This window comes from Pseudorca crassidens, chromosome 17 (genome assembly GCF_039906515.1).
Source record: "Pseudorca crassidens isolate mPseCra1 chromosome 17, mPseCra1.hap1, whole genome shotgun sequence".
NCBI classification, from domain to species: domain Eukaryota; kingdom Metazoa; phylum Chordata; class Mammalia; order Artiodactyla; family Delphinidae; genus Pseudorca; species Pseudorca crassidens.
The window spans coordinates 4877685-5454400 of record NC_090312.1 but is presented as its reverse complement, the minus strand read 5'-3'; the positions used below and the strand labels follow the sequence as shown (position 1 = coordinate 5454400).

Sequence of the window (576716 nt, the reverse complement as noted above, 5' to 3'; positions counted from 1 at the left end):
CTAAATTAGGGTCGTCCGTTAGGACCCTTGACAGACAACTAGTACATCTACTTAATTTGCAATCTCTCCATCCTACTTCAGTTGCAGCTCTGACATCCATTTATCTTTCCACTCTGCTCAACTCACCTCTGCGTTGCCCAGGCAACTATTCTACGCTTTCCTGGACCACTGCAACAGCCTCCAACCTTGCCTCTCTGGCCTCAGCCCTCTCCTTCAATCAGTCCTCTGTACAGCAGCAAGAAAGATAACCCATCCTTTTGTGCCAATCCCCTGCTTGTAATATTTTTGTGGCTAACCTATTCACAGGGTTCCTAATGATCAGATCACTGGTGACCTTCCTGGCCCCATGTCTGTTCACAATGACCTCCCTGGAGTCCCCAGATGTGCCACGCCCCTTCACTCCCTGCCCTTGGCCCTGCTGTAACCCTTCCTCACCCCTCCCCTCCCCTCAACCACTGACAATCCATTTATTAGACTCAGATTAGAGACCCTTCACTCTGAGAAGTGTTTCCTGACTACATCCGACTTCATTAGTGAAAAACTGCCTTTATTCCACACTGCCTACTTTCAGATGTCTTGTCCCTCTCCAAAGAGTCTAGGCAGGATGGGGGATGCCAGGTAGCAAAGATGAGGTAGGTGCATCCCTTCCCAGACTGCCCTGCGACCTTCCTTTATGCTTCACTAGCAGATCCCTATCCAAAGACCAACCCCCTGCAGTGTGATGTCCTCCTCTCTCTCTAGGCTGTGCTTGTCTAATTCATCACGAGGTCAATGAAAATAGGTGCTCTATAGAAACATGTTAAATAAAGTAATAAATCAAAGCTTCAAGCTAAGGACATTCTCTCTAAAACAAGAAAGATGGGCCAAATGACTTCAAAGGTCCTACAGGTACTGATGTCTAGCCTTGGAAGATGGAGGGCTTGGGAAGCCACTAGTCCATGGCAAGAGACGGATCTAAACCCAGTCCTGCACCCTGTTACCTACTAGCTGAAAAATCGACTTAAATTTCCTCCTGCAGAGAAGCCTGCCCTCAATCACCCTGACAGTCTTGAGACCACCCCGTTACAGGTTCCAGCAGTGCTACAGCACTGTAGATGATTCTTTCTTAATGTTTATCTTCCATGAAATTACTTTTTCAATATTTTTTTTCTGGCAACATTGTAAATTCCAGGAAACTAGGGATGGGGCTAATTCGTTCACGATGACTTCACGCATCCTCCCGCTTGAGCATTAGCTGTAAGCATTGTCTGAAAAAGCGCAGGAGGAAAGGTTTACACTCAGGCTCCTCAAAAACAATTATTATTATCTGCAGAAAGGAGCACACTTTAATATAATTATTGATTCAGGAGATACCTGGATTAGATACTTGGTGCGGAGTGCGGCAGACACAGCCCCAACGCTTACAGGAGGATTGAAGGAGACGAGCAGGTGAGAAATGATTCCAAGTGGACAGAAAGCAGGGGTCAGACTCAGCATCCCTGGGCTCACGCCTCAGCCCTGCCAGGGACCGGCTACCTGACGTTGAGCAATTTGCTGAAGTTATTAGAGCTTCAGTTTCCTCAACTGTATCGTGTGATTCTATGCAGGGAGCATAATGAAAACACCCAGCGCAGAGGCTAACACAAAGGAGTGTTCAATATATTTAGCTGATATAATTATGCTAGAAGGTAACTGTGATTTGTGGTGTCACCATCACACCATCCCTGGGAGAGAGGAGACGGTCGGGAGACAGGGATGCTCAAAGGGGGAACCACCTTTCCCATCTTGAATCCCAGGCAAAATTCACAAAGTGAGTGGGTTTCTTCCTCTCCATTAAGACAACAAGAAGAAACAGGCTCAGAGTGGTGAAATGACTTGTCCAAGCTTTCATAGCTAATCCATGGAAGAACCTGGCCTTAGCCCTACCAGGTCTTCTTCCTCCAAATCTGGTGATCTTGCCTGTATGCTCTGCTGTGTCTGCATCTTGTATTCACTTGGTACGTGTTCACTGAGCGTCTGCTGCACTGGAACCTGAAGATGCAGTGGGGAAACGCAGGGCAGTCTGGGAAGGGAGGCACCTACCTCATCTTTGCGACCTGACATCCCCCATCCTGCCTAGACACTTTGGAGAGGGACAAGACACCTGAAAGCAGGCAATGTGGAATAAAGGCAATTTTTCACTAATGAAAAGGGTGGTGCGTAAATAAGCAATACTATAGGCTTTTGCATGAAAAGCCCACTTCCACTGATTTATATCCTCTTAGAAATGACCTGTGCAATCGTGTTGGATCCATATGCAGATGGATGCAATATACCACATGGAGAAAGCCCGTCATAGCCTGTGCACCACTTAGCAACCTGCTATCTATTCCACAGGATTTTAGTAAATGAGAAAATCATTTAAATGAGAAATTTAGAACTATTTAATTTTAATGGAGTGGCAGAACACAACAGTGTTTGCCATCGTACTTCCCAAAGTAACAGAAGGCATTAAATGCAGTTTTTGTGAGAACTATAACCCATGCTTTCCTTTAAGTAACTACTGTTTTCCTGGTAACTTCTGGTCCTTCCTCGGGTACTTATTAACCTCAGAGCACAGCGTTCACACATTTCAAACAGCTGTTCTCTGCACCCTCTGAAATCTCTTCGATTTCATTCACATACAAATATCTGTGTAGCACACTCCACGTGTAGGTATCACACCGGTGAAATGAGTTTTGACAAAGCACAGGGCCAGAGAGCTGAATTGCAGGTTTGCACTTGTCCATTTGGGGAAGTTACCTGAGTTCACCAGACTCTGCGTTCTTATGCCCATAATCAGGAAACAAAAACCAAGGAACAATCATTGTTCTCGGGGCCAAATTATGACTTTTGTGGGCCCCAGGCACTTTCATCCACTAAAAAATAGATTTAAAATTACGTTTGTATGATTGCACTGATACGAAGATTAATATAATCCACATTGGATTATCTCCATCTTTTGGTTCTGATTTTAAATGAAATGAAAACATTTCTGTCAGCCCCTGAAAGTACTCTGGGCCCTCAGCACTGAGCCTACTGTGTCTGATGGCTAAGTCATCTGTGGTCACATCTTATATAAGATCAAGAATCTAATGAGATCTCAACTCACCTCATCTGTCCCTCCAACATTAACTGAGCACCTACGACGTGCCAACGACTCAGATGGGCACCAAGAGCAACAGAAATGACAACATCCCACCAGGCAGGTCAGGCAGCCAGTTTCCTTAGTGCTACGTCACAAATTCCTCGTACAGAGCCTGAGACATAGTAGGTGCTTGATAATTATCTGATTAGCCACCAAACCAATGGCAGTGTCTCTACCTACGGAGATGTCACCACCCAGAGTCAACCTAATGATGCGTTAACAGTAATAATGAATGTCTGTGTCTTATCCTCATGACTCCAGATCCTCAAGAAAGCAAGCGTATATTTAAAGCAAAGGGCAAAGAGCAAAGAACCCAATAAAAATGGAGCAGAAGGAAAACGAGGAAGCGCATGCCTGGGAGAGGGGAGATTTCTGCTTGGAAGTCAGGTCCGTGCCTCACTTTCCCTCCCACCTCCATGCTCACCAGACCCGCGCCTCCCATCAGTCAGGGCAGGGCCGTCACGCCACAAGGCTCAGCACAGAAGGACTTGCAAAGCCAGGTCCTGTGTGCGCATGCGCTGTGCGAGCATTATTCCCTTCAAGGAAGATGCCGTTCTTCAGTTCTCGGCAATCTGACTTAAAAGGAAGCTGGCATTTCCTCTCAATGACACACGTTCCTCTGTCTGGGGAACCACCTTCTAAGGGAAGCAGAGGATGGAGGGATTTCACTTTGGTGGCCAAGGTGTTCATCTCAGGCACAGTCACCTGCTCTGGCAGCACGGTTTCTGTGACCTCCACGGGTTAGCACAGGACTCGGGAGGCTCAGAGCACCGGCGGGAAACACATCTGTTGGAGAGTTAAATGCCTAACCATCTGCATACAAGGGCTTTCGTTCTCTCGCATATTCTGATGTTCTCAGAGTCCACGATCTCAGACACTCGTTGAGCACGCGCACTGAGCCAGGCACACGCAGGGGAACGAAGCAGAAAAGCACCTGCCCTCACAAAGCGGACGAACCAAAGCCCCTTCTTTGGTTGACCATCAACCTAGTGGCTGATGACGGGTGGTGGGCTGGCATCGGGCTGACTGAGTTAAAACGCCAGCTTGGTCCCTGCCCAGCTGTGTGACTTTACAGATGTGGCTTAACCTCTCTCTGTCTCAGTTTCTTCAGCTGTCAATGAAAATAGGAAACTTTTTTGTGGACATTGACAGAGTCCACGTGCAGCAGTGGTTTCACAGAGTCCCTCGGTGCAGAGCAGGTGTTCAAAAATGTGATTTCAAACGATCGTGGAATTCAAAACTTTTCGTTTCTCCTTTGCCTCACACACTGGATCTCATGACCCAGTGAGGGTAAGGACTGAGTTTTATTTGTTTCAGCCCCTGCAGCACAGAGATGCTAGCACAGAGTAGGGGCTAAGTAAAGGACTGGCAGACAGATAAATAGACAGACACACTGATGCTCCTGCTGAAGAAGCAGAGCTCTGAGAATGAGGAGAGTTCTAAAGGCTGCATCTCTCCACCACGTGGCCATTCCTCCCCCGGGGAATTGGAACAACCCCACTTATTTCATTCAGTGAGAAGGACGTGGGTGTGCAGCTTCCCTGGACCGAGAAAGGGATTCTCCTAATTTTGAGTCACTGGATTCCTGATCTTCAAGAAGAGTCTGTCAGACTCTGAGCATTGATTAAATGTGATGGTTAATTTCTCATGTCAGTTGGGCCCATCTATGGCACCCAGATAGGCGGTCCAGCGTTATTCTAGATGTCTCTGTGAAGGTATGTTTCAGAGGAGATTAACCTTTAAATCATCAGACTCTGAGTAAAGCAGATTACCCTCCACAATATGGGTGGGCCTCGTCCAATCAGTTGAAGACGTTAAAAGAAAACAACTGATGAACGCAAGACCTGCCCTCCCCACCCTAAAGAAGAAGGAAGTTGGCTATTTGGTCAGCAGAAGGCCTTTGGACTTAAACTGTAGCTCTTCCCTGGGTCTCCAGCCAGTTGTCCTGACCTGCAGGTTTGGACTTGCTGGCCTCCACATTTGCATGAGACAATTCCTTACAATAAACCTGTCTGTCTCTCTGTCTCTCTGTCTCTGTCTCTGTCTCTCTCTCTTTATATATATAAATATATGCACAGGCATATTATCCTACTGATTCTGTTTCTCTGTAGAATCTGAATGAATACATCAAGCATACGTCATGTCCCCAGTTGTACCAGGCAGTGTCAGGGATATCACAGTAAAAACAGCATAGCAAAGACTGAAGGAGGCCTCCAGCACGATCTCATCCAATCCTCTTTCTAGACATTGAGAAACTGGGGCCCAGAAAGGGCAAGTATCTGGCTCAGGGTCACACAGCAGGGTACAGCCAAGAACAGGAAACATCTAAGATCCTTCGTTCCATGTCCTATCCACAAGATAACGCTGAGGTTCTTGTAGTAATGTTTGATTTCATTACGTGGATAAATTCAAAGAAAAATAAGACCAGCAGAGGATTTTATTGTGCCAAGCTCTCTGCTCCAGGCTTTTATATGCTTATTTCATTTAATCTTCTCAGCAACCCTGCAAGGCAGGCATTAGTATCCTCTTTGACAGATAAGCCATGAGTGGGAGAGGGAAAATAATTCCCCTAGGGCAGAGCTGCTGGCTTTCGGGGAAGGGGACCGTAAGCTCTGGCTCCAACCCTGACTGTGAAGTTCTCCCTGCCTAAGATGCTGCAGGAAAGAGCAGGGCTGCAGGACCAGAGGGACCTGGGCTTATGGGAAAAGGGGCGTGACACGTCACAGCAAGCCTCAGCTCCCCATGATTTTCCACGCCAATGGGCTCATTTTGCTGTGAATCTCTAGTTTCTGCACATGTCTCTGCACAGAAAGGCTTATTTTGAAGGGAACACCTGTTCTCTGATCGCTCCAGCGGACGCTGCAATCTGCACGGACTTCGATGTTATTTGCTGCTGCGCTGGGCTTCTTGGGGATCTGGGAGGCACAGCCCCCCGGGAGGCGGGGGAGTGGATTTCATTCTTTGCTTGGCAGCCCTTGCCAGGTGGGAAGGCACAGGATGGGCACGAGGCTCTGAGCCTGCATAACTGGATGGGACCCAAATGGAAAAGGCACAGGGAAAGAATCAGGTCCTGAAAATACCCCGCTGAGCTGCGAGCAAGTTCACCACTGAGCATCCCCAAATAAGCTATTTTATCTGACTCTGGTAAAAGTCAGGTATATCTTCTTTGACACACATCCCCAAAAACAGCTCAGAAAAGAATGGGGGAAAAAATTCTACTGTACTGTGTGCCCGCTATGGGTCTATTTCTCTACTGTTTTTACACAGACTAAGGCCTAAAATCCCTTCTAAAATACAGGTATTATCCCATTTTAGAGTTGAGCAGCCTGAGTTTTTACAGGGCGAATAGGGTCGTCCACGGCACAAAGCACTGAGCAGAGCAGGTATTCGAAACCAGAAGCTTCTCTCTGCCACATCCCTGCCACATCTTCTCTTCAGATGTCACCGAATCAGGCTGAAATGGTCTACAATGTTCCCTACCTCACCCCATGCCAGGTCTAGGGTTTCTGCCAAGGGCAGTCCCGCTTGGCGCCCACATGTCCATGGAGGTGTCTCACTCTCCTGCTCTCCCGCTGCCGTCTGTCTGCTGCCAGGTAAGGCAAGGAACACCTTGCGGCTCAGCCCTCTCGCCGCTCCGAGTTCTATATAAACACGACCGTGCACTTGGATCAATCGTTCGTCCAACACACATTTCCTGAGCACCCACTACGTGTGCCAGGCACGGCGCTGGGCCCTGAAGGTGTGGAGCTAAAGGCAATGGCCTCTGTCCCCAACCACTCGGAGCCCAGTGGAGGAAAGACAGAGAGGCCTAGAGTTGACTGTGGTGAAAACATCTGGGAGAGGGAATTTCTTGCTAGGAAATCAGAGAGTGCTTCACGGAGGTGGTGGCAACTGGATGAGGCATGAGAGGCTGTGCAGACAGGAAGGAACAGAGAGTCCCTTCGGGGCAGACCACAGATCACCATCATCCCCATATGCTCCTGTGGCCCCAGCAAAGGCCCTTGTCTTGGGATGTAAGTGTCAAAAGATGCTTTGAACTGATCTATGACCCCTGATGTTCCAAACCACGTTCCCTGGAACACAGAGTCTGAACTGGAGATTGTCACGTGGCTCTACTGGGGAGGTTCTTGGAGCCAGGGGAATGAGAAGTAGGACTGTACAGACGGAGAAGCTGGGCTGTGATCTGGTCCCAGCAAAGCCTTCAGTCAAGCTCCGGCGGGTCTGGAGCAGGGACTGACCTGCGGCAGGGGTCGGGGGTGACCTGGGGGGGCACACAGCAGCCCCTGATGAGGAAGGGTCTGCGCCTGGCCTTGGGGATACAGAGGGAGCAGGAAGTCCCTGGATTCCACCCCTCCGCATCCCATCCTGGAGCCCTGAAGCCGTCCATGCGCACAAGGTAATAAGGAAATGCCCACCCCTGCTGGCTGGGTCTCTGCTTTCCTCTCCCTTGCTACTGTCCCCAGGTCTTTTGCCGATGCTCAGGACACTGGTTCCTACGGCTCGGTGGTTGCCGGGGGTCCTGCATCAACAGGAGTCCACCTGCACAGCAGTTGTCTTTGGCTCTAAAGTCTGTGCCCTCCTGGGCACAGAGCCCAGTCCTGGGTTCAGGTCCCCTGTCCCTCAGGAGGGTCTTGGCAATTTTCTTCTAAGCTCCACTCTTGAGAACATGTGACACAGCCGCCAGGACAAGATGGAAACTTGACGGGGCAGCTTTTGCGGCCAGACTTCCTGGTTGGGCTCAGAGCTGGGAAAGGTGATGTCACAGGAGAGCCAGCTGAGTGTAGGACCGGATGTGCTGGAACGTCTGCGGACAGGGCCTGGCTGCACAGGGAGATGCAGCATCTCTTTTGAGGGCTGGCTGAGTGGGCAAATTTTCCCACTTACGACACGGGTTGTATGATGGTTAACTGTGTGTGTCAACCTGACTAGGACACAGGGTACCCAGATATTTGGTTAAAAATCGTTCTGGGTGTGTCTGTGAGGCTGTTTCTGGATGAGATGAACGTTTCAAAGAGCAGCATGAGTAAAGCAGATTGCCCTCCCCAGCGTGGGTGGGCAACATGCACTCCATCAACGGTCTGAGCAGAACAAAAAGGCTGAGCGAGAGAGGGTTTCTCTCTCTTCCTGTCTTTGCACTGGGACACAGGTTTTCTCCTGCCTTAAAACTCAGACTCAGGGACTTCCCTGGTAGTCCAGTGGTTCAGAATCCGCCTTCCAAAACAGGGGACGCAGGTTCGATCTCTGGTCGGGGAAGTAAGCTCCCACATGCCACGGGGCAACTAAGCCCACGGGCCCCAACTAGAGAGCCCGTGTGCCGCAATGAGGATCCCGCATGCCGCAACTGAGACCCGATGCAGCCAAAATAAATAAATAAATAAATGTTTAAAAACAAAACAAACAAACAAAAAACCTCAGACTCAGATAGGAGTTTACACCATTGACTCTCCCACGTCTCTAGGACGCTGATGTCACATCGTGGGACCTTTCATCCTCCAAGATAGCATGAGACAATTTCTTATAATATAGAAGGGAGATGCATAAATGTCTCGTCTCTATCTATCACCTCTTATTGATTCTACTTCTCTGGTGAGCCCAGACAAATACAATCTGGTTATTTCTGAGCAGGCCCCTAGTAATAGCAATCGTGTATTGGCTCAAAAGAAATATAGAGTAATGCTGTAGATGCCTAAAGCCCTGTGTGTCACAGAAGTGTAACAACAGGTGTTTCTTAGGAAGAAGGACCAAGGGGAAGGACAGGGTACGCATATTTACTGAGCACCTACTAAGTACCAAGTACTGGTCTAAGCACTTTTTATCCATTACAGCAACGAATACACATATTATCCTGTGAGGTTATTAACTATTAGCAACCCCACTCTACAGGTGGGAAAACTGAGGCTCAGAGAAGTAAGCAGATGAAGGATCGAGCCAGGTTTTGAAATGAGCTTAATGTGAATGGGCTTTTGAGGTTCCACACGGTCCGGGGGAAGCCCTTCACAGCACATCCCATGACCTCCACGGAACCATATCCTTCGAGTTACCTATGGAAGAGGCGCCACGTGAAGACGCTCCTCCCTGCATCAGCCCTGGGGCCTGGCACTGGGAACGCGTTCGATGAATGCAGCAGCCATCAGAGAAGGGATGGGCGCATCGGCGAGAGGAAGGGGCGCAGGGAGCAAGGAGCCCCTACCAGAGGCATTGGGAAGGAGCCGAGATTTCACAGAACAGACGCATCCCGCAAAGTGAAGTCTGCAAGGCTTGGGGCCTCGGCCCCCAGGCAGACATTACCTCTGAGGAAGTCGGCTTGCAGTATCCAGCTCCAAAGACCAGGTTTTCCAGGGAAAGGCTAGACTGTTCTGGTCCTGTATCTGGGCCGCCTTTCCCAAGCCAGGAGCCTCTTCCTGGACGAGTAAAACTGAAAAGAAGGGAATAGAAAGAATTGCAAATTTATATAATGTTTTTCTAAAAGGATGTGAAGAAAGTGATGGGGCCAATAATTCAGGCCCTGGATGCTGTTATCGGGGAGCCTATGAGATAAGCCGTTTCGAAGAAGTAGCTCACCCTCGAGGGATGCTTGGGTGGGACTTTCTGATGCTGCCGTGACAAGTGGGTGCAAATGGCACGTGAGCCTGGGGGCCAAGGATGACACACATCCCACTATGTGTACCGAGAAACGCCCCCCAAATGCCCACAACCTGCCTGCTGAGACTCACTGGGGCAGAAGTTACTTAACCACCTGGGCAGGTGGGACGGGCTTCTGGCCAGAGGCCAAGGGGAGCCTCCGCCTGCCCTGGTCTGAGCCCCTCCCCTCTCCTTTCACTGGCATAACCCGAGCGCGATCCCTCAACCCCCATCCCCTCCCCGAACCTCTGTTCTTCTGTGGAAGAGCGTAAAACGATACCCACCTCCACGACCCCCGCGGGAGTCTCATAGGATCGTGGATGTCAAAGACTCTCACCGCATCGATGCTACTTAGAAACACTGTAGCTGTTCCCAGACAAAAACACAGACCCTGCCCAGCTCTGCAAGTCATCACAAGATCAACCGGCAGAGTGTGCCTGCAATCGTCAACTTTAGGATCAGAGGAGATTAGAAAAGTCTGTGTGAGCTGAATTCCTCTTATTTGGGTTTATGATCATTTCTCTCTCCCTCAACCTTTTCGAGTTTCACCAATGGATCTATCGGTAAAGTCTACTTAAACCTCTTTTCCCTTTCTTTCAGATCCCTTCTATTAAACACCCTAATGGTTAATTGTCATGTCATATTGTGAACATTTTTTTATGGGCATGTCTAATTCCCCCAGGAAGAGTAAAAGTCTCCAATGGCCAAGAGGGTCTTGATAATACAAGGCCCCAGATGGCATTATCTCCAGCCTAGGTGCTCAAGAAATATTTGTGGAAGGATTGAACTTACACCTTCCAGAGTAAAAGCTTGATGGGGAAATAAAGCTAACGTTATATTTGGGTTTAACTCATTTATTCAAATACTTATCGGGCTAATGCTATATGCCAGGCAGTGTGTGAGGTACACTGCCTCAGTGTGTGGGTGGCAAGATGGTTAAGGCATGGTCCTCGGTGTAAAGACATTTGGGTCTAGAGAGGGAGGCAGATGTAATATATACAATGCGGGTAAACTCAGGCCAGTGAGAACAGAAGGGAAGTTTACAAACCAAGCTGGGTGAAAGGGATGAACAGCTAGAGATGATACTTAAGCAGAGTGTGTATCGCCAAGTGGTTAAGAGGCAACCGGTAGAGCTGGGCTGCCAGGGTTGAAATCCCAGAAGCAGCATCTGTCAGCTCCGTGGGGAAAGTTTTAAACTTCCCAGTGCCTCTGTTTCCTCGTAAGTCAGAAGAATTGATACCAGCACCTTAACAGTGGGGTTGTTTGAGGATTCCATGAGCTTAGCCACATACGCCTTTAAATACCATGTCTGGCAAATAGTAATGATTCAATAAATGCTAGAAGTTATTGTCAATAATACTACAAAAATAATAATATCTAATATAACCATTATATTTATATAGCTATTTTGAAAATACCACAAATACAATCAACTCTAATAAAATCATTTCTCCCATTTGTTTAGAACTGAGATTCGAAGCAAGTCTACAGTTTAGCTAGAAAATGGGTAAAAGGAACATTGCAGACGAAATGCAGAACATGCGTAAGAGCAGCAATGCTCGTGGCGCGTTCAGGGGACCGACTGTAAATCAGTCACTAGAATAACTCGCTAGTTGTCTTCGGTGTGGCCTTGAGTAGCTGACGCTCTCAAGTGAAATCAAACTGCACCCATCTGAGAGTTAAACACTGAGGGTTAAACAGACCTCAGTCTGTTTCAGGGAAGGTGAAGGATCTTTTGCGGTTAAATTTTCATTTCACACCTGCTTCTTCCCGGCTGGATTTAACAGTTGCTGCTGAAACTGCTTTTCTGGAAAAACTGGAGCTTGCCCTACTTGACAGGTATTTCCCATAACCTTAAAGTGTTCCCAGCCACTGTGAACGAGCTCACAGAAATGCTTCCTGCAAAATCCAGAGAACAGAAGGCAGTTCTATTTTTACCCCCATCCCTGGAGAAGCCTAATCTCTCGTGGTGAATTTCTATCTGCACTGCTCTCCAGCAAGGTGGCTGCAGACAAACCTGTAACGCACTGTTTCTGTCAGGAGGTTAAACTTTCTATGCAGAGCGTCTAAAATTGCCCCATTAGCGAGCACAGCCCGGGACGGAGCTCAGCAAGCAGATAGGCACAGCGACTGGCAGAAGCACATCTGGTCACATAGCCCGGCCAAGGTCTCATTTCCTACTCTTTGACCCCAGCAGGGGATCGGGACCCCTACCCAACAGTGAGTGGGGACCGGAGTCTCCACCACATGCATTTCAACCCCCAGCACTGAAAAGGGACATTGGGAAAGCTCCCTTCCAGAAACTCCATGCTGCAAGATTGCATCCCCGAATATCCCTTTGCCCACGTGTGCAACCCGTGCCCCCATGCATGTGGGAGGTTTGAAGTGAGCTGATGTCCACATCTGGTGATTCCAGGTGCTTGGAGGAAGACACCCGGGCACAGTACAATGTGCTCATTGCTGTCGGCTCTGTCCCTCTGCTTAAGTCATTCAGAGAACCTCAGTGCTTCATGGGACCACGGAGATGCTCTGGGACAATTCACTGAAGGGCGAGCACAGGGCCACTCAGGTGGTCCTATCGTTGAACAAATAGTTACTGGAGGAAGGGGCGCCTGGCACTGTCCTCGTGTGAGAGTCACTAAAACCTTAAATGGATGGGACCCACAAACGTCCCTGGTTTAGGGATGAAGACTGTGTGTCTCAGGGATGTTAGGTGACTTTTCAAATAAGACAGGGTTAGAAAAAAGCCAGTTCAGGTGAAGGCAACAGGTCTCACCCATTCAGCACCAAGGTTCCCTGCCGGTGTCCTCCTGACTCCAGGGGCACCCACTCCAACATCCCTGCCCATCTCTCCCCTGCCCTGCAGTGAGGGCTCAGAGCCTAAACCTGCAGCCTGGGGGAAGCTCCTCTGGCCTGAGCTGATCTCTCCTGGCCAGCTCTCAGCATCTCAGCCACACGGGAGACTCAAGTGTAACAAGAAACCCAAAGCGCGCCCCTCCGCCTCCCCGTAACAGCAGGGCTCGCAACCTCATACCTGATCAGGGGCTGTTGCAGGGCCACCAGGGCAGCGTGGATGGTCACCGAGATCACCGACAGGTGGAAATAGTCGAACATGACGGGGACCTGGTGATGCAGGCCTCTCCGGGGGTGGAAGTGCAGGCCCAGAGCACGGCTGCTGATCACGGGGACCCCGGCCATGTCCCGCAGCCTGGAAGGCAAGTGAGTGACTCACATGAGTGGTGGCAGGTGGTCCCTGCTGCCAGCCAGGTGGGTCCACAAGGCAACCTCGCCCACGCACAAGCACTGTGCCTGTCTCGGCTTATCCAATTCCTGCAAATACTCTGCTAGGCAGCAATTGTTTTCCCCGTGATGGGCAAATGAAGCGACTGAGGCTCAGAGAGGGAAGAGAACTCGTGGGACATCACGCAGCTGCTATGCAGCAGAGCTGGGGCTCACACTCTGCTATTACCGACACGGAGCTCATCTGTCAGTGATGGAAAGATGCCCAGACACTTTTCCAGGCTCAACGGGGAAGCCCTCCCAGACCCCCATTCCCTGCTTGCTCTTGTATTTCCCCCACAGATGCCCAGCACAGCACTTCCTTTGTACCTCTGTGTTTTCTACTAGACTCCTACCTCTTAAGGGCAAGAACTGTGACGACTTCATTTTTGTATCCCTAACACCAAGCTTAGAATCTGGCATATTGGAGAAGTCGGTCAAATATCTCCTTATTAAAAGGGATATGTGACTGAATGAATAAATGAATGACCCCCAAAGAATAATAAAGAGTCTGATCAATTTCATCAAGGACTCCCCTACCTTCTCTCTAGCGTTTTGTAACTGGTATGTGTCTGATTCCCAAGAGATAAGCCAGCTGGTAAGCAGAGCCTAACAGAGTCTTTGGTTATAAAAATGGGGCTGATCTTCCTCTAAATGAAAGCCATCCAGGGCTCATCTCCTCCTCTGCACACCAGTCACTCAGGCTCTCTGGGCGTCTCTGAACCAGACCCCTTGGGAAACCTGGATGGAGCGTCTTCTGTGAGCAGAGCAGAGAGCTCAGAGGATGTCCAGATGAGAAGCTTCTTTTTCCTCCACGGAGGAGGAAAAGAGACACAGAGAGAAAACAGTGAGGGGAGCAAACTCCCAAGACCCCACCCAATGGGCTTCGCTTTCTGGAAATCCTTGTCGCTTAGAGCTTGGGTGCAAATGAATGCCAGGTAGAAGAGTTAACTACATCAGCGGAGCCCAGTGTGACTCCGAAGTAGCCCACAAACGCTGACCTCCTCTCTTACCAGGAAGAAGCCTGATGGCAGGGGGCACAGAGTGTCCTCTCCTGAGTCTCAGGAAGTCATTAACATTCATATTCACTATCATTCTGACAACTGTTTATTGCGGCCTTACTGTGAACTGAGCATGGCGTTCTTTCCCTTAATGCACATGACAATCATGTGAGGTATCCACTGACGTTATTCCGTTTATTGATGAGGAGGTAAAGCCAACGTGAGTTAACTGATTTGTTCAAAGTCACAAGGCCAAACCTAAAAGCTGGGCCCAGGTCTGTCTGACTCCACAGTCTGTTCTACACTACTGCACATAATTACTTTGAATCCATTCAGACACAGGCTGCTGCAAATCCTAGGACTGTCCTTAGGGCTTGAACAACAGGGGGTGAAATACATGTCAGGGTAGCAAAGATGTCAAAAACGTTAACAAGAATTTTAGCCACTTTAATAGGAGTAAAGAATTCAGAGTGAGGGAGGTGATAGCTCTTTTGTGCCCTGAAAGGAATAGAGCTAATTAATGGAGATAAAATACCAAGTGTAAACTAGATAGCTAGTGGGAAGCAGCCACATAGCACAGGGAGATCAGCTCAGCGCTTTGTGACCACCTAGAGGGGTGGGATAGGGAGGGTGGGGGGGAGATGCAGGAGGGAGGGGATATGGGGATATGTGTATATGTATAGCTGATTCACTCTGTCATACAGTAGAAACTAACACACCATTGTAAAGCAATTATACTCCAATAAAGATGTTTAAAAAAAAACCAACTCAGTTCTGGGGGAGGGGGAGGTCTCAATTTAGAAAAAAAAAACATAGAGGTAAACTGGATAACACTGAGAGGAAAATGCCTGGGTTCTTATACAGGAACTAAAACCAGCAAAAAAATCAAACAAACAAAAAATGCAAAACACAGAGAAAGAGCCCTGGTGTTCAACTGAAGGGGAAGAGATGACTTAAAGAGATGACTTGTGTACCTGAACTGCGATCCAGACTGAGAATTTTTTTTTTTTTTTCGGTATGCGGGCCTCTCACTGTTGTGGCCTCTCCCGTTGCAGAGCACAGGCTCTGGACGCGCAGGCTCAGCGGCCATGGCTCACGGGCCCAGCCGCTCCGTGGCATGTGGGATCCTCCCGGACCGGGGCACAAACCCGTGTCCCCTGCATCAGCAGGCGGACTCTCAAGCACTGCGCCACCAGGGACGCCCCCAGACTGAGAATTTTGATGCGTGGTTACAAGGACTGAACTTGAGGGCAACTGAAGGAAGGCACAGAAGGATGACTTGTCCCTTGAAGTAAAGAGGAATTTCCTGATAAGCAGAAGTGTCCAGGGACAGAATGGGATATAATGGGGAGACGTGAGCTCCTGTCTCTGCGCAAGCACATGTTCATGGGTCTCTGCAGAGTAGCAGGTTCAAATGTGAGGTTACACTACAGCACTGTTTCTCACCCTCGGTGATATTGATATTGGGGACTGAACAATGCTTTGCTGGGGAGCCGGGATGCAGTCCTGTGCATTGTGGGATGTTCAGCAGCGTCCCTGGACTCTACTCACTAGAAGCCAGTAGCACCCACCCACCCCCCGTGTAACAATTTAAAATGTCCCCAGAAATGGCCAAAATTCCCTGGGGGACAGGACTGTCCCACCCACATTGAGAACCACTGGACGGGATGGACCTCAAGAGCCCTTCTGCCCCTGACATTAGATGCCATGCTTCTCTATTTTGATCCTGTTCAAGCCTAAATGGTTACAAAGAAGCTGACTGCCTGGGTCATGTTTCAAAGCCAAAAGTCTATCCCCAGGATGTGCTACGGATGTCTTGTCACCCTTAAACCCAACTTATGAAAATGAAAAAATATGGCATTTTCAATTCTTCCCCAGCCTCTGGCTTCCTGTTCCTGTTAGCTAAGCGCACACTCCATGAAAACGCTCTGCTCTGATTGTTGTTAAGTGCTTTGTACTATAGGGAGGAAGTGACACATGGAAACCGGCCCCACCTGCATCTAGGAAGCCACGAAGAGGAAGAAGACATTGATCTGTGCCCTTGGCCTGGCTTAGGTATCACCTCTTAATCTTCATAACAGACCCATGAAGTACAGAATCTATAATGATGCCCATTTTATAAATGAGGCTACTGAGATTTGGAAAAGGGCGGGGATGCACCCAGTGTCTCACAGTCAATGAGCACAGAGCCTGTTGCTGAAACTCCATACACTTTGTTTGGGCCAATCTCCTGTACACAGCCTCTCCATTAACTACTGTTTTGATGGTAAGAAGGTCACATCTATTGTGTCCACCATAACTTATCATTGAGGCTGCCTGGCGAGCTGGGTAGGGAATGACTTCCAGGCTGGGTTTGGGATCAATGGCAGGGTTCTGTGATCAAATGGAAATGTCTACCAGGGAGCTATGGATGAATACTTCTGAATGAAGGGGAACAGGAAGATAGGGAAGGGGGTGTTAATAAAATTAATAAAATGAGTGAATGACAGAAACCCTAAATAGTTGAGAGGGAATATGAGAGCAATAGAGACGAGGACTTCATTTCTGAGTTTATAGCTTAGAAAGAAGGTCAGCCTCTTATGGGGCTTCTGAGTTCAATATGGTGCTAGAACAATAAGTCCTGGAGATGGTGTGAGGGAGATAAGATTTCTCAAGCATCCATCATCCCACCACAAGGTAAGCATAAGTGATGAGAGAAGCAGGTGTCCAGAGGGGCTTGGGGTCCAGATAAAGACCCCAAGAGTGAGGGATCTGTGATGTTGAGCCCAGACGCAGCGGAAGGACCTTGGACAGATCCTCCGGCCAGCCCAGAGATGAGGTGTGACCATCTCCAGTACATACACATCAGATGTCTATTCTCAAAGCACAGACACAGTCAGGTTTCTGACATTTTAGTAGTGGTCCATCTGTGGTTCAGATCCCCTCTGATTCAATGCCCCGTGTTATGAAAACTCCCATAACAATCAGACACATCTCGGGGATGGGACAATCCTTGGGAAGGGAGCCAAAGCGCTAACAGTGCCTCTGAAATTTGAAGGGGTCGGGCAACCATTCCGCCAGCACTAGCCCCTTCTCCACTGGAGAAGGTGAAGCATTTGCTGAAGAGGCTGTAGAGATCAGAAGTGAGGATTAATTTCCCCGAAGTGGTCAGACTGTGCTGAGATTCTGCTAATAGAACAGATGGAAAAGAAGGACCTCCATTTTCACCTCAAGCTTAATGAGGGGAGTCTTCACGTGAGCATGCTCTGTGTCCCCTGGGGGAGCACAGGCCCTGGTGCCTGACTTATCCTGCAAAGGCCCTCAGGAGAGAAGCTGAGGGTGGCTGGATTGGCCAAAGAAGAGTCAGCAGCACTGGGGCGGGGGTCCCCACCAGTGTGAGATGAGGATGAAAGTGCTTGTGTCCATTATCCAAGAGCCAGATGTGCATTCCTCGGAGAAAAATCTGCCAAAAGAGCTTCCTGCAAGGAGCGAGTGACGCAACCATAGGAGGCATCATTATAACAAAGAACAGCAGAGGCTGGGGGAGAGGGAGACCGCCTAACGGGTATAGCTCCACGGAAGACACAAGAACACCCCAGGAGCGGAGAAAGCGGTGATGGAGCATCTACCCCGTTAAGAGCCCTGCTTGCAACTGAACCCATCACGTATGACTCCCTGCCCCACCTGCAATCTCCTTCCTCCTCCTTGTGCCTGGCCCTGCAAGACCCACACACCCCAGGGGGAAGACAGGAGGCTGTATCAAGCTGCTCACCACACCCAGCTGCTGCAGCGGGAGTTTCCTACCCCGAGAACGCCTGGAGCAGGGGTGCAGTGGAGCGAAGGCGCAGTGTCAGTGAAAAGAAGTTATAAATTGGATGAGAGTTTGGAGTTTTGGTAATACATTCGACTGGACTTTTTCATACCTGAAAAAAGGACTATCTATTCATGACATGAAAGAACAGAATTATTGAATCCGATAAGCAGGAAGCTGATGGACTTTCAATGTACGTCAATGGATTTTCAATTTTCAGAAAGTTGAAACGTCATAGCAGACATTCAGTGTAAAGATGAGGGTCCCGGCAGGATCTCCTTTGATTCAGAAGGGGGCCTTGAGATCCGCAGCCTCATATGGACATTAATCTAAAGAGCTAATTAATACTGCATTGCAAGTGTACGGAGGCGGGTTCGGATATAAGAAGGTGCCGGTCCATAGAGCAGGAAGTCTGGAGTTCTCTGTGCCTGCAGCCTCTGAGCTACCTGCCTAAAATACATGCAGCTCTAAATGACCACATAGATATTCCTTGCCCTCGTTTCTGTAGCTGATCAAGAAGCGGGTTTCTAAGGGATGTCCTGAGGTCATGGCCATCAGGATACCTCAGGGCTGGAAAAGTGTTGGGCAAAGGAAACTCTATTATCACGATTCAAGGATCCCAAGGACACTCACTGTTGTTCACTGTCTGTAAAGTGCAAATCCACCTTGAGTTGGAAATCGACTTCACTTAGTGCCTCTTCCACCTAGAAGAGAAACAAAGTTTAAGGACCGGTCCAAATGAAACATGTAGCCGGCGTGTTTCCCAAAGTTTAGAAGAAGGAGCTCACAGCAAAATGAATGTCACTTATGTGTAAAGCAGAATTTCCATGCATGTTCTGTGGAATTCTAGTTGAATGCAGTGCCTGTATTGCATGGACAGTAGAAGGAAGGGATTTATGTCAAATGTGGGGAAAAGCCAATTTGCAGGAAAAAAATGTGAAGTGAGTTTTCTAGACTGCAGGACTTTTGAGCACCTTATTTCCAGAACAGATGTGATCTGGAATCCTCTGAAGCAGGAGTGAAGTGTTCTGTGGCCCCTGCTTTGGAAAGGTTGGAGCAGTGAATTTGCAGAGAGGAAACCCCACTTGGCTAGAGATGGGAAAATGTTGGAGGTGGTGTTACTGCCGGCACCTTCGAGGGGCTGACGCTATTCTTCAGGTTCATAGAGGAGGAAGCTGATGCTCAGAAAAGTCGTCAGTTCCCAAGGTGGCCCAGCTTTACACGCAAGCGTATCCTTCACTTTTGTCTTGAGATCCATTACATCTAACCATTTATGCTTTCAGACACTCTAGCATTTCATGTCCTATCCATGACTGTTTCCATTCTTAGCTTTTAAAAAAAAAAATCAGTTTTCATTCATTAGCATGGGAATCTATTTGTTCTACCTGCCAGCTTCTCAGGTACATCTAAAAGATGGTAACCCACGGCTCTTCTTTTCCCAAACGTAACACCTCATCATCCCCACCTCCAGGAGAGTCACTTGCTAAGTACCGGATCTAGCTGATGTCCCTACTCAGGAAACCCAGGTAAGTACTACACGCCTGTGACAGGGCGTAATCTCCTCCCCACAGCCACGCGGGATGGACCCCTTCTCCTCTGTGACCCACAAAACCCTGTTTTTCTTCCTATCTCAGCATTCAACACGTCCTATAAAATTGTCTCAGCTTTACAACTTTTGCGTTATAAGCCCAAGAGACCAATATTAGCTGCAGACACCTTTTGCTTAGTCCTGATCGTATTTCTTACAATGTTTTGAACAAGTAGAAAACATTTAAAAATCAGGCAATTTCACTTTTCCATTGCAGGTTTCCAGCTTCTGAAAAAACAATCCATGGATCTGGCCGTGCTGGGCTGGCATTCCGAAGCTCCACTTGGGTCGGGCTCAGGGGACTCTGACAAAATCCATCTGACTGGCTAAATCCCCCGGGCCCTTTTCTTACCCAATATCCCCTGTAATCTGGTATCGTTATGGGAGAGACTAGCCTTAATCCATTCTGGATCCAGGGACAAGGTCCCACCCACGGAAAGTATTCGTGTATCTTAAAGGATAAATAAAGCTCTTCTCCACCCCCCGCCCTTGGTTTTTATTTCTTTGCAAGAATATCCTCATTCTGTAGGGATGGAAATCTCTTACCCAAAGGCCTCTTTGGAAACATGCTCCTGGTGAAGTATAGCTCAGGCAGAGACATATGGATGGAATTTATCTTTAGCTCCCCAGGGTTTTAAAATTTGTTTAAAAAAATGTTTTTAAGCGTTTAAAAGTTAACATTTTGCTCAATCCAAGCGCTATGAATAACTTCCTCTCCTAGCTTTGTTTTGCATAATCACTTACCCGGCTTCATACACACAACCCAAGCAACACAGCCTCTTGTCACCAGTCCCCGGGAAATAAGACTGGCAGAGCGAGTCCCCCTAACCACCTCCAAGCATGCATCTGCTTACTTAACAAAAATTCGCTGTAAGCTCCAGTTTTAAACTTGCTGCAATTTCTTTGGAACAAGGAGAGAAATCCAGGCCCAAGATCAGCTGTGGCTGGATGGAGCCTGGCTATGACTTCACTGATGTCTCAATAAATCTTTAATTGCAAGACGCCCCAGAATGCAGTCACTGGTTTCTCTAGCCACTCATTTTTCTTCATTGGCTGCTGGCTACCTGCCCCTTCCTCCAAACACACACATTCACACGTGCACGCACACACACACACACACTCACGCACGCATGCCCTTCCATTGCCCTACCTTATTTTCGTTAAAAGGATTGCTTCCTTTCAAGGGCGATTTTTAAAAATTGGAGTATAGTTGACTTACTGTGTTGTGTTAATTTCTGCTGTACAGCAAAGTGATTCAGTTATACATATATATACATTCTTTTTTCATCTTCTTTTCCATCATGGTTTATCACGGGTTATCGAATAGAGTTCCCTGTGCTCTTTATCCATCCTCTATATAATAGCTTACATCAGCTAACCTCAGCCTCCCAGGCAGATGACGTTTTTAGCATCGGGCAACAGTTTCACATAGTAGTGGAAATAAGAACAGCAGCTAGGATTACACAGGAGTTGCTGTGTAGCAGATACTACACAGGACAGCTACCACTGTCATATACTATCTTATTTAATGTGGATAAAACTGTGAATTAAGACATATTGGCCTCACATATAAATGAAAAAATTGAGACTTGCTGTAGGAAAGACACTTCCAAGGCTTAATCTGGGCTCCAAAGCCCAGGTTCAGTCAAGGGTTCCTCACTTCTTCAGCCTTTTCCCAAGGTCTCATCTGTGTTGTGGGTTGTACAATCTCACGCTAGCTGATTTCAACTCTGCTCATAACAGTAGTAACCCTTGTATCTCCTCCTCCTTTATGAACTTCTCTCCTGAGCTGCATCATAGCTGGGGAGATAAGAAAGCAGTTTTGGAAGTCAAGCTACATGGGTACAAAGCTTGGCTCTCCATTTATTAAGTATCTGTGTGACCTTGGGCCAGTCGACCTCTCTAGGTTTGTTTGTTTTTTCATCTGTAAAATGGGGGTGAAATGATTACACTTACCCCTTAGATCACTGCTATTGTGCGACTATGTAAGAAAATGCACATAAAGGGCTTAACACAGTGTGTGAACAAAGCCCATTCTCAACAAATATTAGTTATTATAGTTATTTCCAACTTACTATGGGCCTGACCACCTAAAGGACCCCTTCGTCCAATAACTCCACCCCCAGGCCTGCATACTGGTCACAAACACAGGCTTTGCGGTCAGACTGCCTGGGCTAGGTCTGGGCTGGGCTTAAGAATCTGCATTTTAAAAAAGTGCTGCCAGGGCACTAGGACATGGTGCATCTAGGAATCATACTTTGAGAAATGCTTTTCTTTTTGGAGCCCATAAAAATGCAACCATCCCACTCCTTGGCACATATCCGGAGAAAACTCTTATTCGAAAAGATACATGCACCCCAATGTTCATAGCAGCACTATTCACAATAGCCAAGACGTGGAAGCAACCTAAATGTCCATCGACAGGTGAATGGCTAAAGAAGATGTGGTACATATATACAATGGAATATTACTCAGCCATAAAAAAGAATGAAATATTGCCATTTGCAGCAACATGAACGCACCTAGGGATCATCATACTAAGTGAAGTAAGGCAGACAGAGAAAGACAAATACCATAAGATATCACTTACATGTGGAATCTAAAATATGACTCAAGTGAATTTATTTATAAAACAGAAACAGACTCACAGACATAGAAAACAAACTTACGGTTACCAAAAGGGAAGAGGGTGGAGGAGGGATAAACTGAGAGTTTGGGATTAGCAGATGCAAACTACTATATATAAAACAGATAAACAACAAGGTCCTACTGTATAGTCCAGGGAACTATATTCAATCTCCTGTAATAAATCATAATGGTAAGGAGTATGAAAAGGAATATATGTATATAACTGAATCACTTTGCTGTATACTAGAAATTAACACAACATTGTAAATCAATTATACTTCAATTAAAAAATGCAACCTTGGGCTTCCCTGGTGGCGCAGTGGTTGAGAGTCCGCCTGCCGATGCAGGGGACGCGGGTTCGTGCCCCGGTCCGGGAAGATCCCACATGCCGCGGAGCGGCTGGGCCCGTGAGCCATGGCCGCTGCGCCTGCGCGTCCGGAGCCTGTGCTCCGCAATGGGAGAGGCCACAGCGGTGAGAGGCCCGCGTACCGCAAAAAAAAAAAAAAAAAAAAAAAAAAATGCAACCTTGTCCACAAAGATTATTTTCTGTAACATGTTCCTCTTCCTCTTCAGGACATTAAGCATCTCGCTGCTAATAACTGTATCTTCTCTGCCTTGTCTGCTGGGAAGCTCAGCACTGAACGTGTGGGCCAACACCTGCAAAGGTCCAGAACTCTGCGTGTGCATTCTGGTCTGTTACATGTAACTCAGGCTTTAGCTGCCTGTTGTGTTTTTCCTGTACTTTGGCTCCCTCTATTGCTATTTTTACCCTTTTACTATCCTGTGTATTTTGTCAGCCTTCCCAAATCTTCTGGGGGGTGTTACACAAAGGGTATATAAATAATATGCCTATCCCACGCCACACTCCCTGCTTCTTTGCAACTTTTATGAAAACGTTTGTGCCTTAAGCTGTGATTAGTTCTGTCCATGGTCATCTCTTACATTTACTTGGGCACTAACTGTGTGGGCTGGATCTTCTCCGTGTCTGCACTTCCCATAGCCCAGGAAACGGTACGCTCGACGTGCTGGCATCGTATATGCCTGCCACTCACACTGATGGCTACGTACATGCAAGACCGTGAGCTCCGGCCAGCTGGCGATACGGCGTTTTGGCTGCCATAAACAGGTATTCACTGGAGCTGATGCATGCATTCCAGAGATACGCCTTTTATGAACTTACCCAATTAACTTTAATTGTCACTGATTTGGATGTAATGATTAATGATAACGCTGTTTGCTGCCATGTGGATTACCCCCAAAACAACAATAAATTATTAGCTTGTAGAGATACGTGATTTTATATGCAGAAGAAAACAATATGTACCGTATGAACAAAGTCTTGTACAAAATATGTACAAGACTACAACCCAGGCTGGCAAACACACTGCCCGTTCAACCTCCGAACTATGGCTTGTCGCAAAGTCGCGTGAGGCTAAACTTGAGTGCTGGGAAACGTTAACCTTGAAAAGCTTTAAACTGTTAGGGGCAGGAGGAAGAGTCTGATGGAATTAAGATGGAATAATGACCAAGAGACCTGAGTAATGTCCAAACCCAGCCTCCAGTCACAACCATTCTCCCCAGGAAGGTCTTTGAGATCAACGTGCCAAAGGACAACGGCCCGTGAGAAATCCAGTGACTTTCCTTAGTAGAATTCGGGGAAGCTGAGCTTGTGCAGGAAGCCCAACTGGGAGTCCCTTCACCCTCAAAACCAGCTCCAGTATCTTTTCCTAAACTACCTGTGTCCACCAGAGTCCAGGAAAGAAGCAGATGATGCGCTCAGTTCATTAAAAAGAGTTGACTTACGAAGGTGTGGGGGAACTCAGGGAAAGCAACCAGTGCTGATGGATGGGTACCTCGGGGTCAGTCACTGCGGGACTCCTCAGCACCTCCTCATTCCCGCCTCACAGCCTTTGTCCTAGCTGTGCCCTCCTCCCGGGATGCCTGGCCCCTCCTCAGCGTGTGGTCTCAGCTCAGTGCTGGCTGCTCAGGGAGCCCTCCCATCTGCCACTTCCCCTCCAGGAAGCAGTCGCCATCTCGTGTGAAGCTTGTGTTGAAGCTGAGCTCTTGGAAATCTGAGTATCCGTCAGGAGGCAGCATCAGGTCTCGCACAGCGAGCCTGCCAGGAGTTCTCTTCCACTCTGGGCCCAGCTGTAGTTTCACAGGACCTCCAACAGGGGTGAAAATTCCTGCTCTTCTTACCTTTGTGAGTGTACCTCATGGATGAGTGAGCTGAGCGAGAAGCAGTGGGAAGGCTCAGCGATAGAATATACAGGAGGTATTTATTTGATTGCCTGGTGATGTACTGATCTCATGTTAAAACGTAAGCTCTCAGACACCAGGGGTATCTTCTTGTTCATGATTTTCATCTCTAGCCCACAGCAGGTGCTCAACAGATCTTTGATGAATGGATGGATTCATAAATGAAGAATCAGTGACAGCTTTTCACATGTAGCCAAACAGGGGAACTCGTCACTACCTCAAGCATAAAAGATGTGGACAAAAAGCCATGGGAGGGACTTCCCTGGTGGTCCAGTGGTTAAGACTCCGTGCTCCCAATGCAGGGGGCCTGGGTTCGATCCCTGGTCAGGGAACTAGATCTCGCATGCCGCAACTAAAAGATCCTGCATGCCGCAACTAAAGATCCCGTGCGTGGCAACAAAGATCCCGGATGCTGCAGCTAAGACCTGGCTCAGCCAATAAATATATTTTTTTTAAAAGTCAACTGAATACAAAACTTTAAAAAAAACAAAAAGCCATAGGACATGAGAGGAGTATTAGATGGCCAGGAGAAGTCGTTATGCGTGCTATAACGCCTGTAGGGGATGCCTGTAGGGGACACGTGTCTGACTAGGCTCTCCTAAAGCAGGAGTATACTTCCACATCTTTAAAGATGCTCTAGCAGGGAATGCCCAGCTGGCATGCGGTAACGGGTATTCGAGGTGGGGCTGGGGGAGGGAGAAAAACGGTTTAGACTTCAGATATTCTTTTGAAACATCTGATTTTTTTTAAAGGTACAAGTGATTTTTTTATTTTTTGAATACTTTTGGAGAATAGTTGATTTACAATGTTGTGTTAGTTTCAGGTGTACAGCAAAGTGAATCAGTTATACATATACATTTAGCCACTCTTTTTTAGATTCTTTTCCCATATAGGTCATTACAGAGTATTGACTAGAGTTCCCTGTGCTATACAGTAGGTCCTTATTAGTTATCTAACTAATATATAGTAGTGTGTATATGTCAATCCCAACATGCCAATCTGACCCTCCCTTTCCCCCCAGTAACCATAAATTTTGAAACATTTGATGTTAATATCAGGTTACTATCAGATGTTAATCTCATAAATAGGAAATGTTCAATCAACTTGCTCCAAGGCCTCTGGGCCTTGACTCATGCTGTTTCCCCCTGTACGGGATGCCCTTCTTCTTTCTTAGTCTGATGGACTCTCAGTCCCAGCATCTCAAAGCCAGCTCCTTTGTTAAGCCGTTGATGTCCTCCCACAGAGCTCATCTCCAACCTTGGCGCCCCCTGTTCTTCTGCACGTGCAGCCGGGACAGTGTATTGCAGCTACCAGGGCCTGTCTGTGTATCTGTTTCTCTGATGGAGCACCCAGCGTCTGAGGGATCGGCCCTGCTGCCTTCTTCAGCTTTGCCCATCATCCGAGGGCCCGTCCCAAGCGCTGCACAAAGCAGATGCTCAGCAAACACCTGCCGATTGACCTGTTGACGGAGGCCCAGAAAGACGAGCAAATGGGCGAAGGAGGAATGAGTAAGACAGTCAGCAAGTCAGTCAATGGGACCCGCTTGGAACATGAAACAAGCAAGTATACAAACGAAAGCATGAGTACAAAAAGGAATAAATCAGGAGGTGCAGGAATGCTCTGAAATCCCCAGTCCCAATCTGTCAGATTTCAGAGCAAATGTACAACGTCTCCTTCACGTCCCATTCTCCTAGCACTGGATACAAAAGGCACAGGAGGGAAAAGCCATTCGTGGCTGGTGGAAGATTCCGGGACTTACCCTTTCACCATCTAAGAGCAAATGAGCTCGGAAGATCACGGCATCGTTGATGGGCACCTCTTCGTTCCTGTATAAGATCTGAAAGACTCGGCTGTGCACAGTGCTCTCGTGGACACAGGCTGAGTGCAGGCTGCCGCTGTCTGCAAAACAAGAACCGGTAGCAGCTCATGACTCCCATCCTGCCCTGGATCTGCGGCCTCCTTGGGGGTCAGGCCAGCTCAAGGGAAACAATGGCCCCAAACTGCATTCCAATTCCCAAAGACCAAAAGCCACAGATGAATGTGATTCCATCACACAAGATCTAAGGTCACTGAATCGGGACGGCATCTCAGCAAGAACCTTCTTCAGTCCTTTATAAGTCATAGGATCTTGGCTAAATCACCTGTCGTGCAGTGGGCAGTGTTCCTTGGCTGGAAATTAGTACCTGCTGAATTCTTTACCTGCTCACATAACCCCTCCTTCATAAAGCCTTCCATAATCCCCCTCTCCTGAAAATAATGAGGAGAGAAACAGAGAGAGAAAAACAGAAATGGGTCTTCTACAAGGATATCCTAGCGTCCACAGAATCTCTCTCTCCTGAAAGTGTTGTTCGCACAGCACATAGGATATGAAGGATGCTCTGTCTTGAGTTTTAGACAAATGTGCTAATTCTAATTACATGAGATATCCAGTTTTTTAAGGAACTTGCTCAATCCCATGTCTTCCAGTGCATTCTAAATGTACCTTAATCCCTAAACATTGTCTCAAAGTGAAGTTGAATTTCAAGAAGATAAACCTACTCAAGGAGGTTAAGAGATCTTCCTGCATCCACTGACCAGGGTTACTATGAAGAGAAAATGGGTGAATTCTTCCAAATCACTTAACACACAAACTGCAGAGTTGGAAAAATATAGAAATCTTCTAAAATAAATAATGGTGCTATTTATATAATATAAAGCAAAGACAACTCATTCATAATAATGGCCTAGTGGTATTTCACAGCTTCCAAAGTGCTTTTCAAATGTGTTTCTTTCCTTAATCCTCACAGAAAATTGCTAGGGTAAGTTTTCACCACAGATGAAGAGACCAAGCCTCAAAGAAGGGGAGGGAGGCGTCACGACAGTCGCTATACGAGGAGGCGTTGTGTGGATGCATCCTCACATCCGCCTACTTAACAACTGAGAAAAGACGTCTTGGGTGAATGAATAAAATGCACCCATTTCCTAGCAAACGACAGGTATGCTATGAAGCTCCACTGAAACACGGAAATAGTGTGATTGCAAAGGGAAGCAAGAAATTTTTTTAAAAGCCCAACCAGCAAAGGAAAACGGCTGGAGTGCCTTGTGCAGTGTCCCCAGCTGGCTGGAACAGTCCCTTGGAAACAGGGACAAAGGGTTACTGTCACCTCCCCATGCACAGTGACGCTTGACACCTGCATTGTAGCTTCAGAGTAGGGAAAAAGAAATGCAAAATCCCAGGTCTTTCCAAGGCCGTGCAGACGTTCACGCTCCAATGTGCACTTCATTGTGAAGGAAATAAAATTTCTGGCCTGACACAGCCCTACTGAGACCTGTTGGATTCAAACTGATGTGGCTTTTCAACAGAAGGGATCCTTGCGCGCAAATGTCCTTCTGTTTTTATTTGCTGCACCAGCCCTTTTTCTATCACTGTCAAGGCCTGGTTGATCTATAAGCCAGACCGACAACGTGGCAGAGGATGGATGGGGTAAATACTCTTGAAGGTCAGAGCAACACTGAGCCATCTAGGACCTGCAGGGACAGCCAGAAAAACAGTTCAATCACTTGCCTTCTTGGGCAAGTGACATCACTCCTCGTAACAGCAGCCTTTCCACGTGAAAAACAGGCATCTCCACACACTGACCTTCTGGGATCAGCGTAGACAGAAGAGGATAAAATAAATCAAGATCTGAAGAGCAAGCATGTCCTAGGCATGCAAAATGCAGTAGGATGACTTTTTCACTGTGTTTCGAGAAAGGTCGTAGCACTCCCTGTTGAATACATTTCCACCGGCTACGTATCCACGGGAGACTGAGCTCCTCTGGTTTTGAGCAGACTGACGAACTAGATCACAGGACTCAGCAGTATTTACAGAAGATCGCGGCATCCCAAGGGGCCTCATTAGACCCAGGATACAGAGGGCGCTCGTTCACACCTTGTTCTCCTCACCCTCTTATGCACCAGGTTCTGGACACCTAGAGGTGAGGGCAGTGCCTGCTCTCTCTACTCTGAAAGACCTTGCTCATACCTGGGGAGGCTGCCACTTCCTAGCAGTGGGGTAAAAAGCCACTTTCTCTTTAGACTGTTTTGTTGTTGTTGTTGTTGAAATCACAAACTCATCTGTTTGTTTTTTTTTTATCCTTTTGTAATGTTACATTGGTAAAAAGAACATGTCTTGGTATATCCCAAGTGTTATTTCAAACATTCTGACACTTTTTTTTATTAATATTATTGGAGTATGGTTGATTGACAGTGTTGTGTTAGCTTCAGGTGTATAGCAAAGTGATTCAGTCACATATATACATACATTCCTTCTTTTTCAGATTCTTTTCCCATATAGGTTATTACAGAACCTTGAGTTCCTTGTGCTGTACTGCAGGTTCCCACTGGCTATCCACTCTCTATATAGTAGTGTGTGTAAATTAATCCCAAGCTCCTAATTTATCCCCCGCTTTGTTTCCCCTTTGGTAAAGCCATAAGTTTTTGAAATCTGTGAGTCTGTTTCTGTTTTGTAAATAAGTTCATTTATATCATTTTTAATTAGATTCCACATATGAGTGATATTATATATTTGTGTTTCCCTGTCTGACTTACTTCACTATTTACAATAGCCAAGTCACAGAAACAACCTAAATGTCCACCACTGACAGAGGAATGGATAAAGAAGATGTGGGGTGTGTGTGTGTGTGTATACATATATAGATAATGAAATATTACTCAGCCATTAAAAAAGAATGAAATGATGCCATTTGCAGCAACATGGATAAGCCTCGAGATTATCTTTAGACTGTTTTCACTTATTGTTTGGAGACCAGACCAGTGGTCCAATGAGAAGGTATAGATTAGTCTTCCTAAATATCTGTCTTCTTTTGTATGCATCAGGGTTGATACCATGGATGAGTATCTGAAAGGAGAGTCAGAACTTTGAGGGAAAACAAGTCTGATGGAAAGAAGGTGGGAGGGGCAAGAGAAGGGGATAGAAGGAAGAGGAGGGCAGTAGAAAAAAGAGAGCAGAGCAGATGAGAGAGACACCTCTTCAGCGGCTCCCATTGTCCAAACAGTTTAATCTGGAACTTCAAACCAGAAAGCAAGAGTAAAAAATTTTTAGGTTCTGCTGTTTCTTTCCCCCCAAATGACTGATACCAATACTTTGCATATCTTATGTGCCTCTAAATGCTTACAACTCAAGTTACCTTCCCTCTGCTGAGAGCCCCCTCCAGCCCCAGAGGGCTCTGTGAGCGCAGATTACAAAGCACAGGTGTGCTTATCTGACAGGGACCCTCTACCCCAGAGTCCAAGCCGGGGAGCTCTCATGGGCATTGACTTGTAGACTGAATCTCACTCCCACTCTGGGAACCTGGTCATAGCTCTGCCAGTACACAGGAGCTCCCCCAGAGAATCAGGTTTGCACTAAGCAGTCAAAACCCTGGGGGACCCCTTCCAGCCCTCCAGGCCTGAGGACGGCTGGGTGAGGTCTGGGCTATTTGAAAACAAAGATTCTAAGAAGCTATCACGGCATTTCTTCGAACCCAGGCCACATGCATATGGGAGAACCTTCCAAAACATTAGAGTTCATGGAAGTTGAAAAAGCCAGGTCAGATGATGAGCAACTCAAGGTCAGAACCTTGGAGTTTATACGGTTTAGAACAGGATCTCCTTCAGCAAAGCAAAAACAGGTGTCCTAGACTTGCCCCACTGCTTTCTGGCTATGTGGCCTCGGGCAGGACAGTAAACAGGAGCTTAAGTGAAGCAAGAGTCAAGTCCAGCTTATTTACGTGATCAACGTCAGGCTCAGATGAGATGAGAACTAAAGAGGTGTATGTCTAACTGTGAAATTCTCAAAACCCAAGCAGAGTTCCTGGTAAGATAAAGAGGATGATGACTCTTTCCACTAGATAACTGTCTGGCTATTTCTAGGAACAGTAAGGACAGAAAGTCACCTTGAGGCCAAGGTTTATTATTGTTTCTAACTGTTCCAAAGAGTAGGCAGAAGAAAAAAGCCACCTGAAGTAGACGTTCACTGTTTTTCCAGAGAAGGGGCAGAATGACCTTCAGTATCACATAAGCTTTGTCGGATTGGTAAGGCCGCTGCACACTCACTGCCAGGGCAGAGAGCTGTGGCGTGACCTTCTGTGATTCCATCAAGGCGGCTACCTTTCCTGGAGACCCTATCACAGGAGTACAAGTGGAACGGTCTGCTTCGAGAGAGGAGGAAATTCTGGGAGCAAGGAGACCAGGATCTTGATGACCTTTTCTGGAGTTTGGAAGTTGGGGAGGTCTGTTACACTGAGACAGACTTTTCCTGATGTAGGAGGTATTAACATACTGTGTGGATCAGGCATGGAAAGCTTGTTCCTGGAAGTAGAAGGACTTTGAAGAAAGCTGGGGCCTGAAATGATGACTCTGGACGTTGCCCACGGGCAAGGGGTTTGTAAGCAGAAGGCTGATTTTGTTACATGGTGACCTGAAAAGCTCTGTGGACCCATCTATCCTGGCACAAAGGCTGTGCTTTGTAGAGTAATGGCATTGGGGTTCCGAGGCCTGTGCCCACGAGGTCCGTAGGGATGCTTGTGGAAGCAAGGTCACCATTGAGAGGACGAGCCTTCTCGGAACTCTAGAGAATCACCTTCAACGGAGCAGCGGCACGGCCACGAGAAGCCCAGAGCAAGGGACCAAGCAGCCCAGTTTTCTCCTAGCCTGGCATTCAGAAAAGGACCCTGGTCCACTGTGGAAGCTCAGACCTTCTTGGACAATACGAGACGGGGGAGGCACGCTGGCACGTCTGCCAGCAGGGCGTTTAGAGACACAAGCCCGTCTGTGGAATAGCCAAAGAGTTGTGAACACACTGGCACCTTCAGTACTTGAAGCGTATCAGACGGACGATACATCAATAAAGGGCTGCATTTTGTTGTCATTTTTATTTTGCCATTTGAAAGAAAGCAAATGTTTTTCTTACTTTCTACTTGACCCTCTGTACATGGAATATTAAATATTTTGTTTCAGTGCCCATAGAGGTGAGTGTAAGCCTTAACCATATCTCCAGATTAATATGTTTCTATGGGTTTTGCTACAAAATATATTAATTCATTAAATTCTTATGAATCACCTGCTATGCATCAAGTCATAGGTTAAAACAAAACAAAACAGATTCAGTCATCAACAATCACAGGGTTCCTTCACAGAGAACAGACCTGTGGTTGCTAAGGGGGAAGGGGAGTGGGGAAGGGATGGAGTGGGGGTTTGCGACTGGCAGATGCAAACTACTGTATATAGAATGGATAACCAGCAAGATGGATAAACAACAAGATGGATAAACAACAAGGTCCTACCGTATGGCACAGGGAACTATATTCAATATCCTGTGATAAACCGTAATGGAAAAGAATACGAAAAAGAATGTATGTATGTATGTATATATAGATATATACACACACACACATATAAACTGAATCACTTTGCTGTACAGCAGAAATTAACACAACATTGTAAATCAACTCTACTTCAATAAAACAAAGTAAACGAAAACGAAACAAAACAAAACAAAAACAATCATAGGGTTCCTTGCAGGGTGTTCCTGTCTGGAACATCTATCCATGGAGTAGGGATGAGAAGTCCCTTAATTGTTCACCTCCACAGACTTCTCCTTGTCTGAACGAATTTCTCAGCTTTCCAGATACACTGCATTATTTAAAACATCTTATATAGGCTACTTTAGCAGTTTTAATGGAGGGAGCAAATTCTGTACAACAAACTGGGTTTGGGCACAGATGTTGTTACTTATAACTCTATGGTTTGAAAAAGTCACTTCTGTGCTTCCCTGGTGGCGCAGTGGTTGAGAGTCCGCCTGCCGATGCAGGGGACGCGGGTTAGTGCCCCGGTCCGGGAAGATCCCACGTGCCGCAGGGCGGCTGGGCCCGTGAGCCATGGCCGCTGAGCCTGCGCGTCCGGAGCCTGTGCTCCGCAACGGGAGGGGCCACAACAGTGAGAGGCCCGCGTACCGCAAAAAAAAAAAAAAAAAAAAAAAGAAAGAAAAAGTCACTTCTCTGTAAAGATACAGCAAACCGTGTGGCTCATTTCACGTTGCTCTACAAAAGTTAGCCCGCGACTGGTTCGTCTGAGTTCCAGGCACTTTATGTTCCTCATCTCACTTGACCTTGGGTATGACAGTCTTCATTTCCCTCATGAGGGAACGCAGGATCATTGGGTTAAGTTACATCCTCAGCAGCAAATGTATCAACAGTAGATGGTGACTCCAAATCATGTGCTTCTTTTCATTCTTTCATCTCTGAGTTTGTTTACTCATTTATTATTTAACTAAATGACCCCGTAGACAATGTTAGACATAATACCAGTCACTGGTGACGGTACAGCAACAAGAAGGGCTAGCCTGCAGTGTTTAGCGCAATACTTCCCAACTTCTTTCTCTCCTCACCGCACTCACGATACTCCATTACTTCTGTTTCACAGAAAAAGAACTGAAGTCCTAGCATGACGGAACAGCAGGCCTTGTGTATTATACTCACTCAAATACGCACTGAATCAAGCAATTAATTAGTTATTAATGAAGGCAGGGATACAAAGAGATGATTTTTGGAAGGTTCCCTATGTTGGGGGGAAGCTCCAGTTCCCAGGACGTCTGACTCCTATCTTAGTCTGCAAGAAAACTCGAGTTACAAAGCAGAGACCGTGGCCTGGCAGAAATTCATGCTTGCAGAAGGAGGGCAACTAAACCAAAGAACACAGGAAAGAAAAAAATACCTTTTAAATTCCTGAAAATGAACAAGGGCTGCTGATGTAATTTGGCCGTGAGCATCCTCCCATCAACACTGAGTGGCCTTAATTACTTAATTATAAACCCTTTTCACCTACCTATTAGAATGAGCCCAGTCAGGCTAGCACTTGATAACACTTTATTAGCCAATAATGTGCACTGCTATGTAATTTCAAAAGTAAAAGGCCAGAGGGCCGCCTCAAACACACTCCAGTCGCCCAAGACTTCCCCTGCTGGGCTTCCTTCTGATCGGTCCTAACCCCTGTGCAGTCTCAGGTATTTCCATTTGTATTCTAATTATAGAGTCCAGTCCATGGCCTTGCCTCTCACGCTTTTGTAACGACAAGAAATGGATTGGAGTTCAAAGACATGGATTTCCTCAGGGCTCTGCCATTTGTACACCGCGCACCTGTGAACAAGGAACTTACCTGGTCTGAACCTGGGTTTCCGCCCCTGTGACCTGGGGATGGGAGTTCAAGGGTTGGGAGGGTTGAATGAGATGACCTAGGAGTGTACCGGGCACAGAGTCTAACATTTAACAGGTGGTCTCGGAGAAATGGCAGTGAATATACTGCTGGACGGAGAGAAGCGTGCAGCTGATGTGACGATGAAACGTTATCCACGGTGGAATTCTAGCAGCTGCTAGCAGAACTCTCGAGGGAAGTGGAAAGGGAATCCTCAATTGTTTCTTGATCCTGGGAAGACAGCAGGCTTGGCACAGGGCAGTGGGCACTGCCTGGAAAGACAGTGTTTCAGGAATCTCCCTGTTTATAGCTGGGAGTCTTTCAGTGAGATGTTAACTCTCCCAGCCTTAGTTCGTTCACAGACGAAAATGGCAATAATGATTTGACTCACCAGGATGGCAAGAAGAAGATTCCTTATTTTTTTGTTTGTTTGTTTTTGTTTGTTTTTCTTTTTTACACTGTATATCTTAATTTTATTTTTTTAACATCTTTATTGGAGTATAATTGCTTTACAGTGGTGTGTTAGTTTCTGCTCTATAACAAAGTGAATCAGCTATACATATACATACATCCTCATATCTCTTCCCTCCTGCGTCTCCCTCCCTCCCACCCTCCCTATCCCACCCTTCTAGGTGGTCACAAAGCACCAAGCTGATCTCCCTGTGCTATGCGGCTGCTTCCCACTAGCTATCTATTTTACGTTTGGTAGTGTATATATGTCCATGCCACTCTCTCGCTTCGTCCCAGCTTCCCCTTCCCGCTCCCCACCTGCCTGCTGATGGCAAGTAGCTATGTTCATGGTTTCCCTCTCCTCCCTGCTCCCCCTGGGATGGCTCCTCCTGCTCTTCCTACCTCTGTGTTGGAGTCCTCCATCTACGTCTTGCTGTTTCCAAGGCTTTATACGCCACTCACAAGCTGAGAACCCTCAAATGCCTGACTCCAGCTGCACCTTTGTCCTGAGTGGACCTGATCCCTCGCCCACTCGACATTACTCCTTTGATGTCAAATCCACACCATAAACTTACATACCCAATATAGAACCTTCGGTTGTGTCCCTCCCCCAATCTCTCTCTCTTTTTTTTTTAATCAAGTACTTCTTGTTATTTTATTATTGGTAAATAATGGAAGAAAAAATGGTCCTCATTTTTATATCTTTTTTTTTTTTACATTATCATTCTTACAGCACTCTTTCTTTTTTGGCTAATTTTGTTGTTCAGTCTCCTGTTGCTTTTAGGTATTATAAATTTTTTTTTTAAACATACTTATTGGGGTATAATTGCTTTACAATGGTGTGTTAGTTTCTGCTTTATAACATAGTTTCTGCTTTATAACAAAGTGAATAAAAAACATGGAACGCTTCCCGAATTTGCGTGTCATCCTGGCACAAGGGCCATGCTAATGTCATTCCAATTTTAGCATATGTGCTGCGGAAGCGAGCACCCTCCCCCAGTCTCTCAACCACACAGAGTAAGATACTTCCTGGTCATCTCTGATTGCTCTTTCTCCCTCACCCTCTCACCCAATCCATAAAGCCTGTGGGTTTACATTCAAAATGCGGTTCTGATGAATCCCTTCTGGGTCCCTTCATAATCTTCTCTCAATAGAGAATACGGAAAACTTTATTGCTCCTTCTACTATGACTACTCTTTAGTCTATTCATATAAAATATCAAGCAGACTTCATCACCGCCCTCCCCCCACTGCATTTAGAATAAAATCTACATTACCTACTATGGTTGAACTGGCCCTAAATGACCAGTTTGGAAGCTGTAGTCCAGGTGAGGGTTTAGCACAGAGCCAGGTCTTTTCCTGAAGTCTAGGTCAGGCAAATATTTATCAAATGCATGACTGACCAAGGCTCCAAGGGGTCTGATCACTGAGAATCTGGCAACAATGTTTAATAAACATTTGTGGAAGTGAATTGAATCTGGGCTCAAGCAGCCTGCCGCTCAGGGCTCTGTTTGCTGCTATGTCCTCAAGATGACCCAGAATCCACACCTATCCTGTTCCCTTACACACAGCCAGTGCTAAGTATGCCTGAAATATACAGCCTGGGGTTTTCTGAGAGGGGTATAACCAAGGCTCCACCTTCTAATTCTGAAACCCATTCTGTTCAAAAGTCATCAGACCCAGCAAATGGGAGGCAAAGAGCCCTGTTTATGTGATTCAGACTTTCCCGAGCCATCTGCCTCGGCCATGTGCTTCCCAAGGAGAACTAAGTATAGCACAATTGCAGCTAATCAAATCTTTGTAAGAGCTGCAGCATCCCCGCCCAGTCGTGGGCCTGGCATGTTCCAAGGAGCACAGAGCCCTCCTCCAGCCCAAGGTGACCTTGGCCTTAATGGCAGACCACAGAATGTAGGGGGCAGTTGTGACTTGCTAGGAAAATATCAGGGAGTGCCGAGAGTAGGTAAGAACAGGTGGTCACTCTGTCTTTCTCTTCCACGGAGACGGAAGTCCCCTCCAGTAGATCAGTCCCATGGCTATGGCCAAGACTGACCAGTCCAGAGAGAGAGCTGCGCCCCAGGCCCCAACTCTCTCCAAGAGCTGAACCCACCACTGTCCCCTCCCCAAGCCGTGAATGAGTGGAGCTCCCCCCAGTCAAGGCCATTCTCACCTGGACTCTCCTCCAATGCCTCACCTTCCTCTATTACACCCCTGTCTGTTAGGACACATACCCCAAATGGTTAGCACAGGTACCCACCAATCAGAATGCGTGCCGGGCACAGTGACGGGCAGTGTCCTGGAGGCCATCTGCTGTGCCGGGCACAAATCCTTTATTTATGGACTACAGGGAATGCGAGGGTTTGGGGAAGGGACCAGGCTAACTGGCCAGTGGCATCTGAGGGCAGTGGCTACCCTGACAACTGCCCCTACCAGATGCATGGGCTGAACATCGCCCCTCGTTCAAATGAACATGGTTTCTCCAAACCACGTGCAGGGCAGCCCAGCCTCTCTGCTGAGACCTGTCCCTGCAGCTAGAGGGGTTATTATTTTTGCCCCTCAGAAGTCCCATGCTTTCATCTCACTCCTTCTCCCTCTAAACTCAGTGTCAGCCCAGAGGAACCTGAGTGCCTATCCTCCAGGACATGGGTGGCCTTGCAGCCGCTACTTCCCCCTTCCCTGCATCAGCATCTCGTCCTTCTGCTGTGCATCTGTGCGTGGACCTGGAAACTACCCCAGGGCAGCTCTCCTCTCTCCAACACAAACCGTCTCCATCGCTAGATACCCCCAGGCTCTCAGAGCTGGTCTGCATGCCTTAGAGTCCTGGACTCTGATGGGTCACCCTGACTCAGACCTGGCAGTGGCTGAACCTAGTAATTGACCTTCAACTTCCCACACAGCAAATGCAGGACACAAGGGTGTCTACCCCATGCCCTGACCCAACTGAGATACTCCTTGATCTGAACTTCTTAGCTCCAGCCTACAACTGGACCAGTCTCAGAACAGCTGGAGTGTCTGGCAACCACCCACTCACGTGGTGCTGACACTGCAGGGAGTAGGACCCTGAGGAATTGAGCTAGGATCTGCTCCCTCCCCATCCTCCTGGCCAACTTCACTCTCCCCTTCAGCAGCTTTCTCTGACAGTCGCAGCCTGGAGGGAATGTGGATCCCACACGTTCACTCAGCATTCGGAAGATGCTCCATTTCTGACTGTACCCCCTCAACACACGTACACCCCATTCATCAAAAATATTGAGAATTCCAGAGTCTGTGATGGATCTGGGGACATGAGACAGTCGCTGTTCTTGAAGAAGGCCGTTATCATTCTTTTCCCATGAATAAATGTCATGATTTCCCCCAATAGTTTCACCTTTTGAATCGTGCACTTATAACCCATCACAGGTGATCAATGGGTGTTTGGTCAATTACAGAGATACGGCAAGATGGCGTGAGGAATGTCAGAGAACTTTCTAGACCACAGGGACTTGGGGGGGAGGGGTACTGCTAAGAGGTCTGGGTTAGTGTCTCGATTTTTCCCTATTACAAGGACGTGATGTTCCTTTCATCACTTTGCTTTCTGTAAAATGCAGCTATAATCTCTAATTATGGTATTGTCATGAGTACCAAATTAGATCACAGGAAGCAATGTCTATCATTCGCTAAAATGAACACTACTTTTCAATGTTCTAATTACTTTCTTAATTATTTGGGGGGGAGGGAGTTACTGGCTAATAGTGACTTCTACCATGTCAAATACAAGTTCATTTCTGATTAGAAATAAAAGCTAATAAAACTAATACAAATTATGTTATTGATAATTTTCAGAGGTCCAAGCATAGTGCTTGCTCAAAGTCAGTAATCTATGAATATCCTTTGAATATTCTTTTTCCTATGACCTTTTTCCCACTAAGCTTTCTTCTTCTCATTCATCATAGACCCTGCTTGTTTTGTCCCTTCTTCAGACATCCTCTCAATGGCCCAGGCAGATCATTGCTCCCTCTTCTGACCCCAGAGCAGTCTGCAGCAGCTGACTTAGAGCACCTGTCGTGTGCAGTTGCAGTTCTGTATGACTCTCCTCTGAGCCTGCAGAATACATCACTCACCACTGCATTCTTAGCTTCTAGCAAGGAGCCTGGCGTCAAAGAACACAATTAATATTTTTTTTAATGAATTGATAGCCTCATCCTCATCTCAAAAACCTGTGTCTCCTTGCAAATGTCACCCCTTCATGGAGATTTTCCCATTCATTGTAGTTACAAGTAGCCCAGGCTCTGAATCAGCTCTGCATTCAAGTTCAGACTCTCCATTCACTTGTAATTTGTTTCTACATTTTTCCATTTAGTCTTCTTAAAAAAATGATTGAAGTATAGTAGATAGTATATACTCCATTATAGGTTATTACAAGATAATGGGTATAATTCCTTTGTTTTATACAGCATAGTTTTGTTACTTATCTATTTATATAAAATAGTTTGTTAATCCCATACCCCTATCTTGCCCCTTCCCCTTCCCTCTCCCCTCTGGTAACTACCAGTTTATTTTCTATACCTGTGAATCTGTTTCTGTTTTGCTGTATACATTTGTTTGTATTATTTTTTTTAGAGTCCACATATAAGTGATATAGTACAGTATTTGCCTCTAATTTCACTAAGCATAATATTTTCTAGGTTCATGGACATTGCTGCAAATGGCAGAATTTCATTTTTTATGGCAGAATAATATTCCATTTTATATATATATATATATATATATATATATATATATATATATATATGTATCTCCCATTTTCTTCATCCATTCGTCTGTCCATGGACACTTGGGTTGTTGCCATATCTTGGCTATTGTAAATAGTGTTGCTATGAACATTAGGGTGCGTGCATCTTTTCAAATTAGTGTTTTTGATTTTTCCACTTGCAAATTACTTATGCTTTTTGAGCCTAATGTCCTTCATGTGTAAACTAACCATAAAAACCTCTTCTTCTAAAGCGTTATCGTGAAAGTTAGATAAGACAGTGATTGGTGTCATTATTTGTCTTAACAGTGCGCTTTATCCATGTTCACACCTTTGTTGTGTGTATTCCACCTGCTACTTTATTCAGCTCGGAATCACCTTATCTTCACCCACATGCCCACCCCCTCCCCCATCATTCTACAAGCTACTTGAAAGCACAGACAATAGGATGGTCATTGGAGTGTCTTTCCTGTGACCTAGGTGAGTGCTTTGAATAAACCAGGTGCTCAATAAGACTCTGGCAAAGTAATAGGTAGAGCCTGGTTATCTCCAAAGGTAGACTGAGTCCTCATTGAGGAAGACAAATTGTCCTTTTTCATCTGAGCCACTATTCTAAGTCTGAGAATCCACACATCCATGTGGGGACTACTAGCTAAAAGGAAATCACATAGTTCTGTAAACCCATTTCACAGATAGGAACTGGGAGGCTCAAGAAGATGGAGACTCCAGCCTAAGGGCAAAACTAGCAGTGGAACCCAGAATCCAGCCTCCAAGTCCAGGGCTCTTCCTCCTGCCCCTCAACAGCCTCCCTTGGTGCTCACTGGGGCACGGAAGGACTGTTTGCAAGGCTGTTTCAATGCCTTTGTGTCGGAGCAAATTCTATAAACAGCACCTGAAAGTTGCAGCAGCACCTGCCTGGGTGTCAGCCAAGGCTTGGCCAGTGGCCTCCAAGATCAATGCACACCTGGGCCTGTGTCCTCAGAATCAATTATTGCAGATTTAGATTCAATTACCAGATGGCCCCTTCTCTCAGGCTAATTCTTCTGCACGTCTCCACTTTGGCGCAGAGGTGATCGTGCAAAACTGCTGATGTGCACCACAGCCGCCATCACCCACCTGGCATGAGCTGGGGGCAGGAGATGGGGGCAGCTCTCCTTTCCGACATCCCGGCAGAGTCGGCCTCCCCCACTGCATGCTGGGCTGCCACGGTATCACATGCCTCGTGATCACACCTCATCTCCTCATTTTTTTTTTTTTTTTTTTTTTTGTGGTACGCGGGCCTCTCACTGCTGTGGCCTCTCCCGTTGCTGAGCACAGGCTCCGGACGCACAGGCTCAGCAGCCATGGCTCACGGGCCCAGCCGCTCCACGGCATGTGGGACCTTCCCGGACCGGGGCACAAACCCACGTCTCCTGCATCAGCAGGCGGACTCTCAACCACTGCGCCACCAGGGAAGCCCCTCCTCATTATTTAATGTCTGTTTGAGTTTCCTGGGGTTCAGTCATGTAGTTCATCTCAGCAGCCATATGACTGGGGCTGAGAAAAAGTAAACTTTTAATGACTGTAATGATTTTCCCTTCTTTATTTTACGTAGTTAACTTCTCCTAAACTAGATCCTTCCCAACGGCTTTTTTTTTTAACATATTTATTGGAGTATAATTGCTTTACAATGGTGTGTTAGTTTCTGCTTTATAACAAAGTGAATCAGCTATACATATACACATATCCCCATATCCCCTCCCTCTTGCGTCTCCCTCCCACCCTCCCTATCCCACCCCTCTAGGTGGTCACAAAGCACCGAGCTGATCTCCCTGTGCTATACGGCTACTTCCCACTAGCTATCTATTTTACATTTGGTAGTGTATAGATGTCCATGCCACTCCCTCACTTCATCCCAGCTTCCACTTCTGCTTCCCCTCCCCGCTCCCCATGTCCTCAAGTCCATTCTCTACATCTGCATCTTTATTCCTGTCCTGCCCCTAGGTTCTTCAGAACCTTTTTTTTTTTAGATTCCATATATATCCAATGGCTTTTAAGTGAAGTCAATTTTCTCTCCTTAGAACTAAAATACATACAAAAGCCAAAACTCTCAGCCCTCCTGGCTATCACTCTCTCTCTCTCCCTCCTTGCCCGAGCAGTGACGCTTACCCAAAGAATGCCTCTACTGGCTGTCTCCATTTCTTCATCATTTTACTCACACTTCAGTGCCCCCCAAATCTAGTTTCTGGACGCTTATCACCACCCAAAGAGCTCCTATCAAGGTGACGAATGCGCTAGCTGTCACTAAGATGTCCAGGAAAGTTTTAATGCACGTTGTACTTGAATTCTCAGAAACTTTCTGCAATGTCGGTCAATGCTTCCTCCTTGAACTATCCCCTTCCCGTGGCCTCTGTGAAATCAAGTTCCACTAGTTTCCTCTTGACTCTAGGGTAGCTTTCGTCTGCGTCCTTATCAAAGTCACCTCCCTGCTGCCCTCAGTGTCACTCCCCACCTCCCTTACAGCGGTTTGTTTTACTTAAGTTACTGCTGGAGTCATACTGACTGTATTCTCTTGCAACCAGAATGTAAGCCCTATGAGAGCACTAAATTGGTCTGTTTTATGCATTCTCCAAGTCTTGTACATAAAACGGAATGCAGTACATAGCCAGTCAATGAATCCATGCGTCTAACCCAGACTTCTCCTCTACGTTCAAGACCTTGAAGTCCAGTCGCCTACTTGAGATCTTCTGTCTGGATTTTCAAAGGCAGCACATACTTAGCATGTTTCAAACCACCACTAGAGGGGGAAAAAAAAGCTAAGATGCTGGTTTCTCTTCCAACATTCCTTATTTGACTAAATGGCTCTATGAACCACCTTGTCGTGTAAACCAGAAATCTGAGAGTCACCGTCTCCCTCCGCCTTCTGAGTGTGATCCCTCACCTCTCCATCTCAACCACCAACCAACCTGCCCGTGCTCACATGGCTTCTCACCTGGACGGCTCAATGGCCTTCGTTCTGCTCAACCTTGCTTCTGGTCTGTCTCTCTACAATATTTCCAAGGAAGCATATTTTCAATACACAAATAGAATCAAGTTGCTACCCTGCTCAAAATCTTTCAGTATCTTTCCATTCCTTTTAGGATACAGGAGACACTTTTTTGCCCTAATACAGCCCTCAAAGCCAATTTGCCCCTGTTTATCCTCATCTCGTTCCAGGCTCCCTTGTTCACTCTTCCGCAGCCGCAGTGGCCTGTCGTCCCCCTTCTGTCACTGCATCACCTTTGCCCATGCCGCTCCTTCTGCCTGGAGTGGCCCTTCCCTTCCCTATGGATCACGCCAACTTCTGCTCACCCATCTCTTTCCCCAGAGAATGTTCTCTCATCGCCCTAAACCTTGTCAAACCCATGATTACAAGCCCTCATAACACAAGGCATCTCTCTGAGTACTCTGATATTAGTTGGTGTAAAAATGACCTTGACTGTTTGAATAATCTCCTACGTTAGACAAGTCTTCTGTGAACGACAGGCTCCTTTTGCCCAAACAGAACTATCTGCTTGATAGATATTTGTTGAATGTGAAATTTTAAAATATATTTTTAGGTTTGAAAAAATGGATAAAGACTCTAACCTACTGACTTTTTAATATCTTTAAAAAAATCGTTTCCTTCTCATTTGATCATTACAAAAAATCATCAAACGAGTTATCCACTTGAAACAAAACTAGCACTGTAACTGTGGCAATGATTCAACAACACCCAACTCCTTGACTCCACTGACTTATAAACTCTCTCCGATGGTTTCCTCCTTTGAAGATGGAAACCGAGATGCTTTCCTCCAAGGACTGCTCGGAGAATTGATGAAACAGTATTTACAAAATACCTAGCACAGTGCCTGGCGTATCAGTTACAATATCCATAGAAATGTATTAGTGCCATTGCTACCGGTCCATGGAAATATGGGTCATCCACTGGGACATATTTCAGAAGGCTGAGGTAAAGCGCACTGCCTTCAATGAAGATAAACAAGAACGCTCATTTTCAGGAGTCATGACTTTTATCGCGCTTTAAACTTTAACAATATTGACCCAAACTGCTCTAAACCAAGGCGATCAATACTGGAGAGCGTGTGCTCAGCTGAAGCTTTCAAACAGAATTTAGATGAAAGGGGAAGCATCTTTCAGTGAGGTCTGGAAGTGATGTGAAATTCTTGTCATCCACCTACTCATTCTTTCATCCATCCATCAATCCATGGACTCCGCACCTCAGCACTGAGTGACAAAGCTGCGATAGCAGGTGTGTGAGTCATGGCAGTAAGCAAGTTTCTGTCCTCCTAGGACTTACACTGTGGTAAGGGGGGGAAAGAAATGCTCGAGCAATCATTCAGTTACAACGTCACACATGCTACAGAAAGAGAAACAAAAGGGATAGAGCACACTCAATTTGGGGTGCGGGAAGCGCATGACCTAAAGGTGAGAAGAGGCATCTTATGGGCTATGAAAACTGAAGTTTGACAGTGGCCACAACAGACCCTACAAACCAATGTGAAGGGCTAGACTCAAAAGCAAGGCTCACAAAGGGAGTGGATGAGAACCATGACTCTACATTCCTCAGTTAGATTAGAGGAGTGACACGACATCAGGTAGAGAGGGAAGAAAGAAGTTTAGAGAGAACAAACATACAGATGTTTGGAGAAAGCCGTTGCTATGAAGTCAGTCTCTATTTACACCACCTGCAATGGAGGAGAGAAAAGAGGTGTCACCTCCTCTCTTCCAAGCACGGAGGGCCTACCCAAACAGCTTAATACAGATCCCTCCAGTTCGGGGACCGGAGGACCAGTGCATGTTTGACTCCTCAGAAAGTTAAGGCCACTCCATTGCAGCAGGAGAGAGGTTAATGCATTGGGATAAGCTTAGACATTCAGAATTTGTTGAGGCAAAGGAGACGTTATTTATGGACCAGACACGAGATCTGTAGGAGAGCTGACCTGGTGCCGTTTTAAGGCCAGCTCAGGGGAACCACGTGAGTGACAAGAAGATCCCGGCAGGGGAAGTCTACGTGAGTGAAAGACATCCAATCACAAGATGGAGATCCAGGGCAGGCTGAGCCAGCAGGGAGGCGTGTGGAGTTGCTGATACGGGACCCCTGAGGTTGCACCCCATTAGCAGCATGGAACACCAGCTCACATGAAAATGATGGTGAAGCCAAACAGACCCACATACAAATCCCAACCCCACCATGTTCCTCCCTAAGCCTCAGTTTCCCCAGCTATAACTGGGAATACTGTTGACTATAACCATAGATTGTTGGGAAGAATACATCCCCATTTGTAGGACTGACAGGAAAGCTCAACTTAAGCTGAGAAGCAAAAGCGTTGAAACATCAGACTCCAAAGGTTAGCATGACTTTGTCTAAAACAAAGATAAAGGACAAGCTACAGACTAGGAGAAGATATTTTCTACACGATACATGAAGGCATCGTGAGCGAAGCTGTGTTTGGCAGGAGGTAGGAGACAAAGTTACATCAATAAGGAGCAAATTATCCAAAAACAGCAGCAAAGGTTGTAAATGGGAAACTCATAAAAGGGAAAATAAGAATAGCTCATAAACACATGAAAGGAAAGTGATTAGGGAAAGGCAGACAAAACAAGATACTGATTTGTGCAGGGAAATATCCTCGTGAACTGCTGGTGGAAGTTTGAACTGGAACTTTGAAACGCCTTCTGGCACTTTTCTTCCATTTAAGTCTGCACGCCCGATGGATGCTTCAGCAACAGGGCTTTTTGTCATCTGGAGCAGGTCCTCACACATTCGCACAAGGAGGCGTGCACAGCGATGTTGTCTGAGTTGTCATTGTGTACAAATGCCCCCTGAACAGCGGCGTGCCAGCACAAGTCTAAAAACTGTCTTCCAAACAGAACTGATTTGCTGATTTCCTGGTGCCAACAGTCCTCCACCCCCTCCATGGCCAGTTTCAAGCTACCCACACGAAGTCACCAAACCTGAGAAGAGATGCACACAATCAACTCTCAGGCACAGGTGTGAGATGACCACAGCACACCTCGGTCTCCATCTGCATATGTGAACAGACTTTGTCAAAGTAAGAAAAAGACAAAATCTACCCATTATCTCTTGGTGAGTAGAACATGAAATGAAATGCAGAGAACGCAGACCCGCAAGTTAGCCGTGGTTTCTTTGGGGATGGGTGGGGTCTCGCATTTGGATAGTGGGCAAAAATATTTGTAGCCCGATTTGTAACGTGCTCAAGGAGAATTTAGTCATAGATCACTTATGTGATCCAATTCATAAAATACTGAAATTGTTAAAATGACAGAATGGTGTTACTTATGCAGCAAATTAATGAGATGGCCAATTAATGTTGATTCCTTTATTATTCTCTCTTCTACCATTAGCTCCCGTGAACCCTGCGGGAAACAAATTAAGTTTGTTCATTCATCCATTAAATGCACGGTTACTGGGTGCCCACTTGTGCCAAGTGCTGCAGGAGAATATGGACGCGACCAAGACTTACACCAAATTCCCCAACCTGGGGGGGTCATAATCTTGTTGGTGGAGAAACCTGTGTCTGGCAGGTCCTTACGGAACGAAATCAGTGATTCCTAAAGTAAGAATGAGACATCAGACTGTCTACTCTAGTCTTCAAAGACATTTACTTTAAATTAAGAGGAATTAAGGAAATTCTTATTAAACATCTGTATTCATGACACAGCTGTTCCAAGGGCCAGAAAGTTCAAACTGTCTTCAACAAGAAAGAAAACTTCTCAATCCAATAGTAGCGCTAGCTTCAAGTATGGCTTGATTCCTTGGCCAAGGGATGAAACTCAAAACCCTGAATGCCTCTCTGCTTTCTCTTTCTCCACATCCCTTTGTCTGTTCAGTGGACATCCCAAGGCTCTTCATACAATGGGACCACGGGCACAGCAGTCTCAGAATTGTCATCCTAGCACCCCAATAACCAGGAGACTAGAGAGAGAAGACAGGTCCCTCCTTGGAGGTCCTTGTCCAGGACCCAGGCATATATTGATTGCTTGAGCCCATCAAAGCCAGGCCTAGAGCTGGGAATCAATAGGCCACACCGCTGAGAAGACGGAAGAGGGACACTTCCCAAGGAAACTTAGGTCACTGTCGATAGAAAAAGGGAGTATAGAATCCAAAGTCAACTGCTTCAAGACTGCCACTTACCATGCTAGAAGCTTCATGCTGCTTGAGCCATGTGGTTGAACAACAAAAAACAGGCCTCTTCTTCCCCAGGGGAAATTAAAACTCAGGAATTTTAAATGAATTTCTGACTCTTCAAACTGCAAATGGAGGGCCTTTTTCATAATGGAGCAAAAACAATCATTTATCGCGAAAATGTTCATTAGATTTCAAGTTCTTGAATTAAAATAGCAGCTTTTCCATTGACTAGCGACCTCGGTCAATTCATTTAATGACTCTGGGTCTGTAAGGTTTCCACTTAATCTTTCTTTTTTTTTTAATTTATTTTTTGCATGTTGCCTAGTGGTACATTCTTTTTTTTTTAACATCTTTATTGGAGTATAATTGTTTTACAATGTTGTGTTAGTTTCTGCTGTATAACAAAGTGAATCAGCTATATGTACACATATATCCCCATATCCTCTCCCTCTTGCGTCTCCCTCCCACCCTCCCTATCCCACCCCTCTAGAGTGAAGTAAGTCGGAAAGAGAAAAATACTGTTATGCTAACACATATATAGGGAATCTAAAAAAAAAAAAATGGTTATGAAGAACCTAGAGGCAAGACAGGAATAAAGATGCAGATGTAGAGAATGGACTTGAGGACACAGGGAGGGGGAAGGGTAAGCTGGGATGAACTGAGAGAGTGGCATGGACATATATACACTAAATAGCTAGCTAGTGGGAAGCAGCCGCACAGCACAGGGAGATCAGCTCGGTGCTCTGTGTCACTTAATCTTTAAAGTTCCTTTTGGCCCTAAAACTCTGATGTATTTTGCACTTAAGTCTATTTTCTCTGGTTCCTATTTCAATGCCTTCAAGGCAATGATCTTTGGAGTCTTTTCTCAATGAAAGTGAACTAACCAGAAAGATTTAGATCACAATAGTTCCTCACAACTCCTGATGCAACTCTAAAATCCCAGGACGGCTGGTTCATCCCTTTGGTTAGAAGCCCTTTGCCCAGACTCCTCAAATGCACAAGCCCAAGGAAGACTGACACCCAAAAGCAGCAAAGGCTCCCAGGGGATGGGTTTCTCAGACTGTGCTCCAAGGTGAGAAAAGTCTAGTCTAGGAGGAAGGGCACTGGTCTAGGAACCTGGCATGCAGGTTCCCACGCTGGCTTTGACACTGAACCTTCAGGGCTACAATTTTATAGAGGCAATGTCTCCTTATCTATAGCACATGAGTGCTGTCCCTGATGGATACCCGGCATTGGGTACTGGGCCACATGCTGAGAACGGAAAGGAGTCATAACAGCACGATCCCCACCGTCACTGAGTTCTAGGCCGCAGGGACCAAGAGAGGAGTCGAGTGGTTTTCACAGGAATACATGCACACCATGATGACTGCCACAAAGCAAAGGCACCAGCACTCAGCCAGTTCAGGGGAGGCTTCCTGGGGGAAATGGACTTCAAGAAAAGTCCTTGGAAACAACCTAAGTGCCCATCATCGGATGAATGGATAAAGAAGATGTGGCACATATATACAATGGAATATTACTCAGCCATAAAAAGAAACGAAATTGAGCTATTTGTAATGAGGTGGATAGACCTAGAGTCTGTCATACAGAGTGAAGTAAGTCAGAAAGAAAAAGACAAATACCATATGCTAACACATATATATGGAATTTAAGAAGAGAAAAAAATGTCATGAAGAACCTAGGGGTAAGACAGGAATAAAGACACAGACCTACTGGAGAACGGACTTGAGGATATGGGGAGGGGGAAGGGTAAGCTGTGACAGGGCGAGAGAGAGTCATGGACATATACACACTAACAAACGTAAGGTAGATAGCTAGTGGGAAGCAGCCACATGACACAGGGACATCGACCTGGTGCTTTGTGACTGACTGGAGGGGTGGGATAGGGAGGGTGGGAGGGAGGGAGACGCAAGAGGGAAGAGATATGGGAACATATGTATATGTATAACTGATTCACTTTGTTATAAAGCAGAAACTAACACACCATTGTAAAGCAATTATACCCCAATAAAGATGTTAAAAAAAAAAAAAGAAAAGTCCTAAAGGAGAAGTAGGAGCAAGGAAGCAAAGGGGAGGACAGACAAAGGGAGACGCATAAAGTGTCCTACCTCTGGGTGCCTGCACACTAGTGGGAACGCTGGTGCACGTGCAACGTGAATACACGGTAATAAGCAGTAAGAATTACAAAGAACGTTCAGATAAAATATGGAAGATTCTGAGAAGCAAGGTCACTCTTACGTGGAAGATAAAAAGCTTGTGTAAATAGGAAAAGGAATGTGATGATCTGGTAATATAGTAGGACATAAGCAAGGAAAAACAGAGCGGGTGGGCTAAGCACATCTGGTAGGTATCACAGAACAGGCAAAGGCAACTACTTCCTGAGGGAAACGGGAAATAGCCCAGGCTGAGCCAGGGCGTGTGTCAGGGGAAAACTTGAAAGGTTTTATTTCAAAGACCTTGAAGATAAAGCTTAGAAATGTCCAGCTACTGGATGCTTCCTACTCTGTATCAAAAAACCTCTCTCTAATTATCATACTAAGTGAGGTTAGAAAGAGAAAGACCAACACCATACGATACCACTTATATGTGGAATCTAAAATGTGACACAGATGAACTTACCTACTAAACAGAAACAGACTCACAGACATAGAGGACAGACTTGTGGTTGTCAAGGGGGAGGAGGGGGTGGGGGAGGGATGGAGTGGGAGTTTGCGGTTAGCAGATGCAAACTAGTATATACAGAATGGATAAACAACAAGGTCCTACTGTAGAGCACAGGGAACTATATTCAGAATCCTGTGATAAACCATAATGGAAAAGAATATGAAAAAGGATATGTATGTGTATATGTATATATATACTGAATCACCATGCTGTACAGCAGAAACGAACATAACATTGTAAATCAACTATACTTCAATTAAGAAAACAAAATATCAAACTCTTAGAGGAAAACATAGGCAGAACACTCTATGACATAAATCAAAGCAAGATCCTTTCTGACCCACCTCCTAGAGTAATGGAAATAAAAACAAAAATAAACAAATGGGACCTAATGAAACTTCAAAGCTTTTGCACAGCAAAGGAAACCATAAACAAGACCAAAAGACAACCCTCAGAATGGGAGAAAATATTTGCAAATGAAGCAATCGACAAAGGATTAATCTCCAAAATTTACAAGCAGCTCATGCAGCTCAATAACAAGAAAACAAACAACCCAATCCAAAAATGGGCAGAAGACCTAAATAGACATTTCTCCAAAGAAGATATACAGACTGCCAACAAACATATGAAAGAATGCTCAACATCATTAATCATTAGAGAAATGCAAATCAAAACTACAATGAGATATCATCTCACACCAGTCAGAATGGCCATCATCAAAAAATCTACAAACAATAAATGCTGGAGAGGGTGTGGAGAAAAGGGAACCCTCTTACACTGCTGGTGGGAATGTGAATTGGTTCAGCCACTATGGAGAACAGTATGGAGGTTCCTTAAAAAACTACAAATAGAACTACCATATGACCCAGCAATCCCACTACTGGGCATATACCCTGAGAAAACCAAAATTCAAAAAGAGTCATGTACCAAAATGTTCATTGCAGCTCTATTTACAATAGCCCGGAGATGGAAACAACCTAAGTGCCCGTCATCGGATGAATGGATAAAGAAGATGTGGCACATATATACAATGGAATATTACTCAGCCATAAAAAGAAACGAAATTGAGCTATTTGTAATGAGGTGGATAGACCTAGAGTCTGTCATACAGAGTGAAGTAAGTCAGAAAGAAAAAGACAAATACCGTATGCTAACACATATATATGGAATTTAAGAAAAAAATGTCATGAAGAACCTAGGGGTAAAGCAGGAATAAAGACGCAGACCTCTTAGAGAACGGACTTGAGGTTATGGGGAGGGGGAAGGGTGAGCTGTGACAGGGCGAGAGAGAGTCATGGGCATATACACACTAACAAACGCAGTAAGGTAGATAGCTAGTGGGAAGCAGCCGCATGGCACAGGGATATTGGCTCGGTGCTTTGTGACAGCCTGGAGGGGTGGGATGGGGAGGGTGGGAGGGAGGGAGACGCAACAGGGAAGACATATGGGAACATATGTTTATGTATGACTGATTCACTTTGTTATAAAGCAGAAACTAACACACCATTGTAAAGCAATTATACCCCAATAAAGATGTTAAAAAAAAAAAAAAAAGAAAGAAAACAAAATACTCTCTCTAAACGTTTGGCACTGTGGACTGAGACTCCCTCTTTCAAATACAATCCCATCCTTGTTTCTCCTCTCAGTTCTCTGGCTTCCCTCCTCAGGCACCTTCAGGAGCTTCTGTTCATCTGCTCAGCCCAGGTGTTCATGGGGCCCCAGCCGTCCTCGGCTGCCTTCTCTTCAAAACCCACAGAACCTCCACGTGTGAACGTATCCCCAGTGCTGACATGAATCTCTGGGTAATTGCTGGTGACTCTGCATGAATGAACCTCAGCTTAAATCTTCCCTGGAAGCAGCCCTGAGTTTCCTGTGTGGAGGAAACGGAGGCACTGGGCACTTGTTTCAGTTTCAAAGACGTGGAACCAGGGGTTGAACCCAGATAGACCATAGATGCCGTTTTTGTGCTGTTCGATGGGTCTTCCATGTGTAAACACTCATTGAAACAATGGCATGAACATGGGCTTCACTGCCTCTTCTAAAAAAGGTTGAAAATATTTAAATAGTAAAACTGGGATGACTAAGTCCCAATTTATCCTAAAAGCACATCCACGGGACACCGGCGGGGCAGCCCCTGAAGGTCTGATTTTGCTACTACAGTGTCCACGGGAGTGATGAGGGCTGCAGTGTGAGGCGAGTGAGGCTGGGGAGGAGGCCGGGCCCAGGAGAGAAGACTGAGCCTGAGCAGAGTGATGCCAGTGGGCTTGGAGAGGACCCGGAAGCCCCGAGAAGGAGGAGAAAGTCCCGACTGATAGGACTTGAAATTTGACGCAGTGTGGAGGGGGTGCTGGTGGAGGGGCTCAAGGAGTAATTCTGGCCCAGCTTGCAGGACCCGCTGGGGAGCAGGGCCATGTGTCAACATTGCTCATTTATTCCTCCAGCTGGCGCTCAGCACAGGTCCTGTCCTTAGCACTGCGGGGGGAGTAGGGACCTGCCAGACCCTGGAGCCCGGCTCACTGGGCTTGAATCCTCACTCCGAGACTCACTACCTGGGAGGCCTTGAGCCAGTCCACGAGCTCTGCATGCCTAAATTTCCTCTTCTGTACAATGGGACCTATTCCTGTAACTTATCACTTAGGGAAGGTGTGATGATAAAGTAAATCCACACACATAAATACGTAACATATTTGAAATATTCTATTTCGTGGCACATAGAAAACAGTGACGGTTTACTGAAAGTAGCATTATTATCCAATTTTAGAGGAGACAGACAATAAATCCATATGGAATAAAACTAGCTGAAGTGGTACGAAGAAAAATAAAGCAGAATGAGAAACTGAGTTATAACAAGAAATTAATTTTTTTTTAAATAACTGGGCAAGAAGCCTCTCTGAGGAGGTGACATGTGAGCAGAGACCTGACCTGGATTCACTGAGAAAGCAAGCTAGGTGAAGATTGCAGAGGAACGACCAACTTCACAGTGGAAGGACCCCCTAAGTTCAGAAGCTCTGAGTTGGGAATGAGCTTGGTGATTCAAGGAAGAGTAAGAGTGATGGGGAAGAAGGGAGAAGATGAGTTTAAGGGGAAAGTCAAGGATCAGACCATACAGGGGCCAATCAAGACCTGCTAAGGACTCTGTACTTTGTTCGAAGGTCTCCATGAAGCAATATGATGCAGTAGTTAAGAGCCAGACCGCCTGAATGGGACCTTACCCCAGCCTCTTCCCAGATGTGCACATCAGCACCTTTATCTATAAAGTGGGGATAATAATAGCACCTACCCTATGGAGTTGTGAGAAGTGAGAAAATTTAATATATGCAAAGAATACAGACGGTGCCTGGTGTATATTAAGCATTCTGTGTCATCATCATCATCATTAGAAGACTTTCAGTAGCGGCCCAACATAATCCAAATTATCTGTAAAAGGTACTACCCTGGCTTTTGTGTGAAGGTGATGCAGGTCAGCCTTTGGCAGTGGTGAACTAAAATGAGTTGAGTCCTGAGAGTGATGGAGAACGATCATTGCATTGGATATGGACTGAAAACCTCTCAGGCTGATGTGCAGCAACATGGATGGACCTAGAGACGATCATGCTAAGTGAAGTAGGTCAGACAGAGAAAGACAAATACCATATGATATCGCTTATATGTGGAATCTAAAATACGACACGAGTGAACTTATCTACGAAATAGATTCACAGACGTGGAGAACAGACTAGTGGTTGCCAAGGGGGAGGTGAGGTGGGGAAGGGATGGACTTGGAGTGTGGGATTAGCAGATGCAAACTATTATATACAGGATGGATAAACAACAAGGTCCTACTGCACAGCACAGGGAACTATAGTCAATATTCCGGCATAAACCATAATGGAGAAGAATCTGAAAAAGAATGTATATATATGTATAACTGAATCACTTTGCAGAACAGCAGGAATTAACAACAGTGTAAATCAACTATACTGCAGTAAAATAAATTTTTTAAAAAAATTCTCAGGCTGGATGGCTCTGTGCATCTGTATTACCTAAGGTTTCCCTGAGAATATGTGCGTGCTGGGTCATGCCAAGTAAAGTCTTTAAAAAAATCACTGTCTTGGGCTTCCCTGGTGGCGCAGTGGTTGAGAGTCCGCCTGCCGATGCAGGGGACATGGGTTCGTGCCCCGGTCCGGGAAGATCCCACATGCCGCGGAGCGGCTGGGCCCGTGAGCCATGGCCGCTGAGCCTGTGCGTCCGGAGCCTGTGCTCCGCAACGGGAGAGGCCACAACAGTGAGAGGCCCGCGTACCGCAAAAAAAAAAAAAAAATCACTGTCTACTTAAAGTGGATGTATTATTACAAAAAAAAATTAATGGAATAAAAAGAAACAAAACTCTCATGCTTTTCTTTCAAGAACATTCTGAGTAAAAGCCATGCTCTTCAGAGAGTATGTGTTCCTCATAGCCTCTCCTTGGGATCTTCAGAATTAGCTACCAAGACAAAGTGGAAAATCCTGTTTCTGTAACTGTCCAAATACGCTACGGATATGTAAAGGTAAGATAGGAATTTTCTGTTAATTTTCCAGCATGAGCAGTTTTCACTGCTCTTTCACATCCTCTTATCTTGGGCTGTCCTTAGAAAGAAAGGGTTATTTGATAGATGCATGGAAAGCCAATCTGTGAGAAAGCCTGCTCCAGTAACGCCACTCTCCAGGACAACCCTACTCTGCTTTGAAATGGCTCGTGTTCAAATCACTGGGCAGCTGTCGGGGAATTTTGCTCTGAGTGAAGCCTCAAGTAATATTTTCCTCGTTTTTTACTGGGCGCGCATAAATAGCACCATGAATCGAAGACACTCTATAAAAAGGCAAGAGCGAGACCTGATAGCGGTTTTGAAATGGCTCTGGCGCCCAGTGTGGGGAGCACAGAATCTCCGTTAGCAGGACTTTTACCCTGAAATATGTTCCTCCTCCCTCCCAGAACCTCCCCAGAACCAGAGGTTCTGATACACCTGGCTCTTCCTCTGTGTGCTCCCTTGAATTAAAAAAAAATCCACGTGTAAATGGGGACGCAGACTCCCTCATTTTCCATGTGAGAATACTGGACAAGATAGACTTTATCATTCCTCACAGTGAAAAAAGAGCTTATGCCCAAGACAGGGTAAATACCCAGCAATCAGCCTCAGCCAGCTCAGAGGAAAGTATTTCTTTTCATTTCATGACCGCACTGTTTTCCAGAGGCACTGGATAAAAACGCACCTGTCAGCAGATCAGGAATAAAGACCCTCTGCCACATAGGACCGTCCTCAGGGACCTGTCTTTTACATTACAGTGTTAAGACTTCAGAATCTTCCTGTAACTGTAAGTCATTGAGCGGAGAAGACTAAATCATCCAAGTATCCATCGTTAGCACCAGCTTATTAGCTGCAATTACAGAATTCCAAGGTTCTGCTCTTGTGCGTCCCCATGTGAATCTCCTCTTTGGTATTTTATCCAGGTACATCTCGTCTCGCTCTTAGAGTCTGACTTAGGAGGCATGGGAGGAGGGATCAAGAAACTGGCTGCTTGCTAGTCCCTAGGGTGTCCTGGGAGGGGAGGTCCTTGCACCACATTGGGAGAAACTCTTCTGTGGTTTGAGGGGGTCCTGAACATCTCCCCGCCACTTCCCAGACACCTTCCGTGTTGTTACTCCAAATTCCACACAGCATGGGCCATTCTTAGATTCTCTGGGACCACTTGGCCAAATCAGGAAGAAGTTAGCCTGCCTCTTTGGGATACTTTGCTTTTTTCTAAATAATCATCAGCTTTTTTTCTTAACAACTGTTTGACTGTTGAGCAGGCGAAGCAGCATCCTTTCCCACTGAAATGCTTCCCCCCAAAACAACCTGTTCGCTGAGCCTTCAAAAGCTTGCTCTTCTTTTAATGGTATGGGATTGAGTCTCCCTCCTCCTTTCATTCTGGCCCAAGCTCTGCCCTCTGGTCTTGTATTCACTAAGGCAGTAAACAAGCCTGTGAAGCCAGCTGTGCCCCAGGTGCTCTGGCGGCACCAGGGAGCCAGAACTGAAGAAATCGACATGGCCAGCACCTTGATGTGTAAATGTAAGCATCAACTTCCACACTGAGGGTTAATTTATATCCCTAAGTATATAATAATGATGACGATAATAATAATAACCATGTAATGTCTCTTCATTTAAAAAAACTAGAGTGACGCTGCCTATATGTACACTCTCATACAATGTTCTTTTCATTGGCTACTGTCTCGTACCATGCGAAAACCTCTGCCTGAAACCTCCAGCGATGGGAAGTTCACTGCTTCTGAAGACAACATCTGTAGCTGGGCATCTGGGGGCTCAAGAGCTCCAGAAACAGTGCCTGACACACGGGAGGCACCCGAGAAACATTTTCCCGAATGAGCAAAACCCATCAGGACTAACATTTCAGTTCATGTAAATTTCACCCAAGTCTGCTGACTCTGGCTTTTGTAATAAAACTTAAAAATAGCCGGGATTTATTGAGGGTTTAGGATGTCAGGCTCCCCTCTGCGTGCTTATGTGCATTAATATTTTAAATTCTTACAAACCTATGAAGAAGGTACTATTATTAATATTACTATTATTGTTGTTATTGTTATCGCTATTCCCATGTTACAGAGAAGGAAAATGAGGCACAGGGAGGTTAGAAACAAGCCCAAGGTCACCCAGAGTGACTGGGACTCAGCCACCTGGTTCTGGAGCCTGTGTGTAGTGCTCTAGAGATAAAGATTGTTCTCTCCCATCCGCAAGGGAAGTGGCTCTGATGTGTGTGTATCTTCTCTGGCCTACGCTTCAGGGAGACTATGCTCTCCCTCGCCTTTTTCTCTAGGTGTGTTTCCCTGAAATGCGGTTCCCCAGGTGCAGCTTTGCCATGCAGGTGCGCGCTGGTGGTGCTGCTGTCTGAGTGGAGAGCAGGCAGGGGGCCCAGGAGCCTTGCTCAGCGTGGAGGGAAGCACCAGGGCAGGTGTGCCGATGGCAGGGCAGCTGAGGCTGTGAAGACCCGATGGCGGGACTCTGCTCACTTTCCGAGCACAGAGAGATTTGCACTGACGACCTGGACCTACAGTCGGGACACCTGGAGGTCAGGTGTGCTCACAGAAGACAGACTCAGGAAGACAGCAGTCGGGCCTTCCAGGGAAGGCTGTCCTGAGCCCTGGGCCCCCAGGGCCTCCGTCCTCCTGAGCCCTTGTCACTCACCCCGTGGTTCCCCACCCCAGTCCTTGAGCTTCAGGAGAGCAGGGTCAGCCATCAAGCTCTGTGTCAACTGTGCCTTGTACACAGCTGGCTTTAGAATCTGGGATTTGCTGCTGTGTAAGTATCTCTACAGAAAATGCATTAACTGCGGGACAGATTAGGGGACCATCCCTGAAAAATGTGGCAGGAGGGTGATCAAGGAGGTCACGCTTTGATGTGTAGGTGTACATGCAGGCTCCCAATGCGACAGGAAGTCCATTCCCTACCCACATACAGTACATCAACTGATCCCCAAAACAGCCCTTAGGGTCATTTCTATAGGGGACTAATCCCAAAGGCTACTGGCTCAGGGTCACAAGGAACCCAGGTGAACGCAGGTCTGGTTAACTTCACACCACACCTCCTATGTGATAATGAATGAACTGCAGTACCTCTTCTAGTGGTTTCTGGACACAGATGATAAACAGCACATCCAGAGAAGAGGACCTGCGTGCAGGCGATTTAGCACAGGTGTGCCCAGTGAGACCACCTGGGACGTGGGGACACATTTCAGGAAAAGGAAGGAAGACAGGCAAGGGTGCATTTCAGCAAAGGTCCCCAAGAAGGCAGCGCCAGCCTGATCCTGCAGGGGACTCTGCAGGGTGAGCTACATCTCAGTCTGTCCCATCATGAGACGGGAGATGGGCTTCTGTATCCCTGCACTAATACTCACTGGTTCATGGCAGGGGTTGGGTGGGGAGGGGATAGGGGATGGTGGGCTTCAAACTCCCAGGCACGTTCAGATCTTGGGCAGAGTGCTTCTGGGAGCCTGGGGTGGTCCTCCAAGCAAAGTCCCAGGTGCAGGTACTGAGAGCAAAGGGGCAGGAGAAGCCCACAAATGGGGGAGGGGCACGTGCTGTGTGTGTACAGGTAGTGAAGAGGATATGCTCAGACAGGGAATGAGTAATTCTGCCAGGGGCAAGGGATCGCCCTTGGAGAACCAGCATAAATCCTTTCTGCCAGCCTAGTGGGACTAGCAGGGTGAAAGGGTGAGGAAAGGAGGGATAGGCATGGAAAGCAAAAGCAGAGGCAGAGAGGCGTGAACCGTGGTACAAGAGACTGGAGAAAGCTTCCCAAAGAAGAACCTTGGAGGTCAAGCAGACTTTAAGACTTGATCTCAAGGACAAAGGATAGGCAACAATTCTGACTTGGACCCCCAGGGAGCTGGGTCGCCGCACCAGCTGGCAGAGCAGATTCCCAGCTTGCACTGGGAGTCCAAGGTGAGGGGCCCTGGCTTCGGCGTTTCTCAGTTGACTGCTGCAAGGACCAGAGGGGAGAGCATCCTTCAAGCCTGGGCTCACCCAGGCACATCCTTCCTGACAGCCCTGAGCATCACTCTCCTCCAGCCCCAGGTGGGCACTCAGAGCCTGGGAGCTGGAGTGTTTTACCTGCTTAATATTCTCCATGAAAACAAGCATATTTGATATGTAGGGGTACGTTAATGGACCCTGAAAAGAAGTTAGTTTGATTCATTTGAAGAATAAATGTCCCTCCCCACCCCTTAACACGGTGAAACTCATAAAAGCTTCTGCTAATGGAAAGGGAAATTACCTCTCAAAACGTGACTAAAACTAATCATGGCCGTTTTTACACGTTCACAATTTACTGCTCATCCTTTCTCCTGCTTTGATGAGCGGTGACTAGCAGATGCCTGTGCCGAACCGCCTAGCACAGCCTCAACCGGCTTAGGCAGCATCCCTCCCCCTATTTTCCCTTCCGTGATCATCCCTCTAAGGGAAAATAATATTTTTTTAACATCTCCAGGTAGGAAGGACTGCACAATCTATTGAATAGCGTCATTTTGGTGGAAGGAAATTGCCAAGGCTACGTATCCGTAACATTCATTCACAGATGCAGACATGCCAATTACCTGTAACCCTGAACTCAGAAGAGAGAACAAAGCTGTGAGACTCACAAAATGTAAGTCTTTGAAGCAAACAGAATCACATTTTTTAAAAAATTTCTTACTTCTGGTTTCTCTTCCTGGAATCCCTTAACCCTTATATTTTCATTGACCATCATTCATCTCTGTACCTCTTGGCACCCAGGACTTCGGCTTATAGGAGGAACCTGAAAAGGTTTGGAACAGCCCAGGGATAGCCTGGTGTCAGTGAACCATTAGGGGATCACCTACAATTCATACTTTTCTATTTTGGGTGATGACCAAGACCCAGTGGCCTTCAGAGTCGTACTGACCACTGGCCCGAATCACCCACCCTTCCACATCTACAGAGAAGTAGCTCCCTTTATGCCTGGCACCAAGTGCCAGGAGCAGATGTGATGCACTGTTCCAGTTGGGGTACAGTCACCTGTTCACACACATGGCCCTTCTGTCATGTGGTCATCTTTCTAGAATGCCCAGGGGAGGACTGCTCTTACCTGGTACAAGCTCAGAGCCTGTCCTAGTCTATTTTACAAGATATGTCGCTACCTCAGACAAGAAGGAACTATCCATTTACCACAGAAACCTGTCCCAAGTCACCTTTTTTAAAAGTACAGAAGAAAAGAAAACACCGTAGTATACAGGTTATGGCTACATTTCACATGGGGAGTTACTATTTTTTCTTATTCACAGAATCAAATCATAAACACCTACCTTGGAAAACCCAATGACAAAGTATTTCCCATCTAGAGAAGCAGAATCCAAATCACCTACGTAGTTGAAACACATTTCCATATCATATGGCTACCAGAGAACAGATATATCTAAAAAGAGAGAAAGACTGTATAATTCTGCCCCTTAATTTGTGCAGCAACGTCTTGTGCTCGAACAGCACTGGATTTATGTCTTCCTAGTGCTTTCATTTCATCTGGCTGTGCCTCTGAGACGAAATCAATCTGCTCCACATGGCATATCGTGGCCTCCAAACCCGGCCGCCAAGGTTTCTCTTCTCATTTTGTCTCTGTCCTTATCACCTGCCACTCCAGATCTCTCATCATCCCAGGAACACCCTTGCTCAGGTCCCAGGGATATCGGGGCCTGGTACCTCTGCCGAGAACATCCTTCCCTTCCTTTGCCTGCACGGCCAACTTCTGCTCACCCTTCCAGCTCTCATTGTCTCAGATGAGCTGTGTCAGCTTCCACCTCTACTGTATTTGTTAGTGTGACACTTCTGTCTCCCCAGGAAGACTGTGGGTGCCTCCAGAGCAGGAAGGAATCTTCTCATCCCCAGGGATGTGTTCCATGGGACCAGCCTGGGGCAGATGCTACTAGGTAAACAACTATTGAACGCATAATAGCATCACTTACTCTTGCTAGTGGTTATTGTGGGCTTACTGTGTGCCAGGACCATTCTAGTCATTTCCTTGCATAACTCATTCAAACCTTAACATAAACCTATGAGGTAGGGATCTCCTACCAGCCCCACTTTATAGGTGAAGAACCCAAAAAACCAAATTGGCTAAAATAACTTTCCTAAATCCACATGGCTAAGAGTCGGAAGCAGGATTTGAACCCAGAAATTTCTGAGTGTGTGTCCTGCACCACTCCTGAATTCTGCCTCTTTAGACAGAGAAACCTTTTCCTATTTCTGTTTTAGAGATAAATGCAACCAAAAAAACAAATTAAATGACTTGTCCCCATAAGATCACTCAACTGATAAGTGTCAATGACATCAAGTGTTTTGACTCCTTCTGGTGATTTCTCAATATATCAGTACTCGACTAAACATGTACATATTTTTTCTTTTTTACTGAGAACTACATGCAGGTAACAGGAAATATGTCTGGGTGACTGGATGTAAATATGACTGCTGAAACATTCTCCCTTTGCTGTACGTACAGAAGTTGCTCCATGAAGGGCTGGAGAATATTCCACTCCTGCCTTGAAGCTGGACTGGCCTTGCAATTGGCCTTGACCAATGGAATGTGGAAGACAGACCCTGTGCCATTTCCCAGCCTAGCCCTTAAGAGACCTGGAATCTTCCACTTTCCTTCCCTTGGTGACCTGAGCTACCACAGAAGAAGTTGGACACCCAACTGGAGACAGCCGGACCATTCCCTTAGGCAGTTCAGCCACCTCAACTGAGAGATCAGATGTGTGTGAAGACACGTTTGATGTTATGATCGTGGGTAATCTGTCCTCCACTGAGATCCCAGCTGAAAGCAGTGCACAAAAGACCTGGCTGAGCCCAGCCAACTCAAAACATCAAGAATAAACTGTTGTTTTGAACCACTAAGCTTCAGAGTGCTTTGTAATGAGGCAATGTCTAACTGAAAACACTAAAATTGGAAAATTCACCTTGAGGAAGAAATCGCCAACACTATCTATTCCTCACCCACGGAGCCATCCCTATTGTAATTATTGCTGACCTCCATATGGGCCTTCTGTTCTAAATATCATACTCGTGTAAACTCAAGGGCCTACCAAGTGGACCACAATTATCCCCATGCCAAACTAGACCAAAGAAGAAAATAGCCTTTTTTTCCCCAAACTGCATTTTTCTTTCTTTTGTCTCTGTGCAGCACCAGCAGGAGTCCTCCCTCCCCCAAGCTGCTTGCTGGGCTCTGCCAGCTGCTGGACGCCCAGCAGTCCTCTGATCCTCACAGCTGGGTCTCTCAGCTCCAAGAGACAGCTCAGCCAGAGACAGGGACTGAGCTCCTGAGCTACACAGTCGCGAGAAGAAGCAGAGTCCTTTGTCGGGGACCTGGGGATGGCATCCATCAAGTCAGCTAGGCATTAGTCCCACCTGACTTCCAGGTCCAGCCTTGTCCCTGAGACCAGAACCCAGCTTCAAACCCCTGATCAGGTGACCACTCACATGTCAGACTGATTGGACACTTCCTTTGTGCCAGTTCCTAATCTGGGACATTTACCTTAATAATCTCTGTAAAATATAAAACGCCCTTTTCATTTATAATCTCCAAGACGCACAACCATATTAAATCTATGGGATGCAGCAAAAGCAGTTCTTAGAGGAAAGTTCATAGCGATACAAGCCTTCTTTAAAAAACAAGAAGAATCTCAAATACATAACCTAACCCTCCACCTGAAAGAATTAGAAAAAGAAGAACAAACAAAACCTAAAGTCAGCAGAAGGAAGGAGATAATAAAGATCAGAGAGGAAATAAATAGAGATTTAAAAAACAGCAGAAAAAGCATCGGTAAAACCAAGAACTGGTTCTTTGAGAGGGTAAACAAAATTGACAAACCTCTGGCCAGGCTCACCAAGAAGAAAAGAGAAGGACCCAAATAAACAAAATTAGAGCTATAATGTCTAAGACAAAGCCCTACAGAGGATGGACATTTACCCTCATGTTTCAGGTGAGGAAATGAAGCTCAAGTTGTTAACGCCTGGGATCACATGACTAGTTCCTGCAAGATTTGGGTTCAAATCTTCTACTTTCTCATTCACCTCCATGAACCTTCTTCTGGCAGAAGCTGGGTTGGGGAAGGGGCACGACACAGGTGGTAGCACAGTGGGGAACTACAGGCGTCCTGAATGCACATAGGAGAGGGAGTGACCACCAGTCTTAGATGCCTGATTTACTTCCTGGAGAGAGGAGGAGAGTGAAGGGTGGAAGAGAAGGACCTCCCTGGAAATGTGGAGCCTTGACTACTACTTAATGCTTAACTCTTTCCAGAGTAAGGGGAGGAGCCGGTGGTCTCCAGTATCTTTCTCTTTCTGTATCACAGGCTTGAGTCAAACTGTTGCCCATAAACCATCAGCCTCCCCTGATTGTCCCTTGCATGGTCCAAGTAGCCTACTCTGCCCCGAATCTCCCACTCCTCCTCCCAGGTGGAGCTAAACATGTCACCACATCTACACTCCCACTTTGTGGTTATTCAACTGCATGCAGTTTTACTCACCATAATATCACTGTCAACAATGGGGTGGTCTAATTGCCAGGGCAACTCCAGATGAATTTTTGGAAGTGTAGCTATGACTGGAACTCTTACTCTGCTGGATATGATTTCTATAATATTCTTGGCTACCTTGTACAGTGAAAGTTAAGCAGGTTTCACCTAGTTCTGTCTTTTTATCTCCATACTTCTGCTTCCATCCCGAAGTGTTTCTTCTTCTTCTTCAGGTCTGGCTGATCTATACATTCTCCCAAATTTACTAATGAAAATATTTCTGTTAGAATATAATCTTGACGCCTAGCCTTACTTTTTATGTAATAAGTTCTATATTTCGGACTCAACACTATTACACTGAAACTGCTGGGAGCCCTGGATACCTACTAATACTCCAGTTTCTCCAAGGTTAGAACCTGGATTGTTCTTGGCAATCCTTCTTCCCTAGGAGTGCTGCATTGACTCCTTGCTGTGCACAGAAAGTGCTACCACACCTGCCTGCTGATTCAGTCCCCTATACCTAGATGATTATCAAATTCTCTTCAACAACAGGTTTCTTCTTACCTATCTGCTGGATGCCGTTTCCCTTCCTCTTCCTCCCTGACTTGACTTTCGCCAACCTCCACAGCCAGGTTTATCCTCAGATGCCAGCTGCTCCTGGGCGAGTATTTGTTTGTTTGTTTTTTCCTTCAGCCAGGTCCCCCTTGCAATAACGTACACACATGGCCAAAGCAACAGTGGGTCTCCATTTCCAAAACCCACTCATTCAGCATTCAACAATGACTTACTGAGTGCCTTTATGTATCCAGCACTCTGCTAAGCTCTGGCTTACAGTGATAAATGAAGGCTTACCAGCGGGGAACAAGTGCCCCACTGCCATCCTCCTGCTTACCTGTCTGCCCAAGGATGGAGGCACTCAGTCTGTGGGGGATCCTTGAGGACACCTTCAAGGTCACTCGGATCTGATAATACCTAAGAAAAGAACAGAGGACAGGCTGCTGAATATCAGATTTCTTACTGTTGGCTGCTGTTAAAAATACCTAGACTTAATCCTAAAGATTGTAGGGAACCAGGAAAGTTTCTGGATGACATGCATGATCATCTAGCAACAAAGAGAGATTTATTTTGTTAGCATAGTGGGAAAGGGATGGGATGGGCCAAGCTGAAGACACCTGAGATCGTAGGAAACACATAAGAGGTTGGTAGTGACGGAAATAGGAAAAAGGAAAAGATAGGTCATATAGCACAGGTACATTAGGGGTGTGATTTTTCTTCACTCAAAAAAGTCCATTTTACAGAAAAATAGGAAGTTTAATGCATGGTGAACAATCCATACACAAATTGAATTGCTATCACGTTGCAACACAGACAAACATTTCCTTTAGAAACACTGGCAGCTGAACTGCTAATCCTGGGGATATTGACAAACATTTTTACCAGTGTATTTCTGTGCCTTTGTTTCTATTATGTCACCCGCATTTCCAGATTCGGTCATTTCAGAATATCGTGCAGGTTCTCACACTGTCAGCAAACTCTCTCAACTGTCTTCTTTTGCCACATGTGCAGAAGCATTTTTTGAAGTTCTGTGCTTTGCAATCAATGATCCTTTTGTTTGCAAGCACTTGGGAACATTTCTGGCCTCATAATTGTTCTCCCCTTCCACTGATTTCAAAACCATTGTGTAACAGAACGTGAATAAAACCAAGTGAAATAGAAGTAAAATAGACCATGAACACATCAGTCTCTCACGGCTCATTGAACTCACAGCTGGGAGCTCTTTTGCTATGGACTCTGTTGCACTGTGAATACACCTGGAGAATGTTTCTGTTGACATGTCTATATGTATATAGTGATCCAAGGAGATGGAGAGCAAAGAGCACTGGCACTGCACTTATGTAGCTTGGGTGACATCATTTGAGAGCTGTGTGACTTTGAGTACATCACACAACTTCTCTGAACTTGTTCTTATATCTGTAGAATGAGGATTTAAAAAAAAGAAAAGAAAAAAAGGGACTTGTCATGACTTCTGCTTCCAGGAAAAATGGAGTAGACATACTTTTTTCTATTCCCACTAAGTACAGCTAAAAACTCTAGACAGTATATAGAAAACAAACAAAAGAAGATTCTTAAAGGTGAAAAAGAAAGCAAACAGTCTAGGGACCTCGAGGTCCAAGGAAAGACATGATGGTGAGTTTTCTGCATTTTCTCTTTTGCCTCGTATACCACACATACCCCTCCCTGTAGCTCACCTTTTAATCCCCTCTGTAACACATTTTACAGAATAGAAGTTTTTAATCTTGACGAAGTTGAATTTATCCATTTTTTTTAATGGATCACTCTTTTAAGTGTCCAGTTTTAAAAAACTCTCTGCTTAGCTCTGGATCCCAAAGCTTGCCTCTATTTTTTTTTTCCCTAAAAGTTTTATATTTTGCATTTAAGTCTGTGATTGACTTTGAGTGAATTTTTATATGAGGACTGAGATTTAAGTTGAATTTCTGTTTTGTTTTCTTTTGGCCTGTGGATGTCGAGTTGCTTCAGGACCGTTTATTGGAAAGGCTTTACAGAATTGCTTTTGAAACTTTGTCAAAGATCTCTTGGGGATATCTGTGCCTTTGTGACTGCTATGTCGGGGTAGAGATCCAGGCTCCCCAGAGGGTGTCCACGTAAACCAGGCTAGGTGGAGTTCTCGTCACCACCCACTGGTAGTGAAAATCTAGCTCCCTACTGGAGACCTGCTCTTGCCAGGTGGGGGGAAGGTGTGGCCTGTTACAGCTTGGCAGTGGTGGACATCTAGGCTCACACTTGGCCTTTGCTGGTGTGGGTGGAGGTGAAGCCACTGTTTTTCCTGTGTTGCTTGGCTAGGGTAGAACTACTATTGTCAAAATGTTTCTGTCTTGCTAGGCTGCTTCCTTCCTGGTCCTTTCCCTACAGAAAGCAGGTTTTTTGGTTGGAGCTTATTTTTGATATTTAAAATGGCCTCTGAGTGCAGAGGTAAAGTCCTGTCTAATGTGTTCCGAAAAGCAAGAAGGCTGTGATGTGCCTCACACAGAAAACAGTGTGTTAGACAGGCTTTGTTCTGGTATGAGTTACACTGCTGTCAGTCATGAGTTCAATGTCAATGAACCAGAGCCAGATGAATATATATATATATATATATATATATATATATATATATATATATATGCCTTTAAACAGAAACACACCTAAAACAGGCTTATGTATTGATCAGTGGATGAAAATGTGACCGGAGGTTCCCAGGAACATAACATATTTGTGCCCTTGTGACTGCTGTGTGGAGGGTAGAGATCCAGGCTCCCCACAGGGTCTCCACATAAGGGAACCATTCACATAAGCTGAACGTTTACTACCATCATGAAATTTACAGGAGAAACACAATAACAAATAACCATGGGCACTGTCACCTGTGAGAGGGAGACTGAGGCAGAGTAGAAGGTCCCTGCACTGCCTACCGGAGACAGCCGCTACTTAGCTCACTACCACTGTGCAGAAATGTTGGCTAGGCAATGCTAGATCTTTCCGTGTTTCAAGGGAAGACAGAAATTTGAATTTTCAATAAAACATCTTTAAATTTTTAAACGTTGGTTCATAAATCAATGATAATGGCAAGAGTAACAGCAAAAACAATTAGCAGCAGCAACTATGGCCACGGCGTTAACAATAAAGCACCGTGTTGACAAGATAAAGCACATTTTCAGGCTAAGTCTCCATGGGCCAATAACTGGCCAACTCTAATTTATATAAATACAAGATGTCGCTTTTAGTGTTTCCATAATAAAAGACCAGCGCATTTCAATAATCTCATCATCAAAGGAAGAGGCGCAAATTGCACCACCAGCAGTTGTAATATTCTAATGGCTTCCTCTCCGAACATAAAATAGGTCATTCATTGCCAGAGGCTATGCATCACTTTCCTATCAGACTGTGCTGGAAGCAGTTGCAGGTATGCTCAAGATTTATTAAGCATCTCTGAGCTAGGATCTGTTCTAGGAACTTCCATGTATGCAATCTTGTTTGACCCTCCATAAAGCCTTTGTAAAAGAAAGCATCATCTCAAGTGTCAACCAAAGAAGACGTTGAGTCATTGGAGGTATCTAACTACTTAGCTAAAGTAGTTAAGCTAGCAAAGGGCAATGAGGTTCAACATCCAGAAATAATACTAATTCGTTTTTGCCTGTTACATCTCATAGGAACCACATTTCATTGCATAATTATAACACTTTTATAACCAACTCCAAGCACTGTCTGAATTCTTCCTCTTTAAAAGCACTGGTGCTACTGAACCTTATTTCAAAGAACTAGTCATCTTGCACTTCAGATGCTTTACAGGCATATGTTGAAAGAAATAAGTTTCAATTAGGTTGGTCCATTTGGCTTCTGGCTTGATTACACAGAATGTTTAAACCCCTTTAGCAATTCTCTTTTGTCTGACATGAAGGTGCTGCCAGGTCATAAATTCATAAACCATGTCATATATGATATACATGATACTGTTTGATCCCTTCAGGAAATCTGTGATGCACTTACCATGACTTCCATCTTTAAATTAGAAAACTAACCCTAGAGATGAAGGAATTTGTCCGAGTTCACATATTTGGTAAAGAACGTTAGCGCATCTCCTAGAATAACCTTATTGCTTCAAATAGATATCCTTTAACCATCTTAAAGCCACCTTTTTCCAGCTGTGGTGACTCAAGGAAGACATCATGAAGAAGGGAGCAGTTGGCTCAAATCCTTGGAGAACGAACAAGTGGTAGGAGAATATGGGAGATGAGTACCAGTCAGAAGGAAGGAGAAGTTAAGACCAGGAAGTGGAAAACTTCAGACAATGTGCTGGTATGCTTGAAGAGTCTAGATTTCCACAGAACCCCTTTTGGGAAGTGATAATAAAATAGTCATCCTCTATTGGCTTCCATCCACTGAACTATGCCCTTTACCTAATGTGGCAGGCAGAATAATGTCCCTTCCAAAGATATCTACATCCTAATCTTCAGAACCTGTGAAACAAGAATTAAGGTTGCAGATGGAATTATAGTTGCTAATCAACAAAAAAAAAGTATTTTAAGTACAATGAGAGCTGTACTTTTCTACACTGTCGGTAGAAATGAAAAATCACGACAGCCTTTCCGGAAAGCAATTTGGCAAGAATCTCAAATGTTTATTTTCCTTGACCCAATAGTTCTATCCTAGGAATCTAACTTTAAAGTGTGTGTGTGTGATTTTATAATAATGAAAAATCAGAAAAACAAAGAAAGATTAAATAAATGTTGTACACTCATATGATGGCAAAGCCTGCTGCTTCAACCTTCATAAGCTCACCTCAATTTCCCCATCACCTTTTTATCCCCAGAAGCCCAACCCCACTCATTCTGATCACTAATGTATTTCCCCCTGTTTTCTCAAAAACACAGTGAGAACAAGAATGATACTTTTCACTTCTGTGTCCCTTAGAGCTCTTACTAAGAGCACTGCACTAAGGAGAGAAAAGCATCTCATAAACATTAGTTCTCAGTTGACTATAGAGAAATCCATCACCACCAGCTGCTGAAGGAGAAGCCACACCCTATTCATCTTTGTATTTCCAGCAACTAGCATGGTGCTGACACACAGTTGACATTCATTTAGTGCCAGAGGAATGTATGAATGAATGAAAATTCCAATGAGAGGAATTCCCTCAAACCACGGGTATATACAATCCAATCCCAACATCTAAAACTGTGTGACTCAGAATCCACAAGCAATTCTTTTAATACTAATAAAACTAGAAATCCTATTCTATAATGGGAATACGGAGATCTATGACATTTTGTCATAAGCACTTTTATATCAGACATATTATGAAACCACCACTCCGGGACCCAGGGACATTTGACATGACCTAAAATACAAATCACTGTGTTTGTGGAAAGGTCAACAGAGCCTGGAGTCAAAACGCCTAGGATCCAGAGCCCAGCAGGCAAATGGAGACAATAACTTTCCTTCTCTGAGCCCCTTTCCTCATGGGTGATGACACCTGTAATGACCTCACAGACCTGTCATGAGGTATGTACAGGGCAGTGCATGGAAAGCCCTGGGTATGATTCTCAACCCCCATATTCCATTAAAGATAAAATACTGGTGTATGATGTGTGTGAAATAGACATCCTCCCCCAAACACTAACCCTATCTATCCTCCAACCTCACAGCTGGGGTGAAACTGGGGGAAAGGTGAGGGTCTGGGTGGGACAAGCTTCAGAGATGCCTGGGGCACATACTGCATGATAATACAAAGTGGCGGACACAAGATGTAGTGCTCTACTATGATATGGCTTTGCCCATGTGGCTGGAAAACATCATCTTTCTTTGAGTCTTCAGGGGCAATATAGCATAGTGGTTAAGAATGTGAGTTCTTAAACTCCGCCTGTTAATGGCTGTGCAACCCAACCTGAAAGTGGAAGACCCACTGATTTGGGGGTGAATCTCTCTGGCCCAGCAGGGAAACAAAGGAAGTCTTGCCACTAAGAGGGGCTCGATGTTCCAAAAAATTAACAACAGTAAAAAAAAAAGACCCAGGAAATGACCAATATATTTTCACTACACACTCATAGACTGATTCATCTGTTCTCACAGTATCCACCCACCACGACAGGACTACAGTCCATTTGTTGGAATTTACTGGCTTCGGTAGCAAATAATGAGATACTTTTTCAAGAAAAGTCCACTTTAATATTTTAGCAAAATTTGTCTGGATACTTCAACAGCATCAAAACAACGATTATAACAATTGAGTCAGATTCCACTGACGTTTACTCCTCATTCCTGTATCCCCAGCTCCCTGCTGATCCAGAAGGGTCTGTGTGGTAATCATATAGTGAACTGTCTGCTACGCACTCATAATTCCCTCCTTCCTTACAAAAAATAAATAAATAAATAACAGACTTTGTCAGGGAAAGCAGTGTGCACTCAAGAATACTCTCCCAGGGGCTTCCCTGGTGGCGTAGTGGTTGAGAGTCCGCCTGCCGATGCAGGGGACGCGGGTTCATGCCCCGGTCCGGGAGGATCCCACATGCCGTGGAGCGGCTGGGCCCGTGAGCCATGGCCGCTGAGCCTGCGCGTCCGGAGCCTGTGCTCCGCAACGGGAGAGGCCACAACAGTGAGAGGCCCGCGTACCGCAAAAAAAAATACTCTCCCTCTGGAGTCCCTTGCAGCCAGGAGAGATCTTAAGATCCTCTCCTGGTTATGGCGAGAAAAGCATACATTGTCAGATGGAGCAAAGCAGAAAGCTTTGGAAGAAGCAGCCTCAGGTGTATGACCTTTGGGTTGTGTGTCCCTTCTCTGACTTGGCACAGACAGAAAACAGGAGTGGATGTTAAAGCAGCCACCTTTCAGCTGTGGGGACGAAAGCCGTGTGGAAAGGATGGTGGATCAGAAACATAGAAGTCTGCATCCCTGGTGTCATCAGTGGCACAGTGATGCTGTCTGCGTCTGGATTTCTCGTGACACCCTGTGGTATTTAAGTCAGGGTTGGTCACACGTCTGAAGCCAAACACAATCTTTCCTGATGGAATCTGATTCCAGACCGTCCTGGGGCCATATTTTCTATGGGGAAAAACTCAGAAGACGTGACAGAGGCAATCTGACTTCTCTCCCTGACTTTCTCTTGGCAGTGGAGAGCTTAGCTTTACCACGCATTAAGCCATTAAAATCTAAGATTCCAGGTTGGACTTTTTAGTAGAAACAAAGCGACAGTTTTGGTCCACCAGAGTTTAAAGCTACTTCCTGGAGGAAGAGGGATCTCTTTGTGTAGCTGAACCTAACTCACTGTCATTCTCCAACAGGGTGTGTGGACAACACACCACACACACACACACACATACACACACACACACACACACACACACACACCACTAATGGCAAAACTGAGTTGTGGTTACTTAATAAACATGTGTTCAATCAAACTGTTTTTTTTAAAAAATATAATAGTGTTTATTTATTTTTACTTGTTGACAGTTTGCTTTATTAATTTATTTATGGCTGTGTTGGGTCTCCGTTTCTGTGCAAGGGCTTTCTCTAGTTGGGGCAAGCGGGGGCCACTCTTCATCGCGGTGCGCGGGCCTCTCACTATCGCGGCCTCTCTTGTTGCGGAGCACAGGCTCCAGACGCGCAGGCTCAGTAATTGTGGCTCACGGGCCCAGTTGCTCCGCGGCACGTGGGATCTTCCCAGACCAGGGCTCGAACCTGTGTCCCCTGCATTGGCAGGCGGACTCTCAACCACTGCGCCACCAGGGAAGCCCTCCAACTGTTTTTAAATCAAATGTCTACAGAAACCCATTTACAGAGTTATTGCATGTTTAAGCGGCACATCCCCTACCAGGCGGTGGTGTGTCAATACTGCAAAACTTCAGGTTCTTTGCCTTCAAGTTGGTAGCTTGAAATTGGCCATGATGGGTATATATGCATCAGGGAAACTGACCAGTGTTTCGACTCTTTTTTTCCTTTGGAGCCAGTTTTAAACATTCATCAGCGCACCACTGCTGCCCCCTCCTCTTGGTACCATCACCACTCCATTCTTTTAAAGAAAGGGAATCTGAAACCTGAACAGAGTAAAGAAGCAGGCACTTTGGAAAAATTCCAAGAAAGTCACCGTTGGGTGGGACTCAAACTGCCGAGGCTTCTGGTAAAATCTATCTTACTGCTCAGAGACACCTCAGTGAATAAAGCTATACCAGTTAGGTTCCTGGGATAATTCTCCTACGAGCTGGAAGAAGAATGACCTTCACAAGACGGGTGCCCTTTGAATACAGACTTGCAAGTCAGAACGAAATATCTGTAATTCCTCCCCTATTTTCACCTCTTCTTATTCACATTAAAAACCAAAACCAAACTACAGCCACGATAACGATGTTTTTGTGTGACTGAAGACAATTTAAACTCTCTGAACTTCAGTTTTCTCATTTGCAAAGGGGCTATCAGTTCCCTTCCAGAGTTGATATCGAAAGAAATAAAAGCCAAGGTGCAGGGCAACAGTGGACTGCAGTAAATCACAGGTATTATTTTTGCTATTGTATTTTTACGTATCAACCAAATAGGCTCACAAACAAATGCTGCTGTTCATAAAAGCAGGCCACTTAAGGAACTCGAAGCCGCAACACAAGTAGCCTAGTTGGAAATGCTATCTATCAAAAACGAGGTTGCAGAGCCGCTGGAACACTGAAACAAACGTGCTTCCCCATCCTGGCATCTCCCGCTGCTGTTTTCATTCACACTGGCTGCTGGACCTGTTGTTCCTACCTAACGAGTCAACCCACATGGGGGTTCTAATGTGCATGAGTGGCCGTGTGTCAGTGTTGCCAGCGCCGGTCTCTACTTCACCCAGAAAAGCACCATCTGCAGGTAAAATGAAGGTTCCCTCTCGAGAGCCAACGTGGGACGGGATGTCATCAAAGATGCCCGGCACCGGTGCATACTCGACGGGTATAGGTTCTCTTTTTGACGGCAGGCAGCATTTTATTTTCTTCACATTTGTGTCGCGTGGATTAAATGACGTTGGGTGGAAGCAGGCTTTCAAGCTTCTCACACAGCTTTAAATGACATGGGTGATTTAAAACCGCAGACCAGAAAATGTGCTGTGCAATATCACACTGGGCCGAGGGTATCTGCAGAGAGACTTTTTCTAATGGGCAAGACCTGATCCAGCAACGAGGTCCAAGATGTCAGAGGCTGGGGGCAGGGCTGGGGAACAAACACAACTCACAGGTCTTCTGTGTACAGGGACCAGAGGCACGGAATGAAACCACGTGGTGGAACCTCAGAGCTGTGGCTTGTACCTCACACAGACCAGGTGTTAAATACCGACTCACTCTTACGAGGTGCGTGACCTTGAGCAATTCATTTGACCCCTCTGGGCTTTGGTTTCCTCATCTTAAAAATCAATGGTCATGAGGAACAAAGGGGACCCTACAGGGAGAGCGCCTGGCACAGTGCATGAGACGTGGGAAGCACCAATTCCTTTTCAAACTATAATTGTAATTATTAAAATAGTGGCTTATCTAGATGTTGCCATTGGCAGTAGACTCAGCAAATCGGAAGGTGATCCCCAAGCCCACCAAGCTAGTTTGCAGAGTCCGCACTAGAACACAAGACTGCTCACTTTGGTGCATTTTCCAACCCACCGTACCGATATATTTGGACATAATTTAATTCTAGGATGTATGTTGGTATTAAGTGATAATATCTTGCATACATAGAGGAGCAAATTATCTTATCGTTGCTTTGGATACTCCATAAATATTAACAGTAACAACCACAATATCACAGCGAGAATAAAGGAAGCCGCCCGTTCTTACAAGCCAAACTGAGTCAGGCACCGTACCAGGCGTTTTCCATACAATGTCACGTTCTACCTGGACAGTACTCATAAATGATCATTATCTCCTCCACTATTCCTTTGAGGAAACTGAAGCTCAAAAAAATGAAACTATATGCTCACAGACTTACAGCTTATAACTAGTATTAGGATGCAAGCTCACAGTTATATAACTCCAAAAATAAAATATATATATATATATTCTTCCAGTTAAGGTCAACATATATATATACTGGTCACCAGCAAATGTAAGTGGGGTCCAATGATGACTCATAATAGCGTGAAGAGCCCAAACATGAAAAGCCATGCCAGTGATGATAATGGAAAAAGGCGTTGCAAGTTTTCTGTACACTTTATTCATATTCTTCCTACTCACTTATGGTCAATTGACCAAAGCCAGGTACAAGGCATCAAGATAGGGGCTGAGGACCCAGAGATGGATGATAGAACAGCCCCTGTCCTCGAGGAGCTTACAGTCTAGCAGAGATGAAAGCCGACATCGCAAACAATAATTCTCTTCATAAGCAGGCTCTCGGTTTCCGAGAGGATGAGGTAAAGGGCAAGGTTAGCTCAGATTGGGAGATGTTGCTTTCAGTAGGATGCAGGGGTCCATCCAAGGCAGAAGTGAATTAAAACTGGTCCTTAAAAGGAGCACAGCATACAGGAGAGACCTCACATGTCAAGAAACAGAAGTGGGGGCTTCCCTGGTGGCGCAGTGGTTGAGAGTCCACCTGCCGATGCAGGGGACACGGGTTCGTGCCCTGGTCCAGGAAGATCCCACATGCCGCGGGGCGGCTGGGCCCGTGGGCCATGGCCGCTGAGCCAGCATGTCCGGAGCCTGTGCTCCGCAACGGGAGAGGCCACGACAGTGAGAGGCCCACATAACGCAAAAAAAAAAAAAAAAAAAAAAAAAAGAAACAGAAGTGGGAGCTAAGAGTCAAGGCCAGTGAAGACAGCACAGTGGCTAGAGCAGAAGGCAGTATCTTGAATGTCACCCATCTTCAGCAGGTCCTCCTTATAATGCTGGTCTCCGGGTAACAAGGCTGGACCCATGTTCCATAGAATCTCAGTGTGCTTCTTTGGTATTAGAGCGCAGGCTTTGACCCAGAGCGTGATTGAGATCCTGGCAGACAGGGGTGCTCTATAATGGAATTGTGTTCACGTTGCATATGGCCGCACGTGAGTTCACCTGACCTCTTTAGGCTTTGACCCATTTCACAAGTGTAGGTTAGTACTGATGAAGCTTAGCGCCATCTCGGCTCACCCTTGAAGAATGGGTAGGTCTTGGCCATGCTGGGAAGATGCAATGAAATTTTAAGGTGGAAGAGCGGCTTGGAGACCTGCAGAGGGGTGGTTCCTGGAGAGCGCGTATGGGAATAGTGGGGAGCTCAGTCTGGCTAGAATGCAGGATAGGGAATGAGGAACTACAAACAGATATTTCCCAAATAATTTACTCTAATATCTGCTACTATATAAACAGATGGCCCAAGATAGCCCTCCTCCACCACCCAGAGCGTGTAAGTGGCGTGGTTAAAGGTACCAACTGTGAAATCAATCAGAGCTTGGTTTAAGTCCCACATTCATCACCTCCCAGCTGTGTGACCTTAGGAAAGTTATTTAACATTCCTGAGCTACCATTTCCTCTCTTGTAATGTGTAGATAAACAATTAGACCCAACTCATAGTGTCACCTGAGGGTGACATAAAAAAAGTTTAGCACAGCACAAAAGAAGTCTTTAATAATTACCAGCTGAATTAATGTAATTATTACCATTATTATTTTAATAAAGACAGTTTTGTGGAAGGCACTGTGCTACACTGGGAATGAACAATCTTTGGAGTCCAACCTGGGTGTGAATCCTGGCGCTGCCACCTGCCAGGGCTGTGACATTAGGAAAATTATTTCACCTCTCTGAGCCTCAGTTTCTTCATTGGTCAAAGATGCATAGCGACACCCCTCTGGTAGGTCTGTTGTAAGAATAAATGTGATAATGTATGAAAGGTGCCTGCACACCGTGTGTACTCAGAAAATACAAGATGCTTCAAACATCGTTTTGGACAATGTCACCTGCTACCCTGCTTCCGTTCTGAAAACACACAAGTAATCTGGTGTGAGTCATATATCAGGCATGGGCTATGACGAAGGGTAAGTGGGTACTAAACTTGCATTAAAAACAGCTTGATAGATGATGGATGTATAGACAGAGATAGACAAATAAACACACTTGCCAACTGTTCTCGGAGAAAGAATCCCTGACCAGTTTCCAGCCCTTTCCATCAGAACGTGTCTCTTTTGAAAAGACACCATTGGGCTTCCCTGGTGGCACAGTGGTTAAGAATCCACCTGACAATGCAGGGGACACGGGTTCGAGCCCTGGTCCCGGAAGATCCCACATGCCGCGGATCAACTAAGCCCATGCACCACAACTACTGAGTCTGCACTCTAGAGCCCGCAAGCCACAACTACTGAACCCGCGTGCCACAACTACTGAAGCCCATGCGCCTAGAGCCCGTGCTCCGAAACAAGAGAAGCCACCGCAATGAGAAGCCCACGCACCGCAACGAAGAATAGCCCCCGCTCGCCGCAGCTAGAGAAAGCCGCGCGCGGCAACGAAGACCCAACGCAACTAAAAATAAAATTTTTTTAAAAAAAGAAAATACATCATCACCACCTTGGTTAACTGTCTTCCCTCAGCTGCTCTGCCTCTTAATTGCCTTTTGATATAAAAACTAACAGGAGCTTGAAGGCATTCTGGAGATTTCAAGGGATTTCCTTGTCTGCGTAGAGATGTCCATTTCCTCATCCATCAAATCCTTACTTCTGCAAAACTGTTCAGACGGAACCACAATAAAGAAGTCCCTTAGCTCCATTTGACTAAGAGATGTGCTCTGTAATTACAATGGGGGAGGCGTTTGAAACCAAAAGATCATTCTGTGAGGCCAAATGTCACCGGAGAACTCCCCGCCAGCTGGCAGTGAGGAGTGGGGTAGAAAGCAAGGACTCAGGGTCGGAAAGACTTGGAAAAGCGGGAGGTTTGCCTCTCGGGTTGGCTGTGAGGCTCAGAAGAGGCAGTGGGTGTGAAGAAGACAGTCCCACGCCCAGCCAAGGCTCTGCACTCTGGCCGTAGTTGTGACTGTTAGTACAAACATGATTAGCAGGTCTGGACAAGCCCTGGGCTCAGTGTAAGGAAGAAGACCTGGGTCAGGAAGGTTAACAGACAGATGACACTATCTAAATGTTAAGTGAATTGAACAAATAGACAAAAGGGAAAAGAATGTCAGATGTTTAAGAGCAGAATTCAGAGGCGGCTTAATAAAGCTGTGACGAACTGAACCCAGGAAGGCTAGCTTGAACCGGAGATGCCCCTCACCCTGGTGGGTAAATAGACTGCTCTTTGATGGGCTGTGTTTGCTCAATCTCTCCCTAAGCAAACTCTCCAACCTCTCTCTCTCTCTCTCTCTCTCTCTCTCTCTCTCTCTGTCTCTCTCTGTCTCTCCCTCCCTACCACCAATCACCCTCAACCCCGCCACCTCTCTGACTATAAAGCCGAGGCATCTGCTCTTGTTTCTGCAGCCAGCACCGGCTGCTCAATTTTACTATCAGTTGCCTTTTCTTACGTTTTTCCCTTAATCTATAATCAAGGTTCCTTGAGTTCAAAGCTCCGGCTGCTGGTGTATGCAGTTCAGGGCAATGTCAACCGTCTTGGGATAGCAATCCACCACTTCCGGTGTCCCCCTTGCCCTTGAAGACTGGGCAAGGCAAACACGCAACCAACATCTGCAAGGGCAGGGCCTACAGGGAAGAAGCAGGGGCGCTCCAGGCATCTCTGAATCTGCAGATGACACAGGAGAGAACCTACTGCACGGTCGCAATTCTCAACACTGTCCTGCTGGAAGGTGCTGCCCTGTCCAAAGGCAATGGGCACAACTTCTAGCTACCGAGCACTGACCCTGCCGTGTGCCACTGCTCAGTCCAAGAGGACACCTTCCCTCTAGGCGTCAGTGAACCACCTAGCTACAGTCAGCTTCATTTTATTAATAAAGGAAACAGGTTCACAGAGGCTAAGTGGCGTTCCCAAGGCTCCGCTGCTCATAATGAGCTGAGCGGGGATTGAGAACCGCTCCGCCCATCCTCGAAGCCCATGTTCTCTCCCCACCCCACTTTTTCTTAGCAAGACTTGTATCCTGGAAGCTCCCAAGTTTCAGGCAATCAATCATCTCCAGAGTGAGCTGTCAGCCCTTCTCAATAAATCTGTCATTTTTTCTCCTGTGTCCTTGGCATGTCACGCACAGTGGGTGCTAAGAAATGTTTGCTGACTTCACACAGAGTCACTAAAACATAAAGAGCTGAGAAATGAATGACATAAATCATAAACACACTGTGTGTATATATATATTGCATGCCTCGTTGGTATGCATTTTGCCATCTGACTCAGGCGTACAGGGTACTAATTAAGGATCTTTGCGTGATTTTCATCTACAATGTGCAAACCCCAAATAGTTTACTTTATGATTTAAGTTCTCAAGAAATAAAATGGTCCTACTATCTTCAGGATGACAGAAAACAGTTTCACTTCCTTTTAAAAGCAGGTCTAAAAGTAGTCATTATCTGAGATTACAGATGAGGAAAGAGGTTCAGACAGGTTGACTGACTTCCCCAAGGCCACACAGCAAAGAAGCAGCAGAGCTGGGATTTAAAATCAAGGTTTGTCAGGGACTTCCCTGGTGGCGCAGTGGTTAAGAATCCGCCTGCCAGTGCAGGCGACACGGGTTCAAGCCCTGGTCCGGGAAGATCCCACATGCCGCGGAGCAGCTAAGCCCGTCTGCCACAACTACTGAGCCTGCACTCCAGAGCCTGCGTGCAGCAACTACTGAGACCGCGTGCCACAACTACTGAAGCCCACGCGCCTAGAGCCCGTGCAAGAGAAGCCACCGCAATGAGAAGCCTGTGCACAGCACCAAAGAGTAGCCCCCGCTCGCCGTAGCAACAAAGACCCAACACAGCCAAAAATAAATAAATAAATTTTAAAATAAAGAAAGAAAGAAAATCAAGGTTTGTCAGATTCTTTGAACCACATAACCCCACACTACAGAAAGGTCTTCCAATGTTGAGCATAGCACAGTCAATCCTTAATCACCTCACACTGATGACAAATGAGTGAAAACTTGAAAAAAAGACTTTACACTTGAGTGACCTGCTGTGTTCCCAAAGCCCTGGATTTTGTTCGCTTGGTTCCACTTCTTTTATAGCAGGTTGAGCTGAAGGTGGGGTAAAGAAAAACAACAGAATTGCAGCGAGCCCCATGAGAACTCTGAGATGGATACCAGCACGCAGAGGCCCCCTGGTAGGCTGGGATGGGATATTCCTTGGTGAAAGGATAGTCCCATGTCATGTGGTCAAAAGGTCCTAGAACCCTTGCTGGCAGCGAGTCACATGTGACCTTAGGCAAGTCACCTAATGTCTCCAGGTCTTTCTGTCCAGGTGTTCAGTGAGGAGACTGACCTGAAGTCTGAAAGCCAAAACTAAATTCCTGCTCCAATCTGCTGGAGAATCCTTTTGCAGTGCTCTACACAACCCTGCAATTTCCAGCTGGGGCTGTGAGCCACGTTTCTGCTTATTGGCAAGAAAAAGAGCAAAGGACAGGTGCAACTAACGACTGTCATCTTGGTCTTCTGATTGATGAGATCCTCAGCGGGAGGGATCTAAGCTTGGATTTGCACTTGGGCTGCCTGGCTCTAGGTCCAAGGCTGGGGTGCCACATCCCGGCAGCCCAGATGACCCCCTACTTTAGTCCAAGAGTGACCCCTTTGGTCTGCAAGGATAAGGGACATTCGTATTTCTGCAGAGCCTGGGTGGGAAGATCCATGAGGACACCTGCTTCTCTGTGAGCCAAACTTGATGGCCCAGAATTCTCTCTGCTTCCAGCATTAGAATGATGCTGACACTCTCAGGGCTGCAAGAAAAATATGTTAACATCTGCTGCAATCTGTTTCTTTAACCTGCCTCTCAAGGAATCAGGGATATTTGAACTCAGTTTTAAAGGAAAGAAGGAGTTCAGAAAGAAACCAGCAGACGACAAAAAGAAGGGTGATCTACCTCTCGTCCCAGGTAAGGAGACCAGCAAAGGTATGGAGGGTAAATGAGCCTGGCCACATCAGATTATGTTGTCACATGTGCTGCAGAGGAGTGGTGAGGGGGTGTGCTGCAGTAGCAAGGGTTGATGGAGAGGTGTCAGAGAGCACTTACAGGCGCCGGGCACCGGGATGGATGCTGTCACATAAATTACACCATTCAACCCTGGCAGTCATACTGCTGAGGTACCCAATTTACAGGAGATGAACCTGAAAGTCAAGGTAAAACCAGCCCACCTGGTGACATGGTAGAACCGGGATTTGGACCCAGATCTGGTTGCAGAGAGCACGCTCATCCTCTCTACCACTCTGTCCCGCCTGAGTTCAGGCAACAGCTGGACTGTGATGCCATTAACCCTGACATGTGAAGACCTGGGGTGAAGGTGTGTGTGGTCTTATATTATGGGGGCAGGGAGGAGACAAAAGTGAACACTGAGTACAGTCCACCCATGCAGGAGTTAGGAGCCCACTGAACTCCAAACCAATTTAACTGGACTCCTAATACAGCAGAGGAGAAATGAGAAGGCTTAAAAGTTGTTGAGCTACACCCAGAGCAACAGGGCTGGTAGTGCTTTCTGGATATCTGTGTGATGTTTCTTTAGGAAGATGGTGGAAGGGAGATGACCTCGAATAAAACAGGGTGAGTGGTGACACTCTTACCTCCCAATCCTCCGTAAGAGATAACTCTACAGTTGGGATTTGGAAAGAAATTATATATATATATATTTTAGAATAATATATATATTGTGTGTATATATATATATATATATATATATATATATTAGAATGACAGTCCTTCAACAAACCTTAAAAACACTTTGAGAAAAAAATAACATTGCAGAATGTTACTGAATCACAGGATATCTCAAAGGGCTCAGTGACCCATGGAAAGATAAGGGAACATCCCATAGTCAGGGATCTTCTGGAATTAGCCTCCAAACCAGTTCGTGGAAGAAAGACAATTCCAACCCCTGCCTGGGACAGCTAAACCTGAGACCAGATTCCTCTGCACAGGATCTGCCTTTTCTCAAGTTCTGACTCCTTATTCTGCATCAGATGTCTCTTCTTCTCTCCTATCATCTTTTTTTAAAATTTATCTTATTGAAGTACAGTTGATCTACCATGTTGTGTTAATTTCTGCTATACATCAAAGTGATTCAGTTATCCGTCCATATACATACTTTTTCATATTCTTTTCCACTATGGTTTATCCCAGGATATTGAATATAGTTCCTTGTGCTCTACAGTAGGACCTTGTTGTTTAGCCATCCTACAGATAATAGTTTGCGTCTGCTCATCCCAAACTCCCAACCCATCCCTCCCCCACCCCCCTCCCCTTTGGCAACCACAAGTCTGCTCTCTATCCTGACATCATCGGTCTCTGCTTCTGGTATAAAATGTGCTGTTGTGAATGCCTCCTACTCTTCCGCACATCAACACCTTTGCAGGTGTCACTCCCCTTCCTTGGGAGGACAGCCTGAAACACCTCCAACTGTCCTCATTTGTCAGGACTCAACTCAAAGGCTCCCCATCCCTGGCCCCCGACACCTGCAGAGTAAGGTACCGTCCATCACCCATCCCCTGTTCTCTATGTGCCTGGGGCTCCAGAGGGTCGGCTGGTGACACTGCATCTCCAATGCTTGCTCTCCAGGTGGACCTTCCCTGGTGAGGCCATGCCCTGTGAGGGACAAGAATATCCTGCTCCTTCCTGTTCAGGCCAAAACCCCAGCACAATACCTGGCACCCAGCAGTCCCTCGAAGAACCGATGAGGAAAGGATGAATACTTGGATTGCTCCTGCTTGAGCCAAGCCCCAGACCATGAGCTCCTTGCTAGAAGAACATGTGCCGTATTGATTTCTACGGCCTATTTCTCTGACTTCTTCATCTGGGGGGATGAGTGAGTGACTCAGTCCTGAACCCACCGAGTTCTGGATCCTGACCTCCAACTCATTCTGGCGATACCGCTCTGGCAATACTTTTGCATTTTCATATCCCTCAGCCTTTGACTGTAGAGCCCCTCAGAAAATATTCATGCATTCAACTGCGAGTAAACAGTTGGGAAAAAAAATGTGTTTACTGTGTACAATATAATCTTATTCTTCTTTAAAATGCTTGCATCAGTGTGTGTGCATGTATGTGTACATATCTCTGTATACAAATATAGATATATGCAGATAATACATGTAAGATGAGATTGTTCTGGAGATGGATGGTGGTGACGGGCACACAACAACGTGAATGTACGGACAGCCACAGAACCGTATACTTAAAAAATGTTTAAAAGGTACATTTTTGTAATGTGTGTTTACCACGATTTTTTTAAATGGGAGAAAACGGTGTCTGATAAATTGAATGAGTGAATGAAGATTTGGCCACTTCATTAACCTCCTGAGGATGTCTGCCCTCAGACATAATTGGGCCCACGTCCCCTGCCATCGCCCCCTTCCTGCCCCTAAAGCATAAACAAATGTCTTAGTCCGTCATTCAAGCCCTCCCTCAGCAGGGAGGGCATTAACCTCCCCAAGGGAGAAAAGGGGAAGGTGCTAATTCTGCACCGTTTCATTATGTTTTATAGTGAACCTTTAACAAATCCCTACCCTGCACTATACGCTGTTTAACATGCAGGGGCTGCAAAGTTATTTAAGACGTTCTTGGTGCTCTCAAGCCAGCAGATGTGAAAAGCACTTTGCCTGTCACTTAACTCTGTCATTGATTACCATTGGGAAGGCCTGCAATGTGCCGAGCACGGCGCTAAGACCTCCACGTGTCTTCACCTATCTGATTCTACAAGAACACCATGAGATGCCTCTTCTTATGATACACAGAATACAGACTGAGCTCAGAGAGATGACACCAGCTCTCTCTCCAGCCGGGGAGAGGCAGAGCCAGGATGCAATTCCAGACCCACAGTGTGCGGGTCCAGACGTGAGTGACAGACGAGGAAACGGAGAGCCAGAGGCTTGAAGTGTCTCCTCTGCAGCCACTGAGGGATGAAGGACCCGTCCCCGGAGCTCCTCCTCTCCCGGGCAGCAGGTCCGTTCAACCCTGCTTTGATCTCTGAGTGAGCGCCGCCAGCCGCAAGGTCCCAAAAGGCACCGCCTCCTTCCAGATCTGAGAGGAAGATGCTTTAAACTGTGTTTGTGCCAAAGAGTCCTCCAGGCGACTCTAAAGGGCCGCTGGTGATCACACTGTTCTTAGAACTCAGCCACGCAAACCCCTGGGAGAGAAGACGTCTGAGAGCGCGGCTGAGCAGAAGACCACGACACTCAGCAGACACTTCACTTTTAGCACTTTGAGGTGGATAATTAAAGAACGACTCAGGGGAAGGACATGAGAAACGACAGAAGCAGGGTCCCTCCCCCAAAGTCCAGAGTCCCTGGTTCTGCATGACAGGGTTCAGGCATGTCTGCTAATCCATTTGTTTAAACAAGTGCGCACATGTGCCCACAGACATGCACACACGCAACCATGCATGCCCACAGCGATGCATGCCACAGACGTGTGTGTGCCCATGCATGCCCACTACTGTAAGCACACATGACCACAGGCATGTGCACCTGGAAACATGCATGACTAAAACCATACATGCTCACAAACATGGGTGCACACACCACAAATTCTCGCAAACATGCAGGCAAGAGATTCAGAAGCAACTGCAATGATGTCTTTATGCTCAGAGACCAGTAACCTTTTCTTCCTTAAGTTCCACGCTGCAATGACCTGCACTGATTCTTGTAAGGTGTGCCTGCATTTTTTTTTTCCCTTAAAAGTTTGCACCATGAAGAATAGTAAAGAAGGTACTCACTGTTGGGGAGTATCCTAAGCACTGAGATTCATCAGTGAAAGGAACAGATAAAGATCCCTGCATCTGTACAGCTTACATTTCAGCGGGAGGATCAAATAAATAAAAACACGGAAAACGAGTTACGTCCATGGTACGTTGAAAGATGATGAGGGAAAAGAGGGTCCCATTGGCAGAAGCTGCAGACTTCAAGTGTGATGAGAGAAGGTGACAAGAACAAAGACTTAATGGAGGTGAGAGGTTGTGCTTTGCGGACGTACTAGGGAAGAACATTCCAGATGGAGGAAGATGCCCCAAAGGCCCCAGGCTGGGGGGGAGGATGTTGGAGGAACAGGCAGGTGGCCAAAGTGTCAGGAAGGGCCTCATAGGCCATCATGAGGACTTGGGCTGCTGCCCTGAGGGAAATGGGGCGTTAAGTCACTAGTTTTAGGCAGAGAAGTGACACTCCCTGGCTTAGGTCTTTTTTTTTTTTCGTAAGCAGATGATCATCATCTTTATTTATTTTTTAACATCTTTATTGGAGTATAATTGCTTTACAATGGCATGTTAGTTTCTGCTTTATAACAAAGTGAATTAGCTATACATATACATATATCCCCACATCTCCTCCCTCTTGCGTCTCCCTCCCACCCTCCCTATTCCATCCCTCTAGGTGGTCACAAAGCACCGAGCTGGTCTCCCTGTGCTATGCTAACACATATATATGGAATCTTAGAAAGAAAAAAATGGTTCTGAAGAACCTAGGGGTAGGACAGGAATAAAGACACAGACATAGAGAATGGACTTGAGGACACGGGGAGGGGTAAGGGTAGGCTGGGACGAAGTGAGAGAGTGGCATGGCTTCGGTCTTAAAAGGACCCTCGGGCTGCTGTGTGAACCACAGAGGGAAGAGTGGGAACAGGGAGGAAGCCGAGACTAGGCAGAGGCAGTGAAAGGCATCTGCACAGAGATGACAGAGGCTTGGGTTGGGTCTGGGGTATCTCATGAAGGAAAGTCAAAAGCATTGCCTGAGGCATAAGTAGTGTCAAGAATGACTCTGAGGTTCGATTGTGTGTGGCTGCCTCCCTTCTCAAAGGGAGGTGCCCAATGGGATACAATGGAAGATCCTCAATGGCGCAACGAGGCCGTGCAGAATCTGGTACTTTTAAAAAATATATAATTCATATATATATTCACATATAAAACTACAATTCATATATATATTCATATATAAAAGTATAATTTTTAAAAATATAATTTAAAATCAAACACAGAGAGAATATGGTTTAAGCACTGATACATGAATACTTGCTCTAGAAGAACAACAGAGGTGCTACGTAGTAACAAACACTCACACACAGCCCTTTAGCTTCTTCTGTTGATGAAACAGTGTTGCCGCTACACAATCTGATACTGCAGTGCGATAAATTCTCTGTTCATTCAAGACCTTATCAAGGACAGAGATGATTAATAATTAATTAATATACACATATATTTATTTTTGGGAAAGTCTGAGCAAAAGCAGTAACACCTAAGAGAATCTGGCTCGAGTTCACCTTCCAGCAGCCGCAGTGGCCTTACTTCATTCCCTGGACTAAGCTGTCCCTTCCTGGGGCCTCATGCCTGCCCTTTGTTCAGACTCTTTCCTCCCACTCAAACTTAGCTATTTTTTAATTAACTTTCAAGTCTCCTTTTAAATGTTCCTTCCTCCAAGACATCTCTCCTGAGCCCTCATTCTAAATGAGGCATCTCCTGTCATATTTCCTATGGCCACCTGCACTTTACATCATAGCACGTATTTCATACCGAACTGGCTACTTAGAAAAGGGAGTTTCGATGTAATGACTGTCTCGCCCACTGGACCAGTGCTCTGTGAGAGCAGGGACTGTTTTGCTCAGGTCATAACCATGAACATGGCATCCAGAACTGTGTCGACTACACAGTCGGCCCTCAATAAATACTGTTTTATTGTTCAATACATAGATGGGGAGTGTCCAAATATTTCAACCCAAATCGTCTATTTCTCAATAAGCTTTCATTGAGCTCCACTCTGTGCCAGCCCTGAGAGGCAAGCCTGGGAACCAGGAATGGATGGAACCCGGATGTCAGGCCCCTGGAGGTAATGGAGAGGTGGTCAGCGCTAGCGGTAGGACAAAGGAAAGCCTGGAGGAGCCTCCTGACCAGGATAAGCCATAAGAAAGTCTCCTGAGATAGGTGATATCTTAGAAGAGACAAAAAACCCGAGCAGGAGTGAGCAGGGAGAGCACTGCAGACAAAAAGGATGTTCCTAGCAGTCGTAGGGGCAAATGCAAAGCTTGGAGGCAATAGAACATACGAAACCCTGGCTAATCCCTAATGCACAGGGTGGCTGGGAGGCAAGTTAGCAGCCAGAATCACAAGAGGATTCTTGGTCGAACAATACAGGTGGTCCCTGTATACTGACGCAAACCCCTTTGGAGAACTTGGCGATATTAACCCAGCTTCCTGTCCAGCTCTATCTCAAGCCCCTCCCTGCCCCAAACTACCCAATGATCGACTAAAACATCTGACACCTCAAAAGGATCAGGGACCCCAATCCTTGACTCTCAGTCTTTCCCGAATTCTCCAAGGGCAAACCAGATTCTGCCACAGAAGACTTCCCATATTGCTTGGCACAACTTCTACGGCCTCAGTTTCCCCATTTTAGAAGGTGGGTGCGGATTGGACTTGCCTCAGTTTCTGTGCAGATTAAGTAAGATCATGCAAAGTGCTCAGCAGAGGGCCTGGCATGGAGCAGGAGCTCGCAAATGCTCATCACAATCACACTGCGCAATAATGTGTGTCTGTTTCTACCGCAAGGAGTTGGCAGCTCAATGGAAAGGTCTCGTGCTCATCACTTCTGGGTCCCTAGTATCTAGCACCATGACTGGCGCATAGGTGTTGACGAGTGAATACATAAATGAGCAAAAGAAAGAATAAATGAAGGGTGGTGATGACAGGTCTGCAGTAGGAAGACATCTTCTCCAAGAGGAGCTGGCTGCTCGCGGGGGAGATGGAAGTTTTCAGAGCAGGACCCTGCTAATGCCATGTCCTTGTCCTCCCAGGTGCTTTCTAGACAAAAGAGTGGAAGTAGACCTCAGCTCTTCAAAACACAAAGCATCACTTCCCGTGGCATCAACGAACCACAAGCCCACGATTCGCTGTCAAAGTCAGAGGACAAAAGGGGTGACAATGCTTACAGGAAGTCTTGAATCCTTTGAACTATCACACTGAGGCTTAAAAGTCCTACAGGTCATCTCTGCTGGTGCATCGTGCATGGAAACCCAGGCTTCAGAAAGATCCCAGGAAAGAAGAGCCAACACGGAACGGTGCCCAGTTAGCGCTGCGCCCGCAGAAAGGGACAACCTACTGCTTCCCCAGCGAACAGCCGTCTTGCGGTCTCCTGAGATTTTTAAATTGCTTTTTAGATAATCCGGGTAGCAGCCCTCAAGCCACCATCTGCTCTGCTTACATGTCTCCAGGGGTTGGCTAGCTGGGACCTGACGCAGACACACCAGTCCTGGGAGAATCACAGACTAGTAAGAATTGGCATGACCTTAGAGACCCTGAATCTATGTCGTAACATACAGCCCGGCTCTGCCTGAGCCCAGCAGTGTCAACTCAAATGAGGCCCATCACCTGTGTGACCCTCCGTTCTTTCACCTACATGATAGTGACAGAATCCTAGCCCCGACTTCATGGGATTGTTTGAAGAACTGAATGAGGTAATAAATACAAAGCCTAGAAGAGTTCCAGGTTCAGTGTTTAATAAACGTTAGCCAGTACAGTGGTTACTACCTTTACTGTTGTTTTTCCAAAGGTTTTCAAGTAGATGCAGTGATGCCCCCATGATATGACGAGCAGCCTCGGAGGTTGCACCCCGTGAAACGTCAACCAAACCAGTTCCACTTTTTCCTTTTATATATCAGGCTTTCCTTTAAGATTCACTCTGAGGAAAGGAAGTCAAAGGTTTTTAAAAACGTTCGAAGATTTCTGATCGAATACATCGTCACCTTGTTCTCACCAAATACATAGCTTCCCAAGACTCTCAACCATCTTGACCCCACTTCAGGGGGAGGGGCACCCATGATGCTCAAAGCAGCCCTGCCCTTTGAAGACCTTTCCATTAGAAAACGGTTCCTGACATCAAGTACTTAAATTATTTCTTCCTTTCACTCCCAGGGTCTTAGTTCTGACCTTTGAAGAAACTAATGGTGCATCTAATTCCTTTTCCTGGGAGGCCATTAGTGATCTCTAAATGGTGAACACACAATTCTGAATCCTTTCTAATTCGTTCAATTACTCCTTGTTGGGTAGAGATGGGGCTTCATTTGCAGGCTTAGGGTACTCAGGTTTGTCAACACGCTTCCAGATGTCCTGGATCTGATACATGGAGTGGAATTCAAAGTCCCTGAGGTCTGACCAGAGCAGAGAGGAGACAGCAACACCCAGCTTCCCTCTGGCACCAGGACTGGACAATGCAAGTCAAGATGAGTGAGCTGGGCAGGTCCTTCTCAAGGTCTGGACTAACGAAACTTGTGAAATTACTGCAAACAGAATGAGTGGTGCATCTCTGAGTTTTCTTATTTCTTGAGTCCCCAGGAAGACCTTTGGAGGTAGGGGTCCGGATGTGGGTTTTGGAAGGGAAGCAGAGTGGCTTCAGAGAACGAACATGGGATTGGAAGTGAGACAGACTTGGAATGGAACCATTAGCAGCCTACACGGCTTCAGTGATTTTATTTTAGTGTTTGTCAAAGGCTGTTTGCCCATGTGTAAAATGGGAAATATAATATCTGCTTCTCCAGGATAATTAGATGACATGATGGAGATAAAAGGCCTAGTTCAGTCCCTAGGATACCTCAAGGACTAAGCTTAGGTTGATTCATTTTTTGTTTCTTTTTCTGTTTGTTTGTTTAATTCCCCAGTATTTACATAGGTTGGGCCACCTTTTACCTATTTGATATATGCATGATGAGAGGAAGAATGAATGGGGGAATGAACGGACGGTTATGTTGATAGACAAATGGACAAATTCTCAAGAGAGGTAGTTTTGTGGCCCCTTCTTCAGGCTGAGATAAGCAACGTGGAGCCAGCAATGCAGAGCACGTACAAGACTGTATCAGCTTCGCAGTGGGCCAGAGGCTGGCTTAAATCCCGTACTGACACTCACCAGCAGTAGGGCTCCCTCAGGCAAACTGTGTAATAACCATAATGATGATGATGATCAATAATAATTAGATAGCTCAAAATCATCGAGAACAATACACACACATGTAATTTTTCGTTCACAAAAACCATAGGAGGCAGATACTATCATTATCTGTTTTTCAGATGTGGAGAGAAGAAGTCATTTGTCCAGGACCATATTGCTCTGAGGGCTTGGGACCGGGAACCAGACTCAGACACTCTGACACCAGAGCCCAAATCCCAGCCACTGAGCAAACGCTCTGAATCTCCCTGTGGCCTCATCTAAGAAGTTTACTCATTCACGTGATATCTCAAAGACATAAACTAGAAATCCCACAGGAAGTTCTTATTACAAACAGATGGTAATAAATGTTACCTGTTTCCTTCACCTACATCAACATTCATATTTCTGTATTATTCAGAAGAAGGCTTCCAGACAAAACAGGACACAAAGCAATGCACCATTCCCCCGCACTAATGAACTCCAACTTTGGACAATTTTGCAAGTCTACCCTTTTGATGAATGGATGACAGCATGGGAGAAAGAGCAATCTCAAAGGGACGCTATGTAGAACACGAGCATCACACAGCCCACTCCACGTGTGTGCACACCTGCACACACACACATACTTGTGCATGCACATGTGCACACATCTGTGACATGATGAGTAAAGAATATTGTTGCAAGGAAAATCCCAAGAGACGACCATGGCAGGCTGCCACTAGAGACTAAGATTCCATGGAACACACTTCGGGATTTTTTTTTTTTTGATTGTGAGAAAAAAGGTCTTGATTAGGAATCAGGAAATCTGAGATCCTCAGCAGATTCTTCCACTGCCCAGCTGCCTAACTACTGCAAGGCAAAGTACCCTTTCTCTGCACCCAGTATCCTTATTTATATAGTACGTAAACTTGAAAGAGTTGATGGGAGAGCATTCCATGAAATGGGAACAGCCAGTGCAAAGGTTCCATGCCCGACATTATCAAGAAACTACAAAGAGACTATTATGAGGGCTTCCCTGGTGGTGCAGTGGTTAAGAATCCACCTGCCAATGCAGGGGACACGGGTTCAAGTCCTGGTCCCGGAATATCCCACATGCCGCAGAACAACTAAGCCCATGCGCCACAACTACTGAGCCTGTGCTCTACAGCCCGCAAGCCACAACTACTGAGTCCACGTGCCGCAACTACTGAAGCCCGCGCACCTAGAGCCGGTGCTCCGCAACAAGAGAAGCCACCGCAATGAGAAGGCCACGCACCGCAACAAAGAGTAGCCCCCGCTCACCACAACTAGAGAAAGCCCACATGCAGCAACGAAGACCCAATGCAGCCAAAACTAAATAAATAATTACTTAATTAAAAACAAAATGAGACAGACTCTTATGGCAGGAGGTGAGCCAATGAGGGAAAGAGTAAGTCATTCTGGCTTTACTCATAGTAAATTGGAGAACAGAGAGTTAGAACAGAGGAGCATCACAGTCTGACTTATGCTTTGCAAGGACCATCTGGCTTCTGTGTTGTAAGGGGGCTAGAGATGAGCAAGGGTAGCATCAGGGGGATCAGATGGGGAAGATTATTGTGCAAATCCAGATGGGACAGACGTGACGATGGCTAAAACCAACATATTAGCAATAGAGGTGAGAAATGTCATATTCTGCATAAATTTGGAAGATAGAGTCAATACTATTTCTGGATGAAGTGGACATGAGGTATGAGAGAGAAGGAAGTCAGGAATTGCTCTAAGATGTTGGCTTCAACACCTAGAAGGATGGAGTTGACTGAGATGGGGCTGTTTGATGGAAGAGGTTTGGGAGGGCAGGAGATCAGGTTTTTGGTTCGGATAGGTCAAGTTTAAGATGCCTTTTAGACAGCAAGATGACAATGGATGGAGAACACCTACAGGACAAATCTGAAGTATGGAAGAGAGCAGAAATTGGTGACATAAACTGGGAAGCCAGTGGCTCACAGGTAGTATTTAAATCCATGGGACCGGGTGACCCAGGAAGTGGGTGTAGAAAAGCACTGCCAAATTGATGGGTTAAATACTGAAAGGAATGTATTTTAATAACAGACAATAAGTATCAAGGGCCATGCACAGTCTTCTATCTGCCATTTATTCTTCGTATTCAGTTAAGTACAGCTCAGCCTATAAATCCTGGGCCCCTCCTGGACCCAAGGTATCCATTCATCTTCTCTCCTTCCCTCTCCCTCCTCTGTCTCTGAACACTTGAGTGTAAAGATTTATCTCAGTTGGGGCAGACAGAGGCCAGAAGAAATCCCATTTGGGCATCTACGCCTAATCCTTATTTGCTCCATCTGTTGTGTCAATACCCTGCCCTGTGAGAGTATTAGGAGCTCTCCCAGCTACAGATAAAGGACATTGGTTCCATTTCATTACTGTTTCTTATGGGTCTGGAGCTCACTAAGTCATCTGAAGAGAGAAATCAGTGGTGGGATTTGAGCTTTACACAAACCTCAGAAACTACCAACCGATAGGATTTGAAGTGTGATGAGAAACGTCTTTGTCACACTGCTCAGTAAACGTCTCCTTCATCAGGGCCCGGTTCAGATAAGTAACCTCAACCAACGACTAGGAATTCAAATGTGTGAGTGCCAACTACCTGTCAGGCAGTGCCTGCGTTCTCCACGCTTAAGCCAAAGGGTGTTCTAACCCAAATCTGATCCTCCCCTCCTTCAAACATTTCATACTCACCCCTCCTGTAACATCCTTAGAGGAGAAAGTTCAAACGCCTTAGTCTGCATTTCCACCCAATTGTGCTTAAATCGTGATTTTTCTCTTGGAGTCTGGTCTCGCCAACAGAATAAAAAAACAGTGTTGATAATACTGGCTTTGGAGGCAAAGAGCCATGAATTCAAACCTTGACTCTGCCCTGGGATAGCCAGGCGTCCTGGAGCTTCCGTTTACCCATCTGTAAAATGAACGTAATGATACCTAGCTCATAGAGCTGTCAATAGCATCAAGTGAGTTGACAGAGTAAAGGTCCCGGCACACAGTCTGAGCTCACAAAGTGTCACAAGTTACTGAATGATTTCACGCGGGCTCAGTTATGCCCATGAGCAGACAAATCCCAGCCCTGATTCCTACCTGGTCTCTGGACTCAGATACCCCACTGCCTCCGGACCTCTAGACTCACGTCACCTCTGGCTGCCTGGTCCTACCCCTCCTCGACTTTATGTACCAATTCACCCAAGGGCGCAACCGACTATCACTATGACTTCTCTCCCCCGTAACATGACATTAAAGCACCAATTCTTCCCATTCCACTGCTTCAAGATTTTTCAACTATTCTCCGTCTGAGCTGTCCTCACCACTGTCATTATTTTTCCCCACCCCACCTGCCATCCTCTTTGCTTCCAAAGCATCATTTTTACAACACAAATCATCAAGAAATTCCCTTACTTATATGGTTTCTTCACCCTCCTTGATCGACAGAGTGCAATTCCGCCTCTCCCACTCCATCAAAAACACCACCTCTAGGGAGCCCTCTTCAGCAGTGTGGCATTTCCCAGGGATGCCATGACCTTTATCATCCCCAGGCCTTTGCACATGCTGTTCTCACTGACTGAGATTCCCCTCCAGCCTTCGCCTGACCAGTAGAACCCCCATCTTCTGCGTAACCTGTCGTGATGCCTCCCGAGAGAGGAGATGGTATCCCTGTCCTCCCTCAGCACCTTAGGACCTTGTCCGTGCTTTTTCGTTCCATTTCTGACATCACTTTATTAACTCACATCTCTTTCTCCCATAGCACGTTGGAAACAACTTGAGTTCACGGCTCTTTCTCAATGTTCTGCCCAGAATTCCTAGGACAGAGCCAACAGGAGCAAGCGCTCAAAGTCTCCAGAATGGGTAAATTAATGAGGAAATAAGTAAAAGAACAAGAGGCGACCTTGGGTCTGTTTTACAAGGGGCAATTTGTGCAAGAGCTGCGTGGGAGGGACGCTACATACTCCTTCTTGAGAAAGATGACGGTAGAGAAAGCGTTAATGGGTAGAAAAAGGGGGGCGGGCAAGAGATCTTCTCCGAGGATTCTATTTGGAAGGATCTTTTGTCAAAGAAGTGTGAATAGATTTGGTTAAGCAAATGCCTCTGGGGTCTGTCAGTCTTTGGCTGGAAGGATTCAATTCCCAGTACATCATCCCCTGATTATTCAAGGAAAACATCCAGATAGATGCCAGGCGGCCAGGAAAGGAAGTCTGAGCAGAAGGGAAAGTCGTGCTCTGTAGTTGTGCTGTTTGCAGAAGTGCAAGCGTTTACAGAAGTTGGAGGTAGGGGCAGTCATCGTAACATCTGAACACCCTCGTCTGCCCAAGCCAAACAAGACATGCCTCGTGAAGTAGAAAGCAAATGCAAGGACTCTGGGGTGCAGGCATCCCCGCAAGAAACCCTCCACCTGGCCACCTGCACAATGTGCAAAACTGAGCCAGACTTGGAACCCATGTCAGGCTCTGCTTCCTCTATGATTTAGGGATAATACTACATCCCTTGTAGAATTGTGGGGTTACGTGAAGCTATTTGTAATAATAGAGAATTTTATAATTTTCTACTCCAAATAAATTCTGGTTGATTCTAGTGGGTTGAAACATAAAAGTTTCATGCAATGACACTAAAGAGATTTTTTCAGAGAGAGCATAGAATTTCACCCTTTCTGGGAGCACAGCATGCCGATGAAAGCAAAGTTCTGCCTACTTTTAGGAGGAGCAGCAAAGAACCAACCTTCCAGGCATGTCTTTTCTTTTCCCAAACAGTAACTGCAGTGACCTGAGTGCCAATTCCTGGGATCTGTGAGGCCATGGAGACCCAGACATCAGTGATGTGGGAGACTTTTAGATTCCCACTGTTCACAAATGCTCCTCTACTCAAAAGGTGGAGATTCCCTGCCTGATGCCCTGAAGATTCTTAATCAGTGTTTAATTCCTCTGAGCTTTGTAAAATGCTTTCTGCGGAAGTCTAAGACGAGATGGAACAGAGATTTGAGATTAAACGAGGACTGTTAGGGTGACGATCATTTCCTCCCTCACTCTGTTGGATGATTATATATATATATATATATATATATAGAGAGAGAGAGAGAGAGAGAGAGAGAGAGAGAGAGAGAGAGAGAGGGAGAGGGTTCTGATTACAAAAGTGATATGTATATTGTGAAAAATAAGGAAAAGTACAAGGATGAAAATGTCACCATAATTCTTTCACTAGGCAAAACTATATGTGTGTGCTATTGAAAGTTTATTTTTTTAATTTTTATTGGCGTATAGTTGCTTTACAATGCTGTGTTAGTTTCTACTGTACAGCAAAGTGAATCAGCTATACATATACATATATTCCCTCTTTTGTGGATTTCCTTCCCATTTAGGTCACCACAGAGCACTGAGTAGAGTTCCCTGTGCTATACTGTAGGTTTTCATTAGTTACCTATTTTATACCTAGCATCAATAGTGTATATATGTCAATCCCAATCTCCCAGTTCATACGTTTGTTCTCTACGTCTGTGTCTCTATTTCTGCTTTGTAAATAAGATCGACTATATCAATGTTCTCAGATTCCACATATATGCATTAATATACGATATTTGTTTTTCTCTTTCTGACTTCACTCTGTATGACGGCTATTGAAAGTTTAAAATGAGAAAACGATGAACTGCATTTAAAATTGCTTTTGAGCGACATTTGACAACAGTTGGGAATGAAACCAGAGCAGTTAAGGACTTCACTCTCTTATATCTTCTACTCTGACCCGAGATCCACTCAAAGACCCTTCTAGAAAAGAAACATCCTATAGTTCAGTATAACTCTATTGACTATAGTATCTCACGAGTTTCCCTAAAGCTATTATTTCTTTAGATATGTACTGTGTATTGGAAAGCTAGTAAGAGAGTAGATCTTAAATGATCTCACACAAACACACACACACACACACACACACAATGGTAACTATCTGAGCTGAGGGATGTCTGAACTAACCGTATTGTAATCCTTTCACGATATATACATACATGAAATCATCACACATACACCTTAAACTTACACAATATTATACGTCAATTACATCTCAATAAAGGCAGAAGAAAAGAACTGTGGCATTTTCACTTTATAGATTCCAAAAATGAGATAAAGAAGAGAAAGCAGAATTTCCCCCATTGAGGCCAGTACAAATCCGCATGGAGTCCATTAGGTTTCCGACTGGCAAGGAGACCTCTTCCTGGGAGATTAGTAGTGACGAATTTAAATAACTGCTTAAAATATAAAAAGGATCACCCAGTCCAGAGTCTGACCAGGCCAATGGTCTGCTCCAGCCCTGGCACTGACCAGCTGACGACCGTCTGGTGCAGAGTTTGCATTGTAATCAATGGGATAGAAAGGCCAGAGAGGGCTTAGCCCACTTTGGCAGCACTGCCAGGCCTGGCTCTCTAACTAGATGCTTTACAAATATCACCTCATGACTTCCAAAAGAGATCCTGCAAAACAAGTAAGGAAACCGAGAAAGTAACTCGCCCACGGGTACCCGGCTAGTTGCAGAAGACGTGCAGATAGATCCAAGGTCTCTGTGTCTTAGACCAGATCTGGGTCTCTGCTCTGCCCTCTACACCACGTCCATGACCACGTGCCCTGTCGTTCTCCTTGAGAGGCCTGAGCGAGGACCTGTGAGCACAAAACTAGAAAGGACCACACTATTCATTGGCTTTCTGTTCCGCCTTTATTCCTCCCCGAGGTTATTAGGCCCTGTGGGTGGTTCTGAGCTCACCAGAGACATTTTAATCTCTGCAGGCCAGCTCTCAGCCCCCTGGAAGGAGCTTTTCTTTACAGATCTGCTGAGCATGTCCTCAGCCAGGGGTTAAGAGGATAAAAGGCTTAAAGCAGCAGGCTTATGAAGTCACAGATTCAAAGGGAAAAAAACAGGAAAAAAAAAATGGGACAGGGTAATTGTTAACAGGAATGTGGATTTGCTAGAAAAATAATCCAGGAGGTCCATCTACATAAGCCCTTGGGCAACTGACGTCTGTTCACCCTCCACAGGAATAATTATTTAAAATGTTGTTTTAGTGCTTGCTTCGGCCGCACACATACCAAAACTGGAACTATACAGAGAAGACAGCAGGGCCCCTGCACAAGGATGACGCGCAAATTCGCGAAGCGTTCCGTATGTCTGAGGTCTGATGATACACACACACACACACACACACACACACACACACACACACACACACACACACACACACACACACACACACACACACACACACACCCCACACACCTTGAGTACTGATGTTTCCCAGAGAGGCCTATATGCCTGAATATGTAGCCAAGGAGTAAAACCTAGCAAAGTAAAGATATTTGAATGGAGACTTCTAAAGATGGTGAGCGTTAAATTGCTTCAAAGAACAACATTGAGACAAATATCTGAGGGACAGAAATCCCTTTATTACTGTCAGTATATCGCTGATTCTTAACTAGCAGTTTTACTAAACAAGCCCCATTTATAATAATTATATTCTTGTTTATCCTCAGTATTACTTAAACAGATATTTAAAATAAAAAACTTATCGCGGGGAGATAAAATGCCATTTTATGGGGAAAGGGAGATCAAATTTTTATGAAAATAATCATCATGGAATTTCACAGAAAGACTCTTAAAGATCATCGAGCCTATCTACCCTCCTTGTGCTAGATGGAGCCCTTGGCCGTAAGTGATAAAAATCCCAAATCATACCATGTATAATCCCCACTCCCTTCCAAAAGGGTAGGAATGAATGAAAAGGATCCCAACATATTCTAATAAGAGAAGTAAAGGAAAGGATTGTTTCTGACAGAACCAGACAAATCAATGAATTGCTCTCTGGCAAGCAAAGGTAATCGTATTTCTGAGTCTATTAAGGCACATCAGGGCTGGTTAGCTAATTTCCCAGGGAGCTTAGCTGTCGCTGGGCATCAGGCCACAGTGGGGATGTCAGGGCATAAACACAAGATGGGATTTTCTTTCAGGAATCACTTAACTTGGGAGCCAACCGTGTTCACTCCGGTAGAGACAAGGCAGGTGAGTTTGTTCTGGGGGGATTTCAATCCTAACATTTCTACGAGCATTGGACCTTCCACGTAAGATCTGATCATACTGATTATAGCTCTTTTTTGTGCAACTACTCTGTGGGCAGGACAGAATTTATATGTAAAAGCATCTAAAACCTCTGAGTAGGGAAAATCTTCCAAATGACCTTGTAGAGAAGGGGTGGAGGAAAGAAGGAGGTGAATCTGAACAGCAAACAATGAAAACCTTCACTCAGGAAGAAAATCGCTTTGATTCAGAGCCTTGTTTGAATTAAGACTGAAAATGAAATCTGAATTCATTTTCAAGGACAAATGTTAGCTCCCTTTCAGCTAACACTGTTAGAAATGAAGGTTCATGCTCTCATAAGCAGGTATGAATTATTAATATATTAATGACTTACACGTATCCAGGCAATGGGTTTTATAATTAATTGTTCACTTAAGCATCTCCTTATGAGAAAATTATTGTAAATGAAATAATAGCTTCCCTTTTGCTTTCTGGCTCCCAGAACCCATGCTAGAAGGCTAGGGTGGCATCTCTACAGGTTCCTGAGCAGAAGGCATGTGCAAAGGCATGTGTTAAGATCCAGTCTCCTATTGGGGAAGAGGAGACGTCACAACCATATAATGAAAGAAGGGACTGTTTTATCTTTATGACTATCATTTAATGAAGAGCCACGTGACCCCACACCTAAGCTGCTCTTGATCTGTCAGGGTGCACCAGGCTCTATGCTGGGCACTGGCCATATGAAGTCACGTAAGAGGGAGTCCTTAGCCTGAAGGAGCTTGGATCCAGCTGAGAAGAAGTTAAAGCCACACAGGACATCACTATCATTCCCTTTTTCAGCCCAGCCCTCCGCCCACGGCAATCTAAGAAAGTGTGTGGCAGTTGACATGAATATCTCTATAATCACACGTCCAGTAAAAGATAGGCTGTAACCCTCTTACCCCACCCACTTCTCCATTCCTACTCTTCATTGCACTTTGGTCTTTCAGGTTGCCTCTGCTTCCTGACACCGCTGAGCCCTTCCTGTCCCGCCCTTCCAGGTCCTCTGCTCGGCCAACGCCCCCCCAGCTTTCAAATGATAGCTTATCTCCAAGACATCTTCTCTGACGCTGCCCACAGACTGGCTTCCTGCTTCTGTTTCACAGCACAGCACCCGAATCTGTCTTTGTTATAGACCGTATCACACCCCAAGGTCATTTTCTATGTATGTATCCATCTCCCTCATTAGCTGGTAAACACTTTGAAGGCAGAATATCTTGCATCTTCATCCTTATGGAGCCTAAGCCAATAACGTATGCTTACTAGTGTTTGCGGTCATGCGTGTGTGAGTGGATGACAGAATAAAACACGTGAGGTGCGCTTTAGAAACAGGGAGAAGAGGGATTCATAAAAACTGGGCTGACTACAGTAGGTGGACATCAATCAATATACAGAAGTGGCTTGGAGAGGAGGTGATATTGGAGCGGGAACTTGCAGAGGGTAGAATTTTCAAGGCAGATATTGGGGGGAGGGTCAAGAATGGTCTGAGTACAGACAGTAAAGATAGAAGAAGTTTAAGTTCAAACCGTTCAAACCGTCTCTGAGCACTGGGCTGAGGAGTGAGAAAACAAGACGGTCTCAACAACCCTTTGGGGTAATAACTCTGCTAATAGTGTTAAGGACGGATTGGAAGCCAGGATTTACTAGTAGAAGTGACAATTTAGATAGCATCTACTAGATACCAGGTTCCACGCTAGCTGCTCTGCATATATTAATTAATGCAACTAGTGCCATAACCATTCAGATTACCCCACGAGATAGACTTTGCCATCACCATTTTAGAGTGATAACTGGTTTTAAAGGGACATGCTCTCAGAGCTTATAAGTGGCAGAGTTTAGCTTCAAAGTCAGGTCTGACCCCAAAGCCAGGCTCCCAAGTGCCTCCCTGCCCCTGGCTTTTTATCAGGATGAGTCTCACTGCCAAGTACAGGGGTGGCAATTCATGATGCTTTTGACTGGTTTCAGATATGCTTTTCCTTTGAGAATTCACCTCAGTCAACACAGACCTTGCATAAATGCAAGTTGACTGTTCAAAGCAAACATCACCAAAAAGCAGTATGCATTCTGGGGCTAGAAAAACTATTGACAAATATAAATGTGCTGTAAGCAAGTAACTCCCTGATCAGGGCAAATCCTCGCTCAATATTCTCAGTTCTGTATCCATGCGGTTCCAACACAACATCTCACAACGAATCACGAAGGGGTGTCTATCTGGGCAGATGGGGTAAATGAGCTAGCACGTTTGTAACACAGGCCCATAGGCACTACTCGTCAACTGGAGAAGCCAGGTGGAACTTGGATGACCACAGCCAAACGCAACCCAAAGAAGGGCGCTCTCCTCCCTTTGCAAGCCCCAGCTCTGATTTCTACCATCCCAAGGACAGTAGGGAGCACACATTTAATCATATATCCTCACACCCCCCAAAAAGGGCCAGCTTCCCCAAATCCCACCTTCTTTCTCTTTTATGACATCAGGAGATCATCCACTTTCTTTCACCCAGGCCCCCACCTTGCCTACTGGGTCTGGACTGCAGCTATCACATCCCCACAGAGTGCTTGCTAGGAAAGTAATTACATTTCACCATCCTCGTGGCTCCTGTAGGATTCAGAGTGGAAAATTCCTTGGCCCTTGAGCATCAGGGACCACGGCCGTCAGATACTCCCCTGGCAGATGCAGAATCCTGGCTGGCATCATGCCCAGCCTGTCCACAGCTCCCTGTAGGTAGAATCCAGGGGGCTGGGGACCATTCACGTCAAGGTCTCATTGCAGATGGGACCTTAGAGATCCTAGCACTCCCTCCACCCCGGAGAGGTCTAATCGCCTTCATCCAGAAGATGCCCTAGCCTGTTCGTGGAGGTAGCTGAAATGAAACCCACCCTCAAGCAAGTTTGATCATACAGTTATGCCCTCATCCACATCGACGTGTGTGCCCAGAGTTCCACACTCCTTGACACCATGAAATAGTAGCAAGAGCTAGAAGAAAGTTGTGAGAGTTCCCCTTGCTCTGCTAGAGGCACCAGTGGTCTCCAACGGTTGATTTGCATGTTTACCAGTAAAAACATTTTTGGGCGTGCAAGCCCAATATATGTATATTTATTTATAAATCATGTACACGTACAGCTCTACTTGTATATAGTACGCATTATAAACACAAGAAAAGGTATTTTAAAAGATGAGAAATGTGATAATTCATGTTTTAAAAATAGTTATTTTATGTATTGATGGAACACATAACTTTTGTAATATATACATACACAGTAATAAAATTATATACATAACATATATAATATATTATATATATACACTGGTTATATATACAGTAATATACAATAATTAAAATTATATATAATATATTATGCATGTTAAAATACATATATATATATATATATATATATATATATATATATATATACACACACACACACACACACAGAACAGTGATTCAATAGTCTGGTTTTAATTCAGACTAATTCAACATTAGACTTTAGCAGTGAATGCAGCTAAACGAGATGCTTCCCCAAACCACATAGACCTGGAAAGAAGAGAAGAGCACCGCAGGCTTATCGAATAATTCATGATTTCCATATTCATTTGCAACCTCCCCTTCCGCCTGCACAGGGCTCTCTTTGTGTTCTGGGTGTGCCATTTTGAAATGTCTTGTTAACGATGACGATTTCATACGAGCTTTAGTCAATATCTGATGGTCAATATACAGTGCAGAAGAGGTACATTATTAATAATTATGGTTACAAATCCATATGTAAGTTCACATATCTCAAACTACTTAGTGTTGGGCTCGGATGAACTGGTGATTCCATCTCAGTGTGGGACTTAGTGAGATCATGCATGTAAAATGCCAAATTCAGAGTACATCCTAAAAAAGTAGGAGCAGCTATATTTTAATTGTGTATTTAAAAAAGACATTTTTTTTAATGTGGGGCTTCCCTGGTGGCGCAGTGGTTGAGGGTCCGCCTGCCGATGCAGGGGACACGGGTTCATGCCCCGGTCCGGGGAGATCCCACATGCCGCGGAGCGGCTGGGCCCGTGAGCCATGGCCACTGAGCCTGCGCGTCCGGAGCCTGTGCTCCACAATGGGAGAGGCCACAGCAGTGAGAGGCCGGCGTACCGCAAAAATAAATAAATAAATAAATAAATAAATAAGACATTGTAAATTCTCAGTTTTTGAGAGATCTGGGTACAGGTTTTATGATACGTGGTTTGGGGAGATGGCCCCTAGAAATATTGATCCTACAGACACCTTTTTTATCAGAGCTACCCAGGCAAGCTTCACTTCCAATAAATTCACTTTCCTTTAACACTGACTGACAGATTTCATGGAAAGAGCAAGTAGGAAGACGTGCAGGAGGATGAGAGAAATTAGCATTTTTCTGGTCTTTGTCAATTTATGGCTGATTTTCAAATGCACTAAAAGTTTGGATTTTCCACTTGGCAGGAAAAATAATACAAATTCTTTCCTCATGAACCCCAAAATTTCCTATGACCTGTCCTCACCACCAAGATCTGCCAGAGAAAAAACAAAACAAATGTGTAAACTAATACAAATAGCGAAAGCATACTCACCCTCTCTGAAAGAGATCCACGTTATAAAATGTATGTAGCTCTACAGAAAACTCCACCGTTCCTTGTACCTCAGACATGATCTTTTCGGTTCATTACCTAAAAAACAAGAGGGAAATGAACAGCTTGAGATCACATCAGCCAAACACAGAGAGCCTGGGCTTCTACAACTGGAACTCAAACAGCACTGACGTAGAGGGACAAGGGTATCTGGCCAACGGGACCATGACGTGTCCATTGGACACCATCACCCAGGGGTTCCTATTATAGGACAGACACAGAGAGATGAAGTAACTTACAGGATGTCACACAGCTCACACCTCCAAGAACTGGGACTCAGACCCAGATACACTAATTCTAAAGCTGGGCTAGTTCCCTGCCCTTCCTTACCTGTCAGCACCTGGAGGCACGAGCATCCCAGCTACGAGCACATGCTTCATGGCCAACAGAGCAAGAATCCCCACTCCTCCACTCTCTACTTGTGTGACCTTGAGCAAGTCAACGGAACCTATCCCATCCTCAGTGTCCTCATCTGTAACAGGAGGACTGCTAATGGCATATAACTCTGATAGACAATGGGGAGATTAAATAAATCTGCCACATAGAGCACTTTGCACAGTTCCCAACATGTAGCAAAAAGTTCATAAATGTAAGAGACAATTAATAATGATTAATAATAATGAATGAAGATGGTTCTATCATTGTTAGTATAAACGTAGTCTCTAAAGATGTAAGGTGCCTGGAGTGCAAGGACAAATGTGTTTTCTACCGAGCAGGGGAAGCAGAGGCAGTGGGCGCTATCGCCAAACAGATGCTGAACCCAGCGTGACAGGTTGTTGATTTGCCAAGCCAGGACACCCTGGGCCAATAATAAGAAGGTTGGATAGGAAAGATGAAAGGGTACAAAATTAAAATATTCCCAGTCTAGGATGAGAAACAAATTGACAGGGAGACTCAAGGCAGGATGGATTTTCTGAGGATATGAAATCACCTAGATATCAGAGATTTGGAGAAGGAAAAGCAACTGACTTTTACTGAGCATTTAGTGTATTCCTGGTGCTGCATTTTTTTTGCGGTACGTGGGCCTCTCACTGTTGTGGCCTCTCCCGTTGCGGAGCACAGGCTCCAGACGCGCAGGCCCAGCGGCTCATGGCTCATGGGCCCAGCCGCTCCGCGGCATGTGGGATCTTCCCGGACCGGGGCACGAACCCGTGTCCCCTGCCTCAGCAGGCGGACTCCCAACCACTGCGCCACCAGGGAAGCCCGGTGCTGCATGTTTTATGTGAGTCGTCTGATTCTGTCCAAGAAGAATGTTGTGATAAAAGTTCTTGCCCCCCAGGGCAGACAAGGAAAAGGATCAGAAAGCGTCTAACCTGGAGCCCCTTTGTGACTCCAGAATATTCTAGCGGTGTGTGCTTTGGGTAAGCAGCCTCAGTTTACTACCACGTGTAATGGGACAGTACAAGCTACCTAGGAGGAGGAAAGGAGATAATTACTCGCAATTCCTTGCAATTGAGCAGGTTCTGGGGGAACTAGAAGGTTCTAAATAGGTAGCAGCTGGCATGATCTTGGGGCGGGGAGAGAATAAGAGGGGGGCGGGGGGAGTAAGAGGAAATGTGGTCTCTCCTAGCTGGCAAGCAGTGATTGGTACCTAAGTCTCCTTTCAAAGCCCCTCTTCTTTCTGCCCCCAAGACGCCTTGAGGACCAGACCACCATCGCTGGGGTTCAGAGCACAACTTCACTGCAGCTAATGGGGCCATGCTCGGCCAGCTCCCAAGAACAAGAAGAGCACAAGGGATTAACGAGGCCTTAGCTGCATCTCAGCCCTGGCAAGGGTGCCATCCGGGGCAACATTTCTAAAGACGCAGGACCCCGCACACCACGTTACGCACCACGTTAAAGTGCAGCAGATCCTAGGGCCCAACCGCCATAAATTCTGCAGGATGGAATCTCAAGCCGATGAGCCTGGAAAAGCCAGACTCAGAAAAAGTACCGAAAACCTGTTTCCCTGATGCGTGACCCGTCGAGGTGCTCCCCGGTCCTGCCGAATGCATCGGAGCCAGTCAAGGTCAGAACCCGCCACTCAATTTCAATTTCAAGGCATTTCTAGTAAAAGGCCAGTGGAGGGGCCAGCAAACAGAGCCACTCTGGGCTTCATTTCGTTTTCACGTTCAACAGCAACCACTGCATCTCCCCTCTTTCTCACCACCCCACTCAGTCTCAATCCTTAAAACACTGCAGAGCTGGCAAAGACATCTGACACCCTTGCTTGCGGTTGTCTGTCCCGGTAATGCCTGAACCCCCCATGATCTCAGCTCCTGGGGGGAGCTTATGGAGGATCAAAGGGAGCGCAGGAACAGGACACCCCTACGCCCACAGGCGAAGCACTGTTCGGGGATTTCCATTCATCACTTCACACGCCCCTCAAACCTCTCTGAGGCAGGCAGTATTGACTCTGATTCACACAGGGGAGCATCATGCCACACGAGGCAAGAACACTGACCCGGGAGCCCATCGCTTTGGTTTTCTGGTGCCAGTCCTTACTTGCAGAAGGGCTGAGACAGTGGTTTTTTTTTTGGGGGGGGGGTTGAGGGTGGAATTAATGTTTAGAAGAAAAAAATACGTAATACATAGAGAATACCGTACAGAATATTTCCTCCTGGGAAGATGCACCCTACCCTTCTACTGTTCAGGGACCAATAGGATGCAATCCTGGAACGTGGAGATGCAAACACAGCTTCTTGGTGGGGAAGCTGCCTTTTCCTTTTGAATACCATGTGATTCATTACAGCCAAACACCAATTCAATGAGGACGATGAGCTCACATTTAAAATGTCAGTTCTAACACTCCACATTGATTTTGCTGGTAACTGTACTAGGTCCACTTTGCAGGAGGTGCAGGAATCTGCAGGAATCCAGAACCACGGGTTTTATAGCACAGGGAACTCTGCTCAATGTTGTGTGGCAGCCTGGATGGGAGGGGAGTCTGGGGGAGAAAGGATACACGTATATGTATGGCTGAGTCGCTTTGCTGTGCGCCTGAAACCATCACAACATTGTTAATCGGCTATACGCCAATATAAAATTAAAAGTTTTAAAAGAATCACTGGCTTTGGTCCCAACGCTCTCCTTGATCTTTCTGAGGACTACAGAGCGCACAGCGACAGGGCTGATTTACAGGTGTGGTCCCCAGGCCGGCAGCACCAGCTTCACTTGGTTATGAGAGCAAATTCCTGGGTCCCACCAGGACCAGCTAAATCAGAAGCTGCAGGAGTGAGGCTCAGGAATCTGTGCTTTCACAAGTCCTCCAGGGAATTCTGACGCAAACACTCATGGCAGAACGGCACCAAGGATAGGCGCCGGTGCAGAGACGGGAGGCGTGGACTTAGGCAGACCCGAGTGGACTCGGCTCCTCGCGAGCCGCGTGCCTTCGGGCCCGTCGCTTTGTTCATCTCTCTGTCCCTCTGTTTCCTCCTGTCCAGTTGGGAATAATAGGAGTACCCGCCCCGTAAAGTTGTTTTCACGGTCAGTAGAGATCACGTGTTAGAGCATACAGACAATACACACATGACATACGCACTGAACGACACACGGCTCACACTCAACACGCCCGACACACATACATATCACACTCACACACCCGGTACAGACCCAGACACACACACACACACACACACACACACACACAAACACATGACATACCCACACAGTACCCATCAAACACACAAGATGCCCACGGCACATACACAACACACCCCGCCCACAAAACACACAACCCCACACACACCCCAGGCATCTCTGCACTCACTGCTTACCACAGAAGAGCCCCCCATGTTCTAGTGGCTTCAACGCTTCTGTTCCATGTGGTGTGATCCTGATGTGCTCAACGTCAAACAAGCATTTCCTGAGGTCGTGCCTGGGTTCAAGGTCACCCATGCCAACCTCCCTCTGCTCAGAAAAGTGAGTAGTTTCTCCCCACCTGGAGCGGGTCTTCCCAGCCTCAGCCTGGACCATTCCCACCTCCGGGCACAAAGCTTTCCTCCCCGCTCCATGTCAGAGCTGAGCTTGAATCCACCCCCTTTAGTTCTTACACCACAGGATCTCCCAAGGCCCCATCTCTCCACGGGCACCGCAGTCGGAATGTCAGGCATTAAAGCGGCTCTGAGGCCTGAAGATGACCATGTACGTAAAGAGCTTCAGTCGTTTCCCGGCGAATCGTCAACCCCTCATCAGCGGAAGCAGTTAGGATTTTTATTTCTGCCTTCAACACTGTTGGCAGAAATTCAAAAGGCCCCTCATGCCATCCAGCCCCGAAGCACTATCCCTCTCTCCTTTACGTTAGAGGCTCTGGGGTGTCTGGAGGCCTGGCCTCCGTGTCAACTAAGGTAGAAACATGGTTTGTACTTTTTACTGCAATGTTTCTCAAATGTTTCATTAGTTACTTACATTTTCAGAAATGTTTCGGAACATTCACAGTAGCCTCTGAGGAAATTTGTTAGAAATATTAAGGCTATTTTGGAGAAATACCACCGCGCCCGTACCTCATTAGATACAGCTTGGAAACAAATCCCTTTACAAACACGTCTTCCTTTAAAATGTAATCTTTCTTTTAAGACATCAATCTTCAAAGTGTGTGGCCTTTGAAAGATTAAATGAAAAACGGCGTGTTGATCTTAATAGACATCAGCATTGACTTTATGAAAAGGGCATGCAAAGTTACTGTGCTCAAAAGATTACAAGTCTTAGAATTACAACACGGCAAGTGGGGAAGCTTCAGGAAAGGGCCGCCTGATACTGCAGGGCAGGAAGTGAGGACAGAGAAAGGATGCCAGAGCACAACCCAGAGAGTTCCTGGGGGAGCCACAGGGACCTGGAACACCCTACCAGACGGAGCTGCTTCCTCGGCTCTGAGAGAAGCAGCAGAAATGGTCCTCTGAACACGTGTAACGGCATTCACGGATACCCTCCCCTCCGGGGCACTTTTCTTCAGACAGCCATTCTAAAGAGGTAGATAACTCCAGTTTTCTGCCTGGTCACTGCGATGAGAGTCAGCTCCGTGTTCAAAGAAAACAATCTCATTAGGAATGAAACCTAGCATCTCTTCATTGGAAAGGGAGTGTCACCTACAAGGAAAGCTTCTGCCATGCTGTAAGAACACCCCATCTGCATTAGATCCCATCTCTGGGCCCCACCTCTGAATGGGACGTAGGACCAGCCACACAGCATCTCTGAGCCTCAGTGTTCACATCTGGAATGTGGGCCAACACCCCCCTTTCAAGGCAGGATTGCTTAGGATCAAACGCGGAGAATCTCCTGGAGGTGTTCGTTCCTTCAACACACCAGGAAGAGGATCAAGCACGCAGACCTGCTCAAAGCACCAGGGATACAGAGACAACTGGGCCGTCAGAGGACACAGACCAGAAAGGAGAGAGCCAGGTCACAGCTGTGGTCCACAAGGATAGGCACCATGACACAAAGGTGAACAGAGAAGGCAAGAACGCCCCGTGGTGAAGGCCATGACCCAGCAGGGCAGCCTGCAGGAGGCTGGCCAGTCTGAGAGATGGAGACCTCAGCCCCTCAGAGTATAGTATAGGACCACAAGCAAGACCTTAGGCTCGCTGTGCCTCAGTTTCCCCAACTGGAAATTGCTTTGGAGCCGGCAGACGATATACGTTTAATAAGTACCAACCATTAAGACAAGGAAGAAAGCCTAAAAACAGTTTGCTGGCCATGGAAGGAAAGAAATAACGCCTTTCCCCGTAGGAGTTACTGGACCCCTGGCAGGCTATGGGCTTCCCCAGGGTCTCCCAGCTGGCAGGGGCAGAGCGAAGGCCAGACTCTCACTCATCACAGCAAACTCAGCCCCGGCCACTTGGCCCCCTGACGTTCAAAGGTATTTCCTTTCCTTCAGTGTAGAAATCATAATGTGCTGTATGCGTTTATTATTCTTCACGTCTGAAGACAATGCCAAAAGAAGCGTCCCACGCAGCACTGAGTCCTTACTTCCCTTGGGGTGCTGGGCCCCTCTCAAGCAGCACCTGAGAACGCAGGCATGAAGTCACGTAAGGTTTCACAACCTCATAAAAGGGCAACAGACGTGTAAACTCAGGTAGAGCCTCAAAGGACCAAAGGCAAGGAAGCACCACTGCTGCCGGCAGCTCCCAGCACAGAGCCTCCCCTCCCTGCCAGTGCTGGTGACACTCACCCAGAAGTTAAGCATGTGACCAGAGTGGGTGGCAATTCATCTCTCCTCCCACCTCCTGAAATGCACGTACACAAACGGGCACCTAAGTGTGTGTGCGCGCGCACACACACACACACGTGCACACATAAAAGGCATGTGGTGACTTGAGCTCTCGGGGAGACAGCAAGAATCATGCAAGGGGCAGCAGCTCTGACCCTGCCAAACGTGGGTCACGTGCTGACCATTTTAGGGACTAGCTGGGTCACGTTAAACCAGGTTTTCCCTCCCAGCTAAAAGTAGCTTCTATTTTGCAGTGATTTTTTTTTCAGATTGACACTAATGGATATTGTTCCAGTAACATTCTGGGTGCGCAATAAGCAGTGGATAATGTTAACATTAGAATAGCTAATAATAATCATAGGAGGTTACACATAGCAGACAAGCGTAAACACCCAAAGAAGTTCACCCTGGAAGGGGGGTGGGCCAGAAGAAGCTGGGCTGAGCTGGGCAGACAGCACACTGAGGCACCAGGGGAAGACCTGGGTGGTGTCCAGGGCCAGCTCTCAGGACCCAGGGCTTGGGGGTGTTCAGGACATGGCCAAGGTTCCTGGGTTCAGGGTCAAGCTCCCGACTCTCTGGGTCCTGAGGAAGACAGAAGCTGGGGAGGTGGTAACAGCATCTTCCATACACTGAGGTGGGAGAGGCTTCAATGCAATGACAGAGAACTCAAGCCGGAGATAATGGACAGTCCCGCCTTGAATGGCACTGATTCCCTGTGCCAGAAAGAGCACCTTCAGATGCAGAGTTCAGAAGCTGAAGAGGGGATTCCTGCTTTGGGAGCGAGCCTGGAGTAGAGTCCTCAGTGCTCCCTACCTGTGACTGCTAAGGCTGTACATGCATTACGAGGTTTCAAGAGCATTTTGTTTGCAGGACGGCCATCCACCCAACTCAAGCTGTGTCGGACAAAGATGTCAGCTGGTTTTGCATCGGCGGTTTCTTCGTTGAACACGTTGAAACCATCAGCTTTACCCAGGTATTACGACCTCGTACGTCAAAGTGCAGAGACCCGGCAAGCCCCGCTGTGGCTCCTCTACCCCCCTCATCGTGCAGCTAAGCGGCGTGAGGCCCGGAGTGGGAAGAGCGCCGGCCACTCCTGCAGAGGGGTGCGTTCAGAACCCCTGTCTCCCGATTTCCAGTCCAGTGGTCTTACATTCCTGGTGGTCAAAGCTGTCACATCCGTGATCTCATCTGCTCAGGGAAGGTGCCCCAAGGGGGAAAAGGAGCAGGGGGTGGCCTCCCTGATCCCTGCATGGTCATGGGGGAGGAAGTGGGTGTGACTGAGGTTCAGCAGCAGCTCAGAAGTCTAGACCTCACGGGAAACTCGGGGATCACTTGGTTCAGCCCCTCATACTGGGGCCGAGGAAACAGAAAGTCTCAGTGGCTTTGGCGCTGTCTCGGGGTCACAGAGCCATCTGAGAGAAAAGCCAGGAAGGACCTCAGGTATCCGGGTCCTTAGAGTGTGATGCTCTGTCAGGCTTAACACAGACAGACCCACCTCTGCTATAGGAGCAGCCTGACAGTGATGCATGTTTAACCTCAGCGCAGCCCAAACTCTTAGCAGAAACACCAGGCCCTTCAAACTCTGGGACCTTCCTGCCCCGCCAATCTGTCTTCTCTCTGTCACCCACGCCCACCAGAATCTCTGCAGGCTGCCTCATCAAAGCGCTCCACCGCCTCTGAATGCGTCTTACCTTTGTGTGATCCGTTATCTCCACCAGGTGGCTCACCGATGTCCTCCTTACCTGACCAGCTCCCCACGCTTAAATGTCCAACACAGCTCCCCCAGGAAGTCGCTCCTGAACGGCCATGCCACCACCTTCCCAACACAAGCCCCCAGAATGTCGCATACATGCCACAACAGCCCTGACCAGCCTATGTTCTGGAAGCACATCCATCTTTCAGGTTACACCGCCAGCTGCTTAAAGGAAGGGCAGCCACCGCGTTTAGCAAAAAAACATGGTAGTGAAGAGCACGCAATAACAGCTGTGGGACAAATGAGAGGAGGAATGGAATAATACACAAATACAAGAGAAGCTCACATATAAATGGATAAGCAGATGAATGAATGAGTTGATTACTCTTCTTTCCGATCAAATATAGAGCCTCCCTGAGCACTTGGCACCAGGCCCCTATTTAGGACTTTAAGGGTGAAATGATTCCATGGCTCTTAGCTTTAAGGCAAGCTTGAGTCCCTTTTGTCCTCGGGGCAGGAAAAGCAAGGCAGCACAGTCCATCTTGTTGGAGAAGATTCCAGAAAGGACCCAGCATCCAAGAGGGATACAGTACCCAGTGGCGGCTCCACTGCAGTGGACACTCTATTTATCCTTCCAGAAGCCACAGTGTAAACAGGAGAGGAGGTGAAAGGAAGCCGCGAGGCTCCCACCCAACGAGTCGAGGCTGGCATTTCAGAGGCGCTATCTGTTTGTGCCCCAGCCGTGGAGCTCTGGGACCCGGTTTTGCTGGCGTCTGTCATTAGCTTCCTAAGCACGGCTATGACTCAGCCTGCGTCTGTGTTCCCACGAGGACCACCCACAAGATCTGGACGCACCCACTGTCAACCTTCTCACACACGAAAGGCCACCCTCCTCCCAGCCACCCTTTCAGCCAAGGTAGAGAGGGAGGGACTTGAAAATGACGTGAAATGATGTTTTCTGGAGCCTCCTGGGAGCTGCAAGGAAGGGGGGAAGCAGCCTGCCTGGGCTCTACTTTACGCAGATCTGATGCTGCAAGCTCCTCTGCCTCCAGGGCCGGGGGTACCTGCAGGGGTTGGTGCACCGCACCAGGTAAGGCTTCTATGGGGGCTTCAGCTGTTGGCTCACAGACTCACACAGCTGCAGGGGCCTTGGGGCATAGGAAGCCCAACTACCCATTATACAGAAGAGAAAACTGAGTCCCCAGAGTACACAGAGAGGCAGCTAGGTGCAGAGGAGGTAGCAAAGGCTGGGGCCAAACTTTCACAGCCACAAACCCTGTCCTTTATTAGCTCCTAGTTTGGTGCAGGTACCTTTTTCCCTGATCCTCGGTGTTACCATCTGTGAACAGGGCTCGTGATACCTTCCCAGCAGGGTTAGTGCGAGAAACCGAAGCATTTACATGTGAAGTATATGAAGTACATATCGCGGTATCCAGCACTCAGAAAACACCCAGAGTACCTGCTGCTGTCGTTGACATTATTTTTAAAGTGACAACACTCAGTGAACAGTAACTGAGAGAAACAATAAGCCTTTCACTCATAGTTAGAAATATTCTCCCTTAAAATGAAAGGAGGGAGTTCCTTTCATAATTAACCTTTCCTTGAAAACTGCCCTGCAGGCATGGTCCAGCAAGAAGGCATCCCGGGACGATGGAGAGGAATCCAAGAGGAGATCTGATGGATGGAGAGGATGGGAAGAGGGGGATGGAGGCATTAGTCTGGCCTGGATGCACCCACCGTCAAAGGGGCAGGGGGAGGAGTCACAGGACTGGCAAAGTTCATTCATTTGCATGACCACCAAGAGTGACCCCATTCCTCCCAACCATGAAAACGTCCTTATCTGTGCTGTCACCTACTGATCTAGGTGCCAGTGAGGCCAAACGTCTTCTCCAGCTCTAGTATAAACAATGCCTTCGGCTCGGACCCAGGAGCCCTGAAACCCCGAGGTACCCAGAGTCCATTCTGTTACTTGGACTTTCCACTCAGAGTCGCTAAAGCCAGACATGCTTTGCGCCGGATCCCAAATCCAACGCCTATTTCTCTGTAACCTCAAGGCCAGTGGCTTAATATGGTTGGACCTCAGTCCTCAACAGCTGTAAAAAACACATGTGTCTCGAAGGAGAAGAGTAGATATGATGAGACATCAATGCAACTGGACCCAGAGCGAGCATTCATATTAGCTGACGTTTAGGTTGATGGGACCCTGAGTACTTTCTAATTTTCCCATTTATTCATATTAATCATTTACAGAAATGAGAAAGGGGTGTATCAGAGCAAAGAGGTAATGGAAGGCACAGAGGTTAAACTTCTGGAACCCATGATACTGAAGGCCTCCCCGTTTATTTCATTTAATCTTTAAAATTCAATGCGAAAGGTCATGAAAATAACACTTTGGGGGAGGGGAGGGTGAGAGGAAATTAATGTTAAGGAAGGCAACCTCAGTGACCTAATCTCTGTATGATTCTTTTTGAAATACTGATTTTTAACTTCTTGAAAGGTAATAGCTACGTTTTTCGGTTTGTTCCTTCCTTCTGTCAAAACCCCCTCCAACACTTTCTAGAAATGCTGTTCCAATCGAGCTGACTCCTTGCGTTTAGCAAAGAAGACCGTGACCGTCCTCTTTGCCTGGATGTCCACTCTCCTTGGTGTCCATTCTCCCGGCTCTGCCTTTGTCACCCCCAATCTCTTCACAGCCCCCTGGAGGTCCACCTCCTCTATCCGTCACACCTTTCCAAGCTCTATGGCTCACGCTGTCCTCCCCTGTTTTGGAAAGTCTGTAATCACTGTTGTTCAACCAACGTGTCCTGTCTGGTCAGGATGCCCCAGGCACTGTACTAGGAGCTAGGGACACAGAAATGAGCCATATGGACACGATCTCAGCCTCACACAGCCCAAGGGCCAGCTCTCGGCGTGAGTGTCTGTATCAGTAACAGTCACCCTCGCGTGGTCGAGTTCAGCTTGACGCCTGGCACCAACCGGGCTGGGCCTATACACCCACCTGTGCCCCGGCCGAGAGCCGTCTGCAGCTAACACTGTTTTTTCCTCTCCCATCCAGGAGGCCGGTTTGCCCAGTGATTACCCGGCCCTCACTGCTTCATTGACGTAGTTAGTCATACCGACCAGATGCCCCGTGGACCTACCGAGCACCGGGCCTCCAGCGTGGAGCCCAGGGAACCCATCCAGGGAGCAAAAGGTACAGTCACGGCCTCTAGCCAGCAGTTCAGAGTCTCACGAGGGACCCAGGCAGGCAAAGCCTCTACTGGGACGGGGCACGCGCTGCAGCGGGGCTGTGGTGGCCTGTTCCTGGGTGCGGCAGGAGGGACAGGGTGTTCTGCCGGATAAAGGGGCGCACGCGTGTGTACAAGTGTGTGCATGTGTGTGTGCAGCTCAGGGCGGGGGGAAGTATGGGAGTATGAAGGGAACCTCAGGGAAGGCCTCAGAAGCCCTGCCATTTGCCCCCCAAGATACACGTATGTATTCTACGCTGAAGCTGGCCGCTGGTCCCCTCCCTCCACCACTGCTTCCCTCGACTCGCAGCTGGAGGACACCAGCCTCCACGCTGGTGTCCCTGCCTCTCTGACGGTCGGGCCCCTCCCTGCGGGGTCCCTTCTCAGCAGCACAGGAACGACGGTCGTGACGGGGGAGGTAACCTCAGCCACGTCACCCTCCGATGGCCTTGCACCTCCTTGGTTAAAACCACATGGCCTCAAGATGCCCCGCACACGGGCCGCTCACTGTTCCTTCACGTAGCCCTGCAGGTTACGTGAAGCCTCGGCCTGGGTCTCCCAGTGGCCTCCAAGGCGCTCTCTGAAGACTTCCCAGCACCGGTCCTCCGTTTTCCGCCTGGTCTCAGCACAACTGTCATTTCCTCAACAAGCCTTCATTTCTCCCTCCTCACGGCTCCTTTCTAGTACCACCCTCTTCGAGGATATTTGGAGAATCAACTACCCTATGGAATTCTTTACGTGCTTAATTTCTAGATCAGCCTCTCAAAATGTCACCTCCAGGGGCTCAAACCCTCCTCCATTCCTGGGCTGCTGTATCGCAGCGGGCAGCAAAGGGCTTGACCCAGAGACAGCACTCCATACATACCTGCTGATGAACTAAAAGTTAAAATTCAGCCAAGTCCTGAAGAAAGTACAGGATTTAGGAGTGGAGGGTTGAGACGGGGCATATTTAAAGCAAAGAGGATCACGGACGTGCGGGGGAAGGAAGCAAAACTTTTGGAACAACTGTGATTGATGCCGGATACTTCATCATTTTCTATCATTTAATCTTCAACCCCAAACCTAACAGATCAGTATAAAAATGCCCACGTTTTTGTGGGGGGAACTGATGCTGCAGAAGCCGACCGTAGCTACCTAAGACCACTCGGCTAATAAACGCCACGATGGTTGTACACGGCATGGACTGGGCTCTGAGTCCCCGGCCAGCGAGGAGGGGGTGATAAGCAGCTTGGGAAATGGGAATCAGGGTTGTGCTGGGGACACCGGGCACGCAGGGAGTAAGGCTGGAAGGTAAGACCCTGAAGGAAAAACAAACAAGGCAAGAACTGGCAGTGTCAAGGATTTGGGTAGCTGTGTGCAAGTGTGAGACAGAACAAACTTGAAACAGCAACCTGCACACCGGCTTGGATATTAATCTTTATAAAATGACAATGACAACCTGTTTTTTGGGGCATGAATTAATCATGAGCTTATGCTTTTTAATTTTTAAAAACAATCTTCCCTTTATAAATGTCTCAGCCACACCTGCTCAGACACCCTTTGTGGTCACGATGAGATCCCTGGTTCATTCAATCATGCAAATACTGACACTAACTCAAGGCTTAGTGTCAGCAACGGTAGACATGAATGCGTAAGTCAGGAGTTCAAGAAAGGGAGGAGATGAGACAATGGATAATTATTGTACGCTACAGTCTGTGCTATAAGGGGACTGTACAGGAAGCCTGTCCCAGGACGATGGGGGTGGTCCATCACTACCTCACCTGTATAAGAGGCGGAGGGGAATGGAGATTACAGAAGAAGACGCACACCTGTGAAGGCTGAGCACTGTGAAATGAAGTCGCTAAGGTGACCATCTCCCACTTAACCTGACATACTTAACCACACACAAAGTGTTAACCTGACATTCAAGAATGAAGAAGGACAAACAGTAAACAGTTCACACAAACATTATGCTTGATTAGACAAGATGAGCATGACACAGGCGGCCAGGCAGGCAGTGAAGGGGTGGCACCAGAACCGGACTCTCTAAGTCCTGCCCCCAAAGGACCACAACCAGCTGGGGCCCAGGCCTCACAGGGTCTGAGCCTCTATTCCTCCATGCAGCCTCCCACAGTCCCTGATTCCCAGTGCAGCTCAGACCCTGGGATGCAGAGGCCTCCTCTGGTGCTGTGGGTTGGTGACAGGGGAGCCTGTCCAGGAGCAGAGATTTGGGGAGAGAGACAGACAGAGAGGAAGAGGAGAAAATGTAGTCTGGGATATGTCTGCCTCTCCACCCCACCACATTCTCCCTTCCCCCTTTTACCTGTTCTCCCCGCAGCCCAGCAGCGGGAGGGCAGAGGTGAGGTGGGTGAAGCTGCCAACATGGAGCCCCTCAAAGTCTCCCCTGGGACTCTGACCGGGTCACACCCGCCAGCTGCTGCCTGGGAGGCTGCCCCTGCTTCTTGGAGCTCCCGCCACACGCCAGGCCCAGGTGGGCACTCTGAAACCACGACCCCACTTAACCTAAACACCCTCCTGTGAGGATGTGCTGTTATTACCCTATTCCACAGAGGGGTAACTGAGGATCCGGGGAGGGGTGACCTACCCAGTGTCAGAGAGTAAGCAACGGAGCTGTGAACCACTGTCACTCAAGCCCCCCTTATCTTTCCCCAAAACTCCTAAAATACCCCCCAGGTGGTCACCTGCCTCCTCCATTCTCCACCCAGAAGCCAGAAGGTCTATTGAGATGGAAATAGACTCATACAATTCCTACGTTATAAACCCCCATTGGCTTCCCTTCACCCTTTAAGTAAAATCAAGTCCCCCCAAAGACGTACAAATGGCCAACAAGCACATGTGCAAGGCTCAACGTCACCAATCACTGGGGAAATGCAAATCAAAATCACAATGAGATCACATCCACAATGAGCTCCCATAATAAACAAAGAAATAAGTAAATAACTGAAAATAAGCACTGGCAGTAATCTGGGGAAATTGGAGCCCATGTCCCTTGCTGGCGGAAATATAAAGTGAGACAGTCACTGGGGAACACAGCTTGGGAGTTCCTTCCAGAGATAACATAGAACTACCACCTGATCCAGCAATTCCACTCCTGGGTACATACCCCCCAAAATCGAACACAGGTGTTCAAGCAAAAATCTGAACACAAACGTTCATAGCAGAATTACTCATGATAATCGAAAGATGGAAACGAACGAAATTTCCATCAGTGCATAAATGGGTAAACAAATGCGAATGTGTTCTACAGTGGAATATTATTCAGTCATAAAGAGGAACGCAGTACTGACATATACAGCAGCGTGGACCAACCATAAAATATTGTGCGAAGTGAAAGAAGCCAGACACAAAAGCCCCCATGTTATATAATATCTCAGTCACTGTGTGTGTGTGTGTGTGTGTGTGTGTGTGTTGAGCGCTGCAATATTCCAGCGTGCAGAGAGATGAAAAAGAGAGGCAAGAAGCGGGGGGAGGAGGGGGGGTGACCGTGTCTAGATCTGCTTTTTCCTTTCCGTCTCCTTCCACAGCGCTTACAGTGGGGTGGGAGCACAGCTAAGGACCAGGGATGTCGAGTAAGTCACATGGAAACTCTGCCCTTCAGAAACTCACACTTTGAGGAGGAAGACAGAGAAGCAACTGTGTGGATCACTATGACACTGCAGATGCTATCCAGGGAAAGAGGTTTCCGGACACAAGGAAGAAGGATCACCCTCAGAGCAACTTTCCAAGCATCTGGACCCTCCATCAGGGGTCTGGAAGGATGAGAAGGGGGCTCGGGAGTCTTGGGGGCAGCGGAAGACCACTCCAGAACCACAGAACCAAAAGCTCCCATGCCACCACCCCTCGCCCCTCCCCTGCACTCCTGCAACCCCCCTTTCTCTCCCAAGCCCAGCTCCTTCTTTCTGGTCTTGGATCCACAGGTATCTGTGAAATGCTGGTTGGCCAGGTGCCTTCCAGTGAGTATCTCACTGCCTGTGTGTCATCACTCCCATTTTACAGATGAAAACCTAGAGGTCAGGACTACCCCAAGACGGGGCTCTACCTCAACCCACCCCCGGCACCAGCTTCTTCCCCACCCCATCAATGTCTTTCAACCTGCCAGCCTCACAGAGACCCCACTGATTTCCAGAATATTCAAGCCAGTTCATAGCTCTCACCTCCTTATCTCTGCACCGACTACTCCTCTGCTTGACCTGACCTCACCAACCCTTCGACCTCCCAGTTGTCCCTCAAGAAGAATTTACATGCCAGCTGCCCTTTGAAATCAAGCAGGCTAGCCACTCGCCCTCGGTCCCTGCCCTGCTTCAGTCAGATCCCCTCTTACTCATTACCGCTGTCCTGTAATGACTCCAACAGCTAATATTTACCGACTGCTCCCCGGGTGTCAGGCCCCATTCTAAGAGTTTTTATGTAATTAATTTAATCCTCCCAACAAACCCATTGGTAAATACTATTACGATCATTCCCAGTTTACAGAGGAGACACAGATAGGTTAAGCAACTTGCCTGAGGGTCACACAGCTAAATGAAAAGCACAACCTGGATTACAGTCAAGGCAGTGTACCTGTGGTCCCGGCTTCTTGCTCAGGGCCTCTAGCAGTAACTGCACAGGAAGGAAGGATGCTCACCTGTCTGACCCAGCACCTAGCCCAGGAGGCAGTGCACGGTGTGGGGTGAACAGACCTGGATATTCATTGGTTCATAGCGGGCTGGATCGCACATGGAAACCACCTTGCACAGTCACACATTCAAATGCAGTTTGGAACGGTAAGCCTCTCATTTGAATAAATATTTGCCCTTCTTGTCTTTGCAACGGTCTTTGCAAACTGCTCTTTCATCTTCTGGCCCCCAGCCCAGGAACCCCTCTCACTCATTCTAGCTTCTACGCCCGACTTGCATGTACCTCCAGGCCTGCTTCAGGGAACTCTCTAGGCCAGAAGACTAAGTAGCACTTTGCTATGTGTGAAGACACAGTTAACTGGAGTAATGCATGAAGCCCACCGTGGGAGGGGAGCAGGGAGGACAAGGCATTTGAAAGCAGGGGGGGAATAAATCCTGTACTCGTTGCAAGCGCCTCATCTTTCTGGAACTCAGGGTCACTGTGAACACTCCCCATCAGCCTGTCCACCTCTCCCCTCCCCCTCAAAGTCACAGAGCCAAGTTACTCTGATGTCCACTGGCATGGGATTTTTCTGAGCCAAACAGGAAAAGAACAGTGTTTTAGAGTTAGACCTGAGTTTGAATCCTTCCACTTTTTAGGTCACTTCGTGACCTCAGGAAAATAGCCTAACATCTTGCAAGCTTCTAGCTTTTTATCTGTAAAATGGGTCTGCGGGGAATTAGATCAGCACAAGACAGTCCTGGCACAAGCAAGGGACAGTGTGCTAAGCATTGCTTTCTCTTCCCTGTGCCAACCTCTCTACCCCTCTTTTCTCCTCTCCAGGCCTCTGGAAAGGATTTCAAAACTACCTCCCAGACTATGCTCTGAAAATATTCTTTAACAGGTGTTTCTTCCCTAAAGAATCTCTTGGTTGAATAAATTTGGGAATCACCGGATCATGCAAGGTTCATCCTTGACCCCGAAGGACTTCTCACAATTTTTTACATGCTGATACTTGGTGTAAGTCTTGAAGGTGGAGGGACTATGACACTGATTTGTCCAAAAAAAAAAAAAAAAAATTTCAAGAGTGTGCTGCGTGCCATGAACATTGTTATCTACGAACAATGAATTTACTTCCTGAAACTTAGCTTACAGGCTGGGGGGGTAGCTTCACTAGCAGAAAATCCCCTTTTGCCTGAAAGGATAATTACGATTTCAGTGCGGGGACCTCTGCATGGGGGTGGAGCCTCAGTGGGCAGTGCCAGGCTGGAACCTTCAGGCCGTGTACTTTCCAGCCCCTACTGAGCACACGCCTGGCATCTCCCCTCCCTCAACCCATCCTTTGTTCCTTTGCATTATCTCTTTGTGTGCCTCTCGGAGCCTCTGATGTCCTGGGGAGCGGGTCAGAGTGTGAGACAAAACAAGTATCCACATGACAGCTGAAAGGATGGATGGATGGAGGGAGGGAGGGAGGGAGGGAGGGAGGGAGGGAGGGATGGGCGGATGGATGGATGGACGGATGGAGAGACAGATAGAATGATACAGGAGTCAAAGTGCTAATCAAGGATTCACGCCACCCACACTGGAAGCTAGCTCCTCCATGAGCACACACATGCCCATGACTCAGTGTCTTCATTTATGACATGGTTTGTCGGGCCAGATCAGGCCAGGCAGGTGCCCTGCATGAGTCAATGGAGACCGCGGGTCATGTGACGGACCAGAGAACAGCACCCCTGAGCCCCAGTGATGGTGGCCTTTGAGCAAAGTAGGCCTGGAGCTGCCCGATCTATTTTCCAACAGAAGACAGACATCTTATTTATTAGGTGAAATCTCCTGATATCAACTGTTGGAAATGAATTTAGCAATTTTCAAAACCACCTGCTGTCCAAACAAAGCCCATACGTGGAGTGTGTCTGTCCCAGGGGACACCAGCTCATGAGATGTGGACCAGATAGTCATGAGCTGGTCTTCATTCAATGGCTGCCACGGGTCAGGCTTCTACGCGCTTTACCACATCAACCCACTCAATCTCCCATCAGTTCTGGGAGTGGCTACAATCATTATCCCCACTTGACAGATGAGGGGATAGAGGCTCAAGGAGACTAAGTAACTTGCCCATCATCAGAGAACAGAGTCGGAGCTGGGTGACCTTGGATGCCCTCCTTCTGTGAACGGCACACACCCGTGGTGCCCCTGTCATGTTCCTTGTGCTTGGCACTGGCTCTCACTCAACCCCACAGGAGCCCTGAGAGGGTCAGGCTTCCAACTTTACCCAGCCCACTGAGGTTCAGTGAGGGCCCAGGGCCAAAGACTGGTGGAGACAGAGCCCAGCTCAGGGCTGTGCAACTGAAAACAGCAGGGCTGGAGTCAGGCTGCTGGCTGTGCACACCCGAGGAAGCTGGTACTTCACGCAATCTCCTGAGGATGGGGGAGGAGGGCACATTACAGCCATTGAAGGCGAATCGTGTAATAGCCTGGGTACAATGAGGTCACTGTGTCCCTTCTCAAGACCTCCATTTTCCTCTATTTCTCTGCCCTTTCCACCCCACTCTTTCTAGATCACCCCCACTGGCCCAGCAGGACATTCCTGATGTAGTTAGTTAATGCCTTCGCCTTTCTCTGTGCGCCCCTGTCTGGGAGGGAAACATGCCCTGAATCCCAAGTGTTATTTATCTAATAAGACTGCAGTTACCTTAATTATGTTTCAATGTCTCCACTTGTCCTAGAAATCGGCCTTCACAGCCCCACCATTATCTCTGCTCTCTAGCCCCCGTCATGGTCTCTGAGGAATTCCCTGCAGAACTGCCAGACCCAAAATAGAAGGAGCCTGGCAGGGAGACGGCACACCTGCTGGGTTGGCGCGGAAGGTCTTCTCCTAGTCTGCACTGCAGATGTGCTCCACTCCGGGCCAGACAGAGCTTGGGAAGCCAAAGGAACTCCAGGGGAGGCGGGGAGACTGAGGGTCAGACACACCTGAGTTTGCACGCAGGCTCTGCCACTCACCACCTGGTGGCCTTAGTGCCGCCAACCTGACCTCGCCGAGATTCGGTCCTAGTGGATTGCAGAGTTTGGATCTGGGCAGGTATGAGGGTGAAGTTCATCTTCCCTGGTCTCAGGTGGGTCTCCTTGGGCACAGGTCTCATTTGCTCTGCAAACATTTACTGAGCGCACATTATGTGCCAAACAGTACACTTGGCGCTGGACATTTGAGCATGAGAGCAAATTATGGGCCCCTGTGCTTTGTGGGGAGAAAGCAGGAAAATCCTGACTCACAAAGACCTTGATTTTTTTATTTTATTTTATTTTTTTTTTGCGGTACGCGGGCCTCTCACTGTCGTGGACTCTCCCGTTGCGGAGCACAGGTTCTGGACGCGCAGGCTCAGCGGCCATGGCTCACGGGCCCAGCCGCTCCGCGGCACGTGGGATCTTCCCAGACTGGGACACGAACCTGCGTCCCCTGCATCGGCAGGCGGACTCTCAACCACTGCGCCACCAGGGAAGCCCGCAACTTTGTACATGACAATTATTGTGGTGGGGAAATTGACGTCCCTGGCAGAAGTGCAGACTGGAACACAGATTTTTCCACACAAGCTTCCACTCTGTCTGCCTCGCCACACACGGGAAAACCTCACCCAGAGCTGCAGGTGCACTGACTCAGCTCGCCCTGTTTCCCCAACCAGAGAGCATCAAGGAGCCCATGCAGAACAGAGCCCATCTTGTTGCCCTCTCCCTGGACCTAGCCCCAGCCAGCACCTACTGCTGCTCCAAAGGATGTGCACGCCCCTTGCATTTATCCATAGGATGGCTCATTCAGTCACATAACTGGAGGACCCACAGAAACAAACTAAACATGTATCAAAAGAGGTTTCCTTGACTGTCTTGCCCCAGATCCCGGCTAACTTGTGCTGGAGCTGGGGTGTGCAGTCCACTAGTTTGGAGAGCAGAGCGGTTGATCACCTGACAGAGAATCACCCCCGATCCTGAGCTGCTCAAGAATCAGTGAACTATTTCAGTAGATTCAGATCTCACAGGCATCTGTGATCCCGTATGGGGCCCCAGTTCTGTGACAGTCTGGAGCCAGACGGCCAGCGTGGAAAGCCCCATGACAGGGATGAATCTCGAAAACGTCAAAGCCAGACACAAAAGGTCATGTACTGCATGACTCCACTCATAAGAACTGTTCAGAACCGGTATATCCATAGAAACAGCAGTGCGAGGTTGCCAGGGAACGGGGAGAAAGGTGCTGGTGAGTGACGCTGAATGCGTATGTGGTGTCCTGTTCAGGTGAGGGCAGTGTTTTGGAACTAGATAAAGGGGATGGTTGCGCAACGCTGTGAGTGTGCTCAATGTCGCTGAATTGTACACTTCAAGTTCATGCAACGTTTGTGTTATGGAATTTTACCTCAATTTAAAAAATACCATTTCCAATATCACACACGCCTGCATTCTGCGACTCGCCTATCCCATAGCTCAGTAAAAACTACTTCATTCTGAACAAAATTAAGTCAAGATTTCCTGACGTCAGCTCTGATGTCAAGGCCGCCTGCCCCTTCTGGGTCCCTCTTCTTGGTTTACATTCCACAGATTTGTCTCCTTCTCCCACAGGACAGAGCGAGAGCGTCCAGAGTTTGACATCAGAGCTCGTGTCCCCAGAACGTCTTCCCCTGAAGATGGCGCCTGCTGGGATCTTTCATCCCCAGACAAGACAAAGACGTTGTCACCCCCTGCTCATCGCGGCCCCAAGATGCCTCCCGGACCAGGCAGGGTGGCTGCCTCCCTCCCCTGGACACTGCATCTATTCTCAGAGCTTAAGGAATTGCCCGCCAGCCTCTGGTGCCTCTGCCCACCCGCGGCCTGGTGATGGGGCTCTCCTGGGACTCAGACTGCTCTCCTCTCCGTCCGCTCCAGACTACGCAGACTCAGAGCGAGGTTCTGCGCCTCTGCCCTGCGAGGACCGTATGACGCTGGGTCGGCTACTTCACACCTTCTGTAAAAGGGGGAAGGGCCACCACCCAGCACCCACCAGGGCCGCAAGTAGTCACGACACAGACATCCCAGAGCGTGGGCTCCTTGGGTCCACACAGATGAAAGGACCCAAGGGAGAGGAGAGGCACTGATTGGATTATCAAGGGTATGAGGTGCATCTGTAGCCAAAAGATGCTGCTAAAAATAGTAGTTCTCCCATGGGTGATTTCCCATGAAACCTGCTCAGCTTACATTTTGAAACCTGGCTACCTTGCTTCCCCGCCCTTGCAGGCCTCAGGTAACTAGGAACAGACACTCTCAGTGCATCGACAAGTGAGCCCTAAGTTTTATTAGAAACGAACCAAGTTCGGAGACCCCAGAGGGAGGGGTCCAGCTCATCAACCTGCAGACCCAACCTCAGGGTGTGGAGTGAAGGCTTGATGTGGGGATAATGCAGACATCAGAGGGTCCTGCAGGGGAGGTAGGAGAGGGGGTGGTGTGGGGAGCAAAGAAGGAGTGGAGGACATTCCCCCAAAGTGCGGGATCTTTCATTCATTTGAAGGCAAAATGTTACCGTAAGTGTGTGCTGAAAAGCTTTTTGAAGCAGCCATGCAAAGTATGCTACTGAGACGTCAGCACTCAGACGCCAAGAGAAAATAGTAAAAATGCTTTGTACTCAGTCCTCAGCCCTACCCGGCCCAGCCTCCAGCCTCTACTTCCCTTCATACAACATCTGGTAAATTCCTCGGCAGACTCTTGCTCCAACATAGACTAGGAGAACAGTATGCACTTTCTTACGAGAACTTGAACCCAGGTCCTCCAAGACCACGGGACAGTTCATTCCACCACACTACCTTGCCATGGGTATTTGGTCTCCACCTCCTCATTAATAAAAGAATAACAGGGGCAATAATAATATTTTTTTAAAGACACACCGAGTTAGGACTCACTGCTCAGCATCGTCTTTATGAACCCATGTGTCCTTATTTTCCATGGAATGTCCCAGTCAACACCTACTGTCCCAGCAGAATTATTAACAGGTCCTCACTCACGCTCAGAAGCAGCCGGATATGAAGAAGACATCAGCGTGTCCGTAGCGACTCTCGAAGACGTGCCCCGTGAGTGCACCCATTTACACGGGAAGCAATGGAGGCTCAGACAGATGAATTATTTCAGCTAAGTGTCAGAACAGGATTCAGTCTAGTTTGTCCAAAATAGAGGCTGAGTTCTAATCTCTCCCCAGTCATTTCCTCTCAACATGAGTGGCTTGCAGAGAGTATCCCAATAACCCCAGGCAGGGGAGAGGCATTTCTTAGAACCCATCAAGGGAATTTAGGCTAACCAAGTGGGCGGAGCTCAAAGGTTCTCGCACCCCTCCTGTCAGCAGACCAAGCCTCTTCTATTTCACAGAGTGGGCGGGGAGGGCCTCTGTAAGAGTTCCTTGGGGAAAAAAAGTCTATTATTTAAAAAACTAAGCAAAATTTCAACTTTGTATCACCAGGACCTGGAACAATGCTGGGCACACCAGGTCCCCAGTAAACACTTATTGAATGAATGAATGAATGAATGAACTATAATCAATATCTAATATCTTCCCAGGCTGATGGCTACTTTGAACATGACTTGCACAGACTTCCTGGTGAGCAATTATATTCATGGTAAAATTCACGGCCAAAACATTCAAGTCAGAATCATCCTACCCCATCTGCAGAGGGCATCACATGGAAATACAACAAAAAGTCCTAATTACGGAAGGAATCCTTGAGCTCATCTGACCTTGTAGGTAAAAAGTGTACCCTCGGCAAGGTTATAAAGCAAAACCATGAGTATACATCATTACCCACTGAAACTACCTAGCAAACCACATACGTTTATATTTTCTCTGAAAATCGGCCTTTAATTAGCATGCATCCTCTCTGACCCCCCAATGCCTGGATGTGCCTCACTATATCTATCCAGGGCATAGATAATCCCTCATTGCCTTACTGGCCTTCCCCATCAGGCCAGAAGCCCCAAGAACTTGGTGTTATTCATATCTATTTCCCAGGGGCCCTGCAGAGTACTTAGCACTGTGTAAAGATTCAATAACTATCAGATGGGTGGATGGACGTTTGGGGCGAAAGAGTCCCCCCTGGGCTGGCTCCCTCTGGAATGTGGGCTTCGGGTGTTCTGGAACGATAGCAATACTTGGCTGGGATTCTGCCTGAGGTCAGAAGGAAGCCTGACTAATGGTGAAGCCAGAGATACCCCAGCTCAGATGGGCCTCAAGGAGAACACGGATGTCCCAGACTGGGAGACGTAAGGCAAATCATGCCGCCACTTACCCAGGGCCCTGTCTAGAATGACGTGCTGCCGAATACCAGTTCTGGAATGGCCGGGGGGTGGGACGCAGTCCCAGGGATCAGAGAGCAGGTGGTAGACTTGAAGCCTGGCCATTTCCATAAGGTTGATGTGTCTCCCTGGTTTATCCCAGCCTCATCTGCCACCCACCACCTTGGGATGGAAGTGGGAGGGAGGGAAGATGAGAGGAAGAGGGTTGGGAGAGATGAGCCGGGAAAAGTAGGTCAGACGCCCACTGCTCCAGCAGAACCCAAATGTGGAAAGGATGCTTCCAACCTGAGGAATCCTCTCCGATTCCTTAGCGCACCGCTGCTCAGCCCTTGTTTAAACCCATCCGAGACCAGCAACGTTCTACCTTCCAAGGTCGCCATGGCCGTTTTCTCCTTGGGCTACCCACAGCCTCACTCCATACTTAGGGGCAGTGATTCCTTCCCCTAATTTTAGACACCTCCGTATCCCATATTTTAAGATGCCCTGGACGTGGGTCCACTTTCCAAGAAGCTGTAATGTTTGCGAAATGCTGTCTTAGATGAAGAACTGAAACACTGGCAGACTATGTGCAGTTTATTGTCAAAAGTCTGGTGACTGCGGAAACTAAACCACCAACCATCCCGAGACCTCTGACGGGATTTCACGGTGCTGTCTGCTGAGCAAGCGAGTTGGCAATTTAGGAAACTCACAAAATGTTTGAGGTTCAAAGGAAGATCCCTTAGGGAACATCTAAGTGAGCATATTTTTTTTTTACAAAAGTTGAGCCTGGACACTCTTTTACATGAAATATTCATTGGTGTTATATCAAAAGAGGTTTCCGTGCTCAACCAAGCTTAGGAGAAACTGGGTTGAGCAGATGTCAAGGCTGCAGGACTTCTCAGAGCCTTTGATAGGATAGTTTCCTCTATGACACTCCAAGCAAATCTAGTACAGAGTATCTCTCTAGCTTCCCTGAGTATGATATTCTTATTTTTGTGGGTTATCGTCTGGACTGATAGGCTATGGTCCACTCTCTGAGAAAAGCTAATAGGATCAAATTCCTCCTATTAAAGATAAGGAAATTCTCATTTACCAGCTCTGCACCCTTGAGCACATCACTGAAATTTTTTTAACACATTATTGGAGTATAATTGCTTTACAATGATGTGTTAGTTTCTGCTGTATCACAAAGTGAATCAGTTATACATATACATATATCCCCATATCTCCTCCCTCTTGTGTCTCCCTCCCACCCTCCCTATCCCACCCCCCTAGGTGGTCACAAAGCCCCGAGCTGGTCTCCCTGTGCTATGTGGCTGCTTCCCACTAGCTATCTATTTTACATTTGGTCATATATATATGTCCATGCCACTCTCTCACTTCGTCCCAGCTTGCCCTTCCCCCTCCCTGTGTCCTCAAGTCCACTCTCTACATCTGCGTCTTTATTCTTGTCCTGCCCCTAGGTTTGTCAGAAACTTTTTTTTTTTTTTTTTTAGCTTCCATATATATGTGTTAGCATACGGTATCTGTTTTACTTTCTGACTTACTTCACTCTGTATGACAGACTCTAGGTCCATCTACCTCACTACAAATAACTCAATTTCATTGCTTTTTATGGCTGAGTAATATCCCATTGTATATATGTGCCACATCTTCTTTATCCATTCGTCTGTCGATGGACACTTAGGTTGCTGCCATGTCCTGGCTATTGTAAATAGAGCTGCAATGAACACTGTGGTACATGACTCTTTTTGAATTATGGTTTTCTCAGGGTATATGCCCAGTAGTGGGATTGCTGGGTCATATGGTAATTCTATTTTTAGTTTTTTAAGGAACCTCCATACTGTTCTCCATAGTGGCTGTATCAATTTACATTCCCACCAACAGTGCAAGAAGGTTCCCTTTTCTCCACACCCCCTCCAGCATTTACTGTTTGTAGATTTTTTGATGATGGCCATTCTGACTGGTGTGAGGTGATACCTCATTGTAGTTTTGATTTGCATTTCTCTAATGATTAGTGATGTTGAGCCTTCTTTCATGTGTTTGTTGGCAGTCTGTATATCTTCTTTGGAGAAATGTCTATTTAGGTCTTCTGCCCATTTTTGGATTGGGTTGTTTGTTTTTTGGATATTGAGTTGCGAATCCAAGTCGGAAAAGAAGTAAAGCTGTCACTGTTTGCAGATGACATGATACTTTACACAGAGAATTCTAAAGATGCTACCAGAAAACTCCTAGAGCTAATCAACGAATATGGTAAAGTAGCAGGACACAAAACTAATGCACAGAAATCTCTTGCATTCCTGTACACTAACGATGAAAAATCTGAAAGAGAAATTAAAGAAACACTCCCATTTACCACTGCAACAAAAAGAATAAAATACCTAGGAATAAACCTACCTAAGGAGACAAAAGACCTGTATGCAGAAAATTATAAGACACTGATGAAAGAAATTAAACATGATACAAACAGATGGAGAGATATACCATGTTCTTGGATTGGAAGAATCAACATTGTGAAAATGACTCTACTACCCAAAGCAATCTACAGATTCAATGCAATCCCTATCAAACTACCACTGGCATTTTTCACAGAACTAGAACAAAAAATTTCACAATCTGTATGGAAACACAAAAGACCCCGAATAGCCAAAGCAATCTTGAGAAAGAAAAACAGAGCTGGAGGAATCAGACTCCTGGACTTCAGACTATACTACAAAGACACAGTAATCAAGGCAGTATGGTACTGGCACAAAAACAGAAATACAGATCAATGGAACAGGACAGAAAACCCAGAGATAAACCCACGCACATATGGTCACCTTATTTTTGATAAAGGAAGCAAGAGTATACAATGAAGAAAAGACAACCTCTTCAATAAGTGGTGCTGGGAAAACTGGACAGGTACATGTAAAAGGTTGAAATTAGAACACTCCCTAACATAGTACACAAAAATAAACTCAAAATGGATTAAAGACCTAAATGTAAGGCCAGACACTATAAAACTCTTAGAGGAAAACATAGGAAGAACACTCTATGACATAAATCACAGCAAGATCCTTTTTGACCCACCTCCTAGAGAAATGGAAATAAAAATAAACAAATGGGACCTAATGAAATTTAAAAGCTTTTGCGTAGCAAAGGAAACCATAAGCAAGGCGAAAAGACAACCCTCAGAAAGGGAGAAAATATTTGCAAATAAAGCAACTGACCGAGGATTAACCTCCATCACTGAAACTGAGTCTTGGTTGCCTCTTTTGAATTCCCACCTACAGCTACAGACAGAAGTGGAATAACTATAAAATCATGAGCAAGCACACGGGAGGCACATGGCACTCATGCCACCTTCTTCCATGAGTGATAGCCACACACTTGAAAGGAACCCATCTGTCTACCAGCCCAGGCTCTGAGCCAAATGTTGGTCCCAGAGCTGTTTTCACATCTATTTTCCCAGCCTTTAGCAAAAAGAAAGAAAAATGGCCTTTTAACCCCAGCTGACAAAGCACTAGGACCTGGGAAGTCTAAGGATGAGAGCCTTTCTAGCTAATGCAGTATTTTCCTACAGAGGCAATGACCAAGTGCATTTCCTTTCTCAGGAGCTGGCTGATAAATATGGCTGATGGGGGCTTCCCTGGTGGCGCAGTGGTTGAGAGTCCGCCTGCCGATGCAGGGGACACGGGTTCGTGCCCCGGTCCGGGAAGATCCCACATGCCGCGGAGCGGCTGGGCCCGTGAGCCATGGCCGCTGAGCCTGCACGTCCGGAGCCTGTGCTCCGCAACGGGAGAGGCCACAACGGTGAGAGGCCTGCGTACAGCAAAATATATATATATATATATATATATATATATATATATATATATATATATATATATATATATGGATGATGGACAAGAAGTATCACCTCTGGGTATACTTGTTTTAGGGGAAAGCTTTGAGAGTAAACTCACCTCATCACTTTTGAGCACCGTCTGGCTTAAGAGGATCTTCACAGAGAGTATCAGCTTTCTGGAAACTTGGGCTCCGTTCCCCTGGGTGAGCCCTGATTTTCACAGGTATCTATACTGTTCACATCCCAGTCAAGTGGCTTATAAATAGTTACTGAGTGCTTACTGTGTGTGTGTCCCTGGTGTGTGTGTGTGTGTGTGTGTGTGTGTCCGTGTGTGTGCATGTGTGTGTGTGTGTGTGCTAGAGAGAGAGAGAGCATTGGTGCAGAAGCTCTCCAAACAATAGGGCTCTTGTGAAGAGAAAAGGAGAAGAAAGAGCAGTCCAGAGGTAACTCCTAATTCACTGGGGTCTTAGAAGACTTTGCAGACTCAGAATTACCGGGAACATTTCCTCTAGGACGGAATCAACCCTTCCTGTGGGTGTGACACATACAGGATATTTCTGGTATTGTTCCAGGTCCCATAAAGTCAGGACACTAACAGATAAGGGATTTCTTATTTTGCTTGGGAAATAGAATGTGCATTCAAGAAGTAAACAGGGTGGGAATGTAAACTGCTGCAGCCACTACAGAAAACAATGTGGATGTCCCTGAAAAATTAAATCCAGAAGGAACATATTACCTAGCAATTCCAATTCCGAGTATTCCTATGAAAAGGAGTCTGCTGCTATGAAAAATAAAGTTTCCTCATATCGTTACATAGAGATGATTGATTTAATCCTTATAACAACCAAAAAACAAAAACAAAATAGGACTTTTAATCCTGTTCTACAGATGACAAAATTGAATGTCAGAGGGCGGAAGTAGCTTCCCAATATGCCAACAGAGCCGGGCTAGACCTTGACCTTGGGTTCAGGGAACAGTGACCTTGAAAGCCTGGCCCCTTCAAAACATTCTACACACTCCTCTGGGTCTCTTTCTGCCCATTCCCCTCCCCAAAGACACACAACCCTCAACGTCCACCTAGCCATTCATTCAAAAAGAAAAAAAATTTTTCCTGAGCTTTTGATTGGCACAGGGCAGAGGTCCTCAACTGGGGGCAGTTTTGCTGTCAATATCTGGAAGGATTTTTGGTTTTCACAACTGGAGAGAGCCACTGGCATGTAGTGAGTAGAGGCCAGAGATGCAGCTAAACACAATACAATAATGTTGAGGTTGAGACATCTTGGACAGAGTGTAAACCGTGAAAATTGTATGCCAAGAAAATTCTGCATGTTTTGGTGTGCTTTTCATGTATGAAATTAACCAATCTTCAAAACAGCATTATGAGATTAGTAAAAACACTATTCTATGTAAGAGGAGGAAACCAAGGGTTCACTGCCATTGCTCTGGGTTATAGAACCAGGAGTTAGACCAAAAAGTCCAGCTTCAGGCGCCCACACTCTAAATTGCCCTGCATGGTTGAAGAAGACACTGTCTGTATTTTATTCTGATGGTGGGAGAGGGAAAGTTCTGCAGCAGACACTGCAGAACCAAGGCCAGGATATCTGGGGTGCCACGCTGCCACAGTGCACACGGCAGACCTAGAGAAAGCAGACGCCAGTGGGGCTGATGTTATCAGGATGGGCTCCATGCCCAGGAAGGGTTGAAAGGCTTCTGAGCTGATTTCCTCAGAGGCATAAGAGGATCACGTCCCCAGGACTCCTGTACATGTTAAATGCAAATAGAGTTTGTGTGGCAGGCAGCCTCCAAGGTGGCCCCAGTGACCCATCTCCTGGTATCTACGTCCTTGTGTGAAATCCTCTCCCAAGTCTACAAAGAACCTGGCTCCACTCTGCCTGCCCTCTCCTGCTCTGTGGGATAAAGCCGGCCGCAGTGTTGTAAGTGCCCCACAGAGAGGGCCAGTGTAAAGGGACTTGGGGTGCTCTCAGCCAACAGCCTGTGGGACCCAAATCCTGCCAATTACCCTCTGAGTGAATCTGGAAGGGAACCATCCTTAGAAGAACTGCAGCCCCAGGCAACACCTTAATGGCATCCTGGTGAGAGACCTGGGCTAGACCACCCAGCTAAGCCACACCCACATGCTTGACCCACAGGCACTGGGAGATAATAAACGTCTGTTGTTTTAAGCTGCTAACCTTTGAGCTCTTTTATTTCACAGCGAAGATAACTACTACAGTGTGTATATCAGATGCTTCCTATGCGCTACTTCAGACCCTCCTGGCCTCATCCAGCTCTGAGCCCAATCATCTCAGGGTTGCCCAGTTCTATCTGGACTCCAATCGCCTTCATGTATGTGGAATCTGATCTCATCTTGCCTGATTCTTACACCACACCTCTCTCCTCCCACCTACTTTACCCCCACGCACGTCCAGTCTGAAAGTGCAGGGGAGTTAATTTGCTGTGGAACAAGCCTTGACCACGAGCAGACAGGAACAATGGATAAATAATCTCCTCTTTCCTGTCACCCAGGATGGGCATCAGAGATACAATTCGTGCTGCTTCTCGAACGCTGCTCTATAGCACCTCTGGGAGTATGCATCCGGTAAGGGTAGAGGTGGCACCTGGGTATCACCTGCATTGGCTTTCTCTCCTTCCTTGCTTTGTTTCCCTCTTGCAACTTAGAATCACACTCCCTAATTCTGTGTGCAGACAAGCCTTTGTCTCCAGTTCTGCTCTCCAGACCAGCTAGGCTAAGACAGACAATGTCTAGCACAGCAGGGAGGTCCAGTCAATGGGACCTATTGAGCCTTCTCTATGGAAGGTTGACCCCAACTGTGTCCCTTTTACTCTGAAAGTGTTACAAGTCCATATCTTTTTATTTTGTTCTCACAGCCTCTCGTCTTCCCGGAGCACAAAGCAAAATGGAAGACACAAAGCTCTTGGGCAATGGACAGGTTTTGAATCACATTGATGAAGAGTTTCTCTCCTGTGTGTGTATCTTCTTCCCCCACCACCACCCTTGTCTTTCCTGCCTTGTTGATACTTCCCAGCTTAGGTTTCCTCCATCTCACCATCTGTTCATACTTCCAAGTCTCTGTTCATCTGTTCCCTATTGCCTCCCTCCCACCTTCTGGTTAATTCCTAAGTATTCTTTTTTTTTTTTTTTTGGCCGTGCTGCATAGCTCGCGGGATGTTAGTCCCCTGACCAGGGATTGAACTTGGGCCACGGAAGTGAAAGCACAGAGCCCTAACCACTGGACTACCCAGGAACTCCCAATTCCTAAGTATTCTTTTTTTTAAAAAAATTTTTTAATTAATTAATTTATTTTTGGCTGCATTGGGTCTTCATTGCTGCGTGCAGGCTTTCTCTAGTTGCGGCGAGCGGGGGCTACTCTCCGTTGCACTGCACGGGCTTCTCATTGCGGTGGCTTCTCTTGTTGCGGAGCACAGGCTCTAGGCACACGGGCTTCAGTAGTTGTGGCAGGTGGGCTCAGTAGTTGTGGCACACGGGCTTAGTTGCTCCATGGCATGTGGGATTTTCCCGGACCAGGGCTCGAACCCGTGTCCCCTGCATTGGCAAGTGGATTCTTAACCACTGCGCCACCAGGGAAGCCCTCCCCTAAGTAGTTTTTATGACACACCTGAAGGGGCATCCTATCCTGTAATCTAGGACATCCTTTCTTCCAGATCTTGGAAGCACCTCAAGCGTTTGTCTGCTTTAAATTATTCATTTTTCTCAAAAAACACCACAACCTCAACTGGGGGAACAAGGATGAAGTCTTTTCTTGTCTAGCGTTCTAGTGTGTCACTACTCTGATAAATGATAAATAGAATAAAGAAAGAATGGCAAAGACAATTTTCTCTTGAACACTGTGCTGACAATTTCAACATAAATCTGCAAGCTGCTCATTTCTGTGTTGGAAGACAGGGGCTGGCAGAAAAGCACAATTCTTTCAACCACTTCTATACTTAGCTCACAGTTTGACAGGCCATTGGTGCTGTTCAGCAAAGCCCATGACCTGGCCCTCCTCATGCATTTGTGAGCTTGTGAGATGACTCAGTAAAACGCACAGAGCAAATCTGGAGAGGAGGTGACAAGCGTTCTTCACCTCCCTCTTCACCTGGGCTAAGCCAACAACCCTCACCTCCCGACACCCCACCTCCCATGCTGGCTTTAGTTCCAAGAGCTGGAACATCAAGAATCCAAAGTTCTACAACCTGAGAAATGTGTCTACAGATGGGGACTTTAAAAGACTGAGGAACTGCTGTGATCATTTAATAATTCAGTCTACTTAAAATTCCTTGTGCCAGTGTGCGCACACACACACACAGGCGCACATGTATATAGACACACACACGCGTACGTACCTGAGTGTCCCCATGCACACCCACCACACATACACACACACACACACACACACACACACACACACACACAGACCCCACAAAATGGGAAGCTCATTAACACCTGAGATAGCTCATTCAGTTTTCACCTAAGAAATGAAAACAGAGGATTTTGGGGTCTTTGTAAGGGTAAGTGACCTGTGACAAGTCACCTACCCACTAATCCTCGGTTTCTTCTTCTATAAAATCAAAACCATAATGGGCCTGCATGGCCTCACACAATGGGTGGTAGTGATAATTACAGGAAATAATATGAATGGGATAAAACTCTGAGATATAAACAGCTGTTCTCTTCCATGCAGACTGCTGTCCCTGAACTATCTTCCATTCGGGGCCACTGAGCATCCTGCATTCTCCACCCCCAGAAAAGAGATGGCATATTCGAATTGCAGACGTAGAAAGAGAAAAGTCGGTCCTTGATTTTAAGTGTCAAAGCAGACTTTTGAATGTAATGGGAAAGACTGCAATTTGAGAGCAAATATTTTGGAGTTTCAAGAGTCTAGGAATTTCAGCCTGAATAATAGCTTTAGAACATTATACTGTGATCTATTCTTCGCCCTCTCCAAACTAGAAACTACTTACAATTTGGTTGGAACAGGGCAATTTGAGAGAGAGCTGAAGAGAAAGCAAAGATGGTGCATTCCCTTTAAGAGGCCCCATGCTGTTCCCTACCCTCCAACTTGGCTGGGTGACCCTATTCTAAAGAGAGAATGAATCTCCCGATGACTTGGAGGAACCTCTGTGCAGAGCGCACCTGTACCTCCTCGTCCCTGGGTCGAGTCAGGGACACAGCAAGTTCTCAGAGTTTCCCAGGCACTGATTGGCGTCCTATCAAAAGGACCTTAAGGACTCTCCTGGTGGCGGAGTGGTTAAGAATCCACCTGCCAATGCAGGGCACACGGGTCCAAGCCCTGGTCCGCGAAGATCCCACATGCCGTGGAGCAACTAAGCCCGTGCGCCACAACTACTGAACCTGCGCTCTAGAGCTCACGAGCCACCACTACTGAGCTCACATGCCACAACTACTGAAGCTCGCACGCCAAGAGCCCGTGCTTCACACGAGAGATGCCACCGCAATGAGAAGCCCGCGAACCGCAAAGAAGAGTAGCCCCCGCTCACCGCAACTAGAGAAAGACCGCGCACAGCAACGAAGACCCAACGCAGCCAAAAATAAATTAATTTTTAAAAATAATTTTAAAATTTTAAATTAAAAGAAAAAAGGACCTTAAAGACTTCATGGAGACAGACGTGGAAGGAAGCCCTGGGGTAAGGGCTGAGAGGTTAATGACTAAGCATCTTATGGGAAGATATAAAACTCAAAAGATGCTGGTGAGGGCAGGTAATAACCAAGGACTAAATATCCGATCTCCCAACCTCAATCACCACCTCCAATACTGTGGCTTTCTGCAAGCCCAAGAACTTGGCTTCGACCTCACAGAAGAGTGAGGAGAGATTCCGGATTCTATGGTTGTTATTTATGACCTGGAGATTAGAATAGAAATGAGGTTCAACTTCAGAAAAAGAGCTACATTTCTTGTAAACCTGAGTTGGCGAGAGCTATGTCACCATGAGTTAAGGGCCTCACACAGTATCTTATCCAGAGCAGGTGTGCAGTAAGTAGCAGTTTCCTTCCCATAGTGTTGAACTGACCCTGACCTTCCTGTGATGCTCTACAGTTTAGCTATCTGTGGTGACCATGACAAAGGATTTAATCACAGAATCTTTGCCCAGTGGGGAAATGGCCAGGCCAGCTCTCTCAATATAGAGTTTGGAACTGAAACCATGGGAGGTTAAAAAGACACCCCAGGACACAGCAAGGTAGCAGCAGAAATGGGGCTGGGACAGGTCTCTAATTCATGCCAGAGCCCCTTTCATTGCCCAAGAAGCTTCCCAAAGTGCAAAGCTGAAGATGCCTTTGCGGGAGATCATCAGTGATTTAAGTGGCTGACGATAGAAGGTCAAGAGGCAGTTAATTAGTACAAAGAGTCAATTAAGAGGACATTGTCTCAAGGGGCATCCTTTATTCTCTAGAGTCGAAGAATGAAACGCAGTGATACAGTAACTTACTCTAATCCCTCAGCTCCCCTTAGGCCCATCCCCTGAAAAATGGCTTTAACTACTTACTCCTTTATCAAACATCTCCACTGGCTTCTCGATGTCCGGAGACTAAAGTCCACGTCTTGGCATAGGACTCAAGGCCCTCTCTGATCTCACTTAAAGGTACTTTCTTAGCCTCATCTCTCACTCCAGCCTTCCAGGCAACCTCCTCTTCCTTCCCTTGACATTTTCTGAGCCATACATCACAGTGCATTTTATGAATATTACTTCTCAGGTAGCTTTTCAAAGTAGACTTATTATGCACTGACATCATGTAATCTTTGCAATGCTCAGTTAGCCGTAGTTTACTCCACTGATTTGTCTCTTACTTCAAAACATGTCCCACACAAATGCATCCCAAAGCCATGCTGAGCCAAACACGTGGTCATCATTACCTTTTCTTAAATCTCAAAATTACACACTCCAAGTATTACCGTTAATAACAAGATCTGTCATTGAGTGAGTGATCCATCATTGCCAGCAGTCTTCCCAAATATTTCAGACTCATGGACCATTGGATCCTTACAATGACCTTGGAGGTGGGGGAGATGAATCCAATATAAAGCTTGAAAAGGACTCACAGAAGGCAAGTAACTTGACCAAAGCACTAAGAGAGTAAATGAAAAGTGGAACTGGATCCCAACGCACATACTTTTAGGCACCATATTTCAGCCACAAGCACTTACTTGGAAGCATCCAGGGTAATTGGAGGATCAAACATCACTCTGAACAGGCTCCACATAAATGAGATGTGGTTGTGGAGGGAGCTGAGACAGAGCCCACTCTTGTGTTCATAAACCTGTTGAGAGGGAAGGCGGTTGTATCCCTTGCAGGTGTGCTCCCTGCAGGGGCCATATTAGAATGCCCGTGGTTCGGAAGGACTCCACTCATTGGCTTAACTGAGCATTCCATTTGGAATGGCTCTCATGCAAGGGAGGCAGAAGGGTCAACTAAGCCTTATTCACCCTCTTTAGAGGCTCAGAACACAGGATTAGCATCCGCCTGCCTTGGCTTTCCCATTCTGGCTTCAGCCTTAGAGCGGACCCTTTGACAGACACTGTCCTTGGTGCTGAAGCCACACAAAGGAAGAAGGCTTAGTTCGTGGCATCAAAGAGTTTACAGGAACTGGAGAATTTTAGTACAATGTGGTAAGCACAGCACAAAAGGAATATACGCCTCAAATTATACGTCTAAACACTGTGCCAGAAGACCAGTAATCAAATGGAAAGGTGTTTAACTTCATTTACAATCTTACAAACACAAATTAAAATTATAATATTAGTTCACACTGACCAGATGGCCAAAACGAAAAAGGCAGACAATGCCAAGTGTAAGAGAACGTGAAATAAATGAAATTTTTATGTACAGCTGGAGTAAGTGTAAACTGATATGACCACTTTGGAAAACTATGTAGCAATATTTACTAAAACTAAATGTGCACATACCCTATAATATAGCTATGTAATTCTTAGTAATATACTAAACAGAAATGCATACACATATATATTAAAAGGCATGCATAAGAATGTTCTTATCATTCTTGTAATACTCCAATACTGGAAATTACACAAATCTTAGTAGAATGGGTAAATTAACTGAAGTTGGGTTTTTTTTGTTTTTTGTTTTTTTATGCGGTACGCAGACCTCTCACTGCTGCGGCCTCTCCCGTTGTGGAGCACAGGCTCCGGACGCGCAGGCTCAGCGGCCATGGCTCACGGGCCCAGCCGCTCCGAGGCATGTGGGATCTTCCCGGACCGGGGCACGAACCCATGTCCCCTGCATCAGCAGGCAGACTCTCAACCACTGCACCACCAGGGAAGCCCTGAAGTCTGTTTATACTTTGGACACTAAATGGTAAAACACTACTATAGGCAGCAGTAGGGATGAACTGCATAATCAGGTTTGAACAAAAGAAACCAAATGCAAAAGAATACATACTGTCTGATCCTGTTCCTATAAAGCTCAAAAACAGTCAAAACTAATAACCCTATAACTGATTCATTTTGTTGTAAAGCAGAAACTAACACACCATTGTAAAGCAATTATACTCCAATAAAAAAAAAAAACTAATAACCTATGGTGTCGGAAGTCAGGATAGTATCCACCCTTTTGCCAGCAGTAACGAAAAAAGCACAAGGGGGATTTGGGGGAGTGTATATGATGTTCTGTTTCTTGATATTGGTGCTGGTTAAACTGGATTTTTGAGTTTGGGAAAATCCATTGAGATTATACAAACATATATTATTTCCATCATTATTTTTAAATTTTCTTCCATGGCACTAATATGTTGCAATATGCCTTTTAACTTGATTTTTTCAAAAGTCCTATGTTTTATCCTGAAACAAAAACACAGATCAAAGACAGAAGTTAAGTTTTCTGAGCCTTGACCTGTACGACAAGATTATAACATCTACCTTCACAAAGAAGATGTGAGAACTACACTGGAAAACTTCCACTGCAACAATCCACTGGCACAATAAACGCCTGCAGTGAATGACTGAGAGCCTCAGCAATGCTATTACTTTAATGTATTCCACGGTATAGAAAACAGTGTAGCAGTCTCTACTAAAACTGGACCTTTACATATTCTGTGACACAGCAATGTCAATCCAGCTGCAGAATGTAGAGTGTTTAAGGAGGCTTTATATCATCCCCTGATAACTTCCCATATTTCAATTTATATTACCTTGATGCACCTTTCATAACCCCTCTACTCATCCCAAAATCACCCTATGTGTTTCTGCACCTGGTGTTGACCCCGATTGTTCTATTTGCTTGGAATTCCCGTCTCATCGACCTGTCCAGAGCACTCCTAGGCCCATGGACGCCACATGCAACCTCCTCAAAGTTTCCTCTCTCTTTGTAACTCTCACACTTTGTCCATCTCTTGATTACTAATAATGGCATCACCATCATAATGAATCGCCATTGTTCATCCACAATGCATCAAGCTCTGGGATAAATGCTGTGCATATATTAACTGATAATCCAATTTATCCCTGAAATAATACTGATACATTGTTGAATGTAAATAAATAAATTATGAAGCAAATTAACAAGAACCGAGGAAATTGGGCACGATTATCCCATTTTTTTAAATGAGGAAACAAGAGGCTCCAGCTGACTAAGTAATACATCTGTCTTACACAGTTGGGCAGTAGAGGGCCTGAGATTCACAAACCGGGCTGGTGGACTACAGCGCTAAACGTTCCATCCCAAACTACCTCAGCGTGTCATTGACTAAGGAAATGATGGCCTTGCAGCATGGGAGGTCCAGACATAAGGCTGTCTCTTGCCGTAAACAACTGTGATTTGTCCATTTACAATCAAAGGAACTGAGGCAGAGATCTATTTCAGTGCCTAGGCCATTTCATCATATTTTATGCTATCGAAGAATCATAAAATTGCAGTCACACATAGGCAGAGGGTCATCTGTAACTAGCAAAGAATCCACCGACATTATCTCACCTGATCTAAGAGAACAGAATCTTCTCAATTTGAAGATGTGTTAACTGGGGCCTGAGAGGCTAAACAGTGGTGGAACCTGGGCTTAGAACCATCAATCTTAATAACTTTATGCCAGGCCCTTTCCACCATAAACCTACCTCCTTAAAGATTCAGATGTTAGGGAGGCTTAGTAGGGATCCCTGCTGATGCCATAAAAAAGAGCTAATGAGGTTACACTTTCCTTTTAAACTGTCAATATTTTTAGATTTATTTTTGTTCCTGCTGTTACGGATGCAGACTTCTACTCATCCTTCAAAACCTAATTCAAATATGTCTTTCTGGGCTTCCCTGGTGGCCCAGTGGTTGGGAGTCCGCCTGCCGATGCAGAGAACGCTGGTTCGTGCCCCGGTCCAGGAGGGTCCCGCATGCCGCGGAGCAGCTGGGCCCGTGAGCCATGGCCGCTGGGCCTGCGCGTCCAGAGCCTGTGCTCTGCAGCGGGAGAGGCCACAGCAGTGAGAGGCCCGTGTACCGCAAAATATATATATATATATATATATATATAATCTTTCCCTCAGAAGTCTTCCCTGATCTTATACTTCCTTATTTCATTCAACAAACTGTCCCTGAGTGCTACTGTGTAGGCGTCACTGGCCCAGGTACAAAGGATTCCATGGTGAATCAGAAGACATACGCCCTGGGCTTCCCTGGTGGCGCAGCGGTTGCGAGTCCGCCTGCCGATGCAGGGGACGCGGGTTCGTGCCCCAGTCCGGGAAGATCCCACATGCTGTGGAGCGGCTGGGCCCGTGAGCCATGGCCGCTGAGCCTGCGCGTCCGGAGCCTGTGCTCCGCAACGGGAGAGGCCACAACAGTGAGAGGCCCGCGTACCGCAAAAAAAAAAAAAAAGAAAGAAAAAACACATACACCCTGTCCTTCCAGTGCTTATGTTGTTAAGGTGGGACTCTGGTGCACTGCCTCGAATGCAATTTCCAACTGTCGTAAATGCTATGAATGAAAAGCACACGGAGCATCAGGGCTAGTCTTGGAGGTCAGGGAAGACTTCCTCAGGCAAAGTTCATTAACCTGGTACCATTTGTACCTTCTGTGTTTTCACTCTCTTCACTGCACAGTAATTCATTTTCTATCTGTTTCCACTACAGTCTATGAGTAACATAAGGACAGGACTATGCCTTATTCACGCCTTGGTTTCATGTCCTAGAAAACTTGGGTGGCCTCTTTATAGGTAGTCAATAGATCTCTCCCGAATTGACTTGTACTATCATCATCATTATTCCTGCTCTCCTTGTGGCTGCCACCGTTATTCGAGAAAAAGGAAGCAAGCATCTGAGCGCGCACAAGCCCTGGATGATGAACTCTGTATTAACTGCACCTTTTTTGGCAGCTAAAGGAGGAAAACAGCAATTTGTTGATGACAAAAAAAAAAGAGAAGACTCACCAACTCCAACTACTTTTCTGAAATGTCCATGTGCTTTCGGCTCCTCCTCTCTAGTTCCTTTCTAGAACTTGCATCAGGGCCGCTTTCTGTTGATGACTGTTGGCAGAGCCCATATCATGATTGTGGTTTTTTGCAGAAAGCCTGGTAAAAACCCCCGCTTACGAGGAGGACAGCAGACACAGAGGTGGCATCCAGCCCAGAGATATCAAAGCAGCTGTCCTGACATACGACAAAATCTGCTCCGCAGCGCTTTAACTATTAGAGCCGGATTTTTTTAACATCTGAAAGGCCCTTTTCAGAAATCCTCCCCAACCACCATAGAGGACAGTGGCGCCAACTGAGACCTGGGAAGATAAAGTTCCAGGACGTGAGCAAGCAGCGGGGAAAACCGTGTCTTAGGCCCCAGCTCTGTGGGGTTTAGATGCAAGAGTCCTCCCACTGTGCCCAGTTATTTTGATTTTTTCCCTTGTACTTTGTGACTTACTCTGTGCATTTTTTTTTAATTGTGGTAAAAAACACTTAACGTGAGATCTATCATCTTAACAAATTTTTAAGTGCACAATACAGTATTATGAACTACAGCAGATCTCTGGAACTTACTGATGGAGTATAACTGAAGCGTCATACCCACTGCATCCAAAGTATGAAATTCCAGCTAAGGGAGCACTTTCTAGAGAGGAAAGTTTACAGAGATGGCAAATTCAGTGCACATTCTTACTACCGCATTTAACCCCTTCAATATCTCTGCAGCCCACCTTGCCCGCCCCATGCACCTTACTGGGCTCCTGTGGTCTCCCATTCCATCTGTACTGATATCACTACTTACTGATCACCTATGGGCCACACACACTCAGACACTCGACACACACCACTTCCCATGCTCGGATGAACACCGCAAAGACATCTGTCTGTGTCTTGGATACCCACTGACGCATAACAAGATAACCCTGGAACTCACTGACTTAAAGCAAAAATAGTGTTCTTGGCTCCCAATTCTGTGGATCGGAAATTTGATCAGATCTCAGCTGTACGAGCCCACAGTCAGCCCGGGAGTTCTCAGTTGTGGCTGGAACATGCAGAATAGAGCCCAGCCCCTCTGTCCTGCGGGGCAGTCAGAGTTCAAGTGGGTGCTGGTCTCCAAGAGGAAACATTCTGGAAGGGGAGGGTGGAAGCTGCAGATCTCTTAAGACCCAGGCTTGGAAAACAAAGGGCAGCACTTCAGCCACACCCTATTTGTCAAGCCAGGTGGGAGGACTGGCCCAGATATAAAGGGAGGAGAAAGAGGTTCTGCCTCTCCATGGCGGAGGGGTGAGGTCACCTTACAAAAGGGTTACAGGCATCTCTGGGAATAAAATCTACCAGAGTATAATGGTTACGGCCATGTTCTTTGGAGTCAGACTTTTCAGCTCTGCCATCGGCTGTGTGTCCCTGAACACATTATTGCACCTCTCCCAGCCTCAGGTTCTTCACCTCTAAAATGGGGATGATGGCAGCCGTCTCACAAGATTTCCTAAGGGAGTAGATAAAATAATATATAAAATGAGCTTAACACTATGCCCCACACAGAGCAAGGCTCTATAAACAGTTACTAACATTAAAGGAAACATATAATGTATTATCCAACAAAATAAAACAAAATAAGGGACTTCCCTGGAGGTCCAGTGGTTAAGACTCTGTGCTTCCACTGCAGGGTTCGATCCCTGGTTGGAGAACTAAGGTCCCGCATACCATGCAGTGCGGCCAAAAAAATTAATAATAATAAATAATTTATTATCCAGTTCAGGATGCTTTTGAGAGTGAAAGGGGGAGGGGGCTGCTTTATGGAGTCGCATGGAGACAACCAGTGTCCACCAGGACATATATTCACCTCCAGCTATTATTATCATTCACCTTTGAAAAAGGGGGAAGTCAAACTCAAACTGAAACTCAAAGAGACGGATAAGCTTGCCCAAATTCATCCGCTCGTTTGCACACTCCCTCACACACTCATGGAACTCCTCTTCTGTGCCACGCACTGAACAAGAGAAAACACATCCCTGTCACAACAGAACTTTGTCTTCTAGTGACCGAGAGACTGAATTACCAAACAAGCAAATAATTGGTTTCCAGTAAGATGGCATTTAAGGAAATGAGTCAGGGTGAAGAAAGAGAAAATGCATTCGTGGGCATGGCTCCACCTGAAAGAAACAGATCATCCTGATTCAATGGCTTCGCTTAAGCCAGCGTTGGCCCATGGGCCTGTCCTGGTATCTGTTTTTGTGAAAGAGTTTTATCGAAGCACAGTCATACCCATGTGTTTACATATTCTTACGGCCGCTTTCAGGCTGCGATTGCGGTATGGAATATTTGTAACAGGTCACAGGCTTACAAATCATAACAGATTTCCTACCTCTGGCTTAAACAATACAGACACGGAACAAATGTATTTACAACCCCCACCCGCCTCCCCCCAAACACACACACCATAACTTAAGATTCAGAGGAGGATGACGTCGTGCCCTGGGTCCCTGCTGTCGTGAGGTTCTCAGACTCCTCCCATCTTTTCATTCTGTGGCTTTCAGGTTACAGTTTTATCCAAGACCGGAGCCCTTTACGTTTGCAAGGTGGCTGCAGTTATTCCACCTATTGACACAACGTATGAAGGAGGAGAGACGGCTCCTAAGACTGCCTCTCTTGGGAAGGAAAAACCAGTCCTTCCCAGAGGTCTCCACGATGCCCCACGCCTTGCTGTCTAGGACTGAGTCACACGTCCTTCCCTGAACCGGCCACTGGGGAGGGAAGGGGACTCACAAAATGGACTAACGCCAAGCAGGAGCATCTCTGGCTCTGGAGGTAGGATTCTTCTCTCCTAAATCATGTTTCAGAGAGGTACACACCTAAAAGAACTGGGTGCAACAGAGGGCAGAATTAGACACCAACAGCATCTGATATGAAGAGCAATTGCCTTGGGCAAAAGGGTCAAAAGTTCCTTTAGAAAGTGTTCAGAGAAGGATTCATAGGACATGACATCTGAACACAGACGTGAATGATAACAAAGGAACAGATCTTAAAAAGATTATGGGAAAGAGCTTTTCAGGTACAGGGAATTGCTGGTAAGGAGCGGGGCTGGTATTCAAAGCCCCTCGCTCTGGATCCAAAGCCTGTGTGGTCCCCACCACCCCAAGCTGCCTGCTGAAACTACCCCTGTTCTTCAGCAACTGTCTCTCATATCATGTCTTCCTTGAAGTCTTTGGTCACATCCTCTAGAACAGACGTGCTCCCTGACTCATTCAACCCGTACCGCCCAACCATTCTTGGAACTTTTCTCATTCTCCTTGGTATACAGGTAGGTGTAGATTAGCTTTGCCTTCTCTTCTCCTATTAGGATGTAAAGTCCTTAAGGTGACCATCTGATTCAGACCCACAGCTACCATGAGAATATCTAAGCGCATGAGCACACAGTACAGTCTTGATGAATGCACACTGAATTACACACGGCAGTAGAGATCTGTGGTGTTTACCTGAGTTATTTGCTTCACCTCATTGGGGGTGAAGGAGCCCCACAAGACCTTGATTTTCTTGCAACACGGAAGGAAAGACAAAGGACTGGAATCCATTCAAGCATCAGTCCGTGGAAGACTTTTATGGGGAAAATACAAAATCAGAACAGTGAGGCAGGAGGCAGGAGAGTAGTGAGTGGTATCTAGACAGCGAAGGGTGGACGACACATGTGGAGGGCCTTGAAAAGCATAATAAAATTAGGTCTGATTTTTCCGGCAATACAAAGGCACTGAAGGGCAAACAAAATTGACTGATGATCTATTGTATTTCAGAACAGTGTAAGCTATTTTATACACATTTCAACCTCATCAAAGAGACTGTTTAATGGCTGAGGGCTGCATGGTGAGAAGATGACAGACGCCCAAGTCTATGAGCTCTCTTCTCAGCCACACGGTTGACCGACGCTTTAAGAATTCACTTCAGTAAGAGGAGAGAGAATAGGTTTGCTGAAGAGGGGGAGATATAAATAGTCGGGGTACCTGTTAGGAGCTGTTGCAATAATCCACAACAGAGAAGACGAAGCCTGGCTTTGGGCACTGTTAGCATGCTTGGAAACTCAGTGGGTGAAGAGAAGGGAACAGCTGCACACAACAAATGCACCCACTTTGGGGAGGTGGGCTATGAGAAAACAGCAATCTTTCCTGTTCCGTGTCCCAGTGACTAACTCAAAGCATCAGCAAAAGTGCCCTTGGGATTCTTCGCTCTAACTCTGGGTCCGCGTTCTAAGCTTAGACAAGCTTTAGTCACAAGGACGAAATATTATTAGTTTAGCTGTTTTCTAGCTCCAGCTTTCTCTATGAATCATGTGTGCATGAATCATAATTGCCACTCTTCATATTTTAGAAGCAAATGTATAATTTTTCTTACCCAAGGAAAAAACTCAATTGCTGTGTAAATATCAATCTAACGTTGTTTCTGCAGCCCTTGGATTTTCTCAATTCTGACCCTTCATTTTCTTTGGAAGGGAGGATAATCAGGAAAGTGGAAAAAAAAAAAAGAAAAAGAAAAGGAAAAAGTGACATCTATTGAGTATCTGCCCTGTCCATGATTCTGCTCTAGGCTTTCCAAAGTCAAGGTAGATGTAAGTGTTTCCATTTTGTCGATGAAGAACCTAGAGTTTATAAAGCAATGCATTGGCCCAGCACCTAGTAAGAAGCAGAAGAAGCAGAAGAGTAGGATCCAGTTACAGGAGGCAGACGCCAAACCCCACACTTCAATGCTCTTGCCCACCTCACCTGGTCATAGCATCAGAAAGGTGCCCGTGTGACTCCATGATACGGTTTCTTTGGAAAATGACATTCAAAGCTCCCCCCGATATGGCTATGACATTTCTTGTCTACTGTCATCTTAGGACACTGCCTTCGCAGCTGGGAAGTTAATCATCTCTGAACCTGTTAACTGTAGGTGAACTGGAGATACCAACCAAGCCTGGTTCTCAGAGTTAATGTGAAATATGCTTGGTTAGTAAGTGGGGGTTAGGCCACTACTGCATTATTACCAAGCAGGGGATCCAGTCAGACTGGAAACCTCTCAGCTCCGGGATAAGCCCTGAGCAGCCCCATCACCCCTGCCACGGATCACAGGCTCCTCCAAGTACGGTCCCTGCTCTCCCTCCAGGCTCCAGGTTCGGCGTCCCACTGATGCCTCCCCACCACTTGGGAAGCTTAGGGTGTCATCTTCATCTCACACTGCTGCTTTACAGTAGTATCACTACTTATTCAAATACAGCTGTGCTAGTATTAAATGACTTGCTAAAATGCACTACTAACATTATTATAGTAAATATTAATTAGCTAATGTAGTAACAATATCTATAAATAGCTTAGGCATAAGAGTTCTGAAAAGTTTTTGTGTATTTTCAATGACATCATCTCACCCCGTCTCAACTTGCTCTGAAAATTAGGTCCAAGACAAACGTTTCTCAATAAATCCACACACGTGAATCAAAACGCATATTCGAAGGTCAGAAACTGCCTCTACTTCTCAACATTATTTTTCTAAACCACAGTTTTAGTCACGCAGCCCCTTTGTTTAAAAATTGTAGGGGAGACTTCATATCTGATTCCCCAATGGAATTGAAGTAAGCTACCCCAGTGTCTAGCTGAAGGCTGGGGTCTGGATTCAGCAGATACTGCAAAACTACCTTGTCAGCACTGCCGTGTTGACCAGGGCTGTTTCAGCTTTATAACACCTGCAACTCCTGGCCTTCGGACTACACCGTATGTGACGATCTACACACCCTAATGTACCGGGAGGGCTGGTGTACCCCACTTTGTAATAACAGAGTCATTAAAGAGGTGGGGCCGGTCTCCTTCCCCTCTGCAATCTGATACACAGGGAGTATTTAATCTATGCTTATCTTAGACAGGACGATTGGGCATTGGAGAGGGCAATCATCGAACACAGCCACGTCCTTGGTGATAAAATGATGGGAGATCCTATATTCACAAGAAGAGTTCACTGGGCATAACACAGTAGGACCCATGTATCTGACTTGGTGAAAAGATCACACTTAGATGGGCATTTCTTCCATTTCTCTGCAAAATGCTCCTGCACTGTTTTTTTATGTTACGTGTGTTGTTAGTGTGATGGCAATGCAATGTGGAGAAGTGTCTTCCTCTACAGAAATATTTGTCGAAAGGTATTTATTTGAGTTGGACATCAGAGGTCAAAGTACCCGCTGGTTTTGCCAGTGACCACCATGTCCTGAGTACAGCTTTCTTCGAAATGCACATGGCCATCTGGCCTGTATGCCCATCACATCAAGCAGCTTTTCGTGAAATCAAAGACTGAGGTACTGGGGGTTAGTCTTGGTCTCATAAACAAGTCTATGAACACAATGGAGGTTGGAAAAGCAAAGGAGCACCCCTGGGCTTACCTCTGGGCAAGGTTGTCTGTAACATAAACATGTCAGGCTAATGTGGGCATGATGGAAAGGGCGCTCTGGTATGAGCAGGTTGGAAAATCACAATGATCTCCAAATGCAAACTTAGTAACCATGTGTCCACCTTGAACAGAAGTACTTACAAAGTATGTCCACACAGGTGGGCATATTGGATTCAGACTGATTTGGCCATCAGACCTGATTAGAATGTGACTTTTTAAATTTAATTTTTATTTTATATTGGAGTATAGTTGATTTACAACGATGTGTTAGTTTCAGGTGTACAGCAAAGTGATTCAGTTATGCATATACATATATCTATTCTTTTTCAGATTCTTTTCCTATGTAGGTTATTGCAGACTGTTTGAATAGAGTTCCCTGTGCTATATAGTAGGTCCTTGTCAATTATTTATAGAATGTGACTTTTTAAACAGTGTGAGAATGGTAGGAACCTGTCTTGGCATTAAACAAGCTGGTGATATTATTTAAGGGCTATGCAACCCTGGGAAAATCTTTAAACTTTCTAAGTCTTAGTCTCTTGTTCTATAAAATGAAGATAAGAACCTACTTCATATAGTTGGTGAGAATAACATTTAGTAATGTGTTTCCTAAGGTGTCTGCCCATATGCTCAAGGGCATGGATACCTCCTTCCCTTTGCCTCTGGGACCGCTGAGTACTGAAGATTATCCTTGGCATATGGGATGACACATAAGGCAGAATAAGGTCCAACTGCCTTAGCTTGTTTTGCAAGCAAGTTCCAACTTCTACCAATAGCCTCTCATCTCCTTTTAACTGGTTGGAAAGTTTTTAATCTCACAAAGATATTAGTCTTAGGAAAGTTTATATTTGGGGGGAACAAAGTATTTGAAAAGACCAGCTATGGGAGCCTGGGAACTTAGTACAATCATTCATTCATTCATTATTCAGAATATCAGTAAACACATACTAGTTTCCAGGCATAGTTCTAGAACTGACCTAAACAAGTTACCAGCTTTCTTAGACTCGCTGTTAAATATTCACCATAGGTTATCATCACTTTGTGTGAGATAATTAGTTTACATTGTATAACTGACCATTGCAACTATTGCATCTGTGTCTATTTTTTGGCCACGCTGTGTGGCTTGCAGGATCTCAGTTCCCTGACCAGGGATTGAACCCAGGCTGTGGCAGTGAAAGCCTGGAATCCTAACCACTAGTCTACCAGGGAACTCCCACATCTGGGTCTTTTTAAACCTTATGATACGCACCCTATCCTCATAGCCTCCCCCAAAGTTCTCATTTATTGATCTAGGTATCAAGAAGTTGCCTCGACCTGTATTGTGTTGTGGGGGGGGGGGGGCGCGTGGAGAGGGAGAATAATGTAATTTTGAATCCTGATTAAGAGGTATGAAGGCAATAAATAAAACAGCAGAAAGTGTGCCAAGGGTAAAGAGTGGGTGGACTGTTTGTTTCCTTCTATGAGTCTATGATATGGGATTTACATCTTACCTTGGGCAATTAGGAACCCTGAAAGACACGGAAATAGCATCAGCTGTCCTAAACGATGGCCCATCCTCACCTCATACCTACTTTATATGGAATTGTGGCTCGTCATATGCATTGAGATTTTGGTTTCAAATCTTCTCCCCATGCCCCAGGAAAAGGCCAGCCCTCTGAGCATGGAGGTCAGGGCTTCATTCCCTTGGGCGTATGCCTAGCCTGACGGGCAAGCGGGAGCCCCTGCGACTTGACGAAACGTAGCAGTGACTCAAACCAAGCTTCCTGGGGGCTGCATTTTACTCATTAGCATCTTATGTCTTTTAATGGGATCATCTTCTTCCCCTATATTTGCCACGGAGACTTTGTGGGTGGGCGGGAGAGGTCACTGTGCAAACAGGTTAACAGTGACAGATGTGACTTCTGCTTGATAATTGGTACCTGAGAAAACAAGTGGGCCATCACATGAGCTTGCCTCAGGACATCTCTCACCAGGCCATTAGCCTTTAGAAAACACAGATCTCAATTAACTTTCACGGAAATTAGATTATTTCCTGCCTATCTGAAGGTCTTCATTTATCCATGGTGAGCTTTACCAGGCAAAGGTTCCAGTGCTTGTATCCATGGAAATCTTTGTTGCGGGCAGACGCAAAGATGGTATTCATCCAGATTACAAAGTACCGTCACACGAGTGATCAATCAGCATCCCATAATGGCCCTGTGTGATCTGTATACGGGAATTCTACAGCACACAGAACAATGAAAGAAGTCTGAGGGTTAAGTAACTATGGGGCCATCAAGGGTGAGCCAAGGCCTGCCTGATCCCAAGCTCATCCCACTACTCTGTCACCTCAGTACACCAGGCTCACGTTCAATCCTAAAGGAAATGTTCCACACAAACCCACACAACCCTAGAGGAGGACTTCATCTTGGGAGAAGGAGCATTTTGGGGCTTCCCTTTGAGTGGAGGTCATCAAGAGATCCTCCAGATTCTGTGGATGGGGTAACTTGTCTTGGTTCAAGCTCCCTATGTGCCAGGGACTCCCCTAGATGCTTCAGCGCTGCTCGCTGATTTAATCCTAACTCCTTTCCAGGTAGCATTATTGTGCTCTACCTACACCGCCTCCCAAGGAATGGCATGGGCCACAAAGTATACCAATCATAGGGAAGGCAGGACAACTCCTGAAACTACGTGTGTACTTATTATGTGCTATGTGCCAGACATTTTTCTATGATCTGTGGAAATATAATGATGATCATGAACTTGCTCCATACTTCAAGGAGCTTAGAGTCTAGTGGGGTGGGAAGAGGGTGATAGGCTCTACTCAAGGCAAATAAAAGAACTGATAGTTGTTAAAAAGTTCACTATGTGCTAAGCATCGTGGTAGGAAATTAATGACGTAGTAGCATCAATTTAACTAACGACTCTATGAGGTTGGCTGTAGAGTTCACTTTTCAGATACAGCAGTTGAGATTCAAAGAAGTTAAGTCACTTGGATAAATTCACCTAAGATTTAGGTGTCAGACCTTCAATTTAACTTTCAGACTCTCAAGCCCTAAAGTCTATGCCTAAAACTGAATGATAATAAAATAAGTGCAATGGAGATACCAATAGTTTTCTGATGAAACACACACATACGCACGCGCACACACACACACACACACACACGTTGACTTGGAAACTAAAAATGAGATAGTAAAGGGCTTCAGAGAGGAGGTAACAATTGTAAAAAGCCTTGATGTGTAAGGAGATTATGCACAGATGTGCAAGAGTTAGAAACATAATTACAGGTAGCGGTGAGAACATGAATAGTAGCAAGGAGGCATGAAAGCATGGGCACTAAGAATAAACTAAGCTAGATCATCAATGGCCTTGTGAGTGAATGTGCAGGAGGTTTGGATTTATCCTGTGTGCCATGGTGAGCCATGTAGCTGGAAGAACGATACATTTTTTTAAAATTTAGAAGAATGGTTATCTGCCATCAATATGAGGGAAGGATTAAAAGAAGGCACGGGGAAGGAAGGAGATCAGGTAAGTCCTTTAGAAACAGAAGCAAAAAACGGTGCAAAGCTGAAACCATGTTGTACTTGAGGGGAAAAGAAGGAGAAATGAATTGTCAGGATACTCAACAGGTAAGTATTAGCAAGAGTTGATAAGACTGACTCAAGCTGGAGAAGGAAGGAGATAAAATCAAAAGGGCAATACTCCACAAATAAGATTGGGTAGATAAGGACATGCACATAAGAACCTTCAATAAACAGAAATTATCGTTATTAACTCCCATGAGGATCCTTATTACAATGTAACGGCTGTATCTAGTTGCCAGTACTCAGCAGAGACCCTGGAATGGCAGGTTTGAATTTAGCCTCTCCGTGGCTCTACTGGGGTTATTTACCTTTCGTCACACAGCTCCAAGCCCACCTCTTTATGCTCTTTGATTCTGGAGCTGGGACTCTGCAAACCACACTACGACACTCACTAGCAGGCGGACTTCCTGTTAACTGCTGCTCATGGAAGGTACCAGAGAGAGAATAAGAATGCATCAAAAAGGACTTCTTTCAACCTTTCAGTCCCCGTCTATGCAGTCCTAGCAACAGGGCACAGCTCTACTTCCGACATCAGTTCCGCTTGACACTCCTAGCCTCAACTTTTCAAAGCTGTCACCAACAAAAATGGATTATGTTTCCCTGTCAGTCAAAATATCACCTGCAGACAGCCCTCCCCAGGTGACCACGCAATAGCTTTGCAAAGGCCCCTCTTAGAGGTCTGAGCACTGGCTGCATGAAGCTTCCCCTAGAGATCTGAGTTATTAAATTCTGGGGACTCCAATTATTCCTTTCAGTTCCTCAGCCTTAGCAATCACTGCTTCTTCTTACAGCAGTACTGATCACTGAGTCATTAATAATCATTAATAATCATAATTATTCATCATTAATTGTGAAGTCATCTCAATGTCCCCTTCTTGCTCTGTCAGCCTTCCCATACTTATATAATCAATTCCTTATATTAAATATCCTCTGTTTGAAATAGCTACTCTTTTTTTTTTTTTTTTTTTTTTGCGGTACGCGGGCCTCTCACTGTTGCAGCGTCTCCCGTTGCGGAGCACAGGCTCTGGACCCGCAGGCTCAGCGGCCATAGCTCATGGGCCCAGCTGCTCCGCGGCATGCAGGATCCTCCCGGACCGGGGCACGAACCCGCGTCCCCTGCATCGGCAGGCGGACTCTCAACCACTGCGCCACCAGGGAAGCCCTGAAATAGCTACTCTTGATTCTGTTTTTCTGATTGGGCTTTGAGGACTACTTTGCTTGGTACCAGAAGTGCTACAAGGAAGCACATCCTCGAAGACAGGATTCAAAGACTGGTTTATTTATGTCTTTAGATCTGAATGTTGTACTGAATTCCTTATCAATGAAAACTGGGATACTGAATCCATGGCAAGAAGTGGTACAACAATGAATTCATTTGTTGCCTGTGCGTTCTTTGGAGAAAGTTCCTATTCCATCAAGTGCCAAGTAGCTGCTAAACCGGGTTACAACGTTAATGGTAACTGCAAGTCCACTGAGTGGGACGGACACTTCTCACTGCACTGCACAAACAACAGGAAGAAAATAACAAGATGCAGGCTTCAAATTGTCGTATCAGCTCAACTCTGATCAGAGAACAAGAATGCTTCTGCGGTAGCCTTAAAAGAAGCTCTTATTACTTGTAGCCACAGAGCAGATACCACTAAAACTCAGAACTACATTTTATTTATACAGCTTGCACAATTGCAAGGAATGTTGAAGTCACACACTCACCAAATCTCTCATGTGAACCTTAGACCATTTAATTGGGAAGAAGTGGGACACGGACACTTTGAATGGGGGCATTTGGTTGGATTCAGACTCGACTGGGAGTCTTCAGCTATTATCCATCACCATTATTACTATGCAAAGAACTTAACACATTGCACTGAGCACAGCCTGACACACTATTGGCTTATTTTTTTTTTATTCTCTGCCCCCGCTAGCAAGTATACCCTATGAGAGCAAGAATTTTGTTTGCTGCTTTATTCAATATCTACACCAATACCTTCACATAGTGTAGCATGACTAGAATCCAACAGTTTTTAGTCTTAGTCTAGGGTTTCTCACTTTTAAATGATCGGGTTTAATGTGAAGAAGAAGATGGAAATTGTAACTGTTGACAGTTGAACATCTCTTTATAGGTCACACTGTGTGTGTGTGTGTGTTTCTGTGTTTAATATTTCATTTGTTCGACACAGATTTACTGAGCACCTACCATGAGCCAGACACATACCACATCCCTCACGTAGATGCTATTTATCATCCCTTTTCAACGGGTTTTAAAATAGCAATGATTGTATGTAGCTGGGACTCAGGTGCTATCTTTCGGACCTAGAATTGATATATCTTTCTATTATATTATCTCCACCTCATCTTCACCACCAAACATAAAGGAAAAAAGAAAACAAAGCTAAAGAACTAAAATTAAAAAGGATGTGTGTGTGTGTGTGTGTGTGTGTGTGTGTGTGTGTGTGTGTGTGGAGAGAGAGAAAGAGAGAGACAAAAACAATCAAAATGATTCTGGAGGGTAGCCAGAACTTTATGCCAGGCACTCCACAGAAAGCAAAATGTAAAAAGTAATAGATCTTCAATTCACCAAGTCCCTGGAGTAATGAATTCCAAGCAAACCATATTGTGTCAAAGAGCTTGCTGTGCAAGCGAGTTCCCACTCCCAGAGGGAAGGGCAGATGCACTGTAGCTGGGTCTATAATTTGATGAGAAAACAACAGCAATGGAGTTTGGGAAATGGATCGATTTTCATGCATTGCCACTGACAGATCACAAAGAACTAGGCAATGGTTCTCAGGAGAACATGCCTGCATCTCATGGTTTACCTTGACGATGGTTTGCCTTTAATTAAGTTAGCGGATTATAGCCAGAGGGCAGCTTCTCCTGATGATGAGTCAGGACTCTTTCTAAGGCTTGCATTAAGTGGACGGTAGCAACCCCACTAGGTCCTGTGTCTCTACAGAACCGCGTGTTTGTGGTGTGGTATGAGGTGGAGAAATGAAGTCCAGGATCTGCCAGAATTCGGGAAAGTAAAAGCCTCGTTTCTCATCACGTGAGTGAAGTAGACCATGTTAACCCCAAACAATAAACAAGGAAACTACTGTTCCAGAATAAGTGGTGAGACACAATTTGAAAACTAGTTTATCTGACGCAAATAACTTTTATTTATTTATTTATTTATTTATTTATTTATCTTACCAGGTCATACTGGTTCCAAAGAAGTTCTCCAAAAAGGAGCCAGGAAATACCAATTGAATTCACTGAGTCAGTACTACATGGGATGCACTTAAATGTCTAGGCCTTTCACTCTTAAGGAATAAAAATAGGAAATAAAAAGCAACAAAAAAGAAACAGGACTTTCCTGGTGGCACAGTGGTTAAGAATCCACCTGCCAATGCAGGGGCCACGGGTTCAAGCCCTGGTCCAGGAAAATCCCATATGCCGCGGAGCAACTAAGCCCTTGCGCCACAACTACTGAGCCTGCGCTCTAGAGCCCGCGAGTCACAACTACTGAGCCCGCGTGCCACAACTACTGAAGCCTGTGCACCTAGAGCCCGTGCTCCGCAACAAGAGAAGCCACCGAAATGAGAAGCCCACCCCCTGCTATGAAGAGTAGCCCCAGCTCGCTGCAACTAGAGAAAGGCCGCACACAGCAACGAAGACCCAATGCAGCCAAAAATAAATAAATTTAAAATAAATAAATGTTTTAAAAAAACAGAGACATTGTGTGATCTTCTAAAAATCTCACATCAAACCTGGAAGGCAGAACTCACATAAATAAAGCTGTTAATTGGTCAATCCAAGACATCTTCATTTTCACAGCTCTCACTCATTGTATCAATTCATTCAGCAAGTATTAACTGAACACTGACTACGGGCCAGGATTGCTCTAGGCTCTAAAAATAGAACAGTGGACACAAATGACACACGGAGCGTGGAACCCTCTTGTTGGCAAGAGACAGTGACAATAACCAAAATAACAACAAAGAAATATAATGTCAGGTGATATCCATGTTCTATGAAGACAACGAAAGGCAAGGGTAGGGTGCTGGGGAACTGTTCTGAAGGTCAATACTCAACAGAACACGTTCTTACTAAAGTGACTGTGTGAGCAGCTTTTGTCAGGAAAGAACTCTCTGCAGGAGACCCCTTTGGTCTTGTCACTAACCTTAAACCAGGCACCCCCATGCTCTACTCATCTCCAGCCCAAGCACCCCTTTCAAATCTTTTGATCGCACAATACCTTGCCTAACCTGTTGGTTCTTTCCATAGATCGAAATGTAGAGACGAAGAATAAGTAACAGATGACCAGATCTCTTCCCTGGCTTCCCCTTCAGTAACCTCGTGGAACAAACTGTGTGAACAAGATAGCACCTAAGGAAAGATCACAAAAAATCGACAGGCCTGCACACATTGGGGGACGGTGACAACTCTGACCCCTTATCTCAATAACTAACTGAGATCACTTCCCTTTTTCCCTTTCGTGGCCAAACAAAACCTGCATCTGAGTCCACCATCCACCGTCACCCCAGATTGCCAGCATTCTAATTAAAAGCAACTTTCCTTTCTACCAACGCCTGCCTCTCTCTCGGGTATTGATTTTCGAGCAAGGAGCAAGCAACCAGACCTGGGTTCAGTTAACAGCAGCAGCCTCTGAGTCTCCTTCCCAAGGTTTCCTGCACCTGCCGAGGGTGAAAGAGCCTTGCCTGCTGAGTCTTCTCCTGAGATCCGATTTATTGAGCTAAATCTGAACCAATCCCAGGAAGAAATAGGGAAGTGGAGAAGACATATAACAAAGGACAAAAGCTGGGAAGGGAGGCCAGAGAAGGCAAAAACTACTTGGGTTGGGTGTATGGATGGTTCAGGGAAGGGAACTAGGAATCAGAGAGCAAGTTCCTGGGAGACAGTCACTGTTTGCGTGGAGAGGGCTGAGATGAGCAGAGAGAAAATGAGTGTCTTAAAGAGGATCCCCTATCCTTCAAGAGAGAACCCCCTTCCTCACACCCATCTTTGTTTTCTTTGGGGAGATTTTCTCATATTTCAATTTCTTCCATTTTGTTGTTGGTATTGCCCATTGTCATTTCTTTTCAACAATCATCTAATACATTTACTGTACATAAATTGAGGTCACAGGAGGCCCCAGTTTACCCACAGGACAAAGTTAGTACCTGTGTATTGGCTATGTGCCGAGCATTACGGATATATGATGAACAAGAGTTTACAGTCTCCTGGGTAAGAAAGGCATTCAACTACTCTTCACACAAAAGATTAATTCACTCAACGGTATTAAGTGGAGTAAAAGACAAGCGCAGGCCACAGAGACGACCACGCTAGGGAAACTGACCTGATCTGAAGGGCCATAAAGGGACTGGGGCTGACCTGGAGGAAGGCTGAGATATGAATTGCATTTAAACAGAAGAAAGTAATGCTATTTGAAAAAGGAATGATCATTTTGTAGGCATAAACATCATAAATACAATGGGAATTCTATCATAATACAATCCACAATTTCTTTTTTTTTTTTTTTTTTTTTGCAGTACACGGGCCTCTCACTGTTGCGGAGCACAGGCTCCGGACGCGCAGGCTCAGCGGCCGTGGCTCACGGGCCCAGCCGCTCCGCGGCATGTGGGATCTTCCCGGACCGGGGCACGAACCTGCGTCCCCTGCATCGGCAGGCGGACTCGCAACCACTGCGCCACCAGGGAAGCCCCACAATATCTTATTTCATCCACACCAATCTACCTTTGAAAGTAGAGATGACCATAGTCTACAGATTAAAAAGGAGGAAGAAAAGCTCAGGAAGGTTCAATGTGACTGCAGCTGAGAGACAGAAAGGTGGCACTGGCCTTCATCTTCTAAACAGAAATCCTTCAGGCCCTCTTCTCCATCATAGTGAAGAGGACTGTATTAGTTATCAACATGGAATAACAAATCACCTCAAGATTGAGCATCTTCAAAACAACAAATACTTAGTATCTAAGTTTCTGCAGACCCGGAATTGAGGAATGGGTTAGCTAGTCAGGATCTCTCATGAAGTTGTAGTCAAGGTGTCATTTATGGCTGTGGTCATCTCAAGGCTCACCTGGTGCTAGAGAATCCATGTCCACGATGGTTCCCTCACATAACTGGCAAGTCAGTGCTGGCTACTGGTAGGAGGCCTTAGTTTTCTCCCACTTGCCTCTATACAGGAAAATTCAAGTGTCCTTATGATACGGCGGTTGGGTTTTCCCAGAGCGAATGACCCAAGAGAGGAAGCTACAATGTCTTTTATGACCCACCCTTAGAAGTTAAGCTCTATAATTTCTGCCATATCCTAGTGGTTCCACAGGTCAGTGTGGGAGAAGGCTCCATAAGCACATGAGTAGGATATCAGGAGGTGGGATCACTGGGGCCATCATGGAGGCTATCCACCACAAGGGCTTAAGTCAGAACTTAAAAATGAGACACAGAAAGATGCAAGTCCGCAACACAGGAAGCCAAGGAACTCCCGGGCCTGATTTCGTTATCTCCATGCCCTCACCCTCCATGGCCACCATGGGCACACAGCCCTCCTTCCCCCACATTTAGAATCCTACACGTGAAAAAGCCATGTTACGAACAGATGATTATTCTGGGATAGTGCTGAGAGGTTAGTGACAAATACGCCCTCTACAGAATACCTATCGTTTACAGATGCATATTTCTTGTAGGCCCCCTAGTTAACTCTTGCCTTCTACTGCTCCCCCTTCTCCCACTTAGATCAAAGTGAAAAAAATTAAAATAAAAATAAAACTAGCAAAACGATGCCCTTCACTTATCCTCCGTTCTTGTTGTCCCCAGGACCTCTCAGCTCCACAAACCAAAGGAGCTTCTCCCTGCAGTTTGGGATTGACTCAATTAGCAGAATGGTGGAGATCGGTTCAGAGCAGACCTCCTTAGGCTAAAGAGCAGGGTCCATGGTCAAGGTTACTCCTGGGGATGAGCAGCGTCCTTGTGCCGCTCTCAGAAGCAGTGGAGTGTTGGATCAGAGAGCAGGCTCTGGAGCCAGACCGCCTGGGTGCAGCTGACGGCACTCAGCACACGTTAGCCCTGTGACATTTGCCAATTGACTTAAAATCTATGGGCCACGTTTTAGTATCTGTACGGTGGTGTAACAGCAGTACTGTCTCCACCAGGTGAGGTGCAAACTAAATTCACTAATCTGCATAAGTGTATGAGGATCTCCACCGTTCTCTTGGCAACCTTACACTCTCCTCATTTCACTAAAGGAGAATCTGATTCCCAGGGAGGGTAAGTGGTTTCTTCCAGGGTAATGCAAATGGCAGAGTGATGCCCAGGACACATGAGTCCCAACTTCAAGACCTGGGGCGGATGCTGAGTTAGTCCAGACAGGTGGTGGGAGAGGAGAACAGCTCCGCTCGGGCAGGAAGAAGGGAAAGTAATGGCAGGATAGTTCCTTTTAAGTCCACTGCTTTTAAAATGGAAAGAATGATGTTGAGAATCCCTTTGCAACAAGCAGCCTGATTGTTTAGGCCATTGAGTTGGTCAAGCTTCCCTTCAAAGGCCAATTCTCCGGGCCAAGAAATGGGCTGAGCTAGACGGAAAGTGGATTACTGGAACACAGCCATGTTTCGCTGTCCCACTTTCTCCTTCATCCATCAAATGGAAAATAACTGCCCTCCATGCCTCCCTTGAATGATGGCTTCTGAAGGATTTACGGTGTTAGTTCCCCTGGCAGGAGTTACAAAATGGTGGTCAAATTCCAGCATCTTCCCCTGGAATGGACCAGAGAGTTTATCCATCTGAACCACCTCATTAAACAGAGGAAGAGACCGAGGTCAAACATATTATAAAATGGTCTTGATATGATCAAGCAAATAGTGCAGAACCAGGACAAGTGCTAAGGTCTGACTCTGCACACTTTCTTCCTCTCTCACTCAACACTTAACAATAAAAAGAAAAGGATCCTTGTACCCATAGATTAAGTTCACTGGAGAAGGCTCACTCTGATGCTATTGTGCCCTCATGAACAGAGAGCATCGCTGACCCTGGAATCAGCGGCGTGAGGACAACTCATTACCGTGGACCTACTATGTGCCAGAGACTCTGCTACAGGTGCCATACACAGCCTGTGCTCCCCACAAGACTGTAATCTTCACAAAAACAAGAACTCCACCCACCCTTTCTGGCCTTTGTGTTATTAGCCCTCACCCAGGGCTTGACATGTAGTAGACATTCAATAAAGAGGTTGAGTCAATGAATAATCTCACTTAAATCTAAGAAACCAGATGAGTACTGAGTTCAAAATGAGAAAACTGGGTCTCAGCTTCATTGAATGCTTTGCCCAAACCATTCAGGGTATAAATGTGGGAACTACGTGTAACTGTGGGAACTAGGTGTAATTGTGTGACCTTCGGAAAGAGGAAGTCCTTCGGAGGTCTATTGTAATGTAGAAGTAAGATTGCTTCGGATCCAACAAAAACAGAGCTGTTGGTACATAGGTCCTTTTGAAGTGCTTTGGGGGTTAAACATGTCCCCCGATCAGTTATGTTGGCTCTGCCTGTTTGCTCAGCAAATCTGTTGACCATGGACGGGAGAACCATGGGACTGTGGTCGGCACGACTGTCAGATTTCAGTCCCTGAAGTCCAAAGGAACCAGGGTCTCATATTCCATAAACTCCAAGTGGTTGGTCTGACAGACTCTCTTCATCGGTTTTTAGCCAATTATGTGAAATTGAGTGTAATATAGTTGAAATAATAATAAATAATAGTGATATACTAACAATTACAAGCTGCCAGCCACTGTTCTAGGCGCTTTACGTGTATCACTTCATTTCATCCTCACAACAAACCTAAGAGGTAGGTGGTTATTATTATCCCCATTTTACAGATGAGGCAACTAAAGAAGGGAGAAATAGTTGAGCACCACAGACCAACTACGTCTAAATGCTGACTCTGCTTCTTCTTGTCTGACATTGTTGTCCTGGTGAATGGATGGGCAGGTGGGTGGATGGGTGGATGGACGGATAGATGGATGGGTGAGTGAAAGAATGGAAAGACACAGGAAGCAACCAAGGGAGGATCACTGCTACGGACACAGTCTCTGAGTACCCAACTGAATCCATAATTCGCAGTGTGGATGACAGCTGTGTGGGCTGAGTCATGCTGGATCGTTGGGGAGGCCAAGAACGGTAGTTACGTACGCAGGCTCTCAAGTCAGATAACGCCCATCCATATGCCAGCTCCACAACTTACAAACTGTTTGCCCTCGCGCGTGATTTCTCTGAGCCTCAATTGCTATCTCTGTAAGATGGGGGAAACACATCATCTGCTCAAAAAACTGTACGAGGATCAAACACTATGCTGGCACATAGTAGGGGCTCAGTAAATGTATGTCGAAAGGATGCATAAATGAGTCAATGGCATCCCACATATGAAAGAAAGCCAGGATCCAGTGGGTGTCTCCTGTGTTACGGTTTGAGCTACCAAATCTACGAAATACCCCAAATGCAACAAAACCGTGAAAGTCTCCAGATTTGTGTCTTAAACCCTCATGCGCATCACTGGGCATGGAGCGGAAACGCTCTCCCTCCGCTTACCTTTAGTTCATGGAATGAACTAACTGCTAATTGTGGCCCACAAAGCCAGGCAATCGTCCTAATCCTTTGTATCTTTGACTGCAGATTTCCACTTTGCCAAAAACAAGTGCATTTCTCAAGACAGTGAAGGGAGTCGGGGGAAAAGCATTTCACTGAGAGACTGCAAGGTTAAAGACAAGGTGTTAGCCTTTCTGGGTTCGCTACTTCTATTTAACCCACGCACTTGACCTAGGGAGGTGGCATCTCCTAGCACTTAAACGGGCAGCCTCCATCCCCACGGTCACGGACTTGTGAGTAGTGGGTTTATCTGGGTCTCCTAGGAGGAGCTCCACCAACTCCTGGGTAATAACTATGCACCAGCTGGAAAAACAAGATCATTTTAAAGCCTTTCTAGCCTTCATCTTCTCTAGAATATACACCAAAAAGTGGTTCCCCATATTCCCTTGAAGCTCTTCAAAAGCACATATTTCCCTATCAAAGAGAGGATGAAAAGGATGTTCATGTTGTAAGAGTGATGCTGTACATATAGATCAGTACTTAGCAAGATGAAGGGGAAGCTGGGTGGTGTAGACATAAGCCACACTCCCTTCCTTGAATCACCGCCCCCCCCCCCCATTTCTCTCATCTCTGACATGGAAAGATGAAACAAATGAAGGCCCAGGAAACTCATTCCAGGAAGCTTTGGGGAGAATAAAACTGGGACACCAAGAAGATGTCAAAGGAAAAATAAAAGGAACGAAAAGGAAGCTTTTGTAGAATTTAAAGTACAGTGTAATAAAAAGAATGGCCATAATGTCTCTGGAAAGGAGAGGGGATTGAAGCCACGTGTCCGTGTTGGACCTTGGAAAGGGACTGGGAGCCAGACGAAAGGGAAAAGGGTGGAGGGTGTATGTATGCCCGGATGTAAGGAGGGAGGCATGGGCTCGAAGATGTGGGGAAGGGTGAAAAGATGGAGGTTCTGCTCACTGTACTGGTGATGGCCACACTGGGACCGTCCTCACCATGTTGTCTAGCCAGAGTTTCTCAATGGCATTAAGCTTCAGATCCTGAGCCCTTTCTGAGGAGCTGTGGTCTATATCGTGTCCCCCAAACATGCACTGAATGTTTGTGTCCCCTCAAAATTCATGTGTTGAAGCCTAATCCACAGTGTGATGTATTTGTTTGTTTGTTTATTTATTTATTTAGGCTGCGCCAGGTCTTGGTCGCGGCATGCGGGATCTTCGTTGCAGCATGTTTTTAGTTGTGGCATGTGAGATCTTTTCAGCTGCGGCATGCGGGCTTCTTAGTTGAGGCATGCAGACTCTTAGTTGCAGCATGCGTGTGGGATCTAGTTTCCCGAGCAGGGATGGAATCCAGGCCCCCCTGCATTGGGAGCATGGATTCTTACCCACTGGACCATGAGGGAAGTCTCCCACGGTATGTATTTGGAGGTGGGGTTTGGGGGAGGTAATTAGGTTTGGCTGAGGTCATGGGGGTGGGGCCCCCACAATGGGATTAGTGTCCTGACAAGGGAATGAGGAGCCCAGAGCTCTCTTTCCACCAGGTGAGGTACAATGAGAAGTCAGCTATCTGCAACTCAGAAGAGGAATCTCACCAGAACTCGACAGCACTGGCACCATGATCTTGGACTTCCAGCCTCCAGAAGAGTGAGAAATAAGTTTCTGTTGCTGATAAGCCACCTTGTTTATGGTATTTATTTTTAGATAACCCCCAAAATTCACACACTGAAGCCCTAACCTCTAGTATTTCAGAATGTGAATTTATTTGGAGAGGGGGCCTTCAAAGAGGTGATTAAGTTAAATGGGGCCATTAGGGTGGGCCCTAATCCAATCTGACTGATATCCTTATAAGAACAGATTTGCAAGAAGAGATACCAGAAGCAAGCACACAGTGGAAAGACCTCTGAGGACACAGGGAGAAGACAGCCATCTGCAAGCTAAGGAGAGAGGCAGAAGATACCAACCTTGCTGACACCTTGATCTTGGAATTTCATCCTCCAGAACTGTAAGAAAACAAATGTCTGTGGTTTAAGCCACCTGGTCTGTGGTATTTTGTCATGGCAGGACTAGCAAAGTAATGAACGAAGCTCAACAAATCAACATGGAAGAACGGCAATGAACAGCTCTGGTGTTACCAGAGGCCCAGGCGATTCTTGTTTATGTGAAGTCGATGGCATTGTGGGGGCCACTGGAGGGTTCTAAGCAGGGATTCATATTTCCTTTTATAACAATCTTCACCAACTGTTACGCTTTATTTACAATAATCATCAATTTTATATATAAATTATACACTCTTGGGACTTCCCTGGTGGTGCAGTGGATAAGACTCCACGTTCCCAATGCAGGGAGCCCAGGTTCGATCCCTGCTCAGGGAACTAGATCCCACATGCATGCCTCAACTAAGAGTTGGCATGCCACAAATAAGGAGCATATGAGCCGCAACTAAGGAACCTGTCTGCTGCAACCGAGACCCAGCACAACCAAATAAATAAATAAATAAATTATACACTCTTATGAGCATAAAATGGCTCACTTATTATAGGTTTCCTCACTGAACTATAAGCTCCATGAAAGTAGAGACCATGCCTTTTCCTGTTTACCTTTGAAGCCTTAGCTTCCAAATGGCATAATGGCAGCCTGTCACATGGTAGGAACTCAGTATGTATTGAACGACTAAATGAACAGACTCAGAAATGAATGCACTCTCACAGGAGTCTGAATGACAGATTAAAAGATGGGGATCTGAGAATCTTACACAATATAATCCAAATGAAAGGATTATGGCGCAAAATATAATGGTCAAGGTCACTGCGGGAAGGGGGGAACAGGAAAAGACTCTGGAAAGGATTTCCTGGAAATGGGAGTAAGTAGACAGTAGACGTGTCCAGAGGATTTCATGCCCACAGCCTGTCTGTATAAATAAAGCTTTATTGGCACACAGTCACAGCCATTCATGTATATATCATCTAAGGCTGCTTTCTCACTACGAGAGCAGCACTGACTACTTGTGACAGCATCCTATGGCCTGAGTACCCCAAAGACTGACCATCTATCTAGCCATTTACAGAAATGGTTTGCTGACCCCTGATAGAGGGGCTCGTTTAATTCTCTGCCGTTTTACAAGTTATACTGAGTTCAGAGAAAGTAGCAAATGGTGACTTTTCTGCCAGCATATGACTAATTGAAGCAAAGGAAAAACGAAATGAGGGGTTTCTGACTTGCAAACTTGCCAGCATGTACTGGTGGCCACACAGTGCACGGGTGTGGGAATTTCTTACAGAGAGAAGCCCAGGAAAATACAACGAAGTCTTGGCTTCTGAATCCACAAAGCACCCCCAACACACAATCTGCCTGGAGCAAAACAAAGTGAGGAAACTCATGACCACAGTGGCTGTGAAATTCTGTGATGGAGAATAATAGGGACTCAGCAGAAACTGTAACTGATGGAACAGTCCAAGAAAGACATTACAGGACTCCAGCTATGTTGCCATTACCATCAGCAGGCTCCGAAAGCTCCAGTTCTCAAGCATTAAGGGAATTTGTTGATATTGTTCCAGAACCACTTCTCACAATAGCCAAAACGCTACGAGAGGAAAAAGCCAGAAAAACAAGGCAGAAACAGCAGTGGGGATCTGGCAGGAGGCAGGTAGAGGGCTTCAGTGTCAGCGAGAGTCGTAAGCCTCCAGAATGGCAGGACCTTGAAATCACAAAGTTGAAAAGGCACTGCAAAAAGTCCTCCAATTTCTTGCCCAGGCTGCAGCCAGAGAGGGCCGCTTTCAGTTTATCAACAATGATAAAGTTCTTAACAATCTCCTTAAGGACCAGCGTGATCGTGGAAGGCACAGCCTGTGCAGATACAACACTCAGATTAGGAAGGCTGTGATGCACGGTCAGTCTCACCCTCGCCAGTCCCTTTCAAGGAGAACTGCACCCTGAACCTCAGCTGTGCGCAGACTCAGATACAAATCCCAGCTAAGTAGGGCGCAGATGCCCCGCAGAGGGGTCCCCAGCCTCCTACGGTCAAAGCATTTATATTCTGAGGGCTCAGGTTTCCCCGTCTCCTCTTCCAACACAGAGCAGAGAGAACTGGAGAGGTAATGACCAGGCTCCCTTGAAAGTCTATGCATCATTTCTGCACTGTTACTGGACCTGGGAGCTGGATCCAGATGACCTTGGTTCGAATCCCAGGTAAACTGAGGTGGTTATTTCATATGTCTGTGCTCTGTTCCTTCAGCGGTAAAACGAATGAATGTAATAAGGGAGTCTTCCTCCTGAGTTTGTTTTGCAGATTAACTGATTTAACAGTTGCAAAAACACTTTGAATGGGGCTGGGCTCCTAGGAGGCACCCTGTAAGTATTAATTATCATTCTTTGATTTATCTGAAGTTGAAGCACTCAGGTAAGTGGGGCTCTGTGCCGAGCACCTTCCACTCATTATCACACTTGTTCCTCCCAGCCACACTATGAGACAAAGGCATCACCGAGATTTCACAGATCAGGGACACGATTTGTTCGGAGGCCCACAGCCAGTTAGCAGTGGACCCAGAAATGGAAGATTCCATGGCCTGTCTGGTTTGAAGCCCATGAGAAGGACAACTCAGTGCCATGCTGCTATGCTCAAGACACCCACAGTCCTGGGAGCCTTCCTTCTTAGTCCAAAACACAAGCCTAGAGGGTGAAACACACCCACCCCTGGAAGTGGAGGGGAGAAAAGGACATGCTTAAAGCACGTGAGCCGATTCCCACGACCAGGGTGTTAACCCCAGCAGACAGCTGCTACTGGCCGTGTGAGCCAGGAGCTATTCATTCCCAGTCTTCTCCACTCGTGCCTGCCTCTGCCTGTAAAGGCTCGGGAAAAGAAGACAGATACTTCCCTCTCCAGATTTAACCTCTAGTTTAAACAGCCATGCCACCTTGCTTTGGCTAATGAAATGAAAGAGGAAATATTCTACGAGGCTTCTGGAAAGATTTTTTTTGTCTTTGTTATAAAGGAACTGACAAGGGAGGTGAATGGTTGGGGCTGACCTTCCCATTCCCTCCTCCCTGAACACAGATGTAACGTCTGGAGCCTTGGTCATCATATTGTGACATGAAGCACGAAGACCTTAGCTAAGGATGGCAAAGAAGAACTTTATCTGGAAAACAGAGAGTTGATCCCTTTTTTTAAGTATGAAGGAAGGGAAAAAAAAGTGAAGAACTCATCAGCCCCAGGTAATGCTACCATTAAGTAGCAGTTGAAGTCACCACCTTTGGTCAAGTCTACTATTACTTGGAGCTGACAGTAGTCTGGGTGACACTGCAAAGGCAGGTCAGATCTGCAGGATACTAAGTACTCCTCACCGTAAAGCAGGGAGTGTCCAGGTGCAGGGGACACATCCTCTGGGATATCAATTCTCATTTGTAAAAAGGAAATAAAGTCAAATATCAGGAGAGATCCCTTTCGATTTGGAGATTTTGACTTTTTGCAACGAGGAACTAAATGAAAAGGATTTGAACAGCAGTGTGACGTGATAAAGGCAGAGTATACATATGGAAATTACCAGACAAGTCAGTTAAAGCTGGCTTCAGAACTGACTGGTGACTCTCTCTTGCTTTTTGAACTCCTGTTAAGGTATGCAAGTGAAACGTTAACAAACACCCTATTTCTACACATACCTCACTCAATCCTCAAGCGAACCCTATGAAATGAGTAAAGGTTACTCTACTCAACAAAAGATAAAGTTCAGATCTCAAAAGTCTAAGTCACTCCAGGACCTCACAGCCAACTGTGATGGTGTTGAGATCCACGCCCAGGCCTGACCCCTTCTGTAAGTGATGGTTACAATGACCTTGTTCCCCGAACCTTCTCAAAACCAGCAACTCAACAACAATGATCTTCTCTCCGTCACATTCAACCACCAGGGTGGGAGAGAGTCGTTAATAACCGCCCACCTAGAGCAGCATGACTCACGTGGCTGTCATCTTGCTCCAGTGACACAGACCATCATGGAGCTGCTGGCCCTCTCTCAGAAACCTGAGTCACCTTCGCGGCCAGCTGAGCTCATTTTCCAAGGTTGGCTTGATAGATGCAAACAGTAACAGTAATAATGAAGTATATCCATCCAGTGTAAATACTACCAGAAACAGAGGGAAAATATATGAATATATGTGGCGCTTCAATTATCTTTTGCCCCGTGCGCTGATTCCCACTTTCTCGTGCACCAGAGGCCACTCGGGGACAACACATTCGTTCCATTCCTCTTGGCATTTATTCCTGGATTCGTCGCTTTGCGGAAGGAAGGCTTTCCTGTTTGGTAGAGCAAGTTACATCCAACTTCTTTCAAGGATTCAAGAGGGTGGGGATTAAGGCCCCAGTGCTCTGCAAGAAATTAACTCATCTCCAAGGGAGTCAGTTTTACTGTTAAACACATGTTTGCAATGAGAGTCAGGGAAGAACTACAGAGCTGTGCGTTCTGAAGCCTCCTCCTGAGGGCCTGTAGGTCTAGAAGGCTGCCCCGGACACAGGGGAGAAGTGGGCAGTGTGAAATCCAGGGCACCTTAGTGAGTCTCTGGACCCCATCCCCTGATGCAATCCGAGTACCTCTTCTCTCCCACTGTCTATATAGGAATTTTTAACTCAACTTCCTTTGAAAAAACAGGGCGTTGGTGCCATTTCATGAGTAAGTGGGTGCATTTCCCTAGAAAATGCTAAGGAGTTAGCCATCCAGCCAGGAGCAGCATGTGACGTAAAGAAGCTAGGTGGGTCAAAATGCAGAAAGAGGAGGGGGAATCCTGAGCACATCTGGATGTGGGCCTAGATTGGGCAAAGTCACTACCCAGCCAGCCTGCCTGAGAATTTCACCTACAGCCTCTCCAGTGGTTCTGGGTGGTCGGGATCTAAAGTTTGTTCTACTTATCCAAAAATTAACTACTGGTAGACCATTTACATCACATTGTTAAAATAACTGAGAGAACAAGAAATAACAATAATTGTGTGTGACCCAGCCCACAAGTACCTACTTCCATGTTAAAAACAAAGTTGAAGGGCTTCCCTGGTGGCGCAGTGGTTGAGAGTCCGCCTGCCGATGCAGGGGACGTGGGTTCGTGCCCCGGTCCGGGAGGATCCCACATGCCGCGGAGCGGCTGGGCCCGTGAGCCATGGCCGCTGAGCCTGCGCGTCCGGAGCTTGTGCTCCACAACGGGAGAGGCCGGGACAGTGGGAGGCCCGCGTACCGCAAAAAAAAAAAAAAAAAAAAAACAAAGTTGAAGATTGCAAAGTCCTAAGAAGAAGGATCTGTCCCTGAATTTTTGGTCAAAAGAGCACATATTTAGGATGTCCTTTATCAGGTTCTGTTGCTAAACAGATTGGAGGAAGGAGAAATAGAAAAGAGGGTGTCACTAGCTTCAAATTCCTTAAAATCTAATGGGGGTAAAAAGGCCGATTATCAAATAATCAGAATTCAAGGCAGAACCCACACGGTCTGGGTGGTGAGAGAGGAGAGACAGATCCAGCCAGGAGTTAGAAAAGGGAGAGACAGTTGAATCAGTGAATTCAAAGAGGATGAGAGAGGATTACAGCAGGAAAGGCGGGGCTGGGCTTCTCAGATAGAGCAAAGATCCATTATAACAAGTTATGAAGCCAAAATGAAGTGAGAAAAGCACAGAATCCCAGTTCCACCACCTCCTGAAGGCATAGTCTGCGCCTCAGCTCCTCCGTGTAAAGTGGTGGTGAGGATGCAGCAGCGTAGCTCACCCTGCATGATTCCCAGAGCATCACGGGGGCTATAAAATACTGAGGTCCTTTAACCTAGCAGCAGTTCTGGGAGCCTCAGGAGAAAGAGGAAGCAGCCGGTGTGGGCATCTCTTTCAGGGAGGGAGTTAATAAAGAGAAGGAGACGTAGGATGGGTATCCGAGATGTAGCAGAACAGAGGGAAATTTCAGGAGAAGGGGACGTGAGCTTGACTCCTAAGCAATTCTAAGGAGAAGGGTCCCTTGGAGAGAGATCTTAAGATGTGAAGAAAGGCCCACTGGTTGAGAAACTCTTTGAGGAGAGATTACAACAACAGTAACGACAGCAATAATCAACACGCCTCGGGCAAGGAAAAATAGCAAGTTTTACGCGACACCCTCAAATTGTCTGACCTCATTTAATTTGCTCTAACATTATATCGCGTAAGTACTTACCACCTATTTTCACAGACAAGGAGACGAAGACTCAGACAGCTTACATAGCTGGATTCACTCATTCCTTCATCAGCTAGTATTTGACTAGATAATGAAATGAAGACGTAAGATGGACACCATCCTTGACGTCAAGAATGCGGCAGGCAGCATGGAGGACAGTACAGGTGACTAACACATCACCAAGCAAAGGTCAGCCAAGTGGATACGGGAGGAGTTCCTGATGCTCGGGGGGGTTCCCTTTCCCTCCTGAGATGGGAATGGACAGCTCCTCAGTCTGCTGGTTTAGCCCCTAGGGTGGGGCTCATCAAACAGCCCCACTCTCAGATTCAAACTTCCAGAGAAGGACTTCTCAACAGCCTGCCCCCATGGGGCACTCAGTGCGCCCCGTAGAGCGAGTCCCACTTGCACCTCTGAGCCCACCTCTGACACCCACAGGCAGGGACCCTGTCCAGTGTCTTCTAAACACGTGAAGAGTCAGCCTTAGAATTCAGGCTGAGGGCAATGCTCTGAGAAAGGAGGGAAGGTAGACAGGAGGTTTGCTGAAGCTACACTGCAATTCTGAGCTGGAAAAAAACAGAATGGAACCATTTCAGGAGAGTCTGCCATCACCCCAGCAGAGATCCTTGGGGCTGGATGGCAGTGGGCCTGGTGCCCAGAACGCTAGAAAAAACAAGCCGGAGCACATTCTCATGGAAAATGCATCCAAACATTTCGTCCCACTGCATTAAGTTCCTAGGCTGCAACACACGCCGTTCTAGGCCTGGGATACAGCAGTTAAAATGACAAGACACAGTCTCTTTTTTAGTGGGGACTTAGAATTTACCCCGCCACAGTATGACACTTTAGTGACTGCAGAAAAATACGTTCGGAAGTTGGGGAAAACTTGGCTGGACTCATTGTTTAAAGAACAATTAATAAGGAAACAGTACCGAGCTGGAATAACAGGCTTCGGGGAAATTTTGCAGTTAAGAAAATTAGAGGCTGCAGTTTCAGGGGCCAAACTGTCAAGTTGAATGCAGGGAAACACAAACTGAGCCAGGCCCTCACAGCAGCCAAGTAAATATGGGGGCAGCACGTGGGGTGTCCTGAAGTGGGGAAAGGAAGGTAGGAGCACTGATGAAAGTTGTCTATATAAGGTGTTTTACACCCAAATGCCATCTGTCAATCACCCTTTGTGAGCCTTTCCTAGTAAATGGTTATGAAGCTCTGGCTCTGTGCCTGGAACTATACTAGGATCTTTCTGACACATCTCATGTAATCTTCACCTTCCTCTGAAGGGTTAATCATATCCCCAATTTACAGATGCAGTAATTGGGGTCACACAGGGTTAAGGACTTTGCCTTAAGATCACATGGTAAGTAGGCGGCGGGGTTACAAGAGGAACTCAAGGCTGTCCATTTCCAGACACTACCTTGTTCTTTTCACTGAGACCTTGTTCTCTCCCTCCGTTGAGCTGCATCTCTGAACTCCTCTTCCAGGCTCGTGGGTCTGTTCTAACCACCATCAAATACAATCTCCACTCTTTGGGGCTCATCTGGACGTTGTCACTGGAGCACTGTGCCTCTTCCCAGCTAACTCTTCACTTAATGAAGCCACCTACAGCCAGTGGAAGGAAGCCCAGCTGTGCAAACAGCCAAGCCTCTGTCCTCTCACCTGCGTCTGGCCTTGCACCTAGCCTGCAGCTCAGCCCTCGCTCACCTGGCCAGGGGAAAGCAAAGCTCCTCCAAGTCAAGGAGAAGAGGGACTGCTCCCTACTCTTAGCACCTCTTTTCTAGCACAGAGACTATGACAGGTCAAAGCAAGCAAGAGAGCCGCAGTGTGACCCACTTAAAGAGACTGGGTCAGAATCTCGGTCAGGAGTGAGAATTAGGTCAGTGCTAGTCTGAGAGTGAAGTACACCCGAAGATAAGATTGGAAAGGCCTGTGAAGAAGCCAGAGGAGGAACTGACACATAGCAAAGGGCAGTGTGATCAGGTGGGCAGGGGAGTCTAGAGTTTGTATAAGATTCTCAGCTTGGAGGTTGCCATCAGAATGCCCACTGGGTGAGGCTTTATACTAGAAGCTGTTCACTTATGTTTCCTCGAGAAATAATGGATGAACAACTGAGTTAAAAAACTAAAATAAGAAGGCAGTTGTGCCTTTTACAGGATGAGAGGTAACGGCAAATTAATACATCTATGCCAGTGCAACTAGACTGGGTTATAAGAAACCTTTCTGTCTTTAAAGCTACTAGTTAACTATAATCTAATGCTGGGATGTTTTGGTAATTTATTCTAGCTCAGGAGATGAGACAACGTCATTTTCTTTCTTTTTTTTTTTTTTTGTGGTACATGGGCCTCTCACTGTTGTGGCCTCTCCCGTTGCGGAGCACAGGCTCCGGACACGCAGGCTCAGCGGCCATGGCTCACGGGCCCAGCCGCTCCGCGGCATGTGGGATCTTCCCGGACCGGGGCACGAACCCGTGTCCCCTGCATCGGCAGGCGGACTCTCAACCACTGCATCTCCAGAGAAGCCCGACAACGTCATTTTTGCATCAATCCCTGTTGATAAGTTTCTTCTTCCTTAGTAAGGACGGTGTGACAAATTTATATAAGCCTTGCTTTGATGATTCAGGATCAGGCAGTTGTGTCATCAGTGAAACACTGCCTATTACAGTAAATATGTATTAAGGAGGTGTGATAAAGTGGGAAGAACGGAAGCCAATCCCAGGACTAAAGACGGTGAAAAAGTATTCTTCCTGGTTCTTTTCCAAAAATCTATCTCCTCACTCAAAAGGCAAACTCCAAGTAAGTCCTTGGTCACGAAAGTTCTACGTAATCCTTGTCTTCCCCTAGTTTTGACTGAAGATTCTATCTGGCTTATGCCATAAACCTGCAGAAGTACTCGAAAAACATAGTCTGATTCACTACCTGCTACCTTATATTAGTGGCTAATAAATTTAACCCTGGTGTTCACCTAAGGGTGAACAGAACTAAAATCGTTAAAATTGCAAAACATATTTAGAGTATCCCTGAGGCACTACTGCTGAAATATTTAACCCAAATTTATTCAAGCCCCCAGAACTGTGCTATCCAATATTATAGCACCAGACATGTGCTCTGATACTTAAAGTTCAATTAATTAAATACAAGTAAAAACTCATTTCCTTAGTTGTACTAACCACATTTCAAGTGTTCAATAAACACCTGTGGTCAATGGTTACCACACTGAACAACATATATAGAACATCTTCATCACACAAAGTTCAACTGAACAGTATTGCCTGAGACCTAACTTTTAGTGTTTCTGAAATACAAGGGAGAGAGAACCAAGGTAAATGATGTTACTAGAAAACAGACAACTCCAGCATGTGGGAATTTTTATAACACAACTGGCCTCTCCTCTCAGTCAATGAATGAGTAGAAGGTTGGGAAGAGAAATTTGAAGGACTCTGCTAGATCACATCAGGTAGCTATGCAAAGTTCAGACTCTAACTACGTGGTATAACTTGCTAGTAGCAGTGAGACATGTCACTCTCTCTGACTGAGACTAAATTCTTTAACTGGGTGTGTGTGTGTGTGTGTGTGTGTGTGTGTTTTCTGTTTTCAACAGCCAGGCTACTTAAGAGTCTATTCTTCAAGCAAACCACCAGAGAGGCTATTTCTAGCACACATCTGTTGTCTTATGAGAGCTCAAGTTTTACTCTCTTAACCTTAAACCACTTTTCTTATTTCAAATTTAGACCGTGATCCAGCAACTAAATATCAAGAATTGCATTCGTCTCTGCCTACCTACCAGTTTGTTCACTTTCCACAAAACAGCCCTCTTTGTATTATAATGGCATTGGTTTGCAGATCTGAATGCTTTCTTACATTTTCTTGCATTGTTTAAAATAAATAAATGGAAAATGGAGAAAATAAATATGCTAATATGAGCTGCAATGCAATTAATAAAAAGATGGGGAGAATATAAATTAGACTAAACCTCTTCAGTCTGGCTCGAATGCCTATTGAAAGTAAGCTGTTTGGTTATATGTTTAATTCTAAAGAAACATTTAAAGAATTAAAAGTCTATAAAATATTGGTAAGGGACTTCCATGGTGGCACAGTGGTTAAGAATCCGCCTGCCGATGCAGGGGACACAGGTTTGAGCCCTGGTCCGGGAAGATCCCACATGCCGCGGAGCAACTAAGCCCGTGCGCCACAACTACTGAGCCTGCACTCTAGAGCCTGCGAGCCACAGCTACTGAAGCCCATGCGCCTAGAGCCCGTGCTCCGCAACAAAAGAAGCCACCACAATGAGACGCCCGCGCACCGCAACAAAGAGTAGCCCCCGCTCGCTGCAACTAGAGAAAGCCCACGTGCAGCAACAAAGACCCAATGCAGCCAAAAATAAATATATAAAAGATAAATAAATTTATAAAATGAAATAAATAAAACATTGGTAAGATACTGCCGACGATTATATAGCCAAAAGGTGAAGTGTTATAATGAAAGAAACAGATTTTAAAACGTCATGAGAGTCCGTATCAATAAAATAGTCCATTGATCCCTGAGAGAATTTCCTAGTCTTATAAATCACCTCATAGAGGTACAGCTTTCTTCAGACCCCTAATCAAGAGAATTAAAATACCAGACTTGTTCTTCCTTCTGTCAACTTAGAAAAATAATCCGTATAAAGCAGAAATCAATATTGTATTGATTGGATTGGATTGGATTAAAACAAGAAATCAGTAGAGAAAATCAATGAAACCAAAAGCTGATTCTTTGAAAAGATCATTAAAATCAATAAGCCAATAGCCAGGCTAACTAAGAAAAAAAAAAAGATAAAGGACACAAATTACTAACAAGAGAAAGAAAGAGGGGACATCACTACAGAGTCCATGGACGTAAAAAGAATAATAAGAGAATACTATAAACAACTCCTTGGGCTTCCCTGGTGGCGCAGTGATTGACAGTCCACCTGCCGATGCAGGGGACACGTGTTCGTGCCCCAGTCCGGGAAGGTCCCACATGCCACGGAGTGGCTGGGCCCGTGAGCCATGGCCACTGAGCCTGCGTGTCCGAAGCCTGTGCTCCGCAACGGGAAGAGGCCACAACAGTGAGAGGCCCGCGTACCGAAAAAAAAAAAAAAAAAAAAAAAAAAAACAACTCCTTGCCTACAAATTTGATAACCTAGATGAAATGGACCAATTCCTTGAAAGACACAGTCTGCCAAAATGCACACAAGATGAAACAGACGATCTAGATATGCCTATATCTATTAAAGAAATTGAATCAATAATTAATAACATTTCAATACAGAAAACACCAGGCCCAGATGGGTTCACTGGTGAATTCTAACAAACATTTAAGGAAGAAATTATACCAATTCCCTACAATATCTTTCAGAAGATAAAAACAGATGGAATACTTCCTAATTTATTCTTTGAAACCCACATTAGTTTAAAACCAAAACCAGACAAACACTTTACAAGAAAACTACAGACCAATAATTTTCATGAATATAGATGCAAAAATCCTCAAAACAAAATATTAACAAATTTAATCCAACAATGTATAAAAAGAATTATACACCACAACCAACTGGGATTTAACCCAGGTACGCAAGGCTGGTTCAACATTAAAAAATCAATTAAAGTAACCCATCACATCACCAGGCTAAAGAAGAAAATCACATGAAAATATCTTTAGATGCAGAAAAAGCGTTTGACAAAATTCAACACCCATTCATGATAAAAACAAAAAACTCGGGCTTCCCTGGTGGCGCAGTGGTTGAGAGTCCGCCTGCCGAGGCAGGGGACACGGGTTCGTGCCCTGGTCCGGGAGGATCCCACATGCCGCGGAGCGGCTGGGCCCGCGAGCCATGGCCGCTGGGCCTGCGCGTCCGGAGCCTGTGCTCCATAACGGGAGAGGCCACAGCAGTGAGAGGCCCGCGTACCGCAAAAAGAAAAAAAAAAAACAAAAAACAAATAGGAAGGCTCAAAACTGTCAAAATGTCAGTTCTTCCCAAAATGATATGTAGATGCAACAAAATCTTAATCAAAATCTCAGCAAGTTATTTTGTGGATATTGACAAGTTGATCCTAAAGTTTATACACAGAGTCAAAGGATCCAGACTAGCCCACATGATACTATAGAAGAACAAAGCTGTAGGACTGAGATTACCCAAATTCAACACTTACTAAAAAGCTACAGTAATCAAGACAGTGTGCCTTGGCAAAAGAAGAAACAAATGGACCAAAGGAGCAGAATAGAGAGCCCAGAATAGACTCAACTTTTGACAAAGGAGCAGAGGCAACACTATGGAGAAAAGGTAGTCTTTTCAACAAATGGTACTGGGACCACTGGACATCCTCATGCAAAAAAAAAAAAGAGTGAGAGAGAGAGAGAATCTAGACACAGGTCTGGGGAGAGGAGGAAATGAGGAGACATAAAACAAAGGGTACGAGCTTTCAGTTATAAGAAGAAGTGCTAAGGCTCTAATCTACAGCATGGTGACTATAGTTAATAATAAATTATCGTATGTATGCTTGAAAGTTGCTGAGAGTAGATCTTAAGCATTCTCACCACAATAAAAGAAATACATGTATATCAAATCATCATGCTGTATACTTTATATATGTACAATTATATTTGTCAATTATTCCTTAATAAACTTGGAAAAAAAATTAACTCAAAATGGATCACAGACCTAAATGTAAAACAGGAAACTATAAAGCTTCTAGACCTTAACATTGGAGAAAATCTGTATGACCTTGGGTTTTGTGATAACCTTTTAGATACAACCCCAAAGGCATGATCCATGGAAGAAAGAATTGATAAATGGGACTTCATTAAAATTAAAAATTTATGCTCTGTGAATGCCAGTGTCAAGAGAATGAAAAGACAAGCCACAGACTAGGAGAAAATATTTGCAAAAGACGTATCTGATAAAGGATTGGTATCCAAAATATATAAAGAACTCCTAAAACTCAATAATAAGTAAACAAGCAACCCAATTAAAAAAGGGCCAAAGATCTTAACAGATACTTCACCACAGAAAGTATACAGAGGGCAAATAAGCATATGAAACGACATCACATACAAATTAAAACAGCAGTGAGCTACCAATACACCCCTATTAAACAAGAGAACACTGACAACATCAAATGCTGGTGAAGATGTGAAGCAACAGGAACTCTCATTCACTGCGGGTGGGAATTCAAAACAGTACAGCCAGAAAACAGCTATAAGCACCTTTCTTGAACAATTGGGGAATTATGAATGTGGAATATACATTGAATGGTATTATGGCAACTTTCTTCAGTGCGATGATGTCATTCAAGTCGCACTGGAGAATGTATTTTCCTAAGTAAGCATGCTGAGGATTTGAGTTGTATTGTCTTGAAATCTGCAGCTTATTTTCAAATGACCTAGAAAAATATGCATATATTCATAGGCAGATAAAGCAAACATTCCAGCAGGTTAACAATTGCCAAATCTAGGTGTAGAAAATGTGGTTTTCATCATGCCTTTCTTCAATTTTTCTGGATGATTGAAAACGTTCATAATAAAATTTTTGTGACACAGCATCCCCATGGAATTTACAGAACCTGACGTGTCAAAACTCTAAGGCAGTTTGTATTTGAAAGCCCTTTTTGCTTTTTTTTCTACCTAGTAATGGAAGACTTCCATTCTTTTAACACTGTTTTATTTACATGTGTCAAGAAGATCAAATGAGAGAAATAACTGTATTGTACCTTGTGACTCACCAGCTTTTCACTTTTTATGACTCGTCATCCATGGACAGAAGAAAGCTTGCACATTTTACTAACGGGATATTTTCAACAAACTTCTCCCAGTCCCAAAGGAATAGATTTCATTAGATCCTGCTTCAATGGCCTCCTTTTTTCTCTTCCTCCTTCCACTCTTTCTTTTCCTTTGTGTTGAAATTTACATGCACTATTTAAGTTTGCCCTTAAATACCAGATTTCATTTCTCCTGCATCGATCACAACTTGCTTTTGATTCAGCCAGCTCTAACAAGAAAGCTTCGTCTTAAACTCCAAAACTTAAAATGAATATATACATATATAAGAAAATTATTTTAATTGAAAATTAGAATTGTTTCTCCACGTCAAGAAGAGCCAAGGAAAACAGAAAGTAACCAAGTTCCTGGAATTAAGGAATTCCATGACAAAAGGTTAAAAAGGAACTGGCATGATAGGACACAGGAAAGGGAAGACAGGACATTTTTAGAGTAACTCGTAACCGGGCACTTCTCGGAACAGACCCAAGTAGCATAGGTGGCAGCTAATTTAATACAAAACCTGGGTGCTAACTGGGTACCTTGAGAAGGGAAGGTGTATCTGTCTGGCACACAAGACCCTGCACATCTTAGGAACTGGGTGGGAGGATTGGCAAGTAGGAAGAGAAGTGTCAGGGAAAGAAGAAAACGTTGAGCCCATGCATTAGAAACGGACAATGGACTCATCCTGAAACCGAGACATGGCTACAGAGCCCTCTAGAACTTCAAGTATCAGAGATTCCTCAGTTAATCATGTAACTTCATATGTCTTGAGGCAAGTTATCATGGCAGGAAAAAGCTGGGATTGGAATGGGCAGATATAATCTCTCTAAATCTTTACGCTAATGCTACCTAATATCATTGGGGGAGGAAGGGGTAGGAATTTCATCCACTGGCTTTTTAACAGGCTCGGGTGACAGTCTGTAACCTAGAGCTCCAAGCATACCCTACAAGTGGCAGCATTCACTGGAAAAACATAACAGCTGCCATGCAAGTGGCACAACCCCCGACGTGTATTCATTGACACCTTTAGTTATTAATTCAACCCCTAGGATGTGATGGGGTGCACAGGAGGGGCTGTAGTCCCAGAGGTTAGCAAAAGCAGACAGGTCCTCTTCCACATGGAGCATGAAAGCTAAGGAGATAACCACAGAAATAAATGGAACATTACGGCAAGTGCTATGAGTGATGTAATACTTGAGCTGAAATCGGAAAGAAAGACGTGGGAAGAGGCCAGTATATCTCAGGCAGAGGCCAGTATATCTCCCTACAACAGAAGAACACATGCAGCTTTCATGGAATGCTTTCTAAAAGTCCCAGAATACACATCACAAGCAGATAACAGAGGCCATATATACACATGAGCACGCATATCATAATCTAGGTACATTTTATATTATTTCATTCACTAATTTCAGGTCTCAGTATATTTAGAGGTCAGAGCTCACTGTGCATGTGGGTAAGCATACCTCTCTACTTCAAAGGGTCTTCTTGATAATATATTTTTTTAATTTCTTGTATTATTTAATTATATCAACTATTTTTTAACTTGTAATGTGACTGGAAAAAGCATCTATTTGATTTTCATTCGTATTTTAACTATCAGCGTTGTCTTAAAGCTGTAATTTCCTTGTAGGGATGTTTTAAAATCACTCGTGCATTTTGTGAGGGCGGTTTAATTAAAACTAAACATGATAACCCACAAATGTACCTATCTGGACCCCGTAAATGAGATTGTCACAATCAACGAATTTGAAAGGACAAGTAAGGACCCTCCCCAACCTGCCTTGTTAGGAGTCACCTCTTCCCTCAGGACACTTGTCCTCCTACAGGTGAGCACCTGACATGTGGACAGGCGAGGCCACTGATATCGTGCAGAATATTCACCATCAGAAGCCTGATTTCTTACTTTATAATTACAAAACGATTATAAATAACATTCTTAGCATTTTCTCTCTGGGGAGAAAAAGAGCTGAGGTCCAGAGCAGGAGGAAATGGGGATGTTTGGCCTTAAAAAGAACGTCCATTCTTTCCAGGAAAGGATGTGCACAAACGGAGTGACACTGAGCACAGGGGGACTCAGTAGGGAAAGTGACCACCTTGTTTATGTTTTATTCTGTGTTCCTAGTGAGGAGAAGAGGTAGGTCTTCCCCCAGAGGTGAGGAAAAATGGTGGCTAACTCAAGGAGGGTGGTAATTTGGAAGATTTTGAATGGCACAAATTCCAGCAGGAAAAGGGAAGGGAGAAGCAGATTAAGAAAGTATTGAAGAATTCCCCCGGCAATGTTAGGAACCCAGCTTAGTTTTAGAGATGATGATTTCAAGTGGCGTGTGAGTGTGTGAGATTTCTTCCAGCACCCTGGACAGCTCCCAAGCAGTCTGAGGAACCTGCACGCTTAGAAAGATTCAGGTCCAGGTCCTCCTGGGTATAGGTGTCATGGTTTGTTTTGTCTCTGCCAACTGGTTTGTTAAAGCAGATGTACTAACTCACGCCACCCGGTATCTTCCTTAAAGACAAAGGAATGGAGCACATTTTATCCAGAGAGCCTTAAATCCCGTGAGTACATTATAGAGCACGCGGCCATCAGGAATTCTAATCAGAGGCATAGCTGTTAATCTGAATTATTACATTTTGGAAAAATAAGAATAAACTGAAAGTAACTAAATTCTTCTCAGCTAGAAATGTTTTCACCTTTTGTTCCACATAAGACTGTGATCATGTGAGCAGCTTTTCTCATGCTTCCTTACAGCTTTGTATTAATCATGAGACACAGAAGCCTCCGTAGGAGAATCTGAAACTAAGCGTTAAGAATAAGAAGTACTTGGGCGTCCCTGGTGGTGCAGTGGTTGGGAGTCCGCCTGCCGATGCAAGGGACACGGGTTCGTGCCCCGGTCCGGGAAGATCCCACATGCCGCGGAGTGGCTGGGCCCGTGAGCCATGGCCGCTGATCCTGCGCGTCTGGAGCCTGTGCTCCGCAATGGGAGAGGCCACAACAGTGAGAGGCCCGCGTACCGCAAAAAAAAAAAAAAAAGTACTGGACTTCCCTGGCAGTCCAGTGGTTAAGACTCTGCGCTTCCACTGCAGGGGGCACAGGTTCGATCCCTGGTCAGGGAAGTTCCGCTTGCTGCACGGTATGGCCAAAAAAAAAAAAAAAAGTATTAAAAGTACTGACTTATCCAGCCTGACCCAACCTATAGCCACACCCTCATTGCCACAGAACAATCTGTGAAAAATTCTAAACTCTTTTCACGTCATTCTTTGCTCACAAATCTTTTAAGGATCCACGGTGCCCACAGAATAAGGCATAGCATCCTTGGTGATGCTTACGCCGCCCTCTAGGATAAAGTCCCTGCAAATTCCCCAGGCTCTTTCCTGCTCCTTCCCACCACAGATCCTATACTCCACATGGAACTGTGTACCTGGGAGAGTTCTAAACCCTTATAACCATTTCCTTTCTAACTGCTAAGAGGCAGTCATTCTTGAAATGGGAATACTACTCTAAGATGGCAAAGTCATTGCTCCAACCAGATTCAGTCTAAAGCCTTTTAAAGCAATTTCCTAAAGACTGTCTCTGGATACTGAAGGCAGTGATTCGCTGCCAGTGGGAATGATGCCCTGGTAATTCACTAGCACACAAGCAGGAGATCAGCCATCATCGGAACAATTAAGAAACAATAGTGAAAACAAACAAGAACTGAATTATTGTTGACCAATCGATAGCATTTTGGGATTATACCTTTTTTACGTACCAATGTGAAAAAGAGAGAGAGAGAAAGAGAGAGGGAGAGATTGAGGACTTTTCTATTCAACTGTAATTTTATTCTTTTAATTCAGTCTGAGCATTGTGTAAATGTGCATAAAATTATAATCAGAATGAGCTCCCTCAAAACACAAGCTAGCCCTGGGGATCGCAAGGCTGCAAAGAGTGCCTTGGGATGGATATGTTATGCACGTTACAGAAAGATCAGTATTTCCTGTTTTATTTGACTTTATCAATTTATCTTGGCCAAAACTTTAAATAGATTCTGAGGACTGCAAAACCATTTTAAAGAGTCAGCCAGGGGGTTTCCCTGGTGGCAGAGTGGTTAAGAATCCACCTGCCAATGCAGGGGCCACGGGTTCGACCCCTGGTCCAGGAAGATCCCACATGCCGCGGAGCAACTAAGCCCGTGCGCCACAACTACTGAGCCTGCGCTCTAGAGTCCGTGAGCCACAACTACTGAGCCCATGTGCCGCAACTACTGAAGCCCGTGCGCCTAGATCCCATGCTTCGCAACAAGAGAAGCCACCGCAGTGAGAAGCCCACGCACCGCAAGGAAGAGTAGCCCCTGCTCACTGCAACTAGAGAAAAGCCCACGCGCAGCAACGAAGACCCAACGCAGCCATAAATTAATTAATTAATTAATTTTAAAAAATGAGTCAGCCAGACAACAGAAAACAAATATAGCCCTGGTTCCTTCTTTCCAGCGCAGAGAGAGTTGAAAATTTCCCTGTGGAATACGCCGAGGATGGTGTTGCCAGGGCCGTTTGTGGAAGACGGTACAGATGGCTGAACAAAGAGTGAGGACTTCGAAGGCAGACAGACTCCAAGTAACATTTCAGTTCTCTCATTCATTAACTGTGTGAACTTGGGCCAATTATTCCTTCTCTGAGCCTCAATTTCTCTCCTATAGAATGAGAATAATAATACTGCCTCCTACATGGCCATAGGGACAAATGAGAAAAGGGCATGTGGTGAGTACAGAGACCGGCACCTAATGGGGACTCCATCACAGCGCCCTCTGCTAACGCAAGTTTCACTTCTATGTTAGTCCTGCTCTAAGCGATGCCAGATCGTTGACGGCCTGGGTGAAGCTCTGAAGATGTCATCCTGAGCATCCCTGGCTTCATTCAGGTCTTTATTCAGATGACCTCATGCCAGAGTCTCCCTGACCACTTGATCTAAAAGTGCTCTCCTCTGCCAGCCCTCACCATCTTTTATTTTGCTGCACTACTTCCTATTACATCTATTTATTGATTGATTTGATTTTTGTATTGTTTGACCCCCTCCACTAGATCTGAGGCTTGGGAGACTGAGGATTTGGTCTGGTTTGTTTGCTCTCTCTCCATCCCATAGTATCCATCCCATAGTAACTGATAAGAAATATCTGTCAACAATAAATGAGTAAAATAATTACATACTCTCTTTGGGACAAGACCTGGTACCATCCTGTGCTGTTACCAAACTGTGTAACATTTGCTCTTTTTTGCTTCCAGATTAACAGAAAAAAGAATACCTTTTGAAAGCCATAACGTATGCTTCCTAAGGATAACAGGCAGCCAGAAATAACTGGGTAATTCAGTCCAATATCTGCTCTGTCAGACTCCAAACTTTCTGCAAGATGCTCTGCTGTCTGTTGTAAGCTCTCCTTTCTCTCCGAAGCTGGTTTCTACACCGTCCATAATTCTTTCTCCTTCCCTCTTCTTTATTCTTTCTACAGGAAAGAATCCAAAATGCTCTAACTGGTGAGTCACATCAAATATCATGAATCCAACTACAGTCTTCACACCAATAACACTTGTATTTCTATCTCCAACCCAGATCTCTCCCAACGTCCACAGACTCCATGGATATCTCATAACGAGACACCATACTGCAGCTCTAAAGACTTGTCTTGGTCCTTCATTTTTCTATGTTTGCAAGTAGCATCACTACTCATCCTGTCACCCAAACAAGAATCCCAGAGTCATCCAAGATTGCACATGCTTCCTGAACACCCAAAGCCAACCCGTCACCAAGATCTGTCGATCTGAAACCCACAAGAGTTCTAGAATTCACCTGCTCTCTTCTCCACTGTCCCAGCCTTAGTTCAGATCCCACCATTTCTTACCTGGAAAACAAAATACTGAAAACACAAAAGGATGATGAGGAAATGAAGCAACAGGAACTCTCATTCATTGCTGGTGGGAATGCAAAATGGTACAGTCACTTTGGAAGACTATTTGGTAGTATTTTATGAAACTAAGCATACTCTTACCGTACAATCCAGCAATCCTGCTCCTTGGTATTTACTCAATGAGCTGAAAACTGATGCCACACAAAAACCTAGACACTGATGTTTATATTTATAGCATCTTTATTCATAACTACCAAAACTTGTAATCAACCAAGATGTCCTTCAGTTGGTGAATAAATTCAGGAAGTATGGTATATCCAGACAATGAAATATTATTCAGCACTAAAAGAAAAAGCTATCAAGTCATCAAAAGACATGGAGGAACCTTAAATGTATATTATTAAGTGAAAGAAGCCAAGCTGAGAAGGCCACATATTGTGTGATTTCAACTACACGACTTTCTGGAAAAGTCAAAATTATGGAGACAGTAAAAAAGGTCAGTGGTTGCCAGGGGTTAGTGGGAGAGAGAGATAAACAGACAGGACGTGGAGAATTTTTAGAGCAGTGGAACTATTCTGTATGACTGTAAAATGGTATTGTGTCATGTCATAATAAATTTGATACATGTCATTATAAATGTGTCCAAACCCACAGAATGCACAACACCAAGAGCGAACCCTGATGTAAAATATGGACTTTCGGTGTTAATGATGTGTCAGTGTAGGTTTATCAGTTGTAGCCAATGTACCACTGTAGTACAGGATGTTGATACTAGGGGAGGTCGTGCATGTGTGGGGCAGGGAATATATGGGAACTCTATATGCCCCACTCAATTTTTCTGTGAACTTAAAACTGCTCTAAAAATACAGTCTATTAAAAATAAACAACAGGGCTTCCCTGGTGGCGCAGTGGTTGGGAGTCCGCCTGCCGATGCAGGGGACACGGGTTCGTGCCCTGGTCCGGGAAGATCCCACATGCCGCAGAGCGGCTGGGCCCGTGAGCCATGGCCGCTGAGCCTGGGCGTCCGGAGCCTGTGCTCCGCAACAGGAGAGGCCACAGCAGTGAGAGGCCCGTGTACCGCAAAAAAATAAAAAATTAAAAAAATTAAAAATAAACAACAAACAAACAGCCTCCCATCTAGTTATGTGGGCCCATCGTGGCCCCATCTCATCAATCCACCACAGCCTAGAAGTTATTTCTCAATAGAAAATCTGATCAAGGTATCCACTACCAAAAAACCCTTCCAGGCTTTTCAATAGCTCACAAATTAAAGGGCTCTGGGCAAAGTGTTAGAAAATGTCTTTCCCTTCCTGCGTTAAGAATCTGACCACCAGATAAACTTTCTAAGTCTGTTTCCCTGGAAACAGATAATGATGGCGTGTGTGCGAACTGTATTGCTAAACAATATTGCTTACTGTAAACTGACTTCTGCTGGGGAGACTGTCTCTGGACTGGGGGAACTATAGGTATTGGATGGAGGTGCCTTGCTTTGGACTTCCCTGAACTTAGAGACTCCAGTGCTGAGCATGTGTTTTCAGGGGTCCTACGCCTATGGAGTTTCTACAAGAGAGAAATGGTTCCTGAAAGGCATGAGGCTCTTAAGCCAGGGTGGAACCTCCACCACGCAACGTGGGTTGTTCTTTTTGCACACAGGCTGGCTACTGCAAGTATTCCTGCTGAAGAGGAACACCTGCGGTTTCTGACAAGGCAGGTACCAAGTGTGGTGTATGGCTGTCCCATGCATCTGAATGTCTAGTTGGGACCAAGAAGACACCCTGGTTGCTCCTTGCCTCTCTTTCAAGCATCACATCCTACCCCCCTTCTACCCTCCTTTAATAGAAGAAATTATTTACATTTGCCAGTAAGTATCGTGTGATCTCTCTCCTCCAAGCCATCTCGCATGTCCTACTTCTTCTTTGTCATCTACCATGCTCTTCTTTCAGTCCCTGCCCACAGTCACCTCCTCTGGGAAAGCTTACCCACCGTGTCCCACAGTGGGTAAGTGCTCCATCCTGTGGCCCCCACATCACTCCTAACCTTCCTCACTCTATCTTATTATCATCTGTTCGCCCACCTGTTTTTCCACCGTGAGCCCTCCTTGAAGGTCGTGGTTGCAAGACCTGCCAGTTGATTGCTGCCAAAGCCATCTCTGTAAACACAGCTGATCGCATCACTCCCAGTGCCCGGTATTTCTGGTTTCTTATCCAAAAACCATCTTCCCTTTCTCTCTAAATGGAACCTTGACTTTATCTGGCTCAGCCGCATAGCAAAATAGGCATCCCTCCAGACACCCTTTTGGTCAGTAGTGGTCACAAGAGCTAGTTCAGACCAAGAAGATGTTAGTGAAAGCCTGTTGGATGGGATTATGAGAAAGCCACCTTTTCTTTAACAAAAAGAGATAAACTTGGTTGACATAAGTCTTTCACTCTTCACCCTTCCTGCTTCCTATACATCTGAAATACGGACACCACGTCTGATGGTAGAGGAAAGATTTCACGCCATGAATCTGAAAAAGAGAGGCACACGCTAAAGATGGCAGAGCAAGAAGCCTGGGCGGAGCACCAAGCTGTGTTCTTGATGACTTTGTGCAACCAATGGTAGAAGCCAGAGCTGTCATTACAAGAGAAAAATAAAACTCCATTTGGATAACCTACTGTTGTTAGGTTTCTATTATTACAGCTAAGCCCAGGCTTAGCTGACATGCAACGACATGTAATTCATCCTCCAACAGGATAAAAAAAAAATCTCAGCCCATTGCCATGACACCTCTTTCCATCCCAGAGCCTGCAGACCTTATCACTCTCACCTCCCACGACCTCCTCACCACCACATACTCTCTGAGTCCCAATCATTCTAACTGGTCCATTAGCAAGTCCCCTGAAAACCCCATCTTTCTACAGGTCCTTGTGTTTTCACAAGTTCTTCTGAGTTAGAATGGCTGTTCCCCACCAGCTTCACCCAGAGATGCATAACTGGTCTACCAAGCCTGGGGTACACATCACCTCCTCTATAAAGTCTTCCTTGATTCCATAGTTCCTCCGTTCCCTGAACTTCCAGAGAGCACCCCATGGCTGATTTTTGCTACAGCAATTAGTGAATTACTTTCAAATTATTAGTGTAAACATCTGCCTCCTCCTCCAAAACATGGCACCCGGAGAGCAGTGATCTCACCTTATCAGCCATTCAACACATGTCTAAGGGCGCCTCTCAATCCATGGTCTCCACCTACTGAAGCTGTGACCTTCAGCTTCTCTAAGTTATTTATTAAAATAATGTAGAAAGATAAATAAAGTAAAGATAGCCCTAGGGCCATCATATAACCCAACTCCAAAGGATTCTGTATTCCAACAAGTGTCCCATCCTCGGGTGTGTGCAGAATAAAAGGTTAATGGCATCCCTGGATTTGAGCACTTTACAGATTAAAAGCAATAATGTTTGAAAAGTGCTGCTAAATAAGTTCAATAAATATTAGCTATTGGCGGGGGGGGGCTTCCCTGGTGGCTCAGTGGTTAAGAACCCACCTCTGGGGACACGGGTTCTATCCCTGGTCCAGGAAGATCCCACACGCTGCAGAGCAGCTAAGCCCGTGCACCACGACTACTGAGCCTGCACTCTAGAGCCCGCGAGCCACAATGACTGAAGCCCGCACGCCTAGAGCCCGTGCTCCACAACAAGAGAAGCCACCGCAATGAGAAGCCCACGCACCGCAATGAAGAGTAGCCCCCGCTAGCCACAACTAGAGAAAGCCCGTGCACAGCAACAAAGACCCAATGCAACAAAAATAAAAATTCAAAGAAAATATTAGCTGTTGGGATGATAATGATTGTATCTTTGTATCCTCAGCCCTGGACTTGGCCCAAGGTAAGTGCTCAGTAATATTTCCTGGTTGTAGAAATAAAATGAAATCCAGGTTTATTCTTGGTTCTAAATTATAAAGCACTCTGAAATCCCAGCCTAAAATAATACAAAAATCATAATGGTATCCCTTGGTATCTAATATTTCCCACCAAAATACGTCCTGATGTTTATCCTCTGGAGCTTACCCCATCAGGCAGACTCAGCGCCAATATTTCAAAAGATTGAAATATTGCCGTTTGCAGCAACATGGATGGACCTAGAGAGTATCATCCTGAGTGACAGAGAAAGACAAATACCCTATGATATCACTTATATGTGGAATGCAAAAAAATGATACAAATGCACTTATTTACAAAACAGAAATAGACTCACAGACATAGAAAACAAACTTCCCCAAAGGGGAAGTGGGGGGAAGGAACAAATTAGGAGTTTGGGATTAACAGATACACACTACTGTATATCTGTATATCTTATACTGTATATGAAGTAGACAAACAACAAGGACCTACTGTATAGCACAGGGAACTCTACTCAATATCTTGTAATAACCCATAATGGAAAAGAACCTGATAAAGAATATATATATATAACGGAATCACTTTGCTGTACACCTGAAACTAATACAACATTGTAAATCAGCTATACTTCAATAAAAAACTGTTTGTTTGAATAAAATAAAATTTCCCCAATAAAAAATGGGAAAATTGAGTCTAAGAGAAGCAAGTCACTTTGTTCTTGTTCACAATGCTCTGTGAGTACTCTACCTGCATTTCTATTCTGTAACTCAGCCTCAGGAAAGAACTTGGAGTCAGAGTCCCCGAAGTTGGAATCTGGGTTCTGAGCCTGATCATCTGTGTATTTTGGGGCAAGCTACCCCATCTCTCTGAGCTTCAGAAACTTCATTTGTGAAAACGGCCTAGAAAGAATCCTTTTAGATCATAAAACTGTGGTGAAGATTCCACGAGAAAATCCACGTCCAGGGACTGGTTCAGGGAAAGCGTTCACATACTTGTTGAAGGCACACATGCATGAATAAATGAATGAATGAGTGTTTAAGTGAACGGTCTGGAAGAAGGAGGAAAAAAAAAAAAGAGAAACTACTGCCTGGTGTGTCTGGCGTCTCCCTACTCTACCCACTGGAAAAATTAAGTCCCAGGAGAGAAAGACCAAGTGTGTCCTGCTCTCAGCAGGATCCCAGCATGATGCTTGCCACGTAATATGTACTTGGTTATGTACTTCTTTTACTAATAAAATAGCTCTTCTTTCTCAATTCTTTTGCTCTGTGTCAGGCATTTTTCTAAGTCCTATCCCTGTAGTGGGTATATCATTTAATAGTCCAGGCCACCTACAAGAAAAGTGGCCTTACTACCCCTATTTGACAGATGAAAAAACAGATTCTGTCCCAAGAAAGAGACAGAGAAGTACTTAATGTTTGAAGTGCAGACAGTAACGTTTATTGAGTCTTGCAATATGCCAGATACCATTCTAAACACTTTACTTTTATTTGTTCTTTAATCCTCACAAAAACCTGAAAGAAGAACTTTTTTTTTTTTTTTTTTTTGGCCATGCCGCTCAGCATGTGGGACCTTAGTTTCTGGACCAGGGATCGAACCCAAGCCCCCTGCAGTGGAAGCACGGAGTAAACCTCTGGACCACCAGGGAAGCCCAGATGTACTACTTTTTAATCCCGATTTTATAAATGCATAAATCGAACTGCAGAGAGGATGAGTAATATGCCCATGGGCACACAGCTCACCAGTAGCAGAGCCAGGCTTTGAACAGAGCATCACTGTCATACTCAACAGCCTTGTAGGGTTTGATGCTATGGTCAAAATAAGTCAGGCTGATGCGGGAGGCCAGAGAAGATCATGGATTCAACATTCAGAGGAGTGGGGCAAGGCTTTTCAAAAGAGATGATGACTGAGGTGAATCTGAATCAAGGAAGAAGCTGCCCAGATGAGGATGTGGCAGAGGGGGTGTGTGTGTGCATTTGGAAGGGGCAGCAACACATTGTGCTAAAATTATAAATGGATCAACCAGCCCCCTCTTTGGGGACACCTTCTCCATCTCTCTGGCAACCACAATCAGGACCCCAAGATTTCCTGCAAAGGAAACCTCAAGTACAATGCATACTTCATTCCCACCATGAGTCACGTTATATGCCGCTGGGAGCCAACTCAGCCTCAGTTTTAACTTGAAATGAGAAGCATCTTAAAGCAACATATTGATTTTAAGTTTAGATGTATACAATACATTATATTAGCATCCCAGAAGTTTTGACACGTACATTAATCACTGAATTTCGAATGAAAATATCCAGGGGGCATGCGATTAAACCACACAAGCAAAGAAGAAAAGACAGATCTGCTATTTCAGTAAGTGTTTTTTCTTTCATTTTGGTTGGAGATAGACAATAAAGTACAAAGTGGAAAGGCGAACACTTAAAATTTGGACTGCTTACCTGAACAACTAGGGAAGACACAGACTGCCCTGGATTTCTTTTTTTCTTTCTTTCTTTTTTTTTTAAGCCCCCTCATTCCATAAAGTGTCCTTCAAAGTAAACACGCTGCAGTCTTTCACACTTAATCCAGAATCAAAAGATGTTGGAAGCAGACCTGATATTAAGGGTCATCAAATAAACCCTCTCCTCACTCCCTTCATATTCCAAGTCAAACAGAAGCTCAATCCCATTTCCCAAGTTTCAACAGCTCAGTGGTTAAAAGCCAAATACTTTGAACAGAGTTTTTGACTTTATTTTTAGTCTTATATTTTGTTTGGTTTTTATCATCTCTAGCTGAATTTTAAATGCCCTCCACAAGGAACACCTAGAGGGTAGCTGAGAAGGAATAAGCTTTGGGATCAGACCAATTTGAGGGTCAAGTTCAGTCTTCCTCTCTTGCTGTCTGTGGGACTGTGAGTAAATTACTTCCCCTCTCTGTGCCCGGGTCTCCTCAGCTTTAAAGACCACTAGTGACACCTCCTGCACGAAGGTTAAATAAAAGTATCACCGGGGAAAGTACTTACTGCAGTCACCAGCACATAGTAGGTACTTAGGAAGTGTTTCCTTTCCCTCTCATCTGTACTACACATAATTCAATCCCTGCCTGTCACTTCAAAAGGACTTATGATCATTTTTTGTTTACAATAAATGCATGCTTTTGGAAAGAAGGAGGAAAAGAGAAAAGCAAGGAAATCTCATTCTGACACTCAGAAGCAATTACATTAACATTCATTTTATTCTCCCAAATGGCTCACACCAGTCAGCATGTTAAAATACAGCGCTTGATGAACTCTACCTTGGGCACAAGATTCCAAAGATAATCTTATCTTTAAACATTTCCTCTAAGCAAACTAAAAAAGGCCATTTATTCTTCAGTGCATTTTATATTCTGATTTAAAGTCAATAAGGTTTCACAAAAACCACCGTTCAGTTGTCCCCTCTTTGCCTATAGTAATACCTCAGTTATGATGGTGTATGCTCAGAAATTAATTTTTGAGATAACTTATACCAAATCCTTTAAATACCAAATACTGTTATATTTAATTTTAGCAATTTTGATGTAACTCATTTTAGAAATTATACTCCCATGCCTTCTTTCAGCAGAGTTTACAGACTGCAATTTAGCTCTTCCTTGATGACTCACTGTAACACTTCTGAACATAAGTTATTGCTTAGTGCTATTATGCCCTGATGCTCTCAAAGACCCCTGAAGGCTGAACAACTCCAAGTTCCTTCACTCAGGATCCAAAGGCTCCGCCTAATGGATATCCCTTGGTCCACCCCACAGAGAGGTTCCATTCAAAGGAGAGTCTCAGTCAGGTTCTTCAGTTTTCATAGTAGAACATCAAATCTCACCATCCTCTTAGTTGACATTAAAGTACACAGATGAGTCTTTAACCAGAAGAAACTAATCACCTAGTATGTGGCAAGTATTACAATAGATTGTGTTGAATTTGCTTACTTTTTATTATTTCATTTAATTTTCATTACAATTTTCTTATGGGTTGCCTATGATCACTGTTTCAGAGTTAAAGAAACTAAGATCAATACAGGTAAAGTAACATACTATATCCTAGAGAGAAGTTGAGATTATGACAGGGTTATCAGAAAAGTGTTGCTGAAATTGTATACCATAGACCCCATGTGGAGTTAGGAAGGGAGTTACAGAAAAAGAGGGCTAACTGATGGACCTAGAGATGATCATACTAAGGGAAGTAAGTCAGAAAAAGGAAGACAAATACCACATGATATCACTTATATGAGGAATCTAAAATATGACACAAATGAACTTATCTACAAAACAGACTCGCAGACATAGAGAACAGACTTGTGGTGGCCAAGGGGGGGGGGCAGGGTAGGTATACAGTGGGAGGTTGGGATTAGCAGATGCAAACTACGACACATAGGATGGATAAACAACAAGGTCCTACTGTAGAGCACAGGGAAATATACGCACTATCCTGTGATAAACTGTAATGGAAAATAATATGAAAAAGAATATGTATATCTGAATCACTCTGCTGTACACCAGAAACTAACACAACATTGTGAATCAACTATACTCTAATTTAAAAAACAGGGCAAATGGATTAAAAAAGGAGAGATCATTGGCCAGAGATTTCTGTGAAGTCAAAGAACGGCATTAATAGGAAAATCTAGCAAGCAAGCTAAGAGAGGAAGCTGGGTTCGATGGATTATTTGGTGCATGTATATAGCAAGTGTGATGCGTGCATGAGTGTGTGGCTGAGGAGAGAAGAGGAAACGCTGTCCCAGCTGAGAAGCTGAAAGCCAAGGTGCTGCGGGGGTCATTTAGCTGGGCTTGGAAGGCATCCAAGATAATAGCAGGACTTGGGGTGCGGAGGAAAACAAGACCCACGTACCAGAATGACCAGTGCCTGGAGAGCAGTGTGTGGGCAAAAGACCAGTACATGACTGGTCAGGCCGGTAGGTACCAGTGTAGCTGGCACCCCACTGCCATTTTCCGACAGCGATGCTTTTAAGAGATGAGCAGAAGGTGTGGCTAAAGGCGGAAGTGGAGCCACAGCAGGGCTCCATGGGTTCTAAGCATTACAAGGTTTGGGGAGATCCTTCTATAGTATGTTTTCATGACTCCCTTATGGGAACAGACATTCTCAGAGGATCAAAGGGTTGTATGGCTGAATGTCATAGCCCCCAAGAAGCAGCTGTGGAGACATTTGTTTGTCTTAAAGGAAGACTTGGAGGGGGCGCTAATCAAAATAAGTGGAAACATCCATTAGAACGTAGTGGGTGCTACTGGAGCTTCATACTGCTCCCCTCTCCCAGGCTGGCGTGCCCATCACTGAGTTGCTGAGTGGCTGATAACAACCCGTCATTTCTCTGTTCTAAGAATTTTCCTCAGCTGACAGGAGCTGCTTTGCCCAGAAATACTTGCGTGGATATACCTCTCGGAGTTGGAGCCACAGATATGGCCTTGCTTCAAGGTGGAAAACACGTGTTCCCTAGAGCTCCCTGTGTGATCAGGCTGAGATTAGATGAGGCTGCACCCACACCTGTACCTATGCCTGTCTTCTTCCCTGTCTATTTCTGCTCTCCTCACTCCCTCTGAGGTTTCAACTGAAAGCACCCTCTCAGTCAGTCACCTGTACAAGAGCCATCTCAGGATGTAAGAGGTAGGTCTACATCGCAGAGCCTGAGACAGGAAGCAGGTAGGACCACTCCACGGGGCCAATGAACTGTCCAGGGTCACTTGACTAATAAATATCAGAACTAGGATAACCATCCAAGCTGGTTTGTCTGGGACTGAGGGGGTTCCCAGGAGGCAAGACGCTTCGTTTTCAAACTGGAACAGTCCCAGGAAAAGAAGAGAAGTTGCTCACTCTAGTCGGAACTGGGATTCAAACCCAAGTCTGGGGAATTACCTGGTGGTCCAGTGGTTAGGACTCCACGCGTTCACTGCTGAGGGCCCGGGTTCAATCCTAATCAGGGAACTAAAATCCCACAAGCCACACTGCGTGGCCAAAAAAACAAAAACAAAACAACAAAAACAAACCCAAGTCTGTCACATTCTAAACGGCGTCCTTCTCTAGACAGTGCTCTTTCATTTACATGAGTGTGGCCTCATGTATAACCTGGGCACCCGCTAGCTCAGGCACCACCAGAAAATACATCACCACACGGTGCCCACAGAGGGACGTTTGTAGGCTCTGAGGCAGCCCCATCCCTCTCTTAGAAACGGTATTCTTACTTGGGGTCCATGGGAGGGCTTCAGGTCATCTGTAGCCCCTCTCATAGGGCTGTTCTTTCTTTTCCTTTTTTTTTTCTTTTTTTTTCTTCTTGAAAATGCCTGTAGATTTCATCAGGTCCTCAACGTGCTCCTCGACATCATCAAGGTTAAGAGCCATTGTCCCAGAACACATGGCTTTTATTTCCGGATTAAGTTGAACAGTGGGGTGCTGTACTTCTGTCTCATACTTCCGGGTCTCAAGCAGAGCTGTTTCCCAGTTCAATGGCCACACACCCACCTCTGCGTTCACCAGAGCATAGTGGGTAGAAGACATCTACCTCAATCCTCAGGCTGTTCTCATCCTAGTCCTGGGAGGAAAGTTTCTTTTTTTATTTAAACTGAAACTTGAAAGATATTTGTCAGGGCTGGCTGAGGAGACGGGAAGGGGAGGTGGTCTCAGGGAGCGGGTAGAGCAGGGACAAAGAAGCGTGTTTCAGCATGTCCCTCAACAGGACACCAACCTGCTGACCAGGAGCTCTAAATGGTACTTAAACAGGATTGTGGTTATTTGTTTTCACTGAAAAAGTGTTATTCTATTATTGAAGATTCCTGGCATTAATTCTTCTGTATGTGCTTTGATAAATACTGGGCACGTGCTCATTGAGTGCCAGGAAATGTTCTACGTACTTGTGCAGCTATAAACATGACAAGTCCCTGCACCATGGAGCTTACCATCTTGGAAAGGAGAGAATTAATTTTTTTTTTTAAAAAAAGTAAAGCAATACATCCATAATAATATTCAAACAGGTATATAGTGATGAATGCTATGGAGAAAAAGAAAGCAAGCTCTGAGGCTGGAAACCAGAAGGGGCTGTTTGACTAGGGTAGCCCAGGGAGACCTCCACAAAGAAGAGACTTGGGTGAGGGGAGGGAGGGAGCCATGGAAATATCAAGGGGTGACTTTCCCAGCCAGCAGTGTGAAAACAAAGCAAAAAGCCCTTAAGGAAAGAGGAAGCTATAGAGTGTGTGTTTTTGTATTGTTTGTTGTATTTTTTGAATGGGTTGAATGGGCAGTGCTAGCGACCTTGTGAGTCTAAAAGAACATTTTTATTTCCTCATTCTATATATTCCCCTGGGGGTGATCACATCTACTCCCATGCTCTGAATTAGCATCTATGTGCTGATGATTTTCTAAGTTCAGATTCAGTCAAGAATTCCTTTCCAAGCTTGACTGATGTCTCTAATTGCCTAAAATGTACATGGATTTCCTCAGAGACCTAAAAATCTACTTATTCAAAATAGAAGTCATCATTTTCCCCTGAAAATCTGTTCTTTTCCTTGTGTCCCCAGCCAATAAACGGCAACAAGGCCAATCCATCAGACCAGGTCAGAAAACTAAGAGTCAACCTTGATATTTCTGCATTTTTAGGTACTGCATTTTGAGTCATCCACACTTCCCAATGCTCAATTGCCTTAATGTCTCAAGTTTGTTCTCCTTTCTTCATCCCTGTTACCTTAACTTTGTTTGGGACTGTCACTACCTCCATACAGCCTGGGTTTCCTGCAGTGGCCTCCTATCATGTCTCCATGCTTTTTGGCTTGCTCCCCTCCCATGCATCCTCTCTAGTGCAGCCAGAATCCAAAATGTCTATCTGTATCTGTCATTTCCCACTTTAATATCCTCCCACTGCTGAACAAAGCCGGAGGCATCACATTTGCTGATTTCAAATTATATTACAAAGCTATAGTAATTAAAGCAGCATGGTACTGGCATAAAAACAGATACATAGAATAATGGAATAGAAATAAACTCACACATATATAGTCAACTAATCTTTGACAAGGGTGTCAAGAATACACAATGAGAAAAGGATAGTCTCTTCAATAAATGGTGTTGGGAAAACTGGATACCCATATGCAAATAAGTAAAACTCAACCCTTATATTACACCATGCACAAAAATAACTCAAAATGGAACAATGACTTAAACATAAGATCTGAAACCAAAAACCTCCTGCAAGAATACACACACAGTGGGAAAAGCTCTTTGACATTAGTCTTAGCAATGACTTTTTAGATATGACACCAAAAGCACAGGCAACAAAAGCAAAGATTAAATAAATGGGACTACATGCGCAGCAAAGGAAACAATCAACAAGAGTAAAAAGGCAACACACGAAATAGAAGAAAATATTTGGAAGCCATACATCTTATAAGGGGTTAATATCCAAAATATATAAGGAACTCATAAAATTCAATAGCAAAAAAATAAAATAAAATAAAAACAAATGTTGGCAAGGATGTGGAGCAAAGGGAACTCTGGTGCACTGTTAGTGGGAAGGTAAATCAGTACAGTCATTATGGAAAACATCATGAAAGTTTCTAAAACAAATTTAAAGTAGAACTACCATATGACTCAGCAATCCCATTTCTGGGTATAGGTCCAAAAGAATTGAAATCAGGATCTCAAAGAGATACCGGCAATCCCACGTTCACTGCAGCATTATTCACAACAGCCAAGATACAGAAACAACCTAAATGCCCAGCTATGGATGAATGACTAAAGAAAATGTGGTATATACATCCAATGGACTATCACTCAGTCTTAAAAAAAAAAGTAAGAAAATCCTGTCATTTGTGACAATATGAAAGGACGTGGAGAATATAATGCTACGCAATATAGGTCAGACACAGAAATTCAAATATTGTATGATCTCACTTAAATGTGAAATCAAAGAGAGTCAAACTCATAGAAGCAGAGAGCTGGGGGAGGGGAAAACAGGGACACAAGGGGTCAAAGGGTACAAAGTTTCAGTTCTGCAAGATGAGAAAGTTCTGGAGAGCTCATGCGTAGAATGGTGACTATAGGTAACAGTACTGTATTGCATACTTGAAATTTGCTAAGAGGGTAGATCCTAAGTGTTCTCATCATGTCTGATTTTAGTTTTACCAAGATCGCTCTAGCTGCCCTGCGTCAAGAAGCAGAGATGAGGCAGGGATGTCCATTCAGAGCCTAGCGTGCTAGTTCAGGTAGATGAAGGTGCTGAAACCAGAGTGAGTGTGGTCAAGCTGGAAAGAAACCCCTGAGTGTCACCCATGACCCCTCCCTCCTCTTAACCTACACCCACAGTCAAAAGTCCCTAGAGTGTTCCACTGATATTTTTCTGATAAAGGATGCAGTTTGTTCATTTATCTGACACTTCTCCATCTCTCCCACCTTAGGATTCCTTCTGTCACTATTTCCTGTCCATCACTTCTCTTCACCTCAACTCTCCTCCTTGAATTCAAGACTCTTATCTGAAAAGTCTCCTAAGAGGCCATCATGTTTAGTGCTTGATCCACCTTCTCAAATCCAACCTCTATTCTGAAGCGAGGGACGGTGTTCTGCGCAACTCTAAACCTTTCCATGGTTCCCAAGACCTTCAGGTTAGAGGACAAGCTATTTAGTCTGCCTCAAAAGACTCTCAAAGATGTGGCCCCTATTCATCTCCCCAGCCTCGAGAGACGCCACTTCACTTTTTGTGTTCCAGCCCTGCGCATTCACGTCCCTTCTCTGTGACCTCCCGAGTCCAGGCTTTTGCATGTTACTTCCTCCTGCTGAGTCCCCTTCCCTCCACTTGGAAATTCCTGCAGGTCTCTTTCAGGCCCTCTCTCTTTTCTGTGAAGCCTTCCTTGACAGCCCCTCCTAGGAAACGTATCAAAAGTCTCTTCTCTTTGCTCTGCAGAACCCTGCCTTGCCTGATTCACTCTTCTGTTTCCATGCCTGATCCCTCTACTACAGGGCGCAGGTCTTTGCCTTGTTCACAGTTGAATCCCCTGCCCTGGTGTGATGAGTGACACATGGCAGGCTACGGATCCAGATTTCCAGTCCTGGGCACAGACAGTGTTTCTCCATCCACACCAGAGGTGGACGGCTACGGGAAAGAGCCCTGGTCCACAGAGCTAATTTCCTCTGTGATGCTAAAACCTCCCTCAGGAATTGCTCCTGAGATCAGTGTGCAGCCGTCTAGAAATGATTCATGTTTGAACAGAAACATTTGGCGTTGCTGAGCATCCGGAGTCTGGGAAGCTCAGTGACTATGAGAGATTTCTGTGAATCCCCTGCAGCTCTTGCAGGTAAGACAGGGTTTCTTCCATACAGTTTCTTGTATTTTGAATGAAAGAGATCTTCCAGGATGGACAGAGCAGCTGAACATCTTGCCTGAGGTCAGATAAGAAGTGGGGTGAGACAAGGAGAGATAGCAGGGTGTATTCAACACCTGCCTAAGTCCCAGGGTCATCTTGGGGACTCCAGCCTTCTAGACTGGGGACAATTCTAAAAGAGGAGAAATATGGTGGGGAGGATATGGGTATACAGTGCATTGAAATGTAACCTCTAGACAAGTGATGAGTTTTGACCAAAAGGACAACCTGTAAGGCCACAGAGGTAACACTGGCAAGGAGAAAAGTTAATTAGGAGATGGAAGCACTGAAAACAGAGGGAGATGGGGCCACTGAAATCACCCAGACAGTTTATTGATGAAGAAACTGAGACCCATAAAGGTGAGGAGGCCAGGTCAACAGTCCTGTGAGCGGTTAGGTTCAGAGTTGGAGTGAGGACTCAGCCCCAGAATCTAAACCTTGAGCGTATTCTACTTTTTCCCAGTATCTCACGTGGAAAGAGGGCTCTCGGAAACTACCACTATCTTCTTATTAGTAATTTCTCTCTCTCTCTCTCTTCCTCCCTCCTTCCCTCCCCCTCCCTCCCTTCCTCAAAAAGGTAAGTGAAATAGAGGGATAAAGAGAGACAATGCATTTTGGGACATTTCCCAAAAAAGTTGCAAACTTCTATTATGGGCAATTGTATCTGTCATTTGGAAATTACAGATATAATGTATTATGTGTTGGGCATGACACTTTTCCTAACATATGTCTTCCCAACTCATCTTGAAAGGTAGCTGTCATTATAATGGTACACAAAGAAGGCAAACGGCTGAGGGGGCAAAATGATGCACTGAAGGGCACACGGAGCTCATAAGTGCAGGGCCAGCATTACCAGCTCATCTTGTCTGATGCTGTGTAATTAGACGTAGACATTTTGCTCATTTTCCAGGACAAAGAAAAAATTGTAAGAAATAATGTACTGGGTAGGGTAATTTACAGTTTATGAATTGCTTTTACTGCATGGTTTTCCATTCACTCCAAGCACTTGGCATCTCTGTGAGATGGGGATCACCATCCACATTTAACAAATGAGAAAACTGCGGCACAGGAAGACCAAGGGTCCTAGTCCTAGGTCCTCTTAGAACCAGGATTTCTCCAGTCTACGTGCTTTTCCAGTACACTGGAGCTGAAATCAAGGGAAAAAATGGAAGGGAGAGAAATACATTTTCAGTTTCAAATACTCCATCAGATGTTTCCAGCAAATGTTATATGAAGGCCATTCAACACCAGATTACCATTATTCTAAAGCACCCACTTGAAAACAAATGAGCATTTTTAAGGCAAAATATGTGTTTTTGTTCTCCTTCTCTCTGCTTCAGCGGGTTGACCCTAAATAACGCACAACCACCCAGCGAGCATCCTTCAGGCTTCCTGTACAGGCTGCGATGGGGAAAGGCAGCTCGGCCAGCCTTTTGCGGGCCACTTCCAGTGCCGGTGGTTATGCTGCAGGTAAGGCTTGGGCCCACATTCGACAACCAACCATCATGGCAATCAGTATGCCAGGTGCAGGGGCCACAATCGTGGTAGAATAAAACCAAGTTCCTGTCCTCAGGAAGCATGAAATCTAGAGAGGGGGCAGCACGTGTGCGAGCGAAGACAACATGACCCAGCACAAATTGTCACGAAGCAGGTCCAAAGTGCAGTGGGAGTACAGGGGAGAACCCAGGAAGGCTTCCCGTAGGAAGGGGCATTTGAATTGGGTCAGGAAGGGAAAAAGGAAGTGAGAAATGAAATGGTCATTCTAGGCAGAGGCCAGCATGAGCAATATCAGGGGTAGAAAAGAGCAGGGAATAGTATAAGACAGTCCAGCCATTCCATCAAGCTATAAGCCTTCGGTTCAACTGGGCAAAAATTGGGTAAACATTTGGAATTACAGAGCACAGCTGGATGAAGGTGAATTTTGCCCCAAGGAGTTCACAATGTGTCCGATGTATCCATTTAACCAACATTTAAATGAGTCCCCTCTATGTGCAAATCCCTTTTTATGCCTTAAAACACTTAGTCCAGCTCCATGGTGAGCAGACCTCAGTGTTCCCAAACTAGATAACTACCACATTTGATGTCAAAGCCCTTGACCTTCAACATCTGTAAGCAAGGATGACATGCTGTGTTTCCTCCGATAAAGCCCTCTTTATATTCCCCTGAGTGTATCTTGGACTGGACTACAGCATATCAGCTATGAGTCACTGACCGATATTTCTACTCCCTTTTCATAGCTGATGCCCGCTGAATGACTTGCTGATCTGAGGAAGGGGTTTTCTTTAGAAAATGATGATGATTCCTTTTATTTGCACTAGACATTAGGTTTTGAAAAGTCCCTTCCCATCCACCCTCCCCATGATGCCCTGGCAAACTGGAAGAACTGTTAGCATCCCATTCTACAGATGAGAGAAGGGAGTCTCAGAGAGGTGGGGGAACTCAAGGTCACACAGCAAGTGTATGAAGGAATCAGAGCTCACATCCATGTTTGACTCCCAAATCATGCCCTCCTTTCTCTACCCCTTACCATCTGCCTGGAATACAATAATATCATCCTCATTATGACACAAATCCCAAATGAAATGCTGGTCAAATCACATCCCCTCAGGCAACACAACCACAGCATAAATTAAAAACTCAATTAAAGGACATGGCCTCTTAACTAGGACTGATCACTGTCCCCTGAGGCCAGAGTATAAAGAGAGGGCCTATAAAAGTCAATGGCTGCCCATCTCGGATATTACCCAGAGACCCACTTACCCACATGCAAGAGACTTTAGACTCAAATTATTCACCTAACTTTATCTCCCTCCTGTACGGTCTTCTGGAGCCCTGGCCCCTGCCGAGCTGGGTTTGGAATCATGCCCAAACCTTTGCCCCTCTCTCTGGCCTGTAGACGAGGTTAACAGTCCATCACTCTGTGGGAAGAGCACTGGTGCTTCTCAGCTCTGACACATCCCTTAACATCAGGAACCTCAGAACCTGATGGAAAAACAACGCCTCCCTAGTTCAGAAAGAGAACTGAAGCTGAATTCTCTGGCTGTTTGAAAGTGGGATAGTTTGCCAATGGCTGGCATCCCCTTTGGCCAAGGGGACAAAGAGTGTTGTTATAATCCATGGAAGTTTTGTTTTGCTGACAATAGTTGGGGGGTGGCTAGAAGTGAGTTAAGGAAATAAAGAGGGGGGATTTTTGGCTCTTAGTTTATCATTTTATGTCTATTCTCACTCCACCCCTTAGAGCCAAAGGCAAGAATGTGAGAAACTTGAGGGATACCCCTGGGTCCAAAGATGGTGATAGTTACTACTCCCCTTGTCTAAATATCCCTTCCAGTTGCTGGGTTTAAAGCTGACTTTACAAAGCAAGACATGTTGCGTGCTCTGGTCCCTTTCCGTGTCAAATGTCCCCCATCCTTGTCCCCAGCCAAGCCACAGGGTCAGCCTGGGCCACAGAGAATCGCTACCACTGCCCCATTTCACCCCAACATGATCTTCTCGTCAGCCTGTGCTGGGTCAAGGACTCAGAGAACCTGCCTGCAGAAGGGTCTGGATGTGCCCTCTCAGCCTCCATCTGGGACTTTTGCAGGGACCCAGAATTAACCCAGCGTCTCCCCACCAATCACACCGGATTTCCCTTCTTGTCCTCTCAAGACGTGCCCAGATGTGCCTTGAGACTAGAGGACAGAGAGATTGGGGGAGACATAAGGAGATAAACCACATTTCGCGGCAGAATCCCTGTTAAGTAATAGAAAGCCATCCAACTAGCAACCACGCTTCCAGAAACGTCACTGCCACAGAGGAGAGAGTTTTGCAGCTGCCGACCCCGGAGTGCTCTCACCTACCTGTCTCCCACTGCAGAGCTCCCCTCTCTCTCCTCCTGGGCCACTGCTCCTGGGTCCCTCACTCTGCTCTTTTTTGCCTTCTCCAGCCGCCAACACTTGCAGCGGCAGCGGGCGGACCGCGGAGTCCGGGCACCTGCGAGCTGGGTCTCGGGTCCCCGCAGCAAGGCTGCCTGGAGGAGGAGCGAGAGGATGCTGCCCGCGCCGCCGCCGCCGCGGTGGTGCTGATGAGGTTGCTATGGTTATGGAACTCCGCAGCTGCCCCCTCTCGGCGCAACAGCTGCCCGGCCGCGGCCTCCTCTGGGCAGCCCCAGTGAAGCGGGCCGGGTGGCAAGGCTGTCAACACGGTGAAAGGGACTCACCGCCACCCCTGAAAAAGGGGAAAGACCGAGGGCCTGCGCCCGCGCCTCTCAGCTCGCGCCCGCTGGCTCTGCTCACCTCCGCGCCCTTGCTCCTCTCCTTCCCTCGCCGGGACGCGGCCAGACCCCGGCGCACGGCGCGCAGCGCGCCCTCGCGGCCTGGAGAGCCCTTCCTGCCGCCGCCGGCTGGCCCGGCTCCCCGCAGCCCTGCGCAGCGCCCTGAGGCTGCGCGTCCGGCTGGGAGGCGCGGCGCCCGCTTCCCCAGCCTCAGCCCTCCCCGCGGCGACTCGGCGACGGGAGCCCGGGGGCCGGGCAGCCTGCCCGGGAGCCAAACCCCGCCCGCTCGCTCGGCCGGCCTGCGGGGGCGCAAGCAGCCCGACCCGACGCCCACCGGCCCTGCCAGCCAGTCCTGGCCGCGAGCATGCTCAGTCTCCGCAGCGGAGGTGCCCTTCCGAATTGGAAGATGGGGATGCAGGAGAAATAAAAAGGTCCTCTCCAGACCTTACCCCCAGGGAGGGGGGACAGATGACCGGGGATGAGGGGGGTCGGTGGCGGTAAACTTTGAAGAGGGACCCAGAGGCAACACAGTAGATGCCTGAGAAAGGGTTAAGGCCCTACGCAATCAGTATCTTCAGTATGGTCGGCAGTGGCTGTCAACGAACGGACTAACGCATCATTTGCTAGGCACCTACTTCCTGCTGGACACTGAGGGTTCAGAGATGTCTAAGATTCTATCCTGGGCTTCCCTGGTGGCGCAGTGGTTGAGAGTCCGCCTGCCGATGCAGGGGACACGGGTTCGTGCCCCGGTCCGGGAAGATCCCACATGCCGCGGAGCGGCTGGGCCCGTGAGCCATGGCCGCTGAGCCTGCGCGTCCGGAGCCTGTGCTCCGCAACGGGAGAGGCCACAGCAGTGAGAGGCCCTCGTACCGCAAAAAAAAAAAAAAAAAAAAAAACATTCGGTCCATGGACGAGGGGAGAAGATTGTGGCGGGTTAAACCGACCACCATCTACTGAGCATCCTTCACCAGGCACTGCACATGGAGAGGTCTCTAATTCTCCCCACCACTATGTTAGGGAGGGCCCCTGGCACTCACGATGAAGTTGAGAGCCTCAGAGACAAAAGCCAAAATTGAGACTCCGCTACACTGGGCTGCACTAACTCACGGTCCAAGAGGAGATGTGGATTGTAAGCCAGCAATTACAACCGGGGTGACTAGCATCTAACTAGTTAGGGAGGGTGGGAGGGGAGGCAATCAGGGAAAGGAATCTGAAAGAAGGGACAAGAAGAGGCAAAGGGAGGGGAGGAGAAGGGGGTAGAATGTTCCTTGCAGAATGAGAAGACCAAGTAGGCAAAGGCCTGGAGGCAAGACAGCCAGGACTGGGCTTTGAGCCCCACCAGGGATCCAGCAGAGCTGAAGCTGAGTGTGCCAGGGCAGGCGGAGCAAGTAATGAGCTTGCAAGAGCAGGGGCTGCACATCGAGGGCCTTGGAACCCAAGGGAGGGGGTTGGAATTTGACCCTAAGGACAAGAGGGAGCCACTGCAGGAAATTAAGCCCGGGAAAGGCTGGGTCATCGTTTTGGGACGTTCTCTGTTGTTAAAGGGTATGTGGCGGGGTGAGGTGGGTATTGAGGCTACAAGGAGTATCACGAGTTGCCTGTTGCTGCAGCCTGGCCAGGGCAGAGGAAGGATGCATTCTTCTGCCATTTGTCCTCCCCGCAGCACCCAGCCAAGCCCCGGACAATGCATGTTCTCAACGTCTGCTGAATGGCAAATATGTGAATGTTTAGTTCTCCATAGAGAAAAGGGGTACCTGTCTTTCACAATTTTCGTTCTTAAAATGTGGTTAAAATCACATGACATCCTTTGGCTACGAACATTCCATTTTTATGCAGTCCTATTTGTGAAAGGCAGTGCGAGTCCCCACTATTTCCTCTGAGTCCCCAGCAGTGAAGACGTCCCAGTAGCACAGGGTTTTCTTGTACTGGGATGTGTTTCCATTGCCCTGATAGAAGATCCCCAGAATATACTGTGAAGTGAAAGAGCAAAGTGCAGAATAGTGTTCATAATAACTCTTGTGAAAAAGAGAGGAGACCCAAGGGTATATTTGTATTTGCTTATATTGGCATAAAATATACTGGAAGCCTATGTAAGAAACTTGTAGAAGTGGATATTAGCTATGGGGGTGGGGTTGGGTGGAGAACTGGGGGACAAAGGCTGAGTGGCAGTGAGACTTTCAATGCACTTTTAAAAAACTTTTTGAATCAAAAATAAATTACATACACCTGTATGTGTGTATATATATATATACTATATATAAAACATATATATAATATATATGCACATGAGCTATGTAATGTATTACCATCTGTGACTAGAATCTTCATGAACCTTGAGATAACCTTTCATGTAAGATACAACAAGTCCCAAATGAATGTTCCCCAAGACCTACTCTTCCCACCCACCCCCACTTCCGTATGTGGCAAAATAGCATTATGACTTATTACTGTGACATCTTTCTCCTCAATCCCTGCTCTGCTCATGGACTGGAGATAAGGAGAGATGAGGAAGCACAGACATAGAAACTGAGGCCTCCGGGAGGCCAGGAGTAGAGAGCTGTGTGGACAGGACCCATGTGTCAGGACCCAGGGGTCTCCCTCTAGACAACAATCACTGGTCCCTGGTGGCCAACATGGCACCCCAAAATCAGGCAGCTGGAGTGATGCTCTCTGGGCCCAGAGGTTCCCTCACCCAACGCCCTCCTATGGACAGGCATTGGGTGCCCCACTCCGAACTGGTGCATTCTCAGCCCCACTGGGTGAAGCTCTGAACAGCCAGGGGACTGCAGGAGATCTGCAAGGAAAGCCCTGACCACTGTCCAGGGTGGGCTTAGGTGGAACCGACTGAAAAGCAGAAATAATCCTCCACTGTTATCCCCCCATCCATCAAATCACACAGACCTAACATCATCCTGGGCTCCTGGGCTCCCTGCCCTCCTCCTCTCTACCCCCATCAGCCCACACACATCTACTTAAATACTAATGTCGGTCAATTCCACCAGGTAAACAGCTCTCCAAGTTGTCAACAGCAGGGGCTCCCCAGGAGATTTTTTTTTAAGTCCTTCAGCAAGAGGCTGTGAGTGATGGTGTCTAGAGAAATGGGTGTAATCTTAGCTTTATGTTTTGAGGTGATCCGCTCCAGATAGGACAGGAGGACATTGGTTCTGGGACAGAGGCAGAGCCTGATCCAGCCCCAGCTGGAACGTGACACCCTACGTGGAAGAGCTGAGAGATACAGCTAAGCGTGGGGTGCTCCTGGCTGAGTTTGGCTCTGGGGGAAGGAGGTCGCCCTTCCTCACAGGGCCACAGGGGCTCGAGCCCCTTCAGAATGAGCAAAGAATCACAGCCGAGTGGACTGGCACTTTCTCACTGTGTTGCAGAAAACAGGTTTTCAGTGGTGACATCCTGTGGCATGAAGAAGCAACTGTCTTTCCATGTGCCTGTTGGCCATCTCTGCGTCTGCCTTGGAAAAGGAAGATCTTCTGTCTGTTCAGACCTTCTGTGCATTTTTAATCCATCTTTTTATTATTATTATTGAGTTGTATGAGCTGTTTATATATCCTGAATATTAACCCCTTATCGGTCATATCATTTGCAAATATTTTCTCCCATTCAGTAGGTTGTCTTCATTTGGACAACAGTTTCCTTTGAGAAATGCAAATAAGGACCACCTAGAGGGGTGGGATAGGGAGGGTGGGAGGGAGGGAGATGCAAGAGGGAAGAGATATGGGAACAAATGTATATGTATAACTGATTCACTTTGTTATAAAGCAGAAACTAACACACCATTGTAAAGCAATTATACTCCAATAAAGATGTTAACAAAAAAAAAAACTACAATAAGGTATCACCTCATACAGGTCAGAATGGCCATCATCAAAAAATCTACAAACAATAAATGCTGGAGAGGGTGTGGAGAAAAGGGAACCCTTGTGCACTGTTGGTGGGAATGTAGATTGGTGTAGCCACTATAGAAAACAATATGGAGGTTCCTCCAAAAACTAAAAATAGAACTACCATATGATCCAGCAGTTCCACTCCTGGGTATATATCCAGAAAAAAATGAAAACACTAATTTGAAAAGATACATGCACCGCAATGTTCATAGCAGCATTATTTATAATAGCCAAGACATGGAAACAACCTGCGTCCATCAACAGATGAATGGATAAATTAAATGTGGTATACACACACACACACACACACACACACACACACACACAATGAATACTACTCAGCCATAACAAAGAATGAAATTGTGCTATTTTCAACACCATGGATGGACCTAGAGAGTATTATGCTAAGTGAAATCAGGCAGATAGAGAAAGACAAATACTGTATGTTATCACTTGTATGTGGAATCTAAAAAAATAAAACAAATGAATGTATGTAACAAAACAGAAACAGACTCACAGATACAGAGAACAAGCTAGTGGTTACCAGTGGGGAGAGGGAAGGGGGAGGGGCAAGATAGGAGTATGGGATTAAGAGAAACAAACTATTATGCATAAAATAGATAAGCAACAAGGATGTACAGCACAGGGATTAAGAGAAACAAACTATTATGTATAAAATAGATAAGCAACAAGGATGTACAGCACAGGGAAATATAGCTATTATCTAGTAATAACTTTAAATGGAGTATAACCTGTAAAAATATTGGATCGCTATGTGGTACACTTAAAACTAATATTATATATCAACTGTAATTTAAAAAAAAAACAGAAGAAGCAATGGTCATGATATGCTTATCGGACTCCATGCACTCCACAGGATGGGGAGGAAGTTGGGGAGCTGGAATAGCCTTCCCTTTTGACTGTACCAACCCCATTGTTTTAGGACAGTTTGGGGCGGGGAGCGGGGGGACATTTGCTAATAGAAGAACAGATTGGGGCAGCTTGCCTGGCCTTGAAATCTGGCTTTGCTACTCTCTTTAATGTGTGTCCTTTAAGATGTAACTTGACCTAATTGTATCTCCAGTTCCTTTCTGTAAAACAGGAATAATAAATGTATCTCATATGGGTTTTTTTGGCGAGGATTAAGTGGATTCAAATTTAGGTGGCTTTAAATGGATTAAAGCTTAGACCTCATGCAGAGTCAGGGCTATGTACCTGTGAGCTAATTTTTTTAAATTTATTTATCTATTTATTTTTGGCTGTGTTGGGTCTTCCTTGCTGGGCGCGGGCTTTCTCTAGTTGCGGCGAGCAGGGGCTACTCTTCGTTGCAGTGCATCGGCTTCTTGTTGCGGTGGTTTCTCTTGTTGCGGAGCACGGGCTCTAAGCACACGTGCTCAGTAGTTGTGGCACACAGGCTCAGTAGTTGTGGCGCACAGGCTTAGTTGCTCCCATGGGATCTTCCCAGACCAGGGATCGAACCCATTTCCCCTGTATTAGCAGGTGGATTCTTAACCACTGCGCCACCAGGGAAGTCCCTGCTATTATTATTTTTTAAATGTTGGAGTGAGTTGGGGAAATAGGAAAGGTGCTTGGGATGCCGTGTTTATCAGGCATACTCTCTTTTCTATCCACCACCTGTGCCCAGATCATCCTGTTTCTTATCTAAAATACCACAGTAATTTCTTTTTTTTTTTTTTTTTTTTTGGCAGTACGCGGGCCTCTCACCACTGTGGCCTCTCTCATTGCGGAGCACAGGCTCCGGACGCGCAGGCTCAGCGGCCATGGGTCACAGGCCCAGCTGCTCCACGGCACATGGGATCCTCCTGGACCAGGGCACGAACCCGCGTCCCCTGCATCGGCAGGTGGACTCCCAACCACTGCGCCACCAGGGAAGCCCCAGAGTAATTTCTTAATTACCAGCGTAATTTCTTAACTGATATCCCCAATTCCAGTTCCGTCCCCCTTACCCCATCTGCTGTACATGGCATATCGATCTTCTAAAAATGTAACTTGAGCCTATAACCCTGCCTCTTAAGATCCTTCAGGAGTGGTTCTAGACTCTCAGAATGAGTTTCAAGCTCCATGGCCTGGCATTCAGGCCAGCCAAGGTCTGATTCCTGTTCATCATGAATCCTGGCTCCATTTGGCCCAAGCAATACCAATCACTGTACTTCCCAGAAAGCTCCAGGATGTCAAGTACATCCATGAATGTGTGCTCATCCTTCAAACCTGTGTCTACAAATTGCTGCCATATGAAGCCTGCTAAGATCTAACTTAGAGTTCATCACCTCCTCCTCTGAGCTGCCTCTGAACCCCACACATACTTGGAAAAGGCACTCAAAGCTTTGTGGTATACTTATTTACATCACAATGCATTACCCACACTAGACTGAGGAGTCTTTGAAGAAAGTTCTCCTTTTTTCCCCTGAATAGCAAAAACAATCTTGAGAAAGAAGAGCAAAACTGGAGGAATCATGCTCCCTGATATCAGACTGTACTACAAAGCAACAGTAATCAAAACAATATGGTGCTGCCACACACACACCAAAAAAAACAGGCATATAGATAAAAAGAACAGAATAGAGAGCCCAGAAATGAACTCAAACCTATATGGACAATTAATCTATGACAAAGGAGAAGTCTTTGAAGAAAGTTCTTAAGAAAGGGTCTATGCCTATCTTTCTCTACCCAACCCATAGCACAACATCTGGAACATAGAGATGTTTGATACATCTTTAAAATTTATTTGAATAGATTTGGGGTTGACTTCCTTCTCATGTATTTGTCTTATCTTGTCCTGCCAACCAAAAATCGAAAGTTTCCTTTAAACATCTTTGCATTTATGATAGGTGCTCAATTACTATGTTCAGTTTGGCTCACAGGGAAGTAATGTTCACCTAAGAGCCAGATCGATTGGCACTGGGGTGGGAGGGTCCTCAGGAGAAGGCCAACCTTGTTATGCCTTGGGATGGGTCTTCAAGGGAACGACTTCTCAGCAACACAGCAGTTCAACCCACAGAGCTTCACGTTTTTATCTTATCTCATTCTCCTCTCATTGCATTATTGGAGCACATGTAACTGTCATTGCAGCAAACCCATACGCAGTTGTGTTCTTACTAGGCACCAGGCACTAATATAAACTCATTTTATCTTCACAACAACCCCGTGATAACCCTCTTAGGAGGAAACGGAGGCAAAGTTGTAGAACTTCACTGAAATCACACAACTAAAGGGGGCTAAGCCTGGGTTTGAATGGTCAATCCCAGTTCCTTATGACTAGGCAACATTGCCTATATGCTCTGCTATGACCATGGTTTACATTATCTCTGTCATTTCTATTTGGAAATTATATAGAGATCCTGCATCATCATCTAATGCAGGGGTCTCAACTTGGCATTATTGATATTTGGGGCCAGGTGATTGTCATGAGGGCTGCCCTGTGCATTATAGGATGTTCAACACCTTCCCTGACCCCTGCCCGTTAGATGCCAGTAGCACCCTGCCCCCTACCAACACCCCCAATTTTGACAAACCAAATGATTTCCAGACATTGACAAATGTCCCTGGGCTGGGGGGAGGATGGAGACAAAATTATCCTATATTGAGAACCACTGATCCAAAAATAGACTTAGGGTAAATTTTATAACAAATGATAATGAATGTAAACCCAATTTCAAATAAACTTGCTGATATTTTTTTAAAATTGGCCATTATTTGTTAGGTATGATCACATCAGCTTTGTTTTTACTCGAAGATTGGGCTGGCGGAAGCTTTCTTCTGGTCAAGGTGCTTGCTTGACCTTTTCTTCTTGTTCTCTCATATTTCCATTATAAGTACCTCTATCTTTAACCCACGTGCATGTATTTCAAAGGGGTCTTTTCAAGTTACCTGAGCAGTTTGTGAGGACCATGATCACAATTCAATTAACTAAGCACCAGTAGGCAGTAGCGTTTCCCATTACACTGAATGGAAGGGACCACTGTCAAGTACTACTGGCCATGTGGTCCTCGGAGCCCCCCTTCAGGACAGTGCAAGGCAGGTGCCCAGCAGCACGTGGACTGAGGGCAGCCTCATCCAGCCTCATATTTAACATTAATGAAACAATCATTTTTTAAAGACAGAGCTCAATGTAAATGAACACTTCGATACATTCTGGCTGTACATTCTAAAAAATGGGTCATCTTGCACCTGCCCCCTCCCAACCTGGAGATCGCAGTTTTTTAAAGAATCAATTAGGGACCCATGAGAATCAAAGAGATCCAGTGTGACCCCAACTTCCGCCACTTCCCACCTGTGTGACTTGGTGCATAATAGGAGATAATCTGCCTGATCATCAGTTCCCTCATCTGCAGGTTTACATGTATCTAATACGTATAGGAAAAGGCTCTAACCTCTGGCCAGTTATGGTGGCCGTTCGAATTCATTCTGATTCTTTGCAGCTACCAAGCTGCATTTGTCAGCCCTCCTCGTAGCTGATGGGGACCACACGACGGGGACCTCACGACGGAGTCCTCACCAAGTCCGATGAACAGAAGTGATATGACTTCCTGTGGGAGGAAAAAGAGTGGGTATGAGTTACACACACACACACACACACACATTCACATAACCTTTCTTCTATCTATGCAACTGAAAAAAAAAACAAAAAAATGAATAAGCCCAAACAAGAAAATGGCCAATTTCAAAATGGAGACAGATCAAAGGTTGCCTCTGAAGCTGCTGATGGTGGTGGCCTGACCTGCATCAGACTGTGATGGGGCAAAAATTAACTTATGTACATCACTGAGATTTCAAAGTTAATCTGCTTATGTAGCATTGAGTAGACAACGTTGGCTAACACGAGTAGAGAAACACGATTTCCAAACCACTAGATAATCACCCGAAAAACCACACCAACAGTTCACATGGCCACACCAGGAGATGAGTGCTATTACTGCCCAATTTTTTCCAAGATTAGGAAACTAGGCACAGGTAGCTGTCAACTGGAAAAAAAACGCACAACCTAAGAGTTGAAAATTATGTTTTACTTGGATTTTCTGAGGATGGAAGACAGCCTCTCAGGTCGCTCTGAGGGACCACTCCGAAGAGGTAAGAGAGGAGGCAGAATATATAACCACCAGATAGTGGAGTCCCCTGGTGGCCAGTGGTTAGAACTCCGCGCTCTCACTGCCGAGGCCCGGGTTCAATCCCTAGTGGTGGAATTAAGGTCCCGCAAGCCACGCGGTGTGGCCAAAACAAAACCAAACCAGGTAGTGGGCACATTAGAAAATTACTGTTTATTAAAGAAGACCAAGTATCTCGAGTTAATGAATTTAGCGCTTTTCTAGAAATGGGAAGATGCAAGAGTCTGGGCTCACTGAAATCATTCTTTAACCACCTAGGGCCAGTATCCTGTTCTTTCCAACCCTGAGTCCCCTCGGGGTGCACCGCAGTGGCTGAGGGCTTGTTTGTCTCCATCCTGAGATCCCTCAGGGCTCATCGTTAGGGTGATGGTTTGATGGCGGAAGCATCCTTGGTTGGCTGATAAGGCAAGCAACATTCTTCCATCCACAGAGCTAACAGGACTTCTCTGAGCTAGAAAGCGGCAGAGCCAGGGTTTGACCCTGATCAACTGGTTCGAGGGCCTACACACAGGGCTTCTACTCTGTTGGTTCGAAACCTGGGGAGCTTCCTGGGGTGAAATCTGAAATTGGCTCCCGGAAGCTAAGGAGAGACCAGAGAAAAGGCCACTCCAGATGGAGGCGGCAGGTTTAATAAGCAGGGGATTTACCTCGGAGGTCTGTCTTGAGAAGCCACGAGACAAGTAAATCTCCCAACACGCCAGCCCGGATCTCCAAAGTTTATGGAGAGGCCTTAATGGGGTTCAGTCACCCAGAGGGTCCCAACTACTGTTGCGTTCTCAAGGCTGAGTCCTTGGAAAGGGCTCCCACTGTAGGAAAAGTGGGTGGGGCTTATCTTCCAAGGACAGGGAGGGAGTGCGGAGCCTCCGATTGCCTCGGTCAGCTCTGGGATCAGCTGGCAATCCTGTCTTCTCCATGACCTCCTGCAGCAAACGCTGGGACACCTCAAGAAAGGTTTGTGCGACCAGTGACTGATGGAATGCCAGGCACGGGATTGATGTTTACTTATCACACTTTAATGATGTTCATTACCTTACTGCTGTGGAAAGCTAGATTCACTACCAAAAAAAAGTTAGTTGGTAACAAATCATTAGTATCTTTTCGAAATCAGCAACTTTGAAAGAAAGGAGGGGGAGACTACTGAGTTGATAGTGAGGATGATGACATTGACAAATAAACACTCCTACTAAATTGTAAGGACACCACTTTTCAATTCAATACGTAACCGAGCAGAACCCCCCTCCCCCGTATCCTCTGCTTTAGCTCCTCTCTAAAGTACCTAGATAATAGTATCTCATGCATATTTTCTGAGTTTTTCATTTGCTAAAACCATCACCAAATGGAAGAAATTAACTACTTGATGATCCTGAGCGTGTAGCCCCCAGACCTTCTGGCGCCTAAGGATTGATCACCACCAACCAATCAGAGAATTGTGCGTCAGCTGATCACAAATCCTCCCCGTCACTTGCAATAAAGCTTTCTCTGCTCCCAGCTCTGACATTTCGGTTTGGCCTCACTGTGCATCGGCCATACGGACTTGCCTTCCGTAACAAATAAAGGATATTTGTGTTTTATATATATAGATAGATAGATATAGATATATATAATTTTAAGTTGGTGAATCATTAAATGACTACAGTAGCACTCTGGGGACAAATTCTTCCTTTTAGAAAGGACACAGCCTTGGGAGGTGGCCAGGACCTTCTCACTTCTCATAATCGAAGTGTCTGGGACGTCAGTATCATTCCTGTCTGCAGAAACTCCAGGCCCTGTTCCAAGGCCTTCCCTTGGTGAGTTATAAAGGGGAAGAATTTAACGTGAGCCTGTCTCTATGAAGTCGGATATGAATGCTGCCCCTTGTGGGATGGTCCTGGGGATTGAAGGACCCCAGCATGGATCTGACACCTAAGGGCCCCCAGTACATCTTAGGCCCATTGCTCCCTGACTCCATTGCACTCTTGTGTTGCCTTGCTTGCTAGGACTTGCAGCTCACCTTCATTCTCAGATGCCCTGTAGGGGATGGAAAAGACTCAGTGACCAGGTGATAACCTCCTAAGAATAATATAGCCAGGGAGCCATAAGCCTTGCTTCTAGTACTAGAATCTGCTAGTAACCAGCTCAGTGACCTTGGGAAAGTTACTTTGACACTTTGAGCCTCAGTTTCCTCATCTTTATAATGGACAGGATTTACAAGAAGAGCACTAAGGTCCCTCCTAATTTGACGGTTGTGGGTCTCCAGACCTGCGCTCCATTCCCTTTATGCCTCTAATGGCTCGTGTGACAAAGTACCAGTTCAACATGAAGATCATCTCAATACTTTATTTGATATCAGTGTTTTCTCCCTTAACTGAATGTATTTCCTATTGTCTTAAGGTTTTTTCATTATGAAATAGATGAAACAGATAACGTAATGTTTATACACATATATTATACACACATAGAGAGGGAGCACACTCATACATGTTTGTTAAAAATAATTTTTTAAAGACCAGGTGCAATCAGTTCAGTTTAAGGAGAAGACCATGTCCACACCTCTGATTTGTCATGTGTGTCCTTTTTATTTAACATCTTTATTGGAGTATAATTGCTTTACAATGGTGTGTTAGTGTCTGCTGTATCACAAAGTGCATCAGCTATATGTACACATATATCCCCATATCTCCTCCCTCTTGTGTATCCCTCCCACCCTCCCTACCCCACCCCTCTAGGTGGTCACAAAGCACCGAACTGATCTCCCTGTGCTATGCGGCTGCTTCCCACTAGCTATCTATTTTACGTTTGGTAGTGTATATATGTCCATGCCACTCTCTCACTTTGTCACAGCTTACCCTTCCCCCTCCGCATCTCAAGTCTATTCTCTATGTCTGCATCTTTATTCCTGTTGTGCCCCTAGGTTCGTCAGAACCAACTGGTTTTCTTTTTAGATTCCATATATATGTGTTAGCATACGGTATTTGTTTTTCTCTTTCTGACTTACTTCACTCTGTATGACAGACTCTAGGTCCATCCACCTAACTACAAATAACTCAATTTCATTTCTTTTTATGGCTAAGTAATATTCCATTGTATATATGTGCCACATCTTCTTTATCCATTCATCTGTCCATGGACACATAGGTTGCTTCCATGTCCTGGCTATTGTAAATAGAGCTGCAATGAACATTGTGGTACATGACTCTTTTTGAATTTTGGTTTTCTCAGGGTGTGTGCCCAGTAGTGGGATTGCTGGGTCATATGGTAGTTCTATTTTTAGTTTTATAAGGAACTTCCATACTGTTCTCCATAGTGGCTGTATCAATTTACATTCCCACCAACAGGGCAAGAGGGTTCTCTTTTCTCCACACCCTCTCCAACATTTATTGTTTGTAGAATTTTTGATGATGGCCATTCTGACTGGTGTGAGGTGATACCTCATTGTGGTTTTGATTTGCATTTCTCTAATGATTAGTGATGTTGAGCATCCTTTCATGTGTTTGTTGGAAATCTGTATATCTTCTTTGGGGAAATGTCTGTTTAGGTCTTCTGCCCATTTTTGGATTGGGTTTTGTTTTTTTGATATTGAGCTGCATGAGCTGATATTGAGGTTTAATCTTGGAAATTAAACCTTTGTCAGTTGCTTCATTTGCAAGTATTTTCTCCCATTCTGAGGGTTGTCTTTTCATCTTGTTCATGTTTTCCTTTGCTGTGCAAAAGCTTTTAACTTTCATTAGGTCTCATTTGTTTATTTTTGTTTCTATTTCCATTTCTCTATGAGGTGGGTCAAAAAGGATCTTGCTGTGATTTATGTCAAAGAGTGTTCTTCCTATGTTTTCCTCTAAGAGTTTTATAGTGTCTGGCCTTACATTTAGGTCTTTAATCCATTTTGAGTTTATTTTTGTGTATGGTGTTAGGGAGTGTTTTAATTTCATTCTTTTACATGTAGCTGTCTAGTTTTCCCAGCACCACTTATTAAAGAGGCTCTCTTTTCTCCATTGTATATTCTTGCCTCCTTTATCAAAAATAAGGTGACCATAGGTGCATGAGTTTATCTCTGGGTTTTCTGTCCTGTTCCATTGATCTGTATTTCTGTTTTTGTGCCAGTACCATACTCTCTTGATTTCTGTAACTTTGTAGTATAGTCTGAAGTCCAGGAGCCTGATCTCTCCAGCTCCATTTTTCTTTCTGAAGATTGCTTTGGCGGGCTTCCCTGGTGGTGCAGTGGTTGAGAGTCCGCCTGCCGATGCAGGGGACGTGGGTTCATGCCCTGGTCCGGGAAGATCCCACATGCCGCAGAGTGGCTGGGCCCGTGAGCCATGGCCGCAGAGCCTGCGCATCCAAAGCCTGTGCTCCGCAACGGGAGAAGCCACAACAGTGAGAGGCTTGCATACTGAAAAAAAAAAAAGTTCTTTTTACTCGTGTATACTAAACTTCTACGATAATGAACGGTTATTAAAATTTTATCAACTATTCTTTTCTATGTCTATTAAGATAAGGTGATGTTTCTCTTCACTTCTGTGAATAGAGTAGATTACATTAATGTGTTCTATAATGTTGATGTGAATTTGCATTCCTGGAATAAACCCCAGTTGCTCATAATGTACCATCTTTTTGTATATACACTCCTCTTCAGGCTGGCAATATTTTATTTAGAATTATTTCATTATGCTCATTAATGAGATTTGGATATAATTTTCCTTTCCTTTACTCTATCAAACCTTGTTTGGTGGAAGAATCAAGGTGACTCCACCCTCTTAAAGTAAGTTCTATGGTAGCCTCTGTTTTTCACTTCTTTGAAAAAATTTATGTAATATTAGCAATAATCAGTTTCTTGAACATTTAACTCAACTGTAAAATCATTGTGGGTCTAACGTTCTCTTTGTGGGAAGAGTTTCAATTATTTATTCAGTTACTAGATGGAAAATAGAGTTACTAGGGGGATCCCCAGGGATGGAGGGGGAATGTTTGTTCCGGATTGAGCCTGTTTATAGACTGAGAGGAAAAAACCATCATGGGGTAGATTGAAGATAACAATCTGCAATTGTTAGGAAGGGATGGAAGTAGAGGGAGAGCCATGAGAGACTGGAGTAGGTAATTCCAATCTAACTGGGGGCTTGGGCAGGCCAGTGGAGCCAGCTCTACTCTTAAGAGACAGGATGGAAATAAAAGACAGTGGGATACATCTGAAGGTGATAAAAGCCTGAAGCAGAAGGAATACTTGTCTGGTGGGCTTATTTTCTTTGGGAAGTAGAGAGTAGGCTTTCCTGCCTAGAGAGGAAGAGTTGGAATTAGGGCTTGAGGAAAACAGAAACATGGATCAGTGGAGGAGAAGAAGAGGTGAGCAGGGACAGGTGTTGGCTTCATGTGATGTGAGAAGAGGGCAAGTCACTGGGCTGGAGCTTGAACTCCTGGGTCTATAGCAGGAACAAAGGGAGCTCAGGGGCTATGAATTAGGGCAATTATATGAAGTTGGTTGAAGAGATGGGTCATGATAGACTGAAAGAAAACAAGAGGACTGGGAAGTGGATGTCTGTGAAGTTAAAAAAGAAAAAAGAAGTGTAGTAGAAGAATGGGAGAGGAAGAGGAAGCAGAAAGACAGATGCTGTGATCAGAAAGGACAGGTCAGAGGACTTCCCTGGTGGTCCACTGGTTACGACTCTGCACTCCCATTGCAGGGGGCCCAGGTTCGATCCCTGGGCGGGGAACTAAGATCCCGCATGCCACGTGGCGTGGCCAAAACCAAAAGGACAGGTCAGAATTTATGCTGGTCAGGTTGGCCTTTCCAGGTTTGGGGTTGGGTTAAGGATCAACCCAAAGACAATCCTAATGAGACGATGGGAGGGAAATGGAAGGGGACTTCCGGGTAAGAGACACGGAGCCAGGGCTGAGAGACAACTGCAGTGACAGTCTTCCTCCATTCTGCCCTTACCATCCGCTTCCGAGTGTTAAGGAATTTACATAACATCATGTAATTTAATCCTCCCACAGCTAATGAGGGGAGTCCTGATACTATCTCCAATTTGCAGATGGAAAGCTGATGCTCAATTAGGACATTCCTCAGATGGCGTTTGAATGAAGGTCTTTCTAATCCAAAAATCTTTACGTTTAAGGGATATCCAACACTGTTAAAGAGGCCAAGAATTGGGATGAGTTATTCCTGGGAAATAAAATCTCACAGTAATAGCAGGACTTTTGGTGGAGAGAGCTTTTGAGTCAACAAACGCCGGAGTGAGGAGAGGTGAAGGGTGGGAAAATCAGGAACCCTGGGTCCTACGCCTTCTCATTCATCAAAAGTGGGGGTTCCTGGGGCTTTGCAATGTTTATGGATACCGTGCAAGGCATAGTGGCATTTGTGGTCTGTGAAGACAACCTTGATTTGCACAGTTACACAGGTACTATATAAGAGTCTCCCCTCCTCTTCCCTATTCTTCCTTTTTCCTCCAAAACAAACAAACCTCCTGCTCTGACCCTTGGTGCCACCTACTTCCCAAAATTGGCAAGAGAACCGAGTGAGGCATCTCACACTTAGCATCTTTCTTGATCCCTGGTGCCACCCTGGGAGTTAGATGTTATCATCCCCGTTTAAAAAACAACAAAATTTAAGCACAGAGATTGAAATTTGCCTCGGTACAAACGTCCCTTGCAATTGCAGAGCTTTTTGAAAAAACAGATCATTTACTGTATGATTTTGTATCCATGTTCTCCTCTTGATTTTGTTCGTGCCAAGATCTCCTGGAGGAGACAAGTCCTGGGATCCCCACAGGCAGAGAAGGAGTGCTTCTCCATCCAAGTCTCATAACCCATGAATGCTGCTGCCGGGACCAAGCCCTATAGCCTCTTTTGTCTTGCTCTCCTGTGATCTTTGCAAGAGGATCATGGTACTTCTTCCAGAATCAGAGACAAAGCGCCAATCTCCAGACTCAAATGCCTGGTGAGTTTCTTCAGTTTGGCTCAGGGCTCCCTGAAGACCTTGCTGAGCCTGGCACTCATTAAAGCTCCCTTGTCCTAAATCATCTGGCTTTAAGGGACAACTGAGGGACCACCAAAGCATTCTGCAGAAGGCAGAGCACAGGTCAGGGGAGTGAGTGCCAAGGCCCCTCATCCTAGATGCTGATCAGTTGGCCCAGCTTCAGGGTTGAATTATCTGTGTTAATTTCTAGCTTAGCCACTTACTAGCCGTACGCTCCTGAGCAGGGTCTGAACATCTCTGTACCTCAGTATCTCCATTTTTCAAAGCTCACAGCAATAGTCCTACGATAGAGGATGGTGACAAACGATCCTCAAATATAAGCATTCTATAACGGTTTCCTATAATATTAATGATGGTTATTATTATTGTTATTTAAACACATATGAAAACTGAGACCCAGAGAATGCAAGAGAACTTCCAAGTTCCCACACTGAGCCAGGAGCCACAATTCTGTTTTGTTTTGTTTTTTTAACCTCAGCATCCTTCTTCCCTTACGAGGATGAATTGGGCTAATATGGGCAAAGTACCATTTCCATCAGCTAGGGCTGCCATAACAAAGTGCCTCAGACTTGGTGGTTTAAACAACAGAAATTCATTTTCTCTCCATTCTGGAAGCCAGAAGTCCTAGATCAAGGTGTTCATGGGTTGACTTCTTATAAAGCTTCTCTTTGGCTTGTAGATGGCTGTCTTCTCCCTGTGTCTTCACGGGGTCTTCCCTCTTTGTGTGTCTGTGTCCTAATCTCCTCTTCTTATAAGGAATATGGGATTAGGACCCATTCTAGTGATCTCATTTTAACTCAGTTGCTTCTTTAAAGCCCTTTTCTCCAAGTATAGTCACATTCTGAGGCACTCGGGGGAGGGGGGATTAGGACTTCAACATATGGATTTTGGAAAGGCGACATTCAACCCATAATAGATGCTGATTACAGATTCTGACAGAGAAAAGTTGCTCAGGAAATATTAAGTATTATTTTCACGGCATGGTTACTACTGTGCCTTATCTCCGGACTTTGATGAAATTCCCACGTTGAAAATGTGTGATGTCCATTGAAAAGCCCCTCAAACAGCCTTTTGTATGTGCCCCACAGAGGAGTTCACACAGTTCCAGGAGGCTGCTGTGTGCCCACAGGACCCTTCTGAGGAAAGAGAACTCATGCAACTTTCTCTGCATAGAGTTGCTTTGGCTGGAGCCCATGAGCACTGAGTGGATTAAGCCCTACCTTCCTGCTCACCGGACCTTGGTCAGACATCAGTGCAAGTTCAATGCAACCACAGATGCGCCTGTGAACACTGACCCTCGATGTCTGTGGTATGGGCTGGTACTCCAGCCAAATGTAAATATTATATAGTTTGGTGGCTAGGAAACGTCTCCTTGGGGACAAATAGACAAACAAACCAGAATTGAGTTTGATCTCATCTGTACCCACTGCATGTAAAAAGAGAAACAGAGAGAGCGCCTCTGAAACACTTGGCTTCGTCTTCTCTTGAGTTTATAATTCACAATACATCCCTTAGATACAGAGTCTTTTTATCCCCTCTGTCATTTTCCAAGATCTTTTTTCACCCTCTTCTTCCCAAGCCAACCGTGTTCCTTTCCATGAAGTGCGCTTCTTACTCATAGCGAAAACAGAATGACAGATATCTCATTCAATCCTGAGAAAATGGGCTAGGTGTGAGGGGCTGGAGTTCCTCTTCAATATCAGACGCATCTGTGGTCCCCTTTCTAGGACCAGGGACTTTGTAACACTGGGTGCACCTATGAACGAGGGGATTGCATAAACTCTGTGTTAAGGTCCTTCCCAGCTCTTATGACCTGTGATGCAATATATGGTCCCAGCATCTTCTGGGGTGCATGCACCTCTGGCGGTCCCTTCTTCCCTCACACTATAGCAGAACCAAAGCCTCAGAAGTCAACTCTGATCTCTGCCTCTGCAGGGAGAGAGACTGGGGATGATGGATGGAGAGGGATTTGACAGGTTGATTTCAGTGAGTGTGTGTAGGAGTGTGCATTTCAGCTTAAAGAACGCAGGAGGAAATACCACATCCATGTATTTGTTTATCCCTGTTATCAAACAGCGATGCTCTGGCCTCTGCACTGTGGTCGACTCTGAGAACACAGGAGACCTCAGCATCTCGGAGACACCACCAACCCGTATACAGATCATCAATCGAACACTACAGGAAACCCACCTGAAGGCAACTCACTGGGCCTGCCTTTCAGAATGAAGGGGCTTTGGTCATTTATTAGCTTGTAACCCTTAACAAGGCCTTCACACAGCATGGCTGGGAGAATCCTGAGAGTTAAGGAAGAGCTCTATGAACTGCAGAATGCTTTACAAATGCTAACTATGTTAGGAAGGTGATTGCCCTGGGACACGATCAAGTTCAAATTACTTAGTATGACAGCCAAGGTGGCTAAAACTCTTGACTCGTGTTATGCCGCCCCTGCAATGTAGTCAATGCTCCAGATACATGGTGCAACTTGACATTTCTCAAACCATCTGCATCTTGTCATGCGTTCATGCCTTTGCTCCCTTCCTGCTTGCTGTCTGACAGATAACTGCTTATTTATCAGAATTAAAATCTCACATCATCCCCCCCACATACACATGCATACACACATGCACATAGACACAAACTAAGCACCATTAGCTATTCTCTCCTGGGCAAATTGTTTGATCTCAAGATAAGTCAGGAAAGACCAAATTCATTAAACAACCCTCAGTCCCCTTCTCAAGATGTCCCCAGATTCTGACAACCCAGCGGGTGTGAAAGAGCTCTAGCTAAGGTCTTCTTTTCCTGAGCCGACCTGTGAATTCTCAGAGTGAAGCAAATGTAGTGAACCCGTAGATAACCTTTCTCCTGCAATACAAGGATGTCCATCCCTGTGTTGTTTGCATTAACACAAACTGGGGGAAACATTTTAATGGCTAACAATGGTGGGGACTGGTGGAATAAAATAAAAGATAATAAGCTATTAATCAATCATTAAAGTGATGCTTTATTTTAAAATAAAGGAAAATATTCTATTACTTGGAAAAGTCAATTTTATATGTTTTATGTCGTGATTCCATTTTTTGTACAAAACTAATAAGAAAAATAACACCCTGAAAGTGTATGAAACCAAGATAGGCTCTGGGAGTTGGGAGTGCAGGTGGTCGTAATTCTCTCCACTGTGTTTCGCTACATTTTCTAAATATCCTATAAGAAGTAATTATGTCATCAGGCAAAAATAAGTGTGGCTTAATTGTTTTTCTGGTTTGGGTTTTTTTTTTTTGGCCACCCTGCACAGCATGCAGGATCTTAGTTCCCCAACCAGGGATCAAGCCCGCGTCCCCTGCAGGGAAGTCCCATGGTTTAGTTGTTTTAATCACTTTGATTCAAACAACACAAAATTTTGAATTTTAGACTTTTGCGTATTTTTAGTAGTTGCTCATCCATCCACCCTTCCATCCATCTTTCCTTCCATCCATCCATCCATCCATCCATCCATCCATCTTTCCTTCCATCCATCCACCCTAGGAAAAAAAGGGTGAGATTTGGAAAGGGTTTGATACAAGTTAGTTCTTACTCACTGGCTCTGTGACCTCCAGGGAATTGCTCAAACCCTGTCTTCAGTTACAGCATCTGTAAGTGGAGCAGTGGCCTCAGCATGGCCTGCATTTCTGGGTTATTTTTAGCAACAAAAGGACTCACAGATGTGGAAGCCCATTCAAAGCTTCCACTCCCTACATGTGTGACCTGAGATTTTCAGTATTCAAGCAGGTTTCATGCTTGCGCATTTCGGTTTGCAGAAACCCACCATTCCACAAATAACAGTTTTCACATAAATGCATCTTTGGAAGCTCTAAAGGCTCCAAATAAGATTTTGATGTCTAAAAAAAATGCACACCATCCCTTCTGATGCAAAAGTAATTGACTTCCTTCCCACATAAAGGATTCTTATCATTTAAATGGAGAAGCAATCTTAATAATAGATGATTGCTTTATGAATATGAAAATTATATATTCATTGCATAATCAACCGTTTAACTGACACATCATTGCAGCCCCTGTGGAGTGTGTGGAACAGATTTGAAACCACGTGACCGATTGTTCTAATTCTTCTTTTAGAAAACAAGAGGCCTGCTATTCAGCTCAGGGTATAAGGAAATAGCAGATTCAAATCTGCCGTTACTTATTAAGCACCTGCTGTGTGCAAAGAGGGACTGTTGCAAAGTTTACATTTTTCAGGAAGATATCACACCCCCCCATTGTGAAGCTCAAAAATGAGATTGCTGGGATTAGCAGAGGCAAACTATTATATAGAGAGTGGATAAACAGCAAGGTCCTACTGTATAGCGCAGGGAACTATATTCAATATCCCATGATAAACCATAATGGAAAAGAATATGAAAAAGAACATACATATATATAGGGCTTCCCTGGTGGCACAGTGGTTAAGAATCCACCTGCCAATGGAGGGGATGTGGGTTCTATCCCTGGTCCGGGAAGATCCCACATGCCACGGAGCAACTAAGCCCGTGCGCCACAACTACTGAGCCTGCGTGCCTAGAGCCCGCACACCAAAACGAAGAGGAGCCCCCTCTCGCCACAACTAGAGAAAGCCCGCGCGCAGCAACAAAGACCCAACGCAGCCAAAAATAAATAAATTTACAAGAAAAAATAAAGATTCCAAGTAGGAGCAACCTCAGAGTGCCAGGGCATTGATAAAGGCTCCCCAGAGCAAGAGGCATTCCGAGGGGACTGAAAAGGGACAAGGGCAATAGGATAGGGATAAAGGGTAGTCCCCGTGGAGGCCGTGAGCATGAGGTGAGATCCCTGCGTGGGTTAGTATTTATAGACATGCCTCAAAGGTGGACGGGAAACAGGTTATAGAGCAAGCCTTGGATAGCATGCACCTTTGGGGCAGGGAGCTCTGAAGCCCCGAGCAGGATGTAGCCGATGGCAGTTAAAGAAGAGAACATCAAAGGGACTCCAAAGAAACCCCAGGATCCAGCCTTCTCGCCAGTGTAAGGTTGCCAGACCCAGCAAATGAAAAGAAGGATGTCCAGTTAAATTTGAATTTCAGGTAAACAATAAATAATTTTTGAGTAAAAGGATGTCTCAGGTACTGCACGGGAAACACTTCTACTAAAAAGGTGTTTGAAATTCAAACGTAACTGGGCATCCTGCCTTTTATCAGTTCATCCCACCCAGAAGATCACACACCCTAAGTGTCCTGGTCGGCGTCCCTACAGAACGGGCCGCCAGCCCTGCGGAACCAAGGCCCACGCCATCTGCAGCTGGCTGGCCTGCAGCGGGGGCTCCGGGGGTGCTGCGCAGACCCTCTATTATAGAGTACCTTGCAGCCAGTTTGCACAATCACTAAGGGCCTTTCCAGAATCTGAGTGTCTGCCATGGACCCCTGAGAAATACCAAAGAGAGGGCAGGCGTGGAGGAGAGTGGGAGTCAAGAAAGGGACAAAAACACCGTGTAATCACTTGAGTTGTCTTCAAAGAAGGACACAGACACCAAAACTCTGGAAAGGAGAAATCAATTTCCTTTTATCCTGGTGCTGCCTTCCCTTCCTCCCATTCAACAAATAGGTATTGACTTCCTAGGATGTGCCGGGCACTGTGAACTGCAGTTATGAGTGAGTTACAGTAGGCTTGCACACTAGGTTTCAGACACTGGGTTTCAAACGCTGGCTTTGCCACTTAAAAGCCGACCGATCTTCCATTGATCCTCAGTTTTCTCATCTGGAAAATGGGTGTAACAGTGCGTCCAGGAAGGTTGTTGTAAGGATTCATTTAAATGATGTAAGCACAAAGTAATACTCGCAGAAAGCCAGCTTCCCCTCCCTGACGCCATCCTCATTTTCTCATCACAGAGAAAGAGACATGATCTCATAATGACGAAGTAGTGAGCAAGTGATACCGTGTTTTCAGAGCCCAGAGGAAAGAGCAAGTTCTTCACAGAGGCAGGCATTTGGCTGTGTCCTGAAGAAGGAGTGAGATGTGCTAGACAGAAGCTTTTGAAATTTACATCTGCCCAGGGTTCCCTCTTAGAGGAAACCACCCCTAACCCCATCCTTAATCCCATTTGGTCCATGAGGTTTGCTTGGGGCTCCTCTTGTTCCCAGGGCTGGGCCATCAGAGTCCCCTTGTGTCTATTGCAAGAGCAATCAGCCCAGGATCTTACCCCTTCTCTGAGATCTGGAACTCCCAGAATTGCAGAAGCCTAAAGCCCCCGGAGCGTTCTGCAGTCACCCAGAGAATCACACCTGACAGCAAAGAGAGATCTGGTGACATACTTCAAACATCTGCTCTAGGTGGGAAGCCAGATCTGCCCCTGGACTCACCCATCTCATTTACCAACAGAGGCTGCTTTTTGCTTAAACCAGTTCGGTTAGAGGGTTCATCACTAGTAATTAAATAGCTCCCATGCTGGGTGACATTGTACATTAACTTCTCAAATGCTCAGTGTTGCCTTTGTTACTTAATAAACAAACTAAAAGCTATAGTTTAAAGCAGTAACCAAACCCTATTAAAATGTGTGATCCTTTTATAGAGAAGATGTTTTCTCACTATTGGGATCTGTATCACCGATGTTTATAAGGTGGGACGCCTCCATTTTGTTACCGAGTCCAAGCTTTCTCTGCTGGCCACATGACAGTTGCTGAGGCAGGGAATATGACTTTATTGGGAAAGCCGACAGACCGAGAAGACGGCAGACTAGTGTCTCCGAAAAACCATCTTCCCAGGGTTTGGATGCCAGTTTCTTTTATAGCACAGAGAGGGGGAGGAGATGAGGAAGTAAAGTAAAAAGACCATAAGTTTTGCAAATGTCCCCTGGAATGGCCAGCCTCGGGGAGAGGATGTGTTAATTTCTTCTTTCTTGCAGCCATCCACAGGTGGACAGGGTCCGGATGTTTCCCTGAACAAAGGCACTTTGGTTTAACATTCAGGCAGAGGGGCAGGGTTCCCTGAGGCAGGGAACATTATGTATACACAGTATCCTTTTAGTGAACAAAAGCAACGGGAAGCAAAGGTTTAAAGTAAAAGAAACAGATCCAACATGTAGTAAGATTTGGTTCTTCCCTGTTACAATTTGAGTTTGATTTTGAAGGCGGAAACTGTCTTCAGATATTGGAAAATAATAAAAAAGCAAACACCATGGTTACTCAAAATACAAATTAATTTCCATTTATGTACTTTAAGAAAGTATTAATATTCCTACTGGTAAAGGATAAGTTCTAGATCGTGGCAAAATGATAAGAAGACACTCTTGCCTGGACGAATATTTGTAGACACAAACTGAGCTTTTAATGCAGATTGCAATTGATGCTAAACTATCTTCTCCTTGCAGTCTTAAAACATTCCTGAGTTAGCTTCTGTACGATTTTTTTTTAATCCTAGGGTATGTTGGGGAGGGAAAAAATTTTCGCTTGCACTTCTTGGTTCTTTGGACTGGTCTAATCATTAAATTGGCACAAGGCAGATTAACAAGAGAAAAAAAATAATTTCACACATAGAGAGGTCCCATAGATATGAGACCCAAGAAGTGACCAAGGCAAACGGCTTGTATACCTTTTAGACAAAGAAACAATAAATTTGCGAGAAACTGACAAGACAGAGAAACTTAGGTTTGGGTAATAATTAAGGAAGAAACTAAGCAGAGTGTGTTTACACAGTCTTTTGGGCCATGAATTTCCTGTTTTCGGTGATAAGTACACCTCTCTAGTCTTGATTCAGGGAGGGTACCTTTCACGGGAGAGATTTATTCCCTGCTTTCAGGGTGACAGAGGAGAGTCAGAGGGTTCTTCTTGTACAAGCTGTTTCTCAAGTAACTTTAATTCAAAATAATTAATATGCAGAGTGGCACATTGTGGGGGTGTCCTGCTCTGAACCCCATCAGGCACTTAAAGTATTAGAAGTTCAACTTCCTTATGTTCTGGGAATTTTAGGAATAGTCAATGTTTGCATTTACATAAGCATTTTTATACCTTCATAAATCAATCAGAACAGAGTACCTTTAATTTGAGACTTTATTACCTAGGTTTTTCATACCATCTGCACGTCAGAAAACATCAGCCACTCGCATAATAATAATTAAAGGCCTATTTGAATAAAGAGATGCAGGGACTGAGAGCTTTGAATTCCAGTATTAGCCACAGACCACGAGACACCGAAACGCAAAGCTCAAAGATCCAGAAATCAAGAGCGGGTCTCCTTTCCAATGGGCACAGAATTCTTAATTTGATCTGAGCCCAAGTAGACGAATAGACACACAAACAAACAAACAAAAAGACTGAAAATTGGATTCTCTGTTGGCTCACACCTGACAAAGAATAGACTTTTATTCTCCAGTAGTCCTTTTACAGAGATCACCAAGTGGTCAGACCATGAAACCAAATCCCCTGTCATCACTGCCACAACCAAGAAACAACCTTATCAGCTATCAGTAAACCAAAAGCAAAGAAAACACCATTAGAAGAGAAGAAATTAAAATAGAAGGGTGGGCAAAGCTCTATTGCTGCTTGGAACTCCCCTCTGTAAGCCAAGAAAGGATGCAACTGGGCCTAAGCTGTTCTCTTCTGGAAACACGGTTTACCTGCCTCTGTCCAGTGACTCCATGGGCAGCTCAGTGGATGACTTCCCGAATTATAAAAAGATACTATTCTTGAAAAGATAAACTCATCACGTTCACACAAATCTAAAGTCAGCGTATGTCAAAGATTTCATTTAATTTCTTAGTAACGAGTATATATGTGTAGGGGAGCCAAACTCTGCCACCCCAAAATGTGTCTCTTTGGCATGAGGATAATTTTGGGCTGATGATTTTTTTTTTAACATCTTTATTGGAGTATAATTGCTTTGCAATGGTGTGTTAGTTTCTGCTGTATAACAAAGTGAACCAGCTATACATATACATATATCCCCATATCTCTTCCCTCTTGCGTCCACGACCCTTGAGGTTATCCCCTTTACTGGGCAGAAAGAATTTGCATCATCACTAGAGAAAGCTGAGAAGTGAACAGGAAATGTCACACAGAAATGTCAAGTTTCCAAATGAAACAGAGGGAAATTTCCCTAGATAATTAAATAATCCTTGAATGTACGTGTTAAACAAAGCCCCACTGTGACCTCATACGGATTCCCTGCTCTCTCTTGGCTTATTTTCAAGTTTTGGGTGTGTTTGTCTAATCAAACATAATGTTCCAACAGAGAAGTCAAAAATAATAAAATGTAATGATAGAAGAAATTACTCGATGTAAAAAATAAGATTTTGTACTATTGTGTCAATAACCTTTACTTTTTCCTAGCTTATTCTAATACTAGAAATAATGCTTTCAAATATTGTTCAATGTCGTACAGGTCAATAAAATCTTAAGCTTTGTGGTTATTTTCCTTTCTAGGAAGAAACAATTTACATTTCTTCCGGACAAAAACCTACAAATTAATATTCAACTTTAGAGTCTAGACTTTAATTGGTAGTGAATAGTAAGTCAAAGAAAACATCCTTGGTGGTGCCTGATAGGCAACTTTCCAGTGTGATATTGAAAAGATGTGGGACTTCCCTGGTGACTCAGTGGTTAAGAATCCGCCTGCCAATGCAGGGGACATGGGTTCAAGCCCTGGTCCGGGAAGATCCCACATGCTGAGGAGCAACTAAGTCGGTGTGCCTCAACTACTGAGCCTGAGCTCTAGAGCCTGCGAGCCACAACTACTGAAGCCCGTGAGCCACAACTATTGAAGCCCGCGTGCCTAGAGCCCATGGTCCGCAACAAGAGAAGCCACTGCAATGAGAAGCCCGCGCAGCCCCCTCTCGATGCGACTAGAGAAAGCCTGAGTGCAGCAAGGAAGACCCAACACAGCCAAAAATAAAAATAAAATAAAAAAAAAAGACATGCCATCATTCTTTGCTTATTTCTAAGTATTGGAAAATTGTTTTCTTAATATTACTCTGGTTTGAATGAGCTTGAATTAATAGCATTTTATTATGCCAGGACTTCCTTTGAAGTCTATCCAGAAGGTTGTAACTGCTAGCTATAAAGGTACATTATGCTGCCATGTGTTCCCTTAATTTTCTAAGAAACTACGAGTAAATTTAGAATGCGTGGCTAGGAAACTCAACTCCCTGCCATTATTTCTAATCAGACTCCTACCTCATACTCCCTTTTTGTCCATTTGCAAAGAATGCTTTTCAATTAAGCTGCTTCACTGTGTGAATGAAAATAGAAGCCCCTGGTTTGGCTGAAATTACATCACTCACCAGCCCCCCTATTTCTCTGAATAATGACTGGTCCAATCTTTGCTTGGTTGTCTGTTGCCCAAATTTCTTTTGAGAACAACAGCAAGCCATGGCTATGTTTAAACACAATGAAGAGAGTGGAAAATTGACACAGTTATCCCAATCATTTGAGCTAAAAGGAAAACAATAATTGAATGGGAAGTAAGGCATCTTCCAGCAGACATGATACAAATGGGCTAGCCTTATTAGTCAAATTCAACCTCCTAATGATTTATTTTATGGATTCTCTCTAGTGGATTTCATAGAGAGTTTATTGTACGTGACATGTGAGTCAGTTTGATATCTATTTGCTCATGAATAGATTCTGGTGAAATCTTTGCCATATTATCTGTGGAATGAAAGAGAATGTGACTTAATTTGGACAGACCCAGTTGTAACCCCAGCTCCACTCTTTTTTAAAAAATTTATTCATTTTCCTTTTTTTCTTTTGGCTGCATCGGGTCTTAGTTGCATCATACGGGATCTTCGTTGAGGATCTTTCGTTGTGGCACGCAGGTCTTCGTTGCAGCGCGTGGGCTTCTCTCTAGCTGTAGCGCGTGGGCTCCAGGGTGTGTGGGCTCTGTAGTTTGCAGCACGTGGGCTCTCTTGTTGAGGCATTCAGGCTTAGATGCCCCGTGGCACGTGGGATCTTAGTTCCCTGACCAGGGATCAAACCTGCATACCCTGCATTGGAAGGCAGATTCTTTACCACTGGACCAGTAGGGAAATCTCCAGCTTCGCTCTTTACTAGAGATGTCACGAGGGCAGATGTCTGTACCTCCTCTCCCTGCTCCATCCAATGGAGGTACCAGTGCTGACATTCCAGGTTACCGTGAGGAGTAGATAAAGTTGTCTATGTATGGCATGTTGTCCAGCATCCAGAGGGTCCCCAGTAAATGCTTCCCCACATTCCTGTCTCTTCCTCTTCTAGGAGGTTGTGTTGCAGGAAGATGGGGTCAGAGAGGGTAGGATATGGGTGCAGAGTATGGTGTGAAGTGTCCAAACTCTCTTGGCACTAAGAAACCCTATGAGTACTTGTCAAAAATGTGAACGAGCTCCACCCCAGACCCACTGAATTAGATTCTCCAGAGGAGAGGCTGGAGCTGAGGGGATGCCCCGTCTACAGAATACTTCATGGAAGAGATACTATTCAGTCTCTGAATTAAAGAGACTTTTATAATCTCAGAGCTGTAGGTAACCTGGACAATTGACATTTCAAACAACCTTATTTGTTTCCATTGCAGGACTCTTTCTTCAAACAAATCTGAACTGGAAGTAGAATATGGGAAACAGATGAAGTGGAGGTCTCTGGTTTGAGTCAGAGAATGAATGAGAGTTTCCTTTGGAATATATGTGCTGTGGTGGATAGAATAATGCCCCTCACACAGATGTCCACACCCTAAAACCCAGAACCTGTGGATAGGTTACCATTGACGGCAAAAGGGACATCACAAACGTGATTAAATTAAGGATGGGGGGGATTATTCCAAATAATCTGCATGGTACCCATGTAATCTAAGGGTCCCTAGAAGGAGGCAGCAGGATGATCAGAGCCAGAGATGTTGTGATGGAAGGAGAGGTCAGACTGACGTGGGATCATGTAATCTAAGGGTCCCTAGAAGGAGGTAGCAGGATGATCAGAGCCAGAGAAGATGTGATGGAAGGAGAGGTCAGACTGACATGGGATCATGTAATCTAAGGGTCCCTAGAAGGAGGCAGCAGGATGATCAGAGCCAGAGAAGATGTTGTGATGGAAGAAGAGGTCAGACTGATGTGGGATCATGAGCTAAAAAATGTAGCTGATCTTTACTGGCTAGAAAAAAACAAGGAAATGGATTCCTCCCTGGAGCCTCCAAAAGAAACACTGCTCTGCTGACTCTTTTTTTTTTTTTTTTTGCAGTACGCGGGCCTCTCACTGTTGTGGCCTCTCCCGTTGCGGAGCACAGGCTCCAGACGTGCAGGCTCAGCGGCCATGGCTCACGGGCCCAGCCGCTCCGCGGCATGTGGGATCCTCCCGGACCAGGGCACGAACCCGTGTCCCCTGCATCGGCAGACCTCTCCACCATTGTGGAGACCTTGAGCTCCTTGAGAGGCACACAGGTGCGTTTTTCACCACCAAGTTATCATTTAGCTCTTCTCATCTCTAAAGTGAAAACTGTTTCCAGCTCACATAGAGGTTGAGAGAAGACAATACAAAGCATGTAAACAATTCAGGCTGGAGGTTGGTGCAGTGAGCTCATCATGAAGAAAGGAAACATCAAATATAAGGTGATATTTCTCCCCATTAGACTCTCGGCACCCCCAGAGCACAGCCTTACCTTCTTCTGGAGGCGGTTAGAAAGAATCCTTCTTGCCCTAAAAGTAAACTGCACCCCAGACCTATCTTGAAGACAAGTGGCCTGATTTGCTCCATGTGCCTGTATTCATAGGACAGTCAGAGTTCCTGATCGGCTGTTTGCTACGTTGCCTAATAAGCTTCCAGGAAACGAAATGTCACACCCAGAAGGGGTGAATAGCCTTTGCAGACTGCTGCAGGCCTGTGCGTCATGTGATACTGCCTGCATCCAATTCTCCCTCAGGCTGACCTGACTCCTGGCAGACTCTACAGTGAGTGAGGTGGGCCTTTGCAAGCCCTCAGGACCTGGTGAGCTGGAAAGGAGTTCTCTCTGCAGCTGTATTTTGGAGAAAGATTGAGTAGCTGTGTCTTGAGGTCAAAGGGCTAGTTTGAAAGGACAGGAATGGAACCAAGAAAGGCACAAAGGGACATGTGTTGAAGACCTACTCTTACTACACCATGCTAAGTGACACACACACAAGACCTCCTTAACTCCTCCAGCATCCAATGGAAGTAGGTCTCACCGTACCCATTAACAGATGAGGAAACTAGTCTCGGGGAATGTGAGTGCCTGCCCAAGGCACCCAGACACTATGGGTAGAATCTGTCTCTGTGGCCCCAAGGTTCTGAATCTTGCTACTATTACTGCCCTACATCTGAACTGCCTGAGGAATGAGAGTCTCAGCCAAAAGATATCTTCTCCATCAAATTATGTCCTCCTCTTCACACACAGAAACACAAGCTGGGACTGGGGAAGTAAAAACAAACCTGTAGAATCTCCAATATCAGATCTGGAAGTAATCTTGTTTAAGCTCATTATCCCCCCCAACATTCGGGAGATGTTTAATGAGCATCTTTATGTATCAGACACTGTGCTCTCCCAACCCTCCACAGTATTTATGGGCTGTGGCGTGAGATTTGAGAATTTTATTCTTCATGTCACAGGAAGTCCTTGGAAGATTTTGAGCAGGTGAGTGACATGGTCTGGTTTATTTTTTATAAGGAGCACGGGTATGAAAAGTGAGTCCGAGTGGGATAAAAAGATTATCCTTGGGAAGCGCAGGGAGTTAGAACCAAACCCAGGTCAGAGGGCAAAGCAATTTCAAAAGGGGAAACAGAAAAAATAAATAAATAAAAAGAAAAAACTGAAAAGGAGAGAAGAGAAAATAAAATAAAATAAAATAATTATAGGAATGAATGAATAAAATAAATAAAGACAAGTCCAAGAGGGGTAGAGATGAAGTGAGTCCGCCCTTAAGCTTGCTGGGCTACAGCTCCACAAGACTGTAGATCTTGCCTTTCTTGTTCATAATTATGTCCCCAAAGCCTACGCAGTGATATTCTATAAATACTCGTTCAAGAGTGGAAGTAAGGAAAGAAGGGATATTATAAAGTATTAAAAAAAATGCAAATGCAGTTGCTGAGCTGATATCTGGAAAATCATGAAAAAGAGGAACGTTAAAGGGCAGAGGTAGATGAAATATCATTTTGATTTGTAAAACGTCTGAAGAGGCAGATTCTACAAAACATATGCTGTGAGCCTGGCTTCACTTGTGTATTAGGATTAGTTTCAGCTGTGAGTGGAGGAAACCCCAAAACGGCAGTGGGTTATGACCGCCAAGACTATTTCCTTCTTGACTTCACGCGGTTGTGAGGGAAGCATTCCAGGGCAGTGGTCCTGCTTTGCTCCACAAAGACCTCAGGGATCCAGGCTCCTCCCAGCTCACGTTCCACCTTGGCTAAGGTGTGGGGTTGTCCACGTGGTCAAGAGGGTGGCCTTTGGAATGGAACCTGACACCATGATTTCCACAATCTCATCAGCTGGAGTCTTACTGCACGATCACATCCAGAGAGGAGCTGTCAAACAAAGGTAGGCTGGCAGCTTGTTTTTATAAATAAAGTTTTATTCGAACCCGGCAATCCCCATTCCTTCATGGATTGCCTGCGGCTGCTTTGGCTACAGTGACAGCATTGAGTAGTTACAACAGAGACTGTGTGGCCCACAGAGCCTTACGGATTTACCCTCTGACTCTCTGAAGAAACAGTTCGCCAACCTCTTATACAGTAGAAGACAGAGAAGAAGGCCACCTGGGGATATCCCTGGTTGGTGCTACAGAACAAATCACCAAAGAGATGCAGGTTAAGGAGCTAGAGGAGGAATATAATCTGGGGAGCCAGCAGGAGTTCACTGAAGGGGAAGAGGCTGGTCTTGGGGTCAGGAAAGCCCTACAAAGTGCTCCGTTTGCCAGTACATTTGCTCTGTAGATAGCAGTTTCCTGTGCCTCTCCGAGTCACAACTTTCTCACCAATAAAAAGGCATCAGAAAAACATCTTTTTTTAAAAAATTATTTTATTTATTTTTGGCTGCCTTCGGTCTTCGTTGTTGCACACGGCCTTTCTCTAGTTGTGGCGAGCGGGGGCTACTGTTCACTGCAGTGTGAAGGCTTCTCATTGCGGTGGCTTCTCTTGTAGCAGAGCACGGGCTCTAGGCTCATATGGTTCAGTAGTTGTGGCACAGGGGCTTCAGTTGTTGTGGTCACGGGCTCTAGAGCACAGGCTCTGTAGTTGTGGCGCACTGGCTTAGTTGCTCCGCGGCATGTGGGATCTTTCCGGAGCCGGGCTTAAACCCGTGTCCCCTGCGTTGGCAGGCAGATTCTTAACCACTGTGCCACCAGGGAAGTCCCAGAAAAACAGCTTTTAATGCAAGTTATGAGGATTACATGAGCTGAGGAGTCTGAAGTTTCTAGCGCCGGCACTGGCACATAGCATATGTTCAAAGAGCAGACAGTGTTAGGATTCCCAAGAGTAAGTCTTCACAGACCGACCTCAGCTCCTTCCTTCCTGTGTAGGATCTTCAGAGGGTGCACCAGTGGGCAGGTGACCTAACATTCTGGGTCTTAATGAGGCCTTGGAGACAAGCTCTGGCCCACGTGCGTGTGTGTGTGTGCGTGTGTGTGTGTGTGCGCATGTGCGTGTGTGTGTGTAAGTTGTGTGTGTGAGAGTGTGTAGGTTGTATGTGTGAGTGAGAGAGTGTGTGTGTGTATGGACTGAGCTACTTTCTTAAAAAACAAGGAAAACAATAAACTGAGGAACTATACTGAAAAGTTTGGGATTCACCTGGACTGAATTACTCAATATTATAATAGCACCAGCCTCGTGCTGGGGATACCAGGCAAGACATTAAAAATAATTTTTTAAAAAGCTCTTTTGGAAAGATTTTCTGTTTGAACGCCTAGAAGAGCAGCAGAATGAGAACACATGGGACTTCTCTCCATTAATGTGGTGGCGTATTCCTGTTTCTATTTTAATGCCATGTGAAGCAGTGTCGCATTTTCAGCGCCTAAACCCTTCCCAGGTCTTTGTCTGGGGCTGTAGCGGGATGGATATCGATGTGGAGGATTCGGTGGCGATGTGCTGTGAGACCGAGTCAGTTCTTGGCAGATGTAGGCAAGGACCCCATAAATAACAACCAAGACCACATTTAAAGCTTCACGTGTAAGACCAGCCGTCACGTTCCCTCAGGAAGCAAACAAACGACAATTAAAACCACACTGACGAGTGGTTGAGAGTCCGCCTGCCGATGCAGGGGGCACGGGTTCGAGCCCTGGTCGGGGAAGATCCCGCCCTTCGTGAAGCGGCTGGGCCCGTGAGCCACAACTACTGAGCCTGCGCGTCCGGAGCCTGTTGCTCCACAACAAGAGAGGCCGCGATAGTGAGAGGCCCGCACACCGCGATGAAGAGTGGCGTCCGCTTGCCACAACTGGAGAAAGCCCTCTCATGGAAATGGAGACCCACCACAGCCATAAATAAATAAATAAACAAATTTAAATCATATGGGCTTCTAAAAAAAAAACACACTGACGAGAACAAGTCTGGAGAGTGGCAGCTCTTATTATATCAGGGTTGAATCTCAGGAAGATCAGAAATGTGGCATCAAAGTGAAGGCTGCCCTAGGCGACCTCCAGAGAGGCTCAGCGTCTGTCTTGGCCTATGGTCAGTGGTCACAGGACCCCGGAGAGTGAGTGTGACCGGGCGACCTGGCATGGAGGAAAGTGCTGCGGCTTTGCAACTGGCCGATTTGGGCTCTGGTAACAACTCTCCCCCTTAAGGGCCGCTTGACACGGCACAGGTCACTTTGCCTCTCTCAGCCTTGACTGCTTCATCTGTAATATGGGGATGCTGCCTATTTTGCAGGGCTGTTGACACAATAGAAGAGTGGGTGTAAAGCGTTGGCTTCATACCTCGCCCACCGCAGGCACAGGAGGACCTTCTTATAGAGCACGTGAACATCCTGCTAAGTGATTCTAGTTCTCAGCTTTAAGGGAGCTCCAGGAGTCCCAGGGGACCCACACCACAGACCCCCTAAGCGTGGGTTATGCTGAGGTTGCAGTGATGCACTTCCTCGTGAGGCTCAAAGTCATTCCCATGTGTGACCTTGATATTTACTAAAGGTACCTTTGAACAGTGAAAGTCTCTAAGGACAGGGACCACAGTGCTAGTCATCAGTGCCCTGTTCTACTGCCTGTGGAAGGTAGACACTCCCAGCCTGTGTCAAGACAGGTGTCTGAGCCAAGCCACCAAGACTGGCTCACGCTTCACCGAGCACTTCCCTTGAGTGTGTCATGCCATTCACACGACTGCCAACGTGCTAAGCATTCAACCCTTTACAACAGGGGAAAATGCATCGTTATACATGAAAGAATGACGGATGGATGAATGAATGAAAGAATGAATACATGAATGAAACAAGACAAACGTCTGGATTCAAATTCTCATCCCGCAACTTCCAATTAGCTTCGTGACTCTGTCACTTGACTCCCGTGAATGCAGGTCTGTTCTCTATACACGTGTCTGTTGTAGAATCAGAGGAAGTCTTTAAAGATAAGGCTTGGCATAGACCCTGGGACATGAGAAAGACTCCAAATAAGGTAGTTACTATGGTATTAAAAGAAGGCTAACTCCACAGGGACAGTGTGACTCAAACGAGATAAGATGAAGAACATCTATTATTCAGTGACAAATGCTAGTGATTAGAATTCTAGCTCTGAGTGGTGATGAGTCTGTGGCAGGAAGAGGATTTATTTTCTTGGTAAAGGAGGTACAATCTTCAGTGAGTCAGCCTAAGAACACCAAGCTAGAGGATCGTGCGGAAAATATACACTGTATACATCATAATAAGAAGTCTTGCAGGGATTTCAATGGGCTTATTATCTGTTCCATTCCAAAAGCAATATATACTCATTTAAAAGGATGTGGAAATTATATTAAAGCAGGAAGAAGAAAATAAAATTACTCACCTACCAGCTAGAGACACACTCTATTAACATTGTAATATGTTTCCTTTTACCTTGGATTTTTCCTCTTTACAGATTTTAACAAGAAACTTCAGAGAATTTATTTTTTAACCCAGCGGTGAAAACAGAGGATATAAGATTTAGCATTTTATATTTTCGTCACTTTTCTTTATAAGATAAACCTTTTCTCCATCTTTGTTTAGGTTTGTGAATACAACTGTTACTACCAGCAAAATATCTCAAACGTATATGCCCGTTCTTCTTAATCTTACCAGTTAAATGGTTTCCACTCTTTACTGCCCTCAGTAATAATGGGGTGAACATCTTTGCATGTAAAGTTTTCTTTTTAAACTTTAGAAAATCCTTTGCATTTGATCAACATTTTATTGGTTGCAAAGGTGGTTCGTTTTACCCATCATTTGAGAAATAACTTATTGAGCATCGACCACTTACTTGCCACTGTTCTAAGGACAAGGAGATTCAGCACAGAGCAAGACGGTGGCCGATTCTAAAGAGACTGTGGACAGCAGCCCAGCAGCCACTACGTGAACCCAGTGTTGCAGGCACTAACCACCATTACCGTTTTAGGGTATGAGGAACTTGGAGGTTTAGCTGACATAACTTGTCTGTGGCAGAATGATACTAAAATGGATTGTTCTGGAGGTAGGTCCAGAGTGCTTTCCTGCCTTCCCACTCCTCCACCCCTAACCTATACAAGGAGAAGTGATGGCTGGTCCTCCTTTGCCTTTACTGCGGGGCCAGCAGCACAGCCTTGGGTTTCCGTATGCATAGCTGTCAGCCCCCTGGACTCTGAGCTCAATAAACGTCAGCGTGCGGTCCTCACCTCTCTAGGTCTCCAGTGCTCAGCTCCCAAGATGGCATTCAAGAGATGTCTAATGGGGCTTACCTGGTGGCGCAGTGGTTGAGAGTCCGCCTGCCGATGCAGGGGACGCGGGTTCGTGCCCGGTCCGGGAAGATCCCACATGCCGCGGAGCGGCTGGGCCCGTGAGCCATGGCCGCTGAGCCTGCGCGTCCGGAGCCTGTGCTCCGCAACGGGAGAGGCCACAACAGTGAGAGGCCCGTGTACCGCAAAAATAAAATAAAATAAAATAAAAGAGATGTCTAATGGAATACTTAATGATTTTGTCTTCTTTTCACCTTCCCAGTATCTATTATAATGAGGGTGCCCCATTCATCCCACTGTCAGCAAACCTCATTTCCTAAGCCCAGCTGTGAGCACGTCACCTGTCCAAGACTTTGACTTTGCTCTCACCACTGGGTAGTGCACTGGGGGGATGGCACTCAGCCCCCCCACCTCCCGTGAGTTCCAGAACGCTTCCCAGACTCAAGCTGTGTGCCCTCGTGGGGTCAGCAGTGAACGCCCCAGGAGGTGAGGGTGGGGACCAATTCAAGCGAGGCTGCAGACAAGGGGAGTGGGGGTTTGATGAGAACAGTGGGATGCTTTCCATCTGGGCGTAAAATGGAGTTTTTTCTGTGGTTAATGAGAACAGCCTGTTTCCAATTTGACTAATATCTTCCATTAGAGCTTTGGCTCAGCCCAGCAGAGAGGCGCGATTGGGGGCTTTGCTGTCATTTCTTAAAAGCCAGAAACTGCTTTGTCATTCAAAACATTCCTTTGATCCACCCCAGAATTCTAAGGCAAGATTTATCGAGGCAGATTCCCCACGTGCCTGCCGGCAGGGATTCCCCACCTCCCTGAGCTTCAGTTTCCTCTTCTGTAAAATGCGGGTGATAACACCTGTCCAGCCTGCTTCCCAGGTTCCTTGTGAGGATCAGATTTTGAAACAACAAACAGCAATGACTACAACAATGTGTTAATCCCTTCATTTGCAGCAGACACTGTGCAAGACATGTTACCCTCAACATCTCCTTTGGTTCTCATAGCAATCCTGGAAGATGTGGTAGCCAAAATAATGGTCCCCCCAAAGATGGTCGCATCCTAACCCCTTGAACCTGTGAATATGTTAAGATTACACAGCCGATGGGGAATTAAAGTTGCAGATGGAATTATGGTTGCTAATCAGCTGACCTTAAAATAGGAAGATTTTCCAGGTGGGCTCAAAGTAAGCACAAGAGTTCTTAAAAGTGAAGGAGTCAGGGCTTCCCTGGTGGCGCAGTGGTCGGGGGTCCGTCTGCTGATGCAGGGGAAGCGGGTTCGTGCCCCGGTCCGGGAAGATCCCACATGCCGCGGAGCGGCTGGGCCCGTGAGCCATGGCCGCTGAGCCTGCGCGTCCGGAGCCTGTGCTCCGCGATGGGAGAGGCCACAGCAGTGAGAGGCCCGCGTAACGCAAAAAAAAAAAAAAAAAGTGAAGGAGTCAGAGAAAGAGACATCACCATGGACCCAAGGTCAGAGTGATCTGATGTAAGAAAGACTCCACCTGCAGTTGCTGGCTTTGAAGTTGTCGGAAGGGGCCACGAGCCAAGAAATGTTGGCAGCCTCTAAAAGCTGGAAAAGGCAAGAAAATGGATTTTCTTTTAGAGCCTCCAGAAAAGAAAAAAGAAAAAACACAGCCTGCTCACACCTAGAGTTTAGCCCAGTGAGATCTGTGTCGGACTTCTAACCTACAGAAATGTGAGATGATAGACATGTGTTTTTTTTTTTTGTTTTTTTTTTTTTTGCGGTACGCGGACCTCTCATTGTCGTGGCCTCTCCCGTCGCGGAGCACAGGCTCCGGACGCACAGGCCCAGCGGCCATGGCTCACGGGCCCAGCCGCTCCACGGCATGTGGGATCTTCCCGGACCCGGGCACGAACCCGCGTCCCCTGCATCGGCAGGCGGACCCTCAACTACTGCGCCACCAGGGAAGCCCCCGTGTGTTGTTTTAAGCTCCTAACTCTGAGGTCATTGGGCATGGCAGCCATGGAAAACAATACACTATTATTTTTCCTTTTCTTTCTGTTTATAACAAAGGAGGAAACTGAAAATCAGGGAAATGAATGTTTTATTCATGATCTATCAACTATAACCAAGCAAAGACTGTGATTTTTAAATCAGTCTCTAAGGGCACAAAATGATTATTGGGCACGAACTTGCTTCCTGGTACTGGCTTAAATCACATTTTGAGGAACCTGTACATTTCTAGATGTATAGTGCAGCTGCTGTCACCAAAGGCCAGTAGCTTTCTTTGAAAGGTCTAGTTATTATGGCCCCCTCCTTCTAACCTGCACTGGGAAGTAAGCTCCTCCTTTGCTCCTCCACAATGGAGGGACTGCAATGGGATGGCGTGTTACTTTCCTACCGATGCATAGAAAACTACCCAAAACTTCGAGGCTTAAAATCACGCTGATTAATTACCTCCTGGCTCATGGGTTAGTAGAATGGGCATAGCTCATATCCCATAAGACGGAAGTCAAGGTGTCAGCTGGGCTGCCTTCTCGTCTGGAATCATCCACTTCCACATCCCTCAGCTTTTCGGGAGAATCCATTCTTTTGCAGCTGTGGAAGTCAGGGAGGCCTGCTTCTTCAAGACTCACAGGAGAGCAAGTCTCTAACATCTAGACCTTCCTCTGAAGGTCTTACTCGACTGGGTCATGTGCACTCAGGATTATCTCCTTTTCAATTCACTTAAAGCTAACTGATTAGGGACTGTAATCTCATCTGTGAAACCCCTCTCCTTTTACCAAGAATGTGACACAGTCGTGGGCTTGTTATCTCATCGCCTTTGCCATATTCTCTGGGTTAGAATCAAGCTGCAGGCCCCCTTTGCATTCAAGGGGGGGGGATTGCACAAGGCCATGGGTCTTAGGGTGGTCTTGGGGATGGGAATTCTGCCTACCACAAATGGAGTGGTACGGATGGGATGGGATATTCAAGCCAAAAGCCACTCTAGTGACTGTCTCATCCAACTCGCTTCCTTTATAAATGAGGAAACTGGAGTCCAAAGAGGTAGAAGGAATGGCTTCTGGTTCATTCCACACATGGTTACTAAGGCCTCCTGATCCTGGAGCTGTTCTTGGTGCTAAAGATGCGGCCGTGAACAAGCAGCTGACAAAACCAGATCCTGGTAGATGGAGAAGGACAACCACTGAAACGTAAGAGAAAAGGCTGGGTGAGCCTTGGGGCTGGAGAAAGGACCCACGGGTGTGGATGGTGAATCATTCCCAGTGGAGGAAAGGTTTCCCCCCATGGGAGAGGCTCCTATCTCAACGGTGCTCTAAGTTTCTGGGTGCTTTGCCCATTTCCACCTCGCGGCAGTTGTGTGGAGTCTGTTGGACGAGAGGTTGCTTTGAGACGCAGCCTAACCCAGATGCCAAGGAGGCAAGAGGGGTGGTGCTTGGGGGCAAAGGGCAGGCTGAGAGAGGGTGCCCATGAAGAACCTCAGGAGAGGAGAGAAAAGAAGCAGAGGCAGAGGCAGGAAGGTGGCCCCAACTTCCCCAGGAATGTCTAACGAAGACCATCATCCCCTGTGTCCTCCCTGGCTTTGCTCTCCCTATAGCTCTCAGTATCTCTGGTTCTCGTTGCCTTTTTCCTCTCCATCCCGCTCTCCTTTACTTTCTTATTTTATTTTATTTATTTATCTTTTTTACACCTTTATTGGAGTATAATTGCTTTACAATGGTGTGTTAGTTTCTGCTTTATGACAAAGTGAATCAGTTATACATATACATATGTTCCCATATCTCTTCCCTCTTGCATCTCCCTCCCACCCTCCCTATCCCACCCCTCCAGGCAGTCACAAAGCACGGAGCTGATCTCCCTGTGCTATGCGGCTGCTTCCCACTAGCTATCTACCTTACGTTTGGTAGTGTATATATGTCCATGCCTCTCTCTCGCTTTGTCACAGCTCACCCTTCCCACTCTCCTTTACTTTCTTACTTCATCACCTCATTCCTCATGCCTCCTTTGCTACCTCTATTTTTTAACTGACGTATAGTTGATTTACAATATCATATTAGTCTCAGGTGTACAGCATAGTGATTCAGTTTTTTTTAAAGATTACACCCCATTAAAAATTATTACAAGATAATGGCTATAATCCCCTGTGCTGTAGAACACATCCTTGTTGCTTACTTCTTTTATACATAGCAGTTTGCATCTCTTAATCCCATACCCCAGTTTGTCCCTCCTCCCTTTCCTTTCTCTTTTGGAAACCACCAGGCTGTTTTCGACGTCTGTGTCTGAGCCTGTTCTGTTTGGCACGTGCACTCATTTGTATTATTTTGGGATCGCCCATGGAATGATGTCACGCAGTCCAACCGACAATCTCCCCTTCGCTCTCCTCCCAGCTCTCTCGCCTCACTTCTCCTGCTCGTCTTCTAATCCTTGCCCAGCTCCTCACGCACTTGTCTTCTCACTTCTCTTTCCCTTCCCCCGACCTCTCTGCCGCCCTGTGAAAGGCACATCCCACTTAAGTTCCTTCCAACATCTGGCCTGGAGCAACCACCTTCTTTTTTTTTTTTTTTTTTTTTGCGGTACGCGGGCCTCTCACTGTCGTGGCCTCTCCCGCTGCGGAGCACAGGCTCCGGACGCGCAGGCTCAGCGGCCATGGCTCACGGGCCCAGCCGCTCCGCGGCATGTGGGATCTTCCCGGACCCGGGCACGAACCCGTGTCCCCTGCATCGGCAGGCGGACTCTCAACCACTGCGCCATCAGGGAAGCCCTAAATGGAGGGATTTTTAATAAAACGAAATCAGGTCAGAGTCCTGGGAACATGTAATGGAGCAGTAAATATAAAGGGAGCCCGCAGAGATGAGCCCGGTCGGAATTCTGGTCGCTGTAGCTGGCATACACTCCTGCTACTTGTCCCTGTGGGTATTTCTCCTACTAAAGTGCTTTAAAGACAGCAAGTACCTTCTGGAAAAGTGACCAGCCTCCAGTACACCATCCAAGGGGCACATTCTGAGTTTTGTGCTATAAAATGACTCCCAGCTCCTCCCTGGAGCACAACCCCTGAAGGAAGCCCCAGCCAGCCCACCTTCACCAGGGGCGGGTTCTGACAGATTGAGCGCAGATAGACTTGCATCCCTTTTGAGAAGAGTGCTGGTTCCTGAGCCAGATATAGCCCTGGGGGATGTTTATAGACCTGCTAACTCGTTTCAGAGCCACGTTAATCAGAAACATGACAGGGGAGGGAGGGAGTTTTCATTTCTCAAGTTAATGAACGAATGGATTTCCTATTCATTATTCATTGACTTTGAAGTTTAATGAATAGCTCAGGGACAACCACTAAATTTTGGTATTTATAGAAAATCAGCACAAGCCAGACTCACTAGGCATCAAGGAGCTGTTTATTGTACATAATGAGTTTCACTTATTACTTTATCTGGTATTTATCAACTTTAAATTTTTCAGGTACAGAAAGCAATGGGTTCATTAAGAATGCCCTTGCTCTTCACTCTCTTTTGTTTTTATTCCTTTGTGAGAACCAGATGAAAGTTTCCAAGAGCCTGCATTGCTTTTCATCTGTGTCTGTGTTCTAATTTTTTTTTCTGTTTCCAGGAGAACTAATCCTTCCCTTGACAGTCATCAACTTTTTCCATTCATTTCTTCTTCTGCTGGTAAAATAATACATTTCCTCCTCTTCTCTCCAGAAAAAAAACAGAAGAAAAAATCAGGGATCTCACGTTTAATATTAAATAGAAGAAAAGACATTTTAAGACTCATGCTGTGTGATAGCCTAAAACCAGCAGAAAATCTACAAGAAAAAGAATAAAACTCCATCTCAAAAGCCCACACCCATTCCCCGTAGTCTTCAACCATAGACATTTGAAGAGAATAAACTTAGGGATGCTTTCAAAAGGAAGGGGAGGGCTTCCCTGGTGGCGCAGTGGTTGAGAATCCGCCTGCTTAATGCAGGGGACACCCGTTCGAGCCCTGGTCTGGGAGGATCCCACATGCCGCGGAGCGGCTGGGCCTGTGAGCCATGGCCGCTGAGCTTGCGCGTCCGGAGCCTGTGCTCCGCAACGAGAGAGGCCACAAACAGTGAGAGGCCCGCGTGTGGCAAAAAAAAAAAAAAAAGGAAGGGGAATTCCCTGGCTATCAAGTGGTTATGACCCTGCACCAAAAAAAAAAAAAAAAAAAGGAAAAGGTAGGAGATCGATATTACCAAATAGAGCCTCTTGATCATTTTTATCATAATCAATATCATAATCATTACATCTTTATTTTAGGGCTAAATATGGTGGAGGCAGAAACAGAAAACTGTTTTACTTTTCCAATAATGATCAACAGCTGTGATCTGTGACAATCTCCCTTCCCATTGGTGAGTGGTTTTCTTTAACATCTAAGTCTGACCCAATGGTATGTTTAGTTATCTTCCATTTCTGAAGCCATCTTGCTTAAGTTACTAAGGCTCATGCGGCCATTTTCATACTTCTGTTCCATACCCAACTCAAGGTTCCCTACATCCTGACCCTACCATCGCAATATTTGTGCAAGGTAATTGGTGCTTAATCAGTGGCCCTAGAAAACTGATGAAGTGAGCAGAGGATGTGGTGTTCTCTTCTCACTTCCTTCTTCCCAGCCCTACCCCCTGATTTGGGGGGAAAATAACACAGAGAAGGGAGCTCCGGAAGTGACTGCCTTTGATAAGGTTGATGATGATGGATGGGATCACCATGCCCCCTTTGCGAGGGACTCCCTCCCCATTGGGCCATGCCTTCCTGCTGACCTCTCAAGGCTGACCCTCATGATGTATCATACTTCATTCTTCTGCTGCAAGAATGTCTTAGCTCCATGTGTGCGGGTCCTTGGCCAGCCCAAGTCTCCCAATCTCACACCACTGTAAACACAAACTCTGGGACCTGTGCATGGAGAGGGTCTCTTTTTATAACCCTTGGGAATGGAAACATGAGGAATATGGTCTCCTTTTTCCGCATGAACGTGTTACCAGACTCACCTTCTCCAAATCTCTGTTGCCTGCTCCAAGAAGATCAGCCAGGTCAGCAAGCCCAATGGATAAGGACACCCAACTAGGGAATAAGATAGGCTCCTCCTCTTACAGAACTTCCCGATTTATCCGTAGTTTTACGAGTGGCTCTTTGGCGACCTCCATCCTTTGGTTTAGGTGAAGAAGAAACTTCTCTAGGTCCTCCATCCTACAGCCATACCCTTTACAATAAGACTTTGCAGTGGACACCTCCCACCTGGAGATGGTGTCTACTCCCCCACCCCTTCAGTGAGGGCAGATCTTGCAACTTGCTTGGACCAACAGAATGAGGTGGAAATGATGTGCTACTTCTGAGCCTTGACCTTAAGAGACTGTGTGCACTCTTGTTTACTCTTGGAATTCTCCCCAGCAGTTAAGTAACAGTTTGCAATTATATTATTATTTATGTAAAATTTTATCCATCTCCTAAAATGCATTGTCAATTTCGTGAGAACAGGAAACTTGCGTATTTTGTTCTTTACTGAATACTCATCTCCCAGTCCAGTGTCTGGCCTTCAGTGGCACTCAAAAATATTTGTACTGGGGGAAGGATGAACCAAAGAAGAATTTCTGGATGGAAGATGCTCAAAGATAATATTTTAGAACTTAAATACCTACTTTGACTTTTTATGACGTATCAAACAATGTAGGCCTTTCCTGTCATCACTATAAACCTCCCCACCTCATATTGTCAGTAAAGTCAATTCCTCTGGTAAAGTTTATTATGTGTTTGAATTTTGTGTATTTTTGTTTCCTTGAGGAGACAGACGAAGGGATTAGAGTCACATCTGAATCAATGTGGTGAAGAATCAAGACCGAATGCAAGGAAGCAGAACCCAGGGGAACATGAGATAAAAGAAATGGATGTCTTTCATAAATTTGGGGGAGATTTTTGGATTTCCATGGGCTGTGGAATTTGAAACACCAAGTCAGTTTCACCAGGAAAACTGCAGAGATACTCCATCTAATATCTGGATGAATAAGGGTGAATGAGCTATGGTTCCTGACCTTGAAGAGTTGATGATCTGGTCACATCCGACCCTTATGTGCACACTGAGTTTTCATGGTCGAGTATCTCCAAGGCTCAGCTCCTCCAAATGCTGTGCACATTGCAAGGGAGAGCATGGGTCACAGGGACGTCCTTGAATGAGAAGCCAAAGGGCCTGCATGCTGACCTCGCCTCTGGCACTGGGTCCCCGAGTGTGCCAGGCATGAGCCCTCCCCTCTCTGAGGCTCAGTTTGTGGGAGTCAAGGAAATACACCGGGAATACCTAGTCTCCATAAGTTGACTTGGATGGGATGCGACCTTAGGGACTTGTGCTTTCCTTTCCCTTTCCACCTGATGTATTATTCATTCTTCCCCCGGGGCCATTCACTGATCACTTTAGGAAGCAGAATCATCAATGCAAGAAGAGCACACATGGCAGAGATGAAATAAACTCATTCAGAGAGAGACTTGCTAATCAGTAACAGTCGCTGTGCCAGGATTTGCTTCCCTAATGAAAGCTGGAAAGAGGGATAGTGAGATCAAGGTAACCACTAAACCCTGAACCACTAAACCCTCCGTTTTCCTCAAGCAGGATGGAATGTGTGTTTTAGTGACTGGGTAATATTTGAGGGGGGAAAAATAGGATAGAAACATCAATGGTTGCTAGGCACCCTGAAGACGTTGCAAAATAAATATATTAACGTCTAATGGTCAATCTTTCTCAATATTATTTCTTTCCACCCTGGCAGGGCTGTGACTCTGGGGGATCCCAGGACAGAGTTATTAGCAATTATGAACTCTGGTCATTTGGAAAAGGTTGACAATGAACAGATTTTTAAATCCTGTTTCAAGATGTTCCCCTCATTAAACCACATAAAAGGTAGTCACTCAATTTGAGAGTCAGTTAATATGACCGAGCGCTCTATGCCAGGCATGGAGCTGGACACTTTAACTTGGGTTGTCTTTATTTCATGCTCACCCAAAGCCCTGAGACAGAAATGAGCAGCCCATCTGTAGATAATGCAGCCGAGGTCCAGAGAAACAAATTGAGTTTGTTTCTCAAAAAGGACAGAATGGGGGCTGGAATCCCATTTTCCTGATTCCTGGTCCGATGCTCCCAAACTTTGTGTCCCAAGATATAATCTGAACAAAATGTGAAATTTTTTTTAGTCTTAATCGTCACAATGTGTTTCTTCTTTTTTTTCCTATGTGTGAGGCGTTGTGCTTTGTTGCATTATTTCATTTGACCGTTGTCAAAAGCCTTTGCGATAGAGATTATTGTAAACTATCTTACAGCTGAGACTCTCACGGAGATAAAGTAAGTGGTCCGAGATCACCGAGCCAGAGGGTGGCAGAGTCAGGATAATGCAAGACCAGATCCATCTGCCTCCAGGGCCTGTCTGTCACCTTTGGGGCATGACACCCCCTAGAGCAGAGTTTATACCCCAAGTCCGTCTGCCCTTCTGAACATAGTGAGCTGCGCTAGATTTTATTTATATAGTTTATTTTTTTTAATTTCTTTCTTTCTTTCTTTCTTTCTTTCTTGTTTGCTTGCTGTGTTGGGTCACTGCTGCGCGCGGGCTTTCTCTAGTTGCGACGAGCAGGGGCTACTCTTCGTTGTGGTGCACGGGCTTCACCTCAAACCAAAGGAATTATTGCAGTGGCTTCCCTTGTTGCAGAGCACAGGCTCTAGGTACCCAGGCTTCAGTAGTTGTGGCACGCGGGCTTAGTAGTTGTGGCTCACAGGCTCTAGAGTGCAGGCTCAGTAGTTGTGGCGCGCGGGCTTAGTTGCTCCACGGCATGTGGGATCTTCCTGGACCGGGGCTTGAACCCGTGTCCCCTGCATTGGCAGGAGGATTCTTAACTACTGTGCCACCAGGGAAGCCCTGCGCTAGGTTTTAAACTAATGCCAAGCTCCCTTAAAATCCCTAACTCCTTCCTGTTATTCACATTATCTGCAACTCTGACTTTTATCCTACGCCCTTATCCATTCCATCAACAAATGCTGTTGGCTCCACTATCGAATGCGCCCACAAGCCCTCACTTCTCACTGTCTCCAGGCTACCACCCTGGAATGAACGCGTGCCCCCATCTCCCAGCTGGGTTATGACAATGACCTCCTCTCTGGTCTCCCCACTCATGTCCTTGACCTCCCCGGAGTCTATTTTATATACACAAACAGAGGGATTCCTGTAAAATACAAACCGGAACACAGCACTGCCGTCTCTCAGGCCTGCAGTAGCCTTGCATCTCATTACAACGAAATCCAGACTCCTTCCCATGGCCTTCAGGGCCCCGCGGAAGTGGCCTCCAGCTGCTCCTCTGGCTGGTGTCCTCCCCGTCTCCAGCCACAAAGGTCCCTTCACTGTTGCTGGAAAACAGAGGGTGCACCAGACTCATCAGAGCCTCGGCACTGATTGTTTTCCGTTCCTGGAATGCTCCTTCCCTGCACGGTGCTTCTCTCCTCACCCCATTCATTCAGGTTTCTGCTCAGGAGCCAACCCTTGATTCCATCCCCTGAGACACTTTGTTCTGCTTTACAGAATGTTTCACCCCTTGATATTATATTAAACAGTTTCCTTTCTTTCTCTCCTATTATAAACTCTATAAGGGCAGGGATCTTTATTTTTCTCACCAACATACTCCCTTCTCCATTGCCTACTATGTACCCTAGCACATAGTAGTTGCTCAGTAAATTTTTTGAATGTATGAACAAAATCATGAGATTCCTTTCCCTTTTACTCAGAGCAATTCTAGAGAATTTGTCCTCTCTTCGCTAGATTACAAGTTTTTTGGGAGCATGGACCCTGTTCTTCGTGTCCCCAGTTGTACAAGTCTCAAAGAAAATTGATTGAAATTAGTGGAACATGAGGAAAGCGTATGTAAATTGTCTATGTGGATAATAGCTATCTACCAACAACAAAACCAAGATGTCATGCTTCTAGGAGCACAAGAAATGTTCAGCTGACCAACTTTAAAATTCATTAATCAAAGTACATGCTGCCAATACAATAGAAATAGCTCACACTAAAGGAATTATTGTGTGTGTGTGTGTGTGTGTGTGTGTGTCTTTGTGGGTTTCTTTCTCTTTTATTTCTTTGTTATCATATTAGTGGGGCTTCTGGAAGGAACAGAAATAAACTCACATATTCAATCCTCATGGTCAACAAGAAGTCCATCACATTCTTCCCAATGTCCTTTGAAGCATCATTTAGATGGTTAATTAGTATCCCCAGCTCTTCAATCACTGTGATTCCTAAACAAATGCTTCCTAATTTTTTCAAGTCTGAGGACCTCTTTTCAAAACCAAGTACTGTTAAGCTCCGGAATCCACTGATTGAGAAGCTGCATAAGAGACCAAGTTTCCTATGGGCTTAAACCCACGCCTGGCAGAGAATTAATAGTGAATAGTCATGTATGAGAGTAACTAATGAATTCGATATTTGTTCACTGAATCAATTCTGTAATCATCTCTAGCTCATCTACATATTTGATATGAATCACAACACATACATATACATTTGGCATGATTACTATAGTGGGAACAGCTGAGCCTAATGTGGATTTTTGCGTTGGTTCATGTGTGATTTTGCTTGGGAGAGACACGAGGTGAGTGTAGAAAACTGCTCCCAGCGGAAGCCGGCCATGTAGGAGCACACAAAATACATACACCTCAAACCTCAAACCTCCAGGAGCTGCCTTCTGCCGCTGGATGCGTTAGGGGCCACAGGCATCCACAGGTGGTATTACAGCCCTTCATCTCCTATTAGGTAACCTTCCCTCGACCCCTCCCCAATAATTCACAAGCTGCAACCCTTCTGATGCCTGTGATCACAAGCAAACCCCACGTCTTTTTCAAAGTAAAACACCATAGTTATTTTAGTAGTTAGGTATTACTTCATTCTTTTTTATGGCTGAGTAGTATTCCATTGTATACCTATAGATAATCATACTAAGTGCAGTAAGCCAGACAGAGAAAGGCAAATATCGTATGATATAACTTATATGTGGAATCTAAAATATGATACACATGAACTTATTTAGAAAACAGAAGCAGACTCTGAGACATAGAAAACAAACTTTTGGCCACCAAAGGGGAAAGAGATAAATTAGGAGTTTGGGATTAATATTATACACTACTATGTGTAAAATAGACAAATAGCAAGGTCCTACTGTATATCACAGGGAACTATATTCAAAAATCTTGTAATAAGGCTTCCGTGGTGGCGCAGTGGCTGAGAACCTACCTGCTAATGCAGGGGACACAGGTTCAAGCCCTGGTATGGGAGGATCCCACATGCCGCGGAGCAACTAGGCCCGTGAGCCACAACTACTGAGCCTGCGCATCTGGAGCCTGTGCTGCGCAACAAGAGAGGCCGCAATAGTGAGAGGCCTGTGCACCGCGATGAAGAGTGGCCCCCGCTTGCCACAACTAGAGAAAGCCCTCGCACAGAAACGAAGACCCGACACAGCAAAAATAAATTAATTAATTAATAAACCCCTACCCCCAACAACAACAACAACAGCAACAAAAATCTTGTAAGAAGCCATAGTGGAAAAGAATATGAAAAGGAATATATATGTACATATATATGTATATATGTGTGTATATATATATATATATATAACTGAATCACTTTGCTGTACACCAGAAAATAACACAACATTGTAAATTAACTATACTTCACTAAAAAAATAAGTTATGTATTTCTTAACAATTTTGCAGGTATAAAAGAATGCTACTGGGCTTCCCTGGTGGCAGAGTGGTTGAGAGTCTGCCTGCCGATGCAGGGGACACGGGTTCGTGCCCCAGTCCGGGAAGATCCCACATGCCGTGGAGCGGCTGGGCCCGTGAGCCATGGCCGCTGAGCCTGCGCGTCCGGAGCCTGTGCTCTGCAACGCGAGAGGCCACAACAGGGAGAGGCCCGCGTACCGCAAAAAAAAAAAAAAAAGAAAGAAAAGAATGCTACTGTTTTGATTGTTTTTTTTTAATGTGTCACTGATGACTTTTTTGAGTGCTATACCCCAGCTCCATTTTCCCATAAGCCTGCTGGGTTTTGTTCCATGACTGTAAATAGCTCAGTGATTTTTAGGAACATATATATTGCGTTCTAGCAGAACTCACTATGCACGTATGTATGAAGTATATTAATTATTTAGTCAACTTTACCTTTTTATAAGTTCATAGATCTAGGCATGGTGTAAATGACAGTCTTAAAGTTAGAATGTAGTAATTTATTTGGTTCTGTTTTCTAACATTTCTGAATCAGGGACTTTGTGTCATTCAAGATTTGGCCAGAGAAGCAGAACGCCAATAAGTAATAGATAATAAGGATTCGTTGCAGAGATTAGACCTTAGACTGAGTGGTGCTGGTGGACAAGTTCATGCAGGGCTGTTGTCTCAATGACCATCACTATAGCTCACGCGGGCCAATAGTTGGAGATGAAGACTAGGCCTGAAGTAGGACAGAATAGGGACAGACTCAATCTATGAGGACATCCCGTCCAAGTTTGATGATCTAATGACCTGCAGGAGAGCCTTGCCAAAGAGGTGCACGCATACCTGGCCGAAGATGCAGAGGGGCTGAAGGAGGAGCTCTGGTGGGACCTGAGGAAGTTATGGGCCTAGGTTCTGCCTCTAGAAATCTTTGAGGATGTGAACGAGCTGCCCAGGAGACTGGTGCCCCTGCCGACCCTCAGAGCATGCAACCAGCTGCCGCTTCACTTCCTCCTTCCAATGGTGAAGAGGTCTGGCTTTTAAGAGAGTAAAAGTCTTGCTCAAATTTGAGATCTCTCAGACCCATCAGAAGACATCTGCTTATGTCCAGAGACTCCCAGACTGTAATGGGAAAATACTGCCTTATGAGCTAAATGCTAAGATTTAGGCGGATGCATAGAAACATGAATACAAACACAAACGTGATCTCAGGAAATGATGGGTGTCGTTTCCTGAACCCAGGTGGCTCAGAACATGTTCCTGTTATTTTTAAATTAAATTTGAAATAAAACATTTTAAACATCTTGTAGAGAACTTCTGGAACCCGGAATCTGTAATCCTAATTTGAAAAACTCTACATGCAGTGGTCAGAAATTGGCTTGAGAACCAGAACTGCTTCTACCATTTGCTTTTGACTTTGGGCAAATGCCTTTAAATTCTCTGAGACTCAGATTCATCCCATATGAAGTGGGGCAAATAACAGTAATTATCCTGTCGTGAGGATTCAATAACATATTAGGGGGTAGTTAGAGGGGTGCGGGATGCCCAGAGTGTCAGGAGAATGTGAGCTCTTCCCTGGCTGTTCTCACAACTGTCGTCACCATCATCCTCATTAAAGTTATTATTTCTATTATTTAGCCAGTTCCCTGCGGGATAAATAGCAAAAGGTCTAATTAGTGAAAATTGGTCTCTGAGAAGTTGAAGGCAAATCTGAGCTTGATGCACCTGAATTCAGAATAAATGAAGACAGAAAACGGGTTCTATGACCCGAGGTGTCTCCTTCTGCACCGGCACCAGTTATGTGTTCTCACCTGGCAGTGAGCACAGCTTTCATCTGGGGAACATGTTTAGAAAAACTATGTGATGTCTCACCACCAGTAGACCTGAGCCAAGCCTCTCTCTTCTTGGCCTCCAACTGCATGAAAGATGGCAGAGGAGTTATTAAGTTAAAACCCAAGGTCAAAAACGGGTGCTCAAGGCTTCCCTGGTGGTGCGGTGGTTGGGAGTTCGCCTGCCGATGCGGGGGGCGCGGGTTCGTGCCCCGGTCCGGGAAGATCCCACATGCTGTGGAGCGGCTGGGCCCGTGAGCCATGGCCGCTGGGCCTGCGCGTCCGGAGCCTGTGCTCCACAGCGGGAGAGGCCACGGCAGTTGAGAGGCCTGCGTACCGCAAAAAACAAACAAACAAAAAAAAAACGGGTGCTCATAGACCATATCTTTGACCCACAAGCATTTGGAAAAGCTTTTGATCAGAAATCAGAAACATACACATGAAGGCCTTGATTTTCTAAAAACAAACACACAAACAAGAAGGTGGTGGGCAATCTGACCCTTCTACTTGCTACCCATCTGCTTCTGGTTGACGATGGCCTCCACAGGCCACCACCCTCTCCCCCCACTACATCCTTGACCAGGGGCTGTCTCTTGATATTTGTCATTGTCCTTGAAGGGATACTTTTCTTATAATACAGATATGTTTTTCTCCATCTGATTCAAACCAGACCAGGGAGAAATCGAAAGATGGACCTCCAGGTCCTTGGATTTTGAGAAAAACGAGCTCAACCGTATCTCTTTGTGAAAGAGAAGTTTATTTCTGTAAGTTGGCATGCAGAGCCAGTGTGTGTCAAAGGCTGCAACTTTGGATGTCATTGTAGAACAAGTCTTCGAGATTAAGACCACTAAACCATCTCCAGTGTTTGCTCTTCATTTCTCTGTTAATAGAGATGCCCAAGCTTTGGCTCAGGACACGGTAAACCCATAAGTGGAAGGGCATCTCTGTGTCACATCACGGGTCGGGGAGGGCTACACCTCTGATGAGGTAGAGCAGGAATTTTTCAGGCTTTCCAACAGCAGGCCGTTACGATGGAGCAGTGTTTGAGGGTTTGTCTCCCAGCAAGATCATGCTTTTATAATAGTATTTGCTGAGTTTATAACTCAGTGTAGACGATGGGAAGGCAGGTCTGGGGCAGATGTCCCAATCCCCTAGATGTGGACTGCATGGTGAGGGTTAGTCCAGAGCTGAAACTTGGAGGTCCAGGAAGGATGCTGGCTCTTGGGAAATAAGATGTTAGGTCACCAAGTCTTGTCCATGCCCTCTCCCGCTGTCTTTATGTCTGTCCCCTCTGGGCAGCGCCCCAGGACCTGTGGTTCCAATCCACCACAAGTCCAGGGGATTTTGCCTCCTAAATATCTCTTGTGTTCACTTTCCATGAACTGCCACAGACCTCCACCATGCTGGTCTAATTTCCTTCCCCTTTAAGCCTGTGTTACTGAAACACACTGTTCTCCCTCCTCTGTTCTCCCAGCTTCAGTCGTAGTCTCTGCGCAATCCATTCTTCTAGCAGCAGCCAGCCATCTCTGTGAGATGCAAATTCGATCCCCTGTAAAACCTTCTAATGGTTTCTCACTGTTTTAGAACAAAATCTAAAAATCTAAGCAGGGTCTCCCACGGCTGGACTTTGCTTAGCTTGTCAGTCTCAGCACAGATCTCACCTCTGCCTTCTCTGCTCCCTCCAGGCGTAGGTTAAGTCCCTCCAATGTGCTCCATCCTCTGTAGGTCCATTGTGCATCTGTGTTCTCTGACTGTAATTCTTCTCCTCTCCTTTAACGCCTGCCCTAATCCTTTGTACCTAAACCCGCTCATCACCTCCCGGGGAGCCCTGTCTGTCCCCCTGACTCGTTCAGTGCTCACCATCCAGCGCTCCTGGAGAAGCCCGCGTCTTCTCCATCCCGCGCTCCTGGAGAAGCCCGCGTCTTCTCAGCACTCGATGCAGATTGCGTTTTTTATGTGATTCCTTAGAGAATGTCCCTGTGGTGGCCACGTCCATGCACATCACCATCCTCTAGCGACAGGGAACGGAACTGACAGGGGGTCCCAGGTCCTGGGCTTTGACCTCCATCCTTGCGTTTGCCATAAGGCCGCTCCTCCCATGGGAGGAGCCAGTGAACGAGCCACTGGTTCAACTCGTACCAGCCAGTGAACGAGCGCAACAGGGACACCAAAGCGGACTTGTTTCCCAGAGACAAGGTTCTCCTTGGACAGCCAAGTTTGGCTGCAGGATTCCTAGTCGGTTTTTTGTTTTTTGTTTTAACATCTTTATTGGAGTATAATTGCTTTACAATGTGTGTTAGTTTCTGCTGTATCACAAAGTGAATCAGCTGTACATATACATGCATCCCCGGTTGGTTTTGAGAAACATGCCTCAGACTACATGGCCGTCTGGGAAGCTTCTACAACCATCTCTCCCTTTTCCTTTCGCTCAAGTTCATTCTTGCTCAAATTCTGACCACTTTCCAACCCCTTCTGGCTCCCTCTCTTGCTTTTATTCAAGCAAGCAATGCCCTAATTACCTTATATGCTTAATCTAACACTGATGTTTGCCTTTGAGAGGACCTGGATTAATACAGTCTTTTTTCCTGATTAGATGTTAAACTTCACAAGCGTAGAGAGGTCACATCCCTTTAGGACACCACTGGCCCCAGGACCTCACGCAGTGTCTGACATACACAAAGTTGCCAACAAATTACCAAGTAAATGAAGAATCTTTGCTTCTGAGCACACCTTTTTCTCTCCTTGGAACACACCCCTGTGGGTCTTAGCCACTCATCCATCATAACTCACCCACCAGCCTATGAAACCTTCACCACTATCACGGCTCAGTTATCTATTCCCACTCCAGTGCTCTCATTAAATATTTCACATTCTTCTATCACAGTGTTTGTCACTATCTATCTGAATTTCTAAATCAGACTTTACCACTGATTTTGAGCCCCTTGAGTGCAGAGATACTATTTCGTATTTCTTCATTTGTTTCATTGTCATCTACAATGATTAATCCATTTTAGATGACCGTTAAACATGGGAAGGAAGGATGGACAGAAGGAAGGAAGGGAGGGAGGAAAGGAGAGAGGGAGGAAAGAACACTGGGAATAGAGTTTAGCTTCAGTAATTATTCATTTCTTCATCTTTAAAAGGTTCCAGCTATCCCAAAATGTTTATAGGAAACACAAGAGAAAATAGACAGGCTTCATACATCCAAAATTACTTTTTAAAATGATTTATTTATTTATTTATTTGCAGTATGCGGGCCTCTCACTGTTGTAGCCTCTGCCGTTGCGGAGCACAGGCTCCGGACACGCAGGCTCAGCGGCCATGGCTCATGGGCCCAGCCGCTCCGCGGCATGTGGGATCTTCCCGGACTGGGGCACGAACCCGCGTCCCCTGCATCAGCAGGCGGACTCTCAACCACTGCGCCACCAGGGAAGCCCCCAAATTACTTTTTAAATAGAAGCATTTCTAGAGTAGTTTGCCATCGTGGGAAAGACGTGGACTCTCGAATCTCTCAGTCCTGGGTCAAAACCTCTGTGCATGGCATGCGCCACTGTGACCCTGGGAAAGTCAGCTGCCTGCTCCTTCATGTCCCCCACCGTAAATCAGGACCCAGTAAGTGTCATGAGGCAATGCATGCAAAACCCTTGGCCCGTAGTAGGAGCTAGAGAATCAGGAGCCACTGTTCAGTTTAAACTTCAAGTCCCGGGGCGCAGCCTGAAACACATGACGGGGGTCAAGTTTTTCGTATGGAATCTTAGACAGATAAAGAGAAGTAGCAACCCTACCGCAAAGAATATATATCGGTGTCCTGGCAGCCAGAGTGATTTGAGCCTCACATCACAGACAATTGTCAGACCAAAATAACCTTCACCAGGATTTCAGCTTTAAAATATGTGTTTTTTAAAAATCTTGGCTCTGCATGATTTGTCAAGCTCTAGTTTTATATTTTTATTGAGAAAAAAAAAAAGCCCTGTCATTTCACACTTGCTTGTTACTGTTTGCTACCTTCTGACAGCTTTCACTGCCTGGATTGGAATTCTGAGTTTGTCGTGGAAAGACGAGGTGAGATATTTGAAAGATGCCAGTGTTCAGGGACCACAGATGGATTTACATAGCCTTGCGCTTTAATTTCCCACCTCACCAGTTCCACGTCCTGCAGCCCCACTAGCTCCTGGCGAAGGCTCCCTAGGGCCGTGCTGTCACCAGCCTCATCTTTAAATATCCTTAAATATTGCCAGTCATGCCTAGAATATCTTCCTTACCTCACCTACCTTCTCTTACCTCATCACCTTCCTGAAGATTTCCTTTACGCAGGCCGATTTGATCTCTCTCCTTGACACCGTCACTGAACGTGACTGTCTCATCTTCTTTTGTGTGTTCACTTCAAACATTCATCCAGTGTCCACCAGGTGGCGGATTCACAGAGAAGGACCGAGGGTACACAAGTGAGTAAAACGGACACGATCTTCCCCAAGTCCTAGAGCACATAATTTGGTTGAGGAAATGAATAATTGGATAATTATGAGTCTGTAAAGTGCCACAAAGTAGGCAGTTGTCCATGATGGTTTGACCAGTCAAAAGGGGTAGATGACATTGCAGTACCACCACCAATAACAATGACCCTATTTCAACATAACACAACTAACATAACTAGAATAGTTGTGTATTGCTGCATCGTGGAATACCACAGACTAACAGTTTAAAGCAATACCAATGTATCACCACACTGAGTCTGGGGGCCAGGAGTCAGCATGCTTTAGCTGACACCTCTGTTCAAGGTCTCACAGGCTGTAACTGAGGTGTCATCTGGGGTCATGTCCTCATCTGGAGGCTTGACTGGGAAGATCCGTCAGGTTGTTGGCAGAATTGATGTCCTGTGGTTGCGGGACTAGGGTCCACATTTTCTTGCTGGCTGTCAGCCAAGCCTACTCTCAGCTTCCAGAGGCCTCTCTCTGGTCCTTGTCATATGGCCCCCCCAACCCCCATACACCCTCTCATGCTTCGAATCATTCCCTTCAGGAAGGGTCCGGTCCCATTTAAGGGCTCACCTGATTAGGTCAGGCCCACCAAGGATAATCTCTCCCTTTATTAACTCAAACTGACCTGGGACCTTAGTCCCATCTGCAAAATCCCTTCACAGCAGGCTTTACACCATTGTTTGATTGAATAAGTGGGAGAAAGGTGTGTACGCCAGGGGGCAGGAATCTTGGGGTAAGTATATGATGGCAGGTAGAGTTCTCTCTCACTTTACGAGTTGGTTGTGGGTCAGTGAGGCTGCTCTGCACGTCATAGTCAGCCAGGGGCCCAGGCTGCAGATTCTCCGCCTCCATATGTCCCTCTGCGATCACCCCAAGATGGGGAAGTCAGGAAGGCTAACCTCACATCCCCTCTGTGGCATCAGGACTAAAATTAAGGCTCAACATTGCATGTGGCCTCGACATCTAGTGAAGCTGGGAGGGCCTTGAGCAACCCCATCACGAGTCCCCCCACCTGTGGGTAAGGTCTCCTCACCAGGGGGTCCTCGTGCAGTTCCTGTTTATCCCCGAGGAGCAGGGTTTGCGGAAGTATTCAAATAAGGCAACCACATCTTCCCGCAGAACCAAGGAGACACCCCGCCTTCTTGACACTACAAAGTTGGCCTCCTCGAGTATCTCCTTTTTCTCTCTGTTCCCAAGCGCAACCCTGAAACGGAGCAGGGCCCCGTGGTCCTCCCTCCACCCCCACGTCCTCCACTGCCTTTTGTCTGTGGAAAAACTTTAGCCAAAGAATAAATTTAATCAGAGAAGTGAGACAAGGCAGAAACAAAGGCAAACAGTCCAACAAGACTAAATAATAATAATAATTTCGTCCTTAAGCAGAGCGAAGGACCTTTAGTTCCTTCTCAAAGGGCTATAGATCATATTCTGAGCCGTAGCCTGTAAGCTGTCTTGTGGACACTGAAACCGCCACCAGGTGAAAGAAGTTAACTCACGATGACCAGAGTGTAGCCATGACATACGCTGCCGCAATTCCAAGAAGAGGCCTCAGGAAAATGGGAACAAACTGACCCTGGAACTGAAGACTCACTGTACCTAAAACAGTCAAGGTGATCAGACCATCGTGTGGACAATTTCGAGACGACGGTCAGAGCTGACTGTGCTGTTTCTGCGTGTCGCCCCCTCCCTCCACCTATAAAAGCTCTTCTCCACTGATTGTCGGGGACTCCGTTTGGACAGGAGTCCGCCCTCCCCCTCGGTTGCCGGCATCCAAAATAAAGCAGGCTTTCCTTTCCACCAGCCTGGCCTCTTTATTGGCTTTTGGGCAGTGAGCAGCCGGGCCCCGCTTTCAGTTACAACCTGCCATGTTCCTGCGTGGTGTGCAGTGTCTTCACCCCCCGGGGTGTGGACCTCTGTAACTGATGAACTGCCGTGGATGTCATCTGTCTGGTGTTGCATGCTGTGTGTACGGTCAACCCCATACCTCTAGGGTGGGGATCCCTTGTTACCAATGGTCATTAAAACATTAAAAGTACCATTAAAACACTAAAAATACCACCCCAGGAGTAACACGAGGTAATCCTGTTTATATTTCTTTGGCCAAAGAGAATCCTTAACTTCAGGGAACTTCAAAAAGTTATAACCTGTGTTCAAAAAGAAGGACAATCTGAAGTCTTTAGTGACAGCAGTTATGACCCCGCCCACCGTGGTTAAGGATACAGACTCAGAAATCAGGCTCTTCCATTCATGACTTGTGGAATTTGAGGCAAGTTGCTTCATTTTTCTCGGCCTTTGTTTACTCTTTTATTAGTTAAAAAAAAAAAGACTTTAACAGTGAAACCTAACTCAGAGGTTTTTCATGAAGATTAAGTCAATGAACGCGTGTCAAGTTTTAGATGTTTGGAACGATACCTGTTCTCATTACTCATTAGTTGTGTTAGATAATGAAGAATTCCTGACTCTGCTGCAGTATTTCCTGACTGATTGAGGACTTGTTAACCAGCATATAGGGAATCACTAAGTTATATATTCATCCTATGAATATTTGCTGATCCCACGTGTGCTCCAGAAAATGTTAGAGGCCCTGAAGATTACGCAGTAATCTCAATAGACAAAGTTCTGCCCCTTGGAGTTTACATTCTAGAGAAGGGAGGCAGACAGCACTTGTGTTAGATGGTGTTAACTGCTATGGAGACCAAAAATAATAATAATAATAATAAGGTAAATAGGAATCTGAAATCAGGAAGGAGGGTCATTTGCATAAGGTTCTCATGGAAAGGCAAAAGACAAGTTGACATTTATGTAAAGACCAGAGAAAATGACACAGGGTCATTGAGCTACCCATGACAAGAGGTTTACAAAGGAGACTGCATGTGCAAAGGTCCTGGGGCAGCAGCCTGCCTTGTATATCCGAGGCCCATTAAGGAACTAGTGTGGAAACAGAGTGAGCCAGAGTTGGGAGAAGTAGCTGGGGAGGTGGGGAAGAGCAGGGAGGGAGGCTGGAGTGGGGGAGGGCTAGTGTGGATGATGTAGGGCTCTGCAGCTCATTTAAGGAATCATATTTTTAACATGAATGAGAAGGCAAGACAGCGGAATGACTGGGACGGAGTTATTGGAGTATCTGACCTTTAAAGGATTTCTTAGGGTTTGGCGTCTTTTCTGAGTCTAGATAATAAAGCTCTGAGCTCTGGGCTGATGTTTGGCTCTTGACTCTAAAATCTGGGCTTCTCTGATAGGCTGCCGCAGGGGTGGGGTCTGGCATTCTATCTCTCTCCTGCTTCAGATCTCTTCCCCCGCTTTGGTCCTGGTGCAGATGTTCTTTTATTGTTTTTGAACCGAGAGCTCCGGATGGATAGGGTGCTCAGGAATTTCCATTGGCTGTACTCTCCTTGCTCACCCTGCTGGAGAACATCCTCTCGGCTGGACCAAGGAGAGCTCCCGGTCCGGTTTCTCAGCAGGGACTAGAAAAAGCCATGTAACCCCTCCACTCACATGGATGTGAAATATCACTTGGTCTTTACAACCGGGACTGGTGTAGCGGATGATTGCATTTCTGAAGCGAACGCCATAGGTTATAATGAGCGCTGGGTGGGAAAAAAAAGAAACATTAGCCATGATTCATGCCTCAAACTGAAGGTAGGACAAGTAGTTCTTGAACATCCTGATTAGATTTTCATCTTGTTTTAGCAGCAGTAGCTCAAGTTAATGTTTGCTCAGTGCAATCGCGTCATGTGGATTGACACATAGGTAATTATGCTATTTATCTTCTTATAAAACTCTCTCAACTGGGGAACTATGATAATTCAATGCTTGAGAATGTTGGGGACAAAAGTCACTTCAGCAAGAGAGGGACAGCAAGAAGTCCTTGGTGATCGGGGATGGTGAAGCCCTCCCAGAGCAAAGGAGGCTCTTTCCCCTGGGTCCCCCCGGCACGCGTCCTCCTCCCCAGCTCTCACGTCTCCAACTCAGGCCCCTATCCCTGGCCTCAGGAGCCTCGCAATGGTCCTCTCCCCTCCATCCCGCCCCCAGGCTGCTGTCAGAATGGCCTGCTCACCCTGCCTTTTTTCCCCTTTCCCATCTCTCGGGATTATTTCCTTACTAAAAAAAAAAAAAAAAAAACAAAACCCTCAATCTCTCCCTCTCATTTAAGCAGTGGTACGTGGACCTAACATATAATAAACAACGAATTTTCTAAAACCCAGGCCAAATCACATCACTCATCATTTTTTAAAACTAAAAATTTTTACTGGTTTCTTTTTACCTCATACCGACCTGTATCAAGATGCTCCGTGATCAGCCCCCATTTACCTGTGAGGAGCCCCTCGTGGCCTCACTTTTCAAGAGACCTAAACTCTGTGCATCGTCCACTCACCCCCTTCTTCATTGTGCCATGGTGCATGGACCAGGGCATGGGTGTGTGACAGGCTCTGCCAATATAGGAAGCCCTCATTCACCCTCACCGGTAAGAGCAAAACGGAGGGACAGGCACCACACCTTGGGGAAAAAGTAAGGCTGGAAGCACTGAAGGAAGTGAAATTGGGCTCCTAGATCTTAGATGTAAATACTGCATTGGCCAAAAAGTTCGTTCGGGTTTTTCATAGGATTTTACAAAAACCCAAATGAACTTTTTGGCCAACCCAATATATTTAAATTTATACATATAAATTTACAAATATAATTTAGATTTAAATATAATTTAGGTAGATATAACTTAGATACAGATAAATATAATTTATATGTATATAATTTAGATAGGTGTATTTGGATGTATACTTACAGGTACAGGTATAGAGACAGATACAGATACAGATTCATCCAGGCCACATCCCTCTCTGTTCTTCATCCCAGCAAAATTGTCCAAGGAGCTCTCTGTACTGACGTCTCTACACCCTCACTTCTGATGTGTCCCCAACCGACTGGGTTAGGCACTCAGACCCATCACTGCTCTGAAGCTGGCCTGAACAACTCTACGAGTCACTTCCACCTGACTCCAGCCAAGAGCCCATCCTCTGTCCTCACTTTACCTGGCCTTTCAGCAGCAGTGGGCATGGCTGACCCCCACTTCTTTATGAAAACTTCTATACTCTGGGCTTTCTTGACACGAACAGGCTGGCTTTTGCCTACTTTACTGCCTCTTCCTCGAGCTTTCCTTGGACCCCTCCTTCTCTAGAAACTCTAGGAGTCGCAATACGCTGGACTCAGCTCTCTTTTCCTGGAGGGAAATGCACATGGAGAAGAGGGCGTGTTCATTGCTATAGTTGGAGAGACCGTCTCTACACTAACGACTCTCAAAGTTATGTCTTTAGCTGCATCTCCTCTCTGAAATCCAGGTACATAATCCAGGTCCATTGCTGTCTCTTTTAGGAGTCTTCAGGCATCCCAAGTTAACCTTTGTAAAACAGAACCATTGGTCCCCCCACTGGATCGCTTTCCAAATTCTCCCACACTCATGATATCTTCGTTTCAGCCAATGTCTCTTTCACCAGCCAACACTTGAACCAAGGTATGAGTGTCCCCTCCCTCCCTCACACCTTGCATCAGTGATGTCCTTCAGCAGTGCCTTCAAAACATTCCCCAAATAGCTCCGGTGCCACCACCTCTACAGCTGCCACCATGCTCCCAGCTCATCTTCCTCACCTGGACCACTGCAACACCTCCTACCTGATCCCTCCCAACCCCATCTTCCTCCCCTAAATTTTCCAAAGTGACATTTCCGAGGACCCTTGGTTTTTCATTACTCTTAGAGTAAAAACCAAGCCCTCTATCCAGTGTCTGCAGGTCTTATTGAGCAGGTTCCTTCCTCTCTCTCTGATCTCAGCTCTTCATTCTCCTCCACAGACCCTCCATTCAGAATCCCTCAACTGTGACATCCTGCTTCCTGCCACAGGACATTTGCACATACCTTCAGCTTGGGATTCCCTCTCCTCCATCCCAGACCTATGCTCAGTTGCCTCCTTTCAGCTCAAATGTAATCTTATTGGAGATTTTTCCTCCAATCTGCCTGAGACAGGTACTCTACCATATCACTCATTCTATCTTATCTGTGGTTCTTTTCAATATCTTTGTATAGTGTGTATGTGTGTGGCTGTGTGTGTCCTTCAGAGTTACATTGTCTCTCTATATCCCCACTAGAATAAATCTTTCTGAAAGGCAGGAATAATTACCTTTTAATTCCTGTATCTCTTGTACCTAAAATGGTGCCGTGTGAGGTTACCAACTGCTCTTTGGTAAGTTATAGACCATAAATATATAGACGGAGCTGCAGCCCCAGGACGTCATACCTGGCTGTAACCCACAAAGCCAGCTGGAAAAACCCACAGCCCAAATATATGTTCAGCAGTGTCCGCAGAGCCATAAGGCAGTGTATCCTCTTTCTGTGCTACCATCAAGTGTGAGCGGTTAAACGCTTTTCAGTCACCATCAAATGTTGGGAAATAAATGAAGAATAAATTTAAGAGCAACACAGACCTGCAGAGAAAGGTCACTCCACTTCCATTTGAATCCTCTGCTGACTGGCCCTGGGAAAATGGGTAAAATCCTTTCTTCTTTAACATCTAACATCTCTGAGCCCCAGTATTACCATCCGTAAAACGGGGTAACAAGCACATCTATCCTGGGGCTTGACTATGAAAATTATATGTATGTACGTGGTTCAGTCGCAGGTGTGATTGCCTCTTGCCTTCACCGTCCTCTGAAAGATGTGAGGTTTCTCTCTTTGGTCTTGAACTAGGAGGACCCAGGACACTGACCCCGTAAGAAAGCCCCGCCCCTCCGCCACCCCCTTTGTGTCCCTTTCCCCAGATGGCCCTTCCAGGAGAACGTCAGGCAGCAGAACACAGTTCAGAGATTGTTTCAAAAGAAGTTTCACCCTCTACTGCTGCACTCTCTGCTCCTAACTCCCAAAACCCACCACGGAAGCAAGCCCTCCTCTGGCATACGCCTTGGGGAGATGGATGTTTGGTCTGGAGAAGAGAAGGCTTCAGGGGGCCCCACCTGATCATGGCCCTCAGAGATCCAAAGGACTGAAAGTAAAGGAATACCCCAGCCAGGGAGGTGGCCGGCCCGGAGGAGTCAGGCACGTGTGCATTAAACCGCAGCTCCACCACGTTCCGGCTTCCTCTTCTGTACAGTGTACGTGTGGCCCTCGTGGAAGGGACAGTGTAACAGTGTCCCTAGTGAGACCATGGGAAGGGTGGGCAGTGCAGCCCTTCAGCAAACAGCTGTGCTGCTAGGGGCCAAGCACACGCGTGGCTGCAGAGGGACGTGCCGCTCAGACCTTCCCGTGGAGGTGGAATCACACAGCCCAACCTAGAGAGGCCACTTGGGGTGGCTTCATCGTCTGTCCTCGTCTGGACTGTTAGATCCTCTCCAGCAGAGACACAGTCTGAGGTTCTCTGGGGCGTGGCTCACAGCTGGGCAGGGAGACGGTGCTCACTGATCCACAGAGGGAAACGTGGAGAGAGAAATTTCCCCCTGGCTTATCTCCTTATTTTCATCTGTGTTAAAATCAGTCCGCATCACCTTAGGGAAACAGCCTGTTCCACAAGGCAGAGCTGGTGAGGTGACACACCGGGCAGGTCGGCATCTTCCCAGGAGCGGGGGCCGCCCTCCCTCCACCAGGCCCTAACAGAAAGCTCTGGACCAGAGCCGGACGCTTGGGTCTGTTTCAGCACCTTCTATTCAACGTTTGCTGCATCCTCGGCGAGTCATTTCACCTTCTCAGCACCTCCGTACGAGTTTATTGTAAAAGCAGCTCACAGTGCGGCTGGAAGAATTAAATGAAGAGTGTTGGGCTTCCCTGGTGGCGCAGTGGTTGGGAGTCCGCCTGCCGATGCAGGGGACACGGGTTCGTGCCCCGGTCCGGGAAGATCCCACATGCCGCGGAGCGGCTGGGCCCGTGAGCCATGGCCGCTGAGCCTGCGCATCCGGAGCCTGTGCTCCGCAACGGGAGAGGCTACAACAGTGAGAGGCCCGCGTACCGCAAAAAAAAAAAAAAAAATGAAGCGTGTTTGTGAAAGACTCCAGCAGAGTTGGGCAAATGCAGGGGCTGGGAGAAAGTTGGTGCCTGGAGGGTGCAAGTCACAGAGGGTTGTTAGGAAGTACTGCTCCCGGGAGTGGGTTCTCCAGCAACATGCCTTCAGGACGAGCACTCTGGAAGCGGGTAGGGAGGAAGGCTGGGGCGGGGAGACCAGAGAGATGACACTGGTGCCCATATTGGCAGGAGATAACCAAGACTGCAGAGCAGTGATGGATGGAGGAGGAAGATGGGACAGGTGTCTTTATTCTAGCGCCTCAGATGTTTCCACATTTCCAAGGAGGGCAATGTGTCCAGGAGATGACCGTCACAGGCAGCCCAACTGGTGGTGAGAGGAAGGGGCAGAAAAAGCCAGACAAAGCATCAGGGTCTGCGGTGTAACTGATCTGAAGAGAAAGAACCTCAGTGGGAAGATCCTGTCTTTGATCCACTTGCATCTTCTGTTTCTGGTTCCTCTTGGTCCCTCGGTGTTTGGTCCAGTGGCACCTGGAAATGTTCTCTTCTCCCAGGGGTTCCAGGAAGTCCTGAAGAGGAATGCACTCCACTGTGGGCAGAGGTTGGGAGTGGCACTCTCCCAGCTCCCAGGCTTGGGGAGGGGAGTGGAATTCAAGGAGGAGACCCTGCGGGGAGGGCAGAGCTCCAGGGAGACAGAGTAGAGACAGATCTTCATCAGCCCGCCCAGGGTGGGTCTCCATCAGAATCTGGGTGGTCAGGCGGTGTCGTGGGCACAGAAAGGCCACTATCTGAGCGCACTCACGGGTGGTGCTTTACGATGGGTCTATCTGGATCCTCAAGGAATAAGCGTCCTGCTGGGATAAATGAGAAAGCGTCTTGAAAATAGGCAAGCAGAGATGGCAGGCAGGGTGAGGGGGCCATGCCCAGGGTGGTCAGAGCCCCAGTGGGTGAGAAGGGCAACCGTGCAGGGGGTGAGGGAGAGGGCAGCTGGCTCGGGATGCCAAAGCCGAGGCGGGTGGGGACCCTCGGTGGGGGCCCCGGGGGATGGAGCGTCAGGCCCCCAGCGAGGTCGGGGACCTGACAGCAGTGGGATTGAGAGCACACAGGGCATTGATCAAATGAGTAAATAGATACGTTAGGGACGAGGGTCCCACTCCTCGATGCTGGAGGAGAGTCACAGGTGTGGAAAGAGAAAACTAGGAAGAACTGGGTGGTGCTGGATTGGGGCTGGTGGACTGGTTGGAAGTCGCTTTCGATGCACAGACGTGTAACAAGTCAATACAGATGCAGTGCGGCGTGATGAGTCATCTCCTCCACGGTAAATGACACCGCTCGAGGCCCAGGGGTCCCACGGTGCAGTGGGGGTTTAGGGTCACCTCGCCGATGTATCTGACCTGAGCCGGACTTGGCCCCAAGCTCCCTTGACTTAGAAGGGGACATGGGGCCAGGGCCCTGGTGGGCGGAGGCCACTCCCAGACTCTCGCTCGCCCAGCTCTCCCCCTGCAGCTCCCCTCAGCTCCATCCGCACCCACCTCACCCCTGCCCCTCCTCTGGTCCCCTTGCCTCCTTGCTGGAGTCGGCTGTCCACCAGCTGTCGCCCCTCCCGGCCTCACGACTGGGTGGAGGGAAGGGAGGCCCTGTGGGTCCCGGTGGAGGGACCTCCAAGGAACGGTGCTCTGGCCTGAGGGCTGGGATCCAAAGGGCAGCCACGCGCACATCCTCTGACCCACAGCCCGCAGCACATCGCCAGCACCTGTCAGGACTGGGGGCGGGGAGGCGGGTGGCCGGCTCCCTGCAGCCTCCTGTTAAGTGCTGACAGCCAGCTGGCCTCGGGAGGCTGTGGGAGCAGGAAAGGCGGGGGACACAGAAGAGCTCTCCCGACGTGATGTTAATAACGCTGCTGCTGCTGACACCAGCTCGTGGTTTTTGCATACTTAATATAGGCCAGATATTATTACAAGTACTTTTCATAGAATAATGTAATTAAATCCCTTCAGGGTCTTATCAAGGAGGCGCCGTGCTTGATCGCATCCTAGGGAGGAGGAAACCAAAGCGGAGGATGCTTCTGAGACTTGCGGCAGCTGCACATGTGGAAAGAGGGGAGAGACTGGAGTCCGTCCGTCTGCATCCGCGTCGGGAGAGCCCGCCTCGCCGTGGGGTCAGCAACCCCTGCCGGCCTGAGCTTCTAGCCCCTCCCAGGGCCCCTGAGGGTGTGGCCAATTCCATGGGGCTCCAGTGGACGCTCCAGGCACCAATGAAGCCTGAGTGGACCCTGAGGACAGGCTGGGGGGACCTGGGGGTGGGGGAGAATGGAGTGGGCGACGCCAGGGTGTCCTGGCAGAGGGGCGCCCTTTGCCGGCAACAGCAGGGCACTTGGGACTCGAAGGTCTGGGGAAGGACTGGGAGTCTGTAATCCTCCGAGTTGGGGCCAGGGAGGCAGCGGAGGCCAGACCTCAACCGCCTGCCACGCCATCCAGAGGAGATCAGACGGCCGCACGAGTGGAAGAAGCCCTGCAGCTCCAGAATCCGGGAGTGTGCTCAGAAAATTCCAGACAAGGAGCCTGGGAGTTGCTGCAAGACAGAGCTCAGGAGGACAGGCTTCCTCACTGGGGGAGGGGGTGGCCTCAGAGAGGAGGCGGCTGGACCCTCTCCACATGGGGAGAAGCCCCATCTGTGTGCCTCAGTCCTAAAACGCTTGTAGCAGAAAATCAAGTCCATTAAAATTCCAGACGCAGAAAATGTGTCTGTTAATGACCAGCTTTGCGAGCGTCCCTGAGCAGAAGCGCTAACAAATGGATTCTAAACAGAGAAAAGCCCTTGACAAGCAGGCACTCAAAGGCGAGAGCCCTGCTTTTGACTAGAGGGCAAAGAAGCACTCACCCAACTCCGCAGCAGGACTAGTTCAGACTTCAGGCGGAAGAGCCAACTGCGCAGCCGCAGGCTGGAAAGGGATGTATGATGAATCTCACGTCCTGGTGGGATGAACACGAGGCCGCAGGGCAGGCCAGATGTGGAGGGCTCAGGGGACTCCACACTCCCCTCCAGAGGAGAGCCTCTGCCTCGGGCTGGGAAAGCCCTTCCCCCCCCCACCCCACCCCCCCTCCCCGCTGAATAAGCCCCCGGGCCATCGCCACCACCGCCCAGAGAGCTGAGGCTGTTTGGCTTGCCCGCCAAGCACCCAGGAGTGGAAACAGGGCCCGGAAGCTGGACGCTTCCAAGAGGGGCAGCCCTGGAGGAGCTTCAGAATGAGAGCAGGGGTGAGGAGAGGGGCGGGTGCTGGGGCTCAGAGGGGAGAGAGGCAGGGGGAGGTGGGGGAGAAGAGTCCAGGGAGGGCTAAGCCAGGAGAGTCTCAAAAGTGCAAGACTGAGAAGGTGTAAAATAGATTTGGGGAGACGGAGAAGGGCAGAGAGACACCAAGAGAGGTGAAAAGGGAGGGAGACAGCCTCTCGGATAGGGGGACAGAGGCGGGATTTGTCAGAGACGGGGGAAGGACGGAGAGGGAGAAGGGAGACAGAGCTGTCAAAGCCAATATTGGCCATTTACAAGGTGATCTGTAACTATCACTTCTCTCCTCTCCCCGCCCTACCCTCATTCCTACCCAACTCTGACCTAGAAGGTTCTTTCGGACAGTCTTGTGGCCTTTTCTCTCCAGTGTCTCTCCTGGTAACCTGTTTGGTACCGGCATCCTCTTCTCATTGCCCTCCCATAAGGAAGTGCCATCCCTGAACCCCAAGCCATGACTCCCACGAAGCTGGCAGTTTTCCCATCTCGACCCCGGGCAGTGGTATGACCCTTCTCCCCGCACAGCACCTGGAACATTCTCATCCTTTAGGACAGGGCCGCCTCTCCTTGGGCAGCTCTGTAGAAATGGTTTCATGGAGCCCAGGTGACCACCGTCATCTTCTAACTTGACTCACCCCTGCCTTGCTTCGATCTCCCTTCAGGCACCTGGATTCAGCTGTGAGGCCCCTGCATTCTTCCCTCCAGTTGAAATGTCCCCAGTTCTTCATACGTCATTGTTTAGGTCCAGACCAGTGTTCTCTGATGTGATGCTGTGGCTCTCATTTCCTTCTGAGTGGCCCTCCCAGCCCCTCACTCTGGTCTGGCAGCTGGGGCGTCAGGTGGGGCTGTGTGTCCTGACTCCGCCCTGTGGGACCCACATTCCCCAGAGGAACCCATGCTGGGAAGGGGCGGGTGTGCCTACCCTGCAGGGCCCCTCACATCCCGAGACGGCTCATCTCTACAGACTCCCGTCCAAACCAGACAACTCTTGTTTCCTGAAATGTGCTGAAAAGTAGAACCCAAGGGTCCCCAGTGTGGCTCAGGAAGAAGTGCCCGTTGGCTGAGAGAAAGAGTGAGGGTGAAGGGGAATCTCCGGGGGCCCAGGCTCGCTGCACATCTCGTCCCTTGGGGTGGCCGGTGAAGGGACAGGGACCCCACAGAGCCCATCTTCGTATCAGGACCTGCCTGCCTGCTGCCGTGTGACCTGGAGTCACCACACCTCCCTTGTCACTGTGTTCTCACCTGTAAAACGAGGCTAGAAACACCTGCTCCGCAATGGCTGCGAGATAAAGTATTCAAGGCTCCAGGCGCGCGGTGGGCGGGGTCGCTGGCACATGACATTAGTTTTATTTTTATCGTGGAGCCTTCCACAGTATCTACAGATTTCTCTTCCACAGCACGGATCAGATTAAATTGCAAGGCTCTGTTGCATGTGCGTCTGTCTCCCTATGTGTTGCCCAGAAATAGTGTCGTGGCGTTATTCATATACATACGATTGTATATAATTATATTAAGTCTCTCTAGACTGTGACCTCCATCTGCGAGATGGGCTCGTTTCCTGCTCAGCTTGCTGTCCCCAGCGCCTGGCACCACGTCTGCTCGCTTAAACAAGCCAGCATCCCTCTGGGACTGGACACTGGTCCTCCAGCCCCGTCTCTGCCACGTCCTTCGTCTGTTGGGTTCCCACCTGCTCAGACCATCAGAGGCCTGTGTTGAGTGGCAGCTGGCTCAGTAATTCCTGCCAAGTTCTCCATTCTTCCCTGACTACAGGGAACATGCCAGAAGGGAACCAAGGTGACACTGGGACAGACCACCTTACCGATGTCTCCATGGCAACAGCAACAGTCCTGTTACACACGAAGGATCTTGGTTCATTATGTGGTCAAAGGTCAAGCCGTCGGGATGAGGCCTCCGTGCCAGTGTGCGTTTCGGAACAGGGCTGGCCTCCTCGTTCACTCCGTCTCTCGATCCTCAGGGTTATAAGAGGTGAGGACAGGAGCCAATGACGCCTTAGGAGGAACGGTTGTCGAAACGCGAAATCGGCCTGGCAGCCGTCTGTGTCCGGAGTTGCCTTGTTTTAAGCACCTTTCCAGGTCTCCAACGTCTTGACAGAAACACCCCTCGTTTCACGCTCTCTTTCCCCTCCCAGGTGAACCTCCCAGCCAGATCCACGGTTTTCAATGGCTTTAATAACTTACTATATATAGGCACACACTCTGGCTTCATAAAATAGCACCACAAAAGGAAACTGAAGCTAGATGTTCCCAGTGTAAAAGAAGAGAAACAAAATGATTGCCCTGAAATAGCACCTCCCCAACCATATGAAGAGGAGCCAGCAATGCCACCCGTCGCCTAATAATTGAACAAGCGGCATCTCCTTTCCCTCACGGAAGTGTTGTTTCAAATGCACGCTTGGAGTTCGCTTCTGCCTAGAGCCAGGAGAAAGCATTTACTCCTGAGAAAGCACCGTGGGAAGCAGACAAGGCGACCCAGACCAAGGCTGCTGTTTGCCAGCTCCCTGGACGCCTTGGCGTGATCCCGCAGTGAGCTGGGGACGTGAGCTGTGTGTGTGGTTTGGGGCAGGTGGGCTCAACCCTCTGCCCCAGTTTCCGAATTACCATGGGGGCAAAGAACCGTGCCCCGCCCCTCATAGGTGTGTAACAAGGAATACATGATAAAACTTAAGGGAACATGCTTTGAAAAACATGGAAAGCAAATATTTGGTTTGAAAGGAAGGGTTTCTCTACTTGGATTAGAGTAAACAAACAAGCAAAGTGGACTCGATCGCTCTTAAGGGCGACAGAAGAGATGTTGGAAAGGATGGATCCGTGTGCCCTGCATTCAGGTATTAACTCACCTTTTTCAGGTCATCATTTCACAACATATACATGCATCAAACCATTCTGTTGTATACCGTAAAATTATACCATTTTATATGTCAATTATATCTCAATAAAGCTGGAAGAAAAAAACGATCCTCATACGAATCCTGGGAAGTACATGTTAATTCCACTTCACAAAGGAGGAAACGGAAACGCAGGTTGTTCAGTTATTCAGCTGACATCCTCAGGCTGGCACAGCTGCAGGGCAGAGGGCAGCAGGGGCCCTTCTCACGTGGACAGCTCATTACGGACTGGAAGTGAAGGAGGCTAATTGACAGCTGACCAGGGGCAGCTCAGCCCCGCAGCTGTGCCGAACTCAATCCGGGGAAGTTCCTGCAAATCCTGGCTCACAGAAGCCAGGGGTTGAGGGCTGCTATCAAGGCGCCTCCAACCTGCCTTCAGTATAAACCAGAGTTGTGCCCCGAGTAGAAGACAGAATGATCCTAAGCGAAGACCAGTACAGCAGAAGTCGCTCCTTCCCCGGCCGCTGGCTGGAAGACAGCTGAGTTTTCATTACTGGTCCCACACAGGAGAAGCCCAGGTTCTCCGACACAGCCCGGAGTCTCCGGGAAGCCCGTGGTCTCAGTCACTGTTTAGCAAGCATCTGCTGTGCGTCTCTAGAGCATCTGTGCCAGGACCAAGGATTCTCCTTCTGGGGCCCAGAACCCACTCTCCTGCACCGCCCTCGGGGCATCAGAAGCTTACAGAGATGGGTCCTCGGGCTGCAGCCGTTGGCAGGCAGAAAACGAGAGTTGGCTGGAAAATGCCAGAGACAGCAGGTTGAAGCCCAATTCTCTGGGTCGCTTATGCACACTGCCTGGCCCTTTCAAACACACCGCAGCATCCTCAGACTCTAAGGAGGAAGCATCTCATCTTGGAAGGTCTTAAAATCTGCAGAGGCGTCGGAGTCTGGCCAAGTTCTGGGTTTGCCTCAACTCTGAGCTCCTGCGCTTGGGTTGAAATAGATACTATTCTCGGGAAAAAGGGCAGCATGAAGCAACCGGGCTGCTCAGCCTGAACGAGGAAGCCGAGGATGGTTTGAGGGTAGGGCAGAGATTCCCCGGGGGGCAGCTTTTCAAAACATGTTAATACCATCCCCCGGAGATCCTGATTTAGTGATTCCGGACCAGACCCAAGAATCTGTCTTGTTAAAAGCAAAGTTTCCCTGTAAAATTTGATCCCGGAGCCTAAAGGGAACTCGCTGAAGAAGTGAGGTGAGACTTTGCACCCAAACACTGGGCCCCATAGTTCATGATCTTGGGAAAATCACTGTATCTTTCTGAGTCTCATTTTCCTGTTTGTGAAAAATAACTCAAGGTTTGGGCTGCACCGGGCGTTCCCAGATGTGGGAATTATGAACTGGTAGTTGAAAAAAACAAATCTTGGGAACCAGTATGAAGATATCAGACCCGATCTTTATTTTGACAAGTCGGATTATAAAAAACCAAATATACAAATAAGTATTACTCCCCCCGACACACGCACACACACTCCTTCTCTCACGGTACGAGACATTTTAAACCCTAAAAAAATGAGCCAGACCTCAGTCTCAGAATGAAGGATCATCCTTCAAATGTGGTGCTTTGGGTTTGCCCTTCGCCCCGTTCACCCCTCTCTAAGCCTTGGACCCACAGAGCTTGGACCAGCGGATACCCTGCCCTGGACCAGCAGTGGGAACCCCGGGCCTGACTTTCTCAGGATGCCCCTGGTCCTTGTTTGCAATGCTTCCTCACACTGGAACATCATTGCCCTCTGTGTTTCAAAATGCCTCAGACAAGCTTCAACTCTGCTCTTTCCGGGACCAGTGGCCTCCCTGCCACACCCCGTGGCCCCAGGCAGGTCCCATCTGGGAGACCAGAGCTGCTGATACCACCCAGGAGCCTACTGAGGAGCCTGCCCTTGGCCCCCTGTGCTGCGGTGTCCGCCTCTGACCACACGATACTTCCTGGGGGCAGGAACTGGAACAAAGATGCGCTGGAAGCTCCCCTGAATCTGCTGGCCTTTCTACGATCTGGAACCCTCCGTCCCACGCTCCAACCACGCTGGGGTTTCTATTCGACCGTCTCAGTTTAACGTTAAGGGAAGTGACTTCGGTCTTCCCCTTCACTCACGCGCTGGGGCTTCATCCACACGTTAGGTGAAACCGAAGCCCAGGGGCTCTCAGGGCCGTGCCAAAGGAAGAAAAGCCCAGTGGTGCTGTCGAGCCGTTTCACGGAGCTCTGCACCCCGACACCTAATACGTCACACTGGCCGCACGCGGCCTGGCCCCAACGATGCCTTCAGCATACAGGGACCCAGGAGGCGGATTGGGTGCGGACAGTCAACTCAGAGACCGTGAACCCAACCTGACCTCGGCCCCTCCCATGGGAGGCACGGACACCAGAGCCCCACTCAGTCACCCTGCTGAGGGATGCCCCTCACACTGTGGCTTCTGGGTTCTATATTTCGGGAAACAGTACAACCAAAATGCAGCAGTAACCCCCCCGAAGAGGTTGGGGGAGGACACGAGACGGGTGCCCGCTGCCACCTGCTGACAAATTCTCAACAGGCGCGAGAAAGAGGAAGAAACAGACATGCTCGAATTGAAAAGGGAGTTCCGCTCTCAGAAGCAGAGGCCCTGCAGAGTGTCCTGCAGGACGGTGGGGTGGGGAGAAAGGGATGCCCTGCTGTGTAGACCAACCTACACTTTCTCCCCTGAGCTGCTCAGGACGACAGCTGCCTGTGTGGGATGCCCGGATCCCAGCGCCGTGACCTTACGTGAGGCTCTGCAAGGTGGTCAGGTGCAGGTGTGAGGTAAGAACAGGCTCCTGGGGCAGCTCCCTACCCTGCAGGCTGGGCAAGCAGCTTTCAACGTGAACCAGCCCCGACCTGGTAACAGCTGAGGGCGGGTGAGGGCGCCCCTACCCTGGTGGTCCTCAGGACCATCCCAGGTACCTGGAACTGGCCCGCTGGGGTGCCCCCAACCAGAGCTGTAGACAGGGACCCTTCATGCCTATCCCACGTTTGCTGCGAGCACGTGGGGCAGGCCCGTCCCCCTTGAGGCCCCAGGGTCCTTGTCCCCAGAAAATCTGCACTGGCTCTGAATCCCGTGTTCACGCGGGGCCGTCTGTGGAGACCTGTCGCGGTGGGGTTTCCCTGAAGTGGAGCCTGATCCTAAGATGCGGGCACAGGTTGTTTGGGGGTGTGAGGGGGCAGCAGGGACAGCCATACCGACACAGCATCGAGCCGGTCCCCCCGCGGACGGTCTGAGCAGCCATGCAAGTTGCACCTCAGAAGGTTCTTTCCAAAGTGAGGGAGGACAGAGGCCTCTCTCCTGCGCTCCCCATACCCCACTGGCTGAGGGCCACCCCGAGGGTGCGCTAAGTCTCCTGCACTTCTGGGCAAAAAGTCCTCCAGGGCGTTAGAGAGAGCCACGAGGCCAAAGAGCAGAGAAGCTCTTCGAGGGGTGCTCAGGGGGGACCCCTATCCCCCCCCACAGGACCCCTATCCCCCCCCACAGGACTGCCCGCTTCAGGGAAGTGGCACAGACATGCAGGATGGGCATGGAAAACACATGCTAGGTGCCCACTGCACAACAGGGGCCGTCTGAGCTTCTCTGGCTGGGGGGCACTGGAGCCCACCCGTTTGCACCCCATCTCCTCCTGGCAACTGGCAGGGCCCCTCCAGAACCCTCCTAGGGATCCTGGTGGTTTACAAACACTGCTGTGATGCTTCTTGCAACCTGTCACTGACTTTCTACGGTTCTCAGGCCAGATACTACCAGCATCACCCGCGCGCCCAACACCCGCCCTGAGAGCCCCTCCGGAAGCAGGCCGTGGTCTTGGAGGTGCTTCCCCGGGGACGGAGCTGCCCTGCCAAGGCAGATGGGAACCGCGGCGCGCTGTCCCCTCGGTCCGCTCCCACCCCACACCCCTGCACTTCCCTGCCTAGCATTTTCATGTATTTTGAGCTGGAAATTACCGAAATCCTCAGTGCTGCTGAGGTAGTCGTCTTTATTTCCAGAAACCCATCAAGCTCTGTGCCTGGAAAGGACTCAGGACAGTCCACGCATTCCCCCAGCTGCCCACAAACGCAGCCACTCCCAAGCCACATGGGGAGCTGGATGAATCCAAGACCCTCAGGGGAGGAACGCCCCTGCCCCTCTCAATACCCCACCTGAGCGTCTGAGAACTCCCATAATCAAAGAAGTCTGTGGACTCACCCAAGTCATTCTTTCTGTTGTATAAAACCCTTCTTCTCGGTCCAGATGATGGACGGCTTAAAATACAGAAGCAAAATGAAACGTGAAGAGAAAAAAGATGCTCAGGGCATCAGGGAACTGGATTCTACACAAGGCTTTGCGCCGAGACAGGCTCTCTCCGTGCCTCAGTTTCCCTCTAGACCAGAGCACTGTTCTTCTGACTGTAGCTTGCAACGCACTGGTGGCTCATGGCATCAACTCAGTAGGTTGTGATGAGCATCTTTGTAATGAAATAGAGTAGTAAACGTTAGAGGGCCTTGTGGTCAGGATAAATAAGCCCTCCTAGTTTTATATTTAGGTATGCATACACTGACTCACAAAGAAATTGCATTCTTGCTGTGGGTCATGGTCAAATTTTTGTTAAGTCACTGGATTAGAGGATATCTAAGGCCTTTGGGATTGTTTCTTCAGACAGAAGAGGATATTATAATAACGCCCTTGTGTCTTTTACGGTTGTGGGAATACACTGAGATGGCAGACGTGCAAAAACAGGAAGGAGGTCGCCTCACCCTGCACTGACAGGCGTTGCTTCCCGAGGACCTGACACCCACTGACCCCCAGATGCAGCTCCGATGAGAGAAGCAGGTCTTGGATCCTATTTCTAACTTGTGGCAGTAATGTTTCTCTACATATGGACCCTTCCAACATCTGTGGACGTCTGTACTCCGGGTTCCTAAATTGATTAGAAGCATCTAGCACACAGGTGATAAAAAGGAGGTGCTGGATAAGTACGCTGCCCAGGAACTGGCGCGGTCACACGCAGTAGCTCACCCACGTGTGTATTCAGCACGTGGACTGGACCGTGGCTCTGGCCTGGGCACCCCAGGGAAAATGATGCATCCCCAGCCTTGAGGGCTTTACGCGGGGGCAGACGCGGGCGATAAGAAGGGAATCGTCACGGGAAACCGAAAAGAAGGAAACTTGGATTTATTGAGCACCCGTTCAAGCTAGGCATGTCATTTACACACACACACTCGATGCCATTTATTTCAGAGCCAGAAGCTGGAAGCACACATTTCCCAGCTCTGGCCAGCACCCCGGCCAGTTGCCCACCATCAGGAAAACACACGGGAGTGGTCTCTGGACCCCCTGATTTCAAAATTAGAGTGAAACCAACAGCGAGGGGCAGGGAGGGGTTCTGTCCACGGCTCAGAAGCCACATTAACACACGGGGCTACTCTTCCCACACCAGCTCCCGCATCTTTGGTGCAGATGTGGGACTCCAGGAAGCTGCTGCGAGCCGTGCGACAGTGTTTCACTCCCACAGGTTTGAAACACCGAGGTGCTGAGTTGGCCCCAAAGGAGGGAGTCTGCGCCCTTCTGCGCGCGCTTCGCATCAGGAGGACAGGATGTTCTTCGTGTCTGCAAATTCTTTCTCTTCCTGCTTTACTTCTCTCTCCTGGGAAGTAGCGACTGGTGGATAATTTCTCCCCGGGCAACCTCTGGGCACAATCAAGAATAGAAGCCCATTGCCTCATTTTCTTAAAGTCTCCTTTTGAGGAAAGAGGTAAGTTTGGCAAGTGTCTGGTCGGGGTTTCATAGCGCCGAGAGTTTCCTTAAAACTGGCAGCTACACTTCAAATGGGGGCTGTCAGACGAACGAGAACCAAACAGTCCCCTGCCCCACGAATCAAGTTTTCCCAACTTGAGAGGAGAGGGGAAAAACTCGAAAAGCATTACCATATGAAATAATAATAATAATTAACAACAACAATAATAATAATAATAATCTGACCGACCGGCAGCATCTGTTGGTTTTAATAATGTTGAGGTCTCTCAAGAAAATAAGACAAAAACAAATGATAAAAGAAAGAAAGAAAAAAAACACAAGGCTGAAATGTCTCAAGACCTCTGCTTCCCATCGGGCTCTGCGTTCAAGTTTCAGAAATCCACCGCCGACTCCTGGCATTCGGGACTCTTCTAGGGGCCCTTCACATTACCAGGTCGAGCAGCAGCAAGGCTGGCGAAGTAGGCACACTGGGAGGGGTCACACTGGCCAGGGGGGCCGGGGGGTCCTGGGGGGCCAGGGTGTCCAGCTGGTCCTGTCTCCCCTTGAGGACCGGGACCCCCGGGCAGCCCATCTTTAGCATAGCCAGGTTCCCCGGGTTGACCTGGCCCAAGGAGCAAAAGAAACAGAAGGTGGTTCAAGTTCGTTCTGGAGCAAATGAGCCCTGATCTCGCTACTTCCATTCAGTATGAACTGAAGACTCAACAACCTCAGAACATCCCACGGTCTGGGCACCCTGGCTGGAGAGAGGAGGAAATGTGGACACCTTGCTTTGCAGGAAAAGGGTTGCCTTAACGGTTTGGACTAGGACAGTAATCAGGGTGCCATAGGAGAGAAATAAACAAGGGGAGATGGAGGCCAGGTAGGGAACGCATCCTCTGTTACAAGGAAAAGAGAAACCAGACCGTCTGTGTCTGGTTCTAGGAGGTGCATCCGAGTTGGGACACCAAGTCCTTACCATTAACCGTCAGCCGCAATCCATGTATCCTTGGAGATACCTAGTCACATTCCATTAGCCAGTATCTAAATGGTCCCATTTATTCTGTAGTTTCTAGGCTTTATCTATATGTTAAATTGGAACCACATACATGGACTACATTAAACTACTCTGCAAATCAGAGTCAAAGACAATGTAAGTAGGAAGTAAGTAACTGAGAGCCCAAAATTTAGATCCAGAAAATACTACCTAAGACAAACTTCCTTTTTTTTGTTGGTTAAATCTTTTTTTTCTTTAACTTTTAATTTTATATTGGAGTACAGTTGATTAACAATGTTGTGTTAGTTTCAGGTATAGAGCAAAGTGATTCAGTTATACATATACGTGTATCCTTTTTCAAATTCCTTTCCCATTTAGGCTGTTTACTTAAAACAAACTTCTATGCCTCCATTTATTAAGCATCATAATATCATATGTAATCAATCTCCCTTTTTGCTTTGGCAACTGGGAAGCTCAGTGCTAAGTGTTGTAGTTAACCTTAACAGTGATATTCTTCCTTAAGCCTTAGTAATCACCTTGTTAGAAAATCTGAGTCCCTCCATAAAATAAACAAAAAGTAAACTTTTCCCTTTAAATGATCTTTGGACATTGCATGAATTCTGTTCATGCTTTAGTAGTAGTTATTTAATCTATTGTATTCCTGTCTCGACTGAGTTTTGAGCCAGCAGTGCTGTTCATTCCTTCAGGTGGGAACCACTGACATCTAGTCATCATCTCAGCCTCATGTTGGTACAATTATCTCCCCCCATCACAATGCTTTCTGTTCGGCCTTGTAATCTTTATTTGGAATTGCCTTATTTTTAAAATATTCTTAATATTTTAAGCTACTGAAAAGTAGGCAAGCTATCACAAATATGTATAATGTGTGTCTAGTTATCTTCTCTCATGAGAATAACATTTCCACCACAGGAAATTTGGAAAATCAAGAAGATATAAGTACTAAAAATAAAATGACCTGCAGGCCTAATATTCAGAAATGACCACGGGGAATCATATAAAGTAAAATTAAATAAAAATAGAAGCCTCAGTGAGGTGGAGTTTGATAACAATTCAGTCTGAGTTCTTCCACACCTCATCTCGGAGTGCGATACTGCTGTGTTCTAGAGTTAGTCCCATACAACCATTAGTTAGGGTGGCCAGCTTGTCCAGGTTTCAAAACTCAAAGGGCATGTCCAGGAACCCCAGAGCCCCAGAAAGGCCAGGACGGCTGGCCACCCTGCCACGTGGCCAGCATTCTCCAAAATGTGTTCTGAGAATAGTAACAGGGTATTACATTACATAGTGAAAGAAAAAGCATCCTACATTCAAGTGAGTTTGGAAAATGTTGGTTTAACTGAAATAAACATTATTATTTTATGCAAGGTCCCTTAGCACTGCACCAGAGAAGTTAATTTGTACTAGGCATGTCTGAAAGAGAAGCACGGTCCCCAGCACTGTCCTGACTTATTTAAGGTCAAATCAGTTTTCTTCAGGACCATTTCACAGGACTTTTAATTCACGGGACACACCTCAAGAACTCACGGGATATACTACAGTTAGCACGGTGAGCCAAGAAGCTGGCGTCTTAGAAAGATGTAATAAAACAAATCTGGGTTCCGCCTCATCAGTAGTTAAGGCAGCCCTTTCTCCCAGCCGATCCCAAGGCCCCTGGCGATGCAGGTGGGAGGGCTGCCCCGTGTGGCCCACTCGCTGCTGGCGGGCCCTTCCCCACCTGAGAGCCCAGCGCCCGCTCCTACCTGGGATCCCGGCGGGTCCCACCTCGCCTCGGAGGCCAACTCCAGGTTCACCTGGGTCACCTCTGGCTCCTCGCTCACCTGGTGAGAGAAACATGCATCTTTGATGGTAGAGACCCAGGACGGTGGCAGAGAGAGGGAGCCCCACCACACAGGGGGCAGGGCCAGCACTGCTGGTGTGCTTTCCACGGCTCGCACGCCCCTCACACTCGCACCCCTAGCTCCCGTCCACACACTCACATGCACACTCAAGCACACACTCGCACCCCTAGCTCCCGTCCACACACTCACAGCACACTCAAGCACACTCGCACCCCTAGCTCCCGTTCACACGCTCACATGCACACTCAAGCACACACTCACACCCCTAGCTCCCACTCACACCCACACTCAAGCACACACTCGCACCCCTAGCTCCCACTCACACCCACACTCAAGCACACACTCACACCCCTAGCTCCCGTTCACACCCACACTCACACCCCTAGCTCCTGTTCACACACTCACATGCACACTCAAGCACACACTCGCACCCCTAGCTCCCGTCCACACACTCACACCCACACTCAAGCACACACTCACACCCCTAGCTCCTGTTCACACATTCACACCCACACTCAAGCACACACTTGCATTCAGAAAGACGCCCATGTGAACACCAAAATAATTGGACACTCCTTCCAAACATTTGCTCAAATACACATATATACACGTAAACATTCACTCAAGTGCGTAACTACCCGATTACACATACACATATGTACATTCGCACATATATTAGCAAAAATATGCATACACTGATAAACACATCAAACACAGGCACCCAAATGTTCACACCCACACTCTCTTGTATACAAACACATATTCCCATCCACATCCACTCACATACGCCTACTCTTCACCATGTGCTAAAAGCATTTTACTTGAACCTTTATCAAGGAGGAGCTGGGTGATAAACAAACCTGCATGTACGTAAGACACAGCTCTACTCTCAAGAAGCTTGAATTCTAATAAGACAGATGAAGCAGGGCACAAAGAAATTCTAATGTGAAGCAGAATCAGACAAGTCCTAATAATCACAGGAATTTAAAATCCTAATAGATGTTCAGAAGAAAGAGGGTCCATTCCCCCGGGAGAAAATCTGAGATTATATTGGGTTAATACTACACAAACTTGATTAAACTGTCTCTCTCAACTTTTTTTTCATCATTCCTTTTTTTTTTGCTATGTTGCTTCCAGAATATTTCCTGTATGCAACATATGATATTTTCTTTTATAATCCAAATTGAAATTTTGCTAGTTCATGGAGATTTTAGGCCACTCTTATTTATTGTTATGATTACTACATTTCGTCAGTTTTTTGTCATAGTCTGATGTTTTCTATGCCTTATGTTTTCTTGTTGACATTGATTTCATGTATTTTGTTTTACGAACCAAAAGAAGTAGGACTCGGACACGAACTTAACAAAAAGTTCAGTAGGAGAAACATTACAAGGAATAAATCAATGAATAAAGAATTAAGAGGGAATTCCCTGGTGGTCCAGTGGTTAGGACTCCGAGCTTTCACTGCCTAGGGCGTGGATTCAATCCCTGGTCGGGGAACTAAGATCCCGCAAACCTTGCAGCAACCAAAAAAAAAAAAAAAGAAAGAATTAAGGAATGGAAGATTGAAAGAGGAAGATGTTAGGGGCATGCATTCCCCCCACCTCAGTCACCAAGTGCCGGCTGAGATCACAGCACCCACCACATGCTTATTCCTTGCCAGGGAGAAAGGGTGAATGATCAGGTGGGTGAGTCTGGGCTCACGTCCTTTCCTGCCCTTTCACATCTGTCTGCCTGCAAAGAGAGTGCCTGCGACCTGCTTCCACAGTGCGCTGTGGTAAGTGGGGCAGGCGCTGCCCCTTGAAGGACAGACCCCCTGTTGCCAGCAGCAGCTGCGTCCAGGTCAGGCAGCTCTCTGAGAGCAGGAGAGTTGGCAGCCATGTCCAGCTTTAGCTCAAACCACCTTATTCACATGTAAGCTGCTGTTCAATGCCCATTTGCCCAGAGCTTAAAGGTCTGATATCCTCACTGACTTCCCAACTCGAAAGGAGAAAAGGGGCATTTCGTGCTACTCCCTGGAACTCGAGCAGTGGAGATGGAGAGAGAAAAGACAGTAGGAGGAAACAGACTCAATGCTCCTGGCAGAAGCATCATTTTGCAGAAGTGTCAAGTATGAAACCCTCTTCTGCATATGAAGAAATTACAGGATGCCACAATGCAGGGTGCTGGCAGGCTGCAGGGCAGAAGAATGGGCTGAACCACGCATATTCAGTGGCACGCATGCCACGCACCCTGGTTCCTCCTCAGCCCTCGTGTCGTGTACAAAGCGCACCTTCCTGGGTCCTCACTCACCTTTGGGACCTATGGGCCCAGAGGGTCCCTCCAGACCCCCTTGCCCAGGCCGTCCTGGCTCCCCCATGGGGCCTGTCCGACCTGGAAGCCCATCTTTTCCAGGGGGCCCTGGGGGCCCGGGTCTGCCTTGAGAGGCCTTGGTGTGCGCTGAGGGCATCTGGGCCAGGAGGTAGGCGAGTCTGGCTGTGGAGCAGGAAAAACAGAGAGACAGTTCATGAAGGAGGGCTGCCCCAAAGACAGGATGGCAGCTCACTGCCAAGCTCAGCCCTGGGGAGACAGTAACAGCTGCAAAACAAGAGTAAGAGAAATTACATCGAGAGCACACTGCACGGCACCTGTACCTACAGCCGTGGCCTCTGGAGCCAGGCAGCCTGGGCTGGGGTCCCCAAGCAGCCGCTGCCGGCCGCGTGGCCCTGGGCGAGCTACCTGACCTCTCTTAGCCTTCGTTGCCTCTTCTGCAAAATGGATGCAATGAAATAACCACCACCCCACCGGGCTGGTGTGAGGATGGAGCAGATGGGACAAGGCACTGACAGTGCTCCTGGAACAAGCTAAGTGCTGCGTGGACATCGCTGCTACGATTGAGGTGGCACTGACAGCAGTAATAGCAGCAGCAGAAGTTGTTGTTGTAATTGTCAGTTTGGGGAAACTGAGGCCGGTGGGGGTGGGTGGGATTTAAGTGGCTTACACAGAGCAGCTTAGGGATTTCTCCTCTCTAAGTGCTTAATTCCTCATCTATAAATGAAGGGCTGGATATGATACCACTAATGATCCTTAGGCGTCTGAAACGTGAAGATTACAGAACTGATTCAAAAGCCCCAGAGGTCCCACTGCCGGCTGCCACGCCCCCTTCTGCACTGGGCATACGGAGCCCGCCCGAGGGCCAGCACGGGCTTCTGCTCTGCTGGCCACACGGCCCAGACAATCAGGCCAAGCCCCTCATCTCGCAGGTGGCGTGACCCAGCCCAGAGAGGCATGTTGACACCCTCCCGGTACCCTGGTGGCAGAACCAAGGCAGAGTCGGGGGCTTCTGACAGCCTGCTGGGTCGGCTTCCCACGGCAGCCCCTCATCGTCTCACGCAGGGAAGCGGGAGGGCTGTGCTCTAGCGCTGAGACCCGGCCTCACGCCTCACTTCTCTGAGCCTTGATTCTCTCATCTTGAAAGTGGAGCTGATGTTTCCCCCTCGAAAGATTATTTGGAAGAAAGGACTCAAGCCCAGCAGACGCTCCAGTTAAACTAGTTCAAAACAGGGCTTGTCTCTGCCCAAGGGCTGGAAACTCCTCACAGGTGGAGGCCCTTCCTGTCACCGATAAATCCAGCCCTCGGAGAGCAGACCGTGGGGATCGCCACACGGGCGCCCTCAGGACCCACCCCGCCGGGTGGGGGTCACCATTCCAGCCTTTGGTTTCCTCTCCACCAACCCCAGCTCTGTGCTGTCCACTCCGGGGAATCGTCTTTGGTTCTCCTGCGTAGGGAGACAGACCATGCTCACCTGGACACGCCAAGAGGGCAGGGAAGAGGGTCATCTTGTTCAGTGCTGCGTCCCCTACCCCACTTAGAGTCTGCCATGTGCCAGGCGCAGAATAACTGTCTGAGACACCACCACGTGAATAAACACGTCCTTCCCGCTTGTCCATCCGTGCCTGGGAACAGCAGTGGGTTTCCGATCTTCCCTACTACAGAGTTGTCTGTGACTTTCTTCCCCTAACAGTGTCCCACACATAGGGCAGTGGGCATGGTCACTGGTCCAAAGAACATGACGGTTAAGAGCCTGGATTCTGCAGCTCGGTTGCCTGCATGCAAACGCTGGTCAGACACTTACCAGCTCTTCGGCCTTGGTTACGTTCCTCAGCATCTCTGACGCTAACAATCACACGCGCCTCACAGGCTCACCGAGGCTTCCACGGGTTAGCATGTGTTGAGCGCTGAGGACTCCACCCGACACAGGGCCGGCCCCGCATGCTCGTGTTATTACTGTTACCTTCCCATCTCTCTCCCTTCCTGAGCACCTGCCGCGTATGGGGCTCAGGCAAGACTGGGATTTCACCGTAAATCCAGTGCAGTAGGATTACAAGGCTTCTAGTTCCTTGAAAGCACTGTGTGTTCAGCCGCCCTCAGGGGCTCGGCACACGCTGCTCCGAAGGCCTGGGATCCTGTCCCTGCTTTCGGCTCACATGGCCCCTCCTCCGGGAAGCCCTTCCTCACCTGTCCGCCCCCTGAGCTATCCTAGGTACTTGCATCCTTCCTCTTCAACACCCCCTGTGCCAAATTAAACCACAGGCATTTCTTACTGTACTGAAGCCGCCTTGTCTGTTTATGTCTCTGTCTCTTCCCCGGGCTGTGAGGTCTAACTAACAGACCCGCTGCAGGCCTGTCGGGGCTGCTTCCTCATTAGATAAACAACTGAGTGCACGGAAGAAATGAAGGATCGTGAGAAGCTTGTTCTGTAGATGCTGAGCTTCCTGGAGGTAGTCAAGCAGCAGCAATTCAAGCTGCCCTGAGGAGAAGCTTGGAGCGGGATCTGTGCCAGAGAAGGCTGGCTGGAGCCTGCAAGGGGCGCCTCAACCCTGATTGCTGCTGGAGCTGCTCTTAGGCTGCCTTTTCCAACCAGGCTACAGAAGTCCCGAAGGACGAGTGAACGGACTGCTTCCTGGGGCTCTTAAAAGCACCCAGGACCCGACCTACACGGCTGTGATAAAGCCCAGCTACTCACTTTCCAGCTGCTTCTCCACTTCTTCTCGGATGAGCCGCCGCAGGATGTCCATGGATGGAGAGTCCCCCTAGGAGGGAGGGAAGGCGGAGTCGTTCATCCTCCCAGGAACCCTTGCCTCCTGAGACCTGCGATGGCTCGGGAAGCCACGACGGTCACAGCCCCATACACCATAGCTCCCTAGTTCAACCCCTTTTACACCTGGAGCCGTCTGCCCGCTCCCCGCCATGCAGGCAGCGTTATCCCGTCATGTACGGCGACCCCTTTCTCTCTGGGGCCCCTGCTCCCCCCGTCCCCGCACAGACCCCTTCCCCAGCTCTGGACCCGGGAGGTCTGCTCTGAGCCTCTCCCTGCCAAAATGCCATCTTCCTGCAGGACCCGCTCACAGGCTGCCTCCTGCATGAAATCGTGTTTGATTTCCTCCCACTGGTCACTTGGCTGCTCTGGTCCCCAGGGTCTGGCTTGCCCTGCTCTGGTCACAGAAACCGATGGGTCAGGGGGCAGAGAAGGCGGGCGCCACCTCCAGGCGCCCACGGCAACGTGCGATTCTTAGACGGATCCGCGAGCAGACCTGCTGCCGCACCGGGCTCCCCCCTCGTCATCAGAGCCCTTCAGGGCGGTGTCCACCCCCAAGGCTGGGGGCTGTACTGTGCTCATCTCTGCAGCCCCAGCGTCTAGCACAGCGTGAGATGGGCTCTGTGTCCTTATTCTCTTGTTTGCCTTTCTGGTCAATAATCTTTTAGGTTAGTCCCAGAATGTCCACCACTACCCACAGCAGCAGGAGAACTTGGCAAAGACTCAGAGGAGGGGTGGGGGGCTGGCTGCCTGGCCTCTTTCACGGTGGTGGAAGCTCAGGCTGGCCACAGGCACCCTGGCAGGGACAGTGACACGGAACCTCAGAGCAGGCGGGGGCTCTGAAGACCACGTAAGCCTGTGCTCTGAGGAACCGGAGGGTCCCCCGAGGGCCACGCGGGCTGCAGAGGCAGGGTGGGGAGGTCACGGGGACCTGGCCACCAGCCCCCACTGACACGTCCACCAAGCTCTGCCTTTTCCTCTCTACAGCCAGCGTGTGCTGATGCTACAAGTCTGTGAAAAATAAGAGGTCTGCCACGGGAATACAGTATGTTCAAAGAAAAAACACTGCTCTAAAAAAGCCTTTCCTTTTACATTTGGGAAAAGCTGGACCCAAAGGGAAGAACGAGTACCCCAGACAGGCAGACAGGAGAGAGGCAGAGCCGGGCACGGGACGGACAGCCAGCCGTCCCCGCGGGAAGCTCTGATCACTGAGATCCGGCTGCACCTTCTCAGTGGCCTGCGGCACCAGGTCCTGGGGCAGAAGAGCGCGACAGCCCGAGGAGTGGAGCCTCGGGGGTGCAGCACACTGAGAGAGAGGGACGCTGCTCTGGAGCCCTTGTAAGCCATGCGGCGTTACCTCCTTTAACCATCGCAGCGAGCGTCGGGAGGGAGGTTCTCCTCGCCCCTTTCGAAGGCTCGGAGAGGAGAGGTCACCTGCCCCGGGTCATGCAGGTTACTGGGATCTGTAACCTGGTCCCTCTGAAGCCCACACACCTCACGGGCTTCCCCTTCAGTCCCAAGGAGCCCCAATATCCTTACCCTCAGTCCTGGAAATCCTGGCTGGCCCGGGGGCCCCGGCGGCCCGGCCGGCCCATTCTCCCCAGGTAGTCCCTGGGGGCCCATTAGGCCTGTGTGACCTTTGTGGCCTGGGATCCCAGGGTCTCCAGGCTGACCCTTCCCACCGGGAGGTCCTTTGTCACCTTTGATGCCAGGATCTCCCTAGGGAGGAAAGAAGCGCTTCAGTGAGCAAAGGCCTAGGAGGCGCCCCCAGGCCAGACAAGACGTGCGGCTACAGAAGGGACTGCCGGCCCTTTGCGTCCTCAGCGGTGGAAAGGAGACCCCGGCCCTGGCAGGCCCATGACTCAAGTCTGATGCCACAGACCAGGACACGGGGGCCCAGGGAGACAAAGCTACCTGCCCACATCACACTGCTAGTCTGCAGAGGACAAGACATGAGCTCTGATTTCCAAATCCCAGTCCCGTGCTCCGTCCCAGTAGCGCAGCTCCACCTGCCTGGCTAGAGAAGGCCAGCCGCTGAGCCCGGCTGCCGGAGCTTCTGGCCCACTTCAGGCCCAGCTTTGTTCTCCGTCAGCTGGAGGGATGGTGGCACTCGTCAGCCAGAGGTGTCTCACCCGCAGGGAATCTGCCCCCTCCTCTCAGCCCAAGGGGGCCCGCAGAGGACGACACTGCCTGGGACCCCTTTCTCCCCATCGCTGGCCCAAGGACTGAAGTCCTGGATCAATGATCTGGGCGCCATGGCAACCACGGGACGGTCCAGTCCTCTGCCCTATCTGCTACCGGGTGTCTGACCAGCCAGCCTCCGTTGTCGGAGAGTCTGAAAATACGGCGGCCAGGCTAACAGCCTCAGGGTGTAAAAACTCCACTGCTCGGAGGCAGCAGAGGGGGGGAAACAGCAAGAAAAAGACAAGCCACAGGTAACCAGACATGGGACATGGCTATGGGCGTGACCCAGAGCCACGGAAAAGGAAGACGGTGCAGTTATGAGACCATCTGCCACATACACGCACGAAAAACGAAAAGAGCAAAACGGTGGGAAAAGTCTGACACGTTGCAGGGGATCTAGTAATAGGCATGTTGACACGCACACCCCACGCGGTTCTGCGCACGGACTAGGGCAAGATGCAGAGGACGTGCACAGCGACCGACCTGGGGAGGGGACGGGGACCAGAGGGCCTGGTGGAAGGGCACCTAGTCTTCACTGCAGCCACTTTTCTGCAGTTCGTATTGTTTAACTACGTGTCTGTATTGCTTTTTCAACAATAACAGAAAGAGCAGTGAATTAAAAAAGGCATTTACCCAGATTTGAGGGGGTCACCTAAATTTCTCGAAGGTGATGCATTTCATGGGGACATTGCCATCCGTGGGTGATCTCAAGTTCAGGGGTCTAGGAGAGTCCTGGTGCCTCGTGCCCCTCAATGCCAAGGCCTGTGGTGTGGCATTTCCTGCTCTTTAAACGTCTCAACATCCCTTTGCCGTGAGAGGACTTGTCCCACGTTTCAAATGTTCTCTGGAGTCCAAGGCATGGGGAACCTGACTGCTATCTGGCAACGTTCCACGAAACAGGGGAAGGCCACTTAACTGGGGAAGGCAACTCGCCATTATTGACTCGGTATTCGAGAAGATTCTATGTACTGATTCGGTATCCAGAAGATTCATACTTGCCGTCTGAGTTCCCCGGCTCCCAACCCAAACTCCAGCAGCTCCCGGGGGCCAGCTGGCCAGCTGCTGGGTGGCAAGACCCTCAGTGCCCTCCCAGCTACGGCCCCTCCCCCGGCTCCAAGCTCAGGAACCAGCAGCCATGGGAATGATGTTCACTGGGAAGGGAGGAGGGAGAGAGATCTGTGGGGGTGAGAAGCCCTGATGCTCTCTGCCTCCATTTTGCTCTGGCCTGCAGGCAAAGCCAGCTCCTCACTCATCCAACTTGCAAGGAAAGCAGAGAGAAATTCTTTGCAGCACCACGGAAAACAAACGGAGGGTCGAAGCGGGGTGGTGTGCCGTCCGTGTCGGGCAACAGTGGGACGGTGTGACGGCTGGCCAAGCGCAGGACCCTGGGCAGACGAGATGTCTAATTTCTCTGGAGGGAGCAGCAGTTGGCAGCGGTGAGAGAATGCCCCCTCCCCTCACCGGCGTTTCTTCCAAAAAAAAAAAAAAAAAAAAAGTGATTTTTTTCTTTCCTGTTGTTTTTTGGAGGAATGCAATGTAAAGAAGGGCTTTCTGAGCGCAGCGCCAAGGCGATTCATTATGGGAAAATCTGTTCCCTTGTCACCTCCAGGAACAGATCTGGCTCCTGGCAAATTGGCACTTTGGGCTCCAAGCGTGTCACACACAGGCGTTCGCACACGGAGAGGAGAGACGGAAATCTGTCAAAGTCTGGGCATGCTCGCCTTTGAATTTGTAATTGCGATGACTTTACTGCTTAAAATAACAACCAAAAAACCATGACAAAAGCCAACATCACTGACTACAACTTCGGGAAAGCCTCCCGTTGGGGGCTCACAAATTTCCGGGGGGAACAGAGAACAGAGAGGCCACCACAGGAGCCGCTCCGCAGGCCAGGCTGCTTCCTAAAGCCTTGGACACAGTCCCCCTGCCCCACTTACCCTTTCTCCTCTGGGTCCCGGCTCTCCCGGCTTCCCAGGGGTCCCCTGCAATGAAACCAAAGGAGGGTGGTCACTTAACCAGGGCCACCCCATCTGCTCGGGCATCCCTCTCTGCCCTTCTCGGTTCTTCTCGGATCCTGTGTGCTGAGGGCAAGGTGTCCTGGAGAAGGCAGGTCCTCCAAGAGTCCTGCTCCGGCCCTGGTCACGCCCTCCCGCTGTCTACACGCCAGTCACCCTGGGCTTGTGCTTCCTGAAACGTGCCTTCCCACACCTGCTCCTGTCCATCCTGAGGGCTGGAAGTGACCAGGGCCGGGGCGTCTCTGTTGACAGGAGGCACAGAGCCGAGGCTTGAACTAGAAACTGACATGATCTCACGTTTGTTCTACGAAGGTCACTCTGGCTGGTGAGTGGGGAAGGAGTGGGGCGGGGGGCAGGCTGGACACAAGGAAGCCAGTTAGGAGGTCACTGCAAACGTCCAGGTGAGAGATGATGGCGGTCTGCGTTAGGGTCCAGCGGGAGAGATGGAGAGAGATGGGCCGAGCTGGGAGGTATCGTGGAGTCAGAATGGACAGGACTAGCTGATGGACTGGGTGCGGAGAGCCACAGACAAGTCAGAGACATCACACGATGGTACCCTGGGCTGGCTCCCTAACTGGTGGGCCCTACGCAGAGTGAAGACGTGGAGCCTCATTCAGAAAGCATTAGGATTTCCGGACAGCAACAGCAGAACACAGCACGCGTGGGAGCCCTGCTAGGCCCAGGGCCCCATGAGACAGCACGTGTCGCCCGCCCACGAAGTGAGCCTGTGTCTCCCACAGGAAAGGGCACCAAGAGGAGAAGAGGGGTGCACGGTACTTGCCTCCTTGCCTGGGACTCCCTTCTCTCCCGGCTCACCCTACGACACAGAACACAATATCAGTGAGCTCTGCGGCACCGGCACGTTGCAGATAACACGACTGTCTTTACAACAGACATTTTCACCCAAGTCACGCTCCAGCACAGACAGCGATCAATGGGCCAGCCGGGGAGATTCCCCAACAGCGTTCTATGCTCACCTGCGGCCCACGGGGACCCAGGAAGCCAGGGAGCCCTGGGCTGCCGTTTTCTCCTCTGGTTCCCTTCTGGCCCTGCAGAGGGAAAGCAGGGCATTAATTCTTCAAGGTCAAGTGTCAACTCAAGAAGATTCAGAAACCTCGTAACCCCTCTGTACTCTGAAGACCTGGCACGTGAACAAAATAGAAGAGCCCTTTCCTGAAACGGAGGGGCTGGGCTGGGGAGAGATGGGGTACTGTGAGCACCCCACGGGGTGCGGGGGCAGAAGGAGAGTCTCCTGCAAACAGTGAACGTCTCTCCCATTCGAAGCAACAGAAGCAAAATGGGACAAACATTAAACAAAACACCTTGCTGTGTACGGGGCCCCCCAACTGTGCCTCTTGCCCTTCGGCCCGCTCGTCCCATGGTTTGGCAGGCGCACTTTGGGGGAAAGGTGTTCGGGAAACAGAGACCAGACAGTCTGTGATGTAAACCACACAACCTTTCAAAGACTGCCCTGATTCTGTCACAGCAGTGGGACAGTACTCACGGGATTGCCTGGAGTGCCATGGTCTCCTGGAGATCCAGGCGATCCGTTCTTACCCTGGTGGAAGAAACAGAAGAGAGAATTCTGCCAGGACCTCACAGAGCAGGACAGTGGGACAGAGAGACTGCTAGATGCGGAGGGCCTGATGTCACACGTACAGCTGTTACAGACCAGCGTGGCTCCAAGTCATTACTTAGAGGATGCGCCCTGATCAGAAGGCTGTCGCGTCCTTCCTCTGGCCACTGGGGATCACAGACCGCGGGCATGGAGGGCACCCTGAACCCTCACAGGCCGCTGACTCAGGATGGGAGGCTGGATTTGAGCCATTGTGGCCCCATCAGGGGAGAGTGGGGCACCACCTGGTGAGTCAAACACATGTGACCTGCCGCCCCCCACGTTCTTTCCGTAGGAGCCTGAAGACACAGTTCACGGCCACGGCCACGAGAGGCGGAGAACATTGGATATGATGTCAGAAAGTCCTGGGTTTAAATCCCCGCCGGAAGCTCTCGCCAGCTGCGTAACCTGGACCCAGAAAGCCCATATATCTGCCTTGCAGGTTTACTCACTCATTCATTGATTCCATTACTCACTCAAAATATATGTACATGCACACAAGCTATGCAAAATAAGCAAGATGCAAAGATGAAGTGTGTAACAAGCGTGCATTCTGTCTGTGTGCTAGTAGGTATACTGAAAATACTTTCAAAGATACACAAAATGCTATTAACAGTGGCTCCCTCTGGAGTGTGGGATGAGGGGATGAAGAGGGAATTTCCTCTTTACTTTCTAACATTCCATCCTGTATGACCCTCGCACCCTTATCACGGGTCACATTTATGCTCGTATATACAGGCACATAGACATTACAGCAGCCCCTATGACAAGGGCCCTGGGTTAAATGGGATACGGCAGGTGCTTCTTCTGACACAGAACCAGGAATGTAAGTACTTATCTTCTACATCCCTCTCCCATATTCGCTCAGGCTGCTCTTGGATTAGAGAAAGATTCACTTAAGTACATGTACGGGCAGAGATAATATTCAAAATATTTATTAACCACATGGCGTGTTATGAGTTAAATTGTGTCCTCCCACCGCCAACCCATATGTTGAAGTCCTAATTCTCAGTATGTCAGAACCTGAACTTACTTGGAAATAGGGTCCTTGCATACGTAATTAATTAAGATGAGGCCATACTGGAGTAGGAGGGGCCCCTTATCCAATATGACCGGTGTCTTTATAAAAAGGGGACTTTTGGACCAGGGACACGGCCTCAGGGAGAATACCATGTGAAGGTGAAGGAGGAGGCTGGGGTGATGCTTCTATGGGCCAAGGTTGCCAGAGCTTGCTTGCAAATCACCAGAGGCTAAGGGAGGCCTTCTGAGGGACGATTCTTCCTCACAGCCCTCAGAAGGAACCCATTCTGCTGGCGCCTTGATCCTGGACTCCTAGCTTACAGAACAGTGAGACAATAAATGTCTTGGATTTCTAGCCTCCGCACCTGAGAGACAATGAATTTCCGTTGTTTAAGCCACTGCGTTTGCGGTTCTTTGCAATGACAGCTCTAGTGAACTCATACAGGGCACGCCCTGAACGCCAGCATGCCCTAAAGCTAGAGCATGATTGGAGGGGAAGTCCTACGGCGCTCCTGCCGTGCCGAGTGGGTTGTGGGTAGGCGGTCCCAGAAAAGAGCCCGGAGAGTGTGTCCTAGGCCACTAGGGGGGCTTAGGGCAGTGGCTATTTACCAACTGCTAAGACATTCTGTCATTTTTTTAACAACACATAGGGCTGTACCAGGATGAACCAAGCAAATATTACCATGGTAGCAGCCCTGCCAAAGCAGGGAGCAGGTTAGTCTCAAAGCAAAACTCACCGGTAAGCCCCTCAGTCCTCGGGGACCCTGTGGCCCTGTGGGTCCAATGTCACCCTGGAACAGAGAGAGATCACGTTATCCAGAGTCGCCGCATGAAGACGGCAGAGACACCGTTTCAAATGTGGACCAAACTTCACCCAGTTACCCAAGAGGACCAAATGGTGCCCAAACCGTCTCATCGTCAGTCACCAGTTATTCTGAATACGGACAAACTCACTTCCTGCAGCTGAATAAATCCCTGTCCCCACGGGGATTTCGGGGGGCTCCATCTGGAACTAAGGCAGGTAACAGGGAAGAGAACTTCTCTTGGTGTCCTCTCCCTGAGTCTGGACAGTCACCTGGGGCTACTCCTGCCTCAGTCCTCACAGTAAGAAAAACCCCACCTGGAAGGTGTAGGGAACCTTCCAGGGTGCCAGGCAGTGGGGCTTCACCACGACCACCTACGTGGTCTTCCAGGCAGCCTCCCGACAGGGTTGTAGTTCTCCCCGTGTAATGAATGAAAAAAACAGAAGCTTGGCCATGCTCCTACACAAATTAGACTGTAGAACACCCCAGAAGATGGAGTTTTTAAATTACAAGTCAGAGAGCTAAGAAGGGGGGAAGAAGGCATTTGCACCACGGGCTGGCATCCTGGGCTGCTGTCCCAGCTGCAGCCTGACCTGCTGGGCGAGCTGAATCCCAACCACGCCCCTGCCTGGGGGCTCCCTTCCGGCCCTGTACTGTAAACTGAAGTGAGCAGGGTTGGCAAGACCAGGATTTTCCAGCTGCCCTTCAGCACCTGAGAGGCACCTTTAGGGGACAGGGCTGGGCAGAGGCCCCGCTTGGGGTCGAGGCAGCTTTTCTGCTTTGAACCTAGTGAGAGGCCTCCACACACTAGGCTGGGGTCTGTGCAACGGATCCCACTGCTCAGGAAAAGCACAAGAACTAGATCGGATTCCTGCTAAGATCCTTCCCTGCTCCATCGTCTCATGACAACAGGTCAGCCGAGGAGACAACACAGGACAAGCACCCGGGGGCAGCGGGCACTTCGCCAGGGCTTAAAGGCAGGTCCTGAAGGATGCAAGGGGGCGGGCATGTGCCCGCCTTGGACCTGAGGACCGTGTGCCCGTGCTCCTGACCCAGCACCCACTCCTGGGAGGCCAAGCTGTGTCCGCACATGTCGGATGGCCCTGCAGGCTGTCACGTCCCCAGGCCAGTGCCCTGTGGGGATGCAGAGCTAGAAGATCTGGACTCCACACTGCTTCCTCCTGCCTCTGACTCTGTGTGACCCTGAGGCAGTCTCCTGACCTCTCTGGGTCTTAGTTTTTCTATTTGTATGACTGGGGTCAAAGGTGGTTCGTCCCACCCTGACTTGCCCCCGAGTGAGTGAGAGCAGGTGAAGGGTACCCAGTGGTGCTGTGATGGGTCCATGAGGCCACAGAATACTGGAGATGGAGAAATAACCTGGGGAGACTCTGAAACGCCACTTGAGTCCACGTAAGGCCAGATCCAACTCGCGCATCACTGAGGTCAACAGACAAATCATGACGGATTCAGCAGAGCCTCCTCATCCGTCATATGGCATGGGCACCAGCCCTCTGAGCCGGAAGCCCAGTCCCGGGGCCTCCTCGGGACCCCAAGGAGAACTCATGCAGCCCGTGGTGCTGGAAGGTGAGGGATCACCAGCAGATTCCTAGAATTCGCCCGTGACTCTCTCCACGGTGGCCCCAACCCCCCAGTCCAGTTCCTGGGCCTCTCTTGGTCCTTCAGTGACGCACGTCCTCTACACCTCCTCCTCCCACAGGCCCAGCCGCGTCCCACAGGACACCCACACTCACATCTTTTCCTGGTGACCCTTCCCGGCCAGGGGGCCCCATAGCCCCAGGCTCTCCCTAGAAGGGGAAGCAGAAACAAAATAGCCGCCGTTAGGGAGGGAGATGCAGGACGCCCGCTGTCCCAGCCGCAGCGGTCTCGGAGCATCTGGGAGGGGGAGAAGAGGACGGCCCACCCAAAAGCACCCTACTGAGTCCTGGCCCCAAGTGGGGTCTGCAGTGTCCTTAAGGCCAGCTTCGAGGCCCGGGCCCGCTCTGCCACTCTGAGCTGCAGGGAGACACCTCCTGACAGATCAGGCAAACCGCTGGGGATTCTGTCTCCCACCGGACCCTCTCTGCACCTCAGCTTTCTCCTCGCTGTACAGAGCAGTGGGGTTAACCGGTGGACCCCTGAGGGTCCTTCTGTTTGGGGCACTTGGAAGAGATGGGGGAAGCTAAAGGATAGGAAGACAGGGCCCAGAGCCTTCCATCTGGGATAAGCCGATAGCTCTGGGACCTCGGGAAAACCACCCACATCCTCTGGGCCTCAGTTCCCTCCTCTGGAAAGTAGACCTAATGACAGCACTCGTCTCCCCGGACCCAGGACAGCACAGTCTGTGGGCAGCACAGCCGGCAGTGACCACACCTGACTTCAGGCTGACTTGGTCAAACTGGTTGTACATCAGCGTCTGGCCCCCAGAAGAAATGTCTAGAAACACTTGACTGAGGAGGGATGATGTTTCCAATGCTGCCACTGTCCCCTCTGAGGTGACACGGCACTGCCCCGCCTGCAGGGCCCGGGAGCCCTCTGCCTAGAAGGGCCAGCTCAGGTGCACTGGGATGACCTGATGGCGACACGTCCACTCACCCGGGGGCCAGGGTGGCCAGAGTCACCGGTGTGTCCCTTGAAGCCCTAGAACAAAGAGAAGGAAGTTACCCCACCAAGGAGCAGGCTGACAGCGTGGGACAGGGTGGAGTCCAGGGAGATGGTCCAGCGCACCCTGACCCCTCTCTGTGTCTCACCCGATGCCCCTCGTTCCTGACCAGTTGCCGGACATGGGCCAGGTCCCTGAGGCCTGACTGGGTGGCCAGGCCCTTCCTCCTGGTCACTCTGCAGCGAGGGCAGGGCTGCTGGGGCCCATCCCACAGATGTCCTGGAGGGTGGTGGGGTCTCCCCACGTGTCTCCTGAACTCCCGCTTCTTCCTCATCTCATACCACGTGGCTTGGACCCCCTCCGCCTGGATCCTGGGGTAGGCAGTTCCCTTTGAGACAACACTGCCTTCACCCCAGGTTAGGGCCTGGGCACCTTCCTCATTCCTGTAGCCATCGCTGGTCCCCCCCAGCAGCTGTGAGTACAGCCAGCCCGGAAGCCTCATACTGGGCCACGGGGCTGGGCCCTCCCTGCACAAAAGAGCAGCTTGAGATATTCTCCCTGAAGCACAAGCCCTCTGAGCAAAGACGAAGCTGTTAGCGGAGCTGACGCTACCATCTGTTAACAGTCAGGCCACCCTGATTGTGGAAGAATCCCCACTTCACAGATGAGGAAGCTGAGTCTCAGAGACGTAGAACACCTGCCCAAAGCCCCACAGCTAGAAAGGAATCGGATTTGGGTCCAGGCAGGCCTGCGCAGCCCCAAAGCCCTCCCACTTCCCACTGTCCCTCCCCCAGGCTCTGCTCCTGACCAGCTGGGACAGCATCTCTGCAGCCCGGGGGGCCGGGTGCTTGCCCTCCTGCTGAGACCCAGGCATTCACAGGATGCTGATCCCACAGCTGAGCAGGCCCTGCCCGCCCTCCCCAGGCCAGCAGACCACGTCCAGGTCCTGGGCCCTATCCTGCTGCACGTCCCGCCCCACCCGTGGTTCCTGCGGCAGGCCTCACGTGTTCACCGCTGCTCCCTCCTGCTGGCGTGCACTTGCCCGTCGTGTAAATCCCTCCCGGTTACAGGCCTTGCTCTCGGCCAGCCTCCCATCCCAACTCCAGCATCTCAGTCACCCCTCCTGCTGTCACCATCTACCGCCTTCCTGGCACCTTTCTCTCTGTGCGTCACCTCCTCACGTTGTCACTGCCAGAGCACTGCTCTGGGTGTCCTGCTCGACTGAGTCCCCAGCCAGTGGCTGACACAGAGCGATGCCCTTGTACGGGGCTGATGCCTGTGCACAGAGGTCAAGGTCAGGGGGTCTGGGGAGCACCTGGGACGGGGCCTTGAATTTAATTTCACTTGTCAACACAAGCCCCACAGACGGGCTGCACAGCACAGGGACTCGTGCACTTCTCCGAGCAGTGCGGAGGTGGCCTCACAGTGAGCGGCGAGGTCCCGTCCTAGCCTCTCACTCGCTATAAGGAAGGCTCGAGGCAGGGAGAGAGGAGCAAGGCCGCAGTAGGGGAAAGAGAGGAAAACCCCGGCTGCAGAGCCCCTACCACGCATGTGCTGCAGCCATGGGGGGGAAGAGAGGAAAACCGCAGCTGCAGAGCCCCTACCACGCATGTGCTGCAGCCATGGGGCGGGGGGGGGGGGGGAAGAGAGGAAAACCGCAGCTGCAGAGCCCCTACCGCGCATGTGCTGCAGCCACAGGACACGCTCCCATTTCAGTGCAATGAAGTCCTATAAGATGGGATTCATTTTCCCCACTGTATAGAAAAGAAGCTCGGGCCGATCTATCCCACAGAGAGTAAGCAGTGGAGCCACGATTCAAAGCCTGTCCAGTGCCACACTCAACGCTGGGAGGCGCAGTGTGTGGCCAGACAGGGCCTTCTGAGGCCAAGGCCACATGCCTCCCAGCTGATGCCACCAGGCCCTTCTCAGGCCTTATCTCCTGAGTTTATCTCCCGGTTTCAAAAAGCGAGTGAAGACCCTACTGGGGAGAAGACAGCCCTCTGGCCTGGCCATCGGATGAGAGCTGTGGCCTAGCAGCCCCGCTGCTGTGTGGCTGTGCTTGTTACCCTGGAAACGCTTTCTCTTTCCAGTTCCTCACCGCTTGGGGGATAAGAATGGGTGGCCTCAGGAGGGAGGCTCTGAAGGTCACTTCCCAGGCCGCAGAGTGGTGCAAGAGAAAGGGAAGCTCTCAGATCCTGGGAGGTGCAGGGGAAAAGCAGGAGGAGGGCATGAAGTCGCCTAGATTTGACTCCAGATTGAACCACTGTAACCTCGGAAAAGTCAACTTACCCCTTGGAGTCCTAACATCACCATCTATGAAACGAGGATAATAAAAATACCCACCTGGCAGAGCTTTGCAGGACTAATCTATGGAAAGGGGCTTTACATGCTATTAAGTATGATGGAGCAGGGCTGACTTTGGGGTCAGGTCTGGAACTGAACCATGGCTCCCCACTTTCTAACTGTGGGTCTTGGGTGCTTTACTTCTCTTCACTGGGAGTCAGTTTCCACATCTGTAAAATGAGGGTAGAACCCACTTCTGCAGAGTTGCCGGCAGGATTGAAAAAGAAATAAACAGTGCAGTGCTCTCCACTGTTCAAAATAGGCCAGTTCCCTTCCCCTGGGGAGGGACAGGGCCTCCTGGGGCCCAGCATCTTCCCCAGATCCAGCCAGTGCAGAGGCAGGGACCCTGCTTGCTCTCCTCCCAAATAATCATGGACAGAAGCACCAACTAAGGGAGCCGCACACAATGTCCCAGACACTTGGCTGGAAGTTTCACATGTTTTATCTTCTCCTTTAGTAGAACCACCCTATAGAAGTGGGAGCTGTTCTGATGCCCGTTTCATAAAAGAAGAAACAGAGGTTCAGAACGGCCCCCTGACCCAGGTCACAAAGCTAATAAATGACAAAGTGAAAGCTAAGCCCAGGTCTATCTCCAAGCTCGCGCCGGGCCAGCCGGAGGAGGTGGGTGTTCTTTCAACTCCCTGGGTCTCTAGCCTCTGTCCCTGCACTGAAGTAGGATGCCTTACAACTCTCGGTTGAGAGGTGGATCTTGCCCCAGCACACTTCCCAGCAAATGGATCTCCGTGGCTGAAAAAAGAAAAATATAACAAAACAAAAAACCCTCCCTCCAGTAAACCAGAAACGACCTTAAAAAAAAAAAAATCACTAATTCTGTGTTTGAATCCCCCATAAGAGGGGGCAGTCCCCATTCTTAGGTTTCTTCTCCTGATGCAGGCAGGTGAAAAGCAAGGAGAGTTGGGGAAAAGGAAGGTATTTTTTGTGTTTTATTTCCTCCTTATTGAATACTAGCCAGGTGAGTTATCGATTTTTTTTTAACAGAAAAACAGATTAAGGAAATAGAACTAGCATTTTGATCTCCCACTTCTTGCCAGATAATTGGATTTTAAGATTTTTATTGAACATCCTATTCGTTTCCAAAGAAAATTTAAGGAATTTTGTAAACAATTTTGAAATTATAAAGGAGTAAAGCATTTAGCAAAAAAAACCCCAACAACCCCAAAATACACAGGGTTCATTTTTATAGGTAGGAGAGAGTGAAGACATGCGCTGAAGGCTGTCAAGCGTGAGCCTTTTCAACAGGCTGTGGAGAAGCTTTAAAACACTGGCGATCAAGGCAACCTCTTAGGCCCTGCTTTGGGATTCCTCTAATGGCCATCTGAAAGCTAAAAAGTAGGAAGTTTCTTCTCTTTCTCATGGAGTTTATAAAGTTATGAAGTCTCTTCTCTCTCTTGTGGCCTTGCTTATCTTCTTTCACAGATCACTCGAAGTCCAACTCCTTTACTTGCAAGGTATGTTTCTTTCCTGTTCTGCTCTGTTGTGGATCTTTTATGCATATATATAAATAACAGTGTACCCCTCCCTACCTCAACATCCCTTCAACAGATCCACTGCTAACTGATCATGCAATCTAAGCCATTGGCATTGGGTTGGCCATCCTGACCTTAAAATGGGATCCAAGTTGTTGAGTCTTGTTTTAGACCCCTGTGGAAAACCATGGGGCTTAAAATGAAATGATGATGTGGGTTACATGTGTATATCTATTTGTCCAAATGATACAGTTAAGATTTTTTGATGTGTGTAAATTTTATAGCAAAGAACTTTTGAAAAGTATTGCGTAGGGGGTAGGAAATGAGTAGAGGTAGATATGAAGCAGAATAATGATGACTGAAGCTCAGTGACTGGCCCATGGGAGTTCATTTCACTATTCTGTTTACTTCGTATATGTTTGAAATTTTATATAATAAAAAGATGAAATGGTGGTTCTTAAAAAGAAAAAAAGAAAAGGTGTCTGTATATGTTTATATGTATAATAAATAGCTCGACAGCTAGATACAGATTTAGATATATAAATGATAAATGTAGATTTAAATATACAAATGCTGGATTTCATACATAGAAAAAAAGACTAAAAAAACATACTAGAACGTTAACAGAGCTTTACTTCTGTGTTATAGAATTATAAGTAACTATTTTCTTCTCTATAACATTACTTTTCTTACTCTTTCTCTTTTTATTACCATCATCATTTGTTATTGTTATGCAATGAGAATGAGTTATCGTTATAATTGGGGAAAAACCCTTTAGCTGTGAAAAGCGTTCAGAATGAAAATTGAGACTCATTTTTAGGTTCTATCATGCAGAGGAAGTCCATTAAAATTGTAATAAATAGGATAAGAACAAAGGAAACTCAGAACAACAAGTAACGATGGGTGCAAGTCTGAAAATAAATTTTACAGCAATGGCATGTGAAAGGACTGGATTTACTGCACAGAAGTACCAAGGTCTTAGCAGAGAGGTACTTCTGGAATCCACGGCCAGGCAATCTCAGAGGACCCTACCCACGGCGTCACAGCCAAGTGACTGATGGCTTTATTCCACTGTGGACAACATACACACACACGCTCAGCACTTACAGGGGGACCGCGGGCACCCTCCGGTCCTGGCAGACCTGGCTCTCCTGTTTTGCCCTGAGGATAAAGAAGAAAAGAAGAACTTGAAGACAACATTTGCAGGACCTTCCTGTTCTCATCTGCCGGAGCTTCACAGCATCATACTTCCACCAGCCAGTCTCTGCCCCCTGCCAACCCTACCCTCTGGTACTGTGGTCCATTTTAGTCCATAGAAATCTGCACTGTGTAGCCCTGCCTATTATGTTCTTGGTTTTCCTGGGACAGCGCTGGTTACACAGGTTTCATCTTTGAAACACCCATTCACGGTGCCCCTTCTTATCCTTGGAAGGGTTCTGGTCTGCATGAGAGATTATGTACACGCCCAAGTTAGAAACCGCTTTATACCTACTCACAAAACCACCCCGAGGCAGCTGGTGACGACTGCATGGTACAAATGGGGACCTGAGACTCAAAGAAGTTATGGTTTCATTGAGTTAACAAACAGCAAAGCCAGACTGGACCCCAGCAACACCCGAAAGGAGGCTCTCCTCAGCCTGGCATCAGTGCCTGCTGACAGAGGGCCTGCGGTTTACTGCTGAAGTCCAGATAAAGTGGTGAGAGGTGAGGGAGGGTTGGGGTGAGCCGGGAAAGTGGGTGAAGGGGCACGTGTGCTTGATGGGGAGATGGGCAGCATGCTGGCCCCGCCTCCATGGTAACAGGAGGGCCTACTCGCCCAAGTCCCCCTTCATTTTCACAGCTTATAAACCTGGAGGGCCAGAGGGGGTCCATGGCGGGGCATGGGAGAGGGAGAAGGGCATCCGTGGATTCAGAGTGAAAGTTACAGGGGAAGGAGGATGGGCCACCAAGCTCTGACTCCCGAGTTTGTTTCTTCTTCTGTCCCAGCTCGTCTAAGTCTAGCCGTGTGATCTTGGGGGTCATCACCCTTCCCTGGATCTGTTTCTCAGTTGTAAATTCAGGACAGCCTCCCTGACGTAGGTCTTTGTGATCGAGCCTGGCCCCTGCCCCACAGTGAAGTGGGACAGCCATCACCGGCCCAAGCGGCCAGCAGACAAAGGGTAACAACCAGACACTGCTGAGGGTTTTCCATGCGCCGGGCACAACGCCTGCGCTTCACACAACAATCCATGAGGGAGGCACTTTGGTTCTGCCCCAGGCAAAACTCCAAGGCACAGAGACGTTAAGTGACCTGCTCAAGGTCACACAGCTGGGGTTCTAACGCAGGCATTTTGGTTCCAGAGCCTCTGTACTTCACCCTACACTGTAACTAATACTCAAATGCCTCCTATTAAAAATGACGAAACGGGCAACTCTAAAAGCTGCATATCTACCCATCTATCTGTGCATCTATCCACGTATCCGTCATCTGTCTGTCTACTGTCTGTCCATCCATGTCCCCATTGTATAGGGATTTAAAGGAATAAGTCAAAGTGGAAATTAACCACCCACTACCAGCAGCCAGTGCCGCTGTTTCCCAGCCACCCCCCTGGCTCCCCGGGAGGGCTCCTGTCACTTTGTTGGTCAGCCCCCGCTCAGGCAGAAGGCCGTGCCCAGAACAGCCTTTGGGGCACTTGACTCCGAGGTGTCGAAGGCCCCAGTGCGTGGGAGTTCATGCCACAACAAGCAACCCCCAGGCAGAAAGGCTGAAGTTGATGCAGAACACCCTAGCCCGCTCCCTGGCAGGGGTGGGACCGGGGAGGCCAGGTGTGCTCCTCTCACATCCTCAGCGGGTCTCCGGGGGAGTGGACCCGCGGTGACCCCTGGAACGTCTGCCCGCTGGCCTGCCAGCAGCTTTCCTTCTTTCCTCGTTCCATTTCCCCACTCTGTCCGTGCTCCTGGGATCTTCTCCAAATACCCCACCTGCACCCCATCCTGGTCCCCAGGTCTGCTCTCAGGGGACCTCTGGTGCCCCCATTCCTCTGCCCATCTCCTCCCAAGCAGCTCAGAGTGCTAAAGGTCAGGACGGCCACACGCTGAGACCCCAGAACGAACGGACAGGTGAGCTCTGGACCAGTGCTGGGGACAGCTGCGGAGCCCCCTCTGCTTCCAGCAGAACTGGCCTGGCCTTCCATGCACTGACTTAGCCACTGCTTACCCAGGGCAGACCTGGCCTTCCATCCGTCCACACCCAGCGCCTGGCACAGGCCTGTCTGGAAAAGGCATTCCACAAACAGACTGAGTGCAGACCAAGGGCCTCGGTTATCCTGGACTGTCAGTGACAGCCTCTCAGGATAATACACTTTCTGCGAAAAAAGCTGATTGCCTGCTCTGTGCTGACTGAGCTCTGGGGTCAGCCTTCAGGGTGCGGGTCCCGGATGCTTCATGTACCAGCGGTGTGACCTCGGCCAGCCTACCTGACCTCTCTGTGCCTTAGTTTCCTCATCTGGGCCAACAGTGACACCCACACCCCACAGGGGTTTCCTGGGGCTTACACTGGCAAATGTAACGAGGCGCTCAGCACCCCCTCGGTGTGCACACGGCAGCTGTCAGCCGCGGTGGCGATACCTGTGCTGCTTGCTCCCTTGCCACGTCCTCAGCCTGGCTAACTGCCGCTTGCCCACCAGGGCTGCGCGGCTGGACGTCAGCCTTCAGCAGCTTAGATGAGCTGTTTACTTTGCTCGCTGCCCTAAGCTCTTACTTTCCCCTAGGCAGTGAGTCCTGGTCTCGGCATCTGGCAAACAGGGAAAAGCGATAAAGAAGGTACTTCTGGCAGGTTGCATAAGACGCAGAGTGAGTCATAACAGTTACGGCCGCACAAATTAAATGGAGCACAAGCCTTGCTGTGGAGACTGTTATGTAATTCCACTTACTGGTTCTAAAGGCTCTGAGGCTCTAACCTCACCAGGAGTTAAAACTAGAGCAGTTGGAAAAGTAACTTACTAAATTAATTAACAGTTAGAGAAGCCTGAGGCATTTAACCAACTTCTCACGGCATCTGGTTCTCCAGCAACTCCAGCAAGTTGCTACTATTATTCTCATTCTATTTGAATTGAAACTGAAGCCGGGAGATGCTCTTTGACTCAAGCTAGGTCGCAAAGCCTGTAGGGAGTGAAGCCAGCATCCGAAGCCAGTTTCTTCTTCTGGTTGTGGTTGTAATTTTGGCATAAAATATTTTAATTTAATTTTATCAATAAGCACTGCACACACGGCTCCAAAAATTAAAAAGATAATAATAACATACTACGGACCAAAAGTTGACGTCCCATCCCTATGTCCCTTGTGCTCAGAATCACCCGTCCTCACTTCCCTCCATGGATGGAAACTACTTCTCTCGGTGTTTCTGGAGTCTCCCAGACTCCCTTTATGTAAATGCTAGATAAATATATACAGACCCATTTTCATACAAAATAGGGCAGCTAAGCACACTGCTCTGTGCCCTGGCTTTTTTACTCAACAATGTATCTTGGAGAAGTCCCATGTCTGTATCTAGAAAACATCCCCCGTCTCGTGCACAGCTGCGTGGTATTTATTGGGTGCACCCCATCAGTAACTGTCTCCTGCTGGTGGGCGTCGGGAGAACCAGGTCTCTAAGCCCCAGGGGCCACCTGCCATCTTCCCCTCGGTGTGGAGGCTATGGAAGGGGTTTGTGAAGACAAAACTGCTGCTAGGAAATGAACCTTCAGCATCATCACGCAGCCCAGATCCACACTCGAGAGGGGCGGACCGTCCTCAGGAGGGACAACGCCGGGGTCATAGAGGCGGGTCTGAAGAAATCACTGCACACTTCCAGCCAATAGCTGCTGGGGCCACAGAGACAGACGTCCTCAGCAGCACACAGTCCATCTCGCTGTGTGGCTCAGCAGCTGACATTAAAGGTAAAGGAAAAAAAAACCAACCAAACAAACAAAAAAGAAAGATAAAAAAAAAAACCTCTATGCCAATGTCGAAGAAAGGACAAACTCACATCCCCTAGAGATGGCAGGGGAAGCTCAGGCTTTCAGGGGTTTAACAGGCTTTTCGGATGTCAGGTTTCTACTCCAGCCAGTGCTCACCTGCCCAGTCCCCTTCCACATCAATGGGATGGAGGCTGCAGAGGCAGTTAAAAAAAAAAAAAAGCAGGACCCCCAGGATAGAGTCCACTCCCCGAGACTCAGTTTCCTCAGCTGTAAAATGGGGACAGCGGTGTTTACCTTGCAGCGTTCTCAGGAGAAGTAAATGAAGAAATGCACAAGTAACTCTCACTGTGCCCGGTTCATAGTAGCTCTGGACACAGAGTAGTTGCTTCTGAGAAATGGCTGATCTGGCGTGTAAATGGTAAGAACCTTCGAGTCCCTTACCGGCTCTCCGGGGTGCCCTGGTTTCCCATCTCTGCCTTCTTTGCCTTCTTCTCCCTGCAAGATAAACTCACATTGTTTATCTGGACGAAGACGCTAAGAGGGAGGGAAGGAAAGACGCCTTTCTGCCTGGTGCACAGCTACAGTCACACACAACAGGCAGAACTGGCTTCATTTTTCATGGTTTCTCCCCCAGCACCACGCTTCTGGCTTGGATCTCTGGTTGGCGGCACCTGGCACACAGTGCAAAAGCAATAAATTGCATTATTATTGCTATAGATGGAAAGAAGCCCCTACTGGACATTTTCATGAAGTCAAACTTAGGACAACATGGGCTCATCTCTGGGCCTCCTGGGTTGACCATGGCGAGGAGGCGGCTTCTGATGGAGATGACAAGGACCCGAGGGGCCTGCGGCAGAGCACCTATAGCTCCCGGGCCACAAGCAGGCGAGGTGAATGACAGCCAGGGCCACGTCCGGGCTGCAGGAAGGCCACGAACATGTCACGTTTCTTTCCATGAAATCAAGCTACAAATCCCCCACCTGCTCCCCACCTCCTACTGGCCCACCTCCTGCTCTCAGTAAGACACTGTAAGCCTCCTGTTTAATCTAAGAGACCATTCTTCTTCAGGAATCTCTGCAGATCAGGACAATGATTACAGCATCACACAGACTCAGGTTCCAGTCCTGGGTCACCTGGGCTGGGCGGGTTCCGGGGAAAGAAAGCAACAGGCAGCAAGGCAGAGGGGAACCTGAGTCACACCGAGCAAGGTTTGAACCCCACTTGCATCAACTATGCCTATGCTCTTGGGTGAGTTATTGACATTCTCAGCTCGCAGCGGCCCCTCTCCTAAACACAGATGACAAACCTGTCTGGTAGAGTCACGAGGGGGCTCAGAATCAACGCCACCACCTGCAACGTTTAGCAAACCAGGCATCGGTAATCGGCGCCAACAGTGCAGCTGCTCCCGCTGCGGCCAGCACGCACGAGATCGTGCATCGTTCCTCATCAGGGCCTTTAACGCCAGTGCCTGGGCGCTGGCAGGAAGCACTGAGGACGGTCACGTAAGTTTACTGACCATCCAGGCCGCTAGCCGATGCCCCACGCGCACCCGTAACTCGTTAAGACCCTGCTCCCGGCATGACCATGGTAACGCCAGGTAAGCCGGCTTGGCTGACTCGGAGGCCCCGCACTACGGATCCTCTTTTCAATTAAGAGTTTAACTCCAGAAACCGTTTCTCCCATGCACGGAGCAGCGGGGGGAGGGTCAGGAGACCCACGCACAGAAGAGAAAGCCAACGTACACAGATGAGACACGCGCAGGAAGGAGGGCAGCCGACCCCAGGGGAGCCCCGGGGCAGACACCTGGCTCCCAGAAAAAGCAGGAGCGTCGCTTCAGGCGACGCAGAAGAGGGCTGAGTGCGGCCTCTACTGAATCATCGGGGAAGGAGGTGCGGCTTCCGAGAGATAGAGACTGCTCTCGTCGACTGCCGGATTGCTGAGCAATCCGTGAACTTCTCAGAGCCTCATTTCTTCACCTTTAATAAATTAAAGGGATGTTCACACTTACACTGCAGGGGGAGGAGCTGTAAGGCATATATGAAGGGTCTTCTTTTTTTTTTTTTTGCGGTACGCAGGCCTCTCACTGTTGTGGCCTCTCCCATTGCGGAGCACAGGCTCCGGACGCGCAGGCTCAGTGGCCATGGCTCACGGGCCCAGCCGCTCCACGGCACGTGGGATCTTCCCGGACCGGGGCACGAACCTGCGTCCCCTGCAATGGCAGGCGGACTCTCAACCACTGCGCCACCAGGGAAGCCCCCAACAGGTATTTATGATTGTAAATCCCAAGTGCTGCAAGGGGTTATGAAGGAAGTGCTCTCAGCACAGCTCTGATCCCCACCTAACCCCACTGGGGAGGTTCAAGGACATCTCCCTGGAGAAGATGATGTCTAGCCGAGACCTCGAGATGAACAGAGGAGTGGGGCGTGGTGAGGATTATGCATGTTAACACGTGGAAAGCTCTCTGCACTGAGCCCGCCCTGTGGTTAGCGCAATGTGCGTGAAAGCTATGATGATTCCTATTGCCCGGGCAGAGGGAGAGGAAGAGTTTTCTACATAGCGATGACCTGGAGGAAGGCAAAGTTGTTTAGAGTGGCTGGGAGGAAGGGGTGTGGACAAGGCTGGAGTGTCCAGGACAGGGCTGAGAAAGAGACAGAGAGGAAAACAGGGTGAGTTCACGAGGTGCCAGGGAGGTCATCTCGGCTTTCCTCTGAGGATAACAGAGAGCAGATGGGGTGAGCACTGGAGGGAAAGAAGGAAGGAAGGAGGGAAGCTGGGAGAGAGGAGGGATACTACTAAGAAAATCGTGTACTCATATCTCAGGTCATTTCTCTCTTCTCCAGCACCCTAGGACTTTGATCATAAGGGCCTGGCAGAAAATTCAAACTGGAATTTTCTCTCCGTAGCTTTATTTTTCCTGGAATTAACTCAAGTATTTCCTAGCTGCTATGACACGCTAGGCTACAGCGTTGCATTTTATACCAACTGGGGTTTCACATCCCAGCCTGTCTTTTAAGATCTGTGCGCCCTGGACAGGTTACTTAGCCTCGGGGGTTGTGTGGTTGCAGTGACGGCTACTGGTGATGCCCCGGAAATGCCTGCTCGACCAACAGCAGCACTTTTCAGACACTCAAGCAGGAAGGGCTCTAGGAAAACAATTCATGCATCCACATATTTATTTAAGTCATATTTGCCGTGTGCCCACCACGTGCGGGGAACAAAAGCCTGGTCCCACAGAACCCAGAACATAACCCCATGACTACCAGGCACTCTTCTGTTAGGTCCCCAGATCCAGCACCCAGTAGGTGCCTAACCAATATGTGCTGAATGAGCAAATCAATTAGTGAATAATGGTGGAGGTGGTTACTAATCAAACCATTACGCAAATAGACATGTGACTACCAGCTGAGACAGGCACGTAGGAAGAAAGGAAAAAGAGACTAAGAGAGCCTATCCTAGCCTGGGGGGCAGAGGAAACTTCTAGGAAGTGATGCCTGGGATGAGCTGGAAAAGATCAAAGGCATCGAATAGTGAAAGAGGTGACAAGAGGGCATTCTGGGTGGACAGAAAGGCATGTGCATAGGCCCTGTGGCCTAGAGAGGAGAGGGTGCAGAGTGTTCTAGAAACCAAAAGGAAGCCAGTATGGCTGGAACAAAAGGATGCCCCGTGGAGGGCAGGGGTGGGGCTGTGTCCAGGAGAGGTCTCAGCTGCAGGCACACGCCAGACGAGGAGCCACACAAGGATTTATTCTCAATGAAGAAGGCAGCACGTGGCCTCTCTGGAGCAGCCTTATTACTAACATACTGGAGAGTCTGACCCTGTTGAGAAGTATATTAAATTGAAAAGCCCGGAACAACATTTGTGGAAAGGAATTTTGCAGTATGTATCAAGAACCTTAGATATTATTGTGCTCTGACCAGTAGACTCCACTTTGGGGCACCATCCTATAGAAATAAAATAATAATCTAATGTAAAACAGTAATCTACTGTAAAATAAAAACCTAATGTAAAATAATCTACTGTAGATTTTTAGAAGTTATAAGACTTATGAGGCAACAGAAGAATAATCACATATATTATGGTACATTTATTGGGTGGAATGTATGTAAAATTTATGAGCATTTAATACCAGTGTGGAAAACAGAAAATGTTCATATTATCACAATTATCACACTTATGTATGTATGTGTCTGTTGATTGATGTGTGTGTGGAGAGAGAAAGAGGTGAAAATTTTATTTTCATAAGTAAACAGCAAATACATAAAGGAAGAATGAGACTAAAATTGGCTTTGGTTAGTATTATTTTTCTTCTAATTTTCTATAATGCTGAAAATTTCCCTAGTAAACATGCTTTGTGTCTACAATGGTGCAATACAGTTTTCTTTGCTTATTTTTGCAGTAGAGAAACTAGATTTAAAAAAAAAATGCCACTTACTGGGATTCCGGGTAATCCAGATGGGCCTTGGGGTCCAGGAGGACCTTCTTTCCCCTAAAAGATCCAAGACACGAAACACCATTAAATTTCTGGGACTGGCTTTTCTGGAGGTAAATGATCTCACCCAGAATTGCCTTCATGGGTTGGAAGGAGTCTTTAGTGCTTCTGCATCTGCCTCGTCCACCTGGTTCCTTTCCAGGTACTGCTTCCCTGCAGGGCAGGGAGGGGCCCTGGACAGAGCACAATCATGCAGGTTGGTGTGCAGACCGGAGCTCATTTTGGCCTTATTACATAGACTCGGGGAATTAGTGCTTGGAAGGCGTACTGGGAAGAAGTTTAGGGGTCCACAAGACCTGGGTCCAGATCCAACTCTGCACTTTGTCCCCAGACCGCCTCACAGCACAGACCGTAGCACCTGCAGGGCTTCCGCGTACAGCACTCAAGACAAGTAAAGAACTGACCAGTTGACCAGGGGCACAGGTAACAGGTGGTTTTGTTACTGCCACCGTCTTATCCAGAGGTTCCCCAATTCTTTACCATCAGTGCTTGCTTTTAGTATCCCTTTCCCCCATGAAACAGACCTTGAAAGATTGTGTTTACCAAGGTGCATTAATACTTCCTTTCTCATTTTACGCAGCAAAAATACACATCAGTGTCAACTAGAGTTTCTACATCAGATGAGGTAATCGGTGTTATCATTTTTATTCTAATGTGCATAATTATATCATCCTGCATCTCTACCATGAGTATTTTGAAAGTCCTGATAACTTTATAATTTCCTGCTAGTGTTTCTTTTGCAATAAAACACTAATGTCTGGCTTAAACTCTAATCCACATTCCACACAAAATGAAATATTCTTAAAGGTTGTGATGTTATCCCCTTGGAAGAAGAGCAAAAGCAAAAATATTTTGATATTTATTTCAGATTCATAGAGATTTAGTATACTGTCATGTGAAGTGTTCGATGAGGGGACCAAAGCACAGTTTCTTTAGTAAGTACTAGTTAAACTCAATAAAAACTCAATAACTGACTTTCATTTCCAAATCTGAAGAAAATGAAAGATACCAGTATCACATCATTAAGATACTGAGGGGCTTCCCTGGTGATGCAGTGGTTAAGAATCTGCCTGCCAATGCAGGGGACACGGTTCGAGCCCCGGTCCGGGAAGATCCCACATGCCGTGGAGCAACTAAGCCCGTGCGCCACAACTCCCGAGCCTGTGAGCCACAACTACTGAGCCCACGCGCCTAGAGCCCATGCTCCACAACAAGAGAAGCCACCACACTGAGAAGCTCACACTCCGCAACGAAGAGTAGCCCCTGCTCGCCGCAACTAGAGAAAGCCTGTGTGCAGCAACGAAGACCCAACCCAGCCAAAAATAAAATAAATAAATTTATTAAATAAAACAGATATTGAGAATTTATTTTCATAGACCTTCGGGAACTAGTGAAGAATGAACAATGTTTTAGGTTCACTACTGGTTTGTTGAAACCTATTCTTAAAAGTATCTACACTCTACCTATTCATGTTGGGAGGTTACTCTTAGCTCTTAAAAAATGAAATGCTATGTTTATGCATTTGCATTGATAACAATTTGGCATGACCTGCATCTCTGTAAACTTATGCTGCATGATATCTGAGACTGTCTAGACATATTGCCACTTACACCAATGCAAAATAATAACAGTAAGAGAAAAAAAAACATTCACCCCTCCCCATATCACGACACCTACAAACATTAACAAATAAAGTGGGGTTTTTGGTCAACTTGGGCCACATATTCACCCTAGGTAGGTGTTTCTACCTATTGATAACAGAGCTTCCTGGATCCCTTCTTGGATGCTTATTACTGCCAAGACCCTGCTATGAAAGCACCAGTGATCTAGGACAGGAGTCAGCAAGCTCCCACCCTCTGCTTGTGGCTGCAAATAAAGTCTCATCGGAATGCAGTCTCACCGCTAGTTTACATAATGTCTGTGGCTGATCTCGCCTGACTGTGGCACAGTTGAGGGTCTGCAACAGAGACCGTATGGCCCGCAAGACTAAAATATCTACTACTTAGGGTCTTTCTGCTCCAATCAGGTGAGTCGAAGCCTCAGTAAGGAGCCAGCATGGTTGTTCCCAAGCCTGTTTTCACCACTTGTTGTTTGCTATGGAAATTACACAATTTAATTGTTCATTAGGTTGCCCAATGAAATTCAGGTAGAAAAAGAAAATGATCTTTTTACGCAAATCAAGATGTTGAAAATATTTGATAAAGATGAGACATTCACTGTCTAAATAGATAGCTGATAGCTGTACCACAAGATAGCTATAAAAGATTTGCAAAAAGTCCTAACAAACTAGGATCCTACATTCAAATTGCTTCACAGGTGTTGTTACACACCCAAACCACTTTTTTAAAAAATAAATTTATTTATTTTTGGCTGCATTGGGTCTTCACTGCTGTGTGCAGGCTTTCTCTAGTTGCGGCGAGCGGGGGCTACTCTTCGTTGCGGTGCGTGGGCTTCTCATTGCGGTGGCTTCTCTTGTTGTGGAGCACGGGCTCTAGGTGCGCGGGCTTCAGTAGTTGCAGCACGTGGGCTCAGTAGTTGTGGCTCATGGGCTCTAGAGCACAGGCTCAGTAGTTGTGGTGAACGGGCTTAGCTGCTCCGCGGCATGTGGGATCTTCCCGGACCAGGGCTCGAACCCGTATCCCCTGCATTGGCCGGCGGATCCTTAACAGGGAAGTCCCTCAAACCACTTTTTAAAAAGACAACAAATAGTAAATGGGTGGATGTTCTTTCTACAATATAATGACAAGAGACTCTATTCAGGGGAACAGAAATAAAAATGACGGCCTTCATCCCATGTCAAAGAGATTGGCAAATGGTTTATATGTTTTAACTCAAAATGCAATAGAAATGTTTTAGATTTCTCTGTGTGTGTATATATATTTTTAACTATTCCCTATTTAACTTTATTTCTGTTTTTTAACTACCAATACTCATTATTTGTGCTAAGAAAACTTCAGCTGTTTTCTGGTTTGATGTTTATGTGGAAATACCAAGACCACGGGCAACTTCAAGCACAGGTATAACTTGCCAGGACAGAATCAATATCTCATTTAATGTAGTTTAATTCCTAGGATTTACATCTGGGACCCGCATCTTATTCTCCTCAGGCAAATAGTCCATTCGTTTCTATGGGAGAAATCTTTTTCTGTCTGAGAATCAATAAAAAGCTGTCTGCGGTACGGTTCATATTTTATTCATCCTGGGACTTCTCAGTGGGCTGCTGCAAAAGCATGAGCTAGATGATGATCGTAAAAAGAACCACGTGGCTCTTAGTTTTCAATCTCGACATCCGTCCTGCCCCTAACCCGACCATCCCACACAGTGGGGCAGCGTGGAGTGATAGAAGGAATGCTGAAATGGGAATTTTCAAACTGACTTAACTCCCGACTTGGATATCAATTTCCTGTATGACCTTGGACGAGTGACATCACCCCCCTGGGCTTTGTCTTCCTCACCTGAGGAGGAAGTGCTCCTGGCACCAGAGTCCAGAGGTACCAGGGCAGGGTTGACCTGCTTGCTAGCAATAGCCCTACCTGGAACATGACACTGAGATTTCTGTAGAGCGGGGTTTGCACCCAGCTCTGACATTTCCTCACCATGTGACCCTGAACTGGTAGTTTTCCTTCTCTTATGCCCACTTTCCTTATTTATAAAATGGAGACAATGGTTCCTACTGATAGGGCAGTCAGATGAGATAAGGGATATCAAGGGACCGTAAATTCCTTTAAGTGAATATGCATGTAGCGACTACGAGCCCAGTGCCTGCTAAACTGAGGTTCACCTTTGCCTTACGGTGTTGAAACCAAGAATGGTCCCGGCAGCTTCAAGCAATGAATATAATGCTGGTGTTTGAGACAAAAGTCTTGGATTCCAACTACCTCCACCTGTGTAGTTTTAGGACCTTGACCTGTGACTTCCGCCTTCTTAATTTCACTCTTTTTTTTTTTTTTTTTTGTGGTACGTGGGCCTCTCACTGTTGTGGCCCCTCCCGTTGCGGAGCACAGGCTCCCGACGCGCAGGCTCAGCGGCCACGGCTCACGGGCCCAGCCGCTCCGCGGCATGTGGGATCTTCCCGGACCGGGGCACGAACCCGTGTCCCCTGCATCGGCAGGCAGACTCTCAACCACTGCGCCACCAGGGAAGCCCTCACTCTGCTTTTTGAACAACTGGATAACAGTAGCTACCTCCTGCCTGACACACCACCTGGCTCATGCCACAGGCTCGGGATGGGGCAGCTCCAGGGCTTTCTCCTCCCCTGTGCCTCTTCCAAATAGAAACCACACCGAAAAGGAACAGGGACATGGGGCTAAACCTTGAACCACTTTGAATTGGTTGTAAGCTGAATTCTGAAATCACAGATTGCCAGGTCATTTCATCCAAACCCTTAATTTAGAGGCGAGGTAACCAGGGTTCTAACATAAAGCAATTCCTCCTGTGGTCGACCAGTAGTGAACAGACCTTTGGAACGTGAGCCACAGGAGTTAGGGAGGACCAGGGCAGGGCTGGCAAACACTTGGGGTTCTGGGAAGGTCCAAACACAAACTGAAGGCACATCCTCTCCAATGAGGAACTTACCGGGGATCCCTGGATTCCTGGCCGTCCCGCAGCTCCGGCAATTCCATCTGTTCCCTAAGGGTGGTAAAGCAGAAAGCCAGTTTGCTGTGTATCTGAACAGAGGTCATCAGCACCTCCTCTTTGCGCATGGGGCAATGCACAGACCTTAGATCCTGTGCCCCTTCCCAGCTGTCTGAACGGTAAGTGTTTCAGGTACTTCTGCCTTCCCCATCAGGCTGGGATCGCCTCTGGGGATACAAAGACGTCGGGAGGACGGCAGCTGCATTTCAGGAGAGGCCGAAGCATTCACCAGCTAATTATCCACAAGAGGAGAGTAAATGGTCTCACGTCAGCGTGGACATTTTCAGCTAACGTCAGGGAACATTTCAGGACAGCAGACAAGAAACAAACAATTGGATTTATCTTCCAGAGAGCTAAGGAAGGCAACTGCCTGTATCGACAACCCAAGGATGAAGAGAGGCACAGATGGATAAAGGGAAGGGGAGCTGTACACAGGTAAGTGGTGCAGAGTGAGCCCCAGACAGGCTTCTGCCCTAGCGTTACTGCACGCGCTGCCCCTTCCGCCTGCAGTCTAAACCCCCATGTGTCAGAGCTCATAACCTGCCCTCGTCCACACCTTGGCTCAGGTATCAGCTTCTCAGTGAGACACTGTCTGCCTGCCAGACCCCAACTGCAAGTCCCTGCTCCTCAACGCCCCATTTCTGCTTTTAGTTTTCTCCAGCCTTTGCATCCATCTGACACCTTAGTGTTTATCACCTTGTTTACTGGGAACTAAAACAGCGCCTTGGAGATAGTAGACACTCAATAGTTCTTGAATAAACGAATGAATTAGGAGCTGGGCTGGCTGGGTGATAAATGTAAAGGTTCTTTAGACTGACCGATGCCTTGCTTCTTACCGGCTCGGATGCTTCCGTTTCCTTATCCACAGGAGGCAGAAGGTGATACTGCCCATGCCACAGGGAGGTGAGCAGTAAATGCGGCAATGTTTGCAATGTGCTCAGCACACTGAGAATTGAGGGCACCAGTTAGGAGTGCACCCCCTCAGAGCCAGAGCTCCTGGGCCCATGTCCTGGGTCCCCACTGACTAGCTGGATGGGAAGTTACTTTACCTCTCTGCATCTCAGTTCCTTTGTAAAATGGAGAAAGAGGAAAAAAAAGAAAAAGACAGCACTGACTTAACTTGAGTTGTTGAGAGAACTGAGTAAGGTGATACATATAAAGAGTTAGCCAGCCAGCACCAGGTACACACTCAGAGATCTCCATAAAGGGCTCTCTGTTGGCAGAAGTCTGATGCCAGTGGTCTTCTTCTGTGTGTGTCTGTTGGCCGACTCGAGACCGGAAGCACTGCAGGTAATAACTAAGCATGGGATAACACATGAGCAAGGTCTCACCGTACTTCATCGACACCTTTCCAGCAGTCTTGATTTAGTCCTCTTGCATACATTTACTGGATGCCTATGTCATACCAGGTGCTGGCGAAGTTTTAGGGATACAGAAATGGCCACACCATGGTCTTGGACCTCAAGGAAACCTGACACAGTTGTAGGAGGTGTGTCTTATTTTCCGTGACCAGGTGAGGACCCCGTAAATGTTCACGAAATAAAAAGATGTCGATAATATTTAGATGAACAGCCTAAGGTTCACGCTCCCTTGCATCTGGGCTGCCGCAGGGGAAAATTACACATCTAACAGAATAATTGCGTTTCTACTCCAAATCTGGGTTATTTTACATAATTTTGCCAGAAGCGTTTGGCATCCTAGACTCTGGAATCTAGCTAAGCTAGCAGGTTGGGAACAGGGTGAGGGTTTTACTGGAAGAAGCATGCTAACAGAGCACCAGAAAATAAACTGTGAAAGTAAAGAGCTTTGTCTTCTTGGTATCTATATATAACATCACGAACACTTAAAAAACAATGCATGATTGACCAGGAGGGTTAGCTGCCTGCTCCTGAGTTTCTTCTGCATGACTGGCCCCTAAACCTGAATGGGCAGCTGACTCAGCATCCATTCCCAAAGGCAATTAACAGTCCAAGCCACGGCACAAAGTAGAGGCTCAATAAACACCTGCATGATGCTGAGTAAACTCACGAATCAGGTGCAGACAGACAAGCCACCTAGACCAAAGGGAGGTAGATTTGCCAAGAAGGGCATCAGTCAATGGTAGCACCACAGCTACTGGAAGGGCAAGGAGAACATTTGTTTGGAGGGGGAGGAGGGTCAATGGGAATAAGTGGGATGATATTAAAGGCTGTTGCTATGGTTAGAATGATAACAAGTGCCTTAGAATGACAACGAATGAACTGTTGAAAATAGTAATAATACATAGTAATAACCTGCAGTTATTATTATTGTTATCAATTACAGTAAATCCAAGAAAGTCTGGGTTTGCACAGACACTCTGTGGTTCCCTGAGCCTCTCACCGTGGGACAGTTTCCTACGGAAGAGGGAAAGTTGCTTCTATAATACACTTCTTAAGAGCCTAACCTTGCAATTATCCCAGGCTTCCCCCAACCCGAGCTGGATGAAAAACAGTAAGTGGAGCCTGTGCATCCCTGCCAATGCCCCCGTCCCGAGGGCATTCTGACTACGCTGTCCCTCAACGTAGCCAAGCCCCTCTGGGCTCACCCCAGACGCCGCCGCGACCTGCACTTTCACTTCACCCCAGACACCTTTCAGGTGTCAGCCCACTCTTTAAAATAAGAGGTCTGTCCATGTGATACCACCTCCAGGGAGTACGGAAGTATGCACAAATGACAAGGCCAGAAGAGGAGGAGATTCAAAATAATCACTTACCGGTGGCCCAGGGTTCCCTGGGGGCCCCATGAAACCTGGAACTCCTGGATGACCCTAGGAAAACACAAGGCAATTATTTTAAAGGATTCCCAAAAAGTTGCACTCCGTGCAACTACCCAATTTCAGAAAAGCTAGAATCCATCTTCTAACTCAGATAAAAATTCTGGATATATATATATATACATATATGAACATATTTATATATATATAAATAGGTGGTTGAGGGAGTATCTAACAATATTTACAAAAACAAATCTATCCTGTAACTGGATTTGCTTCAAAATAATGTGAAGGAAGAAGGATATAGATGGAATCAAGAGTGGCCAAATAGCTGGAAGATATTCTGACCAGGTGATAAATACAATGGGGTAATTTTTATTATACGTTCTTATTTTGATGTATGTTTGAAGTATCCCATAATAAGAATTTAAAAACAAATAAATACATATACACACAATTTATACCCACAATGGAAATAGCTAGATTAACTGAATTATGGCATCTTTGACAGTATTACAGTTATTTTAAGAAAGAGATTCATGTCCCCATGTGGAGAGGAGTCCGTGTGTATTATAGAATGAGCTAAACCGGTTATGGTGCCAAGTGTATTGCCTCATTTATTTAGCAGAGCAGTGTTATCAAACCAAACAAACCACCACGGAAGAAAAGATCTCCCTACCCTCCTCCTTCACCTCCTTCCACAGGAAAACACAAACTGTAACATTTGGTGCAGAGATCACTGCCGTTCACAACTCATAAGAATAATCCCCCCCAATTTCGTCTTTCAAGATGCAAGTGGAATTTCCGCTGAGTATGTCATTCAGACCTTTAGAATAGCCCTTATCTCACCACCTCTGGATTCTCTGCTCACGTGCCTCACCCTGTCACTGAAAGAAAAGCCCTGTGAGGTTAGGGATTTGCCCATCACTCATCCTGAATCTCAGAGCCTGGTGCGGGGCCTGGCACGGAGCTGGTTCACGATGAGTACCGACCGAGAGACGGATAGACTTCGAAGGAAAGGGCAAGGGCAGGAGGGAGAGAAAACAGGAAAAGAGGGAAAAGAGGGACCGCAGCAAGGCACAAGCAGAACAGCCAGTTTAAATGGCTTAAAGGCTGTTAGAGGCTGAGGACTTGAGAGTGAAGGACGAGCTGGTAGCCCTGGATTGGAGACGAGTGGGAGACAGTGTTCAGATGCACATGGGAACGATCTTACAATGCATTTGGAGCAGTGGTCAAGCAGGGCTGGATGGGCCCTGGGCAGAGAAGGGGTGTCTATGAAGCATTTTAGCTCACACAGTGAGAGTCACACAATAGAAGTGGTGGGTGGGCAGGAAGAAAGAAGGGGGCGTTTTGCATTTTGTAATGAATGACTACCAGTTCAGTGAGCAAGAAACCGAGTCCAAAATTTTAAAATACGTGTTTTTAAAGAAAAGAAAAGGTAGGCTCCTCGGATAACTGGGGAAGGGGAGTGTGACAATGAACGAAGGTGGGAACCATGAAAACATGATTTAAAAAAAAATCCTACCAAAGGCAAAGAAGAGACGAGAAATGACTGCAGAAACGGTGGAATGAAAGTTACCTAGGAAAAATAAGTGATGTTTCTTCAGGGTGAATGTTTCACTGTAAAGTAAGTTTTTACCTGATCACCTTTCTGTCCAATCTCACCATCTGCACCACGTTCTCCTTTATTTCCCTTAGGAGAAAAAAAAAAAAAAGAAAATTACTGAAAATTTTGCTAGCGCTACGTTGCAAAAGAAAAATTTTGCAATGCATTCATTCTCTCATTCTTCATCAATTTCTTATCAAGTTTGTGCTGTAGGTCCAAACTAGCTGTGGGACCTTGAGCAGGTCATTTAAACTCTTGAGTGGTAGCTTTTTTTTTTTGCGGTACACGGGCCCCTCACTGCTGTGGCCTCCCCCGCCGCAGAGCACAGGCTCCGGATGCGCAGGCTCAGCGGCCATGGCTCACAGGCCCAGCCGCTCCGCAGCATGTGGGATCCTCCCAGACCAGGGCACGAACCTGTGTCCCCCGCACCGGCAGGCGGACTCCCAACCACTGCGCCACCAGGGAAGCCCTGTAGCTTTTTTAATCTACAAACTAGAGCAATGATTGCCCCCCTCATGAAGTGTGGGGAGAATAAAATCAAACTAATACACAGAAAACACTTAGCATAGAGCTCAGGATATAGTAAGTGTAATAAATATAATTATTATTTTTTACTATTTTGTATTTGTACAAAATCCTGGCTTTGTCATTTACTAATTGTGTGTCATTGGGCAAGTTGTTTCAACTCTCTGTTTCCTGCTCCTAAAATGAGAATGATAACAGTAGACTCGTGGGGTTGTTGTGAGGATTAAATGGACTGAAATCTACAAAGCAGACTAGTGACGGGCTCAGTGTTAGCTCTCAGTAAACATCAGCTGTCACCATCCTCATCATAATTAGCACTATGGTCATCATCACCATCACCGTCACTGTCACCACCACTGTTGCTGTCATTATGGCATCACCACCACCACAGCCACTACCCTCCCCTCCTACCAATCATCATCATCATCACTGCCGCCACTACAACATTCACTGCTGGCACCTCTGTCATTCTCCTCCCCCTCTCCTTCACAGCACCATCACCTTCATTATCATGGTCATCAAGACATTGCATGCGACCTACCAAAAATACAGTTTTACAAACTAATCCTGAAAGTAACATTCAAAGGTTCCAATCTCTCTTAACTGTCACCTCTTTGGCCCTGTGTTTAGTATGTTAACAAGTATATTCCAGTAAAATGTTATTAAACAAAAACAATTCAGTTCCTTTAAAAGAATGTATTATGCAGTAAAAGAAGTCGTTGGCAATTAGTCAGTCCTGGCTGTGTTTCCAGGCCTGTCCTCCCTTATCTTTGCATCTTGCAGAAGATCATGTCCCTTCTTTGCTCTGTTTATTCATTCCGTTAATGAAGGATGCGAGGGGGCAGGTCAATCTACGAGGGTCCAGGTCCAGAACCCTACAACTCTCTCACTGAAACATCACGCCCAGTCGTCTTCCTATCCAGACTGTTGTACCACATCAGCAGTTCATTGATGACAATAGCTACCTAATAACACCCTGGCTGCCTCCCTTGGGTATATTGGGAGGGTTAGGTGATCTAATGCCTTAAAGTGCCAAATGCTTTTGTGTAGAGGAAAAAAAAAAATAGGTTCAGAGGGGAAGAGCATTTGTTCCAACACCTCTGCATGTAATTATGTCTACTGTTTTAAAATCTATAAAGCCAGTACTGTCTGCAGGCCACTTTATAATCTCAGTGAAAAGAAGTGACAGAAGAGCACACTGCTTCTCTGACATTTAGGACGACTGCCTTAAAAGTAAATGGCTTCCTTTCAATTTCCAGTCCTCAGTCTGGGCTTAGAATGGTTTCAACCCTCATCTCACAGCAAGTAAATGGCAACAGCTCAAGGATCTCCACAGCTGTCCTTGTCTCCTTCTCTGCCGCAGCTGGGGATCAAAGCGAACACAGCCACCCCCAAGCCTGACTCACTTCCTTCCAGAAAAGAGGACTGACATTTACAGAGCCCCTACTCTGCCGGGTGCTCTTCCAGGGCGTCCACATGAGATCCCACTTCACGCATTTCTTTGTGTATATCCTGAGCTGATGCAAAACAGTATTTCATATGTCTACATTGTCTAATTTAGCCAGGAAAACTACTCAGTGAGGTAGGGGTTATTACCAGAGCGTAGAGATAAGAAATCTGAAGACCAGAGAGGTGAAGTGATTCGCCTGAGGTCACACAGGTAATAAGAAACAAGATTTGGCATCTAATCCAGATCTGTCTGTATCCAAACTGCCTCCTCCTGACCAACTTACTTTCCTGGTCATTTTCCTAGGTCATGATGCCTCGTCCCACTGGTTTTCTAATGTCAAGAGCACTAGATTCATAGTCTAGAAGCCCAACTGACCTTGCTGACCACGTTCTGGGAATCTTTCTACGCACCAAGAATACAGCAATCAAAAAAACAGATTAGAAACAACAAAACCAAAAAGGCACCTGCCCACCTGGAGTTTACATTCCAGGGACATTACGAGTTTACTACTTTGCTAGCTCAGCTCCCTTCAGTACATGTTTATTGAGGGTCCAAAGGAAGGGCTTCATTTTTCCTGTTGAAAAGAAGGGAAGAAACTCCCACCACAACCCCTTTTATTAGAGCATTTACTTCAGAAAACTTGACACTGTGAGCTCTTTCTCTCTTTGAAATGTATGTAAGTCCTTTTCAAAGCTGAATAAGCCTTTTGCCAGCTCTAGGACCCAGGAAAGTCTTTCTCAAGGACCTGGGACATCTCTTTGAAATGTAATCAACAAGGAAAATGAAGCCCCATCTCCCAGGTTCTAAAGGAAAGTAGGAGTCTAACTTCGCGGTCCCTTGTTCCAAGCTGCAAAGAGAAGTTTGATTTTCTTTTGTACAAAATTAATTCACTAAAGCAGATGCGCACTCCGATTACCAGGTGAATTAGGACGAACATGACAGACGGTGCTACACGGTCCTCTTACATGAGAACTAGTTATTGTTCATCCTGAGGACACACACATCATGGGTCATAGCTGCTTAGCCATAGAAAAGGGTGAGATTTCTTTGTCTTTACAATCTCGTAGCAAAATTGCCTGTGATGCCTTATAATACTCTGGCTTAATGCTTGTACAAAAATAAAGTTATTTCCCTTCTTTTCCTTGTGGACAGGTTTTCTGGTTTGGGAGAAGATTCTGTTTAGTTTTGAATTATATTTCCTCAACACCATCATTTGCTAAGTGCGTAAGGTAACAATTATTTAGAGGTTATTCTCCTAGCAGAGGCTGCTCTAACGATGCTGGCTTTTGTGAATCCATCAAACAGGTAATTCTCTCCAGGAGTTTACAAACTGTTGAGAGCAGGGCCTAAACTTTCTCAAATTAGGAAGTCTCTGCTATTCTCAGAATAAGCCCTGTCCCTGAAATTTTGCCTGCTGTTTTCTCTGCCTAGAAAACTCTTCCCCAAGAATGCCTGGCAAAGCACTGCCTAACTTTCCGATGCAACTAAAATCCCACCTCCCACTCCAGGTGGCCTTCACAGGTGACCTCTGCCCCATGGCATTATTTTCCTTAAAATCATTTAACTCTTCTCCTGGAAATCTGTTATAGTTGTTATTAACTCAAATGGAGGAACAATTATGAGGACCTCCCACAGTGACACGCATCTCACATTTGCTACATGCTGGGCACCATGCCTGGTGCTTTGTAAATGTTTCCTTGTTTTAATTGTCACATCCTCTCTGTGAGATGAGCCACGTAGTTCTTCTTTTACAGATGAGGGACCCCAGGTTCAGAAAAGTCAAAGTTGCCCAAGTCTTATAATTAGTAAGCGCAATTCACTCAGCTACTAAGAGGCAGAACCGGGTTGGAGAACCACTGACCTCTCACCGCTCTCGGTGGCCTCGGCCCCAGTTTGATTTTTCTAAGAGTCATGACCTTGTAGATCTTTCTTCTCCAACACATCAGGCCTTAGAAAGCATGGCCCATTTCTGACCTACCTCTTCCTCCTGACTTGGAAGGGAGCTGTTTAAGGGCATGCGTGGTGAGAATCTTTCAGGATTGAGGCAGCTGTGGGTGAAAAGAGGCCTCTCCTGAAGACAGCAGGGACTAAACGGCTCTGGGTTGCCTTCTGGGAAGAACGGGATTCCAGGGCCTTTTCTGGCAGTTCTAGTAACAGCAGAGGAGGTATCATCTCTGCTCCCAGAATCGTCCAGAACCTCCAAGGCAGTGGGGGGATGGGGATGGGCGGCTACTGCTCATTTAGCATCTCCAGTCCCTGCAGCTCCCATTACACAATTGGTGGACACGTGGACGAGAAGAAAACCATGTTTTTCATGAAGGATAGAATAAGAGGCACTTCCAAACTGGAAGGCGCTATTGCATCTGACTCTGCAGAAAACCGCGTCTCCAGAAAATCACGCTCTGACTACCATCTTGCTCCTTCTTCCTCTACATGGCCTGTAATCATAACAACAGCCACTGTATCTCCAGACCCTACCTCTTAGAGTCAGTGTCTTAGGCAGTTCGAAAGCTCTACAGTGAAGCTCTGGATTTGACGGCGTCATTAACCTCCCCAGACCCAGCAGCCAAAGAGAGCAGCTGCACATCAGTGAGAAAAATCCTGGGGAGGCTGATTTCCCAGACGCTGGATCACCATCGCACGCAATGAAGCAAATCAAACCTTCTTGATGACGCACGTGACCAGTGAACACCCAGGGCCTTTGGTTATAGAAAGGACACTGACAATGACCATAAATGCTCCACTGTGGGCAGCATTTTCAATTTACAAATTCATCCTGGTGTCCTCAGGTCTGGCAGAGATCCTGTTTGATAACTGAGGCTCAACAGAAAGGAAATGAAACAATCCTCTGTTCTGCTTTCTGGAGAGTGGCGTGGGATGAAAAGCACAGAGACAGGCTTGAATTTGAAGCCAAGAACCAGGGCAAGCCTGTGAGTCCTCAGATGGTATTTAAATCCTCTGCAACTCATCTTCCCAGCAATAGGTGGCGGTAGGGGGGAAGCTATAACAGGGTCTGTACCGGAGACAGTGTAGGTAGAAGCTAGGCTCCCCCGTGGGGAGCTGTCCTTGGTGCTGCCGGTGGTGGTAGCATTACTGGGGGTATAACAGCATACTAACCAGTGCGGCTCCTGAGTTGGACGAGCAGGGATTCACCTTGGCTATACCACCTACTAGTTTTGTAATACCGGCACTTAATCTTGCTCAACCTTAGTTTCCTGCTCTGTAAAGTGGAACAACATCTCTACTTCCTAGGACGAGGCTCACCATCGCAGGAGACAACATTGTTAACACGGGTAAACTGGCCCTTGGCCCTTAACGCACCAGGCACACTGTGTCCTGCAGTCCCTGGGAGCTCATTCTGTAGCGTGGACCCTGAGAACTTCTCACAGTCACCATGGACTTCCAAGCGGGGCGGGGGGGGAACCCGTCTTTCAGATGCAGCACTAATTTCTGTCCTTTTTCTGGGTGGAAGCTTTCTTTGGCTTTCTCTGTCTCTGTAAAGGAACAAACCCTCCCTTGAAGGGAATTATAAAAGAACAAAGGCAGAGCACTTGTCCTAAGACACCAACACTTCAGGAGCAGTTGGGCTGATAGAGAAAACAATTCCTACTCAGTGGAGGGAACTCCTTATCTGTTTAATTGATTGGCTTTTGTTTCTCTGAATAAAGGTCATTCCGTGGCAGAGGTAGCACCCAGCAGCTGGCAGATGACAACAAGGGCTGCATAGTGAGGACCAGCTGAAATTACCCCTGCAGAATCCTCCAGGCGACAAGGTTAGCCACTGTTTATGACCCCAGAAAGGAAGGGTAATCCTCAGCAAACAGCACAGAGGATGCTAGGCTGTGCTGGTGTCTCTTAACCTAACACTGTCCCCGGGCAGAATCTCTTGTTCCATCTACACCGAGACCTGACATCTATAGTTCCTGAAGCAGGAGTCTTAGGTTTGCCAAACCCTGTAAAACTTCAATGCCTCTGGATAACAACTAGACGTCTAACCTGCCAGCCAGGGCCTGGGAGATCTGGCTGTTCTCCATCCTGATACCCCACAGGCCCCTGGCTGTGTTGTCACACCGCCATATTTCTGTTTGCTTCCTTGTCTTTTTTTTTTTTTTGCGGTACGCAGGCCTCTCACTGATGTGGCCTCTCCCGTTGCGGAGCACAGGCTCCGGACGCGCAGGCTCAGCGGCCATGGCTCACGGGCCCAGCCGCTCCGCAGCATGTGGGATCTTCCCAGACCAGGGCAAGAACCCGTGTCCCCTGCATCGGCAGGCGGACTCTCAACCACTGCGCCACCAGGGAAGCCCCTTGCCTTTTAATAGTAATAATAATACCTCCAACCCGATTTTCCAGGGCTGTGCCTAGGGTGAAGAGAGTGAGCACTCACCTGGGGGGCGAAATGTAAGGGGCCCCGGGAAACCTCAGGATCCAAGATAAAGAATATTTTACGGCCATATTTTTATAAGTCAAAATTAAGGCAAAATAATCCAAGATGAACAAAATATGAACATGAAAATAAACACAGGGCTCCCAAGGGGCAAGGATCAGGGGGAGGCAAGGAAAGTGAGGGATTCGTGTGTAGGTTGGGTCTCATCTCTTTTTTTAGTATAAATTTATTTAATTAATTAATTTATTTTGGGCTGTGTTGGGTGTTCATTGCTGCGTGCAGGCTTTCTCTAGTTGCGGCGAGCAGGGGCTACTCTTTGTTGTGGTGTGTGGGCTTCTCATTGCGGTGGCTTCTCTTGTTGTGGAGCACGGGGTCTAGACACCCAGGCTTCAGTAGTTGTGGCACATGGGCTTCAGTAGTTGTGGCGCATGGGCTTAGTTGCTCTGCAGCATGTGGGATCTTCCTGACCCAAGGCTTGAACCCGTGTCCCCTGCACTGGCAGGCGGATTCTTAACCACTGTGCCACCAGGGAAGCCCTGGGTCTTGTCTTTATTTAAAATTTTGATATTTTGTTCCTTATGTATCTACTGCACTCATTTTAAACATTTCATAATACCGCATTAGAGTCTCATTTATCTTGGTTATAGAGGATTTTGGCTTCCCCTTACGTTTTCCACCCAGGTCCTCACCCCAACCCTGGCCCAGGGGCTGACAGAGCATGAGGGCTAAGATTGACAGAGGGCTACAGTGTGACAGGCACTGGTGGGGGCATCTCATGAGCGGCCGCCAGGGCCAGAGCTTGTAAGGTCTCTGCTCTCACACTCCCTAGGGTACCAGGAGGAAAGGGAAGGGCAGAGAGGTAAGAAGCTAGCCCAAGGAGACTGCTGAGACTGGATTCCAACCCCAAAGGGCTTGCTCCTGTGATCTGTCTCCTACTGACAATTTCCTGCTGCATCTCCCATCAGATGAGCCACACCGTGTCCCAGCCAGGCCACAAGAAGAGACACAGTGACACGTGTCCCTGAATGTTGGGGCAGAGCAGTGCATAGAGTTTCCGGCAGCACAGAGGTGACAAGGGGGTCAGAGAGAGCCCCCAGGGCAGCATCGATGTCAGGGGAAGTGGAATAAGGCTGGGAAGGTCAGAGCTCACCCGCTCCCTGCCTGTACGCCACACTCACACACTCTTCCCCTTAGAGGTAAGTACTGTCACCACCCAGAGCCCAACCAGCCACAGCCCAGACACCTGTTCTGGCAGCCAGAGCTTCGCAGCCTGTTCTACAGCTGCGATCCCAGCTCCTTCCTCCCAGGCCAGTCTCCCTGGCTTTGTGAAACTACAAGCTATCCTGCCCGTTTTAGATGGGTGTCTTGTCATTCATGTGAGAATTAATGATACTCACTTGTGTTTGTATAGCTCCTTCCTAATATTTTTATTGAGTGCCAAGTTCTTTTTGTGTATGATATTGTGCAACTCTTCCCTCTCTCTGAAGTTGGGTGGAGAAATTGAGGCCCAGAGAGGTCAAGAATTTTGCCTAAGGTCACACAGCTCCGAAGACGCAACTCCGGGGTGGGACTCGAGTTCAGAGGTGTCTGGCCCCAAAGCTCATGTCTTAACCAGCACTACACACCCCTATCTGGTGGCTCATCTACACTTTCAGCCACTCAAGTATTTGCCTACGAGCAATCTAAGACTCACCAAGTTCAAGGGCCCCTTCCTATGGTCACTGAGACAGTCAGTGCTAAGGAGAGAAGCTGAACGTGGATTTTCTGATTGTAAAATCATTGTTCCTTTCCACTGGACATCACTCTTCCTCAAACGTTGGTTCACCAGTGAGATGAGAATAAACTCGCGTGATTTTTATGAAAGCTCACTGACCTGTGGTCCATCTATTCCTGGGGGCCCTGGGAGGCCTCTGGGCCCAGCATCTCCCTGCAGCAGGAATAACGGGGAAAAAACAAAACAACACAAAACAGCAAGAATGAGTGTCTGGAGCCCATGCCCAGAGTCATCCGCAAGCCATTCTCTTACACATGCACTCACTGACTTCCCACCGGCTTCCCTGTCCCCTGCCCCACCCTACCGCGTGTCTGAGCAAGGGTGTAGGTGGGCGGCTGTGCATTTGTGGCCGTCACCCACCGCCAATGTGGCAGCTGGTATGAGAGCCAGTCCCCAAGGGCCCCCATGGCCCTACCTCCCGCTTCTGTGCCCTTGCGTAGAATCCCCCCTTGTGCCCCGAGACCCGGTGCTGAGGTCTCCCAGGTGATGTATTCCATTACAGTGACAAAAACTAAGTTTCCCCTTTTCTCCTTACCTTTTTCCCTTCTGTGCCTCCTCTCCCTGGCTTTCCCGGGAGCCCTTTGTCCCCTTTAAAACCTGGCAGGCCAGGGAGACCTGGGGGACCTGGGGGACAGCCATTGCACACATCCTGAGAAGAAGAGCAAGAGCAGCACAGTTACTTATAAAACAAAAGGTGGCCCATGGCGCCTACCTTTCCAGACAGGAAGAAGGCAGCAAATGATGAAAAGGACACAGGTGGATTGAGTCACTACCCACACAGCTTGTGTCAAACTTTGCATTTTTCTCTCTTGGTCTTAAATTAGATTTCAGCACTGATACATCTGATATATCTGGATTATTACTGCACGTCTCCCTACTTCTGACCAGACTGCTGAAATGTGGCACAAGATGAAGATGTCGAAAGCGAAGATGTACCAATGTGTGTGAGCGTCTAAAACATTCACAGTATAGATTTAACGCAAACATTTAGTACTGTTAAAGATAGCATGCTCTGTCCCTAAGACCAGAGACAAGACACAGCTGGGAACTGCATTCTCTGTCTGGTGGGTTTGCCCAAAATGTTTCTGAACAAAGCAGCAAAAAAAAAAGAAAGCAACAGGCACCGACCCTTGGGACTCTCTTGCTGTGACACACACCAAATCTCACCATGCCTGGCATTATTCTTTGTTCAAAGTAGGCATTTAGTCACTGTTCCCCAGAATGGAACTTTGCTCCACTCGTCTGAGGCAGGTTAAGTGCTGTCCCTGGAGTGAATGTAAAGTTCTCAGCCCAGAGGACAGGCTCCCTAGCTTGTCTGTGTCCTCCCCAGATCTTACATTTTGGAGTGCAGTAAACACCAAATACAGTTCACAGGCTTGACCACACTCTCATCCATTTCACACCCCAGGGTCTTGGATTGCTCCTTCCACGCCCTTCTCTCTAATCCTCACTCTCTTCCTCCCCTGTTCTCTCCCTGCTGTAAGGGCTAAATGAGATAAAACAAAGAGGTCTCTCAGAATAGTGGCAGATCATTCCCAGTGATTTTGGCTGTTATGAACTCATGTATCTACCCAGCAGCTCCCTCACTGTTAGGCACTGTGCTTTTCTGCTTCGAGACCACAACGAGCACACGTCTTGAAGGGCTCATGGTTCCACGTACCAACTGACACAAACGAACGCATTAACTAGGGCTTCTGGGATGCTGCACTGGAGAGATCGGTGAAGACTTGTTCATATTCAATGAGGTGATGATTCAGGTGACTTGGCATTCAAATCGGTCTCTAGGGCTTCCCTGGTGGCGCAGTGGTTGAGAGTCCGCCTGCTGATGCAGGGGACGTGGGTTCGTGCACCGCTCCGGGAGGATCTCACATGCCGCGGAGCGGCTGGGCCCGTGAGCCATGGCCGCTGAACCTGCGCGTCCGGAGCCTGTGCTCCGCAACGGGAGAGGCCACAACGGTGAGAGGCCCGCGTACCGCAAGGAAAAAAAAATAAAAAAACCAAAAATAAAAAAACCAAAAAACAAATCGGTCTCTAATTCAGGATGGAAGGGCTTTCGTCATCAAAAAAGCAACTCTGAACTGTCCACCTTCCTTTTAGGTACTTACTCCTACTCAATATTCGAAGCTTCTTTGGAAGTGTCCTACTCCAGGAAGCCTTCCTGATGGCTTCACGCTGGGGATGTGTTCCTGCTCCCACAGACCCAGGAATTCCTGCTATGGAAGCACCTGTCTCACTATTGAGGAGATCTGTTCATAGCTCCAAGCCCTCCCCACCAAGCAAAAAAGTGTTAGCTCTCCGAGAACAGAGATAGAGTTGCTTTATCTTTGCATGTCCACTTCGTAGCAAATAACCTTCCGCACAGCGTGAGTTCCATAAATGAGGGAACCAGCCGACCCGACCAACCACCAACCAACTGGCCACTGGCCTTCTGGCACCCAGTGCCATCTTCCTTTAGTGGTGATTTCAGATGCTGGTTGAATGTTTTTGGAGGATGAGGAATACCAAATGTCGGGCTACATGAAGAAATGGCAGATGAGAGAAGCTGAAGGATACTGTTTCCAGTTGCTGTTTTTTGTTTGGAAGAGTGGCAGGCTTCGGAGGAACTCATCTATCTCATCGATTCCTAGACCTTCGCTATAGCTCGTTAAAATGAGATACAGCCGTCAAACATGGCAACAATGCTCACAGGATGAGATTTTTTGGACGTGGTGGGTGCAAGAGTGATTCGGAACCGTTCTTCGCAGCGGGATCCACAGCATAAAGGAATTGTATCTGAACAATACAAAATGTCACTACTTTCCAATTTCTTTTCCATTTGTGGCATGGGTAACTCAGCCTGGGTGTGTCTTAGTCACACATTCTGTGTAGGATTGTTCCCTGATGACCAGAGCAGCCCCCAGCAGCCCCCAGACTTGCCAGTGAGGGGGCTGGATCGGGTCCTGGAATCCAGTGAGCACAGGGCGAGACCAGCCCCCCACCTGCTGTCCTACCAATGCTCACTTTGGCTCCTGTGCACCTGGGGCCCCTGGTCCCTCCTGACCTGGGCTACCGGAAATGCCTTGACACTAGTGTTGGGGCCCAGGGTGGGCTGCCCCAAAGTGTCTCAATAGCATATAATTTTGAACTAAAGATACGTAAGAAATGGCCAGTGCAAGAGGGATGCTGGCCCTTCTGTCTGTCTCCCTGAAAGCAAGAAATAAACCTCTAATGTGAAAAGTACCCTCCCTGCATCTGGAGGTAGAACAACCACTTTATCCCCAGAAACAGGGATTTCAAGGCGGAGAAGCCTGTATAAACAAACCTTAAATTTACTACCCTAAGTCCAAGCTCCGTTTAGATTCTTCACTAATTAAGGACCCAAAGCCTAAGTTTCTTGCCCTGTCAATTCCTCACAAATGTATTGCTTCTTTAACCAAAAAGTATAAAAGCTGCCTGTTTTGGCCACATCTCAGGTCCCATTTCTATGAGACCTCCACGTGCACAAATTAAAATGTATTTATTTTTCTTCTGTTAATGTCGTGTGTCAATTTTATTATCAGTCTGGCCACAAGAACTCCAGAGGGATTACAGGGGGAAATTTCTCCCTCCCTGTCACTAGCCAGGGTTCTGCTTCCGGCTAGACGGGCTTTGCCCAGACCACACCAAAGCCTCTGCCCACTTGGGATCACGGCTTCACCTCTCCGAGCCTCAGTCTCTTATCTGTGAGATGAGAACCTCAGAGTCTGGGGAGAAATACATGAGATAATGGATGAAAAACGCCTGATGCCATGCCCGGCACACAGTGACAGCACAGGAATTTCAGCTGCTACATGTGTCACTGTGGTTTCAGTTGTTATTTTCCTCCCTGAATCTGTTGCTTTGTCCCCCTGGCAGATCAGACGCCCCTGATCATCAATACCGACTCCCAACTTTTCCACTTAACTGAGTCATCTCAGGCAAGTCACTTAGTCCCTTTGAGTCTATTTCCGTATCTGTGAATAAGGATTGCTCTCCTACCTTAGGAGAGGGATGTGAATCTGAAATAACACGTGTGAAGCATCTAAAACGTTGCAGGGTTCCAACTGTAAATACAGACTCCCTCTCGCCTCCACCCCCTTCGTTTTTCCTGAGACACTTTCAGCAGACCCGGCTGGCTGCGTCACTGTATTTGGTGTGGGACAGCATATCAAGAAAGTGCTCAATCAAATGTGTACAACTGGAGGAGTGCTGCAGTCTCTGCCCGGCATAGGATTCACCTCCAGATCATCTCATGCAAGTTCTTGCTGGATTCCTGAATCCTCACTGCAGATTCCTGCCAAAGGGTTGTGGAGCCTACATTTCAAACCTCTGGGTGACAGGCAAGAAACTCACTACCTGCCCTTTGTCAGGTAGCTGTCAGGAAGCTCGGATGCATGCAGAGATGAAGTCGGAGAGCAGAGGGGCTGGAGCACAGGACGTGGAGGCGGTCACACTGGGCCTGAGTCTTCGCTCTGCCACCATCCAGCTCTGTTGCCTTGAACAAGTGACTGACCCCCCTGTGCCCGATCTCCTGCTCTGTAAAATGCAGCACGTAGTAGTACCCACCCACTGGGTTGTTGCTGAGGGTAGGATGAAGTAATATTTATCCCAGGGAATCATCTAATGGAGAGGCCCTGAGGGTGGCCTCCCCGGGCACAGATCCAACGATGGAAGTTCATTAAACAGGAACTCTTAGGAGACAAACTTTCTAACCAGGCAGTTTTCCAACTATCAGAATGAGGCAAATTTTCTGTTATAAAAGGTACCTTCGTAGCAAAAGAGGGTCCTGCCGCCAGCCCACCTGGACCAGATCATCATCACGACGGCAGCAGGTGATTATAAAACAGGGAGCTGGGATAGCTGACTTCACAGACCTGGGCAAACCCACAGAGCCCAGGCTCTTGTCCACAGGGTTTCCAGGCAAAGAACAGCTCTGTAGGGCCAGGGAGTCTCAGGTGCTTCCCTGAATGTAGGTGCTCACATTCTCTCTGCGGTTCCTGGGTGCTCTGAGGAACACAGCTGCATCCTTTAGCAGGTAAGAAGTACCGATTTGACGAAACACCTATCTTAATGCTGTAGCCGTAAAGCATTAACCCATGCAGCGTCCACCCCTATTATCATTGCCATCAGGACCGGGACACCTTGAGGTTGAAATCCTTCGTGAGGCTGTGGGGTGGGGAAGACAGGGGCCAATGCAAACCCAGGGCCTTCCAGCGGGACACAGTTATGAAAAAATGATCGAGAACAGAAATGCCTGTAATAAACACGGCTGGAATCAATAGATAATGAATTCTTGCCATGTCCTTGTAAAAAACAAAACAAAATTTCCTCTTGTTAATGAAAATCAGGAAAGATTGCTCTATTACTACTCATTTTCCAATGAAATGTATAGTTTTCCATCAAGGCATCTCAACGTGTAAAGCGATGAAAAGGCCCAGGCTTCTGAGAAGGATGTCTTTTCCCTTTTGTTCTCCTCCCTCACTCTCATGCAAGAACCAGCCATTTTCCGACACCTCCCAAGTGGTTTTTAGAACACAGGAGGCGAGGGAGAGGGTGGCCACACAAAATCCAAGGCCAAGCTTCACCCGAAGCTAAGACGAAAGCTTGGAACAGAGGCAGCAAAGGGTCCTCCACACGCACAGCCGCAGGACTGCTCTTCCTGAAACACAAATCTTATCCTGCCTCTGTCTCGCTCACAGCCTTCCCCAGTTCTTCTCTTTAAGCGCCGAGGTCCCTGGCCAGGCTCCTGGGCGTCCAGCTTTCCGTGCCCTATCTCAGCAGAGCTGTGCTGAACTCGCGTCTTCTGTCGCCCGTGGAGAAGGCGCACGCGGTTCGGACCATGAGCGCAGCGCGTGCTCTGATCTGGACTCAGCCTGGCTAAGGGCCCGGCAGCCGGCTCCACCGCCCTGCACCTGCACTCTGGACCTCGCCCCAGAAGAAACCCCACCCGGCCTGTCTGACTCTGCCCATGCGTCCTCTCAGAACTCCAGGATGCACTCCTGTGTGGGGTCAAAGGTCAGCCTCTGGAATCAGTGAGGAGTGGGCTCTAGTCCCATAAAGTCACTGACCCTCACAGTGACTCAGGTTTCTAACAAGCAAAACAAGAGCATAAGTAGTACCAACATCAGAGAGTGATCGTGGATATAAAACAAGAGCCACGTGGGAAGCATTTCGCATAGCACTGCCTGGGAGGATTTCCTGTGATGAGGGATCTCACTGTCCAATAAGATCGCCACTAGCCACAGGTGGCGAGGAAGTACTCGGAATGTGGCTAGTGTGACCAAGGACCGGAATTGCTAATTGCATTTAGTTTTAATTAACTTACATTTAAATTGACACATGTGGCCAGTGGCTGGCATACTGGGCAGCGGAGTTTAGCACGCTGCTGGCACACAGTGAGTTATCAACAAAGGCTGCTATCATTGTTAATATTATAACATAGCTGTTCGGACAAAAAAGCACATATTATTGAGATCTCTAATCCCCCCATCGCCATTTTCAAAATGCATGCACGTTTATTTCATGCTTTTACCTTAACCAAGAGATTTATGTCCCCTGGAGACAGCAGTGGAGAGGGGCCCTGTCAAAACAAAAACCAGTGAATACAGACACACACACACGCATGCACACTGCATACTCCACGCTTCTTTAGACAGCACGCAGCCTTCAGAATGGAAGCCGTAACACATGACGAAGCTGGGCCGGGCACGGGATGACAGGCGCCCTGCCTACGCCCCATGCTTGGGAGCCACAGAAAGACGTGGCAGCCCAAGTGCACGGGCTGCCAGTCCTGAGTCTGACATCGGCCTTTCTGGTCCCCGGTCTCCTTCTTGTGGCCCTTTCTCTTCTCCTGGTGGCCTCTCCTCCCCACCTCCATCAAAACCAATAGGGCCTATGGGTACTGTGGAAGACAAAGGGGCAGACGGCCCTTTATTCCCCAGATGGGTAGCAGCCGTTGCTATCAGTCATTCACAATGTAGCATGATTTTAAAGCAACTTCTTCAGCTTTCGTAGGTGAAATAGCCTTTTAAGCCTCATTCATCATTATGAGCTGGAAGTCTCTAACTTCAGGAAGAGTTCAGAAATCAGGAGTAATTACATAGCCTCTGAAGGTGTGTAGGAGCCCGTGGGTCACTGACTTCACATTCAAACCCACGGTGAGCTGGAACATGGCATGTGATGGGGTCAGCCCGGAGCCCAAGCGGAGCAGAGGCTGGGTTCACACTGGGGGTCAAGGGACATGAGGCTGGGAAGGAAATGGAAACTAAAGGCAGACACTAAAGTGAGGAAGGGATTCTTAGGGAAGAACTGGGACACTGGTGTGCTACTTTGCAAACTTCTAAATTTTGCAGTGGAAACAGAGTGCCAGAGAGTCCGCTCTGCAGAGGGAAGGTGGCAGGGTTTCCTCCAGAGTTTCCAGAGTTTTCTCTGTGGCCACAATCGGACTTGTGGCGGCTGATTCCTTCTGATTAAGTTTGACGTTGGGTTTATGCATTATGACTCCAGTCTAGCCTCCTAACGAGACAATTTCCCTGGCTGCCCCCCTCTCCCTGGCCCCACGGGGTTTCTGCCACATCCTGTGGCTACAGCAAGCCACGTGACAGCAGCATCGTATGCGTTTGCATCGGATAATCTCGGCAGTGGCTAGGCGTACGCCTGTGTTTTCTGAGTTGAAACGCTCAAGTATTCTATCAACACTCTGGTCTATTTCAAGAGGACACCCGAGAGAGACTGGGGTAGGACTGACTCAGATTTGGAGGTTCTGAAGGCACCACTAGCCCGCAGGGAGAGCTCACGTGGGTTGCATCTGCTGAACAAAGCCGAGAACGTCCTCAGTTACCTGAGACCGACCCTCAGGAGGAAGGCCAACTTGTGCCACATTAATTAAAGCTTTAAAAGGGGGAGAGGGGTTTTATTTTGACGCCTTATTATTTTCCCCTGGGAAGTTAATAACCTAAGATTCCTATTGTTCAAATTGGGACATTTTCACACTGCTGGCCTTGTATTCTTTGGAATATTTTTCTGCTGTCATTTGAGCCCCTTGTAGAGTTAGAATGAGCTCTATTAGACAGCATGGCTGGGCATCAGTTAGAAAAGGAGAACAAGGAGTGAGTTTTCTGTGTAGGTACAGCGTGGCCTTGGGGATAATTCAGTTAATGTCCTGTTGTGGTCCATTTCTGTGGGTCTCACAAGATAGGTCTGAATACACAGGAGCAAGGCCGTTGTGGGGTGGTGGCCTCCTGAAGGTGGACACAGGACGCATCAGAGATTGCCACGTTTGCTCTGGAGGATTGGTTGTTGATGGGATAAGAGAACAGGAGTGGGAAGTGCTGGGGTACAGGAGACATAGTCTGTGCCCTGCTTAGACCCTCCTTCCGTCCTGGCGTGCCCAACCACCAGCTGCCGGGACGCTGGCTGGAAGGTCACACAGAGACGTTACACAGTCAATAAAGAGCTGACATGGAGGTGAGAGCGGCCGGTCTCTCGACTGGAGATGGGCCAGCTCCACGGGGCTGCTCGCTCCCCGTAGGCTCAGAAGGAGCCTAGATTCCAGCTGAGCCCACAACTTTGACTGCCTTTTCCCCACCACGCCCTGCTTTCTTCAATCCTGACAGGTTTCACCTCAATCAGTTGGCACAAGAATCCTCACCAGAGGCTCTGCTTCCAGAGAGCCCAAGCCTAGACAGAGGGATTCCCAGGACAGTGCAGCCCTGGAGAAACACTGTAGGCCCCACTCTCCACCCCCTGAGGGACGATGACTGTAGTAAAGGCTTAGCTCAGCAGACCTGGGTTGTCCAAAACCTGCACATTCCAAAGGTCCGGCCCTGGCTGGCTTCTGGGAGATAACGTCTAAGTCCTTGGAATGCCCTACCCGATAAGAGTGCCTTTGTTTACCTAGGGTCTTGGGCCAGGCAGATAACTTATGCTAACACCGTGATCTATGGCGGGGTCCTTGGACCACGTGGGAGGGCTGGAGATGGTGGAATAACCCAGCCCAGCCAGGGAGGCATCACACCTGCCAGACCCGGACACCAAGGTCTGCCTGAGCGTCCCTCAGTGGCAACACCTGCTGCATTTCAGAGCACGCATGGTCATCCATGTGCCCTCTGATTACACACAACTGCTGGGAAAACTGAATGCTGGGAGGGGACACCTGGAACCCTGAGCCTTGTCTCTCAGGGCCTCTGCACTGTGCGTCTCCTCCCTGTGCTGCTCTTAATCTGTAATAAACCATCAACCATCGTGAGCCTAACAGCTTTCCTGAGTTCTGGGAGTCCTTCTGGTGAATCACTGAACCAGAGGAGAGTATCGGGGACCCCTGAAAGCATGACTCATCTGATTAGTGAGATCACAGAGACCGACAGCTACCCAGTGGTACTTGGGACCACCTGGGGGCAGCGTGTTCAGTGAATTTAAAGGTAGTCAAAGAGAGACCCATCCTCTCTCTGTCTCTCTCTCTGCTCTGCCGGTGTCCTCCCGTGGACATCACAGTTAGTCCACCTTGTCAGCTGGACTCTGCTGATGTAATTTTCTCTGCAGAGGTGTCAAGGTCTGGATTTGGGAGGGGTCATCTGAACCCCCTTCAGCCTCTGGCCTGAACCTTACTCTTTCACCCACTTCACCTGGGACTTGCACTTGGGTACTGGGGTGGCTGCTATAGGTCTGACTCCCTCTATCCTCCAACAAGACTTTTCACTCATCCCACTGGCAGGGCTTCAGTGAAAAGTTCCTGGACGCTTCTAGGCAGACCAGGTGCCCCTCCAGATCTCTGCTGTGCCCAGCAGCCCGGGTAAGTCGTCAGGAACAGATGCCCACGCCCTCAGGGGCCTCCAGGCCTGGGGTCCTTGCCTGAAACTTGTAGCAGGTCAGGCTCACAGAGGAGAAAGATGGCCTCTCCGACCCATCCTGAGGGGAAGCTCCTGCCCAGGGGAGCTTACTGGAGTCTGACACCAGCCCTGAGGCCTGAGATTCCCCAGTTGCAGCTGCCACTGGTTCCTCCATCTTGGGTGGTACCTTCTGATGGACTCATTTCTCCTGTGTCTTCACAGCTGTCGCCCCACTCACCCAGACCTGCTCATCCTCACTGCTCCTTCCCTGGAGGGCCCACTCGGGGCCTGGTTAACTGGCTAAGCCTTTGGGGCTTCTCTGGCATTGGTAACTTAATTGGGAGGCGGTTCCCCAGAAGGTGACTATACTGCACACGAAGGAAGCCTGCAGGAGCCTTGGGCTAAAATGAGGATATACAGCCCAGGACCAGACGCTCAGGACTGTCCATTTCCGCTCAACCTGCTCTCGCTGTGAGAGAGGAAAGAAAGTTTCTTCTACTCTAAAAGGGGGGAAGCCAGGAGGTACTGACATTACTGAACAAAAGGGCAGGACAAGGGCCGGTGAGGAACTTGCCGTGAGTGCGGCTCTTGTCCATTTGCTCTCCCCCAAATCATCATTCATCCTTCTCTGTCCTGCTCCAGGCCCGGGAGGCTGCACCCTGGGCATGTGTCGGGGGACTCACCTGCCTGCTGGCTCTCGGGTGAGCTGGACCAATAAGAGGCACGTTAGGAAACTGGAGTGGGGGGCGGAGGCACTGCTCCCTCCTTGCCTCTGGCCAGGCTTCCTGGCAGTGGCTTTGAACCCACAATGACAGCCCCCATCTTCCCCACCAGCCTCGCTTTCTCTTGGCTCTGGAGAGAAGCACAAGGTGGTGCTGGCTTCCCTCTGTGTTTTATCTCTGGGTGGCACAGCATCTCTGCTTAGCTCCCTCTGCCCACAGCTTTGTCAAAAGCCCCTTCTTAAAGTCTCTTGCGCTATACGAGCTGCATTTATTCTGCCCGAACCCCTGACTGATGATCAAGACTCGTCCAGAACAGGTAGATGACGTACATACCGGCTTGCCAGGAGGCCCTCTTTCTCCTGGGTTTCCAGGTACACCCTAAGAGAAGAGAGAAAGGACATTAGTTCTGCTAAGCACATAATCCTGACCCACCCTGCACACCCTCTCCCCCAACCTCTATAATCTGCCGGGTGTAACTCAGTAGAAAAAAAAAATCACCCAACCGTGAAGACTGGCACCAATAAAAATTCAAAGTTTCCAATCTCAGCTGAATACCCGAAGCTTCTCAGGAAATACTCAACTGTGCCGAATGTTCAAAACAGTAAACTACCCCTCCCATAACTCCTTTCCAAAACATGGAACCGAAAACCACTCGTGCACGCAAAGTGTGTACCTGCGTGTGCACGTTTGTGTACACGCACGCACACACACACACACACACACACACACACACACACACACACCCTATCTTAAATTTCTGCCATCCTTTTCCAAACACAGGAGGAAGGACCAGCTTTGAAAAAGAAGGCTCTTCTACGGAACTGACTCTAAGGGTGTAATACTGAGAGTGGAGCAGATACAACAGATTCAAGTATTTGGAGATAGGAATGAGAGGGTAACTTTCTTGTCTGAAACAGAACCCAAGGAAGGGAAGGGGAGGGTGATTTATTGTTCCTGCTTATAGTGAACCAAAACTATAGACATGGAAAGATGCGAGTCTAAGCACTACTGGTTAACGGTGCCAGACCTCTGCTCCAAGAACTCATGGTTGTCTTTTATCCATTTGGTCAGTAAGTCTGTATCGAGTAACATCTACGTGCCTGTCACCCTGTTAAGCATCAAGGACCTAGAGATGCATAAGACACATGGTTCCCACCTTCTTGGAGCTCAGATCTATCTGAATGAAAGTCAGATCACAGAGATAAGAGACGGTTATCACTGTCACAAAGTGGGAAGAGATACAGCCTCAAAGAGTATTAGGTAAGTCTGTAGAATTCCCTTAAAGGGAGAAAGCCATTACACGGATGAGTTAGGAACAGGTCCATGGAGAAGACGATACCTGATCTGAGCAGAACTGACCAGCTAGGTACAAAAGAAAATTGACACAACAACAGGAGGCGTTGCGTGGGATAACCGGAGCTTACAAGTTTCTGAAAGCATCACACAAAAGCCAAAGAAGTGAAACTAGACAATGCAAGCTTACAGGGCACAGGGAATTGAGGAGCAAAACATACAAAATGTTCATGGGGGAGGGGAGACTAGTGAAGATGACCAGCTCCCATGGGGGCATCCTGGTCAAGGGAGGCAGGGAGAGGCTGGAGAAGGGTTCGGGAGACAGAGCCGGCACCCTTTGCCTTTACTTACGTCTTGGCCAGCTGGTCCCTGGGGGCCGGGGAATCCAGGTGGGCCTCGAGATCCCTGAAGAAAAAGAAAAGACATCCCACCCACAGTTTGAGGAAAATAAGGCCCCCTTTCCTCGGGTCGGTTCTCCTTGTATAGAAGGCCTGGCGCTCTGAGGACTCTCTGGTGGAACGTGGGTGCCTGAGAGCCGCCTTCTCAGAGCTTACGCATTTCACTGCGCTCGTGGAGGTGGATGCATTAAATACACACAGAAAGGATGCCCGGAAAGTCTTCCCCGTGAGCCTGACTGCCCAGGCCCCCTTTGCAGGCCCCTTTCGTGAGTGGACAGGGCAGCTCCCGCAGTGAGACGGGCCTGAGCTCACCCCGGGTGCCGTGTGGGTAACCAGCCCCAGGGGCTGGCCAGCTGGGTAGATTGCCCTGTAAGAGGCCCAGCTCAGAGCCCAGCACTCAGGTGACCATTACTATTTGTTATTGGAAAGTCATTCCCACTCTGATGAAAATTTCTAGACACTATCAGGAATCAGCACAAATCATCTCTCGTGATGGATCTCACTTCCTGTAGGAATTTTCCTGTGTCTTCCACCCACCTTACAGATTAAGAGAGAGCCCTCACTTGCTCAGGGCTATGTGGCCGGGGGTGTGAAGCCAGGATTCAAAATTAGTTCCTCTGGCAATGTGATTAAATTTGTTTAACCATGGCTGTCCTTCTGGAAAGCAGAGACAGCAGAAGGCAAAGGCAGCGTCAGTCTGGCCAACGATCACCATCACCGCGTTCACTGCACTGGGCAACGCCCCAATCCCTCTTACTCCACCATTCCATAGGTCAGTGCTTACACCTTGGAGAGTTCGCACTGTTTAACATTAAAGATTTTTTGAAACTATTGTATTTTCTGGCCTCTGCAATTTGAAATTGCTTTGATCGCATAATTTCTCCCATCAAAACCCAGCCCTCTATTTAAATCATACTGTACCTGAGGTCCTTTTTCTCCTGGTGGTCCAGAGGGGCCCTAAGAAACAAACAAACAAATAAGCTAACGAGAAGTGAAATGTTTATTTAAACATGCTGTGGTGTTTATTTCTAAGCTAGGTCTTTAACTGTCCTGAAAGGAGGAGCTGACTTCCCCCATCTTTAAGACATAGTGTCACACCCTCTCATACCACCCACTATCGTTGCACGTGGGAATCTTCCTGGAGCCTTCTCCATTTGCCACTGAACTAGTGCCACCCCATCCTGGCACCCACTGGATGTCTGACACTTGAGCCCATCTCTAGCTCTGGTGTGGAGTGGAACCAGCATCCCAGCATCCTAGTGTTGTGCCCCCTTCCTGCTTGGGCAGCACAGGCCTTGGGGGGGCGGGTACATCCAGAGCCAGAATCCCCCCCGCCCCCCCCACACACGGGTCTCCCATCCTGCGAGTGTGACCAGCCTAGAATCTGGCTTCCGATGTTGCACTGAAGATGCGTCCCTTGCTCGAGGCATTAGTGTCTACTTTCAGTTCCTGCAGTGAGCAGAGCTGCCCCTCAGCCCTGAGAAGGCTCTGCCCTGCCTTTCTGCCTGGACACGTTCTTGCCACACGCTGGTTCTCAGTTTAGATGTCAGCACCCTCGGAAATCTTCCCTGGCTTCTCCCAGGAGGCTCGTTAGAAGTGGTCCCCAGCCCCTGGGTGCATCCCATCACAGACATGTGGCCTAGTGCTGTCATCGCTTCGGGGCCCGTCTGTCCTCTCTACTAAAAGGACTGCGTGCTGTCTTGGGGGCGCTCGGCACGCTCTTGCCAGTGCTCAGCACGGCCCCGGGTGTGGTCAGGACGCAGCAGACCACAGCACACGGCACTCTGCTAAAATTAACATTTTATTCTATGAGGAGAACCGGAAAATCACGTGTTATCATCCTTTCCATTGACGATCAAACTAAGGCCCAGAAGAGACAAAGAACCAGCCCAAGCCACATCGGGAGTCACTCGCCAGGTGGGTTGAGTCCTACCGCCTGTTCTCGGTTCCGTGCACCTGTGCATACCTGCAGCAGTGCCCATGAGAACTTCCGAGATATCCCAAGAGGGAGAAGAGACTTCACTCAGAGGCACAGGTTTCTGGCAGTATGACAGACCAGGTAACCTAAAAGCCTGCCCACCAAATAGTTCCCAGAACTGCCTGATAAAATAAAGTAAGCATTTTAAGTGCAGAATTGAGCACTAAAGGAAGGAGAGGACATCTCCAGAGGCCTAGGCCAAGAGGGCAAGTCGGGCAGGTAAGACAATGGACTCAGGATCCCACCTGGGGTCTACCTGACTCACAGGTCATTCTCCCTTCATTAGCTCTCACTGCTCTGTCAAGCTGTAGGTCAATGGTACACATGGACCAATATACACACATCCGAATTTCGTTCCTTTCAAAGTAGTTCCTTACTGAGACTGCACACTTATTCTTCAAGGAAAGGGCTTAGGGACAGTTTATTACTGGCCTGGGGAATGCTGTCAGATTTCAGAGGCACCTTTTGTTTCCAAATTAAACTCCATGATCCACCTCAAGCATCTGACTTGTTCATTAGACTAAGCTCCGAATTCCTCTCTCCCATCATTTAATATGAAATCTACATGTGAAGCATGGATTTTGTTGTCAAAAAGGTCTTCATTTCAAATCGGAGCTCTATCAGTTATTAGTCATTTGACCTTGAGCGTGTTACTTAGTTTTTCTGAGCTTCAGACTCCGCAACACAAATACAAAGCAAGGTGATCACCTTGCCTTGTGTGATCAGAAACAGAAGATCCTCTAAGTAGAGAACCAGACCGGTGCCTGGCCCATACATAACAGGCATTCCCACGCTATCTTGCTAGTATACTTTTAAGAAATAGAAAAGTGTGCTGTGGAGGAGGGATTGTATCATGACTTCCCAATGTCATTCCTAAATTTGAAGCCTAAACACGTGTTCAACAATAATGACCCTCTTTTCCGAGATTACGCCCTCTGATGGGTTTGTTCAAGAGTCACTTTACCCAAAATACATATTTTGGCCTTTGACACCATTTTTCCACTAAAAGGAACTCCAGCTCCTTGTAGAAATGACTGATCCCAGATCTGGGTAAGGAGTACGGACAAATCTGGAACATCCTGTCATTCCAAAGAGCAAGGAAACTACCGAAGACTGGAGGGTCAACTTGAATAGTCTCCTATTTGCATCAAATAAGACCATTTGAAAAGTGAAAGGAAGAATAACTGCAATATATTAAAACAAGTCAAATGTGTTTAAATCCACGGGTTCAAAACTATTGATAAAGAACAAAAACACCTCGTTGATCATCTTTGCAAGATGCTAGGGAACCAAGTCGTTATTTGAAAATGATTAAAGGGAAAGCATTTATATTCTGCCTTCCACGTGAGCTGTTCCACTGGGTATCCGAATTGTAAATGAGGGAACATCTCTCCACACAGAAGTATCCTAGCTAACACATAAAAAAGAACTGATGGAACTAGAATAGCACCAATTTGCAAGCCCTGATGTGCTAACTGATCTACACCTTGGCTATCAAAGGGTGTGAATGTCACAGCAAAGACACCACTGGACATCACACGCCTCCTGATGGCAGTCTTGCCAGAAAGATCAAACCTGAATCTGCTCCAGCCTCGACGCCCAGGTACGGGTGTATAGGAAACACAGGGACAGAGTAGTGCTAAACTGTTCTGTGAGCAAAGTCCAGACGGTGGGAAGTTCTGAGACCAAACAACAAATCTTGTCTCATCAATTAAAATATTGCCATTTATATTTATATAAATTTGAAATCTGATCCCCTCTCCCTCCCTCCCATAGGTATCTATTTGAAAACACACTCATTTCATTCTCCATCATCTTTTATCTGAAGGGCTCATGGGTACCAGGCTAAGGGCTGGACTTGCCTTTCATCAGCCCAGTGAGCCAGGCGCACTGTCTGAACCTCTCTAAGCCTCAGTTTCCTCATCTGTAAGCTGGAAACAATCATAGTTCAGGCTCACAGAACCACTACAAAGACTGAGGAGGGTAGTGCACGTAAAGGGCCTCCCACCGGAGCCTGGTCCGTTGTATAAGTGCTCAGCATGCCTTAGGAATTATTATTAGGAACAACAAAAAGCCTTGCTGAGATTAGAAAGGAGAGTTTTCAACCAGAAGTGAGAGGAGAAATTTATTTAAAACCTTTTTTTTTTTTTCAAGAGAAGAATCCCCTGAGACTTTAATCTAAAAAGCCGAGATTGGGACATTCAGCTCCTGGTTACACAGGGAGCCCTGGGGTCTGGGGTGGTGCGCTGTCGCTGGGATCCTCCCCAACCCCTCCTCTTCTGCCCACGGGACCCTGCTCTGCGCACAGGACCTTGCTCTGCGCACAGTGCAAGACGAGAGCGCTTGGCCGGGAATGAAGCCCTGCAGAGCCTGTCCGGAGTGTCGGCTCTGAGGTACCTCTCAAGAGATGCCTGGTGTCCCCAAGCAGCAGCCGGGCAGATGGGGCTATAGCTGGCTGTACGCGCTTGTTTCGAGGGACCACAGGCCAGCCTAACTCCGGGACAACAGGAGTGGCTCTGTGGTTCTTAGAACCAAAGGAATTGGACTAAACCAGCAGACGCGACATATGAACAGAAACAACGGCTAGACTTGCAGGTCAATAGTTCGGAAGCGGTAACGTACGTGAGAAGACGCTGGCACAGGAAAGGACAATGTAAATGTGAACTTCTGTTCTACCACTGCCCTGCTTGGGCATCTGCTTGGAGCTGCAATGCTGGCATCCAATCCCAGTTCTACCACATCCTAACTGTGGCTGCAGGCAAGTGTCACATCTCTTAAGTGGTTTCCTTTATTTGTAAAATGAAAGGGAGAACAAGATCTGCCTGGAAGGGTGGCTGGGAGGATTGGATGAGAAGTTGTCCACGAGATAAATGAGAGAATGGGCATGGGTGCCCTGCTCACGTCGGACCCTGCCAGTAGGCAGGCCACGTGAGCTGTGGTTATGACTGCTCTAGCTTTTAGCGGCTTTCATTTCTGTTCTTATTGTATTACTCCCTAGAGGAGGGGGAGCAGAAGAAAAAAAAAGAACCTACCAGTTAGGACATGTGACACCTTCCAGTTAGGACACGTGATGTATGTTTTTGCACACAATCAGCTCCATGCTTCCTTTTCCCCGATCACACTGTTGGTCTATTAAGGGCTGTTGAACTAGTTTTCTTTGTATGTGACCCTCAGCGCCTGAGCAAACAGGCGTCAGAACAAGTGACTCCAGAGAGGGAAAACTGAAGATGTAGAGAACAGAGGCGCAATTTCAGCCAGCGAAGGCTGAGAAAGACGTCTGGGAAGGATTTTTATGACCTCAGAAGGTCCAAGGCAAGGTTCCAAGTGTTATTACCAATACTACCACGTTGTAATCTGCCCAGCACCCCTGATTCGTAAGGAAACTACTGCTCAGCACGGAGGCCTGGGGTGCGGGCTGCCGGCGGGAATCCCGCCCTTGCAGACCTCGGGCTCCGAGGCTCAGCGAGCTTCAGCAACGCTTTGATCTGCCCTCAGACGCTGCAAAAGGAAGACCAGAGGCAACCTGAGGATCAAAGGGAGTTTTTTGGTTAATGTCTTGAAGGGAGAAGCCAAGACTCCAAACAACTGCCTCCCCGTCCACCCCCCGCCCCACGATGTGCAGAGACGTCGGCAAAGAAGGTCCCGGGCTCCTTCCAGGGGTCAGCGCTGCTCCTGGACGCCGAAGGCCCTGGAGCTCAGCGCCACGGAAGGAAGGACGAGAAGAATCCAGCCTTCATGTGAGCACGTAATGGAAGCGAACAACCCTCATCCTGCCAAAGCCACAGGAGAGCTGAAGCAGAGGAAGAGAACTGGCTTTGGAGGATGTGGCAGTGATCGGCACCCTGGCCCTGGCCCAGCTGCGTGACACTGGCCAAGTCACCTCACCTTCTGAGCCTCAGACTGTTTACCTGGAAAACACTGACGAAGCAGGCACCTTCAGGACCTCTCTCCAAATCCCCTGGGCACGCACCCACCTGGCAGCTCCTCGCTGAAGGTGCCTGCCCCGGGGGCGTCTGTAGCCGTAAGGGGAGGCTCGCCCCGAGTGCAGGGCAGCTCCCCGGGAGCAGCCTTCCACCAATGCCCAACGGGAGTCGGTATGCAAACACCCCGGCTCTGCCGCCCTTTCCGAAGAACAGCTCTGCAGCCGTACCCCAGTCTCCAAGGGCTTGCCAGTGGAGGCTGCAACTCCCTAAGGGGTGATTTCTGAGACAACTTCCCAAATAAACTCCTTGCCCTTGAATCCTCTTCTCAGGAGATGCTTCTGCAGAATCCCAGCCTTCACCAAGGGATAAACCAACTTTCAGGGGACTGAAGGGCTGAGGATGCGGACGCTTCTGGACTCAGCACAGGACCACATATGGACCACTCAGCCAGCGGCAGGGCTCCTGTAAAGCACAGGCGTGTGAGGGACGAACTCACAGCCTGTCGGCACCCCTTCTCCACCTTCTCCGCACACCCGCTCTCAACACACCCCTGAGCCCTCATTACCGACAGCCAGGCCATTAGGAAGGAGCGTCAGCCAGAGACAGAATTCATGAAAATTCAGTAGCGCTGCCCCCACCACGGAAAGTGGAGGGAGGACACTGCATAGTTGATTTTCGGCCTCTTGGCTGGAAGCAGCCAATTACCTTTCAGGTGGAATCACTGGGGTAGTAACGTATTTCCCGGGAGATTTCATGGCTCTGAAGCGGGAGGTGGGGCGGGAGCGCCCGCCTCTGCTGCCTGGCTTTCTGATTAAGGGCTTGATATGATGACTCCTGGGGAGCGGACGGGGCATGGGAAGACCCGTGAAATGACAGAGGGACCACCCAGCTTACAGCCCTGCGGTTCCTCTTTCAGTCCGTTTCTCTCCTAAGGGGCTAATTCCTGCATGATTCAGAACCCTAATTCTAACAGAGCAGGCCCCGTGAAAAGCGGGATTTCAGAAGGAAGGAAGCCTGAGCGCTGTCTCTTCAGTACACCTTCTGCCACGTTGTTCCTCCTGGCTACCAGCAGATGAAAAAAAACAGCCAAAGACAAAAGATAAAACGGATGTAATAGAGGGTTTTGTTCATCAGAAATTTTAGTGGAGAATCTCTTCTAAGAAAAACAGACTAAAACTGGACATTTCCAAGAGGATACCACCTGCCTTCTCCCTGGTTTCCGGGGACCTTTAGGAAGACACAAGGCCACGGGTCTTCCTACCACCTTGAAGGTTGCCCCGTTGCTGGGGGCTGGAGTGGAAGTGACGTGGTCATTTCTGGTACGAGGCGCACTTGGGAAGGGGGTGGTCAGAGAAGACAGTGCCCCGGGGAATTTCAGGGACAAAGTGAGAGGCCCAAGACCAGCCCTGGGGTGTAAGAGCACCACCGGGGGGAGAAAAGGGGGTTTTAATTTAACAAGTGGCACTGTGGGCGACACACTGGATCTCCTCTCAGATTCTTTGAGAGACAGATGAGGAATGAATGGGATCACTTTAGTTCTTGAACGCAAAACCAAGCAGAGACCGGGTCATGGACCGCTCCAGTGTACATTCAGATTACATTGAACGGGGGTGAAGCTAGACTGTGCTTCTGGGTTAAGATAATAATGATCCCAACGATATCAACACTGATACAAGCGCAGTTTGGATATTAAGAGGCTTAGCAACAGTGTCTGAAAACCACTGGGTATTGGCGCTTCCTTTAAATAACAGTGAGACAAGTGCTACAGACTGATGTTCCCGTCTCCCCAAAATTCATACAAAGAAACCTTAACCCCCAGTGCGATGGTATTTGGAAATAGGGGTTTGGGGTGATTAGGTCACGAGGGTGAAGCCCTTATGAATGGAATTAGTCTTTCTAAAGAAACTTCAGAAAACCCCCTGACGCCTTCCACCCACCACATGAGGACATACAAAAAACAGTCATCTATGAACCAGAAAGCGGGCCCTCACCAGACACTGGATCCGCCAGCACCTTGACCTCGGACTTCTTAGCCTCTAGTACCGTGGAAAGTAAATTTCTGTTGTGTTTAAGCCACCCAGTCTAAGGAATTTTTGTTACAGCAGCCCAAACAGACTAAGACAACGTGGCTGCCAAAAACCAGCAAATGCAGGTTTAAGGCGCATGACTAAGGTACCGTGTCCTTAGCAAAGAAGGGACTAAACAGAAGATAAAACCCCAGGATTGAAAACTGGTCTTCAGTTCTGAAAGTCATCATTCAGTAACAGGGGTGGGGATGGAGGGGGGGAGGTGGGCTCTTTGTGGTACAAAGGGAAGAATTAGAAGCAATGGTAGAAGACACAGACAAGCGTAATCCTACACTCTCTGGAAAGAAATTCCTAAAACATGTCTATTCTCTACAGAAATAACTGTCCAAACATCAAACCCAGATGGACGAGCTTTGAAAGCAGTGTCTCCTATTCCTGGAGGTCTCCGGGGTATGCTGGCTGGAGACGCTCACGGCAATCCTCAACTGGGATGGGGCCTGGGGGTCATGGATACTCATGACCTCTCACAGCTCAAAGGTTTTACGGTTCTTACAGTCACCACCTCCAGGGAGCCTGCCAGCTCACACCCAGGAGACTGATGTGAATTATTCATCAAAACCACCAATCCAAACACCACTTCCTAGATTTTATTTTGGAGATAAAAACCTTCTTGACTCCACTTACGTTCTCACCTGTACGTTAATTGGAGGAAGAGGGGTAATGAACTCATTTTTGCCTGAAATACATGAAAGCATGCTGTTTCTTCCACATCACACTCCTTTCCCAACCAATTCACGTTCACTGGCTATACCTCAGTTTTTGCAAAGTCTGGCCAGTGAGCACTGTTTTTTCCTTTTTATTTTTTAGTGAGTTTTGTTCTCTCACTCCTCTTTGAATGAGACAAGTCTTGGTCTCCCCAGAAAAGCCTTATTCCTATAAGAAATACACCAAGTTTTAGAAACAGTGTCAGTCACAGTGGACAGACCTACAGCCTGGCCAGCCCAGGCATCAACGACCCACTACCAGATTAGTCGGGAAAGGCGTGTCCCTGCTGCAGGGCCTGAGCAGCAGGTCCCCTGGGAGCCAGCAGGGGCTGGCTGTGTGCCAGGGAGCAAGGGTGTGCTGGGTGGGTAAGGACTCACAGGAGGGCCAGTGACCCCAATGCCTGGGTCTCCATGGTTGCCAGGAGAGCCGGGGATCCCAGGTGCACCACGGTCCCCCTGGAAAGAGAAAACACAAGGTGAAGAGGTCAGCTCTGGGCAAGAGAGTGCCAGGGTGCAGGAGAATTACGCCCCTCCCACCGTCCGACCACACTCTCCAGCCAGCACTTCTGCCCCAACCCGGATTCCGAGTGCCCCCTGAAGTTCATGCAAGCTGCCATCATCCCACCCAGTCCAACACCCGTGGACCACAGCCACTGACCGTGACCACGCCCCTTTCAGGGCTGGCCACGCTCCAACCCTGACCATGGCTCCAGATGTGATTATAACAATGTGACACCCCCCCAACGTGACCACAATTCCAAGTTTTACGGTGCTTTCTCCAGGCTTCACCTTGCCCCCATCCTGGACCCATGACCATGTACCCACATTTCAGCTTAATGCCCACATCACCAATACATTAATCCATCATTTCACCAATAATTTGCCAAGTACCTACATTTTGTGGGTCACTTTTCCAGGGGGTGGGAGCGGGGAGAACGACTGAGATGTAACCTTTGCCTCATGCATGGCGGTTAATATAGTGCACGTTTAAGTTCTGCCTTCAGCCTTAGTCACTGCTGGCTTAAGAGAGCGACACGTTTCCTGAGCTTTAATCCTTCATTTACGAAGGGCAGGTAACAGCAGGAGCTGCCAGGCCCGCACACGCCGTGCCTGTTAGGGGATCGTGCCTACAGGGCGCCCAGTACAGCAGCCAATGCACGTAGGCCGTCGTAGTTGCTGCTGTTCTCAGGTGCCTGTCATTCTGGACGTTGATCGGAAGAGTAGAGGGGAAGGAAAGAAGAAAAGGGAAGAAGTTCTGCTTTGCCACTTGCTGTAGAAGGATGCTGAGACAGTCACGCCTTCTTCTGCATAATTCCAAAATCCTCCCCCTCTGAGAACAAGAGCTTATCCTAACCGAGATGGCAGCCGAAGCCGACCTGCACTGACACAGGCTATTTACAGTCTTTACACATCTCGTTTTGCGTGGATACTTACACGTTTCTGTTACATCAATATTAACGATGAGGAGGGCTGCCCCCCACACCACGGTAAACGCAATGTATGTTGCTTGCAAATTATTACCTTTCTAAATTCCAAAATAAATTCAATCCGGAGCACACAGGGCCCCCAGGATTTTGTGTAAGAAACTGTGCACCTCTGTTAGGTCAGCAGACGGCAGCCCAGCCTGACACTGAAATGGGGGGTGACCCCGCTGAAAGCACTTAACATCTCCAGGATGAGTTAACTCGTATGACAGACGGAAACAGCCTTAGGAGGTCGTTATGAAGAGCCGATGAGATAACGTGCAGCACATTTATTTCAGGGAGAACCTGGCGTTGCTAGGCAACACTGCTTTATTAAGGTTTATGTGTTTAAGCATTAAGGGAAAACCCTATTAATCATCAGCTTAGCCTGTAACCACCATCTCAATTGGAAAACTGTACATTTTGGACCTTTAAGAAAAGTCACGCTTCAAGATGATTTGTTTTTCTTGCAGTATGACTGTTCCTCGGATGAGTAGATAAGTTATATACTCGTTCAACTAATGTTGGTTGTTTATTCATTGCAAACCGCAGTCCAGACTCCAAGACCAAAGATGACTCGATCATGAGCCCATTTTCAATACTCCGTGTTAAATTCAGAAGAGAAATCGAAACAGGGCTTGTGAAGTTCTCACAAAAGAGATGAACCACAATCCAAACCTCTCACTAAACTCTGGTAACACTGTCTCTTTCCCTCCTCCCTCCAGGTGGACGGTGGCGACGTGTCCTGAGAGCTGCGGCATCCCTCTGTCCCGCCCTCGCTTCTGTAAACAGTCCCCAAGAAATCCTCTTCAGAGCCCCAGATGGTGCCTTCTGTTTCTTTAGAATAATATGATATGGCTGATTCTGGGAAGTACAAGGTGCCTGGGACTGCCAGATCTGATTTGTGTGCCTGGGGAAGGTGGGAAGTCAAGAAATAAGGCAAATGTGGGAAAAGGGTAATGAACTACGAATGAACGTGATCAGTGCCGCGTCCCTCACCAGCACATTGTGACAGCGAGAGGATGAGGCAGAAGACGTCAAACTGGCCGTCAGGTGATGACAAGTCCAGTCTTAGGACTGAAACTGAGCTCCCCTAAAATCCAGTTCCCCTGTGAGTTGATGGCCAACCTCTCTATCCCAAACTTTCTGCCCGTTTTTGCCCTGCCCCTGTTTCTCTCAGGACTGAAGAGTATCAAAGAAAAGGCGGGACTGAACCTGAACAGGACCCTGTACCTTCCCCGGTACAACCCCCTCCAGGTCGTGTCCTCGCTTCTTTGGCCTTCACCGAGTTCCAAAGAGCAGACTCAAGCAGTTACCAATTAGGGAAGAGAGAGAAAGCAGACACAAAGGACCAGCGGTTAAGCGAGAAAAGTTATGGTTACCCGTACAACAGCTGAGCCATAAAACAGCCTCAGGACTCCTAGTTCCTCCTCAAGGGATATACGTAACCATCTGACACGTACCTTCGAGCTGGTCTGCAGAAATGAAGACGCCCACCCACCAGAGGATGCTGACCACAAGCATGTGGACCCCAGACCAGCTGGAACCAGAAGGCTGATGACTGAGATTCCCAAACATCACCCTGTCACCTCACCACCAGCCAATGAGAGAAATGTCCGCGAGCTGATCGCACACCCTACGACCCTCACCTTCCCGTTGCTTTTAAACCCTTGTCTGAAAGCCATCAGGGGTTCAGGTCTCACCAGCCGCCCATCCTCTTTGCTTGGCCCGGCAACGAACACTACTTTCCTTCACCACAACCCGGCGTCTGTAGAGAGGCTTTGCCGCAAACCAGGCAAGTGCACCCGAGCTCCGTTCCTAACAGAACAATGTCAACCTGGTCCTGTGACTTTGCATAAATGCCATAACCTCTCTGGCACCTTAAGACCCTCATCAATTAGGAAAAAAAAGAACATTCTACCAAATTCCCATGTATCTTCCGTAGACTCATTTACAAGGTAAGAAGCCATGTAACATCAAGTATTATATAATTATATTTTATCAGCCGAATCAGAAGACAGAAAATAAACTAAGCACACAAAAATGTCAGAAATATCCATGTTGTTTTGCACCCCAGTTTCTCTTCACAGTGGTTGATGTAGTCTTCCTCCTATTGCTTTCTGTCTCATCGTGGCTTCCCCCTTCTTCCCAAGGCTCTATTTCATGCGCAGCACAAAACCCTAACCACTGAAAGCTAAATCACACCAACGGTGGCAGCTGAATTTTTCCGTGCGGTCTGTTCACACCCCTGCTTCTGGCACCAGCTGTTCCCCTCGTGGGGATGTTGTCTGATCCAGGTTCTAAGCTTCCAAACACTTCCCCACCAATTAAGACTCAGCCCAATCATTCCATCTCCATAAACCCACCTCCGCCTGCCCTCCTCTCTGCCTTCCGGAAGGTATTCAAATACATCTTCATTAACCTTAACACACTGCCCTCCCATTTTGTCTGTCTGACCCTCTGACTCCTGTGTGTCTTAAAAGAAGAAGAAAACTATCCATTCATTCCTTTAACCATTAATCCAACAAATATTTGTAAAGTACCAAAAATGAGTCAGACCCTATGTTGGGTACAATCTCTACACGCTTTCGCATCCACAATGCCCAGTGTAGGGCCTGGAATAGCCCTTTAATAGCAAATTCCTGAATGCCCGAATGAATGAACCTCTCATCACTCACATTTTGTCAGGTACTAAATTTTGCTTTTGACCAAAATCAACTTTTTACCCAGGAGGGAACATGATGAAAGACCTCTCCCAGCCCAGCCCAGAATCTGAGTCACACTGATTGATCTCTGCTGCAGGGTAGCCAGGCCTGGCCCTGGTATGTTTATGGTCCTTTGTGATGCTAACATTTACCCCAAGCAACTACACATCACAGCTTAATGGACTGAAACTTTGAGAAAGTGGCTTCAAGAAAAGGGCAAAAGACCTTAAAGCTCGGTCAGCAAAAGCAAGGCGGCTCCTGATCGAGAAAAAAGGGGTGTGTGAGCTGTAATCTGTAATACTGACTGGAGTATCTGTTTTGGCTGCAAAACATTCTGGGCCAGTTCAACACTGTTCAGGGAAGAGATGTGTGAAGTCATGGAAGGAGAATGACATTTACTGAACATTTATGTGCTGTGAGATCACTTATCCACAGGAGCCCTTTGGGGGTTAACTATGCTTTACTCCTTTATACAGAAAAGGAAGAGAGTCTGTCAAAGAATAAGCCACTTGCCCTTAAGTCATCTGTCTCGCAAGTAGCTAAGCTGGGATCCTAACCCAGCTCTGTATGAAGGCAAAGTCTGTTCATTTGGCTAGAAATAAGTCCACCCGAGAGAAGGAAAGGCATCTTTAAGAGTCTTCCTGCAGTTGTAAGCAATTAGGAAGGGCTGAGCAGGTGCCCAGGAAAACCCTTATACACTATAGCACCCACCCTGAAATCCCCAGGGGTTTTCAGTCAGCACCAGGAACGAGGGACAGCGCCTGGGCAAGGCACACTGCTGAACGCTCCCTCCCTCCCTCTCTCTCTCTCTCTCTCTCTCTCTCTGTGTCCCCTTCCTCCCTCCTGGTCCCCCCCGTGGGACCCCCATTCTACAACTAAAGACCTGAATTCCAATTTACCTTCCCAGCTTACTAGGGAAACCTTCATTCTAAACTACATTCTAACTTACAAATATATATTATACAATATTAACACTGAAAGGGTCATCTGTTTACACATCTCACATTTGAAATAGGAGGATGTGTTTGGCCAAAGGGACAGCACGACTTACCGTGGGTCCCATGGAGTTGAAACTGGCTGGTCCACTGGACCCCAGGGCAAGGCCCCTGCACTCCTCACACCCCGGGGTCTCAGCCTTCCCCTCTACTCCTCACTGCTGCCTCTCCCACTTCCACTTGGGCTCTCCAGCAACTTGCCTACAGGTTCCCCACCTTCGTGCTGCAACCGTGAAGCAGACTCCACAGGGCGATCTAATGATAAGAGTCACTAACATCTACAGAGCATGTACCTGTGACAAGCAGAGGTAGACAACTATTTTTATTTGCATTATATCATTTTCCCCCAAACTGCCTGGGAGAAAGATTTCATCAACCTCAGAAATATCACAGAGAAAAGGACCTTTTAAGCCATCTTTCCCATCTCCCATTTCTGGTGCCCTTTCCGGTACCCTTGCCTTCCTTCCAGGTCCTGAAGGTCCTCCTCTAGGGGGGAAATTGAGAGCACAGGAGCGCTGCCAGTCAGACACTGGGCTCACAGCATCACAGCGGAACCTCGGAGACACGCCTTCAGTTGGCTGTTAATTCATAGGGCCTCCAGAATCTGGTCCTGCTTCCTGCTCCTGTCCATACACTCCCACTGTTCCAGGCACAAGGAACTATCTTACACGCCCTCAAATTCAGGCAAAGTTCTTTCCAATTGTTTTCTTCTTCAGAAACTGGGGAGTTGCCAAATATTTGCTCAGATCACTCAAAGAACTCTCTTGTTTTTTCCCCCTTGATCATGAACTACAAAATCACTATTAGGGGAATGCACGTTAGCCTACTATGACCTCAATCAGTGCAAGCTTAGTACAATTACAGAGGTCACCTGCCTAAATAGCAGAAAAAATCATGAAGCAAGAAAGTTGAACGTAGACACAGCAGTTATTCCCGAGGCCTCAAATTCCGTGTCCTGGTTATTACTGTAAACAAGGCTTTTACATATAATAAACACAGCATACTCTGCGGTTATGCTCCTCAGATCCCAAAGACACAACTACAGAATAAAAGGAATAAAAAAAACAGTGGGTATCCAGGCCTTGAGATGAAAATGCCAGTAAGAGCAGCATGTACGGGTTCCCGGTGTGTTACATCTTCAATAACTTGACTGGGACGGATGGTGACCTGATTTGGGAAAGTGCTAGTTGACTCAGAAAGCGGGTCTAGGGATGACGGGCCATGACACCAAAGGCACATAAAAAGAACTTTTAAAACTGTTTTCATAAATATATGTAAGTGGATAAAAATATCATAATTATACAGTAATTCTTTAATTTATGTGATTTTGAATATATGTTAAACTAAAGCAAAAAATAAACATTCTAATGTCTATCGTTGACTATGTCACACACATTCTTCTTGTACATAAATTCTAAACTTTACTGCATTTTATTTAATTTTTTACTTATTAAATTTTATTTAACTATTTACAGAATCACTTAGCCAAAAAACATGGAACGCTTCACGAATTTGTGTGTCATTGCACAGGGGCCACGCTAATCTTCTCTGTATCGTCCCAGTTTTAGTATCTGTGCTGCCGAGGCGAGCCCTGTCACACGCATTCTTAGGTTTATACGTCTGAGCTGGTCAGATGATGGTTCATTGGCTGCAGGTGCATTTACAGCAACGCTCTACTCTGAACACAGTCTATCTCACGCTCCCACGGCCTTCTCCCACGTTAGGACCCTGCAGAGAACTCCTTCCTCACCTTCCCCTTCCAATGGCTACATGCACTTTAAAATCAGGAGAAACATCACCTCCTCCAAGAAGCCTTCCACAGTCAAACGAGGTTGGGTCGGGAGGCTCCTCTGAGCTCACTTGTGCCTCAGCCTCCCTCTATCCCAGCACTTGTGAGTCTGCTTCTCCCCCAGCTCCTGAGCTGTCAGAGGGCTGGGAACACGTGACACCCACCCCTGTCACCCCACAGCCCACCTCCAGGTCTGACACGCGGCAGAGGCTCAGTGGATATGCAATGGATGAAATAAGAAGTGTATTGTTAATTGATGCATTTGACTCAATGAATGACTGCTTCGCTGTGAAAATAACTCCAGGAAAACTTCCCTAGTCACTCAGGAAGGTTCTCTTAAGAACACTCCCTGAGGGGTGAAGTCATGTCTTCTGAGCTGTGGCTGCCGGTGCACTGAACAAGAGACGCCTGCTGTTTGCCAAAGCGTCTGCCTTCCCTCCCAGGGCCCAGCTAGAGGACGACCGCTCCTCCCCCGTAGTGTCAGGAGTTTGGTGGAAATGAGTGATCACCTCCAGGCGTGGCCCACAAAATCCTTCCACAAGATCCTCTACCGTCTCTTCCCTCATTTGCCACCGCATACGGAGGCTCTGGGAGACACTGAAGTCCCAGAGGAAGGGATGGCACTGGACTGGAGGGACGTGGGTCCCTGGACGGCCAGGTAGACGAGGACTCCTCACCCACCGCAGCTCCCATCACTCTGTGAATGAGGAATAAACTTTTCCTGTGCTAATCATCTGAAATTTGGGGATCGTTTGTGTCCCCAATTAAACTAATAATACAAGATAGACCTGTTGCTTTGCTGGTTGAAAGCATCTTTTGCAACTTGATTTCACTGCAAACATTTATTGAGCAACAATTATGTGGCAACTACTTCAATGTCACAGTTCAGAGTCACCGAGCCTTTAGTTAAGTGGAAAGTGATGAACATGCAAGTAAACTGAGGTGACCAGAGATGCTGACAATTAACTTCTGTTTGGCCCCTAAGTGCAACCCATGGCATTCACAGTTCGCTAGATAAACCTACCTTAGTTCCTAGAGGTCCAGGTGATCCAGGTGGTCCACGAAGTCCCTGGGAGAATGAATGGCACAAAGGTAACCATGGGACCGTGAGTGAGCACTTACCCATCTACCCTGTGCCGCGGGGGGCCACAGGTGGATGGGACTCTCATCGTGACCTGTTTTGTACAGAGGAAAGGTCCCTGCATCCTCATGTAGTGCTAAGGGCTGAAAGCCACTGAGATTTCAGGGTTCTTCATTACTGCAGCAAAATTTACTAATACATCTCACTTCGTGTCTGTGACACTCCAACACGTTTGTAAGTCCCCATGCACACAACGCTCTCATGCGTTTCCACATACGGTTTACCTGTCTGGACCACCCTCTCTGTGCTGTTCTGCCTAAAAAGTAATTTCTTCCAACTTTCACATTTCGCATGGATGCCACTTCCTGTGCAAGGTTTCCCCAGACTTACACAGACCAGGAAGCCCTTCTCCAGGATGTGCACTCCAGGACTGCCTGAGCTACGGTTATGTTTGCCTGGCTGTCTCATGAGCATCTCAACAGCACAGGCGCTCACCCATCTCCGTGTCCCCAGCGTCCGGCCTGGAGCCTGGCACGCGGCCAGCAGTCCACAGGGGACTCTGCTGCACTGGCCTGAAGTGGACGGGAGCAAGACGCTTCCCCCACCCAAGACCCCTTTCCCAGTCCACCTGCTTTCACTGGCTATGACTCCGCTTCTGCAAAGCTTGACCAGTGAGCCTTTTCTTTTTTTCTCTTCTAATTCCAGCCTGATCGTCATGGGCACAGAAACCCTGGACCCGACACTTACCGGTTCTCCATCTTTCCCTCTTCCGGGTGGCCCTGGGAGCCCAGGGGCACCAGGATCGCCCCTGGGGCCACCTGGCCCTGGGCTTCCTGCTTCTCCCATTGCTCCCTGGAAGGAAAAGTGGACAGTGTCCAGGATCAGTGACATGCAGAGAGTAAGCTTTTCAGTGGTGAACCAACCTGAAGGGGGTTGGTGGGCTTCCTGGTGATGCCCTGCTTCAGAAAGCCCACCCCTTCTGAGGGCATAGAAAGATGGGTTGTATAATGTGCCCCCCAAAATTCATATGCTGAAGCCCTAACCCCAGTATCTCAATTTAGAAATAGAGTCTTTGCAGATGTAATTAGTTAAGATGCAGTCATACTAGGGTAGCATGGACCCTAATCCAGTATGAACTGGTGTCCTCACGAGAAGGGGACATTTGGACACAGACATGTGGAGAGGGAAGTCAACGTGAAGATGCGGGGAGAAGAGAGCCATCAGGGCCCAAGGAGAGGGGCCTTGAAGAGATCCTTCCCTCACAGCCCCCAGGAAGAGCTAACCCTGCTGACACCTTGATTGAGGACTTCCTGACACGGTGAGAATGGTGAGACGGTAAGTTTCTGTTGTTTAAGGCACCCAGTTTGCGATACGCTGTTCCAGCGGCCTTAGCAAACTATACAACGTGGAACATGGGAACAGGAAGGATGCTAGTTGTCTTCTAGTCCAACTTTCCTCTCACTGCAGGAAACCATCACGTATGCCTCTTCCAGGCAGTCCTCCCATTTCTGTTTGGACTCCTATGAGAGCAGGGAGCTCACCACCTTTTCAGGCTGTTCATCCCTTTATTGGGCAGTTCCATTACATAGTGTGCCTTTATATTCAGCCAACCCTCTCTGAAATCTTCCAGATGTTTGGCATTCAACCTTGGAGCTCTACAGACGAAATCCAATCCCTTTTCACATGACAGACTTTCAGTGATGTGAACACAGCCCGGGGCTCCAAAGTGGGGAGAGACAGACAACCAGGATCTAATGAGGGAGCTGGGCTTGGAGTTTGCTCACCCTTTCTGACCACAAAGCCAGGAGCCCCGAAGCAGCCCTGGTTGTGGAACGCTGCGGGGTAACCAAGTGAGAGGCAGGAACTCCCTTTCCCAGGCAGGGCTCTCTCGGGCCTAGGCTGCAATCTGACCGCCTCCGACATTTGATGCAGAGGTGAGGTGAGGTACGATGTCCCAAGGAGGGGCAAAGCAAGGCATGGAGAGGACCTGTCTCCAGGCCCAGGGCGGGATCAGCTTCCACAAGCCTCAGGCCAGCCACTGGACACATCCTGCTGTCCGGGATTTTTACCACTTTGCAGAGCACCGGAGGGAAGTGCCCTTCCAAATGCAGCCCTGGGTCTTGGACCTCAGCCCAGGCTCCTGCTCAGACAAGCAGAAGTGTTTGGCTCCCCCTTGAGGCTGAATGAGCCAACAGCTCACAGCTTTTCTCATCGTTGCTCAACTGGTCCTCAAAAACCTCTTCTAACCCTCTTCTAAGCTCCTCCTAAGTGGTTAGTGCCCCACTTACGTCCCCGAATAGAGCCTAATCCTTCAGACATGGTGTAATCTAGGAAAACCCGATGGGCCAGGTTGTTTTCCCTCGCTTAAGGATATTTTCCACAGGTTGGCGGATCATTTTTCTCTGCAGTAAATCATTTTCCTCTCTGAAGTACGTGTTTTAAAACTGAGCCTTCCCACCAAAGTGTAAAATTTTGTTATTTATCCTTGTTGCATTTTGCCAAAATAGAAAAGATAAAATGATCACTCCTTTCAAAGGTCTCAGGCGAAGTGGACGTGAAGGGATTTGCATCAAGTTCAGACACTGCAGTGCCGGGAGGGGCCCTCTGCGGAGGAGGCATCGGGCGCCGTGGAGACGCCGAGACACCCGTTCCTGGAGGCGAAGCCTCACGTGGTGGCTCGAGACAGCGAACCGCCGTCAGCCCCCATCACCGGCTCTCTGCCGCGCCCTCTGACACATCAGTGCTTCAGTTCCTCCTTGCCACCTGTGCTCAGTGTCTCCATTTTACACACGAGAACATGCAGGTGTCAGAGGGTGCCTGCAGTCCGGGCTTCTCAGCTCCGGCGCTGCTGACATTCGGGACGGGCGCTCTGTGTTGAGAAGGGGGTGCCGTCCTGCGACAGTTTAGCAGAATCCCTGGTCTCCACCCACTAGATGCCAGTAGAAGTCAGGAGTACCCCTCCGAGACGCTTCCTAGAACGCGAGCTCGGGAAACGTGGCGTGGGATTGCGGAAGTCCACGGGACCTCCCTCTCTGCCCCCGGGGTGTTGGCGTTTTGGGGGGACACCGTGTCTCTCTTCTTCCTAATAAACAAAGCTCTTTCTTACAACTCAGGAAGGTTTAACCGTGCACACAAAGGTGTGGGAGGGCGAAGTTGGTGCGCTGAACTGAGAGAAAATGGACTTAGAGTCAGACCGACCAGCTCTGTGGTTCACTAGCTACAGGACGTAGGAGAGCTGAATTAATCTCTCAGAGCCTCGGTCCCCACCTCTGTCAAATGGGGATCCACCTACCCTACGGGTCCGCTGTGAGGGTTAAACAAGACGACTGCAGGGCCCCTCCCACCCTTCTGTTCAGAAGCCCTTCGGACCCTGGGTCCTAAACCAGGACTGGGCAGAGCGGGCTCCTCCTTCCCTGCTTGAGAAGCTGAGAACAGCTGCTGTGTGCAGAGAGATCACACTGCACCTTACCTTCTCGCCGCGCTCCCCATCTTTCCCAGGGGGGCCTCTGGTGCCCGGGGGGCCCTGAAGAAAGAGGGGTTATTGACAAAGTGAAGTTCAAGAGTGCTGCCGCCCCCAGAGAAGGGCGATCAGCCCCTTTCAGTTAATGATTACAGCTCTGTCCCCACTCATCCCCCCAACCCCGGCTTAAATTCCTCGCCGCCACCTCCCCCAGCCTGCCTCAGCTGCTCCTCCCCTGGTCTGTCACTCAACCTGGAACACGAGACCTCTAACCACGCAGGCATGTGTTTCCTGGTGCCCTGCCCACCCTGGGCTGCAGCTCTCAGAGGGGACCTCGGGGAGGATGAGGGTGACCTAAGAACACGGCCTTGGCATCATTGACCTGCTCCACCTGTGTCTTCAGAGTCCCCCAGAGGTTGAGTTTTTGAGACAAGGCTCAGGTGCAGGTGTTCCACGGAAGCACCAGCAGGGACATGAGAAAAAGGAGGACAGGCAGGGAGTGACACGTTCGTGTAACTGGAGCTCGGTCCTGCTGGGGGCTCTGGGGGCCAACGCAGGACACACACTCAGAGTGGCTCCACCAGGAGTGGAGAAGCTGGGCCGTTTATACACCCATCAGCCAGGGATGGCTCTGCTGGTGGGTGGTGCTCCTGGCCACGTGTCACGTGGCTGCACAGTGAGGTCTCTAAAAGCCATAGGAAACCCTCAGACAGAGGAATGCAACGTTGGCTCCTGGAAGTCTGTGGCTGGCACTGCAGTGGGGAGGGTGACATGGTACAGGCAAGGGTCCAGCAGTATCCACGGCAACCACTAACCACATGACTCAGTCTCCCTGTACCTCAGTCTCCTCCTGCATAAAATGGGGGCGATACTAATATCCACCTCCCAGGGTCCCGAGGAGTCAATGAACGAACTCGTGTAAAGCCCTTACAACAGTGCCTGGCACACATATATGCCCACATTTGTCCTCTGAACGGCTATGATTATTAACAGAAAGGCTGGTGACTGAACAGGACTGGTCTCAATCTATTTCAGGAGCACAATTCTCGGTTACCCTTGACTAGATGCCATTGGGTGTTTCATTGCACACGTTACAGCTGAAATCAACGTTCAGGTGGACCTTAAAGCTGGGGTCCTTAAAGCAGACCCCTGGGGCCCCCACGGGGGAAGCTGTCTCCCTAAGTCAAGTGCAGCAGGAGGTTAAGGGTGAACCTTTCATCTTGAAGATGAAAAAGCGGAGGTCTCCAGGAGCCCCTCACAGAGGCCCGACAGCCGGTTAGTGGCAGAGCTGTGGCCAGAACCTGGGCAGCCCAAAAGTCAGGGCCTCTTCCACTTCTGTAGGTTCATTTTGTTTCTTCCAAGGCAAATTCTGATGCTGATTCCAACATCAGTGATGCTCACAGCTTTCTGCAGTTACCATAGCTTCATTTACCACCCAGAGACCTCACAAGTTACCGAGAACCTCAGGTTGGTAACTTTCTAGGTGACTTCGTCGGGACATCAAGTTCTTCCATCTGTGAAATGGGAGTAAGGATGCCTACACCCCTGAGTTTTGTGGAGGATAAATGAGTTAACTCAGGAGATGGGCACTGGGGAGCCACAACCAGTGTTGGTGTCCCTGCCCTCTCCCCTTACCCCGATTACTCACCGCACTTCCTGGGGGGCCACTGGAACCAGGGGGACCTACAGGTCCAGGAGCGCCCTATTAAGAGACAAAAGAAGGTTAGAAAGGCCCAAGGTATTGATTATAAGCAGCTCCCCCAGTTTCCCTCCAAACCTGCCTTCTATTCAATTCTCCCTGATTTGCTGGAAACGTTTCTAACCTGAAACTCCCTCCACAGATAAGACGAACCGCCCGTCCGGGTGCACCCCAACTCGCCAAGCCTGAAATGAGTGGGATTCCAGCACAGAGGTGGGAAACAGGAGAACAGAAGCAGCCTAGGACCTTCCTTAAGACCACAGCACATAGGCGGCAGAGGTGGAATGTGTGCTGGGCAGGGCGGGCAGAAAGGAAGGCCAGATCCAAACATGCACGTGTCTCGGGTGGGGTCTGGCCTCTATCCTCAGAGCCTGGGGGAAAGAAAACCCCCAAAATGGGACAAACTCTGCAGACCTGCGTTGCAGAGAAATATGCTCCGGGATAACGCAGGTCGACCGTAAGGGCATGAGCAAGCCTCGGGGACCAGAGAGAGGACACGAGAGGCAGCCGTGGGCTGGACAGGAAGAGGCATCCCTGGAAACGGTGCCGGGAGGAACGACCCGGGCTTGGTGACCAACCGCTGGTGAAGGGCCGAGGGGGAGTTCACGGTGGGGATGGTGGCAGAAGCCTGAGCGGGCCTCAGCAGCACTGCTCTCGCCCTGGCTCCCTCTGAAGATGCCGGGGCTGCTCCGGCACTGACGGGGGAAAGCTTGCGTGTGCGTGCGCGTGCGTATGCGTGCGCGTGCGTGCGTGCGTGCGTGTGCGTACCTGTGTTGGATCTGACTGGCGAATCAGGGCATGCTTCCTGGAGGAGGTGGATTTGAACACTGGTGGCTGGACGAGTGTATGACGGGAGAGGTGGATGAGGACATTCCAGATGGGTCACCGCCAGGGAGACGGGGACGCAGGGGACTCCCAGTACTGGGGCCTCCCCGCACTTCTCCTGCCGCCCGCGCCCCTGCGCTCGGCTTCCCTCTCCCGCAGGCTGCGCTCGGGCGGGTCTCTCTCTGGGAGCACGGAGGAGCTGACCGCGAGCCCCTTCTCTGCGACGTCCACGCCGCCCAGCTCCCGGGGCTGACCCGTTCCCACTAAGTCACATGCACGGTGGGCTGGGCCGTGCGAGCAGACTGCAGCCGGGTACGTGGGGCCTGCAGTCCTGCCTGCCTGGCACTGCTGCTGCTCTAATGCCACCGCCCCTCCCGGAAGTCCCCGCGGGAGTCTGTCAGCTCCCTGGAGAAGCCTGGGCTCGGGGCTCCGCTCCGGTAGACGCAACGCTAGTCAGAGCTCAGGGGCACGAGTGCCGACCCACGGAGATAGTGGGCCAGGAGCAGCGAGCGCGTGAGGGTACCCGTGTGCTTGTCTTCCTGGAGTTGCCAGAACTGCATTTATATGTGTGCACGTCCTTATACGGGTGTACATATGTGTGTGCGCATCACGGTGCGTGTGCATCTCGGTTTCCAAACGTGTGGATGTGCACGTGGGCGTGCTTCTCAGAGGGACAAACCCGTCTGCGTGTGTCCACGTGTGCGCCACCCATGTGTGTGCGGGAGACTCCTTTCGGGGCTGGCATGTGGATGAAGCCCTGAGATGCTGGGAACGTGGCAGACGCCGGCACGTCTCTGGTCCTGGCTGCTCAGGAGGCTCCGGCCCCGGCCAGCCCTCTAGCGTGGACGGCGCTTTCCCGGCCCCCTCCCCACACTCTGCCCAGAGCTGGGAGCCCGGGCAGGGGCAGGTGCTTGGCCCAGAACCCCTCCTGTGGGACCCGGGAGGACTCACGGGGTTCCCAGCTGCTCCGGGCGGCCCCTGCGCGCCTTCCTGTCCCTTGGCACCCTGCACGGGAAACAAAACGGGGAGGTGAGAAGCCACAGGCAACGCCGTCCTCGGCCCCATGCGGGGACGTCAGGGCACTTTCGTCATCAGAATTAGGTGATCCGAACTGAAGGACAGAGATCACAGCTCCTGGCCTCCGGTATCGTACTCCGTCTTCCCCACCCCCGGAACAGCAGCACCCACCCTTTATCTTGACGTGAACAATATTCAGAGGGACAGCCCGGCCCGGGGCACACAGCCAGCCGGCGGCCCGCGCCGTCTGAGCCCAGACGGGCCGCTCCCACGGAACTCTCAGAGAACACCAACAACTGCCCAACAAAGAGCCGGTTACGAAGCCAAAACTGAGGGAAATGCTATCCAGACGCGAACACACACTAGGCGTCACGTAAACTGCAGCTGCCAGTCGGGGCTGGGAGGGAGGAGGGCACCTCCCGCCGCTGAAAAGCCTCGGGGAGCCCTGGTCCCCAGCACGGCTGCACAGAGTCGGGGAGGGAGTGCATGGCGGGAGCCCAGCTCACCGACACCGACACCTCAGCGACAGAGCAGCGACATCCTGGGCCCCAGAGGCGGGGTCCGCCCCCGGGGGCTGCATTTTGGGGCGCTTTGTGAGGTCCTCTCTGCCCCAGGGCACTGGACTCACAGTCCCAGCAGTGCCTGTGGCAGTGCCCCCTGGTGGACACTCCAGGAATGCCAGGTGAGAGGGGCCAGCGAGGGATGGAGGCGCTGGCGGGGCTTTCGGGTCTAGGAGCCAACAGGTGGACAGAGAGTTTTCTTACCGGTGGTCCAATGGGTCCCCGAGGCCCCAGTTCTCCAGGATGACCCTGTGATCCCTGAAATGAAACAACCTATCAATGGACTAGGTCACACCCCTGCTCCGGGCAGATGGGGGAGGTATGGACACGTGCAATGGGCATAATTTGAGGTCCACGGAGGGGGCGTCCTTGGACCCCTAAGGGAGGAGGAAGGGGCCACATTCAGTTCAGGGAGCTCCTGTGCGCAGTTCAGAGCTGCAGCTGCTCAGCCCTCAGACGTCCCGTCTAACCAGCCGCCCAGAGTGAGGGGCGAGGGGCAGGGGCACAGGGCGCAGAGCCCAGGGCACTCACCACTTCCCCAGGCGCACCGGGATTGCCCTTCTCTCCTTTGGGCCCTTGTTCTCCCTGTCGGTGGGGAAGCAGAGTACAGCAGACATGCTCAGCCCACCCTCAGGTCAGGCCGCGCGGACCTGCCTGTCCTGCACACACCCCTTCGTTGGAGGAGAAGCCAGCACCGCCAGCAACTGCCCTTTGCAGGTTCCACGACGCTTTCTACTCACGCGTGGGCAGATTTTGGAGACCTTGCCCCCGAGGCTCCTGCCTGCCCTCCCCCAAGCTCATCACTGATCCCCGAGTTAGTGTCTGCACGGCCCTGGGCTGGGGGCGTCACTCCCTCTGCACCAGCTGTTGAGTGGAATCTGCACAGTACACCTCGGAGAGCCTGGATTAAATGAGGTTGCTCTTGCAAGCTCATTCCTTCTAGAATCTCCATTTCCCACCAGCTCAGAAGAACGCACTCTGGCTCCGGTCACCAGACAACAATACCCTTATTTCTAGCATGGTTTCCTCCTAGAAAAGTTCCTGTGGGGGGCTGGGGGATTTGCAAAATTCTTTTGTCTGGTCCACAAGTCCCTGGAGATACAATCTGCAAAGATGAAAGGGCTTACGGGACGCACTCGGGTGACGCACAGGGAAGGAGCCTGCACACGCTTTCTGCCAGCTGGGGGAAGGAACAGTGGGTGGCAGGAAGCGGGCTCAGGAACCAGGAGTGGTCAGGCCAGGACAGAGGAGAGACGCTGGGGACTCACAGGCAAGATGCTCAAGGCATTTCTACCCAGGGCCTGAGAGCCAGGAGGCAGAGTCTTCCCTGCAGGGGTGCACACTAGGTGCCCATCAGTAGCTGCTGAACGCTGAATGCGGGAGCGTCGTTCTCCCCCAAATGCCCCCTTGGTGATGTCAGCCCAGCCAAATCCCCTCTCTGGGCTCAGCAGACGCAGGGCACTGGCTGGGCGTCTGGGAATCCTTTGCAGGCTGAGGGGGTGGAGTCAGGCTGCCTTCCCGAGGTGGCTGCTTCTAAACCAGTTACAAAGCCTCACTTAAGTTCTTAACGGCAATGTCTCCAAGCCTGAGGCTGCCTGGCCCTCCCTCCTCCAGCTAAGGAGTGGGCTCCCTTCTCCTCTCTGACATCTCCAGACCTGCTCACCATCTCACAGCCCCTGCTCTGCTCTCCGCAAACGGCTATCACCCTGCTACCTCGAGGCCTCCCCGCTGGGGTCCCTGACATCCCCAGAAGGTTTCTCAACCCTGGAGCGGCAGGAAGAGGGGCTCTCCTTCCAGCCCTCCTCCCCCTTTTTATTCCCCTTCTTAATCATGCTGCAAACTTTGCCGCCCCTCCAAATTTCGCAGCCCTCCCCGTGTGCAGGGGCTGGAAGGCACACAGCTGGGAGCAAGGAGAAATCAAACAGAACATCTTTCAAAACCATCAATACAACACGGTTACCATGGCAATGAGGCAGCCCCAGAGGGATTCATGCAACAATCCACAATGAATTTTTTTTTTTTTTTTCATGGACACAGGCTCCTTGCTTTGCATCTGAAAGTGACTTCCTGGTTTCTGCACAGCTCCGACCCTGCAGGAAGGTGGTACCACTGCGATTCAAAGAGGAGGCTGGGCAGACCTCTGGCTCTCTCTCAGTCCCTTCCCATGGGAGCACCTTGGAAATCATCTTTTATGGAGCAATTCCTTTAAGCAGAGGCTGGATGTGCAGGTCTGCCTCAAGATCTGGGGACTCAGGGTGGGCGTGAGGGAGGGAGACCCAGAGGCATCGGGTAGGTGCGTGTGGTCCTGGAAGAGGAAGACGGTGGGGCTCGGCCAGGGCCTCGTGGCTGACAACCAAGTCTCAATTGCTAAGTTCAGGAAGGCCCTTTGCAAGGAGCTTCACTCCTCCGAGCCACGGGCCATCCCTGGGCACAGGGACGGTCACAGCGGTGCCTGCATTGCACCTGCCGCGTTCGAGGCTCTGCCGCCTTGTCCCTTTGAGCCCTTCCTCTGAGAAAGGAGAGGACCCAGCCTGCTCCCCCCGCATCTCCCAGCACTTCTGCAGCCGCACTGCCGCGTGACGGCCCTCCCGCCCTCGCTTCCTCCTACGAAGCAGCTCAAAATCATCCTCCCACTTCCGCAGTGATTCCGGCACCGACTCAGCCTCTCTCTCTCTCTACTCTGTTCTTTTCCATCAGATACAGGGTCCTTCTGAGCTTCTTAAGTCACAGCTACTTAAGCGTGGAAACAGGTGGATCCTCCACACAAGCCCCTCCGCCGCCGCGCGTGGTGCGGCCTGTCAAGTCCTAACAGCGGGAGAACCACGTCCCTGAGAGCAAAGGAGCCACAGGAGGCTGTTTGCTGACCTCAGGGCAGGCAGAGCCCCTGAACGCGCTTATTTCCACGGGGGCTGCTCGTGGAAAGAGGAGGGAAAGGTTCCTGGAGGCTGCAGCCATGGCGAGCATCGTTTTCGGTCAAGCGTCTTCATCTTCACAAGAAGCCACAAGCTGTCCCTCCGCCAGCCACCCTCCACGCAGGCTGGGTCCCCTCCGGCCTCCGAACTGCCCCTCTCAACCTGTCTCTTCGAGGCCCTCCAGGCCCGGGGCCCCTCACTGCAGACACCCACTGAACTGCCTGCTCTGCCCTTTGGTCTTCTGCCAGCCCACATGACTCTGTCCTGCTCGGAACCGCCAGCCACTTTCTGTGTAGTGAGGAGGTAACTTTACCCAAAGAGAGGGCTGGCCTTCGCCCTTGGCTACTGGCAGGCAGCCTCCAGGCCCCTGGAACCTCCTGTCCGACCCTGGAGCTGGTTCCTCGCAGGGTCTGTCCCCACTGGCTGCCAGGACAAGGTCGGGAAGCCCGGATGCCTGGCAGCGACTGGGACGCAAGGGCTGAGAGTTAGGACACGGCCCGGGCCCAGCTCCCAGAGCCCCTGGGGACATCGCGAGCCAGGCTGGGGGACACCGTGCAGCCCCGAGGAGCCGCTGCTACGTACCGGCATCCCTGGGTGCGGCGTGAACGGGGACGTCTGAAAAGGAAGCCAGAAATGAGAAGGACGTGAATCGACGTTAACAACCTGCCTCTGACAGATTTACCGAGTAAAAGAATACAGCCCCGAGGGCTCCTTTAACGATGACGAGTTTTGACAGTTAGGATCCCGTGCTCCTTTCAAGTCCCTGAGCAGGTATTAAATCCGGGAAGCACAGTGGTTAGCTGTGGGAACGCTGGAGTCCCGCAGCCTGAGCTCAAAGCCTGTCACCTCCACCTTAAACTGTGTGACCTCGGACACCTGCCAGCTTCTCTGCTCTCATCGGTGAAATGGGATGACACAGTCTCCTCTCAGGGTATGGCGGGGCCGAAACGGAAGAATCCACGCGAGTAATCAGAGCTGTGCCTGGACCGCTGGACCCCTCCACCACCAGCGGCTGCTGGCAACGACGCAGGTGACAAGGAAGCCAGGCTGCGGGACTCAGCTCTGGGCCCAGGGAGCCCAGCTGATGCAAACTATCTGTCCCAGCAGCTGAGGACCCCATGGACTGGCCCCCACATGGCCGTCCCTCTGCGTTGCATGAATACTTCCCAGGCAGCCTGCTTCCTCCCATCTCAAAGCTCCCGCACCCGCCGCTCCCCTGGCCTGGAACGCGCTTCCCTTCTCCTTTACCTGACTGACCAAGTCCACCCTTCAGAGCTCGTGTTTGAATGTCCTGTCTTCAGAGATCTCCCTCCCCCTGCACCACTCAAATATAAATGAGGCCCCCTTGCTATGCACCTGCTCTTTGCCGTCACGGCATTTACTATGATTTGCAGGATCCGTGTGTCTGGGCCGCCACGTGACTAGAGTGTATCTCCCTGACGAGGCTCTGCCAACGTCTGGCTCAGCAGGTGCTCAAATATAAGTGAGCGGACAAAAGGACGTCGTGGGTTCTAGTCCAAAAACGCAATGAATTCGACAAGGAGGGAGAAAAAGGGCATTTCCTACACCGTGCCCTCCATCTCTCCAAACCCCAGTCTCGTCCCCAAAAGAAAACACTGTTTTTCAGTTTAGCATATTTTAGACCCATTTGTATCTATTTCCAATTGCAATTATGAATGTATAGGAATGCGTAACTTTGCACGAGAGTTATACAAATAAGAACAGCAAGCATTATTTATGGCTGTTGATATGTGTTAACTCATCTATTCCTCACAGTAAAAGAAGCAGTTTTATCTGTTTTTGCCCTGCTTTTATACGTAAGAAGATTGAAGGTCAGAGAAAGAAATTTCTTAATGAAGTTCACACGGCCAGTGAATGCTGGACATCACGCAGGTGGGCTGCGGAGCCCGTGTTAGCCTGCACACGCGCCGTAATTCATAAATTAGCTTTGCTACTTAACTTTTCTTGAATATTGGCATCTATTTAAAGCCATATGCGTAGTGCACGTGTGTGTGTTTAATTTTTATGAAGTAGGATTCCATGATACACATATTCCGTGGTTTAGTGAATTCTTTGCTTCTGGTCATGTAGGTTGCCTGTGATTTTTCATGATAAGCAACAGCACAATGTAAATCCTTGTACGTGATTTTTTAAATACACACAGTGCAAATAATTCTTCGGGCTAGATGCCTAGGAATGGAGTCTCTAATCTGATGGTTAGACAGACACTTTACGATATGTTAATACCAAGTAACCTCTCAAATAAGCGTTACCACTATGCCTCCCACCAAAAGGCGGTGTTCATTCCCTGCAAACTTGCCTACGTTAAATATTACCAGTCTTAAACCACAATGTTACACGGCCAGTTCTGACTCTAAATTTGACTCTGAAATACTTGCTGTGTCTCATTTTGAGGGGCCTGTGTGTGGGGAGAAAACAGTGGTGGCATCGTGATGTAACACAGAGACCACGGAGGGCCCATCTTAGTCACACTGCAGACGGGGTTTCCGGGTGTTCAGGCTCTCTCATCTCCTGCCCTCCACATGAGGCAGTCCCCTGTTGTAGCTACTAAATGACCAATCCCTACGCGCCCCGCCATGGCCAGCATCACGGCCACGTTCACCTCCCCCAAAATCATCCGATCAAAGCACAGAATATCAAGGCAGGGAAGCAACATTCACATAAAAAAAAATGCAAACTATATTCACATATTCACATATTTATATAGCCTTCGTTTTTTTTTTTAAATTTAGTATTTATTATGTACCAGAAACTGTGCACTGTAGCTTGTATTATTTCAGTGAATTTCCACTACAAATGCACAAGAGAGCTATAGGTATAACATTTTTTCTTAACAGACGAGAAGACCAAGTCTTTTTGACATTAAATAACGTGTCTAAGACCGCAGTGCTGGTGAACGGCACAGCCGGGATTCAAACCCACTTTTATCCTGGCTCCAAAGCCCACGCTGTTACTACTCATCCCGAACTCACAACGCCCACCTTCAGACACGCGAGGGGTAGAAGCGCGAGTCGTGGCTGTATATCTGTGTTGTAGTCTTACCCTGGACAAATGGCTTCTCGTCTCTGGACCTCTGTTTCCCCATAGGCAAGAGGTGGGTATGTCCGCTCAGGGTCTAGCCAGTGTTCTAATAAACAGTAACCGTGCTTGCTGACGAAAATCAATCAGTAAGCACAAGGTGGTTCCTAGTGAAGCTTACGCATTTTTGGATTACAGGACCTGACAGACTCCCTTAAAAAGATACTTATAACTAAGTGGTATGTGTGCAGAAGGAGAAAGGGTTAGAAGCAGAGTTAACTTACAGTTCCAGGTAATCCCGGGGGGCCTGCTGGACCCGTTTCACCCTAGATGAAGAAATGGAAAATAAATTACCATTAACCCTCTGCCAGCTCTGCCTGTCCCGGGATACCTTTCCCAAGACAACAGAATCCCCCACCCCACATCTACCTGATAGATAGATAGATTCCAAATTATAAAATACTGCAGACACATCAGAACTTTATTTTGAGAAGTGTCTATGCTGGTATGTGTAGCTGTAGATCGTCTATATCACTAAATACTATTCCATGGTGCACATGGAAATAAAGTGATCCATGATCCAACTTTTTTTTAAAGTATAAAATACTTCTTTTTTATTTACACCTTTAACAGATAACCAATTGTTTAAAGCAAAAACAGTAACAATGTACTATAGGTGTTAGAACACAGGTAGAAGTAAATGTATGACAACAATGGCACAAAAGCTAAAAGGGAGAAATGAAGATATACTGTTATATGGTTCGTACATTTATACATGAAGTGGTATACTAGCACTTAGAGATTTAGTTGTGGTAAGTTAAAGACATCTACTAGAAACTTCAAAGCAATCACTAAAATAAAACAAAGGAGAGACAGAACTAATTAACCAACGAAGGTAATAAAATGGACACGATCCACCTCCCTGTTGATGACATTTACGTGATTTCCCACCTGCTGCAGCCATAACGTGGTGCCGCCAACCTCTCCACACTGTGCACTGGAGCCCAAGGGCTTGAGCGCCCTTAGGAACTCCCCTGGGCCCTGCCCCACCCTCTTCGAAGGGGACAGGCTCTTCTCAGGGGCCTGACGGGTGACTATGACATTCCTGTAAACAGCACAGGCTTGGGAGTTGAATCACCTGAGCTTGAAACCTAACTCTACCATTTTATATATGTTATTCTACTTCCGTCAGCTCGTCTTCCTCTGCGCAAAATAATGACAATAGTACGTCCAGCTCACAGCATCATCTGGGGGCTGAGTGAGATCGTCAGCGAGGGCCCACTGAGGAGAAAATTGTTACTACATTTGCCCCGAGGAAAAGAGGTCACTGGCTATTCCACCAGGAGGTGCGGTCCCCAAAGCCCGTCATCCCATGTGAGCCACGATGGTGTCAGGACATGGATGTTGAGGCCCAGGTGTGTTCCGAGCAGCCCAGGGTCAGGCCTGTTGCAGGCCTGGGTCCACTCATGGTTATTAGCAGACAAATGAATGAATAAAGTTGGCTTAGAGAGAGGAAAGGCTGCTCTTAGTAACAATAATATGATAATAAAATGTAGTTACACAGTCTTCTATGATTATTTCTATGGTTATATAGGATTTAGCCGCAGGTACGACTTACTTTTCTACAGGCATTAACGCCTCTAATCTCCGTCTAAATGCCTGTAACAGAGGTGCTTCCGTGTCCCATTCCACGGAAGCTACCACGCTTACTCACCTGCCCAAAGTCACACAGCCAGCAAATGGCTCAGGCTGGCTTTAAACTCAGAATCCAAGTCCTGAACTACTCACTGTGCAGCATTTCCCTGACTAAAGTTCCAGAAGCTTCAGAGAGAAGAACCCTTTCTCAGCGCTATTTGCATTATCCGAGTTTACCCGATTCTCTTGACACTGTCGACCTCGTGCTCCAAAACCAATCTCATCCAAACCAATTTACCCTCCATTAAAAAGTCCAAATGACCAAAGCTGAGCGTGTCCCAGTGGAACGTATGAATAGACATAAACAAGAAGAGGGTTGGAGAGCGTCTCTAACCCCGAGAGCCTCAAGGCCACCTTTCTGGAGAAGCCTCCCCCGCCCCCAGGGCTGCGGGGTGAAGGAAGGGCCAGTGGGCCAGTGGGGCACAGCCCAGGCGGCTCTCTGACTTACAGGAAGATGCTTGGCTGGAGAAGGGTCTTTGAGTTTTGCAGTTAATGTGACCGGCCTTGGTTCCCATCCCAGCTTCTCCGTAGTTTAACTCTCTGAGCGCTAGCTGACACAGACGCAGTATCACCCTACTTTCCAAGATGCCCTGGGGACAAAATTCTCACAGTGGCTGGTGGGGAGAAAGTGGACCAGAGAACTGAGGCAGGGGTGCTCAAGGCACAGTCAGAAGGGGGCAATGTTGCCTGAATGTCTTATTTTAGATTTTTTATTTTGACCAGAATTGTCTATTATTACATATTTCTCTAGGGGAAAAGAAAAGCAGGCCAGATTCTTCGGAAGCTTGAATGTGATTCTGCTGTGGCCCTGGCAACTCTGCCAAAGCAGTAACACGGGCTTAATGGTCTCGCTGAGTCCTCTGCATTCTGGAAATGAGTTTCTCAAATAAAAACTGCTTTCTGAAAAGTCCAGGAGAGCAGCAGGCCTGAATGGCTCACCCACCAAAGCTCTTTCCATTCCAGGATCTCTATTTATAGATCGCAGGTCTGTCCAGGACAAAGCCCTCAGCCTTCAGCCCGAGACAGGCGGACGGGAGTTGAGAAAGGTCGAGGGCAGAACCCTGGAGGGGATGAGCGTGCAAACTTGGGAGAACAAGGTGACAGCACCGCGCCGGACAGGGGCACCAGGGCCCCTCGGGGGTGTGGCCGCTCCTCAGGTTCCCCTCAGGCCAGGCTGGTGTGAGGTGAGGACCTGGTCAGAGCCAGGACGCTGGGCCCAGACTGAGGTCGGGTCTTGGCTCCACCACCCTCCATTCAAGCAGCCCTGGGAAAGCGGCTTGGCCTTTCTGTGCCTCAGTTTCCTCCTTTATAAACTGGGGGTGTTGCTGATAACATGACCCCTCTCCGGTTGTCACGAGTGTCACTTAAGTCACTACACGTGCAGTGCTTCCCACGGTCCTGGCACACAGCGGGCCCCGACCCCCGTGGGCTGGCTCCTGAAGGCTGACTGTATTCATTATTCTCCACCATTTCACAGAACAGACTCGAGCATCCACCGATTTCGGTATCCGTGAGGGGCTCCTGGAACCACCTGCCCGCGGATTCAGCTTGTGTCAGCATCACGCAGGGAGGCAGCAAGGGAGGCACAAGGCGGCCAGCAAGAGAGGCACAAGGAGGTCAGATGAGATCTCAGAACCACACCGGGTAGAACCAGGACTGTACGCCAGGCCACCACCATGACTCCAAGGAGTTGCCCTCTCCACGGAACCGCAGGCAACGCACAGAAACTACAGAAGGGACGCTCTGCGGCTCACGGAGCGGATGACCAGGACAACGACAGGAGCTCCTACCTTTGCACCTCGGTCACCTTTCGGTCCCGGGAGTCCCAGTTCCCCTTTCTCTCCCTACAGAGAAAGATAAAATAAGGAAACATTAGCACTCACCAGAGTGTAACGGCCGCCTCTTCCAGGTGAGAGCAAGGGGACCTTGGGCAAAGTATTGTGTTTTTCTTCCCAACCTGCCCTGCCGTGGTGAAAACCAAGTTCAAGGGACAGCCTGTCAGGTGCGTGTGAAGCACCGAATTCTGCACCTGACAGGTAACAGCCCCAACCGTTCCCACACATTTCACCTGAAGCTGCTCCACCCTTTTCAGAGAGACCCCGCAGCCACCGTCCTTCTGCTCCAGCCCTCGGACCAGAGCGGCCTGATCCCCTTCCTTTTCTCTTCCATGAACACTGAGGAAATATGCTCTAATCCCAGCCTGAATCACCACCCATCCCCCCAGGGTCGAAGACTGCAAAGGGGGCTTCTCTCCTCGGGCACAGGCACGTGACCCTGCTGGGAAGACACTGCTGCCACTCACCTGTTCTCCTTTCTCTCCCCTCACGCCTGGGAGCCCTGCCTGTCCCTGTGGAAAGAACACGGCATCCCTGTTCAGTGGGCTCTCAGCAAGGGGGCTCTCCCGTGGTCCAGGGTGAGGGAACTGTGCTCTCTACCGCCTGCCATCCGGCCCCCCAGACACCTCTGGCTCAGCGGGGGTAACGTGGAAAGCAAATTCGAGCAAGTCTGCTCATGGGGAGTCCCCACGTGGTCCTCACTTTGCTACTCCCTCCCCAGGAACCCGTTTCGCCTCTCTTGCTGTCTGACTCCTCCTTCCTCTGGATCAGCCACGAGGTCACCTCCTGGCCCCCTCTCCTGACATCCCCCAAGTCTGAGCGAGAGGGACTCCTATGCCCCCCCCACCTGCATGGCCCCACTCGCTGCACCTGTTCAACTGCTCTTGGCCAGTGGTGGTGACCCCAGTACCCACCACAGCGACAGATGCGTAGGACATGCCGACCGTCATGGGGTAAGTAAACGAGCGCACGATGGGAAGGTCGTGAGCTCCAGGGAGACAAGTGACACGAGGCGTAGCGTATACTAACAAACGCACGCACTGAACGAATGAAGGTGGAACAGACCTTCTCTCCAGGTCGGCCTGCCGGGCCCTGCTCCCCAACTTCACCCTGGAGATAAAATAACAGACACCCCATCATTTTCCACTCGCATTGCAGAGATGGCCGTCATCCCAGCTGGTCCCACACCCTTAGAGCCCCCGTCAGCCACAACCCTCGATTCTCACACAAGCAGCACAAGCATCACAGGCTTTGAAGACCCGAGCGGTTCGCCTTTCTGGAGAGAGGGCGTCCACACTCCCTCACGCTGTCTTCTGCTTCCCTCAAAAGAAACAGCTTCTGGAGTTGCCCTGACAGCATTTAAACAGGTTGAGTCCACTCATCCTGAATCTAAACACTTACAGCTCAAAACAACAAGGAGGGGCTTCCCTGGTGGCGCAGTGGTTGAGAGCCCGCCTGCCGATGCAGGGGACACGGGTTCGTGCCCCGGTCCGGGAAGATCCCACATGCTGCTAGGATGGTCACACCTTTGCAGTGGGAAAGGTGCTGGGGGGCTGAGTTTGGGTAGAAAGCATTTCGAAGGCCACCTGAAGTGCTTCCTGAATCCTAAGCCAAAGCACAGCCCATGGAGAGCCGGGCAGCGTCCGGAATTCTTGACACGAGCCAAAGAGGCGATGCATCCGCTCATCCCACAACCAGTCCCTTCTCTGGGCTGACTCAAGACCCGCCGCGTCCAGGACGCAGCCATCATCTTCTTTGAAGATATTTATCTTTAGCTGGCATGTTGTCAAGATAAAGTAACTAGGACTCCTGCCAGGTCTCCTCTGAAGTTACAAAGTATGTCCTAAAAGCATCATAACGGCAGAAACTCACAATTTTGAACTTTCTAGATAAATTTTTTTCAAGTATCACACTAGAAATCGTACAAAAATGACACGTGAGCTGTAGTAACAGACCTCTCTGAACCTTCCAGCCATTAGGGGTGAACATACACACAAAACACGGAGAAGGAAAGATGAAAGGAACCCCCGAGGGCACCTCAGTTTCACCCCAATACTTCTGACTGATCACCTTCACCCACAGAATCGTGCACAGGGAACTCGATGGGAACAGATTCTTCTGAAGACTATTGAACGGAATGTGAAAATTCACACGGTGTAAGCCCAGAAGGGTGTGGCAACTCAGAGATTGGAGGAAACACAGCTCTAAGGTACGGGGGACTCCACAAAACCACGGAGTCCAAAAAGGAGAGTAACAGGGAGCGACGCAAATGCTGCAAGTTCCTTCTGGGAAATGCCTGAATTTCAGTCAATCCCTCAGACCCTGGAAGGTGGCCTTGGTGCTTCTAAGACCACGTGGTTCACCTCTAACCAGCACCTCAGGGCAGAGCATGCGTGCTTCGTCCATGCTGTGACAAAACACAGCAAGTCACACATCAGTCACTGGGCATCATTATACATGTTTTTTTAAACCATGAATGTTGAGTCTTAAAACACGAAGGGCCGCTGTGCTCGCAGGTGGCAGTGGCGGCTCGCTGTGTGCCGACGGGGGCAGGGGCCAATAATCAGAGTCTGGGGACCAGGGCGGGCGGGAGCCTCCCGGTGGGCACTCTGCACACTGAGTCCCGCCGGCGGGCGTCCTTGAGACAGCTTCGGTGCGTTATAACCTGCGGTTTCCATCTGGTCTGAAGAATGCTCGCTCCTTGAAAAAGCGAGGCAGCAGGGAACCCAGGGCCCCGGGATTTACCCATCGGCCCTTCACTGGCCAGCAAGGTGAGTCCAGGCCGCAGCTGTGCCCTCGCTGGGCGGTTTGTGACCCACCCTCCACCCAGTGAGCCCTCGCCGAGAGCCCGCCAGGTGCCTGCCTGTGGGCCAGGGGTGGGAGCTGGTGGCCGAGAGCGGGTCACTGCCTTAACTAGCGCTTAACCCAGTAGACTCGGAGGCCCTGTGACGGGAGGGAGAGGGCTCCCCATGCGCTCGGCTGTGTGCACACACGCCTCTCCGGAAGCAAGGCGCTGTGCACACGCACACACCGTGTACACACCCACGCCACCCCCCCATACACATACAGATACGCACACACGTACATACGTTCACCACACACACACATGCCACACCACACATATACATACAGATACACGCCACCCCCCCATACACATACAGATACGCACACACATGCATGGCACACCACATATACACACACATGCATACACACACGCCACACCACATATATACATACAGACACACACACACGCACATACACACACACGCACGCAGAGTCCAGCCCTCTCTCTTCTGTACCCACTGCACCCGGAGCCCAGGCCACACCTGAGACGCTGAACTCTACAGATGAGCCCAGCCGCACTTCCTTGCTTCTATAGGGGTCAGGGGTCAGGGAGCATCGGAGGGAGGTAAAAGCTTAAGGGACAGGAGAGAGAGAGAGAGGAGGGGGTATTGACCCCCTTGCCTCTTCCCTCCCAGGACGAGCTAGGCAACGATGCTGGCCTTCTTCCCAAGGCTCCCGCTCTCTCGGGGGCTCTCTCCTCCAGCTACACGGCTCCCAGGTTCCAGGAACGCACTGCCCCCTTGCTCCTCTGCCCCAGGGGTGGCATCCATTGTCACCAGTCCAGGGTGTGTCACCATGGACCCCCTGACCCCGCCCTCGGCCTTTCAAACAGCCCCTCTGCAATGACCCCGGCTGTTTCCTGCCACACTCCAGCTCATACAGATGCTGGGCCCTGTCAGCTGAGGTTCACACACAGCCCCAAACACACCGTTTAGAATAACAGACGTGATGGGGAAGGAGTCCCTACCCGCGGGCCAGGCTGTCCGGGCAAACCGTCTGCCCCTCTGTCTCCCAGGGCTCCCTGTAAGGAACACAAACGGAAGTAAACAGGAGGGGCTGGGCTTGGAGGAGACAGTCTCAGGACCAGGTCCAGGCTGGAAGGAAGAAAACTGCTGGGCCTTAGGTGTTACTGAAACTCTTCAAATGTGTGCGACCACGGCGACCAGAAACCGCAGCTCAAACCACTTCCTAGATGCCATATTCAACGGCTCTGCTTTCGATTTATAAAGACATAAGTGAACGGAAATGAGGGATGCAGAGGAGGGAAGATATTGCCTAAGTGCTTTTGAGATTACAAAATACTTGGTTAGCCCTTATCTTTTGTCTTGAAAGATGAGCGAGGAGGATGGAGAATATTTACATGAAATGCCCATAAAATTAAGTTGAATCCATACTTATTCTATATCTTGTCATGAAAAAGTTAAGCTTCTAAGTCTGCTTATGGAAAAGGATGATGAATTTTCCTATAACATCCAAAAGTTGCCTTTCGAGGACGGCTGACATTCACCCTTGAGCTTAACGTCTGTTATGAAAAGGTGAAGTTCACTTGTTAAAATTTTGGCTGTATGGTTTTTTAATTGTCCATCTGAAGTGGGTAGACTGTGAACTTGCGTCCCAATTTTATGATAGTTAACCTCTGACTCTTTCTTAATGATCTTACTGTAATGAGCCCCACCAGAGTATTTTCTAAACTGAAGTCTCTTATTATGTAAGAGTATCTGAAAGGCTTTTCTCCTTGCAAATAAAATACACACACATTTCTAACAGAATAATTTTAAAGTCCTAGGCCTCCAAATCCTTCCCCAGTTACCTAAGTAGGAATAAGGGGCTCGCCCATATCTGACCTTGGAAATCCAAACATTTCCAAGCCCGGCATGACTCGGAATCCAAACGTGATCCAAGGCCCAGGCAACCAACAATCAAAAATCTCTTCAGCTTCTGTGTTTTGGGTTCCCAAACTCACACCAACCTTTGGTCCTGGCAGGCCTGGGGGTCCGTTCAGCGCATCCTTTCCAGGAGGTCCCTGCGCCAAGAGGGAGAAAAACAGACCAACGTGAAAGGCACGGTTAGGGAAGCGCTGCACTGAGTTGCTGCAGCCGGAAGCTGGTCGGCATGGTGGGCGAGACACGCAGGACTGGTCCTGTGTTCCGGCTCTCCGGTGGCGCTCTCGCTGCTGTCAAGTGTCTGTGGGTGAAACTGTGTGGACCACGTGTTCAGGAACGTCTGTGGGTGACGGTTAACCACGTGTTCCAGGTTTGGACCCGTTCGCCTGAGAGTGGGCGTCACGGCCCTTAATTTACGTCGAGAGCCTTTGGCCTGGCCTGGAGCTCAACGGGGCCGAGCACGCTGGCATTCAGCAATCACGTCCCTTCATCTACAGCCACCAATGGAACTGTGGCCCAGTGACAAGGGGACAACCACTGTGTGCTGCACAGTCGAATTTCCCTCTGTCGCCTTTCTCCAGCGTCCCAACCCCCCGTCAGCTCTGTGGGTCGCACAGGCTTTCTGTGCCCACAGCCTTCCCCTCCTCTGCTGGCCCCATCAGAGAACCGGCGGTAACGAAATGCCTTCCGGACAAGCAGAGGCCCCCTGAGGTCCATCACCAGGCCTGGGAGGGCCCATCATGGTCACATGGTATCGGAAGCTCAAGGCCACGCCTACCATCCTGCCCTGAAGAGCTACAGGCCAAAACGGCAGGAGACACCCAGCTTCAGTCTGCACCCGCTTCCTTGTGTGGAGACATTAAGGTCTGATGAGCTCTACCCTCAGGACTTAAAGGAAGGAGAAGACCCAGACCCCCAGGATCTTTTCGGCTGGGAAAGAAGCAGCACCATCGGCACAGTGACAGGAAGAGCTCTGCTGCACCCTGGACCGTGTCTCACGTCTCCTCCTCCATCACTTCTGCGACCCTCTGGCAGTGGCCCTACAGACGAGGAGCCACACTTTAAACAGCAAAGGACTTTTGAACGTCCCTTTGAGTTACAAGAGCACAGGCGGTGGCCTAGGGAGAGGGTGCTCCAGTCGGCATTCCGGCTGGGGCCATGGGGGAGCGGCCCCAGGAGACAGAGCACATACGTGACAGGCACCACGGAAGGAAGAAGGCAGGCTGGGTACCAGGGTCCTGGTCCTGCCGACAGGGAGGAAAGGGCACGGAGCGTCACCCGCTGGAAAGCGGCCTGGGGGGCAGCTGAAAGGGCCCGGCCACTCCCGTCACAGAGGATGGGGGAGACGGGACAGTGCAGGGAGGGATGCCCTGGTCACTCACCGCCTGCCCAGGGTGCCCAGGTTTTCCTGGGAAGCCGATCTCTCCAGGCAAACCCTGAAAAGGGAACCAGAGGGGAACCTTCAGTCTGACCTCTTCCGAGCATCAGCTCACTTCTCCCAGCACCTCTCCTGGCAGGAGCCCAGGTCTCCAGCTCTGACGAGGGCACCCAGGGGTGGATACCGCTCGGGGGCACCTGGCTGTCCTTGGTGTGGGCCACGGTGAGATGTGGAATCGTCACACCTCCAAGGCTGGCCGGCGCAGGGCTCGTCTGGTCTGCAGTCGGGGCCACCGGCACCTTCATTCCTGCCTGGCGGGATGGGTGGAAACACCTCCCTCTGCCCCACCCAGTGGGACCCCATCCCTCCGCTTGGCCTACAGGGAACTTTCCCAGAGGGCTCCTGAAATGCGGGAGGGGAGACAAACCACCCGCTCCTGAAAGACCTCAGAAGGACGACCCCAGCCCCGTGTGTCTCTCCCCCTGCATCTCTAGCAGCAGCCAACGATGCGCTGTGTAGCTCAGATGCTATTTCCAATCGAAGGGGCTGCAGGGCTGGCTGCCGGGGGGGCCCTCCTTGCTCATGCCTTTGCTCTGCTCTCAGACAAAGAGCGAACACGTGGCTCTGCACCACGATGTCCCCGGCTCCCAGGGCCACAAACCCTCCATCTAAGTGCCCTGGGGAGAGAAAATCAAAACCAATCTCACCGGGGGGCCTCCGGGTCCAGGGGGGCCTGGGACGCCAGGTGGTCCTGGGGGGCCCTGCAGAGAAAGAGCACAGCCTGGGTTACAAACGTGCGTGGAGCAGCCTCCTGGTGACACTGTCCTCTGAGAGGGGAGAGGGATGGGGACCAGTGAAAGGGGGGTTCCGCCGCTTTACTTGAAATACTGCATTTTTTCAACAAAAAGTAACAAGAGCAAAAAGAGAAGGTCTGAAGTAAAATTTGCAAAACGGTAACGTGTGTACTGTCTGGCTGGTGGGATAATTTAACTGTCTGTTATATCATCCATTCCAATACATATTTAAAATATGTGAGCATTTAAAATAAATACGTATGTGCGTGAACACACATACACACGATGGGTTAACCCATTAACAAAAAGCTTCTAGAACAGTGGTTCCCAAGCATCATTCAGCATCGAATCACCTGGGGTGAATCAAGAGATCTGTTCAAACCCTCTCTCTCTCCACTACACACGTTCTAGGAGATGCACCTCTGGCCTTTGTTTGTCCAGGTGTCTCTCCAAATATGCCCTCCCTCCCCTGTCTCGCTGCTCGGATGGATGTCTCCACCTTTCTGAAATCTCCTGCAATTCCCCAGGCAGAATTAATCGCTCCCTCCCCCAAGCCGAAGGCCAGTGCAACAGTTCTCATCTGACCCCCGGGCCCCCGAAGGCAGAGCCCCCCTCTTGCTGCCCCCCGCATCTCATCTTGCACAGCAACAAGCCCAGGGCTTGGAATAGAGCAGGTGCTCAGTAAGCGTTTGGAGAAGTCAACTGCATTGAACACAGCTGAGGAGAGCGCTGTGCATTCCGAGAGAACAATACATCGCCACTGGAGGACGATAAATACTAAAAAATGGCCAAGGTTACCGCTTCCGCGGACAGTTCCCTTTTCTCCCTCTGGGGGCGCTGGTGAGTCAACAAAGGGCAGAGAACGGCGACGTTTACAGAAGAGAACTTTTTGGTGGCACCTGGACCTGGTTTTCCACGTAGCTCGCTCAGTGCTGGAGAGCCTTTGGGGAGAACGTCTACTTTTATTAGGAGACATCTGCTTGGGGCTGGAGCAACTGAATGGCCAGGCAGAGCTGGACAGTGGCCCGGGTGGGTACAGATGCAAGGTCCCCCTAATGGATGAGGGCAGAGGTGGGGGAGGGCACCAAAGGCGGCTGGTGACCTCCCCCCCATCGTGGCTCAGTCCTGCTCCAGCTCAGCTCCGCTCACCTCCCGGCAGAGCAGGAGCCCTGCAGGTGGCACTCCCAGGACCCACCCCTCCATAAGGCATGTTCCAGTTGACCTTTTTACATCGCCCTGACCTCTGAGGCTCTCACAGCAACCTCAACCCCACGGAACTCATCCAAGGCCCCTTCTCCCCTCAGGCAGCTCTCTCTGAGAGCAAATGGGATACACTTAGCTTTCATCCCTCCTTACACTCCCTGTGATGCTGACGGCCCCTGGAATGCACTGGCCTCTTTCAAAGTGATCGTTCCAGGAAGCTGGCCTCCTGACCCGCTTATGACGCTGACCTTGTTTCCCCTTCCTCCTCCGTCTCCTGCAAACGTCCCTGCGGGCTGCTACCGTTTGTTTGTTTCACTCTCACAGCACGTTAGGGTAGACAGATCTCCAGGGATCCTCTACTGGAAATTAAACCTCCTTGTTTAACAATAAAGAAACCTGAGGCTCAGAGAGGGTAAGGGCCCCATCTGAGGTCACACAGCCATCGTCTCCAGTGGATCCTGAGCAGTCCAGCTGCTGCAGAACCACCTGGGAAGCGCGTCGTAAATACAGGTAAACAGGCCCCTTGACTGGACTCTAAGGCACAGGTCTGGGACAAATTTGAGGGGCCAGTGACTTCGGAACACTCCCCAGGTACCTGTGGAGAGCATCCAGGTCTGAGAATTACCTGTCTGGACCAACTCCATGCAGCACCCTAACTACCATCCTCACTGCTGCTAATACTACAAGCCCAGGGTTCCAGCAGGGACCCTGGCAAGAAGGGAGCAGGAAGCACAGGTGTAGGAGGCCGAGGGGGCAGCGCCCTCCGTTTAGGGTTTACTCTGCCCTGAGCTACACGCATTTCACCTCATCTTAATCCTCACGCTAATCCTTTCGGGCGGGCCCTGTTCATCCCGTTTTGAAGATGAGGAACTGGAACCTGGAGGAAAGGGAACCGGCATCAGACACGGTGGCATCCAGCACAGTGTCCCTGGTCCTTCACCCCCTCCCTTGTGAAGTGTCTGCCAAGCTCCCCGCCCGCCACAGCCAGTCCACCCTTAAACAGCCTCATCTCCTAAAAGACTGTCTGCGCGTTACATGAACTTGGGGCTTTCAAGCCCAGCTCTGTGATCTCCGAGTCCACCACCTTCATAGGACCACGGCACCCGGGTCGTTTCTCTGCAGGCGGTATGGGTTAATGAGTATCTGCCTGTTTGATGCTACCAGCTCAGGGCCGAGAGCAGAATCCCACACGGTCATCAAATAACCACCGCAAGGGCCTTACAAAGAGGCGGCGCTGGAGGGAGTGGGACAGCCGCTCCAGACGCGGCCACACAAGGGGCTGGCCAGTGGCCGTGGCTTCCTTTCCAGCCGGCCAGGGGTGCCCTGCAAGTCCCAGCGGGAAATGTTAGGGTGAGGGGTGGACAGCAGTCAGGATTCAATTAGAGCCAGCCTGCCCCGTGGACGCTGCCCCGGGGCCACACTGTGGCCATCAACGGCACAGTGTACATCTTCCTCCCAGGAAGGCTGTGTCCAGCCCCGCCAGGTCAGAGTGGACTCAGCTCCAGCGAAACTCTGTTTGTTTCTGATACCAGCGCCTCTGCAAGCCAGGGGCAGGGAGTGCTGGGGAGATGTGGGTGCACAGGCCCGTCAGCCATCTACACCTGGCACTCTCAGCCAGCAGGGAGCAAACTGGAATTTTAGGGCACCTAGCATACGCCTGGCCTTCTCCGAGGTCTCTACACACAGGGCGCCATGACCTCGGTGGTCCCTGACTCCCTGGCTGTGAGCCCCGGCACTCAGGGTCCACACGCTGCAGGAGCTGATTGTCAAGGGCGCGAGTGGAACCCCAGATATGCCGCCTCCTATCCACGTGGCGAGCTCCTGGCCTTGTGGAGGTCCACTTCCCCGTGCTCTGCAATGGGGGTATGAATCCTACAGCCCCAAGACTGAACATGACGATGCAGGAGGACAAGAGGTCCGGGCCTGGTCGCTGAGGGAACAGAGCAGTGGGGTGCATGCCCCATGACGTGCACCCCGATTGTCCCAGGCTATGTGGCAGCCTCCGTCCTCTCACGGCCTGCATGTGCAAATGTTCTAGAGAATGTTCTCCCTCCCCCAGGAGGCTTCAGAGGCAAGGAAACCTCACATCTGTCACCACCAGCAAAAGGGCAGCGTGTTCATGAGTGAGAAGCATCATGGAGTCTGGGGGCACAGGAGCCCCGGGTGGAAGACGAGGTGTCGGTGGGCGACAGGATGCTGGCAGCACCCGCTAATGCCACGGAGGGGAGCGGGGAGTGGGGAGCGAGCAGGCAGAAGCTTCGGTCCTTACATCAGAGGCCTCTGCAGAGTCCTGGGGCCTCTGGAGAAGCGGCTTCTGGAGATCCAGACGGCGGGGGTAGAGGTCCTTCCTCCAGTCCACACATATCGGGCACCTTCCGTGTTCCCTCCGGATCTCCAGGTGACCCAGCCCTCCCTTCCAGAAGACTGCAGTCTTGCAGAGTAAATGAAACGCAAGCCCGTGACCTCCTGGGAAAGCCGTGGGCTCGGCATCAAAGGCAGACGGTTAAATTCCGAGCAGCTGTTTGACTCGAGGCACAGTATTTGGTTTATCCAAAGCCTGGTTTCTAAGCATACAGAGTAGCAGGTACAATAATACTTTCTTTTCGGAGTTTTTGTAGCAAACCCCTGGGTCCTGGCACGTGGAAGAACTCATGAGATATTTGTTGAATCTAATTAAAAATATAGAAAATGACAACAAAGAAGAAAGGTGCTCTAACTGCACAGAAATCAAGTACAGACATAGTGGGGAAATCGGGGATCAGTCCAGAGGGTAGCGTGAGTTTGGTCTTGGAGGGCAAAATGGGGCCTTGGCAAACGAGGTGGGGTCCAAGAGGGCGGGCACCTCACGTGGACGGAGCAGGACAAAGGGGAACAGGCGGCTCGGCATGAATGGGATGCCCAGTAAGAACAGGAAGCAGAGGCCCCTAAAACTAGGCCGCAAGTCTGGGGTCTGAAAAGTCCGGCTTTGTCTTTGAGGCAGCTCAGAATAACAGAGGTGTTCTAGAAGACAGACACAGTCAGGTCTGTGCTTAGGAAGACATTCTGCTGTCCTTAGGGTCACTAGGGAGAAGGAATCCTGGAAGAGACAGACCAGGAGACAGTGAAGCCATGGCGTAGGCAAGACGCCAGTGAGGCTGGGCCCACCGCTAAGTGGACGGTGGGGAGGGACGCAGACCAGTGAGGCTGGGCCAGTGCTAAGTGGACGGCGGGGAGGGATGCGGACCAGGGGGGGTCTGCACGGCAGTTCAGCGGTGACAGGTGAGCATCTGGCGGGGGTTGGATGCTACCTGAGACACTAAAAGGAGGAGAGGCTTTTCCAGGGGAAGCCTGCAGGGGAAGGAAGAGATGTGGGGTGGGGGTGCGGGGGAGGGGTTAGTCTGGGATGTGAGTTACAGGCCCTTCAGAGCCTCAACTAGAGAGAGATTCCCATGGGGTAGCTGGGGGCGTGAGGAGAGTGCCGGACCCAGCGATGCCGCTGGTGGAAGGCTGTGGTGCGGCGTTTGCGTCTCCCGGATCCTAGCGCACTCCACAGAGCTGAGCGCGACGTCAGCTGCCTGATGGTGCACGCGGCACTTCTGAATCTTCCAGTGGCCTTGGGGGCCTTACCCGTGACGGGCAACAACTACTGTTTAGATGGGACTAATCGCCCCCCAGACTTCTGGTTGACTTTAATTAGTCCCCCCACTTTATCTTCTCTTTCGCCTGAAAATAAGTTAAACAAAACCCCAAACAGAAAGGCCATCTGAGTCACTTAGTTGGTAAGTTTCCAAATGAAACTAGATGGCTCATGACTAAATCAAAGCAATTTATGAATTTTCTGTTTTGTTCTGCACGTACTGGCTTTGGGATTTTTAGGCACGAAGCTGCCTTCCTTCCACCAAAACAAAACAAAACAAAAAACAAAAACCCCTGCTTGCTACAAGCTTCACTATTCACCATAGCCATGACGTGGAAACAACCTAAATGTCCATCAGCAGATGAATGGATAATGAAGATGTGGTACATATATACAATGGCATACTACTTGGTCATAAAAAAGAATGAAATAATACCATTTGCAGCAACATGGATGGACCTAGAAGTTATCATACTAAATGAAGTAAGTCAGACAAAGACAAATATCATATGATGTCACTTACATGTGGAATCTAAAAAAAAATGATACGAACGAACTTATTTACAAAACAGAAACAGACTCACAGACATGGAAAACAGACGTGTAGTTGCCAAGGTGGGGGGAGGATGCAGTGGGAGTTTGGGGTGAGCAGATGCAAACTATTATGTACAGGATGGATAAACAACAAGGTCCTACTGTACGGCACAGGGAGCTGCAGTCAACAGCCTGGGATAAACCACATGGAAAAGAATATGAAAAAGAATGTGTATACACGTAACTGAGTCACTCTGCTGTACAGCAGAAATGAACACAACACTGTACGTCAACTACACTTCGATAAACTTGTTTAAAAAGCGGCTTGAAACCCAAAGACTCTGCACTATTACGCCTCTTTCATAGGTGAGGACATTATTAGGGTTTCAGGAAAGAAACGTGGCTAAAGGGAAGTCAAGGCTGAAAGGCCAGTCTCCGTGCGGCCAGGGACTCTCCGAGGAGCCAGAGGCAAGTCACCCTCCACTCGTCACTGATGCAGACGTTGTGCGCGGACCAGGCGGAAACCAGGGTTCCAAGGACTTGTGTCCGGAGGCGCGTCCTGCGTGCGTGTGTTGAGGGACACTCTCCTGAGCTCCCACCTGTACGTCAACCAGGGGTGCTTTGCATCTGTCTAGTTCATACGTGTGGCTTTTATTTTTAAAAAGCAGCTGTAAAGATTGGACAAACTGACTGCTACATTTTCTCCCAAGCTTTAGGGATGAAGTATGAAGAGTGGGAAATAACTTCAAAAAACAGAAACAGGGAGCGCCCAGCATCTTCCCACTGGATTTTAAGGCCCAGGAGGGCAGAGACCGTGTCTGGTTTTGTTCAGCATTTTATTCCCAGGGCACAGGGACGATGTTCAATCACCGTTTACCGAGGAAAGAGTATTAGGAGTGGAGGTAGAAACGAGGAGAAGGGAGGTGGCGGGGGGCAGGCGGATCCCTCAAGTCCTGGGCCACCGCCCGCTCTGCCCAGGGCACTCCCACAAGCCAGGATGCAGGATGTGGCTTGTCAGGCCCTGGAGGCGTTAGAAGCTGGTGAGGGGGCTGCGATGACAGAGAGAACAAGTGCGGAAGCAAGCGAAGGGACAATTTTGGGACTGGAAGTCCTAGGGTTGAAGTCAGCGTGACTGTAACTGACGGGCTGTCCTAGCTGGGGCTGGTCAAGGCAGGCCCCGCAGAAGGGGCCACGTTTAAGCTGAGAACTGAGTGGCCAGAAAGTCCGGGGAAGGGAGAACAGTGGGTTCAGGGGCCTGAGACTGGATGGACCTCCGTGCGTCGGCAGGACCGACGGGGTCAGTGTGAAGGAGTGAAGTGAGCAGGGGACGGGGACAGGGCCCCGGGGAAGGTGGTGGGGTGCCGCAGTGGGAGGGGGCAGCTGGGAGGCAGGTGCGTTGCTTCAGGGCTGGGGGCCAGGATGGCTGGGATCTGGGCTTTGGAATCGGGACAGCGAGAGCCCATCTGACTTGGTTGTGTTTGGAAGGAGAAGTGGACAAGACTCCACAGCAGGTCGGGTGTGTGGAGCGAAGGGACGAGGACGACCCTGAAGGACTGGATAGGTGATGGGGCCCTTTGCCAAGGCGGGGACGCTGCGGCGGGGAGCGCACCTGGACGGGGTGGGCACCAGCCGTCCTGCTGAAGAAGGCTGAGTGTTTGATGCGAGTGTCTGAGGCACCGGGTGGAGCTGCCCAGGGGCTGCAGCTCGGGGAAGGGCTACTGCAGAATTAAACGCAGACAGGAGAGAGTGATAAAAAAAGAGGGGTGGCCTCGTATGGCTGGATTAACGAAGGTGTGCGTGACACCAGCTCAGCTCATGGGAGGTTTGCACCCTCTTCTCTTTTTATCATCAATAAAAATACCTAAATAACCCATTCATCTAATTATGAAAGAGAGTGACAAATGAGCCAATAGATCTAAATGTTAACAAAATAACTGCTTTAATTATTACTAATAAAAAAACTATTTAATGACTATCAATTAACCGATAAGTCTACTTATTATTAATAGAACGTTTGATCCTCCTTAATACGATGGTGGCTAAACAGCTACTTAATGTGCTCAGTGATTACAGTGATGATGTATAAATAACCAATTAGCCCAATTATCGTTATGAATAATGGAATGGCAAATAACTATTCCTAATAGCCACCAAGTTCCAGTTGGAGTAGATTTATAAAACTGGATGGAATTTGAAGATGAATGAAAATTACTTGCACAGATTAGCACGGCAATCACACTCCCTGTGTGACGGTAATGTTTGCTTTTTCCGGAAGTTGTCCCTGACTGTGAGTCCTTCTCTCAGTATGTAACTCCAGGGGCACGATGACTGCCCCCCTCAGCAGGGTTCCTGGGTAGAGGCCCAGGACCTTGAACCCACTCAGCCGTCTGGGGTTGGCCCCTTCCCTGGCTGTGTTCCCGCCAACTCAAGAGGCTTCCTGCCCTCCTGACTGCAGCACCGTCTTTGCATAAACAGTTGCCCAGACCAGACACAGATTTCCACTTTTCCTGGGCTGCCAGGATACAGGAGCTACCACGTAGAATGTGTATACTGAGTCTAAAACATTCCAGCAGGTGAAAATTTTCATCTTGAAAGAGGCACCAAAAGCATCTTCTAGAATGCCAGCCGCCCTGGGGCTTGGCTCACTCTGAGGCCGCAGTGCTGGCTCTTCCCGTTACAAGCAAAGCTAATTAAACTCTGAGCTCAATTTCTTTAGACTGTAAATGGACTAAGCATTGCTTTCTCACAGGTGGTTATTACAGGTGGTTACATACACGATTATATATGAACACCAAGGAGAGTGTTTGACAAGAGCAGAAACTAAACATATGTGCCCTCTGCCCTCTTCTCATCAGAGCAGGAAACCATATGACTTAGTTTCTGCTGCAACAGAGCCAACCTTGATTTTCCAGATCAGCGCAGGGACCCTCCTCTGGGCCCGAGAGAGGCTGACGACCTCTCCCCCAGAGCCAGAGCTCTGAATACACCTCTCCCAGGACTCAGCTCAGAGGACTGTCAGACTCGACGTGCGTCTCTTTCTGCCCCGTGACGTCTGGCTCCTCTGGGCACGGACAGTGGCTGCCAGGTTTCCCGTCGCCAGGGCTGACTCTGCACGCAGCGGGTATTTAGTAAACTCCTGCTGAGTGAGTGAACCAATGAACCAATGAACCAATGCACGATGGCGAGCAGGAGAAAACCGTGGCCAGGCCCAGGGAAGGTGAGCATTCAGATATGTCAGGAAGGGGGAATTACAGAGATGGGCAGTGATCCACCGGGGAAACACTGCTCTCAGTGTGGGCGTGCTGGGCTTGAACGCAGCTTTGGGTCCATCGGGTGGTGATCCAACGCGGGGTGCCAGGTAGGACATATTATACACTCTACGTTGGTTCTGAACCACTGAGATCCCCGAATACATCGGGCGCCCTATTTCTGGCAAAACCCCTGCTGGGGGAAAGCTGACTGCGTTTTTATCCACAGCCCCAGCTCAATGCCTGGCATTCAGCCAAGATTTGCTGACGGAAAATGGTTTCAAAATTAAAAGTGAAAGAAAGAAATATATTTTCCAAAGTAGTCAACAAAAATTTATAGGGAAAAAAATCTGTAACTTAAAGCGATTTGACGGAGCTGGGCTTATGGTGAATTTTTGAAACACACAAGCTTTGCTCACTGGAAAGCAAGGTCATAAAACAAATGCAAAAACACTCTTTCACTATGAACATCAAAATGCCAGTGAATGTGTAATCTTTAGAAGACGGTGAGTAATGGCTGACTTTACAGGCCCTCAGCCCGGGCTGCAGCCTAACACAGACGCCAGGGACTGAAACGAAGCCTGGGATTCGTGTGCGGGGTGCCCGTCACACACCTCCCGTGTCAGCGTGGGAAAAGCGGGTTTTGGAAGTGCAGTTAGCAGTGTCCTCTGGGGGGTGCCTCCCCGACAATGTCAAAGGACAGTGTGGTCAACACCATGGGACTCGGGCACGGAGGTGGCGACGGCCCGGAACAGGCGGGCGCCGGAGCCGACCATTTACCGCAGCACAGGGGCGGCCCGTGGACGAGCCCTTAGTGATCCCACCTGCCTGCCTGCCTGCGGCCACCACACCCAGGAGGACAGGACAGCACCCTGCCCGGTGCTCTCTGCTCCTCCGGGACCCCCCGCCATCACCCGGGTCACATCCCCTCATCTTCTCTTCGAATCGCCCTCCCCTTTTACTTTTCTTGGTATTTGTGACAAATGATGAGGTTGAAGTTCAGAAGGTAAAGTGACTTGTCCAAGACGCCACAGCCAGAAAGGGGCCGAGGGCTGGGACTCTAACCTCCTAACCTCCCCCGCCCCCGCCCCCACAACTGGGCTTCCCCCCCAGCACACTGCTTCCCCAGGATTTACCAACCCTGCTCCGGGGGAGGCTGGGGCTGGGGACTGGGTGGCGAGCTTTGGTGCAAGGGGCAAAGGGAGAATGAAGGGAGCTCCGGCCTCCAGTGCCGGGCGCCTTGCTCTGTCCACACTAAGGTGTATGTGTCGGAGGCAGGGGGTGCTCAAGTGACACACACAGATGAGGGGGCCTGGGAGGGGGGGAGGTGTCTGCTGAGTGGCGCATGGCCCCGAGCGAGTCTCTGTGCATCTGCGAGGCTCACCCCTCGTCTGTGAAATGAGGTGACCCCGAGTCTGCCCACCTGGCGGGCTGGCTGTGGAGGTCCACAGGGGGCCACAAGGACAGCACACGTGAGGCTGTGTGGGAGTGGGGAGCTGGACGAAGCCTGGGGCCAGAGGACGTTACACCAGAGCTGAGTCTGAAAGCGGAGGGGGAGCGAGGCGAGGAGGGGCAGGGGGAGGAGATGAGGGTCTGCCCTCCTCCAGGCCTAAACCCCTCCAGGAGACCAAATGGCCATTCTCCCAGCACCTGAGATGGGAGGCAGGGGGAGCAAGGGGCAGAGGGAGGGCGAGTGTCCCACTGAACATTCTTTTTAATGCTCTGATGCGGTGACCATGCAAGATTCTGGTTACAACCTGAGAATCGTTACCCCATCACTTATTCAACCAGAGCAAGCAGTGTTGCTAGGAAGAGGATTTAAAGACAGTAATTACCTGCTGCCCCAGCAATCCAGGGATTCCAGGAGGGCCGGTCTCACCTTTCTTTCCCTGATATGGAATTTAAGAAAAAAAAAAAAAAGGTCATGAAGAACCCAGGGGTAAGACACGAGTAAAAACACAGACCTACTAGAGAATGGACATGAGGATATGGGGAGGGAGAAGGGTAAGCTGGGACAAAGTGAGAGAGAGGCATGGACATATATACTCTACCAAACGTAAAATAGATAGCTAGTGGGAAGCAGCCGCATAGCACAGGGAGATCAGCTCGGTGCTTTGTGACCACCTAGAGGGGTGGGATAGGGAGGGTGGGAGGGAGACGCAAGAGGGAGGGGATATGGGGATATATGTATATGTATAGCTGATTCACTTTCTTATAAAGCAGAAACTAACACACCATTGTAAAGCAATTATACTCCAATAAAGATGTTAAAAAAAAAAAAAAAAAGCAGCAGCCAAAATTAACAGGCAGGCAGCGCCCGGAGCCCGTCTAATGGCACGTCTGGGGCAGACTCCCTGATAACAGCCCGTCCCCCTCGGGATGCCCTAGGGGAAGCAGTGTGGGATTGGGAAGAAGTCTGGAGTCAGGGACGCTCCCCTTTGCATGCCGGCTCTGTAACTTGGATGATTTTGGTAACACATGGCCCCAAATTCAAAAAGTACAGCAAGGTTTACCTGAGAAAAATGTCCTTATCCTGTCCCCTGCCACTCAGTCCCTTTCCTTGAAAGCAAATAATCCTACCAGATGTTGGCTAATCTTTCCAGAGGCATTTTATGTTTAGGTAAGCTTTGCACACACACACACACACACACACACACACATTCTCTCCCTCTCCCCCTTTTTTTCTTTACAAACTGTAGCATGTCATTCAATCTACTGATAAACTAGGTTTTTTTCACTTAACAATTTAACCCAGATGCATCCTGTATCAGCACGTGGGGAGCCACTCCATTCCTTTCCACAGCTACATGGTTTTCACCATAAGGATGAAACGTGATACATTGCAACTCTGGGCAGGTAGGTCATTTGGACCATTTCTGCTCTTCTGCTGTTAGACTCCACACTGCTGTGCAGGACCCCAGCGGGTCATCCTGTGCGAGTGACCTGTCTCACTAAGCCTCAGAGTCTATCCCTTTGAACAGGGGTGAGGTGTGTGCTGCTTAGCTACACAGCACACGGCGTGCGTTGTGTTACAGCGGAATGTGAATGATGGAAGGCCCGTCTGTTTGCTTTCTTTTGCTCACAGTTGTTCTCATGACGTCAAAGCACTGCAGTCAGAAATGAAAAGTAAAACAAGACTCTGAATGAGAACCGCATTCCTTGAGTACCTGTTTTGTGTCAAACCCTCTTTTGGGGTTTCCCACATTTCCCTTACGTCTTTACTCTGCAGGACGCCCCTGTGATGCAGGTGTTCTCAGTCCCACTGGGAGGTGTGGAAACAGGTTCAGAGTCAAGTCTCACATGTGACACAGCTAGAATGTGACGGGGTTAAGATTCAGCCCCAGATCTGTGTGTGCTGGAGCCTGTACATGTGACTCTTACTTCCCAGGGCTCTGAAGATGACTAAAGTTCTACAAAATATCTCTATAATAGTCTAGACTGCTAGATTACAGGAGCTAGACGACATCAGCTCCTTCTCTCTTTCTGAAACCCTGGCCCTCTCCTGTCTCTGCCACTGGACACTCTGGTTTGTCCCCGTGTGCTCCCCCATCCCCAGAGGGAAGGTGTCTTTACGACCTTGGACCGTGCCAGCCCAGCCCTCCGGGGTCCCGTGGATCCCACCTTTTTCCCTCCCCTCCCCGCCACCATGTCTTGGGAGTGCGTAGTCGGTGCTGAGCCCAGGGAGCGGTCCTGGGGCACCTCCACCCACAACCTGCCCCAAGAGGCCCCTTCCAGGTGCTTCTGCCTGGAATGCTGGTTCCCAGGTGCCCACATGGCTCCATCCCTCAATTCCATCTGGTCTCTGCCAGACGTCCCCCTCACCCGAATGCCTTCTCTGACCGCGGTCCCCATCCCGCCCTCTCTCCCTGCCCCGCTGTATTTCCCTTTGTTTCTATCACCACCACATACACTGTTGACGTTCGTACCTGCCAACTGCCCGTCTACCCACTGGGATGCTCGTCTGAAAACAAGGACTGGCTCTGCTTTTCTTCAGTGCTACATCCACGGGCCCAGGACAAGGCCCGCCGCGTGGTGGAGACTCAATGAACATTCGCGGGCTGGATATGTAACTCGTCCCTTCGGGACTGATGTGGTCCTGAGCCAGGACAGTGGCAGTGGGAACAGCCATGAGAGGGTAGAGAGAAGGGCTGTTAGGGAGGAAAGCCGTTGGCAGACTTGCAGAGAGAGTGAGGGGGTCTGATTTAGAGGCCCCTGGACCTGCACCCCTTGAGCTGGAGCACATCAGCCTGGAAGGCGCGATCAGGTCTAGGTCAGGATGAGTTCCTCGACGCTTGTCAGGTAAAATTCAAAATGCAGTCACAGACACCTTCAGAAGGGAGCCGAGCCCAGGAGGAGTCCGTCTGGGCATCCGTCCTGCTCTGATTACTGAAATCATCGGGAGCTGACCATGAGAGAGCTGAGAATGGCCAGCTCCCCTTCCTCAGCGAATGGAAACAAGACCTCTTCAATTTTCTGTCTAGACGGACACCCCCTCCACCCGCTTCCAAGTTATGCCACAGCATTATTTCCAAGATGGATAAACCACTTCCCTTCGAGGTCAGCAAAACGGCCTGGTGAGTAGTCATCAGAATTCAGAACCCAGGCCAGAGACGTTTGGAGGAGAGGCTGAACGCAATGAAGGGCTAGAACATTTAGCGGTTGGTAAGCAAGGACCAGATGGAAGACGAAGGGATGAGAAGGTCTGGGCTGTGACTGAGCAGAATCACTAACTAAAGCGGCCACATCTGCTAGGGGACGCAGCTGCAGTTTCCCTCTTGCAGAGGACCCGCCACTGTTTGAGGGATGTATGAGTTCTCAGCAGCTCTTCGCTCTGCTGGAGCTTGGGGACTGTATGTAATGACACACTAATGCTCAGAAGACGAACACCTGAGACGATAAGGAAATGTGCAGAGGGCATGGAGTCAGGAGGTTCTCCAATGCCAGGGAAGTCAGTAAAATGGGCCTGAAAAAGGAGAATTATGGGCAGGTCGGAGAGGTGTGGTAGGAGATACAGAAATGCAAAGCAGTGCGTCCAGAGGAGCAGACATCCCGAGTGTTAGATTTTCAGCAAGAAGGAAAAAACCAAGATGATGGCAAGAGGCCAGAGGAAGAGAAAAGCATCAGAGATTCGTGATCGCGGCAGTGTCACAAGGCAGCCTCTCCCCCAAGAAAGGCATACGGTTCGTGGACCATCCATAAAGGGGCATCACCCAGAGAAATATCACGGTAACGGCTCTGTCCAGCTCCAGCACCTGCGCTCACATCTCCTCTACCCACAGTGTCCGGAGCTGCCCCGGTGCCTCTCAAAGCTCTCCTCCCTCACCTCCTGCAGCCACAGCCACGAGAGCTGACCCCGGTCACGTGCCCTGCCCCTGAGCCAAGCTGTGCCGGCAGGTTATTCTTCCATAAGGAGGAAAGAAGCTCTGTCCAAGTTACTTGCCGCCTCCTTATCTAAAAGACATAACATCTGAGTTTTATTTGGAAATTGACAGACCACGTGATTCTGACATGCCTTTTCAGTCTCGCATCCAGTGGCCATGTTCCCAACCCTAAGCAACAGCTCACGTGGGCTGCTTAGCCTGGCCCCAAAGACCCCAAGGACTCCTGGCCTCTGGAACTTGGCCCACCAAGCCACCTGTCTGTAGGACGCATACTCCATCTCAACTTGTCAAAGTCTTAGCCCAGTCCAGTGCCACCTCCTCCATGAAGTCCCAGCAATGATGAGAAATAATGGCAAAGTAGGGCAAAAACATAGTTGAGACGCATTCCCTGGTGTCACCCAAGAGCTCGTGAGCTAGAATCGCCAGGGATGGGGCATAAAGCTTTAAGTAAGTAGTTGCAAGGACTCGGTCACTCATTGTGATCAAAGGGAGTCTCTATGTTCTTTTCCCAACCCCTTTCCTCTACAATATTATAAGAAAAAGAGTTCTAAATCTGAGGTAGATGAGGACGGGCAAGCCATTTAAAACTTGCTGAATCTTAGTTTCCTCATGTGGAAAATTATAATCATTGTAATTATCTGAAAAGACAGTAGCAGAAGAAATAATTCAATATTTGAGGAAGTGATTTAAAAAGCATAACAAAGCGTCACGCAAATGTAATAGATAGTTATGAGAATGAGAAGGAAGATGACGGAGGCTCTGATGGAGAAGAAATGGTAACAGCAGAATTCTGCTCTTCTGAGTCCCCGGCGTGGGTGAGAGACCACATGTCAAGCAGAGTTGGTTTCAAAACCACCACCTCCCAGCAGTGCCACGGAGATTAAATAAGATAATGTCCACAAAGTGCTTAGCACAGGATCTGACATTAAGAAACACGTAGTGGTGGTGGTGCTGCTGGTGGTGGTGGTAGAGGTAATGGTGGCGGTGGAGGTGACAGTGATGGTGGAGGTGTTGATGTGTTGATGGTGGTGATTATGGTGCTGCTGGTGGTGGTGACGGTGGAGTTGACGATGGTGCTGATGGTGATGGTACTAGTGATGGAAGTGGTGCTGATGGTAATGGTGGTGATGGTGATGGTGATAATGTTACTGGTGGTGATGGTAAAGCTACTGGTGGATGTAGCAGCAGCTATGTACCCTCTGCATTTTGCACCCATACTTGGGTGTGGGGGTTTGAGATGTGCTGGCCAGCGCCAAGGTCTGCAGCCATACAGAACTGTTTGTTAACAATAAGCCGGTTCCTTGTCTTTTTCCTTTTCTGCTCTTTTAAACTGCTAGCCAACACAACGTCTGGATAAATGTTTGTAATTTATCACAAGGGCGGATATTTCAAGCCCTTCTGGATGCCAGGATGCTGAGCGAGACCAGTATTTCTGAGGCTGCCTGTCTGTCTGTGGAGAAGAGGGAAGCCTATAAATTCAAAAGAGCAATTCCTTCCCAGCCAGGACGCGTTAACACAGCCATGCGAGGGGCCATTACCCAATGAAAGGATTGCTTGTGCAAGTGGTTCTAATATGAGCCGTATGGTCTTTTTGCTCAGTCCCTGTTCTCCATGCCTCCAAATGCCAAACGTGATTATTTTCTACCGGTTAGAGCTGAAACCAGGTGCTCAGAGAAAACCTAGAGGGTCCTGAAATAAACCTGGCTCCACGCCACGAAAGGCATCCAACAGTGGCCTGCGAGCCAAATGATGCCATTACCATCTGGCAGAGCAGAGAAAGGCAGGAAAAAAGGCTTTACAAATGGAAAAGTAAAACACATTCAACCCAGGCTGCCACTTACAAAAGACCACTAGTGTTTCTCTCTCTCACATCTACTAGAAATCAGGGCTGATGGCCTGATCGCTGCAGCCACGGAAGACCCTCGGCTCCAAGGGCAGAAGCTAGAGATTAAAGTGACAGGAGCTCAGGGCATCCTTCAGAACACGCACTGGTAGTTATAAGGGGTCCTAGGTCTCTCCAAGGCTTCCGCCGAAAGGACTGCTAGTGTCCAGTTTAGAATTCTGGTGTGTAAGTGGACACACACACACCATTCTAAAGCAAAAACAGGAAAGGTTTGGAGCCAGGACAACCTGAGTTAATCCCTGCCTCACCATTTATAATCTGTGTGACGCTGGATAATCTGATTTATACCTTAAAGTCTTGGTTTCCTCATTTGCAGAATGGGATTAAAACTGCCAGACTTCATAGGATCCTTGTGAGAATTAAGTGAGAAACATGTGCAAAAAAAAAAAACAAAAGAAAAAACCTAAGTGCCTGCTATGCAATGACAATTCAACCAATATTATTTCCTTCCTACCTTATATTAGTTCTATACGTGTAGAGGTTCTGTTTTTAACATGTTTTTTTTTGTTTTTTTTGCGGTATGCGGGCCTCTCACTGTTGTGGCCTCTCCCGTTGCAGAGCACAGGCTCCGGACGCACAGGCTCAGCAGCCATGGCTCACGGGCCCAGCCGCTCCGCGGCATGTGGGATCTTCCCGGACCGGGGCGCGAACCCGCGTTCCCTGCATCGGCAGGCGGACTCTCAACCACTGCGCCACCAGGGAAGCCCTTAACATATGTTTTTAAAGCAACTGACACAGTCGGGCCCAGCAAGAGACATGTGGTGATCACTGCATCTCTAGGAAGAAGGGGAGCACCATATCTCATAGTGTCCCTTCTTCGGTTCTCACCTCTTGATAAGAGAGAAGAGAAGACAGAAGATATTAAGAGAATGATCAGAGGAACCAAAGAGGCTGTCCCCAGCTTGCGGGAGGGGCAGTGACAAAGCCCTGAGCAACCTTGAGCAGTTAGGTCATTTAATATTTCTGGACATTAAATTTCTCACTGTTGATCTCAGAGATTCCTTCCACCATGATGATTCTCTAGCTTAAACATTCCAAATTTTACATTGTTTAAATGTCTGACAACATGGAACTCTCTTAAGCAAAACTTTTTTCCCCCTCCTTTTTGTCCAGAGAGGAAAGAAGATATCTAGGCTATTTTAGGTGTGACTAGGACCACAGAGCAAGATGAAGGCCAAGTAACAGTAAAGGTACTAAAGAAACCAAGTGTTTTTCTTCAAAACTGAGCACTCTAGACGCGTCCAGATGACCAACAGGCACATGAAGGGGTGCTCAACATCACTAACCATCAGGGAGATGCAAACCAAAACCACAATTAGATGTAACCTCACACGCGTTAGAGTGGCTATTACCAAAAGACAAGGAACAACAAGTGCTGGAGAGGGTGTGGAGAAGAGGGAAGCCCTGTGCACTGTTGGGGGGAATGTAAATTAGTGCAGCCACAATGGAGAACAGTATGGAGGTTGGTCAAAAAAAAAAAAAAAAAAAAAGGAACTACCACATGATCCAGCAACCCCAATGCTGGGTATTTACCCAAGGGAAATGAAAACACTACCCTGAAAAGACACATGCGCCCCCATGTTCACTGCAGCATTATTTACAACAGCCAAGCCATGGAAGGCCCCTAAGTGCCCCGGGATGCAACAATGGATAAAAAATAGTGGTACACATACAAGAGAACAGCAGACAGCCATAAGAAGAAGGACACTGTGCCATATGCAACAAGGATGAGCCTCGAGGGCGTCATGCTAAGTGCAATACGTCAGACAGAGAAAGACACGGTACCGTATAATCTCATTTATGATATGGGATCTAAACAAACCTGAACTCGTAGGTAGAGCGAACAGATTGGTGGTTGACAGAGGAGACAGGGGTAGGAGGTGGATGAAATGGGTAAAGGTGGTGAAAACGTTAAAAAAACAAGTTGGACATTCTCTGTCGAAGGTCAGAACCCAGGTGGCCAGATGTCCAGTGCTGGGTCCTGTTCTCCCCACACCACCCAAGTGTGTCAGCCCGAGAAAGCAGCACTCAGGTGTGATCCATTCCCTCTTGCACACTAACTGTACCTGACGCTCATGAATGACATTATACATTTATGCATGTTTTATATGCTTATATATATTTTCATGTTTATTTTAATGCATGTATAAAAGCATACGTTTTTATAAATGTGAGGCACTCCTCTAAGTGCTGCAAATACAAAAAGAATGTTCTTACAGACTTACATTTTAGTGGAGATAACAAAAGTAAACAAATTCTCAAATAAGAAAAATATAAGTCCTCTACAGAAAATTAAAATAGGCTGGTGTGAGAGTGACAGGATGTCTATTTTGGGGTGGATGATTAGGGCACAAGAGTTCTTTGTTTTTTTTTTTTTGAAAAATCAACCTCGTGCAAGCTTTTGAGTGTCCAAGTGCCTCAGGAGCCTGGAGCCAGGCTGGTTCTGCTTTGGATCATTCAGGGTTCAGATGCACTTGTAGCAGTGCCCGCTCCAGCCGAGACAGCACTCCCGGGCCCCAACGCCCTGCTCAGACAAGCAGGAGGAAATCTGAACCTCAGAAAGGCTTGAGTACCTTCTCTACCTCCACCTAAGGCAGGAAGCAGTGGGGCAATGAGTGCCTAACACATGCCTCAGGGGGCAGCAACCATCTCCCAGGGCTATGGGCTCTGCAAGATGGGGGTGGGGAAGGGGGTGGGGATGGGGGTGGGGGTGGGCGTGGGGGTGGGCGTGGGGATGGGGGTGGGGAAGAGGGTGCCTGGCTCCTGCCCCTCCCCTTTCACTATGTCATTGTGGAAAAATACCAGCTTTGTCCAAAATGAATGCATTCACCTCGCCACAGATTACACTGTCTGCCGGTTGCTAATCTCTAAAATAAAGGGCCCGGATCCCTTTCCCCGCCCCGTGTTTTAGTCTCAGTATCTCAATTCCCAGGTGCCTGTGGCTTGTCACTTCTCGTCTCTTCTCTTGTCACAGCCTGAGCGCTGACAGTAGCAGCTCTCAGAGTGACGTTTCAATTGAAGCAGGGAACGGCAGGTCACAGTGTGGGAAGGAGAGGGATACTGTTTTGAATCAGTCATCATCCTGTCTCAGGCTTTCCTGACTCAGCCCACAGGCTGACTGAACAGGAAGCTGCCCCCCAGCCCACGCCAACATCACCGTTTGTCTCTGTCGTCTGTCCACAGGTAAAGCCACTGAGGAGCAACACCCCCGGGATGGAGCAGCTCAAGTCAGGAGATCACCAATGACACTGGAGGGACGGGGTCCCCAGGGACACGCTTGGCCATCGTACCCCATTCGCTGGAGGAGGCAGGATGCGAGAGGAGCCCTCCTGTGCGCCCCAGCACACCCTCTGTTAACACCCTCACCACCCCGCCTTGTGACTCACGGCTCACCCTCCTCTGCTAGACACTGGGTCTCTCAGGCCAAGGGCTCCGCCCCTGCTTCAGCGTCCCCCCTGCCTGGCAGACCACCTGGCCCAGGACGGGCGCTCCTCCCAGCCACGCCCACCCCCCACCCCCGTCTGGGCCACGCCCTCTTCCCTTTCTCTTTGGGTCACTGCCATCATCCCCTCCCTAATCGCTCTCCTCCTGCTGCAGTCTGTTCTCAACACGGTGGCCAGATGGATGCGTTTAGAATGTAACCTGGGCCACGCCACGTCTGCACCCCAAATCCTGTATGAACAAACTGCAACCAGAAATGTATGAGACAGTCCAGGAAACGGTGAACCCAAAGTGAATACACGAAGAAGCTTTTTCATAGATTTAGGTGGGATGACGGTATTAAGGTTTTGTTTCTTTTACGTACGTGCTGAAATATTTAGAGACGCAATGTGATGCTGTTTGAAATTGCTTCAAACTCACCCAGCAGTGGGTGCTAGTGGGTGAGGGTGTGAAACCCACTGGCCAGTGACTCGGCAAGCGCTGCAATGGGCTTGGGGGATAAGGGGGTTACTTCACTTTTCTATTTTTGTATATGTTTAATTTTTTTCATAATAAAACAGTTTTGAACACACTCAACAGCCCCACGTCGCTCACAGTAAAAGCCAAGACCCTCACAATGGCCCACGAGGCCCGACACGAACCTGCTCCCAGTTTTAGGACTTCGCCTCCTCCATGCTGGGCCCTTGCTCGCTCTGGCCACACAGGCCTCTGTGCTGACACACAAGCAGCCGCCTGCCCCAGGGCCTTAGCTCTAGCTGTTTCCTCTGCCTGCTCTGCTCTCCCCTCAGCTACCCGTACAGCCAACTCCCTCACCTCCTGAGAACCCGCCAGAACAGGACTTTCTCCGTGGCTCTTCCAGAATTGTTTATTTAAATGCTAATCAGCACGATTCTTTTCCTTGCCACCAGAATGCAAGCATCTTGAAGGCAGGGATCTTTATTCTTCTCACTGAAGGACCCCACTTGCCTAGAACAATGCCCATCACCCAGTAAATGATGAAGAAATATTTGCTGAACCAATGAATTTGTGGAAGGAAGGAAAAGGGAGCAAAGAAGATGCAGGGATGGGAGAAAGGCTAGTAGAAGAAAAATGGCAGAGATGGGAAAGGACAAGAGAAACAGAAAAAGAAGAGAAATGAGGCCAGGGTCCTCGTAGGACGCTGGCAGAGGCTGAAGTAAAAGCCGTGTGTGTGGCCCTTCCACTTACACACGCGCTTCCGCTTCCGAGCTGGAGACCGGGGAGCCGGATAAAAGCAGATGGACGTGAGCAAGCGTCCTCTCGGGTGGGGGGGGGGGCCTCCCTGTGTCTGAATTACTCTCTTCAGTGTCCCCATCTGTTCCTGCTGAAATCCGCTCACTCCTGCGAGGCTGCCTCAAATACCACGCTCCCTGTTCCCAGCCCCATGGCCTCTCTCCACCGAGCTCCCTCTGTCCTCTCTACACTTGCAGTCTTTACTGGTCCCCACGGAGGCATCTGGCTTCACTGTTCATGTGTCTCAAGTCCCACGGGCTGTGAGCTCCCGGTGGCGGAGACCACAATCTCTTCAGGGATCCCAGAGCATTTAGCGCAGCACCTGTGCTTCGTCAGGGCACTCATGGGCTTTGCTGGCTGACTGATGCACGGAAGGGAAGAAGGGAGGAAGGAAGAAGGCCCTAGAGACACACAGTCCTGTGTGTGCGTCCCTGAGAGGCGCTGGTGGCTGAGCCCGCTGTCCGCCCATGGACAGAGGGACGGCAGCCCTTCCCCAGCCCTGTCAGGAGGCCTGGTACTTAGATGGAGCTCAGCGACTCAATATGTGCACCCCTACCCCAGTCCTACCCTGACTGCTTCTCTGGGTCCCCCTCTTTTACTCCTCAAATCTTCACTCTTGGGGCACACGTCCAATCCCCAAGGCCCCTGCCCCCGCTGCATGGGTAGCTGGTATTATTACTCTTAGGGGTTAGAGGTGTTTCTGGGAAGGACAACAACCATCCCTGGGCAACATACGAACACTTTTTGGGGTGCCAAGAAGTCATGGCCAAGGAAGCGTGGGTCTAGACAAGCAAGCTCCAGGCAAGATTTGTCCCCTCTCCCCTTAATAAGAGCCAATTAAATAAAGATATAGATTAAAGAAAAACAAAAAACCTTTGCAGTCATCCTTGCATCAAGAGTTCCACTCACCGCCTAACACTGTATTAGGAAAAGTAACACTTGGAGCACTTCAAGGCAAGATGAGATAAGGGTCATCTAAACATCAGTCACATAAGGCACAGGACTGCTGTTTTCTCCTAAGACTGTGCATGAGTGTGTCAGGAGAATGAGTGCCGTGACAGCTGCCACATCCTGCTGCCCACCAAGGGCCCTGTGCTGGGCACTTTTTCTCACAACAACTCAGCCGGCTGGGTTGCCTTCCCACCATAACAAAGTAAAGAGGCTCAGAGAGGTTGGGTGTCTTAAAGGGTCACACACCTGCTGAGAAGTAGAGCTGAGCTTCAAACCCAGGTGCATCTTGCTGCAAAGTCCAGGATCCTCACTCCATACAGAGGCAAAGGCAACCCAGCTTTGACCCATCTGACTGACAGTGAAACTGAGGCCAGGGCTGGTGATGTTGAGTGGGAGGTGACATATCCAAGGTTTTCTAGTAGGATAAGTGACTTCTCCCACCCGCCCTGCCTTCATGACACCCTACCATGCTCCAGAGCTAGCCTTCACAATAAGCTCCTCTTAGAATCCTGAGATTTCAAGATGGTTACAGGATGCAGAGGTGCTTGGAAACCAAAAGAGGAAGTTCACTGGTGGGTAAGGACAGGTTGGAGTCTGTGCTGAGTCACAGAAACAGGTCAGCCCACTTCAGAACTGAAGATGTACAGTGTGATCAGTGGGCCCAACCACCTTGGACAGAGTGAATCCCAGCAAATCTGTGACACCATCCACTTCACTGAGCTATGGAATCTCCAGCTCATATGTGAAGCCATACACGGGACTGCGGCAGCCTCTGCCAGATGCCAGCACCCTCATTTCCACCCACCTGTCAGGTCACCCGGACTCTGAACTAAAACCTCCAAGGGCAATGAGCTCACAACCACCAGGGGCTGCCTCACGGTCTCTGGATGCATGTGTCCTGGAGCTGTTTTCTTAAGTGAACCAGTAAAAGATGCTACAAGCTTCACTATTCACAATAGCCAAGACACGGAAACAGCCTAAATGTCCACCGACAGACAAACAGGTAAAGAAGACACGGTGTTTACATACAATGGAATTATTACACAGCCATAAAAAAAGAATGAAATAATGCCATTTGCAGCAACCTGGATGGACCTAGAGATTATCATACTAAGTGAAGTGAGTCAGAAAGAGAAGTACAAATATCATAGGATAGCACTTATATGTGGAATCTAAAATATGACACAAGGGGCTTCCCTGGTGGCGCAGTGGTTAAGAATCCGCCTGCCAATGCAGGGGACACGGGTTCGAGCCCTGGTCCGGGAATATCCCACATGCCGCGGAGCAACTAAGTCCGTGCACCACAACTGCTGAGCCTGCGCTCTAGAGCCCACGAGCCACAACTACTGAAGCCCGCGTGCCTAGAGCCCGTGCTCTGCAAGGAGGAGCCACTGCAATGAGAAGCCCGCGCACCGCAACAAAGAGTAGCCCCCGCTCGCTGCGACTAGAGAAAGCCCGCGTGCAGCAACGAAGACCCAACGCAGCCAAAAATAAATAAATAAATAAAATAAATTTATTAAAAAAAAAAATAAAATATGACACAAATGAACTTATCTACAAAACAGACCCACAGACATAGAGAACAGACTTGTGGTTGCCAAGGGGCAGGAGGGCGGGGAGGGGATGAAGTGGGGGTTTGGGGTGAGCACATGCAAACTAGTATATATAGAGTGGATAACAACAAGGTCCTACTGTAGAGCACAGGGAATTATATTCAGTATTCTGTGATAAACCATATGGACAAGAAAATGAAAAAGAATGTATATATATGGATAACTGAATCATTTTGTTGTAGAGCAAAAATTAATGTTGTAAATCAACTATATGTGAATAAAACAAACTAAAAAAATATGTTACAAGCTTAAGGGCTCGAGGTCAGGAAACGTGAGCTGAGCCCTGACTCTGCGCCAGGCACGTGCTGGGACCTGAGGACAGAGTCGAGGTCAGTCCCAGTTTGCCGTGAGGGCGCTGAGGAGAGAGATGCCACGCCCCCTACCTTAAAACACAGTGTCAGGAGCTGTGCCTACTGGTGGATTCAAACCCATAAGGTGTGCACCGTTTGGATAAAAAGACAAGGGCTGAATGAAATGAAATACCATAAGACATTATGACATGGTATTCAAAAATAATGACGATGTTTAGATCGGAGTGGCTAACAGCCTACTGGCAGACCTCTATTCTTTCACTGCTATTTTTTCTTATTCTTTCCTTAAGACTTAGCTCAAACATTACCACTTTCAGGAAGCCCTGGCTGGCCCCCAGCTTGGGTCAGTTGCCCCTTCCCTGTGTTCTCTCAGTACTGGGCATCCTCTACTAGGGCTCTGATCACACAGGGATGTGAGTTTCTATATACATGACTCATGGCAGACCACAGACTCATCTGCATGAGATGACCCAGGACCCAGCTCAAGGCTGAACACACAGCCCATCCTCAACCATTGTTGATGAACTCAATCTAACCCTTCAATCTGCTTCCAATATTCATCCCATGCTCCCAAGACTGGGGTCATCTCCTCTGTCTGAGCAGCTAAAATGGGGGGTGGGGGCAGTGCGGCTGAGTTGGGGCACCAGAAAGGAAAGACAGTTTACTTACTCGGAGACCTTGCAAACCAGGAGGTCCATCCTTGCCTCCTGGACCCATCAGACCCTTTAGAAGGAGGAGAAAGGGGAAAAAACAAGAGAGACAGACCACGGTAAATACTGAGTAAAGACCACAGGATATACTTGGCCCTGTCACTCTCATTGGATAGGAGAATACCATCCCATTCCAGTGGGGAAACTGGGAGGTTGGAAGGGAAAAAAAATCCTATTCCCTCAAATCTACAACACTTAAAATATGTGCACCTATCTGATGTAATCAAGTGTGATTAACAAGCAAGGTGTAGGCACCATCATTCACACTTTAAAGATGAGTACAGTAAGGACCACAGGCCTCGCATCACTGCTTTGTAAAAAGTGCACACAAAAGAGGTGCCTGGAATCCAAGTGTCTTTAGCTCTAAGCCTGGTGCCTTTGCCCCTGTATCTTGCTGGCTTGCCAAGAACTGGCTTGGGTTATCTGACTCTCCATCAACTGCGATATGCAAAATGACAGTCTGGATAAATAAATAAAATCATCTGAGAAAGATCAATTTCCACAAAGCAAAACAAACAAAAAACAAAAAGCCAACTGGTGCGGAAAGAGGTCATGCTGACCTAAGTAAAATCCTGCCCGTTACACCTCGCTAGGCACCTGCTGCCCGACCTCAGACAAGTCACTGGGCATCTGTGGACCTCAGTTCGCTCATCTCCAGCGTGAGGACAATAAACTTTCCTCCCGAGTGGTTGTGAGGACCACGTGAAGAATGGGTACCAAAGCCCTGACAAAGCACCGCCTGACAGCACCTGCTTTATACCCAAATGTATTACTGAGGTCACCTAGAATACGGCATGAAACGGGAATGGGAAAATGAAAACTTCAGCTCTAACGGAGACTCTTATCACCAACTTTACGGGTGAATTTGGGCCAGAAATTCCCTCTCTGTGCTTCAGTTTCCTCATCTTCAATAGTATGATTATCATGCAAACAGCTACTACTGCCACATTTTGCATAACTATTAAGTGATGGAATTGTATTTAGGTCTAAGGTCTTTTCCCTTAATAACACCATAAAAATGAGTACATGAATGTACAAACTGTAGTAATTAAAGGTTTAAATCTCCCTTCCTCACAAGGATTACTGCAGTGAGCTCAGGGCACACATCAAGGGAAGGAAGACCCTGCAGAAGTGAGTTTTCATTAAGCAACAAGAAACGTCTCACATCTGGTCTGCCCAGCTGGCCCTTCTTTATTGCACTCAACCAAACGCTGCTAAAACTACCAGGACCTGTTTCATCCTGGGGCAAGAACCAAAGATGCAAGCCTCCTCAACAAGGATGGAGAATGCCGCACGCTGTTTATATTTAGAGAATGGGATACGTGTTCCTCTTTCTGGGATTGCTAAGCACAAACTCAAAATTTTCCATTCTCAACAGAAGTCACTGAAGCCAGGTTCTCGATCTGATTCAATCCAAACAATATTTAGGGAACAACTGCTCTGAGGAAGGCCCTGGGCTAGGTGCTGCTGGGGATTCAAAAAAGACAGAAATAACAATTGAGATCAGTACTGGGCTTAATAAGGCTTCACAGAACAGTGCTTCCTACGTCAACTCATTTAACCCTCACAGCACATTTACGTAGGAAATGATGTCGCTGACAATGATTTCCAACTTAGGAAAGCAGAAGAGGATAAGAGGGGTAGAGTTCAAAAACCCAACGCTACTTGGTGGATGAATTGGGACATGAAACCAGATGCTCTGGCTCCTAACCCCAAGTGCCTTCCATGGCCACACTGCTCCTTATGAGCTCAGACTGCAATCAGGTCCCACTCTGATGTCCCTCTTGAATATCTGTCATGGGGGTCCCTCCTTCGTAAGCATGTATTAAGTTCCCACCATGTGATAAACTTGTGGATTTAGAGACAGGAGGGATATTGGCTGTGGCCTTAAGAACCTCACACTCCTGGTCTCTCATCACTGCCCCCCACTTTTCACAAGGTCTTTAGGTAGGCTGTTGGGTTTCTGAACTCCTTGCAAGGGAATTTCATCACCAACACCGTGCATTGTACTCAATCCCATTCTATCAAGAGTATCTAGCCCAGAGGACCTCTTCAGGACCCTGGACAGCTCCACTGGGCTGCAGGGTTGAGGTATTCTGGTGTTTGCAAGTACTGAGGGTTCAGGACCCTCTCCTTGTCCTATACAATGGGTCACAGGAATGACACATGCAGAGAATTCTCATTAATCTTCTAGAGATTGCAAGTGTTTACTCACAATTATTTCTTTTTCACACTCCTTTCACATGGATCAGTCCACGTGCTTTCATCCCTATATCTCCAGCCTTAATATTTCGATTGATATAAAATAAAGTATGTGACCACAAGTGCTTGAGGTTTCTTCCTTCTCTCCCTCCCTCATTTACCATAACAAAGTTTACCTGAGGCGGAAGGACTGCCCATTATTACATCCCGGATCCCAGAGTGAGAGATCAAGAAGGCTGGCTGCCTCATGAGTTAAGCAGGGCTGAGCACTCTTAGCTTCTTATCCCTTAGTGGGAGCCACTAAGTTTAAGTAATTCTCTCCTTTGCGCATCTCAGAGGAGATACTGCTGCACTGTGCACTCAGGTATGAAAAGAGCATGGACTAGTCTGTCAGACAGATCTGGGTTCAAAGCTCAGTTTTGCTTCTTAGCTGTATAACTTTGTGCAAGCTACTCAGTATCTCTGTACCAATGTCTTCATCGGTAAAAGCAGAAAAATAACAACTTCACCCTCGCAAACTTAATATGCAAATGTCTGCATGTAAAGTATACTACAGTACAGATGGTCAGTACTTGCCAGTTATGCTCTGAAATATATGTGCATATATGCACGGAGAGCTAAATATCGACAGCACACTGCATTACCTGCATTATCTACTTTAAATCTCTCAACAGTTACAACAACGGTGGAGAGCTCTGGAAACCAAGCCTTGGAAAGGTTAAGCAAGGTATCTAAGGTTACAGAGACAGAAGGGAGCTTTTCTGACCTGAACTTGTCGATGTGAAATTGTTCTAATTATACTGGAATTAAAAACATCTTCTAAGTTTCTTCTAGTTTTGTCCCAGCAAAAACATATACATTTATCCTAATGAGGAATGGGCCTTATCATAAATCCAATTATAAACCTATTTATGGACATTTCAAGATAAGAGCTGTTTTATTTCCTTCAGTAAAACAGTCCCTTGAAAGAAGCAACAGCATGTTACCAGGAGGAGCAAAGGTCCAATCACTGACCTGTGGAATTTACTGTATCTTATTAATTATCCTTAGTATCTGAACTCACATCAAAAATGATCACAGAGTCCCTTTGAATGGCCTCTTCCCAAATGGTTATTTACATATCATTAAATTCTTAACAGAGGGAGAAACCAAAGGCTGAAGTGTTCCAAACCACTGCAAAGTCAGTATTAATCAGAAACATGTGAAAAGCAAATGTGCACTGGAGATGATTCAACTGGCACTGAAGTGTCCAATGTTTTTATTCCATTTTATCTGAAGGGAAACTGAAACCGCAGACTGAACACCAGAAACCCCAATCCTGGCATGTTTGGGACTGGGAGCCCTGAAGGCGGGCTGCCTGGGCTTCAAGTCCAGCTCCACACTTGCTCACTGCATGATCCGTGCCCAGTGATTTCAGTCTTCAAGGCCCAGTTTCCTCCTGTGCTAGATGCTGACAACAACCCCTATCGCTCAGGGCGACGGGAGGAGCTTCTGAAATAACGCAGAGCTCGGAAGCGAGAATGCCTATGATTTTCCAGACCTAGAGGTGTGGACCCCGGGCTGGGGAGGGATGACTTACCGGAGCGCCTGGTGGCCCAGGAGGGCCCTGGTGACCTCGTGGTCCCGGGGCTCCCTGGTAACACAAGTCAAACTAGAATTAGTCATGACTCCCCGTCCTTATGCCCCGGGCCACCACCCATGACCCTGTGCTGACTCGGAGTTTTCTTCCCAAGTTCCCAAAGGAGACCCAGGGTGGGAATCTGCATTCTTGGCAGAGTCAACTTGACCTGTCTCTGAAGGGCTGCACCTGAGCTCAGCAAGCAGTGTCACCCCACGCCGGTGGCCTTCCTATTTCTGCCACCACCTAAAGCCCCACGATGGGAGGACCCACGTCCCTCTTACCTGCTCGCCCTTCAGGCCCTCTCTCTGCACCTGAGGGACAAACCAGACGTCAGCAAAGCCGGTGGCCCTTCCTTAATAGCCCCCACACTCCACTGCGTGGCACGTGGTGCACGGCATGCCGGGAGGCAGCAATTTCTGACTCGCCTCTGACTTTACCCCATTTTCAGAGGCAAAGCCTTGTATCCAGCTCGTGTCATCAGAACAGTTCCGCCTCATTCTCAGAGACAACAACTCTGCCAACTACACAATCCTATCAGCATCTGAGTCCGTGATTCCAACCACTGGTGACTGCATCACTTACCACCGAGCCCGGTACCCCAGGAGGTCCTGCAGGCCCCATGGCACCCTGCGGAGAAATGACAAACGTTCCAACAGAGGGTACTTTGTTCCCTTTGTGCACATACATACGCATACATACACACACACACGTGTGTGTGTACGTATATATATATATACTTTCTTTTTCAGATTCTTTTCCATTATAGGTTATTACAAGATATTGAGTATAGTTGCCTGTACTATACAGTAGACCCTGTTGTTTACCTATTTTATAGATAGTAGTGTGTATCTGTTAAGCCCAAACTCCTAATTTATCTCTCCCCCCTTTCCCCTTTGGTAACCATAAGTTTGTTTCCTGTATCCGTGAGTCAATTTCTGTTTTGTAAATAAGTTCATTTGTATCATTTTTTTTTTTTAGATTCCACAAATATGTGGTATCATATGATATCTGTCTTTCTCTCTCTGACTTACTTCACTTAATATGATAATCTCCAGCAATCCCACTCCTGGGCATATATCCAGACCAAACTCTAATCCAAAAAGATACATGCACCCCAATGTTTATAGCAGCACTATTTATAACAGCCAAGACATGGAAGCATCCTAATGTCCATCGACAGATGAATGGATAAGGAAGATGCGGCACATATATACAATGGAACATCACTCGGCCATAAAGAGAATGAAAAAATGCCGTCTGCAGAACACGGACGGGCCTGGAGACACTTTGTGACACCTGCTCCTGCGGGCTCCCACACCCCCAGGGCCCCTGCCTACCCATGCAAGGCCTCGGGACCACCTCCTTCTCTGTGCTCCAGCACACACGCCATCACGTGGGCTGACTGACTTAACAATCTCAAGTGTTCTGTCCATTCATATCTCTGCATCAAGGTTGTAGGAGCCTTGCTCTCACTTGTGTACCCAGTGCCTAGACCTGGTTGGCGCTCTTCCCACCACTTTCCTGCTCAAGAGCATCCCTTGCTCCACTGTCCAGTGAGCACCTGCTCGTAGCAGGTCTGCACTACGCACATCAGGAGCGTGATTACACCCTAGGGTGCGTCCCCTGTGCCCGGTCACGGGTTCAGCACATGGTCGGTGCTCAGTAAATACTCAGCAAGTGATAACTACCACAGACGCTGTGATGAGGCCTCTCCATGTTCACCAGATCATGATGGACAGAAGTTTTGTTTTCTGCCTCCTTCTGCCTTACCGCCAGGCTCTGACGGCTGTGGCTACGTCAGGTTTTCCAGAGCGTGGGCTACATCTTGGTTCTACATTGGGCACATCTGTCGACAGAAAAATCTTCACTGTTATTACCCTAGTGCCCTATAGCTAAAACGAGGACACTGCTTGTAGCCAATGTTCCCACATGTAGCTTGGAGATATGACTGCATTTTCCCTAGAGGCTCGCTCAGGGAGCACAGGAAGCCTTGAAAAACTACTGTTTAATAAGTTGGCAAAGAGTAAATGAGTTGCCGGATAAATAGGAAAGCATCTATTAAACCCTAAGGCCGAGGAGTAAGAATGAAGGACTCAGGGCACGTCTGTCGCCCTTCATTGCATTTGAGTTCTATCTTATGGACAGGACCTGTTTCCTCTGACTGGTGCGGTCACAATTCTGATGGTCCCACTGCTTTCTTAGACTTGGAAAAACTCACATCTCTTCACATAGCATCAGGTGTTTTTCTAAAATCTCAATTAAGAATGTCTTTTTAAAACGGACTATTTTTAGAGCAGTTTTCAGCCACACAGCAAAGGTGCGTGGCAAGTGCGAGCTAATGAGTGTCGATTCTCCTTGCTGTACCTGCCTTTCTGTTTCTCACATGCAATAACCGGGTCCTGCCTCAGACACGTGTTTCCATTCTCGCTTTTCCTTTCCATGACACCACCACCCACATACACACAGGTGCACACACATGCTCACACACGGCACTCTTTATCACCCTATATCCTCTCCACACACTTCCATGACCTGGATGCAAGCCCAGTTGCACGCAGTCAGCACCCAGCTCGGGTGTGCCTTCTCCATTCCCCCACGAGCCTTCTTCAACTCTCCCAAGCAGAAGTCTTTTTTCCCTACACTCCCCCAAACCTTATTAATATTTTGCTAATATGATTGTTAGAAGACATTCTGAGCTATACTGTAATACTGTTGTGTGGCTGTCTTAAATGTACAAATATATAATATATATAAATATTGATACATATAAAATATGTACATAAATTATTATATATAAATGAGAGAGAGAGAGAGCATTATGTGGCTGAATAATGAATCTTTTGAGGTTCATAACTGTATCTTTCTTCTTTTATTCACACCCCGCCTCATTATTACATTTATTTTTATTGTCTTCATTGTTGCATTTCTCATCATCATTACACCACAAAAGTGAATTTCAATGATAGTTATGAAATCAATTAATCAACGCACGTTTTCTCACTTGCACAGGTAACGTTACAGACTATGAGATCAAATGTATTAAACCATTATTAAGGAAAACTAAGATCCTATAGTCCATCCATAAGAATTGTGTATGTATAGCTAATAGATATTGGATCCTTTTTAAACGCCTGGCCTTGTTCCAAGGACTTGACATGAAGTAAATTTTTTCCTCTCAGATACTACCCTACCTTAGAGATGAGGACACTGAAAAAGCTAGTCTGTCCTTGAATCACTTTCTTTCCACTACGTGGGTGTCATGTTTTTCAAAGATCTGTTTTATCCCTTGGGGGAGTCAGCCTCCAAGATGGCCCCTGCCTCCTGGGATTCACATCCTGTGCAGGACCACGCTGTACCACTGCTCATCTATGTGGCCAGTAACACACAGCAGAAGTCATAGGTACTGCTGCAGGATGAGGTTATAAAACATGACTGTGGATTCCGCCTGCCAAACCCCAGTCTCAGAGAGCTTACAACGCACTCTAGGGAAGTGATTTCCACTTCTGTGAGCAGCCCTAGGGAGAGGACCGTGTAATGAGGCCAATGGCCACCAAGGAACTGAGGCTTCCAACCACACTGTGAGTGAGCTTGGAAGTGGATTCTTCAGATGACATAACTACATCCTGGCGACAGCTCGGCCTCCTGGGAGACCCTGAGCCACGGGAGCCCAGCCGTGCCGCTCCTAGATTCCTGGCCCTCAGAAACTGGGCGAGACCACACTTCTCAGGTTCAGGATGATGTGTTATGCAGAAGATAACTAATATAACCATGGAGTCAATCCATTAAAACTCTTAATACAGAATAGGTAGAGCAGCCCCCGATATTGAGGTCTGTGGTGCGTCACCGTATGGGCAGGCAGATCTATACACCTTGGTCTGTAGCCACTGGGGCGTCTTGAACAAGACACCCTACTTCTCTGGGCCTCTGTTTTCTCATCTGTAAAGTTAGGGGGGTTAAAAGGTCAGCTCTATGGTTCCAATGACTTTCTCAAATTGTAAAGCAGCTAAGATCTGTCCCAGCGATGTTCTCTCAGAATGAGCTGGGACACATTCTATCACCTGAGAACCACTGGTTTCTCGACTCTTCCAAATGAATGCCCCACGTCATACCGTGACCCTTGACCGCGTCTTCCCATTTCTGCTGCATTCATCATAATAAGCAATGTACAACTCAGCTGCTTACCAATCAGGAGGGGCCAAACACCTCTATAAATCAAGTGGAAGGCTGGAATTTATAACACACACAGACACACACACACACACAGTATTGGGAAAGAGTTGTCACCTAGATCCAAACTTTAAGACACATTCCCTCTTCAGGACTTGAAATAAACTATTTATTTTAGGCTTTAGCATCCCCTGTCAAGGAACTGCAAGAATACATTAAAACCCTGACACTAGGATAACATAACAATGTAAATCTCAACTCTAAAAATACCTCGAGAGAGAATAATTAACTCAGCTAGAATTGAAGCCCAAGTGCGCAAGTTTGAATGAGATCAATACTCTCCAGCCACCTTTCCTAAACAGAGGCTTTTTTGGCTTGTGTATCTTTTTATTTATTTATAACTCTACCCTGTCTGCTTCGGTAAAGAGTCAGAGCAGCCTTTCTCTTTCCCTTTGTTTTCAGCACGTGCCGAGCGAGAACTCGTCTGGATAGGGCAGCGACCTTCACCTGAACCCTGCAGTGTGATGCTGAGAAGCGCGGCAGCCCTGGTCTCACCCTCCGTGGTCTAGCTGGATTTCTCCTGCTCCCCCCCAACCTCTCTCCTAGCTGCTCTCAGACCCAAAGTCTGATGTTTCTCCTAAGGGCCTAAGATCTGGAAGAAAATCTTTCTCTTGTACTCAGATGCAGGGGTCTATTTCATCACCCCTCCCGCTATAATCCAGAACACAGCACACCTTCTTAGTTTCCCTCTGTGACCCTGAATGCCTGGGAAGGTTATTGTCTTCATACGGTTTCACCGCACTTCACAGTTTACAAAGAAATCTTACATGCAGTTCTTTCTGTTGAGATAAAGAAATCCTAAGCAGCAAATTCAGTGAGTTAAGCCTTGTTGGGAAAATGCTCTAAAATAGATGACCAGCAGGGTGAGATAAAACCTTATTTTATTTATGAAATATCTAGCACATTTTCAGGAGTATAATTCTGGTTAAAAAAAAACAACAACTAAACGTTGCAGAGGAGAGAGAAGGAGAAAAGGAGAAAGAGGAAAAGGCGTCTGTGCGGTTTTCTTTTGCATTTGTTCATATCTGCGTTAGTCCAAAAAGCCATTTAAGGGCAGCACAATGTCTTAATATGTCCGGATGTTATATAATAGGGATTGTTGTTTGTTTTTTAAATAGATTTTTGTTCCTAAAAGTAGAAAAAAATGTTTCAGTACAATAACCAGACATTTCTTGTAGGCTGAGTTCTAATGCCTGACTCACCGCCTTCGTCTGCACTCTGTTCCCAGAACTCCAGCCTGGGCCCTCCAGCACACACACACCAGGCCCTGATTCGTTCAGCTCACACACCTGCTGGTCAAGAGCCACCTGACACCCCAGGGCCTGGCTTACCTTTTCTCCCTGGGGCCCTGGCACGCCAGGAGGGCCGGGTCTTCCCTGGAGGAAAGAAGGAAAGGGAGGCCGTCAGGGGCAGCAGTGGAGAAGGAAGAGGCTGAGGCCACTGCACCTCCAAATCTGTACCTGGCCTTTTCCCCAGAAGGCACCAGGCCACTTTGACAAGGCTTCCCAGACTGCACTTATTGCTAGAAAGTTCTTCCTCAACTAACCCAATGCCACCTCCATGTGGTCCCCTTTGGACTCATAGATGCATCTTCCCACGCCATCCTACACTCGCCTTTATTTTCCACTTAACAGCGCAGCTCAGAGAATATCATATCAGGACATTAGAAGCTCTATTAATTTCCACATTAATTTTATATTATTCTCCTGTATCTATTGATGAGCATTAGGGCTGTTAGTAATCTTTTACTCTCGGGGACAGGACTGCACTGAATACAGCACTTTGAACACGTGCGCGTCGCCCATGGCCTTTACGTTAATGATCACGTGCCGTACTGCTGAGGTGAGAATGGATTTAACGTGGTGTGTTCTCTGGAATCCCTCCACTCTGGCGTGGAGGAGTCCACGTGTGGCCGTAAGCTGGGGGCTGGTCGCTAACCCTCCTGGAACCCCCAGCCGAGTGGGACAAAGGCCACAGCCCCCAGGCCCTACGAGCTCTGCACAAGCCCCAGTCCTGTCCGGCCCCCGGAGCCAATGCCTGCCTACCTGCTCTCCAGTGTCCCCGTGCTTCCCGGGGAATCCATCCAGGCCTCTCTCCCCCTGGCAAAAGAAGGAAAGAGAAGAAATGAACAACAGAGGGACATCCCCGGGGTCAATGTCATAAAAGAGGAAAGGCAAGCAAAGGCCCTTAGCTCCCGAGCATGCTCTGTTCTCCACGAGGCACCAGGAGAGCCAAACACACACACACAGCAGCCGAGAGTTTATGTGTATTGGGGGTCAAGGAGCATACGTTAAAGGTCAGGGAAACCACATTCCCATCTCTGCTTCTCATCTAAATCTGTGACCAAGTGAAGACCACACAGCCTCTTTGAACCACACAGACTCCTTGAACCACACAGACTCCTTATCTCATGGGTCTACATGGGGGTCAAAAAAAAAAAAAATGCACGGGCTTGTAGCGCAGCTCATAAAACTGTGGACACATTTAACACATCGTTCATCCGTCCAGGAAGCATGTATAAACGTCCACTGTTCGCAGTGCCTGGTACAGACCTAAGAGTTGATTTGCTGGAGCACAGTGGGCTACCATCCACACAACTCCTCCCAGCACCTCATGTTCCCACAGGTGTGAACTCGTTAGCTCTGGAATCTTGGGCAAGTTGCTTCACCTCTCTGAGATGTTTCTGTGGCCTGTGTTTCCTGGGGATGAAAATTATCCCTTCTTTGAAAGATACGGATGACCAAGGAATGAGGTGACTTATTAAAACACCTGCTTATGACAGCCAGTGGATAAATACCAATGCTCTCCTCCAAGCCATGCCCGTGATGCTGGTGTGTTCCCGTCATGGCTGACTCGCCGGGTCCAGTGTCCTTCTCCCAGCTGGGCCCTAAGAGCTCGGCTGATGGAGAGAGACCCCTCCGAAAGGTGGGTTCATGCTGGTACCAACAGCCTGTGGCACAGCCTCCAGCGGCCCAGGTTCCTTCTTGCAGTGCCTCCATTACAGCAGCTTCTCTCGTTTCCAAGGGCCATGCTTGCCGCTCTCTGCTGCTCCTCCGTGCCCTCGGGGCTCATGTAAACGTCACCCCTTTGGCCTTTTAGTCCGGATTCCACCTCCCGTTCTTCCCCAGCATGGTCTCGTATGTGTCTCCCTCACAGCTCTTAATCCAATTCGCATTTATTCTCCATGTGACCACCCTTCTCTCCCGTCCCCCAGGAGGACACGGGCTGGGTTCACTCTTTTCATTATTGTGTCCCCGGAGCCCAGCCTGGAGATGCAGTGTGGCCCCAGTTGACATGACTGAATGATGCAGCACTGCACAAGGGAAGGATTCTGAGCTCTCCTTCTACTTCCCTATAACTTTATTTCTTAAGTTCTTTCTTTCCTTCTTTGTTGTTTTCTTTTTTTTTTTTTTTTTTTTTTTTGCAGTACGCAGGCCTCTCACTGCTGTGGCCTCTTCCGTTGCGGAGCACAGGCTCCGGACGCGCAGGCTCAGCAGCCATGGCTCATGGGCCCAGCCGCTCCGCGGCATGTGGGATCCTTCCGGACCGGGGCGTGAACCCGTGTCCCCTGCATCGGCAGGCGGACTCTCAACCACTGCGCCACCAGGGAAGCCCCCCTTCTTTGTTGTTTTAATGTTGGCGTGTCTTTCAGGACGCTGTTTTGAATAACTGAAGATTCCTGGTTTTCTGCTCATCTTTGCTCTGCTGGTCCTGGGTGCCTGCCTGCAGATGCTGACTGTATACCCAGCCCACCTCTGCTGACTGCAGGGTAAGGGGGGGGGGCTTCTTTCTCTCAATCTGGGGTCAAAAACTGATGCTTCCCACTGGACAGTTCAAGCCGAGGTCAGGGGAGGAGATGCCCAACTCTGCTGCTCTAAGTGCGGGGCCTCAGTTAATCACTGACAGCTGTCCCCGGATCCCTTGACTCCCCAAATCCACTGACTTAGCCTTAGGATTGTTCCAGCACCTCTCCCCGCTCTGCAGGCTGCACTGTAGTTTCCCTCCACTTTGCATCTATGTAAACTTAACCATATATATTTCCGATCTTTCAGAAATGATTTTAAAATCCTGGAACAATGATGTACGCGTTTCTACTTTCAAGCACTCATATATTAACTCTTTTAAAGTCTTTCCATCACGTGAAGTTCGGGGTGAACAGAGAAGAGAGCCGCCTGCAGTTTCTCTCTCTGCCAAGTGATTCCACGTGTGCTACTGCATCTTCTTTTCCTCCGAACGCTATGGGGTTGGCAGGTTTGAGGGTGACTCTGATGAGGAAACGGAGGCCCTGATGTAAGCCACTTACCCCAGCGAGGTGTGACTGCATTGGCACCAGAACCTGGATTCCCCTGACCCTCAATCTTCTATGTCTACCACCCCGTGGGGTCTGAGCAGAGGCCCCTAGAGGACCCCAAGCATCTCTTCCATTGATTCCCAGAGCAGCTGATCTGGCAAGAACGCCAACCCCCTCATTTTACAGGGGAGGAAACTGACAACCTTAGGAGGTAGAGCTTGTCCAAGGTCACACAGAAACTTAGCGATGGAGCCAGGACTGAAGTCAAGGCCTCCGGACTTCCATTCCAGAGCTCTCCTCGTGGCGGGCCAGCCTACTGAACGTCCCCCGGGGCACTTCCACAGGGCTCAGCAAAGGAAGGAGTGTTGACCAGGCACTGTTTCACAAATCCTACCTCGCAGCCCAAGACCCTATTTCTTAACAGCCTTGCACTTACTCATCAAGGTCAGTGGAGCCCGGAGGCGAGACTTCTCCCGGCTGCCACTCAGGACAGCTGCAGGGTGCAGGGCTCGGACTCGGCTGGACGTGGCATCGGCGGTCTCTCCCTGGTCAGCACACAGAGAGTGGGGCAGGAGGGATGCGACTGGGGTGCTGATAGGTGTTTGCCTCCAGGAGCAGGAGATGAGAGAGGGAAGGAATGAGCAGGAGAGGACGGACGAGGGACAGAGATGAGCCGAGGGACAAAGAGGCGACGGAGCCGGAAGACGGAAGACGACGGCATTCGGAGCGGGTCTTTAACTGCCACACCCTCCGAGCCCTGCTGGGATAGGAGGTGGGACGAAGTCACAGGGAAGCAATGGGGTCAGCGTTCAAACTAGCGCGAGCACAGCCCACCAGAAGCCTGGAATCTGCAAATCAAAGCAGACTCAATCCGTGTCTGCAGCATCTTCTGGGTACCAGGAGCTGAACACACACTATCTCCTTTAAAATCCACATCAATCCTATGACACACTGTCCCTGCTTTCAGTAAAGGAAACTGAGTCTCAGAGATTAAGTGTGCCATCCTGGCTCACACAGCTCAAGAGGGGGAGATCTGGTATTCACTGTCTGAATCCTGGGGGCTTGCGGTGAAGGCAGGGGGCGGGGGGGGGGGGCGCTCCCCCAGGCCAGGTCCACTTGCTGTTCTAGGTCTCCGACAGCAGAGGGCACACGCAACCCGCTTAAAGCACAAAACCCGCCCACAGCCCCTGCCATCTAGGCTGCCTAGTCTTGAGGACCCTGAAATCTCCGTGTCCCTCTGCACATTTAATGCGGGAGGGTGTGTGTGGTGTGCTTCTTCCACTGGGCACTTGCTCCATAAAGATTTAACCACATGCACCCAGCACACAGGAGAAAGTCAACAAATACTCATCCCAGTAACACCTGGTGGGCAACACTGCCAGCCCTTCCAGAGCTACGTGGATTGAAGGCTATGGTCTTACTGACGACTCATCGTAAGAGAGAGTTGGGGGCTGGTGTGGGCGGGATGCACCATGGCCACAGTCCCTTCAAAACTCCCACTCCCTTTTGTTAAATGTTCAGGGGGTGCCTACCGGGTGCCAAGTCCTGTAGCTGCTCTCACAACTAATTTCATCAGATCCTCAGGGTCACTTCCTGAGACAGATGGTGTTACCTCTAAATGTTAGATAAGGACACAGGTCAGAGAGACTAGAAGCTGGTGTGAGGTCCCAGAGCTGACAGAGGCAGGGCCAGGGTAAGACTGGTCCTGTTGATTCCAAAGCTGGTGCTCTGACCGTTTCACTCCAGCCCCCAAGGCCTGGGCTTCCCTAGTCCCAAACCAGGGCGGGCAGGACCCCTGGAACGTCCTCCCTGGGGCCTCAGGAGCTCGACTGCCACACTCACCCACCCGAAGTTGTGTAGGAAGCACGGTTTCCAGATAGAAGAGCCGGGGCCGCCGTGTCCAACTTCTGGCCCCTAGGGAGTGGACTCCTCTCTTTGTGACTAACTAGATACACTGTACCATTTGCCAACTGCCCCAAGCCCAAAAGCCCCTGGACAACCCATTCGGGCCTCACTGCCCCTCAGTCACTAGGAGGTGCTTGTGCCTACAGAGCCTCCACGCCTCGCTGCGCCTGCAAGGCACCTTCTGGAAGACGCCTGAAGCAAGGGCTAACTCCCGGCCCCCACCTCCCAGAGAAGGCCCTGCCACGCGGCTGACGGAGGTGGCCTAGTGATGCGTGGCCACTGGCTCTCTCTGGCCCAGCTCCACGTCTGGCCAAGCCAGGCAGCGGGATGCGCCTGTCTCAAGGGGAAATGGAAACTTCCTTCTTGCTGATTTAAGAAATCTGAGAGGTTCACAAGAAAATAAGCTGTTTTAAGTACTCATCAGATATAAGAACTGGAAAGGAGCCTAAGAGATCATGCAGCCCAGGCTTCTTGTTTGACAGATGGGGAAACAGAGGTGCAGAGAAGGAACCAGCTCTCCCCAGGGTCACGGAGAAAAGTCGGCAAGGGAGCCGGAGCTCAGACCCAAAGCTGAGCTCGCAGGGCTCAGGTTATGCACGCCCCCAGCCTTCTCTGTCGGGCTGTTTCTACCTCTCTCTCTCCATCTCTCTCTCTGACTCCCCACCCTCCATAAATATGGCATATGTTGCCCGGCACTGCTCTAAGCATTTTACAGATACTAACTCATTTAATCCTCATGGTAGCCTTACATAACAGATAGTTACTCTCAGCACTGAGGAAACCTGAGACTCAGAGGTTAACTAAACTCTCCAAAGGTCACCCTGCTTGCAGATCCCAGAACTAGGATTGAACACGCAGGCAGGCTGGCTCCAGAAACACTGTGCGGGGCTTCCTCTATGCCACGATGCTGCTGCGTGGTGCAGCCTGGGGAGGCTGAGGCTGATGGGTCACCGGCTGGACTTCCTCTCCTGGGGCTCCCCTGCAGGCGGGCCCCCACTTCCCAAGCTTCCCTGCAAGGTGGCGCCTGCAGGGGGCAGGGCTGTGGCCGGTCTGAAGAAACAGTCCCTGGGGAATGTCGACCGTTCAGCCCCGTGTATCCTGCGGGGAAAGCCCAGATTGGGAGTGAGTCGTTTCCAGCACCTGCTCGCCTTATAACGGGCTGCATCAGGAAACACATCGCCTCTGGGCTCAGTTTCCCCCTCTGGACGATAACGGGAGATCTCCAGGGTTATCTGCGGTCCTTTCCAGATCTGATAATTTAGAATTTTGACAGGAATGCAGCGTTTCTTGGCTGGAAAAAAAGTCTTAAGACTCCAAAAGCTTAATGGACAAGCCGCGCAGCATTATATGGGAAAAGGCTGTTACTTCAAAACAGAACTTTGGGAAGAACAAAGCACTGAGTGTACAGACTGAGTTTTCCCCTGAACCACAGGTGGGAGAGGACACGAATGTTTGTGGATGTGTCAGTTATGTGCTGGACACTTTGATTCTGTGTCTCATCCAAGGTTCCAACAAGATTCAGGGAGGCTGTGCATGTTTCCATTCCACAGATGAGAACTGAGGTTCTGGTACATCAAGTGGCCGGCCCAGCTCCTCTGGGGCTGAGCTGGCTCCCCCTAGGCCCGCGAAGAGTCCTCAGCTCTGTACTTCAGTCTCGACTAAAACCCCGGGCAATGCAAATTCCTCAGAAGCTCAGCTGAAACTGCTGCGACCAGGTAGCTCAGGAGGCCATCTTTTGGACGGCGCAGTGTTCGTGCTCTGCTTTCTGTCGGTGACATTTCCTGGCTTCCATGACGTGGTCCATGCAGCTTCCTGTTCACCATTTCATCCACTCCGGAGGCTTCACCTAAGCCTAAGTGCTAAGATGCATCTTCTAAATCCACCCTACGCATCTCTAAAGAAGTCCAAGTTCACACGCCTGCTACTGAAGGTCCTCTGTAATCCGAGTCCGACCTTGGCTCCTGCATCACTCCTCACCTGGTGCCCAGCGCATCGGTAGATGAGGCCTGGCCAGGTGCTCCGTGTCAGGTACTACCCCAGGGCGTGAGGCCCCAGAGGTGTATGAGGTGAACAGGGTGTGAGCGGCGTGCTCAAGTTGCCAGGGGGCTACAGGCGTGTGTGGGGGGGGTAGGGGGTGAAAGGCAAACAAATGTGACACACATGACCCGTGAGGGTGAAAACCACAGGGGCTCCAGGGGCACGGACGTGCAAGCTCTGGGACAGGCCTGGGGACCGAGGAAGACTTCTGAGGAAGTGGCGCTTGAGCAGAGAGCTGAAGGAGGTCACACGAATATTTAAAGTATTTGTAGCTGGGTGCTGGGGGGTGGGCACGTGGAATGGGCGAATAAACAAATGGATGCATCAGCTTAGCTTTTCACAAGCCCCCAGTCAGACTGCAGCTTCTTAAGGACTGAACTTATGTTTTTACTTTTTTGGGTCCTTTCCAGCACATTAAAAAAAAAAACGCACTTAAAACATAAGCTTCAACGGGGAGGATTCCTTCCATATTCCTTCATGAGGTAGAAGACATTTGTGGGAGGTGCGTCTGGAAACCCCAGGCACTGCGTGTGAACCAGATGATGGACGAGGGCTGGGAACAGGCGTCTGGCTCAATCCAGATCCCGCCCGCGATTCTACAATGCAGGGACTGAGGCCCCGTAAGGAGGCTTCTTTCCCTCCTCATTTCCTTTTGCACACTCCACATCAGTGCTGCGTGGCTTGAGCCCACGTCTCCCGGACCCCAGGGTGTTTGGTGGCACATGGTCCCCACATGAAGCAAAGCAGAGTCCTCTGCGGGTGGGGTACCCTCACGAACTCCTGCCCGTGGGTCCTCAGATGCCGTGACTGCAGGCTTGGCCCAGCCCCGGGCCTCAGGCAAGCGGCAAAGCCACAGCCTTGACCCCTCTGTGCCGGGAGCCCTGCCCAGGGGATCAAGCATTGGGTGTCTGTGCCCTGCAGTGCTGTGTCAGTACTGCACGTGGATCTGATGGCCAAGGTCCCGGAGCTACTGGGGGGCTGCATCCACCTCCTGTCCTTACACGACCCAGCCGTGTCCACGCTACTGTCCTTCGCTTCGGTTCCCACACCTTCGATTCACCAGTTATCCTTCTTATAGGGGGGGTCTGGTCTGAGGACACAGGACTCACCTGTTATTCACTGACTGGTCTGGCCAAGGCCTACGGAGGGCTATCCACGCTCCAGGCTGTACACGGGGCACTGCGCACCTCGCAGGACCACGAAGTGAATTGACCCTGTGAATCCGTGTGGCCCACTGAACTCCTGGGGCCTCGAAAGCAGGGCCTGTCCTCAGTCTTCACTGGCGCTGCCACCGTCAGCGCAGGACGTGAGGCACTGGGCATTCAGTAGCGGCTGGCGGGACGCTGAAGGCCTGGAGGCCAGGGCACAGGCCTGGGTCTCTGATCGTGCCCACGGGTGACAGCCAGGGGGGTGTCCACGCACCTGGGCCTTTGGCCGGAATCACTGGTGAGCCGGCCACACACGCACTTTGGCCACGGAGTCTCAGGGTCCCTTTTGCTGGTCTGGAGCTCAGCCCTACTGCCGGGTCCGTTCCCCAAACCCTGCCTGTTCCCACGGGGGCTTTCAAATGAGAACCTTGTTCCTTCGTGCACCGGAGCTGCCCATCAAGCCCTGTGCCTGGATCCTCAGTTATCCCAAGTGTCACTTTCAAGACTCTACCTTATAAAGGGAAGGAGCAGAGGGCCACAGAGAGGCGCTCTACCTGCAACCAAATGCACGGGGCCACATGAAACTCTCAAAAGAACCAAGAGACGCAACTCATGATGACCACGGGGTCAGGTATTTCCCTTTTCAAGCTACAGTGATTAAAACTGAATAGCCACACAAACAGAAACCATGCTTTGGAGCTGAGGTGGGCGTTATGCTAGCCTCTGCCCCCTCCCTCCTTCTGCGGAGCCTTCTGGGAAGCCTCGGGGCCACGTGTTTCCAGAGCCACACAACACATTCATTTTCTTTGCCTGGAGCCCCCCTTCTGGGGGAGCAGCCTAAGGAAACCATCCTAAATTGGAAAAATAAAGCTATCGGTGCAAAAATGGTCACCAAAGCAGTGTTTTTCATCATGAAAAACTGGAAAAAACCCTAAGTGATCAATAATAGGGGAGCGGGCACATAAATCACAGTCTAGTCACACACGGGACGCTGTGCAGCCGCTTAAGATAAATCGTAAAAGCCTACAGCAGCATATGCTGGGGAGAGGCTCCACGCAGGAACACGAGACAAGACGGATGCAAAGCAGAACATGTCACGTGTGACTATATAGGAAGACACGGGGCACACAAGAACAAGTCCTACAGGGACTTGGCCACCGCAGTTGTAGCAGGATGGTGGAATTAGAGGCTGTTTCTTCCCTATTTTCCAAATATACTGAAATAAAATTAAGTTTCTTAATAATTTAGACATTCCCTATAAAACTAGAGTAACAAGTACTCTAGGAAGATGGAACAGGGTAGCTGCTGAAAAAGGGTCTGGCACATGGCCGGTTTCTAGCTCTTGATCTGAAGGAGCCCCAGGAACAGATGGGCCTGGGATTCCTGAGAGTTTGATGCCAGCTGCTGTCTGGCGAGGTCAGGGGGGATATGCGGTCCTCACCCCCACCCAGCAGAACCCCGAGCCTTCTACCGCCTTAGCACCCATAGAAGGATCTGGTCTGAGGATTACTTGTGACCCGGTGGCCTCACCGCGAAGGCACGGCCCGCCTCAGCCCGCCCTGACCCGGTGGCCTCACCACGAAGGCACGGCCAGCCTCAGCCGCCCTGACCACGTCACCTCGGTGGCAACGTGCGTTCACGAGTCTCAGCTGACGTTGGGTCACAGCACTTGATGCACGAGGCTAAACGGGGGTCCCCACGGCCACAGCTGTCACCAGGCTCCCTCCCTCCGCGGGAGAGTCAGGTAATCGAGGTGTGGAGAACTTGTGCAACTTGCCGAGGGAGATGTAAGTCCATGGCAGTAACCGGAACTGAGTCCGGATCCAAAGGCTCTTTCAAAAACCTCTCTGGCCAGGAAACCCGAAATCTTGTCTCTGCAAGGGGACTGCAGCCCCTGCAGGTACTGAGCCCACAGCATTCTGGGCCCAGATCTTACGTTCAGAAGGCTGGAAAACTAATGCCTCCTCTGCACCGGGCTTCACCCGCCAGTGTGCGCACGCACGCATGCACGCACACGTGCACACACACACTGTCTATGGAAAGCTGCACTGATTGACTGAAGCAGATTGGAAATACCTTTTCTCCTTGGGCTCCCTTTTCACCTCGTTCTCCATGGAGACCCTGGGGAAGAGGGGAAGATGAGTAACAGGACAGCCCCGTCCAGCTTCTCTGCGCTGAGTCTGAGGCCCGTGGGCAGCCTGCCTGCCTGGGGTGGCAGTGAAGGTCTGTCTCCCGTGCCGCCTCACTCCGCACAGCGGCCTGCACTCCCCCCTCAGGCCTGGGCAGCGATCGGGTCCCCCGCTGCGTGAGACGTGAGCTCCCGGGGCTGGTCCCCCCGCCTGGATCATCGAGGTCCTCCCTGTTAAGACTTGAACCCACCCTGGTCCCTGCGCTCATCTGGTCAATCGCAGGAAGGTGGCCTTGGAGTCAGTCCCCACTGCCACCCAGAGCCTGTGATTCCGTCTGATCATGGAGTGGCGGAGCAGCCCAACACTGAACCTGAGACTCTGGGCCCCTTTAAGCCACATTCCTCCACCTCCCCCAGGGACAGGGCCGCTGCCCCACCCTCCATCCACCCCACCTTCCTCAGGAGCAACACCTAGAACCTGCACTAAGGATTCCCTCCCCTCTGTGAGCAGAAGCGATGGAAACGCCAGCCAAGGTGTTGGCTTCTCTGACCACACGATTCAAATTACAGTCCCTGCCCCGCCCGCCTACCGTCCATCCTCTTCACCAGGCTTCACTTTCCTCGAGCACTCAGCCCCACAGGACACATCTGTGGCCTCCCCCAAGCAGAATGCCAGCCCCATGAGGGCAGCGCCTCCTTTCCTTCAGTGCCGCACCCCACGGTCTGGAAAAGCAGCTGCCCCTTGATGTCCATAAACACTTGTTAAATAAGTGAGCCAAGGAATGGCTACATCAATCCCTTGGTTTGCACGAGAATCTTGCAGAAGTTCTACCTGAAGGCTACTGCCCCACATGACAGTGCAGAGATCAGAATGCACGTGTGTCTGCTCCTCTGAGATGTGTAGGGTGTGCGGTGAGATGCCGGGTCACAGCACCCCCACTGGTGGAAGCACGGCTGCTCCCGGGCAGGAATGCAGCTTGGGGCATGGCCCTGCTGGAGAGGCCTGAGTACATCCTGTGTTACTAGGTGAATGCCCTGTGTCCCCTCTCTCTCCTCTCCCTTCCTGGATGCTCTAAGGAAAGGATGTTAAAGGGGGCAGACTGCCAGGCCTGCTTGTGGATCCCAGGAGTAATACTTACATCTTTGGTGCCTGGGGAAGAGGCACAGGGCCAGAGCACAGGACGCCTTCCCGGAAGGCAGAGGGTCTGCGGACCACTCAGGCCTCTGGGGGCAGCTGGATATACAGGCCATTCTAATTCCAGCCAAATATTCTGGCCGGATACACAGAGGTCAGAGGTTTTGAATGCCCCTGAGGCAATGCAGGTTGCCTTGTTTGAAAACGACCATTAACACTGCTTCTTTCCTTTGGAGAGCATCTCAAATCTTTCTTAACAAGCACTAAAAACAAGGTTAGAGGCTCAAGGAGACACTTTGCTCACTATATACCGTATCTACTTGTCCATCGCTTTGTTCACGGGGCACTTGGTCACCAAACATCCCCTGTGTCTGGCACTGTTCTAGGGGCTGAAAATTTATAATAAAGACTCCACCCCTTTCTGGAGCGGCTGACTAGACAGATTGGTAAAAAATGGCTTCTTTAGGTCAAGTGTCAGAAATACCTGGGCTGCTGGGTAAAAATGCAGATTCCTGGGCTCCACGCAAACCTGTTGCTTTAGCTGGGAATGGGGCCCTGGGAACGTGCATTTGAACATGATCGCTAAGAGATCCTTTAAGTACCATAACATGTAAGCATTTCTGGTCTAAGAAGAATCACCCATGCTTCACTGCCATGTCCTCCGTGTACAGATGTGGGATGGAGACCTGTCAGAGCCTGGGTCCCAGTCCCTGGCAGAGGCGACAGAGCCCCTTCCACACAGCTGCCTCTACTTACAGGAGCTCCGACAGGGCCGGGAGGTCCGGGAAGTCCAGGAGGTCCTTGGGGTCCCTGCAGAAGCGTGTTCACAAAAAAAGGTTTGGGAATGGCCAGAAGAGGCAGGAGCAGAGGTCACACTCTGTCGGTGACCACGTTCAGGGCCGAGAGGGCTGCTTCTCACCCACCACGTGCCACCGTGCCGCCCGCACAAGGTCTCCCCGAGAGACCCCTCTATCTCCGCTGCTCCCTGCCCCACGCAGAGCTCGTGCCACCCCCTGCCTGGTGGAGCCAGGATTCACACGCAACTCTGCTTGACTTCGAGGAACAGGAAACAGTGTGCTGAGCGATCAGAAGTCCAGTGCGGCTGTCTCGTTTCCACGTGCCCCGCGGTCCACGGCCATGCCAGGATCTGGCCAGGACATGTGCACAGCTCTTGGTCACATGACTGATTCCCTCAGCGCATCGCTCATACTTCGCCGTGGGGCCAGCACAACCCAGACGTGTCCTGACAAAGCCCAACGGGAGTCTGCAGGGCCTGGAGACCCCTCTGCTGCCTGGACCATGGGTTGCTATGATTTCTAGGCTACTAACTGGGCAATATCTGTTAAAATCTATTAAAATTAAAATGTTCTTTTCCTCAGCCAAAGGTATCCCAATTTTTGTCATCTAGCCTACGGAAATAAAAATACAGTATATGTAAGAGAAACGTGTGCACGTGCACACGTGTGTGTGCATTTACTGATTTTAGTGAAAAAGATGAAATCAGAAATAACCTTAAGGGCCACAAATAGAGGAAAAGTTATGTAAATTACGACACATCCATATGATGGAATAACATGCACTGATTAAGAGAATAGGTGGTGTCGATCCATACTGGTGTGGAAAGATAGGTCTCTTGTTAAAAAAGATAAACGGCAGAGTACGGTACGATTCATTTTCTGTAAGCCTTTAGAAATATCATGGATGTGTGGACATACACACATGAGCCCGGGTGTGGTGCATAAGCAGTGTAGGTAGGGAACCCATTTGGGCATCAGCTCTACGCCTAAGGAAATGTTACCCAAAAAGTTCGTTTTGCATCAAGATCTGTACACCAGGAACAAGAGAGGAATAACTCAAAGCAACACTTACCCGCACGCCCACCTCTCCAGGCAGCCCCGGCTCTCCTGGCTCTCCCGGCTCCCCCTGCACACACAGAATAGCATGTGGTCACAACCCGGCGGACACAGGCCCAGGCACCCGAGGCATCTCTTCCTGGAACTAGAACTCGGCACGGAAACGATGTAACCACCAGTGAGCTGAGACCCAGCTCCCCCAGAGACTCTTTCTACAAGCAAAGGAGCTGATCTTCACTGCGGGTGTTCATCACCTCAGTCCCCATCCACTCCTGCTGCTGGTCCAACAAAACTCAGCTGAGACAGAACAGTGGAGCAAGCATAGTGGCTCGCGTGCCCATCAGGGGCCGCCAAGAACCCGAGCCGGTTTCCATTTGGGTCCTTGCTGGAGAAGAGGGCCCGTTTGTCCTGGATCGGACTGACCCGCCTGAGTTGAGGTCACATTTTGCCTGGGGTCCTAGACTGTGTTCCAACTCAGAGGCTGCGGGTGCAGAGGTGGAGTCGGGGTGCCCCCCAGAGGGAGGCCGGCTGGCCATGCAGGCTGCTGCTGGGGTCTCACCGACTCCTTGAGCTGTGAACCGGGGACTTGGGAACCGAATCCCTCAGCTTGGACCTCGACTTGGTTCCAGGTCTAGGCATCGGACAAGACCTCCCATGCAGGACTGCCTGTCAGCTAAGTGAGAAAACAGCTTCCAGGGACACATAGGTGGCAGATGCCTGGTGGCAACGGCTGCTGCTGGTGATGTTATAACTATCAGGCTGGCCTCCAGGGACCTGGGAAGATCCTGGTACAAAGAAGCCCCAGCTCAGGCCTGGCCCTGGCAAAGGCCACCCCACTCGGGGACAGGGGACTCTGATCAGGAGGTCCCAAGCCCGGTGCTGCCCTGTGGGAACAGACGTACCTGCATGCCTTTGCTGCCGTCTCTCCCAGGGGGACCCGGCAGGCCCAGGGAACCCTAGGACGAGAGAAAGAGAACAGCAATTAGGACAGGGTGAGGACAGCACTGGAGACAGGCTCTCAGGATGCTGGTGCAGTGGAGAAAGTGCCAGACAGGACCTGTGGCCAGGACACCACGACTCAGAGGGCAATTCCCAGACCTGCAGCCAGGGCGCCTCCTGGGAGAGGGTGAGAAATGCAGATTCTCAGGCTTCACTGGAGGCCTATTGTATCAGGGCCCATGTTTTAACAAGATCCCCCAGGGGGTACATATGCACCTGACAGTGGGAGTGAGACGCCCCTGCCCCGCCCTCCCCTAACTCGCCGTGTGGCTGACCCCCCTCCGGGACCCGAGTCACACGTGTCAGCACAGCACCAGGCCGGAGCAGGGTTCTTGACCTGGGCCCCATCAGCACGGGGCTGATAATTCTTTGTTCGGGGGTGGGGAGGCTGTCCTGGGTGTTGCAGGATGTCCTGCAGCATCCTGAGATGCCAGTAGCACTCCCCAGGTGTGACAACCCAAAATGCCTCCAGGGATCGCCAAACGTCCCCTGGGAGGTAAAACTCACACCAGTTGAGGACCACTGGGCTAGACCAGGTATTGAAAATGTTTCCTAAGCTGGGGCGAACTCCATTCTGATGAACGGTGCAGAAGCATGGGACGGGCACGCTCATGGAGCAGCTGTGGGGACCTGCTCGACCCCCCCAACCATGCCTCCTAGAGATGGACGGGGGACAACTCAAAAACAGGGAAATCCAGGAGCCCTCTGCTCCTGTCCAGCTCCCACACCACCTGATTCAAATCAAAGGATTCCGCCAAGACCTTCACCCCAGCTGCCCCCTCCCCATCAATTTTCCGTGGGACACGGAGCAAGTCAGTGCCTCTTTCTGGGCTTTTCCATCTGTGAAATGACGATGCTGGACATTCAATGAATGACTGAACTGATGAACCTATAAGTATATTTAGAAAACACTAAGGGCTGGACCCTGTAGGATGTCTTCATATACTGTGTTATTTAGTACTCGTAATAAGCCCTCGAGACAGGTCTTATTTTCTGAAAGACACACCACACATTATACATTTCTAGTTTTTATCTATAAATTAAGATGCAACCGTGTATGTCTGTACACACACACACACACACACACACACACTTTTAAAACTTCTACAAAGTGCCTTCCATGGTCTCAACATTCCAAGTTGTGATATTGGAGAGAAAAACAGACGGAGAGACATCTCTGGCCCAGCTCTGCACCTTTCTAGCTGCGTGACCCCGAAGGCAGCCACTCTGAAAGGTTGTGTGGCGCTCGCCCCTCGTCCAAGTGTGGAGGGTGACACCAGCAGGGTCGCTGGGAGGATGAGGGGGTGCTGGGGCAGTAAAGCACACCCCTGCTGGGGGGACACCTCTACCCCCGGCACGCTGTCATCGCGGCCACATGAGGTACCCTCTCCTGCTGTCACGCAGCAATTTAATGGTGTCCACAGGGTGCCTGTGCTCCCACGAAACACTGATCTGCTGGGAAGTGGTGTCTGGTTCTTAAGCTCGGGGCCAGGAGGGTCTAGTCCTGGAGACTAAGGAGATCAGTTAACGTGAGTGGAACCTTCCAGAGGGGACGTCGCAGGCAAGGTAGCCTGGGGGGCGGGACTTCAGGGACTCGGCAGGCTGAATGCAACCCTCGTGCTCCTGCAACCGTCCCTTAGAGAAGGGTGGGCCAGTTTGGACAAATTACTTGATCTCAGAATCTCGGTCTCACTTTCTATAAAAAAGGAAACAACTACAGACACTGTGGAGCTTGCATAAGTATGAAGTGTCTCTGCGGGGGTTCATGTAACATTTCCAAAGCTGGTCTGCACGATACCTGTTTGATTTGTAGTTAATGTGTGACAGGGTGGGGGGAAGACTGCCAAGTCCTTGGGTCAAATAAGCTTGTGAACTACAGTTAAATACAGTTAAACAGGGTCCTTCACGGCAGGTTGTCTTGAAGCCTTAAACTTGCTCTGTGGATGGCGGTTCTGCACAGCGTCCTTGCCCGCCTGACCTGCCCCTGGGGCACGTGCGGGGACCCTGCACCTCCTCAGGGGCAAAACCGAGTCCTTCACCCACGTGCGTCCAGGGGACCAGGCTGACATCAGCAGGGGTTCAAAAGTGTTAAAAGGGAGTTAGTTATTGAGTAAGAAGAAGAAAGACGAAGGCAGTCTCTGATTGGCAAGCCTCGTACTTAGGTGGGATTTCCGAAGCGGAGAGACTTTCTCGTTGGTCTTAGGGAACGTCTGACTCTCCCTGGCTGGACACAAAGGCAGGCGAACAGTCTGGGTATTTTCACACGAGGAAGGATTGTTCAACATCAAGGGCCCAGGGTGTTCTGCGGTGGCCACTTCCTCAGGACAAGTGGCAGTCGATGGGGTGCTTTCTGGGGTCCAACTGTCCCTGTAAGGGCAGGGCAGCTGTGGCCGGAGACTTCTCAGCCTCTATTTCCACACCCACACAACAGGGGTGAATTCCCTGCCTGCCTGCCCCTCTATCTGACTATTTTGAAACTCAAGCGAGGTTGAAAGAGGCAACCAGTACAGACACAAGTGATTTCTGCAATACAGAGTGACAACCAGACACCAACTAGCATCGCTATCGTTAGCGCTAACGGCAGAACCAGCAGGAAAATTAACGGTAGACTAAAGAAAACGTTAAGGGGATATTACAGACGTGCTGCTGGCGGCCAGTCTTCGCTACACGTTCACGACCTGCCAGGTTCTGAGCTGTTTACCCTCATCAGTGCACTCGACCCGTCCTCACAACAATTCCACAGGGAGATGCAACTGCTACCTACGTTTCAGAGTTTACGACATGGAAACGCAGGGACTCAGTACTCTGCGAAGTTACAGCGTGTGTAGCGGGAGATCAGACTTGGGGCCCCAGAGTCGGCCTCGTCGTCTGCACAGCACTTGGCACTTACACGCACAGCCCTGCTTGGATGCTCGGTCACCCTGTGGGTTACGTGTTCCATGCTGTCTTCACGTGCAGCCCATGAGCACAGAGGAACCCTGACTTTCTGGCGGCTACCCAGAAGTTCCATGGCCTGGTGAGGCAGCTTGGGGCGGCTGAGGCCTGGGCACGCAGCCTTGCCCTCCCTCCGCAGAGATCGAGGTCAGCCCCACTCAGCCTCAACCAGCCGTCCTTCCCTGGGAAAGCATCAGAGCGTCCCCAAAGGCCTCGCAGGAGGCAGGAGCTCTGCCTCAAGCCAGGATGCCGGGGGTCAGGGACAGGGTGGGCTCAGCTCCCCAGATGCCCCGTCTCCAAGGCCATGTTTTATCTCCGGCCCCATCCTGCTCGGATCTTAGCAAAAGGCTGTGTGCTTCCAAAGGCAGGGGGCAGCCTACCGAACCCTGCTTCCTTACAACATTAGGGATAAATGCAACACTTTCCAAAAGGAGACGCTCCCCACAGCGCACCCCTCTAGGGTCAGCCCTCTTGGGGTGACGCGGTGCGAAGCTTGCCCCAGGGGTGGGTTACCCAGTCCTTGAAGGGCCAGCCCGTCTTCTGGCTGCTGCAGGTGGGAGGTCCCGCAGCTGCAGGCAGGGAAGGGAGGTCTAGATGGGCTCCTGCCTCAGGAATACAGCGGGGAGAGCAGCATAGCACGGCGTTTCCAGGACCATCTAATAGAGGAAGCCAGGGAGAAGACCAGAGACAACGCCAGAGGGAACTCCAGAGAGTTCTGGAACCTCCCCTGTGCCCACAGTTGTCAAACGCCCAGCTCTGTTGGCACTTTCCAGTAGATGCCCAACAAGTATCTGTGTGAGTCCGTCTCATCACAAGACAAGAGCTCCACGAGACGGGAACCAGGGCTCCGTCACCTCCGCGTGAGCCGTGCCCACGTGGCCCCAGGCCCCACAAGTGTTCCCTGCGCTTTAACTCCTTCCCCAGAGCCCTGTGGAAGTGAGCCCTGCGGGTACGAAACCCGCAGGGACAAAGGGAACAGCAAGCTGTTATAGGAAAACAACAGTCTCAAGAGCCAGTCAGCTGCAGCTTCAAATCCCGCTGTCCCTCAGTACCAACGGCCCGGGTCAAGTTAGCGGCACACCGTGAGTCTCAGTTTACATCTGTGAGGAGGCATCATAAACGTCCTGCAGGATGTGTGCTTCCCAAGGACGGGGACAGCTGGGCAAGCTGGCTTTAGAGCACTGGTAGGCAAAGAAACAGCCTCTTTAGACATGAATGTTTTCTTTGTCTGAGAAGGTAACATCTTTTTTTTTTTTTTTAATCTTCGAATCATGGTTAGGATAACCAAGCTGGCACTGCAAACAGACACATTCTGAGAAATTTCCACTTTCAAGTCATGATGAGATCCAGGCATTTCATTAAATGGGTTCCTGCCCTTGAAAACTGTGTCCCCGAGGATAAGTCAACATGACCCGCATATTTCATGTTTCAGGGCCACCTAATCTTAACGTCACAGACCACCATGCCCCCGTGACACGCTCTCCAAAGTCCTCCACCTGGACTCAGCTGCCTGCAGATGTTCTGAAGACAGAGTTACAGCCCTAAGCTGTCCGCTGATATCCCATCAGAAAAGTCATGCTACCACTCTGAACCTCAGTTTCATCATTCCTAAGATAGAGGTTCATGCTTCCAGATGAGAAAATGAGTGTGGATATAATTGGTAGACTATAAAATATTATTAAAATGCCAGTTGTTTATATTCTGTTGAGAACTAAGAACTCTTTCGCAAGCCCATAAGGTGGGTCAAAGAAAGGAGTGGGGAACAGACTGGAGGTGGCCCTGGAACTGGAAAGGTCGGGCACAGGGAGATCTTCAAAGGGAATATATGCAGCTCAGGAGCCACAGTGAAGTACAAAAAGCAGGAAAGCGGAGGGAGGGAGGGAGGGAGGGAGGGAGAGAGGAAGGAAGAAAAGGAAGGAAGGGAGGAAAGCGGAGGGAGGGAGGGAGGGAGGGAGAGAGGAAGGAAAAAAAGGAAGGAAGGAAGGGAGGAAAGAAAGGAGGGAGGGAGGGAGGGAGAGAGGAAGGAGAAAAAGGAAGGAAGGGAGGAAAGAAAGGAGGGAGGGAGGGAGGGAGGGAAGAAAGAGAAAGAGAAAGATGAGAGAGAGGGGGAGGAGACGGGAGGGGAGGGGAGGAGGGGACCAGACTGGCGAGCAGGGTCTGGATTCATATGAAGCCTCTGCTGCCCGTTAGCTGAGCAGAACAAGTGACTTCCCCTCCTGCTCTCAGCTTCGTCGTCCACAAACAGGGTGACGCAAGGAGTAATAGTACCTCTGGCACAAGGTGGTCTGTAAGATGCCTTGAGACAATGCTTTGGAAAATGCTCTGTACACAGGGAAATGTGAAAGAAGCATCAAGTTCTGTTATTTGGAGTAAACTGTCTGGAACCTCTGTTCTTCACCTGTGAAAAGGAAGTCACTCAGCTTAAGAAGATGACCATATACATATATACAGTGAAATACTACTCAGCCATAAAAAATAACAAAATAATGCCATTTGCAGCAATGTGGATGCAGCTAGAGATTATCGTACTAAGTGAAGTAAGTCAGAAAGAGAAAGACAATACCACGTGACATCCATGCGGAATCTAAACTACGGCACAAATGAACCTATCTATGAAACAGAAACAGACTCACAGACCTAGAGAACAGACTGGTGTTTACCAAAGCGGGGGGGAGGGATGGAGTGGGAGTTTGAGGTTAGCAGACCCAAACTGTTACATACAGAATAGACAAACAACAAGGTCCTACTGTATAGCACAGGGAACTATGTTCGATATCCTGGGATAAACCATAATGGAAAAGAACATAAAAAAGAATGTATGTACGTATATAACTAAGTCCCTTTGCTGTACAGCAGAAATTAACACAACACTGTAAATAAACTACACTTCAATAAAAATTTTTTTTAAATAAACAAAATATACTTTGTTTCATCTTTATGATATGTCACAGTCATTATGGAATTGCATTAATAAAATCTGGGTGAAAAACTTAAAAAAAAGAAAATGACCATAGATAATGCATGTGAAATCCATCACAGATGATGACCAGGGCTCGGGGAAGAGAGGCTTTCCCCCAGCTCACACGCGCAGCTGTGACTCAAAATCGGGGGGGGCCCTGATTCCAAGCCAAGGCGCTGACCTCTCTTCTGGCCACCCCCTCATGCACACACACACTGCCTCAGTAATCTCACTGGGAGCCCCTGGTGGGTAACACGTGGCAGGAAATTATCCACCCATATGCCCACTTGTCAGAACCAGAGCTCTAGGGATTACCTGGTTACTTCACTGGGCAAAACAGACAAGAGAGAACAGATACTTCCCCTGTTCTTTCGATTAATTAAATATCAGAGCTTTCCCCCGAAATACTGAGAAAGACCCTGCTTCGCTGCTACAGGTGCCATGTTAGTGCCCCTCTCCTTCCACCGGCAGAGCCGCAGCAGGCCCTAGGGTGGGGGCTGATGAGTCCTCTGGGCAGTGGTCCTCCAGGTGTGGTTCCCGAGCCAGGAGGGTCAGCATCACCTGTGCCTTGTCAGGAGGGCAGATTCTCTGGCCTCACCGCAGCCCCACTGAGTCAGACAGACCGGGAGCGGGGCCTGGCATGGTGGTTTAACAAGCCCTCAAGGGGGTTTGGGCACCTGGTCAAGTTTGAGAACCACTTCTCTGTGGCGTCAGAATGCATGAGCTCACTTCCTGGCTTGGCCACACGGACAGAGAAAGTCACTTGCACCTGGTCACATGGTTAATAGGCCTGTACAATAAGGACAACCATCTCTACCCCCAAACTAAGCAGCTTGTGTGTGAGTCCCGGCAGACAGTAGTAGTTGTAAATATGTGGGACCGTTATTATTCTCAGATGCTCTGCAAATTATTTCGGATGAACTGAAGAAAGGAAAAGACACCTTACACCTCTACGGCAGCCCACCTGGAACACGCTTTCTAATAACACTCCCCAGGCTCCCTGAGGCTTTGGGAGTTACAGAAGTCCTCCCTGGGGAAGGCAGGGAACACTGACATTTCCCAGCTGTCAGCCGGCCCTGGGGATAAGACCAGAGGACGCAGAAGATGTCACTTGGTGTAAAAGGTGGAAAACTACGCTGGTATCACGGTAATTATACTTACCAGTTATGAGCACTTTTTACAAATGTTAAGTCATTTACTTTCATTAGTTCATTTCATCCTCGTTGTAACCCTCTGAGGCCAGTAGAATTATAGTCGCCAATTTATAGGTGAGGTAAAGCACGGGTTGCAGGGGTTGAGTAACTGACTTGCTCAGTGTCCACAGCTGCTAAGTGGCCGAGCTGGGATCTGAGTCCAGCCGGTCGGTGTCTAGGGTGCATGCCCTTGGCCTCCCCTGCCCTCCCAGCCCAGCTGCCTAGCAGTCCAGCATTTACCCTCCCATAAATGCTCTGCCCTCCTGTATGAAGCCCTTGGCCCTGTGGCTGGGCCATGAACCTCGCCAAGAGCCTGAGTGTCAGACGGGGCTGGAAAAAGTGCCGACTTTCCTATTCCAGCTCTGCCCGGGGCCGTGAAAACCCATGAACTCAAAACTTCCCCGACGTGCCCTTCAGCACCACGGACAGGGCCTGCGGCATCTTTATTCTAACTCGCAGCGTTTTGCCCCAACCTACAAGGCTATTTGAGGGCACATAGGCAGCTGAGCCTATTTCCCCCAAACCCTTTAATTATGATAAAAATAGAAGGCACTCGACCACAGTTATCCGAGTCGATAGCCATGAATAAAGCACATTAAGGCACAGGCTAAGAATAGGAGTCGGGGGCACGGATTAAGCCAGCTGTGAAAAAAGAGGATGAGACCCAGAGCTGGCGGCAAACGGCATAAATTCATCTTAGAGGTTTCACACATACAAGCACACACATACCATTTATACTTCATGGCTCAGGGGCTCTATGATGTAGTCAGCGCATAAAATAAGTCGATTCCTACAAGGTACATGGGTTTTGAGGGTCAAGAATTCTCCGATAAAAGCATCCTTTTTGGGGGAGGGCAGGGAACCGGCATTGGCCAGTGCAGTGGTTAGGAAGGGGGGTGTAGGGTCGGACAGACACAACCTCAGCCCCTCACCCACCACTCTGCGCCCTTGGGCATATGCTCCAGACTCCTTCAAGGAGCTGCAGGAGGCTGACACGCATAAAGTGAACAGCTGGCAGATATCAAGTGGTCAATAAAAGGCTGATGTCATGATTCTTTCCACCACAAGGCATCTTCTTTGAGACAAAGCCACTCGACTGTTGCGGACAAAATCACCGAGTGCTGGCCACTGAATTCTCCATGGCTGCCAGTGTTAGCGCCCCACCCATCCCCTCGGACAGAATCTGCGAAGTAAGCGTGCCCATCATCCCCTGCAACGGCACACGTCCCACCTCCACCAGAACCCCGTGCTATGCAGAAGCACCTCGCGCTGAGAGCGCTTCTTGGCCAGTGCTCTGGAAAGGAGGCACTGGGAAGAAAAGCTGTATGTAGCAGACCCCGCGCTTCACCCCCCACCCACCTGGACAGCCCATCACCTCCACGAAATCCTCTCATCTCGCAATTTCAAGTACAGCCTGCCGTTGAAAGACACCAAAGAAAGAACTGACTCGGGTGGGAGGGACTCAGTCTTTCACACTGTGGATGGCACAAGGTGTGTCTGTCACGTTGAGATCAGAGAAGCGTCACTGTGAGAGCAGGTCTGACTGTCCCATGAAGTGGGACATGCACTGCGCCGCTGCTTCACAGGAAGGGCTCTCAGCCAGCTCAGACCTCAGGCCGCGGGCTGGTCAGGACCATGTGAGCGGCAGCGGCACTGCCACCCACCTCTCTGCCCTACGAGTTCTGCAGTGGCGCAGGTATTTTTCTAGACACTCTTCACTCTCCACCCCTCCACCCGCCTTGACTCTCAGTGCAGACGGCTGGATTAATCCTACTCCAAAGTTCACGTCCATCCTTCTGCTGTCCTTCTCCAGCCCTCCAGCACAGGACTAGACCTAAATTGGGTAGGCGTTACACTTTTGAACAAACCAGAGCTCACTATAAACTACTTCGTCCTCTCCCTATAGCTTCTACGGTGAAAACATTGATGTGTAGGAGCATCTTCCTAAGTCTCAGCGCCCTTTTCCATGAAATGATGATGGTGATACCCTCCACCTGCCCTCACTGGAAGGTCTGAGTAAGACAATGACTGTGGAACCACCTGGCTCCGTGCTTGACACCCCGAAGGTTACTGTGTCAGAAGCATCTCCAGGATTCCACAGGAGAAGGGGCCGGTGGACGTGCAAGGAGGAGGAATCAGTGCCGGGGAGGTGGAAACGTGGACCCAGAGATGGACCCAGAATTGGCAGGAGACGGAGACGGGGGAGGGTCGTTTGGGGCCAACAGGCAGGGGGCTTGATCCTCCACGTAACACAGTGTGGCTGCGCAGGGGTCTGTAGGGAACGGTGTGACCACAGCAGCGTTTAAAATCAAACGCAAAATCACGTGCATTTGCATGTTTCAAATAGGACAGTGAGAATGCGCCAAAGGAAGCCACCTGGAGCTGAGGAGCCCCAGGCGCCCTGCCCACCACCGGGCACACGAGTCCCCAGTGCTCCTCAAGCCACTGCCTTTCCCGAGAGGCTGGATCTTCAGGTCCACAGCAATGCAGGGGAGCCTGCTTTGTCCAATTTCAAATCATCAGAGAACAGGAGGCACTGGGCTTCTCAGGGGCCTGGTTTGGAATAAGCATGTGGGGAACCTACTTTTCTCAGACCTGGGGACCAGCCCACCTCAGCTGACAGCTCTGAACCTGGCCTTCTAACAACCCTCCTTAGTTCCATCAAGATGGCCGTGGCCTCTTTCCTCGGTTTCCCAATCGGCACCTTATTTGTTTAACTTCACGGTGAACCAACCCATAAGGGCTTCCCCCGTGATGACCTGCACGCGGCTCCGGCATCCGCTGCAGGACACCTGGCTGACGTTTCTAGAGGCAGCATCCCAGGGAGTCAGAACGGCCTCTGCTGTATGTCTGGCTCCGATTCCTCTTTCCCCGTCAGGTTTATCGTCCCGATAAAAATGGAAACAAGCCATAAAGACAAGGAACCGATGTTTGCGTGACCTAGAATTCTGTCTGCTACTGAGTCAACCAGCCCAATAAAGTTTAGCTGAGTTCCTTCTATTTGCTCGCATAGTTTTTCTGGGGCACCGCACTGTGAAATCCGAGCACAAAATCCATACAAAGTTTTATTTACTGCCGTACGGATTTCTGTGAAAATGCTGAAGAGAGGACTTTTTGGTGGTGGTTGTTTTGGTTTCTTTCCCCCCGCTACCAAGCGCTGAGTACACAGCTGCTGACCCACGCATGGCTTTACGGGACACTTGGCCACAATTCCACCCCCTGTGGCTCCCAAGGGCCCCCACCATCTACCAGGTGTGAGCCAGACTTGATGAGGGGCTGCAAGCCCTTCCCCTGCTCTGTCCTCTGTTACTCTCCACTCGAGGGACACAGGGGGTGGGGGAGTCTCCTCAGCACCGGGTCTAGGCTGGTCTCTACCTGAGAGCTGCCTTCTACATCCCATCCCAACTCTAATTAAAATATTAATACCAGCAGCTGCTCATAAAGAAAGCAAAGAGCCCCAGCAGGAAATGCATTGCCCTGTGTATCTGAGCAGCAGGTGATGCTGGCTTAGGTGAGCTGGGACTCCGCTCTGCAACGGCATCTACAAGGGTCCACGCTGGGCCCAGCCTGTGTGTGTCACCGCTGCCCTACCCCACCTGGCTCGCTGCATGGCTGCAGGGATATCTGGGCTCTCATCGCACAGCCCCAGGCCCTGGGAGAAAGAACACCGTCCCCGGGCTTCTAAGTGAAAGTACTGAGTCTGTCGTTCTGTTTGGACTAACGTAGATAATGTGTCCGAATTGACCATCACGCTCGGAGAATCCAGCGCCCAGGTGGCTTAGACCTGATTCCCGCTAATGCTTTCGGATCTGCCAGGTGCTCTGCGAAGTTCTTTCCGTGGATGCAATCACTTAACCCTCACTTCAATCTTACAAGAGCCTATTATTGTTACTATTATCTTCAGTGTACACATGAGAAAACAGGCACCAAGAACTGCAATGACCTTTCCAGGGTCACACAGCAGGACAGGGGCAGTGCCAGGTTCCCAAAGCCTGACCCTCAGCCGCTGCCATGTTCTGTCATCTGGGACCAGCCGTCACAGCACGCAGGGTTCGGCAAATGCCCCATGCTGGGAGAGAGGGCTCTTCCCTCCAAAATAATACTTTTGGATTTGGATTTTGGCTTTTGGATTTCATGCATGAACAACTGTAAATATACTATTATTTTTTATTTTTTCATCATATTAAGTTTAAGCTCTAGTTGTTAGTTAAATGTTTATGTTTTGCAAAAGTACTAATGTTATAGCAACATAAAGAGCAATTAACAAGGCACGAAATAGCCCAAATCCCACTCCCCAGTGCACTGGCTCTGCTCGCCGCACACGCCTTTCGTGTGGGAGTGCATGTGGCTTCCTATTCTACTATTTCATTGACGCCATGTTGCGTGCACATCTACATATATAAGGGCTTCCTAATTTTCACTTGAAGAAATGCAATTTTCCATCAGGTTGTTTCCATTTTTTGCTGCCGCTGGTCACCATTAAGAGTACTTACAAAGAACAGAGTCAGCTTGCAGTCGTTTTGTTTCTGTTCCTCCCTTCATTGGAACTGTGCTTACAATAATTTCCTAGATATTTTTTAGTTTGATTCTCTAAGCAGCCCCAGCAGTACAATACCGGGTATCCTGGGAAACCCTCAAGGTGCAGTGCTGACGTGACCGGCGTCCTAGGCAGGGTCTCCTGATAGCGTCGTCACCCTCTGAGCGTGTAACAGGGTGGAGGATGGAGGTGGCACAACAGGCTCGATTAAGGACCAGGAAGAAGAAGAAACACTCATGATTAGACAACCACGTGACCAGAATGTGTGTGCATGTCTCCTCCTCTGAATTGGTGAGTGAGAACTCTGGGGGAGGCCCAGGCCATGTTTTACAGCTCTGTGAACCCACCACTCTCCCACGTACTAGGTACTTGAACGCTGTTTACTGAAGAAGCACATCTGTCACTCTTTTATGGATTTTAGCAACAGCTTCTAGCAGACAAAAGAAAGGAATAAAGATAAGGGACAGATTTTTACATGAACTACCACGTGCCAGGGACTAAGCCAGGTGCTGTCACAGGCACTGCCAACCTCCTATAAGCCCCACAACAGCCCTAAGGGGTGGGCATCAATGGCCCCACTTTACAGATGAGGAAACTGAGGCTCAGAGAGACACCACCCAATGCTCACCTAGCCACTGCAGAGCTGGGATCCAAATCAGGTCTGCCCAACTCCCCGAACCTGCTTTCTTTCCATCACCTGAGCCCACATCTGAGCACAAAACGAAAGCTCTCTTTGTCCTCGTCCCCCCAGGTGCTAGATTCCTAAGGGAAAGAGGAACGCTCCCAAAGGGCAGAGGTCTATCTCCCCAGCATCACATGCACCCCTGCAGAGGAAAACTGGAGCGACGCTCTGGCTTCCAGACACCAGAGGGCGCTGTGGGTCCAGGAAGGGACGACAAGGCAGCCTCTCTGTGGGGTTCCTCCCCTGAAGGCTCTGGTCCCCCAGAGCGGAAGGACCCTCGGGATGCAAAAGGAAGCTCACTGGACACCACGCACTTTGGCCTTGTTTTTGTTGTTTCTGAATTTTTTTCTACCGCGGGGCTCATGGACCACATCTCCATGGAAAAGACTCAGTGTCCAGCCGTAGGAAACCTTACACCAACATCTTCACTCTGCTTATTAATTTATTTTGTCAACATGGAAGGACCAAGGGTGGGAAGGGCACGGAAGTCATCACCCCTCCCTGCTCCCCCTGACTCCTTCCAAACTGGTCCAAACCAGCCCACCAGCACTGGTCCACACCATGCTGCCGCCGCCCTCTCTTACCCTCCTCAACAAGACAGCGTTGCCAGTGACGACGGGGCGGGGGGGGGGGGGGGGGGGGCGAGAACAGCGGCATCACCCATTATGCGGGCTTGCGACGTGGGGCCCTGGGTTAATCTTCCCAGCATCCTCACGTGGTAGGAACTATTATCATTCCCCTTCTCACTCTTACAGAAAAGGAACCTGAGGCTCCACATGAAGGGGAGCCGGAGTGTGAAGCTGAACCTTTCTGACTGCAGAGTCTGTGACCATTCTACTGGCTCTCGGTCCTGGATGACGGAGGTCCACACTCCATCCATCCATTCACTTACTAGGCAAGCATTTATTTAGTGCCAGCTGTCTTCCAGACGCTGTGAAGGAGGGTCCATGCCTATCTTTCTCTCCTTCTGTGCCCCCAACACCTGGACTACGCGCAGATCTTTTCAGGCAGCCCCTAAAAGCCTGCTTCCCCCTTTCCCTGAGCCCTATTTCATACGTATTAAAACACTGAGGGAGCTTTGTCCCAAGAACCCGTGGTGAACGTGGGGTGGAACGGGAACCAGAGAGAAGGCTGGCTTCCAAAACTAGGGGCAGAGGCAGCCCAGGAACAAAGCACCACACAGTGGTCCTGGGCATTTGGTGGGGGGCGCTGGGCAAGTCAGGAGGCCAAGAGCTCCGGCAGTGTTCCAGCTGTGTGACACTGGGCCAGTCACTCACCTTCTCTGAGCCTCAGTTTCCTCAGCTGCAGAAAAAGGGGTAATTGAATCAGCCTTCCAGCTTCCCTTCACGAGTGATTGTGTTTTCTAGCCATCTTACTAACTGTGACCTTGGGCAGGTCACTTGACCTCTAAGCTATGTTCTCTCATCTGTGAAAAGGGCATAGCTGTGACTTCCTTGAAGCACTGTCTTAATAATAAGACATTAAAGCATGGAACACAGCATACACGGTGCCTCGCCCTCAGATAGGTCAATGCACATTGTCACAGTGGCTGATTACATCACCAAAAATTTAAAAAAAACCCCAAAAACCACAGCAAGATTCAGCGTAACATGACTGGACACAGTCGCGGACTGTGGACACATCAGGCTCCAGTTCATCCAATCCCCTTGGTACTCTGCGATTGCTTTCGAGAGAATATTCAAGCAAAAGAGCCGGTTTGTTAAGCTCTGTCCACGTGCATGAGTCACCAGTGGTCTCCTTTCTGTGGATCCTGTTGTCCCCTTGACTCTCCCTGGCCCCGCTGCATCCTTGGAGGGGAAGCAGAGACTCCAAGTTACGGAAGACAGCCCCAGGGACTCAGGCTGGGGGTGGGCTGATGACCCAGTCTCAGAACTGCCACCTGCAAGGTCCCTTATGCATCATCACATCCCACCCCTTCGTTTCTACAGATGAGGGAGCAGAGACCCAGAGACGGAGGTGACTCATCCTGAATCACACAGCTCAGATGTGGAAGAATCTAGACTCAGACTTTGCTAAAAATGCCCAACTGCAAGAGAACGTCAGCTGAAGACAGAGCCAGGAGTGCCGGCGTCTATTCAGCTACGCGTCTCTTCTGCCGGCACCGGATGTGTGGGGAGGTCTCCCGGCTGGGACTGTGGCCCGGCAGCTTCAGGTCCTGAGCGTAGCGCTGCAGCCTGGGCTTTGGGGCACCGGGTAGGTGCCTCCAGAAGCAGAAGGCTGCCTGTCCTGAGCTCAACCAGAACAGACGGGGCAGAGATGCAGCTGCTGCTCATGGGAGAAAGGGGGCCTGTCAGCTTCTCCTGGTGGCGCCAGCACATGAGAAGGACAGCACGTCACTCAGAGGACAAGCCGGCCCAGGAGCTGCACGTTGGTCTTGCCTGGGAAGCACGACCCAGGCTGAGCGCCCTGACTTCAAGCGCTCTGGCAGCCCCAGTCCTGAACCCGAGGAACATGTAGGTGTCCTGTTAATACCCTGTGCCTGGGTTCTGGGCTCTTAGGAACCGAACATGATGGCAACCATCAAACCTGAGTGCCTAGGTTCCAGGTGCTGTGCTTTGAGACCACACAGGAATCGAGGAAGATGGTGCTGCCAGTCCTGCTGTAGGCAGCGGGAGACCCAGACGCTGATGGCAGAGCTTGGGAACACCTCGACTGACCCAGGTCTGCCTGGTGCAAAGCTCGTGTTACACTGTGTGTCACACTGTCTCTCAAATGGCTCTGTATTCCCGTGCAGTAGTTATTACGTGTGCGTGTGTGTGCCTGTGCTTTTAACACAGGTTAAAAAAGAGAAGTTCCTTGTGGAATAAATGAAGACACAAAGAAAAGTAAGGGAAAAAATAAATACTCTCACAGCTTTGCCACCCACAGACAACCAGTGGTTAACAATGGGGGTTTGCCCCCAGAATCAGCCTCCCTCTCTGAGTCTCACACACACACATAAACACAACTGGAGTCATACTGTATAGATATTTTGCAATGTGTTTTAATTAAAAATGAACAAAATGCTATCTTCATTTGCTGGGTCGTTAATTATCCTTCTAAATGTGATTTTGTGCCTCTAAATGCCATTGTATTATTTAGCTGTACAGTAACTCACGTTACCTTTTGCCCACTGCAGAGCGTTACAGTTGTTTCCAGGCTGCCTTATAAATCACGCTGTAATTACGAAACGTGTGGGTATGTACTTGTGCACAGCCTTGATTTATCTCCTTAGAGTAAATCTCTAGACATGAACGGACTAAATAAAAGGTGCTACACGGAGAGAACAAGCTGGGCACATGAAAGCTCTGTTTCCATAGTAACCTGACAGAGTGGCACCTGCTTTATACCATCAGCCCCACGCAAGGGGTTGATGTGAGCCCCCCTCTGAGTAACGATATCCTTCCGAGGTCCAATGCCCTGCATTCTGAGTCTACAATTGCCTAGACTCCGGCAAAATAACCAACATAAATGTATGTTACAAAGTATTGTGGCTGCCTCTCCTGGGAAATGGGAGATGTATTTTTAATCGCTGGTGTGAGTGGAAAATGGCATTTTTAGTGACTGCTTTATTTCTCCTTCTAGGCTGACACACCTTAAGAAAGCTTTCCTCTTTAGAAGGAATCCCCTCTTTCCCAGGATCTGTTGACCTTGTACATCATCATCACAACTGATGACGGTTAAAGAAGGTGCAACATTCGTATCCAGGGAGAATGTGAATAGGCCTCCATTCCTCTGCCTGTCTAGTCCTACTGCCACCCATGACTCTGGCCCTCATCATCTTGCCTTCGTGCTTCTGCAACAATCTCCTGACTATTCCCCGAGTTCCTCTGGTCTGCCCGCTGTCACGTCCATCGGCACCTGCTCTTTGGACCTTCTCAGCATGTCTGATCACGCACAGACCGTCCAAGGCCTTCCCATCGCTGCAGACAAGGCCTGAACACATTCTGATATTGAATGCCCTGTATGTTGGTCCTCAAACCACATCTGCAGCTCTGCATCCCAATTTCCATGAGCGCCATTAAGTACCCTCTGCTCTAAGCACTGTGAACCATCCACGTCCTGAACAAGCCCTTCCCTCCCACTTCACACACTGAGGCACTCAGCCCAGGAAACCTCTTCCCCTCCCACCCAAGTTCTTACCAGGCAGCACCACGACAGCACACAACTCTCCCGAACCCAACTGCCCCATTCTGTTCCCGGGCCACATCCACAGCCCCTGGAGGAATGAGACAGCAGGGAGGTGCTTACCTTTTCGCCCTTTTCTCCGTGGACAAAAGGTCCTCTGCCCTGGAAAAGCAAAGCAGAAGGCAAAGGTTTTCTATGAAGCATTGCCACGGCATGACATCACACGTGGCAGATGTGCCCTGGGATTCAAAATGGTGGGCTGCTTTCTCATAAGCCCTGCCAAGGAGCCTCTAAAGACACTATCATTTACTGAGGGTAGATTCTCGTGAGCTTTATCTCATTTAATTTTTCCAACAACTCAGTATTATGGTACTATTCTTTCTTCCACATCAGCTTTATTGAGATATAATCTACAGAGCACATAATTCACCTATTTAAAGTGTAGGGCTTCCCTGGTGGCGCAGTGGTTAACAATCCACCTGCCAATGCAGGGGACGCGGGTTCGAGCCCTGGTCCGGGAAGATCCCGCATGCCACGGAGCAACTAAGCCCGCGAGCCGCAACTACTGAAGGCCGCGTGCCTAGAGCCCGCACTCCATAACAAGAGAAGCCGCTGCAATGAGAAGCCCGCACACAGCAATGAACAGTAGCCCCCGCTTGCCGCAACTAGAGAAAGCCCGCGCACAGCAACGAAGACCCAATGTGGCCAAAAATTAATTAATTAATTAACTAAAAATAAAGTGTACAATTCAATGGCTTCTTAGTACATTTATTAAATATACTAAATGTGGTGGTGCAACACCACCACAATCAACTTTAGAATGTTTTCATCATCCCAAAAGAACCCCAAACCCATTGTGGTCACTCCCCTTTTTCCCCCATCCCCTACTCTGGGCAAACATTAATCAGTTTTCTGTTTCTATAAATTCACCTATTCTAGACGTTTTATATATATGAAATCATACATGTGGGCTTTTATGACTGGCTTCATAGCCCGTGTTTTCTTAGCAAAGTGCTTTCAAGGTTCACCCACCTTGCAGCATGTGTCAATACCTCATTTTATTGCAGAATACTATGCCATTGCATGGCTATGACACACGTTTTATTTACCCATTCATCACGTGATGAACATTTAGGTTCCTTCTACTTTTCCGTTATTACGAATAAGGCTGCTATGAACATCCATGAACAAGTTTTTGTATGAACACGTGCTTTCATGTCTTTTGGTTATACACCTAGGAGTGGAATTGCTGGGTCATATAATTCTGTGTCTAACCCTTTAAGGGCCACCAGACTGCTTTTCAAAAGCAGCTGCAGCATTTTACACCAGCAACGTATGAGTTACGATTTCTCCACATTCCTAGTTGTTCTACACATTATTTACGTGGGATGTTAAGTCTCTCACTTCAATTCTCAATGTTTGCTTCACATATCTGGGGGCTCTGTTATTAGGTGCACATATGTTTATAATTGTCACATATTTTTAGAGGATCGACACTTTTATCATTATAAAATGTTCCTCTTTATTTCTATTAACCTTTTTTAAAGCCTTTGTCTGATACTGTTACAGTCACTCCAATTTCTAATGTTTTCTATTTGTGGAATGTGTATTGTCCATCCTTTTACTTTCAACCTGTTTATATATTTGAATCTAGAGTGTGTCTCCTGTAGACACAATACAGTTGGATCTGTTTTTACGTCCAGGCTGAAAATCTCTGCTGTTCAATTGGTTTGTTTAATACATTTACAGACAATGCTGTTTTTGATGTAGGTAGATTGACATATGCCATTTAACTTTTTGTTTTCTGTGTCTCCTGACTTCTTCTGTTCCTTTATTCCTCCTTTACTGCTCTTTTTTGCATTACAGGAGTTCTTTTTAGTGCAACATTTTAACCTCTTTAAGGATATTTTCACCATATAGTTTTGAATTATTTTCTTGGAGGTTGCTTGAGGTTTACCATATACATCTTAACTTATCAGGATCTACTTAAGATTTACACTAACTTACTTCCAGTGAGACTTAGAAACATACTCCTACGTGATCTATTCCTTCTTCCCCATTTTTGTGCTACTGTTGTTACAAATATTTGTTAAATACCAAAGCTACACTGTCGTAATTATTACTTTGAACTTGTCACTCCACTGCATTCTGGCCTCAATTATTTTTGGTGATGAGTCAGCTGATAATCTTATTGGGTTTTCCTTGTACATCAGGAATCATTTTTCTTTTTCTGCTTTCGATTCTTTTGCTTTGTCTTTTAGCGTTTTTTACCATGATTTTTCTAAGGATGGACCTCCTTCTAAGGATGGATTTTTCTAAGGATGGATTTTTCTAAGGATGGACCTCCTTCTAAGGATGGATTTTTCTAAGGATGGACCTCCTTCTAAGGATGGATTTTTCTAAGGATGGACCTCCTTCTAAGGATGGATTTTTCTAAGGATGGACCTCCTTCTAAGGATGGACCTCCTTCTAAGGATGGACCTCCTTCTAAGGATGGACCTCCTTCTAAGGATGGAGTTTTCTAAGGATGGACCTCCTTCTAAGGATGGACCTCCTTCTAAGGATGGACCTCCTTCTAAGGATGGAGTTTTCTAAGGATGGACCTCCTTTCTAAGGATGGATTTTTCTAAGGATGGACCTCCTTCTGTTTCTCTCGATTGGACTTCCCGAGGCTTCCTGAACGTGCAGATTACTGCTCTTCACCAAATTCGGGATGTCTTCAGCCGTGATCTCTCTGAACACTTTTTCTGCTCCTTTCTCTCCACTCCGGGTACCCCTGTTATGTGCACTGACGCACTTCACGGGCCCTCACACTTCTCTGAGGCTCTGTTCATTCTCCTTCATTATTGTTTCTCTCTGATCTTCAGACGACATGATCGCTGCTGATCTGTTCTCAAGAATGCTGGCTCTTTCTTCAGCCAGTTCAAACCTACTGTCATGCCTCTCGAGTGATTTTCCTTTTCATTTCATTGACTGTACTTTACAATTTCCATGTAGTTCTAGAATTTCCATTTGGTTCTTTTTAACAATTTCTACCTCCTTATATTCTATATCTGATGAGATAATGTCACGATGCTCCCCTCTGTTTCCTTCCGAATGGCTTCCTTTAGTTCTCTGGATGTGATTACAATGGCTACTTTGCAGGCTTTGTCTGTTAGATCCGACATCTGTGCCCTTTCACAGGCAGTTTCTGTAGCCTGGTTTTTCCCTGTGTATCAGTAAAATGGGTGTTTCACTAGCCCTCACCTCACAACATCGAACTGAGGGTTAAATGAGCCAGAAATCTGTAAAACATACAGCACAGATCCCGGCACGCCATGAATGCTGTTAAATGTAAGCCTCTCTTCCTATTTCCATGTTAATTTGCACAGAGCGGCTGCTTCCCACCTCTGCACAGGAGGCCGGTGTGTAGAGTGTGGGTGAAAGGTATAGCTCAGCAAGTGAGCACAAGACTCAGATTAAAATAGATTCAAATCCTGCCTCTGCCACACACAGGCAGAGCACCTGATGTGATCACGAGCGCATCACGCAAGTCTGAAAATTCTGTATCCTTCCCGTCCGTGAGTGATGAGCTTAAGTTTAAGAAGCTGTTCTAAGGAGTAAGGAGGGACCAACATGAAGCCCCTGTGAAGAAGGGCAGGCGGTACAGTTACAATCATGAGCTCTCAGGTGATGGCACGGGGGTGTCTGCCAGGCTAACTCTTCTAGGGGAGCGGCTCTGTCTTGTCGTCGGGTTTCCCCTGCGCGCTGAGAACCTAAAAGGAACTGATCACACTCGCTCTCGTTCACTGGCCCCCTACCATGGGCCAGGCATTTTACAGACAAAGCTGCTCTTTTCTTTATTCTGCTCATGGAGCGAATGAGGTTTTCAGGGAGGTTAAGCAATCCGCTCGCAGTCACACAGCCAATAAAGGCAGGAGCCGGGGACAGCTACTGAGGCCCACCTGACTCCAAACCTGTGCTACTGATGCTACAAGATGCAGTCTGAAGGATGGGTTTAGTGCTTCCACCAGGCCAGGTAACAACAGAGGAACAACAGCATTTACTTTGCTTCTGCACTGTTACAAACTGTTTACATGCGTTAACTCGTTTTAAACCTCATCATGCAACTCAACAGTTAATTTTATCCTCCCCACTTTACAGATGAGGAAACTGAGGACAGGAAGGTTAAGTATCTTGGTGGAGCCAGCCTTTGCTTCCCAGCCATGTGGCTCCTAAGCTCTGCTCTGCACCATGAATCATTTATCTCTGTAATTCTTCCCTGACCCACCATCCACTGTGCTCGCTCATCAACCTAAGGATGCATGAACACAGTCTGTGCTGGGCCAGATGCCAGGGACGCTGGACCGACACACGGCAAACCGCGGTATCAGGGAGTCAGCTGATGCGGGGACTGACAGGCACCAGGGATGTGGGAGAACCGAGGGGGTGAGCCAGACCTGGGGTTGCAAAGATACCCTGGAGAACTACACCGGTTGAGTCTGAAAGGTGCAAAAACGTGAGCCAGGCAGGAGGGGGAGGTGAGGGGCAAACGGGGGTGGACAGAGGGCAAAATGATTCCTGGTAGAGGAAAAACCATATGCAATGGCCAGGGTGAGACATGGCCAGTTGGGGGAGTCATCACTGCCAACCTGGAGCACAGACTTCGGGGGGTGAGGGTGGAGTGGTGCAGGGTGAGGCTGGAGCGGCCGGCAGGCCTCCTGTGCCCGTGCAGAGGGGTCCCCCCCACTGGCCACGCAGAGGGGCCTTCACTCACCATATCTCCTTTCTCTCCCTTGGGTCCAGGAGCTCCAGCCGGCCCAGCGGCTCCCATGTCCCCCTGAGGGGTGGAAACCAGAGACGAACGTTGGGTCGGGTCCTCCGACCAACCTCTCCCACACCAGCTGCCCATGGCCCACCTTGCCCCAGTTTTCTGGAAGCAGCCGATTTTGTCACTGCCAACTGCACCATGAGGCCAAGCCTCCCACCCCCGGAGAGGGAAGAAGCATCTGAGTAATTTTCTCAAACTCCTAATTCCCGGAACGAAGGACATCTGGAGAAAGCAAGTGGGTGAAAGCATCGCACCCTTGACCCTGGGAACGGGAACGGCAGCTCCTCCGCATCTTACTGGACCCAGCTAGGGCGGGCCCCCCCAGGCATCCTGGAGCCTCCCCAGGAAGCCCCGCTCCCCGCAACCCAGCGTCCCACCCCCTGTCATGCCTCTTCCTGCTGGCTCTGAGTCCGGGGACATGGCTCCCTGGTATGTCCCTGCATCCAGAATGGGCCTGGGCACCCAGGATCCACCAGGCCACGCCTGTGGACACGACCTGAGCTACCTCTAGGTAAACGGAGCCGCTGGAATCAAGGTGTTTACACAGCATCTTAAGCACGGACGGGCTGGGACACTGACTAAAGGGCCAGGACTGCCAATCAACCACGGGGCAGCCAGGCTTATCTGCAGGTGGTGGGACCTGTTTCCCTCCCTAGAATCCCCTCCCTCCCACCTCATCTTCTCTCCCAGGGTCAGGGGTCAGGCTCTGTCGTCTGCACAACCCCAGATCTGTCCGACCACAGCACAGCTCGGCCTCTCCATGAACGGCCACTGCTTCAGACAAACGTTTTCTACTTAGAGCTTCACAAACCCCCGAACAGCTTTGCTCTCTTCTTCCATCGGACAGCCCAGGAGCTGAGGCTACAGCCCAGGGGCTGCTCAGCAAGGCAGAGGCCCCTGCTCTCTCTCTCGCAGCGAACACCTGGCACCTTGGACCTCCTGTGTGTGTGCGTGTGTCTGTCTGTCTATTCTCCCCATCCTAGCACACTGGGGACAGAGGGGAGAAGGGCGAGAAAAGGGGAAGATGAAGGAGGTACATACAGAGGAAGGAAGAAGGGAGAGGACAAAAGGGACCTTAGGAGATGCTCAGTGGTGATGCACTGAATGAATGTGAACACAAGTAATACAGGTGAGAGGGAGGGGGAGAAAGGGAGAGACGGAGGGACAGAGGCAGGGGGAGGGGGAGAGGGAGAAGGGGGGAGGGAAGGGAAGGGGATGCAGTCATCGCTAGTTGTCTGCACCATCACACTCAGCCCCTCTTTCGAACACCAGACTAGGAAACGGCCACTGGGCAACGCTGACCTCCTCCCTCAGCCTCTGTGTGACCCCGGGCAATGCACACCTCTCTGGGTCTCAGCTTTCCGAGACCGAAAAAATGATGCGAGACGACAGCCCTGTCCAGCTCCGTAAATGCGATAAACCTGGGCAGTGGTGGACAGAGAAGAGGCTGGTCCACGGCTGAGGAGGGAGGAGCCCACAAGGAGGCACCTGGCCTCGAGCAATTCGTGAGTTTGGAAAACGTGTACAAAAAGAATTCCACGCACGTCAAACAAACAGATCGTGCGTGCTGAACAGACTCTTTAAAGCGCAACCCCCGAAGTTTCTGGAATATGGAGGCCTGAAAGGATTGATGCAGAGTTAGCTGGCCACGGAGGGCTGAGCCTGTTGGCGCGAACAGCATCTGAGCCCAGGCGTGCGTGTTCTCCTTCTCGATCACACGTTCAGGCTGAGAAATGGACGCTCTGAACCGTGAAGGGACTCAGAGGTTACCGACTTTATGCCACTTGCCCTATCCTTCCATCTCAACAAGCTCGGAAGCAAAGCCCCGCAGGACAGTAACCTAACACACCATCGTTCGGGAGTTTTTTTCTCCTTCTTACAAAGAGAGCAAATCAAAGGACCCCACGCTCTAAAGGGCTTCTCTGCCGGCTCCAGTACTGACCTTTGGGCCGGGGAGTCCCACTGGGCCATCAAAGCCCTTTTCACCCTAAAGGAAGAAAGACAAAAGAAACAAGTAAGGTTCTGTTTTAATTTTCCCCTTTCTCTCTTTACTAGTTGGTTATCCCCTCCACCTGCTCATAAGCCAGTCCCTTAGTAAGCCACATGCCAATCAATAAATTGGACAAAGTTCACTGGAGGGCTTCCCTGGTGGCGCAGTGATTGCGAGTCCGCCTGCCGATGCAGGGGGCGCGGGTTCGTGCCCCGGTCCGGGAGGATCCCACGTGCCGCGGAGCGGCTGGGTCCGTGAGCCATGGCTGCTGAGCCTGCGCGTCCGGAGCCTGTGCTCCGCAGCGGGAGAGGCCACAACAGTGAGAGGCCCGCGTACCACAAAAAAAAAAAAATTCACTGGAGCTGAGCACCCTTTCTCAAACTGCCAACCTACATGGGGAACTTGGACGTGACCTCCAAATACAGCCATCAATTTACAAATGCCAGCCTCACCCTCTGGGTGGCATCACCCAATAAGCCATTCCATCCATCCTTCATACCCTGGGTCCACTTATCCATCAATTCAACCATTATTTCATATAGTGGCTGAAAATACAGACATGGAAAGATTCAGCCTTTGCCATCTGGAATTTATGAGCTTATGGAAGTAAAGACAAGTAGGCAGTTTTACTCCAATGTGATCATTGTTATGGTCTCTGGAAGAAGAGGGAAAGAAAGGGTCTTAATGTCCCAAATAGCAGGGGCTAAATGAACAGGTATTGAATGGATGGATGTGAAGAATGGAAAGGCAGGCAGGCAGGCAGGGAGGCAGGCAGGGAGGCAGGGAGGAGGGAGATCATATAGATGATAATAATGGGATCAGAAAAGGATTCTTTGGGGATCTTGAAAGAAGAACAGGCATTAGCAGATTAAAAGGGGTGGCGGGAGGGAAAAGGATGTTCTAGGCAGAAGGTGCTACATATGCAAATTCCAGAAGGCAAGAAAGAGCATGACCTGGCGAGGAACAGGACATTCCCGCCTGCCTAGACACTGGGAGGGGAGAGGGGAGTGAGATGAGGCTAGAAGGGCAACTAGGACCAGGGGCCACACAGAGTGGGGACAGGTGGGGGAGGGGATCTGTGAGCCAAGCTCAGGAGGTCAGTGGCGATCCAGCAGGTGGTCGTGAGCTGGAGAGTGAGAAGGTGGGCGGGAAGAGAGGACGGAGGCCTGCTTGACCCCAGACTTCCTCCCGAGGGGCCCTGCCAGGGCAGGGCTCCAGGGAAACCATGAACTAGGCAGAGATAGCATCGGCCACCCTCCCGGGCACAGTCTGCAGGCTAGTGGGCCAAGCCCCACGCTGCTGCAGTTACCCTTTCCGTTTGGGGTTTTCCATGGAAAACAAGAATTCAAAAGGACTTGGGTTTGGACAGTTGCTTTCGTTATGACATTGATGGGTGAGAACCCGATCAACACGTTGTCTGTGGACCGCCTGAGCCCGGCAGGGGCGCGGACGAGGATCCCTGCCCGGCGCCCTGGGTGCACCCACCCTGGCTCCCTCTCTAGCTTCTCCCAATCCTAACCCAGCACCAGGCCGGAAGCCCCTAACTCCACCGACGCCCCAGACAAAGCCTCAGCTCGCAGCATGACCGAGCTTGCTTCTCGTGGCCTCCCAGCCAGCTGGGCCATGGTTAGAAATCCCCACTTGACTGGGAGCTCCTTGGGAGGGGGTCTCTGGGTGGAAAGAAGAAAGGAGAGTGTGAAGGAGAACAGAGGAGAGGGAAGAAGGGAAGGAGGAGAGGCTGCCAGGACAGGTGGCTTATTGAAACAAAACTGTCAGGAAATTCTTAAAGTGTGTCCACTCCAATGAACGTCAACCACGATTTCGTAGTTTTGTCTGTGCCTCCCAAGGCCCTTGCAAAGTTGGGGAGCACCTCCTGTGTGCCGCCCTGAGCTGGGAGGGGCAGACAGAGCAATGGATATACTGAATGCTGTAGACCGAGGGCCCTGGGGGGCTACCAGTCGAGCAGATCTTCACGGAGACCATCTCGATTTTGTCATCCTCACATATCTGTTTATTCTGCTCAAGTGGAAATTGTTTTCTTATTAAGAGGGCTGTTCGTCCACAGAAAAACAGATGAAGGCCTCAGGCACTCGAGGAGACATTTCATCTAGGCTAAAGGGCAGGCGGTGGTGGCAGTCGGAAACACATTAGGTTTTAAAATTAGAAACAAGAGGCATTAAACTCTACTCATATACGCATGTAGATTATATAGTACAGCTAATTACAGGGAACGTCGAGAAGAAAGGGATGAGGGTGTGTCCCGCAGAGCACACCTAAACCCTCGGCCGCTGCCCATGCAGAGTCTTATCCTCGAAGCAAATCTGGCTGGTTTAGGCGCACACACGAGTGAAGAGGAGACCGGGAGGAGCCAGAGTGCCTTGGGAAGACGTCACGAACTTCAGGAAGAGGTTCGTCACGGCTGGGTCTGAGCAGCTCCCCTCCCGATGTGCACAGAAATCAAGAAGGGAGAAGCCCAAGGAGCAAGGACAGGCCCCTGACCGGAGAGTCGCCTGGAGCCTGGGGCCACCCTGCCCTGGCAGCCCACGTGCATGATGGGAAATTCCCACCTCCACTGCTGGTTCTGCTGCCACCCTGCCCCACTCAGCTCTGGGGCCCCGGGCTGGCGGCTGAGGGTGGACTGTGGATGGTACCTTTTCTCCAGCTGGGCAGGAGCAGTTGATAGTCTTCAAAATGCCGATCTGTTCACTGCCGGAGGTGGGAGGCGGCTGGGGCGGGGGTGAGGGCTCCGTCAGCACGGTCACCTGGCACTGGAAGGGAAGCACAGCGGTCAGAACCTGGCTTCCTGCCCGGCACCACTCCCTGGAGCTTCCCTGCACAGGCAAAGGGGAGGCAGGAACCCTGAGGACACCGGAGCCTGAGCAGGGAGGGCAAGTAGCGTCTGACCGCAGGTGCTGGTACCCTGAGGCCCTGGAGTCAGGCTGGCGTGGGCCAAGGGGCTCAGCCACTTCACTGGCCTCTCAGCAGCCTGTGGGAACCATTAACCCCTCTGAGTCTCGGTGCTAACCTCCGCAGAATGGGGACAAGGGCGTTTCCATCATAATGCAGTGAGGAGGAGTTAGTAGGACACGGAGAAAGCATCCAGTTCAGAGTCCGGAACGCAGGAACCCAGCAGGTGTGCCCGTAATGACTTATTTCCTTACCCTCGCCAGCCCCTTCCCTCCCTCCTTTCTTCCCTTCCTCTCCCCCACTCCTTCTTTCCCTTTATTCTCTCCTGCTCTTACCCGTCTCCCTCCCTTTCCTTTCTCTCCTCTCTCTCTACAGTCAGGCTCAGCTGACTCCAGCCCCAGCCCTGGTAACGACCACCCCGGGTGCCTGTGCCCCCCGCTCGTCCTGACACAGGACACGCTGACCGAGTGCTCACTGCGTCCGGGCCCGCGCCCGCCGAGTGCATGGATTTCAGCTTTCAACTCTGGGAGGCAGGACTATGGAAGCACCCTCGGAACTGGTATTTGGTAAATGGAGAGGGAGGGACCTGGACCGAGGCAGAGGTGGGGAGGCCCTGGGAGAGGCAGAACTGCGCCGGGGGCCCAGGAGCCTCTGCCCGCTGTTCCTGAACCCGTGTTGCCTCCTCCTGTCTTGCTGAGCAGCGCAGAGCATGGCGGCCTCCCCACTCTGAGCGCTGGCAGCAGAGATGCCGTTCCCCCCTGCCAGCCTCTGCCCTGTGCTCCCCAGAGCTGGGTCTCATCACTCAGCTGCAGCCCCGGGGGCCGTAGACCGAGGCTGGGGCAGACCTGCATGACCCGCTCCCCCAACCCACGCCCGCCAGACCAGGAAACGGAACCCTAGCAATGACCACCGGGCTCCCTCCCAGGGCGCACTGTGGTGGCGGGTGTCCCCTGATCCCATCCCAGGGCCCAGGACACCCCCTCCCTCGGGAAGCCAAGGACCCATTCTGCCCCCCCCCAACCCCTCCATGCAGAGTCTCTGCTCACCGGACCCGAGGGGATGTCACAGCACGTTTCCAGTTCCGAGTGTCGGGAGTCACAGTAAATCACGATCCGCTGTAGGTCAAACTGGGAGGGAAAACGAGGACAGAGAGTGAGTTTTCGGGGCTTTGGAACCCAGATCCTCCCTGCTTTCAGGCAGGCCCTGCTCAGGGATCAGGCCCGCTTCCCCTTCAGGGCCTGTATGGTCTGACCCTGAGCTGAACTTCAGAGGGAGCCTAAGCGTCATCTACAGACAGCCCATCCCTCTAACAGCGCGAACCCCAAGTGCAAGCTGAGTCAGCACAGACTGGGGGCAGCGTTTTCTCCTGCTCTGAATGTGCTACAGCTCAGGCCCCTCACACGCCTCCTCCCGTCCACAATCCGTGGCCACTGCGTTCACTAAAGCCCCTGCCATGGTGCTGCCACCAACAGTCTCCAAAGGTTCAGAGTATCCCTGTTTTCAACTCTCTCATCTCCATGTGGCGGCTTAAGTGAACTTTTTTATATTACAAATTTGCTTCTATCAAATAAAAGCAAAAATAAACAAATGGGACCTAATTAAACTTACACGCTCTTGCACAGCAAAGGGAACCACGGATTTTCACATCCATGCCTCTGCACGTGGCCTCCCTTCCAGGAAAACCCCTGGAAACTAGCAACCACACTGAGGCATCCCCTCAGGAGCTGTTGTAAAAATACACCCACAGATCTTTTGATTCATTCACCTCCCCACCCCCGAGTGTAGGAGGGACCTGGTCACTGGCTTCTGAGGAACAGAACACGGCAGAAGTGACGGCGTGTCACTTCGAGATCAGTTATAGAAAGACTGGCTTCTTGGTGCGTGCGCGCATGGTCTCTCTCTCTCTCTCTCTCTCTCTCTCACATCACGCAGCCTGGGGTCACCAGCTGGCACGCAGGGAGCTGCCCCACGGAGAAGCCCACGTAGGGAGGAACCAGGGCCGCTGTCAGCAATCCAACAGCAAGGAACTGAGGCCCTCAGTCCAACAGCCCACGGGAGGCTGCCAGCAATCACCTGCGTGAGCTTGGAGGTGGTCTTTCAGCCCTGTTCTAACTTCAAGATCACAGCAATAGCCAATAGCTTGACAGCAACGTTATGAGAAACCCTGAGCAAGACCCACCCAGCTCAGCCCCTCCCAGATTCCTGAACCACAGAAACTATGAGACAATAAGTGTTTGTTGTTTTCATCCCTCTTTTTTGGGCGGGGGATGGGGGGATATTTGTTATGCAGCAACTGATAACTGATACACATCCTCTACTGTCAAGAAGAGTTCACGGGGTCTCTTCTCCACCACTTGGCTCCTTGTACATACAGCTAATACTGAACATAGCAGCCTGCATGGTAATTATACATTTGGGTGTCCATCTTCCCCCAGGGCTCCCCATCCTGACCCACAGCCCTCAAACACACTGAGCTCTCTTTCCCTACCTGCTTTTCCCTCCTGCTCCTCACAAGGCTGGCTCCTCTCACCTTTCACCTCTGTAACCACCCATCAGAGCCCAGGCCCTCCCTGTCACTTGTCATCCTGTACATCCTTATAAAAGCAAAGACCACAATGCCTCCTTTGTGTGCATTTCTCAGCTTACTTTTTAAACTGTGTTTCTCTGATTAGAACAGCAGTTCTGTGAGGCAGGCCTCTCCCATCCCTTGTGTTTCTCTGTACCCCCAGCCCCAGAGTACTTCCTGACACAGCAGATGTCCTGAGGCATAGAACGAATGGTTGAGTGGATACATGCATGCACCATGCACGGACAAACATTTATCGAATGGAAATTGAGCTAAATCAACGGATACTTATTTTATTAACACCAGTGCTGAATGCTCCCAGCCTTGCACCTCCCCTGTGCCCTTCTGCAGCCTGTGCTGCATTCGAAGGCCCTGAGCGAGCAGGCCAGGCAGCTTGACCTCGACCTCACCCTCCTGGCTTTGGGACAGGCCCCGGCAGGTGTAAGCCCTCACTCCACAGATTGGACTCAGCAGAAACAGTAACAATTCCAGGTGTCTGTCTGTTGTATTTCCTGTAGAGACACCAGCCCACAGACAGGAGAAAATGACAAAACACAGAATCATGCTTTGGAACAAGGCCTATTTTAAAGAGAGGGTCCTGCTTTCTGCATTAGCAAGCGTACATGCTCAGCGGCTGGGTCTGTCTGGCAAGGCCACAGGGACAGAGGTGGAGAAGGAAGGCAAGGTCAGGGTCAGGGAGGTGCACAGGTGGCCTGGGGCCTGCACACGTGCACTCAGGGTGGGTAGCAGGGCCTGGGAGCCAGGAGGGGTCTCTTGCAACTGCCTGGAATCCCCCCATTCCCTGTCCCACCTTCCTCCCTCTCCCCGCCCTCCACCATGTCAGGGAGCCCACCTCCTGATGCCCCTCTGCCCCCACCCCCTGGGATCTCTGCTCCCGTTTACATCCTCAGCAATTCCAGGCTGAACTGCTGCAGGGTCCTCTCTCCAGCCCCAGTTTCCCTCCGTGCCCACCATGTGCAGCTTGGTGACCCTTTCCTGACTACAGTGAGGAAACCAATCAGGGTGCAGAGAGCTGAGGATCTGAGATCAGCCGGGCCCGGGTCTGAGCCTCAGCTCTGCTCTTCTCTCAGAGCAGCTGGTCAAGGCACCCAATCCCCTGAGCCTCGGTTTCCTCTTCTGTCAGATGGAGATGCTGACATGACTCCTAGGGCACTGTGAAGACCAGGTGAGGCCAGACACAGGTGTCCATGGCAGGTGGAGCTGCAGGGTGCTGTGGTCTCTCCCCACCGTGTTCAAGCCTGAGCTACGTGGTCACAAGTGCCCCAGCCTACGCTTCTGGAAGGTTTACGAAGGGGTGCGGGGTTCATTGATCCTCCCTCCATGTAGTTCATCAGGATTCATTTTTAATCTAGAAACCCAGCACAAAACAGGAAGTGGGCACAGTATTCCTCTGACAAACGTCAGGTTCTGGGATTCCCCGGCACTGGGTACAACGTGGACACTCACCTAATGGCAATGGGCCAGAGGAGGAGAGAGTGGGACCCAGCCCAGACCCCAGACTCCACACTGTGGGTTAAAAGGGCCCAGTTAAGGGCCCAATGTGACCATCGAATCTGAGAGTCAGCACGGGACGGGACCTGGAGGCCCAGACTCACAGTAAAGGCAGAACTTCCAAGCAGACGGTGAGGCCTGCACCCCCGCCTCCTAATTCTGCCACTTTTTTTTTTCTAACATCTTTATTGGAGTATAATTGCTTTACAATGGTGTGTTAGTTTCTGCTTTATAACAAAGTGAATCAGTTATACATATACATGTATTCCTATATCTCTTCCCTCTTGTGTCGCCTTCCCTCCCACCCTCCCTATCCCACCCCTCTAGGTGGTCACAAGGCACCGAGCTGATCTCCCAGAGTGACTCAATCTCTGTGCTGAACGTCCTTACAGAGTGGGGACAATGCGGTGAGTGAGGTCACAGCCTGCAACGTGGAGGACCTAGTCAGCCCGTGAGAACTTCTGGGAACACGGTGGGTGGCACAGAGCAAGGTGCTGGCCGGCGCCTGCGGCTCTGACACCCACCGGCGGCCCCTGCTCAGACTCTGGGTGGACTCTGCGCCTGCCCCCCACCACTACCGGGGCGGAAGGAGGGCAAACGCGGGCCCAGCCCCCTTCGTCCCAGTCGAGCCTGAATGCTCTTGTCTCTGGAGGACTCTTCTTTACCCAAAACTGAATCGAGGCTTTGGGGCCAGTGCAGAGCAGCAAAGCCGGCAGTCCACCAGCTCCAGGGCACTGAGCGGTGGAAGGGGCGCTGCTCTGGGTCTGTGCTGCTCAAAGCAAGTGAGCGAGGGCTGGTCCCGAGCACGAGAACCAGCCACGCGATGAACTCAGAGAGCTGGAGGGCATCAGAAATTAACCCCTCTGGCTCCTGATAGGGGTTACGGCTTCTCAGCAACCAACCCCATCCCCTGGGATCTGGAGCTGGGCAGGCCTGGGACACAGGAGCGGGAAACGGAGGGAAGGCTGGCAGGGCCTCCGGGGAGTCACGGGGCAGGGGTCCCAGCATGGCAGGTCCCAGACCAGCTGGACCCCCAGAGCCCAGGAGCACCCCTTCCCAGCCCCAGGCCCCAAAGGTTTGAGTCTCCTCTCCCCGCAGCTCGGAGACGGGCTCCCCGTCCATCAGCCTAGATGCCCACTGACTTGCCTGGCCGCTTCTGTTGCACATCCCTCAGCAGAGAGTCACCCGGGAGCCAGGATCCCCAGGCCAGCCCCCAGCCCTGCCCCCTTTCCCAGCCCAGGCCCTGGGCCTCTCACCTCCTTCCCTAACAGGGCTCACCCGCCTTCTCCTTCCATCCACCCTACTCTGCAGCCCCAGGAAACGGCCTCCAGTACAGCCCTGAGCTCTCCCCACCCTCCTCAACCCTTGCTGCCCCTTCACCTACAGGTGGATCCCAGGGCCTGTGCACTAGCGAGGCCTGGCCCTGCCTCCTGCCCCACCCCTCCCCCACCGTGCTTCAGCTCCTGCCACCTCCCACCCTGCGCACAGACAAATCCAATTCATCCTTCCAGGCTCATCCCAGAAGTCACTTGCCTCCAGGAAGCCACCCCTGCCCACCCCCTCCTGTCTCCCCCCATCCGCCTACCCTGTTCATTGAGGTCGGATGCCTTTCCTCTGGGCCCCGTAATATCTGATGCTTACTGTTATCAAAAAAGTAATTCAAAGAGACTGAAAAGATCTCAGTGTGATCCTTTCCTTTTATAAGAGGCCATAAGTAGCTTCGAGTCAGAGTCTTAAAGTCTTTTTCTATTCAGTAAACACAATGTTGAGAGACAAGACGGAAAGAGCAGTCGCCACCCGCTGGGGCGCTCCTATCCCCCCGGGACACGCAGACAGCACCTGCTTGATCACATGAACCCCACAGCACGACACGAGGCACTAGCACGAGTCTCACCGACGCTGCCCACGTGGACGGGAAGGGCCAGGCGGCAGGCTGGGGGCAGCCGGTACACATTTACCGCTTCCCATCCCTGGCATGTACATTCGACAGAACTCATCAAAATATGTACTTAAGATCTGTGCACTTTACTATATATGATTAGGCCTCAGTAAAGAATAAAATAAAATATGTGTTGATTGAGTGAATTAATTTAGCCTCACTGAACCAAAGCTTATTTAAAAATAGGAACAGGGCTTCCCTGGTGGCGCAGTGGTTGGGAGTCCACCTGCCGATGCAGGGGACACGGGTTCGTGCCCCGGTCTGGGAAGATCCCACATGCCGCGGAGCGGCTGGGCCCGTGAGCCATGGCCGCTGGGCCTGCGCGTCCAGAGCCTGTGCTCCACAACGGGAGAGGTCCCAACAGTGAGAGGCCCGCGTACCGCAAAAAAAAAGAAACACATAGAAGTATTTCTGAGCTCAGTGGTAATCAGGGAAATGCAGATAGAACCACAATAAAATACCATCGTATGCCCATCCGATTGGCAAAACAACAAAAACGTTAAAAAAAAAATCTATCAATGTGTTGGTGAGGATCTAAGAAAATGGGTCTTTCATACGTTGCTGGTGGACACATCAATGTTCTGTCTCTTTGTTGAGAAGTTAAAATATGCCGGAAAGTCAAAAATTGTTTACCCTACAATCTGATCATTGAATGCCCCAGAGAAACTCTCCCAACTGGTACACATCTCCAGCCTCAACGGCACGTGCTACCCTGTTTTCTTCATGAGGAACGTACATCTGCAGACGTGCCAGCACGTTCAAGACCAAGACTTGCTGGTTATGATGGTGAAACATCAGAACAATCTAAATACTCACTAGCAGGAGAACAAATAAGCAAAATGTACGATAAAGTGAAGTATTATGCAGCAGCTGAAAGAAGTAAAAGCTTAGACACATAATTTTGAGAGAGAAAAGCAAGACGTGACTATACACGCTGTACGTTATTCACATAAATTTCAAAATATCCAGCACGCATCCAGCAACCCTGTATTCGATAACAGAAATACATGTACGTGTAAAAAAAGAAAAGAAATGGTTTTGGAGAGAGCTATCCCAGATCATGATTTGGTCACTTCTCGAGAAGAAGGGGACACTCCCGGTCAGAAGGATCAAGCTGACCTCAGCTCGAAGACAGCACGTAAGTGTACACGTGTTACGTGTGTGCATGTTCACGGTGTGTGTGTCTGTGTGTACAGATGTGGGGATGCATTCGTAGAGGAAAGAAAGATACAGTAAAGGAAAGCGAAAAAAAAGGAAAAAGAATTGAGGGAAAAGAAAGAATAAAGAAGGAAAGAACACTGATGTAATGGTGATGGAAAGACAGCTATTACCAGCCACTGAGTCTTCCCCACTTAATATCCCTGGTTGGTGAAATGAGGATGATTTTTACTTATTTTCCATATACTTTCCTATATGTTCCAATTTTTTTACCATCAGAGGAGAAGGGGAAAGAGTCTGAATTTACAGGGAACTGTGTAACTATTTCTCTGCCCATCGATTTGTCTACATATACATGTAGATATATGTCCCGTGTCCCCAGTGCAGAGCACAGTGCTTGGCACAGAGGAGGTGCTCAGTATATATACGGTAAGTGATCAAGTGGCTAAATAATTAAATGAATGAGTGAGTGAATGAGTGATGGTGATACGGCAGTTTTCTGAGTCAGGGTCCTCCCTCCTAAGACAGTGCAAGGTGATGACCTGACACATGATACACACAGGTGCAGGGGACATCAGGAGCACGTGGCGCCCGAGGCTTCTCCCCGGTGACCCCAGGACCTTGGCTGCAGAAGGCCCGCCAGTACTCACGTCGATGGGCACGCTGTCATAGAGGCGCTTGCCGATCACGGTCTTCCCCTGGATGTCGATGTTCTCCCTCTCCTCGATGGGCAGTGTCTGCACCAGCGCACAGTCTATGTACAGGGAGACGTTCTGGGCCTGGATGCTCAGGGCCACCTTGTGCCAGTCCCGGTTGAAAAGGTCATGGACCCGGGGACCTCGGAAGACCACCCTGACGGCATCCTTCATGGCACCCACAGCGTTGTACTCCACGGCCTTGTTCTCGCCGTCCAGCCGGATGGACACCTGGGGAGGAGAGGACCAGAGGCCCCTTGAGCTGCATGGGACCAAGGGAGGAGAGGGCAGCTGGGGAGGGGAGATCGCGGAGTCAGACCCGACAAATCTGAGTCTGATCCTAGCCGTGACCCTCACCAGCTGGTCAGCCTTGGGCAAAGCACTTCCCATCCCTAAGCCCTGGTGTCCTCCTCACGACAATGGTGTTACTGACACCTACCTTACAGGCTCATCTAAACCCTGTATTAAATGGAAGATCTGAGCTCGCACGTTAATCCAGGGGTCAAAATCTCAAGTACCCGAGGGCTCTGCAGGTAAGAGCACCTTTGTGAAACTACAAGGGGACTGGTGAGGAGGGGCTTCATCTGTGAGACCGACCAGAAACACTGACTGGTTTCAGCTTCTTTTAAAACCGCAGACGGCAGAACAGAATCCACCTGTGTCTAGATACCAGGTGCCAGTCTGAGACCCCATCCACTAACCCAAACTCTCTCACCTTGCAGCTAAAATTGAAGGCCTGGTAGAACAAAGCAATTCGGTGGCAGGGACCTTGGCTGTCTGTTCACTGGATTACCCTCCAGCCCTCTGCAAAATGCCTTGAAAACTCTGGAAGGAAGTTTTACTTTCCTCTGCGTTTTAAGAATGAATGAGGGGTTTCCCTGGTGGCGCAGTGGTTAAGAATACGCCTGCCAATGCAGGAGACACGGGTTTGAGCCCTGGTCCGGGAAGATCCCACATGCTGCGGAGCAACTAAACCTGTGCGCTGCAACTACTGAGCCTGCGCTCTAGTGCCTGTGAGCCACAACTACTGAGCCCTTGTGTCACAACTACTGAAGCCCGCACGCCTAGAGCCTGTGCTTCGCAACAAGAGAAGCCACCGCAATGAGAAGCCCGTGCACCACAACGAAGAGTAGTCCCCGCTCGCCGCAACTAGAGAAAGCCTGCATGCAGCAATGAAGATCCAACGCAGCCAAAAAATAAAATAAATTAATTTTTTTAAATGAATGAATGAAGTAACGAATGAATGTATGCTCATCCACGTGCTTATTCTTTCATCCCTTGCACGATACTCACTGAACATCCTCTGTGACAGGCAAGCAACCTGCTAGGTGTCAGGAATGCAGGAGTGGGCAAGATCAATACTGCCTCAGCGCACGGAGGTGGGGGACGTAACGTGACACAGAAAATAGGTATTCACTGAGCAAATGGATGTGTGGGTATATTCTTGTCCAGTCTCCATGGGGTTGGCCTCCATCTGCCCTGATATCCACGCTCCACCTCTCTCTACCTGGATCTGGACTCCCAGACTCTGACCTTTGACTTCCTGACCTGGGCTCCGATGCCCTTTGGCTTCTAGTTAGTCTGGCCCATGGGAGAGGAAATCAAAGAGCGGGAAGAGAGAGGGGTCTGGTATTGACTCTCCTGCCCTCCCAGCTTCCTTGCGGTTCCAGACGGCCATGTTCCTCCACGTGCCAGGGCCCTTTGGAAGCCCTCCCTCCTCCACGACTCCAGAACACGACGTCTCCGCGAACCACCAACCTCTCCCTGCCCAGGCCATCCAGGCCCCGGGCAGGAACTTCCTGCTGTTGCTAATCCCAGGACACCACAATATCTTTTTGGTTTCCTTAACCCTGACCCTTAACCTCATCGGCTCCCTTACCCCGAGACACTTTACTAAAACGCTCTTCAAAACTCCGGGCTGTCTACCGCTTGCCCACACCCAAACTGGCAAGTCACTTTTAAGCTGTGTGACCTCGGGCAGGTTTTTAACCTCTGTGTGTTGTTTCCTCATTTGTAAAATGGCACTGGTGATAGTGCCTACTTGATAGAGCTGTTATGAGAATTAAATGAATTCATAGATATGTAAAATACATAGTACTTATACATCAGGCACTGTTCTAAATACTATCTACAATAAATGAAGCAAGTTCAAAGACATCACCGCAGTGAAGCCTTCTCTGACACACACGTGTAACTGGATTCTAACCTGGTCATTTGCTCTCACATCCTCAGGCATGTGGATTTATTTGTTTTTTCAGAGCATTTCGGGTCAGTATATGAAAGCATTTCGGGTCATTTATTTCATCCGCCCGTTTCCTGCCTGCCCTGCCCCATCCTTTTAAGCAGGCCCCCGTCTCTACTGCTCATCTCTTTAACCCCAGTGGCTAGGACAACACATGCCATATAGTAGGACTCAACAGAAAGGGAATGAATGAATGAGAGCCCCGACGTTAAAGGAAGGAGCCCACTGCCCTGCAGGGAACCAGCCACAGTGTTTATGACACCACCCAGGTGTTCTGGTTTCTCTGTCTCGGGTCCCCCACATGGCTTCAGCACAGCCAAGGGGAACCTAAAATTTATTTTTAACTGCATTGTCTGCTGGTATGTTACGGTTAGGGTGAAAAACAAAACTATGAACCCCTGACTAATAACCTGAAACTTCTCCTAAGCATAATCTAATAATCATGATTAAGCCTGGTCTCTTTCTTGAAATGTTTCACCTGTTTGAGCCCTGGACCCCTGAGCCACCTGGGGAGCTTCACGAGGACATGGGTTTTTCTCCAATGTTTCTATTTCTCCCAGCACCACACAGAGCAGAGGAAGGCCCGGCAGGCCCGAGTCCAAGCTGGGGGGGCCTCAGGAGGGCACTCCATGCCTCAGATCCATCAGCAAACCCTGTTGGTTCTATTTTCAAACTACATATGCAGAATCCCATCATTTCTCCCCAGGTCCCTATGACTACTTGGTCTGAGTCAGTATCACCCTTTGCCGAGAGGACCACAGCGGTCTCCCAGGCTCCCTGTCCCAGGCCTGCCCACCTCGCAGAGCCTACTCTCCAGTCCCTGCACTGGCTTCCAGCCTGTTCCGAGTCTCACCTCTACCCCTCCACCCTGTTCCAGAACTAGCCTCCTCCTGGCCCTTTATCAGATCTGGAATGAGTGCCCCTCAGTCTCTCCAAAGGACAAACGGGGAAAATGCCAACGGTCAAGGGTGGTTGTAAATTCTCCGTGGGGTCATGGTGTAAAAATCTAGATCCTGTTATTACCGGGCTACGGGACAAAGAGCACGTGACAGCGTGGCTCACACCGGTCGGCTCACAGGTCATCTTCTACGTGGCCTCTGTCCACTTCTCCTGTGTCCGGTCAGGACTTCCCCGAGGCGTGGGGTGGCCACCACGTCATTTTCATTGAAGGGCACGTCCCAAAGTGAAGGGCACGTCCCAAAGCGAAGGGCACGTCCCAAAGCGAAGGGCACGTCCCAAAGCTTGTTCAGTGGAACGGAACAGCCAGGCGCCTCTCTGAAAAGGCAGGTTCTGTCTCTGCATGGCTCTGCAGGATTCCAGCCCAGGGCTCATTCTGGCAGAAGGAGGGGAGGAGGCCGACATGGCCCTGCAAACGCCATGGAGGAAGAGGACCCAGACTGAGGGGTGGTGCGGGCTCGCCCCATAGGACTGCCATGGCAGGTGCCCAGGCCCACAGCACAGGACCCCGGGAGACTGGAGACGTGCGCGTCTGCAATGGAGGTGGGTGAGGGTCACGACGAGCTGCCTGCTCTCTGGAGAAAAGTCTCACCTCCTGCAGTCGGCCTCCCACACTCAGGAAATCAGGCCATTGGGCGGTCAAGGCTGACCATGGTTCTGCATCTCAGTTTGACCAGGGACGCTGCAGGAGGGTCATTCGACAGGACTAATGGATGGGGACCAGAGCCTGCGGGGCACAGCCGTCAAAAGACAGACTTGGAGCTCGACTGTCTGGGTTCAAATCCCACCTCTCCCCCTCACGACCTACGAAGACATGGGCAGACGCCTAAAGCCTGCTGTGGGTCAGGCTCCTCTCGGTAAGATGGTAACAGCAGAACCTACCCATAGGGCTTTTAGGAGGACTGAGTTAAGATTTGTGAAGCACTCGGGACAGTCCTTGGCTCCTACTGACCGCGTGTGAGTGTGGATAAGAGGTGCCCTCGGGGGCAGGGTCTGGCTTCAACCACGGGAAGTGAGCTCACTGCCATGGAGGAAGTCGCCTCTGGGGGAGGAGCCCGTGAGTGCGGCTACCGCAGTGCAATGGCTTGAGCATGCTTTTATTTTATTTCAACCCCAAGTGAAAATAAAGTCAGTGTCTCCCAGCTGAAGATGAGTAATGTCGCTACACAGTTCATTCTTCAAGAGAGGACCAGGGTAAATGACAGGTATGGTGGGTCCACGAACTCCGAGGACAAGCGGATCGGGTCTGCATCTCAGATCAGTGTATGGTGTTGGTGGCCTGGGCCTGAGACAGGTCCCCCCTCACTCGGCTGCGTGCTGTTGACAGGTGGGCCTACCTTCACAGGGACTGAGGGCCAGCATGCACCAGACACGGGCAAAGGCGAGCTGCAGAGCTCCGTTCAAGGTAAAACCAGAGACTACCATGAAAACTTGTATCACACATCAGGCAGCATTCGATGCTTTAGAGACATCATTCCACATGGTGCTTCCACTAACCATTCCTGGGAGGTTTTCTGTTTTCCATTTTCCAGCTAAGAACATCAAGACTCAGAAAGCAAACGTGGAGATTGACTCAAGATGGCAGAGTAGAAGGACGTGCGCTCACTCCCTCTTGCGAAAGCACCGGAATCACAACTAGCTGCTGAACAATCATTGACAGGAAGACACTGGAACTCACCAAAAATGATACCCCACATCCAAAGACAAAGGAGAAGCTGCAGTGAGACGGTAGGAGGGGCGCAGTCACAATCAAATCAAATCCCATAACCGCTGGGTGGGTGACTCAGACTGGAGAACACTTATACCACAGGAGTCCACCCACTGGAGTGAACGTTCTGAGCCCCACGTCAGGCTTCCCAACCTGGGGGTCCGGCAACAGGAGAAGGAACTCCTAGAGAATCAGACTTTGAAGGCTAGCGAGATTTGACTGCAGGACTTCGACAGGACTGGGGGAAACAGAGACTCCACTCTTGGAGGGCACACACAAAGTAGTGTGTGCATAGGGACCCAGGGGAAGGAGCAGTGACTCCAGAGGAGACTGAACCAGACCTACCTGCTGGTGTTGGAGGGTCTCCTGCAGAGGCAGGGGGTGGCTGTGGCTCACCATGAGGACAAGGATACTGGCAGCACAAGTTCTGGGAGGTACTCCTTGGCATGAGCCCTCCCAGAATCCGCCATTAGCCCCACCAAAGAGCCTGTAGCCTCCAGTGTTGGGCCGCCTCAGGCCAAACAACCAACATGGAGGAAACTCAGCCCCACCCATCAGCAGACAAGCAGATTAAAGTTTTAGTGAGCTCTGCCCACCAGAGAAACACCCAGCTCTACCCATGACCAGTCCCTTGCATCAGGAAACTTGCACAAGCATCGCCTCATCCACCAGAGGGCAGACAGCAGAGGCAAGAAGAATTACAGTCCTGCAGCCTGCGGCACAAAAACCATATTCACAGAAAGACAGACAAGATGAAAAGGCAGAGAGCTATGTACCAGATGAAGGAACAAGATAAAACCCCAGAAAAACAACTAAATGAAGTGGAGATAGGCAACCTTCCAGAAAAAAAATTCAGAATAATGATAGCGAAAATGATCCAGGACCTCGGAAAAAGAATGGAGGCAAAGATCAAGAAGATGCAAGAGATGTTTAACAAAGACCTAAAAGAATTAAAGAACAAACAAACAGAGATGAACAATACAATAATTGAAATGAAAACTACACTAGAAGGAATCAATAGCAGAATACCTGAGGCAGAAGAACGGATAAGTGACCTGGAAGACAGAATGGTGGAATTCACTACTGCAGAACAGAATAAAGAAAAAAGAATGAGAAGAAATGAAGACAACCTAAGAGACCTCGGGGACAACATTAAACACACCAACATTCACACTGTAGGGGTCCCAGAAGGAGAAGAGAGAGAGAAAGGACCTGAGAAAATATAAGAAGAGATTATAGTCAAAAACTTCCGTAACATGGGAAAGGAAATAGCCCACCAAGTCCAGGAAGTGCAGAGAGTCCCAGGCAGGATAAAACCCAAGGAGAAACACGCCGAGACACATAGTAATCAAACTGACAAAAATTAAAGACAAACAAAAATTAAAAGCAACAAGGGAATAACATACACAACGTTAACAGCTGATTTCTCAGCAGAAACTCTACAAGCCAGAAGGGAGTGGCATAATATATTTAAAGTGATGAAAGGGAAGAACCTACAACAAAGATTACTCTACCCAGCAAAGACCTCATTCAGACTCAACGTAGAAATCAAAAGCTTTACAGACAAGCAAAAGCAGAGAATTCAGCACCACCAAACCAGCTCTACAACAAATGCTAAAGGAACTTCCCTAAGTGGGAAACACAAGAGAAGAAAAGGACCTACAAAAACAAACCCCAAACAATTAAGAAAATGGTAATAGGAACATACATATCGACAATCACCTCAAATGTGAATGGATTAAATGCTCCAACCAAAAGACACAGGCTTGCTGAATGGATACAAGAACAAGACCCATATATATGCTGTCTACAAGAGACCCACTTCAGACCTAGGGACACATACAAACTGGAAGTGAGGGGATGGAAAAAGGTATTCCATGCAAATGGAAATCAAAAGAAAGCTGGAGTAGTAATCCTCATATCAGATAAAATAGACTTTAAAATAAAGAATGTTACAAGAGACAAGGAAGGACACTACACATAATGATCAAGGGATCAATCCAAGAAGAAGAGGTAACAATTATAAACATATATGAATCCAACACAGGAGCACCTCAATACACAAGGCAAATGCTAACAGCTATAAAATAGGAAATCGACAGTAACACAATAATAGTGGGGGACTTTAACACCTCACTTACACCAATGGACAGATCATCCAGACAGAAAATTAATAAGGAAACACAAGCTTTAAATGACACAACAGATCAGATAGATTTAACTGATATTTATAGGACATTCCGTCCGAAAACAGCAGATTACACTTTCTTCTCAAGTGCACACAGAATATTCTCCAGGATACTTCACATCTTGGGTCACAAAGCCTCAGTTAATTTAAGAAAACTGAAATCATATCAAGCATCTTTTCCAACCACAACACTATGAGATTAGAAATCAATTACAGGGAAAAAAATGTAAAAAACACAAACACACGGAAGCTAAACAATACGTTACTAAATAACCAGGAGATCACTGAAGAAATCATAGAGGAAAAAAAAATACCTAGAGGCAAATGACAATGAAAACACGATGATCCAAAACCTATGGGATGCAGCAAAAGCAGTTCTAAGAGGGACGTTTATAGCAATAAAATCCTACCTCAAGAAACAAGAAAAATCTCAAATAAACAATCTAACCTTACACCTAAAGGAACCAGAGAAAGAAGAACAAACAAAACCCAAAGTTAGCAGAAGGAAAGAAATCATAAAGATGAGAGCAGAAATAAATGAAATAGAAACAAAGAAAACAATAGCAAAGATCAATAAAACTAAAAGCTGGTTCTTTGAGAAGATAAATAAAACTGATAAACCCTTAGCCAGACTCATCAAGAAAAAGAGGGAGAGGACTCAAATCAATAAAATTAGAAATGAAAAAGGAGAAGTTACAATGGACACTGCAGAAATACAAAGCATCATAACAGACTACTAAAAGCAACTCTATGCCAATAAAATGGACAACCTGGAAGAAATGGACAAATTCTTAGAAAGGTATAACCTTCCAAGACTGAATCTGGAAGAAATAGAAAATATGAACAGACCAATCACAAGTAATGAAATTGAAACTGTGATTAAAAATCTTCCAGCAAACAAAAGTCCAGGACCAGATGGCTTCACAGGTGAATTCTATCAAACATTTAGAGAAGAGCTAACACCCATCCGTCTCAAACTCTTCCAAAAAACTGCAGAGGAAGGAATAGTCCCAAACTCATAAAAAAGAAAATTACAGACTAATATCACTGATGAATACAGATGCAAAAATCCTCAACAAAATATTAGCAAAGGATCCAACTACACATTAAATACTAGGATCCAACAACACATTAAAAGGATCATACACCATGATCAAGTGGGATTTATGCCAGGGATGCAAGGATTCTTCAATATACGCAAATAAGTCAATGTGATACACCATATTAACAAACTGAAGATTAAAAACCATATGATCATCTCAATAGATGCAGAAAAAGCTTTTGACAAAATTCAACACCAATTTATGATAAAAACTCCCAGAAAGTGGGCATAGAGGAAACCTACCTCAACATAATAAAGGCCATATATGACAGACCCACAGCCAACATCATTCTCAATGGTGAAAAACTGAAAGCATTTCCTCTAAGATCAGGAACAAGACAAAGATGTCCACTCTCACCACTACCATTCAACATAGTTTTGGAAGTCCTAGCCACGACAATCAGAGAAGAAAAGAAATAAAAGGAATCCAAATTGGGAGAGAAGTAAAACTGTCACTGTTTGCAGATGACATACTATACATAGATAATCCTAAAGATGTCACCAGAAAACTGCTAGAGCTAATCAATGAATTTGGTAAAGTTGCAGGATACAAAATTAATGCACAGAAATCTCTTGCATTCCTATACACTAACAACGAAAGATCAGAAAGAGAAATTAAGAAAACAATCCCATTCACCACTGCAACAAGAAGAATAAAATACCTAGGAATAAACCTACCTAAGGAGGTCAGAGACCTGTACTCAGAAAACTATAAGACACTGATGAAAGAAATCAAAGATGACACAAAACAGATGGAGACATATACCACGTTCTTGGATTGAAAGAATCAATATTGTGAAAATGACTGTAATACCCAAAGCAATCCACAGATTCAATGCAATCCCTATCAAATCACCAATGGCAGTTTTTACAGCACTAGAACAAAAAGCCTTAAAATCTGTATGGAGACACAAAAGACCCCAAATAGCCAAAGCAATCTTGAGGGAAAAAAAGAGCTGGAGGAATCAGACTCCCTGACTTCAGACTATAGTACAAAGCTACAGTAATTAAGACAATATGGTACTGGCACAAAAACAGAAATATAGATCAGTGGAACAGGATAAAAAGCCCAGAGATAAACCCACGCACCTATGGTCAACAAATCTATGACAAAAGAGGCAAGGATATACAATGGAGAAAAGACAGTCTCTTCAATAAGTGGTGCTGGAAAACTGGACAGCTACATGTAAAAGAATGAAATTAGAACATTCCCGAACACCATACACAAAAATAAACTCAAAATGGATTAAAGACCTAAATGTAAGACTGGACACTATAAAACGCTTAGAGGAAAACATAGGCAGAACACTCTGACATAAATCACAGCAATATCTTTTTTGACCCACCTCCTAGAGTAATGGAAATACAAATGTATGGACACAAAAGGGGGAAAGCAGGGGGGCGGGGGGTGGTGGTAGGGTGAATTGGGTGACTGGGATTGACATGTATACCTAATATGTATAACACAGATAACTAATAAGAACCTGCTGTATAAAAAGTAAATAAATAAAATTTAAAAAAAAAAAGAAGAAAGTGAACGTGTGTCAGAGGCCACACCAAGAAAGGACTAGACACGAGGTCTGAACCCAGGTCGTGCTGACTCTAAGCCAGTTTCCTGCACTACATAATGAACGTGCTGCTAAGAAAGCATGTGCTGTAGGACAGCAGCACGGGCTGCCACCTCCCTGGCTGGGCTGAGGGCCCCTGAGACAGGAACTGGGCGTTCTGCCCCACCAGGTGACGGGCACTTGACCGTCAAGGAAGAAGTGCAGCCCTCTGGTGGTCTGCCAGCCCCTGCAGCTGCCCTGCGCCTCTGTGGACACCAGACCCTCCATCTCCCAGGCCCAGGACAGAGACCCCAGGAGAAAACACGGTGGCTGATGCCAAGCCCACGAGAAGGAGAAGGAAATCTGCACCGGACAAGGCACGCTGCTCACACCTGCGGGATGCCGTACTGGTCGATGACCTGCCAGATGTACCAGTCTTCTTTCCGAGACATCTTCCGGAGCCGGAAGGTGGTGACAAAGGCGTACTCATCAGGCAAGCCTTGCGGGAACACATCCCTGGAGGGAGACAGAGACAGATGGCGCCGGGCTGAGAGAAGAGGCTGCAAAGGAGGCCCACGCACCCCGGGGTCACGAAGTCCTGCCACTCTGACCTCCTAGGGTTCTAAAGTCCACCTGCTCGCCTGCCTTTACCGCCTTTCCCTTCAATCAGGGCCTCCATTCAACCCTCCGCTGGCCCTCGCTGTGGCCCCTTCATTGTCCCGGTGCACCCACCCTCAGCCCTGTCAAATCCACCCCCGCAGTGCTCGTCTGCTTCCATCTCTCCAGAATCAGTAATAAATGCTGAACTGCCACCCCGCCGCGGGGCCAAATGTGGCTGAGTGCTGCACCTCTCCCTGCCTGCTGCCCCTCGGCAAGGCCACACTGTCACATCTTAGCCCGCGTGGTCCCTGCCCCACGTGCCAGGACATCCTCCGTCTCCACAGAGCACTGGTTTCCTGAGTTCGGGGGACCAGGTCCTCAAATGGGAGGATCCCTCGGCCCCTGCAGCTCCAGCCCAGACAGCCCTGCACTGCCCTTTCCCCTACAAATTCCGCATGCACGTTGTTCCGCGACAGAAGCTACGGATGTACGGTGTTGTGATGCCCCCGCCCTAGCTGAGGGCGGCCAGGCTCTCACGGGGTGACTCCTGCACCCCGCTGCTCAGCGGTCGAGCAGAGGCTCCCCTGCAGACAGCGGCGGGTCTCCAGAGCTCTCCTCTTAACCGCCAGCTGTTGCCCGGCACTCCCACTCACGGCGGGCCAAACCCTGCTCTAGGGGCAAAGAATGCGAGGCGCTGCCTTCTGCATTGGAGGAGGTGGAAACTGTCTGGCCAGAGAGCCAGGAAGGGAAATGAGGAGGCGTCTGGGTTTCTGGTTCTCAGACTCGTGGACCCTCAGGGACCCTTCGTTTGGCTGTAGAACCTGTGAGTACAGACTGGTCCTCCCTCTGTGATCTCGGTTCACAGATCCGAGCCGGGAGTTGGCCCAGCCGTCCAGAGTCGTTCTCTGAGCTGGGATTTCACCCAGGATCACGTCCAGGCACTGGGAGCAGTGCCCTTTACTCCCTCGGGCCTTCCCAGGATTCAGGGACGTCCTAGGTCACTGCCACACGGGAGGGATACGGGGCTTCCCCACCGCTCTGCACGGGCACAGGCTGTGGAGCCTCAGATGAACATTGCCCTTCAATTTTTTTCTTCTTCTCATTGCATTAATGAGGCCAACTATGCTACTGTTCTTTTCTAAACACACTTACTTCTCAACGCACATGTACGTATAATATACAAATATGCTATGTGTCTAAAACCACTATATCTATACGTTGGTAACTATATTTACATTTATATCTCTGTCTACAGGCACACCTCATTTTGTTGTGTTTTAGCTTTACTGTGCTTCACAGATACTGTGTTTTTTTTTTAAATTGAAGGTTTGTGGCAACCCTGCACCAAGCAAGTCCATCAGTGCCGATGATATGTGCACTGTGTTTAAGACGTAATGCTGTTGCGAACTTGAAAGACCACAGTACGGTGTAAACATAACTTTTATACACACTGGGAAACCGAAAAATGTGACTCTCTTCATTTTGATATTCGCTTCATTGCAGTAGTCTGGAACCAAACCCACAATATCTCCGGGGTGTGCCTCTCTCTCTCTCTCTCTCTCTCTATCGAGAGATTAATACTTTTTCTTAGGCTGTGTATATATACAGATATACAGGAGAGGGTAAAGGGATTGGAGTTGAAGGACTGACCTGAGTTTGAGGCCAACCTCTGCCTCCTAAGAACTATGAGATTTTGAACAGGTTACTGTCCCATTTTGAGCCTCAAATGTCGCACCAGATAAATGCTGAGAATAACACAAGCCTTGCTCCCCCCATTTTACTGTGGTGAGAAATAAGTTAGATAAGGTGTGTAAAGTGCCCTTTAAACGTTTAGCAAGTAAGAAAAATACAAATATTGACACCCCTTTTCATTATGAACAAAATTAACCCATACATTAAAAATTATACGTGTAGGTATGTATCTGCGTAAATTGCATTAGAAATGAAAGGGATGCTATTCTCACTCAACACGTCAGAGCTCTGTCGGTTTGATTGTTTCTGTTTTGCCATTAAAACAAACTCGAAACCATGTAGAAATTCCTTCTCAGGACGACTCAGCATAACATGAGCCCAAATCCATTTCCCAGAAACACTTCAGCCCCACGTCCAGAGAGCAGAGTCCAAAGCCATTGTGCTGTTTGCTCCAAATGCCCTGATAGAAAGACGGCACCCTCAGCAAGTGGGAGGCCTCTGCTGGGCTCCCCACCGCATTTGTGTAACGCGTGCTTTCCTCCCTCTGTTTTGTTCTTTCTCTATTACACGTTTGCTGTATTATTATTATTATCATTTTTGGCCACACCGTGCAGCTTGCAGAATCTTAGTTCCCCCACCAGGAATCGAACCTGAGCCCCCTGTGGTGGGAGTGTGGAGTCCTAACTGCCAAGGAATCCCCTTGTACGTTTGCTTTAAAGTGAAGTTGCCTGTGATTTTTTTTTCTGTTTCTAAGTGGTATGGATGAATTGGACAAGTTAGGCCAAAGAAGTAAGGGGAGTTAAGTGGGAAATGGAACCTGGATTCTGTTCATCCCTGTGTGGCCCCCAAATGAGCATGGGACCAGGTGATTAAGATCACCCAGCATCTGCATCTCAGCCCCTGTGTGGACAGAACAACACCCACAGTCAGGAAGGCACGCCTCCCTTGAGGGTCTGCTGACTGTGATATGGTCTCCATCGCAGGGTGAGGAAACGGGACCCAGAGAGAGAAACTGACGTAGCATTTCCTGTTCTGAACCAGCACTGTCCCGGGATGCTGGCGCTGTGAGCCGTGGAGGACGTTAGGGCCCGATACAGTCCTGGTGCAAGGCTGGCACTCAGAGAACGCCCACCGAGCTGGAGAAACGATTGCATGCCTGCAAAATGCAAGCTCTGAGGCCTGACGTGGCAAAGCCCACCTTTGCCAGGCTAGTATCTAACGGAGGCTTCTCACTGATCGTGGACTGAGTCATCCCCTCCTCCAGGCAGGGCTCAGCTCCATGCTGGGACTCAGCAGAGACCAGACTCAGGCCCTTCCAGGAGCTTCTCCCACAGCTGGGGAGACAGTCTGCAAATGACTCATTGCACAATCGAGTCGCTGGCTTCAATGTTGCTACATTTTATGCAGGAGGACAGGTTGTGAGGAGAGAAAATAAGGGGAGGCCTGGCTTAACCTCAGAGTTAGGGGGAGGCATCCTTGAAAGCAGGACAGATGAGCTGTACTTTGAAGGACAAGCAGGGGTAGAGAGAGGGCAGTGCAGACAATGACAGGCCAGGACGAACCTGATGCCAGAAAGGCAGCACGGGGCTAGATCACACACAGGGTCTTCCCAGGCCCTTAGCTTAAGAACACTCAGAAGTAATTAAAGAGTTTTAAGATGAAGAGTAATGTCAAGATAAAATATCACTTTTCATTTTCAAAAGACCATTCTGCCTGAGAGGAGAAGAACGGAACATTAATTTTGGTGTCATCATTAGCCCTGGACTGGAGACCCCACAGGTGTCAGACCCTGGACTCATCTTTGCATCATGACCCTCTCAAATGACGTTGCAAGGCGGACACATTCACCTCAGATGAAACAGATGCCATGACTGGGGCACAGGGACCTCCCATGACTTGTGTAAGGCCAGGCACCCAGCAAACACTGAACTGGGTCTCCACTGGCCAAAACGACTACATGACTCTGGGTGGTGCTCTGCCTGCGTGTCATGCAGTGGCTGGCCCACAGTAGGTGCCGTGGATCTAAGCCATAAATGATAAACGTTTGTAGTTTACTGAACTAACAGAAAAACGCAGGCATGAATGGATGGAGGATGAACACCACACCTGTACGGACAGGTGAGTGTAGAAGGACCAGGGGACCAATAACGTCAACGGTAATACATGGTTAAGAACGAGGCTGAATTCCCGGGTCAGTGATTCGGCTGCTTCATTTCAGGGTGACCTCACCAGGCACTCGGTAGGCGAGATCCCTGCCCAGTGCTCAGTGGGCAACCGTGCTGACCAGAGCCTGCCCACCCTTTCAGAGGCGTCCTGGGCAGGTCTAGAAGGAGAAGCAAGCACTCACTCAGTCCTTTGCACCACAGGGAAGGCTCCCATCCGGACGTAGGAACTCTGCGCCCCGTTCTCTCTCTCCCCCAAGATCGCCTTCACACTGAACAAATCCATCAGGTCAAAACCTGTCCAAAGAGAAGAGCCAGGAGTGAGTTTGGCCAGAGGAGCCCGGGAGACAGAGGAAAAGCACATCTGCTCTCTGGGAAGGTGGCCAGCCCGTCCTGCCCTGGGGGAGCAGGATTTAAGCGTAGGGAACTGTGCAAATCCATTTCCCAGGTGAAAACAGAAACAGCAGAGGGAGGAGATGGACAGCTTCTGTTTCCATGGCCAATTGCAGGAAACAGGCAGAGACGCTGGGGTTTCCGATGAAACATGAGCCTTCGTGAAAGTCCTGGATCACAGGCAAGCATGGAGTAAGCAGTCGGCCACCATCCTGGCCGTGCGGCTGGCATTCAGGGAGCCCACGTGGGGACACCCGGCTCACACGGCCCGGCTCTGCAGGCTAAGTGGCGACTTTGGCTTTCCTTCTTGCAGCCACATTTCCGCAATTCACTTGGACTCTGCTTGAATTATAATTTAGCAGCTTTTAAACTGCATGATTTTAAAGAGCGAAACATCAGAGAGAAGAAAACTCATCGTGACTCTGCATTAACGGAAAGGCGCGTTTCCTTCTGTCATGACTCTGAGAGAGGACCCTGCTCACTGGCCACACGAAGTAATGGAAAAGACACGAACTTTGGGCTCAGGCGAGCTGGCGGGACGGGGGTCATCCAGCTCAGTCACATATTTGTGTGATGCTGAGCGGGTTACAGAACCCGCAAGAGCCTCAGTACTCGGCTGTGACAGAGGCTTGACACCCGCCACCTTGGCCGTCAAGAGAATCCCAGGCGGTCGCTCAGCCGTGGTAGGAAACCGACTCAGCAGGTCAGTTATTCACTCAGGATTCTCCACCATCAGCAGCACAAACTTATCCATGACCCCCTACAAAACCACATGGACCAGTCTGGGGGGGCTGACTTGAGTCCTGCAGCTGGGGTCCTCAGAGAAGCCCAACCACGATGCCCACACGGAGGCAACGGTGGGATGTACCGGCCTGACACTGCGTCCCTGGGGAAGGGGAACCTCGCAGCAGATGAGAGGAAGCCGCCTGTGGGTGGGCACCCGGCCTCACTTGTCTCCGCATCCCCGGGCTAACACACCACTCGGCATCAGTGGCACCTAACCCATGAGACTTCAGGAAGGTTCTTGCTGTCTCCAACATTCTGAGATGCTGCCATGGAAAACAGGAAACGAGCTTGCAGGGCTCACATTAGGATGACTAAAACATCTTCTAACTAGATTCTGTCCTAAGAGACGATTTAGTCATTCAAGTTGTATTTTGAGAGCCTCTCTGTTCCAAGCCCTGTATAAGATGCTGTAAGAACAGAAAGGAATTAGCATCAATTGAGAGTTTCAGCAGCAGAGTCAGACAGGCCTGGGCTGTGTTCCTGACCACCAGGCCCTAGCTGTGTGACCTTAGGCAGGTTGCCTGACGTCTCTGAGCACCAATTTCTTCATCTGTAAAAAGCGGATTGTCTTTGCACCTCACAGGATTGTGGTGAAGCTTGGATATGATACAGAGCTCTTCGTATGGAGCCTGACATAGAGCAGAAGGCCCACAAAATAATTTTCACATTATTTAGTTCCCTTTACAATGATTACAGCCTCTTCTCCCACTGGATTCTATCCGTGGATATCACTTACGCATTCAATACATATGTTTTGAGATCCTGCTCTGTGCCAAGCATGCATGAGCACTGGAGACACCGCTGGGAGAACTGGTGCCCTAGTGGGAGGCCAATAATAAGCACATGTCCAGCACAAACGTAAAGGACAATTGCAGGCAGTGAGGAATAATTAAACAGGATTTGATGGGAGGTGAGCAGGGGTGACCGGGCAGGCCTCAGGGGGCGGGCCACCTGAGCAGGGGCTGTTCCAGGCCCGGGGCAGGGCCTGTGATGGTCTGGGAAGGGATTCCATGCACAGCAAGGCTGTGCTGAGATTGAGGCCCTGGGGGACTCTAGGCACCGGCCCCTCCCCAGCCCCTGCCACTCTGAGGTTGCCTAGTTCTCAGAAAATGACTAAGAGTTGCCATCATGTCATTTCTAAACAGCATCTCACACACCAGCGAATTAACAGAATTCATGGCACAACGTTAAACGAGATTTGGTCCTTAAGATAGAAAACATGTACCCAGAAGCTCCCTCAGGGATGAAGACAGCACACCTTGGAACAGTGTGCCCTTTAGTGCCCACTGAGGCAAACGACCTAGCCTCCCCAGAGATGCAGGGGTCCCCCAAGGGGCAGGCACCCCCCAACGTCATCACCCGCAGCTCTGGGTTTAAGGCCTCACAGAGCCCGGCGGGTCCAGCGGGATCAGTGGGTGGAATGCACTGGGCCACACAAGGAGGGATCTCGTGAAGATCCAAAGGACCGCCCGTGCACTGTGGCCCTGGACCTGGAAGTGACCCGCAGGGCTGGGAAGCAGAGGACAGTGGGAGGGGCTGGTGCCTGGGAATGGGGTGAGTGGCCCACAAGGGTTCCATGGAAGGGACACCGAGCGGTGAAGGGCCCGTTTAGGCTCAGGTTCTGTTCCCAGGAAAGGCAGAAGAGGCGGGCGCAGGTTTTGGAGCCACTCTGCCCGGGTGTGAAAGCAGGCCCAGCGCCGGCCGGGCCACAGCCCGCATCCTCGCGTCTCCTTCAGCAACGAGGCAAGGGTAAGGGCCCGACTTGCAGGCTCGCGCCTCCGGGCCTCGGGGCCTCCGGGCGTCCCTGCCATCTCCCCCTGCGGGAGCAAGTGGGTCCCGGGGGGCTCTCCCGTTTGTCAGCACTCAGAGGCTCTCAGCGGCCGGGGAGCAACCCCTGGAGCGGTAACTGCCTGGACACGGGGTGGGCTGTCGCTCCAGGGAAGCAGCCACTTTCGTTTAAGGAGGGAAAGTGAGGACAGGAGAGCATCTCAGTGAGACACACCTGGGCCTCCCTGCTCTTAGACTCCGCAGCTCCACGACTCTGGTGCAACTACTCAGCCCCTGCAAACTCCCACTTCACGGGGCTGCCCAAGGCCCACAGGGATGCGCGGGCCCCGGGGGCGCCCACTGAGTGCCGGCTCTGACTCAGAGCGGGCTCAGAACCCGGCGGGCACGGGCCCAATGCCGCCCACTACGGTGCCAGGCAGAAGGGCAGAGAGGCCCGCTCCTCTACTTCACAGCTCCGTCCCTGTCACTGGAAACCGCCACCTGAACCTGGGCTTCCTTGTAGCAGTCATGTGTGGGAGAATAAAAAATAGCTTTAGAAAAGCAAACATATGCTCTACTTTCTAGTTCCACTTTCGTTGGCGTCCATGGATAAAAACAAAGACTTAAACACCACAAAACTCTGAACAACAAGCAATTAACTAGGAGGCAGCAAAGGGCTCCGAGAGAAAGATGAATTGCCTGCAATAAATAAAGGCCGGGAAGAAAAATGAAAAATGTTCCCGAGGTAAATGGACCCTGATGCGAGGCACCGCGAGATAAAGCGGCGATTGTTTAATGTAGAGACCGCAAGGATGCACCTTCCCGAAGTCACGGACTCAGCTGAACCAGGTGGTATCAGGGACACTGTGACGATCGCCCAGAGTCCTTCAAAGGTCCGCGCTGGACGAAGCTTGGCCGGACCCCCAGGCACGGAAATTACTCCCGGGTCTTTCGTGGGACTGGCCGAGGTGCACACGGTTAATCTGTCCCCAGGAGAAGGTGAGCAATTTGAAGGATGGGACCTGATCTGATTCATGTTTCCATCCCTAAAAAAGTAAGAGCTCTGGTTGTCGTTCTTAATTGAGGCACCGTCAGTGGAAAGAGGGAAGGAGAGAAGAAAGGAACTCACTAAACCATGAAGGGCCTCCTCCATTTAGATGCCCTGTTGGCTGCTCCATGTTCAACAGGACAAAATCCCAGCCCCAACCCCCAAAAGTTTAGTGTCTACAGAGAAACAGGCACAGAGAGAAGCTGTGTTGTATCATGGATGGGTAAATGAGAAGGAGGGGGAATGGCTGGGCTTGTATAACAGCACATGGAATATTTTCCCTGCCCAGCTGAGGAGCAATCAGGGAAGGCTTCCCAGAGGAGGCAAGGCCTGGCCTGAATTTAAAGAACAAATAAAATCTGGGCAGACAGAGATAGAGGGAAGGGCATCCAAGGTAACTGGATGTGCAAAGGTCACCGGACCTGAGGCACCGAGGTTCTTTCTGAGAATCCCACGATTTCGGGATGTCAGGAGCCACGGTTAGGGGAGTGAGCTAGGCAGGGGCAGATCAGGCTGGGCTCTGTCGGCCACGCGAGGCGGTTTGAGTTTCTTTCTACAGGCAGTGGGGAGCCGCAGAAGGGCTTTAAAGCAAGGGAGAAACACGATCTTGTTTCTGTGCTCGAAGACCATTCTGGCAGTGGGGATGGAGGAGGCGGCAACGGTGGGATGGACCGGCCTGGGGGAGACTGGGGAGGACTAGACTTGGAAACACAGGCCTGGGAGGAGGGAGGGAAGGGGCAGTGAGCTGAGACTATCTGAGATGCTCGTGACATGGCGCCTGTTATCTGGAGGTCGGAACTCAGGTAGGAGCAGAGAGACATTAGGATGTCTGTGGCCCAATCTCAGAGCTGGACCGTGCCCAGCACTTTCTTTCAGCTTTAAATAGCTGACCCCCCAGGAATGTTGTATAACACCTTCAGTCACTAGAATTTGCAGAACATTCGGTTTTTAGAGCTGGGAGGGGTCCTCAGAGATATCATGTCGGATGTATTGTTGCGTAAGTGGGGAAACTGAATCTCAGAGAGTCGGGTGATGGACCCAGGCCTCCAACCTGCTTTGTCTGTTCTGTTCCCCGTGCTCACTGTTCCAGCCCAGATAAGCCCTAAAAATAGCTGGAGTCATTTAAGGAACCGCCCGGAGGTGAGGCTTTGGGGAACTGCATTTTTTACAAAAGCTGCTCCGGTTACCCGACTGCGTCTAAGTTGGCAAGTGTGCGGCTCCATCTCTCCCTAACTCCGGTCTCAGCTCCAGCTGGCAGGAGCCTCTTTTCTGGTCTGGTTATAATTAGAGGAGACGATAGATCCCGCAGGCTCTCTGCTCTCAGAGCTGCACAAGCAGGGCATCTGCACCGCGTGCTGATGGAGGCCCACCCAGCGCTGTGATTTACTTCCTGGGGGCCTCGGAGCCCACCAAGGGGAGGCGAGGTTCCAGGCTTCACTGGCGGCACATCCACACAGCGGATTCTGCACAGAGGGTCCCGTTTCTATCCAATCGCGACAAGACTCCTCAGCGGGATCCTCACACGCCAGAGCCGAAAGGATTTGTTCCCAGCTTGCGTAAGCACACGTGTGCACACACAGACGTGCACGCACGCACATGCGTGCACACACACGTACACACAGACACGTTCTGAATCTTCCCAGCCAGAATCAGTTATTCTTCAGTGGAAAAAAATACTGGGGGCTCTTCAGTCCGTAGAACGAGAGGAAAGCTCCTTCTGAGTTACAGACGATACGGCAGATGAAATGGTGCTCATTTGCGTCTCCTCCCTCCCTCCCCCTCTTCCTTCCGACGGCTGGATGTGAGCCCTGACTCCGCCACAAACTCAGGCAAATTACTTAATGTGTCTGTACCTGTTTCCCCAGCTACAAAAGACACAATAGTGCTGGTCTCCTACATTGTAAGGGTTAAATGAGAAAATAAGCGCAAATCCCTTGGCAGGCAAGGACATGGTAAGCATGTAAGTGCTGGTAAGCATCAGTTATTACTATTTCTGTTATTAATGGTATGACTGTCGTAACTTCCCTTCTGTGAACAAACACACTGGATAATGAATTATTTAGGGGAGATGCCGTTACGAGGGATTCATCGCTCAGGAAGCCCGACATGGACGATGCAGCAAGGTAAAGATCTGCCTTCCAGGGTGACCTCAGCGGAAGTTACTTGGGGGCAGAGCCGGCAGAGGCCCAGCCAGGCTCGAGGGATGGAGAATAGATTACCCAGAGCCAGAGCTCCGCTGGGTAGTACCGAGGCAATCAGTGGGGACATCCGTGCTCCCAGCAGTTTTGCCCTTTGGACGGTGACTCGGCTATAAATATTTTCACTTCAAGGTAGCTGCATTAACACAGTGACTAGGATGGAAGTCATCTTGCTCTCAGGAGTTAGACAAAGACATCCTGATAGAGAGAGTAAGCACCTCACTGAGCACTGACTACAGCCCAGGTGCTCCCCGCAGAAGTGCTAGTTTATCCGGGAGACGCTCGATGGAGGAGAAGGGTCAGCAGGGAGGGAGGCATGGCAGCTGACGAGGAGAGCAGCACCAAGCCGGCTGCCCCCTGTGGGGAGCTGCCCCCTGTGGGGACGTGCTGGCAAGTGGGTCAAGGGGCCGGGTGTTTCTTTACCGACGCTCACTGCTTGAGGGCTGGGTTACTCCCGAGGGGTGTTAATCCCCTGGCACGTTTCACCTGCCGTGCACACAGGGAGCACAGCCTTCTGCTGTTCTAGAAACAACCCTGAGGCGCCAAGGTGCAGATGCTGGCATGTCCGCATGGGCAGGCGAACCCAGGCAGGCTCCCTGGGGAAGGGGCGGGGCACTGCAGCACCTACAAGACACCGGGTTCTGATGGCCCGGGGCTCACTGCCTTGGATGGGAGACTGACTGCACTGGTTAGAAATGGACCCGAGATGCTTTGGGGTGGAGACACGGGGCTCCTGACGGGGCCGGCGTTGGTGAGGGGAGCAGGGCTGGTGTCCTGCAGGGAGGAGAACTTCCCTGAGATCATGCACTTGAAGTGTTCAGCTGGACGCCTGGGAGCAGCTAATGGACGCTCATCACCATCGGGACGAGGGGGCCGGCTCAGCGTCCCCCGCGCACTCAGTTACCCAGTCGTGGTCGCGTTCAGAGACAGCCTCCGCGGAGTTTATTTCTGCCGCTGGCTCCGCAGTCGTGTGTCTCTGTGTTCCCTCATCCGTTGATTCACTCATGTATTTATGACTCTGATTCACTCCCAAATGCATTTATTTATTCACCCTTTGCCCGGCTGCCAATCACTCACTCACCATGTCACTCACTCCACTGCATTCTCTACCGACCCTACAGCATCACCACCTGCTCCCAGAGGGAACACGTGAACGGTCTTCCCTGTTGACGGTTCGTTGACGGGAGCGGCTACCTGCACAGTTCAGACCATCCTATTAGGACTTCGGTGAAGGACAGGAATGAGGACAGCACCAGCAAGGCTACCCTTGAATCAAGGAGGGTCATGGTCAAGTCCAGCAAAAAGCACAGAAAGCAAGCCGTGTAGGGTGGCTGTTACTCTCTTACCTGTGATCTCCTTGGTTTCGCCATTGGTGTGCTTAAAGCGATCTCCTTCTACACGAAGGCTGGGGCAGAGCACGTCTGAGAAAAGCAAGAGGAAACAGAGATCGATGAGCAAACGCAGCCCACGGTTCCTCCAGGGCACGTGATGTCATTGGGACCCTGCGCCAACCCCCCTGCATGCAGGACGTCCAGGATGGGGCAGACGCAGAGGCAGCGCCACATTGACGGAGTGTTTCATTTACTCCCAAATGTACTTGTTAAGCATTGGCTCTGCCAACACTGTGCTCATACGGGGATGAGATAAGAACAGGCATGGTCCCCACCCACAAGGAGCTCACAGTCATCCATCAGAGGGAGTCAGACACGGAAATCCACACGATCAATGGGGTCATAAGTGACAGAAATGGGTCTGGGTTGCTAGGGCACTAAGGACTCTGATCCAACACCTAGCCCAGCCTGGGGAGGTCAGGGAAGCTTTCCTGGAAAGGCGATGTTTGAGTTTTCCCTTAAAGGAACAGTAAGACTCAGCCAGATGGACAAAAGACCAAAAGGCGATCCAGGCAGAGGGAACTTCATTCATAAAGGCAGGAGCTTATAGATGAAAATCGCAAGCCAGCAGGGTGTCAAGGAAACAGGAGACGTGCTGGGGGCCCACCTACAAGGTGTCTGTTATGCTGCCCCAGGGAGCTTTAGGTGCAATTCCAGAAGCAGGCGTAATCCCAGAAGAAGCAAGACTGCTCAGTTACACAAAGGCAATGGAGTCAGTCGTCACACAGTGAAAAATACTTCATTATACGATATTACATAAACGCCTTATTATACGATATTACGTAAATGTCTTATCTGAATGTCTTCATGATTTCTCACTTAAAAAAAAAAGTTGGAAGGAAAAGAGATTCTTCCAGTTGCCCTAAAATTCCCAGAAAGAAACTTACGGTTTCTTTCAAAGGGGAAAGGATAGGGGAGGGATAAATTAGGAGTTTGGGATTAGGAGATACAAACTACTATATATAAAATAGATAAACAACAAGGACCTACTGTATAGCACAGGGAACTATATTCAATATCTTATAATAACCTATCATGGAAAAGAATCCGAAAAAGAATATGTGTGTGTGTGTGTGTGTGTGTAACTTAATCACTCTGCTGTACACCTGAAACTAACACAACATTGTAAATTAATTATACTTCAATTTTTAAGAATCCCAGAGAGAGCACCAACTGTCAACGCTAAGGTTCCAGGCCCAAGTGTTGGGTCCACTGCAGGTCTCCTAATCTCTCTGTTGGTGTCAGTATGTGTGACGTGGGACACCTTACAAAATACACACTTGTTGCAGGGCTGCTTGGAGGACGAAGCAAGATCAAGCTGTAACAGGACTTAACTGTAGCACCGGAGGCAACTTAGTACAAATACTGCCCTGCCCTTGAAGCAATCTGGTTACTATATACGTTATTATAATAATCACACGTTATTAGGCAGTTCTGTCATCCCATCAATTCCACGTGCAGTAATCTCTTTTCATACGTTTTCACAAATGTTTCACTGCGGGACCAGTTTGAGGCCCCTTTTCCAATCAGCACTGAGGGGAAAGAATGACATCCTCCCTGATTTGGGAGGAGGTATTTTTAATGTTTATCCCAAAGGCACCAGAGGTCTGACAAGCCCCAAGGAAGGAGTTATTTTGGAAAGAGCACGGAGTTGTCTGTCTAGAACCAGATATGCAAGAGGATGCCAGCAGTGCGCAGTATTTAGACGGCGCCACCCAGGACAGCGGCAGCTGCGGGTGACGGCCAATTGCTTTAAGGTTGGCAGGCCGCCAGAGGGACTGGCTGGGACCGTGCGTCATCTAAAATGAGTTGACTCAGAAGGTTCTAGCCTTGATTATGAGCAAACCTCTGGAGGCTGACACCTGGAGCTCAGGGCAGGCAAAGCTACTGAGCCTTGTCTCTGCCCTGACTCCCAAACCGGGACGGTCAAAGGCAGTCCGAAAGCCACGACCACAGAAAAGACTGAAACGTTTCAAAGACGTTAGCGCGTGCCCAAACTGCTTTAAGAAATCAGTCCCCAAACCACCTGCCAATCCCCTTTTGGGGCCATCACTAAGCCTCATACACTCCAAAGCCTCAAGGGGGAATTTAGAGCTGACTTAGTAGGTCAGGACAAATGGCTCCCAAAATACCCCCTGCAGCCAGGCTCCCCAGGGAAGACGGGGCCCCAGAGGCTCACCTCTTGGCAGGCAGGGAGGGAGGTTAGCATCCCAAGTCCCTCTCAGCCCGTGACTACCTCCCTTTGGCCAAGATACGCCCACCTCTTGGATAATGATCTATTTATTTCCACGTTAACTCATTTATTCGAACTAAAATACTTACAGAGCTCCAGACACATTCCAGGCACTGAGCTAGCTCCAGGGACACATAAGTGGGATAAGACACCGTCCCTATCTTCAGGGCACTCGTGGGCTGTGAGAGGACTGGGAGCAGGCACGCTCAAGGAAGCGCCCGCGCTGCCGTGACGTCCTGTGTCCCCGCTTCCCAGGCCCCTCCTCCTCAACCCTGCTGCCACGCACCCTAGCCTGGGTAAGGGCCCCCCGGCAGCGCCCGTGTCCTAGAGCCGGCGGCACCATGCTGAAGGCACTGACTGGCGTGGCTGCCTCCCCGGTGGGTCTGGACACCCGGCTGAGCCTCGGTCCAGCTGTATGTCCACTGCCTTCACGGCTCCAGGCACAGAACAGGCCTCGAGTCTGTGCTGAACAGAACGACCAGTGACGCCTGAGCCAAGCAGTAGAGGCTGAGCGGCGGCCTGGAAGCCTCTGGGGCGTGGGCTGCGTCATGATTTGACAATCAGGTGAGAAGACTGCACAGGCTCCAGGACTCCTGCCACTGAGGTGTCGCACACACTGTTAGCTGCCACCCTAACACCCATGCCCCACTCCTTCCTTGCTAAAAGAGCGTCACTTTTATTCAGAATGGCAGCATTTTCCGCCTATGGAGAAAAGCTGTGGCTGGTTGGTCTAAGCCCATTATGGTAATTCTGTTCCCCACCTTTCCAGCCGCCCTTCCAGCGAGGGATGGACCTGTGACCCAGCTCTGGCCAAGGACATAAATACCAGAGCGTGCTTGGTTGAGAAGGCGTGATGTCTTAAAAAGCTTTGGTTTCCCCAATGTAAGGGGACAGATAGGTAGAAGGGATTGGCAGGCGTACTTTCCCTTCTTCCTCCTTCAAACGTGGGACATAACATCTGCAGGACTGTCTAGAATTGAGGAGAGAGGAACTCCAGCTACCCCCAAGCCTAGGTGAAAAGCGTAAGAAAAAGAAACTCATTTTCCTGGTAAAGAAACTACTGACAAACTGGATTACCTTCACTTATCCAATCAATACAGATTTATAGGTAATCATTCAGGGTCAACATAAAAAGAAGTTCTGGAATTAAGGATAAGGGTAAGTTCTCAGGAATCAAAACCTGGGCTTAATTAGCTCTTGCTTAGTTGGCCGATTTTCCTTCTTGAAAGTGTGAAAACAAAACAGACATGGCTGATTACAAAGCCCCTGCTCCCCTGGAGTTCATGTGCTGTCACCCACTGCCATTCGTATTCCCTCAGCTTCCAGGAAGGCGGAACATTCTAGACCTCTGGAGAGCAACGAGATCTCCTTCCACAGGAGGAGTTCTTTCTCACCAGAAACTTCGACAGAGGCCGAGTCTTGGTTGATCATGGCGGCTGCTCCCAGAGGGATACACCATGAACTCACTGCAGTTTCCCGGGAAAAACGCTTCCAGTTGCCCTTCGTCTACCAAACGGCAAAAGGGGAGAATGTGCTTGAGCATCAGGGGAGGAGGGTTTGCACCAGGCGGTCTCTGCTTCATGCTGAACACCCAGGCCCTGTCTAGAGAGGATGTGCCATGCTGGCCCCTGGCTCCCAGCCAAGAGTCTCTCCAGCTGGAAAAACGGGTGTTGGCGATTACAGAGTGCCTACTGTGTGCCGTTCACCCACCTGGAAAGTCTACCCACAGCAACCATTCGAGGAGGTAGACGTTTCCGTTACACAGATGTTAAGAACTGAGGCTAAGAGAGGTTAAGAAACTCACCAGATAGGAGGAGTATCTGGGTTTGAATAAAGGCCTACCTGTGTCTAGAATGGAGGAGTGGAGATGGTTCCCCGGCCTAGCTGAGCAGCAGCAGGAGAAGCAAGGAGCAGAGCGCGAGGGAAGAAGGAGTCACTGCCCATCCATCACCTCCCGGCAGTCGCTGCTGAGCGCAGCTAACCACAGATGGGATGATGACATTCCAAGTGGGCAGGGGAAGAGGCGGAGGAGGAGAGAGATGAATCAGACCCCCCGCAGACTCACGGCACAGTTCCTCCGCGGCTCCGAGGCCAGCCAGGAAGTCGTCCACACACCCCCACTTTGGAGAGCCAGGCCCCAAGGCCCCAGGGTCGATACGAATAATTTGAATTGTAAGGGCTTCCCAGACTGCGTGCCCACATGTCCAGGTACTGCGCTGGGTGCACGATGTGGACAGTTTCTGCTCTGCCGGGGGATGGAGTTACCGCCTGGTCAGGAGACAGATGCAGAGGGCTTGCTCTGCACAGACCTTGTGCTAGCACGTCGAATCCATCAGCACGCTGACTGACCACCCCCGCTACAGCTTTACGGGACAGGTGCTGCTGTTTGCAGATGTAGAAAGAAAGGCGCACAGAAGTCAGCAAGATGTCCAAGGCCACAGAGCTGGCAAACGGCAAAGTCAGAGTGCTGGCCCCAGCCTCTGGCTCTGGACCACTACAGCATGCGGTCTCTCCAAGGTCACCTGCCCAAGGCCACACAGCACAAAGGCGCCCAAGTCTGTCTCCAAAGCCTGCAGGGACAGCCAGCCAGCATGCCACTCCCTGAGGCACCCCTCTGCCTCTGGACACCCCTGACATGTACAAGGGGCCCCCTCGCTCTGCACCCAGCGGTTTCACGTGCTCTCCGAGTTCTACCCATCGGGTCCGTCTGCTTGTGCCCACTTACACCTGGCTCTGGGCAGGGCACTGGGGAACCTGGGGTGGGCAGACGGCAAGACCCTGCCCTAGAGTGTGTCCTCTGCCGGCACCAAACCCAGAACAGGTCTTTCACAAAAGCCGGTTAGGTGTTTCAAGACAGTCAGCGAGCGTCCTCCTCTCTCCAATCTTCTCCAGCTGAGCAAGCCTGGCTCCCTGGCAGCTCTCTCACCCGGAGGAGAAAGAGCAGAAAGAATCAGATCCCGACGGGAGCAGTTAGGAATCTAAGCGCACACGCACTGTAGCCTCACAGCTCCCGAGGGCACGGCTAAGGCACGTTCCTGCCAACAGATGCCAGTATGCAGCGAGCGTCCTGTTTGACACATGTCAGTGTAGTTATCATGTCCGTTTTTCAGATGAGAAAACTGAGTCTAAGAGAGCTCAGATGACCTGCTCAAAGCACACCCCTAGTTAGTGGTGGAAACAGAATTCAAACTCAGTATGACTCCAGCACTCTCCTACTCGCTACGACAAACTGACGTATATACACAGCGGTCTGGAAGAACATATATGACACTTAAACTAACTGTGGTTACCTCTGGGGGGCAGAACTTGAAGTGGTTTTTATTTCCTTTTTGCCTTTCTGCATTTTCAAATTTGTTTTAAAGGTCTGAACATGATTCACTAGTACAGTATTCGCAGGTTATCAGTGTCATTCTTTTCTTTTTAACATCTTTATTGGGGTATAATTGCTTTACAATGGTGTGTTAGTTTCTGCCCCATAACAAAATGAATCAGTTATACATATACATATGTTCCTATATCTCTTCCCTCTTGCGTCTCCCTCCCTCCCACCCTCCCTATCCCACCCCCTCCAGGCAGTCACAAAGCACCGAGCTGATATCCCTGTGCCATACGGCTGCTTCCCACTAGCTATCTACCTTACGTTTGTTAGTGTGTATATATAGTGTCATTCTTTTTTAAACGTAGGCCTGAGCCTTGCCCTGGGGCCCTCTTTGCTGAGGCAGCAGGAGGCTCTAGGGGAGGGGGCAGCGGGATGGCCAGGGACTGGCAGGCAGCCATGAGGGCTGTTTGCAGAGGTGAACTGGAGCCCCGGAGGACAGCTGGTGCAGACATCCCCAGGAGGTCTGGGGGATGGCGGGGGCCTTGTGGGGCTCAATATGCACTTCTGGACCCAAAAGCTACCGGTCAGGGGGACAGGCCCCCATTTTCAAGGGAGCCACCATGGAGACAGACAAACAGACAGCTGGACAGACAGCCGGACAGATGGGAGAGAGCTCTGTGCCACGGCCAGCAAATACCTGCAGACGCTGGGAGGGTTCACTAGTGGGGGCCGAGGACACAGGGACACCATAACAAGCAACGAGCACTTCTTTGGAGTCACTAAAATCCTGGCGCACGTCATGAGCTCCCTGCAGCTCTCAGCAAGGGCAGTACGGGGCCTCTCTCTACCCATTTGCGAAATGGTGAGGAAGAAAAGGGAAGTGCTGGACCTACCCTGTGCACCACCTACCAGCTACTTTAGACAGTTATGTGCTCTGATTTCACAGCAACCCTGCAATATGGGTATGCTGATGCATGGGGAAGCCAAAGCTCAGAGAGGTTAAGTAATTTATCCAACATCACACAGCCAGCAAGTGGCAGAGGCAGGAATCAAGCCAGGTAGTGAGGCTTGGACATCGGGTGCTGGACCACTATTCTACACACACATCTGAGCATTAGAAAGCACCCTGGGTATGAGTATAATAATAACCAGCCAGTCATCGGATAGCTCCACTGCCTCGAGGTCACACACAGGGTCTCAGCCAATGCTCTCACAGGGCAGATATTCACATCCGTTCTTTACAGGTGAACAAGGAGCTTTCCCCGTTGTTAAAAAAAACACACAAAAAAACCCAAAAAAAACCACCTGAAAATTGTTATTAGCTGCATCCCAGGGCCATGGTGTGGACCGTGTGAGGAACAAAGAGGACAACCCAGGGTCCAGGTTCCACCTCCACCTCCTATTCTAGAACTTTCTGGAGATTCCCGGCCTGCATTTCCCTTCTAGGTCAAAGTGAATTGGCACCTGCTGCCTCCCCAGAGGCCCCAGATCCCCTCAGTGGTCGATGCCCACCTCCCAGGTCCCTTAGGCTGGAGGGAGGGTGTGGTCAGGGTGCCCAGTCTATGGGGGAATGAAGGCTAAGTGTTTTAGAGGCAGCCTGATGGTAAGAGACAAAATACTGGTAGAAAGAACCCTCCCCTCCGGGGCCTGCTGACAGCAGGATCACCGGGTCTGGGAGAGCAGGGCCACCCATCCTCTGTCTCAGGAAGAGCACGCACGGCGTGAGAACAGTGAGAAGGAGAGGCTACCGGGCGTCCTCCCGCCCGAACACACGCCTGCCTGCTGGGGTACAGTGAAGCGGGGACAGGGCCAGAGGGGGAAGTGCTCCCCAAGGCTGGGGAGGGGCAAGGTCTGGAGTCTGCAGACACCCACCACCCACGTCAGTTTCTCCTTCTGTGTCTGTTTCCAGACCCAGAAACAGGCATAGAAGTTTGTGGGATTTTTCCCCATCCAAGGTCATCCCGAAGACTAAATGGACCAGTGGGTGAGGAATTCACGGCCTGACGCCTGGCACCCAATTCGAGCTTGTTCGTTCCTTCACTCACTCAGCCAACATGTATTTGCACAGCGCCCGACCCATACGTCCTGCCATAAGTAGCAAACGTGTAAACACGCAGACGAGGGGGCCCCACCCTGTTGGAGTGACTAGCCAGACAGAGGAGAGGGCAGAGAGGAAACACACAGACAGACACAGAGAAGCGAGCCAGCTGCCACGAGTGATCAGTGCTGCTGGGGACACGTCGGTGATGTGGGGGCCAGGATGCGCGTGGGGTGCGCCGGCCTGGGAAGACCTCCTGGCTTGGTGAGCTCTGGGCCGGGAGCTAAGAAGGGCACGAGCAGCCTGGGAAGAGCAAAGGGAAGAAGGTCCCGGCGAGTGCAGAGCCCTGAGGAGGAAGGGGCTCGGCTGGCCCAGAGGGGGGAGGGGGACCGAGCCCAGCAGCAAAGCCCAGGGCATGGAGGGAGGAGAGGGGGGTCAGGGGAAGCCTCTTAACCCTGGGCTGCGTCTGTAATTCAGGGCAGGGAAGAGATGGCTCTGCCCGGATACAAGGGGGCCGTGATCCAGGCCAGGGGCAGTGAGACTCCTGCGAAGAGGGTGTGGTTTCGATTGTCCCGGGCTACTTGGACCTCCTTCCCTCCTGGGGACTGTCCCGTGGGCAGAGCACCAGTAGGTGTCACCAGAGACTGCGAGGACCTCCTGTAGGACTGGCAAAAGGAGCCTGGGGCACTGGGGCGGCAGGAGGTAGGCAGAGCCCTCGGCCAGCCTGAACAGGTGCCAGGGCCCAGCTCAGCCCAGCAGTGACCTTTGGCACCTGGTGTCTGAGAAGCACCTAAATGCAAACCCCCTTCCCTTCACGCCACGTCCGACGACTGCCTGCCATGCACCTGGCGCTGAGCCGAGCCAGGGCACACGCTAAGGGGCCCGCGGAGCTCAGGGAGCTGCCGTCCAGCAGACAAGATGGAAACTGGTCAAGTAAGGCCTTGATGTCTCCAAGAACTCTGTGATTATAACCCCTGCAAGGTACTGAGGCCAGTGGGGGCATGAAAACAGTGGGATCAAAGGGTGTCTCCACTGAGATTTGAGGGATGAGTCAGGCGAGAAGGTGAGAGCGGGAGGAGGGTGACCCATCAGGGGTGCAGGCCAGGGCCCGAGGGTCAGGGAGCATGGACACATGGCCAGAATGGCAGACAGAGAGATGAGGTGCAGCAGGGGCGGGGCCGGGAGGGGTGGGGGGTGATGGGTCCTGGCAGGAGGTGCCCCTCGGCCTGGGGGCCTGACACTGGCGGGCAGGGGTGGAGGAGGACGGACCGGTGAGGCTACCACAGTGGATACTGGTGGCTTCGAGCCATGCGGCGGGGGCCAAGCAGGGAGGGGTGCTCAGGCCCTGGTCTCTCTGGAAAGCAGAGTGGGCAGGCTGGTGGCCTAATGGGTGAGGAGTACCCCAGAAAGAAAGAATGTTCTGTCCTGAGCATCTGGAACCCTGCAGGAAGAACCCATCTGGAACCAGAAAACACAAGTCCAGTTTCCGACGCTTCATGTTTGAGATGTCTCTTAGACACCTAGCAAGCAACCGGATCTGTGAGCCTGGCTTTCAGACTCCAAAACAAAGCTCCAGGCTTTTGATGTGGGAGTTGCTCCTTTGTAGACACAGCCTTTAAAGCGCTGGGAATGGAAGAGATGGTTCAGAGATGGAGACAGAGGAGAGAAGAGGTCCCAGGGTAGGTCCCAGCCTCCAGCTTTGCATGTCGGGACATGAGACCCGACCAGCAAAGGAGGCTGAGAAGGGGACGCGGGCGGGCCAGGAGGGGCAGAGAGGAGGCGCGGAGGTCCAGAGGAGGGAGCGTTTCAGATTACAGGATTAAGAGACCGGCCTGCCGAGTAACAGAGTTCATAACCAGGGACCCAGAGCTCAAGCCCAGGCGCGTCCCACTCCAGCATCACCCCGCTTTGCGCTACAGCAGCTGCCGTGTGGACGGCCAAGGAGGAAAGGCCTCGTGGGGGTGAACCTGTGTTTTCTGTGCGTGGCACCGTCTTTTCCAACCCTCCGAGGCTTGTTTGCTCGATTCTAGAACTGAACCCACACTCTCAGTATCTACCCTTCAGGGTCCTGGCAGGCACTGGACAAGAGAACGCACACGCAGCGCAAGACTCAGTCCCAAGGCTGCCGTGATCTCACCCAGTCACGTCCTCCTCCTGCCCACTCACCCCAGGACCGAACCCAGCCTGCCGTCCTTCCCAGGAACCCGGAGCTTCCGCTGGACCAGAGCGGGGAGGGGCACCCCCAAGGCTTTCTCCCATGGCGCAGGGTCCCCAGGGAGCGGGCTGCTGAGCAGGGAGGAGAAACAAGGCAAAGCAAAACCCTCCCTCCTCCTACGTGGGCTCGGAGTAGATGGAGAAATATAAAACCAAATAAGTGGCAAAATGGGAATTTATCACGTGAACGCGCGGAAGGGTTGACGAGACTTCCCGTGGCCCGTGGAGAGGAGCTGAGACCTTCCGCCAGGAAGGCGCAGGGAGAAGGGGAGCCCACGGCGGGAAGAGGCCTCAGGAGCCGCGGCTCCGGGGGCAGTGCTGACCTGCGTGTGACCAGGACAGACACCCCCTCCCCTCCGTCTCAGGAAAGCACAGGACTGGCTGAGGGAGCCCCACGTCTCCCCACAGGCACATTCCCGGCCCCTGTGGTGTCTGTGCTTCTCACGGGAGATGGGCAAACAACATACGACGCTATTCATTCTGTCTACTTGCGGCCATATCCTCTCCATCAGCATGTGGCCTGGGTCAGACCATGCCCAGACTCAGGGTCGTGTCCTCAGAATCAGAGCTCCGGTGACCGAGGCAGGCCACAGGGACAGGAGCCCCCAGAGGCAGCGGGGCCGAGCTCAGCCGTCCACTGCGTCAGGCCCCTGAACGCCTGTGGGAGCAGGCAGCAAGGTGGGGACCTCTTCACCGGTTCCCAGGGCACTGGACAGGGGTGGAACTAGCCAGCCCTGATGCTCCTTTGCTCCTGGCCCCTCTGCCCGAGGGCTGGTGGAGGTGGGTTCCTGGAACGGCCATGGGCTGCGTTCCTGCAGGGACCCGGGGGAGGCTGCTGGGACGTCACGGCCAGATGGCAACGAGGGGCAGCCGGTGTGGCCCGGCTCCCCCCGCCCCCAAGACAAGTCCAGCGGTGAAGGCAGAGCTGTGACTGGAGACGGGGCTGAGGCCTGCAGGAAGGGTGGGGACATCCAGCGCACACACCCCAGACGGGGGCCCCGCCCACGCCTCTCCCAGCCCCACCCCGGGCCGCCCACTGCACACGGCCGCCTCCTCTGGGGGTGTGCGGAAGAGGGGCCGGCTGGGGGTGGGCACACGGGGGTCACCTGCCTCTGTGCCCCTCCACGGCTGTGGATCCCCACCTGCGGCCCGGGCTCTGCTTCACCTGCCGACGCCACACCTGGAGCGTGAAGCTGCTGGAGCTTCCTCTCCTCCCAGTTCACCTCAGCCAGCTGCCCAGCCCGTCAGCCCCTGCTCCTCACGAGAGCACCACTGCGTGCTGGGCCCTCCGTTCAACTCTACTCACTTTCCCCTAACTTCCAGCCGCCCTCCCGCCCACCCCGCCCCGGCCCTCAGACCCCGTTCTTGGGGGGTCGCCCACCCTGCCTCTTCAGCTCCGCCCACCCCACCTGCCCAGCCGCTGGGCTGCGGCTCCAGCTCACGTTCCCTCTCCATCTTGATCCTGGTGGCACTCATCCGTTCTGTGGTGTAAGGCGTCGTCACCTTAACCTCCGCTCTGCTCTGCGGCAGGGCTGGGAAGAGGACAAGGCCAGCAAGGGCCCGAGGCCCACACCTAACGAGCGGCACCCCAGCTGCCCACCTGGAGGGCGCAGGACCTCGAGAGTGAGTCTCCTTAAACCCGGAGCCTCACCGGCCTCAGCTGCACCCCACCCTGTTTCTCTGGGTCTCATTAATGACCTCGAAGCCACTGCAAACACGAGGAGCTCAAAACAAGGACACGCTTGCTCCTGCCGTCCCACTGCTCCATCAGCGTCCCTGACCTCCGCTACCCACTTCCGCCTCAGAGGAGGCTCTCGAGGCTCTCGGGACCTGGGATCCGGCTTCCCCACCACACAGAACTCAGAGGAGTGAACGCCCTGGGGATGAAATTTCACCAGCAGAGACAGGCAAGAGCCAGAAAATGAATTCCCCACCCCTCCCCCCGCCCCATCAACTATTCTGAGGGTGCGGATTCCACGAGGGCCTTTCTGCCAACATCCTTCCTGACTCACCCCAAGCTCTGGGTCGGGTGCAGCCGCCGGCACCTCAATAGTGCACCAGCCCCTCCCCTCCCGAGCCCCCCTCCTCCCCTTCCCCACACTCCTGCAGCCCTGGGATGCAGCGCCCAGGACGAGAATCTAAATTCTGCCCCAGGGCACCCTGGACTCCTCCCACTGCCCCTGCTTTCTCTGTCCCCTCGTTGCATCCGTCCTCCACTCAACAGCTCCGTGAATGGAACTCATGAACAGGTAGCACCGTGCTCTGGACAGCATTCACCAAGCCGGACACTTCAGATACGCCCTGCTTTCGGAAGGTTGCCTATGTCTCACTATAAAACGTAAAATGAAACAAAGTCTTCAACGGCTTGGCATTCAACTCAGAATAAAACTCCTAACACTTCCCACAGACACAGGACTCCATCCAGGTGCTGGCCTCTGCCCACAGTCTCACCCTGTCCCTCCCCGATCTGCTCCAGGGCACACGCTCCCTGGTTTCTCGGTTCCTTTATATAACCCCAATCCCGTTCCTTTACATAAAGTTTCCTCTGCCTGGAATTCTCTTTGCGGGCCTTCTTCCTGGTGTGCCCTCAGAGGGCCCCCAAATCACCAGGCCTACAGCAAATCCCCTCTTGTTTGTTCTTAGCCTCCCTGGTTATGTCTGACAGAGGGCACTTACTAAAATTTCCTGCTAGAATTTTCACTTATGTTTCAGTGCTTTTTCTATGGTTTTGTTCTCCCCTGAGATAGAGGGTATGTTTATCCCACGAACTCCCAGACGCCCCTGACCTGCAGTCACAGTTTCCAGCTCACGGACAGCATTTCATCAAGAGTTCCCGGACCCACGAGTAAAATGCTGTAACAAGGCCACCAAGTGGGTTTTCTCGTCCCCATGTTTCAGACAAGGACACTGAGAGTCAGAGCACCCAGGTGCTTCCTCAAGGACAAGTGCCCGGCACCTGCTCTGTGTCAGGCGCTGCTGGAAGCACTTTCATACTTCAACATATTTAATTTTCATAGGAGAAGGTGGGACTAGTGCACCCATTCTACAGATGAGGAAGCCAAGCACAGAAGTTAAGTAGCAAGTAAAGAGATGAAAATGGCAAACACAGGACTTCAGGCCAAGGTCCATCAGCCTAAACATCCAAGCACTGACCTATGATACAAACTGCTGGGCCTCAGAAGTTGAGATGAAAAAAGAGAAAAAAAAAAAAAAGAGAGGGAGAGGGAGGGAGGGAGGGAGGGAAGGAGGAAGAAAATTCTCTAGTGCTCAGAACCTTAAAAGATCTGCACATTCACTACAGGTTTCCTGGCCCTCCTTTTTTTTTTTATGCTCAAGGCCCTTTGTGGCCTCCAACCAACAACAGTCTCACGGACATCACGCTGGACACCACTGGCCAGGCCCTGCTCATCCGCCCAGTGACGATGGAAAAGGCTGCAGAGGCTGACTGTTGACACCGGAATCCTCAGCGGCTGAGCCAGGGATCCTAGTGAGGTGTTTCTGGTCATCCCTCCCTGAAGGTGGGCTGTGGTGTCAAGTTCATGCAGAGCAAGGAGGGGGGGGAGGGGCGGACTCCAGCCGGCCTGGGCAGCTCTCCCTGTGACCCCAGCACCTCTTCAGCTTTGGTGTCTGGGGCCTGGTCTCAAGGGATCAAGGTCGCTGCAGTCCATCTTACCTCTAAGTTCCAGTACGCAAAGCAACAGTGCTGAACTGGTTATTTTCACTTTCTAGGCCAAGATTTTTGCCTCCGGGACCGGGAGGAGGCTGAGACCGTGGAGTGGGCACGGGGCTCGCTGCGCTGCACCCCCAAAGGCGGCTCTGCTTTCTCTGCGCTCTGGCTGAGGCCTCTCTGAAGTGGGCACGTGGGGACCGGGCCTAGACTTAACTCGGGTCTCAGGGTCCACAGATAGCTGTGGACTCTTTGCCACATGCCCGCGGGGGAGATGCCTCCTGCGCACACCACGCAGCTGGTGGACAGCAGAGCTGGGTTTACAGCCCAGGCCTGCTGGATTGCAGAAAGCATATTCTTTCAACCCCATTTTGTTGCCTCCCTGACAAAAAGGAGACAAAGAGAAAACAGAGCGGGGAGGACAGGCCAAGGGACCACACCCACTCAGACCCCATGCTGCTCTTCTAAACCACTCTGGACTTCCTCGCCCACGCAGCCCACTCCCACTGCCAGAGGCACAGCGGTTCCCACCTGTTCTCCTGAGAGCGGATCATGCAATCCCCGGGCCCAGGGGCTGTGAGGGGCGGCCGTATGTGGGGTTTGTGGGCAGAGCTTGACCTCGTATCCTGGGGTGTCCTTGCCCCCATGAGGCCCCCATGAGTCAAGCCCAAGTGAATAGGACGTGTGAAGAGAAGGGGGCTGGGTGGGCTGGGGCCAGGGTGTGACCTCCCGGGCCACCGTGTCCTGGATGCCACTGGAAGGGGAGGTAACCACCCGTCTCCCAGGCCCACGCTGGGCGGATGGGACGTGTTTCCCGGGACAGTTTTTACACTTGATGGGTGGCTTATAACACAGACTGCACAGCAGGCAGGCTTCCCCTTGCTCTCCTGCCCCAGGCTCATGGGTCAGCGCCGCCCCCGTGCCGCGCAGGGTTCAGTCAAGGCGAGCAGAGGTCACTGGAGGTGATCAGCCCTGCATCCCAACCTCCTGTAACTGAGGTTTCCACTCCCTCTGCCAGCACAGGCTGCTCTGGCCCACGGGTGCCTCGTGGGCAGCCCCGCCTGAGCACAGGGCAGAATCTGGGGCCCAAGGCAGACGCGGGTGCAGCAGGAAACACCCAGGCCGGGCCCGCCCTGCAGGGGAGCTGAAGTCCCCACCGGCCTGGCCCCCTCAGGGACCCTCCAAGAGCACCAGTTATCATTGTCCCCTCTTTGGTCACTTATCCTTACACCTGGTCGTTAGACCGATGCAAGGAACAGAAGCCTTTACTGAAAACAAGCAAATAAAAACACACTATGTGTCTGTTACTGGATCAAGCAAAATTGGCTACTTCAGAAAATAAGAGTAGGTATTTCACAAGTGCCGACAGACACTCAAAAGGCACTGATTTTTAATACAGCTCTATTTTTCTAAGCAGCTGCACGTCGCCTGTTCCAGGGTGAGCGGCAGGAGGAAGGGGGGTTTGCTGTGCTGACCGCCCCGTCTAGGCTCACGTGTGTGGGGCCTGGGGGGGAGGGGTACATGTGTACACTCATGTGTATGTATGAGTGGGCACGGGCGAGTGTGTCTGTGTGCCTCTGCTTGTGTTTGTATGTGGATAAACGCACAGAAACCAGAGCCTGTGTAATTAAAAGGACAAAGACAGACACATTTTACAGCAAAACAAGTCACGGAGAACGTACGGCTTTGACAACTGCTTTCCTTCAGGCTTCCGTGAAGCGTGCGGCTGTATCAGAAGCGTCGCAATTAATCAGCCACATTTCTTGCAAAGCCCCAGACATCGTGTAAGCCCCGTGCCCCGCACGCCCTCCCGCAAGTGTGAATCCAGTTCAGCCAGGACAAGGTTCACTGCAGGATGTGAGAGACACTCAGAAATGAAGAATTTCTCCACGTGTTTAACTATACAGACGCAAATTTATATTCAGACCGTGTATACGTGTGTATACATCTTGCAAGTGCCAGTTTCACTGTGGCCACTATACTTTATCCCTTTATCAACTCAAAACGAAAGCCACTGTGGGAAATGCACAGTTGAACCCCCCTGGGCTGGAATTCCTGGCGTGACGACACCAGTGAACGAGACGGTTGCGCCTACGTGGATGCATTCTCTGCCTGGGACGCCACCAGGGACAAAGAGTGCCGTGGCTGATGCAACGGCAGGACACAGGTTCACAGCTGACCTTTAAAGTCCTCTCTAGTCCCACTTGGCGCATGAACCCTCGTCCAAGACCTGGGATGGTAGGAGAGCTTTCTAGGATACATGGGTCGCCCCTAAAACTGACAAGATGAGAAGGCACCCGTAATGCAGTAGCACACGGACGGGGGAGGGGATCACGCAGGACGGTGATGGAGACACAGAAGGGAAGGGGCCTCCAGGAGGGTTCCCACCCATCCCACTCAGCACTCCATGGGACACCCTCTCCGGGGTCACCCCAGGAGTTAGTGGCAGCGACTTCAGATTCCCAGCCATCACGTCAGAACCCACTATCAGGGGTCGGCAATCTTCTCTAAAGAGCCAGACGGTAGATACTTCAGATCTTGTGGGCCACGTGGTCTCTGTCACAACTACTCAGCTTGCGGTTATGCCGACAGAGCCACAGACAACGTGTAAAGAAGCTGACGTGAAGTACATCTTCCAATAAAACTCAGTGTGTAAAACATTCTGCCTGGTGGGATGTGGCCTGTGGGACGGGGTTTGGCACCCTGCGCACTAGATGAAGGAGAGTCTCACCTTCCTGGACAGGCCAGTTTTCTTTACAGAACTCACAGCAGATGAACTTCTAGACTCTGCTTGATTCCCTCCTGTGACAGGAAGCTCAGATCCAGTCATGTCATGTCTGGGAGCTTTGGTTTTTGACAGTTCTTATACAGACTTGCCATAAAAATATTAAGTATGATAATAATAGCACAATAAAAACAGTAAGAACCACAGTAAATTATTCACCAGATTGGTAAATACCACAATTTTACAGATAAGGAGACCAAGGCTCAGACAGGTGCACACTCCAGCCCAGGGACCCCCAGCTGGCAGATGGCAGAGCTGGGATTCCATCCAGTCCCTGTGCCACAGATCAGTGGTCCTGGCAGTGCGGTGCCTGAATTATGATGGGCACTAACTCTGTGCCAGGCTACAAAGGGAGCCTTTTATGTGTGTGTTCTCTTGGCTCTAGAAATCAGGTAGTCATATTACTGGCTTCATTTACAGGGAAAACTGAAGCTTAAAAAAGTAATCTCTCAAATAGAGAAAGCTGTATTTAACTGGGGCTTTTAGACCTCAGTCCATCTGCTGAACCCTGATGCCGCATCATCGCAGCTCCCAAGGGACAGAGGGCAGGATATGAACTCAGGCCTTCCCTGAATTCTCATCCTGTAATCCTTTCACATGCCCGAAATTATGCATTCTCAAAGGGGGTAATATTGCCTCCAAGGAGGTAAAACTGGCTTTGAGGGAGAGGGTAAAAAAAAACCTTAGCGATTTCAACAGTCTGCGGCTCTCCAAAGTTCAACCTTACCCAACAGCATAAACAGATCGACAGTTAGGTGTGGTATTACAAGTCCGGAGAAGGAGGCAATTAGAGGAAAAAAAACACGTATACAGCAAGTCCCCTACAGTAAACCTTCAAGTTGCGAACTTTCAAAGATGCAAACGCGCATCTGGTTCCAGCAAGGAGCCAGAGCCTGTGCCGTCAGCGTCATGCGTGAGTGAAATGGCAGCTCGCCCTCCGCCTCCTATCGCTGACGGTCCTTCAGCTCTACCATCTCCCACCCACTGTCCCTCCTCCAGTCAGTGACTCTTCTGGCCTGTTCACCAGATGATGCCAGCCCCTGGATGCCAGCTGTTGTACTGTACTCCTGTACTTTTCCAGGTACTGTACTGTAAGATGAACAATGTTTTATCTTTTGTGTTTGTTTGTTTTTATGTATTATTTGTGTGAAAAGTATTATAAACCTATTACAGTACAGTACTGTATAGCCGATTGTGTTAGTTGGGTACCTAGCCTAACTTTGTTGGACTTAACGAACGAACTGGACTTACGAACGCGCTCTCGGAACGGAACCTGTTTGTATGCAGGAGACTTACTGTATAGGTTCCCTCAAAAGGAGGTCGAGAAATACTGCCTTAAGTGAAGCGTATGAACTCTGTCACCTTTCTGAAAAGTAATATATACATACACATATACACATACAGATAGAGACAAATGAAAATATAGACATACATAAAAATCATACACACCCACAAAGGAACATGGTAAGAGCAGACAGCTGTAGAGCGTGTGCTCAGGGCCACCACTGTGCTAAGCATTTTCCACGTCTCAACCCTTAGATCTTCACAACACTCTACAAGGTGGAAATGTCACCATCATCCTCTTTGTACCAATTAACATGCAACGGCAGAAGGAGGTTAGGGAACTGGCCTGAGGCTTCACCCAGGGTGAAGAGGCAGGGCTGGGCTGCTCCAGGCGCTGGGGCTGAACCAGCACGCGCCATGGCCTCCACTGCCAGCCCACGGGCTGCACTGTGGGAATCACGGTGCACGTGCAAACCTCCTCTGGGAATCTACCTGTCAGGACAAATCCACACGGAGCTCAGTACTAAAAGTGCTGCCGCCATGAGAAACCAGAACCCAGAAGCAGAGAGAGTGACGGGCAGGCTGGGGAGAACTCAGGACACGAGGGTACCTGCTCCTCACGTGGAGCGGGACACACGCGTTAGAGAGTGTGGACGAGATGAGCCGCACCCCCTCGATCAGCAGAGGCTGAGGCAGAAGAGCTGGGTTTTTACAGGGGGTCACGCAGATGTAGCAGAGAAAGGAGTCCGGCAGGGGCCTCGTCAGGCTTGGGCCTGGCTGGGCAGAGCTGGGAGACTATTTCTTCTTCCTTGATGTACACATGAAAAATTAACGACGGGTGGTTTTTAGTTTTCCCTCAATTTTCTAATAAAATTCCCCAGCACATAATCAGAATTAAGTAACCCGATGATTATTTCCAGGGGGTGACCTCAGTCATGACAAGTTTACCCGGGAGGCGCTCCCAGTGACCTTCGGGCCAAGGGCGGGGCCCCAGCCGTGCTTCCCGAGGCTGGTGTGGCCCTGAGAGCCAGGCCACAGGCATCCGCGTGGCAGCTCCAAACCCACAGCGGAGGCGGCCGCTGACTCTGCCCGGGCTTCAGGCCCACCCAGAGGACGAGCTGGGCGGGTCGCCTCGTGGGAACATGCGCTCCCAGATACGGGGGTGTGTGTGTGTGTGTGTGAGAGAGGGTATGTACGATTTGTGGGGTGTGTGTGTGTGTGTGTGTGTGTGTGTGGCATATGTGCATAGGCACGCACGCACATATGCGTGTGCTCAGTTTATCTCTGAGTCTGCAGGCCATGCAGAGGGATGTGGGGATGGAGACAGGGGTGGGGACAGGAAGACTTGGTCACTGGGGACAAGGCCACCAGCAGGGCTGTCCCCTCTCTGATGACTATGAGACTCAGGTCCTAAGGGAGACGGACCCAAAGAAACTCCCAGGCTGGACACGCCACCCAGACATGCCGACAGCCAGCCCCAGGCTCCCCGTGGGTGCCATCTCTGGGCCGTCGAGGGGACAGACTACTCCAGGGGGTTGAGGTGCGCTCTGCTTCTGTCTGATTCCTGGCCTCCTCCTGGCAGGTGGACTTGGGAGAGCTGAGCTGCAGAGCTAAGCCTCGACATCTGCCCCCACCAGTGGCAGTGGTAACGCTCTCCTCGTGGGCACTGTGACTGCCCCTGCCCCCAGCCTGGCGCCCAGCATCTGCTCCTCCAGCATCAGGACCACAGCTCCTGAGGCCCTTGGCTTTGGCACTTGCCTCTCCCTGGAACTCTGGGCCCATGGATCTTTTCCTGGATCAGCTCAGGCCTTCCTAACCCTCCCGCCTCAGACCCTTTGTCACATGGCCCTGCTTTACTCCCTTCAAAGCACTCACCACGCTATGAAATCACCTTCCCGCTTACTCGATTTTGTTTTTTCTCCATCTCCCTTCCTTTCTGGAAAGTATTGCCCTAAAAGCAGGATCGCATGAATCGTTCACCATCGTGATCCCCTTGCCTCACAACAATGTCTGGGAGATAAGAGGGGAACAAACAATCTGCTGAAGAAAGAACCCAACGGTGCAGTAGAGACCCCGAGACCTGCACCGCTGTGAGCTGGTGTCCTGCAAGGTCTATCTAGCCTGGTCCCAGTGACACAAATAAGTTGTGTTATTTACTCCAACTGTTTTCTGCTACAAGAAGAAAAAAGCATAGAACAAATTTTCAAGCGAACCTAACGATTCCCTTATCTGGAGGTGCAGTGATCTGTGACAGCCACGGTCAAAAGCAAGAAAGAGCCTCTCAAGGAATCTCAGCACCCGCCCCCAGACTGACCTCACTTAGGATCACAGCGGCTGAATCTGTGAGCGGGTCTAACCAGTACAGGAAGCTGAGACTCTCCTCGGAGTGGTGGGGGACACACGCAGAGTCACGCACTCTCAAAATGTGCGGCTGGGGTAGAGATGCCGACGTTTTTCCAGTGTGAACTGCAGGAGAACCATAAAATCCATCCCCGCCTCACACCAAACAAGCTTCTCTCCCTCTCTCCCTCTCTCCCTCTCTCTCTCCCTCTCTCTCCCTCTGTGTGTGTGTGTGTGTGTGTCATCATGGAAAGTATTGCATCCAGTAGACAAAACTCACTGGAACAGCACATGGACACACAACACAGAGAGAGAGAGGGAGGCTTTGTGTCATGAACCAGAGAGGCACAAGGGGCCGCTTCTGTGCCCTCGTCCACACTAACACGCAAGGGCTAAGGGGCAGGGGGAGGGGAGTCAGGGCCACCAAACAGTGTCCCCAAAATAGAAGCAGGCAGAGGCTCCCCCAGCTGCGGCCGCTGGCGTTGCCACAAGCTCACCAAGTGCCACACCATCAGCTATATAAAGGCTGTTTCGTGGCCACGACTGAGCCTGGGGTAGAAAAAGCTCTTAATTACAGACGAGGCTCCGGGGCTGCGCCTCCGCCCCAGGCTCTGCGGGAAGCCGGGCTGAGGTCCAGTCCCCTGGGAACCTCATCAGGTCACAGAGGGCAGGAACTGATGCCGTGACACGGAGGCGCTTCCCTGGAGGAGCCCAAGGCCGGGGGACAGTGAGCCACGGGCCGGAGCAGATCTCAGGGGAGGCCACTGGGTGAGGCCGTGGCAGTGGCGACGCTAGAAGCTGCATCTCTAACAACACGGCCGCGCGTGGCGGCCGCCGCTGCTGTCGCTGCTCCCCTCCTAGGTGTGCGCAGAATCTTTCATTTGCGGAACAGGGATGATGATTTCTTCAAGTACAGTGAGCTTCATTTATCATTTCAACAAACAGCCACTGGTCACCGGGCGTGAGCCAGGCCTGGGCCAGGCACTGGGAGGGTTCAGTAATTAGGCATCCAATAGGATTACGGAAGGATAGCGTGAAAAAACTCAGACTCGCAGGCAGCAGGTTCTGAGCTGTGTGAAGAGTTGAGAGCCTGGCTGCCTGTGATCCCGGGTAAGCCCCTCAGCCCCTCAGTGCCACCAGCAACAGAAGAGGAAAAAGCAGGAACTGACTTAGGGGGCTGGGGAGAGGCTTCAATGCCATGGTGGATTTAAAGATGCTTCCTAAACATCCACAGTGACCAGGAAGAACTCGGGCCCTGCGGTCAAACAGAATGGGGTGGAACACCCGGTTCTGCTCCCTGCCAGCGGGGCCTCCTCGGGGAGAGAGCCTAGCCAGCCACGTCACCGACCAATCAGGAGTGGCTAAGATCTGAACGCCAACGTAACTGTTGTGCCTATCGATTCTGAGAACCGATGGACACACAGGGCAAGCCATACATGTGTTAGAGAAGAATCACCTGGCAGCACTAAGGCATCCTATGTGCAGCTATGACTTAGGAAGCAGGACGTGCCCAGGAACTCTGCTCTAAGCAGTGGTGAACGACGGCACCCTGAGGCCTGAGAACAGGGACACGTCAGGCCCACGGGTGGTCCAGGAGCAATCTGGACAAAGAGAAGCTTCTGCAATGGCCACCCTGAAGAAGCGCTGCCCCACCCCAGGCCTGGTCCTGTCCCCACATCACCCCTCCTCTGCTCACACGGTCACTCCCAGCTGGGCTTCCAGGCCAGACCAGCCACTGCCTCCAGACCCCAGCCTGTGCTGCCTTAGGAGCGGGGCCGCCGCACTGGCCCCTCACTTCCTGTGCACTGACCTGGGACTCAGCTTCCCCTCTGTCCCCCAGAACTGCCCCTCCTCCCTTCTGTAGCCAGGCTGCCTGGAAAGCATGGGCTCTAGAAGCGATCAGACCTCTGTTCTCCGTCTGCAGCCCCAGCATCACAGAAGAAGAACAAGGGCAAAGGAGGAGGAAGCAGAGGTGGAGAAGAGCCTCACAGGTAAGCCTCACACATAAAGTTAGATACGCTAGAAGCCGCAATTTTTAAAAAGTAAAAAGAACCAGGTGAGGTTGATTTTAGGAATACATTGTATAAACCCTAAATTTCCAAAACATTATCATTAAAATATGTAATCAATATATAAAAAATATGCATGAGATGCTTTCTTTTTCATGCCACGCCCTCAAAATCTGGCATGTATGTCACTCACAGCACTTCTCAGTTCAGACCAGCCCCAGATTGGTCAGTGCCCACATGTGATGGCCAGCATGGGTCTAGAGCACTGGTGGCTTCCCCACGTGCAAAACGTCAGCAGGGACACCCAGCCCCCGGCCCTGCCAACCGGGCTGGGTGGGGACAGAGTGAGAGTGTAATGCAAAGACCCTCATCAGCCTTCAAAACGTTTGGTGCTCAGAGAACAGCAGACTCTCTCAGTGCTGTTCACAGCCCAGGGAGTCGGGTCAGGGTCCTCTTCCTCTGCATCTGTCCTGTCATCGGAAGATTCAGCCCATCCCAGCCTGCCTCCTCCAGACCCTCACCAGCCTTCAAAATCCAAACAGACTCTCCAAAGAAGATGTACCGACTGCAAACAAACACATGAAAGGATGCTCAACATCACCAATCATTAGAGAAATGCAAATCAAAACCACAATGAGGTATCACCTCACACCAGTCAGAATGGCCATCGTCAAAAAATCTACAAACGATAAATGCTGGAGAGAGTGTGGCGAAAAGGGAACCCTCTTGCCCTGTTGGTGGGAATGTAGATTGATACAGCCACTATGGAGAACAGTATGGAGGTTCCTTAAGAAACTAAAAATAGAACTACCATATGACCCAGCAATCCCACTACTGGGCATATACCCTGAGAAAACCATAATTCAAAAAGAGCCATGTACCACAATGTTCACTGCAGCTCTATTTACAATAGCCAGGACACGGAAGCAACCTAAGTGTCCATCATCGGATGAATGGATAAAGAAGATGTGGCACATATATACAATGGAATATTACTCAGCCATAAAAAGAAATGAAATCGAGTTATTTAGTGAGGTGGATGGACCTAGAGTCTGTCATACAGAGTGAAGTAAGTCAGAAAGAGAAAAACAAATATCATATGCTAACACATATATATGGAATCAAAAAAAAAAAGTTCTGAAGAACCATTGCAGGACAGGAATAAAGACGCAGACGCAGAGAATGGACTTGAGGACACAGAGAGGGGGAAGGGTAAGCTGGGATGAAGTGAGAGAGTGGCATGGACATATATACACTACCAAATATAAAACAGATAGCTAGTGGGAAGCAGCCGCATAGCACAGGGAGACCAGCTCGGTGCTCTGTGACCACCTAGAGGGGTGGGATAGGGAGGGTGGGAGGGAGACGCAAGAGGGAGGGGATATGGGGATATATGTATATGTGTAGCTGATTCACTTTCTTATAAAGCAGAAACTAACACACCATTGTAAAGCAATTATATTCCAATAAAGATGTTTAAAAAAATAAAATAAAGGGTTTTTTTGTTTGTTTTTTGCGGTATGCGGGCCTCTCACTGCTGTGGCCTCTCCCGTTGCGGAGCACAGGCTCCGGACGCGCAGGCTCAGCGGCCATGGCTCACGGGCCCAGCTGCTCCGCGGCATGTGGGATCTCCACGGACCGGGGCACGAACCCGCGTCCCCTGCATCGGCAGGCGGACTCTCAACCACTGCGCCACCAGGGAAGCCCAAGGTTTTGTTTTTAAAGGGGGAAAAAAAAATCCAACTGTTTGTCTCTGATAACCAAAATACGCACAAGTGAAATACTCAGTTACTGCTGGCTCTGAGTTCAGATTTGCTGAATATTCTTGGCATTTGGGAGGCGGTAGATCATTGCGTGAGTGCTTCTGATGTGCACAGCGCCACAAGTGCAGCAGGGAGCACAGAGCTAACTCCGGGCTGCTGCTCTCGATTTCTTTTAAACAATATTTAGGCAGCTCCTCCTACATAGCAGGCTCTGTTCCAGGTGCTGGTACCACAAGAAACAGACTTTCCCTCATGAAACTTATATTCTTATATGTGAAGGCAGCTCCTAGGCAGATAAACTAACAGAAATTTCCAGTGGCAGGTGGTAAGCAGTGTGCACAGTCTACGGTATAATAATCTGTCACTTCCCTGCTGCCTCCAGGAGATAAAAGCTTCTCAAGGAAAAAGAAGACCAGATCCATCACGCATCCTGGGGACCTGGCGTGTGCCCAGCAGAGGACTCACTCAGTGTGCGACTGCTGAATGAACGAGTGAACGAACGAATGGATGGATGGATGGACTGAACTGAACCAATGCTTACAACACGTGGTTGGGTTGAAGTTGGATGAATGAACGGATTAGCGTGAACACACTATGGCTGTTGAATGAACGAACGAGGGGGTTGGGTGGACTGATCACGACACCAAAATCCCACATTGTTAGTCTACGATTTCCCAGATCCTGAGTGTGAAGCCCCTGTCAGAACGGCTCTGATTCAGGCTGTGAAGTCACCCATAGGTGCCCTCCCTGGGCCAAAAGACTGCTAGCTGTTTGGATGCTGTGCTGCTCCTCGATTTAATCTACTACGTGCTTTCCACTATGCTACTGTTCGCTCTGTTATTTGTTTTGCTTTGTTTCTAATTGAAGCAATTGTGCAGAGATGTTGCTTCGTCTGTCCCCAGAACAGAGCAGACCCTCTCAGCCTACAGCTGTATTTACAAAACGGATTCCCTTCAGATGACTAAGATAACTCGAATCTCCCATCTATTCAGGCATTCGGAGGAGCCTGTCTAGAGAGGATGGTGGTTTCTCCTAATGTTATCCCGGTGGATGTGTGGCGTGCTGGGTCTTGCAGCCCTTGCCCCGTGGGTACAGCCCCTGGTGTTTCTGCCTGGGTCAGTCCCCTTTCCTTGAGGGAGGAGAGGTGGTAATTAACTCCACTCCCCAGCATCAAGCAGGGTCCTGTGGTTTAGGCCCCAGATAGTCAGCCTGTTTCCACTCGGAGGCCACAGCGACGGGCTGGGAACAGTCGTAGGGCCTACAGGCGTCCAGTCAGACTGAACCCGGGCCTGTGGGTCACCCTCTCCTCTCCTGGTCCAAGGACTCTCGCGACTCTGAGGTCACTCAGAGCTGTCTTGTGCTGGCAGCTCCTTTTCCCTCCCACACCCCTGCTCTCCTTCTCTGTCTTGCTCTGAGCCCGGGAGGCTGGCCCCTGTCACCGTATCACCCGGCCCCTCTGGTGTCGGATGAGGTCAGGCCAACGGGAAATGCCAGCCAAGCGGGCAGGGAGTGAGGCAGGGGCTCCTTTCCCACTCCCTCTAGGTCATGGTTGAGTGGGCAGCCATGTTCCTCCCTGAGGTGAGGCGACTACAGCTCATGACGGGCAGCCCCTCCCCACCCACGGGCCCCAGCATCATTTCCATCCCTGCTGCCAGCTGGCTTCTCCTGCTACTGATTCCCAGTGCCTCGGCGTCCCTCGGTGACCTCAATCTTCCCTAAAGAGAACCCCCATCAGCATCTCTTCAGTCAACACTGGTCACTGCCGGGACCCCGACACACACATCAGCCAAGATCAGAATTAACACCGAGAAAGAAGAGCCTGGGAACAGGGAGAGTGAGAGGGCCTGGTCTCACCGCTCGAGGCTGCCTGGCCTCTGGTCTCTTCATCCTGTGTGAAGTCGACCTGCTTTACTCTTTAAGCAAGTTAGAGTGGGGTTTTCTGTTACCTGTGATCATCGTCCCTGACTCAGACCCAAGGTCAGTGGTGCTGAAATCTGTGTTCTGGGGGCACAGGGGGACGAGGCCAGCATGCGGAGGCCGAAGGCCCGGGTTCTGTGCCCAGCCCCGCCGTTGTATTCACCGGGCAACGTGACTCAGTGGCCTGCCCTCTCCAGGGTTGTCAGAAGCAGTCCCAAAACCATCCCCTGGGCACAGAAGTTCTTTAAAATCTACATTCTGCTCTGCCAAGAGGCAGAACCAGTTGGAACCCAGGCTGGCAGGATGACGAAATGCCAGAGGGTAGGGTCTAGAAGCAGCCTTGCTTCCTAGGTCCCTGGATCAAGGCTCTGGGATGGCAGCTGGGAGCTCATGGACCCTGAGCCACCACGTTGGATGTCTGCCCCTTGGCTAGGCCCGTGACCTAGCGTCTGGCTCTTGTCAGCCCGGACTTCTTGAGCATATGCACATAGATCAAGCCTTCACCTGGCCCTGCCCGGGCTGTTCCTTCTGCCTTTCTCTTCTTCCCCAGTGCGGCCCCACCACCTCTCCGGCCTACTGCTGAGGGCCCAGAAGCCCGTGATCTCAGCATTCTAAATGCCCTCAGCAGCAAAAAGAAGAGCATCTGTACCTTAGAAGGTTGTAATGAGGGTCAAATGAAGTCACTGAGGAAGCCTATGGCCCATGAATCGCACACTGTAGACTAGGCGCCTGTCTCTCAGCACTCGGGGCACCAATCTCCTCATCTGTACAATGGGCCTCGGCGCCCATGTGCCACCCACCCAGCACCATTCTCTGAACGTCCCCAGCAGTCTTGTGAAGGGGCTCCCTTTTGCTTGCTGTCCTGCCAGCATTCCATTCTGCATAATGATCTGACCACGTCACGCCCTGCCCGGAACCCTCCAACGCCTCGCCTTGCACACAAGGCCCTCCTTTATCTAGGCCTTGACCATCACACAAAGCCACCATCCTCCACTCTGCTCCTTTCCTCTGGCCATTTCCAGTTCATTGACCAAGTGCGGCCAGCTCATCCTGAAGCTCGCGCTCTGTCTTCTAAACCGTCTAAGTGTCACCTCCTCCAGGAAGCCCTCCCTCTTCTCAGGGTCACCATCCACCAAACCACAGCAGGACCCCACCCATCACATTCCTTTTTTGGTGTCTTTTCCCGCCATCTAGACTAGGAAAGCCTTGAGGGCAGGTGCTGTGTCTTATCTTTTTCTATAGGCTCAGAAGTCAGGCCACACAAACATGAGACCCCCAGTAAGTATCTGTGAATAAGTAAGCAGAGAAAAAGCCACAAAGTGGTAAAGAAACCGAGGGCATCCAGTCTCAGATATGAGTTAGCTGCAAGCCCGGCCCATCCCTGGGACAAGGCACCTGCCTCTCTGGCCAGCTGCTCCCACTGCCAGTCCCTCCTCCACCGCCCCAGGCCCCTGCCCCTGCTCAGGTACGACCCTCTGGGCTGCCCCAGCCAGGGTGCAGTCCCCCAGAGAAGTCGGCAAGACAGCGTCTGACACTCTGCTCCCTGCCCCTGCCTGGGCCCTGGAGGCGGAAGTTACCCAGCAAGGAGGAAACATCACCCCAGTGAAGCAGGCAGAGGCTGAACCTGGAGAAGGGCTGGCACAAGAGAAACTCACTTCACCCCTCCTCTCCTGGAGAGGGGGCTGGCCTCAGAATGACCCCACTAGGGTCCTAGAGGTCAGCCGTCCAGGTCAGAGCCCCAGGGGCCCCTGGATCTCTGCCCGTTGTCTGCCCCTCTGCCCACATACTCCTTCCTCTCCATCCTCCATCCCCAGCCACAGTCAAGATTCCAGGCAAATGACTCGGAGGCCGCGGGTGATGTCAGAGGGCACGAGGTCAAGAGTCCTTGGCCTCTGGGACCAGCAGCGGGCTCCTTGGACTCCGCTGTCCTGCCAGCATTCCATTCTGCACAAAGATCTGACCGTGTCACGCCCTGCCCAGACTGACTCGGGCAGTTCCCAAAGGCGGTCTGTGCCCCCGTTCTTCCATGACCTCTCACTGCAACCCCTCAGGAGAGGCGCAGGACCCAACATCTCTCAGCTCTGCCTGCAGATATTCTGGCCAGGCCTCTGCAGGCACCTTTTCTGACTTAACAGCCCTGGGAGGCCAGTGGATGGTCCCCATTGCAGACATGAAGCTGCAACTCAAGAGACGTAAGCAGTCTCCGAGTATCTCAGACTGGGCGGGGTTCAGGACCCAGCTCTCTTTAATTTTCTTTCCACCTCTGCCTCCCTGGACGCAGGGCCCACGGGGCAGGACCCTGGGTGATGGGCCCGGACTGGGGGTGGGGAGCTCTCAGTTACTGAGCTGGCCGGGTGGCCTCTGGCCCCCGCTCTGCGGTGCAGCCGGGTCCCGCCCCGCCCCGCCCCGCCCCGCGCTCTGGTCCCTACTCACTCTCGCACAGGCGGCGCCGCAGCTTGCCCCAGATCTTGTCGATGGCGTCAAAGTCCGACACGTGGAAGACGTGCGCGGCCCTGGGCTCGGAGGCGATCTCCTCCAGCTCCTCCCGCAGCGCCTCGCCCACGCCCACGGCGAAGATGCGGATGCCTGCGCGGTGCGCGGCATCGGCGGCGGGCAGCACCAGGTCCTGGCTGCGACCGTCGGTCAGCAGGATGGCCACCTGCTTGAAGGCGCGGTCCCCGGGGCGGCCGCCGGCCCGCGGCGCGAAGCTGTGCCGCGTGACGTAGCGCAGCGCGTCGCCCGTGTGCGTGTGGCCGCCGTGGTAGGCCAGCTGCCGCGCCGCCGCCTTGACCTCGGCCCGTGAGCCGAAGCGGCCCAGCTCGAAGGCCGTGGTCGGCCGGTCGCTGTAGCGCACGACGCCCACGCGGGTGCGGTCCAGGCCCACCTCGAACGTGTCCACCAGGTTGGCCACCCACTGCCGGACCTTCTCGAAGTTCTCCTTGCCCACGCTCGAGGAGGCGTCCAGGAGGAAGACCAGGTCGTAGTGGACAGTTTTGCAACCTGCAGGGGCGACAAGAAGCGCGACGGGGGCCGCTGGGTCGCAGGAAAGGCAAGGTCCTTGGCGGCGGGAGGCGTGGTCATCCGGGTCTCGCAGACCTGCCTCCAAGCCCCGCCCACTAGGCCTCGCGCTGGGGGGCGGGAGCGGGGCCTCGGCTGCTGCCTTAAAGCCCCAACCTTGGGTCCCTAAAGGTCACGTGACTGGGAGTCTCTCCGAGGTTGCTGTGAGGTTCAGCTGCCTATATAGTTAACATATATATTTATATATATAGATAATACGTATATTTATACAAGTGGATACCATATATAATTGTATATAAAATATACTAATATAGAACTATATAATTATAGTTTATATATATTTCTAAAAGTGAATAACATATACAATTATATATAATACACTATGTAATGATATATAAAATATATGCATAATTATATATAATATAATTATGTATGTATATAAGTGAATACATATATAATTATATATTATATAACATATGGATGTTATATAAATATGTATAATTTTATATATAGCTTATATATATATTTATATAAGTGAGTAACAATCATGGAACCCTACCGTACCCATTTCTTTATTCCCATTAATTTGGTTCGAAAGTGACTTCATTATCTTTCAAACCTACTATAAATAATGCACGCCCATTTCAGAAAAAGCAGAAAAGGCAATCAAAAAATCTATAAACGCTCCTATTTCCATCTGCTCCGAGATAACTCCTGCTAGCCCACGGTGTATTTATTTATGTGCTATTTCCATATAATTATCGATGGAAGTGGGCCTGTACCAGACACACTGATATATCAGCTGGTTTTACCGCACCCAGCGATGCTCTGGGAGCCCATTTCCAGTGTGATGCCGGTTTCTATGGCTGCAGAGATTCCACTGCAGGGATGAGCATAATTTATTTAGCCAGTCCTCTCTTGTCAGATAGTTAAACAGTTAAAAGTATTTCATTATTAGAAATCACGTAAGTTAGACTGCATTCATATATTTTAGAAGCTCTATAGTGCTCTATAAAAAATACGCTTATATTTTTACAAATATAACTTTTATATAAGCTATGTGATGCTTTTGATTAAACAAAATGCAGCACTATATAATTTATTTCTGATCCTCAGGGCAGCCCTGTGCAGAGAGCTTGTTCGTCCCCATTTCACAGTTAGATAATATGAGGAAAAGTATCTTCTAAACTCCAAAGTGCTGCACAAATATACAGGGGAACCATCAAAATGCCCTTGTCTCGATTTTTCTGGAATCTGAGTCTTGGCCATGCCAACAGCAGCAACTGATCAGGTTTTGGGAACACCTGGCACAAACATCTGATTAGTGGAAATAAAATAAAAACAAACCAAAAAAAGAAAAAGAATCCCACTTTGTTAAAGTGTCCAACTGGCAAAAGTCAGAGAGACCGTGGTAGCCAGTGAGAGCGTAAGGAGAGTGCCTTTGTGGGCTCAAGAAGTGGCCATGGGGTTTGTCACCCCATTGTCAGGGTCCTAAAAGCCTTTTACAGAAGAGGGTATCTTTGGATCCACCAATTCCAGATTCTGTGATTTAACTGAAGCAAACTAGCAGATAAATGGAAGGGGAAAAAAAATCAAGATGTATAAGGAAGTTCATGGCAGCACTGCCAAGCAAAATTCTGGAGACCACCTCCATGATCACCCATCGGGAGCTACTTAAATACTCCTCCTCCTGTGCTCATTCAGTGGGATGCCAGGAAGCCGCCACAGCCGTGGCCGGGCCCTACGGGAGCCCTTATTTACCAACGTGGATACATTTTCCACTCTGTTGTTGGGTATGAAAAGCATGTGTGTCTCTGTGTACAACTGTGTATTCAGGAGGGAAGCTACAAAAAGGAACACGGCTTATTTCTGGCAAGCAGAACCACGAGTGAATGGTATTCCTTTGTACTTCGGATTTTGTGTTTACAAGCAATGCATTAAGTTCAAAAAACAGAAAAATAAAGCTAGGCATATTTATACACACACACACAAATACTTCGTATCCTGCCCTGAGCCAGTGCCTCCCTTGAATTTTCCACATCTACCTTCCCCTCTCGTTTTTAAAATCCAGGTCCGATCCGCTGAGGAGCTGAAATGAATCCCTGCCTTCGCAGGATGGATCCCCTAACGGGATTAGAGTTTTAGAAGTGTGTCCGCCCAGATGTGTGGACTCAGAGATAATTCCTGGGGCGTGTTTCTTCTTGACACAAAAGGTCATCCTTTTGTCTTTGGGACAGTGATGTCCCAGCCTGATCAGAATAATTGCTGCCGCGTGCCGGGGAGGGCCCGCCCTGCGGCTGTAATCCTCTAGGCTGCAGAAGGTTCATTGGTGCAGGAGGTCTCGCCAAGGGGCCACTTTCTCCTGGAGGCCAGGGAACAGGCTGGGTCTTGGGCAGGTGAGAATGAAGAGAGATGTGGTGGGAAGGGTCCTGGCTTCTGGCCTCAGCTCTGCCACAGGCCAGGGCCCTGTGACCCGGCAGGCGACTGCTTCCCCTGGGCCGCCACTCTGTGAAATGAGGGCACGGACAGAAGGTCCTTGGGCCTTCCCACTTCTGAATTGGATAATCCTGGGTATCGCCTGGGCACGTGGGGTCATCCCAGGGGACACAGAAAGCTCCTAGGAAGCCCCACATTCCTCCCATGAAAACCAGGACGCCCACACTCGTCACTGTCTTTCTAGACAGCCGGCCTTTGTGAGGCTCAGGCAAAGCAGAACTTTGTAAAACGATGGAGAAACGGAAGCCTCTGGGCTCTGTTGTTTGTTTTTCATCTTCTTTGGAGGCCCCGGATAAAGGGCTTGGCTCTAGTCAGCACTTCTTGTGTCCCCCGGCCTCACGGGGATGGAGGTAGGGGGATAGGAGCCTCTCTTTTTTTTTCCCAACACTTTTCAAAATTGAAGTATAGTCCATTTACAATACTGTGTTAGTTTCAGGTGTGTAGCAAAGTGATTCAGTTATGCATATAGATGTATATATCTATATTCTTTTTTTAAATTCTTTTCCATTATAGATTATTACAAGATAGCGAATACAGTTCCCTGTGCTATAAGTAGGTCCTTGTTGTTTTTCTATTTTATATACAGTAGTGGGCATCTGTTACCTCAATTCCTCCTCTGTAAAATGGGGGCACCATTTTACACCCAGCCGTATAGTGACAGGCGCTCTCCCTGAGATCTGGTCCAGCTGTGTGCCGTGGACGCAGTGCGCGGGCTCTGGGCTGGGTGCTGTGATACAGACCAGACCAGCTCAGGTCCCTGACCCCTTCTCCATGTCCCCCACTGACAGTGACTCCTCCCAGGAGGCCCTCAGACAGGTGGGTAAACCCTCCTGTCACTTCTCACCCCCTCCCTCCCGGGCCTTCTCTGCTACAATAACTTTCCCACTTCCCGTCCACTCACTGTCCCAGCCGCCTCTTCTGGCTGGACTCCAGGGCATCCAACGTCCCCCAGGATGTGGTCCAACATCCTCACAGAGCCAGACAACACAGCAGGGCACTAACCTGCCCACTGTCCCCAAACCCTGTATGCACTCAACAGAGACACACCTTCAACACATTCTATGATTGACACAAGATGTGTGTTGAAGCAACCTAAATGTCCATCAACAGAGGAATGGATAAAGAAGATGGGGTACATATATACAATGGAGTAATACTCAGCCATAAAAAGGAACGAAATAGTGCCATTTGCAGAGACGTGGATAGACCTAGAGACTGTCGTACAGAGTGAAGTCAGAAAGAGAAAGACAACTATCATATAATATCACTTATATGTGGAATCTAGAAAAATGGTACATATCAACCAATTTGCAAAGCAGAAATAGAGACACATGCATAGAGAACAGACTTAAGGGTACCAAGAGGGGAAAGGGGGGATGCGATGAACTGGGAGATCAGCATTGACATACACACACTACCGTGCATAAAATAGGTGACTAATGAGAAGCTACTGTAGAGCACAGGGGGCTCTACTCGGTGCCCTGTGGTGACCTAAACGGGAAGGACCTCTAAAAGAGAGGGGATATACGTATACGCATAGCTGATTCACTTTGCTGCGCAGCAGAAACTAACACAACACTGCAAAGCAACTATACTCCAATAAAAAAAAAGAAAAAGGTGTGTGTTCACTCTCACACACATACTCACATACACATGCACACGCCCCAGCTGCACGACTGATTATGACACACACCAGCTGGGGGACAGCTGACACCTCCCCTGTGATGACCCGCACTCTCTCACACACAGGCGCTAGCCCACCCCGAGGCCCACACCCACACACGCACGGACGCACACACAGACGGCTCTGTCTTCAGCCTGGCACAGCCTCCAGCCCCACCTGCCCTCTGGGCCTGACAGCTGCTGTCCCCACTCCAGAGCAGCAGCATCCAGAGGAGATGGGCCACGACGCTCCCGTGCAGGCTGCCCATGGCTCTCTCGTGCTTGGGAACAAGCGTTTCTGGGCCAGGAAGAGACGCCGTTAGGGTCTACTGGAACATGTCCTGTGTGGAGAAAGACACGCCTTTAGAGGAGGGCCCTTGAACTGAGAAGCTGCAGGAAGTATCCTCTGGGCCTCATGTGGGAGGAATTCCCCAGACCCAGCCTCCCCCCTGTCTCCACTGCTCAGACTCCACTCTTCACACAGCCAAAGGTGTGACTTTCTAAGAGCAAAGCCCAGTGTTACCTCCCGGTCACTGATTCATCCAGCCCTCCCCCCACATCCATCCATTAGCAAATTCGTGTTAAGGACCTGTCAGGCCCCACATTATCGGCTCCCTAAGGCTATGGCCTGTTACAGTAACATCATTATTCTGATCATATTTTCTACTTTTAGACATTAATAGGCTGTTTCATTTGTTTAACATGTCACAAGAGGACATCTTTGTACCTAAGTCTTTGCCCCTATTTAATTATTTTCTTACAGTAGGTTTGTGGGAAAATACTTAGGGTGTCCTATGGGTTTTGAAAGGACCCTGATACGAATTGCCAACCTTCTTTTCAAAAAGGTTGAACCATTTCCACTGCCTCAAGCAGTGGGGGAGTGTGTGTGGGTGCCTCTCATCACACACCTGGCAGCACAGAAGTAGCATCATTCCTTTGATCTTTGCTAGCTCAGTTGGACAGACACCGCTTCTTGCTTTCTATGCATTTCTTTGATCCATGTGGTTTATTAGCTAAATTATTTCCCCTCCTGTATATTTTATTTTCACGTGGATGGCCATTTCACAAAGTGTTTGTCATTGCTCACTCCAACATGCAGGAAAAGGAAACAGCTTATAGATTTGACCATTGACTGATTCATTAGCAAAGATTTACCAGTGGCCCTCATGTGCCAGGTTCTGAGGGCAGGCAGATGAATGACAACAAACCCTCCCTCACTGACACCTGGGAGACAGGTAAGACACAGGCCAGGGCAAAGTAGGATAAAATGACACCGGCAGAGGGAAATGGGGAGGGTTATGGGAGCATGGGGACAGAAGGGGGATTGCCGTGTGACCATTTCAGGAGAAGGTCAGATGACATGTTCCTATATATAGAAAAGCCTAAAAATTACAAAAGCTGTTAAAACCAATAAACGAATTCAGCAAAGTTGCAAAATGAATCCATTGCATTTCTGTCCACTAGCAGTGAACAATCCATAGAAAAATTAAGAAGAATAATTCTACTTATGATAGCATCAAAAAATAGCATAAAATACTTAGGAATAAATTGAACCAAGGAGGTGCAAGACTTGCACACTGAAAACTGCAAATCACTGCTGAAAGAAATTAAAGAAGACCTAAACACATGGAAAGACATCTTCTGTTATTGCTTCATGATTACAGGGTTTCTGTCTGGGGTGATGAAAATGTTCTGGAAATACTGCTGATGGTTACACAACATCTGAATGGAATTAATGCTACTGAATCACACACTTAAAATGGTAAATTTTACGTTATTTACTTTTTACCACAATAAACCCAATAAAAGATGTCCATATCCTAATCTCTGTGAATATGTTACGTTACATGGTAAGGAAGAATTAAAGTTACAGGTGGAATTAAGATTACTGATTACTTGGGCTTCCCTGGTGGCGCAGTGGTTGAGAGTCCACCTGCCAATGCCGGGGACGTGGGTTCGTGCCCCAGTCCAAGAGGATCCCACGTGCCGCAGAGCGGCTGGGCCCGTGAGCCATGGCCGCTGAGCCTGCGCGTCCGGAGCCTGTGCTCCGCAACGGGAGAGGCCACAACAGTGAGAGGCCTGTGTACCACAAAAAAAAAAAAAAAAAAAAAAAGATTACTGATTACTTGACCTTAAAATATGGCGGCTAACTTGGAGCATCTGGGTGGGCTCCATGTAATCACAAGGGTCCTTACAAAGGGAAGAGTCTGGGTCAGAACCAGAGTGATGGCAACCTGAGAAAGACTTGATTGGCCATTGTTGGCTTTGAAGATGAAGGAAGGGACCACAAGCTAAGGAATGCAGGTGACCTCTAGAAGCTGGACAAGGCAAGGAAAGGGATTCTCCCCTACGGGCTTCTAAGGGAACAACCCTGCCAACCCCTTGATTTTAGCCCAGTGAGACCCATCTTGGAATTCAATTCGATTGAGAACTTTACGATAATAAGTCTGTGCTGTCCTGAGCCACTCAGTTTGGGGTGATTTGTCATAGCATCCACAGAATACTGAACGGTGATGACAGTTGAGGGGAACGGAGGACCCAGTGGATGCTAGGGGCATGGTGAGTGGTCCCTCCTGGCAATCTCCCACCCACCCCCCTTCTCTTCGCCTGCCTCCTACAAATGTATGTTCAGGCCCTTTTCTCTGGGCTAAATTATGTCCCCCAAATTCATACGTTGAAACCCTATCCCTCAGTGTGATGGTATTTGGTGGTGGGGCCTTTGGGAGGTGATCAGGTTTAGATGAGGTCATGAGAGCGTGGCCCCGTAATGGGATTAGTGCCCTTATAAGAAGAAGAGGGACTTCCCTGGTGGTCCAGTGGTTAAGACTCCGCGCTCCCAATGCAGGGGGTCCGGATTCGATCCCTGGTCAGGGAACTAGATCCCACGCGCATGTCGCCCGAAAGAGCCTGCATACCACAACTAAAAAGCCGGTGCAGCCAAATAAATAAATACATATTTTTTTTAAAAAAGAAGAAGAGATGTCAGGAGCTCCTCCCGCTACTGAAGGCAGACCGGTTGGCCCGACCACAGAAGCAGGCAGCGGATTCTGGAATAGCCCAGGAGCATCCCCACACCTGGGCTGAGGCCAGCCCAACCCCACATCCCGGGCGGCAACACAGCACACTCAGCCCTCTCGCATCTCCATCACCCACCAGCGCCAAAAAGACAGAAGCAGCTTCCGTCGGTTCTAGTGTAGATGGGGGCAGAGCTCGCCGGGTGGTCAGGAGGGTGGAGCCTCAAACCAGAGTGCCTGGTGGTACAAATCCCGGTCACTCACCAGCTCTGCGATCTCAGAGAGACACCTAATCTCTCTGTGTCTTAGCGCCCTCACTTGAGGAGTGGAGAGAATAACAAAACCTACCGTAGCCGGTTGTCACAAGGGGGTCATTGTAGAGATTAAATAATATCAATAAAACTGCAAGGAAAGTCTTAGCCCGAGCTTAAGTCCACATCACTGACGTGAGCCAGAGCTGGCACTCCAACCCATACCTGCTTCCTCAGCCCACCCGCCGTCCAAGGGTGCCTGGTACCTGGGGTAAAACCCGGTATCACTGGAGGGCCTCCACACTGTAGATGCCACACATCCCATCTCTATAACAGCCCCACGGAGCGGGCCCTGCATCTCCCCTTCACAGGCCAGCAAGCTGGGGCCGAGACGAGGGGAGGCGTCCCCAGCACAGCCTGCTGGTGAAGGGCAGAGCTGCGTGTGAATGCAGATACACGGGACTCAGAAGTATTCCTAACTGGAAGCTCCTGCCCCCCCCGCCAAGAGCAGGTGCGGGCTCCTGCTTAATTGGAAGCTCCCCTAGGGCCAGTCTGTGCTGACCACTGTCCCAGGGAATATTTGCGGAGTTGAAAATCCACAGTCCTGATGGCAGGTTCTCTAGAGAAAAGGCTGGGGAGACACGTGTGTGTCGTGAGCCAGGCGACTTTTAGCAACATCTTCTCTGCAAGTCAGTACCGTTGGCGCCACCCTCCTGAAAATGAACCTGGGAGCAGGGAGCACAGACAACTCCGCTAGGCACCCAGGCCAGCGAAGATGGAGCTGGACCTGCCATCAGGCCTGAATGACGCCAAGGTTCACGCTCTTTCCAGCACTAACCTTTAACACATATCGCATGCTTACGAGGCCCCAGGAGCTATTCCCAGGGCTTTATACATAATAAGTCATTTACTCTGAAAGACAGGTATCACGAGACCCATTTTACAGGGTAAGAAACTGAGGCACAAAGGGCTTAGGAAACTGCTTGTGACCTCACACCTAGTAGCCGGGGTTCAGCCCCGGGTAATCACAGGCCCACACTTGTGGCTTCTTGGGAATCTGGCTGGAGCAACACTTATTTCTTAAGCACAGAAACAACGTGGGAAACAAGCAAAGGCTACAGTCAAAAACCAAGCCATGCATCCCCCAGAGGAAAGAGAATGGCCTTCCTCACCCATTGGTGTGATGGATTCCATTAAGTGATTTTCAAACTTTGAACCAGCCTTGCACACCTGGATCCCTCCTACCTGGCCGTGGCCTAGACTTCTTTTTATACATTGTCTTATTTGATTCGCTAACATTTTGTTGAGGGTTTTTGCATTTTTGTTCATGAGAGATATTGATCAGTCCTCTTCTTTTCTCGGAATGCCTTTGTTTGATTTGGGATTAGGGTAATGCTGGCATCACAGAATGAGACAGGAAATGTTCCCTGTTTTTCTACCTTCTGGAAGATATTGTAGAGAAGAGAATAACTGGAGTGTTCATAACGAAATGCCCACTGAGGAGGCAGGCCTGGTATGGAATTCTGTTCATTAGCCCCAGAAATGAGCATCCCATCCCCATAAGACGGGAAGGACCACTACTCCATAGGGGATGCCGTAAGGGTTACATGAAATAATTTCTACAAAGCGTGCAGCGCAGATGCTGGCCCAGAGCAGGTGCGCGGCAAGTGTGAGATCCGCGTCAGTCAGCTTCCCCGCCCACTCCAAACCACCTTAGCCGCAGTCCCAACAAGCATGGGTACCATGATTCCGTTTCCCTCTCACCAGCTCTTTCCAGGGTCTGGCTGCCAAGCTGGCACGAAGCAGGCCACACCCTGTCCCTGGAGGCAGGGCTCTGCCATTAGTCTCCAAAAGTCCAGCAATTAATTTACTGAGCTGAGTTCCTTCCACAAGCCGGCCCATCACCATAGTAACCTGCTTTCCCTATTCAGGGACTCAGAGGTAGGGGAGAAAAGACACTGAACAGAAAGCAATCTAGAGGGAGGAAATGAGATCTGGCACATTGCGAGGGCAGCCCGGGCAGAGTGCGAGCTCTGTCTGCTTCAGAGGGTCTGGCCGCTGCCCACTGGGGGGTGGGGACTGCGTGGAATGAGGCACCACTGATGTGTTGCTGAGGCGACGGGCGATGCTGTGGGCAGGAATCTGGTGGCGACATAAAAGCCTGGGGTGCTGTGTCCAGGCCACTGAGCTGGGTCCTTCTGAGCCTCTGCTGTGCTGTCTGCGAGGCAAGCTTGCTGGTCAAGAGGGGCAGAGGGAGCTGGGTAGCTTCTGTCTCTATGGAAGCTCTAGAGCCCAGCTGCCTGGGAAGTGCTGCAGAGCCCACCTCCTGGATTCAAACCCCTGCCCCGTGTGACCTGGAACAAGCCCTCTTCAGTCACCAAACAGACCGAGCACCTTCTGTACCCAGGTCCTGCACAGACACTGACTGCTCCCGGGTGGCTGGCACAACGATGAAGCTTCTATATCAGAACCCCTGTGTTCAAAGTCCAGCTCTGCCCGTGACTCGCTGTGTAAACCAGGGGAAGTCACTTAACCTCTCTGGACCTCAGCCCTCTCATGTACGAGTGGGGATAACGTCTATGTCACTGGCTATGGGGAGAATTAAACACATCACTACATGTAAAGAAGCTTAGAACACTACCTGATCACAGCGGGTCTTAAGGCATACTATTTTTGTGATTTTCCAATCCTTTGTTTCCTCACCTATAAAATAGGAACAACAGTCCCTACTTCATAGATCTGTGGGAGAGATTACGTGAGGCAATGGGAGTGATAATCCTTTATAAAGTAAAATGTTGACCATTATTGCCATTATCAACATAAGGGGAGAATTGTCAGTTTGAGCGACTCAGAGAACTCAGCTGATGTTGATTACACAGGGGGTACCACGGCCTTCACTGTTTTATTCCCTAATTCAATCATGCCCTGAATGCATGTCAAGTACTTACTAAGTGCCAGGCACATGGACTAGGACACTTTCTCCAAGGACCTTGAGACCTAATGGTGGAGACAGACAAGCAAGTAGATGCTTACATTTCTATGTGGTCAGTGTTGTGATAGAGGGAAGGACTTGACTCAGGCCTGACAATCAGGGAAGGCTTCCTGGAGGAGGGAATGCCTGATCTGAGCCAGGAAAGGTGGGTGGAGAGGAGGCTGGGGGACAAGAGTTGCTTTCACCAGGAGCAGCCTGCCTCCGTTCCAGTATCACTGTGGGATGAGCAAAAAATAAATTATTTAGAGAAGGAGGTGAAAGGAATGGTGAAAATTCAGGCTTGAGCAGAAGGCAGGAATTCATGTCAATAAAGGCAGTTGAGAGACTTGTACAGTGACCCGGGAAAAGGGGTCAGATTTTGCCCCTGGGACCAGTGGATGTCCTCACGCATGGGAGTGGCCTATACTGATGTGATTTAGAAAACCCTGCTGAGAAGGATGGATGGGGTAGAGGGACCAATGAGGAGGTTCGTGCAACGTCCAAAAAGAGATGCTGACAACCTTTCCTAAGACAGTAGCAGGTCAAGTGGTCCAGCTGCAGACTCCAAGACACCAGGTGACCGGCAGGAAGTGGAGGGACAGAGGGAGGAGAGAGTCTGGAAGAAAGCCCAGATTGCCAGTTTGAGCATCTGGGAGCCAGTCACTGAGTGGAGTGGGGATGGTAAGCTCGGGCAGGTCACAGTGAGTGACTCTGAGACACCTGGAAGAGAGCCAGGTGGAGAAGTCAAAGACAGACAGACGAGTCTAGAGCTCGGAAGAGAAATTGGGGCTGGAGATCCCCCTGGAAAAGTGAAGAGGGAGTGGAGGACAGAGCCCTGAGGGGAAGCAGTGTGCAGCCAGCGGCGGGGCAGGGAGAGAGGTCAAGCGTCCCCCTCCCCATATTGGGTCAGCCTCACTTTCAATTACTACCACTTAGTCATACAAGTGCACATGCTATAGTACTTCGGTACCTTTGGTTTCTTCCCCTGATCCAATGTTTTCTTGTGACTTTTACGGTGGAGAATACTCTGAGGTATACTTTTAGCTAAAAATGAACAAACGAAACCTTCAAGAGATTAAAAAGATCAGCCACAGAGCAGGAGAAAACATTTGCAATAGATACATCTGATAAAGAACTGGTGTTATCCAAAATACACCATAAACTCTTAAAACTCAACAATAAGAAAACAAACCACCTGATTTTTAAAACGGGCCTATCATCTCAACAGACATCTCGCCACAGAAGATACACAGATGGAAAATAAGCACATGAAAAGATGCTCCACATCACCTGTCATCAGGGAAATGCAAATTAAAACAGCAACGAGAGAGCACGACACCCCTATTAGAATGGCCAAAGTCCAGAGCACTGACACCACCAAACGCAGGCGAGGCTGTGGAGCAACAGGAACTCTCGTTCACTGCTGGTGGGAACGCAACATGGTGCAGCCACTTTGAAAGACAGTTTGGTAGCTTCTTCCAAAACTAAACATATTCTTACCATACGATCCAGCAATCACACTCCTTGGTGTTTATCTAAAGGAGTTGAAAACTTATGTCCACACAAAAATCCTGCACGTGGGTGTTTATAGTGCCTTTATGCATAATTGCCAAAACTTAGAAGCAACCAGGATATTCTTTGGGAGGTGAATCAGTAAACTGTGGAATGGAATACACATTCCATTGTATGTATGTATGTATTCCATACGATGGAACATTATTCAGCGCTAAAAAGAGATGCGCTATCAAGCCATGAAAAGACATGGAGGAGCCTTCAATGCATATTATTAAGTGAAAGAAGCCAATCTGAAAAGGCTACTTACAGTATGATTCCAACTATATGACATTCTGGAAAAGGCAAAACTATGGAGGCAAGAGAAAGATCCATGCTTTCCAGGAGTGTGAGGGGAGGGAGGGATGAACCGGAAGAGCACAGAGGATTTTTAGGGCAGTGAAAATACATGTCCAAACCCACAGAATGGCAGCGGATCCAGGAGGCTGTGCGGTAACAGATATGGTGAACATACAAAGGCACAAATGATAGGAACGGTAGCCAGAGCCATGCTGTGGTTTCATTTGAACTGTTTTCTCTCTTCATAGCAAGCTGACAAAATGGTTATTACAACTGGGGAATCTCAAGTTCAGGAAGCTTAAGAAACATGTCCCAAATCATACATCCAGGAAGTTACAGAACTGCAATTTAGTCCTAGGCCACTGTCGTCCTAAATCCTGTGTCCTTTTAACTTAACCACAGAGGACTGGTCTCTGTCCTCTATAGAATGGAAGAACTTGTTTGGGTGTCTCACAGAAGAGGAGGGAAGAAAAGAGCCCGGTCCCTTAGGAGCCTTCGGTCCTGTTAAGCAGCAAGAGCATCCGTCCAGTCCTCACGTCCTCTCCATTCAGACGTCACAGATTTAAGTGGAATCCACTTAAGCCCCACGCTGCCAAGACGCAGGATTAACTTGATTGAAGGAGATGGAAATAGAGTGAGAAATGTGTTTTCCTAACCTCCTTCTGCATGCTATGGAATTCAAAAATATTTCCTATCAGTTCTTTTTTTCCCTTAGAAGAGGCCAGATGCCAGTCGTGTTTCTCTGCCAGTTGCTAAAAACTGTGAATGAAACCCAAGCCCTATCTCCTCTTGAAACAAAGGCGATTTCTTAAACTGGCCCCCAAAAGGGACTTGAAAGGCACATCGTCCTGCTGAAGCCATTGCCCGCGCCTTCACCCTTCCCCACAGCCTGATAAACTAATCCGACAAGCATTTATCCATCGAGTCCCAGACTAGACAGCAGGCGTTGTTTTAATCACTGGGTGTGGCGACATCTCTGCCTCCTTGGAGCTGACTTTCTAGGGAGGGAAGAGAGAAACTAAACCAAGAAACGAACAAATACCCATATGGTTTCCGAGAGTAATAATGGATCTGAACACAACAGGGTTATGGGATAGAAGGGGATGTGGTGGGCAGGACAGTTTCTACACTTTGTCAAAGGAAAGTCTCTGCTGAGTTGGGGACATCTGAACTGAGATCTGACTAAGGAGATGGAGCCGGCCACTCAGAAGGACGGGTCGGGTAAGGAGGACAAGGCCTCTGTCAAGTCTTGGATTTCTGCAACCAACAGCCTTGGGAGTGGTCTCCAGACCTCAGGCTGGCCCCTGACCTCAGCACCTGCACGTCCTCATAAGAATCAAATGAGGCTCCCGACAACGCACAAACGTGATCTTTAGACTCGTGGATGCAGCGGCCCCTCCCTGCCCGCGACAGAGCTCAGAGTCCTCGTCACAGACCTTCAGGCACTGGCTTGTACCCACCTCTCCGGCCTCACCTCTGTCACCTGCTTGCATGTGAGCTCGGCCCTCTGTGAACAGGGGAGAAGACAATGGGAGCGCTGCCAGTGCCAGGGCAGGGGAGGGGCAGCCCGCACTCCCAGGATGCCACGCGGCGAGGATGAGGGAGTTTCCCATGAGTCAAAGGAACATCACCAAAGGAAGCTGGGTTTGGGTTATTGGGCTGGCACCCGACCAAGAGAGCTGTTTGCACAACAAGGAGACCCCAGCGGGTACGCAGCCACAGAGGGCACTGCCTGCCGGGGCAGAAGCGGAAGGGGCAGGGGAGAGATCTCCCAGGGTGGGGGGGCTCCAAGCCGAGGAGGCTCCGTTAGAGAACCACCACTTGGGTACCCGCAACACAGTGAAGCGTGGGTGGCAAGGACAGCCAGGAGAGGGCTCCCCTGCAGCCACTGAAGTAGGGCCTGCTGCCCCCCAAGCTCCCCCTTCATCTTCACCCCGACCCTCCAGAGACAGAGGAAGAAGGAGCGAAAGAGCCCACTGCCCGCTCCGCCACCCAGGTCCCTCAGGACGATGGTTAACATCGGCGGTGATGGGAGGGCAGAGAGCTTTAATGTGAAGACAGGATGAAACTCCGAGACTGGAACAGACTGGACTAGCCCTTGCAGCACCTGAAAGTGAACAAAAAGTTACGTGATTTGGTCAAGATTGGCTAAGGGACAAGAAAAGGGGTGTTGACCTAACAGGCCTGGAAGCACGGATGGGGAAACATGAAACCGTTCCACACTCCCGAGCTGCTGAGCGTCAGGTGTCCAGGTGCTTACCTGAGCATTATTGCTATTAATCACCCCCTGCGTGTGACCGTCAGGCCTGACGGGGGAATAAGAAACATGTGCCCTACCGCTAATCCACTCGAGGCTGGTGGCCCTCCCAGTCAGAACAGATATGTGCGTGAATCCAGTTAAGATTCACCAAACGTCAACCACACAGCAGGTGCAGCCCAAGGAATCCCCACGGTGGCCTCATGTGCTCAGAGTTACTGCTCCCTTTCACGGACTGGAAACCCGAGGCCAGGGCGTCGCTCAAGGCCACGCAGTTAGAAAGTGGCGGAGGCTGATCTGCAGCAACATGGATGGACCTAGAGACGATCATGCTAAGTGAAGTAAGCAGGACGGAGAAAGACAAATACCCTATGATATCGTTTATATGTGGAATCTAAAATATGATACAAATGAACCTATTTACAAAACAGAAACAGACTCACAGACTTAGAAAACAAACTTACGGTTACCAAAGAGGAAGGGTGGGGGGGAGGGATAGACTGGGAGGTTGGTATCAACATATACACATCCTACCACATATAACATAGATAATCAAGAAGTTATATACATAACTGAATCACTCTGCTGTACACCTGAAACTAACACAACACTGTAAGTCAACTATACTTCAAGTTAAAAAAAAAAAAATCCAAATAAATAAATAAATAAAACGGCAGAGGCTGGATTCACTTTCTGGGCCACCCACCTCCTGGGGCTGCTGGCTGCCTCCCAAAGGGAAGCAGGGTGTAAGTGGAAACAGGGGTCCAGGACGGACTGTGGGCCCTTGAATGTCAGTGGTCTGAGTTCTGTGCTTCAAGTAACACGTAGCAAAACACTCCTCATTTTTGAATCACATGTGAGTTCCACAAAGGTGGAGACTAATGAGCTTTACATGGAGTTGGGAGCGAAGGGCCGTATAACTTGGGCCCGTGTGGATCCCAGAAACGGAGACCCTGTCCGTGTGGTCCCCTCTGAGTCCCCGCACACCAGTGAGAGTCTCCTGCCTGGTCCCACTGTTGCCTACGTCTTCCAAGACTCCCTTCTCCAGGCAGAAGAATCCGTATCTTGTTTTGGTGAGAAGGTCTCTCCTACTCTTGGCCAATGTGGTTCACGTGAGGGGACCCCATGGCCCGGCGAGTGGGGTGGTGGGTGGTAGGAGACCGGACCAGGCCAACTTGGACTCCACATCCCTACTAGATACTGGAATTTGACAAGGGACAAGCATATAATCCAGGCTGGGCCTATTAGGGCCACCCCTGGGAACTCTGCTGGAGTTTGGGGGAAGACAGGTGCGTTTCTGGGGAGCTGCTAAGTTTGGAGATGTGGAAGGCCGTTTGTCACGACATGGGAGGATCCTGATGGAGCAGAAGGCCACCCATTGAGGGGAACGAGACAAGCTTTGTCACTCGAGCACTTTAGCTCAGTGTTGCCCAAAGTCCAGAAAGCACCTAGAGTTTTTGTGTTGGGGATAAATATTTCCCCAGCCCCATTTTCTAAACCTAAGCCAATCTGCGCTGGGATACTTTCACGTGCAAACCACAGGCAGGCCTTGTACTTACAAGGCCCAGCCGATACAGCCCCATCTCTGGAGCTCACCCAGCCTCTCCCACGTGGCCCCTGGTTCCTTACTCTCCTTCCTTGTTCTATATCTTGTCTCCTCTTCCTCTCCTTTCTTCTTTGATTGACAACTCAGCTTACACTGGCTTTCCCAGGATCACCCTGCCCACCCTCCCCTCCAAGGGCTGACTTCCAAAATCCATCCAGATACCCCACCCCTGCACCTTCCTGGGCCAAGGGGGCGGTGGCACAGACGGGGGGCCCCCTCCCTCTAGACAGCCCCACCACCAGCACCAGAAAACGCTCATTGCCCTGCGTTGTTCTGAGTCTACGCAGACGTCTGACAGCTGTCATAACCCCATTCATATTTCTTTCATTTTCAGTATTGAATTCTTCCTGATTTTGTTCTTCTTTCTTTTCTCCCCTCTCCCCGACGCCACATAGACTGTCTCAGTTCATTTCACAAGAGACGGTCTCAGATTACAGGGTCCTGAGGACACAGAAAGATATTTCTGTTTAACATACTTTGAGTAGCGTCTGGTCCAATGAAGCAATGCATATAAATAGTGTCAGAGCACCCACACTGACTTGGGAGGTGCCGACCCAGAAAGGCTCCCCTTTTTCTGGGGGAGGGTAATCAGAGCCATAAGCAGCGCCTCCCCCGTGAGATTTGAGACAGGACAGTAGGTGGAGCGCCGTGGGCCAGACGGGCAGTAGTTTGGTTCCTGTCTTCAGCACCGTGTGATCTCAGCTACTGTCTCTGAGCCTCAGCGCCTCGTCTGTAACAAGGGGATTAACCCAGCCTCACCAGCGGGTTGCAAGGCTTAGGGTCCCTACCACAGAGGCTGGTTGCCTAGTCAATGGAAGCCATAAAAAGATTGAAAACTTTAAAAAGGTACAAGCGCTCGATTAAAGGAAGTTATTGCTACCAGAGAATCCTTTTCGGCATTTATTTCATACTGACAGTACTTTCTGGACCACCACATAACCCAGTTCAGAGACCTCTCTATCTGAGAGAGGTCCCCCCATCACCCCATGCCTGAATCCCCTCTCGGCCCCTCTCATGCCTTCATTTAGGTCTCGGGGTCCCCAGTAACCAGGTGCTGGCAACTTTGCAAGGTGCTAAGTGTACCTCAGAATTCTACACTGTTGGAGCAGGAAGGAGCTTGAGAGATGTTAACCGTCTTCAGATCAGAGCAGTTTCACACAGGCAACCCCCTCGGCGCCTGGACCATTTGGACCCCCTACCTTAAGAGACCCTGTAGTCTCAAACCCAAGCTCCCCGCTCAGCCCTGAGGGCACGCACCTCCCAGAGCCTCTGAAGACACTTTCCCTTTTGAGGGTAAGACTCTGACGTCTGTACCAGATTGTCGACCCCGTGTGTTATACTCTGTGAGTTTGCAAAGGACCTTGCTCACCCTGACCACAGATGTCATCAGAGGAGACAGGTCTGTTCACATCATTTCCCAGCTGAAAGCCTTCTCCTCAGGCCTTTTTCAGTCTGGTACCAATCTCCTTTTCCACGTTCATGGTCTCCACCTACTCCTCATGGACCTAATTCTCCAAACTCAGCGACTTCCCTCTCTTTCTGCAACACCCCAGCATTTTCTTTTCTTAAATCCTAGCCATTGCCTCTGTTGTTACATCTGAGATGATGTCTTTTCCTTGCCAGGCAGACTCCTACTCATACTTCAGAACCCAGCATACGTGCCTTCTCCCCTGTGAAGGCTTCTCTGATTCCCCACTATCTTCTTCAGGCTCCCACAGACCCCTGGTTTTTCTCACCGCACAAGTGATATTAAAACGGACCTACTTATCCGTCTGTCTTCTCCACGGAGCTCCTCAGACTTAGGGGCTATATCTCTGGTCTCTCTTCCTCAGCGCCTGGAACAGTGATAGGCACAGAGCAGGCGCTCCTCGTATCAGCATAACAATAGATGAGTGTCTCAACTAACTTAACTCTGTATTTAACTTAGATAATAAAAGGGCGTTCTCTTTTATTTTTTCTAAAAAAACATTTTAAAAAAATAATCTTGAAACTTCTACTTCCTGAGAACAGAGGAAGCATGTGGATTCTGAGCACAGGAGTTACTGTCTCTGCCTAGTCACGAAGGGTTTCTTTTCTTCTAAGAAATCTCCTCAGATCCTACCAGGACCCCGACGCTCTGCAGGCAGTAGCAGGCGGGGAGGTCAGGGATGCGTGGGGAGGGACCAGGAACGGAGGCCCTGCAGGATGAGTTTTCTTCCCAGGAGCTGATTCACAAATGTGTCCAGCACAGTGGGACAAGCACATGAGCCGCCTCGACCCGGGGCTCCGGCTCCCTTCCTTCCGGGAATTTCTCCCACCAAGGGGGGCCCCTGTGGGAGGGACCTCTGTGGTTTGCTGTGTCTAAAGTCGGGTTATCTAAACCCCATCTGAGCATTTATTTGTAGGAGAATTCCACAGGAGGAACAGAAGAAAAGCCTCTTGAAAGGTTCTGTCTGCGGAAAGAATCACTGCAACCCCATCCTCTTTCCTTTTCCCCTGCAGAACCACCCAGACACGGCTGATCAACACTTGCTCACGCCCTCACGCCTTTACCCAGCCGGGGACTTGCTGTCTCACTCACTGCTTCGTGAATCCGCTCCCTCGCCTGCCCCTCCAGGCAGCCGCGCACCCACGCCCTCCCTCCCTGACTCAGCACCCACCCACTCACCTACACAGATGCTCACGCACACGCGCAGGCACGGCACCCTCCCCACTCCCACCCAGGTCTACGCCGGGGGCTGCGGGGATGGAGGTAAACTCCTCATACATAAAGTAATTACTAACTACCTGTAGGATTGTTGCAAAAGTTACCTGGGGGGAGTGTGTAAGCACGCAGGGCCAATGTCTGCGTTCCAGTAAGTGTGGCTGCACGGTGAGCAGTTGTCTGGGGAGTCCTCCGCGGCACAGAGCACCTGAACCCTCACCTGAACGCCGTGAGCAGCTTGGCCTCTGGGCTGCGGGGTGTCTGCCCCTTGATTCCCTAAGCACACACCTGACCCACAGCAGGCATTCAGAGCGTGTTAAATGGACGACCAGATACACTCCTGGGGGAACTGACCAACCAAAGAGACAAGGGATTATAGGTATCTGTGTACAGCCAGAGCATCATTTGAGGGAGAGGGCGATCAGGTGGATCGAGGTACTTTCTTTTCCAGCACGGGAACAGGATGGTGTGGCTGACAGGGAATCCTGGGGCCTGTATGACCTTTGAAAGGTCCTAGAAAACTGACCTACCAGGCATTAAGGATGTCAGATCAAGTCACTGACCAGAGGTTCCCAGGCCCTGAACTGACCCGTATCACGTTTTCTCTGGTGATTCCTGGACTCGAGCACAGAGATGCTCTAAAGGGCACTGAACCACACAGCTAGCCAAAGAAGGGCCAAATTCAGATCCGAGCCAGACTTATACACACCAACACGGCCCCGTCCGTGAATCCAGGCCCCCTGAGCTCAGTGGGGCCCCCAACGGTGCCCAAGGTCCAGAGCTGCCTGGCCATCACTCAGAAGCCCCCTGAGCGGGGAAGGAGAAGCATCTATTGCGCGTGTCTGGATGTGGAATGCTGTACCGGACCTCGTAACTATCGGTACCGCTTTTCCAATTTTGATCCTTCATTGTTTTATTGTGATTTAAACCAAGTTGTAATTTCGTTAATCCAATACTACGTGCCACGCACTTGACTATCACCATTTTGAAATTACTTCCTTCCACAAAGATTTCTTGAGTTCCTACTGTGTCCGGCATCGTACAGACACTGGTAGTTCAGAGATAAGAAATATAAAACCCATGAACCCCAGGAACTCATTGCCTAGTGGCAGAAACAGACCAGCCCACGGCGGGTTACAGCAGTCGATGATGTGGAGCTGTCGCAGCGTGGGGTGCTGGGGGCGAAGCACACCAAGCAATCCGAGACGCAAGGAGAGCCCACGCTGACTTGCCCACGGCAACTCAGGAGCAGGGGAAAAAGCTGGGATGCCATTAGGTGTTGCTTTTAGAGGCCTGGAAACATCCCATCCAGGGTCCCATCCCGCCCATCAGCCTTGCTAAAGGCGAATGGGGACCACGGTACCACTGCCCAGTGGCCTCACAGCAAGCGTTAGAGCAGGCAAAACGCACCTGAATTCAACCTTTCAATTATAAACAGAGTACATCCTAGGAGCCAGACGCTGCACTAGGTAAACACGTTTTAGTGTTCATTGCTATTGTCCCCCAATCGTTCAGATGCTGGATTTTGATTGATGCGTAGGTTTGGATATAAAATTCTGAAAGGGTATTTGCCAGAACGTTACTATTGGGTAAGCTGGGGGGATGAGAACACAGGGCTGTTGCCAACATTGTTGCCCTTGTGAAAATACGCTTTCATTACTTTTATAATTTAAAACATTCTAATGAGAACTATTTTTTAAAAAGAACAAAGATTGTCTAAATGGTGTATTTGCCTCTTGGGATAAATTCTATACCTTTACCTTATACACTAAGGCCATGTGGAATTCTGGTTCAGGGTATGAGTTCTGCACTAAGACGTGGGTTTGAATCCCAGTTCTGCTGCTTACTAATTGCGGGACTGAATGTCCATAAGCCTCGGTCTATCCATCTGTACAAGGGGTAGCAGCACAGCCAATTCACAGGAGTAAGTGATGTGAGAATGCACAGTATGCGGCCTGACGCCCTCTGGCATCCAATCTCAGGCTCAGGGTCACATTATTTTTGTTTCTACAGGTGTCAAAAAATGTCATGGGAAAGGCGATTTCAATTATTCTAAGCACCTCCAAAAACATGAATTAAGGGCTGGCAGACGGAGGTGGCAGGGAGAGAGCTTTCGTCTTAACGAGGTATCTAATGATGTACCGGACTCCCTTGGGAGGTGGTGACTCCTCTGTCCCTGGACAGAAGTAGGTGGGCAAATGCTGGGAGACATGATTCAGTCACTGGATAAGGAGATTGGGCAAGGTGGCCGTGAGCTTCATCTTATAGGCTTCAGATGCAAGCGCCTATAAAGGGAATCCCCCAGCCCCGGGCTGCCGGGCAGTCAAGGCCAGCTCCAACTGGCTCAGACCTGCCAGGATGCAGTTAAAGCAAAGGTTTCTCCTTCGAGAGAGTTCCAACCAAAGGACGGTGGAAACTATTTTTTTCTCAAAATTGTATTATGAACCAAACTTTAAAAGTGAAAATGATATTCTCATCTCTACCAGAACGTAGACAGAATTAGCTAGAAGTAGTGAGCATCCAGTAACTGGGAGGGTACAAGAAAAGGCAAGCGGGCAGCAGCAGGGAACTTAACCATCAGATGGGGTTTGCCCCTCGAGGGTTCTGACAATGTCCACGACCACGGCGGGCTGGTGGCTCCGTGCATTCCCTGGGTCTCGGCCAAGACTTCCCTTTGTCTGGGCCACGATGTTACTCGGCTTTCGGCCTCTCATGAATACTCAGTCCCAAACCTCCTGAGAGCCATTAAAATGGCCATGACCTTTGTCCCAGAAACCCTATTCCTTGGGAATAGTCTGCCAGACCACATCGAAAAGGGGCCAAAGTCACGTGCAGAAAGATGCTAGCTGCAGCGGCCAGCGCGAACGGTGAGCACGTCATGGCTCATCCACTTGAAGGGATTCTAAGAAGCAATAAAAAATGGTACTTACTAAAACCACAGAGAAAGTGACCGATTTTGCTAAATAATAAAGATTAGGAGTGGTACATGTCACAAGATCCATTCATTCAACTCTGCATTCAGGCGGTCATTTACTCATTGCAAAGCAAAAGGCGGAGAGGTCAGTGTGGCCCCTGGCCTCGGTCTGGTCTTCTCAGACACCAACCCTAGCTCCAACACACACACACACACACACAGAGGCATGCATGCATGCACCCACAATGCCGAGTCCTGGGCGGGAAGACCAAAGGGCCAACCTCTCTATGCCCGGGTGCCTCTCGGTAGACCTCTGTTTGAGACCCACCTCTGTCTCTAACTACAAAGCAGGCGAGTCACTCACATGCTCCTGGACTCTGTTCCCTCATCTGTAAAATGGGGGAATTATACTTTTCCCATCTTGCCATATCCCTCTTCCTTGATTTTTTTTGGTTATTTTCTTTTTCTTCACGAAAATATTCTTGTCATTTTAATTTTATTTAATAAAAACTATTAAAAATTAAAGTTATTTTTGTCAGGCAACCTGCCATGTCTTCAATTCTTGAGTAGGAGGTTTGGCTAAACATCGTCAGGGGCAATTCCCACCCTAAAAACATCCCCATGGGCCTTTCTCATTCTGGTTCTCCCCGGCTGGCCTGCATTAGTAGTGATGGCTCCTTCTGTCCATGTGACGAGGGCTTTGATTTCCCAGACGTAGCTTTGAATCCTGACTCTTGTATTCTCTCTACCTGCCCTCAGGTAAGTCATTCAAACCCTCTCCTTCCGTTTCCGTGTTCACAAAACCGAGATATGAATGGTCCACACAGAGTTCCCAGTCCTGACCCAAGTGACCACACAGCCTGTGTTGGCCTCTATCAGTAGCAGCACTGAAGAAGCGAAGAGGGCAGGAGGGAACCAGCAGAATTCTAGGGCCGGAAAGGAAGCACTTCAGAAGGGGACGATCTCAAGCTGGGAAAAGACCCTAAATGTTCACCTGACCATCAAAGTTCAGATTAGCCCCTCACCAGCACTGCGAAATGGCCATCCAACCTCAGTTTAAATCCCTCCGGCGCTTGGGGCCCACCCCCCAGTGAGCAGATCCGGGGGGGTGGATCTGCCCCAATCTTCCTACTGGACTGGAATCCAGTGTCCAATGAAACTTCGCCCACTGGTCCTCCTTCCACTCCCTGGGGACCAAGGGGGCAGATCAGTCACCTCTTCTCCACAGCATCCCTCCAGATTCCCGTGGCCACACCACAGCATCTTTCTTACAGTCACGCTGGCCTTTCCTTGTGAGCCACGCGTCTGTTCCCAGGACATCCTGCTTTCTCTCCTCTGAAAGTGCCTTCACTTATCTGTAACCCTCTTAGAATGGAATCAGACCCAGAGAGATAACCTGAATCTTCCAGTCCAGAGCCAGCAAACCCCCTGCAGGCCACACAGACAACCGTGCGTGACCAGAGGGCACATGCCTGGCGGAAGTGGGCGGCTCCTCGGAAGGCCTCCCGGGGACACATCTTCCCATTTTTCAAGAGAAGCCAGAGATTAAGATGCGTACGTGACATCTCCTGAACGTGTTATGTTGGCAAGTAATTAAAACAAATGTAAAATAACCTAAGAAGTATTACAACTGTCTGTGGGCTGGACCAGCCTGTGGGCCACTTCCTTAACCGTTTTGTTAATATGAAAAAAACTTTTGAGAATCTGATGAAACTTTGAAGAAGCCCCATAAAAAAACAGTTACAAACAAATTTCTGCTCCCATTTGAAAGGCCCCGTGGATCCCCCGGAGGCACTCCTGGATCCCCAGGAAAGGAAACCCTCAACTCTTCCAGCCTCTTGCCAGACCTGGGAGGCCCAACAAATCACAATTTGGTGACAATTTCCCAAAGTCACGCAGCTGGCCTCTGAGTAGCAGCGTGACAAGACGATCTAGGATGGGGGGGGGGCGGGTGTTTCCTCCCCACAACGACTGATGCCATCCCCTCCCCAGATCTGTGAAGCAGAAGCAAAGTTAAGATGTGCCACATGCCAGCGAGGTCCCAGGCACTCACAGAGCTCTTCCTGTGTCATTTCATCATCTCCACTTGGCAGGTGAGGAAACTGGAGCTCACTGAGTGCAGTCCCCCCAGCTCAGGGCAGCCAGAGAAAGCGACTGAGTTAGGAGCAGAAGGCCAGACGAGCAGCAAGGCTCCTGCCCTTCACCTGCATCTATGCCAGCTGGCCAGCACACCTCACCTGGCCTGCCTCTGGCAACGCCCAAGCCCTGGAGCTTAGAACTTTCCCGGAACAACTCATGAACTAAACTAGAAAGGGCCTGAAGATGCAGCCCATCACCAGGGGGCTCTCCCAGCTCAAGTCTGGCCTCTTAGGATTTTGCCGGGTGTACATCCTCAATGAGACACAGACAGACTGGGGCCTCAATGACCTGTGCAGAGACAGGAGTGCCGTGCAGGGTTCTGGAAGATGACAAGTAATGAAGTTCTGGGGAGGGAGCCGGGGCACGGAGCGTCAGGACGAGGCCGGTTGGGCTGCCTCCTTCAGGACATGCCTGATAAGCGTGTCCCCTGTCTGTCATCTGAGTCTGGACTTGAGTGGGGAGAGGGAAGGGCACGTTTTCCAATAACATGACTATAACCTGGTACAAGAAACTCAGGTCTGCTACAGAGGATGGATTTGCAGAAAAAGAACAAAAACACCTTCCTGGGCCAGAGGAAGTTGGGAGAGGCGAAACACACTGCTCAGATAGGAAAGAGATTTAAATTTAGACCAACATGCAAAGTTCCTGGACAATGAATACAAAACCAGAGGGAAGCTATTCTTCCCCCACTTCACTCCCTTTGTGATTTTTTTTGTTTGTCCTGTTTTTTGTTTTTGTCAATCTTTCTGGCTCTTACTCCAAATTTCTTACTGGAAAGTCGAAAGAAGCTGGGGTATCTCAGCAACTCTAAAAGCAGCAGTGGGAAACAAGCCGGGCATCTGACACGCGGCCCTCAGCCCTGTGCTCCTGCCTCCTGGGGCTGCTCAACTATAATCAAACAGGTGCCTTCTCACCGACTTTGCTCCTTGCTACTAGAAAGCTCAGGCAAAGCACAGACCCACCTCGCAGGACCGGGGTCACTGCCTGAGGAGCTCCGTGTGTTCTGGCTGCAGAAGGAAACAGATCCTGCTTAGGAGAGGGCACTGTCCCCAGGGCGCACGCCCCCAGGAGTCTCCCCTCCTGGTCATGGGGAGATGGGGGGAAGCCTGAAGCCCCGTGACCTCCTGCAGCCCCCAGCGGAGAAGAGAAGCCGACCTTACCTGGTGGGGCAAGAAGCTCACGGGGATGCCAGCTAGGGTCCCAGTCCAGGCGGATCCACGGGAAGCAGTGTCTGGAGAAGACGCCAGCCCCAGGCAGCCCCCTCCTGAGGGTCACCTGCCAGCGACCCCACCCACCCTTCCCCCAAATCTAGCAAACTGACTCGCTAGATAAGACTTGTAGTAGGTCTGGGGGGCCCCCGCAGGCCAGGGGTCCGGAGAGAGAGCTAGTTTTCAAACCGATAACTAAATAAATACAGTAAAAAGGTAAGGCTTGGCACTCAGAGAATAAAATAGAAAGTGTGTGAGAAACAGAAAAATAGGGAAAGGGGGGGCACCTCTCTGGGGAGAAATGCAGCAGCAGCGGCAGCCAACTCAGCTGCTGCGCAAGAACAAAGCTGCTCGGTCCCCCCAGGGGCGAAGGGGCCGGAGCGGTGGGATCCCCAGCCGGGAGCGCGGAGGGCGGGGCCCGGCGATGGGCGGGGCGAGGAGGGGCGGGGCGAGGGGCGGGGGGAGCGGAGAAGGAGACGCTTGGGCCCCCGGAGCGGGAGGGGCCGGAGGGGCGGGAGGCCTCCCGGAAGAAAGAGGAGGCAGCGAGGCTGCGTGCCTGCGGGGGACAGGGGCAGGGGCCTGGGGAGGGGTCAGGGGAGCAGGAACGGCGTCGGGCTCCAGGCGGTAAAGAGGAAGCCCACGACAGGGCCCGACAACGCTCCGTCCAGTTATAGCCTTCAGCAGATATTTTGGTCCCTCTTACAGCCGGGTCTGAAATAGCCCCCTCCCTGGGCAGCTGCCTGCAAGTTTGGAAAGTTGGGAGGGGCAAGGGGACGGAGGTTTGGGGCTTTGCTTTTGTCCCGCACAGGGAGTCCCACTCCTGTCCCAGCACCTACCTGTCTCTTCCTGCAGGTGGCCCCCTTTACTGGCTCTCAGGACATCCTGGGGGAGGGGTGGGTTGATGTCCTTACTTTGAGCTGAGGACTGTGAAATTCAGAGGGAGCCACTGTTACCTGCCAGGGCCCCTCGGCAGAGCAGGGATGGGGGCCCAGGTGGGTCTGATGAGAGCACTTTCCTTCCTAAAGGGCTTCCCAGACTCCAAAAGCAGAGAAGGAACAGGTGCTGGCCCTGGGGGCTCTTCTACTTTTTCTTGCTGACTTCTGTTCCTAAAAATGGGCCAGGCGTGGGTATTTTGAACTAGATGAGAGCATGGCTTAATTTGTGTGACCTCCCTCACCCCTATTACCCTCCCAATCAGGCTCCTAAACTCTGGGGCGTCTTTATTTGGCCGCCTGCTGGGTAGCAGGGATTTAATAAGCAGACAGTATGGGGCTCATCTGTGAGCCAGGGAATCCGCGGCCATTGGCCCCTTCCTTCCTCTCCTCCTAATTTCCCACTAACCTCACGACAGTTCATTCCACGCATGGTTGCTGAGGGCACACTTGGTACCAGGCAGAGGGTCAGGTCCCAGCTAAATGGAACACAGGAGGCGTGCTGGGGAGGCCAGGCCCTGCTGTGGGATGGCAACGCGCTGAGACAGGTGCCCTGGGTATCAGAGTCAGAGGAAGGGCGGGGAGGCGGGGAAGAGAGTGATCGCACCTGCATGAGAAGGCTGCGGGGCACAGTCACTTAACTCATGGGCCTCGCGGGCCCAGTGAGTGCCCAGGCGCAGGTAGCGCGGTGAGCCCGGGAGGGGTTGCCCAGGCGCAGGTAGCGGGGTGAGCCCAGGAGGGGTTGCCTAGGCACATCCTCACAGGGAGACAGACAGAAAACGGGGAAGCAGACCATCACGTTGACAGACCATGTTATCCTAAGTGCAAAGGACACAGAGAAGAGGGACGAGTCAGAGAATGAATGGGTGGGGGGGTAGACTCTAGATTCAGTACGAGGAGGCCGAGACTAGAGATGGGCGCGTCCCCCGCCCCACCCTGTGCGAAGGAGGGACCAGGGCTAGCAGGGTGCCCAGAGCTCACGGGACATGGGGGCCGTCCAGGCGGAGCGAAGGACTCAAGCGTGGAGTTGAGGACCCTTGTGGCCGGGGGCCAGGCTGGAGAGGGGAGCAGGGCACAGGTGATTGACGGGCACTGGGGAGGCCTGCAGAAGAGCGTGGACTCGAGCCGGATGACCGGGAGTCTCTGAAGTGCTTAGGGGGCAGGGGCATGGCCAGTGGGGGGCATTATAGAGCCCATGGGCAGGGGCAGGGAGATGAGCTGGGAAACCATTCAGTCTCAGAGATTGAGAGCACGCTAGGCTCTCTAGAAGAGCACAAGTGCCAAGCCCCGCAGTGAAAACGAGCTTTTGCACGTTGGAGGCAGCCTGGTGGGGTCCCCGGAATAGCCTCTCCCCTCTGGCGACCCTTGAGACCTAGTGAGGGAGGTCTGGCCCACGGGGACACAATGCCCCCTCCACCACTGGGAATGTCTCTGGGCCCCTGCCCTGCAGCTGTCCTGCCGCCCAGCGCTCTCCCCCTGCTCCAGGCCCCAGGCCTCGCCATCACTGAATTTGTCCTCACCATCGACAGTGAACAGGGTTCAAGTCCTCCCCGCCACACCCTAACCCTCAATCTCCCACCTTCCCTTCTGCTGCTGTCACTGTGAAACTGTGATTAAAAACCTCCTTGGGTTGGAGAAGCCCCTGGAGACCAGAGGCCTCCCCCTGCAGCTCTCCCTTCTCTCCTGAGCACCCAAAAGACCAGAGAAGAGGCCAGAGGCTGGTCCACCTCAGCGGACCGCCGTCCGGCCCCTCCTCCAAACCAAATCTGTTCACGAAAATGCATCCCTGTTTTCACAAGGTCATGTCCTGCCTCCAAGAAGCAGATGCTAGGATTTGCTTTGTTCCTCCACCTCTGCAAAGAGAGGCCGTGAGGCTGGAGGAGTGAGCAGAGGGCTCTGGAAAGACAATTCCAGAAAGTGCTCTGTCTCACTTCCTTCCTCTTCTGGGCTCTTTCTCTGCCAGGATGACAAATTGTTCACATTTCTGAGATGTATTAAACTGAAATAAGAAATATGTTCATCATTATGCACACAAAAATATATGGCTGTGCATTAGACAAAGAGTTAGAAAATGTCCCCGTGACTTAACTTCTTCCCATTCCTGCCACCCATTTTATCACGGTGATAATCAACGCCACAGGTAAACATACGCAATAACTTTAAGGCCACTGCCAGCCACAGTTCATATTTCTGTGTGGAAATATCATGGGATCGTCTGCTCAGGCTTTCCCAAAGCTGCAGTCCAGGTGCTGCAGGCCACGTTTCCTCCTGAAGTTTCTGGGTAGGAGTCAGCTGCTGAGCTCATTTGTTCCTTCCTTGCCGTGTAGCACAGAGATCCCTGTTTTCTTGCTCCCTGTCAGCCCCAAGGGTGGCCCCCAGCATCCCTTTGGGAGGCTGGCGCTCTCCATCAGTAGCTCGCAAAGTAGCTGTTTGCTTCTTCCTGGTCCAGCCCAGCTGGAGCACGGCCCTCTCGTGTCTTTTTCTACCTTCTTTTGCCACCAGCCAGAGAAAGTCTCATGATTTCAGGAGCTCGTGGGATTAGATGAGGCTCCCCCAGATAATCTCAGATAACCTCCCTTTATTCATGTCAATTGGGCCCCATAACATAACACAATCACTGGAGTGATATCTCATCACATGCTGACATTCCAGGGGTCGGGGGGGACATTTTCCTGGGAGTCATCGTTCCGACCTTCCACGCCCTTTTCTCAAAATTCTGCACTGACTGAAATTTGTAATTATTCATTTTCTTCCTCTTAAAAAAAACTTGTTTGTTTCCTGCATTTTTATTTGACTCCAATCTCTATGAGGACAGTAAATGTATCTTCTTGTTCACTGCTATGTCCCCGAGTCTAGCATGGCGCTTGGCATATAACAAGTATGACGATATTTGTGAAATGCATGAATGAGTGAAGGAATGAATGAATGATGGTCTACATGACTCGCACTGGGCCAGGTGGTAGGTCTTAAATCAGATTGACATGCTAGGATGCACAAGACTGAAAGGTTAAAAAAGATGAAAGTCGCGGAAAAGTGATGGGGCCAAATTGGTGTAGTTGGGAGGGTGCCTGGGGGCAGTGGGGCATGTTTGGAATGGATTCTGGGCAGACTCCTGCCTCTACCCACCAGCCTCCAGGGGTATCCTTTGAAAATTAAATCCAATGTCTTTATCTCTGCTGCAAACCCTTCTGTGGGGCTTCCCCTTATGCTTAGAATCAATTCTGAAACCCCAGGCCACCATGGTCCTTCACACACTGCCCAGAACACTGTTCTCCCCTCCTTCTACCTCTGGACCCTTACAACGGAGCTCCAGCCACAGTGGCCTCCCTGCCTTTCCTCCAAGCCGGAGCCCCTCTTCACGTTCAGGACTTTCTCGTGGCCGTCCCTCCCACAAGAGCCCTCCTCCATGGCCACATTCTCCTCCACAGAGGGCTCAGGGCAAAGGCCCCCTCCTCAGCGAGGCCTTCGCACCACCTCATCTATGTTTATTGCAGTATTGAGCATGATATCCAAGGTACAGAAACAAGCTAAATGTCCACTGATGGATGGACGGATGGATAAAGACAGTGCGGTACTTACATACAATGGAATATCATTCAGCCTTGAAAGAGAAGGAAATCCTGCCATATGTGGCAACACGGATGGATCTTGAGGACGTTCTGCTCAGTGAAATAGGCAAGTTGCAGAAGGACAAACCACTGTATGATTCCACTGATCTGAGGTACCTAGAATAGTCAGATACATAGAAGGTGGGCACAGAATGGTGGCTGCCATGATCTGGGGGAGGAAGAAATGGGCAGTGCTGCTCAGTGGGTACAAAGTTTCACTGAAGCAAGATGAATCCGTTTTAGAGTCTCTATAACAATGTGCACAATATGGTACCAATATTACTCACTTAAACATGTGTTTAAGAGGGTAGATCTCGTGTTAAGTGTCCTGACCATAATAAAATTAAAAAAAAAATCCAAACCATCCCCGCATCTCTCTCTGCTCCCCACTTGGTTTTGTGATTCTCCAAGGCCCCTAGTGCTTTCTGACAGCATATTTTATGTTTGTGTGTTTCCTCTTTGCCTCCCCAACCAGAAGCAAGATCCAAGAGGGTAGGAAGTTCTGCTGCATCCTCAGTGCTCAGGACAGTGACTGGCCTAGAGCAGGGAGGAGCTGATCGGTGAGTGGACTCAGTCATGAGCCTGATGTTTCCTCCTGAGACACTCTAACTTCTCCAGGAGAGAGAGCAAATAATAATAATAACTAAACAACAACGACGTCAGTCACCATGGCCATGGATTAGGTACCCGTGGGCTACATACACTTCCAGACACTCGTGTGTCACTTCTGAGCCCAGCTGGCAGGGTGACGGGCACAGCCTCCGCTCGCGAATACAGAAACGGAGGCTTGGTTGTTGAGAAACTTGCCAGAGTTGTTCACCTGACTTCAAATCTAGGTCTGTCTTCTTCTAGAAACTTGTGTTTTCTTCTACATATCCCAGCCTGAAACATGACTTTAAAAGTTTCTTTTTTAGTGTGAAAATGCTCCAATTTCTGAAAACTGGGTTGCAATTGTCTGCTGAAAAATCAAATGCTGGGTTCCTGGCAACTCAGAATCTCCTTCCTCCTGGGTCTTGCCCTGTGTCCCATTCAGGGTAATTCAGCCAAAGAGACTGTGTCACTAGCTAATGGTATGATCCTGCCAAGCCACTTAACCAATTCCTGAGTCAGTTTCTTGCCCTGGGTGTGAACCTCAGGCCCCAGGCTTCCCTGTTTTAGAAGTTGGGTCAGTTACACCAACATCAATAATTCCTTCCCCCTGTGGAGTCCCCTCCTAAGATTCCTGAGCACCGTAGGGTGATGTGATGGCCCACATCCAGGGATCTTCCCTGTATGTCCTCATCTTCTTGGTTGGCAGCCTCTCAAACCGTATACTTCTATTTTCCAGGTGAGGGAAGCGCGGTTCAGAGGTTAACTTGTTCTGTCTCAGAGTGTGTAAAGGTTGAACCACTCCCTGATTGTGAAGTCAGTTAAATGACATGCAGTGGATCAAAAACAACCAGAAGTAATATCATTAAACATGGCAGCAATTATACTTCCAGGAATGTATTCCTCATCAGCAAAGATATATTCCCAAGAAAGTTCAGATCAGCGCTATTTACGAAAGAATTGGCAACAGTCAAAATGTCCAACACTGGGGGATCGGATGAAACAAATGATGGAAAGTCATTCAAGTGATAATATAGAGTTATGCTCGTTACCATGTAGAGACACCCAGGCTGTACTGTTAAATGGGAAAAAAAATAAAGCAGATTAGCAAAGCAGGGCTCCCCACTTCTCTTTCCAAAAATCTTTATTGAAGAGATGATTTTGTAGCTTTCACAATATTTTCTGTTCATTCAAGTATGTTCTGTCGGGTACAGACCCAGACACATCCTATTTTGTAAAATGAGAACATACTCTTTACACATACCATTCTGTAGCTTGATTTTTTTCACCTAACACTGTGTCTTGGGCACCTGTCAATGTCAGTTCCTTTAGATCGACCTTATTCTGTTCATGGCCCCATTGCTTTCCATCTTTTCTCTAATTCCACACACATTAGATGCCCATCACATGCCAGGAAGAGCTTCACTAAGCTTGATGGAAGGATAGTAATTTCCATCAGGATTCCGCAACGGACAGATGGCTATTCCCACTTTTTTATTCACTTTTGGCATGCTGCGATAAACATCTTTGTATGTATATCTCATTCTGTTCTTTACCTGTTTGTGAATTAGGCAAGAAGGGTCCTAGAAGTGGCCCCAGGTGGTTAAGGATGTGTACAACTTATTTTCTGATAGATATATTTTTCTTGGATATCTTAAATGTTAGAGCCCAATAAAGAAATATGGGGGCTTCCCTGGTGGCGCAGTGGCTGAGAGTCCGCCTGCCGATGCAGGGGACACGGGTTCGTGCCCCGGTCCGGGAAGATCCCACATGCCGCAGAGCGGCTGGGCCCGTGAGCCATGGCCGCTGGGCCTGCGCGTCCGGAGCCTGTGCTCCGCAACGGGAGAGGCCACAACAGTGAGAGGCCCGCGTACCACCAAAAAAAAAAAAAAAGAAATATGGACTTTACCCTGTACAGGGCAAGAGCCACAGGGGGGCTTTGGAGATGGGAGGCTGATTTATAAACCGGAGTTTTAGGAAAGAGGGAAAAGTCAGGGAGTCGCACGTGTGCAGTGTCTAGTATCTGCTCAGCACTTCCAGAGCTGGTTATGCCCAGCCCACAGTGACAGGTGCTCCATGAATATGATTGATGTGAATGAATGAATGACGATACGGAGTGTCCCGTCATCCCCATTGTAAATATGAGAAAACAAACAGGTTTATGACTCCCTCCACACCCCGCTGCCAGGGAGCGCTTGCTGCTGCCCCGAGGTCAATCTGCATCCACAGGTGGGCAGCTGGGAGTGGGAGGGCACCAGGGCCAGGAGCCCAGTGAGGATGGACCGCTCACAGGGTTGCCATCTGGTGACGGATAGCTGTGGAGCGAGAGCTCGAAACGCAGGACAGAGGAGTAATGCCCGTCTGAACTTTCCAGAGACAGTCCTGGCTGCATGGAATGGCATGATCTGTCCCTGTTGTTCAAGAAAAACAACTCCACTTTCCTAAATTACATGACTGTATTATAGGGATTACGCATCCTCCCCCATCTGCTCAGCAAGCATCCATTGCGCTGGGCCTGCGACTTTGCAGCATCAGTTCTGCTGACAAACTGCCTGTGTTCACACGCCCAGCCTGGCTTTGCGCTCACCCACCTTTGCTGGGAGCGAGAAGGGTGCCGACAAATATTTACAGAGTGAAAGTAAACTGCGCGGGAGCCTGAACAACAACGGACTAGCCCGGCCCTCAGGCTATCTGGATGAGGAAAGGGTTGGAAGGGGCCCCCTTTTGTTTGCAAGGGTTGGGGAGGGGGCCCCATACATGGTCTTGGAGGGAGGCCTTGAAGTCCGAGCATCACCCCCGGCAAGGACACAGGGCAGAGTTGGGAGACTGCACGTTGAATCCCTGTTCTGCTACTTACTTGGCTGCATGACCCTGGATGACACACCCATCATCCCCTAGGTCCTGTATTGTGGCCCCTGTACCGTGGGTTCAAGGATGTAGTTCAAGGGTGACTAAAATGTAGTTTCCTAACATAAATGAGATCCCTTCTGTGAAATTAGCCGCCAGTGCCAGCACTTAGTAGGTGCTCAGAGAAGCTAGTCATTGTCGTCTGTTGAGCCATATAGTCTTAGGAGAGTGGTCTGCATGTGGGGTGCAGGTAGCGCTGAGAGTGAACAAGGAGATGCGTGTGGGTGCAGAAGACATGCAGGCAGCCCCAGGCTAACACGCATGACTCAGTGATTGGTGCCCACTCTTGGCCCTGCTCTCAGGTAAGGCATCTGCAATTTTCACCCTCTGCGGGGTCAGGGTTAGTTAGGTGAGCACTGGGAAACTGCCTGCTTCTTGGAGTTTCAGAATTTCTGTTTGTTCTCATTCAGTTGCATAAGACGTACATTTCACGATCTATTTGTGCTTTATTGTGACATTTCAGACCACTTAAAACACTGCTTTTCTTTAACTTTGCTTTTACAGGACCCTATATTTTATGTGGTCAAATCTGGGGGGCCCCTACTTACCTCCTTACTGTAGATTTTTAATTGTGTTTCACTTTCTGTTTATTTTTTTTAAAAAGAGCAGTTTTAGGTTCCCAGCAAAATTGAGAGGAAGGTACAGAGATTTCCCACATACCTCCTGCCCCACACATGCACAGCCGCCCCATTACCAACATCCCCACCAGAGTGGTGTTTTGTTATAAGTGATGGACCTGCTTGGACATATAAGATCACCCAAAGTCCACAGTTTATATTAGAGTTTACTCTTGGTATTGCATGTGCTATGAGTTTGGATATAGGTATAATGGTGTCTATCCGTAATTATAACATCATACAGTGTTTTCTCTGCCCTAAGAATCTTCTGTGTCCCACCTATTCATCTCCCGCCACACTACTGCCAACCACTGATCTTTTTATCTGGCTCCATGGTTATGCCTTTTCCAGAGTGTCATGTAGTTGGAATCATACAGTATGTAACCTTTTCAGATTGGCTTCTTTCACTTAGTAATATGCATTTAAGCTTCCTCCATGCCTTTTCATGGCTTGATAGCTCATTTCTTTTTAGTGATGAATAATATTCCATTGTCTGGATGGACCACAGTTGATTTATCCATTCACCTACTAAAGGACATCTTGGTTGCTTCTAAGTATTGGCAATTATGAATAAAGGTACTATACACATTAATGTGTAGTTTTTTGTGTGGACATAAGCTTTCGGCTCCTTTGGGTAAATACCAAGGTGTACAGTTGTTGGACCATATGGTAAGAGTATATTTAGTTTAGTAAGAAACCACCAAACTATCTTCCAAAGTGGCTTTACCATTCTGCATTCCCACCAGCAGTGAATGAGAGTTCCTGTTGCTCCACACCCTCACCAGCATTCGGTGTTGTCAGTGTTCTGGTATAATAGATATATAGTGGTATCTCATTATTGTTTTAATTTGCATTTCCCTGATGACAGATGATGTGAAGCATCTTTTCGTATGCTTATTTTCCATCTATAGATCTTCTTTGCTGAGGTGTCTGTTAAGATCTTTGGCCCATTTTTAAATCAGGTTGTTTGTTTTCCTGCCGTTGGGTTTTACGAGTTCTTTGTATATTTTAGATAACTGCCCTTTATCAGATGTATCTTTTGCAAGTATTTCCTCCCATTCTATGGCTTGTCTTCTCATTTTCTTATCATTGTCTTTTGCAGAGCAGAAGTTTTTAACTTTAACAAAGTCCAGCTTATCAATTTTCTCTTTCATGGATCGTGTCTTTGGTGTTGTATCTAAAACTGCATCACCCTACCCAAGATCATCTTGGTTTGCCCCTATATTATCTTTTAGGATAGTTCTGCAGTTTAAATTTACGTGCATGATCCATTTTGAGTAAATTTTTATGAAGGGTGTGAGATTCATTTTTTTGCATGTGAATGTCCAGTTGTTCCAGCATCAATCATTGAAAAGACTATGATTGACCCATTCTCTTGTCTTCTGTCAAAGATCAGTTGACTATATTTATGGGTCTATTTCTGGGCTCTCTATTCTGTTCCAGTGATCTATTTATCTATTCTTTCACCAGTACCACACTGTTTTGATTACTGTAGCTTTATAGTAAGTCTTAAAGTTGGGTAGTGTCAATCCTCCAGTTTTATTATTCTTCAGTATTGTGTTGTCTCTTCTGGGTCTTTTGCCTCTCTATATAAACTTTAGGTCAGTTTATTTTTATAACAATCTTAAAAGTTTTATTTGGGGGATGTCTTATAATATTTAAAATACATTTGTAATCAGAGACACACCCATACATAGTTTATAAAATAAAATACAGTAATGAGATAGATGCTCCATTCTCCATGAATGGGGTGCCTTTTGGAGAACACTGTTCTGGAATATCAGAAAAGGCCATAGCAAATTTAGGCAACTCACTTTCCAATTTTAACGAGCTTCAGATTTGGCTGACACGCCCCCAGAGGTTCTGGCTCCAAGGTTTGGGGTAAAACCCGTCACCTGCTTTTCGACAAATCCTTGCATGAATTTGGTGGATGATTTCTTGCACCACACTTGGAGGACCCATGCACCAATTTATCCCTTGCCTTTCTAGAGGCAGAAGCAGACGTTGGAAGGGGTAGTGCCCTGTCTGAGGTCACAGGGCTAGGAGGTAGCAGGTGACACTGGGACCCGGGGCTTGGAGTCTGAGTTTGCCAAGATACGGTCCAAGTACCTCATCCCTTCTCTTAGCTCTGTGGCCCTGGCACATCCTTCAGGGTGCCTACCCAACCGTCCTCACTGCTCTTTGCCCTGTGGAATCTCTTCTTTGCTTACAGCATTAGTGGATCACAGAGGATCAAGTGGCTTTTCCTCCTGGAAAACTACTGTTTTTGTAAGAGAAGCCTTCTGAGAATCAAAGATCTCATTATAAGGAATTATGTCCCCACCCCGACCCTCCCTTGAGCTTCTGTGCTATTTGTCTGTGGATTTCTTTTAACAGTGGCATCTGGTCTTCGGAATCACCTGGGAAAATTGAAATGAGATTCAAAGCCCCCAGCTCCCACAATTCCAATTTAGAAGGTCTGCTTCACTTAATCCTCACACCCTCCTTGAGAGTTAGGAGAAACTGGAGGCTCAGAGAGGTTGAGTCACTCACCCCAGTTCTCACAGCTGGAGAATAGCAGGTCCAGAATCGAGCCTGAGTCTGAGTTCTTTTACACGTCAGGAGGCCACAGCACACACAGCCAGCCTCCTGAAGAAGGAGTCCCACTTTTTTTTTTTTTTTTTTTTGCGGTACGCGGGCCTCGCACTGATGTGGCCTCTTCCGTTGTGGAGCACAGGCTCAGCGGCCATGGCTCACGGGCCCAGCCGCTACGCGGCACATGGGATCTTCCCGGACCGGGGTACGAACCCGTGTCCCCTGCCTCAGCAGGCGGACTCGCAACCACTGCGCCACCAGGGAAGCCCAGGAGTTCCACTTTTAAAAAGAAGTGGCTACAAAACACATATTGTAGGTGAGGCCCAAGGTCAGCACCACAATAGCCAGGAAGACTGAGTTCTGGCACGAAGGTTAGCATGAAGGGTCAGCTGGTGTTAAGACCCCTCCTGTGTCCAGTTAGGAGCAGACTCAGGGCCTGGTCTGAGCTGAGGTTGCAGGTGGAAGTCGGGGACCAGGGAAGGGAGAGCTGAAGGGGCTGGAACCAGGTGGCTGGACGTGACGGTGGAGACCTTCCTTGCTGTCCTGACTGCCAAGAGTGGGAGGCTGGTGAGATTGGGACATGGAATCAGGGGGTGCAATTTTAAGGCATGACCAGGTCTGGTTAGGGGTAGAACCAATGAAACACTTCCAACCTGGGAGGAAAAGTGCTGTTAGGAAAGACTTTTCTAACGACAGGTCAGCTGCTCTGCTCCAAAACCCAGGCCCCTCAGAGCACTTCCGAGGCCTGCTGCCCTCCCAGCCCTCACTTGCTCCACCACCAAAGCCCAGCCCAGCCCAGCTTTCTACACCCACAGCCCTGTCCCCTCCGTGACATAAGCACCTTTCCTCTCCACTGATGCAAGATCACCTGATCCCGTCAACCTGGGAAATGACCTTCAGATTCAAAGCCAGTGGGATGAGGCCAAAGCCGGCGGGGAGTCGCAGTGGGAAAGTGGAGGCCCCACGAACCAGAGGGTGGACACTGACTCCACCCTCTTTTCTCCATACTTAAAGGTGCCCTTCTTTCTCTGGGTACAACACGGTGAATAAGCCCGGGATTGCAGGCCGAGCAGGGCACTCATGCTTCGTGTCGGCCATAATGAGGGGTTTTCAGTGGGCCACGGGCCTCACAGCACGGGATTCACGTGGCTAAAGACACTTTGTTGGGGAGGGGGCAGAGGTTTCTGGGACTTTCTCAGAAAACAGCTCAACAGGCAGCCTGTGCCCTTAGAGAAGGCCAGCCTGGCTGGGGCCCCCGGCAGCTTCACCAGAAGAGCCCGTGTCCCGGGTGGCTGGTGAGCCCCGCTGCAGCTGGGCAGGCCTGTGTGGGCCAGGGGCCGGGGCTGGATGGGGCAGGAGAACTGAGCTGCATCCTCGCTTTCACGCCACCTCACTGCTCTGGCCTCTGTCTCCACACCTGTAAAAGGAGAGTTAAAAGAAAATCCTCCCAATTCCCTTTCAACTTTAAAACATGCTGCTCAGGATTGGCTACATTTCATGCAGGACCTAGCTCAGAATGAAAATGTAGGGTGCCTTTTTCAAACGGCAGGAAAAAAATGCTGTCAAAGGTACTGCTATCAAGTTTTTTTCTTTCTTCTATGATCTCTCTCTTGAGTTATTGTTGCAGGTTTTATTTGCTATTTAATGTCACCCTAAATAAAGAAAAATAAAATTGTATATCGCTAGTGTGAATTTTACCAGCCATCTTTATACTGTGCAATGCCAGTTTTAAATGCAAATGTAAGAGCGTTTAAATCGTGTACAGAATTACCGAAATTACAACTTATATTTCGTAGCTTGTGACATGCATATGTATTTTGATCTTACCAGATGATGGAAATGCTGCACAAAAGTAACTTACCCGGGGACTTCCCTGGTGGTGCAGTGGTTAAGAATCCGCCTGCCAATGCAGGAGACATGGGTTTGAGCCCTGGTCCAGGAAGATCCCACATGCCGCGGAACAACTAAGCCCGTGTGCCACAACTACTGAGCCTGTGAGCCACAACTACTGAGCCCACATGCCACAACTACTGAAGCCCGTGCGCCTAGAGCCGGTGCTCCACAACAAGAGAAGCCACCACAATAAGAAGCCCGTGCACTGCAACGGAGAGTAGCCCCCGCTCACTGCAACTAGAGAAAGCCCGCACACAGCAAGGAGGACCCAACGCAGCCAAAAATAAATAAGTAAATAAATAAAATTTTAAAATAAATAAATAAGTTTAAAAGAAAAGAATCACTATTAAAAAAAGTTACTTAGGGCTTACCGCGTGGCGCAGTGGCTGGGAGTCCGCCTGCCAATGCGGGAGACACGGGTTCGTGCCCCGGTCCGGGAGGATCCCACATGTCGCGGAGCGGCTGGGCCCGTGAGCCATGGCCGCTGAGCCTGCGCGTCCGGACCCTGTGCTCCGTCCGCAACGGAAGAGGCCGCAGCAGTGAGAAGCCCATGTACCGCAAAAAAAAAAAAAAAAAAAAAAAAAAAAAAAAAAAAAAAAAAAAAAAAAAAAAAAAAAAAGTTACTTAACCATTTTTATTTCACGTGTTGGCATGTGCACGTTTTACAACACACTCTGGCTTCTGCTTACTGATGAGGAACAAGGACTAAAGGAAAAGGAACTCTGGTTCGCCCTCTCTCTTCTGTGTCTTCTACTTCGTCATTTTCAGCCTAGTGGTTGACTTGAACAGGGAAGTAACAGGAGTAGGGAGGCTGAGGTAGTCTCCTGTTCGTTCGTGTTTCTTGGAATGGCCACTGCATCCCTCTGCATTGAAGTGGGGTCTGTGTCTCCCCTTACCCAGTATAGATGGAACACACGGACCCTATGCTCCCTGGGAGTCCATTGAGCTCCAATAGCTTGCGGGTCCTGCAATTCTGTGCTCCTGGGGCATTGAAGAGTGATATGCACGTGGGACAGGGGGGCGCACATTGTGCTTGTCTTCTGTGTTCACACACGTGCTCCTTCGTCCCACCAGACTTCACTTACAAAACCAAGTTCAAAGATAAAATTGCAGAAAGTTTCAAGATGGCAACAGCAGGGCCAAACCAAGGATGAGGTCCTATTAGGGTTCTCTAGAGAAATAGAAGCAAGAAAATTATATCTATTCATCAAACTATCTATCAATCAAGGAACTGGCTTACAATTATGGAGGCTGAGAAGTCTCACGACCTACTATCTGAGGTTGGATGCCGCCCCAGGAAACCCAGTGGTGCAATTCCAGTCCAAGGGGAGGAGGAGACCCATGCTCCAGCTCAAGGAGTCAGGCAAAGAAAGGATTCTCCCACCTTCTACCTCTTTGTTCCGATCAGGCCCTCAGGGGATCAGATGGTGCTCAGCCACATCTGAGAGGGTGCTCTTAGCTCCCCGATTCTGGTGTTAATGTCTTCCAGAAACACCCTCCCCCCCACACCCAGAATAACCTTTAACCAGATAGCAGGGCCTCTCAAAGTCCAATTAGGTTGATACAGAAAATTAACCGTCACGAGGTCCTTCTGAGTGTGGGGTCCTATGTGTGTGCACGGGTCCCCTGGTCTGGCCACTGCTGCCAGTCACTGCCACTCCTCTGGAGGGTTTATCTGGTTCTGCTTTGCATTAGAACCTTCCACACAGGCTGATAAGACAGAGACACACATATCCACCTTGTGCTGGAAGACCTTAGGCAAATGTCTTTCACACTCTGAGCCTCATCTTCCTTCTCACCTGCACGATGGGGATACTGATACTATTGCATCAGTTGTGAGAAGTACATGCACAAGTGGCTGGACCTCTCTCTCTTTTTTTAAAAATTAATTTGTATTAAAGTGTAGTTGATTTCCAGTGTTGTACAGCAAAGTGAATCTATTATGCATATACATATAGCCACTCTTTATAGATTCTGTTCCCATAGAGGTCATCACAGAGTATTGAGTAGAGTTTCCCATGCTCTACAGTAGGTCCTTATTAGTTATCTATTTCTATATATAGTAGTGTGTCTATGTCAATCCCAATCTCCCAAGTGGCTGAACGTCTCTAAGCTTCAGTTTCCTCATCTGGACAACATTCTCTTTTGTTATTAAATTAGATGACACATGTGAAATATCTAGCACATACTTCAGCCCTATTTCAATAATTATCATAAGAGCGTCTCCCCGCGTGTGTGGGGAGCAGCAGCAAGGGCCCGTGGTCTGTAGGGATCCTCAGAGTCAGGCAGGACAGAGGTGTGGCTCCAAATACTTAGTTTGGGGCAGGATCAGAGAGTTGTTGGAGTTCGAGGGGACCACGGGCTTGCAGGATCGCAGCCGAGCTCTCTGGATCCCAGGACTGGCCTCCAGCCCTGGACAGGAGCTAAGGTACTAGACAGGAAACTGAGGCAGAAATGCAGTTTCTTGCCCAGATGGAGGTTGTAAACCATGGATTTGGGATGCAGATGTCCAAGGCTCCCCCAGCCCCACCACAGGGAGCATCAGATACTAAACACGAGGGGGTAATTGGCTTCAGGACTGCTTACTGATGAGAGTGTGTTTATCTCTCCAGCCCTGGTCCCTGTCAGGACTGGCTTAGAGGAATATTTCTCTGTCTTCTTTGAGATGTAAATACACATTTCAGGAAAAGAAGGAGGAGGAGGAGGAAGTGGAGGACAAGAATGAGGAGGAGAAAGAGAAGGAGGAGGAGGAGGAGGAGAAGGAGGAGGAGGAGAAGAAGGAGAAGAAGAAGAAGAAGAAGAAGAAGAAAAGGAAGAAGAAGAAAAAGAAGAAGAAGGAGGAGAAGAAGGAGAAGAAGAAGGACAGGAGAAGAAGGAGAAGGAGAAGGAGAAAAAGGAAAAGAAGGAGAAGAGGAAGAAAAAGAAGAAGGAGAAGGAGAAGGGGAAGGAGAAGGGGAAAGGAGGGGGAGGGCAGGGGAGGAGAAAGAATAGTAACAACAAAAACAACCTGATGATTTCGGAAATACCAAGTTAAACAAATTTCAACAAATTCTTTATATGAGAACCCACAGCATCATTAATAGACCCCAAACTTTGTGAATCTCCGGCAGCGTGTCCCAGACCCATCTGCACAGGCACTATTTTCCAGAAAACGCTTTGCAGAGCACAGTTAGGCGATTCCAATACCACGGACATCTGGTGAGGCTGGAGCCGCTGCTGGGGAACGTCTGGGCCCTCCAGGCAGAGCAGCAGGGGTGGGGCGGGGGCCCCTTCTGAACATCCCTTGGAGGGACCCAGAGTTTTGAAACCATGAGAAAAAAAAAGGCAGGATGCTAAGAGACGTGCCCGCCGCTGTTCCGGGGAGGATGCTGGCATGGGCGCCACATCTGATTGCCGCCGGGCTGCAGGTGGTCATTAACCTTCCACGGAAGCCAGCCTGGCGGGGACATCAAACACAAGAGGCAGTAGAGCATTTCTGGGAGGGCCACGTCCAATTCCCACGCCAGCCTGACAGACGCGCCACCGCCCAAGCCCAGCCACATCTCCCCCTCAGGTCTCCAGGCTCCTTCCCTGAGACCCGGCTGGCTCTGCTTCTCCAGAAGCCCGATGCCTTCTCCTCCCAGGGCAAAGTCCCACAGCATCCCACAGCTGGCCTCCCCAAATCCCTCCTTGTTCCTAGGGATGGGCACATGACTCGCCTGTCCCACCCCAAATTTCTGTGGGAAGGTGCTGTTATCGACAAGAGGAACCCAACAAGGGTTGCATCTGAGGAAAGTGACGGGTCACTGCACTGTTATTTGCCCACTGCCTCTAAGAAACTCTGCCTTTTCCTCCCTTGGAGCCCAGGAAACTGCTCAGTGGATGAGAATTCAGTGCTCTATATTCAAGTCCAGGACTTGGGGAGATATAGTAAGATTGTTGCCCCTCAGTGAGCCTCAGATTCTCAGAAAACAAAAGTGCTGAAACTCATCACATAAATAAGAAGCTAATTGATACAGAAAAACGTTGGCCTGGGCCTTTTGGTTTGGTTCCCAAGGGGAGAACTTGAACCTGTGGCTGGAACTGCGGGGAGACGGGCATCCGCTCAGAAGGAAGCACGTTCAATCCTGATGCACAGGGAAGCGTCTGAACAAAGTATCACACAGGCTAAGGCACAAATCCGGGCAAATCTTTATCTGAATTGCAGCATTCTCACTTCCCTAACCCTGTGACCAAAGGCAACTTCCTCAACAAGGTAAACCTCAGGCTCTTGTCTGTAAAATGTAGATACAATCAATTACCGTGCAAATCATCGGCCATTCATCCACCGTCACTAACCGGACAGCAGCACCTGCGAGGGGTGAAGCGGTTGAGGTCGAGGGTTTATTCATGTGATGGAGCTGCTTCCGGATGCAGTGCGCTGCCTGAAGAAAGCGGGTGAGCACTGAGGAGGGAAGTGCAAGGGAAAGGGTCCTGCTGGGTCCTCCGGGCCCCGCTGGGTCACTCAGGGACTCAGGCCAGTCTAGGACTGTGACCCCGGTCTGGCCCCTGGAGTGGAGCTCTTCCTGTGGACTCACAAGAGAAGCCAAGTCAGTGCAAGAGGGGATGGATGGGCTAAGAGAGGGGGCAGCAGGGGATAGATCCGTCCAAGAGGCAGCTAGAGGGAACATGTGCAGGACAAAGGGGAAGCAATGCTTCCGCCAGGGCTGATTCCCGACAGGAGTGTGCCCCCTGGTGGGTTATGGGGGTAATGATCCCACCCAGGGCTGAGGCCCCTTTCTGAGTCGGCCCGGTCCCATCTGGTTGGGGCTGTCTGGTGTGGTCTTAAACACCAAAGCACATGCCTTATTAGGAATGGCGGGAAAGCTGGAATGAATTGTGGAGGGGAGGAGGTTAATTTGCTATATTTGGAAGTCCCAAACGTACTCCCATCCCAAGAACTTCGGAGTGAACTCTTCCCAGAAATCCACCCTCCACTCCCAGGCCACCTGACACCCTCCATTGCTCACGAGGACGTCCTGCCCTCTGGCACTCTGGGCTCTGGTTCTTATGCTAAAGACTGAGCCATGCTCAGACTCAGGGCTCCTACAGCCCCAAAACAGCAGATCTGCTGAATGGCTCACTCCCTTTGACAGGGGTTTGTAGCATAATTCCTGATGATGGGCACATTGTTTTAACAAGATGAGGCCAGTGGTGAATTAGTGTCCTCAGGAGCTGGCAGTCACCTTCTTTCTGAGCACGCCCAACACCAGCTGGTCTCCATGGCACTCAGGACTCTGTGCTGGCACCTGCCCCCTTCAGGGCCAGTTGATGCTCATGGCCCATACTGAGCGGGAAGTACCCACCATAAGCACCACCCGCACCACACTCACTGCCTAGGACGGACACTTCGACTGGCTGTGGCCACTCCTAGGATGCCCGTGACCTATGGTCCATGCGGCTGACACCACAGATACCCAGCCAATTAGCTTCTCTCTCTCGGGAGCCCAGCGGGGACTAAGCAACGGGCTCCTGGTACCAGTACTGAAGAGTGATGTACAGAGAGGGGGCTATGCATGAGGCCAGAGGGTGGGGAGATGGACTTGGTTATATTTCTGGCTTGTGATGGTTAACTTTGCATCAGCTTGGCTGGACCACGGGGCCCGGATATGTGGTCAAACATTCTGAATGTTTCTGTGAGGGTGTTTGGGGATGAGACCTACATTTAAGTTAGTGGAAATCTGAGGGAAGCAGATTGTCCTCCATCCCATGGGTGGGCCTTGTATAATCAGTCGAAGGCCTGAATAGAACAAAAGACTGGTCTCCTCCAAGCAAGAGGGAATTCTGCTGCAGATGGTCTTTGGACTTGAGCTGCAACATCAGCTCTCCCTGGATCTCCAGGTTGCAAGACCACATTGAAGATGTTGGACTCGCCAGCCTCCCCACTCACATGAACCAATTCCTTTATATTCTCTCTCTCCCTCTCTCCCTCTCTCCCTCTCTCCCTCTCTCTCTCTCTCTCTCTCTCTCTCTCTCTATATATATATATATATGTGTGTATATAAATAATATATATATCTCATGATACATATATGTTTCCTATCGGCTCTGTTTCTTTGGAGAACAATGACCAATACACTGGCTGACATTTCTTTGTCACTAAACTTTGAGAAAACAATATCCCTTCTTCTCCTTTTTCTTCCTCCATAAAATCTGCTAGTAATCAACTTCATTTAACAAACAATTTTTATGATTATAATATCAGTTTCAGGTTTTTACAGGATTATTAAGCCAATGATGATAACATTTAATAGGTTGTGTTATTTGGGACATTGTTATCGTTTCTTGTAACGTCTCTGTCAAGATCATTGGGTAAGATGGGTATGGGAGTGGTATTTGGAGGCTCAGTCAGACAGGCGGAGGCGTTTTCTCTACATGTGGCATGGAAAGCTTTGGTCCTTCCTCCTTAGATCCATCACAGTCTGAGTTTTCAGCAATGTATTTGCAGAGTATTGTGATTAATGGTGTTTTCTTGTGCTCTTCTAACTGCCAGGATGACAGCTGGGCTGTTCACACGTGTGTGGATGTGTGCATGTGTGCGAACACATATATGATGTTGGTGTAGTCATTTATCCAGGGATAAAATTAAAACCTGAGTTCCAAACTTGCCTGTGAACCCACTGATCTGGTGAATACTGGCCACCTGAATGCCTCAGTTTGGGAGTCTCCAGCAACCTCACGCTAGGTAGGATTTAGATTGTGTTTATCTTTTCATCCCCAGCCCCTAACATGGGGACTGGGCACACAGGGGGCCATGGGGAATAATTCATTCAATGAGTATGCATTGGGCACCTATTATCTGCTAGGCGGTGTTCTAACTGGACTTTCCCTTAAGATGACAGAAGTCAATGATGGGTAAATAAATGACCAGGGTAATTTCTCACAGTTGCACCAGTTAGAAGTAGAGCGGTGACCTAGGGTAAGTCAGGACAGGTGTCCCGGGGAGTAGTGCTAGCACAGGTCCCTGGGTGCCTGCAGTCACGTGGCTTTATAGAGTGTTTTTCTGCAGGAAAATAGCTTGCTTCCTGCACATGTCAAATCTGATGATAACTCACCAGGTGTCACTTAGAGACAATGAAAGGAAGTCAGCCAGCCGAATGTGGAAGGTATTCTGTGTGACCAACACAGTGTGAGACACAGGTCCCAAAAGCTACCTCAGTTCTCTCGGACACCAGTCCCATTTTGTAGTTAGGAAATTTAATTATTTCATACTTATATTTACTTTTAAGTCTTTTTCAGGAGTGTATTATTGAATTTATATTTATGAATACATTTATAAATTTATAATTTATAAATAAATGTATATTTATAAATAAATTCCAGAAGAAATCCAGGAATTTGCAGAGACTCGAGGAAGACGTTTGCTTTCACTTTTCTCATATGTGTACGCTTCTAATTTTTCTCTTCCGAGAAAACAGATGCCATAGAAAACGTGTAGTCAACTAAAATGTTTACGGTTAAAATCTTTCCAAACCTTAACCTCACAAATATTCACTATGAACAATTTGTTGTATTTTCTGAGACTGTTTTTAAATTAAGAAAAAGCTGTTTTGAACATTATTGAGACTATATAGGAAGTGTCCAACTATACCATGCTTTGATCACTTAATTTTATAAGTATTGGCCAACATCATTACAAACATGTCCTAAATATTATTGCAAATTCCTGTACCAAATCCCATAACATGAATAATATAAATATCATTTAGGTTGTAAACAATATAATCATCTTAGTAAATCATTCTCCACTCACTGAGCATTTTGGTTGATTTCCAGTATTATGGAAAAATATTGCAAACTCATTGCATCATCTGACTGCTTTTCCTTCAGCAAAGGCTTAAACCGAAGGGCAAGGCTCTTTTCCCCTCGGAGCTCGGAGGTAAGGGGTGTTTGAGTGAGTCCTGCAGCTTCATGGCCTAGGTTCCCTCGGCTGCTTTCTCTGCCTACCTCTCAGCCCTGAGATTGGATAAAACCAGTGTCAAGGCCCTATTTAGTCCTCTAAGGCCAGGCAACTACAAACTTGATAATGTCACACGAGGAGGCTCTGACTTGTGGTCCGGATGTCTGACAATGGCCTTTAAATGTCACTTCATTGAGATTTCCTCTGTCATTATTATAATAGTTCCCTTCCTTTCTTGCGCTATAGGAAATGGGCATGAAATCTGACTTCAAACCCTCAAGATAACCAATTTGTTAAGCCAGTGTGGGAGGGTGATTCAGCAGTGCCCATATATCTGAGGCTCTGACTCCCCTTGATAAGTTCACCTTGCACCGACCCCCTGGAGATGTGGCTTTGGCATGTCCTCAACACCTACAACGTGCTGGGCGCTACTCTAGGCTCTGTGGGCACATAGAGGAAGAGACATGGTCCCTGTCGTTAAAAAAGCTCAGCATATAGAAGAGACAGAGAAGAACGGTGATCATTAAGATGTAGAAGGTCAAGATATTGGCTACAAGAAGCATCAGATGATTTGAAAATGTCCTGCAGGTGCTTTTTATCCAGGCTGGGAGTACCCATAAAGCTTACTTAAGACTAAGTTGAATCTTTACATGGTGAGGTTGGGGTAGGGAGATAGGTACAAACATGCATCAGGGGACAGGTGCCAGCACCTGCAGAAGTCCATCACGTCAGTAGCAACTTGCGCTAATTTAGTGATTTCTCTGCCACACAGGGGCAGGACAGCAAAGCAGAGATAAATCCCTTTGAGTCATACGAATCCTTCACAGCGTGCACTGCAGAGACCCCCTCCCCCTGAAGGCTGACAGCGGGACAGTGGTCCTCCAAAGACAGAATACAGGGAAAGAGAGTGGATAGAAATCCTTCTGAAGTAGCCCAAGCGTTTGCTGAGTGCGGTAGCTGCAGGGTTCCCTGCAGGCTGAGGTCAGGGTCACAAGGCAGAGGGAGATCCCCTGAGGTATAGAAATCCCGGGATGGGACTGGAGGAAGAAAATAACTCCCAGGGAGCCCAGAAGCTCGTATCTGAGGTGAGGAAGAGATTAGGAGAGAGAGACCTACCACAGTCAAAAGGCTGGCAGCTACACTGTAAACGTAAAGATATCACTAGAGTTTTTGCAGTGCACACCTCAAGGAAATGCCTTCTTACCTTTTTAAAAATAATGGAAGCCAATTGTTCAGCAAATCTAAACGGCAGTGCAGAAGTCTCGGTGTAAATACGGATTAACTTCACGGGCTACCACCTCCCGGCAGCCTATCGGGAGGAGTACGCTCTTTCCTGGGGGTAAACATTTTTTAGTTAAGTCTCTACTACTCATCTATACACAATGTTTGACGTAAAATCAAGCGTTATAAAATTTACAAAGAGGTAAGAAACTGTGACCCATAGTATAGAAAGGAAGCAATGCTTTTCTAAGTAGCCCGTCGTGAAAAAAAGAGAAAAGAAATCACAATGGAAATTGGAAAAGAGTTCTCACAGAGTTTTAAGGAAAATACAACATGAAAAACATCACTGACTTAGGTGGTGATCATTTCTCAATATACAGACCTATATCAAACCACTATGCTGGACACCTGAAGCTAATACAGTGATATAGGTCAATTATACCTCTATAAAAATGTTTTCATTAAAATATTAAAAATTATTTTATAAGACCACTGGAAACTCTGTTTAAAAACCAGAGATAGGAAAAAATTGTGGTATGTAGCTAAAGGGGGACTTAGAGGAAAGCGTTCAGCTTTAATGCAAATATTAGGGGAAAATTGTAAAATCAGTAACCCAAGCTTCCATGTTAAGAAACTCAAAAACTCAGAGCAAACTGAATATTAAGTCCATTTTAAAAATGAAATAAAAATAAGAGCAACAATCAACAAGCTACAGAAAGGGTGAATAGAGAGAGAAGGGGCCACACAAAGTCTCAGTGAGTGAGGGGCAGGGCCAGGGCTGACCACACCCCTCCCCCGGGGCTGGAATGGGGGTCACTTCTTCCTCCACGATTCTCTCGGCAGCCTGGAAGGAAGCAGAGCTGCAAGTGGGAGGGGGGCAGGCCTCAGGGGTGGGGATGCGGGAAGGAAGGACCGTGCAGAGGCCAGCACCGTGTCCTTAGATTATCTGAGACTCTCAATTCTCTCAGCCGTCAAGGAGGTAACTCGTTCTGGCAGCTCTGCTAGTTAAAAATTGTGTTTCCCTGGGCAAAGCATTAGCGTCTCTGCACTTAATTTCATCCCCTGTAAAGTAGGGGTGTGGGGGCGGAGACGGCAATGCCCCGTCTGCCTGGCTGTCCTGAGGACCGACGAGGAGAACGTGTGCTATGGACCTGACACGGAGCAGGCCCGCCGTCGGGGGGGACTGCTGTCTGAAGGGGGAGAGCTGGTGGCCGAGGCCGCGCCAGCCACACGTCCTTCCTCCAGCCTGCCTCTCCCGGCTCTCCTGTGCTGTCTCTTCTCGACCCAGTCCCTCTTGGACGCCAGGGCCACCCGCACGCTGAGCCCGAGGCTGCCTTTCTGAGCTTGAGCTGTGCAAAGGGAACGCGTGCAAAACCTGTTACTGGCAGCGAGCGAAGAGTCAGGGGCTCTCTGGGGCCAACCCAAGTGACAACTGAGCTGCAACGTGAAGGCCAGTTGAACACAGGGACGGCCAGGACCTTATGAGCTCCAGGCGACACCGTCTCAATTCCCAGGGAGCACTCCCTCTCTGTCTGTCTGTGTCTCTGTCTTTTTGTCTCTGTATCTCTGTCTCTGTCCATCTCTCTGTCTCTGTCCATCTCTGTGTGTGTCTCTCTTTCTGTCTCTATACTTCTGTCTCTCTCTCTCTGCGTCTCTGTTCCTCTCCAGTGGAAAGCTAAATGACAGCATCAGCTAAACCACTCCAGGCTGTGTTTCCTCCCCCTCCCTCCGCCCCCCCCCCCCCCCCCGCCGTGAGCTCCCTCAGTTTCAGGAGGCCGGGGGCTCAGAATGCAGATCCCCGAAAGGAGGGCAGCACAGCCACACACCCACCCAAATCCCCTGCACCTTGTGTCCGTGACCCTGGGCTGCACACACACACAGCCTGCTGGCCCCTCTGCACTCGCCCCCTGGCCCCTGCCCTGGCCTGCTCCCCACACTGCCTTGGCCTGAGGGGGCTGCTCTCAGCAGCTCTGATTCTACCACACCAGCCCTGGGCTTCAGCCGCACTGGGCACTGGGGCTAGGCTGCAGCCGGGGCCCGTTCTCCTCCCCGTGCACCTCGCCAGCCAGCTGGGGCCCTGCCCCACTCCCCGCCCCAGACCTGGCCCTCTGTCTTCTGTTCCCCAGACCCTCCAGCACACAGACCCACACCCGGATCATCACATGTGTGTGACAGCAGCTCAGGCCAAGGCTTGCTGTTGCCCAGGGGATGGGACCAGAGATGACTGCCTTCTCAGAAAGGGAAGGCCGAGCTGGAGAAGGCCTTTTACAAATGCCCCCGATAAAGCTGCCCTGGAAGGCGCATAGATGAGCAAAAACCAAATACCTGAATACGTGCCTCCAGCTGACGCAATGGTACAGAGTCGGGACAGGCCCGCTGGCAGGGAGCCCATGTCAGTTTCTCCAGGGCAGAAGGACAGAACTCGTGGCCTTCAGGTCAGACTTGACCTTTAAGATTTTCATTCTCGTTGTTGTTATTATTGTTATTACCTGTGTGGTACTGAAAAGCAAGCTGAATTCATTATTGCATCTCAAAATTTCACAGTCAAGCTCCAGTCCCCAGCTTCTCGGTGAGGCCACACTGTTCCCACAGGGCAGGACGGCCTGAAGCTGAGGGCCCCCCACCCTCAGCAGGAGGGGTGTGTCATGGTCGGTCACAGTTAGTGCCCCCGCCCCCCGTCTCTCCGTCCTCAGGCAGCATCTGGCCTACCTGTACAATCGTGTTTACAACGTCTGCTTTGAAACATCCCCTGCTGTGTCCAACGAGGAAGGTGAGCAACTGGTGGGGAAGGTGAGGAAGGGTCTTGCCAAGTCGTCGTCTGGGCTGGATCTGGGGCAGCCGCCCACGCCAGAGACCTCTGACTCTGTGACACTGTGTCCCTCGAGGGCTCGTTCCAATTCCACATCCCACGTCCAGAAGCCACTCGGGCCATCAGAGCCCTGTCTTCTCTAAATCCCAGACCCCGTGCTGTCTTTGCTACCCTCTCAGTAATGACTCATCCACTCCCATTTACATTCTGCGAGTATTTATTGATGCCCCGTACATGCTGGATGCTATGCTAGGTCCCAAGAGGGACAACAACATGAGCCACGCATAACCCTGCCATTCAGGGGCTGACCGGCGTAGCAGCAAGAGCTCAGGGTTGAATTCTGCTACGATTCTGCCCAGCTTTGGGGGGTTGAATGAGCTGAATGAGTGAGTCATTCAACAGCTCTGAGCCTCAGTTTCCTCGTGCGTGAAGACTGATTCCTTCCCCTCAGGGTCGTGAGAGCATGCGTGTGACTGCAGGGCACAGCTGTGGTCTGCTTGTTCTCGCATCCGTCCACCCCTGCATACTCTCCCCTGCGTGGTGGGGACCTGCATTCCCCAGGCGTCCTGGTTCCTGACTTCCCAGTGGGGAAGGCCAGCAGGATGCCAAGAGCAAGACTGAAGGGCAGCTGGCAGAGGTGAGGCGGGTATTTCTCCCCTTCCTCTTGCTTTGAGCACGGTCTGGCCATGCTGTCTCCTCTACTGTCCCACGGCATCTACCATGGCTTTAGTTGCTGCCAGAAAACCCTGGTTCCCAGGATCTGCTGGCATAGCTTTGGTTTGTAGAAATACCCTTACAGTTTAATTTTCTACCCGGCCTCTGGGGAAAATTCAGAGAATGTATGCACACAACAAGCTCGCCACCGAAGAGGGGCCTATGTTCACAGCTGCAAAGAACAGTCCATAAATTCACCGTCCAGTTCTCTGCTTTGTGTTTCATTGTGAAGCACAGTTTCTGGTTTCCTTAAGAAAAAGTGTCTCTTTGTCATACTGGACTTTGCAATGCTTGTGTTTTCCAAAAGGCAATTATGAAAACAGCCTGCTTTACTACCATAAACAGCGGACGAATTCCAATCTTAACGCCGGCAGAAGACAGGGCCTGCTGAGATACGTAAGACCCAGGAGGCTCGGACAAACCCAGGGACGTCTGCGTATCGTCTTAGGATCCCAGGATGCGGGAATGAGGAGGGGCCTTGGGGGTCCTCCGCTTCAACCTGCACCCCTTCCTTGGGGGCCTGCTCCTCAGCATCCTTTGCTGGGCGGCTTCGGCTTGGATGCCTCCCGTAGCAGAGAACTCAGTACTTTCCTTGACAGCCTTTCACTTGCCGGGACAACTTGAGCTGCCAGAAGATGATGCATCCTATTGGAGAGGGCGGATCCTCTGCGGTTCCACCCACGGAGCCTTCTCCTTCCCAGCTGTGTGTGCTCTCCACGATGCCCATCTCCGTTTGAAGTCAGGACCCTCCCAGCACGCTGTCACTACCCATTCCTCCAGGTTTCCCACGGGCCTGTGACCTTGGGTGAGTCATGTAACCTCTCTGAGCCTCGCTCAGAAGGTAAGGATAAGAATAGCTCCTGCCTCGATTCAGATACTCAAGGGAGGTACACGTGGGGAGTGGCTGGAAGGCCCCGGGAACACGGCACTCTCTGCACACCTGCGGGTCAGCGTTACTGTCCTGCTGTCGGGACTTCCGCTATTAATAATAGTCACAGGCAGCCCCATCCCCCTGACAGCTGCTTGTCCTAAAAACTTTTAAATAGAGCTTTATATACAACGTCACCACTGTACAGAATGAGAAAATTTAGGTTCAAAAACCCTAATTGGTATCACCCAACTAGAAAGCGGCCAAAGTAATTGTAATTGATTAATTATAAAACACCAGATCTGGTAACATCAAAAATTCTTGAACTTTTCGTTGTATTGATATTTATTATCTATAAGAAGATGATGTCATACATACGTGTAGATATATATAGCTATAACCTTTCTGATTTTATAATGACTTTCCCTAGTGTTATTCTTGAGAAACTTTAAATAACTTACCTGGCAAGACATAAATCATGGCAAATTTAAACTGACTTTATTTTTTTCCTCTTGAATGCCAACCCCACAGCCCTGTTTGCAGGGCTAAAAAAAGTAAGGCGAGATATTCAAGCCCTGCTCCTCTTGGCTAACTGGGGACTTATTACTGGTTCGTTGGCTCACAATGGCAGGGGGCAGACCCATCCTTCTGTTTCTGGGCTGTGAGCTTCTAATTGGAATGTGCGTTGTGTAATGAGGTTTACTACTTATGAGCTGCTTCATGAAAGGGCAAACTCCAAAGACAAAATGGTATTTTCATGTATTTATTATTTTATCTGTGGCATGAGATGGAACAGAAGGGCAAAATCAAGGTGAGCTTTTAGAAGTGTCTCCGTACCAGGGGTTTGGTCTTCACTCACTCCCACGCCTTCATTTCTCCGTAAGGATTTGCTGACTTCTTCAGGAAATACAGAGGAAGAAGTGATTCCTTCTTAAGGCGAATTCCAGAGAAGGCTCTGTGGAGGAGGTGACATTTGAATTGGGCCCTGGAGGATGAGAATTCTGATGCATTGAGTTGGGGGCAGAAAGGCAAAGAAGGAGAAAAAAACATTTTCTGGTTAAGCTGGGAGAGCCATGGGTCAAGTCACCGACCAATCAATCATCTGAAACGTGTGTGGGCACCGGTATCTGCCAGGCGCTGCTCTAGGTAGACATGATGCAATGAGTTAGAACCAGAAGCAGCTTCTACGTTCAGAGGAGGGAGCCTGGGGGAGGACAGTGGCGAGGGGCACACAGCGTGCAGGACCACCAGGCCTCTACCTTGGCTCATAAGGGAAAATCACGTTAGCAGAATAAGTAAGTAAAATAAAAGAGGAATCATCCCCTCACTGTCTCATGGTCTTGCTTGCCACTTGCTTCCTCTGACCTTAACTATCACCACATCTGTCTTTTTTTGGTCCTTGCCGCGCTGACCATGGGATCTTAGTTCCCTGACCAGAGATCGAATCCACGCCCCCTGCAGTGGAAGCGTGGAGTCTTAACCACTGGACCTCCAGGGAAGTCCCTTGTAACTTAAACACAGAGGGGCCTCCACGTGGAGGCTGGTTGTATGGGGGCAGCTCTCCTCCAGGAAAGCTTGTGCCCCCGAAAGTTCTTAGTTTTCAGTGGGAGACAGCAAGGTGAATACAGGAAGAAATGGAACACAGGTAGTTACCAACCCCAGCAAGGGTCCTTCTTCCCGGTGTCGTTGGAGCCAGTAGAACGAGACCAAGTTGGGTTCAGAAGCAAAGGAAAGCTCCGTTCGGTACGCGGGTCTCTCACTGTCGTGGCCTCTCCCGTTGCGGAGCACAGGCTCCGGACGCGCAGGCTCAGCGGCCATGGCTCACGGGCCCAGCTGCTCCGTGGCACGTGGGATCTTCGCGGACCGGGCACGAAGCCACGTCCCCTGCATCGGCAGGCGGACTCTCAACCACTGCGCCACCAGGGAAACCCGAAAGCTCCATTCTTTGATCAGAGAAGGGAGGGGCACGGGTGGGGCTCTAGGGCGCATGCTCTCCCACCACCCCCAGGCCACGGGCGGGGCTGCTTCTGGGGATCTGGCAAGGGAAGAGGCGGGGTTCTCGCGGGAAGCGGGGGGCGGGCAGGCGCAGGCGCAGCTGCGCGGCTCCCCGCTCCAGATGGCCCTGCCAGGCGCGGTGCCTCTGCACACGGCCCGCTGCCGCCGCTGCCATCTTGGATTGAGGGTCGGGTGCAGCATGTCTGCACACGGCCGGAGAGCTGAAGTGTGGGTTCAGCCATGCTGCACCAGTATCTCTAGTCCGAAGCGCCCAGAGCGTGGCCTCTGACTGCGGCCCCCCTGTGAGTGAGTGAAACTAGACTAAGCGCAAAGGAAAAGAAAAGGTTAGACTTTATTTTACTGCTCAGACTTTATTTTTATTCCCTGGGAATTGCTCCTGGGTGGGAAGAGGTGGCGAGAGCTTTGTTCTGGGTGCCGTGAACACAGAGAAAAGCCTGAGAGCTCTTCTCTGACCTGCCAGCTCACCTGGGATGAGGGGGAAGGAAAGGTCTCTGATGAGACCTCGGTCCATGCCTTCCAGCCAGTCCCCGCCAGGGATGCACCTGCAATGAATGAGGAGGCTTGGTTACCTTCCGGTGAGGGAGTCACTGTCAGAGTGTGCTGGAAGAGACTCACGTAGGGTTGGAGTCTGTGTTAGGTGGTATGGGAAGGAGTTAAGGAAGTGGGCTTTACTCTGGATTGGATGCAGTGAAAAAGCAGGTAATCCTAGTTTTGGGTATCCTACCTATATCTTACATATAGGGAGATCTCCCCTATGTAAGGGAGTTTGGAGTGAGGCTATGTTATCTCAGTGGGTCCTTTGCCCAGAGTTGCAAATGTCAATCAAACGAAACCGTGTTGGGTGTACCAGAGCAGAAACTTTATTCATCGATCAAGGAATGGAGGAGGGAGAGCGCGTGCTCTAAAAACACCTTCTCCCCGATGGAAGGGGAGTGAGGGAATTTTAAGGGATAGGAGGCAGGCGTGTCATCAGGGAACTAGGAAAGGGGCAGAGATTTCCAGGGACAGCCAGGGCATGCGAAGTCTTCCCTGCTTCTCTGCACAAGGTACGAATTGTGCCTAGCAGAGTACAGATCCCCCCATTGGGCAGAGATCTTAGCATAATGATGAAGCAAAGGTAGCTTCCCGACAGCTCGAGGTCTCTTTTGCTTATGCTGGCTCCTATGGTCAGGTTGGAGTAGGTTCAGGCACATGTCTTTTAAAGCACAGCTACAAAACATCTCTGTCAAACCCCCGGTGCTTTTTTTTTTTAAAAGATTTATTTTATTATTTACTTATTTATTTAATTTATTTTTGGCAGTGTCATTTCTTAGTTGCAGCATGCGGTCTCTTTGTTGCGGCACACGGGCTTCCCCCTAGTTGTGGCGTGAGGGTTTTCTCTCTCTAGTTGTGGCGCGCAGGCTCCAGGGCATGTGGGCTGTGTAGTTTGCGGCACGCAGGCTCTCTAGTTGAGGCGTGCGAGCTCAGTTGTTGTGGCGTGCAGGCTTAGTTGCCCTGTGGCATGTGGGATCTTAGTTCCCTGACCAGAGATCAAACCCACATCTCCTGCATTGTAAGGCGGATTCTTTACCACTGCACCACCAGGGAAGTCTCAACCCCAGGTGCTTTTGAAACAAACGTAGAGGTAAATCAAGACAAGGATCCTTCAGCTCTCAGGGGAAGGTAGGGGTGACAGCTACAGCTGTGATTCCAAAGAAGCAGCAGTCACTCCGTCAACCACGATGGGGGATGTTTGGACATTTTTGTGTTTTGGATAAAGTTCTTGTTCATGATTATGCAATGGTCTTGTTTGTCTTGATCTGTCACGGGCAGAGTGGCCTTGTCTGGTGTTGATATTCTGTGAAATGTTTGGATTCAGCAGGAGGACGCCAGGCCAGCTGCCAGATGCCAGGGGTTGCCTTCTAGTTCTTAGCTCTGAGGTCACACCTAGACTTCGGGAGTTGTTAGTTTGGTGGCTTGAGTAGAGAGACGGCATATGCATAGACTTGGCAGGGAGAGAGCAGTGACCATCTGGGGAAGCACAGGGGCTCGGTGGCTTGAAGCAGGAGTGAGCTTGGGGTGAGAGGGTGGTAGGTGCTGGGCAGGCTGGAAGGAGTAAGTCACGAGGGTCTGGCTTAGGCCTTTGGACCTGGGGCTGCAAACGAAGCAGGGAGCTAGGAAGAAGAGTCACATGGTCTGATTTGCCTTTTATACAAGTCACTTGCTACACTGGAGGTGGATGCAGGGAAATCTGAATGTTCAAGTTGAGGGGCAAAAGGTGCTGAGAAAACGCGGTCAGAGACCTTGATCTGCTCCGCTCGACCATGTCATACTTGAGAGCACACAGAGGCCCCACCTGCCCAGGTAGATGGTCTCCCCACTACCTTTAAAATAAGCAGCCAAAGAGACTCTTGAGAAGAAGAATTCAAGCTGATAACCAAAGCCCAGTGTAGTCTGACCTCCTTCAGTTCACAGAAGGGTCTTTGTCAAAACTGCCTCCAGGCGGGACTTGTCTGGTAGAGATGGCGGTTATCCTGTGGGTGTAACAGCCCGCCTGCCTCCCTCCCTCCCTCCCTCCCTCGCTTCTTTCCTTTCCGTTCCTTTCTTTCCTTCTTTCTTCCTTCTTAAGATATTCTTCAAACATCATAATGACTAAAATACCTTTCCTAAAATTCAGTAATTTAGTCCAAATGTCATTCCAGTGTAGGTACTCTCTCTTCTCTCGAGTTGTCTGTTTAGATCTTCTCTTTGCCGCTGACATTACTCAATATCACGACAGTGGGTCCAGATGTAATTTTCTGTGTATTTGTCTGTGTTGGGACTTGCACGCCTCCTGAGTCTGAGTGTTTATGTCCTTCGGCAGTTCTGGGAAATTCTCAATTTTTCTGGTCGTTACCTCATTACGTATTGACCCCATGGTTATCTTGTTCCTATTAAATGTATGTCATGCCTCCTTTTCCCATGATCCTTGTAAATTTACATTTCATATTTATCCGTCTGTATCTCTCTGGATTATGTTTAGAGTAAGGTCGAAGTGTTATCACAGCTAATATCTAGAACATGTTATTATATCATCATCTTTTTCAAACGTCACTTTTGCCCATTCATTAACTTTATTTAAAATTTCAGTGACTGCATTTTTCCTTCTGGGTGTTCTATTTGCCTGCTGTTCTGTTCCTAGTATATTACCGTTTTCTCACGGTTTTGAGTCCATCTCTCATTTCTTTATTTATTTTGAATGTACTTAAATTTATTTATTTATTTTTGGCTGTGTTGGGTCTTCGTTGCTGCGCGCGGGCCTTTCTCTAGTTGCGGCGAGCAGGGGCTACTCTTCACTGTGGTGCGTGGGCTTCTCATTGCGGTGGCTTCTCTTGTTGCGGAGCATGGGCTCTAGGCCCGCAGGCTTCAGTAGCTGTGGCGCCCAGGCTTCCATAAACTCTAAGTATTATTTATCTGAAGTTCTTAGAAGTCTTAGTAATTGTGTACCGATCTACTCTAACTTCTTGTTTATGCAGTATTCATACGTATCAAGCATTGTATTGTGCTTATATATTACCAATGACACATTGTTTCTCTGTGCATTTGGTCAGTTTAGATGTTCAGACTGAACTGGACCTGGATTGTACCTCACCCTAGATCAGCTTGGCCCCTTCTGCCCCCCTCCTTCCAGCTCTTAGCCACACATCTTGTTTCCTTGCAAATGTGCCCTGGCGATGTCTTGTGTACTTCGTGCTGTTGGCAAGGTCTCGTCAAAGCTGCCACAGTACAAGTTCCCACAGGCCTAGGAGCCCTGACGTGCGCCATCACCTGATGAGGGGGAAATTGTACACGTACGCATGGGTGGGACTGGACCGCCAGAGGCTTCTGCTTCCCAGAGGCTTCCTGCAGGGTCTAGATGACAATCCCAGGAGACTGAGGGACCTAATGAACTGTCGAGTGTACTCTGTCTGGTGGAGAAAGGAGACCGGGATGAGCCCGCAGGTAAATCTCTCACCCTTTCTCCTCCTTGAAGATGAAGTGCTTCCACGTGGCCCTTCCCCACTGGGCTTTGTTTGAAGCAGTGTCTAACTCGGAAGTGCATCCTCTTAAAATTTCTGTGCACACGGATGAGTGTGTCACCTAACACCATGGGCATTTGGGGTTGTGAGGTAGTTTTGAAAGTGTTCCCAACGTACATTCCTGTACAAGTTTTCTTATCTGAGTTATGGGTGTCATTTGTGTGAATAATGATACGTTGTGTGAATAAAGATTTGCATTGTAGGACAGTGAATAACTTAGCCTCGTTACAAAAATAATATATATTATTAGACACCGTCCCCTACCCCAACCGAGATGAAAAGTGATCTCGAAGAGCGGGTTTGCAGCAGCTGGCTTCTGTGAACCCTGATTCTCTTTTTCCTTTGGGCAGGTTATGATGGGAGGCGCTTCTCAGAGGAAATCACATCGGTTGGTGCCCAGAGGCCAGGATTTGATCTCAGCTTTGTCCTTACTGATTCTATGACCCTGGGCTAGTTAATTAACCCTACTCTTGTATTTTCTTTTCTTACTTGGAAATTGGGAACTACGAGTCGTATGTGGTAGGGTTGTTGTGAGGCCTGGGGTCATAGGAAGGCGGGTTGCCTGGCACAGTCCCTGGCATTTAGGGTGGCCTCCAGAAATGGGAGCTGTGGGAGCGTTCCCTACTGCAGCCCTGATGTGGCAGCCTCGGCATCCAAGTCCCTTTGCAAATCAGTCATTTCAGTGCAACAGACTTTCGTCAAGCCCGGTCTGCTTGGCTCACGGTATAGGCTCTGGGGATTATACAAATGAAGAAGACTGCTCGGCAGTGGGGGAAAAAAATTCCACTAATATTAAAGCCTATGTCTCTTTGAGTTAAGAGCGAAACGTCACTTACTTCTAAGCGTCGTTTCCAGGGAGCAGGTAACAGTAACTTTGTGGAGGCGTTTGTGGGAACAGACAGAGGACTTGCTGTCTGGTGCCTTTGGGCAAAGTATACAGCGACATTCCTTCTAGAGAGATTCAGGAAATGGCATCGTCTTCAGGTGGACAAATTACACACGTGGCCCCCGATGGGTGGACACCACTCGGACAGGGTGTTGCTTGGTGAGCAGAGCGTAGGCAGGGTTTCAGTGGCCACGTGCTTGGTCTGGTTGGGGACCTTTGCGCAGTGCACAATTCAGGAGCTGGGTTCCTTCCAGAGGCCCTGTGGGAGAATGCGTTCTCGCCCTTTCCAGGTCCTGGAGGCTCTGCCTGCGCTCCTTTGCTCACGACCCTTACCCTCCATCTTCACGCCCAGCCACAGTCTGACCCCTCGTGTGTTCTCACATTTCTTTGTAACGATAACCAGGAGAAGTTCCCCACTTTTAGAGGTCCACATGATTAGACTGGGCCCACCTGGTTAATCCAGGTACCTGCCCCCCCCCACACCCCCATCTCAAGGTCCTTAGCTGTAATCACATGTGCAAAGTTTCTTTTTCCACATAAGGGCATATATTCACAGGTTCTAGGTATGACATCATGGACATCTTTGGGAGGGGGCATTATTTTGCCTCCTCCAGTACCTCCAGCCAGGAAGGAACTGAGGCCCTCAGACCAAAGTCCAGAAGAAAATGAAGGCTGCCAGCAGCCACATGGACCAGGAACAGACCCTTCCCCAGACCAGCCTCAGATGAGCCCATCCCCAGTTGAGACCTTATCTGAAGCTGAGAATGCCTGGCCCCCTGACCCACATGGATGGAGATAATACACGTGTGTCATTTGAAGCACCAAAGATTGTGATAATATTACTCTACAGCAGTAGTTACCTAATACATTATACAAAAGCCCATGGCCTGTTTCTCCAAACCCACCTACCATTGCCCTCCCCTCAATTTATACATGTTTACATTCTCAGAAACACACACACACAAAACCACCTACAGTAACTATACACTTTTAGTTCTTTACACAAAACACAGGGTTACACGCCTCTCTGCTGTGAAATTAAATGAAGATTTCCCAAATGAAAGCAAGCAAAGGCTATTTAGTTTGAACTTGCTCTAGCAAGGGAGTCACCCACCATCATGGGCATTTGGCAGAGAATCCAGAGCTGGCAGAGGAGTGGGAAAGCTTTATAGTGTCGAAAACACAAAGGCCTTCAGGGTGCCCTGATTGGAGGCTGTTGGCCTGGAGAAGCTGGAGTTGGACTAACCACCTCCAGTGGGGCATGTGACTGTTAAGAGGTGAATATTATTTTTATTCCAGTTGGTCCTAAGCTAGAAATGGGGGCAAAAATTAGGGAGGCTGTCAGTTATTAACCAAGACCTGGCCATTTGGGGCTGATCGTTTTAAGGGTTATTGGTTGGCTTCCAGGGTTGGTTGCTGCAAATTGCGGATTGGAGTTAACGTTTCATATATACACACACGCATGCACGCACACATGCTCACACATGCACCCCCACAAGTGCGCACACATACGCACACGCACACACATGCACACGCACACACGTGCGTGCGCGCACACACACACACACGCACACACGCTCACACATGCACCTCCACAAGTGCACACACATGCACACACATGCGCACGCACACACATGCACACGCACACACGTGCGCGCGCACACACATACACACGTTTGTCCGTTTGTATATTGAGTCTCATAGCACTTTTTCACGTACGGTTCTTTCTACCCAGAGCGCCCATCCCTACTCAGCTGCCAAACTCACATGCAGCTTTCAGAACTCTGCTTCAGTGTAATGACTTCCGGGAGGCCTGCTGCGATCACTCTGCCTTCTGTCATCTCTCTGTAGTATGTCCGCATCAGCATCAAATGTTCCACGCCGCGTTATTTTATTGGCATATGTTTTTCTATCCAACTTGATTGTGAGCTCTGTTTCTCCAGTGTCCAGCCTATGGCCTGGTACCTAGGTGCTCAGTAAAGGCCTGTTAAATAGTTATAAAAATAGGGCCAGTGACAAAGCAAATATTCCTGTATTCTCCATCCAGTCCAATGGTTTCATTTCCCTGTTAACCTGAAGCCGTGGAGTCATGCAGTCTTGAAATCGGAAGGTATCCAGCTCATCTCAGTCTACTACCAGGAAAGAGAAGGGGAGTGACAGAGATTCTTGCCCGAATTCCCAAGGGGGAAGAGTCCAGAGCCTGGGTTCTTTCTGGTTTTCCATGAGTCCTAGAGACCTGTGGATGCTGGAGGGCTAGAGCCAGAGTGCAGGGGTCAGGAGCCTCTCAGTAAAACAGATGCACATGGAGGCTGTTGTTTACGTACAAGAATGCACTCATGAATAAGGGAAAATCACTCATCATCTAGCAACTACTATGATTCACACTTTCCAAGGAATTAATAGCATAATCCAGGAAGGCACTGGACAAAAGGCTGGCCCTGCAGAAGTATGTGAGTGTACTGCTTTTCTCTGTCTGCGTTCTCATTAGCCCCACGTTATGAAAACACAGTTATAAATATTCAAAGTGGTATGTATAAATCTGTCTTCATATAAGGAACTCGATAGGAAATGTAAGCCCACAGCTGTTACTTCTTTGACTTCTTTGATCCTTAACCCAGGTGAGCAGGCATGTTCCGAACTTTTCTTTCTTTTTGATTCAATTCAAGTCCCTGTATGGTTAATTAAAAACAACGGCATCATCTCTGCTGTGATGGAACGGTCCCATCGCAACAATCCATCATGCTAATTAGCAAAGGGAAGAGGGATTTGTCTGTTTTCAAGTTGTCTGTTCTAAAACTGGTACAATTCAGAGGAGATGCAGCAAAAGCAAAATCCAACATGCAGGATTTTGTTTGGAAAATGGTACTTTATGAATCTTGCACTGTAACTTGGATTTCTTCAGATTTGGGCCCCTTGTATTATTATTGTTGCTGCAAAGTAATAATAACCTAATAATATTTATGGTATCCATAATAACAGTAGGTAGCATTTTGGGATGTGTATTCTGTCCTACATCGTCATTTCTCCAAGTGTGTTCTTACAGCACTAGTTCTTACTATGGAAGATGCTTCCAGGGTCAGAGCTGTATTGGAAAACTGAATCTTCTAGTCCTTCCTTGGAGATTTATAACATTCACTAGAAAAAATCCCTTTAGGAGTCATAAAGTTTAAAAAAATAGTTTCTTCTTAGAACTGTTGAACCATATTTGATAATGTATCATATGTGTAATATCTATCAGCATCATGGAATTGGTATTTCATGGAATAGATTTTGATATTTTAAGCATTAAAAACAAAGTATTAAGTAGTTATCCCATTAGAGATAAGAAAAATGAGACCCAGAGGGGCAAGGTAATTTGTCTAAAGCCAACAAGTAAATTCCCTCCCTGGAATCTGCACTCCTATCTGTCTGATCCCAAAGTCCATACTCCCTCGAGGAGTGTATCTTGTTGGTGACATGGGTCTTGGTGTGTGCATGTACTTGACCGTTGAAATGAAATCTTCCATCCTTGATTTGTGGAGGAGTTCTTTTTGAACATTTGCAAAATAAAGCACCCACAACTAGACAGCAGACCTTGATTTAAGACTTCCTTACAAGGCATGATGGGCCTTTTCATCCCTTTGCTAGTGCAAGAGACTCATGCGTATACTACACAGCAAGAGGCCACCAGTTAGGGGGAAGAAAGGAGACAGGGAAAAAAATAAAACTTTCCTTAGAACTAATGGGTGTCGGCTCTGGGTTGGGCCTGGGATACAAAGATAGCTGGAACAGGGAACGTACCACAAATGTTTCCACCAAGGCCTGGCCCAACTAATCACTTTTTATAATGTTGGCTTTTGATGAGCAGAATTTCCTTCTTTTAATTCGGTCTAATTTATCTTGTTTTTCTTTTATGATGAATGGTTCATAGGCTATTTAAGAAATCTTTTCCTAAAACAAGATTATGAACATATTCTACTGTTTTATTCTAAAGCTTGATTATTTTAACTTTCAGATTTATGTTTATGATTTTCCTCAAATTAAATTATGAGATAGGGAAGAAAGTTTTTCTCCATACATATACTGGATTCGGGGGGAGCAAAATTTATTGAAAAGACTGTTCCCCAGTGAAAATCTGTGTCACTGTAAATGACAATGTCCGTCTCCGTAGGGTCTCTTTTGACTGATGATTCTATTTGTCTGTCTTTGTGTCAGTGTCCACGCTGGCTTAATTACTTCAGCTTCACACTAAGTCTTGAAACCTATAAATCATCTAACATATTTTTTAACGTTGTCTTGGCCATTCTTTGTTCATAGCATTTTCATTAAAGTTTTGAATTTCTGTATCAGTATCTACCACACTAATATTTTAAAAAATCTTCAACTGCTTTCATGTTTTGGCAATTAAGAATAAAGCTGCTGTGAATACCCATGTGTGGGTTGTTGTGTAGACATAAGTTTTCAGCTCATTTGGGTAAATACCCAGGAGCGTGAATGCTGGATGGTATGAGAAGAGTATGTTTAGTTTTATAAGAAACTGGCAGACTGCGTTCCAAAGTGACCACCACCAGCAGTGAACGAGGGTTCCTGTTGCTCCACACCCTCGCCTGCATTTGGGGTTGTCAGTGTTCTGAATTTTGGCCATTCTATTAGGGGTGCAGTGGTATCTCATTGTTTTAATTTGCATTTCCCTGATGACATATTATGCAGAGCATCTTTTCATATGCTTCTTTGCATCTCTATATCTTCTGTGGTGAGAGATCTGCTCAGAGCTGTCCTTCAGTAGTGGATATCAGCAACCTAGGTATCCAGATAGTGGAATATTAGTCAGCATTAAAAGGAAAAGAGCTATCAAGCCATGAAGAGACATGGAAGAACCTTAAATGCGTTTTACTAAGTAAATTAAAGAGCCAATCTGAAAAGGCTACACACTGTATGATATGGTTCCAACAATATTATATTCTGGAAAAGGCAAAACTATGGAGACAATAAAAAAATAAGTGTTTGCCCGGGGTTATGGGAAAGAAGGAATAAGTAGGTGGAGCACAGAAGATTTTGAGGGCAGTGAAACTATTCTGTATGATGCTTTAATAGTGAATATTTGTCCTTATACATCTGTCCAAACCCATAGAATGTACAATGAGGAAACCCTAATATAAACTATGGATTTGGGGAGATAATGATGCTTCAGTGTAGGTTAATCAGTTGTAACAAATGTATCACTCTGGTTGGGGTTACTGATAGTGGTGGGGGGCACTCGTGGGATAGGGGGTATATGGGAACCCTGTACTTCCTGTTCAGTTTTTTTTAAACCTAAAACTGCTCTACAAAATGAAGTCGATTAAAATAATGATCTTCTAGGATTTTGATTGGAATTATATTGAGTCTATAAATAAATTTAAGGAGAATTGAAATCTTAATAATGTTAAGTATCTTAAGACATGAACATGGAATAACTGTCCATTTGTTTAGGCGTTACTTAATTTTTCTCAGCAGCATTTTGTGTTGTTCCATGTGGAATTCTTACACATCTTTACTTAGATTTATTCTTAGGTATTTGATATTTTAAAATATCAATATTACTGGGCTTCCCTGGTGGCGCAGTGGTTGGGAGTCTGCCTGCCGATGCAGGGGACGTGGGTTCATGCCCCAGTCCGGGAAGATCCCAGATGCTGCGGAGCGGCTGGACCCGTGAGCCATGGCCGCTGAGCCTGCGCGTCCAGAGCCTGTGCTCTGCAACGGGAAAGGCCACAACAGTGAGAGGCCCGCGTACCGCAAAAAAAAAAAAAAAAAAAATTCAATATTACACACATTTACATGGATTTATTCCTATGTACTTAATAATTTTCCATGCAATTGTAAATAGTCATATTTTCAAATTTATTTTTCTATTATTTGCTGCTAGAATATATAAATATTATTGTATTTATGTACACTTTAGAGTTACCTTGTTTCTAGCATCTTTGCTAAATTGACTTATTAATTCTAACTGTAGATTTAGGCAATTTCTGCATATATAATCATGCCATTTATGAAGAGAGATGGCTTGATTCCTTTTTGATTTTTTTCCTTTTTTAAAAAACTTTTTATTGCAGTATAGTTGATTTACAATATTATGTTAGTTTCAGGTGTACAGCAAAGTAAATCAGTTATACATATATCCACTCTTTTAGATTCTTTTCCCATATAGGTCATTACAGAGTATATTGAGTAGTGTTCCCTGTGCTATGCAGTAGGTCCTTATTAGTTATCTATTTTATATATAGTAGTGTGTCTATGTCAATCCCAGTTTTCCAATTTATCCCTCCTGCCCTCACCCTCTGGCAACCGTAAGTTTGTTTTCTACATCTGTAACTCTATTTCTGTTATTCCATTTTGAATCATTGTACCTTTTATTTATTTTTCATGCTGATTGTAATGGCTAGTGTCTCCAATACAAAGTTAATTAAAGGTGGTAACAATAGGCATCTTTTATTTGTTTCTATCCTCAAAGGGAAAGCATTAAATATTTTACCATTGAGTATGAAGTTAGCAAAAGGTTTATAGCTGATACCTTTTATCAGATTAAGGAAGTTCCCTTTGTTTTTAAATATTTATTTTATTTATTTATTTTTGGCTGCGTTGGGTCTTCATTGTTGTGTGGGGGCTTTCTCTAGTTGCGGCGAGCTGGGGCTGCTCTTCATTGCGGTGTGTGGGCTTCTCGTTGCAGTGGCTTCTCCTGTTGCGGAGCGTGGGCTCCAGGCGCGTGGGCTTCCGTAGTTGTGGCTCGTGGGGTCTAGAGCACAGGCTCAGCAGTTGTGGCACATGGGCCCAGTTGCTCCGCGGCATGTGGCATCTTCCCAGACCAGGGCTCGAACCTGTGTCCCCTTGCATTGGCAGGCAGATTCTTAACCACTGCACCACCAGGGAAGCCCAGGAAGTTCCCTTTAACACAGTTTGTTGATTATTTTTAATCATTAGATATCAAATTTTGTCAAAATTTTTTCTTCTGTTTTCTGTTATGTGTAAATTAAAGTGATTAGAGTTTTAATATTAAACCAAACTTTCACTCCTGGAATAAATCCCACTTGGTCAAATCATATTGCCCTTTTTATATATTTCTGTAACAGACGAGGTGTTCGCTAGATATTCCCTTTAATATCTCTTATCCACCTCTTAATAGAATCATATATGTATATGACTAATGGTGAGATTAGGTGATTAGGACTTAATGGTATGAAAAACCACAGTCTAAGCTTCCATTAGACAACAAGGGAGGGTACTTGGAAGAACAAAAATTGCAAAATGGACAGTAATTTAAAAAATGAACAGTAATTTGTCAAATGATTTGAAAGAGTACACTAAATGTCTGAATGAATTAATACAGTTCCAGAAGTTTTCCAAAGGATTTCCTACTCAGTCTTCCAGAAAGAACCCTTGTAGTTACCATAGACAAACAAAAGCTATCATTCATTCATTCATGAATTCAGCATTTATTAAGCAGTTATTCCATACCAGCTATTACATATGGTAGTTCCTGCGGGTAGAATGATGATGGAATGTAAAAACTGAGAAGAACCTTACTCACAAGGTTTTCAAACCACATTCCTTATTGAGCTCTTGGAATTCTGTGGGATAAGAGGGAGCAGAGTCAGTGGTCCCCAGGGATCCACACCCACTTCAGAATACCTCTGCTTTTGCTTTTAAAAACTTTGTTTTGAAGAAGTAGTTTTTGCGTCTGCTGTGTAAGGCTTGATGAATTTTTACAAGTGAGCACAGTCATGAAATGCACACCCAGCTTGAGACACAGAAAACTGTCTGTACTTTTAGAATCTTCTTTCCTGTCTCCTTCTAATAAGTCCACCCTGAAAAATAACCACTCTTCTGACTTCTTCCACTATGGGTTAGTTTTCATGATTTTGAGCTTCCTGTCTGTGGACTCATCCAGCATGTACTCACTTCTGTTGACCTTAACTTTTTATGTTTGTGAGAGTTATTCATGTTTTTTGTGTAATTATTCCAGTTACTATGGCTGCATAATAAGTCATCCCAAAATTCAGTAGCATGAAACAACCATCTCTTGTACTTATAGGTTCAGAACTTCGGACAGAGCACAGTACGGTGGGCTTGTCTACACCCCACTATACCTGAGGCCTCAGCTGACAGAGTCAGTCTTCTACATTCTCTTGTCTGGGGGTGGATTCTAGTTGCCAGCTGAGACCTTAGCTCCTACACATGGGGTCTCCATGTGAGTTGGGCTTCTCATAATACGGTGTCTGAGTTTCAAAGCTGAGGGTTCTGAGAGGGTAAGAGAGCAAAGCAGAAGTTGTACCTAATTTTACTACCTAGCTTCCAAGTTTGAAGCCACACAGCATCACTTCTACTGTATTATGTTGGTCAAGGCAACTACAAAGTTTGGCCCAGGATCAAAAAAAGGGGGGAAACCCCCCTCACTTCTCAATGGAAGAAGGTTAACATCTTGCTGTAAGAAAAACATGTGGGATGGAATATATATTGATGATTGCTGATGTATATTTGAGTTGTTTCTAGATTAGGTATTATAACGAAATCTACAGAAGACATCTTTGTATGTGTATTTTGATATATACATGCATTTATTTCTATTGAGTATATTGAATGGAATTGCTCAGTCACAGAGTACTGGCATACCATCTTCAGCAATTAGAACTAAAAATTTTCCATAGTGCTTGGGCAGAGCTACGTGTATATTGGCAAAACATGAATGTTGTAGTCGCTCCGCATCCTTGCCATAACAAGTGAAATGGGCTGGTAAGCAAGTTGTGGGTGGATTTTAGGGAGCCCTGCATCCATGCCTTAGGATTCACACTTTTCCCTCAAAGCCAGGGGTTTTAAGCTGGAGGTTTTCCATGCAAAACCTGTGGTGTTGCCGAGGCTGCTGTTGCTGTTGTTGCTTTTAACTGACTTTGGATAACTTTAGAAAGGGCATAATTCACTCTCCAGTGTTCTAAGATAGTTACTATTCTGTAATTTCTCACCACGTTCCATCTCCTGAAAGCATTTATTTTAAAAGTCCCCAAATAAGCAAAATTAAGCACAGTATTGTTGGGGAAAAAATATAACATATAATGTAAACATATTTTTCAAAGAGCAAGAGGATAATAAGTTTAAACTTCAGAATGAAACTTAACCTTTGCAGGAGGTGGAGGATGGGACAGATGGTAGCACCGGGTTGAGTCAATGCTATATTAATTTGGGTAGTAGGTTCATGGGTAATTTTTTCTTTTTGCTTTATCATTTACATATATTACATATACTGTATGTACTTATTTTTGTACCTGTATATGCATTTATTAATTCAGTCATTGTATCAGACAGTGGTCTTAGGTATAAATTATTACATGATAAAAAATTAAGCCCAGGAGAAAACCATAATTTGAAAAGAGGTATGTACCCCAGAGTTCATTGCAGCAACATTTACAGTAGCCAAGACGTGAAGCAAAATGAATGACCGTTGACAGATGAATGGATAAAGAAGATGTGGTACATCTACACAATGGAATATTACTCAGCCATAAAATAGAATGGAACAATGCCATTTGTAGCAACATGGATGGACCTAGAGATGATTATGTTAAGTGAAGTAAGCTAGACAGAGAAAGACAAATATCATAGGCTATTGCTTATATGTGGAATCTAAAACGAATGATACAAATGAACTTATATACAAAACAGAAATAGACCCACAGGCATAGAAAACAAACTTATGGTTACCAAAGGGGAAAGGGGAGAGGGATAAAAAAATTAAGCCCTATATTTCATAAAATTCATGCATGTGTATAGTGATATTTATGGGAGGAAATCTGTGAATATGAAAGGAATAATAAGATAAAAAGAAGAGAGATACATAAGCCTTCTTGTAGCAAAAATGGGAATATTCTGTCTTTTCCTTAACACAAACTGGGCTGGTTATTCAATTAAACATGGATTTCTTCCAAAATGAAATATTTGAAGACAAAATATTTAAGGGTGTTGGATGCTGGAAATATGCCCAGATCTGCTTGAAAGCAGCTCAGAAAAAGGGTAAAAACAGGGAAGAGAGAGGGAGCAGTGGTGGCTGAGGGGAGGTTTACACCGGCAGGCGACTTCCTGCCCTGGTATTTTTCACAAAGGCCCATCCCCAGATGGAGACTCCAACTTTGAACACTGGGTGTTGGCATTTTCTACAGAGAACTTGAAGCTAATGGTTATTGTAGACTCGTTATAACCATGAACCACAGGCTTTTTCAATCCATTTCTGCTTTCACTCAGCAGATGCTCAGTATTTACTGAACAGAAGTCAGGTGTCGTTGGATTTAAAGTCTGTGAAGTCTGTGCTAGTGTCCATATTTTACAGACGGGAAAACTGAGGCTCAGAGATGTGAAGTAGCTTCGTGGTGGGGCAGCTTGTAATCAGTAGTTTCCAAATGTGGGTCATAACAAAGTCCACAGGCTCTTCTGACCACGTGACCCAGCACTGCCCCATCAGGGGGAGCGTCTATCCCCTCTCCTTGAAACCTGGTGGATCTCCGTGACTGCCGGGACCAATGCAGTATAGCAGAAGTGACCCGATGTGACTTAGGGTCATGAAGGGAAATAAAGTTTCTTCCTGACTCTTTCTTGAGACACTTGCTCTTAGAACCCAGCCACCTTGCCTTGAGGAAGCCCATGCTACATGGAGCATGTCAGCCCTGCTGACAATGCCAGCTAAGGCATAGCCAGTAACCAGCACCAACCGACGGACACAAGAGTGAGAAAGCCTTCAGCAAGACTCCATCTCAGCCACATCTGATGGCAGCTGGGTGAGAGCCCTCAAGTGAGAGCCTTCAGCTGAGTCCAGCCGACCCCCAGACCACAAGAACGGGTGGTGGTAGAGTCGTTGTGATAAAATTGGGTTTTTTAAATCGCACTAAGTTTGGGGTGGTTTGTCTCCCAGTGAAACTATGGGCATTAAGCCCCATGCTCAGAAGCTTACGCTCATTCGTATTATAAAAGGTGCCCTTAGTACCTCTAGAAAATGGCCATGTTCTTGCCTACAGTTCCTTACAGTTCCACTGATACTCCTAAGATTTTTGTTCATCAGATTTCATCTTCCTTCTTTTCATGTCTGAAATGCTAGGACCTTTTGACCCAGGTTCAATAATAATTAACACCATTCTATCTCAGGGAACTCAGACTTTGACGAAACAGACTCACACATGGATAAATCATTAGAAAGCAACACGGGGATGGCAGGGTCACGGCAGACGGTGGTGGGACGAGCTATAGGGAGGGACGCCGAGGAGGGGCAAGGATGAGGGCAGTTGACAGAAAGAAAGCTTCCTGAAGAAGAGGTCAGCTGAGCAAAACCTTGAAGAGATAAAATAAGTTGAAGGCAAGGGGAAGAATTCCCAGAAGGATGACACAAATCTTGCAGAGGCAGAGAAGCAAAAACTAGTCTAGCGCATGAAAGAACAAATATCTCAGCATTACTTTATTTATTTACTTATTTTTTGCGGTCCGCGGGCCTCTCACTGCTGTGGCCCCTCCCGTTGCGGAGCACAGGCTCCGGACGCGCAGGCTCAGCGGCCATGGCTCATGGGCCCAGCCGCTCCGCGGCATGTGGGATCTTCCCGGACCGGGGCACGAACCCGCGTCCCCTGCATCGGCAGGCGGACTCTCAGCCGCTGCGCCGCCAGGGACGCCCGCAGCGTTACTCTAATGGCCGTGGAGGCCAGGTGTGGCAGGAGAGCTGCCTGGCGGTCCGCGGCTGCTTTCTACAGAGCCTTCCTCAGGACTGGGTTTTCAAAAGTCCTGCGTAAGGAGTAGGGAGTCCTGCATGGGAACCCTCTACTAAAATACAGTTCCCCAAGCCCTGTCCTCCAGTGTTCTCATTCTGTAATTCTGGGTCGGAATCTAAGAATTCTGATTAAAGGGGGAAAAAAAAGCTTCACCCGGTGAAGCTTTTTTCATTCAGTTTGAAACTGCTTGAGTCAGTGGGATCCACTGAGGGATTTTAGGAGGAGGACAGAGTCGTGTGTTGGAAATGAGGGTTCATTGAGCAGTTTGGAGCATAGAGTGGGAAGAGGTGGGGTCTGGGGGCAGGAGAGCAGTCAGGTCGACAGTCCAGGTGACAGCCGGTGAGCAACAAAGCAGGGCAGCGATGCTGGGGGGAGAGGAGATGGCGTCAGTCACGGTCAGACCACACAGCTGGCAGGGCTGGTGGAGGGCAGCTGGTGGAGGAGGCGAGGCCGTCAGGGAGGATGTGCCGTCTGGGCTCAGGTGAGACGGGACACACTGGGGCTGTCAGCTAGGATGAAGGGTGACAGACAGGTGCCACTGGAAGCCCCAACCTCCAGGGAATAAGAATTGTTCTCACAACATGAAAAATAATGATTCCTAATTTTTTTTAAATTAATGACAGGCCAGGAAACGTTTTCTTCCAGCTTCCAAAATGAACACATGATTTATATCAGTAATAAAGAATAAAATTCCTGAAAATAAAATACAAAAGACACTCAGTGGAGTAGAAACATGAGCTGAGGCTATAAATAGCTACTGACAGATGGGGAAGTCAGAATTACTAACACGTTTATTAAAAACATCCAGACTCAGTAATTAAAAATGCTAATTTAAACAAAGGTACAGCCTTTCATCCTGACAACAGTGGCAAGGAGGTACAATTCAGAATGTGGGAGGGGAGTGGGGAAAGGGGTCCTGGTGCCCGGCCGGGATGGGCAGGCTGGACGGGTCCAGCCGTGCTGGAGGGAATACGGGTGGAATCAGTGGAAATAAAAAGGCGCGTAGCCAGTGATCCAGCAGAGGAGCTGCTCTACAGGGAACAGATATAAGGAGGCGTATCTCAGCTTTGTTTGTGATAGCAGGTGTTAGAAGAAGCCCAGCTGCCCATCAGTGGAGAAAGAGACAGACAGACTGTGTGAACGCGCTAGGACATGAAGCAGTGAGAGGCAGCAAGCCAGGGGAGCACGCCGCCACACGGCTACGTCTGAAAAGTGCTGAGCGAAATGTCAGCATGATATCATTAATACACATTCGAACTACGTACCCAGAAAACAACATTATACGTTTTCCAAGGATACCCCCATATTCA

General features: G+C 48.8%; 2 protein-coding genes, 2 non-coding genes and 1 pseudogene across 6 annotated transcripts in view; 1 reads left to right on the top strand and 4 right to left on the bottom strand.

The window, feature by feature from the left end:
- Window positions 1-197859, bottom strand: part of FAM135B (family with sequence similarity 135 member B) — a 269743-nt gene extending 71884 nt beyond the window's left edge. The window contains exons 1-7 of the mRNA XM_067712826.1: window positions 197435-197859; window positions 99734-99829; window positions 62459-62538; window positions 26071-26210; window positions 18470-18540; window positions 12801-12974; window positions 9434-9560 (exon numbers count right to left, since the gene is read on the bottom strand). Of these exons, the coding sequence (XP_067568927.1) occupies window positions 9434-9560; window positions 12801-12974; window positions 18470-18540; window positions 26071-26210; window positions 62459-62538; window positions 99734-99810 (669 nt within the window). The 5' untranslated portion in view covers window positions 99811-99829; window positions 197435-197859. The remainder of the gene's footprint in view (window positions 1-9433; window positions 9561-12800; window positions 12975-18469; window positions 18541-26070; window positions 26211-62458; window positions 62539-99733; window positions 99830-197434) is intronic.
- Window positions 34864-34961, bottom strand: LOC137210796 (U6 spliceosomal RNA; annotated as a pseudogene).
- LOC137210793 (U6 spliceosomal RNA) lies at window positions 94106-94211 on the top strand. Its single transcript, XR_010936729.1, has one exon. It is a non-coding gene; the product is annotated as a U6 spliceosomal RNA (small nuclear RNA).
- A 73057-nt stretch (window positions 197860-270916) lies between the features above and the next one.
- On the bottom strand, window positions 270917-530463 carry COL22A1 (collagen type XXII alpha 1 chain). 3 transcript variants are annotated; one of them, XM_067712824.1, is made up of 64 exons: window positions 530015-530462; window positions 509347-509509; window positions 504426-504992; window positions 476379-476453; window positions 469026-469137; window positions 464779-464902; window positions 454598-454873; window positions 447819-447899; window positions 446517-446633; window positions 443818-443862; window positions 441822-441884; window positions 437189-437227; window positions 420536-420589; window positions 419650-419703; window positions 418537-418590; window positions 416594-416638; window positions 407182-407235; window positions 406468-406512; window positions 401492-401536; window positions 401191-401220; window positions 400868-400921; window positions 397046-397099; window positions 383361-383414; window positions 372838-372891; window positions 372135-372188; window positions 370839-370892; window positions 369837-369890; window positions 367091-367135; window positions 366493-366537; window positions 365981-366034; window positions 362780-362821; window positions 360039-360071; window positions 357076-357129; window positions 356749-356802; window positions 355919-355972; window positions 354092-354145; window positions 352453-352506; window positions 349731-349835; window positions 348927-348971; window positions 341329-341406; window positions 333180-333215; window positions 332212-332265; window positions 330901-330945; window positions 326551-326598; window positions 320557-320670; window positions 320121-320174; window positions 311922-311975; window positions 310283-310336; window positions 307489-307542; window positions 302857-302910; window positions 298866-298919; window positions 294595-294648; window positions 289651-289695; window positions 288810-288863; window positions 286993-287046; window positions 285125-285178; window positions 284598-284669; window positions 284402-284437; window positions 283543-283587; window positions 280961-281140; window positions 279350-279416; window positions 276636-276818; window positions 274245-274322; window positions 270917-272115 (listed from the first exon to the last, which is right to left on the bottom strand). In XM_067712824.1, exons 2-64 carry the CDS (start codon window positions 509435-509437, stop codon window positions 271925-271927), a joined length of 4800 nt encoding a protein of 1599 aa, XP_067568925.1. In that variant the 5' UTR covers window positions 509438-509509; window positions 530015-530462; the 3' UTR covers window positions 270917-271924. The 3 variants fall into 3 exon arrangements, 2 of the variants coding, with proteins under 2 accessions (XP_067568925.1, XP_067568926.1); XR_010936688.1 differs by having other exon boundaries at window positions 272054-272115; window positions 276636-276814; window positions 530015-530463; XM_067712825.1 differs by lacking the exons at window positions 504426-504992; window positions 509347-509509; window positions 530015-530462 and adding an exon at window positions 480499-480652.
- On the bottom strand, window positions 347602-347705 carry LOC137210795 (U6 spliceosomal RNA). The gene has a single exon (XR_010936731.1). It is a non-coding gene; the product is annotated as a U6 spliceosomal RNA (small nuclear RNA).
- Window positions 530464-576716: the final 46253 nt, after the last annotated feature.

What these genes read in the sequence shown, in the direction of transcription:
- COL22A1 (XM_067712824.1), bottom strand. Translation starts at nt 509,437, where the DNA reads ATGGGCAGCCTGCACGGGAGCGTCGTGGCCCATCTCCTCTGGATGCTG. An exon ending in GGGGACCCATTGGACCACCG is followed by an intron (nt 355,973 to 356,748) that starts GTAAGAAAACTC and finishes TTTCCCGTGCAG; the next exon opens with GGTGCCAAGGGACAGGAAGG. An exon ending in ATGGGGAGCGCGGCGAGAAG is followed by an intron (nt 349,836 to 352,452) that starts GTAAGGTGCAGT and finishes TTTTCCTTCCAG; the next exon opens with GGAGCAATGGGAGAAGCAGG.